This window comes from Polistes fuscatus, unplaced genomic scaffold, assembly GCF_010416935.1.
Source record: "Polistes fuscatus isolate 324 unplaced genomic scaffold, CU_Pfus_HIC Scaffold1, whole genome shotgun sequence".
Taxonomy (NCBI): domain Eukaryota; kingdom Metazoa; phylum Arthropoda; class Insecta; order Hymenoptera; family Vespidae; genus Polistes; species Polistes fuscatus.
The window spans coordinates 15,304,976-15,733,458 of NW_025112997.1; the positions used below are offsets into that span (position 1 = coordinate 15,304,976).

Here is a 428,483-nt window from a genome sequence, read left to right on the forward strand (position 1 = left end):
GTGCGATTAACGCGCCGCTGCCATCCACGAGCGCTTGAAATTCCATGGGGGGCTGGAATAATATTGCCAGTAAGAATGATGGTAACACACGTATCTTTGAAAATCAACGCTATGGGGGGACACGCTTCGCACGTATCGGGCCGCAAAGTGCGAATGAGAATTCGCCGGGCGCAGACTCCCGCGTCTCATAAAATTGCGCATGCGCGAAAACGGAAGTAAAGCCTTTAGCGTCGCTTCTCGTTGTCCCGATAATTCTAAAAAGAATGTTTCTATTTTCTTTTTCTACTTAAGTCATCTTTTTTACAACTGTCAAATAAAAACTCTTAAAAGGATACTACGATCTAAAAAATCCAACAAACCGGCCGATATCGAAGTGACATATCGAGCCTCACGCAAATAGAAGCAAAATAGAAGAGAATGGAAGGATACGTAATATGAAAATCGAAGAAAAGATCAGCTTTTAAAGGTAGTTAGAAACGCGCGCGAAGACGCGAATGGAATGGCGAGGGAATCGCTCGAGTATCGGGATGTCTTCTCCTTTTCTCATGCAACTGCCACCGTTGTATGTGCGTGCGGAGCACGTAGAAAGAGAGCGAGAGGCCGTTATACCTTGCTTGGTACTGGAGTAGGAGAGAAGCGAATAAACGCTGGAAAAGGAGGAGAAGGAGGAAGAGTAGGAGGAAGAGGAGGAGGAAGAAGAGGAGGAGGAGGAGGTGATGCAGGAGGAGGTGGTGCAGGAGGAGGAGGAGGAGGAAGAGGTGGCAGATGGGGCAGAAAGGGGCGAGAAGGGATGGCGGAGGATGCTCTTCTGTATCCGGCGAGTACGGCGAGCATCGTTCCTGCTTGCTCCCCCGCCAATCCGGGTATGCGACGTGGGGCGGCTTTGAAGGTAGGGGCCGCACGATTCTCGACGGCGGCGACGACTGCGGCGGTGGCGGCACGGCTGCCAAGGTATTTAAGGTACCGTGAACCGGCGGCGCACGAGTAGTTCACTTCTGTTCGGTGCGGTGTCGCGGTGATTTTGAGGAGACAGAATAGAGAGAGAGAGAGAGAGAGCGAGAGAGAGCGAGAGAGTATGTATGTTTGAGAGAGGGAGAGTGTGAAAGAGAGAAAGAGAAAAATAAACGAGAGAGAAAGAGAGAGAGAGAGAAAAAGAGTAGCAGTGAGTAGGCCTTCTGTCTCGTACCAATTCGCCGAAGGGTGCGAGAGAGTTTCGGTCGGCCCCTCAAAAACGAGAATCACCCACCGTCGTTCGTTCGTTCGTTCGTTCGTGCTACTTTATATATTATACTTAGTCCTATCTCTTTTATCCGAAGAAAAGTAAAAGAAGTAAAAAATAGGGTGAACTAATTGGCAATACGCGCTTAAGTATTCGAGTTTTCGCGCGAAATTTCAAGATATCGTGCCTTGTGTGAGAGAAGAAGACGTAAGAAGCATCCTCGAGTGATTGCCGCATCTCGTAAAGCTCTTCGAAGAACCCCGACGACCGTCCTCGATAGGTAAGTCCGTATTAACGTGGGAAATAATTAGTGAAAGTTCCGATAAACGGAATATGCAAAAGTGAGCACGCGTCGATCACCAAAGATGGGTCGAGTCTTATCGTATTGGTGACAACGAGTGATCAAGATCAGTGATCGTTTTTATTCGTCGTCGTCGTCGTCGTCGTCGTCGCTTACTTCTTTCTCATCCTCTTCGTGGACATTCCTACGGATTAAATTTCCCATGTGCGTTGAGACATCTCCGGCTCGCTACAATGATCTCAGCGGAGATGTGCGAGTTCCTTTCGTGAGAGCGACAAACGAGGCACGCCAAATTTCGATGCACTTAGGCCGTGTGAATCCCGCCTTGAAAGAAGATGCTCGATCAAGTTAGAAAGTGAATCGCTGCATATCGCGAGAACCCACAAACCTCCAGCATTGTATGCACGCGACATTCTTTATTTGGATACTCTTTCAGCAAACTCGCAATCGAAATTCACCGCAATATAGTCGAATTTCGAAAATGCACTAGTCGCGAATTATCTTTTAGATTGAAAACACGAAATTCGATTGGTTCAATTCAAAGAAATTTATACCTAAATGATTCAAACTTGCATATAATAGTAAATAATATTACAATACTCTATATCTTGTAGACCCCGAAAGAAAATCGGATGTACATTAACACCTTTTACAATACAGATACGATGTTTGAATATCGAAACAAATATCATTGTCTCGTAAATACCAAGGGTCTTTTACATTTCAGAACGGATAAACATTAAAAACCATGAAAATTTGACAATTGTTACTTTTCAACATTACCAATATCGTCCACAATTTATTCATTTCTAATTAAGAAATTTTTTTTGATGAACAGATTAGATCAAACGAGAAAAAAAACTTCGGGCAAATTAATCGATTTGAATCTTGAAAAATCGATCGACTCGTGCGCGGCAGCATTCGACAAAAATATCGAATAGGGTTCTTACTCTGGTATAATGAGTTAAACAAATTCCAAAGATCAGCATAATAAGATCCTATTAGCTGCCAAGCGACGTAGTAACAAAAACGAAAAATGTAAACTAGGAGAATCTATGGGGTCCTACAGACCCCTTTGTGTCCGTCGGCCAGGACTGCTTTAGCTTCTCTTCCGACGATAATGGAGAGAAACGCGCGTGAATAAAAGGAATTCCTGTGGTGAATCGAATTCTCTTAATGCCGTGAGTAGACGATAACGATGACGACGAGTAGAACGAAACGAACGAAGATGCATCGTGAAATTTTGCACAATATATCGTCTTATATTTATTTATGTTACCTGACTCAACAACAATAAAACAAAATAGTAGCATGAAAAGCGTTAAATATGTATTCTACCCATGTTGTGAGAAAAAATGTTTATAGCCCTATTTTTAAAGATACCTTTCAAATAACTTCAGTATTGAATAGATTACTGATTTAAACAGCTGATTCGATTTAAAAGACAATAGAAGTCGGTAAGCGGAACAAAAGTAATAGGTCCAATTCCTCAAATAATTTATTGCTGTACAGATTTAACGATTGAGGGTATCTCATTATTTTACACAAAATAAAATAAAATTTCTTTTTATATCATCTATAGAAATCTACCTGATAAATGGTTTATTCCATCGAAGAATAGATAGCCAGTTTAAAAGAAGCCAGTTTCTCACATTCGAAAAACAACATCATAATTAACGCTAATTTAAACGGGAATCACTCTTGTACTATTTTTCTATTTTAAAAAAGAATATTGTCTACGTGCTTCCACTCAAAATAGTAAAGTATTATTTTTATCTCCTATAACACAAATAGATCATTAATAGTGATCATTATATAATAGAGTCTACGAAAGTAAAGACGACGAGAAATTGAAAGAATTAGTGCAACTCACTGACAATAGATCCACGTTAAGAATTTAAAGTTGATAGCACATCTAAGGCAGAATGTTTCTTACGTGACCAATGACTAATAACTAATTATCAGAAGCTAATTACCGAGACCGCCTTTTGCCCGTATCGTGGATGGGCAGCGCACGATTCCGGTTTTGCCGCTCGTTAGGTACAGCGACGAAAATAAAATGAAGTAATGGGGTGTGAGTAAGAAGCGATTGTGCTCACGCGATCTGAGAGGGGCAATAACCGTAGCGAATGGAAGCCTAACGTGGTCCTTCCGAGCTGTGAGAGGGATAGAGAGATCTTGATCGTATTTGAGTTAAAGGAAAAATAAAATCTGTCTTGTCTAGGTTGAAAGTAAAAATCCCTAATAAAATCTCAAAGAGCTCTGCTTTCGATCAATTTTCGACGCGTACTTTTTTAATCTTCGATTTCTTTTTTATTTATTTTATCACTTCCATAACAATAACTTTTTACACAGTGCATCGTCCAATGTATTAACAAAGCGAATGCACTGTTAAACTGTAAAACCTTACGTAAAGAAAACATGGATATTTTACGAAGTTATAGACGTGGTCGATCTTCGCTTGAACAAGCGTTTCAATCATGTAGAGTAGACTACATATAGATAGGAATGAGTGAACAGGCGAGTGTGCTCGTACAGGTATACCGAACGGTAAAAGCCATAAAGAGTGAGATAGAGATGATGTCGACACTTGTTCGTTCATCGTCTTCAAAAGAGACGCTCGTGCGCGGGAAGAAAGAACGATGCTGTGTTTGAGGTTGACGGACGGTCGGCCGATCACGTAATTCTCAAAGCAATCGAACCGTTCGACGTCTGTCGAAGTGTTCGATAGATCGAACGACGTCGTTGCCCATCGTAGAACCTCGGACGTTTTTTAAAAAAAGAAAACACGAGAGTTCAGTGTCGTCGGTTATAGAGAAACACGGGATTCATTCGATTTCATTCAACGATCTATAAAATCTACAGTCACCAATATTAATTATTATTTTTTTTCTTTAATCTTTATCTCTCGAAAATATCGAAATTTTATTTGCTGAAAGATCCTCTTTCTCACCGTCATCTCTCAAAATATCTCGATTAGGAAATTTCGTACATCGCTCTAAAACAATCACGAACGTGCTCCGCGGCGATTATTGCAGAATTTGGATATGCTCCGAAATTACGAGGCGTGAATACGAATGAGTCGGTCGCGTCTCCTTCGCGACGAAATTTTTTCAACGAAACGGACGTTGACCTGACACAAAGATATATACGCGTAAAAGAGATGGAAAGAGGGACCTAGCGACTGGTAAAAACATTCTTTAGACTTTATACTTTTTCAACGTAAAAGACTGAGTTTCATGGTTCACGTGAATCTATTATAATAAGAAGAAATTAACAAATTGTCGTCACGTCGTTAGATAGTGTAATATTTGAGATGTGGTTAATAGTTGAATTTTTATTTAAAGTGAATTTTAAATAGGAGAAAAAACGTCCTCAAAAATTTCTACTATACGTGAAAGAATTTTCTAGCCACGACGTCATTCTATTTTTTGAGTTATAGCTGAGCTCTTTTTCGTATAAGAATTACACACAATGATGTGATCAATGGATACCCGATCTGCATGACAAATGTGACCTGTTTAAATGACCTTCTTTCAGCTTTTACCTCGTGGATCTTTTATAACAGAACAAAAATCAAAAAATAATCGAAACATTTCACGCTTCTCGCTGATTATCAAATGTTCACGTTGTAGTGAATTGCTTGCCCGAAGCAATCACATAATTTCCATGCCTCATTTTATACTTAATCAAACGAATGTTTAAGTTCACACGATAACTAAAAATAAAATAAAATAATTTTTATCGAGATTACCTAAAATACTATTAATATTTCTTTAACGTAGATAAACTTTTTCTTGCCCTAAAACTATCGATAATGTATAGAAGATAATTTATTTTTTATTTCACTCAGAGTTTCATCATAATCGACGGCTAAAATACGATGTTAATTATATTTTTTCATAAGCGCTAATATTATCTCATTGATGATTGTTTTGAAATTTCTTTCGATTATTTAATTTCCTTAAGAAGAAATCAAATGTATCGAAAGTAAATCCATTAACATTTAATCATATAAAAAAAGAACTCAGTCGATCACGGTACTCCTAATCTTCTGGAAAGTGCGTTACTATTCGTATTCCTTGCGTGTTTGCCCGTACCTCGATGTCGAATGCGGTTTATAAACTCTTCGCCCGGTAACCGGTCATGTACTCGATAAAAATCAGCTACTCGCTACAAAGAGATAGGAGGGAATTTCAATGCGCGCATGATTCCGTACGTTTGTCTGCCACGCGGCCGGCTTGAGATCCCTCGCACGTAACTGCACGAGCTCACGTAGAACACTTTTAAGTACGTTAATAAACTCCTATCTTCGGTCCACCTATTTGATCGTTCTCAATGATCCATTTTACGAGTACAAGGTTATCGATTTGGTAATCCTCGAAGATGTGTCTTATGTAGCGAAGGTACCTCGACTTACGTGTATGTATATCAGACACGATAAATAAGCCTGACCTTACTTACTGAACTCACCGAATTCGGTCAACCGGTCAAATCGAGTAGCCTAAACCGTTTTAGAGACAGTCTTGTTCTCGTCTAAGCGTAACAAAATGTAGCCCAGTGGGTCTAACAAACCTGCACTATTGGCCTACTTCTGGTAATAACGAAATACGCGTTTCAAGTGGTCTCGCCAGAAGAAAGAGAGAGGAAGAATCTTTATTGACGACCGGTCATGATACAGGTTACCGTACTTCGTTTTTCTTTTCTTTCCAACTCGTACTAATTTTTTTTAGCTTCTCGTTCTTTCTTCAAGTCTTCCACAAAGATACAAAAAAATATACAATAAACACACATAGATACATATAGTCCGAAACGATTCTGCGTAATCAAGCGAAGAATCAAGCTTAATTACCGGTCGTTTCGCAAATATAATCGATAAAATCACAAGTGTGTGTAGAGTCGTTGAGCATAACGCAAAATCAAATCATCTTCTGTAAGCGCAGCCTTTCGAAATTTCTATTTTTCTTGAAGAATCATGCAAGAAGTCCGATTGCAGTCTTAAATTATGTTTTTTCTACTATACTAGCTTTAGCTAACCAGCAAGGTATAGATATTCCATATTCGGTGAATTCGAGAAGGAAGGCGTCTTATTATAGTTGCTAATGAAAGGGAACGAGTTAGTAGGAGGATTTGTATGGTACGCGTAGCAGTCTTCTGAGAAAACAAGTACCGTAAGCAGAAGCCACGGAGGAAGATGGAACTGAGTAGGATCGCGCGAAGAAATAGAGAAGGGCAATAAAGAGCGCTCGGAGTTGATGCGAAAACGCTTTCGTACGGTATCCGAGTTCGTGAGCTAGACGCTAGAAGAGGTCGACGGTCATCCTCCGATGAGCGATCCGATCGTCGTCATTTCTTCTTCTTCTTCTTTCCTTCTTCCAAGTTTTTACTTAATATTTTTAAATTTATTTTTCTTGTTATTCTGACATCGAACGGTCGTGCAATAACCTGACGTCATATCACTTTTTTCTTCTGTAACTTTTTGTATGACATCATATCGCCGAATACATTTGATATCTGAAATATCTTTGAGCGAGAGAAAACCGGTTCTAACTTAAAATTAATGAGAGATTCTAACACGGAACTAACTACGATGTAGTCGCTTATGAAGAATATTACGAAAGATAATTTCATTCGTAGAAACGATATCGAAAACGAAGACACACCCTGTACATACATAGGTATATATATGTGTGTATCTACATACATCGAATCGATCGTTCCTACCAGTTTCTTCTATCGGTCTTTGAGAAGTAACATCCGGTGTACGAAGTAAGAATATCCTTCCGAACGAGCACTTCGACGAAATTCTCCTTGCAGAGGAACGTGTTGTCGAATTCGATGTTCCAAACCACTAAATACCATGAACGACCAGTTCTCTTCGAAGGATCGATGTACTCTACAGAATGACAACTTCAAAATATTGTTCGCAAATATGAAGGATGAGATAAGATCTGAAAAAAATCATCAAATTAATTTAATGATTTTTATTCATTTTCTTTCGCTTGAATTAATCTTCGCGTATTTTCATTTAGATATTCTATTTTGTTTTTCTATGAAAAAAAAAGAATTACGATAAATAATAAAGTAAATTCGTAGCGTAGAAGTAAGCGAATTGCATCGACTAAAGCTCTTATGGTATTACTAACCGAGACAAGTACTCTCTCTTGATCGTAAATCGGATCCCGTATAACGTTCTACTTCTTATTGTATTTACCAAAATCACTGTCACGAGGTCAAAATGTATTTTCTAGTGCGATTCTAGCGGTATTCTAACACATTTTCTTCACGATCGAGTACATAGTGAGGAATACGAGACATTAGAGATGGAACGATAACTTTGGCAAGACATGCATACATATGTCCTGTATATTTTATAATTTATATATGTATGTGTTGTATTATAGTTAGAAGAACAATATTAGAATGTTCTATGTCTCTTAATCGTTCTTCCATTCCAAAAGAATGTTCAATCTAAAGATAAATTAATAGATAAATAGAAAGAAAAAGAAAGAGGTAAGCATTGTTCTGATCGCGAATTAATTTCCATCAAAAATTATGTTGTCGTAAGAGTAAATTTTCAAGTCGTAACAATACAATAACTTTTCTATATTACTTTTCGTTATATTAGAAGAATCAAGCAAATTTCAAAAAAAATTTTGATTTATCTGTCTTGTTATTATCTTCGTCTCCGAAAAGACAACAAAAAATGAAGCAAAACAACAATAGGCAATACGTACGAGAATTAGCAAAGAAAACTCTCAGAAGTATTCAAAGCTCGTCGATATACCCTTCTACCGTTTCAACTTCCTACAATTGTTCTTTTCGCACAATATTCACACAATTATACGAGCACGGAGAGAAAAGAAGAGGAAAAATTAACAAATCTCGAGGTAATACAAGATAATCGGGAATTATGTAAGAGAATAGAAGACCTCGACATTCACTACCTTCCATTTTGTTTCTTTCTCATAAGAAAAATTCTCGAGTCGCAGGGATATTATCTTATTTTTTGTTAGCTATTCTTGTGAAGGTTCGTGATTATCTAACAATAAGTACTTAACCATCTACAATATTTTGTTGTTCGCAAACACAAAGCAATAATATTTTCTAAAAGAAATCGATTTGTTCTCATTAAAAGCACATTTGACTTTGCATAGTAACTTAAAAAAGCATACAAATTCGATCCAAGAACGCATCGATAAACTCGATAGCCCTTAGTCGTCATCGTTGTCGTCACGCTCTGATAATGGAGCAGGCAAAGGTAGCCATTCGTCTTCGACTCGAGGAGGGATGATCTCTCTCGCCTCCACTGGACATCGTACACAAGAGTAAAAGAAACTAACGCTTAACGAGCACGACGCCGAGCGTGATCGTTAATCGTCCGGCATTGGGTACATACGAAAAAGTCGCTCGACCATGAAGAATGAACTCTCGGAAACATCGGTGTTCTTCTACCTCCACCCTCACCTTTTCAAGCGATGCTATATCTTTCTCTTTATCTTTCTTTCTCTTTCTCTTTGTATGTCTCTATTTGTTTGTCTATCTGTCTGTCCGTCTCTCTCTTTCTTTCTATTTCTACTATCCATCTATCCCCATAAGCTACGTCCTCGATAGCGCGTGACGTCCATTCTGAGATTAATAACATCCTCCACCGCCACCAACACCGAACACCGTTGCTTTCCTCCCACTACTACCATCAACTTCTAAGACATAGTTGCAAGAGCTAGGAAAAGAAAATAAAAATAAGTATTAGATGATAGAAAGGATGGTAGAGGAAATATCAGTCCTGCTGGAACACGCTCTCTTACCTCGATGAAGACCATTTGCGGAGGCTCGTAATAAGATAGTAACAGAATACGGATCCTTTTCATGACTGTTCCATCTCGAGTAGCTACAAGCCGTTGTTCTTTCTCCCCTTTTTCTCCTTTATTCTTCTATTTCCTCTGCTCTTGTTCTCGGGTGACGTTACTTTAATCTTTCGATGAATATCCTTGAAATTACGATAAGAACAAGCGTAATCGAGAGTTTTCATCGAAAAAAACTTTTCCTTATCTTTCTCTGTTTCTCTCGGTAATTAGTATTATCAAGAGCAGCGAGAGAGTTTCCCCATAATGCAACATTTAAAAAAAGAAACGATCTCGAGCAAGGCTAACAATAAGCGAAAAGATATGAGGAATGAAAATTGCTCGATCCTCTCGTTCTTTCCGATCACGCGATGACCTCGATCCAGAGATGATAGAGAAAAAGAAGAATGAAAGAAAGATAAAATGAAAAGAAAAAAGAAGAGAATCGTTCATGGAGTCCTCGAGCAAAAAGAGACATCGTCGCATGAACAGTGTGTCGTCGGAGGGTTAACGACGTCTCGTAACGTGGGTGTTCGCGCGAGCGATTAACATCATTTCAAGGCTGACGGCGCTTAAACGTCGTCGGCAGGTCTTGTCGTGGAGAATAGAACGAACCTGCACCTTCGAGTCAGAAGTCGGTCGAGAGATTGTATCTTTCATCTTACATACGAAGAGGGTAGTAGGACTAGCGCGCTCTCTCTCTCTCCCTCTTTCTCTTTCTTACTCTTTCTTTCTCTTTTCATTGGGTGGCAGAGGTCCTCTTCGAAGTCGCAAACTCTCTCGCATCCGGTTTGCCATCCTGAAGCCGATGGCTTGTATCTCTTCGCGACCAGGAGCAACTCGAGAGTATTCGACACCGTTCTTCTTTCTTCGTCGTCGTGGTAGAAGATAGACGACGAGGATGCACCTCTTTTCTCGATGTGCTATTTATAGGGGTACACAAGGGTGGCCTGGCACCTGGCTCACCACCAGAGCAATCTCTAGTCGTTATGTGGCTACGGCACGATCGAACCCGTTCTACTCTATTTACTCTTTATTATTCCTCGCCGACGTGTTAACAACGTCCTGACCATCTCTTTCTCTCTCTCTCTCTCTCTCTTTTTTTCTCTCCTTTTTATCTCCTGCTTCGTCGCCGGGTAGATCGGAACGTCGCGGAATTATTATTCGGCTCTACCAATCCGTAGCCGGATGTATGACGAAACGAAGGGGACCGAGACAGACTCCGTGGCTCGAGCATTTTATTATACGATGAGGATGCTACCACTGGATATATCTCTCTCTTTCTCTATCTCTATCTCTAACCTACTCTCCCGGATGGTCGATTTCGGTGGACATCTATTATTGCGATCCGCTGATTCGTTTTGATTTTAATCACTCGTTCGTAATACCAGGAGCTTAATCGTCTTTCCACTATATTATGATTTTTAAAGTAACATAGTCATCTTCGTCATCAAATGAACCTATATTTTCCAAGTAGAACTGAAAAAATCATTTCATAACCTTTTCAAGTTAACAAGATACCGTAACGCTTGCTGAGAATTACTGAACGCAAGTCTTGAATTTAATTTCATAGAATTGCGTTTACGTTCATCGTAGGTGCTTCTTAGGAGCACGGACTTTTCCAACTATTAACCCTGTCCTTCCTTATACTGGTTTCCTAGTCGAGATGTCGCGTTGATCTGAAAACCTCGCGTAAAAAAAGCATCATGACTCTGTAAGGAATTAAACCGCGTTACTTCGATAAAGGTCGATACAGGTGCGCATGCCTTCTTCTCGGGAGAGAACAGGATCCACTGTTTCTTTAAACTCCGTACTCGTCCCTCGGTATACAGTCATTAAGGTCCCTTCACCTCGACCTTACAAAGAATCGTGCGTGGAAGACAACGTCGTTGCTTCGTTTCTCTCTCTCTCTCTCTCTCTTCCTCTACTCTCTTCTACTCTGTCTATCGTTTCTACTCTCATATATTAGACGGATCTTAAAATAATTCTTTGCCAAGGTAGCCATTTGCTGAGAGGCAAATGTGTACTCGAAGAAAATAAAAGAATCTTAATAAACGCTCGGATGTATCCTTTTCCCACGTAAAATCGAGAAAACCTTACTTAGGACTCCAAGAAGACCATGTTTGCCCTCCTCGATTCCTCGCTAAGTGGCTCACAAAGACGAGTCGAAGATGGAGGACTCGTCGTAGGGATACGAATGCTTTGAGGAGAGTGTGAGTCAAAAAATAAAACGAGAAGGGAGAAGAAAGTAACGAGCCGCCAAGGGGTACCGCGCCCAAAGCAAACTTACTATTTCAGGTTTTCCATGTAAACGTAGGGTAAATAACATTACTGTGCGCACGCGCGTTCGTGGCACACCACCAACTTTGAGACTTTCTCTGAGACGTGTAAATACATGACTCGAAGGGGACGAAAGAAAATTTCTCTTTGGGTGTGCGTATCTTTTCGATGACTTTCTTATGAAAAGATGAATGCGTTCCTTCTTTTGCTACTATCATTAGCATCTCCTAATTACTCGAACTCTTAAACACGTGTAAGTTATACATCGTAAAAAGTTATTTCATTAATTAATTACACCTCAAATAATCTTATGCTCAAATTTCTTCTAAATTTTCTTTCAACGCTAAATATTCTTCGCGAAATCTTTATAGGAAAACTAGTTGCAAAACTAGTACTGCAGGTATTCCAACGTATTTTCTAGCGGATTGTTCCGAACCAAGCGAAGATATCATCGATTCTTCCTTTGCTAAAGGAAACGATTAAACAAATTACCGCCGTGCGATTGGATGGCAATGGAAAGAGAGAGAGAGAGAGAGAAAAAAAAATGAAGACGATAGATATCAGTAACGTCCTCTTTTGTCGAACAGTCGCTATTTATCGCAACATCATTAACGTTTCTCCCAATTATCTAAACATGGAGTGATAAGAATATACAATGAATTCTGAAATTTAATATTGCATCTAGGGCAGAATTAGCCTTACTGACATATTCTCAGGTGGGAAATGAACATTGACGAAAGAAACATTAGTGTAGCACATCCCCATCGATTACAAATATGTCAAATGCAACTTCAAAAAAAGGAAAATGTTTCAAAAAGAAAGAAGAAAATAAGGAAGAGGACGAAGAAATTAGAATTTCAAGTTCTTCGATAATTCCTTATTGTTCGTCGTAGTCATTGTCTTCGTACGCATTGAAGTAAAAGTATGTGAATCTTTCCTTTTGTTAACTGACAACAGTCACCCACAACAAAAGAACAACGAGAATCGTGAAAATATGCGTTTGACAAATTTTATTTTAAATTGTATTTATTACCTGGAAAAATGCAACCATTTTCCTATTGCTGTTTCTTATGATTTTTGCGTACGCGTACGCGCGCGTTTATTCAATCATTGTTCTCTTATTCCTCGGGAGCTCATCACCTTCCCTTGCTAGATCCATTCGAGACGCGAGTCTCTCATGCACGCTCGGTAATCCTTCGTATATGCTGTACGAACAATTGACATTCCGCTTTCGATGAATACTAGCATGTATCTAGCTTCTGCATTTGATCTTCCAGAAATTTGCCGCTTCTTTGTGAGATCTCTATTAGAATCACGCTTCTCAATTACGCTTTATATCAATTGATAGACTCTATAACTTTACTTACTCTTATTTTGAAAAATTAATAATCATTAGACTTTTAAATTCTATTCGTTTGAACTATTATAAAATATTTCGAATGTTTAAGTAATTCATAAGCAAAAAAAAAACTATGAAATGCTTTTATTATGATTATAATAACACATATATGAAAGGCTAAAACGCTAAAAAGGCAAAAGCAATGAACAACGTGGGTAGTGATAAAATCCTAAATTTAAAAAACCTCGTCACGAACAAAGGCTTGTCAAATTTTTCTCTTGGATAAGTTCTTCCAATCATTTCATTTTGTTGCAAGGCAGGAATTTCAACGAAGAATAAATTTGTCTTTGGAAAAATCATCTGTCCTAAACAGTAAATTGATTACGTAACTACGGGAGAATTAAAGGGGAAATAGTCACGTTGCGCAATTTAATTAAAAATAAAATTAATTTATTTTTCGACGTATGTTTTTCTACGTAGATATTATACTGAAGTATATACATTATAGTCAGGAACATCAAATGTAAAGATATATCGTGGGCTGAAGTATAGTAGGATCATGTCGGCAATATGCCGCTAATATGCTGCCGCCACCGCACGCATCGATTCTTGCTTACGAGCACTTTTAAAGGACGAAGAACGTTGATACCGCTACTTTGCATGATAATTAATCACCAGTCCCGGTGTTGCTGCTGTTGCCGCTGGTAGTTGCTGCTCCCTCCGTAACAGATAATTTTCTTCACTCTTACTCTTTCTCTCTCTCTCAGTTTCTACTTTGCGTTCATCCAGCTCGACCATGGTGCATACAAGAGATCGATAAGATACTATAGAGAAACGTAGAAGTATTTCCTCGCAAGGATAATCGACGAATTCTATCTTTGATTATTGGAGAAAACGATATAGAGAAATCCATTTATTTTAACGTTTATTACGATGAGAGTCAAATAAAAAAAAAACATAGAAAGAAACTTAAAAGATTTATGATTTTGTATTAATCATTTTAATTAAATGTCATAACGATCGCATTTAGCATTTACAAGAGAAAATAAATAAAAATAAGTGACGAATAGATGTGAGATTTGAAAAATCACAAAAGATTCAGGTAGGGAGAAGGTTACCGTGTTAAGAGAGCATTTGCCTAACGCAACTTTGCTTGGCGGAGGTCATACATGTGAAATAGAAAAGAAAGAGGTTTGCACCGCGAAGTGCCGTAGGTCCGGTATATCAAGTTTTTATGTTAGCGCAGGTACCTATTATAGCATACCGACTGGTTTTTTTTATTGTTGATGGTGTATCATTCATTGTTCTTCTATGCATTCCTTCAAAAAGGATATGTTTTTCTTTTCGCTGTTTCTCGACAATTGATCAAGCAAACAATAATAAAAACAATTACCAAGTAGAAGTGTGCGGAAACGTGAAAAATTCGAGAATTTGATGCTTGAGATAGGTCGAAAATCCGATTAACAATTTTCATGCATTATCTTATATCAAAGTTAACAAATAAAATTTATTTAGCGAAATTAGAAATTATTGTCAGAAACAATATACTAATACAAGGAATATTGCTGGAAACGCTTTCTAAGATAGTTTTGGAACATAATTCATGGATCTTGAGATTCTCGAGAATCCCAATATTCTCAAATATCGAGGTACTTTTAGAAACCCGATCTTATTTCGAACAAAATTCTCGACCCAACATTTTCAAGTTTTTGTACACTTCTATTACCAAGACGAATTTTCGTTACGTAAGAAATGCGAATAATGGTGGATAACCCATTCGAGTGAATTCATCGACGTTCCGAACGAAAAAAGAAAATATAAACATTAACACAAAACGAAGATCTATCTTCTCGGAGAAAGAAAAATCCGATCGACCCTCCAATCTTTCTTAGCCCTCGATCAGGCACATGTCCGCAAAAAAAAGAAAAGGTAAGGAAGGGAGAAGATGGTCATCTTCTAAAGGAAAGACGTGAATACATGCTTCGTAAAAGGATTAAAAAAAAGAAATTCTAATCAAGGACCACTGAAACTTCATCGAAATTCTTTGAAAGTGGCTCCACTCTTCTTAAATCGTCGACCCTTCCGAGAAGCGTATCGATTCGTTCGAAAATCCCATCGACCATTATCGAACGTGATGGCAGTGGCCACGTCCTAAATTATGCACTTCGCAGAGAAGATTCAGCTCGAGGATGCTGCTCACCATGAGACGAGCCACGTGTAATTGATGGCCTTTAATAGGCTGAAGATTACAGTGTACCGTGTTTTAATTATCATGATCGAACGACGGTTCTTCCTGTTATTACGCGCGAATAGCAACGATCGATTCTGGAACGCACCCGAAGTTTCCGATTATAGGTGAGAGTGCTTTAACATATCGACAACGCCCCATTATCATCTATCGTACGATAACAAGAAAATAAAGGAAAACCAAATGTTTTAAAATATTGCGATAATAATGCTTTTCTATCTAACCTAAAATCAATAGTTCATCAAAGAAAGATTTTTGTTTAGAAAATTATTATTCTGAGTACTTCCGCCATACCAAATGTTATACTTTCCTCCTTTCCTAACGAAAATCAAAACGAACGATGTATATCCTCTTAGAAAACTTGAATATTTCATTGAATAGTAAGAAAATCAAAACAGTAAGCTATGGTTAAGTAATTGATGCATTCCTTAAGGCGAACACCAAGTCGAGTGTTTATACGTGCTTAGTATTTCTCTTGATGTAAACTCTAAACCAAAATGCTTGTCCTTCCCTTTAGAACGTTCTATGTAAAGAGGAGGGGACGAAGAAAGAAAAGTTAGAAGATGTAAATAAAGAACGTGGAAGATCAAAAGCCACGGTGAAAAAAAAAGTAGTACAGAATAGTACAAATAAAAACGAATTCCTCTTTTATTATCCGATTGTGAACTTTGTTAAATCTACGCGGATTATACAATTTTCTAATGTAAATCTCTTTTTGAATCTCAAAAGATATACGAAAGAAAAGAGAGAAAGAGAGAGAAAAAAATGTACAAATCCAAACAAAATATTTTTCTTATTCATAAGATAATATGGACCGGAAGGAATTACGAAAGAGCAAAATTGTTAAGAACCCCAAGTTCATTCTTTATGCTTCTAAAGAATATACGAACGAATTTAAAAGAAAAAAAGGAAGGAGAAGATAAAAAGAATGAAAGAGAGAGAGAGGGAGAAAACGGAAGGCAAGATTACACGTTTATTACCCTTTTCCTGATAGATACAGGAGATACACGCGGTCGGGTAGGGCGAATGCGAAGAATGCAAGCGACTTAGGGTCGAGTTGTATGCTCGATAGTAATATCGAGTTAATTGTATAGTGGCGCAAGGTAGTACGTACTCCATGAGGCGAACGTTCAGTGTGAGCTCGTGATTAAGGATAAAAGAACGATCATTATACCCAGTCGTTATTGTATGTTGGAAATTCGCGGTGTGCGCTTGCCTATAGAAGTGCGCGTAGAATCATCGAGAGAAAGAAAGAGAAAAAAGATGGTTAGAAAAACTGAGAAAGCGGCGAAGATAGCTACATAAATAGATCACTAAAAGTACATACAAAAAATAGACGGAGAAGAAGAAGAAACAAGACAGCAGATGTGTATCTCACAAAGCTATGCACAGACAAGATACGATGAGATCTTTCAACAAGGTATTACAATATCTACATCAGAAGAATTGCCGCACATTGCAGTAATATGCGTTATTACGTGCTGTCGAACGATCGAGCGAGCTATCCGATCGAAGAATTGATCAACATCGATTGTGAGGACGTTTCAATCGTGAGGAGAGAGAGAGAGAAAGAGAGAGAGAGAGAGAGAGAGAGAGAGAAAGAGAGAACAAGAAGCAAATGTTAGACCGTCCTATTGCCATGGAAATTCCTTTCCTTTTCACTCCGACACGAAATGATCGCGTGCTTCCTGAAACACCAACCCGGAACGAAGGAAGAAACGATGATTAATAAGATCGATGCGAAAGTAATGAAGGAAAAAGCGAGTTTTCGATAGCTTATCAACAAAATCGATAACTATCATGTAGTGGTTTGAATCACGTTCCAAAGATTGGTTTCAAGCGATACAACGAGCTTGTTGACGCCTCGAGACTCTTCGTCTTGGTTAATCTTGAAAGAATTTTTCTCATCTTTTTTCTTTCTTTCTCTCTCTTGGTCAGAGTTAAAAAAAAGATAAAGAAAAAGGCTGCCGTATCTAGGGGAATACGAAGAGTTGGTCGGTTTATCTTCGAACACACGTAATTCTAGCTCAGGTAGGCTTATAAATAGAGAGCATGTACGTGTTACCGACCTGTTGCTCGAGCACCCTCATATGAACATCGAGGCCCTGAGTAATCGAAGCCCATTGTTTCGAGTACCTTTGCCGCATCGTCGGCACTGCCTCCGATGCCACCTCACGTTCCATCGTTCGTGCCTAAAAGCACTTGCCGCTCGGAGAGGTCATTAGACATAATGAATACTCGATAGTCTCTTAACCCTCCTTATAATCGACCGAAAAAAAGCTCCGAACGCAGTTTTCGTCTCAACGGACTTTACTTCAATGATTTCCACTTTATCGAAAGAAAAAAAGAGATAATGAGTATTTATTATATTTTCGTTTTTCTCCTTTTCAGCGTTCCTCACAGATTCATCGAGTATATTTCGTAAATTCGCTAGATTTGTTCGAGTGATGTACGATCAATTCTTAATTGAACTACTCGATAGCAACGAATTGACTACTAGAAATTTATTTTACACGGGGACGTATGTAGAAAATATACGTCGGAAATATTTAAAAATCAATACCATAAAAAAAAAGCGCACTAGCATAAGCAAACATTTCACAGGCGTAATTACAAGAAACAAGAGGCTCTTTTCGAATCGAGATCACTGCTTGACGATCGTGTAACGAGCCTGTCTTCCTGTCAACCTATCTCGCGCTTGCTAGCCAGGACCAGTCTAGAAGTGTGTTCACAGCGTGACACACGGAAGTCAGAGTCTTTGAAGGTGACAGAACAAGAGCTTCCCTCTACCGAGGGCCAAACACTTTATGCATTAAAGAGAGAAGAATATGTGTGTATCTCTGTACGCGTGCGCACCTGTATAGGTCTAAGAGAAATAGAGAGAGAGAGAGTAAGGAAGCGAAGATAGAAACAGCAGCACTTGCTAATTGTCATAATTAACCGTGGAAGAGTTCCCAGGTTCAGACGCTTGGGAGAAACATCGGTGGTTGATCTCTTCGGTTAATCATAGCAGCCTCACGGAACTTTATCCGTTTATTCTTCGTAATTTGCATAACTTCATTTAACCGCCTCCACGACTCCACCTCCGCATTGATCTTGTGATCTCTGACCCTGTTACATTCTGAATCTACAAACTCACGCTAAATCCAGCCTGACCTCTTTTAGTCTGCATTTCAACTCGATTTACCTTGTCTCGTTAAAAATCATCGAACAGTCAGATATAAGTAATAGCTTATTTTATGATATTCGAAGAGTCTTTTCTTGACAATATTTAAACTACATTACTTTTACAGTTTCTCCACTTTACTGATGCTTCTTGATATACCATGGTAATCCGTTGGAAGATCGAATATTTCATGTTATGATATTTTTATATTAGATACTTTGTTCGATTAACATTTAAAATAAGAAAAATAAAATAAAAAGAGGAATAAATAATGTTAGCTAACTTAAAAGTATATCTAATAATGCAGTTCGAATAATTACCTAAAGAAATGAAATTTAAAATAAGAATAATTAAAAGTTATGTGATGCTCATAAAGCACGAATCCATAAACAAACCTAAAAAAAATTAACAGAAAAAAATACAAAAAAAGGAGAACGAGAAAGAGAGAGAAAGTGAATGAAATAAAGAAAAAATGAAGCACGTTTTAAGGATCGCATCGAAAGTGCTAGCGAAGCACTTAAAAAAGAATACTGTTATCCTGAAAAAATGAAGCGCTCGAGATCTCCCCGCACGGATAGCTGTCAATTATCGAGTTTTAGTCGTTGAAACGCACGTAGCCCGCAAGAGAGAAGAAGATGAAGCAGCGAGTACCAGAGCACGGCTATTGAATTCACCTGTTACGAAAGACGAACAAGCCCGTTAGTCATTCTCGACGACTATGCTCGGAAACCTCTTCGCAGTCGTATCTTGTCGGAAATAACCGTTTTCTATTGCGTCACGATGCCATTGGAGATCCCTTTCGAGGTTCCATCTCGAGCTCTGACGTTTGGATACTCTTCAACGACCATCAATCTTTTCTCCTACGTTTAGGATACTCCTTCCGACGATTCTTATGAGATAAAAAAAGAAAAAAGGTAGAGACAGAGGGATAAGAAACAGAGAGTTCCACATGATTGCTATGGGTGGTCAGAAACTTTCTAGCTATAGTATACCTCTTAATAACTGTATGTTTCACCGATAAAACGGATGCACAGGGAGCTGTTCATGATCCGCGCATATGTGTGGCACAACGGATGTTAACTATTCTTAAACGTATCTATTTAACATGCATCCATATGATAATTTCCTGTTCATAATATGCTCCGACTTTCTGTATATGTAGCTACTGAGTTTAACTGTCAATTGATTATTCTGATTACTTTGAAATACTTACACGAGATATAATTACGTATGAATGATAAGATGTTTCACGTGCGTGTTTACTAGTTAAATATAATAATTAATCTATTTTCTATCTGATTACACCAGATTCAATTACAATTAATCTATACTATCTAAAGATTTGTAAGTACTATGAATTTCATGTTCGATTCGCAGTATCGTGACAAAACCACCCCCTACGGTCTTCTTTAACCAAAAGATGCGACGTCGAATCTCTTAAGTTCCCAGGTGAAGGGTAATCATATTCCGCATTCCACGATAATAGCGAACGAATGCAGCCTCCGGGCTCTAACGGAATACTCGAGAGCAAGCAGCAGCCTGGTTCTGTCGAAGCCGTGGGTGCATCCATAGGCGACTCGTCTTTTAACATCGGACTCACGGAAAGAAATTTTTATGTCACTGTAATTATCACTAGACCAGCTGTCACGAAGGAAGGAAAGGAAGAGAAACGAAATTATTGTGTTTAACCTTTGAACCAAGCACGTACCAGCTGTTATCGATCAGTAAATTATCGGTACGGTGATAGTAAAGAGAGAAAATAAAATAGATGTCTAACGGTTTCTAAAATTACGTTGAACATTGCTTGTTCGATAAAAACAGACATGTATCCGTCGAATGAAATTAGTAAACACTAAAGTCAATAGAAAAATAAAGTCTATTATTCGCTAAATCATAGAATGAAAAGAACTACTTTTCTGCCTTGTAAAACAATTCCGTGTTCCCAGCTGTTACACGGACACGGTGCCTTGCGTATCGAGAGCGCAAGTGAAATTAGTCTTGGTTCAGCGATTACAAGCTACGACTTGGTCCTGCGAGCAAGATTGAAAGTAATGCAGAACTGCAACGAATCAGGATGGACCGAGAAAAAACAAAAAGAAAGAAGAGAAAGAGAAAAGAATCTGACAAGGAAAAAGAGTAGGAAAGGGAGTGGGAAAAACGGAGCGTGGGCGCGAGATGTGCTCGCATCTATTCCATTCATGCGACTCTCCTATGTTGTTTCCTGATTGCCATTGATACGATAATACGTGTAGCGTGCTACGAGAGTAGAACTCGAAAGACGACGCATCGTGTTTGACTTCTCTAACAATCTCCGTACCTATCTTTCTTTTTTTTTCTCGTTCCCTTCATTTCCGCTAAACCAATATCAAACGAACGTTTTTAATTACGTGAAATGAAATTTTATTATCGTAAAATTAATTAATTAGCTAAGTAAATCGAGATATATCGACAATGGGTTAGCTTAGAAATTAAATACAAAATTAAACACCATTCTTTCTCGAATTATTCGAGCACGAAGCAATCATGCGAACTCGCGTCCTCAATATACGCTGGAATACCCATTCACCGAATTCCCCTGTTCAATAGGCCGTACCGTGAATACGCAATGACGTAAGGTCGCGATTAACTTCCAGCGCAGTCTACGGAGTTCACACAGAGCTGTTCGAACTGTATAAAAAATAAGGCAAAGCACGTGTTGTAGAAATAACAAGTATTTCAAATTATTTAGAAGAATCGTTTTAATTAACACATTTTCTATATCTAATTTTTATTATTTACATGAATATTTTCTATTGATATATTTATGAATATTTATTGATTTTTGAAGGAAAAAAAAGATAAAAGTAATTTTACGACGGTATACGAGCAAGAAAAGTGTATATACAGCATCGTTACTGAGCGTGCACAAGTACATAGAAATCGTTTAGAGTACTTAGACGTCTCGCGTTACTTCTCTATGTTACAATGAAGTGTCGGCTGAGAAAAAGGAAGAGGTCACGAACAGAGAAAAGAAGTCGTCATGCAGACGAGTAACAACCCACGCTCTTTTATCTCGATACTACTTTGTATTGAGCACGCTGTCGTGGCTGGAATGCGTCGAGTTCTCCAAAGTTCCCTCGCCTTTTCGATTTCTTCTTGACCGTTCTCTTCTTCATGATTACCCTCGTCTAATCGTTCCGTGAACTCAAAGATTTCGCAATGACTCAACATCCCTGTGTATGTAAGTATATATGTACCCACGTATTCGCGCAGGTATTCGGTAGAGTTCCTTTTTCCTCGAACAACCTCAATCGAAGGTATAGAAATTCTACTACCATCATCGAAACACATTCGTTCTTAACAAATACCTACATCAATACGAAAGAGGCTTCTAAACCTGTCAAAAGCGTTCAAACAAAAAAGCAGTTATTCCCACGCAGTTAAATCTTCCGAAGTCACGATACCGTAGTCAAGAAGTGTGTACGCATATCTACACGAACGAATGCAAACACATTTAATTGCATCGTATTGTTTATGGATTCTACAAACGTCGGTGGCACTCGTTACGGATTTTCACACTTTCATCGATACGTGTGCTATGTACCTCGAAGCATTTCCGAGATTCATTCGCATACAACTCATAACTCGCTCGCGAGAACTGTTCAGTCAAAATGCGAAGGTATGCGATTGGCTTGTTCCCAAGAATCTGCTATTACACGTCCACCTGTCAAAGAAAACTAGCTTGGCAGTTCCAATAGAACGAAACGTGACTAAACGAGTCTCTTATCTGTCTTACGAATGAATATTTTCAAGATTGCTTTATATCCTTTGAATTGTCCGTATTTAAACTGACTGCTTTTAACTTTTACAGACCTACGTAAGCTTCAATGAAAACCGTATAAAACTTGATAGTTTTTCAATGATAACTTACAAGTATCCTATCGTATAATCATTCTATCTTTTAAATGTTTTACATTTTATCGACTTTTCTAATCGTCGTATTCTATTATCGAAATTACAACGCGATTAAATACAATTTATTTCTTTATTCAAATAACATAAATAACTCTTACAAAATTTAACGAACGTTTTTCCTCGTATATTACAGAGGACGGAAGATAAATCCCGACATGTCGGCGTTGAGTACCAGCTCCTATAGACCTGGAATAATTCTTTGCCTGGTGATCTTCCTGGTCTCGCAATCCACCCATTCTGGTAAGTTTTCGCTTAATATAAAAATTTGATTTTGCTTTGAAGAAACAAACATTGCTTTTCTTTCGAGTTCTCTTTCTCTCTCTCTCTCTCTCTCCTTTTCTGTCTGTCTGTCTCTCTTTCTCGCTATCTCTCTATCCATCATCATTTTGCTTCGGAATTTCGAATTTATTCGAGACAAACGAGTAATACATCTTACTTCGTCTTTTCTCTTTCTCCTCGAGTAATAATTACAATTCAAGAATTATCTATGAATTTCGTGTAACTTTGAGCGTTTCCAATGTTTAAATAAACACCAATTAATTCTAACAATTTCTACACTTTCCACACGAGTTAACGTTGGTGTACGTGCTCATACGTGCGCAGACACGTAAGTATACAAGGCCAAGGTCCGAAGGAACGAGCTAACAGGCCGTCGAACCTCTTAGCGCTCCTTTCTCTTCGACCATAGATATCTTACCTCATAGTATTTAACCCTGGCTTTGACCAAGTCGCTGGTCAAGGTGCTTTCTCGTGGACCCAAACTACTCTCTACTAGTTCTCGGTTAGTTTCTAATTTATGATTATTCCTCTTTATCAGACTACATTTTATTTCTTCCGATGTCGCAATACTATGAATTTATTCATTCGTTTACGTCATACGGTTTACCGATCAATCAATACAAATTTCTTTCGATTGAAATTCTCAATATCACGATTCTTGTCATTTCACAAACACTTACTACTGTTAGATTAAAAACACTTCTCTACGTAATCGTAAAAAAAGCAGATAAAATGTTGCCTATTTTATCTCGCGATCATTTTAGAAAGAACACAAAGTAGTACGAAAAATGTCGCTATGATTTATAAAAATGTTGCATTGGTAATGAATGAAGATGCGTTGTTCTTTTTTCTCGTTTCTTCTCGTCAATCGGTCGCGCTAAAATGAAGAAGCAGGTGAATGAAAGCAAATGGGGAGGAATCTGTTCAGCGAATCTGATTCTCTTCGTCATTCAAAGCGAGATCACTAGGTGATCTTGTCTGTCGGTTATTCATTACGCTTTCCACTCGAATACGCACGATAACTTTTCTCCTATATACTTATACTTCTATAATATATATATAATTTACATTGGTACAAATAAGTTGGATTTTCTCAAGCGAAACGAGGCGAAAAACTATATAATCCCTGACTTCACGCTGTAAAAAAGAAAATTCCATTTTGGAATACTTTCAATATAGTGATATTTTAATATTCAATAAGAATAAAAAAAAAGAAGGCAATAGGAAGACAACTACGCTATATAGCGGTTTCTACCCTCGCGTCTACATCCGTACGATGCAACAAGAATTCTGGTCAAACCTGTAGCCTTCGAAGAGTCACCTCTTAAGGCTCTGGGGGAAATGTCACTGACCGCTCGTACCACACCACGTTGCCCACATACAGTTCATGTTCTGACGCACCTGATTCCCGAGCCGTTCCATATATATTTACGTGTACCAATGAAGCTGGAGCTTATTGTTATCAAAGTGTGTACATCAAAATCCGAAGACTTACTCGATTGCAATGTTATTTTATCCGTGAATTACGTGATCTATAATAAAAACAATAAAACAGATCTTGTAAAAAGATAACGACCTCGCTTGATCGTTCTTCGATTATATGATTCTTTGAAAATAATCAAAGATAATCTTTCCAATTTTGCTAATCACATCTCGATCGATTCGTTATTAAAATGAGGTATCGATCTCATAACTTTTCTCTTCCATATTACACAGCGTCCTCATTTCGAAGTATGACAAGGGAAACCGCGACCTTGAAAGCGACATCTGGTGCAGAAATTCATGCACGCGATACGCCGAGAATTATAGCCAGGTATTCATCCGACCATGTATGCTTGATGGTAATGAACTTTCGTGAGGTAAGGCCGCCAGGAATGATCTCATAATGTGCGTAATGGGTTCTCCCATCTCTCTCTCTCTTTCTCTCCCTCTCTTTCTTTCTTTTATTCTCTTTTTCTTTCAATCTGTATCATGCACTCACACCCGTGATATATAATATCAGCATTGTGCACTCATACATGTCCCTTAATGTAAAAGGAAGCGAAATGGAATAAAAAAAAATGATAAGAAGTTATAGGAGATGTGTGACAGAAAGAAACGATAATGGAAAAAAAACAAATTTTTTAAATCTAAGAGGAAAATAACGTACAATGATTTGCACAATTTACGTAATATTTCCTTCCGATAAATTCTGAGATAAATAGGTATTTCCATACTTTTTTTCAGAGAAACAATTAGTTTTTTTTTCAACATTTACTCTTAAATCCTGTCGATTCGTTATATTAAAACAAAAATTGTTTATTTTATTGAGATTTCGCTGAATCACGCTTCGAGGTCAAACGTCCCGTTATATAATCCGTTGATATCTTAATGATCGAAATTTTTGAAAAGATATAAGAGTATTTTTTCTTGTTATTTTCTCTTATTTTTTCATAAAAATTTAATTCCATTATTTTTACCAAATAGAAAGTATAATTTGCTACCTGTCCTTGTTCATCTCTCTCCCGATTGCATTAATGACGGAACGAAATTGCAAGTTTTCGTGTGTTTTCAAAACGGCGATGCTCATAAAATAACGCAACATCATTCTCGTTAATATATTCGCTACTAAAAGGTAGAGAAGTTTCGCACGAAAGGACTTGTCTTTTTATCGTCCCTCGTAGTCCGTAATTTGTTTGAAAGAAAAGAAAGACAAAAATAAGAAAAAGAGAATGAAAATTTATCATCGTCAATCAAATATACGAGGAATATAAAAAAAATATAATGGATTAATGATGTAATTTTTGACTTATCATTATTCTCGTAAAAAAATCATCAATCAACATTTACAAATAGATATCAAATGATTTTATCGCGTGATAACAGAACCAGAATAATACGATATTGGATCACATTAAATAGAAATATTGCACGATGTTATACTCGTCTTTAGCGATGTTTCTTCATATAATAATAATTTAGGTGGAGCAACATACAAGTAAGTAGATATATACGAACAACATACAAGAGACTCGTACGTGCTAGGCCCCATGCGACTGTCGCGTATGCGTGGAGGCACGCGGATACCCAGTTCGTGGGACTCGCAATGGGAGTCCCATTCACAGACCCGTTAGTAATTCCCAGTACAATTCAATTCGCTGGAAACCGCCAGCTTCGGATTCCGCGACAAGCAAAACGGCGATCAGAATAGAATGCTAATGTTATTATTTGCGAGACTTAATATTTTATATAATTTATTTTTAACAAGATTTTCTCAATTTTCTCAATAAAAATTTGATCAATTGTCTTCGCGTACGTTAAAAAAATCCCACGATACGATGAAATCTTTGCATGGAAAATCAGAGGATCGATAAATAAACTACAAAAGAATCGAAATGTTTCAATCAGAAATAGCTTAAAACCGTTGTCACATTCTTTTACCAGGAACGTATAGTTCAATGAAAGAGCGATACAAGGGATACTAATCCTTCGACTCGCGATGCACGTAGCCTCCGCAGAAACGCTTCATGCATTTTAAAAGAGTAACGTCTACTTTTTTAGAATGAAGAATATCTGTGACATTGTGTAAAAAGGTCCTTTTTACTTCAATTTCGCGTTGATGTTGTGGCAGCGATGCCTAATATAAAAATAGTGGCATCACGTGTAGGTCGTTGACTGTAGAATTTGATGAAAAATGAGTGTAGTTTTTATTTAATTCTCTCATAAAATCTCTTATAAAAAAAAAACCAATTTCATAAATGCCGTAAACTAAAAAAATGGATAGATGGATCCGTGGATAGCTAACTACTCTCGAAAGAATCAAAAAACTAGCTCACCAATTGACGTCAAGGAGAATGTTTTGTCGTGTTCTAGGGACAATCGAAGACGAGTTCCGCTCGCGGAACTTTAATACCAAGGAAATTGTAAAAGCAACGCGCGTGAAAAACGTATAGAACGTAGATAGAGAGTACGAAAAGGATAAAAGGATAAAGAGGAAAGAGAAGAAAGAGAATTTTGTATTCCGCGTACACTCGGCATACAATTCGTACGACCGGGGCGAGGGTGTTAACGAGAATTCGCCCACGTACGCTCGTGCCATATGACGCTTTGACTCACTCCGTTGTTAAAGCCTTGTTCACCCTCCAGACAAACGCCTCCCGCCGCCTGGTAATTATTATGATAAACTGGAAGCACCGGAGCTGCATTCGTCTCCCTACAGGATTCACCATATACGAAAGCTCAAGTTCCCGAGATTATTTGTTCTTCGCTGTACTTACATTTTTACCTATGAAAATCTCTCCACGCGGAAACAGATGAGATCTTAACTCACGGTCTAATCCTCGCTTATCGAATTGCATTGTGCAAAGAAAACATACCCATTTCGTACCCTAATCAACAACTATCTATATACAAAATTTCTTCCATTCTTTTAAGCTATTTGTCTTTACTTTATATTTTACACACAATCAAACTTCTTTGCTGCAAACCGAGATATTAATGTTAATCAAATCAAATTGGATATGTAAGTATAATACTGACACAAACGACCGTGTCAATAACATCTGTACTGATTTTGTTACAGCTCCAGTATACGAGCAGGATACCACACAAGTTGCAGAGTACGATGGAGGTACGTAAATAGATATACCTATACATGTATTCGCTGTTTCTAATCAGCCGACTCGCGCTAAGTCATAGACATAGACATTTTAAATGTAGCGCACCGAGCATGTCGGCTACACGTACCGCTTCGTTCTATGATTCTAATCGAATTAATTAAATTCTTGAATTAATGTTCACTCGAAAAAATAACAACAACATTCGATGCGACTCATGAACCTAACAAATCAAATACTAATCAATGTTTACTTATTGCTACCTCTAAAAGCTGGATAGCACATAATCAAAGTATGATAACTGTATAAGAATCAATGAAATTTGCAGGTGCAACGGGCTGCTATTACAACTTTCAACATTACCAGGAAGGTGACAGAATCATAACGAACGAGCCATGCCTGAACTGTACGTGTCATAATCGAATGTTGATGTGCTACTTGAGAGTTTGTCCCTTCTCGAAAGCCATTGGACAAGACTGTACGGTAGAAAAAAGACCTGATCAATGTTGCCCCGTAATCACTTGTCCGGAAGTACCGGTGCAATTGCTTACATCGACTACCAATACTCCAGCATTATCTGACTCGACGGAAGTTGGCTTCCATGATAATTATGGATGCAAAATGGATGATCGGTTTTATCCCGATGGTGCCCAATTACCAATCGATTACCAATCAAATCCTTGTGAGCTTTGCTACTGTATTAGGAACAGAACCGCTTGCGTTATACAGCAGTGCACGCTACGCGTGGCAGGATGCAGACCTGTCTACAAATCGGGTGTATGTTGTCCGGTCAAGTACGACTGCGGTAAGTTCCATTTGCATATCGTGTGAGTAGCCTTTCTTGTATCGCGTTTAATGACTCTCATTATTTGTTAACACGTATTCTATCTAATGTGACATTCCGGACAAGCGTGATGTACAAGTCAGTGTACACGTCGTTTAAACCTTACTTTTTATTTATCTTTTTATTTATGTTCTTGTTCCTTTTACGCGATCACATGTATATATATGAACATAATTTAATATTAAATAAAGAACATATTATATTTGTTAGCTATCGACGAATATAACTCGACTCATTTTTTTCTTCCGGATATAATAATATAGATCACGAATAATAGACGATAATTTACCACAATTAACATTAACAGAATACGATGAAGGACTTGAAACTACGGTTGGACCTGGTCTCATCATGACTACTACAATTGCTCCTGGTGCAGCACCACAGTGTTATTACGAAGGTAAAGTTTACGAGGACGGCGAGTTGATTTACTCGACACAACCTTGCCAACACTGCTACTGCTTCCGTGGCGATATTGCCTGCGCTGTTCAAGACTGTGGAACACCAATGAAAACGCACGGAAAGAACTGCACTGCTCTTCCTCCGCCGGAAGGAGAATGTTGTCCGACCACTTATCAGTGTGGTAAGAACAATACTTGTATACCAAACACTTTCATGAATGGCTTACAAAAATTCTAATATAAACAACAATATTAATGATATGATATATGTAGTTGCCTTTATACAATACCATTTTATCTATCACTTTGTTACAGAAGACGATGGTCTAAAAGGAATAATAACCATACCAGAAGGTATGGAACAAACCTCCGAAATTAGTCAAGTACAACCAATGGCAACCATTCCGGAGAATATCGAAGAGGCAGAGAAACAAGAACATGAAGTTACGAGCGAATCATTCATTGGTGCCGACAACATGATTCCACAAGACCATGAAATTAAAGTAGAACACACTGAAGAGCCTGTTAAAGCTGAAAAATCTGCGGAAACGACAGAAAAAAAAGATGTTCCTGAATCTGAAACGACCCATGGTTCAGAGGAAGTAACTCTTCCCGAAGAACACGAAACGAAACCGGCTCCTGTAGATGAGGAAACACAAATTATCCAGGACCAAAAAACAGAAACGCCTACCTTGATAGAAGAAACTGAAAAACATACTTCGATCGAACAAACTGAGGCACCTCTTCCAACAGAAAAGATTACAGTGCCTACCTATACGGAAACATCAGAAATGCCTTTTGTTGCAGAAAATACCGAAAAGCTTACCACAATTGAAAAAACTGAACCACCTGTTTCTGGAAAAGAAACTGAAGTTCCTATTGTTGAAGAACAATCAGAAAGTTCGTCCGTTAAATCATTCGAAGGTGAACAAGAAGCAACTGAGATTTCGATAACCGAGAACATCCCAACATCCCAATCGTCTGTAGAAGGATTAAACATAGAAACAGAAACTTCAACGATAGAGCAAAAAATTGAACAACCGGAAAGTATCAAAGAAAATGTCACTGTAGAAGAACAACCAATAACGACTGAAGGTCCAGTGAAAACAGAAGAACTAACTGAATCTCCAATTAGTGAACAAGAACATACTGAGAGTTCATATGAATCTGTACCACCGAAAGAAACGACCAATGCTCAGGAACCAATTGAAGAATCTGGAAAATCAACTGAGGCAATAGTACCCACTGAAGAAGTGTCGGAGAAAACCATGGAAACAATTGACCAAGACGAAAGTATAAAAACTAAACCAAGTGAAAACGAAGAACAAGCAACTCTTGAGACGAAAGAAACTGGAATTCCGCAAGAAGTCACAGAAATAATCAAAGAAGCTACTACATCAAAACAAGAAGAAGCTACTACATTGAAATCAGAAGAAGCTACTACATCGAAATCAGAAGAAGCTACTACATTGAAATCAGAAGAAGCTACTACATCGAAATCAGAAGAAGCTACTACATTGAAATCAGAAGAAGCTACTACATTGAAATCAGAAGAAGCTACTACATCGAAATCAGAAGAAGCTACTACATCGAAATCAGAAGAAGCTATTACATCGAAACCTGAAGAAGCTATTACATCGAAACCAGAAGAAGCTATTACATCGAAACCAGAAGAAGCTACTACATCGAAACCAGAAGAAGTTCCAACTGAAGAAATAGCTATACCTGCTTCTCCCGAAGTAGAACCTGTAACATCCGAAAAACCTGTTGAAGTTAGCGAATCAGGAGAAATTAAACCAGCCGAAATTACTACCAATTTACCACAGGCTCAAGAAACTGACCAACAATATCCATCTTCAGAAGCTGGTGTAGAGAAAAAACCTGAAATTCCAGAACCTGAATTAGGGTTGAAAGATAAGCTCCCACCTCTTGCTCCTAAAAAAGATGACTTTGGCCTATCTAAAGAAGAAATTAATCAACAGGCTGCCATCGAAGGAGACCATGAAACAGAAAAAGACAAACCAATTTCTGAAAGTACTCCAGGATACAAAGCAGAAGACAAGGAATCTATTCCTGAAATCTATTCTGAAAGTAACATTGATACTAAAAAGCCAGAAATGCATATCCCTGAAAGTCTTGTAACTGAAATTCCAGAGAAAGTCTTTAAGTCTGAAACAGATTTGGTTCCTCAAAGTGAGACGTCTACTGAGCACGAAGAAAATAAAGTAACAACTGAAATAAAAACAGAAGAACCTATTCTTCACGAAGTGACACCTGGTCAAGAAGAAATATCTACTGCTGAGATTACTCCCATTGCTTTAGACACTAAAACCAGTGAACCTCAAATTCCTACAGAAGCACAAACTATACAAGAAGAACTTCAGCATACTGAAAAATCAATCGTACCTGAAGATTATAGCACGAGCACAGTAGGTCTTGAAGTTCCATCAACTGAAAAAATAACTACCGTTGAAGAATTACCAACCAAAGGTCTTACTTTAGATGAATCTGGAGAAACTTCATCGGAAGAAGTAACTTCTGACATATCTAATGACAGTGAAGAAGCAGGAAAAGAACATATTAACGAAGAAGGAGGTGAAAGTGAAGATAAATTACATAAACCATCTCCTGGAGAAATCTCGACCGAAAGTTCTATTTCTGAACAAGAGTCAACTAGCAGTCATACAATAACTAGTACAGAAGAAACACAAGTTACTATCAAAGAAACTGAACAAAAAGAATCTACAGAAACGTCAAAAGTAGATCAACCGAATGTAACAGAACAGAATGAGCTTACGGAAACACCAGAAGTTAGTGAGCCAAGTGTAACACAAACTGTAAGCGGAGTTGAAATATCTGAAACAGAAGCTCCAGAAGAAACGCAAACGGTGAAGGCAACCGAACCAACCGCTGTAAGTGAAGAAGGAACTATTGCTTCAGAAACTGCGACTGAGGAAAATATAACAAAGAAGACGGAAGAAGCCTCGACAGAAAAACACATTCCTGAAGTACCTGAAATTACTGAAAGTACCATTCCGGAGGAAATGCCAGAGCAATCGGTTATTCCAGACAACAAACCAACAGAAAGTGTTGAACAAATGGAAGTACAAACATCGGTACCTCCTGTAATCGAAGAAGAACCTTCCATAACAGAAAAATCAACAGAAATCCCGTCATTAGTTGAAACGGAACATAAATCAACATTGATTTCTGAAGAAACTGCGACTCAAAAATCTGAAGAAGAGAACAAATCTGAAGGGATACCCACAAAAGGAATAGAACTTACAGAGGAAACATTAATCGAAACACAAATGACCGAAAAATCTATTACTGAAGAAGAATCGAAGGAAGAAAAGGAGACTGAATCTTCCGTTACTGACAAATATGTAACAACAGAAACTTCAACTGTAGTAGGCAAAGGTGCAGAAGATCTTAGTAATCAATCAAATGAAAGTATAAGCGAAGGTGGAGAACAGGAAATTCAAAAACCATCCTCTGAAGACAAAATATCTACTGAAGCTACCGTCGAAGAAGAAAAAGAAATCGTAACTCCTCTTGAAAAAGAAGTGACAGAGATTATTACTGAGAAAATAACAACACAAATTTCAATTACTGAACAACCTGAAGTGTCTACTGTGATCTCAACAGCTGAGCAAAATGTTTCTGAGGATAAAACGACAGAAAAATCTTCCGAACATCCTGTAATAAGCGAATCAACTACTGAACTTATCAGCGAAACAGTACCTCCTGTAAGTGAAATGGAAGTGCCAGTGAAGCCCCATACTGAAGAAAAACAACATCCAGAAATCGGAACTTCAGTGACAGAAGAATTATCTACTGAAACTTCAATACAACAAGATGAATCTACGTCCATTGAACCAATTTCTGAAGAACAAAAAGAAATCTCAAGTACTACTAAAATATCTAGTGATATCGATCAAAGTACGCCGCAACCAGAAGAATCATCTATAGAATCAACCGAGGCTGTGATTGCTGTTGAATCGTCTACGACAACCAAAGAACAAGAAATTGAAGAACACACCAAAGGCATTTTTGAAGAAAAACCAAGTGAAGAGGAAAAACACGAATTGCCCAGTTCTGTTGAAACATCGACGGAAGTACCAGTAGTAAAAGAAATGTCAGAAATACCCGAAACAGAAGAAAAACTTCACGAAACAACAATAAAAATTGACGAGGAGAAAGCAACTACAGAACCTGTCGAAACACATGAAAAACAATCAACAATTTCGCCTTACGAAGAGAAAATACCTGCAGTAGAATTAACATCTCCCTCATCGACAGTAACTGAGGTACCATCCGAAAGACCGATTGAACATTCAACTGAACAAGAGTATACAAATGTTACAGAAGTGATGCCAATAAATGAAATAACTGAATCAGAAGAATCCAAACCTATACATCCAGATATACCTGGTGAAGGTAATTGTCTTGTTGATGGGCAATCTTATAGTAATAACTCAGCCATACCTCCCGCGAATCCTTGTCAATTGAGTTGTCAATGCATTAGTAGTATCATACAATGTGAACTTATGCAATGTCCACCACCTCCAACTCATCTGTCTAACTGTATGCCAATACATGCAAGTGGATCTGCGTGTTGCCCAATATACACATGTGACTCAACTCCTACAGTTGAATTAGAAGCGGACAATCATATAATTGAACATCAAACTCTGAAGTATGAAGAAGAAGAGTTAAAGCATACAACTTTAATTCCCAAGATTACAGAGATTCCACCTGCCCCTAGCGATCATACAGTTGAAGAAGAAGGCCAAGAACATGTATCACCTCACCCACATATTGTACTAGATAATGAAAGTGAAACAAGAAAAGAAATGCCACCAGTAGAAGAACAGGTAACTGATAAACCAATAACATCTATTAGTGAAGAACCTACAATTATTGAAGAACATAAAACATTAGAAGAAGTTCCATCAAAAGAAACTTCTAACGTAACTCCAGGTGAACAATCTACAGAATTTACATTATCAACTACTACACAAAAAATTGAAGAAGTTACTGAACAAGAACAAGGGATCGTTAAACTTCTACCCTCTACCGAGGAATCAATCGTAGAACAAACTACTGAAAAAGAGTCAACGAGTTTCACTGTTGAAAATGTACATGAAACAGAAATTGTGACACATACATCGGCTCCTGTTACTATAAAAACGGAAACTGCTGTTTCAGTGGAAGAATCTGAAAAAATACCTGAAGAGAAACAGCAAACAATTATACCTACTTTACCAAAAGAAACGACTGAACAGGAAGAAACCGTAAGCGAATCTTCCATACCTAGTGTCTCTGAACCATCTAATGAAGTAATAAAAGGACAATCTAAAGAATCTGAAACACCTGGAGATGTTCAAGAAGTAAGCATATCTACTGAACATGGCATTACTGCTACTGAAGAAGAAATAACACAAAGTACAGAAATTGAAGGACAAACAAAGCCAGAAATAGAATCAACTGAAGAGAAAAAGCCTGAAGAACAAACTGAAGTAACATTTGAACGTCCAGCTGAACAAGAGTCTACAGATATTACTAAATTAATAACAACAAGTGAAATAACTCCTCAAGTATCTGAAGAAACAGAAACTAAGCCAATTGAACATAAAACAGTAGAGACTGAAAGCGAAACTTCAAATATAAATACATCAGAATCCACTGTAGAAACTTCTACCGAGTTTCAATCACTCAATACAGAAGAGCAAACCGATATTTCTGAAACTGCAACTATAACTGAAAGTAAATTTGTGTCAAGTGACGAAAGAATAACTACACCTACTAGTGAGAGCAGTCACTCTACGGAAGTTCAAGAAGGTGAAATTTCACACGAAGACAAAGACAAAACAATAGAGCAGACTACAAAATCTATTCTTGAATCTACGGAAACACCAACACAACAACCTAAGGATAAAACTGATGTTCCTCTAGAATCCGAAGAACAAGTAGTAGTACATACAGAAGAGACACCGAAATCAGAAACATCAGAGGAAACAGAAAGCAGTACTTCGACAAAGGCAGGACCTATCGAACCTAGTGTTACTGAAAAAAGTGAAACTTCTGTACCCCCCATAGAAGAAAATACAGAATCAATAATTTCAGTAGAAACTCAAACATCAACGTTTGAAGAACATAAAGAAATTGAAGAAATAACCGAGAAATCTGAGTCAACACAGAAAGAAGAAAAACCAGTAGAATTTACAACGGAAAAAGAAGCTTCAGAACCTACCGAAGTTGCAATAACAGAACAGAGTATACCTTCGATAGATCTTACTACTGCTACTATAGAAAAGCATGTAACGAAAATAGAAGAACAGACTACCAAATCTGAAGAAGAACCAACTAAAGGACCGGTTCAAGAACAAACAACTCTACCAACTTCTCCGATACAAGAGGAAATATCTGAAATCACTACACCGAAAGAAGAAAAAACTTCTGAAAGTATTCCAATTGAAGGAGAACACACGGAAGAAAAAACAACTGAAGAAATAAGTCAAAGCACCATTACAGAAGAACAAACTATTTCACCTGGCATGTCAACAACTCATGTTGAAGAGAAGCAACAACAACCTGAGGAAATTACTCAGAAGCCTCTCGAAAAAGAAATATCAACCTCTGCAAGTATTACCGAAGCACAACCTATCTTACCTGTAAGCGAAACAACGGAACAGCATCCAGTTGAAGAAGTTTCTGTTGGCGATACAATTTCTTCCACAGAAAGACCGGAATCAGTAACAGCTGATGTAACAGAACAGGCTGAGCAAGCTGAAGAACAGAAACCTAAAGACGAAGAACAAGTGCATAAAGAACAGACAACTGAAATTTCAGAAGTTAATGAAGTGACTGAAATATCAGTAAATCTCGAAGAAAAAACAGTTGAATCCGTTACGCCCCAAGAAAAACCAATTGAAGCTCCTACACCAGAAATAAAACCAGTTGAAACTTCTACATCAGAAGAACAATTAATTGAATCTTCTACGTTAGAAGAAAGACCAATTGAAACTTCTACGTCAGAAGAACAACCAATTGAATCTTCTACGTTAGAAGAAAAACCAATTGAAACTTCTATGCCAGAAAAACAACCAATTGAATCTTCTACGTTAGAAGAAAAACCAATTGAATCTTCTACGTCAGAAGAACAACCAATTGAATCTCCAACGCCAGGAGAACAACCAATTGAATCTCCAACGCCAGAAGAAAAACCAATTGAATCTTCTACGCCACAAGAACAACCAATTGAATCTTCAACATCAGAAGAAAAACCAGTTGAAACTTCTACATCAGAAGAACAATTAATTGAATCTTCTACGCCAGAAGAAAAACCAATTGAATCTTCTACGTCAGAGGAACAACCAATTGAATCTCCAACGCCAGGAGAACAACCAATTGAATCTCCAACGTCAGAAGAAAAACCAATTGAATCTCCAACGCCAGAAGAAAAACCAATTGAATCTTCTACGTCACAAGAACAACCAATTGAATCTTCAACGTCAGAAGAAGGAACAATTGAAATTTCTACAGTCGATGAAAAATCAAGTGAAGTTTATACACAGGAGGACAAAATAATTGAATCATCTACATTGAAGGGACTTGAATCAACGTCTCAAGAAAAGCCAGTTGAATCATTAACACCGGAAGAAAAACCAGTCGAGCAATCAACACCAGAAGAAAAATTCACTGAAACCGAACAAAAAACAGAAGCTCCAATCAGTGAAGAACATACATTTAAACCATCTACATATGAAGGAGAAACAGAAAAGACATCAGAAGGAGTTATAATTAAAGAAACTCAAACTGTTGCAGAAGAAAGTGTTTCTGAGATACCTGTAAAAATTAGTCCGACCGAAACAGTTCAAATAGGTCCCATTGAAGAACAAACTGACGGTGAAGCAGAAAAACATTTTGTAACTCCAATCAAAGAAGAAAAATTAGGAACACCAGAAAGTACGGAAAGTATTTTAGTAACAGCACAAATACCATCAGAAGAAACTGCTGCAACAGATCATACTATATTTGAAGAAAAAGCAACAACGATATCAAGTATTCAAGCTGAAACAATTCAACCTACAGAAGCACCAGTACCTGTTGAAGAAGCTTCTTCCAAAGGTGAAATAGAATCAGCAGTGACAAAACTTCAACCAGTCGAAGTATCTAGCGAAATTTCGGTTCAAGAACAATCTACAATTGAGCCTGTATCCGAAGAATCAATAACTAAATCAGAAGAAGCACAAAAGGGTGAGGAAAAACTCACGGAACCCACTATTCCAGAAGAAGAACACGTATCAACAAGTCTTAGCTCGATAACGGAAGAACCTGAAGACAAAATAACAGGAGAGCCAGTTGTAACAGAGGAGCATGAATCAGAAATTTTGCCAGAAGAAGAATTGGAGACAACACAATTACCAATCGGAGGATTCGATACAAAGTTACAGCCTATACCGACTGAAGCACCATTAACTGAAACTTCGGAAGAAATTTCAGAAAAAGATCACGAAGAAGGCCATGAAGAAGTACAGCCACACGTCGGTATTATTGAATCTGAATCTTCTTCACAGATTCCACAGACAGATAAATCTGAGGGCCAATCAACTATCGGATCGAGTGAGGAACATTTACAACCGGTCAATCATACCATTGAAACTGCTGAGGAACCTGACAAGCCAATTTTGGAAGAGCATCATGTGACAAGCACTAGCACTATAGCACCTCAAACAGGCGTAGAATATCCCGAACAAACAGTATCTGGTGAAGATAATTCTCACTTCCCCATAAACACTGGTAGTTACCTTAATCCTGATGAAGATTACGATGAAGATGATCAGGCGATTTATGGTCCAGGCACTTGTAGATATGGTGGAAAAGTTTACATGTCTGCTCAGCAAATACCAAGAGATGACCCATGTGATTTCTGCTTCTGCTTTAGAAGTGATATTATCTGTCTTCAACAAAGTTGTCCACCACCGATACCAGGATGTCACGAGGAACCTATCAGTGGTTTCTGTTGTCCTAGATACGAGTGTCCCGTATCGATGGCTACGTCTCTTAACATTACCACAACTACGACCACAACTACGACGACATTACCCCCGCACTTTTTAACGCACGCCTACAAAGGCGCTGCGAAACGAAACGGATGTCAAATTCGTGGTCAAGCATATAGCGTAGGCGAAACTATTAAATCCGCGTCCGGTCCATGTCTTCATTGCACGTAAGTATTAAACAAACATTGACAAACATTAATGTTTCTCTAAACTTTTACTGACTTATCTTCCCTATCTTATTTTTCAGTTGCGGAGGTGACGGCAACATGAAGTGTGATCCACGAGTATGTTCTCCGGAACCAATGCTAAGGCAAATGATCGCTGCGGCAACAGCCAGGAGAAGGAGATGAGCCGTTCGTAATGGTCCCCTGGATCTATCCCGACGAAGAAACGAATACGAGGGAGCCATGAAGAAAGTGTTGTATAAAAGTGAATTAAAATTATTCTAAACTAAAATATACCTAAACGTCGCAGAACACAGACAATAACGTGCTTCGACGTTCACGAACCGAGTGGCCAAAACGTAAACATTTATATTATATAATAATATTATATTATGTTATATATATAATATATATATATATATATAAAAAAAAAAGCAAAAAGAGAAATGAAAGACAGACAAGAGCAGGTGGGATGAAGTCAAAAAGGACAAATAGAGGATTTTAATTAACATAGTGAGGCGCGTTTCCGGTGCCAAAAACGTGGCGGATGAAAAATGTACTCACGAAGAAGGAAGTTTCAACGAAACAGGGAAAAACTGGATAAAGGAAAAGGATACAATTTTAAGAAACACCACTTTCGTGTTGGTTCCATACTCATATTTCATTCTACGTCTCCTGCCGTTTCTTACAACAAAAAGTAAGGAGAAAAAAAAATCATAAAACAAAATTACTTAAGAAAGAAAAAAAAAAAGCCATTGAAATTTACGACTGTGCCTTCGTCAGTGTCGTCGAGAGCGACATTATTTTCGTTTATAGCGGGGCAACTGCGGAACAGCGAAATTAGTGAAAATCATTAGCATCATTCTCTGAAGAATCTTAACAGCAACCGTTGATGATAGAGTACTAGCGGTGAACGAATAGAAGAAACAGAATATTTTTAATTTGGATAAATGAACTTCGTACAGTGACATTATAATATATACTGGAATCGTAAGATGAATATTTTTTTATGCTCTCAATTCGTTTTTAACTAATGAATACGTTCGAAAGCAAAGTCGTAATCACTTTTATACACATAGTCGCACAGGGCATAATATTCTTCGTACGATTCGTCCGCGTGAGATCGAAAAATCGAAAAAATAAGCGTTAAGCGTTTTTTTGCCGCGCACGTCGCTCTTGTAATACCATTGTAAGAAGTTAAAACGTTGGCGATTAAAGATGGTGCGAACTCTACTCGCGATCGATGAAAAAATCTTTATCGGGTTTTGGCTGCCGCGTATCGTGCTCAAATGATTGGTCCACATATACTCATGTATGCGAACTTCTACGGACATTTGAATACACTGGAAATGGCACTTCTAAAATAATCTTTATACATTAATAAAACAAAGTGAAATATTTCCTATCTTGTAAAAAAAGAAAAAAAAAATGACGAAATAAGCAAATACTCGAAAGAACGGTGCCATTTTCTTACGTATCCTATTGTACGTACAAATATGTGCGTATGTGTGTGGTCAGTCGGTACATATATATATACATACACACGTGTATATGTATATGTGTATATATGTATATTAAATAATAAAAAAATGGAAAAAATGGCGCACAAAAGGTAGACGAAAGTTACGTGCAAACTCAAAGCTTAAACAAGCAGCTCGCGCGGAGGACCGATTGAGAATTTGCTTCTCCGGCGAGCTGGCATTATACATATATATATACATATATATACATATATATATATATGTATAATATATACATATAATATATACATATATATATGCATATATACATATATACGTTTATATGATTCTTTATATACACTATATTTCTTTTAATATTTAACTATAACACAATGTTCTACACCTTTGTACGAAACTATAATTAATACTCCTCTATGGCGAGATGATCTCCCATTGTTCTCCAGTCTCAAAGTGTCGCGTGAGAACGAAGTTCATTTTATGTGAGAAACATACTTACGTCTCTTGAAAGTAAGGCCACGGTTAACTCATTCTATCATAATATCGTTCCTCCGTTTTACGAGGAAGAATCAAGTCAATTACTTATTCCTCTTTGGCCAATAACTGGTAATAAGATATCGATGGTATGCGAGAACGATATAATCGTCATGCTTTGAGACTTCGGAACGCTGGTTATCGTATAATAATAGAAGAAAAACGCTATATCGTCGCATAAATACTGCGTATACTGTCTATATTTATACTGATAATTATAATTAACAACTATGAGTCGGTATTCCATCTTACTGGCATGAAAATAGCTCATAGTACTTGTACTCGTTTATCGATTAAGTTCGTCTCTTGAAAAGAAATAATGAAAAGAAAAATAAAAAATAAAAAAAAAACGAAAAAAAAACAAAATAGGAATGGGGAAAAAGCGTCTAGCGAAAGACTTTTATGAAAGCTTTTTTATACGTAAACGAATTTCTCTGTTGAAATCAAACAATGCAACAAATATCGACAGCGTATTCGTAGAGCTTCTACGATAGCTCATACGTGATATAAATGGCCATATTGACTAACGTCATTATTACAGAACAAGAAAAAGCTATCGATAGACGTTTAGAACGCTTTCATGTTACGGAAAGTTTCTTTCGCACGAGACATACTTGCGAAGTGAGAATAACAACTATTAAACGTACAAGTAGTGACTCTGTAAAGGAAAAGGAAAAGAAAAAAAGGATGAAAGAAAGTTGCGATACCATAGTTATTCGAAGCTATCTAAAACGTTCATTTATCTGTATTTAGTATAATAAAAATGCCCGAACATTTTTCAATAGATATCATTTCATTTTCGATTACATCAAAATCCACTTTCCACAAACAAATTGAAATACGAATAAAATAGCCAGCTTTAATTTCCATTCTCGATTACCGAATCAACTATTAGCATATTTTTAAAGGATTGATAATCAATTCATATCATTTTGAGGTATACTTTATCTTATTTTAATACTAGACAATTCATGAGCGACTATCATGAATATCCAGTAAACGATTTGAATGCATTGCCATTTCGATTGTAACTTGATATTCGTGGAAGTCAAATAAATTTTATCCAAGCCAACTTTCTTAGCGATTATTCTAGCCTAGTATTTATCTTGATATTTTTCGCATTCATAGCGATAATATACTGAAAGTATAATGAGTATCGAATATATAATAAGCTAATAATAATTATAATATACACATAATTATAGCGTAAGGCATACGACTACGGCGAATACTTAGACTGTATACATAATTAATTATACAGCTTTGATGGCTGGCTAAAAGATTTAATGACTCATTATCGTCAAAAATAACGCTCTTCCTCCATCGTGACGTAGCCGGCTTTATATACACAGTAAATGCACACACAAGAATAACATAATATTTGTGTACAGACTGACCAATTTATGTCTGCTTGTGTAACATTAGATGTTATTACATGTTTTTCTACTTACATGCTGTAAAAAATAGTTTTAATGTTATAGAGAAGTTTTATATTTTTCTAAAATTTTTGGCGTTAATTGCTGGTTTGAACAATATGCTTCATTATACTTTCACATAAATAAAACGAATTTTAGCAGACTAAAAATGATTACTGTGAGCATAAAAGATAAACACGATACTCAGTACACCAATATGTATACTCAATATCTTGATAAAATTCTCGAAAATTTATTATATTCCATTGTATGATCGCTAATGACAATTGTCCCTTTCTTTGCAGTATAAACTACTGTCAGATCCTGCTGCGTATCATTATAATATGTATGTGATAAATGAAAAAAACAATCGAACCGTGAATATTTCGAATATTTCCAACTGTACGGATATGTTAGGTTAGTTTTCACAGTACGTGCTAGTGTAAAGTGTCCTTTTATATGAATAAATGATTTTGTATGTCATGTATTATTATTTTTTCATTTTTCGATTTTCCACATGAATTAAAACAATTTTTCTTACATTTCTTTTCAATAAATACGCTGATAAAAGTTACGGAAAGTTAAAAATTCATTTTAGAGTGAAAATTTTAATAAAACGGAACAAGAAGTTTCTAATAATCTGAAAAGGAATATATAAATAAACAAAAATTATTCAGATACATCATCCAAATCTTTTCGTTTCTTTTAGGGCGACAAATATTTACTATCTTGCTTTTAACAGATTTATATTACTATTTTTACTATACATATAAAAATTTGTTATTATTTTTGGTAGTAGTATTAGTATTAATTCAAGCGGTGAGCAAGTAAGCTACTCGAGTGAGCCACTATAGTAGCGCATCCACCTGGAAAAAATATTCGCTAAAGCCACTATAGTGACGGCTTAGCACCATATCGGTAGTAGTAGTGGTTTACATTTATCTTATTGACCATCGGTAATTGTAGTTTTCTACTTTTACAACACCGATAGTCGGTAATAGTAGATTTCTCGTTTATTTTACTCTACGTCGGTAATACTTTATATTAAGGTTACCGACGGTTAACATTATTAAAATAGAAACTGCCATTAACAACGGTCGATATTTTAAAAATAGGAACCTAAAAATAGGAAACTTTTCTTTTTGTGTTGTGCTTGTAGTTCATACTTTATCCTAAAGTACTACTTCTCGCTAAAGTCATTTCATGCCTTGTGACTATGAAGGGTAGAGGTAAGGAGAATCATCTCTGTATATAAAAAGTGTCCGTCGAAATGTATCAAATTAGGGTGGTGCCACATTAGCATCAGAGTAAATTTTAAAAGAAGCGCCAAATATTATTAGAGTAGGACTGAGAAATAAACAAAGAAAGACAAACTTCCGCATACTTCGATTCGTCTACAATTGCTACATTCATATGATACCCTTTGTCTGCACCAGCGCCATTCTGGAAGATTTTTGAACTATTATTTTCAGCAAAAGCTGGATACTATTTCAAATTCTCCCCCATAGGAGATGATTCTCCTTACCTCTACTCTACATACTAGTGACTTACTATACATATCTCGTTACACTCACCCGAGATGGTGTTGATACGGCCCTGGTTGATGAAGTTTTCTATGATTGACACAAGGTAGCGTTTTCATATATTACCGTTGGAATGAAATTAGTCGCTGTTTCTGTATAGTATAAAAGATATTTTTATATTTTTATAAACATTTAGTTTCTCTATGATGACATAAAGTATTTTGTTGACATAAAAAATAAACAAGAGGATAAAGTTTTATGTGAAATATAACTAAAAAAATTTGGCATCATGGCTATGTTTGAAATATTGAGAAAAGACTACAGCGTAAGTATCGTTTTAAATAATTTTACGAGTGCAACACAAGTTCGTACAATAAAAATTGTTATTTATTTGTAGGATTATTTGCAACAATGTTACAAAATAAATGATGTGACTACATTTCAAAGAAAATGTATTGAACAGTGTGCCAATGATACTGAACGAAAATTTGCTGTAGATCAAGCTCTCAGAGATACATTACTTCATATATTGATACATAAAACATCTGAAAGCGTTAGACCTCTTGAATCTTATATCACATTTTGCATTGAATTATGTAGAAAAGATCTAGCGACTGGTAGTATGCCGGTCATGTTACTTGGAGACATATTTGATTCAATGACATTGGATAAATGTGAAGAGCTCTTCACATACGTTGAAAATAATGTGGTAGTTTGGAAAGAAGATCTTTTTTTCAGTCTTTGTAAAAATAATTTATTAAGAATGTGTAATGATTTGCTTAGACGCTTGTCTCGTTCTCAACAAACTGTATTTTGTGGTAGAATTCTATTATTTCTTGCAAAGTTCTTTCCATTCTCTGAGAGATCTGGACTTAACATTGTTAGCGAATTTAACTTAGAAAATCTAACAGAATTCGGCACTGAAAAAGCAGAAGATGTTCTGGAACCAATAATAAAAGATGAAGATAAGACTGAAAATAAAATACCCATAGATTATAGTTTGTACAGAAAGTTTTGGGCTTTGCAAGATTTTTTTAGAAATCCTAATCAATGCTATAATAAAATGCATTGGAAAGTCTTCTCAGCGGTAAATAGATCCATTACAATATTATTAATAGAATTTATAAAATTCAGTTTTTGTAATAATAATTTATTATTATCTTTATTTTTATAGCATGCATCTAATGTCTTATCAGCATTCTCTTCGTTCAAATTAGAAGAGCAGCGTAGTTATCCAACTATTTGTGTGAAATTAGATTCTGCGATGGAAGATTCCCATAAAGAAACTCATTACTTCGCAAAATATCTTACTAATCAAAAATTGTTGGAATTACAACTTTCTGATTCTAATTTTAGAAGATTCTTACTGTTGCAATTTTTGATACTTTTCCAGTATCTAAATAGCACTGTTAAATTTAAAGCGTAAGTAGAAATTTTTATAAGATAATTCCTTAATATTTGATTTGGAAATATTTAAAGTCATAATAACGTAGTAAAGTTCTCTTAAGCATTTAGTAAAAGCTTTAGAAAGTCATAAAACGATCTTTGTTTTCCAAAGCTTCCTTGCCAGTGGCTATGAGAGAAGGTCTGCTTTTATTAAATTCAACATTATGATTTTTACTTTACCGTATCTCAATGATATGTTTCATATTTAAGCGAGACGCATGAATTGAAGCCAGATCAAGTGGAATGGGTTAAAGCAACAACGGAACAAGTTTATACCTTGTTAACAGAGACACCACCTGATGGTCCATATTTTACAGAAACTGTAAAAAATATTCTTAAAAGAGAAGAGCACTGGAATTCGTGGAAAAATGAGGGTTGTCCACCTTTTAAAAGGCCTGCGTCTGAAATCACTACAGAAGCTGATGATGATGTAAAAAAATTAAAAGATTAAAAAGAAGAATTGGTGAAATTATCAGAGATGCTCAGACTGTTGGCAAATATCATATGGGAAAGTAAGTCATTTCATTGTTCGCTATCATGTAAAATATATTGTTAAAAATTATGTTAGCAAGAAATATATAACATTAATTTATCTTTTATAGTCCGGAGCTTACTAAACTATGGAATCTTTGTCCAAATAATTTAGAGGCATGCAAATCAAAAGATAGAGATTTTCTTCCATCATTAGAGACATATTTCGAAGAGGCTATTATGCAATTAGATCCAAGTGCCATGGTGGAAGAAGAATATAAGTAAGATACGCTTTCTTTGTAAAACATAACAATATCGAATATTTAATATTTAACTATAATGTCATATTTTTATAGGAAAGTAAATGATGGTAATTTTGGATGGAGAGCATTGAGGTTATTGGCTAGAAGAAGTCCACACTTCTTCGTCCATGGAAATTATCCAATAAATAGACTTCCAGAATATCTGGAAACAATGATAAAAAAGATCGCTAAAGATCGACCAGTGAGTGTTTATATCAATTTCAATGTTTTTTTGGAAATATAGTATTTTCATATTATAATATAAATGTCTTGTATCTGCTATATTACAATATATTCTTTAAAAACACAATTATAAAAAAGTATATAATTACAATTACAGCAAGCTCAATCTGATGTAAAGGTGGAAACAGAAGATACTCCGCCACCTGATTCTAATGATCAAGAATATACAGAGGTATTAAAGCAAGAAAGTGAACAAACTGATAATGAAAATGTCGATGCGAAAGGAATAGAAAATAAACTAAACAAAGTTATACCTGAAATGGTAGCAAAATTATCAGAATTGCTTAAAGGAGATTGGAAGAAATTAGCAATTAAATTAGGCTATACTAATGACGAGGTAATTTTCTATTTTCTTATTTAGTTCATAGTAAAATAAATTTAGAATTTTGTGTTTTATACAATTTATAATTTTTGCAGATTGCATTTTTCCAAAGCAAACCAACTCCGTACGAACAATGTAAAAATATGTTAGAAATTTGGGCAGAAGAGGATGAAGATGCTTCTGTTGAAAATTTAATTTATCTTCTCGAAGGACTAAAGTATACGGAAGCAGCGAGCATTTTAAAGACTTAAAAGATAACTTTCCAATTTTGTATAAATCGAATAAATCTTTAGTTAAGTCTAATATTGTAATATATAATACAATAAAATACAATTATGTGACGACTGATAAATAAATAAATAAATAATTTTTATCGTGGAGTCACGTCAATGAGTTACTATGTATATATAAGGGTGAATGATTGGAGGTGTAAAAAATGCACTTTCCGCTTTTATTTAGAAAGATGATATAATAAAATGTACAAATAATATAAAATTTGGAAATAAAATGTCAGTGCAAACTATATTGAAAGATAATAAGTTGTACATATTGTTTTTTCTGGGCGCCGCGATCTAAATTACATTAGAAAGTTCCATTTATTTACGTTGTATTCGCCGACAAGCATGTTGACAACCTAAGTGTATAGACTTATAACGGTTTTTTTCTTTTTCTCTACATATGTAACTGTAATAAATTAGGTTAATGTTAATCGTAATATATTCTCAAGTTACAGACAACATTGATTCGATTCATGCTCGTGATGTAAAGCAGTAATGACAAGATGGAAAAAAATGTTCGTTTCCTGAAAGAGAAGAGTACAAAGTGGGCGCGAGTGATCTTATATAAATTTATGAAGATATTGTTGTTCGTTAATACGGTAGTTTACGAAGTTTTGGCGATTCTCATGAAACCATTAACTCGCATAGTTCTCGATCAGAAAACAACACTATACGATCATGAGACAACTAATGTAACTTACATATCGCGTAGAGCACAAATCTTGTCTTCATTTGAAACGAACAGCGACTCGTCATATAGAATTCTTAATCGATGTTTCTCTTACATCTAACATACACACTCATATTTATCAGCTAAAATGTAAACGCGTCTCGATGCGCGGATATGATCTCCGTTTAGATTTATTTAGGTTTTTAAAGAGCAGTAGTTTACGATCTAAACATCAAATCGTTATTCGTGCGTGCCTTAGAAATTCTCCTATTCGGAGTCTTCCTCTCTTATTAGGACGTTAAGCAAAGAGGAGGAAGTTTAGCGCTGGATGTAGATAAATTTTCAAGGGAACGCTTAAATTATTCGCACGAGATATAAGACGCTTTGAGATACTGAAAGCCATGAGATTCTTTTTTTTTATATTTTTTTTTTCAAAACTTATCCTCTCAATTCGACGTTTTCATTAATATTACGGTATGATGATCGATATGAAACGTTGACGAACGTAGTATGTCTAGACGATCAGTCTTCTTTTTAAGAGATAAACGAAAACTTCTTTGAAGCGATAATAAGGGCTTTGCTTACGAGTTATAACTTTGGAAATAGAGGATAGTAGCATTCCAGGATATGAGAAACGAGATGAAACGACCGTTTCAATTCTTTTCACAATTTGTTTATATTAAATGTAACGTTTTTGTTTTTGGTATGTCACTTGTGATTTTTTTTATTTTAACACGAATAAAGCTGTATTTTTCGCTTATTCGATTCAGTAATCTTTACGGTCAATACATCTCGATTTCTATTTACATAACGGTTTGCAAATATTTATATTTAACAAGAGCCTTCAATTTTTCATTAATGCTTCCAAGTGTTTCTTATACTCGCTCTCTGTCATTTCTACTTCATCTTCTGCAGAAGGACTGCTTCTTCGTCTCCTCGTAGCTTCGCTGGTTACTTCTATGCAAAGTAGGGCAAACTTGTTATCACAGGAATAACGAATTTGCTCCAAAAGTCGACCTCCTGTAAGAGGTGATCCTAATCCGTAACGATCAGAGCTGCTAGAATGCCAGGCATCGCAATAAGTGTCCATTGCTCGATCTCCCAGTTTGTGCGAACCATGCCATGCTACTTTTTCCGGCCTAAAATAATATATATAATTTATAATACAATTTTTATTTAATTAATATTTTTATTTAATTAAATAAAATAGAGTTTGATCTTATAAGATTTTGATGATAAAAATTAAACATTTATTGTTTGATGAAAGATTATTATTAATCATATATGTATATTCATTTTATGTAATTATTTAAATATGACGCTTAGAAATATTTCATTAGGTGCTTCGTCGATAATGAGTATCGATCGGTATCGTTAACTTCGGATGTGACATCTTAAGATATTATACTTATTAAATGAATTCTTCCTCTAAAGGTGCAACTCCATGCTGACGTTTGATGCTGATTTTGAGCGTCAAATTATATAAAGCTAAACAAAAATAAGCTTTTTATTCTCAGGTTTGAGCGTCAATTCATAATTAAAATAATCGACTTTGGCAAGCTGAAAATAGCTGTATTGTTTATTAATAAATAAATTTAATTTAAAACATTAAACGAGAGAGAATATAATTCTTATTTAAATATATTTCTAAAAATTCAATCAAAAGCAATGGAACTCTTTGAGAATGTAAGTATTTGATTATATGAGCCGTTTATTTTGAAAGTGGCCTAACTCCATTTTTTAATTATTTCCGGTTACCCACGGTAACATGTACAACTTCAAATTATCTATCAATAAAGCATTTAAGATTTCTTATATTCCGAGTAAATACGGTAATTCTGGACACATAAGTTTTCAGAATTAGTTGAATAATTCAGCCGTTTATTTTGAAAGTGGCCTAACTCCATTTATACTTAAATTAAGATATTTATCATTGATAATGTCCGAAAGCAGTGATGAAGGTGATGAATTTAACAAGTGAAAGACACATTATAGCGTACAGTGACATGTGTACTGGACAAAATAGAAACATTAAACTAGCTTTAATGTGGTTAAAAATTATCCAAACTATTGAAAATAATGTGGAAATCATAGACCACAAATTTTTAATATCAGGATATTCGTTTTTACCCAATGATAGAGATTTTGGTGTGATAGAAATGGCATTAAAAGAAAATAATTTACTGTTTGTCCCCCGAGATTATTACAATATTATCAAAGAATGACGGAAAAGTAATAACTTTATTGTACATGAAATGAGACAAGAAGATTTTGTATGAACAAAATTATTAGGAGACGCAATTTTTAAAAGGGTAAAAAAAAATGACAATAATATTAAAAATGATGTTAGAGACTTATTTTAAGTATATCTCGAGATATCGACTTTCAATATTAATGAATTTTTTTGTCGCTCATTTTTTTTAACACTGGACATGACTACTTATTTCAGCTAGGTGGAGCCCTAATTTGACGCTCAAAATCAGCGTCAAGCGTTAGCATGGGGTTGTACCCTAATTTTGCTTAAATAAAATCTTACTTATCAACAGGGTTAAAAAAGAGTTCTCCCTGATAGATGACGCTTGCAAATAGTATTATCAACGAAGCTTGGCAAGTGCCGTCTTTAATATTTGCGTAAACATAATTATAAAATATATAATTATTGAGAATAAATGCAATTGATTAATAATAATCTTAATTAATACAATATATAAAAAAATATAATTAATTGTGTATTTTTTTACTTTACCTTAAATAATGAAACTATTCAAACCGCTTGTGTTTGTTTTTGACAATTTTGTATAGTATTGATTACCGTTATTTTAAAAATTACTTACCAGGCAAAGTCAGTGAGAATATTTTTTCCATTAAAACTGTAGATTCTAGGGTTTTGGGAAAAGTAGGCTCCATTTCCATTGAACATTTCCTTCCACGAATTGAAAAGAACGTCACCCTAGAAATGTGTTGATATATTATTTTTTTATTTATTATTTTAATAGTATAGAATGGTGAAAATGTCGAGACGAATGAGTATGAATGTATGTGAGAGAGAGAATTGATGTGCATATTCGTGCAATTGATTTATTAATTGATGCGTGATTTGTTTGCTAAAGATCACGCTACTTAAAGACTGAGACGATCGACAAATCAGAAAAACGACGAAAGACGTTTGACGCTGGGTGACAAAAGGAAAAGGATGCTGTAGTCAGTCAAAGATAGTTATCAGACGATCAGAATCGAATTTAGACGGTAGAAATAGACGTTAGACGCAAATAGACGAATAGGCGAATAAATGACAGAAAAATAGAAGAAACAAAGAAGTGTAGAAAAGAAGAGGAGACGACCGAATCATAGACGAAAGACACGACGGAAAGTAAATGCGTCAAATAGACGATTAAACGAACACGAAGGACGATCGAGGATGAGTTTACTGTTACTTTTCCCTGATATTACCAATATTATTCAATTATACGATGATAATTTCAACTTAATGAGAAAAAATATTATCATTCGCGAAGATGGAGATATATATATATTGGATATACATTTAATTATCTATATAATATTCTACAATAGTAATACAATAGATTTTTTCTTGTTGCTGGATTTACCTTGATGTTAACGATTGGAAGATCGCGATCTCCAAGTCTGACGATGCTGTCGACGTTTTGCACTCTGGAGCTTAGGAATGCACGGAAGGTACCTCTCAAGCCTGCTCTTTTTGCTTGACGATAGCAAGCGTAATCTGCACCTCTTACACCGTGCATGTCGCCAGTAAACGGCTCATTTAATGCTGCCATTCTCAACTAAAAGTTATGAAATGTATATAATATTGTAAGTCTATGTATATATATGTATATAAAACAATAATATTAATTATTTATAATATGTTTTAAATAATAATATAATTCATCTTACCATTTTAGGATACCACTTGATAACAAAAAGAAAATGTTATTTTGACTTTAACATCGAATAAATTTATTTAGATTTTGCTACAAAAGATATGAAATAAGGATAACTTACTCCTGTACCGTCAGCCTTCACTGGTATCTGATTTATCAGGTTTGAAGCTTCGAAAGGTGGATTTGCCGGAGGTGGTGCCGTCGTTGGTGGCGCAGGGGTTGTTATTGGAAGAAGTGAGCCGAGCTAAAGGATACATGATAAGTATGTAACGGTATCGAAAATACATGTTTTAAATTGTTATATTAACTAACCGCTATGTATTGCCATCCATTGTTAACTCTTACAAGCAAGGCTTGTTCGTCTATGATATATGCCAAAGTTCCAACAGGACTGACACTCGACATCTATAATATCGAAGAAAAAGCTGTTGATATATAGAGAGGGATTTTCGAAAAATATTACTTTAATATAAACAGGATAATAGTATCATTACCTTTGTCATAGCTTCCGTATTTTGAAACGTTACTGCTCCAGGGACTATCTTTGTTGTACTTTCCAAAGGACCTCTTGTAGCAACGGTAGCAGTACCTTTGATAAAATGATATCAGTTTACTGATAATAATTAATCTTATTTATGTAATTTAGAATGAAACTCCTAACAAAGATTTTATAAAAATTCTCTTTACATTTTTAATACAAAAAATGTTATCGGAATACCTAAATGTTCCTTTAATTCTTTCAGCTGTTTTAACTCGCGAAGTGCCTTTAATTCGTCCAGACTGCTTCTGGGTCCTTGCGGTATGTACGTAAGCAAATTTATGTTTAAATTACTAGAAAATGTTCTCATGGGAAATACATATTTCTACAAACGTTGCTACTTATACATGAACGCTATTTTGTCATTTTTAATTATGCATGGTATCTTACCTTGTCTCATTCCATAATAATCTTTCTCTCCGAAAATGTGACTCCTGCCAATTCCTGGTTCACCTTTTTGTCCTATTAAAGAGAGTCCTGGTGGTCCTGGCGGTCCTGGGGGACCTGGAGGTCCTGGTACAGGAATGTAGTTTCCTTTAGAAGCTGGGCCAGGTGCTCCTGGTGGACCCGGAGGACCTCGTTGTCCGTCTCTTCCGTGTTGTCCTGGAATTCCTGGCATTCCGTCATCTCCTTTCTCACCTTTCCTCTACAATAAACGATGTCGTATATATGTGAGTATTTTATTTTTTTTATCTTTCAAAATTATAATTAAAGAATCTTACACCTACTGAGATCCCATAAGCACTTGGTGTTCCTGGTTCTCCTTTCTCTCCTTTTGGTCCAGTTAAGCCTGGACTTCCTGGTGGTCCAGGACGACCCTACACAAATTTGTAAAACAAGTTTTAATTATCGTAACTCGAATAAACACGAATCATATCTACTCTTAGAATAAAATTTGAATTTATATTTAATTTTTCATTTCTTTCTTTTTTATTTTCTTCTTACCTTTGTATTCTTCATGCAGCATTAAAAGTAAAATACGCATGCGTTTATTGAATATTATAATTTAAGATATGACAAAAATGTATTTGAGTAGAAATAAATACAACGATTATGCAAGAAAAAGGTATTCTTTTCTTACCATCCATCCTGGTAGACCAATTTCTCCCATTACTCCTGGTTTTCCGGGTGGTCCGACAGGACCTGGTGGTCCAGGACGACCTCTTCTTCCTCTTTTACCTTCTGCACCCTTTTCACCTTTGATGGTGATATAGTCACCGGAATTGGCGATAGCGGTGACACCGGGAGGACCCCTTTCACCCCTTTCTCCTTTCAAACCTGGAATTCCTGAAGTTCCGGGAACTCCGTCCTTACCGGGTTCGCCTTTATCTCCTTGCGGTCCTTGAATTCCGTTTACACCCGGTATACCGGCTGGTCCATATTCCCCCTTATCCCCTTTCTCGCCTTTAGTTCCTTGATCGCCTTTGTAACCACGTGGCCCAGATTCACCCTTCTCACCCTTCTCTTCTAATCCTTTACACGAATTTCATAAATCAGTTTATGGATAGAGTTAGTTTAGGATTGTTATAACTATACAAAAATAATGATTACTGAACCTATTGTTCTACTTATCGATCGATTTTTTTTAGCACAATATTCTGTGAACTATATCGTGTTGATTATCAACAAATATTCCATTCATCGAGAATTGACGATATTTTAATAAAAATAGTTAAAGAATTAATTGTTACGAATCGGTTTTCTAATCGTTACAGATACTAGATTATAATGTAGATGTAAGGGAAATTGGAAACGGTACAATCGTATAAAACGAATGAATGAAAGTATTTCAATTAAGACTTGCATTTTAATTATAAGAAACAAAATATTTTAAACGCGAAGGAAGTTTGTTGAGTTTCAAGATATTTGGTAGTAAAATAGTGGTACGGAACTATTTACGCTTACAATTAGTAGAATTTGCATTCGGTGAATTTAGTTAACGAATACTATATCAAGTTATTTTCCTAGCTGTTGATAGACGAGTAATAGTGTAGCGAGAGTTGGAAATAGAATAGATCACAGAGAACAAAACAATGTTTGCGAATATTTTTAAATTTCAATTAAATATTCTAGCAATCTTATACCGTTGGTCTTTATACATTAAAAAAATCAATATAAATTAATCAATTTTATTATTGAAAATTTATTGATAATTATTCAAAATTTCATTTGAATTTGAAAATATAGCTTATTTTTGAGAAATTTTTATGGGAATAAGGTAAATGCAAGGCAAAATTCGTTTAGAGGATTTTTTAATGAATTTTTATGAATCAAATATGGGAAAGTTCACCTGTATCTCCAATGCTTATAACACCTGGACTATTGGGTCCTGGTGGTCCTGGTGGACCAGGCGGACCTGGTTTTCCTTCGGGTCCAGAATCACCCTTGTCACCTTTTTCGGCTGGTCTTCCATTTTCTCCTGGTGCACCAGGAAGTCCTGGTGCTCCTGGAGCACCTGGTTCTCCTTTAAAGCCTTGAATTCCTCTTGGCCCTTCTTTTCCGTGTTCTCCTTTTCCACCCTTGTGACCAGGCTCGCCTTTAATACCCTTTCCACCCGGGATTCCTGCTTCTCCTTTAGGACCAGGATTCCCAGGTATGCCTGATTCACCTTTTTGCCCTGGTAGACCTGGTCTCATCGTGATACCTTCGGGCTAAATAAAACAACTAATTTTAATTTGTCGTTCTGTATTTGATATTTTAATTATTACAAAAAAATAAATCAAGTGATTTAAATTATTATGTTATGTAAAGATCTTTGAATTTCGTTCTTTCGTACAAAATTATTTATTTAATTTTGTATACTGATAAAAAGCTACACTTTCTTTTATTTTATGCTCATAGAGGGTGGAACATTTAAATAGAAGCACTTGAATTGTTAAGCTCGCTTATATATGCAGGTGATAGCATTTTTAATAAAAAATTATAAGTTTTTTAAATAAAGATACAACATAGACAAATTTTAAACTTGAATTAAACAACATAAGACATACAAGTGTTCCCATTTAAATGTTTGGTATAAAGCATAAAAGTTTATGCGTATAATTTATAGATACTATTATAAAAAAAAAGAATCAAATAAATAAAAATGATTTAGTATCTTTGTTAGGTTGTTTAATGAATTTCTAAAAAGATTAATACCTAATGTAAAACATAAATGTAACATCCCAAGAGGTCGCTGCTGAGAACAACTTAATCTTTGATATACGTTTTAACGAAGGAAAACATCGTGTAGACGAGGACAAACGCTTCAATTTATCCTTGAAGATTCGTCATAACATAGTATCATTTTCGCAACAATGTTATCTTAATTACGCGCGTGTCTTATTAAATAAACGGCGTATCTGTAGCATAGATTTAGGATAGAAGCGCCCTTACGGTGCAAGCACTCGAGGCACGCCAACTAGTACTCACCCTGTAAATGCCTCGGGTCTTCCAACTGGGCTGCATGCGCATAACAGACGAAATTTCTGTGTTTAATCATGGGAATAAGGTCGCAAAGCATGCACATTCGTCGTGAAATGCATACTTTGCTTTCATCTCAATCTAATGTTACCGACGAATAATTATAATCCTTTTACAATCAAATCTGTGATGATAACTTAATAACGTATATGTACAATGTAAATGAGAAAATTAAAAATGAAAATGGAATATTTTTTTTTTTACCAAAGCACGTTAAATATTTTTATTAGTTAATTAAGATAAATTCATTTAAAACATTTAGAAAATGTCCTTTTTAAATAACTATAAGTATGCTTATCTATAAAATTTCAAGTCTGAAGTAATGATTCTGTTATACTTTTAATTTAAAAAATGTTATTAAAAGTATTAGATGTGAGATATGGTCAATGTGTCAATTTAAGGACATTATATGTTTTCGTGAAGTTTATGGATGATGTAAGATGTTTCCTTTGTTTATTTACGAAAATACGTGCTTATTAATACAAACAAAGAAATTATTATATATTATCGTTCTATATAATTTTTATAATCGTGATTCGCCATTTTGTTACGTTTTAAAGTTTGTCTATATTTTAATGTCCAAATTTGTCTCATTAATTTGTCACTTCTCAATATGTGGTTTTTTTTGAGAAGCTCCAAACTTCCAAGCAATTTCTGTTTTATCAAAAACTTTCTTTTTTCTCTTTATCTTTACTCCTTTTACTCTTCTCTTTCCAAGCCTGTTGTTCCTCGTGAATTTATTCTTGGACTTTCTGAAGGAACTTAGAATTTTTTAGAAAAATCTCCGAAGACTCGGTTCTGCGCTATTTCAAGATCTTCCTAACGTGAAATTAAGTAGTCGTTAAGAATCTCATTCAACGTTATGTTCAAAGTAATCGTATTAGGGTACTTGAAGTAGTTAGTAATGATACTGCAAAATTTGTTACTCGATATTTATGTTTTTTCTCTAATATGTGGAAAGTGAATTTCTTTCTTCTTTTTTTTCTGTTTCATGTATAAATAACTAAGATTGCATTCAATTTATTCTGTAGAAATGCAATAAACGTAGAAGGTTGATTAAACTAAAGGTTAATTAGATTAATTGGACAAATGTGTATTTTTATAAAAAACGAATGTTCATTTTTATTGCAGTTAGGTATATATAAAATAAAGAACGAAGAAAGAAATATTCTTTCTACGTTGAAAACGTTAACATTGAGTAATAAAAATATAATATATTCAATTATCCGAAAGTCAATTATCGATTATTAATTATAGGAAATGTATCATCTCTATATAATATCGAGTAAAACCGATATTTTATTATATTAGTTCTGGAATTCTTTGAAAAAATTCTTTATTTGAAAAGAATGATCTGTTCCGTTCCACTTCTAATCGCCTATATAGCTAAATAAGAAAATCTTTGAATAGAAATAGAACGCGTATCGCACCACGAGGAATAAATAATGGTCTATGCGATAACGAGTGAATTTCAGGCAACATTTTACTCACTCTTTTCTCACTTTATTCGTTCTAACGTTTTACTCATGTTCCTTTTCTCTCGTCCATTCACATCTCCTTTCCAGCAAATGTCAGAAACACGAAGAACCGATGTATTCACGAGCGTGAAGTCGCAAGTTGCATTTCGAGATTACGTTTCGAACGATATATACAGATCGAGCACTTTTTCTATACAATTTTATTTTTTCGCATTTTATTTTCTTGAAATCGTTCGCATATACGTTAATAATTAAATTCTATAGTATTTCAAATTCAAATTAAACATTATATAGTAGACCGTACATTATTTAACAACAAATTATTTCTTTTTTATTTCATGTTAAATCGTACACTTAAATTTAATATTATTTCGAAAGGATAAGCTTTTCTATTTGATAATAAGATTACTTTTAATGAACAAACTTATTAAAAAAAGTAAATTTAAATATTTTATTGTAAAAATGCAAATTGAAAAATAAAAAAAAGTATCATCAACGTCTAGTCGGTGTTCCCGGTCATTGTACCTTACCAAGGAGTTTGATTAAGATCGAGGTAGAAGGGTCGCTGACGATCCCTCCTTCTCGTTAAAATAAAAGCTAAAAGCAACAAGGACGACCCGGCAGACGGTCACGTTTAAAATATTTAAGCTCGATCCGCGCACTCGTCTTATAGAGGAAAACTACCGAATTAAGCGTTACTCCCAGCCTGAGAAGTCACAATAAGAAAGAAAGAGATAGAAAGAGTTAGAGAGGAGATGACAATAGGAGTAGTCTGCTTAGAAATTCGTCGAGTTTGTGTCTGTCTGAAGTCTAGAGCTTGAAGAATTGTACGACAGAAATGGTGAGTTCGTTAGGGCACATATAAGAGCTGAGATTCTCGGAAAAGAGGAAGAGTGAAGAGTAGAAAAAAAAGAAAGAAAGATAAAGAGATAGAAGGAGAAAGAAAGAGAGAGAGAAAGAAAGAATGATAAGGAAAGAGCTACGAAATACTGACAATGCAAAGCATCACATGTTGGTCATAATGTATAGGACTTTCGAAATCGATGAGTCATATCGTAACATCGAGACATGGTTGTTAAAGTCGACTATTCGTCTCTTTGATGAAATCATATTTGAGTCGAGTAATCGATAATCGTAAATTGTACGCGAAGAGAGATGTCAAGATATATATCATCGTGGGGGAACTTTTATTCAATAATGGTTGAGAAGCAATGTATTTATCCAATCTTTTTAACCTCTTTCTAAATTCTTTTTGTTCTTTTCTTTATTTCGATTATTTCGACGAGAATCATAAAGAGACAATCGGTTTTCTTTATTATTATATGAAAACGAATATAATTATTTTCAGGAAGGGTAGAAAATTTTCTAACATAAAATGAAGTACATTTGAAGAAGTCGAATTTCATGGTATCTCGATTTTGGATCACTTGTAGGACGACTTCGTTGGCAGGAAATTCGAGTACTACCTTTCTCATCCTTCTCTTCTTCTGTGTGTTCGACTCGCGTATCGTGTGTGCTACGGTTATCTTACGTGAGTTCGCATCGTGAGAAGCTCGATTTCCCCGAGGAATACAGAAACCAATTTCTAGGTTGCCTACTGCACCGCGATCGTCCAACCGACCAAACGTTTGACCGACTAGGTGAAAGGCAGTGCTCGAAGAGGAACGAAAGTAGCTGAGGGAGTATGTATCTCATGGAAAGGTTGTCGTATAAAGGGACGAAAGACACGTTCAGCTAAATGTTGCGTGTTTCGCGTGTATACGAATCAACTAAATAAGAGTTAGGTATATTGTTGCCAAGGATACACATTCTTGGAATTTTAAGAAATTCCATAATCTTTGAGATAATGTTCTTTCCGAATGTTTTTTCATTTATAAACAATATGTTTACCTCTTTCTATGAATGAATTTAATGTATCGTCCTTTTCCTTTACATCATTTCATTTTTTATCCCCTCTTTTATTATCACGGCAAGAACTTATGAAAAGTACGTCAACTTACATCGTAGCCGGAGAATTCGCCCTTTCCAGGTGGCCCAGGAGGTCCTTGAGCTCCCTTTTCACCTGGTATTCCATCTCTACCTGGTTCACCTTTCTGTCCTTGAGGACCTTCGGGTCCAAGTATTCCTATATCTCCTTTTCACCTCTTGCCCCAGGTGGACCTTGTAATCCCCTTTCTCCGGGTGGTCCTGCTGCACCCTGTACCAGAAATAATCTTTAAATAATCAATAATCTAATTGCTTTTTTTATCCATTTGTAAAGGAAATTAGTCGTTATTATTTTATTACTTATAGTTAACGAAGTTATTCTGCTTACAGTAAGACCCATCTGCCCTTGCTTTCCTTCTTTTCCAGGGACACCTGGTTCGCCTTTCGGTCCTTCGATCATTTTTGGCATCGTGAAGGATGTCATCAACGTCGTTGCATTGCACGCACATTTGCCTGGTTCTCCTTTAGGACCTGGTGGACCTTGTGGTATTTTTACTGGCCAATCCTGACAAGATGAAGAATATTAAAATAACGAAAAGGTAATCAATTTGAAGTAGAAATTCTTTATTTCAATTTTCAAGTGAATTCAATGGAAAATGGAACGTATTCACATACCGAATAGTTATGATGCAGATGCGAGTGCTATGCACAGTGTTTCCTGATATGCGCTTCGATATTCTCACGCTAAATCAATTCGCTCGAATAACCAGATGAATGACTGATCGCGGATGCGATCGTGTCATATCCGTGTACCGTAAATACGAACATCACGTATTATCGACGTTTCAATGACTTATATAACGTCATGACCATAAGGCTTCAATGGAATGAAGTTATTGTTGACATTTAGGAAGGGATACGTTTAATCATTTTCACCTACTTTAGGTTCATGTGAATTAAGGTGTAGTTTTTTATTTAATTTATCATCCCTGTTATTTCCCGGTTAAAAGTATATAAATCAAGGTTTTATAAAAGGTATTAAAAAAGACTATAGGCTGAACGAACTCGGTGAATTCGAAGTTTTTTGGCAAAATTTCAAGAGAGTTTTATAACAGTATCTACAGGGTGTAAAAAATATATGTGCCGTATTTTAATACTTAATTTTTTATAGATTTTATACAAATATGTTTGACAAAAATACGATAAGATTCGATTTTTTATTGATTTTATTGAGTTTTTTTGAAGATTGTCGTCTTAGAAGATATGTCCCTCGAGTATAGTTTTTTCTTAACAGAATAAATAAATAAAATTTAATACCTCGTCATTTGAATCATATCCAGGTCCAGGTGGTCCAGGAGGCCCTGGTGGTCCTCGAACGCTCTCGCCCTTATCTCCTTTATCACCCTTCTCACCCTTCGGACCTTTGTCTAAAACAAAAGAAATTTTTCAGTATCATATTTTTAATCGAAATATTGTCCACCAATCTGCGAGATTCGAGCATTGTTCCGTCTTTTGAATTTCTTACGAAAGATATTAGATCTTATTTCACAGAAAGCTCTATAGCTGCGGCTTTATGTAAATGCTATTACTCACAGTCTGGATTAGGAGGAGGAGGCGTGATGAACGGTGGTGGGTTGCTTTCTTCGTTTTTATCTTCGTCGTACTCTCGATCGATCTGCGAAGGAATAACAGAGAAAAATCGATAACGTAAATATATGTGCACGCGTTTTATCATCATTGAAAGAAGATTTCGAATTTAACAATTTTTATGGTTGCTCGTTTTAATTTCATTTCAAGCATCAATCTATGTTCTTATGTATATACATATAGATATGTAATAACAATTAGCCGTTAAGAAGATTATGACATTAGGTATTAGTTAAGCGTATATTATTTTGAAAATTTGATTGATTAGTAGATCTTGTTAGACTCTGGAATAAATGATTCCCATATAAAATATTCATTCGTATTGTCCAAAAATAGGCTATTTGAAAACGTTAAAAAGCACATCGGTTTATTATAAAGTAGTGAAGACTGCATGTCGTATTTTCGCTGAGGTTCCCACTCGATGGATGCTTTTAAAGCGAGCATATAATATTAGACACTGACGGTGATTAATGAAGTTTCAGGCAAATCAGGCGGTTGACTGTACGGTTAGGACACACGACACCTGCCCTAAGTGTTTTCCGATAATTATTGGTAATGGCGCGGTTTTATCGAAGGGGGTAGTCATCCTTCGTTCGACATTTTTCCGTGATCGACGGACGTTCGCATTATTGGGAAAATATTGATGATTGAACGAATTTAATCGTTCATATATTTTTTTTTAAACCGGTCTATGAATAATGAGTAGGATTAACAAAAAATTGATTATGTAAGTTTACTGGAACATGTTTGCCATTAGAAATAGTTTTATATTCTTCTATAATTTAAGTTAGATTTTGCTAACGTTAGTATCTCATGCAAATTCATATGCTCAAATTTGTAGTGAAGACATGCTTTATTTTTATATAAGTTTTTTTTTTCACCTATCGTAACTATGAGTATATAAAAAAAAGAAAAAGAAAATGAAGCTTCTCGAAAGGATTCCTAACCGGACAGTTCAAGTTATGACCATGCCAAGCATCCAAAGCATTCTTCTTCTCGGCAACTCACGTATTTGCTGTACCGCAATGCCGCATTGCCGTTCTTCGAATCATCAGCATTCCAGTAGAACGTTTAACGAGCAACATCTTTTTAAAAATCTCATATAAAAAATAAATCATGAAACTGTTCCAAAAATAATTGATTTAAATTGTATTTTATGTTGGAAGGTCTAAGATGTAAATTTATTGTTATAATCAACATTATTTTAAATTACGATCACAGATAATCATAAATTAATACGTATAATTTCTTCTTTACCTTTGTAATTTATTAAGTTGGTAATAATTAACCTCGTCACGATAATAGACCAGCAATCTGGCCTGCAATTCATCGTACGTTTGATTTTCTTCTTCGACTATCAGGAGCAAATATTTTCGTTGCACGAGTTTTGTTGTCATTGTTAATTTCATGTTTTCCTACGTGCTAGACTAACGTATGTATATATACATGTTTGAATAGTATATGTATAGACAAACGACACTTGGACAGAAAAATTCTTCCATTTTATTTTGCAGTTTACATTCCAAAATTCATTCTTTTCTTTGGAGCAGAATATATACTTCGTATAAAATTATTTTTATATCAATCGAATCATTACCAGAACAGGAGAAGAAATAATCAGAGGGACAGAATATCATTCAACACGAAGATGAAATACAATTACAAAGTCAAATGTAAGTTCTAAACATATGGAAAGTTAAAGAAAATTTTCTCTCATAATCTATCGAAATGCTTTTTTTTCTCATTCTTAGCTTTATTTATTGACTTAAAATGTTCAAAAGTATGACGGGATAAAAAGAGTGTGTTGTGTCTTTATCTGTCAGTTAACACTAATAGAGCTCATCCTGTTAGCTTCATTGATCCTCGAACATCGTGTCGTGATAGTCGTTAACAGGACATTTGAGAAACGTTTCGTAGATAGTAGCAGTCAGAACGAAGAGAACGTATCTTACGAAGGTAACCGCAAACCATCTTCCAATCCGTCGTACGAAGAAATGCTTCCATTCCTATCGGCGTCTAGTGAAATTGGATTGGCTTAATGAATTTACCGCGCAGCTGCAAGTTTCGAAAGTGGGTCGAACCGAAGACGGGTTCATCAAATCGCTATTGGTCTAAGACGTTTCGCACCATGTTCTGTTCCGATTTTCGTGACGAAATCTATCGCTTCACTTTCAATGAAAATACGCAAACATGCTAACTTCTATTAATAGTTATTATTTTAGTTTCAGAACTGTTGAACTTCTTCCGGTTGAGCGTGAGATAGATAAAATAATTATTTGAAGATAAGATAATTATTTAATTCATTTAATCTTTTGAAATAATTAAATATATATTATTTTATTATTATATATTTATGAGTTATTTATTTTATTTTTTTATTATTATATTATTATATTATTTATGAATTGTGTCTGTTAATTTAATCTCTGAATTATAGATCATTTAAAGTATTTGTTTTTATATTTATATAATCAACGAGATATAATTAAATCATTATACAATAAAAATGATTAAACGGACAATTTCTTTGATTAATCGATACACTGTTATAAAATAATTATTAAAAATTTATTATATGACGTAATACTGTCGTTATAATAAAAAGTTCTACATGCGAATATCATATTCGCATTCTTATCGCCAGTCGTTTTAAACGAGCTCTTAATTCCGTGCGCGTTGCATCAGATGGCACATGGTGTTACAATCGACTTCGTAACGCGAGCAATTGAATGCACATAAAAATGAATGCGCGTGGCATCGCCTGCAGGAAGATTTTATTTGAAATTTTGTGAGACTGACAATGAGTGAAAATTTTAGATGGGAATAGGAAGATTTATTTTATCATATATATTTGAACGTTCTATCGAAAATTTAATTACGTTCTGAGAGTAATGTTCCTCTTGATAATTTATAGATTTATACACTTAGATATAATTTCATTATTCAATTTGCTTGGATTTAAAATTGAAATAGCTAATATCGTATAATTTCGAACGTTAAACCATATTGATTTGATTTATCTAAGACCCTAGTTTTACAAAAATATAAGAAATAAGAGATTTATACTATCTTAAATTCGATAGAATATAGTATGAAGGTTTCTCGTCTTGTGGTTGCTACAAGAAGCAATAATTAGATAACGTTATCCTCAAAATTTATCTTACGGATTCCAAATTGTATGTCTTGATGCCCAGTAAATTAAATTGTCCTTATTCCGCAGAATGCGCGTGATAGCGGTCGGTATAAAGATCAGCCTGAAATTTGTCGCGATGACCTTACGTTATTAAATTATTATGACTGAAGAAGGAAACCCTGCACACGAGATCGACCGACTGATTATGTGTAGAATTATAGTTAAATATTAGTACCGAGTAGTAAGGAACTACTCTTGCTAATTTCTTGTAGAGTTAAATCATTTTAGAATAATGAACGTTCAAATTACAAAAAGGATTTATCTAAGGCATGATGCAAGATATAAGATAAGAAATATAAAGTATTAAGTTATTAATAAATTTTATGAAAAAATTGAACGGATTAATATTTCTTTTTGAATTTAGTTAGTAGATTTTGGTAGATGCGATAAAGATCTGTAAACTTCGCTTGGATTAAGTCAAACTCCATAATGACTGAGGTGGATAGTGAAGCATGAGATCCGTAGTAAAGTCGCCATTGCGAAATCCTAACAGCATTCGAAGATTATCCTTTCAGTATTTACGAGATTATCTTCATAACCCAATTCCTAGATTTCTCTGTTTCATAAGAAACGATCGACATCCTTTTGAAAAGTCTAAAGACCAGGTCCTTAGTAGGATGTCGTTCTTCTTTGAGGATTATTATTTGCCTATCCAAGTTGAAAGCCTCATTTCGATAAATTGGTGCAGCATGATTTAATCAAATTAAAAGCGAAGCAATTTAAAATTCTTTTTTACTTAATAATCATTGCAATTCTTTCGATAATTAAGATCACAACGAATAGTTATTTGTCCGATTAAAAAATCATTTTCGTTAGTAAAAAAACGGCACACAACAAAAAAAGCTATAAAGAATTTTTGGTTAGTACGAACGTAATAAAATCAAAAGATAAGTAAGTTTTGTTTAGTAAAACGAAAAGAAAAAGAGCGTTAGACTCTTGTCTACCTTATTTAAGTCAATTTCTCCCACGACATCAAATAAATCGACATCTTGATCGCCGGATCCAAATTGTTCGTCTGAGGAAAACTATAAAGAGAATATTATATTAGCCATTTTCAAAATACTATAGCAATCGCGATTATAACCCGTTGTTCCGTTACTCTTCGTGCGACATCCTAATTATAGTTTCATAGCTTCGAAATTCTTCGATATCGTGCGATGTAGTAGCTCATTAAATTAGACGATAAATCGTTCGTGTATGTCGTAGATGTTCCTTGTATTAGATTGCATTCTGCACAGCTGAGATACAGCTGGTGAAGTTAATGTGTTCTTAAACATAAAGTTGGCCATAGTGTTGTCGAAAATTGGATACTTCCAAGTTTACGATCTTTGGCTTAACCCTACTGAATTATCAAGTTCGAATTATACGAGAGAGCCTCGTAGTTCCTACGTTTCTTGCAGGATATTCGTTTGTCTAACCGATGATTTCACTTATGATAATTCCATTCTATTTCTGTTTGCAGTATTAAACGTTAATTATGCAGTGTTACTAATTGCGACGTTTCTAGATCGTACATTTTCGAGTTGTTTGTATTACAATATAGATGTAATACTATATATTCTCTAATGTTTCATTTTTATTTTTTTGTTCATATCATTAATTGTAGCATTATAAATGAGAAATGTGTAATTTGCTGGAACAAATATTAGCAATGCAAGATAACTTAAGTAGCTCAAATAGAACAATTGATTAAGTTTCATCTAAAAGTAACGTATGATATATTAACAATTGCTATTGTCGGTGTACACAGTCGTACACTCTATCGTAATAAAAAAATTAAAAATTAAAATAAATCAAGCTACAAATACAGTGTTCAAATAATTTCAAGATATTATACCAACTTGTTTCTGTATTAACTTGTTCTGATTTTCATATAAATTACAAATTTCGTTCTTTATTTAATAGATTTATAATTTAAAGAGTAATGCAATAGCGCAGAATATTACATTCTTGCGGTAACGGATATATTAAATTTCGTCAAAATTTATTTAAAAATTAGTGGTATAGCGAAGACAAGCACTAACGCATACTACTCGTAGAGATACTCATTCGTAGACCACTCTGTAGTATATTAATATGATCACGAGGAAATATCGCATATGCTTTCTGGTTGTGTGTATGCAATGGAATCGAGTTAAACTTTATCGCATTCCAGTGATTTCTGATTTGGCACGTGTTCCTCTCAATTATTCAAATTCTCTGCTTGCATCGCTTCATGAAGAGGAGATCCTCTGCACATTTCGAAAGCTAAACTTTGCGAAACGTGAGTACGTAATTACTTGAAGATCTACTTTTGACTGATTTGATAATGTTAACAAAAAATAATTTGCGCTTTTGAAGCTAAAAATAGCATAAAATATAAATGTTAATAACTATTACTTTATAATAATAATTTTAGTTATTGAATTGTTCGCGTTATCAAATAGTAGCTGATTCTTCATTATCTACAAAGATATCGTATAGAAATAATAGAAACTACTTGCTAATTGCGATGAACGCGCTTTAATTTACGCAAAAAGTCCGACAAATCCTACGAAAGCTGAGACATTAAGAAAGTTTGCATGTACAATAGATCTTCTTCTCCTTCGTGAATGATATTCATCGATTTACCTTTTGCATTGTATCAGTGAAACAAAGTAAAAGAAATTCATAACATTTTGTCAAATAGATCTTAAATTCGAACATAGGAGTTGATCATACGGTTGTTTTTCAATTCGAAGATTTTAACTTTGTTTTTCTTTACCATTTTCATAATCAACCTCCTTCTTTCCTATCTTATTCTTTACTCCCACTTCTTCGAGATTAACGCTTTACTAAATTAATTACGATACGTCGGCAATCTAATAAATTACTTACTCCGATGAAATTACTTTGTTCACCGATGCAAAGAAAAACGCGAGAGTCTAAAACAAAGGAGATTAATGATGAGACGAAAATTGCAATATTCTATGGTATCCTTACGGAAGGCGTACGACGAAACGTCAAACGATCAAAAACTTTCCGAAAGAAGATCATAAGATAATGAAAATTAATTTTTAGGTCTAAATAATGCCTTTAGATGAACGACGCTCGTTTAAAACGAGATATCTTTCGGTTGTAGTATTTTTCTTTGGGTTCAGTTGGAACACGATTGTCAGATATGAACTCGAAAGTCAAAGCTACGTTGTGAAAAAAGTTAAATTAAATAATCTCGAGCTTTTTTAATGTAACGATGCGAAGAACGAGATGCAACGTGGGTGAAATGCGAACGTGTATGAAACCATGATTTTGAAAATGAGAACAAATTAAAGTGTTCAGTACATACGATTGTTATAATGATAATAATAGTAATGATGATGATGGTGATGATGACGACATTACTTATACAAAAGAGTTACAAAAGTCTTTACAATTACCAGGTAAAGTAGTTAAGCAAACTGAGAAATTAACTCGACTGTTGTACCTAGAATTCAGACACGTAGTTTTTATATGTTTAATGATACTTTATCTTTTAACTGTGCGTCAACTTGGTAAAGTGATTATCTTTATATTTTATTGCATAGCCAATTATTTTCGTTTTATTGTTTTTTTATTCTTTTTGTTAAAATTACTTTAAAAATTATTATTTGTACAAAAATTTAGAAAGAAAAGTGACACAGAGTCGATCGAGATTTTTCTTTTTTTTTTCTTTTAAATATAATTCATCGTTGGCAAATGTCCAAGTTTTGATAATAATGTCATGTAAGCTTTCGCAACGTACTTACACTTTTATACATTATATATATTTTTGACGTTCCTAAAATTTTGTAAAATACTTCGACTTTTTATCTTTATTTTCAAATGTAACATTCACTGTAGTTCATTTTATGTGTTTAGTCTTATCAACCAGAATGGTACGTTGGGTTAAAAAATATGTTTTTTTTTGTAAATCATTTTTAAACTGTAAGCACACGTATATACTGCGTCCTATTATTTTTTTTTCTGGCGAAATACCATGGATTTCTCGTGGTCGTGTATGTGTGTAGTGTTACATGAAACAATGAATTTTTGTTGGCACAGTTTGGATTTTCTGTAGATACAGACGATTGAAAGAGATTTATGTCAGCTGTCGTTGTATCGGATGAAAAAAAAATCAGATTATTCTTATCGTATATTCGAAATCCAGCAAGAGAAAAAAGGAGAGAGAGAGAGAGAGAGAGACTCGAATTTTATTGGAACACGGACGTGTTATAAGCAGTGCTATATATTACTTCGCATATATTTATTTGGATTTGTACAAATCGATATTCGAGAACTTTAATTTAGTTTTCTTGGTTCTATCTGTGCGTTTGTATTATGTAGTATATGTGTTGGTATACTCACGAGATTTTATTTGAAATTGTCATTGTCGAAATAACGCAGATTTTAATTGTATCAAGAGATCTTTAGAAGAGATATATAAGCTTTTGAAATTACGGTTATAAAGGATTAGGACGTCGCTTAACGGACGTTATGATTCTTTCAACGTTCATAGAACGTTTTCGTTTTTCTTTTTTTCCTTCTCTCTTCTTTTTCAAGATCCTTTCTTCATTTTTGTTCTGCTCTTCTTTTCTTTTCCTTTCTTTTTGTTCACAAGCAGAAACGTATTTAACGTCCCATGAAATTAGAACCCTCGACACCTTTGAGAGGATGAGAAGCGCGAAATTTCTCTCTTCCAGCTGTTCTCTCGCGATGACTTCGAAGAATATCTTTCTTCTTATTTTCTTTCCTTTTTTATTTTTCTATTTAAAAAAAAAAAAGAAAAAGCGCAGGTGACGTATGTAATTATATTCCGTCTCGAACGCTTGCTTCTCCCTTTTTATCGGAATCGATCTCTTTTATACGTCGTTGGTTGTAACAAGCTTTATAGTAAGGTTACATGAAAAAAAATTCAGCGAAAAGGTCGAGTTAAACAACGACCTCCATTTGCCAAAGAAAGTAGGACAAATTATAATTGTTCTAATTGAATCGTCCGCAGGAAAGCACGTTATGAAACTACGCACTGGGTAAGCTCGTGAAAAAGTTTCATTTCTCGCCGACCATGAATCGTTAAATATCGTGAGTTGGAAATTATTTCAATATTTTTCACTTACAATTAGAAATAGAACGAAGAGGCATATAATGGTACAAGGTTTGTATCAATTTTGATAGAAGAACGTATGTATGTCGTGAAAGAAGTACGTGAGCTTCGCATATATTGCTTTAGTTAGTAGAATCACGTACAAGAAAGATGCATGCGAATTTCGTGAGGTATGCTCCAAGTCTAAAAAGCTTTATTACGATGTTTCTTCCTTAGGAGTTACTTAAATAATCGAAACTTTTGTTTATTACCCCTATATTTATAATAATATTTTTTCAGTTTATTTCGATTCGTTTTGAGTTATTTTTGTATTATACAAATTATAATATACATTTATCATATACTTACAGTGATTATCACATAAAATCGTTCGTCAATACTTTTATTAAATTTTTATCTATTGATATAATGTCTTTAGAATGATGAGAATTTGAAAATACCTAAGCCGTCATTAATATCAAACATTTGATATTCCAGCGATTATCGAAATATATTGAAACTTTATTATTTCGTATTCGGGCAAGCTTAGAACGTTGAAATTTTCTCATTCGTAAAAGTAAGCTTTAAATAATTATTTTCTAACTTTTTAAATAAGATACAATATACGCGTAATATAATTGTGTTGTATAATAAATGTTTTAACAATAGTATAGTTGTTTAAACATTACATATCTATTAAATATACTTTGAATATTAAACGATTTCGATTTGATATTTTATTAGATGAAAATTTCCAATTCAAAATTATCACTGGTCAGAAACGTTAAGACAAATGTATTTTAATTTAAACAATTCTAAATACTAGTAGAATACATTAGAGTATTAGATATACTTTAAATGATTGTTAATTAATCGAAGAAAATGTATATTGTAGTCTAAAAGCACAGAGTGCAACATTGACATGTACCTTCCTCTTCGAAATACTCCGTTCGACTGTCTCATTGTCTTCTATGAAAGTTAGTTATAGTTCTTTTATTGATTCTTGTTTACTTATATGACTTTCAGAATAATAAATTCTATTTATTTCGAATATTATTCCTGTTACGCATATGTATCCTTCAGAAAGCCATAAAAACAACAATCAATAAAAGAACTTTCATAGAAGACAACGAACCACTCTAACGGAATATTTCGAAGAGGAAGGTACGTCGATCTTATACTCCGTGCTTCTAGACTACAATATACATTTTCTTCGATAAATTAACAATTATTTCAGGTATGTCCAATATTTTGATGCACTCTACTTATGATATACAATATTTAAGATTGTTTAAACAGATATATACATTGATTTAAACATTACATACCTATTAACATACTTTGAATATAAAATAATTTTGATATGTTTTTATATGAATGTTTTAAACTCAATTCCGTTACTAGGCCAAAATTTAAACAAAACATGCATCAGTGATTTCGTTATTTACCAGTCAGTAGTCAACTGTTAGATTTTAACATGTGAACATCATTTAACATTTTAATAATCATTTATCATATAAATCATAACACCGTTTTGATATATTTCTATAATCGCTGGAATATTAAACGCTCGATTTTAATAATGGTTGTTAGTTATTTCTAAATTCTCTTCATTCTAAATAAATTATATCAATAGTTTTCAAGCAAAAATCTAGTAAGAATATTTGTGAACGGTTTTATGTAATACTCATTGTTTATTTTTATTGTGATATTTTACTTTTAGACTTAAATCTCGTCGCTTTCTTTTTCAAAATCATTTCATTTTTCACGTTCGTGCTGATTCTAGTCATAACGATTCTCTAACGTGGATTATTTTTTCCGTTTAAAGCAGTCTATTAAATTATCAGTCGGCCATGTCGAGAACGACGTGCCGCTGGCTCAGACCTGAATTTTGATTATTGTTATTAGCATGAAGTTTCATAAAACGTTTCAACTATGTCTCGTTCTTGCCTCTAGCGACTTCACAGGAAACGAATCACAAATGGCATGGAAATTTCCATATATAGCTTTTCCAAAGTGATTCCATTATTTCAACGTTTTTATCTCACCGATTACAGTGCGTTAGTGACTAAAAAATAAAAGAAATTTTCGATAAATTAAGAATCATTATTTCCGAAGAGTTAGACGAGTAATTTGATCTTAAGATTTTTGTGCCTCCTGTAATCGATATAAGATATAAGAGGCCATAAAATTTTCACGTTACATCTCCACGAGACTTTTGATCACTCCTGACCGTATCATCGTCTGACATACGATCCCTGTAGTTTTGTTGAAACGGGCTCTTCTTTCCTCCTGTTCCAAGCATTTTGTATTATCTTTTTAACTCTCTCTTTCTTTCTCTCTCTTTCTGTTTCGCATCCAATAGCTCGATGAACCGGTCAGATTGGTCTCGAATTTCGCCCAATTCTAGCGACGAAAACCCCATCGTTATTGGCATGTCCATCGCGCTTTGTAATTCGAGCATTCAATAATTTACATTCGATCCTTTATTCAGAGAAAAAAGCAAATCGACAATAATCTTGATCAAGTAATGAACTGCACCTTGATTTTAATTCGATTTTTTGTGTAACCCATTTTTGACGCGATGTAATACATGATTTTTAATATTAATAATCGAGTTATATGAACAGAAATTTAATGACGATATTTTCTGCCTTCGTTGAAGTCTTACAACTTTTTTTGAAACTATTTTTTTTTATTTTTCGTGTTATTTTTAAAAGCATTGACCTGGTCACCACAAACATTCCATCTTGTATATGCGTACATACTATCAACCTCCGGTTATATACATTGCAAATTAATAGTTTAGTTTGCATCACATACTGGTTACGTATTCTAAATACTCTATGCGTTTGATATTCATGCCAAACTTTCTCTACATGCCATATAAATACCACAGCATCTAAAGATTGTTACGAGAATTTCGTGTGAACTCCGTTTGATATCAAAGAAAATATCCACGAAGATACATTAATTTCTCTTTTGTTTTTATTTTTCAATCCACAAATTCAATTATGATTTGAAAGTTAAATTTGTGTTTTTTTATTGTAGTGTCATGCGATAATTAAAATGTCAACGACAATACTGTGGATTCACCATTTAACAAAGTCGTTTTCGCGTTAACTTCAGCTTTTTCGTTCTTCTCGTATTCTCCCTGTGTCACTACGTAGTCTATGTGACGGCACAATGGACCAAAATTCAAAATCATTTTCAATCGTATTTAGAGCATTTTTACTACGTTGAAAATATATATATTTTAGATCGGTTTATTCTATTTTGAATGTTTATAAATAGAAAACATATTAAGGTAAGTATACAAAAACAAACATATAAACAGTTCTAGACAAAAAAATATCTCACTAAGATTTTTATTCCACCGCGTATGGATACAGATTAATTAAAACTAAACCATCTGAAAATAATTGTTTATTTTTTGTTCCTTCTAGTAATTTAATCGAGATATTAAATATACTCTAGTAGTTTTTTAAACTAAAAGAAAATAAAGTATAAAAAAAACCGACAATACATAAATAAAGAAGAACACAACATTTTCCATTACATTCGTTATTATTATTTATTACAAATTTTACTTTAAAAAATTGTGTGATATCGTATATTTTACTACAGATAGATATGTATCATGTAATCACGTTTTCACTCGTTTTCTTATTTTGTTCATCTTCCGTTTTCTTATTTACGAAAAGAAGGAAAAAAGCCATAACAGTTACGTTTCATTTGTTTTCTTTAAAAGCAAATAATCTACATTTACATATACTTGCGTGTCCTGTATCGTCAAAACTTCGGCAAAATTTCATGAAATCGGAGCTCCGCCACAATCATAACTCTTCCTTCCACGATGCTCGCAACTTTCATTAGCTCTCTATCTTCCTTTCTCCTTCATAAACCGAAGCGTATCTCGCTTTTTATCGGTACAAAGCACGGAACGATGGTAGAATTCTCAAGCCGCAAATGTTGTTAGCCAAGGGAAGTGGAATTATTAATCGTAGAATTTCCTTTCGTCTTAAAAAATTGACCGATATAAATAATTTTTTGTTCATGCTTTCCAAGGATAATTCTCGAAAGGTAATATTTTCGCGAGAAAAACATGTACCTAAACACAAGAAAAGAAAACTGAAATCTTTAAAATATCTTCTCGATTCGAAGTTAAATCGTCTAAAAATGTTTAATGCATCGATAATTTGTATAAAACACGTGTTGAAATTAATAGATAAAATCGTTCTATATAACTCACGTAACCTCTATCAAACGTTTCTGATATATTTAACGAGATTTAAAATAAAGATAAACAAAAAAACGAGCTCAAATATTAATAAAATGATGTGTCTTCAATTGGTCAACTGTTTCAATAGTTTAAAATGCACTTAAATTGATTTAATTAATACATTGAGTTCATTGAACGTTTGACCTCTATCGACAACAACTTTGAGTTTCATATAACGTCAAACGCGAAATCATAAAATTACAAATTTTGCATAAAGCATATTTGTACATCGGTGAATATTTTTAATCATAATTAAATCATTCTTTTGTATTTGCATTGTATTCAAACCGCTTTTATCACGACGATATTTTATTCGATATTTGCAGAAAATACAGACGAAAATAAAAACATAAAATAATATATAAACGTAGAAAAAATAAGTGCAAAGAAAAAGAGAAAAATAGAGGTTTTATCGGTTGCGTTTTGATCGATTTGATGAGGATAGACGCGTGCATAGTTTCCTTGGTAGAGTTAATGATACTGTCTGGCAACACGTAGGCTCTGTCAAGCTAGATAATTGCTCGACCTACAACTTGGAAAACACGGCACATCCCGTCTGAAACCTTAACGATCACGTGTCAGGGTGCCCCATATATTGGTCTAACCTCTTCAGCTAATCGGGAGTTAGACTAAGCAAACTTTGGGGCGGATCACGTGATTAACAGCACCTTTCAAAAGCCGCATGGCTCTGTCCTTTGCCTTCAGACGCTTAACCCGATCTCTCTAGCGGTTATTAAAAATAATAATTACAAAGCCCTTGATTAGCCTTTGATATTAGAAATGTTATTCAATTTAATGGTAGAAAGGTATCCGTGAGAACCAAAACACGAAACTTTCCTTATATAATTGAATCTTGTCTTTCTATACTAATCTTATTAAAATCACGACGCGACTGGTTATTATTTGTTTATTATGTGCATAATTAAGTGTAAAAGTCCAATATTATGAATCTCGTTCAATTGGACGAATTTATGGAAATTTTGTATTTCCATAATATTGAACATGTCCCGTGCCAACTTGTTATTTATATTTGACTTTTCAAATAATTCTTCGTATACGAATGAACTCGAATTTAGCCACGAATTTTGTATAAAGAGACGAAGAATTTAAAAAATAGCGTATGAACAGAAAGGGGAGAAAAATTTATAACCATATCGATCTTTGCAAGTAACTCGATCATCTTTGCTTCTTATTCCGATTTCCATCACGTAGCTCGGTTCTCCCGAAGGAAAATTCATTTTCTCTCTTTCTCTCTTCCTTCATCTCTCTCTCTTCTATCTTCTATGCGTTCACTTGCATTACGATGTGTTGTAGCGCATCTTCCTCCGATTTCTCGTAATGCGGACGAGTATTGCACGCGTACCGAATCTACATGCAAATTTCGAATTTATATCATTCAAATGAAAATCTCGTGAACGATTGAAGACTCATTGGAATTTTGCTGACGAATGAAATAAAAATAATATTGAAATTATTCGTTATAATTATAACAAGTATAATGGAAAAATATACGCATCTAATCGTCATTGCTGAGTATTGTAATTGTTTGATATTTTTATTTTTGTAGTAAAATGTTCATGAAATTATACGTTGACGATCCAAAAATACATATTTCTTTTCGAGTGTAACATATACATTTTTCATTTTCGATTCGGAGAAGTTATTGAATTGGAAATTTATGAGAAAAATGTTTTTATTATATGTCGTTTTCATAATTCCATGTATGATTCTATTTAACTCGCAATTAACTAAAAATTGGCATTAATATGTGTAACATTCTGACATGCTACCATTAAAGTTGAAAACGAGATCTACTGTGTTTTCCAAGTAGGTTTTGCTATGTTAAAAGAATGGAGAATAGGTTACCTTTAAGTTGCATAACGAGATTAATAGGACGATGAATAATTCATCGAATATTTATGATACGTAAACGATAATCTATAAGACTAAAAGATAAATCATTCTATTCTTAAATTGATTCGATATTAATGACTTATCAAGATTATACTAGCAAGAATAATAATGAGAAATGGAAAAGAACAAATCAATTGAAATAGATATAAAAGAAGTGATTATTTAAATACCTACTAGAACATATTTTATATTACATAAAGTAACATTTTGAAATAATGAATCAATTGTGCAATAGTAATTACACGAGTCTTTTTTTTTATAAAGAGTTTATTGGACGTAGGGGACATCGTCGAAATGTCAACGACATAAGATCGAGTTTTATCACGTACGATGAATTTCCCGTAGGAGTTGCCCTTATGTAAGGGTCTACGATTCATTCTCTCTATCTTTCTCTAAGCGGTAAACTGACATGCTTGCTTTGTATTCACAGATATAGCTATCGTACAAGAATAAATGGAAGGGTGAGTTCCGAGTTAATCATTTCAGATTCAAACCGATTGCTACATGCGTTCGTACTGCGGCTTTGATGCTTCAAATTGCCATTCGAAATGTATGGATGAGTATCGTTCACGATACAATCGCGGTCTATGGCTCGATTTTCACTAACATTCATAAGCACGTGTATACGTGAATACATCTAGACCGTAAATTTACATGGTCAATGTAAATACTCGACGAAAGCGAGAAACGTTTCACCTATCTGGGCCAATTGGATTTTAATGTTTTTTCTTCGTTACCTGATTAGCTTCTCCGATTACGAACCACTCTCTCTCTCTATTTACAATATATATTGTAAATTTTATCTTCCCTTCTTCCTCTTTCGTGACTAGTACTAGCCTATATTTCGAGTAAAATGCCATTGGAATTATAGACTAATGTATTCCGAATGTTTCAATTATCAGAATGCATAATTAACGGTCCGTACAGACCTAAAATCCGATTGATTTGCTGATGTTTTTTTCGTCCAATATAGATTTCAATTCTTAGTAAAATTAAATGTAATTATTATCTTGACTTTTTAAGTCTTTTTCTCAAGAAAATTTTACATGTCGAGATAAGCTTTTGTAGATTTTTCAACTCTTTGATTAATTACCAAAAAAGATTATCGATGAGAGACAAAAAGTACCGTGACGTTTCTGACATTTTTCTGCCTTCTTGCAGAACAATTTATAGTGTCAGAATTAACGTTATTTCTATTGATCTATTTTCTTCATTTCGTATAATTCTCTTTTCTCTTGTTTACGCTTAGGAAATGCATCGATACGATTGGCCACACTTTTATCTCTCTCTCTCTCTCTCTTTCTCTCTCTCCCACTTTTTACACGCCCCATTTATTACGCTTTACGACTGTATCTTCGATACCGTAGAGGAAGCGTTCGTAACGAGAGAAATAAAAATGAATGAATTATTGTCCACCAAAAACGTTCCGACAATTTGTAATAAAAAATTCAACTTGTCGTGTCATTCGATCTTCCTGAAACAAAAGCTTGAAGAAAATCGAAATTATAAGTAGGAAAAAAATTATCAATCGTTTTTTTTTTTATCCTGCAAAAGATAATTGGAAATAAAATCGATAATTTTAATCTATAAACGTTAACACGAACGACTGTAATATTGTCTCGTGACATATAAAACACATACATAAATGATAATGTTGTTTGCACGCGATATTTTATTGTTCACAATAATACCAATTTATGTATACTCTATAGACACATAAAACCACAAATTTAACCAGTCGATAATTATTTTCGTGAATTATATACACGAATGAATTTGACGCTTCGTACTGAGTAAAATTTACGCGCGAAACAGATATGTTTTTAACACGACACGGTGCAATTAATTCTTATTATGAAATTAATGTCGCCGTTAGGAGAACGCCGACGGTCGAAATTTTTTCTCCTCTCAACTTCTCTTTTCTAGTAATATCCCTAGCGCATCGCGATAATAGAATCTAATACGGTGTGCCCGCGAAAAAAAGAAATTCGCTGTCTTCCTTCCTATATCAGCCATTAAAAAATATAGCATTACCTTTTGCTGGCAGGATAATCACACCGTCATGGACTATTTGTTTTTATTGGCAATTTCCCGTTGCAATTCAGGTCCTGCGCGTATTGTTTATAAATCACAGTCATCGCATCTAGTTCTTGCTATTGTTGTTATTGTTATTATTATTATTCCTTATCGGAGAAGCATCCCAATGCGATTCTGCAATATCGTTAATGGCCGCCACACTTGCTGATATTTCGATAACATGTAACACGAGCATATGTTCGAATAGAATATTAAGGATTCTAAGCTCCTTCTATTGTATTTTTTTCTATTCATCGTACAATTTGTATGTTAAAAAATTCCATAAGTGTTTCCATTGAACGATAGATCAAACGTATTTTTAATAGTATATATTTAAAGAGGATCAATTTATTTGTTGAAAATTTCGTGATTACATATTTACGAATACATGAATGACATGAGCAATAAATAATCTCGTAGAAATAAATAATCTTTTCATATATAGGTGCACCTTAATATACACTTGTTCAAAATTGTTCTTGATAATTGTACACGTCAGTCGTTGTCAATGTCCAATAACCATAATAGGAATAATTTTCGATCAAAATGCAATCTAATCAAGGCATGTTTTCAACGCCTATCAATACTACGAATGTTTCTACGAACACCGATTGGAATATAATTCGTTTGAAAACGAACAATTGTTCAATTAATTTTATTAATTAATTCTATCACTAAACGTTTGTATTTTCTAAACGCTTATGTAATTAAAAAATGTAATGTAGCGTAATTTACGCTTAAGTAAAGTTTTTAAAGATGGAAATAGATAAAAAGTTAGCGAGATAGATAAGAATGACGATCGTTGTTATTTATCATTCATAACTTTTCTATAAAAACATTGAACATACGAAACTTCGTTATCATTGCATCGAGAGACCACCGGAAAGCCCGTAGATCGTTGCTACTATTCAATCGAGTCTCATTATCGTTGATTTAATCTTCAGCTCTCTCTCATTCTATCTCTCTCGGTACTCTCCTCGATTTATTCGGTACCTCTACTTTCCGCGTGCATACGTTTACCAAATTTCGTCCGGTCAGTAATTTAGCCTATAATAAATTATTGAACCGATTCCATTCGAAAGATAGGAATTAATGTTTCGTACCAGCTGGACAAATTTATCCTATATATACGAGTTAATTAGGCGAATAAGCTCGTGGGAGAAATTAATCAAACAATTGAAAAAAAAATTCTAAGTGTAGAAGAACATCTTCTCCAGATTACTGAAGTGAATTTCCGATCTCGTAGATGATCCTTCAATTCGACGACTTGTGCTCCTCAATCGAATACCTTTGTCTAGCATGTATATATAATATACATGTATAGGTATATGTATATATAATATATATACTAGTATAGATGTGTACAGAGGTCTAGCCAAATGCATATACATATACATGTATTCTAGTATTATATACCGATCACGACATTATTCCTCGAGGATGGTCGTTGCCCGTGCCGCTTCATAAATTGTTCGATTTATCGTTGCTGACTCACCGCGATCCGTTCAAAGCGCGATTGCTGCCCGCGAGGCTGTAAGCGAACAGGTAAAGCTTCGACCACGAGAGAGTAGCTACGACTTGCTCTCATAGGAAGTCGAGAATAACCGACGAATTGACGTACGATATAGGAAATCAAATTTGATGAATTCCTATAGACTAACCAAGTGTATTTTCATTAAACTCTCGTTGATATGTAGTTGAATCGATTTATTTTTACCAGTTCCATTCATAAATAAGTGCTTTTATAAGAATAAGAAATTTATTACAATATAATATATATAAATATTCGTTATGCAAAATGATGAAATTCGAAATTTGTATCCGAAAAAAATTGTGCAATTGTTATATATAAGTAATTATTTATTATTACATATCATATAAAAGGATATATATTATGAATATGCTATTTTATTTATTAGTATAACGGCATTTATTTATGAATCGACCGAATATTTACTACGATTATATCTCTACTAAATAGTTTATTACCTTATCGAGAGAGAAGGAATTTCTTTCTTAAGGCACATTTCGTACATATGTTCGAAATTGTAAGTATACTTACGTCAAATTCAGCTGTGCACTTCACCAGATCCGGTGGATGTCCAGAGTAGAGTTTTAGAGATTGTAGTAGACCCTTTAAATAGATGATTAGAAAATAATAAAAAATAACCCGTAAAATCGGATTCATCATTTTAACTGTCTTTTTTTTTTTTGTTCACGAGTCTCGTTATTTCCTTTTCTTTTAGAAATTGTTCGAAGTTATACAAACGAATGCCGGTAGCTGTATATTCGGTTCTCACGAGTCATCAATTTTCAAGCTGTAAAAGTTAAAGGTTCCAATGAATGAAAACGAACGAACGAACGAAAGAAAAAATAAAAATCTTCGTGCGTTGATTTTGCGCTCGAGCGGTGCTCGATTGTCGCTTAATTGTTTTCCTTTAACCAAGTCGATCAATCATTCACTATCATTCAATTTTCCGTTTCGCTATCGAACTCCTTTTAACGAGAGAAACGAAAAGAGAAAAGTTCACGTGTGCTGGTAGTCGTGTCTTTCGATGCTAGTTCACAATGGAGAGGATCGATTCCGTCGTTATGTATCGTAGGTGATATGCATAAGTCTAATTTTTATTTAATTACCGTAATTAAACGAAACGTTAGTTGAAACTTCAAGCTCGTTAAATACGTATAATTTTATTTTCGGATCGCGAAAAAGATAAATAAAATAATAGTCCTGATCAATTTCGCGAATATCTTTGAAATATTTTCTTTTTTGCAAAGTAAGAGGAAAAAAAAGAAAATAAATTTTTTTCTTCGTCCTTATAGATGAATATTCATTATATTACAATATTGAAGAGAAAAAAATTGATTTATCCCTAATGCGAGTCAACATTCTTGTCTCTTTATTTTTCGAAAAAAGAACAAAAAAATAGCGAAAAAATATAACGAAAAGGGGAATATAAAAAAGGAAGGAATAGAAGTAGAAGAAACGGGCATGTGCCAGAACGGGGCATCGATCATTCTGAAAGTGTTCGTGGGATCGATCGATCTTCCCAAATGGCCCGCAGAAACGTGCTTTACGGTGCATTTTACAGTTTTCTCTTGATGCAAGCGTTTCCGTGGGTCGTCCGCTTCCATGTTAGTAACTGGTCGTACCAATGCGCGCGCATACGAATCTTTTACTCGGTTGTTGTTGTTGTTGTTGTTGTTGTGTGGTAGTAACATAGTATAGCCGTGATTTTTTTCACCCGGAAAACTCGCTTGCTACGGATTCGTACAACTGAAAAGTTGTTCTCGTTCGTCCCGGGTAAATCTGTTTCCCGTTGCAGTCGTTATTTTACAAGCAAAGTATACATTCAGAGAAAGAGTATGAGAGAAAGAGAGAGAGAGAGAGAGAGAGAGAGAGAGAAAGAGAGAATGAAAGAATGAAAGTATAAGTACTACTTGTATTCAGATTAATTAAAGTATCGCATAGTACCGTGCGAAATCTTGATGACGTCGACTAGCTCGACATATATTTGTTTTATATGTTTTATTTTTTATTCTTCTTCCATTTTTTTTGTAATTCTCCGTTTGCATACTGTCCTTTTTTTATTTTCTCGTTAATCAGAGACATCTTTAATATCTTAATATCTTAATTAAAGAGTATCTATTTGTTTGAATATTTTATTAATCTTCACTTCAAATGAACAGCCTAACCACGTTAGATTCCTAATTCTAGATCACTAAAGTTCAAGTAACGTGGGCAGAATGGATGGGTGATCCGTGTGAAAAAAAAAAACAAAAACCGTGTGTTGTTTATTGCAGAGAGACGATAAAAAAACGCAACATCTTTGGTAGTATTGGATACGCGTGAAAAAGATTTGTAGAAAAGTGACTCGTACACTTAAAAAGGAAAATAAAAAGACACAATTAATTTTCACTTTATGGGGTTCTTAATTTTGTTGTATGGAAAAAATACTGAACATCTTTATCATTTTTGTAACGTATTATCCATAAGAAAGAACGTTGATTCGATATCGTGGACAATGGTAATCGGATGTTTGTAATTCTAACCACAGATTATGTAAACTCCATGATCGATCGACGTATTCTCATCATTTATAAGCAATATCAAATTGAAACGAATGAATAATTTTTTGATATCGCTTTTCCGTTATATTTTCCACCATATACCGGTTTTCGAAAAGTTTTTGAAAAGATCCTATATCTATTAAAAAGGAAAACATTAAGACGTGAATATTTATGCCACAAATTTTGTACTTCATATTACTGTATAATAAAATTATGGTATATCTTATTTAGAAGATATAAAGAAATTTTAAAATGTTTTAACATTTTACGAGACGTAATTATTCTATGAATAGTCCACTTTCATTTTGACATTCTAATTAAAGTTATTGTACAATATTACGAATTAATTAAAATATATATATATATAAAGTTAAATCGAATCGCTGTAGAAAAAAATGCTCACTGAATTATGAAACAAGAATTAAGTTACAGGATCAATTACAATCGAGCCGAAAATACACGACGAATAGATTTAGATTCAGTCATCTTTACGACGATCGTTCGGTTAGAGATGACTGCGGATGACTGTCTTATAATACGTTAGCCGGATTGGAAGTCAAGGGCTATAAAATATAGATGCGTGAGAAGAGAGGGGAGTATTCGCCTTGTGGGTCCTATGTCTGCTCGTCCAGGTCAATCTTAAACGTGTTTCGTCTAAGTATTCTTGTGTGCGTGCTGCAAGGTCTTATTCACAAACGAAAATCATCCGTCATGTTTTTTTTATCGCAATGCACGCTCTATCAAGTCCGACATATGTCATCTTCGGATACTTTAAAATTCTTTCTTTTTTCTCTTCCTTTCTTTTCTTTTTTAATTATTTTTTATGCTCAGGAAGAAAGGATTATAATTTATGAAAAATGTCGTAGTGATAAGCGATAAGCCGCATTTGTTTGAAAGTTTAATCCAACTTTCAATGTTCCTATTCTTCCTATCCCTTTTTTGCCCCTTTTAACAGTAGAGCTTTCTTTCGCTTCGTTATAAGACGACCTCGCTATTGTTTCGTTCGTGCAAAAACAGAAGGTAGGAAAGAAGATTTTAGCAAAGCTAGACAAATTTATTCTCTCGCGTAGATAAAACGAATGAAATCGAGAAAGCCATGAAAATAAAGGAACCAGTTTAATTTTCGTAGCATTATTAGAGCACGAGAAATAGTCGGAGTGGTTCGTTCGGAAATATGCGAGTGAGTTTCTGCGTACTATGAGTTTTCTCTTGACATAAGGTCTTTGAATCTGGAACGAACGACTTGATCAAATATTTACAAGTATTTTCGCCGCATATAAACTTTCTATCCTGATCGAGCTTTATATATAGATCCTCTTTTTCGTACAGCTGGCCACTTCAAAGACCTACTACTAGCAAACGAGCAGGCTGGCAGTCACTCGGTTGGCGAGGAACCTTGAAAATTTTCATTGTAAGACAAATCTACTAGCTTTTCCTTCGAAAGCACTTTGTATAAAACCATATATAAATCACGTCTCTTGAATTTGAAAACAAAGTAACCGTAAAAAGACTCTCAAGCTTTTGTGTATGAGATTTTGACGTGTATATATATGGTGACTCAAATAAAATGTTACGAATTGTTTTCTTCAAAGTTAATGAAGAGCTATCTATATAAAAAAATATTAATACCATTTTCCATTTATTACAAAATTAAGAAGCCTTGTTTTTCTCTCCACAAAATGTCTAGTGCGTGAAAAGATTAGCCTACCCATCTTGTACTGTTCAATTACTACGAACATAAAGTGGTTATTTTCATCAGTTTCTAAGAAAATACCTTATAACAGTTTATTTGTACAACTATATATACATATCTATGCATATAAATATTTCGGCTTTCTAAATAATTATCTTCATAATTCAATGAAACGGTCTGACGTTACTCACGAGTACTACGTGGTTTAACACGTGCCATCCAGGCAGTTACGACATCACGACCTCTTTTATGTGCCATTCCGTCGGACTAATTATATCATACATTTTCCTACTGTCCCGGTACTTAAAAGTCGCCCAATGATTACGAGATATATTCTCAAGGGAACGTTACCCTTTACGACTCTTTGCTACCGCGATAAATATCCTAATTTATCTGAAATCTTATCTTGCTTTTATTTCAATAATTTTCTTCTTATTAGCGATAATAGAAATAATGCATAATTGGGATTTAGATCAATATTTTCGTATTTAGTAGAAATAATGAATTAATGAGAAGAATTCTTTACAAGTGTTATTTAGTGAATGAGGAAAAGGAAGAAAAAAGGAAAGAAATTAGATTACGGAAAGCAAAGTATTAATGCTTCTTCCGTTAACCTGTGCAATTGCTACATGTAATTCCTGGCTGCATCCCGGAGATATAGCATCGTGTGCTCGACCCCGTAAACGCATAATTTTACAGCAAACGAATGGCGCCTCTTAATGGATTTGCATTGTTCTGACAGCATCGCAACGCAAACAAAAGCTCTCCCTCTCACTCTTTCTTTCTTCTATTTTTTTCTCTTTTCTCTTTCTTTCGTTCTCTATACTAGATGCCGTTTTTCTTGTTTCTCTTCTCCACCTCATTCAGCATCTCTTTATATTTTGGAAATGCAACCAAACGGGTGACATCAATGTGAAATTAGTTTTGTCAGTGATTATCAGAAACACCTTTAGAGGTAGTAATGTTTATTTTGGTCTTAACAGATCTTTTCTTTTCTTTTCTTTTTTCTACAAAATAAAAATAAAAATTGTAGAAAAAATTTAAAAGTTTATAAGTTTATAATATTTATATTTATGTATGAATTCATTGCGTTATACTTGGAATAAAATATCGAAAAATAATTACGGAAACCAAAGATGATAGATCTAATTGAATCTTTATTCTGCTTAATCAAGTGTTCGATCTTCTTATCATTTGTTGATATCTCGATATTCATGGAATGTCGAAGAATAAGTCCAAAAGAAAATTAACGAGTGAGAAAAGTTTTCGAATAACGACATTCGTCTGTATATCAGGATGGTTCTTTCACTAGCACAGATTTCTCGATAGGATCACGTCCTGTCCTACATTTCTTTCGTTGCTAGGAGGCATCTTTCTTGAAGTTTTCAAGTCTCTGAGAGTTTATTTCGCTCGAAATTAATTTTATTGCCGTTGGCATTCTTGTGCATAAGGAAGAAGGAAAGAAAAATTAGATATGCTATGACTTGCAGAAAATCTCTTTGAAGCGTCTTTTTCCGTTCTGAAATTTCATACTTAACCAGTCGCAATAGTTGAGTCAATAGGAAATCAAGAAAAAAAACAATTGAAAACAAGAAAAATTGTTTTATTTTTTTATTTTTTAAACGAATTTACATATTTTTCTAGTATATTATTATTTTATTTAAAATTAATATCTAAATAATATATTGAATAAAAATTGTAGAAAAATTTGGTATTTTTGTATGGATAGACAAAGGATTACAAAGAACAAAGGGCAAAGGTAAAGCGGATATATCACAACAAATGTTGAAAATAGTGATCGTTATCGCGAATTCTTTTGACTGTTCACACGAGGAATGTATGTCCTCTTCGAAGTGCGAAACCATGTCAAGCTGTGCTTTAAACGACGTAAAATTCTCTCTTGCGTGACACCGTCCAATTACAAAGGAAAACAGGGCGGATTAGCAGCGTTTTTTTATTCTCTCTCTCGTTCCTTTTTTCTTCATATTGCTAGCCATACATAGTACGAATAGTAACCCTCTTTGCAACCCTTTCTCACAAGCGTTCCACAGGTTCCCATAATTTCTCTTCACACGAAATTCTACAAAAACAATGCAACAGGCGCCGATATTATTTTAACGTTCACAACACGTTTTTCTTCTTTAGCAAAAACTCGAGACTTTGGTCATCGTCCAACTTCTGTAACCTTCCATTATCGAAAGTGGAAACTTTTCTGCAAACAACTAACGAATGAAAACAATTTCATTTTCTCGAGCTCATTTCTTTTAATATATTCTTTGTTATAAATTTTCTAAAAGCATTAAGTCGGATCGATTGATCAAATTGCATGTTTGCTATCGACTATGAATATGAGATTCTGATATATTGATAAAATAAATATTACGTTAGATAGAAGAAATTTTTGTTCTTCAAATACGGTCACTTTCTGATATTTTTTCTTTTTTTTGAAATTAAATTTAAAAACATACGTCAAATATTTAAGTAAGAGTAATTTGTAAATTCATCATATATATTTTCAATGTTTCTGTTAGAGTAGTACGATTTATTTTTATCTTTTTCATCAAATCTCTTGAGAGTTTTTACGTATTCTAAAATAAGTATCGACCAATTTTTAATGAGTAGAAACGAAGTAATTAGCATAATAATGTATAAATAATCAAGCTTATTCGGCTTTGATATTTTAAGAGAATAACCAAGTTTTAATAAATTAATAATTTATAATTAATATAATTAGTACTATGTTATAGGAGAAAAAATATTCATTACATTATATCTCATAGGAGCCATACTTAATAAAGATATCGAATTGTTATTTCCATTGACTGTAAAAAATATGCAAAATTACCAAATCGATACAGATTTCGTTATTTAAATACTACTTTAAAACTGCAGATAAAGGACGCGTGTAATTTGATAATTATAATTCTTCCAGCGATAAGTATATTAAAAAATTCGCAAACCCCTTTGTGTTCGGATTATTCGCGTCATATTATTTCCATAACATTATATCATAAAAATCTGCATTATCCGGGGATTAAATTAAATATTTAGGAAGCAAATAAAATGTAATAAATAATATTCGACAAAACGGAGAACCAATATGGTAATGGATTATAATATAATTATTTTTGAATTTAAAACATGGAATTACTGTTTAAGCATTTCGAAAAACATTTTATATGCAAGATGATTAAGAAGAAGAAATGCAACAGCTTCGAGTTCTCACGAATCTCAGAACGGTATTGGGTCAACGAATTTCGCGAATCGTTTTCACACGTAGAATGGTTTATTGTTAAACTCTCATACAAAATTCTCCGTAAAAATTCAAATTTTCGAAGAAGTTGGAAATTGTACGAAAGACGACGTATGCTTTTAACACGTGATCGAAGAATATGATCGAGTTTGTCAGTGTGTGTGTATATATGTTTGCTATGGTCTTCTAGAATGTTACGTGGAAAACGGTCCAGTAGAGATTTTTACATTTCCTCTATCCTAAATACATTTCTTTATTCTGCGGAAACTACTGTCTAATGGCAATGTAATGGCGATGTCGTGTAGATACGAGTGACTTTAAAGCTACAATAGAACGTATTCTAAAAGGTGGTTAAAGATATCGAGCTGAATTTCGTTTTCAGATTTTTTCAGACTGAATGGCTAGAGTATATGTATTTTCTTTTTAAAAATGAACAGGAAGATAATAGCTCTTTCACAAAACTAGCCACGTTCGTAGATTTTTATATTAACGTTTTTTCGGTAAACTGAAAAAAAAAGTTGAAGAGTGTAAAGTTCTTCAAAAGTTTTTTATATATTGAATCGTACGTACGTATTATAAGTAGGGCAAATCGATTTCACGAGAGACGTCGATTTTATGAAATATCTGGATTTAAAACTGATTATCTATTTTCTTATCTAAATTGAGCAAAGCATCAGACTATTGAAATGATTGCAGATAAAAATAAACGCAAAGATTTCGTATAATTTTTATTAGAATTTTAAAATGATGATTTTGGTTTTACATATTAATAACGAACAGGTTATACAGAATTTATGAATAGAAAATAATTGAAATCTAGTATATATGAAAAACTATATGAAAATAGTTTACCCAAAAGAAAAAGTAAAAAAAAAGAAAATGAAAAAGAAATCCTAACCTTTTTTCTCAAGGAATTAGACAAATTTGATTAATTTTTATAAATCAGATTAAATGAAAGACTATCTGTACTATCGCGATAAAATATGCTATTAGATGTTGATTTATTTGGGTGATAGAACGTTTTCTTCCCTTATAGATTAATATCAAAAGACTGCTTTTATAGCACTACTTTCTAATTAGCGTTCTGCATCTCGATTTGTGTGCGTATATGCATATCCATGATTTACCTTTCCGGTACACCAATGATTGACCGAGAAGCTGTAATCTTGTTCGAGTATCCCTAAGCTTAAATATATTCCGGAAACATCTTGCAGGATTTACGCACATTCAGTATATCACTGAATGCATGATATAATTAACGAGCTACAATTTGAGTCGGTTATTAAAATTCATTTGATTTATTTTGTCGTGCTCCACACACAGTTCATATTTAATTTTATGTTATAGTTAATACTTTTGTATTTTTATTTTTAGTAAAGACAGACGACACACATGTATATATATATTAATTTAAAAGTTAAATATTTAATTTGAAGTAATGATATTAATAAAAAGTAAGTTGAGAATGAAATTAAAAAATGCATATTTTATAAGATAAAACGAACGAATAGAAGTATAATATTATAGTAAAGATAAGATTAATAAGCGTCGACGAGTAGTCGAAAAGAAGAGTGAAAGGATGAAAAAGAAGAGAAGGGGTTGAATCGTTTTCGTTTCGGGAAGAACGTTATCAATGTCTCTTTATGTTTCCTTCCATGGTCCAGCCAATTCTCTTTGGCTCTTAGAATTCACTGGATTTTCTCATTTGAGAGGTAAGAAGGGTAAGAGGAGGAAAAGAAGAACGCAGCACGTTATTCGCTGGAACAATAGTCCTGGCTCATCCAGAAGATGTGAAAAGTATTGTCGTTTCGTCAGAGAAAAAAGGGTAGTATTAGAGTGTTCTGGAAAGTCAATGCTCAGTAGTTCTAATTAACGAGAACGCATAGCCCATAACACAAAGGCGGTAAAAGAAGAAAATGAAAAAGCATTCGGTAGCGATTCGTATCGACTGGATTCGAAATAAAGTTAGTCCACTCAGTCATTCTCTTACTCTTTCTCTTTTTCTTTCTTTGTCATTTTCTATCTTTTTATATCACATATAAACACACTAGCTATCTAGCACTCCTTATTCCTTTTCGATTTGGTCCCACTTCTTTTCGACCTTTCCTTCATCTTCGAATTGTATTCTTCTTTCAGCAAGCAAACCGTGCGCCCTTCGTCCCTTTCAATCGTCTCCGACCTCTATTTACCCACTTTTCTTTCCAAGTGCCAGCACCAGCTACCGGAAAGCTCTCGTCGACGCTGATAATGAGAACCGGTTTCTACTTTTCATCGATCGATGCTGATACCATTTCCAGTTTCACGATTCTAAAGAAGGTAATGAGCTTGCAGAAGCCATCGGCATTTTTCCCTCCCACTCTCTTTCACACTTCTCCCACTATCGCCCAAAACTCCTTCCACTCCTTCCTACTCTTCTCTTTCACGCTTTAGAAACGCGACAATCCGTTCGAGGATCACCAGCTTCTTCTCTTTTTCATTTATTCTCTTACTTTTTTTTTCCTCATTTTTCTTTTTTCCTTTCTCCCTTTCTTTTTCCTTTCTAAAACCTCAGATCGATCATCGACTTTTTGATGCTCCAACGATATTGGGTACTTATTTACTGTTAGTGCGAGGCATGGGTAGTTTCATCCTTTTACCTTTCAGTGGATATATTTGTCCGGTACAAATCGTCTTACTAGCTTGAAAAGAGGCAATCATGGCAATTGTGCTTGCCGATCACTTGTAAACCGTCCAATCGATTTATCATCATTTTTACCGAAGGATTATTGCTATCGGTTTTATTTATCTTTTATTCGTGAATTTTTCTCGATTAAATATTTTTTTTCATATCTTTAAAAAATAAACACGGTCCTGGATGCATGATAAATATGCATTAATTATTCGTCTATAATGTATGTAAATAATAAATAAGAGATTGAAATATACATACCTATGAAAATATTGATTCAAATAAAGTAAATATAGTCAAGGTAAGAAAAAACAGCTCGTTAGATGAGCATTACTGTAAACATCTTGACCGAGGTAAGTTTGCCTTGTTTTAGTTTGCACACTGTAATCCGGTAGTCAGTTGGTAGGACACCAAAGTGTAAGGACCTTCAGTAAACATCAGGACCTCGTTACTACAGTCTCGTTACTACAGCTTGTGCTGTCTGTCCGGATCTAAGTCTTGTTTCATTAATGTTTCTCCTCTCTAATATCTTCATTAATTTAATATAACTCTCTTGTCACGCTCAAATGAAAGATGTTATCAAGATTTCGCTTCGTTAAGAATTTCATTGAACAGAAAATAATAATTCTTAAATGCAACTGTTTTCGTTTTCTGTTTTATTCAGTTTAACGACCAATGTTCCCATATTGTGCAACTTGAAACGTTTCAAATGAATAATTATATTGTATTATTTTATTACCGTTCTCGTCTTTGTTAAATGATCATTAAATGAAGCAGCTTTTAATGAACTCGTTTTACATCGTGTAATAAATCTTAATAGATGGTAAAATTTATCACTAACCATAGATATGGTTACAGCTTGCGGAAAATACGAAACCGCTTTCGTAGCACATCGCCAGGGTGACAAAGTTATCGTAGTCCTGTAAGTGGCTGGAATCGTACCTTCGTTTCGTTACGAATGGCCGCGGGTTCTCTGTTCTAGATGTTTCAACGATAACAGGTGATTTGTGCGTCCTTTCTCTCTCTCTCTTTATCTCGCGAATTTTCCCATCCTTTAGAAAACTTATCACTTTACACTCGTTCGGAAATTTATCGACTATATCACCTCACTACAAATCTATAAAATATTATTAAAAAACATATTGTATTCGAGTCAATATTTATATATGTTTAAAAAAAAAGCGACACCTATCACCGCATTTTTATTTAAATTTTTTTTAATTAGCATGTAAAATTAAAAATCAACATAAGATTCTCGCGTTTGTAGAAAGATACTTTCATATTCGTTTAAATATTTTAAATTTATTTTCTCCTACGTCAAGATCCAACAGGTATTTTCCTTTCGTTTAAATAAAAGATATTATTGAATTATATTTAAGAAAATCCTTATAATTTTAATGATAAGATTGTTTGTTGAACGCTTATTAAAATTTATGCTCATAAAATATATCGTATTTGAAATTCGCTAATGATAAGCTTCAACTTAAAAAAAATTGAAGTAGCTCTTGGAATGGAACAGAAAGAATATAATAGAAACTCTTTTGAAGTACCATAAGATATTTGAAGATCTTTTACTTTTATTTTGCTTATCTACATAGTCATTTCTTTTTTTCTTTTTTCTATCAAGTGTCTTGTTACTTATCGTTCTCTTTGTTTTGTAACCTTTCTCTTTCTCTCTCTTGGTAATAAAATTAATTGCAACAGTTTAGCTTCCATATTTCTGAATATTTACTTTAGATATATTTATTTATTGTATTTCATCCACTGGGTTCGTATATATAGGAGAGTTTAAAACAATATTTATCCAATAATTTGATTTTTTAAATTTTATTTGCTCGCAAATATTTTTAAGATTACCTAATTGTAAACTTGAATTTGCGATACCGTTTCAATAAATATTTGTTTATTATCGATTCTCTTATATAAGGTTTTCAATACGTAACATAACGTTTGGGAGAAAATTCGACATTACTTACGATATAATTTTTGATTGTAGTCACAAGTTAACACAATACACGTAACACTGTACAAATTCACAGTTAATAATCTGAGTGTCTTTTTTGGTGCATTTACAAAATTACTTTACTATTTTATAAATTCTTATAAGAAACGGTATATATTAAATATCAGCTATTATTATCGTATCTTAACTTTTGCATGTTATCCAAATAATGTTTAATGCTTTCTCAAGTTCTGATATTAAAGAAGAAGAAGAAGAAGAAAAAGAAGGAAAAGAAGGAAAAGAAAATAAGAGAAATACACTGTCATAAAACAGTTCAAAGCCGAACTTGACACGAGACTTATTTAATGTTGGATAAATTCCGTCGCGACGCTCGATCCAAACTGTATTTCTGAGTTTAGGCATTAAGACTTCAACGAAGAAGTAAATCCAACAGCGACGCCTCTCTCATCGCGAAAAAAAAGAAGAAAATAATACACCGAAGAAATAGAGAGGAAAAGAGAGAGAGAGAGAGAGAAAGAAAGGGGAGTAGGAATGAAAAAAGATGCAGAAGGAGGCATCTTCGTGTTATGACAGTAAAAAAAAAGATGAGTTGTATCGGAGATGTCGAGAGGGTGACTGGGGTAGAAAAGGGATAGCTTAGTCCGGATATTTGCTTGCTGAGGAGCAGGTTATGCCCGCGGGTATTTAACTTTATGCATTCGAGCTCTTCTTCAAACTTAGGTTTCTTCTCTTTTTTTCTCCTCCCCCTCCCCTGCTTTTCTTCTACATCCTCTTATTCGTCGACTTTGCCTCTCTAAGATTCTTCTTGAAAATACTTCGATCCTTTTCTTTCCTTAGAAGATCCCACGGGGTTTATATTAAACTTCGATTTTACGCGAACGTAATCGTAAAAATAAAGGTAGGTTCGTAAACCGCTGAGTAAAGACACCATTTCTTTACTCTTTCTCTCTCTCTTTCTGTCTCTCATTACTTCAATTATAGTATCATTGAATTGATAGATTCTTCTTTAGGTCAATTGTTTCAAACTTTTATTAACTCCGTTTAACTCTGTTTCCTATTTTAGCGCTATCACTTTTATTAGTAATTATTCTATCGATCATAATCTTTTATCCATTTCTTATCCTGAATATTCACGGTTTTTTTTATACGTATATGTACAATGTGGTAAAACTTAAAAACCGATCGCTCTTCTTATTCTCATTATTATAAGGGCTCATATCGTAGTATTCACCCATAGTGTTAATGTGTTTGTATGTGTGTGTATAAGTTATAAGAACGTAAGAAAAATGTTTCAAATTGATGAACGACATTAGGTTTGCTGAGGTAACAAACAAGAGGTTCTAGGTGGTTCCTGTATGTAAGGCGATCTTATTGTTAAACCAGGAAATGGATAGAGAATAAATTTTCTCATAATATGTATAAGGGTGGGAAGGATGATAACGAAAGAACAGATGAAAATAGAAAAACATGAGTACTTGAAAGAGAAAAAAAGGGGAGTCTTTGTTGGGATATAATTATGTACGCATTCTTTTAAAATAAATTTGAGATCATACTCGGATCATACAACATTAGTCAGTTAGTTCAAGTAAATCTCTTCTTTATAAATTACTCAGTGTAAGGTTATGAACTACGGTCATTTTTAAAAATGGCCGTAAAATTCTTATTAGAAGCAAAATATTAATCAGTTAGAACTATTTTTACAATATAACGTTATTCGTTATCGTAGTTAGTAGTTAGTTTCTTTTATTTGCTTCTTTATTAAAAAATCAATGATGTTTCAATTAAAAGAACGTAATAATTATAGATAATTATATATTTTAACAAATAATCTTTTTCTGTAACAAGTTGGAAGTTTGTCTCAATCGTTAAGTGTGATTGTAGTGGAAAGCAGATAGAGAGGAAATCATTATTGGTAAAAAAATATGAGTATACCAATTTTAACTCCTCGTTATTAAAATTTATTTCAGCGATGCGAAAAGGGAGAGATTAATTGGTAGCTTTGTTTATTGTTTGTTATTTCCATTGATTATGGCTACTGATTCGTTATAGAATTTTTTATCTTTTATAACGGACATCGTATAATTAATTAATGGAGTCATTTTTTTCTTCTTGTAAATCAATATGTTTTGTTTTGTATGTATAAAATTAAAATTGTTTATTTGAAATTAACAATATTTATGTAGAAACTAATTCAATGATATAATATTATATTTACCTTTTAAATGTTGAATATTGTTCAACGGAATGCGCCTAGCGGTTACGATCGTTGGGGATGGAATATTTTTTTGCTAATGTGAACTATGTTGATTGAATAAGAAAAAAAGGAAAAAAGTCTCACACCACACACACACAAGTGCGAGGGAGGTCAAAGCATTGATAAACGCATATATATACGTTCTTAGTACAAATAGATAGCTTTCGTTGGATGTATATATGTATATATCAAATATATTTTTGACAATATAAAAAAAATATATTTTCCAAAATATAATTAAAAATATATAAATTATATAGTAAAAAATATTAAAATAATATCCCCGATATAAAAATTACATATATATTTAATCTCCTCTCTAAGTTATGTTACTTCATTATGAGTAAAATAAAGTAATTTATGAATCTATTTTTTTCAATCATCTCTAGAATTCATAAATATTTATTCTTAATTTATAGACACATTTTTCTTTTCCCTAAGTTAGACCTGAAGCGCTCTAAATGGTTAGACACTTAATGACGAACAAACTTCCTATCCCGAGTGTGTTGAGTTCGACTGCTCGATTGGGGTCAAAGATAGTTTGGTGAGTATGTTAACCGAGTCCGAGTTGAAACGATTCGACAGAGAAAGAGGAAGAGAGAGAGAGAGAGAGAGAAAGCAAGAGCGGTTTTAGTATCATATTCAGAAACGTATAAGTAATCCTACACCATCGTACTTATTATACTACTCGAAAATCTATTGATTTTTCAATAGCCCAACGAATTCAGTCGATATTCAAATTTTTCTTTTGCTTTTGTTCTGTGATATAATCATTGCTAAACAATATGATAAAAATAAACGTTGAATTTGAAAAATATCGATAACAAAGTTGTGGAAATTCATATTTTGAAGGAAAATTCTGGAAAGTTGAAAATCGGAAGAACGATTCAACTTTTCTGTCTCTTGTCGTTTACGAAAAACTTTTAAATTAAATTCCGATAATACTTCTTCGATAAAACAATTTTTCTAACTTATTATAAAGAAGATATATAATTTCATTATTAGAAATAACAATCCTTTTATTGATGTCGAATTGACCAGCATATTTTCAATTTAATTTTTCGTTTCTGCACAATAATTCGATCGATTTATTTCAGAAGGGGAGAGAAAAAGAGAAAGAGAAATAGCAAATAAATATCAAAAAAACGGTAGAGTAGGGATCCGATCGCTATTCTCATGGAGAAGAACACGTGTTGTTATATGATGACGTCAGTCTTTTTAATCGTTAATCATTTGTCGATACATTGGGTTGAACAAGCACGAAAATTAGTCTAGGAATAATGATCGATTTACGCACTTTCCTAAAAATGTTGACCAATTATCGTATCAAATGATATCTAATGTTTGTAATTCCGTTTTTTTTTTAATTAGTCATCCTGACATTTTTTTTCTTAAAATTTCGTACGTTCAGAATAATGTATATTTAAAATTCATATAATTTATAAAAGAATAAATATAAGATTATAAATTTAATTAAACATTAAAAGACCCATAAAGTTTAGATTTCATATTTTCTACTATTCAATTTTTATTGATAAAATTATTTTTAAATATCGTTGGAAATAATGTCTTTATAATTAATAAATTAATTTAATATAAGAATAATTGAGAACGGATATTCTTTTGATAGAATCGACGGATTTCTATTAAAAATACTTCCTAAAGATTTAATTGTACAATTGGAAATCAATTATGGAGATTGATTCTCCGGAAATGTATGATTTAATTATGTTTTCCAAGTTTTTTCTCAATGTAGACATAATTCGATAATTTCTCTTATGCATATTATTTTTCAAGAAAGTATTACTCTATACGAGTAAATATAATAATAATAATCATCATTATAATACGACATACTATATTTTCGCAGCCAATAAATTTTTCTTCATACTTTTAATCAATCCAGTAAAAATGAAATAGTCATTTTTTAATAAAAAAAATTTGGAATTTTTATTTCGAGTAATTTAACAAAATAATTTGACACTTGATGGTATTGTTGCTTCTCCTTGAACATACTCTCGTCGATATCGCAAATTGTTCTCTTCGTATTTTTGTCCATGCGTATATTTTTTATTCGCAATTTTTTAACTTTTTCCTTTCCAGTGATCCCCTCTGGTTTTTGAACCACGATAAAACATAACGTCACGCAGTAAATTAAAGCGGAGACAGCATCGACGGTGATGACGTTTAGACGTGACGACGAGAGGTTATGTACGTATAAAATGTACCGAGCAAAAGTAGATATTGGGTGAAAGGAGTATTGACCCAGTCCATGTTTATATATATATGTAAGATTCGTAAAAAAAATTAAGCCGCTGGACTGATTGGACCGGGACTGGAACCACAGATCTTTCGCTTTCCGGGCGACTGCCCTTATCCATTGAACTATCCAGGGCCCACCGTCTAATCTCTTCATGAATGCTTATTTTAGTATTTAGCATGGAAGACACTACTCCTCTGCAACAATTTTCAACCCCGAATGTTCTGTCATTTTTAAACTCTTTTTGAACTATTTTTTCCACGTCGTCCCACGTCGTACTTATTTCTTCTTTTATGTCTTTACGTCGTTACGTTGTTACGTTGTTACGTCATATTCTGAACGCGCTACTGGGCGCTTAAAGGCCTCTTGCCTAGTTCTACGTCTGTTCAACGTCGCTACTCTATCGCCTAATCTCTTTTTGATAGATCTTCAATGAATTATTTTTCTCGCACATTTGCATGGCTTGATTTGGACGAATGTGTTTTGTGTGAAAGATTACGACAAAAGACACGACGAATAACAAAGAAATAATTATGACGATATCTTTGTTAAGAATTACGACGTTTAAAGTAACATAAAACACTACGAGTATTAATTATTAATTTACACGATTATAGATACTTACGATTTTATCCTATTTCATTATACCTTATTAAACTTTTGAATAAACATTATTAAACAATATTAAATAAATAAATAAATTGGAATTAAATTAATACATTATAAATCTTACATATTTATGTCTATATGTATGTATTTATAGGTATTTGATAGAGATAGAAGCATTCGTATGCTTCCATGGTTGACTTCCGTTTAAATTGCACTTGCTAGCAAACGTCACTTAAACTCGCAAGCACATTGATTTACTTTATCAACTTTGTAATTAATTCGTATTTCTATTTAATGTACCGACAAAATTACTCGGCGTTTGACATCGTCTTGTTGGCTTTACATTTATACACTTTTTAATAGTTTTTCTATTTTTAAATACGACGTTTAAAGATATTACTTATAACTTCATCCTCCATTGATTTTTATTTATATTGATTGAAATAATTACTTTAAGAAGATATAATCAGTGATTCAATTTTGAATAAGTATTTTTGATTTTTTTAGAGTCGATTGTTATAATTGTATTATTTCAATAATTCTTTTATCTTATTATTTTTTTTTTCGTCGTGAACGAATAATTAAAATCTCGTAGAGATGAAATTAAACGATATTTTGAGTTTTTGGAAATTTTTGCTGACTGAAATGAGATCATCGTAATATTTGGACGCTATTAATATACAATTTATTAACTAACGTAATAACAATATCAAGAGAATTTTGGTATCAGCTAAAACAAAAAGAGCAATAAATTTGTCTTTATACTGTTCTCAAATTTTATATACAGAGAATATCTAGAAAGGTTGGGACCAAACATATACTAAGGTCAAATAGATGAAAAAAGTTTATATAGTCACACAAAAGGTCATCTGACTTAATGCCTCTGGACTTCTATTTATGAGGTCACATAAAAAAGTTGTTTTATAAAAATACAATTGAAACAGAAGATGAACTTTGGGAACGTATTCAAAATGTATTTACTATTATTTTCAGTACAGTTAGAACATCTGAAAGAATTCGGCAATCACTAATTCGTCGAATGGAAGCTTGCATTCTGATAGAAGAAAGAATTTTCGAATATCTCTTTGACCATGATAAAATATAAATATCTATCAAAGCATATATCTTTTCAATAAAGCATTTTCGGACATAAGTTTATATGAACTTTTTTCATCTATTTGACTTTAGTAATATTTTGTATAATTTTGATCTTAACTTTTTGGACACCTTTTATATATTATACATTTTTCGAAGAAGAAATTTATTCCGATGAAGTATCTAAATGCAAATGTAAAAATTTTTTGTTTCCTAACTTTCCTTTTAACCTTCTTCCTCTCTTTTATTTATTTTTTTTTCCAGTCCAAATGATGATATAAGGAAATCCTACAATTTCTGTTTATATTTTGCGCAATTTATCTTGTAGATTGAGGTATTTAATTTACTTCTGAAGAATATCTCTACCGCAACGTTCGTGAAGTATTCTAAACGTAATACGGTCGCGAATAAAGTTGATTGACATTGAGCTTCAAGACAAATTGTGAAGAAAAATAACGTGGAAGAATTGGCTCGAATAAGAAAAGATGTACGAGATGTATCGTATATTGATAAATACATTCGCATATATTATAAATATGTGCGCTTAACTGAATTAACTTATACCGTGAATGTAATTATTTAAATATATAAATACAAGTATAAATTTACATTAGTGAACCAGAAAAAAGGATAGAAACAACGTTAGGGATTTTATGTTCGAAAAAGTTGTACAAATATAAGTACAAATAAATGCAAAGTACACATTATACATATATATATATATATATATATATATATATATATACATGAGTCTCTCGTTCGATTCGTGCGTGCTTGGAATCGTACTTGGAATAGGTAATTTGCTATTCTCTCTTTCTCTTGCTTGTATATCGACAAAATTTGCCATTAGCTTCGTTACATGCTACCGACATACAATTTTCGGCAGTAGTGCCTAACGCGCTGTAAAATACGTATTCAACTCAGCGTTTCGGAAACGAAATTGTTTTGTCCTCGTAAACAACAACTACTACTAATACTACTATTACTATTACTACTATCTATCCTTCTTTCGATGGAGAAAATACGCTTTTGATGTTGGCATACAACTTGAGAGAAAGAGAGAGAGAGAGAGAAAGTACTTACGAGTTTGCAAAATACGATAGAATTTCATAAATGCATGATACATACAAACGATTAACAGTTGTTCGAATTAAAGTTTTACTACGAATTAAATCGAATATATATTTTAGATCAAATTGCAATACTCAAAATTTTATTGAAACCACTTGAAGAATATATTATCTCATATCATCGTTACTTTTTTATATGAATTATGACAAATTTTATACATAGATATATAAACACATGTATAATAGTAAGTAAATTTAATTGATTTTTATCATAACTGTATTTAATACATATAAATCGATATAAAATACTGGCTTATAAGAAAAAAGAATCTTTTGAAACTGGCATAACGAGGTAGCAAAGAATGTATCAAAGTAATACGAATTGGCACGAAAATCAATTTCGGTTAGTATTTGTGATATAATATGTATCATGACGATGAAATAAAAAGAAAAAAATATTTCTTTTGCTCTTTGAAAAAATAATAACGATTTTCTTTCGTATTTAAGGTCAAATTTAATTAGTATATCAGTATGAATAGTTAATAACTTAATGCTTCGTAAACAAGAACGGTGTTATAGTCGAGAAACGTGTTAGTGTACGACGATTTATGGCGCTAATAATACAAAGACGTCAGTTAGACTTGTAACGCGTTAAATAAAACGTCTTGCTCCATAAATTTCGTGAAAACTTTTGAAGTATTGAGAAATCCGTGTAAGAGATGTAAGCTATCTTGTTAAAGTTTTATTCGTTTGTTTGTAAAAAAAGTAGTTATATGGGTAAATACATACTTAAATCTTTTTTTACGTATCGTTATAAGTACTATACATATATATATATTTCTATCGGTCAATTATAGATCATTTTAAAAGTCAAGTGAACGAACTTTGCCGTTTCCATCGAACTTCGTGATAAACTTTTCCTTTGCGAATACAATTCGTAAGTTCGAGGTGACGCAGGTAAAAGTCGAGATTGATCGTGAAGAATGACGAGAACGAAGACTGTTTCTCCTAAACCTTTCAATTCTTCGTGGTCTTTCGTCGTGTCAAATTACTTATTCAAGGCGTATTTCGGTCACGTAAACGTATATTTTTGTATGCTTTTTTTTTAAAAGAAAAAGAAAAAAAATGAAATATCGAGTGGGTACATGTCGATCTCTCGTAACGTCACATTTAATTTAATTTTCAAAAGCTTTCGTCAAAGGAAATCGCGTTTTAATGCTAGCGTAGATGAAATTTTATTCCAATTCATTTTGTTTTATTTACGAAATCAATAAAATCAAACGACTACAATAAAATGTTTTATTATTATTCTATATCAAAGTAAAACAAAATTATTGTTTGTATTTTTACGTTCTGCTGACGTTTATTTCTTTTATTCCACATTTAACATTTTCCTCGATAATGGTTGGAAACCTCAAGATCTACTTAACACACTATCGGCGGGTAACATCATGAGCTTGACTCACACGTATAGCGGGCGAAAATTAATGAAGTATGAAAAAAATGCACTTTTTAGAAAATATGTAATAAATTCACATCTAATCTCATTCTAATCTCTCTTCGTAGTAGAAGAAATTTCTTTTTAAATTTAAAATCAACTAAATTCATAAGTGGTGATATTATTATTTAATAGTGTAAGATTCAAAGAAAGATTGCTTTTTGTTGTGTATTCGAATAAAGTTTTATAGTTTAATATGAGTCTATGGTGTACATGTGTATGTGTGTGAGCGATAAGAGAACGAGAGAACGTTCCGATTTGGGCGTCTTTGAATGACACAATGTCTGGTTAGGTAAAAGGCAAACAAAAGAGGACAAAAACATAAGTGCTTGAAAGAAAATAAGAGGTTAGTACTCGCTGGGAGGTAATCCCGTACGCATCGTGTTAAATTAATTAAAGATCATATTTTAGAACTTTAGTTAGTGTTTTTAAGAAACTGCTCCTTTACAATAGAAATTAAATCCCATGTAAAATCTCAGCATATAATGGATTAAGAGTAGTAAAAAGAATAGAAGTTAGGAAAAGTAATTAAAATAAGTGAGTCAGTAAAAAATACATTCCGTATTTGTCAGTCATAAATTAATTAAAAAGTCTATCATTAGTTATGAAATCTGTATTTTGCATTTTGTAAAAACAAACAAGTCCGAATTAAAAATCAGTGTATCTAATAGAAATTCATGCTTGTTAAAATTATTTGTTGACAAGAGCTTTACGGTATGACGCAAAGCTGATCATCTTCTTTTTTACCACAGGACGTAACACACAATATTGATTATAAATAACATTTAATTAGAATAAAATAAAATTCTTAGAGAGAAGGGGATCGAAATTTGATAGCTTTTAAGGGTGAAAAATAAAAGTTACTACTTTGCTATATTGATAAATAGACTTCTAATAAATTTATTTAGGACGAAATATTTGAGCTAATATTAAATTCAAAGAGTTAAATAATTATTCTTTGGTATTTGATTTTAAAAGCATTTTTAAAGATTTCGAGTTATTATAGGTTAATATTTAATATTACTCGTTTAATATTCGTCGTGAATTTAAGGAAATCTTTATTGTTTTCTTATACTTAAAACGTTTTTCCACGCGCTCGAAAGTTTTAATTGCTATTTAAAAAATTGCACGCAAGAAAGAAGCTCGTTTAACACTCAGGCTTTACAGTATTTTTAAAATGAACACGTTTCCAACGTATCTACTTCTATCCCCATTGAATTACTACTCGGTTTTACTTCGCTATGCAGTTTCTCCTTCGCATTTTCATAAGATAGATATTTTCTTAGCAAGTAAAGTTCGTTTAAATATTCAAATATACATTTATATGTATTTCTTTTCATTTTATCTATGTGGCAGAGATCGAAACATTTACGATCGATTATCGAAATAGCAACGTATATAGACAATCTTCTATCGAAATTCATGGTCGGTAAAAAACGGTTGTTTGAACCAAAAGATACTTGGTTGATAGTCTCGTTATCTTTCAGCGAATAGTTTTTGATACCGCAACTTACTTTTCATCCGGAAAATTAGTTAAATTTACGACAAGCACGATAATGTTTTTTTTTTTTTATAAAAGCTCTTAAAACTTCCGATATGCAGAACGAGCGTTTAAAGGTTCAGTATTTCCCCTTTTGTTCTATGTCCTGCAGAAATGAAAAAGTTCGTTTAACGATCTTCTGTCAGCGTACTGAAAATAGGGGAATGAACATGTTTCGAACTCGGTTATCGGTTACTTTGCTATCGTTTATACCAGTTATTATCGACTATACAGTATACATAGTACGCACGTGTGCATGTGTGTACACACGATAGTGAATTATCATTTTTCTTTTTTTTTTCCCTAGGGAATGTTGATCGAAATTGCTCATGGGAAATGAGAATGCTAACCTTTTCCTGCTAATCTATCAGTAATTTATATTTTAATGATAAGAAAAAAAAGCAGTTTAGTTAGCAGTTTCAGGGCTTACTACTCGGTCATTAGATCGCAATCGTGCGATCATAACTTTATCGAAAAAGCGTGCAGTAAATGAGAATCGTAGGCCTTCCGGAGATAAATTCATCTATAATTTATGTAAAAACGGATAAGCAAATAGTTAAATTTCCTCGAGGAAACAATTTTTCTTAGCGAACCTTGATTAAGCTTAGACTTTACGAGCTGTCATTAAGTAGTAATTTACTTTGATTCGATTTAACTAAATGTGATACAATAAAGAATTTGAAACGTAAATAAATCGAGTTGTGATAGGTCAGAATATGAACGTATTTTTTGTTTGTATGCAATTTTTTATTTATATGCGTATTTATATACTTGTGTGTGTACATAGCCGTTGTTCATAAGTCGTATTGAGGTCGAGCAATATTTTATATATCGACTTTCTGTGTGTATCACAAAATATTAAAATATTTTTAGGTCGAAGAATCGGACAATATTTGATATGTTTTCGCGTTCGGGAAAGTACACAAAGAGAAAGAAAAAGAGAAAGAATGAAACGAAAATTATATTCCACGGTGAGAGTTTTTTGGCTTCGGAAACGTAGTTACGCGTTTAAAATTCGTTTTCAAGTATTGATTGACGAAAGGAAAGGCTAGTCACAGAAAAAAATGCAATAACGTTTTCATTGTTTGTTACTAAAACGTTTTTACCAAACTGGCACACGGAAAACGTTTATTTTCCTTTTTATTATTTAGTAATTCTTATCTTTTTTTTTTTTAGAATAAAAGATAGAAAGAAAGGTAATAAAAAAGATGAAACTATAGAACAAAAAGTATTTAAGCCGATATAAGCGTAAATATATGCATATACACGTATATAACGTAATCGGTTTTATAGACATTAGTATCGATGGTGCATATAAAGCACTCGCGTGCTTTCAGACATCTCGGAAAGCGAGAGAGAGAGAGAGAGAGAGAGAGAGAGAGAGAGAGAAAATCAACGGCTACAAATCTAGTAGTTCTGACAACTCACTGACGGCTGCTTACCGTTTGCTTAGTGACGGCCGGTTATAGTTTTGGCCGAGTGCTTCGTCGATCGTGAACCCGCGCACCCTCGAGCTAACGAGCTGTTTCAACTTTGAACGTGTTGAAAGCTTCCTTCTCTTCATTCATCTATCTTTATCTCTCTCTCTCTCTCTCTCTTCCTTTCTGCTAAACGCAATCCCTCAAAATACCCCTTGCTTTTCTACTTATCCGAACACGAACATCCCTCTTTTCTTTTAAACATTTTCTTTTTATTTTACAAAATTAAAATCTAATCGAACTTGTCGAAGATATTTGTTTTTATTTTTGACTGTGCATATTATGTAAATTTCGTGGAAATTTTAAATATCGGAGATTAAAGTTCTTCTACTCGATTTTCTATTCTCCCTTTATTTCTGTGGTCGTTCCATAGTCGAAGTAAAATTAAACGTGGCCCGTTTTAACCGCTCTCTGTTCCCTTTCACGATTTTTCACTCTTCGACGATATAAATCGAACGAGTCGCACACGAGGTGGGACAACTTTTCGATTCGATGTCGTTCCATTAGAAGAATTTATATCTCGTACGTATTTTCTCTGATATTTTCATTGAAAAATTTACTTTATTTTTCTATTTTTCTTTCTTTCTTTCTCTCTCTCTCTCTCTCTTTTTGCTGTAAATAAAAGAATTATTTTACGAAGTAGAATACCAACCATAAAATTGACGGAATAAAAACAATGTTTAAAATAAAATTTAAATTTATTTAAAATCACTTATTTCTCCAAATTAATTTTCTTTTCATAATATAATAAATTTTTTACTGAATTTTATGAATGTCGAGAGATACTTAAACATTAATATGATTTGTGATAATTCGAGTATTTCGATTGTATCAATGACGGGAACGAGAAAATAGGACGTTTGATTGACGTATTGAATGATATCGAAAATATGTCACATATTTGTCGACCTTTCTAAATAGAACATTGAACGATGTCTTTTGGTACGATCTGAAGGTAATACATTAACGCCGGCAACCGTTTATCCGTGAATCTTTGTTGAAAGCAAAAGGTAAAAAGAGAAAGGATATAAAATTGTAGTTAAACCAAGCTCGAAAATCGTGTTATAGTCGAGATTGCGTGACGTATGCCTCGGCTCGTTACTTTGATATATTGACGACACGTACATCTCTTTGTACAATTACAAGCGACACATGGCAGTTAGCATTTTACGATGGCTCCTAGAAGCGCAAAAGTAACACGCTTGTGAGTACGAGCGAGATCGTCCTTTCTCGAAATAACCTTAGCAATCTTTCTTTCTCTTTTTCTCTCTTTTTCTTTCTTTTTCTCGCACAAGCTTTTCAACTATTCCACTGCGAAAAAGGGTTGTTTACGTGCCGAGAATTTCATCAGTCTTCATTCGAATCATTTTCCAAGGAAATATGTTTCCTTTATTTTTGTTTTTTTGATTTATTTCTTCTTCTTTTGCTCTTTTCTATTTCTGAACATTACTTTTTCCAAATTTTTGGATATTCTCATTCGTTTCGCCGACGTCATCATCACTCTCCATCATAAGGATCGATCGCATCCCTGAAGAGAATTTCAAACGCTAGTCTAATAATTCAGGAAATTGAAAAAACCTACTTACCAATAGCATCGGTTTCAATAATAAAAGTTCCATTTTTTTCTGCTGTGTTTCTCGTCCGAATTTTGGCCTTCGAACATTCGAGTTTCTTTTATTCGTTAACTCAGCGAGTTTGAAATTTGCTGATCAAGAAAGCCTACATCGGCGAGGAAACAATTTTGATAGAGGACCACGCACGCTGGGAAAGATTTCCTAATAAAAATTCCAGCGATAGGAAAAATGTAATACTGTTATTATTCGATTTGCATTGGTCAATTTGAACTCCGGAAAATATAAAATTCTTCATCTAAATATGATATTGCTTGTACTGAGGAATATGAAAGTTCAACTTCTTGTTGTATAATTAAAATCAATTTATAAAAATGTAGTTTTATAACGAAACATTTTATTCGATCAATATAAATCGGTCATTTTTACTTAATAAAAAATAAAAAATTTCTTTAAAAAATGAACTACTTTTAGAGATAATTTATTTTGTATTATTTACATGTTAATAATACCGTATATTTTTATGTCTAATTATCTGACTATTCTTCTAATTTTTTCATTTGCTTTCTATATGCATTTAGTTTTTTGAGTAATAAATAAATAACTATATAAAAAGAAAAAGAAAAGAAAGTAGAGTAATAAAAACTAGAAAAAGAGAGGAAAATTTAAAGTGCAAGCAGAACACGTAGAGATAATGTGGTTTACCAGCAAGCTGATCTCTTCTCTACGGTGGATGATGTGTAAGGTGGACGGAGAAACAGGGGACCCAATTAGCATCTTGTAATAAATATACGAGCCGCTCCGTGCAGGCTTTAGAAAAATCTCTTTGAGAAGTTCGCGGCACTGACGATTCCTATTCTAACGACACCAAAAATATAAATATATTACAATTCTTTTTTCTAAGTTTTTTTCTTTCTACTTATTGTCATGAGATTTTTCGCACACGCGCATCACTATTATCTCATTAATAACGCTATGCAAAACGTTAATAATTCAATGATAAAAGAGAAAGGAAAAACGAAAATACAGCTTCTTTGAAAATTAAGCAATCTTTTAGAAACAAATCATTTCTATCGCATTAAGAGGTTTCTTAATTATCGTGCGTTATTATAGTAATTTGTTGAATTTACGAAGAGAATTTAACTCTATAAACTTCGTAATTATATAAAATGATTTGAAATTAATTACAAGTATTTCGCTGATACCTAATTAAGAACATTCATAGATGTGTTTAAAATTACGATAAAATATAATGCTAAAAAAGATTTTCACTTTAAAATAATGGATGTTATATCTATATAGACACGTATGCATATCCTTGCAAGAAAGTAAGTGAAAATGTCGAAAGAGACAACGAAATATAAAAAGCAACGAATGGTTGATATTTCTTTTACAGTTTCATAGAATTTTGAAAAAGATTACAAGATGTAGGATGGAAAATAATGTCATGTTTGAAAATATTGTATAAAATGTCGATTTTATAAGCATCTTTCAAGAAACTTCTATAATGAAATATCTTATACGTATTTTTGAATAAAACGTACTAATTACGAAAATATATTTGATATTTGTTTTAATAAATTCTTTAATTCATATTTCACACATTATCTCCCGATTCCCGAAACCAAGGAATATTTAATCGTCTTGTTAGTTGTAAGTACTATCAAAGTACGTAGAACAAGCCTTAGAAGGTGGGAACACGTTGGTACTGCACCGTATGCGCCGCAAGTACAATTCATTTGGCCACACCGATAATTATAGCAATTTATTCGCGGTAAACAGGGATCATTAATTTCAGTCGGTGCATAACGCGCGCATACATCACAGGAATAAATTATGCGAGCATACATGGAAATCGGAATAGGCGGCAAGTCTGCGCCAGTGGTACTGTGGAAGGAGAATTTCGAAGCTATCGCAGAGCTCTTTAGAACACGTGGTAACACACGTGCTATTATGCGGAAAGCGCATACGGAATATACATACGTCTTCTCGATGCCGAATCTTCGTTGAATCCTGCTAAATCGAGTTGTCGATAGCTATATATATGCAGCCATACGTACACATATCACGTACGCATACGTAAACATGCATATACATTCATAAATAAATATATATATATATATGTACATATTTCGACTTAATTCGCACGTGCAACGATCTTCGGATTCCCTGAACGAAAGTCACAAGGAAATCCTCTCGAACATCGGGAAAATTTTATTCCAACCGCGTTATTCATCTTGCCCGATATATGTTACATTTAAATATTTTAACGCAGCGGGTATCATTCGAAAGCTTGATCGATCTTCACAGCTTGCGTGATGGTATGAGGAGGAAAAGAGAGATAGGTGGGAGGAAGAGATGAAACGGGGATATAAATCTTAGTCGCCTGAATATGCAGTGGAATCAAACGTCGACTAGATTTAAGCTCGTTCGTCATTTCCCGGTATTACTACGGATTTAGATCTCGCAACAAGAAGCATCATCATACTCTATCTTTTTTCTTGAATGGAATCTTCAACGTTTGTGACATTAAATAAAACGAATTAGAATTTTTCTATTTCTTCGAAATAAGAATAGAATGTTAATGTCTTCGATGCATTATTTGATTTTCGATATTCTAATGTGATTTAATGCGCTTCGTGATCGAGATCATCTGCGATTCTCCAGAAAGTAAGAAATGATTAATCATTCTCGTAGTATAATAAATGTCATGAGAATTAAAATGTTCACTTGGGAGGTTATTTTATCGAGCGTGTAAGATCGATTATGATATTTACGGAAAAGATAAAAAACAAAAAAAGACAAAATTAAATAAAGTACTATATCCTACCTATGTATGCACAAAAGATTGATAAATTTCACTCTAGTCATTCATAAACGTACTTCTCCAGCACGGCGAACGTCACCTCACACAATTGCTCATTATTCGACGTTTGCAGGCGTAAAGTCAATTCGAGAGGACGTATAATTGATCGTTAAACGTGTAATTTATTCATTTCACGAGCATTCTTTTATAGCCGATTCGAATCACGCCTCGTTTCATCCCGCAAATATACGCGAACGAATTTTAATATCACACGATCGATTTGACGAACTTATGAGAATCGTGAAAAGATGAAGTTCAATACGCATGAAATTCGCAATAACGATATCTTGGAAAATAAATACTTTAGAAAATATAATATAATAATCGTGAAGTAAGAATTCATCGAAACGAAAAATTGTCTTTCTGAGCGAAGTATTCGAATTATAAATCGGACCGCTTAAACCGAAGACGGACGTATTCCGATACGGTGGTTAATCGACTTTTACATAACTCCATCCATTTTCTTCGTTTACTAGGGATACGGGAAAGTCAATATCGAAGTAAAGAAGGGAAGAGAGAAAGAGAGAAAGAGAGAAGGACGAAGTATTCGAAACGAGAGCAGCTCCGATTTCCTCTTCTTCTCACCCGTTGTCGTTGTTCACAAAGGAACATACATATACGCGCATGCTTGACTACAGTCGTGAAATTGCACTCGCGCGAGAAATTCCTTTCTCGAAATTCCGGATGTTCTCTCGTGGGACAGCTTCGACTTCGGTGTCCCTCCCTCTCTTTCTCTCTTTCTCTCTTTCTCTCCTTCTCTTCGTCACGTATATTCATGCACATTCATATACACGTGGCCACCCCCACGTCGTATTATAATTGCGCCAAGTCCCCTGCATACAATTATTATAATAGCGCGACGATATAACTGGATTTCGTCGTACCGAAGTGAAGTGAAGCCAGCCATGTTACTAGTCGCTGCCCTACTATTGCTTTTCCAATGTGTGTATATATGTATGTGTGCATAGTTACATATTGTATATACGTGAGTCCTTCGAGGACAGCATTGTCTATTGTTTCGTTCGTAGAGCCTGTTGGACTCGCGATTGCTCGGCGAACAGTATTTGCAACCCAACGCATTCAGTTTCCTGTGAACCGTTCAATTTTCCGAGGTTACGAGGGCGAACTGATCGAAGACAAATATTGCGTCCTGGAGATGGTAAAAGATTTTTCATTTTTATCTTGTTTTTTAATTTTTTAACTCCAGATGTCGTCAACGCATATCGTATCGTCGAACAACGTTAAGCAATTTTTTAACTACCCGGCTAGAGTATTTTATAGCCTTTGTGTGTTTCTCTTTGATATACTTCTTTTTTTCATTTTATAGTAACGTTCTCGATAGAGTTGTGTATGGAATATCGAGTATTAATTTACAAGCTCGTGTTGTAACAATTCAGAGAACTTTTTTCCTCTACGGAGTAACATTGCCTACGGCATATCTATTTGTTACAATCACATCTACTATATACATACATACATATATATATATATATACATAGAGTTACGAGCGTTCCTCATGGAATAAATAAAAGTCATCTGATGTTTTTCTCTCAGAAAAATAAGGAAAATGATTTAGATCGTTCTGTCTAGTATTCTATGCAAAATAACGTAAATCAAGTATTCTCTCGTTGAAATGCATTAGGAAATTTTTTCGTCGACTCATTTTTATCTCTATTTCTTTATGATTAATAGTTATTTTCAAACTTATAGATTTTTCTTTGGAATTTTCTTCAAACTAATCGAACGTAGAAAAATATTGGAGATAGAAGAGTCGATCATTTTATTTTAAATTAAATTATTTGAAAGATCTATTTTAGATAATAATCTCGTTTCTATCCCATCGATATCTATTTAGAAATTATTCAACATGATGGGTTCGTTTCACATACGGTTCTATAACTCGAACAAGATTGTCTTCTGTACGGTTCCTTGTACGCTTCTAATTGAACAGGAATATTCCTGGCATAGGTACAGGTAAGACAGGAATAGTCCTCTTAGACAAACACGAATCTTGCTTTCATGGATATCTCAGAGTGCCCTCCATTTGGTCTATTTCCCTTGTTATCAACAACGCAATTACCTCCTAATGTCAATGTAATACCACCTTTCTAATTCGATGTTCTGTATAGAACGTGTACACCTTAACTAAGTTATTCGACCCTTCATCGACTAAAATGGCAACTTGGAATATACTAATTCATATCGTGATGTAATAAATAAATACTATATTCTTATCGTTTTAACAAATTTATTCATTTAAATTGAATTTTAAATTCTTTGCGTGTTATTAAATCTTACAAAAAGTATAGTCTATGATAACTACTAAAACAACGAAGAGTGAATTAAATTAAATAGTAATATGTACATACGTTACACAGATGCATTCAGGAACGAATAGAATATTTAGATTTTCTTCCTCATAGCAGACGAAAACACGCCGAATTGAATCGTCTGCTTTTGACGTATGCATGTCTCCTTTACGTTCTACGCTCCTTGTGGAATTGATGATGATCGACGCTTTCATACACTTACTATTAACCGTTGGCAAACCTGTCTCAAGCACTAAGCTAAATGGGATACCCTACGATGTAACCTCGAGACGATAGACATTGATAATCGATAATATCCAATGTGCCAATCAAAATCTTTCAAATGTAAAAATATCTATATTTTCCAAATGTATATCGCGTTCTTTTCATAATTTTAATAGTAAGAACGACGATGGATAACATAAATATTAATATTTTATTGCGAAGGAAAACAATAAAATTTTCTTTTTCTTTTTCTTTTTTTTTTCTTTTTCTTTCCAGAAATTTTAGAAACTTGCAGAAATGCCAGACAAAGAATAGCTGCCTCGCGAGCACGTAATGTCAATTTATTAGGAAACTTCATTCTTACTCGCAGTAGTCGAGGATCTATCCTCTTTTTCAACTAACTTTATCTAATGCACCGACTGCTTAGTCGTAAGTCGACGAGTAAGCGCGAAACTAGACAGCTGGCATCAACGTGGTCTCCTCCTCGTTATTCTGTTACACCATGTTCTCGTTGCTAGTCGTGTTCGTAATCCTGTCAACGTGTACCACGAAAACGCAACGCATACACGTTTATGATACGTATCTTCTTGATGTTACGCGTGTTTCAATACATTCTATATTTTCCGGGATATTCGTAATATAATACTTTGAAACTCTTGCTCAGTGTTTTTTTGAATAAAACGTGATACCGTTGTCGGTTAATATTTACAAATATCGACGAATTTTTCTGTTGAATTTTTTTTCTAGAAAAAAAGATACACAGGAAATTTTTTTAATCCTAAAGTATTTCGCATCGTTAAATTTAAATTTTATAATTTACTAGTATTAAGGGGAAAAGCAGAGCAGGTAGCTACGTATTTCAGATTTTAATGTTTACAATTTTTATTGTAATTATATAGTGCATAAAAAAATTTGCTAATATATATTCTAGCTCTTTCTCTTTACATATCCTAAAGGCAACTTTTGAGAAAATACATACAAAATAAACGAGATAACGTTCAATTCATAAAATCAAAATGTATCAATTTATCTCACTAGATGGCAAATTGATACATGTGTAAAATACTGTGGTATATCTTTTAATAATTTTATTACATAAAATATGTTATTTCTGTTATATTAGTTATAATATAATTGTAATGTAGCTATATAAATATATATAAAATAAACAAATATAAATGAACTATTCGACGGAGTGAATAATAATCAATTAATTAATTAAAAATAATGCACGTATCATTAAAATATTTTTGTCTCATTTTATATAAAGCCATTTCATATAAAATACACATTGAATCCATTCTTGACTTTGTCCTCAAAAAAAGCATCAATTTATTCCATTGGAAGTCATTATATAATATAAAAGTATCTCTCCATTAAAAAATGTAGAGTGTGAAATAAAAGAAGAAAAAGTAATTAACTCATTTTTAAATAATTTAATGAAAAATTAAATTATTCTACAAAATAAAGTTTTATGAAACGTCTCTGGACGAATTAAAAGGTCAATACGAATATTTCTTTTCTCTATAAAAAAATTGCGAAATAAGTGACATTTCAGCGTAAATAGAAATGCATTCTATTATAGTAAGTAAAAGTAAAATAAACTTGAATCATATAACACTGATCGAAAACCAAAGTCTGTTAGTCGTACTGTTCTATCGGATCTAATCTACGGATCAAATTTCAATTTCATAGATGCCTTTTGTAAATTCATATGTTACCTAGTTGAAATATATAATTCTATCTTCTTTCATATTTTTAAACAGGTCAGTATAGTTATTTTAAGGTTTAACTAATTATTTTACGAATTAACTGTTTTCACAAAGTAACAATAATTTATTTTAACAGAAACTATTATTAAAAAAATTAAAAAGAAAGAAAAATTTATTATAAATTTAAGAAAGAATTATTGTTTTTTTTTATTCAAGGTTCATTATTTTTGACAATACATAAAGAAACGGCGTGCCATAAGCATCAAGATTCGATTTAAAAACGCCGCGCTTACATGCCGATATATAGATATACAGAACGCACGACACTCGATGGCCAAAACGAAAAATGCTTGCTACCGAAAGAAAAAATCTTATACAGAACGCTCAACTATCGATGGCCAGGAAAAAGAATACTCGCTCTATCGCCTAAACAAATAGATAGGGAAAAATATCGGTTTCTTCTCTCACTCGCACTCGCATTCAAGATCCTTCGTTTGTGATTAGTACTCACGGACGCTTGCACGCACACTAGCTCGCTCGCGTGTAAAAACCGACGGAGGGGCAAACTTGCTTCCCCCTACTCTTACAATAATTTTTCCATTTTTTTTTCAATATTTTTCGCTTATTTTTGCAGATACGAAGATAAACTTTAGAACATTTTTTATGTATTTCTTAATTCTCTACAACTTTTGTTTGAAGCTTTTTTCGATTAAATGTCTAGATTCTAAGATAAGGCTATTGTGTGCCCTTTTTTACCCTTTTTCTCAAAAACGCGGCATCCTATTGCAAACGAATTAGCACCATTCGATTCAGCGTCGTTGATTAACCCTTAGATCAAGTTTGCCCCCCTGTTACTAAAAAATCGAAAATTGGCCTTTGTTGATTGGCCTATATAAGGAAATGCTATTCTTTATCTATCATGTGTGTGGTGATATGGGTATGAGTATGTGAGAGTTTATTATAGAATGAAAGAGAAAGAGACCGTTTCTCTAGACGGAAGTGCATGTTTGTAAGGTGTTGTAAGTGTAAGTGTTGTAGTGTAAGTTTGTAAGTGTTGTTTGTAAGGTGACACCGCTTGAACCTATCGCTTATTGTGTGGTCACACCGAAGTTTCTCGAACATTCTCGATTCACAGAAGTACAGGAAGAATCTAGAATTTTTACGATTGGGAATAGTCGGGAAATTTCGAGAAAGAATGCAAGGAAATGACGAGAGGCGTTAGGGGGGATGATAAGTATATATAGGCGACGAAAAGGGCTAGCGGGCGCGTTCTGATATTGGATTGTTCTTACAACAAATGCTTGTGTGTGAAAGAAAACGAAAAACGACGGCGACGAAGAATTAAGTACGACAATATCTTCATTAAGTAAGGCGTTTAAAAATAACACATAATATAGTATGTTGATTAATTATTAATTTAGATTATAGATACTTATACCATTTTATTCTATTTCATTTTATTATATTTCATTATACCTTATTAAATCTTTTAATAAAACATTATTGAACGATATTAAAAAAAAATATAAAATTAAACAAATAAATAAAGCAAGTCTTACATATATAAAATGTATTATACGTATAATACTCGCAAAATATTTGATAGAGTAAAGATTCGATGGGTTTGTAAAATGGTTACCTCGAGTGTATCACCAACGTGAAATTTTTGTACTCGACCGTGATGACAAATTTTTTTTATCTCCTTCTCTTCGTCGACGACGAACGACGATGAAAACATTTCTAGTCAAGAATTTTACCCTCTTTATATATATATAAAAAAAAAGAAATAAGGAAAGAAAAACAGAAAAAACCCTCTCGGTATTTTTTCGCCGCACTATTTAGAATATTGTCTCGGAAGAAATTTACCGACCACACTTGCATTTTTGCCATGATAACTTTTTCTGACGACGACGACGACGACGACGACGACGAGTTCCGTTATTTGAAGAAGATTTAACGAGTCAGAAAATTGTCGCCGGCATCCGGAACGACGTCTCGCTTGGGAGAAGGAAAATGCAAAAAGATTCATAGTGATAAATGCGATTTGGAATTTTAAATTCAACTTACTATTAGTTTTAAGAAATTTAACTTACTAGTACATTTGTGATCTTGTTTCGCGCGAAATGCGTTTGAAATTTGTAACGTGTCTTTTAGTACTCGCGAATATTGTATACCACTGATTATGAGAGTGCATTTTATATTTGGTTGGTCACTGGAAAACTCCGGAAAGGAAGAAAATTAGCAGTCGGAGAAAAGAGAGACGAACAAGAAAGAAGAAAAAAAAACACACACAAAAAATAAAGTAAAATGGAGAGAAGTTGAAATCCAGAGTATAACGCTAAGCTGTTCCGCGGACTTTTTAATGTGAAAAGGATGTAAATTTTGAGTTTCATGGTGAAGCTCAAAAACGTGAGACGGTGAGAATAGCTTTTAAAGAACCGAAGGGGGTCTCATGCCATATTCGCTAACGTGTTCTCGGGTGTCCCACAGGATCAGAAAATTAAACTCGTCAACGAGCGTTAGATTTTGACGCTTTTACGCTACACTGTTGTCGGTCCTTAATCCCGGATGAGTATAACTTACCATAAAGGAATTCACCTGTGAGATTTTCACAAAGGTTACACCGCATAATAATACGATTTAATGTATCTCCTTAACAAGCTAAGGTAAAGCACGAGAATAAGATCTTTCTATTCTCGACTCGCTTACGTAAAAAAATCTACATTAACTTTAAATAATAATTCGTAAAATGGAATATATATGCAACACGCGAGATACAATGAAATTTAAACGAGTTTATGAAACCTTAATACGCAAGTGAGAAAAATATTTTTAAAAATAATTAACTCGTAATTCAAAATAAATTTTTCTAATTTAAGAAATATCTTGCGGGATTTAAAAAGAACGATGTACGGTGTATAAGAAACAGAAAATTCACACGATAAATTTTTTAATTTATAATTTACAATTACTATTAACTTTCTATAAATAACATTCGTATCTATTATTATTTTTTCCAACATTCTATTTCACAGAAAAAAAATAAAATAAAATAAAAAATAACTCTTTCTCTCTCTTTCTCTCTCTTTCTCTTTTATATTTGTTTCATCGGTCGATAAGGGCTATATACGTTTTATTCAAATATTCGTAGAGCGAATTGCGGACGAATACCCACGATCCTAATGTAGTGCATGGCTTGAAAAGAGGATTCGCGGGACATTCAATCGAATTCAATAGAAGTTCGGTGGGATCGCGGTATTCGCAACATTCTCGTATGTACTTTCAAGAGAAAAACCACTCGCATGATCGTCTTGCGTCGCAATTCTCGAGAGACGGTCGTTGAAAATGCGGACCCACCGGCAAAGCTGCTGTTGCCAGTGATGGGAATAGAGGATGCTGAGATGCCGTCTATGAATTCGCGTGCGCGCGCGCGTGTGTGTGTCTGTGAGTGTGTTTGTGGATACGATAGAAAATGAGGGGTAGTTTCGTCCAGACCAGAAGGGTTTTGTAGGTCGCAAGTAGTAGATGAGAATGTTGCTCTTCTAACCTCGCTCAAGAGTCGAGTTACTGTGAGAGGCGTGAAAGAAAACGGAATGAGTGTATCAATGTGTGATTGTGTGTGACTATGTATGACTGTGTACATGGCTTAACTTTTCAACTATTGCAACAAATTGGCTCTGCCAAAAAAAAAAGTGAAAAAGAAAAATCTAATAACATTTTTCTATACAGTTTTCAAAAACAGTTATCATAACGGACAATAATTCCAAGATATTTATTTTTTAGTCTATACAGTTATTTATTGTTACAAAAATGTATGAATACTTACGTGATAGTCAGTCAATAAATGCAGAAGGATTAAGAAAAATAATTTAAATAAAATTTTAGAAGCATGTGTAAGTATATGTTTGAATTTAGATTTACGAATAAAGCTCCAGCGTGCTTGTAATTTATGAAATCAATTTTAAAGATAAGCACGATCGTGAATAATTCTTTTTTCGAATAAACTTCTAGTTGCCCATCGTTATGTGAAAATGTTGATTATTTAAAAACACGGGTTTATTTTTACGCATAAAGTATTTAATCATCTTAAATACTGAATTAATCATACAATTAACCGTATAATAATGTTTATTATTTTTTTAGTTTTTCTTAGAAAATACGTATGCCAAATCAAGGATAAATAAAAGAAAGCATTTTGCGAAGACGTGTGCAAAGAAATGTAGGATCATACGTGGTACTGAAACAAATAGCGTTGCTAGGATATCCGAAAAAGCAAATGACGGATCCAGCTTTGATCCGCTAATATAAAACGTGGGCAATGCGATGCACGTGACGCGAAAGAAGTAAAACAATGGACAAAGACGCTGATCATGAGACGCGTCGGATGAAATCATTCCGTATAAGATAACAGTGTTGGAAAAAATTGTAAGACAGAATTGTAAGGTAAAAAAAGTAACATACGGTTATGGAAATATAATTCGTTCTTCTATTTGTTATATTCAGCATATTTTTACGGAATTTTTTCTCATGCGTCACACGTAAGGAATTATTAAACAAAGTGGTTTAAGGTACTAAGTAAAAAAAAGGTTTTATAGCGAAGAATACTTTATAAATTATAGCGTATTATTGACAACGAGTCATTTTTCAACGGCTTATGGTATGCTGTACTCTTAGAAAATTTCATATAATCTTATTACATCATAAATTTTCTGCATTGTCATTTTTCTCGTCAGTAATAATTATTACAAGTACAGATAATTGATCATGTCATCTTTTTGGTACGTAAAGTACGTGCCTGAATTGTTTAATAAAGAAAGATGCATAAATTATTAATAACGATAAAAAATACTTATTGTTAGTTACTTATTATTCAATTTAGAAATTTAATTCACCGTAATTAGTCTTTTTATTTAGTACCTTTACAACTTTTAATTTCAATCAATTGTAATTGTAATAATTACTGTATAGAAAAATGCAATAAAGTAATTCGTATATTTTCTCATTACACATATATTTACGAGGTTTAGTATATAGTCACAAAAATTTTTTTTTTAATAATGATATGATATTTATAATTATATGGCATGGCGCAAAGTCACGCGTTTAAATTATATTTCATTATTACGTGATGTAGGAGTTGGTAGAAGTAGATAGGAAATTGAATTGTTAAGGGCACCTGCATATTGGGCGTGAAGTAGACATGCTATATATGTCCCAATTGAAGCAGGCAATCTAAATATTTCTTTTATTTACTTTTTTTTAATATAAGCAATATTTCTGACATAATATAAATGGTTTTAAATGGAGAATCATATGGAAAAAAAAAATTTTTTCTTTGAGTTCATCTTTTCCTAATTTTTTTCAAAGTATTAAGTTCCGTATTCTTAGTGCTTTTACACACATTTATTAGATTATAATATTAAATAAATATAAATTAATATAAATATTTTTCTTTTTGAAGTTATACTTCTTTTGTAAAGACGCTTATCATTTAATTTACTATCATCAATTTTTTTGCCTTTATTCAAATTTGCTATTTTTTTACTGTTACGTGAAAACGTAACGTAAGAAATGAATCAAGTAGCATATTTCTCGAACCGTGAAAATCATACCCAAAGTTGCAGAGGAAGAATCATAGCGCATTCCTGAAGGTCATAAAATTGCCAAACAAACCTAGAGATTATTCGAAAAATGTCGGTGCGACGAAACATTCGGCCGCCAGAACCCTCAAGTGATGTCGACTTAGTAAGCAAACACATTCGTTTCTAGTTAGGGAAACGATGTCCTTTATCCCAAATAAGTTTCTCCCGTTACATAGTTTCCACTATCACATTCACTAAAAAATGTTAACTTTCTGCATCGACGAACTATGGAAGGGTAGACTGCTATTGGACAGTCAATCTAGGAAAGGGACGACAATAATCTTCTTTCCATAAAAATCCACGAAGCAACACCATCATCATCATTCGATCACAAGGATTCACTTTGACCAGCATCATTACTCGATTCACTTAACATCACGAAAAACAACTATTCGAAATCGCATCAGTTCCTGACGACACAGCAGAACCAGCATCAAGAAAGAAAACGCAAGCATCTTAGCAGCAAACAACATAGCTACAGGCAACATATTCATCAAGCGGCGCATCGTTGGAGCATCATTCAACAATCCACAATGCAACAACAATCAATAATGCAACATCAATCGATATCACAAACTACAACGGCATTTTAGAGATAAATAAATAGCATAGTACCGATCAAGGCAACGGTTGTGCAACATCTGCTATATTTTACATACTTAAATAGGTGTCTACATCAGTATTACATGTAATATTTGAATTACATAAAATATTTTCACTAACTAAAATGTGAAATTTTCTCGATAAATTTTATCGAATATGACCAATCCTTTACATTAATTTATTTTATATAAATATACTCATTCGTATAGATAGTATACGTAATCGAGTGAATTTAACCGAATGTAATCCTATTAAATAAAGCAAAACATTCTATTGCAATGATACTATCCAATATTATCAAATATGTTCTCTCTCTCTCTCTCTCTCTCTCTCTCTCTCATGTTGAAATAATATTTTTATATAGATTAATTTTTGAACTTATCTTGATATTTAATCTACAGGTCATAGAAAATTCTGTTTTATTTTGCTTCATGTATTATCTGTGGATAATGAAATATTCCTTTTTTAAATGTTTATACAATAGCAGATTTTTTGTTTATACAATTACAGATTATTACGTGTTTAAAGCTTAATTCAAGCATTGCGTGGGAAAATAATTATTTAAATTCGTATATTGAAAAAAATGCTACAAATATTTTATTAAAATACTATTAAATTTTTTCTATGCACAAGTCGCTCGCATTACGCAAAAATGCGCGCGTAATTAACCCACGGGTTTAGTGTTAAACTTACAATTAGCTTAATAACTTTCATGATACATATATATTTACAGTTTCTAGCGAGAAATGAGAAAAACAAAGGAAAAAGTAAAAAGAATTAATTTCTTGTAGTTCTATCTTCTTTACGATCGTGAAAAAAGCATATTTCCGTCTATATATAATAATATATATCTAAATTTATTCTTTATATTTTCTAAAATACTATTATTAGATTTAATATTATTGAAAAAATAGATATTTTTTGGGATCTCATATCGTATTTCCATAAATTGGACTATTAATAGCGCGTATTCTCCATAAACCAGACCAATTTTTCGTGATATAATTCTGACTCTCTTCAAGTTTTACAGTTGAGAAGATTCGATCTCATCAAAGTTCTAACAGGTTTTTCTAACATCGCATTAAAGCTATTTTCCTACCTTCCTACCTTTCTATCTTCTTATTTCTTTCATTTCTGTTTTTCTGCTCGCCTTAACATTTTCTCCTTTTCTGTTCTTATTCGAAAGAATCGTATTATCGCATCGATTCGCGAAAATAGCTCTTGTTTTTCTAGTTTATATATGCTACGAGTAATTACCTTCGTTTTTTTCTCTTTCTCTCTCTCTCTCTCTCACCCTTCCTCCTTCCCTTTCACTTTGAACGAGAAAATGTATTTTAATGAATTCATTAATTTTTTTTCTATTGTATACAAACACATTCATGTACGCTTAAAATTAAAAAATCAGTATAATCGCGGAAATATATATACGTACGAAAAAACTATACTGTACGAAAAGAAAAGTTTCTCGTAAAATATACGTATATTTTAGAAAAATGGATTATCCTTCTTAATAAGTGAGCTACAATTGTTTTAACTGCGAGCAATTATAGCGACCACGACATTTATGTAAGTTGGTACTTTGAGTGTGGAATATGTTTCCTTTGAGTTCCTGATATTTGTGTATGATATAGGTATACATTTTCTATGATATTTGTATGTATACCTATTTACGTAGAATCATAGAGCTTCTTGCCTAACACGTTCGTCTAACGTTGAGAGAGTTTCCTCGTAATTGCATTGCAGGTTTAATTAGTCAGAAATATCGCGATATCGTACGTTGTTTCATTTTGGAAAACGAAGATTTAGCGTAGTTGTGTGAGAACCAAGTAGTATCGTTGATTGTAAACGAGAAGCTGTTTTGCAACGCTACCGACTCATCAGAATTACGTTCAGCAGGAATATTTTAGTTAAGTAAACAACTCGTAGTCGAATGTTTGTTAAATAATATAGTTTCAAAGTTATCCTAAAAATATGTCACAAGAAGATATAAAGTATGAAGTGTTCGTGTATATGAGAGAAAACATTATTTATAAGAGTAAATACATTGTTTGTGCATAAACAGAGAGGATAGAAATGTATAAAATGCTAATTTTACAGTATATATTCCAAAACGAAAGAGATATATTTTGCATTTGGCTTTACGACCGATACTTTTGAAAATTATGTCCGATGCACGTATAGAAATAGTATACGTAAATTATGAAAATTTGCAAAATAACATTCATTTTGTTATGAGTTTGAAATTGATATGAATTCGATTAAATGTTTCATTTGAATGTTGTTAAATAAAATAAATGTAATTTCAAATAAAATAAATCGAGAGAAAAAGAAAATATAATAAAAAAGTGTTTCCGTAAAGGTTGAATGGAAAATGTATACTTTGTGTATTTGTACGTGTATATGTGATACTCAAAGTTGTAACTTCGGATTTGGAATCGACGCATGGGTTTATCCGTACCGTCAGTAAATCAAGGAACAACGAGGGTCGTTAACGTAGATCGTTTCGTTCAATAAGATCTCGAAATAAGGTGGTAGGAAGAAAGGAAGACGATAGTAAGTATATCCCCCTACGCGAAAAGGAAAGTCGTTTTCCAAGGGCTCGTAGAAAATCGGATATATTATCAAGTTGATCGTATCGTTTTCCTAAAGCGATTTGGATTACCTATTCCGGAGCTCATATTATGCGGTTCGTCCATTCGAGCGTCTAACCGCAAACGGACGGACGTTTTCGGAAAATTCTCTGCGGGTGTTGTACTCGTTGAAGCTCGAATGTATTTCGCGCGAAAATGCCTCGAGCTAAATACAATGACTGCTGAATTTTCTATAGAAATACACCCCTATTCAGTACTATCTCTCTTTATATTAAATACAAACTTATTGATAGAAGTTAGAAAATATATAGAAATATATTATCTATTTTCTGAGATCTATGCATATGAGTCGTTCACAGCCCAAAACGGTTAACTCTACTTTTCGAATTTTTAAAAATATTATTATCACAACATTTGATCGATACTTATCTTTTAAATATTTAAAACAAAATTCTTTAATAATTAAATTGAATAATACTAAATAAAAACAATTTTCATAGTTGTTCAATAATAAATGATACAACAATGTATTGTATATTACTTTAGCAATTCTATTTGCTTTTTGTTTCATGAAGTTAATCGATTTGTCAAGTGAGTGACTCGTATGTAAGTTCGAATTAAAAATCATATAAAAAGATAACATTTCATATAAATCAGCATGCAATGTGTACCTTTTTCTTTTAGGTTCGCATTATTTATCTAGAAATTAAAATTAATATTAAAACGAAGAAAGAGAATAAAGCTTCATGACAAATGTTTAATTATTTTTTTGTATTTTTTTACTTTTATGAATAAATAAGTGTATATACAGGGTGTATCCGTATGTACAGTAGATTTTAGCAAACATAAAAGCGATTTTACATATAAAAATAAGCCAAAAGAAAGAATCATGTTTCTTCGTTTGAAGCTTTGTTTTTGAGAATACCGTATATTTTTTTTGCTTACGCTTTTGTATTTATTGTTCTCTGTAAAATTTATATTGTGTCTCCAGTCGAATGATTTATTTTTTATACATTCAGTATGTCTCTATCAATCGAATTTTGACGATGACGCACCAACAGCTGCTGAATATTATGGACAACGATTTTCAAATCATCGCAGATAGATGGAAGGATGATCCAGTGGATAGAGCAGAAATTAACTGAGTAAGGTTCCTTTCATGATTATTATCAATATGATAGTAGCAGGTCTTAAATTTAGAATTTTCGAAAACAATTTCTCTAAAGCAGAACCTCAAACGAAAAAAATACTCCCTTCTGACAACTTTTTCAACTTATTTTTGCATCTATAATCACCTTCCGTCGAGTTATATCACCCATCTGGATACGTCCTTTATATATAGAGTTTTTATACATATATAGAATGGGACATTTTAATGTGAATATTTCAAAGTTTTTCTTCCTTATGAATGCATAAGAAAAATCTTGAAAGTTCTGATTATTTTTTTATTACCACGTTTATTACATAAACGAAGATAATAAACTTTCTTCCACAAAGTATTTTTATATCTACGTCCATGAGAAGCTATAGTACTCGAGGATTTCAATTTAAATGTTTCACCCTGTATATCTGTATACGCCTTTACTTCTACTTTAAGTTACAATGTTTAAAAGTTTTTTTGAGATCCGTTCTGCAAAGGGAATTACATATTATTGTTAGAAATTTTGTTGAGTATATAAGTATACAGATACGTTAATATTGAAAAATAAGGGATATGGTAGTTTAATTTCAATTTGTCGATCGTACAATTAATATTTGCGAATTAATCGTGTCGAAAATGTCTGGAGAATTTCAAGTAAACATATCGTTTTCTCTACGGGTTTTTCTCGTGTATTTTGTTTGTAATATCGAAATGAGATTAATCAACTCGAAGGTTTTTACGTCACCGCTTTGGAACAGTCTATTCATTTGAAATTTTACTTCAATTTTATAAACGCCGTAAATCTCTTCGTGTTTCGTGCGGATAGCCGTAATTACTCGTTGCACACGTCGAGCAACTCTCTTTGCTTCAAACACGCAACGATTTCGTGACACGACCGGTGAGAGCCAAACGAGATTTCTCGCATTATTTGCGTGAATAACGTTTTAATAATATGATGCGTGCCATAGAGATTTGACATGAGCAACGTTCCGCTTCTCCAAACAAATTAAATTGAAGAAAAGTTACTAGAAATATAGTAATTAAATAAGTTTAATTAGCATGATATTTTAATTAAGTTTCCGATCCAATTCGATCATATTGTCTAGATATTCCAATATATATGTACTTCGTGTATATATAAATAGAAAGAATATTTCAAATTGATTGTGTATGTAAACAAAAAAATTTGTAAATACATAAGATTATTTTATCTTCGCGAGTTCAACGATCGAGAATCACTTTGAGAAAGCATTTAGGAGTAGATTCCAGCTTTAGTGAATCAGTGCAGAGCGTTATACCAAGGCATTGGATTTACCAATTTGTGGAACTTTCGATCCACCTGTGGATTATTTCCAAGCAAACTCGAGTTAGACGAGCTTCTCTCACGTCGTCGTCGTTGTCGTCGTCGTCGTCGGCTGCGGCAACGCAACGCGTCGTTGAATTTCGGCCGTAACGTACATATGTACATATGTATAGTCATCCTGATTTACATCGAGTATTAATATGCATGTAGAATTAGAAGATAAACTTGTATGTAGTAACGGTTGACGGTCGATTCTAGATGCATATAGTTTGATATTCGAACGTTTAGGTATATTAAAAATGTGTCAAAAGTTAAATAAGTTCTTTACAAAAGTTTTATTTACTTTTGTATTTTCTTTTTGTTAACGTTCACGTGACAGGTCGAGCTAGATGCAATTTATTGTGGAGTTCGTTTTCCGACTTGTTTTTCTGACGATCTATCAGGATTGGATATAAATAAAAAGATCGAAAAATAAAATCACGCAAGCAAAACTACGTTGGTATCTATTCGTGAGCGTTACGTGAGTAAATTTAAGTAACGATCGATAATTCGAGCGTGTGTGCATACTTTAAATACGATCGGAGGTTTGTCGGTAAGCACGAAGTCTGTTGATGATCTAAACGGAGTTGGAGAACTTTACCGGACCGAACACTTCGGAACTAATCTATACCGAACAATGGCGTAGAACTTCAAGCATTTTAAATATACTCAAAAAGAAGGAATTTTTCACAGATTTGTTCGCTCGCGTATAAGTTAAACGTTTTTACAAATAAAATAAGAAGTAAAAAATCATTACGAAAAAACTTAAGAATTTTTCAATTAGTTATAAAAATTGTAGAGATATGCATATTGAAAAAAGTTGTGTCTATGTTTTGGTTTAAACACTTGCTAACTCGATCTAATATTTCTAATCCATTTGAAAGTTATGGGGAATGTAAAGATTATTGATTATATCATCATTTATAGAATTAAATTGAAGAGAAAACGATATCAAACGTCTACGCCTTTGCAATGAGGTTCATCGGAACGAGCAGACTGTTCACGCTCGAATCGCGATGCTGCGATGCACGTACAGGAAGAGTACCACCGAAAACTTCATCCTGGAATGCGAATGTCGAAACAAGCTATGCGAAGAATTCGATTCGTCGTCAGTCAGACTTCAACTTTTTAAACCTTTACTGTTTTCTAATGTTACGATGGCTTTAAGGCGGTTCAGAAAGTTCGACGGAAAACATAAAAACTTTAATAAAAAATAAGAATCATCGCATAACTACTTCCATAAATTTGTCAACGTGACGACTTATTTTATTTTTCTTCCGATCCCGTTTACTCGGTAAGCTAAACAAATCCCATAAATTTGTCAACCTTGAACGAATTTCATTGTGGTAATATTTAACGGATATCTATCGAATTTAATCCAGTCTTCTTGAAAAGGTAAACGCGGAATCCCAGGTAGAGGTAGAGTATACTTCGGAAATGAAACAAAATTTCATGGAACGGAATAAGTGTTATCGATTCTACAGAATAACGAGGATCAAGAGGGATTAACGTTATTCGATACGAGAGACTCGAAAATGGGAGAGAGGAAGCTAAAGCTGTAAACTCTAGGTGTGTTATCAACTTCGTATTATTACATTCGAGTGAGGGGTCAGGCGAATACTAGTGTTAGACGCACTCAAACTATAATTCTCATTAGACTATTCAAGTTCACGTTTTTCTAACTCACGATATATGTACATTTATATAGGATACGCATAATTACGTAATATCTATTCGTATGTAAATCAAAACGCGTTTGAGCATATATTAGACCGCAGCAGCATCTCTTGAAAAGCTACACCTGTGTTGACAAAATATACTTACTTATCCTATGAATATATATATATAGTATTTATTAATAATAAAAATCTGATAAAGTCTCATATCGGTTTACTCACGTGCTTCGTAGCGGTGTAGCCGGTGAATTGTTGAAGTCTGCTGCTGACCATCTTCGTTCCGTTGTTTGGTGCTTTCTCAGTTTTGTGCCAAAATCCGATCACACCGGTTATGATTAAAGCGACGAGTATTATAATACCAATCAACAAGGCTAATGTGACGATTTTGCTACGGGGTGATATTACCATCGCCATTTTTCTTTTGATATCGGTGCTCTCTGTATATGCACCTTTTCTATCCTTCTCTTTCTCTCTTTCCCTTTTCTTATCAATGAACAGTACACTCAACAAACAATAACGACCACCGCTCTATTGAAGTGGTCGCAAAACATTCGTATATCCTTTTAATATATCCTTTCTTTGTTTGTATCTATATGTATATAATATATCTATGTATATGAATATCTCTGTATGGAGGGCCAGGGTAAGGATGTGTAAATATAATAATATATTATTCTCATCGCAGGGCCATCCGTGAATTATTATAATTTTATTACGTCTTCGTATTCAAATATTGAAGACAAAACGTCGGGTGAATCTTCGTGGACCCTTCGTAAAGTCATCTGGCAGTGAATCGACCGCGCCCGAATCGATATCAAAAAGGGAAAATGGCTTCGATCCGTATCCAAAGACGCACTTGATATGATTTTACTAAAGATACAGATGAATTTTTTCCTCTATTTCCTATACCTTTTTTCCACCCTTCAAAGAGAAAGTACTCAAGATTAATTCGTTTATTTCTTCATCTTTCTCTCTTCCCTCTCTTTTTCTTCTTTCTATTTCTTTTGTGTTTTTTCTTAAGTCCTTCTTTCTTTATTCCGTCTTCTTTCCACGTCGTTGCCGAAGAAAATAGTACTCCTACTTTTCCTCTTTCTTTTCTTCTCCTTAGATAACCGCAATGTTCTCAAGCGGCCGATTCACTGCAAATTTTGACTATTGATATGCGAGGATATGAATGTTTTTCGAAGTTTTCGAAAATTTCGTTGAGAAGAGAGTTTGAGAAGAGAGAGGGAACGAGATTATCTGGAACTTTTCTTTCTCTCTTCTTCTCTCGCCAATATTTTTGGTCAAATTATAATCCTCTAAGAATTAGTGAAAAAGACAGAAAGAGAAATAAATTCTCGTTTCAAAATTTTGTCTTTTTCCTTTTCGTTCCAAGCGCCCGATTTCCTTATTTCATTTTCAAAATTAATCGTTTTACAATAATCGCAGTTGTACTTGCTCATACATAAAAACACATACATAGGCGCGAGTGCAGAGACAATGATAACGAGTCACAATAAAGTCGTCGGAAGGATCAACAATAACGTTACTACAGCCGCCAGACGACGATGTACGATCTAAAAGAAATATAGTTCTAACTTTTCTTCTTTGCGTGATTCGTCAGCGATGAATGAGCAAAGCGAAGCACGTTTGCTAAAGTAATAAAGCCGACTCCATTCAATTCCTACTGAGTTTCTCGATTATGTTTTGTTTGTTTTTTAGTGCCACTTAAGTTTTTCTTATCCGTTACGATCATATATCTTTTGCGATAGAAAGAAAAACAAAACGCAATAGTTCATTATATTGATAAATTTTAAATAATATGCGAAATAAATTTTTGATTGACTTTTAGTAGGTGCTATAAAACTCATCAAAATAATGCTAATTAAGCGTCGAGTCGAATAAGATTGAATGTTCGAATGAAAATTAAATACACATATATCATTTTTGATTAAAATTCGTAATAATTTTCATTAATTAGTAGGTCGAATTTGGTGAAATTTTCATGTAGCATAATTCGTAAAATTAATCAGTAATTAATTAATTGCACTTTGAAAGACCTGACGTTGTGAAGGCGTGAGGAAGTGGGTGGTGAGAAAATGGGCTTGAGGGAGATAGAAACGAACGAAGTAACGAGAAACGCGGCTTTGATAGATTGCATTTATTTTACGGAAGCTTCGAATCGATACCAAGTGTCGTGAGTTACGCCGAGAGACTGGAAATTTTAATTGCCAGAAAACGCATTCGGCCGAGGTCTGTCGATCAATCAAAATCGTTATTTCAGAAGTTTATAAAATCAAAGTTATATTCATTTTATCGAATATACGTCGAGTTTCAACACACAATGTATATATTAATATTTTGTAGAATTATTAATATATTATATATGTATTACGTTTAAATATATGTTTATTAGATATGTTAACGCTTAAAATTTTTTTCGCATAACCTAAGAAACCGCTTTAGACTGGATTAATGCCATTTATGGCATTTTTTAAATTTTATAAGAATAAGTTTCACAATCAGTCAAAAAAGTAACATTTATGCGTCTTTCGGTGCATTCAGTCATTTATTAGTTAAAAGTCTGTGATGAGTTATAAAATATATATTCTGTACTCTGTAAAACCGGTTCTAAACTAATAAATCTGAATTTGGAAATCAGTAAATCTGGAACTTACAATTAGTAGTAGAAATAACTTGCTACTTTTTATAACATTTACTAATCGTAGTTGGTGTACCATTGAGACGAAATCTATTATTAAGTAAACACGCTATTTGAAAAAAGGGTAAGCAGCTTGAAGTCTTCATTTCTAATACTTTAGAATTCAAATTCATTAAGGTCAATTCTTAGTAAAGGATTCACGACTTGATCAAGAATGGATCATTTTAAATTAGAATGAAAAATATGTATAACATATATCATACCTACATGTGTTTGCAAATTTAATTTGCACAAGAAACTTTATCATAAATAGAAGAATGTTATAATATATTTGTAAATTTATAAAAAAAAGAATCTGTAAAAAAATCTATCCAAAATTGTCGATATTTATACGATAAACAAAAAGAAAAAATTATCAATACAAACGACTACCTTCGAATGACTCATCAACATCAAAACTTCTTTCCTTCACCTGAAGGAGGATTTGATCGTTCAATAATTCTAACGCATTCGTTACGAAAACGGATAGCTGTCGAATCGTTGATTTTTTCTATGCCGTCCATCGACAGAAGAGGCGCGCCGAAAGCTCTTTTTCACGATTAAACAATGACGTATAGTCGATCTATGGACATAGTAGAAAAACCGACAACAAAAGGGATGAATTTCGTTGTCCATATTTCGAGTAGGTATATCTTCGCGTCGATAAATTGTAGTTAGTCGACTTTCATAAAGATATATTACTTATTAGTTCTGAGGCATCGTTCGTTAAAAAAAGATCTTTAATAAGTAACTTAAAAATTTCACTAGAATAATATAAAATTAACTTTTAAAAAAATGCCTTAAAAGAAATATCCTTAATATAATAAATTGATTGATTTCCATAATTTACTATCATAAGATAAATTAATTTCCATAATTTTCATGTTATTTTTTGAAATAAAAAAGTAATATACTTTAGTGGTAAGACTTATGAGAGAATTATGACTTTTTTAGTAATAATGTTTGAAGAAAAAATGAATAAAAAAGGATAAAGAAACAATGTTCTATGATACTTAAATATTCATTTCGTATACATATAATCAGAATCGGAAATCATAAAGAGAATATTTGTTTTTATAGTATAACAAAGATCGAGTAAAGAAAACGAGTCTATGTTGAGGTACAAAAGTTCTTAAGATACTCGACGTACAACTATACAGTCAAACTATACGACGACGTTCAACGAATTTTCAAGAAAATTGAACGGTGTCGTACCGAGTGCTTTTCTCGTAGATGTACACTTGCCAAGGAATGAGAAGGAGTGCCAGTCGAACGAGAAGAAGTGTTTGATGTAGCGACAACATAAACTCTAACCCTGTCGAGCAAGGAAGGATCGAGTTGAGGCAAGACTAGTGGCTGGCTGTTCTTAAAGGAGTCAAATCAATTTCATTCTATTCGTTTCCTTGCCAAGTCACTTATTATCGTTTCATCTCCGACTTTTCCTTGTTTTTCCTTTGCCTTTTATTTCTTTAGAATGTAACATGGTAATCAATTGCCGTTCATTTTTTGACGCAAATACAAGCCATACATATATAGTCTGATTTATTGAAATTAATTTTGTACGCGAAGAAAGTGAATGCAGTACAAAATTTCGAAAATTCTTATATCGGATTAACCTTCGGAATGAATCAAAATAAGCAGGGATGAGTAAGATCTATAATATTTTCGTTAATGTTATTTTAAACTTGGTTCCTTCTTAAAGTTATGTTATTTAAGTAGTGCTGAATCACACACACACGCACATACACCTATATATATAAACTCGGAGAATATTGATTAAAATTGATGATCGCCGTAGATATTGGTTTTGCACCTGATCTATCTTTATTTAGACACTGATATAATAAAAAGAGAGTTATAGAATTCACATGAAATTTAGCAGGCGTAAACTCCATTTCATTGGTTTAACGATTTCAATTTTGTTTTCTTAAAAACAAATTTTATATTTTATCATTCGATTTATATTTCTATTTTATTCAACATGAATTTGCACGAAAGGGAAATTTAGCAAAAGATTATAGCATCAGAGACGTTTTTTCCTTCGAAACGTCTCGAGATCCTAGTAACAGAGAATAAAAAAAGAAAGAGATGGAGAAACTAAGAAGCAAGACTTCCGGATCACGAGTTTTCCTTTCAAGCGGAAGTACTGCTGGAATTTGTTTCGAAAGTTGAAAAATTCAAAACGCGAGCACGCTCGCGGATCCGTACGCAGATGAGTGCGTTTCGTTTATACTCAGGACTCTCGACAAAATACATCTCGCATGACGAGAAATCCGTATTTTCTTCTAGTTTGTACTACATCCCTTTTTCTTCTACCTTCGCAAAAATGCTATCATTCAGCATATTTTTCTCGCCCTCTCGCGAATCTTTTTCTTGCGATGTTTTCAAGATTTCCTTGCAGAACGAGCGGAAGAATAAGAAAGAGGAAAAAAAGAAAGTCATAAGGATCAAGGGAACGAAAAGTTTTGCTGGCCATTTATAAGGCCATTTCAAACATCTCGAATGTTCCACTTTTTAAATGATCTTTTGGTTCCTCCCGGACGTTACTAAGATTTCAAATTATGACGTCGTTGCTCCAATTTCACGCCGAACACTATTCTCGGCACGTTCATACTATCTCTTTTATCGTTATACCATCTTCTTTATACTATATCTACTTCTTCTACCTTCTCTTTGGTATATACCAAATGAAGATATTTTATCTGCGAGCGTAAACGCTTATCCTGAAACGTATTTCATTCATATTTCTAAATCTTTTTCTATTAAAATTTATTCCTTCCTTTTCTTTTTTTTTACCTCACATCATTATTAGTTTTAATCGTCTATCGAATTTTAACGGATTTCAATATATATATTCTCTGATAGATTTGATAGATTACATGAGCATTATTATAGCAAATAATTCACCAAAGTATAAAAGCTCTTGATAATTATCGTCGTTATTATTATTATTATTGTCGCCATCTTCCATTAGGTTTATTTTCATGAACGGTATATCAAGTTTACATTTCGTTTATATTATATTTTCAAAATTGTTCTTCAGATTCTCCTCGGCATTTAATAGATTCGTAATCTATGGTAATAAAATTCGAAAACGCATCGTATTTCAAACAAAATAAACTATAATATACTCATGCGTATGCATATTGCTTGTAGAAACGAATAAAATAGTAAATTTTTTATTTTTCTATTTTAAATAATAATTAATATGTATATTTATATGAATGATTTTTTATAAAAACGAATAAAAAAGCTTTCCTTTTTTTTTCATTTTGCATAATTAATTCGAAACGTCAACTACAGATAAAAGGAACTCGATTATATATCACAATTTCTATACTGTTCGAAAAATTCCTTCACAGAGGTAACGATAAGTGATGCTTTCGGCGTTATTAAAGTCATAAAAACATGCTAGAGTAAACGGAGGAATAGGCGAGCGAAAGAGAAGAAAAGAAAAGAAAAAAATGTTTAGAGTCCTTCGAAACAAATAACTACTTTCGCGCTTTAAAAGATTAACCTGTGTAAAGCCGACTAAATCGTGAGAGAATAGGAATGAATCTGAAAATAATAAGAGTATTTTAGTAGAAACGATATCGTAATTTTTAAGGAAATATTCTAATGAGAATAGAGATGGGAAAAGGAGATAAAGAAGAGTAACACCATAGATTGGTCGATTTAATTGTCTTGAAATAAAATTGTCGTGTAAAAAGTCACAGTTTTTCTTTCGCGAAACGATATAATTACAGTTAACGCAGGCTAATGTCTGCTTTAATTAAAGCAGTTCAGTAGAATGTGAGATCAGTGAAAACGAAGACTGGAAGTTCACGCCTTGCTTTTCTCCACTTCATTTTCTTCTTCTTCTTCTTCTTCTTCTTCTTCTTCTTCTTAGTTCATCGTTTTTCTCGCCCACCCCCGATTCACGTTAAAAGTTAATCGAAGTTTTTAAAATTTATCATATTTTTTTAATCCTTTCACTTTTCTTTCTCTTACTTTCTTCTGTCATTCTTTGCTTCGTTCGAAATAAATCAATTCTAAGAGCTGATAAATCTCGTTTCTCCGAATTCCATTAAATTACTACGGAAAGACTCTTTATCAAAAATTAATAAGTATTATTTTGATAGGAAATCATGTATATTTTTATACGCATTTATGTAGATGCACAGGGAAAGAGTTGTTATCTCTTGTTTCTTCTATTTTATTTTATTTTATTTATTTGTTTTTTAAGGAAAATTAAAAAAGTCTTTTTACGATCTTCACGAAACATGTGAAGTTTCGATTTTGACAAAATGTTTCTGCGCCTAATGTACCTTTTGACACAAAAGATAAAAGCGTATCTCGCTATAATTGACGCATACTCATCGGGTACGTTTTATTGGCAAAAGAGAAAGGATAAAAGGACTGTTACATCAATTTCCGTGAAAAGTTAAGACAGCAAAATCAAATAGAAATTCGTATCCAACTCGAAACTTAAGTAATTACGACGTCCTATCTTTGCTTCGTGATCAAAGGTGGATTGGATGAAGAAAGGATGGTAGGCAAGACTGAAACGCTTGGATAAAAAATTAATTAGGAAATCGTGAAAGATGTTCGGTGATGTCGTTCGGTAGAACTTTTCTTTTTCTTTCGTCGTTTAGAAAATTTGACGGGCAGTCACTGCAGAAGAAGCATGAGATAGTTGACAACTTTCGTAGCATACAAGAAAAGAAAGAAATACCTCGTTAATCCTTTTAACATTTAGGTATTAGTCTCGTTATATTGAATATTTGTTTTAAAACAAGTTAAACCTGAAAAAATTGAATTCTCGTATTTATTTAGATTTGAAAATGAACGATAAGAAAGTGTATTTTCATACGATTATGTTTTTCTACTTTAACAAAAGAAAAACAGCAGTACAAATATAATAGTAAAAAAAATTTCTGATGTCGATAACGATGGTGCTGCGAATGAAAGAATGGTACAAAGATGGTTCGAAAAGTTTCAATCTGGAAATTTGAGCCTTATCGATAATAAACCTCTGTAAAGCCTATAGAGATTGATAACCATCAAATTACTACTTTGATTAAAAATAATCCAGATTATACCACACAATAGATTGTCGAAATATTAGAAATATCGAAATTTAGCGTTGCGAACTATTTAAATCGACTAGGTATGATTTTTTATTGGTCAATCTAATAGTTTTGTTTTATATCACTAGCTAGTTCTTTTTCTCCATCTTGTCGTTTCAAATGCAAGGTAATCTCTTTCCATCCGCCGTTTATATTCTAATGGACCCACAACCGTCAACAAATTTCCCGTTCATTTTTTGTCGTTTCCATTGAGAATTCCAAGATACCATTATATATTTACTGTATAAATATGTATGTATACATACATTCAGAGGACTAGGAATTTTCACCTCATTCTTGTCGAATTTCTACCTCTACTTTCTTCGTTTCCTTCTCTAACCGATCTATTCATATCTCTGCTACTATCTCTCCTCTCCCCTTATTTTTTTTGAGAGAAAAAAAAAGTTGTCGAAAGCATCAGAGAAGACCGGAAATTGAAAAGTTCAAACGAGAGAAGCACAAGTCACATTATCGAAAAAACATCGGTAGAGAGATTGAGGAAACTTTTCTACGTGTATCTACCTAATAGATTTTTTCTATTCGAGATCTCACACGAAAAATACTGGAAACAAAGACTCACAAAATTTGTGTCGCATTCATAACAATTGCTGATATTAATTATTAATAAATTATTTAATATTATATTATTTTAATTTGTATTATACTTGTATACTTTATAATCATGATCAAATTTAACTAAATTTCTTTCCTTTTTGTAATTATGAAGCTTATAAAATATCAACATTAATTTATCTTTTATATTAATCAACAGAATTTATATAGGAAATAAATATATGATGTTCATCATTTGTTCGTTTAATTCAAAGATCGACGAAATCCAACGTGTCGAGCAATGATTCGTAGTATTCCAAACTCGATAAAACCTAGAATTCCTATATTTAGAGAAATGTGTTTATTTGTAAAAAAATTTATTGCTGATCGTACCGAAGCGAGAAAAAAACGAAATTCCATTCGGGCTACTCGATAATATCTGTGCTATCAAATATTTTTTTCACAGAGAACGGTAACATTGTATATGTTACGCATCTAGTTTCCTTTTATCAGATAACACCTTATAATTTGTATTTTTTTTATAGTATGCCTGTACTAACAAATGAAATCGCATAGATACATTTCTATTCTAAGTCAATGAGATTTAAAAAAGTTAAGATGATTCTAGATGTATTTTATAGATACATAAAAAAAAAATCCAAAATATAAAAGGTTTATAGTACTCATCGAAAAGAGTTAAAAAAGACCTATCAACTAACCCTTAGATTTTAAAATTAAATTAATCTTTCTCAGTAAAATCAACTTTTAGTATTCACTAATGTTCCAATTTACCATGGCATCATTTTATTTTTAAATATTGTAGTTTAGGATATAGAATACTATTAGAATATTCTTAAATCGACAAGCATCTTAAGCCGCATGCGTGTTCCCATTGTTACGACCATACACGAAAGGTTCTATATTACATCTATCATATTTTTAACTCGTTATTTTTGGCTTTTTTCTATTTTTTACCATAACTTCATGACACTCAAGCTTTTACGAAGTTAAATACTTTTTGGAATTTGTCAGGTTTCAACGCAATTCATTGAAATAAAATATCTCTACGTTTGACACACACACACACACACACACCCACACACACACACACAAGCTTTTAAAATCAGATGTTCCGTATTATATATATTTTAGTTACCCTATATGTATTTATGTATATATTTTTACAAAAATTTATTAATAACTTATCACAAGGCAAATATTATAATAACATACCATACGAGAACGGAGAGAAAACCTAAGCTATCATTTTATAAACTCCTAGATCGAAAGTAATTACTATCTTCGAAGCAACATTTCAATGTGGTACATACTTATGTAATTAAATAATTAACTCTTATATAAACCCAAGTAACTAATAATTACAATAATGAACATATTAAAACGTATATTTGAATATTTTTATTTTATTTTGTATGAAAAATAATGGAATATATCTTACGAATAATGTATAAAGTTTGACGAATGTGTAACTTTTAAATATTATTTATACCAGTAATGACATTTTTCTCATACCGATGCGATTCAACTTATGAAACTTCGCAGAAGTCGAGCTGCAACGGTGCAACAAGACTTAACACGTTTCAACTTTGGAAAAGTCTGGTATATAGCGATAGAACTTGGGTTACGTTTCGAGTTCACCAACAAACGTGGACACACTATGAATCCGTATCGTTGTTGAAAGCTAGTTTTCCACCGAAAGCTACTCTCAACCTTATTGTTATGTCATAATTAATTATTTGATACTCATTCTTTTCTTCTATTCCTTTCTCTTCAATACTTTTTCTCATTAATAATAATAATAATAATAATAATAATAATGTTCATAATACTCTTCTCAATCTCATCTTTATTAGTTATTTATTATTCATTTTATCAGAACTGGTTTTCTTTTGTCTGTTATTACGTTATATTGTGTTAATGTTTTCATATTAAAAGCATGTAATTTTAATATAATCCTTTTATGAAAATTCTTATTGTTACCGCGCTCATTTTAATCAATATTTGAGATAATAAATGAATTCATATACCTATAGATTGTATTTAATAAATTATTTTATACTAACGCACGATTAAATCTTGTTTATCTATAATTGAAATATTTTTTGAAAGTACTACTAGTCGTAGAACTAAACATACGACAGCGATCACATGACCAGTAATTTAAATTTTAAATAAAAATGATGCTTTCAGTATTATTGTTTTTCTTCAATTGACATTACGATCATTTATTATAGTTATTAATATTATTTTATGATAATATTATTTCATGATTTCACGAAAATTTTCGTACTAAATATTCTTTCCATTACATAGTATCTAAATAAAAAAAAATAAATAAAGACACAAATGGTCAAAGCTTGATTCACTAAAAGTCTTTCTATTATACTGCCAGAAACATTCAGGACAGTTAAATGATACATGGATTTTACGAGAGAACATTCTCGCTTGTTACGTTTCGAATGAATGAAAATTTGAGGTATATCGATTTCGACAAGGCGTAAACAAAATTCGTTATGCTGTAAGAGTGAAGAAAGAAAGAACGAGAACGAGAGAGCGTAAAATCGCAGAAGGATAGAAAATGATAGAATATAAACGAGGTAATACATCGTAATAAGTATTTCAAGAGATGAATTGGAAAATATAATACAAAAGAAAAAGAAGTCCAATATTGGTGATAGATTTTTATTGATAAGAAATATTATTTAATAAACTACACACTATAACTTTGAAATCCCAATAATCTGAGAACGCAACAAAAACAACTAATTATTTATATTAAGTATAATAAAAAAAATGTACGCGTTCGTGACACTTTTAAAATAATATTGTTTATTAATCTAATATGAAGGTTTTAACCAATTGAGGGAAACAAAAAGTATTGAATTTCTCGAGATCTAAAAAAAAATTGAATTAATTAGAAAAACCGAATAAATAAACGCGCGATATAATAAATGATAAAAATATAAATATAGATATAATAAAAAGATATGACAAGAAAAAGAAACCGATTAAACGACTAGTTTGACGAAATTTTTATTAGTTTATCCGTGTAGCACCTATGCGAGTAATAAACTGGATCGAATTGCGGCCCAGATATCGATCCTGCTTCGAAAGCGAAAAAGAGATCGCTTTACCGAAGGTGTCACGAACTCAGGAAATGGCTACGTACGAGGTGAGGAACGTTTAGAGTTTGACATTAAAGAGAAATCGTTCTTGCAAGCAAATTTCCCGCACATGACAGCTGTCGCTGCAGGCTGACGTCGTCTTTCGCTCGTAAACTCGCTGCTTGCTATACGTTAAAACACGAAAGGGACGCTTCTACAAGATATTAGGGAAGTCGACTACCAGCAACGTCGGCTCTTTTGATGGATATCACAATAAAAGATCTTTTTCGTATTGATGCAGAGAGAAAAATATCGTCTACAATTTCATTATTGAACTTTCATAATTATTTCAAATACCAAGCTTTATTGCGATTGAATTGCTAAACGTCATATTTTTAATATAGGAAAAAGAAAATATTTTGTAAAAACGTTTACTCAAACGTAATAAATTTGATTTCAATTTATTCACGCGATTGTAAAACGCAATCCGACGTCGAATTATTTTCAGCCCCATTCTTTCTTGCATCATCAACATTGCAATATTTTTTATTATATAATGGTTATCAATTTAAAAAAAAACATTGATATAGAATTTCTAATATATTGCGAAGATAATTTAATATAATTCTTTTTATAAAATTCTAACAATATTATTAGACTTCAAGATAATTCGAAACAAATACAATTCATAAAAAATCAATTGAAAAAGATGGTTAAGCTAACGTAAAGAAAATAAAAATCAAGAGGACGAAAGAAAATAGGAGAAGAGAAAATTTCAGAATGTTCGAGTATAAAGGAAAGCATAGACAGGTGAACGTATTCCTTACTCTTTTCTCGATTTCTGATTCTTTCTATTATCCTGACGTGTTTGTTATCTTAGTCCATCGACAAAGCCAAGAGGAAACCGAGAATATTTTATTTCTATCTTTTTCGCAGTTTCCATGGTTTTATATGGCTTTTTCATTTGAAAGAAATAAGGATAGAATATCTAGAAGATCTTGGGTTGAAATTTTCTTAGAAGTTATAATTTTCTTTTTTCTTTTTGCTTTCTTTCTTATCTCTCTTTGTGTTAACTTATATATACATACCTACATCCATCTACGTAAAGAGTTATTACAAATTGTATATAAATTTCTTAGTTTCATAAAATTTACCTACGCTTTCCAATTTATCTCCTACTGCTCGAAAAATACGCCGGATTTTATTTCGAGTGACTTCGTTAAAAATTTTATATTTCTTTTTCCACGGTAGAAATAATTGTAAGAATGCAATGCTTCTGTACTCACGATTCGAGTTTAACGAGCTTCGTAATATTTTATATAATTTTAAGAGAGATATCGTTAGAAAATTCAATATTAAAATGTTTGGGAAATTAATTAATCGATTAAATAAATAGGTAAATATATTTTCGTATCGAGTCCTTCAAAGTTGAAACATCTTAAAGTTTCTTCGAATATAGAATTCGATGCAAAGTAGAAAATATTCTTGGGCTTCAATTTAAATGAACGTGACGTTTTACTTTTATGACGATCGTCAAAGTCCTCTTTCATAACTTCGTTACGTTCGTATATTAGAAATTTCAGAAATAATAAACGTCCATTGTATTCTAAAGAACGTCACACGAGATAGGTACCATTTACTTTAAGTAGAACGTCTCGTTAACATTCAAACGATATAAATACAGTCAGCCTGATGTTGTGCTCTATTGTCATATTAACTACAAAACACGTTCTATTTTAAGTTGAAAAGTTCTTTTCAACCAATATCATGTCCTATATACGCATTAACACCATTAATGATGATGTATCGACTATATGTATGCATATACACATATATCACATTTTACATTAAAAAAAAAAAAAATCAAGAATATGTTTAAACATTTAAATAATATATTTTCTCGCATAAGTCCGAGATTAAATTGAACAATGATATAGAAGCAGCAGCGAAACCCAATTATATCGAAAAAGACAAAAAAAAATCCAATATGAAATATCGAAAAATATTAAACGAACGTGAGATTTTATTTATTCAAAGTAAGCTCGTAGTATTAGCCAATTAGTGTAATCAATGAAATTCGAGGGTTACCGAACAGCAAAGAAATAGTGTAGGAAGGAGAAAGGCAAGTTAACAACACCTGAGGGAAAATATTTTTTCCTTCGGAATCGGTCGAGCGAGGGAAAAAAGACAGAAGAAAGAGAGAGAGAGGGTGGAGGGAAGGTGGAATACTATAATGGAGTAGAAAAGGTTGGAGAGTAGGCTAGCGGCCTGCTTTAGAAAAAGAAAGAGCGGGAAAAGAAAACACGCGGCATAACGAGCCGATAAGTCAAAAGCTCGAGTACGCTTCGTTCCTCGGCTTTACGTCATTCGCAGACTTGTGCGTGCGTACACGTTCACACATACTATGTTGTATATATATAATGTATAGATTGCATGTTGTATGTATATATATATATAATGTATAGATAAGCATAAGATAGAGAAATGCTCGAAAAACCAAATCGACTATCAGCCGCATGTCGAAGGCTAAAGTGCACGTCCGCCATATGTCAGATAGATCTCGTGATCTTATTTTTGAAGTAGTTTAAATCCAAATCACCGCTTAAGATTAACCATACACATTTTTTCGTAGAAGAAACAAGCTATTTTTATATACATACGATAGTGCTACTCGTTGTATTCGTTTAGAAAGAAATTATCATTTATCTTCTAAAATTATCCTAACTACAAATAAACTGTTATATATATACTATATATATTAGACCAGTTTATATATATATAGCGGTCATTCGATAGTGATACAAGTGGTACAACGAAATTGTCTATTAAATAGGTTTTGACTTTTTTTTTAAATATCACGCAGGTTGATTGATTGTATATTACGTAAAAGAAAATAAGAAAAAGAGAAATATAAAACGTATCGATCTTGTCTCACTGTCGCTCTATTTTAAATTTTAATCAAAATATTTCAGCGACCAACGAAACGTCAACGGTACTGCTGCATACGATTCACAGCAGTACGACTATTTTGAAAGTAACTCAGTTGTGTTTTCGATATTCGTATACTCTCTACCAAAAGAATTTAACTCGGCATCGAGCATTCATTCGTTAAACATGATTTTCTCTTTCTCTTTCTCCTTCTCTTCTCCTGTAACTATGCCGTTATTAACATTCACACCATATCGACTCCATACTATAGATTGAAGGCAATGTTTACCTTCAAACTGATCATCATCCTTGTCTATGCAGTATGCATGAGCTGGAAACATTTTGGTATCACTTCCTAGCGAAGTTTGAAGGAGTCGTGCGACGACTAACGCAGACTAAAGTCATTCCACGAATCTTCGAGAGTATTCCTCGTCTACCATCTTCGCGGAACTTCCGTACGATATCAAGATACTTGTTTACCTATTCGTGTATACTTATGTGCAAAATATGAACTAGAGATAGAGAACGAAAGAGAATAGATGAAATTTCATTTATAACGTGCATATTTTCGTTAATAATGTATCAAAGGAAATATAATATAAGAGACAAAAAATAAGCTCAGTTTTAATTAACTCGGTATGCATAGTCACATAAAATAAATAGAAATAATTAACGAATTAATAATGTGCATTTTTAAAAGGATCGATCACATGATCGTTAATAATTAAGCATCAATAGAGAGAGAGAGAGAGAGAGAGAGAGAGTACGATGATAGCAATCATTAATTTTACCGAACGAACCTCTTTTCAACGAATATGTAATTGATCTTATTAGTAACAAATGATAATATTCTGTTTATCTATTTTTTTTTAAAGCATTTTTTGTTATCATTATAATTATTCATGTTACATAAAGCGAATTTTGCCTCTTATCAAGGTCGTATCTTTTATGATAATGGTTGGAACAAAGCATCGAAAATATCGAAAAGTTAAGTAAAAAAGCAGCAAGGCGACCTTAAAACCGTGATATCCTAGCAAGTGTAAAACATGGCCTTTGTTGTTTTCTGGCGCCCTACGGCAGCATGGAGCGTGAGCCACTTCGTGCACGCGCTACTTCGAAGTTAGTTCGACCGAATGGCGGCGGTGTCATATTACGACAACGATAAAAACAAGGGGAACATTTTTTCGGAAGGATGCTTGGAAAAAACGGGAAAATTTGAGAGAGAAACGGAGAGAGAAAGAGAAGAAAAAGAAACAAAAGGGTTTATTTCGCCTAAGGGAATCCTTTTTCTGTGAACACGCACACACGTTCTTTCTTCCTTCCTCTTATTCGATTTTTTGCGTCTTTTCAAATGTGTTTATTCATCTTTCTCTTACAAACGATCCTTCTTCTTTCTTCTTCATTTCATGCATTACACGAAATGAGCTGGATTAAAACGACGCGGTAACATTGGTAAGGAGTAATTTCTTTTACGCATTGTGCGAATACGAAAAGGATTTATAAGGGAAAGTATACGAGGCAAAAAATTTCTATATGCGTTTACTTCTTTCTATGTGCTTTTCTGGGAATATTTTTCAAACGAAATAGAAAAAATTTGAAAAAAAAAGAAATAATAAAAGCGAATAAATGTTAATAAAGTTTTATTTGACTTTCTATTTATCTTAGATTTTTTTATTTGAAAGAAAAAGAAACAAGAAGAAAAACAAAAGAAAAAGTTTCTACGTTCTTTTAGAGAAAATGAAATGACTAGGATATTAATAATGTATGCTTTGCTTTTAGCACCATTCATCGTCCACGAACACGGGACACATACCGAGAGAGTCACCTAACGAGATGTTTGTAAACCCACCTTGGTAGAATCACATAAACCTAAACCACCGTGGAAGTATTAAATCTTGTGTCTTCTTCGTTGAAAAATTTTTCTTCTTGTTCCATCCAATAAATTAGCACCATCCAACACAAGATATATGGATGTATATATATACGTATATATCCATTCGAATCAACGAAGGATCATGAAATCTCACTCTAACTGTCGTAACACTTGTATGAGTCCATCACTTTCGATGATAAAAATCAAATATCACGATGAGCGTTATCGCATATCGCGTTGCCACCAGAGTAAAATGAAATTCGAGCATGAGAAGAGAAAGAAAGAAAGAAAGAAAGAAAGAAAGAAAAAAGGGAAGGTAAAAGAATAATTCAATTTAGTGATATTTCGAATTATATCGAAAATTCAAGTCCAGCCTTGATTATCAATCTTAAGGTGTGATTATTTTATTTGGTGTTTTCTCTCCCTCTCTCTCCGTTCTTCCTGCCATGCTCTGTCTTTTAAAACGCTCGTCCCACCTTCCGTCTTTGCGAAGACGGAATCAACGTTGATCTCGACGAGTTCCTCGATCACGCTCGATGTTTGCGCGCGCGAGCATGGCGTCTTTACTACTGTCAGTAGTCCGGCCGGCATTTGAGCGCGCCTGCCGCGCTGATTTTCGTCGATCCTTCGGGCCGACTGAGGAAGAGGAGGAGGACGAATCCTCCTCGATGCGCGCTCGCTCGAAAGCCCAACTAGACGATATGTGTTAGTGAGAGAGAGAGAGGGGGAGGGTGAGAGAGAGAGAACAGCGTACGACTGACTGAGTAAGTAGAAAAAGAGAGAGAGAGAGAGAGAGAAAGAGAAACAGACGATGATGCTGGTGGTGAAGTAAACTCGTTGGGAGGTGAAGGGGCGAGCTTTTTCGAGAGGCAGCTGGTGCCACTTCGCGGACGTCGAATGTACTAAACACTGCGCTCCCAGCACAACCGAGGAAGAGTACAGTTGCGTCTCCGACGCCGACGCCGACGCTGAGTGGGGGCTAGAATTCTACCCTCGCTCTTTCTCTTCTCCCACCACCATCATTGTCACTACTACTATTACTACTATCTATACTTTGTGTCCTTTATGAAAGAACACGTACTTTTACTATATGGGGTGTTTCTAATAGCTACGAGTAGATTCTACTAATCTTATTTATTTCATTTCTTTTTCTTAAGATAGTTTTGTACTGATAACAAAATGTTCAAATGTGTTCCAGTAATGTTTCATAAGAAAAAATCTTTGTAAGAGTTTGTTTTAGTTACTAGTCAATTAGATTAGCATTAAGTCAAGATTAATAATTATTAATAAGTATTGTATTAAATGTTTGGAATTATAATGAGAGGGTGAGACTAGCGACCTATCCTCGGTAATAACAATAAATCGCTTCTAGAAATAGCAATAAAAAAAAAAAGCTATTATAACAGGACAAAGTCCTAATAAAAAGAGGAAGAAGAATTATAATGAGTTTTTAATTCAATTTTTTTATAATAGTTATATTTTCATACGATTTTTTCTATAAAGTAAATTTTTTTAATTTTAACAACGAAATAAATAATGGAAAAGAAAAATTAGAAAGAAATAGCAAAAAGGGGGGCGTGCAGACGTTAGTCCAGACCCCCGGGGGCTACTACCGAGCCGATACGACCTGATAGCCTATTTACCATTCGGTGAAGCTCACCTTCACAGTGCACTCTTCGTTTAGTTTTCATAGTGTCTTTACCTAACACTCTTTGTCTCCTCTTCTCCTCTGCGTTATTTTCTCCTTCTTCTACACATCTTCTTGCTTCTTACATCCTCCCACATTTTTTTCCAGAAAATTTGTTGAAGAAATACCTTTTGTCATAGTTTCGTCATAGCTAAGATTACCTCAGTGTTACCTCAACAATTCTCTGCTTTTGTTCCGGGAAATAGGGGCAAGTGATTCGGAGGCGCGTTTCTTACGGGATTCCGCAGAATTCTATCCTTGCTCTAACCCTGTTGAACGTAGCCTATGACAATATTTTGAGAACCCCAATGTGGGTGGGATCTCACGTAGTCTGCTATGAGAACAACATGGTCCACCTAGCATTGGGTAGTGACCTGATAGAGGCTATACGTAATGCGGAGGGGGATATCGAAATCCTAATGCAGGCTATAGAGAGATTCGGCCTTAAAGTGGCAGCTTATAAAACGCAGGCAATTGCCTTCTGTAAACGCAAGAGAGTTCCCCCCCCACACAGGTTTGGATTGCGTGATCATGATGGATATAGGATCCAGGCTTAAATACTTGGGTTTAATGTTAAATTCAACATGGTCTTTTAGGCCCTACAGAGCCGAAAAAATTCTCTGGACCATTAGCAAGATTCTTTCGAACCTGCACACCCTGGGAGAAAAGAAACGTCGCCTCTACAGCAGCGTGATTCATGTGGTGCGCCTACATGGAGTTCCGGTATGGTGACGTGCTGCTTTAGAGGATAATGGGATATTAAAGACTGTTCGAGGCCTGCAGCGCACATACAAGTAGATAAACAAAAATTTCAAAAATGTCAAATTTAAGATTAGCACGGTGAAACAAATAGATATTTATAACAAAATTATGAAAAAGAATTACATATACAAACAGAGCCTATGGATTTTTTCTTTTTTTTTTATATATTAGTATAAATAGTTATATTAAAACATTTTTCTTAAATCATTGTTAGTTTTATTTTTTACTAGATGAAGCTATAATAAATTTAATTGAAACGTTCATCGTATTTTCTTGGCCATTTCATCTAATATTAGCTAGATGTAAGCGAAATATCGAACGTCAAAGAATTGATCGATATTACTACTTTTTATAAAATAAAATCATGTCCTTTGCACTGCTACTTATCTTAGCATTACAACCATTAGTAATATGGCAATTTAAAGATCGTAGTAGTACTAACTTCATCGAGCACTTAATATTAATTTTTGATATTGCACATGAAAATAAGAAAGTTTAGTGGACGATGTCTTGCGTTGAAAAATATTCGAACGTATCGGTTACTTGTATTGTCTAGTATTACTTGTATACTTGTGTGTGCTTTTTCAACAAGGAAGAAAAAGAGAAAAAGCGAGGAAAAAGCTTTCGTAGAATACGATAGTGAGGTGAAACGACGTTCTTCTCATCGTTTTACGACGCCAACTTTGTCGTCGTTCTGTATCGTCGACGACAGTTTTCCAAAAGATGGTCGCTGATAAAAGGCGATATCTTAAGTTGTAGATCGTCCGCGAGTTTAGATCTGGGTTAGGTCTATTTTATGCTTTTAGGCGTATTCCACGACGATATTTCCTTCCTTTTTCGAAATAAAAACAAAACCGTTCCATCCGTTGCCTTCGTCTAAGCTTTAGTGCTTCCAAACTTGTCGAGTGTCACGAACTTGCAAGTTCCGCCAGGTAACCGTGTTCTCTGTTCTGAATTGTGCCTAATGTTTCTATCGAGTCACTGTAACAAACGCGATCACTATCAATTGCATCAATACATATGCCAAATTGTCAATTTATTTGACTTCTTTCGATCTATTCACAAAAGACCTAATCGTCTCATAAATAAACTTTTCACGTATCAATATGCATCATTATCGTTTTTATTTATATTAATAATCCTATTATCGTGTTTTTATTATCAGTAAGAAAGACTAATTTACTATATCCCTTCTCAATGTTTCATTAAAGAACCGACAGAAGTAGAGCACGTGCGGTTGATGTCGAATAAATTAGCATTGACATAATCATTCATGTCAAATCTTGCCTTGCTATTTTTCTCTTTAAACGACATTTTTATACTTGCAAATATAAGCTCTTATATATACTAATTTTCTTAGCACGACTATGAAAAAAATAATAATAATTATTATTATTATAATTTTAATTTAATTATTATTATTATTATCATCATAACTACCCTATATAAGGTGTTCTAATTATTATGAAATTATGCAAACTATTGGAAAATTAAAATATTACAATTTTAAAGTATTGTGCATTGCGAAAGATTTATTCATTTAAAAAATAGGTCAATTATAAATAGATCTTCTGAATCTTCACATATTCATTTCTTTTTTATGAACGTTCTCTCTTAAAATATGCATTTACTAAAGATTTCGAAATCCTTTTGAAAGCTCGAATCTCTTTTTAAGCGAAGGCAGATCGATTAAATATTTTACAAATCCATATATTCCAAATCCTTTACATCGCTTTTCGATTTACGCACATTTCAGATACAAAAAAACTCTTTTCGAGCTTGTTGTCACACAGAGATAAGAGGATTTAAATGTACTAACCGTGTCACATTGTTTTACTTGCAGACAGAAGCATAGGAGACGTTACGCCTAATTTAAGTTGACCAATTAAACAAAAACCTTCTCTAAACAAAGAGAAATAATATAATACTCAATGAAATCTTTTTCTTGTTTTATGTTTTTATCCATAGCAGATGAGTCTAAAAATATTGAAATACGAAGATAATCTGATCGAAGAACTAGAAGAATCATTCGGTGGACGCATAAAGTCTTGTTCTACTCATCCGCCCTGCTCAATCACGCTTGACAAACGTTCATCTCGTTGAGGACCGTATTTTATCCGAAAATTAGATGTCATACGTACGTATGTACGTATGTACGTATGTATGTATGTATGTATGTATGTATGTATATATGTATGCAAAACGTTCTACGAGCTTGTCATGCACACGGCAAAAATCCTATTTTGCGTAATGCCATAAGTAAAAATAGTGGTAAATGGAAGTATGGAAAATTTTTCGGTGATTCGTGTTTCTCTTATATCTCTTCAATTCCTCTTTTTTCTCTCTCTTTCTTTTTCTCTCTTTTGTTAAAACTTTTTTCAATTTTCCTAATTTTATTCAGAAAATAAATAATTAAATATATTTATACTTAACTACTAGGTAAATATGTAGTAATCTTTGTTGCGCGCACAAATAAAAGCTTTTATCAAATGTTGAAACGTATCGATCGTTTTTCAATGAGCACAAAAACTTTTGTAGAAATTTCATACTTTTTGATAACTGTCTGAGAAAAATTTGAACCATTGGAATTACATCAAAATACGTCGAAAGAATGATTCAATTCTTTATATGATCGTTGTATGCGATCAAACGAGCTCGTCAAAGGATTTAATGAGAGGGAGAAAGAAAAATAGACGTTTTCCCACTGGATCATATTAAGTTAATTTTAAAAATCGTGGCAACTCATTCACGGCAGTCTAGAAAAAGAGAAAGACAGAGAGAGAGAGAGAGAGAGAGAGAGAGATTCGAAATTCAAACTTCAAACAATAGTTCATACTCGTGAAACCATCAAGAATTCTCTTCATACGATCCGGGCCTTAGACACATACGATAAAGGACTCATACGGGCTATTCGTTTCGACGTATCAAAGACTTGCCTACGAACCTCGGACAAGCTTTCGAAAACACATTTGAACCATTTGGTTAGGCGGAAATCGTTCTTTGTAGAAGTAAAATAATTCAACGGAAACTTTTCTACTAAATGCAAAAAAAACACAATTGACCTATTTTTTTCTCCAAGTGGATATATTCTCCTCTTCCTCTTTCACACTCTCTCTCTCTCTCTCTCTCTCTCTCTTTTTTCTTCTCTTAAACTATCTATTCAGAATAAAGAGATATATCTCGACGTATACATTCGTCTATCTACAAATCTTCGTAGTTGCTTCTCCCAACCTTCCCTGCTTCATTTTCGCACGTTGTCTCCTTTCAAAAGCAGAGTCCTTTGTCCTCTGTATCGTCGTTATCTTGATCTTTTTTTCTTTTCTCTTACATTCTTCCCTTTCTCTTTTTTTAGTCTTCCTTCTTTTTTTTGCTTTTTTTTTTTCATACTTTCTATTTTTTGCGAACAAATCCAACGTGTCAAAAGAAGCGATTAACAGCAGAATAATTTTACTCTTTGACAAGTACATCAAATGACGACACCGTATTTCCTCCTAACCTATACGTTTCTAGAGCTTTAATTTGGTACAGGAAAGTAAACTTGCTGTTTTTTGTTCGACATGGATGTTACAATTTTCATCCCGACGATTCGATGTCTCTACACACATTCTTTTTTTTTTTCTTCTCTCTCTCTTTCACTATTTTCTCTTGCGAGTGTTAGGTGTGAAGAGAGAGAGAGAGAGAGAGAGAGAGAGAGAGAGAGAGAGAGAGAGAGAGAGATAGAGGTTAAAATTACGTATCAAACATACGATGCTCTCTCCTTGTATTTTTCTCTATTTGTGAGTGCCAGATGACGCGATCTCTCCACAAAATCAAAGCAATAACGTAACTTGTTCTAGTTCTGTTACTATAGAGTTCTACATTCGATTTTGCTGGAGTAATAATCCTACCCGATAAGAGTGGGAGGCATAATCGACGTTACCATTAGGGATTATGGAGAGATGTTGAAATTTCGATTATCGTGAACGAAATCAACTGCACAATTGATTCGATGATCTCTCACACGATAGGATATTTTTCTTAAAAGTTTCTTTCTTATCCAATGATCAGTGAAGCATCGAGAGTAAACGAGCCAAACCGAGTTTGATTGTAAGGAAGAATTTGCTAGGACAACTTATCGATCGTTCTGAAAGAACAAAAGGATTTTAAAATACGACTTTGAAACTTATATAATCTTTTTCCTACTCGTTGAACGCGATTTTTTGTTCCCTTATTTCCTGTTTATCGGAACTGAAAATGACGAAAAGTTGAAAAATTTCCAGTTTAAAGTGGAATTATTTCTTGAAATATATATCTTCTTTCTTCATTTAAAGTTCGGCGAAGAGATTATTATTAAACTTATAAAGAAATCAAGCGAGACTTGAAAATTTGCGTGAAAATTTCTTCTTAACGAAATAATTGTATTCTACGACGTTCAAGCTCTGCACTCAGATTTTAATATGATATATAGCCCGTATGATTCCGTAACGTAATATTCTAATATTGGGTCAATTACATCATACATAGATGTGTAGGTATGTACATACATACCTTTTAACGATGAACAGGTTTAAATCAATAATCGATATGAATATGTATAGACAGGTGGTAGAATGCATATATTCGTGAGAATAATTCATCGAACATTGGAAATGTTTGAATTGATCTTAATTGTATATTTTCATTTGATATAAATGAGAAAAGTAAATTAATTAGTTACTATGGTATATTAGTATCATACCAGAATCTTCGATGTGTTTAAACGTATATTTAAAGAAGTGTTCTTTTTCAAAACTAATCATATAAAATCTTATTTTATAAATAACAAATGTTATGTTTTTCTAGAAGTAAGGTATCACAAGAACAAATGAAAATTTATAAAAGATCGTATCCCACAAACCTACAAATATTATTTATTTTTTATAAGATGCAAAAAAAGCTTAAAAAATAATTGAACTAAATACTATGTACATCTATCGTGTTCAGGAAGAACGTTTTCGGTCAGAGTGTCAGAAACAGAAGCAAAGATAGTCCAAGTGGACGATTTAATCGGATACGGTGAGCAAGGATTAAAATAACAAGAAATTCTAGTAACATTGCCGTTCGTCTTAGCCAAACGTCTGGTTTGAATCGTTGTAAAAAATAACGGTACAATTTCAAGAAAGGTATTTTGATCATAGGAAAACACGTTATATTAGCCGTGGAGTCTTAGAAATGATGGACGGGTTAGAGAACAAGAACAAAGGCGATACGTTTGTAGGAAATGTTCCGAAACGAAAATGGCCTTCGTCACCGATCGTAAGACCTACCGGCAAAAAGCAACAACGATAGCAACAACAACCAGCAGTTTTTTTTCTTTATGCTTTCGTTCGATTCGATTAATCTGGTATGATCGTAAATAACGTTTTCAACGATAAAACTGGTGTTTTCGAATTATCACTGACATTTATTGGCTTGAAATGAAAAATACTCACGCCTCGAAAACTTCCTGAACGTACGAACGAACGATAGGAACAAGAAGGATAAACGATCGGTATTCACATCGACGATTATCATAGTTCATTTCTAAAGGATACGCAATTGATATTTTATTCACATAGGAAGTGTTTACTTAACACGAATAATGCATATTGTTATAATCGTCGATTAAGTGTATATATACACACACATAGAAGGTTTCCTTTCATCACATCCGATAATAATCCATTCGTTGGTAATCCGTTACAATGCGGATTGATCGTCGATGAATGAGTTTGTTTCCTTATTGGACGTGAATTAATCAATATATGATCGTATCAACACTTACAAATGCAATATTATATTTATAGAATATATATAGAACTAATAAAGAAGAATAGAAAAAAAGAAAATTTTAAACTAATAAAATATTTGAAACATTCTTTTTTGTTTCAAAGTGACTCGTATACTTTACTGAGAAGGAAAAGCGTATCTACTTTCACACTTTACGCTCGAGATCTCTGCTAGGAAAAAGAAAGAAAGAAAGAAAGAAAGAAAGAAGAAAAGAAAACAGAAGAAAAACGAGAAAAGGAAAGAAAGAATGAAAGAAAGAAAAGAAAAAGAGAGAAATCAGGGTGCTAACAATAAGAAGTCGGCTGAGTTTCGTGGCCACTTCCTCGTCGGCGGCATAGATGGTGAAAAAGAACCTCGTGATTCCGCGAGGTACGTTCGTTCCTTCGGAAAGTTCACGTCTGAATTTTTCACACTCGAGTTGATGCGAGGTCACAACGACTGGTGGTGGTCCTCCCTTTTCCACAACACGAACTTACGAAGTGTGTGCGGTTGCCTGTGGGTGTCAGTGAAGAACGAAGAGAGACGATAGGATGCTGGCTGGCTTGCTACTACTGCTACTACTGGCTACCATCCCAACGTTAAGGGAGTACGCCAGAATGAAACTTAGGTCCGGTACGAGTATTCTCTTGAGGACACTTTAGTGTACGACACTTGTTTGCCCCATCGAACGACGTATTTTTCTCCTTCATACCGTACGCATCCACACACATTACTTTAGCAAACACGTACGTAATATTTTTTCTTTGGTTAAGTATTGCTATGATAAACTCAATGAAAAGCATTTATATACTGATGATTCAATTATTATATATAAACATGGACCATCAAATCTAATTAAAGAGAGTTTTCTGCAGGTCGTAGACAAACAAAAAAGGAGGCCTTTCAAGAAGAATTTTGTCGAGAAAATCACATCACCTTTTATATCACCTCGATGCGTTTCAAGCTTCAGACCGCAAGGCCTCATTTCACGGAGAATTTTGCGGAGCGTCTACTTGACATCTTACTGATCTGCTTTATTAAATATTATTATATTTATAAAGAAATATGAGTGACTGATAGAGTATATTGAATAAGAATAAACATCTTATGTTCGTGAGTTTCTCTTTCTTACTTCTGATTAGATTTAATTCTTTTTCTTTTTACGTTGTTTTTTTTTCAAGCCATGTACAGACATCCATTTGTCTTTAGTCGTTTCTCGAAAGTTTTCTGCAAGCTGTGTTTTCTTTCGCCGAAGAAATGTGTAAACGGACGAAGAAGAAGATATCTCTTATCCCTTTCTCTTCCTCTCTCAATCGTAAAGAAACGATCTCATTCGATTGGTCTACGAGACAACAAGGAAAAATCCGATCGTCTTTATTCGTGCAGGAAAGTCGAGTACCATCGAGACAGGTGTTGCTGGTTGGTTTCCGCGTGTAAATGTGATTTCGTACTAACGCAAACCTTCGACGAGCAAGCGGAGACGTGACGGAATTATCGAATTCGTTCGAATTTTTGCGATCTTCGAATTTGCTGCCACGTGAATGAATAATTAGTTGCTAATTCTCAATGATTTTATATCTTGTTTTAGTGTATGAATATTTTTTTGTTTCTTTTTCTTTTCATTTTAAATCGTTCTTCTTATTGTATTTCTTACTTATCTGATAAAAGTATGAACTAAAAGATGGAAGTAAGGTGAGTCAGAGAAAGACTTAAATTTAAATCGAATGTACGATTTAGAAAGCATTCGAACGAAATATGAATAACTATAAAAGCTGAATTTCAGATTTGATCGTATCTATATTGCGAAATCGTATATCGCGTTTATTTATATCCGCTAGAAACTGTGTTCAGTTGCCTGATCGAGTATACACGTTTCTCCTATTTTATTTCGTTTCTTGATCATTCGCTGTAACCTCGATCATCAAATAAAAATACATTTATATTTATTTATCCGAAGACACATTGTTATTATATGTATACGTATATGTCTATTGTTATTTTTTATAAAATTCTCAGGAACAACTACAATGTTGTTAAATATTAATATAGTCTGTGGATGGTATAAAGTAATAATTTTGATTGGATAACAAGACTAACTAATTATAATTTCTATGTTATGAAGAGATATTATTACTATACTGATAATTAAATTAAATAATGTAAACTGATCCTAAGAATGAATTGTGATTATTCTATGTTAACAAGTTCTACATTTCAATGATTATTGATTATATTTAGTAATTAGATTCGTAAAATCATTGTACTAATGAAACCAGATATCTAAAATCGAACATTTCAATTATTTCAATTGTAAATTAAGTAATTATAAAGAATCAAGGGGTAACTCATAAAGAATGATAATAATTCTCTCTCTCTCTTTTTTCAATATATTACTTATAACAAAATTATTCAGAGATTGTAAAAAGGCTTATTAACCCTTCGAATGGTGAATATGTGATGCAACACTTTTTTTATTAATATGAACTATTTAGATTGTATTTAAAAAATAATAAAAGAAAAGAAGCTTAATGCATATATGCGTCCATAGCACTCAAAGGCTTAACGATAAAATTTTAAAATTCCTTACATTTATATTCTTTTTTTTTATTACAAATTTTTATTTATTCTAATGGTACAAAGAAAAATATCATTCCAATCGAACATACCGTTTAAAGAATATATTTTCTTAAAATTGAACAACCATGTTTTCGTTGCATCGAATACTATCCGACCTTCGAATTTCTTGTATATATTCGATAGAATGGAATTCTCAGAGAAAGAATTAAACTTAAAATGCAAAGAAGACAACGGGAATCGAATCGTTCACTCGCTCTCCTGCAAAATTAAATATCGAATTTCGATGCTGATAACTAACCGTAAATGTATTGTAACTACTTGTCCGAGTAAACAGAAAGTATTTTCTTTTGAAACAATTTCACTCGTTGAATAAACGTCAAAGTGCTTATCGATGTAAAGTTGTAAAAAATAATATTCGATAACCCAGTCGATATTTTTGCTTTCTACGCTGTTATTCTCACACCATTGAGTTCGCGTGAATAAGAATATCCTACATCATTGTTCCATGAAGTAGAAATAAAGCAAACTCATAAAGTTTTCAAAGAATAACTCAACGAATCATCAAACACATCGTAATAAAATCATCTAGGAACAATAGAATGCTTATCGCGAATAAGAGGAGCCATAAACGCGTAGGAGAGAAAAGGCAAATGTTGAAACGTAGAATAAAAAAACACAAGGAGATAACCATACGACTTGTTTGATAAAACACAAACTCCGACCATTCTCCGTAATACAGTTTCAGTGAACTTTTATATTTCAATTACACGCTAAGTGCTTAAGTCAAACGTACGTTAAAAGAATGGAAAAATGCGAAATGTGGTCGTTGTTATTCTAGACACGGTTTCTTTGAAAAAAAGAAAAAAAAGAAAAAGAAAAAGAGACAAAAAGAAGGAATAGAGAGAATGTCGGCGCAGCTTGCGAACTTTTCTTGAACATCGAGAAAATAAAATGGAAAAGAACGCTAGAATGATACAATGAGCGTCTTGAGATTCGTACAATGGTACCCGTGGCAATAAAAAGCAATATTCCACGGAAGACGGGCCAGTTCGATTTGCTTTTCGTGTCTTGAACCGATGCTTTTTTACCCCAGACGATCCTACCAAATTCTTTCTACGAAGAGTTTTCTCAATCCTTTTACCCGACACCCACGTTCTTCGATTCGCTGTTCTATTTTTTTTTTTCGAAACGTGTGTGGAAAAGGAAAGTTCGTGTCACTCGATATCAACGTTTGTGGAAAAAACTTTACTGTTCCCTTTTTTCATCTTTTTCTTATATTCCTTCTTTTCCTCTTTAAATACATTGTATTTGAACGAATATATTAGATAGCTTATTCATTTAATGTTTCGTAGGTGTCATCTATTACCAATAAACTCATTTAAATTATTATCCTTCTTTATTCAAAAATAATGATTGTTATAGACAAAAAATGGAAATAAACCTCTATCTTTATCATGAATATTCGTAATAGTTACTTTTCTCTAAACATAAATAATTTTCAAATAAGATAAAAAATTAAATTTAAAAAATAAACGTTTTATCACATATAAAAAGCATACAATTTATCAACAAATTTAAGAAAGTTTAATTTATGTAATAATTACTTTTATAATAATTTATTTTCTGACACAATAATTATAAATATTTCAAATAAATAAATAATACTAACTATTTCAAAACAAAATATAATATTTGTATATTAACTATCGTTGAAATCTCATCACGTGAAATCGCTACAAAAAAAAACAATGTACAAAAGTCTCGTCGACCTTCTTCGTATGAGGTTCATCCTTTAATCGAGGATCGAGAAAAGAAAGAAATAAAAAATATTGTTGAACGCACTTCTCCTAAGGCATCTCAACGCGTTTTCTTACCTTTATCGTGTCTCATGTCTTCTCATTTAGAACGGGAACCATCGCTAGCGTTCTTCCATTTCAACCGTACCATCGTAACCCAGCGCGTATCATAGCGTCCCATCATGTCCCATTTCGCTCTTCCATAACCACGACGCATCTCTACGGCGTATCTCTCGGTATATAGTAATCTCTACTTTATCATACTACAACCTTTTCTCATTCGATGTTAGGATTATTTCAAATTTACTTTCTTTTATCATTCACTATTTCATTTTAAATTTGTCAATAATCGATTAGCAGATTTCACAATTGCATTAACTGAAAATCTAATAATATTTAATATCTCTTACAATAAACAAAAAAAAATAAGAGAACTCTTTATAATATTTATTTTAATATCATAAACGATTGCAAATATTTATAATAATATCTACATCTATTTTTTCAGAAATCGAGACGATTTATATATTTCATTAAATAGTTAAATTATATTTCGTGTGTGGTACTAGATAGAGTTTCGTTAAATTAAGATTATTATAATTATGATAGAAATAATATAGTATATATTATTTTAGTCAAGAGACATCGATAAAGGCAAAGACAAGAAACACACTGAACGTTCGTATAGCATCCAACAACAATCTTTGTTTTGGTTTGAATCTTCAACTCAAGTGTCGACTTAGTGTTAGTCTCAACTTAAGATTCAAGAAGTTTGAAGGTGTTCTATTTGTGCTCTAGAAGGATTATTTTAAATAAGTTCAATATGTCATACTATGCATTCAAATATATCTCCGAGGAATTTATAATCTATAGATATAGAATTACGATACATAAATAAAACTCAATTTATTTCATTAATATATTTCATTTATATCAAACTGTGTTTAATAATATCCGATAATTGATAAATTTATTTATGCGATTATGCAAGGATGAAAGATAATTTATGTTTGTGAATTAATGTTATACTTTTAATGTAATTATCATATTTTTATTTTTCTTATTTAATGATACTCCACGATAGAGATATCGTTTTATGGAATTTATATCGTAGAACGTATACAAAGGATCATTCGAAAAGGGGAAGAGTATGCTTTTAGCATATTTATCATGCTTTTCGCTCACTAGATGGAAGAACAAATTCACGAAGCGTTTCTAGTTTCCAATTGAGATGCATGTGCAATAATAACGTTAGCCAATTGTTTGACTGAATGTGGGTCACTTACGGTTACGACAAAATGTAAATCCATTTAACCTACGTATTTGTTCGCTCAACTCTCTGTCATTTATCAACATGGATTCATAATTCTCTCAGGAGTACTAAATTCGCATGAAGAAAGAGCAGCGTGAAAACATGTTGAAAAATTTCCATTTACTCTTTTAAAGAAAATATTTATCTCAAATAATAGAACATGACGTAAAAGAAAATCGATAGCACAAAACCGAACTGATTAAGTTATACATTCTTAAAAATGAAAATCATTTATTACTCTTCTATTCCGACTCGTTTGAGTTAATTTATCGGAATTCCATTAAACGAACCGTTGTATTCCCAGCACTATAAATTTGAATGAGATGAACCACTCGATCGAGATGCTACGGAAGTTACGCGTATATCCTATCTCGGTAGGTAAAAATATTCTACAAAATTTTTATATACTTCCTTTGTTTCCGTTCACCTTTTACACTCTTCGATTCTCGAATTATCGATTGCTCTTCGATAGATCAATTTATACGAATATTTCATACAAGACCGAAGCTATTTCTAGAATCTTTTCAAAAAAATGTACAAGAATGAGAGAGAATCAATAACTTTTACCAACTGAAATAACTTTATAAATCTTATTTTAGAAAACAATATTCAAGATAAAGATACACTATGGCAAAAATCACATTTGATGGTAGGAGTTTTGTGTTAAAATAATTTTTTTACGAGATTACATTTAATTATATATAGAAGCATTTTTAAGCAAAGACAATTAAATAATATAACGTTTGAAATAATATTATGTTATTTTCAATTAAGGAAGGAAATATAACTGTTACACATTTCAAATACACAAGGTAGCTACGCAATGTTTGTACGTACCTTAAGAATTCATAAACAAAACAAAATGCATAAGCAGGAACGAAAGCATTATTATTATAGAATGTATAAGGTTATTAGAATCTTTAGAATTACATGTAATACATATATTCTCATTTACTCTGAAATGCATTGTTTACGCAAATTACAAATTTACGAATAAAACAAGATGAAAAAGTTATACCGTAAATCAAGCATCAGATTTCAAATTAAAAATCGGGTCCTGAATAGCGAACCTAACTCTTAATCTCAGATATTTTCAAATCCCTAACAATTAATTCTTTTAAAAGATAATTTGATCTTCTTTGATTTGTTTCCTTAACATTTATTTAAAGTAAAAACGGCAAAATCGTGTACATTCAGCATCTCTTGTTTCTCAATGTTAAGAATTGCTCGCCTATTAAGATTTAAGCGTTTCACCTAGCAGGAGTTAACTATCACAAACTCGAAAGTTAGGTACGACTGGCGGCGACATGCTCATGAGCTATGCATGCACCCTTTAAACATTGGGTACTTGTCAACCGCATCATCCAATGAATCCTTTCTAGCTCGTTGAATCCTGAACGGTAGAAAAGTTCCTTCTCTTGTGTAGATACGACGTTGAAAGGAACCGAACTACCTCAAAGAATGAAGTAAACTTTTGATAGCTTTAATTAATATCATTGTACTTACTTTCGATGTGCAATCGCAAGAAAGAGAGAAAGAAAAAGAGGAAACGAGTCGTCACTGAGAGAGAGAGAGAGAGAGAGAAAAAATTTTTATTTTCTTATCTAATCAAGTTTGCGTTTGTCGTGATTCTTTCATTTCAGATTATTTTTTTTCTCTCTCTTTCTCTCTCTTTCTCTCTCTTCCTCATTTTTAAATAAAATCTCGAGGAAAAATAAAATCCACGGAATCGAGTTTAATTGCCACTTCTCTCTTCTCTCGTTCGTTCAACATTTGCCAGATTTTGCCGTTTTATCGTTTAAATAATTTCACACAATTTAATTATTAAAGTCTGATCCGGAATGTTGTATAATTACAAATCAAACATTATTGATATATTATATTTATTATATACATAATGCTCTGCGATTAATACGATTTTATTTTATCTTACCATAGTCCAATATTTAACGTATTAACATATGTACACATGCTTATGCACAGTTATCTGGATTGTCCGTCTATTTATTTCCTTTTAATTAAACTTGATGTTATATCTACATCTGTTAAATATTTTTTATTGTGTTGATTTCATCGATAAATAATAAAATATCTGACAACAAACGAGATAGAAGAGAGAATTTATATCGATTGTTATCTCATAAAATAGTAAAGGATATTAATTCGTTGTAGATTTTATATTGAATTCAAATTAATCGTAAAAAATGATTATAAAATCAATGTCTGTGAAAGTAATATAGACTATAAAGAGTTAACGAAGGCATTTAATCACGTAAATCTCACATGGATACATTTCTTTTCAAGAGAAAGTATCCTACTATGTTTGAACCAATTCATCTCGCCCGTGGCGTCTTTTTACAAATTCTCCCTTATATTCAGACGACCTAAAAAAGTTTAGCGAATAAAGTTTCTCACTGCAGCAGCGACGATGGCTACCCGCAAAAAAAGAGTTTTCTACGATGTTAACTGAGCACGAACGACGTCGTGGTCAGTATCTCAACAAAAGAATCGACACGATGTTTCTAAATTCTTCTTTTTCCTTGCATCGATGCTCCTGGATAATTCTCACGATAGACAATTTTTTAAATAAAAATAATAATCAAACATTCATATGATTTGTTAATTTCGATATAAAAATAGGCAAAAATAATAATAATTCTCGAGAAATACAAAAAATATATTTTATTCACTTACGATGATAGATAAATCTATTTATTTATTTAATCTAATAGTAATTAGTTCTTATTAATAAAGAGACGTACTTCTTATTATTAATGAGAATTATTCTCTCTCTTATATTCGAAAAATAAATTATTTAAGAAGAATAAACTTTATTTGAGAATTTGTCGAATGAAATTTTAACTTCGATCGATTAGAAAATATATTAAAAAGAAAATTGCGATACCCTTTACTTCTCTACGTATTTTAGTCGTACCGAACGAATAGAAAGAACGGAAGAAAGAAAACATTTTTTATTTTATCCTGACTTTCGAGAATCTTCGCAAACAGAAGAAGAACACGAAGGGTGGCAGCTTCAATCTTGATGTCTCTAAGAAAGTTGGCGAATAAGTAAAAAAGAAATCGCTAAGCCTAGTCGCAATCTCATCTTGCTCTCTCAAGTAATAATCTCACCCTTGGGACAGTGTCACGATAATTCCTCCTCAAGGGCGATATTTTATACTGTCATATATAACAAGAAGACACACATACACACGCACATACACCTTAAAATGATCGACGATGACTGGACATGAATGAGGGTCCATTCGTAAAATGTAAAAATTTCTAATAAATTCAATAAATCTATGAGATACTAAATGATCTTTTCTGCTTATCTTCGAAGTTTTTTTTAAATAAAAACGATTGTTTTAAGATAGTCTTATCTAAGAGACATTGAAAGAAAAAAAGAGACGTTTGTCATTTGTAAAATCTAAAGATTCATAAAATAAATTTATGAGAGAGGAAATAATTTTCCTCGTTCATTTTCAAATTCTTTTTCTAAATAAAAAGAATTTATTTAAAATCGTCTTGTAGTAATATTTTGTTGTCTTCAAATAACAATAATAAAAATTGTACCTATGTTTTTATCAAACTTTGCAAAAATTCTACTACGACGAAATATATATAATACCATTGTAGAACTTAAACGAAAAAGTCGTTGTGGTGTTCTCGTTTCTATGACGTCGTTAAACAACGTGGCTAAATGAACAGAGGAAAATGCCAAGTTTCTCTGTATGTGATCTTGTCTAACTACGTTGTGGTAATCAGCCTTACTTAATATCCATTGTATAATTAGTATCACGAAATACGTCGAAAATTTCTACAAAACTTTCTCATTTTTACACCGTCTTATACGTAAAAAATTTAGGATAATGATAGGGTGAGTTTTTAAAAGTTACAAATATATACATATGTATTGAGGATATTGATCAAATCCAAACCAAAGCATTTATATCATATTTTAGTTACTATAAACCACACGTATCATTTGTTGAAATTGGAAACTTGGTTGAGTCTGTATAATATGTAATGTAGTATATGTAGAATGAAATGTAAACATTCGTCTCATTCTCTCGAAGTTTAGTTTTCTATAGGTTTCACTTCTACTACGTGTGAACTGCACGCATGTGTTTGTTTATACGAGTTTTTTTAATACGAATCTCGTTTTCCTATAACATTACTATCATTCTACAATAGTTAGACTATATACTTTGTACACATAAAGTAACGCGTATATTTGAAATTTACGAAAACATATGTTGATTCTTACATCTCGTTCCTAATAACTTTAATCAGGATACAACGCAGATACTAACTTCTCGAATAACTATAAAAATAAAGATATCAAAAAAGTTTATAATAAGGAAATATAAATAACAAGAACAAAATGATTAGGAAATATAAATAACAAGAGAAAATGATAGTTAAAAGTAGTGGAACGTAAAGTACGTATATTTTTAACTTAAATTTGTCTTTCCTTAATAACCGACGAAACAAATGCATGATGTCTTGATACCCAGTGTGAACCTAATAAAAAGATCCAGACATATGTATATATCTCTTTCTTTTTCTTCTTCCTCCCTCTTTCTCTTTTTCTTTTCTTCTCGAGGAATCCAATAAAATATCACCTGTTATTTTCCTCGCCATAAGTCGGAACGATGGAGATGATCGATATCATGTAATTTATCTTGATAAGGAAAGAAGGAAAGAAAAACAAAAATATTTTATAGTAACGCTCACGTAATCAATATTTCTTCCTAGTGCACTTAAAAATGTCGTGAGTCATTGAATGTACCATTAATTTCATTAAGCCAGGAGACAATCTCGGAACGTTGCATCGATAATTTAGGATAATTCGTCCCGGAGGGTACGTTTCTTTTCTGATACTCGGTGATATAATATACTGATATAATATCCTGCTTTATAAATAGAAACAATCTTTCGTTCGATGACCCGTCAAAGCAAAGAAAATTTGTTCCTATTCAAACCATATATTTTCTTTATCCTCTTGAATCGTGTTTGAGAGATCCTCAGAAACGATAACGCATTAAAAATCATAAGAAGGATTTTTCATTTGTATCTTCTTTTTCTCTCACACACATACATATACACTTTCTTATCTTATCTGCAGGCTTACTCGTTTATCAAACGGAAAACTATTGTCCGTATTAGATTCGACCCTTGAAAAGGTTCCGATATTTCGTTTGACGAATTTAAAGGTAGGAGTATAAAACTTGTGATTCAAAAAATTACGATACTTATCGATAACTATCGAAGATGAGAAACTTTTTATCAAGGAATTAATCGACTAAAAAATAATCACAATTCGTTCTTTTTATTAATTCATATATAAAAAGGTCTATTACGAATGACGGACGAAAGGGACTAAATTTTTCCTTCTTCTTGAAAATAAAAATAGAGAAAATATTACTTCCTTTTCATAAGTATTATATAAATATAAACGTAACATTCATGTCTTAAAGTAGATTTTTGAAGTTCTCTTTAATCGTGAAAGAGAGACATTTTATACAGTTTCAACCGTTTTGCCAGTGTATACTACTTTTCTGTCGTATCGTAGGAAAGATGAAACATGGAGGAAACGAGCGTAAGTCGAACGAAATATGTCATATTCAACGATAAAGCTTACCCGTAGCAAAACCGCAGATCCTGTTCGCTCTCTCTCTTTCTTACGTAAAAAAAAGTTCGTCTATTTCGTGTTCTTTACGTATAAATTTTCTTCGATCCAAAGCTTGTAGTAAGGCCATCCACGATATTACATTTAAATTTAACGCGTCGACATATCGATAAAAATCGTCAACACTTTGGATAAAATTCGAAAATTTGGAAAATTATTAACGGTAAGGAAAAAATGACACAGACATTATAAATTAATTTATTCGATATTTGCAAAATACACGAATATAAATATTAAATGATTTCCCTATATAAAAATATGTTCTTTAATATTTATTTAAATTCGCTAATTATACGAAATATTTTATCGTATTTAAAAAATAAAAGAAAGAAAAGAAAGGATTTTTTCAATAATTCTTATAGCATCGTTCTACTTGAAAAGGGATAATAAAAAGAAACACAAGAGGATAGAAGAGAATTTTTGTTTCTATTTTTCTTAAGTCCCATTCGGGGAACCTGAAATTGTGTCACTTCCGGCGATAAAGCAAGATAATAAAGCTTCGCCTTGTGTCCCTGAGTGCAGCCTAAGCTACCGCTTCTGCGTAAAGCTTTCAGAAGAGAAACCTTGTCGAAGTCCTCCCTTTCTCTCTCTTTCTCTCTCTCTCTCTGTCTCTATCTCTCTTTCTTCTTTAGTAAATGTACGTTAGGAGCTCCTGATAGGACAGACCGCATCTTTGTCGTACTGTCAGAAGTTCCATTAGAAGATTATTTGCTACGTCGAAAGACAGAGATGCTTTCATTCATCTTTAGCGAGGTGTGACGTTACGATAGAAGAATCTGATTGAAGATATCCTATCCAAAGTAATAATCATTGAACTATCGTAAAATCTATCGAATTCTTCGTGTGAAATTATAAAAATCTTTTATGATATAATTGAATGATATAATAGAATACCAATATCAATCGAAGTATCTAATAAATTCTAACATATTTTTATACCGAATGAAATTGTGCAACGTAATACTTATTGTTTTGTAATCGACATCATTTTTAAATGGTAAAAAGTTAATCATATTTTTAATGTACATTTCTCTATTTATTAATGAAAATATTTCATTCATAAAGTATTAACTTTAGTTAAAGAAAATGTAGAGTTAATGACGAGTTTAAAAGAAAATACAGCCGAGACATTTGATGAATTTCTACGAGAAAAATTCTCAATTGTTGCAATACCTATCTATCGATTATTGACTATCATTATCGACGTAAAATTCGATTCACTTTGAATTCATTTCTTTCGTTTCATTTCGTTACGTTTCGAAAAAGTCAGTTCTAATTTGTTAGTAAACGCATGGAATGCAATGGCAGAATCGTCGTCAGATTTGTCGATAGGAAGGGAAATTCGTTAATGCCAATCTGTCGAACTACGGATAAGAAACAGCATCTATTGGAAAGTCAGATTGCCTGATATTTGTCGACAACCTATCCGATAAAATAAATAAGATTCGTATCTACACTTATTCAGCTAACACATACACGAAAAGAATCTAAGAATTTTAATTAAATTTGTAATAATGATTGAAGTGAATATTTTCAGAGGTATTTTATTTTATTTTTCGGTGTATTGATAGAACGAAATATTTTAAATAGTAAGAGTATTTTCTTTAGGCCAAATAATAGATCAGTATTAAACATAAGAATAATCGTATTTTTCATAAATACGAAATTTCATATATTGATTAGAGTAATTGATATGACGTAATTTGTTTCAAATATAATCGAATTGTATATATTTACTATAAAAACATCGATCAGACTAATGGGAAGCTTTCAAAATTTGGTGAGACGTAAATATTAGGTAAAACAAAGTAGTCTATCAATCGAATGCTTGATTAGATTCATTTCAATTTAGCAGGCAGGATAATGTATGCTGTAGCATTCAGACATTAATTCTCATTGATCTTTTACGAAACGAGTTTTCCATGAATTTTAACGAACGATCGCACGATAAGCTGATATCGGACTCGTATGTTCGAAATATTTTTAGTCGGACTGATATATCAATTTATCGAAATTGAAAATTCGATGGTAAAAGTATTCGAAAACGAAGTTATGAAAAAAAACAAACGAAGCAATATTTTGTATAATTCGAAATTTTTGCGTCGCAAAAGTTCCACAAAACGTTCCACGCTAAGATAATTTCGAAGTTTCGCAGAAAGTTGTTAGTTAGAGTTTGACTCTCAGATCTGCCCCTCGTATTTGCGGAATTCGTTAACCTTGTTAGTTGCAATTGGTCCATTAAGAGGATTCGCAGCAGTTAATTCGCCGTGTCGAAGGACCCTCCCGATTAAATTATCAATTTTCACTTCTGCTGCGTTCTAACATGGCCAAGGACTTCCCGTTCGTTTCCGTTTGAGTGAATCGAACAAACGAGGTGAGAAACGAAAATCGATCTTCGACGGCACGTCTATGAAACGGTGTTAAGGAGAGCACCAAACTATACGGCAAGTGAAAATTTTCCACGAGCTGCATTTTTATTTCGAATATTCTTTCTCTCTATTAAACGTAACTATATAGATAAGCTAGCTGAACGTGCGATAACGGAACAGTTTAACTTCTTATTGCGTTCTCGAAAAACTTCAAAGAGAAATATCTCGAACGTTTAAGCGATCATATCAAGGAATAGTCGTACGAGTGGAGTTTCGAATGATTATTATTTATTTTCAGCTATCTTTTTTGAAAGATATCTAGTTTTCAAGAGGAAGACGTTTTATAATCTTTATTTCTAATTTTACTCGACGAGCGAAGATAATTTTATATGATTTCACTGATATCTATTTTTACTGATATTATTTTATTTTAGCTCGTAATCTCGAAATATATTAATATATTGACGCAACCTTGACAATATTTAATTTTTATTGAACTACTTTATAATAAATGAACAATATTTACGAAAGTAGAATATTTCGAAGAAAATATCAACACTTTAAAAGTTAAATTTGAGATATTGCATGATTTTCTTTTAGAGCTAAGAGAAAGAAGGGTCAATACTTTGTCGGGTCCTCGAGAATCCATGGCACGGAAATGTGACTGTTTAGATGGTCATCTTTTGATTGCGGGGATTTATACGAGGGTCCAGATCAGATAACTGGGACTCCAATTCGCCTCGGAATCGGCAGTGTCGAGTGGCCACCCTTTCCACTTTGGAAAACCGAGCGAGTCCAATTTTCCGGTCATCCCTTTTTTCCAGTCCCACTTTCTTCCCGCCCTTTCACTCCCCATCGAGTGTGCTTCTCTCTTTCTTCTCTTTTCTATCTGTTTATCTTCCGCCTTCGTTCCTTACGAATCGTCTCCAACTACCACCAACTTTTACTCAGGTTACGCCTCCATAAAATGCACCTTTAGAAGTTTCGTGAACCAGAGGCTAGTCCGATCCTTAAAGAGGAAACTTTGACCACTAGCAAACTAGATTAAATTGCAGTGATCCATGTACGATTGCGATTCTCAAACATTCTTTCGTATTTTCATCTTTCTTTTTTCTCTTACAAAAACGTATTTATTTTTATAAAATAAAAAGAAAAAGAAAGAAAAGAGAGAAAATGAGATACAATATGTAAGTCTATAGAAATTTTGTGAACAAACAAGGTGAAGCAAAAGATTATAAACAAAAAAATATATGTATAATATGCGTACGTACGTGCCCATATCAACGTATACGCGATTATGAAAATTATTCATCCGTTATCTCTGCGTTGCTAGATAGTTACTGTTGATGCTGCAGCTTTTCTGACCGACGAACAATACCGTATTCACGTAAATTGCTATGATCGCGAGTAATTAGACTACGGTACTTAGTATGAGAGTCCGTATATTATAGTTATGTAAAGAGCGCATTTCGCTAGTAACGCACACGTCATCTCTTCGTTGATTATTTAATTTCTCTCTTACAGAATTAAGAACAAAAGAAGAAGATAAAAGGAATCATAGAACGTTTTTTTTCTTTCATATTTCAAAAAACTTCCCTAATCAAATCAAGATTTATCCTTAACGATTTCAACGCGAGGTAAGAGAAAAAAGCAAGTAAAGAAAAACAACAAATTTTTGTCAAAAATAATTCATTATCACTCGATTATAGAAAAGCAACGAGGCGAACTTGGTTTTATTCGTTCTACCGAGAAAACACGATTTATATCCAGCCGGCTATCGGATCCCGAACGAAATTAGAAGGCACTGGAATTAGTCTGGGAGAAAAGGAAAAGGGTGGGACTTCTTTATCTACGCCGTAGACACAATGAACGGAGAAAAAAAAAGGTCGTACACTCTCTGTATATAATACGATACCTACTAGTTCAAGTTCTATCGGTCGTGCGAAACGAAACGCAAAAGAAACCCTTGCCGAAGGGTGGAAACGAATAAAAGAAATAAAGGAGAGACCGTTATATAAACTTTTATTTCGCGCCATGTCTACTCACAGGGATGGATAAAATTTAATGGATATTTTGTTTTCAGTTCGTGCCTTGGACAAGTAACTTTCAGCTTTAAACAAAGCATTCTACGACGGAAAGCATTCTACAACCCTTCTGCGACGGAAAAACTTTCTAATTCGATCGGTAACATCACCTTGCAAATTTACGGGCCGGAAGTTTATCTTACGGGTTAATTCTATCTGCAAGGGTTTCCTTCCACATCGTCGTCGCATCGATTCGGTTATTTCGAGCTTCGTTCGCGAATCCTTCTCGAATCTTATCCCCGGATAAAGGATGTAGAAACGAATGAGAGTTATACGGAAGAATGTAATTCGAAGCTAAAGTCTTTTGTAGATTCCTTGAATTCTTTATCGCTCAATTTCTTCTTTCTTCTACTTGTTGAACTATACCATCGAACAACTGGGAGGGCTAGGTATTAATGTTCTTTGTAAAATTAGTGAAATTTCATCTCCGTTTCCTTTCTTTTTCTCGTCAATTAGTTATCTCATTTAGAAATCGTTAAGTTCTTTCTTATTATATAATAACAAAGGATTTATTTTAATCAATCTAGTGAAAGGTAGGAGACGTTTACATATAAAAGTTCGTTTATATTTCGAAATAACTACAATTCTAAGAACATAAAAGAATAATGAAATATAATTTAAAATGTAATTTCTTTGAAAGAAATTGCGAAGCTTTTTGCAAATGCTCTCGCTTCTCTATCATATCCGCTCTTGTATTCAGGAAGAAGAAAGAGAAGTAGAACGAGATCCCTTAAATAATCGTTTACGCTACATCATCAGAAATTCGGATCAATTTGCTTTGCATTGCAAATCAGGTAAAACATTATAGCGTTGAAATTTTCTTCTTCGAGATATCGAACGGACTAAGATAATTGGAAAGAAGAGGCATACATGTTGTATACGTGATACTGCTCATTGAGAATGAATTCTCATATATGACATCGTGAAATTTATTTAATCGAAAAAAAGATCATTTCTCACTAACAAATCTCGAGAAACTGATTATTACAAATAATTTCTCTCAAAGAGATTCGTTTAACGAAATGAAATGAATTGTAATTTCTAAAAGATAAATAATAAATAAAACAAAACAGGATGAAAATTTGAAACACGTCGTTCTTCCTTCGGTTACTTATTTTTCAACGCTCGCTCCTGGTAAGAAAAATCTCCCTTTATCGGTCGGTGGAATTTTCTCGAATGCAGCCCTGGCGATAAATCGACAACGCGGCCGTCGCCTGGACCGCAAATCCAGCTTTTTGGAAAATTAAACCTCTCTAAATCTGCCGTCTCGCTTTACGCTTCCTCTTTCTCCCACGGCTTTCCCTGCTGTTGGAAATGCCATTGAAAAAGAGAACGAGAAGAAGAAAGAAGGAGAGAGAAAAAGAGCTAACGTAATGTCTCTCCTTTTTTAACTCTCCTCCTCCGTTTCTCTGTATCGCCTATTTATTTGCTATTGCCAAGGTTTCGACGTTCCCCGCTACATGTGGGTATATAGTATATAATGTGTACGTCTATGTATATGTATGCATGAAGTATACGTATATATATATATATATTGTTATATATATGTACGTATAAATAGTGAGAAAAATTCAACGATGCGCGACGATACGTTTCCCTTCGAAGTAGAGCATTTCATAGGAGAAAACGTACGAGGAAGCACCGGGGGTGGAAATGTGAGAGAAATTATTACCACGATCCATAATCGTGAAATTTTCAATAGCCAAGAGTAAAATGCTTTTGCTGGAAAGAAACGCGAAACGTCGAAAGACTTTAACGTCAGTATATCTTTTAATATATTGTATATATAAGATAGTATTATATACAAAAATAGAATAAAGAGGAACAAAATTGACGTTATTGTAGAATTCACTGAAATTATATGTCGAAAATATTTTGGAACAGTTGAATCCTTATCAATGATTGATCGAAGAGCTTTGCTTTTTCAAACGGATAATATGTATTATTATTCGCGATACTTCATTTATACTCATTTTTAAACGATTTGTGTTGTTTATCATTAGCTTTATTAATTAATCTGATTATCTACTTTACAACACTATTCTTTCTCGTTTACTTATAAGTTAAAAATTGATGTATGAAAACTACCATTGAAAATATTTCTCATACATTTACCTACAATTTAATATTAATACCAAAATTTTATCGAAATTATAGTAATTCATTTATTCGCTACTCTCTATACGGTTATCATAGATCGTTCATTAGCATATTATAACATAGCACATGCTTCGGAAAATCACATGTCGACGATGTTAGCGTGCATTAACTAGAGGTCTTATTAAAAGGGATTAACATAGTTAATATAGCGAACGTTATATACTCATAATGTTGGTATATATAAACTAAAACGCTGTTACCTACAAGTTCTAGGAAAGATAATTAAGAAAATTAGCTAATCGAAAAACATCAGAAACTCTTTCGACGATTCAGAAAACGATACGAAAGCTCGATTCAACTCGACTGTTTGATCATAGTTCAAACAACTCGTACGCAAGTGTTATACATATATAACGAATTGAGAAACAATATTGATTCGAGAAAGTGTTGTAGTACTTACAATGGAAAGACGCGATGGGGGTTATTCATGTTAAATGAACATAACGCAGGTATCTCTCGCGTTAAAGTAATTAACGGGATATTACATAGCGAAAGAGAAAATAAAAGAAAGAAAGAGAGAGAGAAAGGCAAAAGTAGAAGAAATATGTACACTGTAACGAATACCTACCACACCAAAACCATTTACTTTCTTTCCTTCATAATACATTTTGCTCGGACAAAAAAAAATAATGCTTACATTATCTTACATTAAAAATAATTTGATTAAAACACAATCTATGAAGAAAGTAATATTTTTGTTTAGACTGCTTTTTTTATAGATAATTTCCGTTTGTTACGAACAACATAGAGAAAAATAAATATTAGATTGTAGTACATATTTTTCTTTCAAATTTATTCAACAAAATGAATATATTTATTGGTTCATCCCAATGACTTAAATTCCTACGATTTTTATGCAAAATATGCGATAAGAATTTTTCCTTTAATAACTGAAGCCTTTATGCTTTTGCGTCACTTATTAAATCTTGTTTATATATATATATGTATCCAAGCATCGCTTCTTGGATTTTGTTGACAGTAAATTTAATAGTAGATCTTGCTGTTTCTTTAATCTCTCGAGAAGTGAAAAATATTTTATCTTCTTCCAATTTACTCACTTTAAATACTTAATTTTTCAGAGAAAACGTAAATTGTAATTGCTAAATGAGTCACAATAAGACTTTAATGTTACTATGACATTTGTTGATTAGTCCAATATCTATAACAACAATGGTTCCAGCTCTCTAGACATTAATTTTTCATTTTTATGGTATTTATAATAAATCGCACAAAAAATACTCTATGCATCGCCATCGAAAAGTAGCTATTGTTATTCTCTCGGGTTTTATAAGTCACAGCTGACACTCATGCCAAAAATATTTTCATCCCGTGCAGCAAAATATCACTTCTAGTCTAGACGAAAAAATAATTATTTATTCTTCTCCTTCTATTTCTTTTTTCGTATTTTTTATATATTTTTTTCTATTCTCTCTTTTATTTCTAATTTTATTTTTATTTTTTGTTTTTGTTATGTTTAGTTTAATTGACGTTTTATCTGCAAGTTTATGTTCTCCGAAACGAATATGTAAAAGAGCATTTATGAATACACGACCCAACGTAATTTAATAAATTTATTATCGTATTTTTTTTCCCACCTTTTATCATTTTTTCAACATCGAAAATACGTCAGCCCATCGAATGGAACATTTTTTACTAGTCATTGTAGCTGCATTATTTCGGTTATCGTGACAAGAAATTGATTGAACGAGCAATGCTTGTCTTGCAGCTGTTTTAATGATCCCAAATTGACAAAAACATTAAAAGTGATGTTTAGTGAGATTTATTAATATATCACTTTCACGTCTTCTATTTCATGGAAGTGGTAGCAATTGGAATGGTGTCTTACGATTAGGAAAACTAGAGTTAAAGAAATAGATTTTTTTTATATGTACATAAATAATTATACAGTTATTTACAATTATAGTAGTAATAATAATATGGATGTTGAAGTGGAACGTAACAAGCACTCTCCATGATTTCAACCAATCTTTCATCGTATTTAATATGCATGTATTTTAACGAAAGATTCTACGGGTGTAACTCTATTTGCGCATGAAAAGTTAGGCAAATTTTAAAAATTAATTACAAGGAGTTAGTTACACGTCTCATGAAGTTTTCCTTACCGAATTAAAATGATACAGTCGAGAAGCGAACAACTCTTAATGCGATAAATTAAAAATTGTAATAATTACCGTTAGTACACTTTTTATACAGATTTTTTATTTTTTCTTTCAATTTTAAACATGCCCTATTTTTAAGGTAATTGAAAACTTTTCAGTTACATGAATGGTTTATTCTGTATATAATAACCAAAATAAAAAGCCGAATATAAATATATACATTGATACCGATATGCTATCCAAAAAAAAAAAGGATAAACAAGAAAGAATATAAATGAAAGGGGCAAAAGCGTCAATTCGAAAAGTGTATTTTTCCAATTTATACAGCAGCCACAACGCGACAGCTATCGACGGAAGCATCGCAAAACGTGCATTCTTTCGGAAACAACGTGTTTCCTATCATCGTCGACACACAGGTGATTCCATCTTTTGATTCGAAATTTCCGCTCGTCGCGTTACGAACAAAATACATCGGCGACGTGTTCGACGCAATATCCCGCGCTCATTCAACGGAATTTCCGTACGTCCGATAAAACTTTCCATTTTTTATTTAAGCTAGCCTATCAACTAACAGGCCGATTGGTTAGCGTGCTAGCAGACGGTGAGAACGAGATCGTTGAGTATTCCAGAGAACAAAATTATTGACGTAATACAATACGCGAATGCGCAGATTTTACTCAAAATTTGCCGCATTCCTGAAGTCGATTATATTTAATAGAATATGTAATTTATATATCGGGGATAATATTTTTTATTTATATAATTTATATATTTTTAATTTATATTTTGGAAAATATATGTTGTTTATAATATATGCTTCCAGCGAAAGCTATCTGTATGGACGAAGAACGCATATATATATATATATATAATATATTTATTTTTAATTCAATTAACATAGTTCATATTAGCAAAAAAAGTGTTTCGTCCCCAACGATCGTAACCACTAGGCGCGTTTTACTATCCTTTTGCGGATTGTTACCACAGGGAATATTCAGCACTCAAAGGGTTTACGTTAACGCATTTGTCTCTCTTGTTTTCTTGAAATATTTTTTTTATTTTTTCTCGGAAAATACATTAGAAATAATACATCGAAAAAGATAAATTCGAATAGCGATCGATTTAAACAAAAAAAGAGAATAAAGAAAATGTAGTGAGAGAAAAAAGGTTATTTATTATCTTTATTCGTAGCTTTTTCAAAGTGGATATCGTCGAAGCTCGTCAAGAAAGATTATAGAATGGTCACGCCTGCAGATTCAAAGAAGTAATGGCGCTACACAGAGATTGCGGAGAGAAAGACAGATATTGTGGAACGAATTAGTGGTTTTCAACCAGGCGAGAATGAGAGGATCTTGGAATTCCCTCAAATTAGACTCTGAATATAGTACTTCGGTTTATCCAAGCGTTTCTTTTCCTGATTAGGAAAAGGATTAAGAATGTTTTTTCTTTTTTTTTGCACTTCAACAATTTTAACAATTAGTGTGTAGTGTTTTGTTCTCGAAATAACTATAAAGAATAAATTGAAACGTTAATTTGGCTCATATAATGGTTGATTAATATTTAAAATGGTTTAACAATAGAACTTATATTAATATAACAATATATATAAAAATTTATGAACATGTAACAACAAAAGATAGAGCGGTATATTTATAGAAAAGATGGTTGGAATTGGCAGGAGAAGGAAAACGCACGATTACATCGGAAATCAGTAAGAAACAGAGTTGAAAGAGAAGAGTAAGTGAGTTTAAGACGAAAAGAGCTTATAAAGAGCTTATAAACTTCAGATTTTATTAAAGTTTTATTTAATAGAATAAGATAATATGATTTTTTAACATATTTTCTAATACAAAATATTATATTTATTCCACGCAAAAAAAATATTTTAATTTGCGTGAATATTACATTTATATTAAATATAATTATGATAATAATTATATAATTATTATTATTGTATCAACCATCTACAATGAAAATTACATCCTAAGCTTGTTTTCATTCTTATATATTTATAGATGAATAAAAGATTGAAGTTTCAATTTTTATAAGATAAAAAAGTAAAAAGAATAGTATAAAAATCTAGCGAACCATATTGTGCTGTAATAAAATTTCATTGATTACAGTTTCTAATTCCCAGCTTTAGTAACATCTGATAAATTGTGAATGTTCGAATAAGTCGTATTTCAGAAGTTCTCGATTGCAATAGTGAGCAAGAAACTGTAGGAGTTATGTCACCGATCCGATCCGTAGAAGAAAAAGAGAGAGAAAGAGAAAGAAAGGGGTTGCTTTTTGTTGGCCGATAAAACGAAAGCTAGGTAGTAACAAATTTCGTGCTAGAAACGTTGCCCCAGAATCGAGCTATACCTTAGAAATAGTAAATACAGAAGGTACGCATAGCGCGGGAAACGCCATTTTACTGAGTTCTTTCGCCTTAGTGTTATCGAACGTGTATCGGAATCGGTGTTGTGAGGTACCACCTGGGGATTCAAGGGATACAGGGTTTGAAGCTAGATAAACGTTGCTAGCTGCCATGGCTGACCGTGTGTAATATCGCTGTCATAAGAAACTGCCGTCACACTGAGAACATACATACCACAAAATTTCTTTTACAGTTTACTCGATCGGAACGATCGATATTTTCCTTTGCGTGTATTCACTGTGTCTCGTGATATAAGATCGTACGAAGAAACTGGAATATGGAAGACAGCAAAGTTTTACGATATTTTCTTGTCTATCGATTTTCAACGTCGTCGTGTCATTGTATTACTGACGTCTGATCGAAATACATATATTACTCACATATATGTTACTATATATTACACTTTTATTTTATAATATAAAGAACAGATCTAAAGGTAGATATAATGCAATTTACAAGATTCAGAAAGTTCAAATTTTCGACAAAATTCGTCCTTGCTGATTCATTTGTATAATTCTGTAGACAAAGATAGCTAAATTGATTAACTCATTCCTTATTCATTTCGTTTCTGAGATCCGTAAATAGTGGCAAAGATTCATCAATATTCATGAATAAAAAGAACTAAAATTATCTATGATCTAAATATATTATTATATGGGTAGTATGTTAAATGGTAAATTGAAATAGATTTCTTACATGTTTTTCCTATAAAATCTGATAAGGAACTAAAGTACAATACTAACGTATTATATGATTACTTGATGTTCGTGGTGAAAACTATAAAAAAGGTAAAAATATAGAAACAAAGATTATGAATAAAGAATCGTCTCACATTTTTTCAAACACGTCTACACAGATACATGACTCACGAACATGGATGATAAACTACCTGGTAATGATAGTTAACATTCTACTACAATAGTCAAATTAAATGAAAAATATATCAATATTAAAGAAAATTATTATAATAATCGTCTGTGAAAAAGAACCTAAAACAAGGAAAAAAAAACAAGAGAGAACAATTAACGATGATCGAAGAAGAAAACAACAACCTAGGAAAATTAATTGCATCCACTTGCAAATCGTTTTCCATTGTTTTTTCGTGACAAACAACAACGATTAAAATTGTTCCGAGTGAGAGAATTCGTGTAAAGCGATGGGACAAACATGCCTGAAGCAAACGATGAAAATGGTGAGAGAAGGTGGTTTAGGGGGAAAGGTTTGGAACGACTGGTTGATAGAGAAAAAAATGCTACGAAGAATTTGTTTATGCTAATTCGGTGGCGCGTCGATCGCGTTTTAATCAGTCGAGACTCGATTGCATTTCGAGTGTCTACCATTGCGTTTGGAGTATTCACGTTGAAAGGCAGGATTTGTTGGCAAATTTCGAGAGTGGACGAGGCTGGCCGTGACGGTATTCGTTCGATTATCCATGAATTTGCGTCGAAGAGACGACGTTGTAGTTATTTATTAATCGTTATTTATTCGATTGCTTCGACCACGTTTTCCCGAAAATTTCCGAGAATTCTATGTCGATCATTTTAATTACCCAAGTGATAATAAAAGGAAACTATATGAATACGAGATTCGATGCAATTGAAATATCGTGTTATATTAATCTTTCAATATTATAATATCTATTAAATTAAAATGAAAATGAAAATAATGATAAAAAAAAGCCTATATAATCAAAAATCTTTTTATGAAATTTAACGAAGAATGCATTATTGCGTACACGTTAAATCATACATAAACATGTTAAATTAAATGTAATTTTTCAATCACATTTGTATTTAAATTTTAATTAACGTGTTCGTAAACGATCCTAATGTTTGATGGTTAAAATGATCGATACATCGTTATATTTACTATATATATGTACTTAATATATTGTAACAGAATTATCCAATAATCGATCATTTGAAAATAGAAAAGCAGCTAATAATCTTATACGATAAATTTTCCATGACATTATTGAAACATTCGATCGATAAGCTATTTATTTCTTGGCAGAATCTTTCGATATTGACTAGTTTACGTTTCGTATCTCAAACACATACGTATCTATCTTCCTTACGTTTTTCTTATGTTGTTAAAACACATAATGGTATAGCGTGACAAGGTTTGTCCTCGTTAGAAAGCAAGTTACTTTGTATGTTTCTCCTACAAGATCGCAATTGCTTATTTTTTCGTAGTGATGTAATAAAACTATGAGAAAGCCTTACGATAAATATCGTGCTTCTTATTTCTTTTCGTATTCAAAGTTTTCCGATCTTCCTCTTGAGTATCTTCTTTATCTTAATTTCAATTGTAACGTCAAGTAGTCACGAGAATCGTTCCGAGACAAAAAATGAATCTCTTTCTCTTTTTAGAAACAAAACAATGAAGGAAAAGTGAGCATGACGTTACTAATGTACTATATCAAAGAAAACTTCAGCTTTATCATTAGCGTAAGATTCCGCAGTACTTTTTCATGCTACGAATGTGAGATTTTATAATAAATTTTATTTTCCAACGACAAGTATTATCTCCTTTATTTTAAGATACATATAAAACGTAAACTACCGCTTGTAATTAAATTAACTTTTTTCTTTCCAGAAAAAATATCAAACATTACCTTGTTATCGAGAAAAGAAAATAATTTCTAATTTAAAAATTTCTTACCTATCTTCTTCATAATTAGTTTAATAATAAACACAAAAAATCGTAATTTTATTAATTTTGAATTCTACGATTTGAATAATAATATAAATTTTGTGTATAAAACCTAATGGATTTTGAAACAAATTTGCATTGATTAAACATTATTCATTTCGTAATATTGGAAATATTAAAATAAATAAATAATTAAACAAAAAATGAAACGTTGTAATAATTTAGAAAAGAAAAAGAAAAGTCAATTATGAAAGAATCATATCTGTTCAACGGCGACATGAAATTACAAAGTAGTCAGTTTTTGATAGGTTATCCTATTATTATTTTCCATTCGAATGAGTATTGCATTTCTCGCTCAATCGAGAACTAACGTTGATGTAATTAGGGTATCAGAAATAATAGGTCTAGGTCCTCGTGAAAAGGGTTGACTAGAACGGAGAAAAAAAGGATAAGGTAGAAAACTCTTTTACCGTCGAAGGTACGGTGTTAAATTTCTAAGTAGCCGGATAATTACTTTCGCATCGCTTCCGGTTTACCGCTCGCCTCAAGATTTCTTGGAGAACTTTGTAAGCCGTGCACGAGAAAGGAAAGTTTCCACTCTCGCGTTCGTGCTTTGGAACTCAAAGATCAACGTCGCGAATGTACGCTCAGGGCTCGTCCTCGCGCCTCCTTTTTGCTTTTTCTTACCTTCTTCTATCTCTTGGCTTTTGTTTTTGTTTTCCTTTGTTTTCTTTCTTTCTTTTTTTCTTTTTTTCTTTTTTTATTTTATCTGCACCCGATAGTTATTCTCTTCGCGCAGTTTCTAACGGAAAGAGTGTTTTTCCATGATAAGTTGCAAAAAGGTGTAAAAGAATGGGAAATAGTGTCTTCAAAATTGTTTTTCCTTTTATATTCTTTCTTTCTACAAAAATTTATTTTATTCTTACTTTATCTTTTAATCATTTCGAATTTTATTTACGGATACTCGCCATTCTAAAAAGTAAACAACGATTAACATTTCAAATATCCAGATATAGTATAAAGAAGTAATTAACGAAATAAAAACAGGATACTAAAAGCGGCATTAATTTGAACGAATTTCGAGGAGATTTCGAAGTAATTCAGTATTATCGGTCAATGGTAAATCGTTACGAGCATATTCGATATCGCAGAAATGGTTTTAATCGTTTCAGAAAAGCTGGTATAATATTATTCTCCGGATTAAATACTACATCGTTCGATCCGTACGTGACACTTTATTCGAAACTCGTATCGCGTTCCAACATTAACAGACTCTTTGTTTTTCCTCCTTTTTTTTCTATCAAAATAGAGTTAAAATTTGTGCAATTATAGAAGTATCCAAGTATGAACACTCTTCCTACGGAACTTGATAGAGGCGAGATTCTTCGATAGTTCCTCTTAAGAAGAAAGCTAAGAGGCCGCTGATCGAGCTACAACGAGTTCAACAGAATTTATTCGGAATCGATAATCAATTTACTATCCGTCGTTCGGAACAACAGTGCCGTCGTCACGTGACAGAGAGAAAACCGGATGGAGAGGTCGAACAACAGAGAGAAAATGAGGGGTAGCCACAGTGAAAAAGAGTGAAAAAGAAAGACACATAGAGAGAGAGAGAGAAAGAGAGAGAGAGAAAAAATAACGAGAGTGCGAAGCGAGATGGTATGAGTGAAAATGCAAATCGGTTGCGGCAAGAAAATAATCCGCGTCCATCAGTATTTAAATGAGTTCGTCGAAGAGGAAAGCAAACGAGAACATGGTATTGCCTTCGAAACTTATTTCTTTCTATGATCTTTATTAAATAATATAATAAATGAAAAAGAAAGGATTCCATATAAATAGTGATATGTCTCGGAAATGGACGTAATCGATATTTTAGAGTGAACCAGTAAATCAAAGATAAATTTTTAATTGCAGCTTTAAACTTTGTCCATTTAAATAAATCAGGGCTCATTATATAATAATTTATAGTAAATAGTGCAAAATAAATGTAGTTGTATATTCCCGTTTCAACTGACAGGGTTTTTTTAGAAAGGTTGTTTAGCTTGTATTAGCTACTCTGCATTTAGCGAAGTTAGCCAGGACCAGGAAGGTTCCCTTTTCCAGGAATTAAATGACGGCAATAATATGACAAGATAGGGATAATTATGATAAATTTCCTTCATTCCAGTGAATAGATTATCTCTTAATTGCTCGAGAGTGTACTGGAAGATGACATGGTGGTTAATCAATTTCAATCACCTCGGACTTCTATATCTTTTCGACTATTACTGTCAATGCCGGATATATGAAGGTGAATACTTGGGTGATATAACCATCCGCGGTGTAAGCTATATTATCGTCTTAACTTTTATAGGGAAAAACCCCAGATAGAGCCATGTCTAAGGGTGGTTTTGAAATAGGGACGGTAGGTTTCTCTGGTGGAAGATGATTATGCGCTTGTCTCTTTACTGAGGTGAATCTTTGTACTCACAATTACAGATTGCCCTTTTCCCAAGCTTTACGCTGGCAAATAGTTGAAATCATGAATTTTCAATTTTAATTGTTGATTATTAAACGAAGTCAAATTTTTCTTTCAATTAGACGTTAATTAAATGGTTATAGACACGTGTACGAACGAGCACAACAAATTATCAAGAATTTCAGATAATTTATTTCAATGGATGTTCCGGGGAATAAATGAGCGCGTTGAAGTGATGCAATGAAAGTTATTTATACAAGACGACTTATGTAAGTATCGAAACTTATTAAAGAACGTTCATCATTTTATAATCTCGTAATTATTTAATTAGTTTTATATTTAAAAACAACGAAACAGTCGTTCGAAAGACTATCTTATGTTTGTGAATTTTACACGCACGCACAAACATAACCACAACAAGATTGAAAAAGAAAATGTATTTTTAAGAGTAAAAAAAATAACATAATAATACTGAAATTTTTATACTTATAAATATAATTGAAAAGATTTGAGGAGTTAGGAGTATTATAGAAATAAATGAAAATAATATTAATATATCTAAAAGAACGTTATGGTCAAGATTAAACTCCGAATATACGAAGAAAATGTATAAGAGAAGCGTGCTCGATCGTCTGTGAAAATTCCATCACGAATTTTCTTTTCCTTAAGCAACAACGGCTCAAAGACGATAAGGGTAGCCGTTCGTCGAGCTTAAAATTCCATTGCAATTCTTCTAAAAATCGTACTGTTCTTAGGCCAAATTATTTTCAGAAATATATATGTAGGTAGATATGTAATATATATATACTTGCATAGAAACAAATGTATGTACAAATACATGGAAGAACACGTATACAAACAGAGTGGACGGGAAAAAACCCTCTCGGGAAAAGAAAATAAAGAAAAGAATCTGATGCAATGGCGAGTGCACGCGAGACACGGCCTGGAGGATCACAGGTACAATACCAAGACACTAAAAGAACTACAAAGAATCCGCTATGGGGAAAGACAATGAAGAAAAAACAAGAAAGATAGGGAAAGAAGAAGAAGAAAGTTAAAGAGAAACCATATAAGCTGGACAGAGAAAACAAAAGGATAAAAAGAAAGAAAGAGATAGAAGGTGTAGGAGTGGAACAGAAGAAAACACAAGTAGATAAAAAGAATGAAAGATAGAGAAAGAAAAGAAAGAAAGAGAAAAAGAGAGAAAAATAAAGAAAGAGAAAGAGAAAGAGAAAGAGAAAGAGAGAGAGAGAAAGTATAGGAATAGAGCTGAGAAAAATACAAGAAGGTAAAAAGAAAGAAGATGGAGAAAAAGAGAGACGAACATTACTAAAAGGCGTCGAGAGAGTAAGAAAGAAAGAAAATTTCTACGACGACGAGTAAAGCTACGTAGGAACAAAATTCTCAGGGCTCGACAAAAATTCCCAACTCTTCTGGAAATATTAGAACGATCATTTTATAGAAAGCTCATTGTTGGCCAAACTACTATACTGTTTCTTACTACATCTTTATTTTTTGTTTATTTCACAAAGTAATACCTTAATGTAAGGGCTTGGTAAGGTCTCCCTTTAAAAACTGCTAATTTCACGCAATGACGTAATCTCTTCGCGTCTCGTTGCGGTAGGAATATAATTTTATCGTGAGCTTGCACGAGCGTGTAAAGGGTGAAATTGCTTCTCTTCTCAATCGACAATCTAGTGCTTACGATAGATATTCATTTACAGTGTATTATGTAAAAGGTTATTGCTATTGAATATTCCATTCCAATTTAGATGTATTAATATGAATATATATATGCATATGCATTAACTGTGTAAGTATTATAATATTATATTGAAGTTGTATGATTGTACGATAAATGATAATATAATTATTGAATTATTGATAATTACAAAAATGCAAATTATGTCTTAAATCTTAAGCGTATCGTAAAAAGAACACGTCAACTTAGCCAATAAAAACCAAAAAGTAAACGAAAATTGAGAGAATATTATATCTACTAAAAATTTGCTAACCAGCATAATACATTTTCCCGAGAAAAAAAGAGGATCGTAAAATCTACATGTACCTACTCTCGATTGTATGTATGTACATGTTAAATCGATGTCTACCGTAATAAAATTATGTAGGATACGAAATTTGACTTTACAAACGTCTAAATGTTGCAATGAAGTAATCTTTATTTTTCTCTTTTACCTGCGTAAAAGAAAAAAGAGAGACAAAAGTAAAATACACGTACACACATATCGAGAATCGTCGAAAGAACATCGGTGCTTTTATTCGCGTCATAACTGAAACTTCGTCACCTTTTTCGCACTTTTATAGCACAATCCTCGTTTTCTGACGCGAGAACACGATGTGCATATCCATATCATCTTCCTTACGTTTCCAACAAGTAAAATGTATTTCTGTTACGAAAGCAAGACCCCTACGCTCTACTTGCGTTTCCCCAGACGAAATCTTTCGGACTATTCTTATCGCAAGATTCCCATCGTAAAGACGAAACGTTCTCTTTCTTTTTCTCTCCACCGTTCTTATCTCCTTCTAGAGTTTCTTCAAATACTTTGAGAATCCACAACTTCTTGAAACTTCAATTAATTCATCTAACTCGAATAGAAAATTGTGAAGTTGATATCGATAAGGGGAAAGGTAATTAAAGGAAATTCAATAAAATAGAAAACGATCGATTGTATCGGATTTTCGATAAACTCTCTTTTTCGTATTTTTCGAAACAATAAATGTGAAAACAAATAAAATAATATAATAGAATAAATATCGATTATAGGCATCGATAGGGTAGGAAATGATCCTATCGACTTTATTATGTAATGAGTTTTAATTCAATTCCAACAACATTTTTAAGAAATTTTACCATAGGTGATATTTTTATCGATATATAAAATATTTATATGTAACGGGAAGTTATTATTATTATTATTAGCTGGCTTTAGGAGCTCGAAATTTCATTGTCGCAAATATCAAATCCCGCTAATGTTTCGTCCCTGCACAAGATCCCCCATTTGCAATTCTCGTACTCCATTTTGTTAAGACCTTTTCTAATATTGTCTTTCCACATAACTTATGGTCTAACCAATGGTATTTTACCATTAAGTCTACTACTTATTATTTTATACGCAGTTCGATAATTATCCATACGCGCCACGTGACTTGCCCATTTAAATCGACAAGATTTTATAACTTTAACAATATCCCCTCATCGCGTTTTGAGCCGATTATTTTTCGAAGTACTTTACTTCATGCAATATATAATAAAATATCCGAAATTTTGTCTTGTTTTGTAACGTAAATGGCAATGATTTGCTGCCATAAATGATTACCGGTAAGATAATCATTCTTTATCTAAATGGAAGTTAGATAAGTAAAATGATAGAAAAGCTCAGAGGGGGTTGATTGCGAAGTTCGTTCGATCGTACGACGGCAAATGGAAATCACACTCGTAAATTAATTGATGCGGTTCTCGATTCAACGCACGGAAAAGCACAAAGAGAACTCTCGTACGACTCCCTATCTTGACATCAATGACGGTACTCTTGAAATAATGGTACGATGCCAAGAATTAGATAGATCGAAGGCGAGAATTTAAATGACTTTAAAAGAGAGGGGAAATTCGAACGAAGGGAGAAAGTCATGAAACGGTTCAAGAGAGAGAAAGAGAAAATTCTCTTTAATTCTCTCATCCTTTCTCTCTCTCTCTCTCTCTTTCTCTTTCTCTCAGTTGTCGCCTCGAATAAATTATACTACACACTCGAATAGCTAGCTTTCAACGAGAAAATTTATTATATGTCGTTTGCTTCGGGGATACAATGGGTATCTCGTTTGTAGGATACTTTCCTTACTGCAAATATTGCCTCGTTAAACTTCGAGAAAGAAGCTTGGGTCTCCCTCTCGACTCGCTTAAGTGTATATTTCGAGAGTTGAAAAAAAAAAAGGAAGGAAAGAAAAAAAAGACAAGAAAAGAGAGAAAGGATTAGAAAGTAAGGTACACCGTGTCGTCGTTGATTAATGGTCTGAAACGTGCTCGTAATTTCGAGCGTAGGAGTGCTTATTAAAAAGCAGAAACGCTTAACTTGAGAAAAGAGAAACAGCGAGGAAGTAAAGTGTGATTCGGTATAGCGCGTACGTGGTAAGGCAGCTTTGGTAATGCTGATGGTAGTTGTAAGGATAGTGGTGAAGCATGAATCGCATCCGGTCTCTCGTTCTTTATTTAATCCTCGCCTTCTTCCGTAGCACGTCGTCTATTCATTGAATTTTACAAACAGCCACATTCGCCTTTTTAAATGAACAAGATATGTATTTACTCGAGTCTCGAGTTTAATCGATAGATCGTGATAGCATGAAAAAGTATTTAAATAAAAGGAATTACTTTTACTAATTAATTTTATATATTTTCAAATATTAAAGGTAATTATTTGAAATCCAATGGGTTCTTTTAAACGTATAGTTTTACCAATTAAAATATTTTCTCGTTGTAACATCCTAAATTTTGTCTTGTATTATAATTTTAAATTATATAAGATAACTTTGATTATTATAATATTTTCTTTTTAATATTAAACAAAGTCTAAAAATTGGGTTGTCTATATTGTCATCAGTTTGCCTATATAATACATACGCATATATAGATGCATATGCAAACGACTCAACATTTGATTAAAAAAAAAGTCAAACAAAGAAAGTTAAGTTTCACGAAACTCGGCCAGGTGAACTCACCCACGTCAAATATAAAATATGCACGCTCTGTTTATTGTCATTTTGTCGTTCATAGTCCTTATTCTTTTTCTTTCATTTCCTTCCTTCCTTCCGGTGGTGACGCGTTCTCTTAATTTATAGAGATTAGTCCGGACGGAAAAAGAAGTTGCGATTCGTACGAGCTCGAACAACTACCAAACTTTCCTGCCTGGTGTTCCACTATTATTCCGAAAAGATATCAAGAAATAAGCTGTGAGAGGAGGAGAAGAAGAAGAATAACTAATTGTAAAAGTCAAACAGGCGAAAGAAAAGAAGCTACGAGATGGGAACACTTGCAAACAACCGATGACATAATCCCGAAGGAACAACATTATTAACTTGATGTCTAGGGGAAAGAGAAAAAATGAATTTGCGAAGTTAACACGTTTGATGTTACGACTTTAAGTATTGAGAACAAAACGTACGATTATATTCGTTTTCAAAAAAGAAAAGAAAAAAGAAAAAGAAAAACAGGAAAACAATTTCAATCCTACTAATACATACTTTTTTTTATTTATAATTCTATTTACTTTTGCTATCTAAGTGACAACGATCACGATATTCTTCGTTGTTTTTTCCTTCTATTATTATTGTGAAAAAAAACAAGATAATAGAAAATCGGATAAAACGAAATATGTACTACGATATACATGAAGGTAGGTAAATTAAAAGCGTCAGAGCCATGGCGAAAATATCAATTCCAACGAGTGAAATTAATCGGTACGCTCGGCCAATTTATTCGCTCAAATAATCCGCCACAAATTGAACGATATTCCTGTTAATACGTCGATACGTTCACCGTACGAACGAATTGTGACACTAAAAGGATACGCTGCAATGACCATTTCGAGTTTCTTGCGTTTGTACCTTTTGAATAATTTCATTCTTTACTCTCTTTTCGTATGCTATCTATACGAACCTATATCTTTACGATTTTAAATCCTACGAAAGAGAAAGAGAAAGAAAGAGAGAGAGACAGAGAGAGGGAGAGAGGAAAAAGAAAAACAAAAGAACTAATGTAAAATTAAGAAGGAAAATAAAAACAAAAACAAAGAAGAAAGCTTTCTTTATTATCTACATTAATACGTTTTTACGAACTTTGTGAAATGCAATGATATTAATCTTTTCTTATAAAAAGCGAAACACAGAAGAAGAAGTATATATATAATACGAAAAAATAAAGAAACCAAAAAAGTAGATGTGAGTTAATTAAAATAGGTGATATAACGTTGAATCTTGAATGAAAATCAAAGTATCAATACTATAATTTTAATTTTAAAATGATAGTATCAATGCTATCATTTTTAATTTTTTTTTATTATTCTCTCATACATTTTTGTCTCATTACGCTTATAAACGATTGCACGGTTCGTGAATTTTGTTGGATTTTATTGCGATAAAACACAGCATACCTGGCTGGAATAACATAAACCGATTTTTATATGAATCAACAGATATATCAACAATTTTAATAAAATATTTGTAAATTTGCCCAGAATGCGTTGAATTTTGTTTGCGCACTGGTATTTAGATGTTTTTCCTTTTTTTTCAACTTTCATTTCGCATAACTACTTTCAAAAGCTTAAACGAATTTTGCCTTTTTAATTGTTCGTGTTTTATGACAGAAGAAATAAAAAAAAATAAAAGTGGTCTTTTGGAAAATCCATTGTGGATGATAAAAAAAGGAATTTCAAATATACCATTAACTTGTATTTAAAGAGAATATATGCAATACTGTAAACGATAATCTGGTCTTTTCTCAAATATTCCCATAGCTGATCGTTCGAAATTGACAGTAAAAATGTATCATCTTAAAAAGTCATCTTTCTTTTTGATCGTAGAACTAATATCAACATCTTTAACCGTTTGAGTCCCAGAGGCTTTTAAAAAAGCACGGTCGAAAAAGCCCGAAAAGCACAATAGCGCTTCTCTTAATCGAGTGGAAAAGATTCCAAGCAGCGCAATAGTGCTTGTTTAATACTACTTCGACAGTCAGTGACGGCACCGTTATTTGTCATAGTGCTCGAAATGTACTAGGATTTTTCGACAAAACATGGAAGAGCGCGATCGCGCTCCTTGAGACTCAAAAGATTAAGAATAATTTGAAAAACAACATATTAATAATAATAATTATAATAATAAACCCTGTGGGATAGCAGGATCAAAATACCTTCTTAATAATCCTTACTGGTAAGATACGACTAGAAGGAAAAACCGGAAAAAATGGAGAAAAATAAAAAAGAAGAAAACGTACAGAAGCGTTTCCTAAGCTTCCCTAAGGATAGAAAACTAAGACAGTACACGGAATGAACAACGAAATGAATGAAAATGTCATGCATTGTTTCTACATAGAGACAAAAATAGAAACAATTAAATCAGAATAATGGATCCACCAACATAAGTAGGAAAACCTATTCATATTTCATTTAAAAAAACCTATATGAATGGGGTAAAACCGAGTAAACCGAATGACCGAAAATGAAAAAAGTAATAATAACAATAATAATAAAAAAGACTTATAATTAGATTTCTTTTTAAATCGAATAGTGACAAGCATTAATATACTGACGTCAGACTGGATGTTTTGCTAATAAGCTCACCCTCATGCATTTATCCATTTGTACTTGAATAAACAAATTGACAAATGCTGACAATTCGGTTTTTCATCTCTTTCCTATAAAATATATTACACTAGAACGATTCATGATAACGAGATCGATTAAACGAAGATTAATATTTTCGATAAGAAATGACGGAAAATTAATTCCGCTTTTTGGCATCTCTAAACACAGGTGCTCTGGATTTAATGTTAATACGAGTACGAAAGAAATAATCGATTCGCAGACTAAAATATGGGAAGTTTGGTTAAATTCATCGTGCGAACGTATCCTATTAATTATAGTGTCACTACTGCAGTATTTCGTCGTACCAATAGAACGTAATGTAATTATAACAAAATGTTGACCAGAGCCACGTTGCAACAATTACTGGTGGCAACTAATTAACAAAGGTTTCGCATGAATCATTTGTACGACTGAGCCCGTACACTGTTTAAAGCGTGGCCATTTACTCGAGAATCACAATGCGTCTCAAATAGAAACTAATTGTCATAGCTAGATAATTCGCGGCGTTACCGTTGCCATTAACGTGTTTCCTATCGACTATTGTATGGATTAAATCATCGTGGATAGCTTCGTGACACTCAGCAAAGCCAATGAAGACACATTTAACGATTAATCGTCAATCTACAAAATATTTTGCATATGATTATTACTTACCCTATATTTTATGTATTTTTAATGTATTGCGTAATATTTCAATTCCCTCGTGATATTTGACTTTTAATATTTTGTACGGTTATATCAATTTTGAAGTCAGATTAATCAAAAATAACGGCACAGGGAACGAAATTATTATATGCATTACCAAAATGAAAATAAAATATGAAATATTTTATTCCAAATTGATTGATTCGTTTTATTAATTAAATTTATAGTATATATGGCAATATACACACACATCACTGATAATGTCAAAAGCAAATACGTTAACGAAAGTTCTTGGGGTTTGTTCGACACAATAAAATCGATAATCTTGATTCATCGATCATTCAACTTTTGACAAGACAAGACTTTAAGTAGAATTTTAAGTTCTTGAATACTTTTATTTTATCACGAATCTCAAGGAGTCTGATGGACGACGTTGCTAAGTTAGACTTTTATTTTTCGTTTAAAATTCGATTCGAGTACTTTTATATTAATAATAATATTAGACATTGAGCAGATGAATTTGTAAAATTATAATAAGTAAGTATAATTGTGCATTTACAAACAAAAATTATGAGATTTTCTCTACATTCTTATTTATTTATACACATTTTTTTTAAATGGGTTGTTCCATACAAATTTTAATATTCCTCGTCTAGAGTTCTCTCACTCTATCTCCACATATGAAGTTTTATTTTCTTTCACTTGTAGATCATGGCCAATTTGAACCTTTTCTTTTTAAATACTCGCGTTACGACGAGACTCGTGAATTTTAAAGACAGTTAAAATCATAGCATTAAATTTTTGAAGTCAATTTTTATAATAAATAATTCGATAATAATATTCAAATGACTTACGTCGTATCTCTCCTGAATATGTGGTCCAGCTTGAGCCATGTAAAGTGTACTAGCAGTATCGAAGACTAATTCCAAGGGAATCCTAGTTACCCTCTGTCTGGCCATTTCATGACAATTCAAATATAAGGTGACATCGGAGATAGACACTTTAATGACGATTTTAGACCATTTCTTCGTTAATTTTGGCACAGTGAATTTGGCAACTTCCTCTGAAAGGGAATGCTCATCGGAATTCGTGTAAACCAGTGAAATGTTCTGATTAGAGCCTGGACCATCCTTTAAAAAAACAGATGGGAAAAGAATATTATCAACTTTTAGTTTATATATTAAAACAAAAATTTACAATTTTAAATATAATTAACACGTTGATTAGCGTGTGACGACGCCAGCGGGTCGCAATCAAATGTTATTTTTCCACTAACCTGATGTGACAGGCTATTCAGATATGCTTTGACACCAAAGTAAAACATTCTTTAATCATACGAGCATAGATAAAGTTTTTTGTTTCAATCTGTTAGGTAGAAATTAGTATTGCGATAAACAACGTGTTAATTAGGTTTATTAGGTTCGTTAAAATTTTATACGAAGAATCCAACGATAAAATACTACAAAATTAAAAATGAAATAAAATCTTACTATTTGATATAGTTATTTAGTTACCGAAATTCGAATGCCCAATTGCACTACAGTTTCGAAGGGATTGAGAACTGCAAAGAGGTAGCTAGTCCTGAAGGATATTGGCTTAAAGATAGCTACTAGGGTAAACTCGGCTGGCAACTTCTCAGGAAGATAGAGTCTATAGGGTTGTTTCACTTCAGACCCAGGTCGGAAACCAAAAGCCGGAAATCCGTCGAGGCCATCGTCGATATAAAAATTCTGATCGTCCGTTGACGTCACAGAAGTTACCAGCAGATCGTAAACAGCCTCTGAAATAAATAATTACACATATTAGTATAGGTAGTTTTATAAATTAAAATGAAAATTTGGTATGTTGATATCAATTTAATTAATAATCGTTAGAGAAAGGCAATCAAATACAGAAGGATAACATATTTCGATATTGACATTCAACGTTAATTATTTCGTTCTCTTTCCCAATGCTACTTTGCAAATACTGCTTCTACAGTAAATTGAAATCATTTATTTTCTATCACAGATCGTTAATACGACCAATCGATCTCATTACGTATTTTAATTTCAACATTATTCCAATAAAAATTTTTTTGAAATAAATGTTTGAGTTGAACTTATGCGGTATCGAAAATAGTAAAATTTACGTCACGTTTATTTCACGTAAATTGTTTGAAGGTAGTTGAAGCACCGCAAATAATATATCACCGTAACTATACCAATCCAAGCGGTAGACCAGGCACATTATTTTACTGCGACAATTTGCAACTTGTTTCCGTATTCGTAGCCACGCATCAATGAGGATACTCAAATCCAAGTGGATATACCTTGAGGAAACTTTATAAAACACACTTAACGCTAAAGGTAGGTAGAATATTATTTTAGAGAAACATTCAATTAGTTTAAATACTCCATAAGGAATTCTTGAACATCCCTCTATCATTTTATATTTCTTGGAATTCGAAATATTAAGTATCTATGAATATTTCTGCGAAAATATCCAAATTTGTATTAATAAGCCATTTGACGGAAAAGTAAAGTAATAACTGATTAAAACTTCCGCGTGAAAATATTCTTGCTATTATCTAATTAAAGTGGATGTTTTTTGCTACTATCTGTTATTTATTGCATATAAGTCGTAGTACTATTCGTGCAAAGGCTTTCGAACATTTTGAGGCATCGAATATCTCAATTATTTTGACATCCGTTGTACGTACGTAAAATGACGTGTTATTTAACGCCAACAACGATCTATAATGATGAAATATAACGTTCCCTCGATGATTTGGTATTTAATAATTTAGCGGACATACAGAGAGCTCGCCATTTTATGTCATATATCATACGCACTTGTGTCACGCGATACACAGCTACGTAGGTGAGAGCACCGATAATCGATATTTATTACCTCGCAGTAAGCCCGACCTACACGTTCAATTAGGAAGTACTTTTAAAAAATTTAAGATAGTTAAAAGTAGTTTATTTTTTGTTAATTTTTTATTTTCGATTATATATATATATTTGCTCTCATTAATTTATTATCCATCTAAAAATAAATTATAGCCAAGATCAAATTAAACGAAAAAAGATTTGACTTAATTTTTTTTTATATTCCTAAATTAATAACATTCTTAAAATGACAAAAATGTTTAACTTTTATATAAATATATATCACCACTATGCATCAGTAAATGTATTTAAAATTTATATATACGTATATATTTAAAGTTACAACTTATCTAGAATGTATTAATTATATATTTATAGAAATTTGTGCAGAGAAATCAAAGATTTCAATGCTTGACGAGATCATTGCAATACCGGAGACTTGATCGCTGGCACAAACAAGGTTTGTGAACTCCACGACTTATATACTTCCCTGATATTGTCCTCTATGTCATATTGAAATTACCGCGAAGAAAAGCATCGTTTTTAAATTCATATAATCGAGTTAAACTATATTCTTATGAAATAAGATCAAAGTATACGAATTTATGAATCTAACCGTCGTGAAAATATAAGACAAATTTTTATGTTTTAAATTTTACTAATAGATCTAACTAAAATACTATTTTTTTGTGAATCTTCACTTTTAATCATTTTTTATCTATCACTACAACTTGATATTTTATCGACAAGTATTATCATGTGTAAATTTTCGTTTATGGTTAAAAATAAACAATCGACAGAAAACAGTTCTTCTTTCTTTTTCTCTCCTATCCTCTTCTTTTATTTACTTATATTATCATCTTCTAACTCTTCATCTTTATCATTTATTTATTTTTTTCACCAATACGAATACAAAGTGTATATTAATTTGTTTTCCTTGTTTTCTTTTGTCATTAGTGTTACCTTATATTAATATTACTCGTTAAGAAACAAAATCAACGAGAGGGGGGGTGGGAAAGGGAGGGAGGGAAACCGAAACAAGAACACTTTCCGAATAATTATTCACTTCGGAATATTGTATTGCATGTTGGGCACGTCTCGTTTCTCCACATTTCAGAACAATATGTTACATCCAAAGTTTGATGTATGCGGAAAGTGATTTACACGAGCGAATACAATATGAGTAAATCCAAAAAACATCACATATATACACACCACAAGTATATAAATTTGTTTTTTTAATGATCCGTTACATATCTATTACTATATATAATACATACAGAATATTTGCGAAAAATAATTAATTCTTTTGTAATGTTTCGATAAAATTATATTTTATTACAAAGTGTTCTTAAAATGTGTCATACGCAAAACGTACAAAGCATATTAAAAAGTACAGTTAAACAGGAAAAAAAAATGGAGGAAAAAAAAGGGGAAAAAAAATATTCTTTGTTCGGTAGCGTTCAAAATAAATGAAATCAAATCCGGTCCGTTGCGCGCTAATGCAAATTGTCATACCGAGAATCCATTTTAACTTTCCACCAAGCAAAAAGTACATACTTTTGCGTTAATATTCCAAAATTTTGCAAAATCACGGAAACGACATTGTACGTTTCTCGATGCAATTCAGCTATACATATTATATGTACGTCCGTTACGCAGGCAAAATAGGATAATAGGATACCGACGCCGACGGTAGGAAGCACTCTTCCGTTTCAGCAAGTTTCCAGAGCTTTCCCGTGGGACCGAGCTTTTCTTCGGTTCAGCGAGGCAGCGCTTTTGCACAATTTCCACAGGAGACTCGTTTCCACGACGGCAAATCGATCGTCGTACATTTTAATTCGATAGATCAACCGTATGCAACGAGTAAGAACATTTCATGCAACTCGACTGTTTTCTAAGATCAAAGAATACTCTCTTCATTTTGAAAGCATTCCAAATTAAAATCACATTTTTATTTGGAAAAAGGGAATTTATGACATAACAAAATAGATGTAAATAAAAAGTGTATGCAACTTTATATATATATATAATTGACTCATTGATATTTATTTCTCATTTTTAATTATTTCATTATGAATTATCATTCAAGGTTAAATAAAGAGAGTAGAGAAAATCATTGAAATATGTTTTTTTATTTATTCAAATCGTTCGTCCAATGAAAAAACTTTTTATCTTATTGTCAATTCGTAATATAGCATGATCTATTTATAATTTATTCGCCTCTTTCGACAGTTTCATAAAAAAGGGCAAAATGTTGGATTGACATTCTAAAGTAAGTTAAGGAATATTTTTATTTTTCTTATATTTAATATCATGAAATTTCAAAGTATGTGAAAACTACGATAGAAAGTTCTCCCAATAAGGAACAAGCAAGCAATGATAGAGAAAAATGAAGAGATATAAGGAAAAAAAAAGATTTTTCCATCAAAAAGTTTGAAAGCATTGAGTAGATACGAAATTGGTACTGCCACGTCAACGACTCTAACTTTTTCTCTTATTTACCGAATCGTTTGTTATCATTCCGAGAAGTGCAACACCTTAGAGAATTCTGATTCTTGAGGCTCATCGTTACTTTTAAAAAATCACAAAAGTTTCAAAGAAAGATTTAAATTTTCATTTCTACAGATAGTATGTGAAATCTATAAAAGAATGTTATACGATTCACCAAACGTGGAAACTACTAACGTACATTTTTGTTAACGTTGAAAACCCATTGGAAATAATTTCCCACGAATTTACTATCTTATATACCATGCAATTTTACTTACGTACGTTTTCTTTCATTATAAGAATGTAGTAACAGACGAGGGAAGTAGTAAAAACTACTGACAACATCTGTCACCCTATTTATTCATACTTTTTCTCGAGTAACAACATTGTCAGACACATTTTTATAGAGCTGAAGCAACACTTGCATTTACTATTTCTTATATCATGTTAATAGTAATCCTCATTCGTACTTATAAATTTATGTATGCCTCATAAAGATTATATTGTGTTGTATTGTAAGGTTGACTGATTAGTGAAAACTTCGAACATTCATTAGATTCTTCATCTTATAAAAAGACACAGAATTCAATCATTACTGTAAACTTATACTTTTACTTTTAATACTTTCATAATTGTACTGTTAGTAAAATTAAAATTGTACAATTATGATTGTGCTCTATACTAATATCGTGATTATTTCCAGAAAATATCAAAATACACTTCCAATCATTATAATGGAAAATTGTGTTATCTTACCATCAAAACAACTCTTTTCAATCTTTGAAAGTACACGCGTTTTCCAAAGATTTTACTCTTTTCCGTAAATTCTCTTCGAACGAAATAAAAGAATAAAAGTTGAATAGCAAAAGAAACAAGGACGAACGAGAGCTGGAGGAAAAGTCGAAAATATGCTTTGAAAAGTCGCGAAGGAGCAAGCTAGCGAGAAGATGGTAAAAGCTGTAAACGAAATCAGATTAGGAGAGATTGCGGTCGGAGTTTTGCTTCGAAAAGGGCCACGAGTAATCGTCGAGAAAATGTTCTTAGGTGGAAAGAAAAACAGATGCAAGGCTTGAAAACGACGGGGAGAGTTAGCGGGAATCGAGTTTGGAAGAAATTTTTCTTCGAACTACCGTTTACTACAGAGAGAGAAAGTGGGGAAAAAGGAGAAAGGGAGGGAGTTCTGTTTCTTCTTTAAAAGCTGCCGCCCTGTGACGTGCGTGGAATTTTCAGTCTGATTGTGAGTAGTAATCGAGCGTTTTTACCAGGCACAGCTTTGCTTCTCGTTTTCGCCTACAGATGGCGCCAGAAAGATCGTCTCGTCTGCCCAGTTACCAACCGTATCCTACTTTACTATTCTATCCGGCCAATAACGCGCTTGAAGAATTTTTTCTGCTTCCGTCCCTATTCTATAGAATATTTCATATTCTATATACATATATATATATATATATATATATATATATATATATCTAACAAATTTTTCGATCAGAAATACAATTTTATCTAACATTATTGATTGCATTTACCTGGATCAATGTTCCATTTCTTATTTTCAACGATTAAACAATATTCAACAATATCGTAGATATATCCTATAGAACTAACAAATACATTCAATATAAGCAATAAAGAAAGTAAATAATTGCTAAATATACTGAATTTCAAGAGTTGTATTCGTTCGATTATCGCATTCGTTTACTAGTAACAAAAATAAAAATGTTTACTGCTCATTATAAAGATCGATCTATTAACGGAACGATGAAAACAGGAGAGAATGTTATTTTACAGAAGAAAGGAGACATGTCTTGGTGATGTAAAGTTTCTTCCATGATCCACGTTACATTTTACTTTGTCTTATCCACCTTGTCGGGCTCATCTTTCCTTATCACTCTTCTTATAATCCCCTCAACGTTATCCTGTTTCAACAAACTTGCATCCGCTTCCATGGTCTTTGTTGTGTCTGACAAGAGACAGAAAGAGAAAGAACAAGACAAATTCGAGGAAAGGCTTCCGCAAGCAAAAGAAACTTCGTCCAGCTTCAAAGCCGGCAGACAGATGTTGTAGACTTTTATTTACTCGGAAAGTTACGTTAATTGTTTCAGAACTCGACTCTGTCTGTCCTTCTCTCTCTTGCTCTGTTTCTCGAATCTAGATCGAAGTAGCTGTGATGGCGCGAGAGCGTTAATTGGCAACGGAACTACAATTAAACGTGTCTCGAATCAAAGTTCATACGGGTTTCTTATGAAACGAGTACGCTTGAGTAGTTTTTAATAATTACGTAGATACCTTTTGAAGCAATGAAAGATTTAATAAGAAGTAAAAACTACCCTCTTTAATTAATATATATCTTTTTTAATTAAATCAATGAAAAATAATGAAGAAATAAACACATGTATAAAACGATGTGATATATTTAATAAGGAATAATAAAATAAATGGCAACATCTTGATATCTCGTAAAAGAATAAACTTTTATTAGTAGAATCTCTCAAAGGAGGAAATAATATTCGAACTAAAGATAAATGACGCAGGACGAATGAAAACAGTGTAACATAAACATATTCTTCCGATTCTCTCGGGGGAATACTTATCCGGTAAAAGACAAGTTAAGACGAGAGTTTACTTTCGCGCATGGACGAACAAAGTTCGATAACGATGAAAAGGGAGAATGAGGATAGTGGTATAGTGGTCGATGCTTGTAGTAGTATTACCCGAGACAGTAGCTTCAATTTCGTCTCACGTTACACGAGTTTCCATGTATTTCGCGGTTGAGATAGGGTGCCTTCCCCTCAAGGCATTTCACGCATGAACAGACCTTTATTTACTCGTACTCTCGACTGAGGAGTAGGCAAGCGTCGGACTTACGAGACGGCAGGTACGTAAGAAGGAGAAAGAAAGAAAGAAAGAAAGAGAAGAGAAGAGAAGGCTTCTCGAGTCCTAAAAGGGCGCGAGGACCGTTGTGTAAATTCCCTGGAGGGACTCCTGGGTAAAACTCCTCGTTGATTTAGGCCGGCTTTTGTCATTTTCTCTACTCGACAACGGTACGAGAAGAATAAGGAGAGAGGAAGAAAGAAAAAGAAGAAGAAAAAATTCCAAGTAAGCCTGACACTTAATTCGTCCTTGCAAAGAAGAGTCCTAAAGGAAACGTGCGAGGTATTAATTGAAAGTTCGTAATTGGAGTGGCTTCTCGTTAGATATGATATCTCTTGAAGATTGAAAAGATTTTATTTTCTATATTTTTTTCTTTTTTAATTATACATAGTCGAGACAAACAATGTGTTATTTAACCATTTACGTATGCAGAAATGTAATGAAATAGTGTATCATTAACGTTTACAAATTTCAAGTGAGTTTTTTTCGTTCTCACACCTTGTAGCTATCTAAAGGTCTTTGAAAGTGTCCCATGGGCACGCGAGAAAGAGTATAAATCTAGCTTTACGTGAGATATCTGTCATCGTCCTACTGCATTATGTGCGATACTGAATTATGCTACTATAACAGCCTTAAGGGAATACTTCGATTGACGTATAAAATGTATTATAAACGAGTATCGCTTAATCTCTTGTAATTCCACATTTCAAAAAAATAAAAGCAAAAATACCGGACGATACTGGTGTTTTTGTTTCCTTTAATTTAATAACATTACTTTAAAATCTATTTCAAGTAAATCAAACAGTCAGTAAAATGAAAATTCCTTTCTGTATATATCTGACTATAAGGAACGCTGTATAATCTTACAAATTCTGTTAAATTGGATATTGATGGTGTCTTCGCTACTATACATACATATCAAGAATATTGTATATATCTATATATTCTAAAATAACGTTCCATCTTTGCCTGAAGCATCGTTACCTTAACATGGATATTCGAGGCGATGAAACAACATTTTGCATTCATGATAAAGTTCCACAATCATCTTCGATCTTTCATACGTTAAAATAATCAGATAAGTTTATTTGAAAAAGGAAATAATAAGAAGTAATTCATATATTTACTTGATTCAAAATTATTCACCTTATTACTAGATTATCAATTATTTCTAATACTTTTTCTTTACAACAAATAGCCCAACAATTCTGTTTAGAACAAGTGTAAGAAAAAGTTACAAATTTTAATATTAAATTCATTAAAAGTTTTTATTAAATAAATAATTAATATATTTTAGCGTGAAATATCTTACAATTAGTTGATATGTCCATTATAATATTTCGGTAGTTAATATATATATATTGTAAAAAGGAAATTTATTTGCGAAAGAAAAGCCTCGAATGGAAGGCAAGCAATACAGCCAATCAGGATGATATCGGCGACCGACATCGTGGCTCCAACGATATCCTCGCAATTATTTTCCCCTGGTTCATTGTTCGGCTTGCTTCTTACGAACGAACGACACAAAGCCTCTCGCCTCGATATTCGCCGATGATAAATGGCACCGCTAAAAAGAATCATCGCAAGAGGATCTTAAGCGCGCGGGCACCCGCTCCAAGGCAAAAGAGGATTTTCAAGATAGTAGTGGTCCTCGTTGGCACAGTAAAGTACGTTGAAAAGTTGTAGTAGCCAACACGCCGGAAGTTTTATTTCCGTCTTTTGCCAGTGTTTTTTTCAAGAGAGAATTTCACGGCACAAGAAAAAATAAATATTGTATTCTTTTTACAACATTTTTCATCGTTGTTCAGTCTATTTTTTTTATTTTCTCTTTAAGAATTCTTAAATTTTTATATAACTTTAAGTATTTAATTTTGATAATTAAATATTAAATTTAAAATTAAAATTAAAAGGTTTATTATTATTATTATTATTATTATTTATAGTGTAATACTTGCCATAACTGTTGGATTAATTAAACGAATAGTTTAAAAAGAACTATATTTCGAAATATTGAAATATAATACACGTGAAAAAATAATTATTTTCTACTTTTATTTTAGAATTCTATGTGACCCAATTTCGAATCCAATTTAAATGAATATGTTGACATTTTCTAACCATTCTTTCTATTTTTTTTGTTTTCTCTTTTCCACCTATCCGTTTTCTTTTCTATCGTTCTTTCTTTAAGTGAAAAACAAAGAACGGATTTAATCAAAAAAACTTAGAAAGAAAAGACGGTTGCCTTTTTCGGTTCGCCCGACTTTTCTCGAAATGCAGCTTCCTTTTTCATCCGTACCCCATTTTTCAAAGAAGAAATGAAAAGAATTTTACAACGGAAGAGAACACTATTTTGGCAAAGCTATTGTCAGGGGCTTTACGTTTGGATATTCCATCGTATAATCGCACAAGCTGACAGAATTCTAATAGCAGAAAATGAGAAAAATCGGAGTAAGAGTAAGACTAAAAAATTTTGCATATATTATAAATTGACTAGAATTTTTGTTTTAACGTTTAACAGTGAAACGTGTCAATGATTTTTCTCTTTCAATCGGATATCTTTTTTAACGTGAAAATATATTTTTAAGGATATGAAAGATAAGAGAGAGTAGGAATAAATTTAAATACCAATGAAATGAAAGAATTTTCAATAAAAATATTGAACGCGAATGAAAAGAAAAGGTAGAAACAGTAATATCGCAAAACGGAGAGAGAAAAAATGTTAGGAAGATCAAAAGTATATAATCCATCCTTGGCATAAAGAGGAGAGGAGATTTGAAGCACGCAAAACGGACCTTATGAACTTCGTGCTCGATTCGCAATATGTTTCAAAGACACAGGCAAATTTGGCAGGAGATGGAGAGAGGAAAATAGGAGGTTGCTCATCTCGAAGTTTGCTCGTAAATCAGTACTTTTCGAAGGGTGAGGGTGAACGAAAAGAAGTAAAAGAAAAAGAGGAACAGTAAAAAGAGAAAGAAAAGGATCGGAGTCAAAGGTGGGAGCCCTCGTAGGTTTTCACGTTTTATAACGTACCTTTTGTCTTGCCTTCCGAGAAGAATTTCGTGTGACACGCGAGCCAAGCGAACGCAATACTGATGCCTCTCAAGAGAAAAACCGAACAACGAAAAGAGAGTGTGTGAGAGAAAGAGAGAGTGACAGAGACAGAGAAAGAGAGAGGATGCAGCCAATTTTGTCGCACGTCAAAAGAATACTCACCGTAGAAATTTTATAGCTTTTTATTAATACATAAAGCGAGGACCACCTGAACTCGAAACTTACACTCCAAAATAGATATAGCTATAAAATGAGCAAAAATATCTTATAAAAATAAAAAACAGTTTAATATATATTTACATATGAATTAAAAATTTAATAGCTGTAAATTAAATTATAATAATTTAATTCTATTATTTATTCTTATATTTTCATTATTTCTGATATTATATCCTTTTAACTTGTAATATTTTAAAATGTGTAATTTTTCACATTTTTGAAAAATCACATTTATACCAATTTTCCGGTAAAAAAATCAGTTGAATTAGTTTGAAAATGGAAACGTTAGACGTATTAACAAATAATATTTATTAATTTTTTTTAGCATAAAATGTGACGAAAAAATTTCTTTTACCTGAAAAAGCTAAAAAAATAGAGTTTCCTTTGAAGAGTCGAACAACTTATTCAGAGTTCGCTTTGAGAGACACTTTGTTTGTCGATATCATGCCGCCATGTTCGCGTGGCAAGTAAAACACGAATCTTAAGAGTCCTTTGCATCAGACTAACGGCAAGGAAAATTAGGTGCAAGCCTATTAGGCAACGCTTGGTTTCTCCTTAGTTAAGGAGAGCGATAGAAAACGTGCTCGTTCTCCAATTAACACCTTCCGCGAGAGGCTCGTTTACACCAGCACATTGCTGTCGTTCGCAAAGCTTCTCTTCCTTCCATTTCGAGAAACTCGCGTTATTAGATACTCAATTCAACAGAAACACTTCCTTAATTCTCTTCAAAAGTTTATCGTTAATTTTCATTGTTTCTTTGTTTAGGTACTTACAAAACATCAACCCAACTACCTTTTTGTATGATCTTAAAATATTTAATTTCATGGAAGGCTTATATAATATTAATGTAAATTATATTAATTATAAAATTATATAAAAATATTTATAAAAAAAAAAATTTGAATTATAATAATTATCACTTACAATTACATATAATAAAATTAATATATAATATTAAAACAACGTATTTATAGAAATAGCCAACAAGAGAAGCATCGAAAAATGTGAATAACGTTCGACTTTACTCGCATCAACTAAGGAATCAATAATAGTACATTGATACTCGATGCAACATTCCGAATATCAGAGACATAATGTCATATCATGTTATATCGAGGGAAATTATTTGTGACCAATCAGGATAATATAGGAGATACAAGGAGGAAGTGTTTGTGGATTGAATTTCTAATGAAAGAATAAGTATTTGCGATGACGAAGAATATCCTTATTTTCTTCGGAATAATTTCTTTTTTATTACATTAATAAATTATCGATTAGAAAGTCAAAGAAATCATTTAATTTTCTATCAAATTTCCAATAAGATTGACTAGAAGCATCGTAAAGATTATATAAAAGATTATATAAAGATATATATTTTTTTTTGTACATTTTCATTGAATAAAGAAGAGAATTTCGAGCAATGACATCATTCTGAGAGACGAAACTCGTTGTTATCAAATAGAATCCACTCGGTTATTGTAGAATTTGATTTTCCCTTTCGTAGTTGATCGCAGAGTTGCGCGTAAAATGTCGATGATGCCGTGGGCGATGGCACCGGTGCCCTCCGTCCTCGAGGAGGGCTAGAAACGAGCCTGAGAAGCATCGGATGGCACACAAAAGGTGCAGCTAAGAGTCCATATTCTTTATTACAGGTACCCTGGGGCAAAGTCTGAGTGGTTTGTCTCGACGCGTTCTTGGTATTGTCGTCCGAGGGCTAGCCCGAAGGTATCCTCGTGTGCTGTATTCTCCCCTCCTACTTTTTCACTTCCTATCATATCACGTGTGTAGCCCTGATGATTGGATAGAACGTCGATTGCGAACAAGTATACGAGATGTATTTTAAATTTTAATATTAAAATATTTTCAGGATTAAGAAAGAGAGAGAATCAGATGGAAACAGTTTTTTAAGCAATAAATTTGAATCTGAATTAATCGAATAAAAATATTATTATGCTTATTCACGAAAATTTAAACAAATACACTCCTAATATTTCGGACATTTTGAACCAATATTTACGGTAAAATGCTAATGATATTGAGTGGCATAGAGAGCACGTATATACTATTTTTTTTTCAATATTATTAAAAGAATATCGATGACATAAGAGATTAATAAATTTCAAATAAAAATTAAATATAAACGATTTTTAATTTTTTCAATAATTAAATACGGAAAAATAATATATACATCTGATAATCTGATTTAGTTTTACTCAAAGAATCACTCCGTTATACACGTAATAATCGTAGCTTTATCGACCAAGAAGAGAAGTCGACTTCGAAAAGCTCATATTTTTCAATTTAACAAAATTTCTTACGCTCGAGTAAATTTAACGAGCCCCTCCTTCCTATTCTCAGAAACGAACGTTTTCCATCCCTGTGTGGGGTCGAAGACGGACATTGGTTTTATGGGTCCTCGAACAACGGGACAGTCGTAAACGTAAATTTATCAAACTGCGATTTTAAAGACTGTGCTGGTTCACCATTTTTACGGAAGTTCACCATTCTTAAAGAATAAATTGGATAAACAAGTTGCGATTTTTCGGACAGGCATGAAAATTCTAAAATAAAAATTTATGAATTTTCTATTAATTATATATGTATTCGCTATTGTATCATGAGATAATAAGAAAAGAGTAGAAAAGATAACGAAGATCTTAACAATTTTCTATTATAGATCTTAAAGCTTTAATAATGATTGTGTGAATATTTAACCATATGTAAAACGTTTCGTGAAAATTATTTGTATAATATTTCTTTATAATACTTCTGAAAAAAAAAAAATTAACAAATATAATATTTTTATTTAATATAAAAATGTTATTTTTCATTTTTTACCTAATTCAAATTTGACAGCTTAATATCCGATTGTAATGATGTTACAATCGTAAAAATGTTAAAACAGATATAGTAAGAGTAAAACGTGCAAGAAACTCAATTATCGTTAGACACACCGATTCTCGACACTCGTGAGCCAATTTATGGTATCTTAGTGGAGTCGCTAAGACCGAAGTAAATGATAGAGCAAAGTAGAATCACCTCATAGTCCTCCGCAAACGTTCTCTGTGTAATTTCAGAGGCTTAATACAGAATCGATGTCGACGACTACGTTCTATTCTACTGCGTTTCCTCCCTTTTGTTTTTTCTACTAACCGATTTTATTTTTCCTCCTAATTTTTCTATTTCAATTCTAATAACGGCATGTAAAACTCGTTACCATTAAAACTAAAGAGAACAAATAAAAATCGAACCTTTATTTTGAAAACAAAAAGTAACAAATTAGACTCTATTTGAACATCGATGATTAGTAATTATCAATAACGAATAAATTAAATGACTTAATAAAATTAAAAATATATTACATTTTGTTAACTATATAATGTTATATATAAGAATTATTAATGAATATACTATAACAATACATTAATATTTATGTTTTTCTATCGAAAAATTCTTTAAAAATGGACATCAATGTATACAAAAAAAAATATAGATTTGTATAAAATAAAAATGATTAACCACACACACACACACACACACACACACACTCACACAGATCTAACATAAAAATATTCAAATAAGACGTAAATTACCTGAAATAAATTCATACTTGTAAGCATCCTTAAATTTTTTGTTAATTTATAACGTAGCTTTAGAAGTTAGTTAAGTCTGGATTCCGATATTGAGTTGCGGTCGGCGAACAGTGGTTTGAAAATTATGCAAAGCGCGCAGAGGAAATTCGGCTTGACCGGCGTAGCAAGCATCCTGGCAGCGTGACGACTTCGATCAGCAGTATGCCGAATCGGGGGACGGGGGAAACTATTTTAATTTCGATAAATTTCTGATGGAAGAGGCTCAGACTTGTCTAAAAACCAATTCGAACGTCATTATAATTACGTCGACGTACGTAATTTTCTCTCTTTTCTTGTCATAGATTTTCTCTCTCTCTCTCTCTCTCACTCTTTCTCTTCTTCTTCTACTTCTTCAAAGTAGGTAGCGATTTGTAACAACGAAAAGTGTTCTCACTCGATTGGAAGCAATTAACTTCGCAAAAGGTCCAGGAAAATTGTGTTATTCGAAAGTGAAATGCTTAAAGGTACTTGTAAAGAGGCCGACATGAAATAACCATCGAGCTTTGAACTCTCTCTTAGATGTTGAACGATCGGTTTTACTCGACGAAAGTCTTTATAGCGAAAGTAAGAGTGAGAGAACAAGAAAAAGAAAAAGAAAAAGAGAGAGAGAGAGAGAGAAAGAGAGAGAGGGAGAGAGAGAGTATGTATGTGTGTGTTTATCGATTGTAACTTTTTAAATTAATTTCAAACTTTCCTGTTTAATAGTTTCATTGAATTTAATTAACGGCCTAGCCACGTAGGATTATTTATTCCCGGCACGATCACTAAAATGAAACCACGTAGGCACGGTTAGTGACATGGTTGGATGAGTGACCCGTCCGGAGAACTAAAAGAAAAAACCACGTTCTTTGGACTCCATTGAGGCGAAAAAAGACACGACCTTTTTGATAGTATTGAATAAATGTTAGAAAGTTTTAATAAAGAAGTGCCTTCGAACCCGTAAAATGAAGAGTAAAGAGACAAAAATAGTTTCGTTGAATTTATTTTGTTCTTTAATTTTTTCTTTATTTAAAGAAAAAATAAACGCTAGAAAATCACATTTTGCAAGTTATTCTATTTAAGCTCGAAATACATTGGTTAAGGGAGTATTGATCATTGAATAAAATAGGAAAATATGAAGAAATATATAGACAGATCAAAAAAGAAAATAAAAAGGTAGGAATTAAGATGAAATGAATATGTTTAGATGTTTGAGAATAATAAAAATTGATCATTTTCTCGGTACCGTGAGTCATTAAAGATTTCTCTCCTTTTCTCTGTCTCCCTTTATCCCGTGATTGGTTAATATTTGGTGTAGAGTAATCAACTATTGTAGCGATCCTTTGGAAACTACGTGCTCCGAAGCGAAAACTAGCAGATGACCCAATATAATGTTCTCTCCCTCTCTCTCCCTCTATATATCTCTATCTCTCTCATTCCTCTCTGTCATCTTCTTTTTCGCTACTCTGGCCTTCATTTTTCCATTTTCTCTGTTCACATCCAACATCGTCGTCGTCGTCGTTGTCGTCGTTGTCATAGCAAGTCCTCTCGTATCTTTCTCTTTAATCGTCATCCTTTCGTCATCGCCAGAAAATTAAATCCTACAGACATAAAAAGAAATGTCCCTTTCTATGGTTTCACCATATCGATTTCATTTCTTCTCTTTTCAAGTAACTCATTTTCTTGATTGCGTATATTACGTATTAATATTAAATATATAAAGAATAATACTTTAAATATATATAAACTATACAATAATAATGAACTATATTAAAAGTTCTATTCTTGCCTTGAATTTACCGAATTATTTAACAAAATATATACAATAAATTATTTAAACAAAAGTTATATAATAAATATATATCGAAAATCAGTTCGTCGAGAGGAATATAAAATATCGAAAAAAAGGGAAAAAAAACTTGAAAAGTAATCATATTCATAATGCAATATGACATCAATTATACTTTTTATATTATCTCTTTCTCATTCTATTTTAAAATGAAAGTAATACAGTACAAGTATGGAGACGTTTAATAAACTCTTTGAACAATAATGATACATAAAATATAGAAAAGAGTATTCTGATGGTGTCGCAATCATGAACAAGTTATATGTTCGCAACGCATGCTTGCCTTATTCATTTCTCCCTGTCTTTCTCTTTACCTCTCGAAGATCGAGGAGTGTGGTATAAAAGCACCGAATCATAAAAGGGGAGAACCCCTTTTAAGCGATATATTCTGGCCATCCGTGCTTGCCACCTCCTCTTCGCTTCGCTACCTTTTTCCACAGCTGTTTTCCTCTTCCCTTCCACATAGCCTTCTCGTGTTTTCCTGCCTGCCTCTTTCTCTTCTCTCTCATATTCTCACCCCTTACATCTCCTTTACTCTCTCTTTCAACCGTTATAAAATATTTAATAAACTCGTTATGCGGCTGCCAACACTGAGATTCCACCGCTACGCCGAGCTAATAAATCGCCAATGAATTTCTCCCTACTTCTATTTCGTTTCTCTTCCCCTTTTTCTTTCTTACCCTCATAGTCTTCCCTTGCTCTCTTTCTCTCTCTCTCTCTCTCTCTCATTTTTGAATTTTTGTAGGAATTTTTAACGCGTTTTTCGATTAATAACGTATTAAGTCATCAAAGTTTATTTCCCACTCGTGACACTGATTTCTTTCAACGTAGAACGAATCTGCATTGAATCGATATTAAGTTGATTTGGTAAGATATATTTACGATTGTCCGACACGTAAAGGACGAGTCCACTTTCATCTCGGCTCATCATTTATTCATTTAATCGATTATTCACCGAGTATGAACATACGAGAAACGTTTAGCTATCTTTTAAATCCGTTCCACTTTTTTCTTTATTTAAAGTACGTTTCATTTCCGCTGTGTTTCATTGGCAATGTTTTATGATATCAATAATTTTAAAAGAACGAAAGAATGTAAAAAAATTAAAAGTGAAAGTCATTATTATTAACTGATATTTTAATTAAATTAACATAAGTATCTATTCGTAATTAGTTTTCAGAATTATTGATAATTGTTCGAAGATGTAATAACGTAAGCAACAATGTAATTTGGTTTAATTAAAAAATAATTTTACATAAATTGCGCACAAAATTTTAAAATCTGTAGTTTTATAACCTGACAAAAATTGGCATTGAAAATTTAAAAAAAGAAAGTGAATTAAGCTTTACAATAACCTAAGGTATTTTAACCTACCTAAGAGCTTTTGGCCCACTTAGCAATACAGATCAACGAGGAAGTTTAAAGCTTAAATACAAATCGTGTGTTTATATGCTTAAACTTCGTAAACAGCGAAACTCGACTTATAGCAAGTTTGAATATTCGTCTCCCGAGGATGCAAAAGACATAAGATTAATTTGATCCATTATTTCGATATGCAAATAAAACTAGATCTAAATTTTCAATCAAATTTTGAATCTGTCGATAAAGCAGAACAGACCATAAATTTCGAATAAAATTTCACCTACAACAATCTCGTTGATGAAGTTTTATGTAAGTTATGCAAAAAATTAGAGATCTCAACTTTTTTATAGAATTATGGTAGACGATATTTTAAAAATATTATTATGATGTTAATTACAATGATGAGATATCCAAGAGAGCAAGGAAAAAGGAGAGGAAAAGAGTAGTAAATCGATATTGTTCGATTGGTTCAGTACTCAAAGATGTACGATCGACGTCCTGCAAGCTCTTTCGCATTTTCTTCTGTTTTCTTGACGATATTTGGAACGATCGGAAGGAGAGAAAGAACGCTCGAGTAAATACGAAGATAGCTGGAAGGATCGTTCGTAAGACAAAAGTAAACGATGAAGGAGGAGTGGAACTCTGAGAAAAATAAAGAGAGAGAGAGAGAGAGAAATCTAATAATCGAAGCTGTACGCGTGAATTATCTTTAAGACACAGATACTACAGAAATAAATGTAACTATGTAAATTAAAATGTAAGTAAGTATGTATAATCGAATAAATTAAATAATTAAGTAGAAAACAAGCTATTATACAAAAAAATAATTGTGTAATGAAATAATTGTATTCATTAGTTTCAATATAAAACTTATTTATAAAGTGTTCTTTCGAAAATATTCATGTAAAAGATGATGTTTTATTATTAAACTAAGAAAATTCTATTAATCAGGAAAATATTTCAATCACAACTGATCCTAGTTTCTCATTCTCACCGCATATGTTTATTCTAGCATGGCTGCCAACATTGTTTATCGTAAGAAACTTCTTTGATAGGTCACTGCATTCTCAACGTGACTTACGGTGGTACCAGTATCTTCCGGTTCGAAAAATAGAAAGGAGGAATAGAGAAGGCTTGCTGCATCTAAAAGGATTCGAATGTGCATTCGCGCGTCCTGCATACGAGTAAAAAGTATTATTCTCTGATCTCTCTCTCTCTTTCATTCTCTCTTTCGAGATGTGTGGAACCATCGTCGAGCATCGACGATGAAAACGAATCGAGTCGAGGCGGAGTCAAGCAAACCTTCTCTATACTATTTCAGAATTTGAATTCCTCTTTGCTTCTCTGCATCTTAGACAAGATATTTGCGATACAAATGTCGCGGAAAATTGGACCTCTCTTTTTTCGAGATCAACATTATTTTCTTTATTTTTTGCGTATTTAAAATCTCGTAGTTCGAACTCGGATTCCTAATAACACCTTATACGTACCGGTAATTATGACATTGTAAGTAAAAAAAATCATAAAAATTAATTTTATGATTTATTTGATAGAAAACTTATTTATATAAATGTTATATGTGCCCATAATTACGAAAGTGGTCTAAGTCATATATCTCTAGTTTCGAGATATTTAAAGGATTACATTGGAACACTAAATGAATTTTATATAATATTGAAATAACAAACACTATCTAACGGTTCATTTTTGACAATATCATGAAATTACATTGAATTAATTTAGTTTAAAATAATGTGGTTTGAAATAACTGATAAACTCATTTTTTTTAATTTTGACTTAGACCACTTTCATAATCATGGGCACATAATATATTGTATAATGACAATTTTTATAATACAATTACTATACCATATAGTGTCTCTCGTACGTAACGCTATTTTAAAATCTTTCCTAACACAAAGATATACGTATAATGAAACCTATATAACACGTAACTTAACTTTAATAATTTTTTCTTATAGTTACTTTAAAATTATACAAAAAAATGTTCTTGAAGTTAACGTATCTTGTTTCATAATAATAATCAGGAAAACTTTTGAAACAAGCTTCTGATCCCTTTGTAAAAATTTTCACTTATCGAGAAAGAGAATTTTTAACGATGATAAATTCCCATAGGAAAGTGAGAGAGAGAGAGAGAAAGGAAAAGAGAGGGAGAACACTGATAGACGCTCCCACACAATTCGACTTGATTTACGCGTAGTAAATACACACCAGAGTCGAGTGTGTAACGTAGCAATATTCTGAGCGAGGCAACGGTACATGCTATCGAAAAACTGTAATCCTCTTAATTGTTCTATGAGTAAGCCAATTAGTAGAATCCGATTAGCTCGTACATTCGTCCCTCGTCAACGCTCCCGCCATTTTTCCAAGAGCTTATTCGAGCAAATAGGTACTAGAAAATTCATTTTTTTGCTCTTTTTTCTCCATTAACGAGAGAAAGAACAGAAAAGTGTAAAAATGTTCAATGTATTACTTTCATGATAGAAATTTTTTTAAATTACAGCACTTAAATAACAAAATTTTGTTTAAAATGTAGAAAGATCCAAAATATCGTTGTAAACCTTATCAATTTTGTGTTCTATACAATTGCTACGTCCTACAGACGAGAGTTCTAGAATTTAGTTGCTAAGCCTTTTTTAGCCACTCTGTATTCACCGAGTTTATCCAGAACCAAGCAGGTGCGTCTTTCCCAAAGATTAAATAATGATAAAGAATGCCAAAGTACGTAAAGAGGTCACGAAAGAATCGGATTGGATGAGGATGGATCGTGGATTTTTAGGCGGTCGGTAGAAATTATTATTTGCCGGAGCTCTGGTTCTCAAGAATATTTAATAATGAAGTTATTACTTGCAGAATTTGTAACAGGCGAGAGGTTTTAAATATAGGTGATTGCTCACGCGCTTCTCGAAATGTGGCGAATCGGATTAGTGGTAGAATCGTAAACGTTGGTTGACTTATCGGTGCTGATGTGGTCGTTGATGCCAGGAATAATGCATAAGGGATCGTCGAAAAAAACACAATAGTAATGAATACGTAATTAGCTAATAAGTCGAACAAACAAGTAAGCAATAAGCCGGTTAATTAGTAAGTTAGTAAGTTAATAAGTGGTTCGTGGCCCGAAGTAGCCCTCCTTATAGGAGCTAAAAGAATCCCTAGTGAGGATAACCTATGCCCCATTTCTCAGTATCAGTCAATCCACATCCCCCCACATCTATTTTTCCACGCATTTCACTGCGTTAATATTATCACGGGCGTTTTTAGAAGTCGCATCAGCTAATATGGATTTGTATTTCTTTTAATAACACTCGGGCGCTTATGATTTTGGTTTTCCTTGCTACAAATATTGTGATTCTGCCGATGTGCGTAACCGTGATCCGTGCGCTCATCCGTCCTTTTCATTCTCATGTTTAGGGATCAATTATCCAGTATTACACTTACAATTAGATTGCATTATTGGAATCGCGCGTGAGCAATCGTCGAGATCGAAGGGGGAGAAGGGTTTCCGCTATGCCACGTCATGGAAGAATGTGGAAAAAGATTAGACACAATCAAGAAGAAAAAATAAATTCGAAATAGAATTACTGTGGCGGAACGTCACACAGTTATATACAATTTTATATAAATTTTCTCCTATTTTTATTTATAATTATTTGCTGTTATTGAATAATAAAAACTGTGTTTGGAAAACAAATTGGATAAAATCAAAAATTATATTTAAACTAAAATTTATGATCATTTGTATATTATGCAAATAAGCTACGAAGAAAATTGCTGTTTTCTCTTAAATAATAAGACGGAGAAGATCCTGAGAAGACATTTCTCTTGGGACATCGTAATCGATCGGGAAAGGAAACATTAATTATTACGATAAGATAAGTATCTCCGTCGGAACTTGAATTACTCTTCTTTCTAGATAGTTATATCTAATAAGTAATAAAATCAATAGGAAATTTTCTTATTAAATAGATCATTCGACTTATTTTAATAAAAAAAAAAAATAAAATGTAATCATAATAGTTTCAATAAAAATATTATTATGTTTATTAATATGACAAGAAAAGAATATTGAACTTGATAAAATTATTTTTTTTTTCAAGTAGTAAAAATCGTATTGAGGATTACTTTATCAGCTTTATGATCTACGGCATATCTGGGAGGTCAAATGTATTTATATATGTATATATTTACAACGTGTCCTACGTTAGTGTCCTAAATATGTGCATGTATGTATATATAGATATATATATCTTTTTTCTTCATGAAATAAAATCTGCTTAAATGCATTGACGATTTTAAAAGAAATAGTGTAGCTTTTTAAAAACAGAACCTTGGAATCTAAAATCCTTGGAAGCATGTAAAACTTTCAAGAGACTTTTATACTCGTACGTAGAATTGTCGAAGAGAACCACGCGATGGATTTTTCCATCTGGAAAACGAGAAGAGTTTGAGATACAAGAAAATGTAAAGTGAGAGAATGGAAGTTACTTTCTAAGAACAATACGAATGAGTCCAAAAGAAAATGCGAAATTAATTTGTCGTAATGCATTTGTCTGCCTATAAAATTCTATAAAATATCTATCATGATATCTGACTCTTTGGTAAAGTATTAAATGCTTTTCAAATGTCGTTTTCACAAACATTTATAATATATTTTTCTAATCGTTGGATTGAAAATCGTATCTTTGTTCTAGTTCGTTCTATAAATATCAAATAAAATTTTGTTATGATTCGAACGAATCACTTCGAAGCTTCTTCAATTCAATAATAGACAAATTCAATCATTTTCTCGTATCTATTTCCTTTCAATATTTAGTATAAATCAATTAATTCGCAAAGATAGCAAATTAAAATGATATTCTAAAAATAAGAGACAAAAGACAAAAGAGACTTAGCAATGAATACCATTTGATGAAACGAACAAACGATTGAGCGATCGTTCAGTTAATCTGATTTCTCGTCTCATTATGTGCCATTAATTTCTCAGCAAACTATTTCGAAATTCACAAGCATATGAAACAAAACTGCTAAGTAGATGAGGAAAGCTTAATTACGAATTAGAGGAAGTCTTTCAAACGCCTCTTCCTTTCAACCGATTCGCTCGTTGAGAAATAGGAAAATAATGAAAGCATATTAAATCAAAATTTATTAAAGTATTGCACAATAAAAGGGAAATCTCAGAACTTCACGGCATGTAATTTTCGTAATATACAAGAAAAATATATGATAAAAAAAGAACGATGTTAAATATTTGTTTTATCGTACATGTATGTATATCGTCGTGCGTTTGCATATGTACGTACATATATGTACATATACATTAACTCGAAAAGAAAATAAATCCTTACTATTCCATTTATTTAATAATTAATTTGTCCACGTTGCAATTTCGGCGTTTATTGTCTCGTTTAATCAAGCTTTTCATTGTTACCGTTAACGTTATTAATCGAGAGTGAAGCGAACGAGTTTGATTAATCTGTGAGAACTTGGCTTTTCCCTAAACGAAATTATCGAATATCGTTACGGTCTGTTATCGAGTTCCAATTACATACATACATAGATATACATATATACCAGTAGATTTACATTATATTGTACATACATATATACATATAATACATGCATGGATTGAAAACATCCGCGACGTACGATAGAATCGGATAGAATGGGCGGAGAACTTGTTGTTATTCGATTATTCGTAAGCTAGGTACCGAAGAATCTCCAAGGACAAAAGCTTGGTTCTGTCTTTGCTTTTCGCACTAGTATCTCGATCATCCTGACCTATTTGTCCCGAAAATCCAGACGCGTCCCGTTCGTTCGATCGTCGCGTTGAAACGTTCCGAGATTCCCGGGGATTTGCTCGCTACATTTTCGCTGCGGTGGTGCCTTTTAAATTATTCAAAGAAACGTCGGCGAACTTCGACGATAACTGTGAGCGATAACGTCCGGTTTTTGTTTGAGAGAGAGAGAGAGAGAGAGAGAGAGAGAGAGAGAGAGAGAAGAGAAAGAGAAAATGAGAAAGATATTGATGTGCTCCATACCTTTATTTTCAATTATTTTTTTCGGATTCATTGCTAACAATTTTTTTTCTTTAGCATTGACACTTCTCTTCTACCATTCTATTTCTCCTAACTGGAACAATCTCTAGTTTTATCATTAATTTGAAATAAACTAATAGAACAAATTGTCGATGTATTTGCGAATAATGTCCTTTATACATTTCTTAGTTTCGTGCCTCTTTTTCAAAACTTTTAAATAATTTTTTATAAAAGATAACTCGAACTTTTATATACTAAGAAATCTCATTAAATGTTCCACATTAAATATGATCACACTTACCGTGGATAAAAGAAAATGTGAAAATATTCATCGTTTTTAAGAACCAGCGAGTATGACGTGTGGTGAGGGCATTGAGTTGAAAGTAGATGGTGATATAAAAAGGAAGAAAGGAAGGAAGGAGGAAAGAAGGAAATAGTAGGAAGAAGAAGCGAGGCGTGAAACTATTCTGGCAAATTAAACGTGTCCCACAGCTCGTCGCGATATAATATATTAATATTTTATACTGGTGTCGCTGTGGGAATACGACAAGCGTGGATATAGAAAAGACAAAAGATGAAAGTACATACATATATATATATATATACATATGAAGATAAGAGGAGGAGAAAATTCAAATTAGAAACGTAAATTATATGAGAGAAAATAATTCAAAATTCTATATAATTTTCTGATCAAACGGATATCCAACTTAATTATAGTCAGATATAGAATGAGATTCAAGAATTTGGTTGACCAATTGGTCAAACAACAAGCACAACACAATGACCATCGTAAATGGGAGAAAAGAGAGAAAGAAAAAGAAAGAACCAACGAAATACAAAGCTTCTTCAGGCATTGGAGTAGATGGTGATCGTGATTATCGCGAATTTCAATCGGTATCCTTTGTCGTGGACGTCTTTTGTTACTTAAAGTGCAACATTAATCGAATTTTCAAGGCTGAATTATGCGTGGTATATTTCATGATAATGGAACCGATCTTTTCTCTCTTTCTTGTAACTTCGAATCCCTAGATAGCATTAAAAAGGAGATAGGATATATATATAATACATATATACTTCCGCTGAGAAATTGCGAGCAGCGAAGATGAATAACTGTAGAGAAATCGCTAAGATCTATGTATTATAAGATACTTTTTATTTTTATAGAAAATCAATACAAATCATGTTATTAACGATCGTAACGTTGCATCGATATATCTAACGATTATACGAAGTATGATGATTTAAATTTCTTGGAAAAAAAAAAATTAACATCAATTAAAAAATTCTACATAACGTTCATTTTACTGATTTCGATAACTTTCTTCTTATCTAGTAAAAAGAAAAAGAGAAAGAGAGAGAAAGAAAGAAAGAACTAGAGAACCACAGTGGTCACATTTACGAGATCACCCCTTTAGACTTTCTTTTACTTATAGACGTGACTTTTACCCCCCGGATCGCTTTTATCTACTCTCGGCGAATAATTTCGCCGACGGAAAGTTTTCCACTTTCGTAAAATAAAAGAAAAAGAGAAGAAACACACACACGTCACACACACACACACACACACACACATATATATAAAGAGAGAAAGATTCTTCATTAGTAGGATCGGAGTACCGCCCCCTTTCACCTTAAACTTTCGTTAGAATCGCTTAAATCTCAGCGGGAGCTGTCAAAATTGCTTGTCATGAATGCCCGAAGAATTATGCAAAAAGTGCACCTCTTTGTTCGCTATCTGTCCGCCCACGAACTGAGGATTACCGCGAGGATATTTCGAAATAAAAAACGATCTTTCTATTTTTCTCTTTCTCTCTTTCTCTCTTTCTCTTTTTTTGTCTCTTTCTCACTCTCGTGTCGTAACTGTCGTAAGCGATTGACGAGCTGGCGTCAAATACTAATCAATTGAAAATATAGAGAACACGTCAATCGTATCTATGACGTGATTTTTATTTTATGATATTTTTATTTTTATCAATCCAATTATATCGTCTATATTCAGCTAAAAATCAGTAACTAACATTTATGCAAATCTGAATTATTGCTCGTCAAACAGATTTTTAATGTAAAAAATTAGGTTTGCGAGTAGTATACTTTTTGTTAATGCTTTCACACGTTACTATTGATGCTTTTTATGGAGTAATGACTAGTAAATTCAAAAAAGTCATTTTAAAAAGCAGTGTAAGCTTTATAAGTTATTTAGGGGCAAAAGTGTAGTTAGTGACTCAAGGATTGAACATAGACAATATAAGATTTGTTCTTTTTTCATTTCGTTTGACAAATTTTTCCTTCGTCCTGGCATTACAAATATACAATTATTAATAACAAGTTAAAATTAGAAAAATACTTAGAAATAAATTTATAAAAATGAAAACAATCATCGTCTAATTATTTTAATTAGTTTCAGTTAAAACCAAACCATAGAGTTTTGAGAACGGAGCAACAATGACTATGTCGGGGCGGTATACTTTGGATGTATAATGTAAACGTATAAATAATCGAGGGCAAAAGGCTTTTCTACTAAATCAGGTGCATTATGCGCGAACGCAAAGGTGGGACTTGAAAGTGAGAAAGATGAAGTGATGAGAAAGGAATAAGACGAAGAGAAAAGCAGAAACAGAGTGTGGAAAGGGCAAAATCTTGAACGTGTTTGAGCTCGGTTTGGATGAGTATGCGCGCAAAAGAGAAAGGGAGGAAGAAAGAGAGAGAGAGAGAACCAAGAAGATAGAACAACGGGTGGGAATAAGATAGCATAGGAACGATGGCGTTAAGGTCTTTACTTGCCTTGAGCTGGATGAAGGTAAGGGCTGTGCCGATTAAATATTACCGAGATTATTCTCAAGTTCTTACGAAAAAACAGCATCTTCAAGAACTTTGAAATAATCTTACTTTTTCTCTCTCTTTCTCTTTCTCTCTTTCCTTACTTTCGATCAATCGCTGATCATATTTTTCAATCAACGTCATTTTTTGACATTTTTCTTATCTACAACAAATTTATTGTTAAGAAAAATTTCTCTTCCGAACTTTTTTGCTTAAAAAAGAAAATAAAAAAAAAGAACAAATAAAGTAGAAATAAATAACGTTTCATAGCTTTCAGCCGAGAAACTTGAAGAATTTAAAGATAATCTTTCTTTTTCTTTCTTATTTCCGATCGATGATCGATCAGAATTTTTCAATCTATTTTCTTCTTTGCCCATACATTTTAATTTTTGTCTACAACAAATTTATTGTTTGAAATAAAATTTCTTTACCTAGCGAACGTCTTCTTTATATTTTAAGAAACGAAGAAAGTAAATAAAGTACGAAGGGATGGCGTTTTAAAGTTCACTAAGTAAGGAAAGAAACGAACGACGCTGAGAGATCGTTATTTCGCGATTTTACGACGGTGCCGTTAATTAAACGGCCTGAGAGAAAAGTGTTACGTCGAGTAAACGATGGTTGAATAATAATTAGAGTCCTTGCTCTTCGGCAAGTTTATTCTTCAAAGAGCGCAACGTAACCATCTGAACTGGGAGCTACGCAAGGTTTTATAAAATTATCAATTTTCAACTGAATTGATAATTATTCAACAATTAATACTCATTGTAGTTCCTTAATGATCGATCAAAAAAACTATTTTATTCATAATTTACACATTTAATAAGTATTTTTACATTAGATTATATCTTACGTAAGATTATTTTAACAATTATTGATTTAATATAATATATTTAAAAAAAAGAAAAGAATTTTCTATAAACTCGGTATATCAAAAAGTACTAAAGTTTGAATTACTGTCCTGAAAATCTGGAATACGATATGATACGTTTCATAAGGACAACATCCGATTCCATTCCTTCCTGGTTCAGTACGCTGAGATATGAAGGCGTGACAAATTTAACTTCGACACTTGCCACAGGTCGGGGGTCTTATCGAAGTGTAGGAAAAAAAACAAATAGGATCAGTGAAAGACGGATAACGAGGGTGATAAAACGAGAGTTGTAAGAGAAAGGGGCAGAGATGTTAGAAGCAGGGAGGGAGAAGGGAAGCTCCGATTGGAGCTCAGCTTTCCGTGCTAGAGAAAAACGGAACGAGGGAGAAAAGGCAACCCTTCGAACAAACGATGCTGTAATATCTCACGGATATTCTCGATCGGGCTCTAGCTGAGGGACGGGCGAGAAAGGAGAGGAAAAGGGGGGGAAAGAATCGTATTCAAACTTTCCGATTATCTTTCCGAAGTGTCTGGGAGGGTGCGACTATTTCATCCCACAACCACCACCAAGACTAGTACCCACCCTTCTCTAACTTTTTTTCTCTCATATCTATGGTTTCTTCGATGCTCGAAGCACGACTACAAATAGAGTGGCTATATTTTTTAAGAAAAATTTTATAGAGATAATCGTATCTTTTCCACATTTATTCTTTCCATTGTTACGTCCCAACTGGAGGAAGGATGGGTTAACGGGACAACAGGTAATGACTACCCTTCTGGAGTTCTAATTTTTAATTCTACTCATATAAATATTACTTTTATACAATTTGGAATTGTTAAAAGCCCTGTCATGTTTTATTTCTTTTTATTGTAAATTGAAAGAAAAATCTATTTTTCTAAAATTTAAAGAAAATTCTTTCCTTGGTATAAACATATGCGATGGACGGTTATATTAAAATACTCATGGAAAACGTTCTAACCTAGTTTTCGTTCGTGTCTCATCCAATTTCCAAGTGAACGCGCATGACAAATAAAAAATAAACCACGATAAAGATGCTTTCGTCATTCAACGAAAACCCGAGACGCGTTTGAATGCCAGTCACTCTCCTCTCTTTTCCACACTTTGACAAATAGTCCAAACCTCAACCGCGAAGCCACCGTGCGTGAAATGGAATCTCCCGCGATTTCATTCTATCACTGAGATATATGCGTTTTTTCTAACAAATAGAAAAATTACCTCATCATGAATGGTTTGAAAAATTACATTACTTTCAAACGATCCATTACACTTTCTTTTTTATATATTTTTATCATATATATAAATTATATAATAAATGAATTTTAAAAAATACGCTTTCTTTGTATATATTTGCTTCGTCTTCGTAATTATTGTACTAACATAAAAAGACAGAGAGAGAGAGAGAGAGAAAGAATTATATTTGACTATACCGTATATTCGTTATTGAAATAAACCAAGAGAAAAAAAATTACAACTGTCGATACGGATTTGATCGGTTCCCTTTGGAAAACATCGATTTCGTTTTCGACTAAACCCTTTCTTCCTTTCCGATCAGAACTTTATCCGATTTCTATCCGTGCACTCGAATGCGCTTGCAATCATTTATTTCAGAACTTTTTGTATATCCAAACAATGAAATTTTATATTATTTTACATAATTCGTTTTATATCGGCACAGTTAGAAAGAAAAAAAAAAGTAAAATGCCGGACTCGCTTATCTATTTCAGAGAATCGAATTTCCTCAGGTTCTTTCGTACTCGTACGACAGGATTGATTGCAAGAGTTCGCGAGACTTTAAGTCGGCAAAATTAAAGCAGATACGATCGTCCTTTACTCCTTTATTCTTCTTCTTACTTTTCTTCTTCTTCTTCTTTTTATTTTCTTTCGTCTAATTTCTTTTCCTCCAAGTGGATCTCTTCTCTATCTTATAAACGATACAAAGAAAACAAAAGGAGTATGAATTTTTAGTTGAATTAGACGGTAATAAGGAGAAATGGTCCTTTTACTAAAAATACATCCATTTTATTTGATTCGCTCGTAAATATTCTACGTCGATTGTCAGGGCCATTGATCGGAGGGACAGGTACTTCATTTGTAATACAATAGCAGGTATAAGCTAATTAAAATCGATCAAATCATTTTATGATACGAAGAAAAACATCTCTTATATCTTCTAATTAGACACTTCAAATCTTTTTTTATATTCGTTATATATATATAATCATGCTAGAGATTTTTTTTCCCATTAAATCCGAATTTCTTGTCGAATGAGAAAAGAACTAAAATGAAAAAGAAGAAAAGACTTGTCGACATAACGGGCAACGAATTAATATAGTTTTTGAGGGCGAGAATAATTCCCAGCAATTTACTTCTGGCACTCGTCCGATTTTACGGTCCGTCGTCGTACACCGCTTCTGGCCATAGTAATTTTCATCCACGGAAATTTAGAGGTTGGATATATATATATGCAGGTAGATACCAATATATAAACATACATACATACATACAAACATATAGTACATAAAAGGGCTAGTTACGTAGAATAGATACGTAGAGAGACACACATAGACATAGAACATAGAACATAGAAATAGGTGAATGTTATATGGGCACGGCCGAAGGTGCCGCTCGACATAAACGAAGCGACACTATCCCGTGCAGTGTATGGTATGCACTGGGAATATGGACCGTGCGTTTTGTCCGCCTCGTAATTTTTCGGTTTCATTTGGCTGCCCTCCAAATAGTTGCATATTGTGTCAGCTTCTCCTCAGACACGCAGGAAATTGCTTGGCCAGATACAGCCACAGGAAAACGACATTTTCCACCGGCCAGGCAACACACCAGGAAAGCTCTTTTAATTGGTTTCGTGGAATCAGAAAATTAGCCCATCTTCGTATAGACACATATATACATATACGTGTACGTCCGACAATGTCACGTTTCTATCTTTCTCTTCTTATCTTATCTTTTCATTTCTTTACTTCTTAATCATAATCTCGAAGAAAGTAATACTGTTTTCCGATCTTTTTCAAAAGTTACGTGATACGAAAATACTGAGTAAGGACTTTTAATCTTACAATTAATTCAAACGAATTATCGGAAATAATATCTGCCAATTATGATTTTAGTCATAAAGAAAATTTCATAAAAATATCATCAAAAGTTTTCAATCGACGAAATAAAGATATTTGAAAAATTAAATTACTTTTGCAACGATCTTACAATTTCTAACAAAAAATATTCAACATTTTTCATATTTTTTAAATTAACTCGCCTGTGAAATATGTATGTTCGCTATTCGATTCTGATTATCTTCCCGGATAAACCGGAGAACTTTTATCTTTCGTATTATATTTTCACTACTTTTAAATGATTCAACGAAGAGAAAAAGAATTGTAAAAAAATATCAAAAATTTAAAACAACTACTATTATAGTTTCGGATAAAATCGTTAGCGAATCTGAACAAGCGACGAACGTTCCTTTCTCGTATTATTAACCCTATGCGGAACAAAAACAATATTTGCGAGTTTTTTTTCCATAACATATAGTAAATAACGCACAGATGCCGGGAAAAAAAATGTTTTAAATCCTTTTTTTTTAAAATCACATATGTTGCGGAAAAGCAACATTTAGTTTATTGGCACAGCCGATATTTTCAGATAAATTCTAACATTGGGCATGCGAACTATTGACGTGTAATAAATAATACCTATAAATTACGATTAGTAATTACGATTAGTACGATTGATTAGTATGTTGTAGAAATGCAACACGGCTCTGTAAAGGGTTAATAAATATAGATAAACTCTAATTTCAGTATAGCTTCGGAAAAAGAGTTGAAGAATACGAAGAATTGATGTAATAATAATCGATCAGAAAAAAACTTGTATATATCGCAACTCGTTCTATAAATTTCAACCGATCTTGATAGAAAGATCGCGGTTACTTGACTATCAATTATTTATCGTCAATGGATTTATGTTGAAAGCGGAACTCGTTCGACGTCTCTATAAATACGACGACACCATCGATGTAATCTGCTTATCGGGACTCGAGCGTATCCTCTCGAGTACGGTTGGGATATCTTTGTCCTTTCTATTCCTATTCATTCGTTCTATCCCACCCAGAAATAGAACGAAAGAGAAAGAGAGAAAGAGTGCTCACGAGCCCACATGAGATTAAACGTCCACATATCAGACGTCAATAGAAGATTCGGTCGCTTAATTTCGAAATACTATTGTTTGTCCGATAGTTCAAAAGAAAAGAAGAAATTAGAGTTGTAATGAATTTGTCAAGATAGTGAAGACGAAGTTTCATTGAGAGTTTGGAAGTAGAAAAAGGTAAATAAAGATTGGAAGACTGCGAACTAAAAAGAAAAACATTGGAAAGATTCCAAGAAAATAGAAAAACGAAGCACGAAAATGAGACGAGGGAAAAAAAGTGAAAGAGTGAGAGAAAGAGAAAGAGAGAGGTTGAAGACTGGTTACGATGTAAAGAAGCAAAGTTGTAAAGGATAGATTACGTGGAAATAGAAAATGACGAGAATCTATGTAGATGAGAAAATAAAAAATTAATCAAACTTCGCAAAATGATAGAAGAATTATTTTTTATAAGACAAGGAAAGCTAAAACCAACCGCTGTGAGATGAAAAATAAAATACTAAAGCGGAAGGTAGGAGTATATCCAATTTCTGTCTAGAATTCCCTAAACAAACAAGTATCGCTTACGTTGCCAGAAGACAACTATGTGATCGAGCTCCCAGTTTGTTAAAATTTCATCTATTTACCCGAACAGCTGCTGGAAAAGTGGATTTCCTCCAACGAGAAACCACCTCCTATCGTCTACATTTGTTACGTAACTAAAAAATTGTATCACATTAAAGTCATGAGATTTACTAGCGTGATTATAAACAATGAATATTATATTTCTATACGCTTTTACACGATCGAGAAACTTATGGAAACATAATCAATGAGTTTCTAATACATGCTTTACTATTCAAAAATTATTTCTAACAATTGAAAAATAATGAAATTTCCTGTAACATTATTTAATGTTTAAATATCGTTCGAATTTCGAATGAAATATTTGGAAAAATGATAAATCGTTTTCTTGCTACGTCCAAACCGTGGAAACCAGTTTTCTAGCATTTCTCTCTTTTCGAGAATCTCTTTGACTAGTTCGGCTTGAGTTTTCCGAGTAAGCCAACGTTGAAAAAGAAAACAGAACGAGAAAAGACAAGGTTAGCCGTCGAGAAACTTGGCTTTACAGAAGAAACGAAACATCCGATTGAATAAAAGATTTGCATGCAAACGCAATAAAGCTAGCCTCGTATATTCCTCAAATAAAAAAAAAGTATGATATTACCTGTACCTACCTCATATTTGCAAAGGAAACAATATTTGAAGAAAAAGAATGTACGAAGCCTCCACGCGTGATAGAAGTGAAACTCGTATTATCGTGTGAAAAATAATCAATTATCATAATAATAATCCATACACACATACATACACAAAATACTTAATAATAATAATAATAATCAAAAATAATCAAAAAATGATCAATAATTAATAATTAATGATTTATATATACAGTGAGTGTCCCTTAAAATCGTACATGTTGATATAACTGTCGAATTCGAAACATTCATATAAAAACAAAGAAAATAAAAACATATCAAAATTATTTTATATTCAAAGTACGTTAATAGGTATTTAATGTTTACACTAATGTATATATATTTAAACAATCTTAAATATTGTATATCATAAGTAGAGTGCATCAAAGTATTGGACATACCTGAAATAATTGTTAATTTATCGAAAAAAATGTATATTGTAGTCTAGAAGCACAGAGTATAAGATCGACGTACCTTCCCCTTCGAAATATTCCGTTAGAGTGGTTCGTTGTCTTCTATGAAAGTTCTTTTATTGATTGTTGTTTTTATGGCTTTCTGAAGGATACATATGCGTAACAGGAATAATATTCGAAATAAATAGAATTTATTATTCTGAAAGTCATACAAGTAAACAAGAATCAATAAACGAACTATAACTAATTTTCATAGAAGACAATGAGACACTCGAACGGAGTATTTCAAAGAGGAAGGTACATGTTGATGTTGCACTCTGTGCTTTTAGACTACAATATACATTTTCTTCGATTAATTAACAATTATTAAAGGTATATTTAACATTCTCAAAATATGCTACATCACCACCCATCGTTCCAAAAATAAATAAAATTATTGATCGATGTATCTCATACATACAACATACACATGCACACACACTCCACACACTAACCAAGAACCTTCTATAATTTCGTTCAACTGTCGATTGATTGTGAATTCTATCTCATCTCTCTCTCTCTCTCTCTCTCTCCCCTTCCCTCCCTCCCTGCCTCTATTGTACTTATCTTTTCATGTCGTTTCATAAAATTTTATTGTTACCGTCCTCTAAAAAATTGCACTTTAAAAAGAAAACAAAGGAACAGTAAACAAAACACAATGTTACAGTAAATATTGATTCGTTATATATTTGTTATATCAAAATATTGATTTACTGTAAAATATTGTTTTGTTTTATAACGTTATAACGCACATGGGTCAGGAAAGTAATAAAAAAAATTTTGATTGATATGAGTTGTTCCAACGATGAATTAATTATGACATATGGTAACGTTTGCTTCCATGTTTCAGCTTGTCTCAGGATGGGTCGCTCCACATATGCTCGCCTATTCTCTTTCTTCCCTTCTTTACATTCTTCAACTTGTCTTTTTCGATAAAACCTGTTTCAACTGTGGTCGACGAAAACAAAGAAAGAAGAAGAAAAAAATAAAAAGAAGATAAGAACGAAGAAATGGTAAAGAAAGATGCACAACCGTAAGTTCGCATCTGTCGAACATGTAAACATAGAAGTAGAAAAAAAAAGTCTCCTCAAACTTTGGATCTTCTTGTAAATTCGTGATTTCTCTTTTTTGTTACCTCTTTCGTAGCCTTGACGTGGCGTCTAATAGAGAGAACAAAAGAATGAGAAAGACTATAATTGAACGATTTATCCTGTCGCGTCGTCAACCATCATCGGGAAGGCACGTTCCTCTCGTACCAAGTTTTTCTCGTGATTTAATCTTCTCCTTCGGTTCGTCTCATTTATACGATTAATTTCAATTAATGTTAATGAACGTTGCTATAAATACGTTCGTATCCCTCTCCATGTCTTCTTTCGTTCCACGAATTATTTCTTTATCATGATTAAAGAAACGACGTCATTTAAATCGTAAGTTAAATGCTTCGTATAAATTGCCAGTAAATTGAATATAGCGATTAATTATGAAACAAAGATATCAAACTTTCCATGTGTACATTACAGATATTTGATACAATTGTCGGTCGAAAGAACAAATAAGAAACAAAATATATATAGAATTTTTGTACAATGGATCTATTCCACAAATTCAATTAAAATGCAAATCAATTTTATTATCTTATCGTGAGATTTTGATGAATAAATTCCCCGTAAGAAAATAATTAAACGCTTTTTAAATTAGTCGAATGTTCTACATATACACAATATCAAGCACACAAGAGTATATATCATAAATCATAAGAATTAAACGAACCGTTTTCCGTTGAAAACCTGTCAAAAACGAACAAGAGAATATCGGAAAACATATGGATCTAAACGCTCATAAAACTAGATATTATACGACACGAATGAAAGCTCAACATCGTACGAATAAAAAATCGTCGATAAAAATAGTGGGGTGGTCATTCTGAGGGCTCGAAATAAGTTTAGGACCAAGTTTATGATGCTGAACTGGCGGTTACGATCAGTTCAAACAAAATGGGTACTTTTCTTTCTCTTTCTCACTCTCTCTCTTTCCTTCTTTCTATTTTTTTAGTTGCCTCTGAATTAAACCACACGTGCAACGATATCACGCAGCACGTGCGAATGAACTTAACAATTAACTATCTCGATTATTTCAAATATTGTTTCTCGTTATTCTACCGTGAATAAAGATATAATTATAAACATATGTATAAAATATATAATATATGTTAATATTAATATATATATACGAACAAAAAATAACGGAAATATTTGAGGTAATAATAGTTATTGAATCGTACAATTCAATTATGTTTACCATAAATAAGCATTGAATAATTTCTCTTTAATAAGTAACAAATATAAATTATAATATATAGAATCTATATAGAAAAGAGACAAATTTTTTTTTTTTAACTCAAATTAGACTTGCAAAATATTCCAAGACGAGTTGATATTACACATTTTTAAAGAGACGATAATTTAATCCATGAAAATTCGCAATGAGATATATTTAAGATTTCTTTCGGCAATTTAAAAGTCTTATTGAAATACATGAAGCCGTTCTATATATTTCCATTTCTAAATTTGACTGTTCCAATAACGTTTTGTACGATGAAACTCGAGAGATTTATTGATCATCAGTAGGGCAAAAGTTTCGAAGTTTCTCTCTCTTCCTCTCTCTCTCTCTCTCTTAAACATGCTCGCGTTTTCCAACTGAAACTCAAACGGCCCTCCTGCCGCGAGAGACTCGTTTCGAGTCTTCCTTGTGGGATGACAAAAAGAAAATGTGTGAATAAAACGAACAATTTCGAACGACATGTTGGATCCGTTTGACTCCCTAGTATGTGTTGCAGAAAAAAAAATAAAAGAAATTATCGTGGGAGATAAAACTAACGTCAAAAAATTTTAATCTCCCTCCAGGCTGTATATAATATAATTATTTAATAATTATTTATTAAATCTCTCTCACACAATATATATATATTTTTCAACATTTTTGCTTAGTATTTTAGATTTTATATCAATATGTAATATAAATGATCGATATTATACTGAGAACTACAAAAACCTATCTCTTTTATAAATACTAATTATACATATATATATAATATTTTATACTATTATATTTAAAATACTAACAAATTGTTATCTATACGTACTATTTATTTTACAAAATAGTAACTAAATGAAAAGATGTATTATTAATATGTATTTGACAATTTATTTTGATATAAATTGAATTGATTAATTTATTTTTGATATAAACTTTTTATGCACTTTATATAAGATCACTAAATCACTTAAATCAAAACACTTGTTTATATACAACTCGTTTTTTGTTACTTATTATTATTCATAACGTCGGATTTTTTTAGATTTAGTTAATGTTTAATATGAAAGTTGATGAAACAACTTATCAGAGAGAAATTTTGATGTATCCGGAAATCGATAAATAATTATCAAGGCAAAGGAGTAAAAAAAAAGATAAGTAAAAAAAATATATTACTCACGTGTGTCGTGTGTGTAATACATAAGGATAGGACGAAGACGTGGCGAGCATCGGAAAAGAGGATGAGTGAATAAGGAATAAAAAGGAAAGAGGTGAAAAGGTATGCAGAAAAAGGCAAGAAAAAGGTCAAACACGTGAGTACCAAGCTTTCTGATATATCTGATGCAAAGTACGTATACTCCTATACAAAAAGCACTCTTTTCGTCGCACAACTCCCACTTCATCGAGACTTTGATAAAGCGTAATCACGTCGTGAATACCTTAATTACAAAACAAATATAATCTGCTATTGTAGATAATTGTTAGGAAAAATTCTTTATACAATTTTTTGTTTAATCAGATATGATAATTAAAAGTATTCGAAAGGTTCGTTAAAAAAGTGTAAATTTTCATAACGAATCAAAAAAGAAAACGCTACATCCTCGTTTCTGTTCATTTTAATTAACGCTGTGATTGACATTACATGTAAGAAAAAAAGAAAGAAAATAAATTTTTTAAATTGAATCTTAATTTCAGAGTTTTTTAAAGCCAAAAAAGCAACAGCGTAATATCTTGTCATCGACAGGTGAACAACTCGTTAAGAGATCAAACGAGTAATAGTGAGACAGGAAAATGAAGGCAGAAAGGAACTACACGAAGCTTGAACTCCTTAAAAGAAAGACTTTGAATGCGAACGAATTAATTTGTAGGGAGGTACGAGTAATAATTAGGCCACCAAGTTTGACTTCGAACGGAAAGTAGAGGAGGGTTTTCCTTCTCAACGACTTTAAACATGCGGAAGCCAAAAAGCGAGAGCTGTCGGTAACAGCCACGGGCTGTATACTCGGTTGAAGGGTTGGATAGAAAGAGATAGAAAGAAAAGACTGTGAGGGTGCCCACAGTCGAGCCTGTTTTGTTTACGAGTCTTTTGTCTCGCTCGAGGAGTAACGATCATTCGTTATGTGGCACTCGTCACGCGAAAAGCTTTTTCGCTCGGCTAGGTGAAAAACTTCTCTCTTTTTATATATCTTTTTCCTCAGCCACTCGGCATCCATCCTAAAGCCCCACTTCTTCTTCGACTTCTCCCTATGTCTCTTTTCTCTTTCTATCATCTTTGTCTTTTTCTCTCTCTTTTTATCTACTTCACCTCTTACTCTCGCCTACTTTTAGATATTCGTACTCAAGAGTGCAATTTCTCTACGTACTTTCGCGTATGTGTAGCTATAAGCAGAGACGAACAAGCGGTATGAAACAAAGTTACCCGGAAATACTCGAAAGTGTCACGCTTTTTAAGTGTCGAAGCCCAACCTTAAAGTTAGACACCCAGAAAAGGTTGTCTCTCTCTCTCTCTCTTTTTTTTCCCTTTTTCTCTTTCTTACACTCTTCACCCTCTATCTTGTCTTCTTGTCTTATTTTCTTCTCTCTATCTTCCCACTTTACCCACCTGATTACCCCTCGTTTGTCTTTGCGAGCTTTTTTCGGTTTAGAATTTTCACTGGAGCAGCTTGATTATACCTCTGATACCAATTCTCGTTACTACGTTCTAACTTTCCTTTCATACTATTATTCACTTTAAATTATTCTTTTTTTTTCGTTAGAACGCATCGCATTAACGTTTGTTTAATTAGGGAAATGATAAGCGTTTCAGATTTTTATGCAACTCTTAACAACGAAAGTCGAAAGGATTGATTGATTCGTTTCGTTAATTAATTCATTCGCTTGCTACGACTGTGATCATCCTAACAAAGCAATTAGTTTACTCAATCGAGAGGTTATTGGTCCACCGTGTTACATCACACTAACAATTTTATTTTATCGAATTTTCTGATATTCCAAACCACAAAATAACTTTAATTTAACGTGAAGAAATGAATTGAATAAAAATCTTGAATAAATATCTAAAGCACATTTTGCATCTTTAAGAGAAAAAGAGGCTTTTAAGCTGCAATTTAACTTTAGTAAGTTTTGAAAAATATCTCTTGTAGATGGGGACCTTATTTCATTGAAACGTTGGAAAAACGTTTCCGTTAGAAAAACTAGACGCCCTAGTCTCTTCGTCTTTTTAGACTAGTGATATATTATATTTCATTATTCAAAATAATTAAGCACGGTAATAAATATAAATCTTTTTTTAAAAAAAATATTATATGTACTATATATTATAATTTACATTACAGTGTACATCATAATACACATTTTCCTATATACAGATTAATATAATCCGGACGGGTTGTATAATTGAATTGAGGATAATTTTATATGCAAAAAAATAGGTTGAAAAAAGAGAATAATACATTGTCGATTGAATTTTATTGATTTTACATATGAAACGAAACATTTAAAAATAGAAACGAATGTAATAATTTTAAACACACCAAAAAATAAAAAAATATTGATAGTAATAAAAAGTATGCGCAAATTATATGATACGTTGAAATAATCTTTGGAGTAAGAAACATGATCATATTACTAGGATGCAATTGTGAATAAAAAAGAAAGGGATGGTTGAATAACTAGTAAGAGAAAGAGAGATAGATGAACGAAGAGAGGGGGGGACAGGTAGAAAAAGATGGCCGGCTGCGAGCGTGTTTTATTTCGCACGAGATACGTCCAGCTTGTTTTACGAGTGCGTTCGTCCGAAAACGAGAGCGTTGTTTATTTTTTATTTTTTTTTATTCTTTTTTTAACCAACAACGAGCCTCCCTCTTCGCATACTTTCTACCCTCCAAACTTTTTTCCACGTTCCTACCTATCTATTCTTCGTTCTTTCTCTTCTTTTTTCCCACACTCCTTCACCCCAGCTATTGCATTTTCTTTCCTTTATTCTTTTATTATACTTGTACAACTTTCCATCGTGTAACGGCGAAACATCTTGTTCCTTTTTCGCAACAACTGTACAAAAGTCCCGCAAATCGGTCGTAGCCACGCGATTCCATCTTTCGCGAATAAAGCAAGTTTCTTTGACTCTATCTTTCTACAATGATAGAGTGAAATGCAATAGAATATAAACATTTATTATTCGAAATTGATCGATATTGGTATACAAGAATGTATATAAATGTATATGCATGTCGAAAGAACATTTATTGAGAAAAATAACAAATACAAATATATTTATAAAGTCAAATTTTTGTAGAACAGAATCCAATAGTATGCTTCCGATACTTCAACATGAGAAGTTTACAAAATTTTGTTGAAAGATAACCCGGAACGAGGATAGACGTTGAGAAATATAAAATCATTGTTGCAGTAAGGATATGAATGTTCGGAGGCATATGAATGGTGATTCACTGGCTGATAAACCGCAGGATTATGCGCAGGAGAGAGGCGAGGGATTGTATGGGACGTGGTACAACCAGACGATATATTATAAGGTGAGCTATCCATAGGGAAAGAAAAAGCTGGAGAGATAGGGAAAGAGGAAAGTGTAGTAGAAAAACATGGAATGAGAGAGAAAGAGAAGGTTAGCGAGTCTTGAAATATTTTACACTTTCCGAGCACGCGCCGGGACCAATATGTCTGCCTTGGGCAACCACCGACTGTATCACGTCTCCACGATTTTCTATGGTTTTTGCATTCGATCTTTGCATTTACTCTCTCACTCTCTCTCTCTCTCTCTCTCTCTCTCTCTCTTTATCTGTTTGTCTTTCTCTTTCTTTCTTTCTTTTTTTCTTTCTTTTTCTTTAGAAACTGTACCTATATTTCGTATCTAACGTACTACGATAAACGTCTGCAAAGGAACAAATTTATAATAAGAAGAAAGAAATTATTTATGAGAATAAAGCATGAACGTATAAAAGCTTCGCTTTACTTACATTTTTCTTGAAGTCTAAAAATCTTTCTCTTAGGAAAAAAATTTCACGCGAAAACGGTACTATTTATGATTTCTTTCGTCGTCGTTCATTTAATTTCAATATCAATAATAGTTTCATAAGGATTCGTCATTAATCTTTAATTATCATTTGACAGCGCGTAACGACAACGTCGTGAAGCATATCGAAAGTTTGTGTACTTTTCCTCCACCTATTCGTATTCATGTCGAGTCAAAGGAACAGAATGATCGATGAGTCATGATGAATTATTTGGTACAAACACGGTTACGGTATGCTTTCGACCAATCATCGCCCACATCCGGAGCACATCAGAGTGTCCCAAAAAGAATACGTAAAGACACGCAACAACGTCGTAACGTTTTTCATCGTGCCGCTTCTTTAACGTCCCCTGTCTGTTTCTTTTTTATATCTTTTCTTTTTACGTATATACACGACCGATGTAATATATGTAAAACGTATTTATATCTTTGGAACGATGAACATTTTTAAAGTACGAAGAACGAAGGAGGATAGGCTGATGTATATTAATTACGAGCAGTCGTCTCTCCTTTGAATCTTTTGACTTATACAGAAATTGTGCTCTTTGGAGATAGTCCAAAAATGATTACAGTCGAATTTTTTAGTACGAACTTTTGAAGCGTCAGCAGTTTGTTGTTTTTTTTATCTATTCTCTAAGATTTTTGTAATATGTACGCATATAGGTACATACGTATAGTAATTTTACACCATTTAACAACAATTTATGCGAGTTCTAATTATATATTGTTTTATCAATATTTATGCAAAAAAAAACACAAGATCGTATCGCGCAATACATTTTCTCGAATTTCATCCAATTTCGAACTTTTCTTTAATCTTGTTTATGTTTTTATTTTTTTATTTTTTATTTTAATTTTGTCTATACTTCTTTATTATAAAGAAACTATAAATAGATTTTGTAAGGACTTTTCTTCTTTCCCGATAGAACGATAATAGGAGAAGAATAATTCATAAATTTTAATCGAGTCGAGAGCTCGTCTGTTTTTAGAAAATTACTTCATCGGTGGTTGTTGTTACGACAGAGCGGAAACGCACACCATCTTGCATTTCTTTATATTCCATAATTTTAAACTCAATATTTTCCTTCTATTAGTCCGACGACGGTTGAGATGCTACGTCTCCCTCGTACCGATCTTTATTCTTAACGATCTATTTCCTTCTCTTACCATGCGGGCCAGAAATATCTCGAAATTCTTTCGAATCGTACTGAGTAGAAGATACTATGAAAATATTTAACGAAACGATGTCTCTAACAGAGACCGGGTGTATCGATATTTCTCTTTTTTCTTGTTTTAATTCTAGTTGTATGGAAAAAAAACAAAAGGAAAGAAAAAGTGTAAGAATACGATAAATCGAATAATGAGTTTTCCAACGTAGAAAATGAAGAAAATCGTTGAATTATTTCGTGTCGACAAACACTTCTTCCTCATAGCGAGACTCTATTTTCCCACTCTTGCTTTAATGGAGTGCGCTCCCTTGAATCAGTATGAGTGGAAGTAAGGTCGACGATGGCGAAGAGATGAAAGCATCTCTGTTCCAGAGATTACGGACAACAAGGAATAAGAGAAAATGATTTTTCCAGAATTCGCGCTAAGATTTTTCGATTTCTTTGTCTATCTTTATCTATCTTTCTATTTCTTTTTATCTTCTTTCTACGTAATATCAGATTACATATAATCGATGTGTTATATAAAATAATAAGAAAAATAAAAGGTTTCGTTATGTTATCGCTAAAACGATAAACTAAAGGCAACATAGCAGTTTAGAAAGTTAAACGTCATCGTTTTTAATTCTATTACCTTACACAATTTCGGTCTATTTCGTGAAAATCACCAGAACGTTTGTTACGATCCATCATCAGACGGCATATTGAACAGTTTATTGCGAAACGTCGTTCTCAATCGCTAACAATAAAATCTTACCGTTCACTCGTACATCCAAATTATATAACAATAAATCAGAGCACGTCTATATTTCCGAATTTCTCGATTTTCTCTTATCAACATTCTCATATTCAAATTCTCCCACGGAACATAGGGCAGATTTAGAATTACAGATTTTAGAAAGGACCAGAAAGCGAACGCCACCACGGCTGGATATTAAATTTAATTCACGGTTGAAAATTAATCTTTAGAAAAGCAACGAGGGAAAAGCTCAAAGATATGAATATTTTCTTATTAAAATTTATGATATTATTATCATTTTAAAGAGAGCCTCTTACAACGAACAGGAAATCCTCTAACGATAATACGTCGAACTCATACACGCGAAACTCTTTAAAAGTGATCACGAAAAGTACCAAGTTTTATCGATCGATTAAATATTCGAATAATCACAATAATAAAAGTTGTATGAATATGATCTCAAAGTAAGAAAAATCGAAAATTAATTAATTCGGTCAATTTCAAAGTATCTTTCCTCAAAGAATATCTTTGTTGACTCAACAAAACTGGGAATGAAAATATATTTTAATCGTTTTATACTCTCAAACTTAACTGAAAACTTTTGCAGAAATCTGACGATAAAAATTAACACGAATTAATCATGGGTCAACTATTAAATATTGACGAGGTAAATGATAGTACAAAAAGCAGTCGTTTTTGCAAGCACCAGAACAGGTTTGATACAAATGAGCTTCGGGGAAGAGAGACACGTTATCTCGCATCCTGCGGGAGCTATACATCCGGTCCCTTCTGTGCGTTGTTTAGCTAAATCTCGGTATCATCGATCCCTTTACATTTGTGATAAGCAAACTAAAGATTAAGAAAAAAGCGATTAAATCTATCTCTTTTCCTCTCGAAAAATTATATTGTTTGCTTGATAAGAAAATTATTTATAAATGTTAACATTTTGTCATTTGTAACGGTAAAGTCATTTTCTACCTTACCCGTAGTATAACTTCGCATTAGTTTCACAGGATTCTTTGTTATAATGTACTTTCCTTACTTTTTTTTAGAATAATTACGAATTTCATCGTCACCGATTCACAATATGAAAATATTCTTTTCATTGTAATGAGCTCGATTATGAGTTTCTTGAAAATAAAGAAAAGCCATCCCTCACCATTCTCCAATGATCACAGCCTTTCAAGAGAAAAGGAGCATTCTCGTCATTATCCTCAAAGGACTTTTCTTTATTAACTCCGCCCCTTTCTACCTTCAAACAGTTCTATTTAAAACCCACGGCATTCAAGGGAGTTCGACTCAAAACTCCACAACTTCTCGAGGTAAAATGAAGGTATAATAAAATAAAATGAAATAAGAGGGAGGGGGGGGACGAGCAAGACGAATCCTTCATTGTTCTGTTGAAATTTGCACGCGCTTTGGTGCGAAAGAAAGTCGTGCGAACGAAAGATGTTCTTAAAGGAAACTAATTTAACGTGGCTACTCAACTCGAACAGAATTTGAGAAATACTTTAAAGCGTGAATGTTTCACAAAAGTAAAAGTTAAGATTTCATTTCGTCTCAGTTTCTCGTAGTAAACTATCCAAAGAAATATGTTAGAAAATTAATCGGTAATACGAGTAATAAGATAACAGAAATTTCAATCGAATAATTGTAACAAAAACGAAATTCATTTGAAGAGAATATTTTAATGAGAAAAATAACACCGCAAAATGAATTATATTGTAACGTTGATTTTAATACGACATATAAAGACAAGAAGAGAAAAAAATTAGACATGTGAAAAAAAAAGGGAACAAAAAATGCGTTTGAATTCGAGTTGCGATATGAGCAGTCTCGAATAATTCTAACGAAAAAGAGATTTGTTGAAAGAGATTAGAGGATCGTAGAATACGTTTATGTACCCGTCGGAGCATATGTCGACTTTCACTACTATGCCGTTCGAGCGAAACGGTACGCGTGGCTTGCGAACGCTTTGCTAGCGCTTGGCTAAGGTCACTGCGGTGAGGTTAGCGAAGAGATGAAAAATCCTCTCGGCGGATTCCCACAGGAATATCGCGGTAGGGTATCCTTATAAAACTGGCAGATTAGACCGAGGCGTGACGAGGGCTGGAAATCCGCTCTCTGGATTTTAAGTATCCCACTGACGCGAAAGCGGACCTTTCTATCCCTTTTCAAGCCCTCCCTGTCCTCCCTACTTCTCTCCTCTACAAACTGCAATAGCCGCAAAAGGAAATAGAAAAATCATGGAATTGAGCTTGGCGACGTGCGACGCGAACCGGATTACGTTCCTTCTTGTCTCTCGCGTGCTTTTTCATTTCCTGAAATATTTTCCTACGCAAAATTGAACGAAGCCTAGTATAATTAATCTCGATTGATCCTTTTGAATTAGCCGCTTGCTTTTGAAATTATTTCTGATATGATCGGATTTGATAAAAATTTTATTAACTTTTCTAACTTCGATCACCCAACTTTTTCATCTTTCTTTCAATTGGCTACATTATGGATATAATGAAAGGAAAATTTGTATACGAAGTGGTATGCCGATGACACCTTTATATAATAAATACGTATCGAAACACACTGTTTACCTGAATTCTACAAATGTATAAAATCTAACGATATATTTACATGGAACTTATTGTAGGGTTTAATAGGTGGCTATTTTATCAAATTGTTTAATACTGCGCGATAGCGACGGCTAAAACGGAGACATTTGTACGTATGAATGCAGACGTTTTTTGTTCATACTGTCGTCAGCCGAACCAAGACGACGAATAGCAGTTTATTTTCGACACTCACGATTTAAGCCAATTCCGGTGTAATCCGTGTCCTATCGTTCGTTATATCTTTTGATTTATAGAATATATTATGTCATTTTTTTATTGTATTCGACTCCACTCCTCATTTTTCCATCTTCACGGTATTGAAAAAATATTTGTTTATTATCATTTTGTTATACGAAGTTTTCAAAATAAAAGTACACATAGATTAATTACCTGTTGTTCTTACTAAAAAAACAGTTTAATCTACAATCTGTGAAGTTCCTTCGTATATTTTTAAGAGATCAAACAGGTTTAATTTTTCAAAATAAATTAATCTACTTCTACGATATTTGGAATGTTTATAGATATTTTTAGAATTTTATTTCAATCGTTTTTAATGTTACGTCTTCTGAAATAATAAAAATAATATAGGTAAGATGTCTATTTTATGCTGTCCTCATTGTTAGATATCTCATCAAAAATAGATCTCTTGTTATTTAACGATTGAAACGTAGTGTCGCTCACGTTTTATTATCTTTGAATAAACGCCTATTATTCGACCGCTTCTATAAACGAAGCAATCTAAACAAAATGATTTCCAAGTTATAGTATCGTTCTTATCTCATCTACGTTAAACTTCATTATAATATAAATTAGATAGCTTGCTTTTTAATTTTTTAAAATAGATGTCTTTTTCACGAAAAAAAAATCTAAAAGAAGGATAAAATAATCCATTATTTTTCGATGTTATTTGTAGAGAAATCAAATACTATTATTATTTCAATAAATTTTCGATAAGAAAGGAACGTTTGTCTTGATTTTTTAGAAAACGCTGACATAGATAGATTTCTTAAATCTAAAGACTAACGGAAAAGCTCGAATTGAAAAGTCAAGAGTGAAATCTATTCCAGCAGGATCGCTCGAAGTAAACTATCCGATTTATATGGTCAAGAGCTATCCTACGAAACGAGAAAATATTTTGTGTATCCCGAGGAGAATCGCCGTCGTATTCGGACAGCGTAAAAATGGAGAACGATTTATATCGCAGAGAAGTCCCTCGAAGTTCGTGAACATGGAACGACATAGAGAACGAAAGGTATAATATCCTAGAAAAGTTTTATCTAGCGAGAAATATTCATCCAATTGGTAACACTCGAATCACTTTTATTTTTCGCTTACCCCTTTTTTCTCCAAAGAAATCCGATCGTCCGGGAACCGTTCTGAGAACGAGGAAGATCAGCGGCAATATTCTGAAACCAATTTTATTCGATTAAAAAATGTCATGAAGTAAGTAGAACAAAAACAAATTGATAGATAAATAATATACATATACAGCATATGTATTATTTTATAAAAAAAAAAAAAAAACAAAAAAAAACAACAAATCGCAAATGTTATTTCCAAGTAGACAATGTTAAAAACTAATAAAAAATATTGATGCTGTTCTGATTTAATATAAATAGCAGATTTTGTAAGAATATGGAAGAAACCTCAGAACACGCGTTGTCGGATCAAATTAATTCTTCCGTTCTTATCATTATCAACGTTCTCATCTTCTTTTTCTTTTTTTATCATTTTCAGGCTAGAAAAGAAAAGAGAACCTTCAGGGAAGATAGGAAAAAGGTAATACTAATTATAGAGGAAGTGGAACAGAGAAGAAAAGGAAAATGGCCAAAAGTGGGGAGGATATTTAGAACAAGAGGGCAAAAGCGGAAGATGGTAACGATTAAAACGAAAGCAGAGAGGCTTGCTCGTCCTCCTACAATTTCTCCTCCCCCACCTCTTCCTCTTCCTCTTCCTCTTCCTCTTCCTCCTCCTCCTCCTTCTCCACCTTCTGCTGTCGGAGGATAACGGCAGCAATAGAGAAGCTACGTGATCTCGCGGAAGAAAAGCATGAAATTAGCGTTAAAACGAATCGAAACACCGACGTTGTTTTTTCAGGCGAACAATGCGTTGAAGCATAAATACGTTGGATATTTAGATACAGCTCTGAGCAAAGAATATTCAACATAATACCTATTGGCTTCACCGATTTTTTCTTTGCAAAATCATGTCAGTATGTTTTTCACGTCTCTCCGAAAACGTTGTTTCGTTTTTTTTTAGTTGTATTTGTTTTTTTCATTAGTACAACGAAAACTCCTACGATCCTAATTTTTTTATAATTAGTAGCCTTTGTTTTACTCGTTGAAATTCTCATTGACACGAAATTCCTCTTTCTACGGGATATTAGTATGAAAACAACAAAAATCGAGATTAAACCGGAAAGATAAGAATTTAAAAGTCGATGAATTTGAATATAATTTTTGTCTTTTTTATTTTTATTTTTCTTATTTTATTTATTTTTTCTATGATAATATACGTATGAAACGAATGCAATTGTATATGTTACTGTTACTTTGTGAAATCCGTTAATTTATGGAATGGTCAGCTAAACCCTGAAATAACTATATTAACATGTTTAAATGTGAAAGAAAGCAGAATTACATACATATTTCAACTGATATAAGTAATAAATGAATTTACAAGATGCGAATTGAAATTTGATCTCAAGTATAGGAAAAGTAGTCTTTGATATCGTTTCAATTTCTGCCTATATTGTACTGTTGTAAATCCGGAGATAGAAAATATATGTTTCTTCGTTTTAAGGTCTTCAAAATAAAGATTATTAAATCTCGAGATAGAATTTCTCTATTGATTTAAAGAATCAATTTAGATTTCATTCGAAAACTATGAAAACGAAAATAAAATTAACGTAAACAATGAGTGCACGTAGATTCGTTTTTACTCCTTTCTGTCCTTCGAAAACTGATTTTCCGTTAGTCGTGGTTATTTCTTAAAACTATCAATTTTACAATTAGCGTATAATAAAATTCTTTTTATATGCTTTCCTAAAAATGCCTAGTTATTTCGGGTCAGACCTAAAGTTTCCACAACTTAATTGAAGTATACAATATAACGTATATGACATATATACAAATTTACACATATAATAGAATAACTATAATAGAATTTATTAACTCTCTGATAGAATTTGATTAAGACGATAAAGTTTCAATTAAAAAGGAATGAATTTAATAGAAGATAATTTAGAGTGATTTGTGACTTCAACAACTTCGATATGAATGTTCGATATACGAAATATATACATAGATGTATGAAATATATATTTTGTTCTTCAAGAGGTTACTAGTACGAGAGATATTCCCATCGATAACCGTGACACGTACAGAAGTCTCTTTATACGTAGAACAGCGTTGTCCTGCGAACTGCGTGGGCGTTTGCCAATAGATGTCGAACGTGAATCACGATCGAGAATTCCGGCCTTACGTAATGCGTGTAATACATAGACGCCAATATCTAACTGCACGCACGAGTACGGCCAAGCCCATGTACCAACATCGATTTTCGTCAATCGATTGGAAACAACGTTTACATTATTTTTAACAATATTATATAACACTTTTGATGAAAATGCGAACACCGGAACAATAATCATAAAGATCGTTTTAAACAATTTTCGTGTAAAATGTACGGTTATAAAATTAAATTTTATTCGTGTCAGGAATTTGTTAATACGATAAATTCGCAAAATACGTGATTTCGGAATATCAAACATTGCTTTGCAATTCTTGTCACGCATTTACAATAATGCGTGTACAAAGAATGTACACGAAATAGCAATATTTTTCATTCGTTCAACAAAAATCTTTGTTAAGAGAAATTTATCGAACTTTGATCGATCGAACATTTTATTCCGAGCAAGTAACAGTATGTCTTCTAGGTATTACCAACATTCTTATGCGAACGACATTCGTATTCGTTTTTCATTCTGACCGAGTCGTTTAACTTCTTTCCCTACGTTTTCTTAGCTGATTCGCGGAGATTGAAATTAGTTTGAATACGAATATTTTTTCTTCTGCAAATATTAAAAACCATTTCTGAAACATTAAAGATGGAAAAAAAGATAAGAAAAGTAAATAGAATATTCTCAGAAAATATAAGCTGTATAAAGTTAGATAAAAGTATTCAAGATCTTTTAAAAATAATGACAAGTATGAAAAAAATGATGAAAAACGAGGAAGATGGGAAAAGATTTTCCTACGAGAAGTACAAAGCTTACTTTTGTTTTCCATTTAAAATCAGACACAATCACACTAAACCTCGCGACAAAATAATAGCACCGTAAGTCAAGCCAACGTAGCGTGTTCGGAAGATCTCAACCTCGTCGTCGTCCTGGGTATTTAATGAGAAACGATTCGCGAAATGAGAATATACATCGTCTGACCGCTTACCACAGCATCGATGGTAATGATAACGAGCAAGGACGACACCCTATTAACCAACTACTTTAGAATATCACCCATAAAAGGAAAATTAAAAGAATGCAAGGAATATCCCAAACGCCATTACTGCACGCGCTACTATTTCCAATTATAGGAATAATTAAGAGCAACGGCTATGATGTTCGAAAAAACGATAGGGTAGAGTTTATGCCTCTTCTATTAGTATGGCTCCTTAACGAAGTTCTTTTTTTTTTTTCTCTTTAGCATCTAATTTTTAGTCGCAAACTAAAGTTTTCCGATGAAATGCTACTTACATTCAAAAATATTGCGCTAAAGTATGTAAAGTAAACATAGATATGTAAAATATATTTGTTTATTATGTAAATCATATCCATATGTATGTTGATTAACGTACTATGTACCTATGTAATTCATTATAAATACATATATGTATTTAGATTTGTAAAAAAATTGTGCAAGAGAGATTGATAGAAAGAATTATCGATAAAATCTCAAGTATTTTTAACATGCTGACATGTTAGTTGAAAGCTTGAATAATAGACTTGTAATTGAGAACACTGTTTCAATTATTTATTACCATAATAAACCTCTCAATATGTATTCTTGAGAACGTAATCATAACCTTCGAATGTGTACAACTTCCAATCTATCGGCGTAGTTTATTTAATACGAGTATTACGTCAGTATGAATCATTGACGATGAAAAAATATGTATTTATGGTTCTTGATGTGTACACGAAGAATGTTCAACCTATTATAATCGTTTAAACGATGCGTTCTATTCTTGTTTTATATCGTATTGTTCGAGAGATCGTTAACAGACCATTAGAACGAATTTAACTTATCAATTATTATCCTGAAAAGGATGTTAGTGGTTAAACTATGATTAAAACCTTCTAAGATAACTGATTCATTTTTAAATATGGAATAGATTTCTAGATGCAACTGGCAATTTGAAAGAAATATTATAAAAAACTTCAATTACGGTTAACATTTTGATATTTGAAATTATACGTGTCAAATTTGGAGTTAATATCTATGAAAATTTGTATTTTCAATGTTTTCTTTTTCTGTAGAAATAAATAAATAAAAATAAGAAAATTTTCGGAATAAAACATTTAATAAAGTCCAAACGAAGAAAATGAGTCCAAGTTCGTTTGCGGTTAATGTCAGAGAGAACAAGCCAAGAGATTAGTGGTACGAGCGGTTAATCAACGGATACAATTAGCACATTCTCTGCACTTTTTCATTTGCGTAACCATAAATCTCTAAGAGGCGGAAGCAACTACAACGATTTACGTTTCGTCGTAGTTACCACGATATCAACAGTGGCAAGACCGTAAAATCCGTAAAGAAAGAAACGACTTCGAACGGACGGAAAAAGAAAAAAAAATAAGAGATAAAGAAAAAGTATCAAACAAAAGAGAAATTTTATTTTAACTTTCGTAAAGACAAATTGACAGCTAGCAATGAAAAATGCTAAGTTTTAATAAAAGTTTCTAAAAGACGATGAAAAATATATTTTCCCATTACTTTCTGCGTAAACGATACGATAACAAAAGCAAAGAAAAAGAAGAAAAAAGAACAACTAAAGTTCGTTTCAATGATTAATCCGATATCCATTAAAGGCAACTGCTCTGATAATCCTGAATACGAATGACCACTTTGAAAATGATAAATTGTAAATCCGTGGCGTAGACCCAACCGGTAGCATCCATTGTATGCATATTTTCAATCTCAGCCCTCTGTTATCGAACTTGTTTCATTTGGCCAAGTCCGCTTGAATAAATAACTAATGTCGCCCCGACAAATGCATGGTACCATAGGGGAGTCAATAAACCGATAATACTATGGATTTTATTAGAAGACCATTTTATGCTACTACTTTATAAAATAAAATAACAATCGAAATGCGAAAATTTGTAAAACTCGACGTTTTATATTTTTTAACAATTAAAATACTAATCTAACATACACTTATTCTAACGAGCTAATAATACTTTTTAAAAGACAATTGTATACCTAATCTTTTTGATAAAATCAATTAAACGAGACAAGTTAAATTACTAAAATGTAATAAATGTTTTTTTAATACGATTCCAACGATAAAACGTGACAGTGTTCATTGGGTAACTTAAGAACGTAAACACTAGTTAAAGCTAACATGAGATAAATGTCAGATAGCCTCTAGATTTTCTAGCTACTAAGATAATAAGTCGAATAGTCTTACACAGTCTGATACAGACTCACGTAATTAAAGCTCTACAGAAGATTCCGAGGATCCGAAAGAGTTTTCAAAACTTACATAAGCTCTCGTAATTCCAGTTAATTCGTTCGAACTTCGACTTAATACCCAGCATCTTCCGAACTTGGTTTAATTAAACTAAATCCTCATAGCGCTGATATTATAAAATCGTTAAAAAGTTTATGCTCGCAGTTGTCGTTGCAGGGGTACGTAGATGAACGTATAGTATTATATATGTTACAAGTTTAAAATTCAACACCTTTATTATACTTGTAAAAAGCGAGCGAAGCGTAAGTAGAAGATTAATATCGCTGAAAAATTACGTGGATATAAATGGAGAGTAAAAAAGAAGAAAATCTTAAAGACTGTCGTTTGGTACCGATGATCAAAGCGAACGTCTGAAGAGGAAAAAATTCTCATTTTTTATCCGTACGAATAATAAATAATAAAACATCAAAGGGTACACAGGAATGATATGATATTTAATATCATATGTCAGAGAACTAAGAATAAACAAGCACGTATCTAATTCTGTGAACTTGATTAAAACGATATTTTTAATATTTACAAAATTGTATAAGTTTAATATAAAAACCAAATGATATAGATATAGATATATATATATATATTTATATATATATTTATATATTAATTTTATATATATATATATAAAATTTTATTATAGATAGATCAAAATATTACATTCTAAAAATTGATTCTTGATTATCTCCATAACTTATTCTCGATTTGTAACCGATATAGTTAATGAATATTGAAGAAGAGTTTGGAGATTATCCAAAGTGAGCAACTATTGGAGGTCAGTCTACGGAAGCATAACTCGCAAGGGTGATAATTCAAAGAGCAGGTCGCAAGTTGAACACGGAACTCGCACGTTAGTCGGTCCTACTATACGAAGCTATCTATAAACTGGTGTTTAAGAGGGCCACGTGCCTCTCGGCGAAATCCGAAATGACTTTAACGTTCCGAGAATAATGACCATTAAAACGAACGACGAAAGAAATAAATATCATTATGATTGTTAAACTATCATTCCTGTGTTTCTAAAAAAGAAAAAAAACATATTTCTGTACGCGAATAAACTTATGAATAAATTTCATAAGATATTTTCTAATCATTTTATTGTCAAAACAAAATATTCAACAAAAAAACAAAATTAATATTTCTGATATTTATTAAGAAATAAAGAAAATCTCAGTATTCAATGAAATTACTTATATTTTCTTTAAAAATGTCAATATTTATATACGCTTACAGAATGTAATTCAATGGGTTCGTTCTTCAATTGAAATATCTTTAGATGATCTCATCTCTACTAAAAATCATACAAGTAAGTATTTCAGGAGAGAGAGAGAGAGAGAGAGAGATATCGCTGGTATATTTATGAATATTAATTATATAGTTAGAAAATTCTTGTCAAACGAGAAAGGCTGACTATCGGAAATTTACTCTGTTAACCACAAAGATTTTAAATCGATGAAAGAACATGTATAACATTTAATTAAATTCCGAAAAAAATATAAAGCTGTATGGATATAGACAAAAAACTTTAGATAAATTAATAAATCGTTATATGAAAAATAATTTAAAATGTAATGCTTTTTTAATAAAAATGAAAAGATTCTTTTATCAGGAAAGGCATTAAATACTTATAACGAGTTTACCTTTCTCGGTTTACTAGTTAATAGAAAAATATGATAATTGAAAGACTTTATAATTTAGTTAAAAATATTTCAAAGGATAGAAATAGGAAGTCTTACTTAAAGAAGTGGATTTAAAATAAAGCATTGGAAAGAATTTCTCGAATTGATAAATTTTATTCGCTCACCAGTGAATGCAACCCCATATATGATATACGTAAATGTATATATGTGTTATTCCATGGTATTGGTAAAAGAACATTGTTACGGTTGTATTAATAAGCGTGCTAGGCCGCCAATTAGCGTATTAATTGCCAACCCGTGATTCTCCGTGTTCGCGAGGATGAAACGTCGTCGAAAATTGTTGAACCTTACAAAAGCTCGTTTCATTAACGTTCCCGTCGACGACGACCAAATTTCTCGTTGGTTCGAAGAGAAGAGAAGAGAAGAGAAGGATGGGACTACAGGATACGATTCGTATTTCGCGAGAATAATGAAATCGTGGGTGCGACAACTCGCATTGTCGACCTTCGCCGTTCGGTGCATTGCTTTACTATTAATTACGTAACCGGTGTTTCATCTACCGATTGTGCGTATAGTCATTGAACTGTACTCCGTCCTTTGACGAAATGTAGATATGTAAATTAAAACTTGGAAAGGATTGTCTATTAAATGTAATTTAATATGAAAAGTTGATTACATCATTTATCTAAATCTTTATAATAAAACTAAAATCTTGGAAATACATTGAAGAACTCGACATAAATTTAATGAAACTAACTTTTAATTAAAACTCATCTCAAATATACGTCAAATGATAAAATATCATTATTGAAAGTATTTAATTTAGACAACGAATGAAATTATCATTTTTAATAACGACTATTAATATAAGTATATATATGTACGTAACTCGCCTTTATTTGTAGATTTTATTATTTATTTTTTCGTAGGTAGTTTCGTAGAAAATCATAAATTATATGACAAACAATCATACATTATAAAAGTAAAATTCGTACGGTTGCGCGAGCAGGTTTAATTAACAGAATTTTCCGAGGGCGTGATTGTTCATACGTCCTCACTCATTATCGTCGTCCGAGACAAATTCGTTCCGAGAGTCTGGAGAGAGAGGCAGCATGAGGAAGAAAAAAGGAAAACGAAATGAAAGTGGTCGAAAGAGAAGCTGGAATGACAGAAAAAAGGAAAGGGAGGGATAAATAGACAGAAATAGAATAAGAGAAAGAAAGAGAAACTGAGAGGATCTCCGCAGCATCCACATTTATCGAGACACCTGCTACGAATTTCAAGTCACAGATGTAAGAAGAGGCACGCGTACAAATGCCGACAATGAAACGTGGAGAGTTGCCAACAATTCAACAAATAGAGCCAGTGCATGAGAAAGAGAAAGATAGAAATTTGCCATGTTAGGCCGCACACAGAAGTGTGTTTTGGAGACGGAGGAAGGAACTTGTTTTAGGAAGAGGTATCCAAACGTTTGATTCGAATTCTCATGCTTGGTAGAAGGGGTAAAAGCAATGAAACGAGTGAACGGCGTTCCGGAAGAACGGACATTCCGGTTCGAAGGTTCTACGTTTCGTGCTGGAAATGTTAAACTTCAACCGACGAACTTGTTGGTATCGCCAAGATAATTAAACAAGAACACACATGTTTACTGGAAAAGTCAAATGGAAGTATTTGAACATCGAAACGGACTTTTCATTTTATTGTTAATAATAATAATAAAAAGAATAATATCATAAAGAAAGGAATTATCTTCAGTAAAATATTCATAATTTGTTTATTTTTTTATGAACTAATTATTTATAATAAATAAGGCCTTCGTTAATTTTTGAAAAAAACAAAACAACTTGTAACACGTTATTTGAACTACCCTGTATAGAGAATAATTTTTTACGAAGCTGAACAACATACTATAATTTACGAATAATGTAAATCCAAATTATGTGTGTTTTTTTATAACGACTTCTATTGTTATTTAGACATGAAAGTGAGTCATTCGAAGGTCCATTATCTCTGAAGGGACAATCGTAAATCAGCTTTCTTTATTTGACATACGGAAATTGTAAATACATAGTTATTTAACTAGGCGTGGATGGAAGGGCGCGTTACCCAGGTCGATGAAAAATAGGGCGTTGCCCGTTACAGTTTTCAAATAATAAGGCGACCAAAATATATATGCGAAAAAGAAAGATACTCGAAAATAATATTATGAATATTTCACCAAAAAACTAATATAAATAATTAATCAGGAAACGAAATTTATTGGACACTTATAAATTATTATAGAAATTGAACAGGAAAAAAAATATAATTAATAAACTGGTATACTATATAAATAACCAAAAGATCAATAACCAGTATAACGAATTTTTACAAATTATTAAAAAGAAAATTCCCTAGATATGAAATATTTTTCATACGATAGCTTTCAAGGATTAAATAAATATTGAAATTATCGTAGCTAATATATTTGCTATTCTTATTGAACATTTTACGCTTATAGAAAATATAAACAGCACAATATTTAAGATCACGTATCAACGGAAAGAAAATTAAAGTCTTTGCTAATGGTAGATACGCTTTAACGAAAATTTCCCCGGAGAAGAGATATTTTCTTATTAGACACGCATGCGGTCTAATTATCTCGTAGCAGAGGTTGCCGAAGTCCTGGCGAACTAACGTAAGAAAACTAACGTGGTGCATTCGAGCGCGTAGATCTTTTGTTAATTACTTTCTCTCGACCACCACCCGTCTCTTTGCTTTTTCTCGTAAAAACTTCTTTAAAAGAGCTTTTATATTTTATCGCTTGCTATTCCAACAGTTTTCAGAATTAAAATCAACTAAGGAAAAAAAAAAGGAACGAAAAAAATTATCTCTTAATTTGAACGGATCTCTAATAACAAGATGAGAGGCTCTAGGATCGATGATATTAAATGAAAAATGATATTTTTTTTACGTTATAGATGTTCAATATTTCCTGAAAACTCAACGAGCACTATCCTAGATTAGATGAACGAATTATTTAGACTGGTATGTTAAGAGACTTGAGTACAAACGCAAGAGTTCAAGTAAATTTATAGTTGTACGCAAGACATCCATAGGTCTTTCCGCGAGAGAAACGCATTCGGTTCCTTTCTATTACTGAGATCTACAATGGTACATAATTCATAGAGAATGCGAGAGTAGTTACAAGAATAATTTATTTTTGGAAATTTAGAGAGAACTATTTGCTAGGAAAATTTCGTATTATCTTTAATAGATACGACCTTTATAATAAAAATTAAAAATTAATTAAATCGAATCTCCGATTTGAATTATTTAAATATTAAATAAAAGAGAAAAATAGATAAAGAAATAAATAATAAAGTTAAATATTACAAATTGTTCAAAATAAACATTCTAATTTTAACTAAATTATATATTCACGTACTAATGTATTTAAAGAGAACTGTAATGAATAACGATCCCGGAAAAATGTTAAATTTTCTCCTTCTACGAATATTTGCGTGTTGAGTAATTGAAAATACATGAATGCATAAATATAAAATTAAGAATGCATCGTATATGTACGTGGGAGAACCTACACGAAAGATAATGCAAACATTGGAAAGGCTAGCCTTCCATTTGTTTTCATTTGTTATTATACCATCTTGCAATTTTAAGACCGGTTTATGCAAAGGTTCTCCATGTACATTATATGGTATCAAGATTCGAAAAAGCCATTCGGTTCCATATAATATAAATAAATCGAAGATACTTTTGTATTTCGTCGATTGAACAACGATTACGATCATGATCTTTCTTCGGAGAATAAAGCTGTTTCTGCGAACAAATTAATAGCTTAAAAAACAATTATCTATTCATTATTTTATATGTAAATTAACAATTAAAATGACATTGAAGCTTCAAATTGATTTCAACAAAAGTTAATAGATAAATTTTATGTCTTAAATATTATTGATAGTATATAATGGTAACAATAGGAATAATAAATTAGATTAGTTTGTGTGTGTGTGTGAAGTAAATAATTTAAATATTAATAAATAAAAATATAGATGATAGTAGTATTAAATTAGATTGTTATTTTAAAACTAAACTTAATCTTTAACTCCAAAAATGAATGATTATAATAAGATTATAACAATATTTCTCTTGATGCTAGTAGAACAAATTGTTGGGTACTCGCTTGATCTCACAGAGGTTATCTTAACATCTTATTTAAGCAACATGTCATAATGAATAATAATAACAATAGCAACATGAGGATCTTTCTTTTGGATGAGAAAGGAAAGTGGATCGTCGACATATCTGAGAATTTACGATAACGGCATCGTAAAGTCGTCGGTGGTATGGTGAAAAGAGCGAAGTTCACGCCGAAGGAAACATCTTTTTTAAGTAAATAACTTTTTTCTTTAGCGAGACGCGCGGTTGTAAAGAATTTCAGCTCGAAAGAGGGAATATTTGAAGAGGACGAAATGAGTTGCCGTACTTCGAATGTATTTTTCGTATTTTACGTTAGTACTGCGTTTACAAGTAAGATAAAAGATGAAAGAAAAAGAGGAAAAGAAAGAAAGAGAGACGTATGAATTGATATTGCATAATTTCAACACCCACGTAACTCGTATAGAACAGCATTATTACAATTAAAGGAACAAATCTGAACTTTCAAAAATAATTATTAAGTAAAAAAAATTTTCTATCTTTGTGCGAAACACGAAAACGTTTCAAATCCTCAAAAATTCATCTGCGAAATTCTTTTTAAATATATAAAACGCGAAATATCATTATCGCAAGAGACTACAATTAATGCACATCTCGTAGAAAATTAAATATACAATAAAAAAGAATGTTTTTTCTTACTTGTGAAATAAATAATCAAAACAAATAAAATATCAAGCAAACATTACAATTATAATAGTAGAAAGATTTACGATCGGGTATCATAAACCGATATTTACTATCCATACACTTGTGGCAGTTTGCAAAAATTGCAAAAAAAAGGTACAATCGACGATAACTCGCAAAGTTTTACAACCCCTTCCGCACGAGTTGTTAGTGAAGTATTTATCGCTTTTCATTTTGCTGCGATTTTTCCACCTTTTCTCTTTCTCTCTTTTTTTTTCTTTATCGTTCTTTCTTCGTCTCTCTCCCTCGTTGTTGTTATCATTCTTTCTCTCTCTCTCTCCCTCTCTCTCTCTTTCTCTTTCTTTCTCACTCATACTCTTCTATTTTCTACCTCTCAATTTTTCATTTTCTCTTTTCTTTTTTTTTCTCTCACCCCTACCTCATTCACCGCAAGAGAAAATTTTATCTACGATTTCGTCGACTTCGACGACAGTACGTGCAATGCGAAATTCCAAGATTCGTTTACGAGCGTCGTTTCGAACAAGCCACGTGCTCCGAGGACCACGGGGGTGGCCTATCCACCCGTTTCAATGTACGTGTGTTGTTTTCATAACCCCGTGCGCGTACTCGGCTCACACATACATACTTTTAAACGAGAGTGTGCGTGGATGACACGAGCGAACACGTGCACCGAATACCGTCCGTCCGTACAAGCCCACCGACTCGTAAATACGATCTGTACAGGATTAACGTGGGGTCGTCACATGGCACGCGTGTTTCAGTTCGTTTTTCTCTACTCTGAAATGGTCTAGTATGTCTCCAAGTGCTAAAGGATAAAAACAACGTGATTTTACATTTATCAACGCGAGAAATGCAAAGCTAGAGTTGATTTTTCTTTTTCTTTATTTTCCTTTCTTATCTTTTGTTTACTTTATGTCGATCGGCTATAGATCCAGATCTTTATTTTCTTTTCCCTTTTTTCTACTGTTTCTTCCTTTTATCGACGTTGAAATTCCTCGTTTGACCCTCAATCTAGCCCTTATATATTACTACGAGAAAAGTTCTATCCTTTTATTATACCGTGATATTATCAAAGGGTGTTCTCTCCTTTCTACATTTATCTGATATGACATTTTATCGGTTTCTTTTTTGTATCGTCTTATTCATAATATATTCGTCTTATACATTGCATCAAGAAATATATATATTTAAAAATAAAACGAAGTAAATGATTTAATTAAAAATAATATCAAAATATTTGGCTTTAGAGTTTCCTTTTCCGCACTTCTACGTACAATTTAAATTTTATTACTACGTATCCACGTAGATACTTGTGTCATAGCGTTTCCGTGGTTTGATCGAACAGAACGTGTTTGTTAGCTCGATAGCGACCAATATAAAACATTAAACGCGCAACAGTTGTACTTCCGACCGTAGAAAGTCGATCTTTCAATATAGTTCCAAGTTTGACCAGTAATGACAACGTTTCTATCGCCAATCGTTTTTATTCCTTTCGCTTTCTCTCTCTCCCACTGCTATTTGTCTTACGAGAGGAAATGCGAAACTAGCGAACTGGTCAATTGATATTAGGATTTAACTCCATTCGAAGAAAAAAAAGAGACGTGCTTTTAAACAACAAGATATTTGTTCTTTCCAAGTTGATAAAAGAATTTTCTCGTACTTTTCTCTCTCTCTCTCTCTAATATTTGTCCTCACTCCTTTATCTGTTTTCCACTAGAGACGTTCATGTAACGTAACAAACATTCTGTCAATACCAGAAAGTAATCTCAGCGGTTAAACTTTTCCGGATACCAAAGATTGAGATCTCCCTTCGACGTTCTCGCAACTACTTTCGATAGATATATACGAGCAAATAACACGTCGTTTCCGAGGTTTGAAGATAAATTGAAAAGCCAAGAGAACTTTAACTTTGCGTATCGAGAGATATTCATACCTCGTCATAAATCAAATTTTATTTTAATTGACAAGATGTATTAAGAGTTACTATGGTTCGGATAACGAAAGATAATAATTTATTCGACAAAAAAATATTGATTTTATGAATAATCGATAAAAAATATTTGCAAGAAAATTAGAAGAATTATAGCTGTGACATAATAGAGTATCATGTTTTAATAAAAAATCTTACGAAACTTAATTGGAAATTCAGTAGACGTAGCTGTATAAATATATATATATAATATCTATTATCAACGATATACCATTAACGTCATACAATAGGTACGTCATATTGTTTCATTCCTTGTTATCCGATTATTCATAAAAGTGTTTCTGTACGTGTGAAAAAAAGACAATTATTCTAATAATGCAAACCGTAAGCCGAAATACAAGACGAATCTCATAAGATCTCAGCTTATCGCATTCTTGAAATGTACCCAACGATTGTAACATAAATCTGACCTAACATTACGAGAAATTTAATATCTAATTTGAGCTCTAAAGAAAACAAAAAGTAGGTGGATGCATCTTTGTAGATTTTTATTAAACAAGAAATAATAAAATATGATAAACGTTTCTTATTATTGCAAGAGAACAAGAAAAAGAATAGGAGATTAAAAAAGGTTAAAACAGAGAGAGAGAGAGAGAGAGAGAAAGAAAGGCGTGTACTACGATATCGTTAGAAATTTATGGAAGCTTTCAAGATGAATTGTGATAGAACGAAAGAAGAGCCTTCGGCTCTCTTACGATCGGGCATTATTACACAATGAAATTAATCGACCGGTCTAAAATCGATAAAGTCACATCTTTGTTAATTAAATGCTATTACAAAGGTAGTTTCGGAGAACGTTTAACCGCTAATGGCGCCGGTTTCAACCCTTCCTATCCTCTCTTTACCATCTTCCTGCATTACTAACCACCACTACCGGTCCACGTAAAAGGAACGTATAAAGTACCCATGTATCCATGTATCTATCCTTTGGTATGTACGTATGTAAGCACTTATACTGTATGTAGAAACGTACCGATAAGCGAAGTGCATCGTGCGTACGAATCCCCTTTCTCCATTCCGGAGATTAATGCCGTCTACTACTTTGAATCTCTCCTAAACGTTCTTCCCTTCATGGAATCGAATCGAGCAAATCAAGTTTGAAAGAGACGAGAGAATGATAGAGGGTGAAAAATAGAAAGAGAGAGGAGAGAGAAAGAGAGAGAGGGAGAGAGATAACGTTGCTTTGACCGATAACACAATTTACCAAGGAATTTCCATATTGAGACGAAGCGTTCGAATGCTTTTCGAGTAAACGATCTCAAATCGGTTTATTCGCAGTACCAATTTCCTCTCTGAAGGTAAATTCTATGGTATTTGCATGTCTTAACGTGTAATTCGATTTATTATATAATCGATTACGTCGGTGAATATAATGGAAAACCAGGAAAATCGATTTTAAATGAAACTTCCATTTGTCGAGTTAGTCATTATAATGGTAGGATGAATGGTATTATGAATAGTACAAGAAAATGATACATCCGATGAATGAAGATTCACCGGCCGGTGTCTTGTAAACTTCCGGAGGGAGCTACCTGTAGCTCACTCACCCTCGCCAACGTTTAACCCCTTTAATTCGTCTCCCTCCAATTACCACCCTCGACTGCTCTCGACCGCATGCTGTAAACTACTCTTTCTCTCTCTCTCTCTCTCTCTCTCTCTCTCTTCTCTCTCTCTCTCTCTCTCTCTTTCTCTCTTTCTCTCATTCTCTCTTCTTTCGTATAGATATACATGTATCATGCGCACTCTGTTTCTCTTTCTCCTCCTCTCTCCTTCTTAATTGCACTTACCTAGGCCACATATTGAATCATTCCATCGGCGTGATAAATGGTTAATCTCGTATACTTCTTTCCACCACCTCTTGTTCTTCTTTTTCTTCGGATAACTTACACGAGCACAAACAAAGAAAAAACAATTTTCTTTATCTTCCTTCTGTCGATACCTCGAATGGCTCTGAAGGGTAAATAACGAATGTCAATTGTGTAAATAGGGTCGAGAGTAAATGTCAGAAAAAAAGAAGATAAATAATTGGAGAAAAAAATAGGAAGAAAATGTGAATAATAAAAAGCGACGGTGGCGACACTGATATCCAAGGTCGGCTCTTGTCTATAAGAGAGGTCAAGCTTTCGTAGTCCTTAAACGTACACCTCGATTAGCCTCGATTCTCGACCTTTCCTTGAACGATCGAATCGATCGACGAATTGAAGTTCAAGGACTCGCGGAAGGACTTGCAGTCCGTGTCCAATCCGTCCCACGGTTCGCCACTCACTGACAACGGCTTCTCTTTCGTCACTCTTGCCTTCTTTCTTTCTTTATTTTCCTCTATCCCTCTCTCTCTCTCTCTCTTCTTCTCTTTCTTATGTATGTATGTATATATACATATATATATTTCTCTTGTTTTTAGACTTATATATATATATATACATATATATATATAAATTTTTTTTTATTTTTTTTTAATAAGTCGTATTTTCAAAAATATTTTTCGGGGGAAAATTCTGAGCAGACGCACGACAGCTCTTTATCTGTACGACGGAAACGCGAGCCGGCAAGTGCGAATGATCGCACGGCGCTCGAGATGGCTAAGCTCGTTGTATGTCCTTCTCTTTCTCTCTCTCTCTCTCTCCCTCTCTCTTACACTCTGGTATGCTTCAGAGCACCTATCTCGCTCTCTCTCTTTTTCTCTGGCTCTGTCTCTGTCTCTTTCCGTCTCGATTTCTCGCGATGCGTCCCGGCACTTACTTTCTCGCGCTCATGTGCCGGCCTTCGGCCCCCCCCGTATGGCGCCCGATTCAAATTTCCTCCCCACGTGGCGACGACGGCGTCGTACGCGCGACTGCCGCTCAAACGACGCCCGACGTCGGCCAGTGCGTCGCCATCTCGCGACTACTATCGATACCTTATCTCTTTCTAACGTCTCTCTCTCTCTCCCTCTTTCTCTCTCGTTGTACTATATCTCTTAAGCATACCTCTAATCATCGAACATCTCCTGTGACTTTTCTTTCTCTGATTTTCTAATTTTTTCCCTATTACCTGCATTTAGCGAAGATTACGATTGTGCAACGACAACAAAATAATTCGTGCATTTTATTTATTTAATACGTTTTGTACAAGTATCACTTTTATTTTACTTAATTGATGTGTTATTTCTTTTTCCTCAATATTTTTTGACATTCTTTTAATTTTCTTCGTCGTTTCTTCGTCTGTGTCTCGTATTAAGATAGCATATGAGTTACCGTAAAAGATCGAAATTGGGGAATGTTAAGATTAACATGATCGCTTGGTGTATATCAAAAATATTTAATATATAAAAATAAACCCAAATATTCGGTCTTTCGCCAACGCATTTGATATGCGTTGACATTTCATTATGTGAATCTTGACATTCTTCAATTTCGGTCTTTCACGGTAATATATATATATATAATATATATATATTATATATTATCTTTAGCTGAAAATGAAAATGAGGTTCATTATTTATATAGTCTGTGTAAATTGAAAGAAAATTATTTATTTATATATATATATATTTCATATTACATTTTTTGCAATATTTCGTCGCCAAAAAATTGAAATATTAATCTTTTTAATTTGTTTCTTTAACAATTGACGAAAGATTACGATCCACGTATAGAATTTCTAAAAAGAGATCGCAGATACTTTGATCTCTCTTTGATCTCGGTTTCCATTCTGACATTTCGGATTAATACACATCGCTGCGCTTTATTTAATTTTAAATTCACGGTGCATTAAACCTGAAGGATTGATTCTGAACGATAGAGGGGACAGTAAGAAATAAAGTCAGATATTGAATACGTAATCAGAACTGATCTTTTCTAGCATTATTTTTCACGTGATATATATAGCTGGGATCTTTTCGGCATTCGAAGAAAAATATGATACAAATATTAAAAAATATTATTATTCCAAACGTATTAATTTATAAACACCAGAATTATTGTTCCTTTGATGTTATATTATTAATAAATAAACTATATAAATCTTTCCATTATCTAATTTTGAATTTCTAATCAACTTTTAAATTAATATATAGGATGAACCACGAAATATATAGTCGTCATAGTTCATTCCGTCGCTAGCGGTTGTAATAGAAATTTTCTTGGTTAATGTAACATGTTTCAAAGAAAGCTTTATGATGATTGTATTATACCAAATCTTTTGCCGGTCTTTTTTCAGAATTTTCAAGATTACCTACAGTTCTTTTGAAATAAATTTATCATTATTTTACATTTATATATCTTTTTGCGTATACCCAGACTAATTCGGTAAACACCATAATAAATATATTTTATTTCTTCTGAACCTAAGGAACATTAAGAAAAAAACATAATTTATCTATATTAAAATGATGTTTAAGATGGTGTTTATCAGTCGCAATATACTCGTATAAATGGTTAAGAAAAAATTGCTCATTAATGAATCAAATAAGAACGAGACAGTGAAATGGTCAACTGATTACACCACCACGATCGATCCAATCTCCAAGAAATTTACTATTGAATACTTTTCTCGCTGCCATTGCATAATATACTGAAAAACTGTCATGTTTATACCACATGTCATTATGACACAATCTGTAAATTAGGAAACAATCGATAAATGTCGATTAGTTCATAAACAGCATTGCACATCGACAAATAAATCATTAGATTCTATTTGTTTTAACATATACCCATAAGATACTACACGATTATGAAAATTTAAAAATGTTACCATAAGATTCTTGAAGTAGTGAAACATGATAGGAATGAATACGGCTACAATAAAGAATACGTAAGATACTTAATTATACATACAGCAATCAGGTGCAATTTGCTAGAAGCTAATTTGTGGATTGCTTGCAATTGCAGCTAAAACTGCACGTATATTTGCACCATTCGTTCCATCCCATTACAAGATCTCTTTAATTTTCGTTTATAGGCCCTTTATTAGACCCTATCAATTTTTTAAAATAAACCCTTTCCTTCCTTTGGTTTCCCTTTTTCCGAAAATCAGTTCCTAACTCTTAAAAATTTTCTTCATCGACTCACCTTTACAGACTAAATACAATAAAAGTATACATTTTTAATGAACAATCTCTCGAATTATTTATTGTTAGAACTTATATTGCATTTTGGTGACAACTAAATCTGACGTATCTAAGTACATAAGATTCATAATTAAAATAAAATTTTCTTCGAAATTAATAATTATACCACTAATATTTCCCTATAGTAATTATTAAACTAATAAAAAAAATGTATCTAATATTTGTATAATTTAAATCATATATAATTTAATCAATCGAGACTATTGAGTTAAAAAAAAATATTTAAGTCCAATATCTTTGTCGGAAGACAAATGTTATGGAATTAGTCATAGCCGGAGGAGGATTCGCGCTAAACGATAGGAATGATTGGCACATCGAAAGCGGACGTGACGGTTTCGTAGCGATAAAAGCAGTTTCCTCTTCTTTCATTCATTTACATGGCGATAAACGTCGCCCCACAATGAGAAGTAAACCCGTCTTTCCACTCCTTTGACTTTCTATCTCTCTTTCTCGCTAGCCACGTTCGTTCATTCATCCGACCCCGTCCATTCATCTTTACGTTCGAACGATGAACTTTGGCATTCGAGTTACCGCGACACAGTAAGTGCAAGGGTACGCTTCGATCGATCCCACGCAAACGTATGATTGCGACAGACACTTGGAAACAATTTTCTCTCTGTGTAATACTATCTCGCCTACAGATAAGAAATATAATTAGAATAAATTAGCGAATCCAGAGAGTAATTAATGACATGTGTCTGTTTTTCCAACGTTGAAACAATACGTTTATTATATTTATTAATGAAGTATGTTGGAAAATATCTGTTTGAAAAATTTCTTTATTAAAATTTATTAAAAACATTTGTTTGTGAAAAAAAAGCAAAAAAACAAAGAGAAGAAAACAAAATTGTACAATAAAATTTATAACAAAATATTTTTGACAACCCATTTAAAAGTCGTTTTAATGAATCATACGACAAATGACTAAATTTACCAGTCACCGACGTCAAATTTCATGGACATATTAAACCCTAGAATAAATTACCACGCCTATTTACTATGAATCAAATTACCAAAGAGTTCACGTGAGAAAATCGAAAAATATATTCGGCATTTAATGAGGCGTGTTTCGACGTTCGGAAGAAAACAACGACCTTAGGAAGTGACAGTAAAACGTATCGACTTGCGACATCGACGCATGCTTATAAATTCGATCGATCGATCATTGAAAACTTTCCTACGGGCACATTTCAATATTAAACGAACATCGAAATATTTTTATCGCGTTAAAATTTTAATTCTTCCTTTGACAAACTATACAAATCCGATTTCTCTGATAAACTTTATATGTTCGATTCGAAATGATTATATTCATATCACACGAAATTTGAAGATTATTAACAACCATGCATGTTAACACAGTCGACTGCTCGTGAATCGAATCCACATTGATATGGATTCAAACAATATATACACAATAATCCCTTTGTCGTCAATATCGAGTTTCGCGAATCGTAAGCCTTGCTGTATGCCTAAAGATCGTTCCAATGGTTCTAAGTTGTTGAATTCAATTAGATTGATATAATACTGTTCTTTGGAATTTATCCACCATGCTGTTATGATGTCATATTATTAATGTTTACGCAATAATGTGTTTCCAATGCTGTATATACGCAAGAATATCACTATTACGTGTATATTGAATAAACTTTATTTTCTATATATATATATTACCGTAACACACAAAATTATATAAATGTCATGTAATTTTCCTATACAAGGTGAGGCACTAACTATTGCTACCTAGAATATTTTCGAAAGTATGATAGTAATACCAATGGTGATCACTTTGAACACCTTTTGTAAATATAAGTTCATTTTTCTTCCTCAACTGACCATCGTTGACCTTCAAAGATCTTAATATTGCACATCATTGGATTCTTCTCGACAGCTGTTATCAGAAAATAAGTACCAAAATACAGCATTCTATCTAAAAAACAAAGTTGAAATTTCAGAAAGCACTTAGCACTCCACTTAGTAACAAAAAACTAACGTCATATAATTGCCCCCGTTGTCCCATACAACTTTTGTTTTAAAAACTTTTCTACTACTATCATACTTTCGAAAATATTCTAGATGGCAATAGTTAGTGCCTCGACCTGTATAATTCCAATCACTTTAAAAACAATCAATAACAAGCCTTATATTAACATTGATTTTCTTGTTTTGAATATTTTAATGGATTGTACAAAATTGAATCTGATGTCAAAAAAATGGCACTCATTGATGAATGATAGTACCATACCATTATGTATCACTTTTATTTTCTAAGAATAATCCTGAAAAAGACATTCGACATCATAATATTAAAAGTATCAATAATTCTCTAATGTGATGATAATAATAATAATAATAATAATAATAATAATAATAATGAAGGATTCATAAAAAGATTGGGCCATTAGGTTGACTTAATCAGGACTCCAAACCTAATTTTTCGCTTTTTAATTTGACAATTAAATTTATTTAAAAATCATCATGCCATATATATTTAAACAAGAAATGGAAAAATAGCAAAATTCCTTCCGTAAACATAGTAGACAAAATGATTCAGTAACATTGATCTAACTTTAGACCATTAAAAGTTATTAAAACATTAGATAAATGTATTTTTTTGTTTATTAATCCAAATTGCTATGAAACAGAACATTAGCAAATATTTCATAGTCCATAGAGATACGGACAATACTGAATAGAACGAGAACATGCGGAACATGTTCGAAATGTGTTGCGAATTTCAATTCATCGTAGATTCGCTATTAGGATCCGACATTTTCCACAGAAACTGAAAACAGTTTCAAAGGCAATGGAAACTGCGAATTTACGTTAATTGAAATAGTAAAGTGGCTGAGCACTGCACACCTGTGCCTCTATAATTAAACTTTGTATTAGGCGCATAGACATAAAATTTAGAGTTGTATATCATATATAAAATATAAAGAAAAAGTGTGTGTGTTAAATAAACTGTTAACTAAATGAAGGTAAATGAAAAAAGTTTAGTTAAAAACCAATGAAAAATTCGACAAAAAATATGTATATTAATATCGATAAATTTTAGAAAAAGATTTTAATTACATTATAATTAATAGAAAAGTAATTATTTAATCAAAATAAACAATACCTTTTTTGTTACAATTAAAAGTTTCATTAATATTTGTAACTATTCAACGAAATAGAAACCTAAAATTGAAACTTAAAATCACAACTGAAATTATTGTCAAACAATTGTAAGTCTTGTAAAAGTAATTATTGAATTATTTTTTCAAATTTTAATTAATAATGACCGTTATAAAGTATCATTTAATTCTTAAAAAAAAATTATTAAGATGCTATCATCAGAGGAAATTTTACCGACCGTAGATACATAATCTCTCTTGATAATTGTTTTCACAATTATTTTGTGTACTATATCTACATTGCAATTTTTCGTTTAAAATTATTAAACTAGACTGTTCTCTGCATAAGCATCGTATGATACGATAATATGCAAAATAAAACTACATTATTTGATATCGATAAGATAACAATCTAATTTATCGACCGTTGTCGAACACTTTCATTAGAAAATATATAAACTTTTTATCTTTAAAGTCTGTTAAATATACACTTATTGGTATATATTCAGAATGTTCAAAAAAAAAAAAACATTTAATATTTACAAAATACATAGATTGTACTATACTGAGTATAAAAGCCTTAATAGACATAATTCGAAATGTCAATCGTTTCTGAGATGCAAATATTTTTGTATGTTAGTATTATAGTCGATTTAATGCTAGCTTTTCGATTTATAGAAACCATTTTACATGTCCTCCTTTGTACTTTCATAAACGCCAAACATATTCTTGACATATTCATGATACTAAAATAAAAAAATATTGATACATCAGAAATTGTTGACTTTTTGACCTATATTTACTGAAACTTATCTACCAACTTAACATAATGAGTTTTATGTACCGTATAAATATTGAATAATGTTTTTTGAACATCATATATATATATAATATCGTATTATTTAAATTTGGTATCCATCTATGACGATTTTCTTTTCTGCCGAATTTGATTGTTCTATTTTCTTTTACGTCGCAGATGTTTTCGATGCTTAAATCCGTTTATATGCGCATCCCATTGCAACTTACCGATGAATATTCTCTCACAAATCTGAAATAAATAAAAAAGAAACTTTAATTAATCGTGACATTAATAAAATGTATAGCTGACTACTTACCTCGCAATAATTTTGCACTTCATTACTGCTATCACTAGTTTTCTGATCCTCGATATTTTCATTGATAGGTCTTTCTTCGGGTTTCTCACCACGTAATACTGCAGAGAGTATCGAGACTGCCTTACCATAAACATTAGATTCCCATTGAGTCAAATCAGTACAATCCAATTCATACAACGGTGGAACCTAATATATTCGTAAACATACATAAAGGTACATGAATAACGGTAAGTATAAGGAAAATAAAAAATAACTAAATACATAAAATACGCATAATAAGGTGTACCTGTCTATCGACTCGACGTAAAAAACGATTCCTGATCCATTTTTGTTGAGTTTTAGCATATCTTCTCGTAACCAATTTTAAACAATCAAGACCTTCTTCAAGCAGCTTTTCTCCCTGAAACAAATATGCGATAGAATTATATAAAACGTTGTTGTAACAAGATGTTGTCGAGTTAATTTTTCGAGGTAGAAACAGAGAGAAAGAAAGAAAAACAAAATAAGGGCTTTATTAAGGAAATATTCAAGAAAGAAGTAGCAGCTGCCTACCAGCCTTACTACCAGTAATAATACTACTACTACTTATCATCAAAAACAACCCGGATGAATTTTTCGATGACGGCACATAAAGCGAGAATCACGCATGATTATACGTAGTAGCCGGTAGTCGAGCAGCTGCAACGGACATCACGTTGATGAAGATATGGACGCCAACGTCTTTTACTTACCTTCTTGCTTGCCCTCTCTTCTTCTGGTAAGATGAGGTAATCATGAAACTCTTTGAAGCCGATGCTCTGGAAGATGCCTTTCGTGTAATCAGGTGACCTGGAATGTAAACATTCACTTTGATCCTGTTAATTTTCTTTTTCTCTTTTTATTCTCTTTCATTATGTAATTAAAACTTAGGTAATAAACTCTTCGCTAGTTTGTTCCATTGTTTGTTAATAAATGTGTACAAACGAATAACACGACTTACAGCAAACGAGTCAGAGTCAATTCTTACTCTCATGCGAATGATCGTTTATATTTTTTCTTAATATTTAGTGTTACTATTTCAATGAAATAATATTTTGTCTTAAGCTTTCATTTGCGTATGTGCGTTAATATCATAAATGATAATGATAATAATTAATTTATGCAACTTCCTTATACATTTTTTCAAACTTATTTTTCTAACATTGATGCAATTTAAGCAAATCTATGCTAATCGTGATACGAATAATCTAATACATATACGTTTATATTACATATGTGGTTGTGTAAAATATTTCCCATTGCTCGGTGTGTTATATCTATGAGCAAAACTATCAACGAAATTCTTTCATTTAGACATCAGTGAACGTATATCCTTTTAAGAATAATTTCTAACATGACGAATCGTCGAATCAATGAAATGATTATACAAGTTAACGGATTTAAAAGAGAAAAAGAAGTTATGGATACAGTTATACGCGATGAACTCGTATCAACTCACCGTTGAAGCAACCATTTCAAAAAAGAGGGATTGCATTTTGCACGGTCGTCGGCTTATCATGGTACGATAGTGATAGTGAGCTCGAGGTCACGTTGTGTATACGTCTAGCTTACGTGGCGAGAAAACCCGATGCTAACGTAGTTCCTACTCACTTGTCCATATACACATTAATACGAGGTACGTATTCCTGTGTTGCAATAAATTAGATCTTTCTTTCATTCTTCGAGTATTAAGGATATAGAAAAAAGAAAGAGATAAAGAAAAAGAGAAAAAAAAAGACAGAGGAAGAGGGAAAGAGTTTGTAATAGAAGTATTGCTTAGAAAACCCCTAACTTATGTTTAATGTACTTGGATGATCGTATGTTAATTAATATTTTTGAATAGATAGGTTTTATACGAAAATGTAATAATTAATTAAAACATAAATTCGTGTAAAAGTTACATAAATATATCATTCTTATTTAATCATGTTATTGAATGAAAGAGAAAAAAAAAGTGATACAACAATTCTTTCTGACTTTAATCATCTCGCTATCACCGAATTCCCATAATCTTTCGAGTTGGCCTTCTTTTGGCGGGTAAAAAATTCGCGGCAATGTTGCAAGCGATAACCCTGACACATCTTTGCAATAACATTATCAATGGCAAGAGTGATAATAACAATAGTAGTAATAAATATTAATGGTAGTAGTAAGATTGATTATATCGTAGTTGTGACAGTGGTATTAGTAGTAGTAAACAAGATAACCGTGTCACTAACCAGTGGAACGAATACGTAACTGTTCTAAAATAATTTTACTACTTGTTGCCAGGCGATCCTTGTATGATACATAAACTCGATGTTATTTACTTTTTCTTTTTCTTAAAATCGTGAAATATTTATGCGAGTTATCGCATGGTCAGTCACGATTATGGAATAACATATTATCCTTCTTCGTTTTTATTGACACCTAACTTGAGTCGATCTAACAGTTTTGTCAAAGCATTAAATAAAATTGTACAAAAATTTTTATTGTCGAAAAGCAAAGAATGGTTTTCCTTCGGCAATCGTAGCAATTATCATGGAACCATTCACCTAAAAACACTTGTTTTATCTAATAATCGAGAGATAATTTATATGTTACCATGAAAGATCGGAAATAAAAGAATGTTAAGATTCAGATGGTGAAATGTCAATATATACCAAATACGTCGGTGAATGACCGAATATTTGGGTTTATTTTTATAAATTACATTTATATTGGGTTGGCAACTAAGTGAGTGCGGTTATTTTAATAATAATCTATCGACAAAATCCGCAATCACTTAGTTGCCAACCCAATAATATTTCGGACATATACCAAGCGATCATGTGAATCTTGACATTTTCCAATTTCGGTCTTTCACGGTAATATATATATAAATACGAGTATAAATTAACTTTTAATGTTTTGCGAGGTTTTTGCTCGTATTGATCTGGTTTACGATCCACATAGCCGATCCACATTTATAAGAGAGATCTAATAAAAGATAGAAAAAAGAAAGAGAAAGACAGACAAACAAGTTCGTAATCTCCACGTGTCAGTTTTTTATCGACATCTTATCTTGATCGTCGAGAAGATTGTAATTAACGACTGTACATTATAGGCAACAACGAAAGGTGTCTCGTTGGATAAAATATATAAGAAAGAATTTCTTTCTCTTTTTCTCTCTTCATCGAATGACCCAATAATAATCAAAAAATTTGGGTTATCGTTCAAAATTGTCATGATTCCCTCCCCTCCCTCTCGAAAATGAACAAAGTTTACTAGATTATTTATTCTACTCGAGAAGTCATTGATAATTTTTTTCACTTCCTCTCGTCTTTGCTCGCTCGTTACGAATTAATCAAATTTTGGAAGAATTATTTCGAGAATGGAAATCAACAAATATAAATAAAAAAAGAAAAAGAAGAGAGAGAGAGAGAAATTTCGTACAATTAATCATAAATATAAAAAGAAAAACGAGAAAATATATATATATATCTGGCCAATATTGATCAAGTCTATATTAAGTTGCGTCGCGACAGTAAATGCGGCATTAAACTAATTGCTAGTACCTACGATCTGCACGGCATATATTAATTATACTGTCCACCATGCGGTAGGTTTAATGCTTCACGCTATGACGTCATATCCGGTATAATTCGAGCAGGTAGAAGAGAGCAAGTCAAAGCAATGACGGAAATTTGCATAATACGAGACACGCTTCTTGCAGAAATGTGGCGAATATAAGAGGGTATAAATGGCTAGGAAACAGGCGGCAGGAAAGGGTGGGAGTAACTCGATGCGTCTTAAAGAAACGAAAAAGGAAGAAAAATGGAAGAAAAATGGAAGAAAATGGGCGAGCGAATTTAAAATTCCTAGACATTGTAATTATTTCCTTGTTTCATACAAACATACGTACCCATATATATATATTTTCATATGTATTATAAAATATGTTGCATTTAAATCTCTAATTCACACTTATGATACTACGGTAGTGTGTATCGATAAAATTTATGGGATTTGATCCAATAGAATTGATGGTTCTTAATCCGAGACGAAAGCAAATGATAAGACATGTGCTTATCGAAGCTTCACGAAATCGTTAATACCGTCCGGTTTGTATCGCCAGATTGCTCGCATATGTCTCTTTCGTTTCGTCCTACTTTTTTCTTTGACTAACGTCGCATTAATAATATACTTATCTTTCATTAACACATTGACTGCTACACCGGTATCCATTGTCCATTTACATAGCGACGCTATGTAAAAGCTATGCACTGGACAATGGGTGCCGGCGCATTATTTTTGATTTAATCATGCGTTAATTATATTTCGTGTCGTTTGATTTTATATTTAAAAGGATATTTATATTATATAAATTTACAACAGTGATACGAATATTCTCGTAACTCGTTTTACATACACAAGTTTGGAATTGATGTTACTTAAATTCAGATAAATAGCATATTTATAAGAGAAAATGAAAACCATTAGAGTAACAGGGACAGATTTATTTTCCATAAAATTTCTTATTTAGTATGTATTACATTTTGTATTATTTTTTTTTTTATCAAATAATGAGTATATTTTATCATATTGTCCTTTCATCGAAAAACCGCCTTTATTTTGAACGAAAGCCTAGTTCATTTCTAGTATTACTTTAAACCGAATTTATAAATTCTGTATAAGAGCATTATGGAGATTAAAAAAGTCTGAAATTTTGTAAAACATAATTCAACTGAATATTTATAAAAATCTTTTCATACTTATCGATATATATATATATATATGTACTAGATTTCTATGGAAATCAGCAAGTGCTTCCAAAATTTTGGCCGATAATGTATACATCAATGTAAAAATAAGTCACGATTCCTTTATTTTTTCAAATTGAACATTCATGTTTTTATTCTTATTCATTCGCCTTGCCTCACTAACCCTTTTCATTCTAGGAAAATATTATCCGAGAATATCGATCGATAATTAGTTATTATGCCAATTGCAGTTATTCTTGTGGATTTATCTGCATTCCGCATCGGTAATCTTCGTCTAGCTCCTTTCTCGCACGGTCACCTTCGCTCTTTATGACGTGAACGATTGTTTGCGAAATTTATTACCCGGTAATAATAGAAAATGGCGAATCTAAGATTGCGGCCATAATAAGCAGTATCTGACACACCTCCGACGACTTTAACGTGGAAAATTAGCGTTGATTACATATCTACTTTCTCCTTTGGCCATACTCGCTCCTTGGACTTTGTCGATTCTCCCTATTTGCAATAAATTTCACAAGTCCATTGGACTCGCCACCATGAATGAATAAACACTAATAAAGATACTAAACATGAAACTATATAAACCTCTATTTCATAATAATTTTTATATCATTAGGGATGATTTGTATTAGAAGAACATAATATCTAACTTTTTGTCTAGTTTCAATTGATTTGAAAATAATAACAACGAAACAAATGAGAAAATATTTTCAAAGTAAGTAACATCTGCAAACCTACCTTTCATGAATATTTTAATTATTAAAAAAAGAGAACAAATTGTATGGCATATAATATGTCAATGTTCTTGAAAAAGATATAACAAAGTATAGTAGAAATTAAATCTTACGAACATTCATTGTAAACGAAGTCTACGAAGCGGAATGCCAATCACCATTAACTCCACTCTACGTGTTAATGAAACTCGGCCGTTACTCGAATTAATGACAGATGATCGGCTATCAAAGGAAGGATGCTAAAAGGGAACGAGACTCGTACGGTTTAATTCGCCTAAAATCATTGCATACACGTACGTGCATATAAGTATATACATATGTATATATGTAGTTTGAGATATCGAAAGCAGTCGTTATACGTAGCATTGCACGTGCCAAGCGAACACCGTCTGGAAATTGCACTGGCGCCAATTTGCATACCCAGTGCAGCGCGATGCAGTTCTACGGATGCGTATAAGCGTACGCTACGAACACATACATTCAAACTCGTTTATTCTCACGTACACCAACAGATATATCATATAGACATATCTGTATCTATGGAGAACATGTAGGAGATAGTAGTAGAATATCCGCGATAATAATTAGTGATAATTGTAGGTGGCACTAACGTAAGCATCGATCTACTAACCGGAAAGTCCAAACTATCGATAACATTCTCTTATCGGCGTTTACAGACGAAAGAGGTAACCGATTTCCGTTTCTTTGTATTCTCTATCTCTTTCTAATCTCTTTGCCTACCCTTCAAGAGAAGAAAAAAAACTCAGCGAAGCGAACAACGACGAATCGTAGCGACTGGTTTATCAAGTGTGTGTCACCTATGAAACTAAAGTAAAAACTAAAAAAAAAAGAAATTAAAAATTAGAGCAAAATCAAGAAAAAATAGATATATTTTTCATATTTTTACTTTTTCTTTTATACGTATATGTATGTTGTTACTTATTTAATTTATATTTAAGTATCTCTGTTATATAAACACTTGCGAAAAAAAAACTTGCAAAAAGAATCAAAGATTAAAAAAGATGTATATTACATCATTGAATAACGTCGACCGAATAAAATAACGTAAAGAACACTATATTATATATCTGTTCGTTTTTTCCTCTTTCATCGTTTGCGGGCGGTCGAAATTTTCTCTGAGATATCTTCCACTCTCCCGGTGTACTGTGCGAGCTGTAAACTTTACCTCGTTGGCCGGCATTTACGATCACCCTGTATACACACGGATAAGATACAAGCGACAGTCCAGCAATAAACACGAACTCGCAGTCGGGGCCCCGACTATTTGCATTGCTCTGCTTTACCGTTCTTATTATTGCTCGCCTAATAACAAAGAGTCTCATTCGGTACTCTGAATGAACAGTGAGAAAGTAAAAGAAAAAAAATAGAGAAAGAGAGAATAATAAAAATAGTCGGCCTAGATCTTTCTGATCGGTTATCGACGATTATACTTTGTATTTCCTTTTTTCTTCTTTTTTTTTTTTAAATTCTTATGGCATAAGGTATTGCATTAAATCAACTCGATATCTATCACAATAACCTACAAGGCTATTCTTAATTCACTTAACGTTAAGCATTAGATCTGCTTAAGTTGATTCTTCGTTTCCTCAGAATGAATTGGACATTGCCAACTAGAACACTCCTTGTGTTACTAATCGCATTAAAAACAGAGTCACACAGATTTGCTCAGACGATTCATGAATTTTATCGGAGAGTTAACCATAAAAATAGATCTTACTTTTATCTACGAGATAAGAAAACTCAAGAGAGAATGTAGAATTTTTGTATGACCTTTGACCGATCAGTGATCGTGTTTTTTTTTTATTTTGAGAAATAAATAGGATGATAATTTTAAAAATAGAATCTTCGATTCATGAATTAATACACGTATGACATATGTAACTATGTCAACCCAATACATTGTATTTTCAAACTGCTGTTAGAAGTGACTCTACGGTTATATTTCATGTGACTCTCTGAAGCATTCAAAAATGTATAAAAAAGTATTATATGTGGTTCTTATTATCGGAGAAGTTACCAATTCAAAACATGTCATGTGGAGAGATACTTGACTTTACTAATTTTATTTTAAATATGTACATATATTAGATTTGTCAACGAATTTGTGTGTCAAAAGTTATGATTTTATTAAAGCGCAGAGATACTGATTGATTTTATACGTTATTTGACTTTTATGAAAAATGAAAAGAAAAGATAATAAATATTTAACATTCATATTGATTCATACAATGTTAACTTGTGTGTGATGAATCAACGAGCTGTTGAATAGCGAGACGATGTAAAACTAAATGTGGAAGTTCAAACACAATGTAGACATTGTTCTTCCTTTCCATTCACAAAGTGAGAAAAGCATCGTTTAAAGAATGAAAAATCGTATATTTTTCGTAGAAGTATCTTCTTGGTATTCGTTAGTAGGTACTTCACTCGTGTTGCAAGGTTCACGAAAAATTGTAGGAACGAGAGAGACAAGTGAGACGTTCGCGTTGTTATCTGATTCTCGTGGAATTCGATGACGCGGTGTGAACACCATGCTACCAGAACACCGATCTTTCCTTACATTTCTCAATCGTAAATAAACGAATCAGTTTTTTATCTTTACTATTTCGTCGATTTAAATAATCAAATTCCAGAAATATTATAAAAACTAAGTGTTTTATAAAAATATAACAAATTCTTTTTCTTAGCGGTAATATTGTAGAAATAAGTTTTCAAATATAAAGATGTTGTAATATTATAAATCATTTAAATATTGACATATTTTACTTAAATATTCTTATTTTCGAATAATTACAACATGCACGTAATAAGGCATATTTTAAACATCTTTATAAATAGAAAAAAGATAATAAGTTAGTAATTTTCTTTAAATTAAATGGAACGTAATCTCGATGTATTTTTAAAGAACATTTTTTACTAACATAAATATTAATTTAGATCGTTATTACCGATAGTTGTTTCACGATGAAATTGACAACGAAAAGTATTTAAAAAAATATCTTTCAGTATGATTATAAACAATAATACTTTGACGTAAATTTCATTTTTTGAACAATCTCTGAAGAACAATAGAAAATAAAATAATTCTAACTCGTTAAGAGAAGTTTAATTTCTCGGAAACAGTATGTAGACGGTATCGTGCGAATATCTTTTATTGTGTTAGTGTATGCACACAAGTATATCTATACACACTCATATAAAACGGGTGCGCGCGCGCGCTTGTTAATTTAATTTTTATCAACCACTTGTATCTGCTAACAAACAAAGGAGAAAAAAAGAAAGGTGTCCGGTACAAAACGACATAAAAGAAACTTTCTTTGCAGCGAGTATGCAGAAAACGAGTGCAATAAATTTCTCATAATGCAAACGATCTTCTAAGCGAGCCAACAACGCAAAGGGTAAAATAAATATTATTGATCTTTCCAGTGGTACACCTTGATTGTTTACGAGGCCGAGCACGAGTCGAGTATTTCCTATATTTCTTTATTCAAATTACCTCTTTCATTTGTTCTCTCTTTCTCACTTTTTATCTCGTTCTATTTCTTGAACAAATTACATTAATAGAGTAAAAATATCTTATAGGTAGTATTACATTTTCATTAGATTCTATCTAATGTAAGATATAAACAAATTATTGATCTATTATACTTTAGAAGAAAATATTCACAAGAAACGTTTCAGAAATCGACTCGACCAATTAATAAAAACGAGAATAAAAGGAAATCAAAAATTATGTAGAATAATATATTCTTATCTTTTTACTCTCCCTTTTACGAGTCGAGTCACTTCTCTACTAACACCTTCTCACGCTTATTTAATACTATCAAAAAGGTCGCGTTTTTTTACCATCTTTTCGAAATCAACAGCACACAGTTTTTTGCCTTTTGTTTTTCCGGACGGGTCACCCATCCATCTTACTACTGTGCCTACGTTACTTAACTTTCAATGATTGATCGGAAACTAATAATCCAACGTTGCTAGGCCGTTGATTACGTAGAATAATATAAAATAAAAAATACAATACTTTAAGTATTTATTTCATAATAAATAAACATAAGATAAATAAATTAATTTAAGAATTAATATTATTGATAAATAGATAAGCGTAAATCAATGAATCGTTTCATCTTTCTCGTATCTCCATTAACAAAAGTCGTATAATTTTTACACATAATATTGAAAAAGTGTTTTAATAGTAGTAGTAATAGTAGTAGAAGCAGTAGTAATAGTAACCATTCTTCGCGAACGCCTACCTCCTTTATTTTCTGTCCGACATCCGGTTGCTAGCGTACGCTCGCAATTTCCGGAAATGAGTAAGGTGAGGAGTCTCCGTCTCTCTTTCTCTCTTTTTCTTTCTCCATTCACGAAGCAGCACTAACGTCGGTCGTATACAAATCGCAGCTCACGTGCTCCCCTCGTCGGTACGCCAAGTGGCACGCTCTCGTGACTTCGAAGAAATGATTTGCACGAGCGCGCCTCCACGAACTCCCACGCCTCCGAATAACTTTTCGATCGTGCAACATGCCTCATAAACGAAGGCGTATGTAATACCTGTAGGTATACGTGCAATACAGAATGAGAGAGAGAGAGAAGAAAGAGAAGGAAAATGGCCTCACCCATTGGAGTACGACTTATTCGATTATCATCTATATCGAAAATCAAAGTTATTGATAATTGATAGATTAAAAGATTAATTCTATTGAAATACCTACACACTAGATGGATTTTATTAAAAATATTTACAAACTACATCCCAATTGGAATAAAAACAATTTAAGTAATAATTATGTAATCAAATGTAATATAAAATAATGTAAAATGAGTAAGTTCATCTTTAATTTAGTGCACAAAAATAATTTCAATGATATCGTAAATTAAAAAATCTTTGCATTTTAATACGATATAAAGTAAATAAATAAATAACACAGTAGTTTTAAAATAATTATTTTACAGTAACCTCCGTATCTATCGATTTATCATACTTAGCGAACACGCGGTGTATTAAACGAAAAAAAAAAAAAATACGAAAAAAGTTTAATAGTCGTATAGGAAGCTGAAGTTTTCTCGTAACATGCGTTAGAATGTAACGCACAAACATGGCTTGTAAAATAGATACACGCTGTCAACTTTCTAAAATGTTAATAATAGTTAACGGAGTGTCGTTAGAACGGTCGAACACACCGGGTGCTTTTAAAAGCTTCGTGTTGGCATCGTAACAGGTTGTTTAGAATTTATTGGATTTTGATAGAAAAATCACCGCAAAACTCATAATTACTATCGAATTTCGAAACGATTTTTTCCAAGTCTATAAAAATGTATAGTTTAATACCTTATTTTGTATGCTTTTTAAAATAAAAAAAAATATATATATATTTATAATACGATAACAATTTTTAAATCTAAAACATATGAAGTAAATTTGATTTCTTAGTCTTTTTCGTATGAAATAAAATTGGAGAATGAAACCAGTCTTCTTGGATTAGCGATATTAAGAATAATCTATGTCATTCCAACTTCTTAATGTCGCTTCCAAGTAATAAAATGTGTTTGTCGTTAAAAAGAAGGAGTACATTAACGTAGCGTTTCAAGGAATCCTGTCTCTAATTCTTTTCCGCAACTTTTTGAAATTTTGTCTGTCGTATATGATGTAGACATGTATGTGTGACTATACTAAAAGTTGGAAAAAAGAGCACGTGTCTTAACGATGCACCAACTAGCATGACCGGTTCGATCAAAGAAATCATTCGCATATGCGGGCATGTTATCGTGACCGAGGTTATTCGACCGCGCACGAACGATAATTAAGTCCCGACACACTCGAAGGCCTTTAAAAGAGCCTCTTCTCTACCGCAGTCCGTTCTAACCGTTGCTATTCTTCAAAAATAATTATTATGAAAAGAATTTGTTCGGGTATCTAATATTAAACGTATCGACGAGCAATCGGAAAAACAAACTTTTCATAATATATATTTTTATGTATAAACGTTAATAATTTTTAACGTGCTTGTATGTGTATGCGTGCGCGAGTCCGGATGCTTTATATGTATTGGCTATAAATGTTCATGAATATTATCAAAAAATCTCAAAAGAATTTGCTAATTTCCTAATTATACAATGAATTCAAATCTCGTCATTGTTTATTATTTATCATTCAATATAAAGTGTTATATTTATTAATTCGTGTACTCACAAATTGGCCTTAATCCTATCTTCGTTGTATTTACGATGAAATTCGAGTAACTCGTTGATCAGACCATTTTGCATCATAGCGTCGACTCTTTGATTTAACCGCTTATTAAGAATTTCCTGTAAGAATTTTTAAAAATAAGAAACTCATATTGTTAATCACTCTTTTATTAAAGAAATACAATCTATTAATGAAAATTCTATAGGCCTATTTAAAAATCTTTTAAATATTAATGAATTTTAAATCTATCTAATCACGACAGTATTTTTTTACTCTCCTTTCCTTTATCAAATATTCCGAATTGTTTCATCCCACCTCGTATTTTCAACGATCAATACAATAAATAACGATTTATGATAGATGATTAAATTTTCGAATTAATCAAACGAGTTGGCAAATTAATTTCAATCGACATTGTTTAATTGTCAATGTGACCAATGACAAAATCGCAGCTAACGAATAACATCGAATTCGTCATTATTCAAAATTTTATGAAAATCATGAACATTTATATTTTTTTTTTATTTTTATGTATAGGTACAAGTGATAATATAGTAGAAATACTACGATCTCTTAGTAAAGAGTCAATGTTCATGATAATCCGATAAGCGTGGGTAGTAATAACTCGATAAAATAGAGATGTTTAACAACGATATCGATAACAAACATGACTCAAGCAGCAATGATGTAACAACACTATTTAAGATAAGTACCCTCGATATCAATTACAAATGTATGTGACAGTAAAGACGCATTAGATGGTCATTTCTGCTTCTTTCTTACTCCTCGCTAAAAAATAAATAAAAGAATAAAAGAAAGGAAGAGAAAAAAAGAGAAAAAGAAAAAATAAGTATTAGAAGAGAAAAGAAAACGAACGGCCTCGATGGATTTCAAAGAGTTTTACAATTATCTCTCCAAGCTATACGACCTTGCTAATAGCAAAAGCACGTTAGAAACGTGTCCTCGAAATTGTCAAGTGTAAAATTCCTGCTCGGTCGAGCGTGTCGTTGATCGAAGACTTGTAAATGTGTAAATATGTATGCGTGTGTATGTGTGTAAATTTTACACGAGCGATACATCACTCCAGCGTGCTTAGATTTACAAATCCGTTTATTTGTTACCACCAAAAACTATCAGTTCGTCGAATTGCGAATATAAAGAAGATTTTCTACGACGCCAGAATTCGACTACTACTAGAAGTAGGGAACCATCATCGATCGAAATCGTTTGTGTCACGGTGTTCAATAGCAAGACTATTTTAAATGGATCGCGACAGAACGTCTTAGAGTGTGCGAGTAAGAACGTTAGAAAGTGTGAGCTGGAAGCGAAGGCTTTCGTCAAATACAAACGCAAAGCGCGCAAACAAAGCATAGAAAGCGAGTTTGCACGCGTGTGTCGCGTTTATGTGTATCTAAAAGTTAGCAGAGTCATGCTCAGGATAAATACCGTTCTATATTTAGTTTTTTTTCTTTCTCTCTTTCTCTTTCTCTCTCTCTCTTTCTCTCTTTCTCTCTCATTATATACAGAGGACACTGCCGCATTCCCCGTAAACGCAGGCTTGGTATTTTTAGCTGTGTGATCTCGATGTTCTACGGGCAGTATTCTAAAAAAGGAATTACTATGTATAAACGACATCCGCCGTGTCGTTATGTCACATGACTTAATTCCAATTTGTGAAAAAAAAAAAAAAACGAAGGGTTCATTGCTTCGAGGAATAAATATCAAAATATCTGTAAAGTATCTACCCGTGTTTTTATCATTGATACGTTAATAATATTAAAAGTTGACTCATTAGTCAACGATCCAATAATCACTCATTTCAACTAAATTTGAAATTATTGTCGATGGAAAAAGATCGACAAAATTTCAATGAAAAAAAAAAAAAAACGATGAAAAAAAGAGTTTCTAATAGAATTAATTTAAAGGATTAGAGGAGTTTGAAATTTAAAAAAAAAATCGATGTTTCATTGTTTGCATATTTCAGTAGTAAAAGTCTTCAAGGATACCTTCTCGTCTGACCATTTGAAACATTTACAGTGCCGATATTATTAAAATGGAAATAATTTTCGATTGATTTTATCTTATAATATAATATTATAATGAATACCCATAACAAGAAAACAATGTTTAAAAAATTAAAAATAGGAAAATATTGAAAGCATTTCTAATTTCGTTTAATAGAAAAAAATGTAAAAAGTCAAAGCAAATATATTTGATTCAAATATAAAATAGAATCATAAGGAGGGCAAACGTTCGAATGACTAAGGGGCAAGCGAAAGGGCACGAAAAGAGTCAACGAAGGACGGAATAGTAAGGCGAGAGCTGAGAATCGTTCTCACGCTCGTTCACGGTTAAAACGCGACCTCCGCAACCCGTTTCGGCTATGTTCACTTTAAATTGTATTTAAATGCCGGCCTGTCGATCCTACACGCGTAGCCGTGCTCGCGCGCGCACACACACACTCTCTCTTTCTCTCTTGCTTCAACTCACTCTCTCTTCCACGCATTCATTCATGATCGAACAGCACATACCACCTCGTTCCCTAGCAGCCATCGCAAGTGATGACGCAAGCTGTCCAAAGTTAGTATTTGATGACCGTTCTGTTGTATATGTGTACTTATATATATGCGAGCTATCTGGATATATGACATAATTTTATATATATATGTACTTATTAACATAAATTCCTTTTTCTCCCTATTCCTTTCTATTTGCTCACTTCTCTCATCTTTAAGATAGAACTTTCAAAGAAATATTTATAGTATTAGAAGAGAAACGAGTCAAAGTTAAACAATTATTTATAAATTTATATCATATAGGTATAACAGATTTTAATTATTATGTATATGTTACCGGAATAGTGGAAAATCAGGCAATGTTAGCAATACCCCGGCATTGTCCTCAATGCAAAGCGCTTTTTGACAATGTAAGAAACAAGAATTTTTACGGATTTTTCCTAAGCATTGAACATAATACTTACATTCTATAGAACACCAAATGCTATTTAGGCAATATTGAAAAGAATACATTATCGGGCAATAGGCACACACAGTATGCACAAACCCCCCTCCCCACAACCAAACATACCCCGTTCCTACACACATACACAAAGCGAGCATGGAGCGGGTGTTGAGACTATGCGTGTCACTTTGCGCACTTGTAGAAGACGTTGGAACTTTATGCCGGTGTGTTATTATGTAGGGCACACTGTTTCTTATCGTAGTTGAAAATTATATTATGTTTAGACCGATATTTATAGAGATTACCATAGAAAATCTGTATCTGCTTTTTTACTTTACTAGTTTCTCATTTGTCATTCTCAAGAATTTCTAGGAAATGTGAGAGATACGAATACATTTCCGACTTTGTCAAAAAACGCTTTGCATTGAGGACCTGCAATGCCGGGGGGTATTGCTAACATTGCCTGATTTTCCACTATTCCCGTAACATATATAATATCATTTTAATATAAACTGTGATCGTATTACTAATGTTATTTTTCTTATGGAATATATAATCACGGATTAATTTTATCTCTCCACTTTCACGCCTCTTTCTATACATTCAAAGATATGAGGCGTACGTTTTACGATCGTCTCAAGTAGTATATAAGCATTTACATTTCTTGTTACGCAGAGCAAAAATGTCTTTCGATCGATACACAAAATGCAAAACGTCGACGCACGAAGATTGACGAGCACCGCTAACGATGACTATTGTAAAGAGGCAGGATCGATCAAGGATAAAGGACCTTTTGATTTCATCGCAAGAACGGCACACCATTGAAGACTTACATGGCGCCAAATTTGAATGAGTTCGACGAGTTTCAATCGTTTCCAATACTTTTATTCTTCTTAATAAGAGAAATTCGCTCGTCAATTAAGAAGCAATAGGGACTGTCATATAAGTTATTTAAGATATAAATTCAATATTAAATAAAATTATAAATATTAATTTAAATCCTTTTCACAAAGATATTTGAACATTTTAATACAAAATGACCTTTTTTTACAAATTCGTAGAACAAAATTATATATATTATCTATATTGATTATTAAGTAAATATTAAAAGAAAAATAATATGAAAATTACGTTACCATAAATTTTCGACAAAAGTTAACGAAAATCTAATTCGTTACACTTATTTTACATTGTGCGTTAAATTACGTTAAATATTAATAACTTTCTAATTCACTACCACATGCAATTTAGAGGTTAACTTAGATAATTCAATTATAAAGATGACTCTCTGTATATCTATTATAGGAGTACACTAATTAATCAGAATTTTCTATGAAATTCTAAATGATTACTAATAAAATAGGAAATAAACATTATAAGTTTAATGACTACTTCAATAATCGAGAGGATACCATAGCAGAAATATATAATGCATTTAACAACAAGAATGCATTCTGGTACTTAAAGCCAAGCAGTTTGTAACACATCATCGGTGTAGCACAGAGATATATCCAGTCGTTCTAATTATATCTTTTTAATAGTTGCATAGCGGGTCACTTAAGAGCTCTACGACCGTTCGAAAGTACGCCTCTAATGGAGCCACTAATAGACGGAGGAGCTGGAAAAGTCGTTCGTAAACTCCTTTTCCACCCCTTCTAACTTACTTTCTTTCTTTTTTCCTTTATTACTTGTCATTAGATAGAATAAACGTTAAATTAATCGTTGTATAATTCTTCGATGACTATCCGGTGAAACGACACGTAAAACTTTTTTACGCAACTGACGAAGATCATACAATTTACTATAATTATAAAAAAGTCATATAAAAAAATGTTATAGAATCAAAACTATTATAGAAAATCTTCTTCTCCTCTTTTGCTAAATACGTGGATGCAAAATCAGGCCAAGGTCTTAGTATGAAGAAGAAGAAGATGAAGAAGAAGAAGAAGAAAAAGAGGAAGAGGAAGAGGAAGAAGAAGAGAAAGAGGAGGAGGAGAAGGAGGAGGAGGAGGAGAAGGAGGAGAAGGAGGAGAAGAAGAAGTAGAAGTAGAAGTAGAAGTAGAAGTGAAAATAGAAGACTAAGAATATAAAGAGGAGAAAGAAGAACAACAAGAAAAGGACACGTGTAACTTTTCGCGACCCCATTTACTATAACTTGCGAGTCATGAGTCCAATCGACCGTTCTTTTTCGTAGAGGTACAAATCGAAGGTTTCTCTCATAAGGACGAAATTAGGTCTCAAGAAATAATACTACGATTTTTATCGTCCTATTTCGATTTTATATCAACAAAAGACATATTTTAAAGAAAAATTTTATTTTCATGAAAAAGGATAAGGTAATTAGTGAACTAAAATAGATAGGATTAACGCTCATTAATAACCGTCCATTTACTATGACCGCTCAATTATCGATAGAGGTGACGTTCGGTTCGATAATAAATTAAATTACTTTTAATCTGGATCAATTTAATGATATATATATATATATATAAAAGAAATACCGAGTATGATTCCTTCACTTATACATTTAGAGAATTTTAATTGTATCAAGGATAAATGACTCTTTCGATATTTTCAAAATCATATCAAATAATGAAATATAAAGACAAGTCGGATCAATAGAAAATCAATAAATACGATTTCTAATTAGAAAGAGGACTCTCACTTTCAAAATTTACTTCAATATTTAATTGTATAAATCGTTAATCGTTGAATGGAATCGAACTCGTCATAATAAAAACAAAAAGTCAAATAACCAGAATGAATAATATTCGATAAACTAATGAAGCTATGTAACGGAGCCGCTCGAACTAATTATACGAACTGGCACGCATAATTTGTTCGTCGAGAACGTGGTGTCATCGTGGTTGTCCCCTATGCGTCCCGATGATATTTCGATGTCCTGTTACGATTATAAACGTTCGCGTAGTCTATGTAGTGTCGTCGTGGTCGTATCGTGGGTGTCCTGTATCTACTTACACGAACGTTGTACCCAAACTACCCATTTTTTCCACTGCAAATGGACAGAACGACCTTCGGCCGAATCAATGATCCCGTCTAGAGGTGAAAAAGTCAAAGGCGCGGTTTGGCAAGTGCACGCGCGTGCGTGAGTCCGTGCGTAGCTACGTAAACGTGTGTAAGAGCAACACAACACAGAAAACTACTACGATTAGATCTTGTGAACGGGACGACGAGTCTCGGTTATTTCCTCGAAATCGAGCGAGTTATCGTTATTGTTAGCGAACACGAAACTTTGGAATTTCTTATTAATGATTCTTTTTCTTTTTTTTTTTTTAGATCGTCGCCAAAAAGGATAATCATTATATAAAGATATAATGTACGCTTAGATAAGATATAATCGAATGTTAAATAGAATGATACGTTAGGTATATATCGAATCTAATCCACGAATCGGAGAATAACATATAAAATGTAACATTTCTATGCTAACGTGTATTATATATGATAGACATTTTAATTTGTGTTCAATCATTACTTTATCTAACAAGGAAATTTTTTCAATTAGAAAATTAACGATCTTAGAAGAGAATGTTAAATAATAGATACTTGATTTTTCCTTTTTTTTCGCTCTTTCATATAACATAATGAGTAACTAACGATATTTCTAGTATTAAGATAATTACTACGTACGATCTAATCGTCTTTTTCGATCAATTTAAATTATAAGACTTCTCTACGTGTGTACGTAAATATGAATGTATGAATCATATTACCTCTGAAATATTTAGTAAAATCCGAGAAATGCCGTATTACGTGGGATATTTAGTTTTCATTCGAAACACGAGCGAATCAAAAGAGAATCGTGGTTTCTCTCGCCTACAACTTAGATGAATGGCTATACCTAATAACGAAACGTGCTGTTAGCGAACTATGTTATTCTTTGTAAAAATTCGTTGATTTTTTACGATTTTTGGTACTACAGAATCGTAGAACAAAATCAAATAAAAAGATAAAAAGAATAAAAATATAAAAAGTATCAGTCCTGATTGAGCATAAACAGTCTATTAAAATAAATTGCACAAATGAAATAAATAAAATAAATTAATCCTTTATAATAACTATGTATCCGTTCTATTGTTTTATTTTGTTTGCTATAATTTATTCAATACTCGAATATTAATGTTTGTCACGTATAAGTTTTAATATGCATATATTCTATAATATATACAGTTTTTACTGGATCCTATATAAATTTGCATTATAGAAGATTATTGATTAAAATAAAACGTAGAGAATATTTTGAGGGGAAAAAATAAGCTTTTCCTTGATTCAAACTTTTTGCAACATCGAGAATGAAAAGTCTTGAGAGCAGATATTCGTTCGTTGAAAAAACTCTGTATCAAAGAAAACGCAAAAAGGAACAAAACTTTCTGACTAACAGTCAGAAAGATAAGAAGGACCGCGTGTTAAGCGAGTAGGGTTACGCCTGGGGAATCTTATGCCGTATTCTCATCAAAGAGAACTCTTAGCTTCTTTATTTTTGCCGGGCAACTCGTTACGAAGCCTCTAGGTATAATTTCTTGATCGGCGGGAGGTGTTAAAGAAAAAGATAGGGAATGAGAAACCAAAAGATAAGAGAAAGAGAAGAAGATTCGACTTAAAAAGGCAAAGGCACAAAAGTGTTACGATCCTCCTACGAATCGTTTTTCTGAGAAGGATCATCCACAGATTTTTTAAAATCAGTTGCGTCATGAATGTTCTCTTACATGATTTTCTATCTTTGGGATAAAAGAAAAAAGCTGATTTCAAAATATGAAAAAAAAAGAATAAATAATTTTTCATGACTATTCAAGTATTTTATATTCAATGATAGAAAAGATTATCAACGATATATTATCATAAATAAGAATATGATGTAATACAAAATAAGTCCTAACTGTAAAATAAAAATAAATTGATATTGTAAGTGGAAGTTCGAACAGTTAATCTTTTCGTTACATTCATCCCACATGTCAATACAAGAAAGGAAATGATCAAAAGCGAGAGCTTTCCTTAATCGTGTCAAACTTTACGTTGGTACAATTTTTATCATTTTTAAGGAAATAAAAAACGTGCAACTTCGTTAAAAACTTTTTTTTTAAATTAAACAAGTTATTAAATGATCAAATGTTTCGAAGGAATTATATTTTCTAATTAAATCGTTTCTCTCCCTTTCTCTCTGTCTCTCTTCTTATTCGTTACTTACCGAAGTAAAATATAACGTTCCACGTTGTAATGGTCATTCCAACTTCTAAAAAGAACGATCCTATTAATCCGTTTAAGAGCAAACACGCTTTCGTAAACTCGCTCGTAAAACAAGCTCGTAAATTTCCATAAAGGACGCCCGCCTCTACGAAAAATCTTCTATTCCTATATTCTATAAAGAATTATACGCTTTTCGGGCAGATTATCGATAAATCTCATTCAATTCTTTTCTCATTTAAAAAAAATCAGATCCGTACATACGACGTAAAGTGTTAATTTTTGCATTACCTACGTTTTATACCTATATTCTATTCACGCTACAACCGAAAGTGTTAATTGAAAAGATAACATATGACGGTTTTGCGGGATGAAATTTGAAAAGAAGATGGATAGAGAAGAGAGAAAGAGAAAGTAATTATTTCGGAGTGAAAGTTAACGAACACAGGCGAACGCGTAACGATGCTTATTTTCCACGTCCACGTCTTTTCTAAACGGCAGGAATCTCTCGAGGCGAAAAGAGAAAAGAGAGAGAGAGAGAGAGAGAGAGAAAGAAAGATTATAAGCTCTCATCTCTCGACACGACATATCACGTGCGCCATGTGCTTGTTCGCGCTTACAGCAAATTCAGCCGAATAAAAAACTCTCGCATCTCCTCTCTTTCTCTCTCTTTTCTTTCATTTCCTCTTCTTCCGCCATCCTACTCGCGCACAGCAAACGTCCCACCTCCACCATCTCTACATTTGTCTCTCTTTCTCTCTTTCTATATTCCCCCGTTGGTTGATTCTCGGGTGCGGGTTGCCGGAAATGCCGTGCGTGCCGCACTCTCTAAAACCACCGACAGTTAGATCCGTATGCGAAATGCAACCAATAAAAAAGGAAACCGATATGCCCGGGAGAGGAAAGATAGACGACAGAAAAAACTGACGCCGGTTCTAACCAGCTCACTCGACCGCCGACTAACTTTACTTTGCTTTGCTCGTTTACTCGCGTATTAACTCGTTCGAATATTTTCAATGATGTCGCTATATCAATCTTCCTCATTCGAGGATTGAAATTCGATTCCAAATTGTAAAAGAAGCACCCATAGAAATTATTGTGGAACTCCTAAGCTATCCTTGCAATTTAATCATGTCATACAATATGTTTTCTATTCGCATCTCTAGCACCGAAAGAAAGGAATCATGGTTCGCTTATTTATGAATTTTTTATTGAAAATACATTGGAATATTATCTTTCTTTTTTTACTCTTGACGATATTAAACTTTTAAAGAATATATTAATATATATAATAAAAATAGAACAAAATGATTGTTTCATACCAGTTAATTAATATTTTTGCACAACACAATTTACTAGAATAAAATAAAAATACGCTCGGATATTAAGAAAATAATAATAATAATAATAGTTTTTAATTATCGATATGGTCAAGATGTTAGAAGAGAAAAACAATAAAGAGAAGAGAATAACGCAAAATCGTAAAGAAGAATCGCTCCACGCTCTGTCAGTTCACCTTCCGCTTGAAGTTTTCCGGGCGACGCAGCTCGCTTCTCGCGGGCAAAGCCCTTTAATTGCTCTAATAATAACACTGGCTCATACTCTCGTCCGTCTTAAAAAGTGTTCTACGCTTTTGAGTCGTGGGAGGCATGATCTAATTTTAAATAACAACTCTCTCACTCTATGAGCTCCTCCCACCACTCTCCCACCCACCCAATACCGTTCTTTTCTCTCTCTTTTTTACATATCAGCAAAGATTGTTCATTGTCGTTAATTGTTTCAATATCTTTTGAATACAGTTTGAATAGTTCACCAGCTATGTAGGGTTTTCCTTATCTACAGCTTCCCGGATTCTGAGGTACGATTGGACCGATCTTTGAACTTCCTTGATGATTTTCTTGAAACCCTGATAAGCAAACGATAGAGTCAAGATCCTGCCGCGACCACAAATTTATTTCTGAATGAACGATTCATTCCAATGAACAGCAGAGTATACTTCTACATATCGAAAACGACATATTTCGCTTATAGAGAGTTTATTTAAAAGAATGGTCAATTCCCAAAATATCGTTGAAACATTTCAAAGAAAATGACTTCTTCAGGAAGGATTCTTGAACAAGAGTTAATTGTTCGACCTTTACGTATAAACTTTTTTTTTTTAAATACTGACACGTTAAATTCAATATAATATACATATCCAGTCACTCTCATAAAAATTATTGCAAAAATTTATTGTCATAATTTTTTTGCATAATTTTACTGATATTAGAAAGTATACTTGGAATATTTTAAATATCACAAAAAGCATCTTAAAAATATTTTAAATAAAACTTACGAAATTAAGTATTCATGATATTCAACATATTAACCTTTTAAAACTTAATTTTTTTCATATTTAAAGTAGAGAATTTAAATTACATAATGTAAATATTATAGTAGGTATATATTCTGTATATATTATGTATAACACGCGTACTTAAAAAACATGAAAAACACCAGACATAAAGTAAGAAATGATTTTCTGATCACAAATAAAAAAATTTACATGGGGTTCATAAAAGATAAATAATATTACAGAATATAAAAATTATCACTAATATAAATACAATTTGAAACTGCAAAATAGAACGAAAGCAATCGAGAATAGAGAGGCTTAGAAAAAAGAAAATAAATAAAGAAAACATAAACATCCTTGAGTAAATATCGTGGAAAGTCATCCATCTATGTGTGGTGGTCATTTACACGAAACGAAAAGTTCAAACTTAAGTGAGTGAGTTTTGGACTCGGAAGGGCTCCATCGTCCTCCTCCTCCTCCCCCTCATCATCACCATCATCATCATCGTAGTCGTTGTCGTCGTCGTCGTCGTCGGTGGCAGGAAATGACGACATATCCGACGACGTTTATCTTCGAGACGGTGTGTCCGACTTGAGCGTACAAAACGGCAGCTGTCGGCCAAGTGGCATTCTCCCGCGTAGAGACTTTAAACTTTGCGATTCCCGTTGCGTGCGATCGCACGCACGCACGCAAGCACGCACGCTATCGCAAACGAGAAAGAGAAAGAAAGAGAACAAAGTAAGAAAGAAAGCAAAGAGAAACGCGATACTCGGCCTAAGAGGAAGGAAAAAGTTACGCCGACTTGAACGAGTAAGAGGAGGTGAAGAAGAGGAAGGAAAAAGTTACGCCGACTTGAACGAGTAAGAGGAGGTGAAGAAGAAGAAGAAGAAGGAGGAAGAGGAGGAAAAGAAGAAGGAGAGAAGAAGAAGTAGAAGAAGAAGAAGAAGAAGAAAAGGTGGAGGTGGAGGTGGTGGAGGAGGAAGAGAAGGGTTCGCGAAAGGAGAAAGGAAAAGGAGGCGACTGCCGGTCGTGCGGAGTCGCCAGATGCGCGGCACATTTTAATTAACGTCCAGACATCCTCCGAGACGAATGACCCCGAGCTCAGGGCCACTTGATGCCCCCCTTTTTCCGAAGAACGTACGACCCTTTCGTGTTTCTTTTTCCTTCTCTTTTCTTCTTCTCCTCCACCTCTTTCTCCTTCTTCTTATTCTTCTTGAGTCGATGAATAGGCGAGAATCGAGTGAATAACAGGAAGTCGACTCATTCGATCTTGACCCTCCTTTATTTATAATTCTTTCTCTTTTATCATTGACAAATTTCATGTTACTTCTATCTTGGTCGAATCTAAAACATGCTAACACTCTTGCGACAGACAACATATGGAATTGTAATATCTAATAAATATAAGCCTACATCCGGTTTTGTCTATTCCTTTAAAGGGTGTCAGGGTATCCGTATGAAAATTAGGTTTAACGTTCTAAGACACCAAGCTTCTTTCATGGAATATCAATTGTTTTTAAGAACGTTGACCATGTTCTTAATCGTGTCGTAATAAAATTTGTCTTAGGACCACGTGTGCTAAGATAGAAGACAATATCCGAAGTGTAGTTAGACGGATCCGTCAAGAATTGCAACGGCGATAACTGTAGAAAGAAAGAGAGAGAAAGAATTCGTGTAAAGAAGTCGTATCACTCGCCTATGTAATCTAGTCGTGCAAACATCAACGAACAGCGAAGCTATTCTCGGTAACCTATGAAAATCGATCGGTAATCGCTTCTCAGACATGGAATTCCGTCGGATGAGAGAAGTACTTTTCATATATGCTGCTCACAAACTATATTATTTTAAAACGACAAAAGGGATGTTCAAGTATATCCTATGAATAGATTCCACGAAACAATAGAGTTCATGAGATTCTATGATGAATCATGATCGATTCTATGCGTCCATGCTGAATTCACAAGAAATATGAATAACACTAATAAATTGCATAAAGTAGTCATTATTACTAGCATTATAATATCAATTCATTAAACTCTCATGAATTAACGAATACTTGCAAAATTATTACATATTAATAAATTAACTGTAACTTAAATTACGAATTGAACTAAAATTTACAAAAAGAAAAGCAAATATAACTATGTAATCTTTTTATTATTTACGCTTTAATATCTACTTGTACATTTTTGTAAAGAAAATTTAGAAATCTATTAAATTAACGAATTGAAAATGAAGTAAAAAATATAACCGAGGTATGAACAAGAAAATAATGATTAATTACTTTAGAATATTTCACATACACATTTATAGCGATTTAAAAATCTGAATGATTGTAAAAGATGGTTTGAATATGGAGAAAGATCGTAAATGCGTCCCTGAGATTGCACAGCGCCGTGCCACGCCACCGAGGCAGTAGGTGCACGTTGGGATTACGTTGCCGGCGAGTCATTCATAAAAATAACGCGGTCGGCGCACGCGAACGCGTCTACTACTACTACGAGTCGCATTCGGAGCTTGCCTTTGAAAGAGAAGAGAACGAGTTACTATAATACTACGAGCCTTGCGTACGATTGTAGCGCGTAAAAACATAAAAATTCATGGACGGATGCACTGCCTGACTAAGACCATATGTATGGGTGTGTGCGTGCGTGCGCGTGTGTGTATGTGTGTATCGGTGCATTTTGCATGTAACTACATCCGATGTTATTTGTATATGGATTGGCAAGAGGAAGGAAGCGTCCAATGTTAATGATTCTACTCGAATCAAACTTTTCTTCTTCTTTTTTATCAACTTTTTTTTTTCAAATAAATTTTCATTATTTTTTTAATGACTTTTAAATAAGGTACTGATATAAATTATCAAAAACAATATATATATGTTTATTATTCAATTAATACAAAAGTAAGATAATGTATGATATATGTAATATGTATTTATAATTGGAAGCTAGTCGCTGAAAAATAAACATTTAATTTATAGTTAGATCGTTTGGTTTTTTCAACTTTCGATTAATTTCTTCGTAAAGTTTATATATCTAACTTTATAAGAAAACTTATAAAAAGGAATAACGGCAATAAACCGTCACGATTTAAGAAGTTTTATGGGAAAAAGTTTTTTGTTTGAAAATTAACTTAATAATAGTTATATCGTTGAATATGTTTTATAGTAATAAACTATCTTTATGACACGAGATTTAATTCTTCATAGAATTTGCATAATTTTATTTGGTCCTATGTGGCTACGCGATAAGTGTTAAAATATGAGCAAGGAAGAAAGAAATATCGTTTGGGAAAAGCGTGATTGTTAAAATTAAAAACTTTCATGATATAATAAATGATTGTTACTTCTATTGATTCTATTCAGTCTCTCTTTAGATAAAAAGCTGTTAAATAAATACAAAAGAATTTAGAAGAAGAACGTTCAATCGTTCATCTCAATGATTATCATATTTTTATAGCTATCGATAGAGAATTATTTAATAAATGCAAAAGGACCGACTGATTCACCGGATAAAGATCGGACTTGACAGTAATTGGACAGATTGCTTTACCGAGTAGTATCTCAACGTAACCTTGAACTTTACAAAGCAACGGTACACGGAACTTGGCTCGAACGATCACGTTAAGAGTACGTGCTAAAAACGTTCAGAACGAAGAAGCACGTACGAGAACTTCTAAAAATAACGTCAATCATAAATTATGTTCTACATATAAATATGGAAGCAAAATTAAACAAGATCGTTCGGGTTCGATCGTTGGAAAATAATTGCAAACGAGATTTTCGACCTGATCTGATAGAATTTTTCTTAGAAGATCGACTCGACGTTTCACGCAAGTCTACCACGGACTTATGACTCCGATAATAATTAGTATCCGCTCGATAAATTAACGATCATGTCTCTTTATTTCTTTTTTATCATGGAACACGTTCTTTTTCTTCCCCACCTCTTCTTTTTCTTCTTATTTTTCCATAAATCGTTTTAACACTCAATCGTCTTAGTTACCCATAAGAAAAAGAAAGATAGATAGAGAGAGAGAGAGAGAGAGAGATCTTTTTCCCATCATAAACTTTAGCTTTTTAAATGGAACTTCGAGTTGATATCGCATTAAGGATAGAAAATGAAGCAAAGAAGAGAGAGAGGAAGAGGCAAAGGAGAGGAAAAAGAGTTAAAGTATAAAATGATCGACAAGCCATAATTGATGGAAAGAAATAGTCTACTCATAAAAGAAACTTTTATATAAAAAAAGGTTTTAAAAGACGTTCCTTCAGAGAAAAGAAAAAAGACAAATCGATAAATCAAATCAAATAAATTCTAATAATAACTAAAATATACTTTATAGAAAGTATCATTAATAGAAAAAAAGGAACAATAAAAGAATTGGGTACACTTCGTAAATGAACATATTTTTTGACTTAAATTCAACGAAACAGCGATTGAATTTATCCGAACCCGAGTGCATTCGTTTCCCTGTTATAATTAGCGAAAAAAGAAAGGGAATAAGAATGGGAAAGAGAAAGAGAAAGAGAGAGAGAGAGAGATCGTTGTTAAAGTAAAGAGGAAAAAAGTTACGAAACTAGATGATTTATCTTAAATTACAGGCGATGACGGAAAAGAGGAAGGAGTCATTTTTCTTTGGGTTACTTCAAGAGGGTTCGTCGCACGACACCCGGTCATGTCAACGACGTAGGTGAAATTACTCTCCACCAACTAATATTTTAACTCGACTTATTTCTCTTTCCTCGCGACACAAATGCCGCCTGTCAACAAGAAATCGCTCGCACAAACTCCCACCCGATTTAACATAGAAATGAAAGTACAAAGCAGTTATCGAAAAGCATAGATCAAAAGTCTTGCATTTGTTATAATATTCTCTTGAAAATTGATTTATCTGTAAACGTTTATTAATATATGGGTATAGATAAGTGAAATATATATAGACTTGGCTCTATTATTATAAATTAGTAATAAATATTGTCTAATAAATTTGGTCGCATAAAATATCCGCTTTCATTATCCAAATAAAATGTATATCATCAGAGAGATAGAGAACAATTGTCGAAATTCTATATAAATGTCATTTATGCTTTTTAATAAATGTAATACATACTCTACCTTGATTTAATATCAAATATTATAAAGTTTGAAATATCATTGTAAAATCTTGAAAAATAAATATATAAAACAAGAAACACAGAAATGATGAAATACTCGAAATAAGGCATCAATAATGTTAATAATTTCTTGTCGTTTAGTATAGTTAGGATAAAATAGCAAGAGATTTAATGAAATAGGAGATCTTTTTTTAAATAGAAAGTGTTTAAAAATATAATAGTATAAGGGTATTAGATTCTCGGTCCATTGGTACCATTTTTCAAAGCATGTTCGAAGCACAACACGATATCCGTTTAACCTCAAGCGAAGGGTAAACGAAACGAAACGAAACGAAACGAAAGGCAGGTACAAACGCACGAACGTAAAGTCCAATTATCCGATCGAAATCTATCCGAGTTCCATGGAGGAATTAAAATCCACGGGGTACCGACACAAATACCTTAACGTGGCCAACCGATCGATACCACCGAGTCGCCGGACCACGAGAACCTTTCGAAATCGGAAGTAAGTAGTAGTGGTCGATCGTAGTCGGCCTTGTCAGCCTCGTTTACAGCCTCTGGAGGTAAAGTAGCCTAAGAACGTTTGAACCGTTGAAGAATTTCTTTCCGAGCGAGTGCCCCGTGGAAATCTACGTGCGATCGAGCGAGCATGCGATCGAACGACCGACTCGACTACTTCGAACTTTCCCTGAAACCGACGCGGCGTTAAGTAACGGCACTTTTGTCAGAATAACGCTGCTGTTTCGATTGCCGTCTCTACTGTAATACTAGCAAAACCGTTGCTTGCTTGCTTACTCTTTCGCCAATTATTTTACTTCGATTTTTTATATTATTTCCAATCTTTATTTATTTCTTTCTTTCTTTCTTTTCCCCCTCATTTATTATTCATTAATTATTCTCTTATAATTTAGCATTTTCTTTTTTTTTTAACAAAAAAATTGTTATGGAACGCAGACGTAGAAAATTTTAATTCATACTTAACGTAGAATTTCAAAAGTAATAAATAAACTATTATTACTGTTGATTAGTATTAGATACCTATAATTCCATTATTTATTTCATTTTGATGTACTGGATAGTTTGATAAATTCTTTTAATAACTTTTCAAATGTTTTATATCATCTCATATTACGACTATAATATTTGATTGGATCATATAACGAAGGACGTTTAAGTCGAAATATCCCACAATAACAAAAGCAAAGATCATTTCGCATCAAGTTCAATTATTACATCCGTGGATTTCGATCGTTGTCGTAATTAAAAAGTGTCGATTCTCGTGATTCATGAGAACGTACATGCCAGCTGGATATAAACTTTGCTCGTAACCCATTAAACTTTCGTGTCTAATAATACCGCTCTACCAAGAGATTACGATGATGGGAATAACGAACGAATACAAAGAGAAATAAAAATGGAAAGAAAGAGGAGAATTAAACGCGAACGATTACGTTTTTAAATTCACCGAGAAGATCGAAAACGATCTACCCGTAAATTATAACAAATGAACGAATACAAATGTAATAACGTAAAAAATTAAGATAAATTAAATACGAAAAACAAAATAAAACAAAGACGCGAGAAATAAATTAAAATCGTCAGTGTCTCCACATTTCATCGTTCTAAGGTGAAAATGACAAAAATCGATTTTATATCGCATTCGAATAAAGGAATACGAGAAATCGTTATTATGGTACTTCGCTGTAATTAAAACTTCCGGTTGCGAGTTTATCCTGCATAGCGGCCACCTTTAATGTTCTCGATGAAGTAACAACAATATGATCTCGCGTACGTAGCACCTACTTGTTTCTCAAGCTAGCGCAAAACAGCAACATGAGCATTAGATTCGGTAACTTTATATAGGCTGTCTTGTAATCAGAGCTTAAACGTGTGCAATCTACGTGTGTATATTTATTCATACATACTTATAATATCTACGAGCGTGAACGATTTCCTGTCTACACTATATAAACACACATAAATACAACTCCTGGTATTTAATTTTCAAAAGATATACCTTATAGATACGTATTTGGGGAGACTTAATTTCTTTTTTCTAATCCTATTAATAATTTAATAGTTTTAATAATAATGTTACCTTGTGTATAATTAATGAAAAAATGATGAAATTCTTAATTATATATTGTGTGTAAATGTTTCTTGTTTAAAAATGATATATTAGACTATTTGTAGTAGATTTAAATACATTATGATTTTTACATAAGAAAAAATAGAATTTAAAATTAGATATTAAAAATTCATTACAAGAAATTAATCAGATTCATCCGGTTGCCAATAGTGTTCGTTCGTGAAATGTAATACTTGTTCTTCTTTCCGATTATACGCCGCTCGATGTAATGCTCCTCCCTCCCCCCCCACTTCAGTGGATATTCCCAATCGTATGAAAAGAAAGAAAGAAGGAAAGTAAAAAAAAAAGGTTCGCTTCAAGATGTATCTTCAGAACGACCAGCGAGCCGTAAAAGAATAGACTTTTCGATCATGAAATCGCGGAAGCGAAAGAGCCCGAATAATTTCCAGCTTTCGTGGATTTTGAATTTGTAACGGGTAGAAAATCTAGGACACAGAGTTTGAAATATTTACGAAGACACTTTGGACGTTGCTTTACTATCGATTACGCGAATGTCTTTCCGAATAAAGAATAGATTATAGCGGAAAGCCACGTTTATCAAGGAGAAGGATCGATGCTCTGGAAAAGGATTTATTTTGGCTTAGAGTGAAAACTCTCCTCCAATTCTTTTCAATTTTCTTTCCGTTGTTTCTCTATATTAAAATCTATATTAAATATTTCGTATTTATCGTTAATCAAAAAGTTATTCGAATATTTGAGAACATTAATATTAATAATATATTAACATGAAATTTGTAATATTAAATAAATTCGAATGACAAAAAGGAAACTTACCTTATCGCATCGTAGTAAGAAAATAATCGCATTAGTATAACGCAAGGGACCTCCTAAACCTGAGCCACCTTCCAATCGCTGCTCTTTCAAAATTTCGCTATGTTTTTTTCCGCATTGCTCGAAAACTTCCAAAGATCTGCAAGAAAATTGATAAAAACGAAGATGTATAAAATAAAAAAAGGTAAAAATACGCATAAGATTCGAAAATAAATAACAATTGCTCTCATCAATTACGATTATTTATCGGACGTCAAATTTCATAAAGACTTTTATATGAAAAATTTCTATAAAAGAACTCATTTTTATTTATTTCTCAAAAGAAAGACATTCTCATTTAAGCGTAAGATCTAATTTCGACGTTCGAAATGATGAACTATTTTCCGTTTCACGTTTAATAAAAGATAAGCATTCGAAGTGGGAGCTGACGGAGGAGTCTTAAGCCAAAATTAGCAACTCTGTCCTTTCGCGACCTGGCTGCCTAAATCTTCTACTATACATCGTCTAATTTCTATCTTGGACGAGGAATTATGTGTCATCAATAGTTCAAAGCATTGCCTTTTTCTATTTTTGTGAACATTCAAAATGCAGACTTTCGACATTTTACAGAAAAACAAATGTAAAAAAAGAAAAGGAAATGAAAAAGGAGAGAACCCATTTAACGATCCGACCCGAATGAAATGGAACGGGTAAACGACCGGCCAGCGTCAATCCTCCTAAATTTATTGGCCTAGGTTATAGAGACCTCCTCCTTCGCTTTGGAAATCGTACGTTCTCTGACATCATCGATAATAGCAACGTCTCTTTCTATCATCGTACATTTTAGTCTCATTTTTCTGTTAAAGTAGGATACTCGGTAAAAAACCGAGTCCTTTCTCCTCGTTTCAACCGGTTGGAAATTTCCGAGTTTGTTTTCCTTCCATAATACTTCCCTGAATTTAGGATATTCGAGAAAGAAGAAAAAAAGATTTCAAGAGTCAATTATAGATTATATCTTATTCGCCATAGAGTATTTAGAAAGAGAGATAAAAACTTTTGTTTTTTTTTTTTTACTTACGTTTGATACGAATGAAATTAAGAAAGAGTAATGAGAAATAAAGACAGATAAATTCATTGGGGCACACAGCTGCTAAAAATCGAGTTCAGTTGGAGAGATATTTCAACGTATAAGGAAACATTCATTTTTGGACTCTCGTTCCCATGAACGTTGGAAAGAAAGTCTTCCGCCTCGAGTTACTCCGAAAAATTCGAAGGTTGTTGGTTTGACTCTGAGATCAAGTCGTCCTCGATTTCAGCTGTCGTCAAGAATCGACTCCTTGGGAGTCCTCTTTAAGAGTCGTCGTACGAGTCGCGTGTCGTCCGCTCTCCGATCGACATCAACGAAATCCGATCAGCTGCTGGAATCCGCCAGCGACAAGCAAAAGGAGCCACGTTACAGGAATTTTTCGAAAGCGTTTCTTCGATCTCACGTTGCTTCTACCTTCGCATGTTTCTCTTTGCCTTTTTAAAAAAACGTTTTCTTTCCTTTTGGTTTCTTTTTTATTTGTTTCTCCATTCTTATTTAAGGAACATTTCTAATCAGAATTAAATATTCAACGAATTCTATGTACATTTAGAATGTTAATACATTGATAATTCATTCTTTTTAACTTCTTCTGATATCTAAAGTGGAGAAGCTGCCTTGTCAGAAGTATCTTCTTGTTTATAGACAATTCGATAATTTATTCTATTTTCAACATTATTTACATCATGATGATTAAAAAAATTGATAACCTAAACATCGATCCTGAGTGTTCTTTCTTTCTTCCAGATGGAATAATTTTTGTCTTTTCAAAAAATCTTATAAAATTATTACGAAAATTTATACGAAAATACTAATACAAATAAAGTTGGTTATTCAACAAAATTGAATACATTGAACGAAATGTTTCTACAAATTATATTGTTACAAATCGTGTTATATTCATTACGAAATTAAATAACAAAAAAACTCAATGGTGTGTCGATCATTGACTAAATATTTCCTTTATTTGTATCAATTCGTAAGAGATGCGTTCCGTTTACAGAGATAACATTTTATTTAGAACGTATCATAACGAAATGATTAATCTCTGAAGCAATGTTTTCAACGTATTAATTACATATCTTAAATTTAATCGACTCGAGTAATGAGAAAATAAATAGTATAGAGAAGCGTATAATTTGGCAAACACGTAGCTTCCAAAAACGTCCTCGTCCGGATGGTTTTTGATTAATTAAACGCTGACTCTTACGAAATATCGAGCAGAAAAATACCGGTATCACTAAACGCGAACTCTTTGAAGGCAACTTTATCGTTGATTCTGACCCATATCGATATCCCCAGGTCCTCGTTTCGTTCATTCGTTCGTTCGTTGGTTCGTTGGTTCGTTCGTTCTTTCTCTCCTTCGAGCTACAAGTCGTCCAACAACGTTGTTGTGTAATCTCTCTCAGTGGCCGTATAATCGGTAGGAATTGGAAAAGGCGCGAGGTGGGAGGGCCATGCCAAGTGAATGGAAAAGTCGACTTTCTCTCGGACAACTTAATCCACGAATACACGTCTTTTAACGTATTCCTCCCACGACAGTCCCGCTGCTGATTTGCTGCCAATAACGATAAAAAAAGGGCTTCTTGTCCCGTTGAATTTGTCATTCGACGCATCGAACGCTTTTACTTTACACCATGACTAATTTCAATGCATTATTTACTTGACTTCTTTCCTTAATACATTTCTTTTGGAAAAAGTTCATCATATATCGGTCCTATCTCTCGCAATCGAGTTGCGTTTTCAAAATACGTTCGTTACATTTATTCACTGATTTCTAAATATAAGTACCGATTATAGATCATAGCGAGAGTGTATCAGAAGTAAACGTATCAAAATTGAAATGTTACAAATATATTATTTAAAATAAATCAATGAGATCTTCTTTTTTTTCAGATATTCTTTCACGTCGCTATTATGAAAAGATATAAAAAATAAATGATTTCAAGAAAAGTTTGAAATAAAATATACATAAAAAACCAGTAGAAGACAAAGTTAATAATTATGTGACGAGAACGTACGCACATCTTCGTTAGACGAAAGTGTCTGCGACCAGCATACCAACCACGGAAGCATCGTTTAACGTTGGTACTATTATTGGAGTGCGGGTGGAATTACGTTACCCTTGTCTTTTATTAGCCAACCGCGGTCGCTCCACCGAGCGACGAGGAAGTCGACGAAGACGAACCAAGTCAATTCTTTCTCTCTCCCTCGGTATTCGACTTTCTTCCCACAATTCTAGCTCCCGCGGGATGACTAACGTCTGCTGGTTTCTTTGGCATCAATCCAGGATCACTCCGAAGGGAAGATAGATTTTAGCCACGACGCTTTCTCGTCTTGGCTCAACCTTGGCCAAGCAGGTACTCCTGTCATTGCCACGTGGAGTCTGCCTTCCTCTGAGAGGCCACTGCTCTTTCCAAGTTTCTTTTTTATTTTCTTTTTTTTTCAAGGTGTACCGATTTCCTTCTTGCGATAGCAAATGCCATCGGCATAAGATTTGGAAAACCCTCGAGACAACGCCCCATTTCTTTTCCTTTTCTTTTTTATTTTTATCTTTTTATTATCCTACATCTCTCTCCTTTTACTTTTCTATAAATTATTACATATTATATCATGTTTAACTCGAATGCGTGGGAATCGAGTTGAAGGACAACAGATGACAGTGTATTTCTGTAAATTCACATTTTTATTATTTCATACAGTTGAAATTGATGACGCAGAGATCTTTCTTGAATCTCTACCATCTTTTTTTATTCGTCTTTTCTATGGCGCTACCTATCTGTCTAATTTTATTTTCAACTCGCTACTTACTTATCCCGTTTAGAAAATGTTGCTTTTTCTATTATACGTAGAATAATGAAGTTATTAATACAAATTTTAATTTAACATTAGGACAAAGCATTAGAAGTACCAAATATCATTCAACAACGGAAGAGTAACAAAGAAATGAATAGTTCGTTTCAACCACTCGACAAATTATCTAGACTTTATATTTTTAGAAAATGCCATCCTAACTATCATAGAACGTTCAAAATAGATAGCAGTACTTCTAGCGAAATAGCACTGCTGGCTAGAAAATCTGGATCGTCGCCTATACGTAGTAATGTGTCGAAGTTATGTATATCCTACAGCGATATACTATAAAATTAGTTTCTAGAGAGAGAGCACATCATAAATTAATTATTCTAAATTTTAAATAAAATATTTCTAAATTTTAAGACAATAGAAAAAATAAAAATAAAAATAAATTTTAATAAAATAGACTACAACGTTCATTAAAATATAAAACAAGAAAATAAAATTAAATTAATAGTAATAACACTGATTAATAATCATTTTGCAATCCGGTGGTGTATGATCCAGAAATTGTTATATATTCTTGCTTGTAAAATCGGAACTGACCTTTAAAGATATTAATGCGTATAAAATTGTACAAATATTTTAGATTTCTTCTAGATTTTTTTAATTATTGTATTCTATAAACTATCATTTTTTTTCGTGAAATTTATACAGAGTGTATCAAGTTCTAATAACGATTGAATCGCAAAATCAAAGAGAAAAAAATAGTTTTGCGTCAAATCAAACAAGAAAAAGAGAAATTAAAACAAAATCTTAATACAGAAATGTTCACAATGAAAAACTTTAAACGAATTCTCTCTCTCTCTCTTTCTTTCTGCGAATGGTTATCGTAAACTCATGAGCACGTTGTACGTACACGGCAATAGGAAGGATTTATCGCAACGAGTGTTCACCTGTAAAAAAAAGGCGAGTGGAAAGTGGCCTTTTGCACGGAGCCGCTCGTAAAATCCTAATCTTGTATTATCTGCCGCGTACGTTCTCCTTGCATATTTTGTGTTAACGGCATTATGCTTCTGAGACCGTGCGTCGCAAGAAGTCGACACACACACACACACACAAAGTACGACATATAACGAATCACCGAGAAAGAATCGACATGGTTCGCACAGTTATCTTTAGGGAGCTCATTGCATCGTGTATGATTCCGATACCGTTCACCGATTATTCATTTTTCGCCTAATCGTTCTTTTTTTATCTTTATGAACTATATAAATGACATTTTTCTTCGATGTCCATAAGGTAACAACTTTGTTAAATTTGTATGTAACATTCGTAGTAGAGAATCGTTTCCAAATCATTGATCATTCTAGAAAATAATTTATCGAACAGTTTAGTCAATTTTAGGAATTGTCGAGTATCGCGATCAATACTCGAAATAGCTTTTAAACTTGTCGACGAAAAATTCTCTCACGTGATTTCATATTCCTTGAAAAATTCGTTATTATCGATAAAGATTACTGAACAAACGTAAGAGAGGGAGAAAATAAAGAGACAACACTTGTTCATATAATAATAATTTTGAGTAACTATAAATGTTTTAGTATCTTAACACGTAGGACTCAATTTTCTAAATGACTATTAGCTATTGGTATACTTACAGATAATTAATGATTATATAACATAGACAAAGGTTTAACATACGATAGAAACGATCGAAGTATCGTTAAATAAAGTATCCATGATGTAGTACATAAATAATATAACATCATTACAATATTAGATGAAGAAAAATGACACCATTTAATGCGTATATTAATTATTAAGAAAAAAAAGAAGAAAAAAGAAAAATCTCAAGCTCGCGTGAATGCGATCGTAACGAAATCGATGAATTTAATCATTTGTGACGTGAACGGCTAGATCGATTCTCTATGATCAAATCAGGACTAGAAAAGACTTTTATGTGTCTCACTACGAACTAGGAACAGAGAATGTCATAAATTATATCGACGACGTTATTTGTCGCGATATAATTAAATAGCGAAGCCAGCAATCTACTTTATGAATCAAGCCGACAAAATCTGGTAAGCGATTATTATTACTCGAGCAACTGTACAAAGGAAATTATTTTAAACTTATAATACCTAGACACAATTATGTCATGGAAAGATTTAGTATAAATACGATTGAGTTACCTTCGAGATACTAAGATAAAAAAGAAGTAAAAAAAAAACCGATTAAAATATACCGTAACTTTGATGACTTTGCAAAATACGTTGATCAAAAGCCGAAAGAACGCGAACAAAGTTGTTAAAAGATATGTGCCCTTCTATAAAAAAGATCTGTTTTATAGTTAGAGAAAGCATTATTATCAATGCCAGATCGAATTCTTTCAACGTAGCGAAATTTTCGTCTATGTATGTGTAGGTTACAAACCAATAGAATTATTGGACGATCCATTCACTCCAGAGACCTGAAAGCATGGCTTTTGTGGGTCAGCCAGGGTCCTGTTCGCACAGCCGCTTGCTTGTTACGCATGCTTACTCGCGTTAAATGGAAATGAACAAAATCTTATTTTCACTCCAATCAAAGGCAGGGTCCTACTATATCGCTTTGCTTACTTTTACTATACTCGTTCAAATGAATCGACCAAATTCTTTCGATTCAATGCAATTTCATACTTATACATATACATTAATGTACATACATTGGAAGAACTCTTTAGAGTCAGTAATTGCTTTTTTATTACCCTTTTCTGATCACATTATGCAGGTATAATTATTTTCTTCTACAATCAATCGATCACATAATTTATCGTACATTATTTAATAGTTATTCTATCTTCTTGTATTAAACATGTTCTTATTGTACTCACGTTCGCGATTTCGTCATAGTTTTTCAACACCTGCGTAATCAACTCGTCGCAAGTTATCACAAGAAAGTTATTCGAATAAAATTGAATAGTAAAAATTATTTTCTGTAGATACGTACATACACATACGTGCAATCGTAAAAATAACATTAAATTGAAAGAACGTGTATCGATGCAATACAGATCGACGATTTCATTGACGTTTCGCGTGTAATGTCGCGACTCGCAAAAAGATCACCTTGCGTGTTAACTTTATCCTACGAAGTACAAGCCAAGTTATCTGATAACTGTGCGAACCTTGACGCACGAAAGTATCATTTTTATGGGTCAGCAGTGACGTGAAAAAGCGATTAAAAAAGAAATCAAGCGAAAAACCAAGCGATACGTATAACACGAATCATTTCCGTACGAAAACTTCGACTTCTTCTGACGTTTTTCTTCGCAAACAGTTATTTTTATAATGTAAAAAAGAAAAAAATAAATAAAGATAAGACAGTACATATAAGAGAATACGGATATAATATCATGAATGATATTTATGACTTGAAAAATATTATTTTCTTCGCGTAACCTTGTAAACAATGATAATCGAATATCTATCATTATTATTACATTCAATTAAGAATATAAAATATAATTATATAGATATATAAAATATTGATAAATAATCGCTCCTACAAGTATCCTCTTTTTCTCTAATTTATATGTAACATTAAAAAATAATATTTAAATAAATTTTCGTATAAATCATACCAGTTTCGAAAATAAGCACAAATGTATGATTATTTAATTCTTTAAAAAAAAATATTTTCTTCTAATTTATTTAATTGTATATAATCGAACCAAGTATAGGATAAATTCAATCTCATCATCCTCGGAAATTTTTCTTCGAGAAAATCGAATCGACACTCTCAATCTTAAATCCTACTTATCGCATACTCCAATCGTTATGGAATTTATCAGCTGGAACACGCCCTACCCGAACGTTACGTAACGGTGCTACGCGCGATGTAGTTCTTCGTGTTTCTCCTGGAACGTTTAAACAGTATATTCCGTTCTGTGTCATACATCTATATACATATATATTGTATATATTGTATATACAAACATATATGTGTATACATACACACGTTATGTTGCAACACCCACTCGTACCTCGACAACAGATTTCCAACTAAAAACGTTAACAGTGATTTCCTCTATTTTTGCCTTTACATTTATCTCATCCTATCATCTTTGTATTCTTATTATCATAATCGATGTCATCAGTGATAACAAATCAGATATTCTTTTTCTGACATAACATGATAAAACATTCCTCTTTGTATAAACATTTTCCAAAAAATCATCCAAGTTCTAATTATATCCTTTATATTATTTTATCCGATTGAATAATAGTTTATAAAACCATGTGAATAAATATATACATAAGTGTCCGATCCGAGCGAGTAACGAATGGAAAATACAAAAAGAGAAAAATAAAGAAAGAAAGAAAGAAGATGATAATATTTTTTAAACAACTTAGAAAACCGTATGATGTTTAAATTATATTGAACGGAAAATGTATTAATTTATCGATAAGTCTACTCGATCGAGACATGTCGCCTATTATTTAACGACGTGAATAATCACCGTTGTTCGATAATGATAGAGCTAGTGGCAAAGTAAAATTCACTCGATATACAATTCATATATATAGATATTTACACATACGTATTTATATATCTAAAGAATTATGTAACGGAGTTGCAGGAAATATTACGCATTATGGTTATCTGGCGTTCCAATGAGTTCAATCGTTTCGATGTTCGAATACATCGATCATAACACAAACTAGAGAGCTAGTTATTTCAGGAATAAATAAATTTCTGTAAAAAAAAAAATGTAAAGTAAAATACATGTTTTCATTTGATTTAATATTAGTAAAAACCTAACCACAAACGATCTGGACGATTATAGCATAAATCGAACTCATTCGCAGTACGTTTTCTCGTTGATCGTAACACGTGGTACACCCCACGCGTTGTTATTCGACGAAAATATTCCGACCACCCTTAAAAAACATATCTCTAGCTGTGGATATGAGAAAGTCCGTCGAAACAAACAAACAAAAAAATTAAAAAACTTGAGGTCGATGACAGCAATACTGTTACGTTTGTAGCATACGATTAAAAATGAGGATCAAAAAGAGAAACAAGGCCACGTGCTTACCTACTATCGATCCGATCGACTTTAAATCTCGATTATTTGATCACACCTATCGATAATGTACTTTAAATTGATTACTTGTTATAAAAATCTATTGTAACCAAATAAGATAGAAAAAAAAATAGAAACATAGGAGTAAAAATATAATAATAATGAAATTGAAGTAGCTGATAATGATAATAGTGATGTAAGGAGCCATGGAATTGCAGCATTAGCACAATCGTGCTCGAGTTTGCAAATCGTTTAATTTTATCGCCACTGAAACAGATACTCGAGTACCGATTTCTCCTATCTAAAGTTACTTTTGATAATGTAGATATTCAATCGCGCTTAATGAAGTTGAAAGCAAAACAATCATAAAGAGTGCAATAACGTTTATCGATGTTTATTCAGAAAAGTTTATGAATTCACTTAACGGATTAATAAACACAAAATAGAGAAAAATAAAAGAATCATTCTTGAAATATACCTTTGAGAAAATTCGAGATTTCTTCCCCCTCCCCTCTTCTCAAAACTCTTACCCTCCGATAACTAGATCGACAAAATGAATTCGATCTTAAGCAATTAGCCTGGTATCGAACGAACTCTCCAACAAATGAGAAAAATGAGAAAGAAATGGAGAAAGAAAGAAAAAGGAAAAAAACTAATTAAACAACCCTACAATCCTGAACGAGAACAGGAAAAGGACACCCTCTCATCTCGGGCACGGGAACGAATTAACAATAAAAAAAAAAAAGTAGAAAGAAAAAAAGATAAAAAGAAAGAAGAATAATCACTTAATCCATTCCATCCCTTTCAAGTGTATTGTATATCGGCCAAAAAAGGAGTGCCTAGATTCGAGTAAATCGAACGTGAGAAACGTGGGCTAGTTAACCGTGTTCTAGAATCTGAACTTATGTGCATTTATGCTTTACGACGACTTAATGTCGTCTAGACCGGATAGAGAAACTGGATATATTCATCAAATATTATTGGCGGTTATGTCTCGTGAAATCGTCTCGTGTTTAGGAAAACTGCCGATTCTGGTATGTACACGCGGAAAAGAGAAATGCTTGACGACGACTGTAGAAGAACACGGAAGGGGTAGTTCCAAATCGATGAAAGTCCCCTTGTATGTGTGCATCTGTGTGTGCACGCGCGCGCGCTCGTGTATTTGTGTAGATTTTAAGGGTTGTGGTAGTGCCGTACTTGGCAAAGATTCAAACAGTGATTGCGAGGGCCTGTCTCAGCGTTGCGCATTCGGAATATTTTCTTCTTACTTTTCCTTCTTACTTTCTCAAGCGTCTGGACATTTTATTTCTTCCACTCAGCGCTGCGTCCGACGATCTCGTCCTTTTTTTACGTTCCCTTTACCCTACTCTAGTCATTCTGTTTGTATGTCTACGAGTCCTTCCCTGTTCAAGAAAGAAATATTCGGTGACGATTTGTATGGCGAAAACCACGGTCTTTTTTCTTCCTCCTTTTCTTCTCCTTCTTCTTCTACTTCCAAAATCAAATCCGTTTTACCTACACTTCCCCTCTCGGTTCTCTCTAAACTGGATACAAATCGTGAATAAACTGTGATAAGAAGTGGATCGGAGAAAGGAAAAAAATGTCTTATCTTTTTGTTGAAATAATCATAGATATGTTTCACGTTTCTGACAATGATTGTTTGTTGTTCGAAGGTAATTGTTAGATTTTATTAGATGGAATTATACATTTTTATTTAATAAACTCAAATAAGATATCATATTTCGAGAATACACTGAATTGATAAAGAAATATTATATCAAAATGATTCAGCATACTGAAAAATTAGATAGTGTCGATTCATTCGATCGAAAATCACAGTTCGAAATAGAATTATTTATTACAGCAGGACGATATTATCGATTGACCAAAATGCGAAATAACGTGAACTAGATATCTGTATTTATATTAGATGGGTAAAAAATAACGAGGGTATGATATCTATCGAAAGGAAGTAGAGCGGTGAGGAAATAAAGTAATGTAAAGAAATAAATATATCACGAAAGAGAACACGTTAGCAAGAGCATGGTTTAGACTGTTAGATAGCGAACAACAGAAGCCAAAGAATTCAGGGCGTATTTCAAACGGCGGTTTCTTTGACTACGAAACAGCTTCCACGAGGAGGGATATAATGGATTTAAAATGAAAAAACGAAAGAATGAGAGAAAGAGAAAGAGAGAGAGCCAGAATCTTTTTGGACGTAAACGGAGAACTTCGTTCCGCGTTTCAATCGAACCGTGAAAGGTCGTTCGCCGTTTATACGTTCTTCTGGTAATAACTGTAAAGGTAGTCGAACAAAATGATGAGCAAAACGAGATGAAAAGTATCTCTTTTTCTCTTTATACAATTAATACAAAGAACGCTGTGAGCATCGTACTCGGTAAAGAGAACTGAGAACTTTACGAATTAGATAAAAACCGTGCCGGTGCAATTAAATCTCACAATGGAATAAACGTCTGAATCCAGAGTTTCCATCATCAATTACACGTAAATGACAATGTCAACGGTTTCGAATTACATTTTTTAAAGAAGACGATACATACGCTTTCCAAAAGTATTTTACTCATAAGTATCCCATTTCTTGATTTAACTTGTCCTCAAAATCGTCAATGTTGTCCATGCCGAATCGTCTCACCCAATAACACTGCCTTCTATTGCTTAAGTGTTCAACTTGCAAATGATGATTCGACAAGTGCGTTTGATTGCTCCTCTGACAGGTCTGCCAGTTTCCATTTATCCAATGAAATCTTCAGCCTTTCATTTTTTTTCGTTTGTGCGTATTGATATATGTGCCCATAATTATGAAAGTGGTCTACGTCAAAATTAAAAAACAATGAGTTTATTAGTTATTTCACATCACATTATTTTAAACTAAATTAATTCAATGTAATTTTCACGATATTGTCAAAAATGAACCGTTAGATAGTGTTTGTTATTTCAATATTATAAAGAATTCATTTAATGTTCAAATGTAATCCTTTAAATTCGAAAGAAGAAATATATGACTTAGACCACTTTCATAATTATAGGCACATATCCTAATAGAGTTTAAATATTTCACTTTTGATGATAATTATTGGTATATCTTTATAATATAGTACATTATTTTATCAAATATTTCATTAATTCACATTCATTTGTGTATTATTATAGCTGCTATATGTGTACGTATCTTTCATCGTTATTATCATTATTAATTAATTACTTACTAATATTACATTTAAATTTCTTATCGTGATTGAAATAACCCAATGGTATGTCCATTTAATTGAATCCTTTTCTCCCCCTCCCCTTCCCTCTACGTTCTTATCGATTCCCTTTTTTTTTTAACGATTCGAAAACTTTAGCAGTACCCTATTTCGAGTTTCACATTATTCGGATACCAACGCGTTATCGATCACGAGCTTCCTCCCTGCGTTAAATGCTTCCTCTCTGCGAGTGAGCGAGCGGAATGCAATAGAGAATATGCACCGAGAAAGAGATCGAATCGGTCAAAGATGAATGGCTCTGAAGTAAGATTTAACGACTTCATTCGTACGTTTGTCTTGGTGTTGTAAGCTTGGAAACTCCAAAGACAAGAAATTTGACTCGATAGATTCCGAAAGCAACCTTATGTTTTCTCCCCCTACCTCACCCCTCATTCTCTTACTCTTTCTCTCTCTCTCTCTCTCTCATTTTATCGTCTACCATCACCGATATGTACTTTCCACGATTTTATCGTTCTCCTTATGGCCACTTCGCTATGAATAATGTCCTTCTTTGATATACGCGCTCTCCACATCGAAACAATGTAACAATCTGTCCGATCGTAATTCTTCTCACGTGAGATTCGAGTCTTCCGATGATGATCGTTCGAAACTACACTGAATCTTATCGTTCCTTGAAGCAATAAAACGTAATATAGTTGTTCTATTATATCGTCTAATGAAACATTAAGATAGAGAATATTTTTAAGATTATCTAAATTATGCTATTAGTATAGATAGATTATTTTTATTACATTTTCCATTAAATATTGGAAAGTCCGAAAAGCTCAAGCGGCTTTTCTGATGGTATAAATAAATTTTGATAAAAACATCCATGGGTAATATTTAAAGTTAGTTTGATTGCGTACATATTGAAAACTATCCCCATTTGACCTAAATTTATTTTTAATTTATTTAATAATTCGTTACAATCTTATATTATTTCATTTAAAGATAAAAGATAATCATTGTATAAACTAGCCAAGATAATTTACTATATTTGATCTTTTGAATTCTACGAGAAAATTTTATTTTGTTTTATTTTCATTTACAAAGTCCGATTCACTAAGAAAAAAAATGAAAAATACTCGACAGGTCTATCGATAAAGATAGGAAAAGGCGTGTAAAGATCAATTTTAAACCGGACAACATCGTTCTCAGTGATTCGCGATACTATCTTAAAGATTTAAAGTATCTGTCGGTTATAGAGCACCGCATTATCGATCATACATGTCGCAGTAAACGCAAGTACAGCACGCAACAGACTCAACTAATACTCCTCGTGCGCAGTCTCGTGAACTACCTCAAAATATATCATCCTTCATTCAATGATAGAAAGACAAAAGGAACAACTAATCCGACCGTCTAGGAAAAAACTATCGAAAGCATTGAAAAACTTGAATCTGTCTGCACTTCTGCAAATTATTCTCTTCTTCGTTTTATCTTTCTTTCGCTAACCGATCTATCACGATTTTTGCCAAAACTCAGCAATTCGAGGCTTCATCCGATTCGCTAACTTTGCCAATTTTACTTTATTTTTGTTAAAAAAAGCATGGAAAAACAAAAGACAGCAATTTTTCACGAGATTCGCATCAGAATTTATTTTTAGCATCTTTCTTTTATTTAACATCTACAGAAGTAAGATTAATTTTTCATAAATCCTCCCGATATTATTAGATTTTATTAATGCTTACATATAAGGGGTTAGTCAGAGGCATGAAAAAATGAGTATTTTTAATCATTTTTTTCAAACAGTAATTTAATTTATGTTATAAAGATAATAATACTGAGTTATTATATAATGCTTCAACTTGACTTCACCAAATTTTCAAAAAAAAAAAGTAATTTTGAACGAAGTTACTGCCATTTTTGTTAGACCCCTCTCACAAGTAGTACTTTGAGGTGACCATCATAACTTTGTACTGATTCAACAAAAATCAATCAAACAAAAAAAAGTCTTTAGTTTAATAGTAAATCTAGTACTTAATCGAAGTTTTTTTTGAAAATTAACAAAATGGCGGCTTCTAAAAGCTTATCTTGAATTTTTAAGGAAAAAATCAATAGTTTACTGTTAAAAAAAAATCGAAATTTTCAACAAAAACAAAAATCCTTCGATCAAGTACTAGTTTCTTATCCTGTCGCGCGAGAAGCTTTATAAATTTCATTCTAATCCATCAAGTGGCTCTTAAATTACAGTGGTCATCGTCTTCGAAAACGTAATTTCGAGAAAAACGAGTTGAAAGTTTTCGTCTTGACGCAGTATTGCTTTAAAGCCTCTCACTAATTGTCGGATATCTCATAAACTATTCATTCAATTGACTTTAAATTTTCAGAGAATATTTTCGAAACATCATATTACAAGAAAATGCAAACATACGAAACAAAAATCGATTTTTTGAAAATTCTGACTACCCCTAACCCCTCAATACACCTATTTCTTTATAGAATGAATATTTATTCAGTATTTGTATTATATTTTCCGTTCCTATTATCGATCTATCTTTACCACTCGCTTAATCGTTTTTTTCTATTAACGTTATTATATATTTTAATCTTACCTTTCATATCCTGACTAATAAGATTTCAAATAATCAGAGAAACCCAAAACCGAAACATTGAGAGTCCTTCAGAGAAAGGCAGGTAAACTTAATGCGAAAACATTTCGCGGAAGGCGGTCGAATATGCAAGAAGAGACCGAAAGAGAAAGAAAAAGAACTGGGAAAGAGAGGAGAGAGAGGAGAGAGAGAGAGAGAAAGAGAGAGATGCTGGGAAAGGAGCGTGAAAGGATCGTTGGGCGTGTCCGAGCGGTCCGAGTCGAAAAGCGGATGCTTTATTAAGCAGACGGGGTCAAACGGTGTATATTGAGAGCGATAATGTCGACAAGAGCTCTCTCCTTTAAATACTTTTTATTTTTTCATCGTAAGACACTCGAATGACTAACAATATGTCTACAAACGAATGATTATCAATCTTAATGACGTAAGTGTTGCATTCAATAATTCAAAAGCAGAAAAATGTCTGCCAAGAATATAAGAAAGAAATTCAATATGCATGTAATTACGACAATGGACAAAAAGTCAAAGGACTGGAAAATAAATATATGCGGGTGGCGTGTTGAAAAGTCGTGAATAAAAAAAATGTTAAACTTTCTTTTATTTAAAAAAAAAGAAAGAAATAGAAATTTATTTTTTATCGAGACTCGAAATTTTTTTTAACCCCGAACCATCGTATTTTATGATTTATTTTTTTAATATTAATAATTGTAATATAAAAGAAATGATAAAGCCGATTTGTTTAATATGTTGACTTAGTACATTGTCCTAATTACCGATATAAAATATGAAATAAAAGTATAATAAAATATGAAAGTATTCTTCTCGACAAGTGGTAGAGTAAACATATACATATGTGTAAAGATAGGATCATATTACTCCCTCTTACTTTTCTTCCTTTTTTATCAAATATTTTTCAGCTGTAAACTCGTTACTTCTCCAGTCGTGCCAATGCCGTACTAATCAAATATCACGATCTACATAATTTGTTTAGAAACTATTATAAATCATTACCCACGTCTCGGCTTATCTCGCGAGGGCTGATTCACTAAAATTAGTATATATCAATAAGGGATTACCTGCGCCTTCTCCGATCGTTTTTTCTGTAAATGATTGATCGTTAATTGAAAAAAAAAAAAGAAAAAAAAATAGAATCAGTCAGATGAATCTACACGCTTATCCGTGACATCAACGAGTAAATCTTCGGAAATAATATTATGTCACTGTTTGCAATAATACTTATTGCATGAACAGAGGTTAACGAGCGCAACGAATCACCTAAACGCCGATCAAAATTGGTGGTAAATAAAATCATTGTAAAGCACAGACACTCGAATGACACTGATTTATTGTTACATCAAGATCCATAAACATGTTTATCTCCGAAAATAATCGTAAAATTGGAAATTACTTTCGATTAAGAGCCTAAGTACAGATATGTCTACCAATGAAACCAATGAAACCAATGAAAATCACTATAAATCAATGAGATGAAAGCAATGTGAAATTGAGAATGATTATTGTTATGTAAGAATTAGAGAACATGGAAAGCGAATGAGGTAGTAAAAAATAAGCCAAGGTAAAACCTGTCATTGACCGTAAGATCGATGATTAACGATCTCTCCAAATCTTCCCAATACTTTCCAGAATTTTTAATCTCGAATGATTTGATACTCGAGGACCCTTCTTAATCATTTCAAAATAAAAATTTGTCTTCCGTTAAATTTGTTTTAAAATTATAAAAATGTATTTTAAATAAACAATAATTAAAATAAAAAATATATATTTCATTAATTTACATAAATAATAAATTTCCCTTATTGAAACGATTGTATGACAAGATTATATAACAAATATATCGAAAAATATCTATGAGAATTTCGTTCTTTTAGTCGTCGTTCTTTGAAATAAGAGAGACCATAAATATCTTACATTCCACAAGTTTCTAACATAAGATTTATTGCACTATAATCATAGCTAATGTACACCATTCATTTTGATTGCCTTCGCGCTCATTAATAATTATCTAAATAGAGGACATTCTACAATCGATACCAGAGGGATCACATTTGTCTCGCTTTTTTGTCCATTATTCTGACATCTTCGACGTTATATCAATTTTATATCTATCACAAATCTCGTGAGAACTATAATAATATAGATTCTCTCATCTAAAGTTTAAAACCCATCGATTTTGATCTAACCTATCTGAATGTAATTACTTTGATCTAATTTCATTACAATCTAATAGAATGAAATTATACAAGATATTATTCTTCAATATCAATTGAATTCATTAATAAAACATAAAAGAAGCCCACATACACAGATATAATTCTCCGATACGTATATAGATATGTAACATTGCAAAAGCATTGGAACAATCATCGGAAATTGCATTAAACATACATAGAAACTTTATTTCGGTCTATCGAATAGTCTAATCGAGGTAGTCTAATGGCTTAGATATGTATGTAGTACATATACATATACATAGAAGTCGACGAAATTCAAGTGATTATCAAAACACAAGGAGAGTAGCGTTTCCGGAAGGACACGCCCCTAAGGCGCCAGGAAGTCGTGACATGGTATTGCTATACCTCATAATATTCGAATCTCCACGTGGCTCACGAATATACAATACTATCAAAAATGTAATGAACACGAAGAGGTCGTAGAGAAGAAAAGTAGGAAATGCGTGTAAACACGTAATTCAAATGAACCCCTCGTTCGTCTTCTTCTTAATCTGCTTTATCGTTGTCAACGTTATTGTATAGTATACTCGTTGCTTTCGAGGTCGAAGGGACGATATAGCAAAACTTATAAAGAAGCCTCCTCCTTCTTTCTTTCCTTGTGCCTTAGGAAAATGGCTTCGCCACATAAAGAAGAAAACTAAGAAATATTGCCATTCTCAAATATATATGTATTGATTCGAATCATATTTTTTAGTTTTTTTATTTATCCATACATATTTATCTTATGCTTGTATAAGTAATATATTTTTGGTAGAATAATTAAACGAAACTATCGAAAATAAAAGTAATGAAATGTACAATAAGTTTAACAAATTCCTCTATGATTTATGATTACCAATAAACTTTTATTATTCTCTACACTTTTTGTTACACGCAATCGTAAAATGCTAAAATCAGGCGATGAAAGAAGGAATGACTATTATATTAGATCTATCAATAAGTTCTTTCTGTTGAATGAGTTTCTAGATTCCAAGGACGAGTTACTTTATTGGGGAGGAATTTAAAAGCTTTTATAAAAATAAGAAACTGGTGTGTGTACTTATGTACGCACGTAAGAAGTTATACTTCTTTGCCGTACCAAAACGAATATAACCTCAATAACCTCAAAAATAACTTCAAAAAAAAAACTTCAAGGAAAAAAAATAACTTATAAAAAAGTTCCCACTCGATCATTTAAGTAAAGCAGTGCTGAGTACGATTAGTACTTGGATGGGTGACCCGCTTGAGAAAAAAGGGGAAGAAGAAGAGAAAAGACAACTTCATGTCGTATACTTGAAATCGCTTTGCCGCGCGTCGTTAAATGCCGACAAACTTCATGGTGTCGTTTTTCCAGACGCTCGGAACAAAATCACTCCCCATTACATTTTCCCCAACGCGCCAAAAGAAGTATAACTTCAAAAATGAAATATAACTGTTTATAAATATGTGTAATTATTTCAAAAGTCAAAAGGAATATTAATAAAACGAGTTGGTGTACTTAAGTGCTCAATATAATCCAGAAGATTGATGACCATAACAATCCACCATTGGAATATTTACCTGGCAAGGTCTATCGAATTGACTCACGTGATCAACTAAAATGTGAATATAAAAATGAAATATTCATTAAAAACCAAAACAGGGAACAAGTAACCAAATAAAAATGACAAAGAAATAGAAAAGATTTAGGTTACGAATTATAAAAGTTTGATTTCACCGGTATGTTTACGCAATACGACTTCATCCCTCGAACTCTCGTCAATAACAACCGACATCGATATTAATAAACATAATCTAGATCCTTGAAAATGGCTTTCCATCCTTGTAACTTAAGGCAACTTATGCTAGCTTGCAGTGATATTTACGTATAAATCTTTCTAATTAATACTTATTTCGAACCAAATAAGTTGTAACATTTAATGTGTAAATGTTTATACTAATGTAACAACTTATTTATTATTATTATTATTAATTATACATTTAGCAAGTCGCTTGAATATATTCGATCAATCTTGAAAGTCATCTTGTGAAAAAGCCTGTAAATATTTTTACGTCTTGACGTTCAGCCAAGTTTTTGTTTTGTTGTTGATAATGCACATCTTTTAACGCATTATTTTTTATGAACTGGGCGAGGCGAGGCTAACGTTATGACTGTGCGTTTCCATCGCGGTGAAAGCAACTCGAGTAATGTATTTTTTCATTCTTCCTGAGTATATCGACACTCGTTTACAAACCACGAACGAAATTACCTTCCGTACATATAGTTTGTATGTACATACATATGTACGTATGTACGTTCGATAAAAGAAGGTACACTTAGCGGTGAAAGAGCTCGTGCATAAGATTCGAGACTTTATTCGTTTCAAGAAAAATTTATTATATATTCGAAAGTGCCGATTTCATTCGCATTTTACGTACTTAATTCGTCACATTTCTAAATAAATCTATCGCCATTTGATATGTGTAAAAATAATTCGCTACAGTTAGAATTTATCGTTTAATATGCGACGTAGAAATATTTTTGACTCGAAGTTTGACGTATATTAATTATATAATCGGCTTAAGAGGGTGTGTTCTGAATTGAAATGTTACAAATTGTTTTTTCTATTGCTTAAATCGGCAGATAAATTGTCTAAGAATATGTTTACAAAATGACAGAGGCCAATTGTATATATGACCAAGAATATAAAGCCGAAAGCAGACAAGCGTCGAGCAGGTGTGCCTTCTATTGAAAACTTTGAAACGCGTTTTATCCAGTTTTCATTTCGACGATTTTTCTAAATTGCCAAGCGTAATAGTAAAAAAAACTAAACAACTTATTTAATTGAATCAAATTTTTTTTTCTTCGGTATTAAATTCTCTTCTAAGTGAACTAAAAAATTTTGTCAAATTTTATTTATATAATTGTTACATCTTAAAGTTTATTTTTTTTTAAACCCGCTAAAATTTTTGATTTCACGTTTTTTTCTGCCTTTTTTGATTCACCCGAAAGAAAAATATACAATAATATAATACTTTTTTGATTTTTTGTATCAGTCAAGAATTACGAGGTAGATCTAAGCAAATAAACAGTCGAAACAGCATGGAATTATTAGTCGATTAATATATAAGATAAAAGTTCGTAAAGCACAAATGGTTGAAATATGCGGCAAAATACGTATAATATGAAAATATAAGAAACATTCGTTAATTTTTTTCTAAACTTTTTATAATATAAGAATAGTATTTGTGCAAACTATTGACTCGTGATAATAAATTATTTGTTACATATCTAGGACGGAAAAAGCGCAGAAAAGTATATTAATCGCGTACTCACGCGAATACTATGCACGACATTGCACCATTTCGTGGTAGACCGTTTGAAAAGAAACATTTATCCACACGAATTTTTACTCTCTTCTATTATATAATAGTCTGAACTATCCGATCCTTTTAAAACGTAATCATCTATCATAACTTGTATCTTTGCGTCTATAAGAAAAGAAAAGTATTTCAAAATATCACGAAACATTTCAAGCGCTCTATTCTAGAATTTACAAAATCACAATGTGTCATGAAAAAAAAGGTCGACCGAAAAAAAAACAGATTCATCTTGCGAAGAATAGAAAAAAAGAGAAGAAAATATTCAGAAAAAAAATTTCCTCTGAAAATTGTAACATTTTCTTGGACAATGATCGAAGTGAAGTTAAAATTAGAAGCAACTGTAATGGCGCGCATTTTTCATAATATATAGAAAAGAAACGAAGCTTTGATACATCTGTCGAACAGAAGTGTGTATGTGTATGTGTGTGTACGTGTGCGTGTATATATATAGAAATAAGAAAGAAGAAGGAAATACTAATAAAAGAAGAAAAGGTTCTCGCAGCTGGCTGGCTAGTCCTTTCGCTTTCTCACTTACACGGAAGGATCTTTTTCATGACCTATCCAAAGTTTAGTCGACTATTGACTATTCTTCGACTCGGTCGACATCTTTTCTATTATCCAAGACAAGAATAAAAAGCTCCTACTACCTTCGGTGTACGTGAATATATATAACCTAGAGTCAGCTGCGAAAGGAAACCACAAAATCGTATTGTGAAAGCGCGTGGCCCACGTCGAAATGAAACAACCGGCTTCTTCTCGACGGCCTAATTGGTCAGCGTCGAGCATCACGATCGATTTTACTTAAAAACTTTCATCGATCAAATTCGGGAGAGTTACTCTTTCATTTGCTCTCTTATTTATCTTTCAATTTAAAAGAAAGCTTATACACATTCGCGCGGTGATATTTTAAATACGTTTCGTTATAACGAAAACAAAAACAAAAACAAAATCTTTAACATAGTTATATAATAAATATATAATATTTTTTATACAAGGGTTTTTCACCTAACTAGACCACCTTAAATATATCGCTTATTTCGTACGATAGAAAAAAATGTCAGAGGGAAGTAATATTCTGTTACCCAATGTTGTCTCTTGTATGAGAGAAGATTTTTTGTTTGTTTAGTATCTTACACGTTGATTTGCATTTGTTCTTTCATTTACCGTCCCCCGAGCGAGTATTGAAGTTACTGACAAACATTTCACAATTTTCTCGGTAAACTTCTCAGTCACTTGAAGGTCAACATATTGCACCTCGTTGGATTTGTTTTTTTATAAGCTGTAAGACTGTTATAGTTAAAATATACAGTCCCATTTATATATATAAAAAAAATGCGATGACTTTGAGAAAAAAATTCGGCCCATCACCATATTGGCACTTTCGAACAGAATGTTCTCTCCTTCTGACATTTTTTTCTATCGTACGAAATAAACGATATATTTAAGGTAGTCTAGTTAAGTGAAAGACCCTGTATATGTATATATAAAAAATAGAATAAGAATGATTGATAATTTTGTATCGTTCTTTAACACTTCGCAGGCGGGAGCAATTTTCCACCTTTTTGAACGTATAGCGAGCAAATCCTGTTATTGCGCATGTTGATCAATTCGATAATTTATTATAAAAAATTGACTATTACATTTTATTGTTTATTTGTAAATGTAGTGAAAATAAAAAAATACTTTCGATTACGAACACCCACTGTCAACGACTGTGATCGGTGTCTTCTGTCAGCAAAGTTTTAATCTTCTTTTTCTTTTTAACATTTTTCTTTGTTTTAAAAATATCTAATACGAAATTGGTATATATATAATATATATATTATACATATACACATATATGTAAATTTAAAACATAAAAATCTACAATACTATTTCGTAAATGTAAAAGAAATTTACAAATAGAATAAAATAATTACGAAATATATACATATGCATATATTTTCTAAACATTTCGAGGAAATAAGAAAGTTTCTATTATAATAACACGTAACATTATCGTGATGTATTAATTATATCTATCTAGAGTCTATCGAATATGAAACCCGTATATACTTAGATACGAAGAAAGCGATATTTACCGACTGCTGACAGTCGACAATTAATCCGCACGTTCTATATCGTATAATTCAGAATTTAGCCTGCAGATGAATCGCAAAATTGGTACGTTTCCCAAGAGGAAAATAAAATAATCGACCTCGTTTCTATCCCGTTACGAATGTATAACGAAGGAAAAGTTCGACACTTCGGCCATGGTCGATCGTTATCGTAAAGCACGATCGTTATCAAGAAGCATGCATCTTACGTGTGATCGTGCGAGAGACTATTACACGAAAGATACTTTCGTCTGCTTAATAACGTTTATGTTCATTTACCGAACATGCACGAAGACATGTAATAAGTACATATCAAAGTAGTTTATCGAATAAAAGAATCGTTCGTCCATGAAAAATCTTTTTATTCGACAAACGAGAATACTCATATATAGTAGTAACGTCTCTATACTCGATCTAATGTAAAAATCTACTAATCTATAAACGAGAGATAACCGATATTTGCTAATAATTCGTCTACAAGTTCGATCGTTCAAATAGATATCTCGAGATAAGCTTACGAAGGAAAAAAAAAAAGATTTCAATAAAAACTACAATAAAATATTATGAAAAGATAAGATGCGTTGTCTATATTGATTGGAGATTGACTTGTTTGATTGATACAATTGTTTAACGTGTTTTTTTATCATTATCCTCCAAAAATTTAGAGTAGATTTGAGATCGATAAGAAAATTAAAGAAATTCGTTGCTCGAAGTATTTAAAAATACATTTTGGTCGAAAAATCATGCAATTTAAAATAAATTGACCAACTGAACTGCATGCATACACATATAAAGAATATATTTTGAGGATCAAATTATTGCTATTTCGTCTGGAGTATTTTCATACTCGATTTACCACTCGATTCGAAGTCATAAATATTTAAAGGTAAGTAGAAACGCGACTCCGATATCGTAAATATAAGCTTATAGTTCTATTGGATACAAGTTTTCTTTCACAATAGAAATCATCCGATTAATTATTCAAATGAGTGAGACAATGGCGCACGGAATTAACCAGTTCACAGGCCCTACTTTTCTATATCAAGGACAATACCTGATTTATTTTGTTAAATACCATAATTTTCTAATAAATAGATCAATTCTTTTTCAATTGTCGTAATAATATTATAAATTAACAAATAACAAATGCTTATTACTTCAAACTTTAAACAACAATGGAAGTAAAATAATATTCTACCCTAACAAATTATTTTCGATAATAAAAAGAAAACGAACAATCAAAATGATAATGGAGTAACTAATAATTGAATAAAAAAAAAACAAGATTTTACATTTCCATATAATGAACAATACAAAATGTACATTTATTTATGAAGTTTCTATAAAAATCGATTTGCAGAGACATTACTACCACCGAAATGTAAATAATATAAATTCAAGTACCTCAGTATGTTATCAATCCAGTAAACACATATATTTCTTACATATCGATATTATAAATTCTCGCTCGTGGCTTTTTCACTTAACTTATTTAAAAAAATAATCAATACATAATCTTGACTATCGAAATGAAGTTAAAATCGAATAGAAAAAAGAAACATTAACTTTAAGTTATTTTTTCAAAACGTTGAAAAAAAAGATAATTAAGAATACAAGTGTTTCTTGTCATTATCAATACTAACACATTTCGTTCTGATTTTGGTTAACCATATTTACGTCGATCTGTGAACTACGTACCTACTCGAAAAAAATATCGATAAAAAAACGATGTTACGCGGAGTAGACCGAAATGTCACTCACCTTATAATCTTTCTTCTATTATTAGGATGAAGCCTTTGCGCCATTTCCGGATCAATTTCGACCAATCTACGATATAGCACCTCGTTCGTCTGCTCGCTCGTCTCTTTCGTCTCCTCTTTCGTCTCCTCTTTCATCTCCTCTCTCGTACTCATCTTCCTGTCGATCTTCCCGTCGATCTTCATCTTCTTTTTAGTCAAAGATTCGTCTTTCGTTCCGCTTCTTTCCAACGTTGCCTGCGTGTTGCCATTGCTATCTTCATTATCATTGTCGTTGTCACTTAAAATATTTCTCTTTTGATCCATTTTCTCCTTCACATTGTTTATGAGTATTTTCCAAAGTAGTGACTCTATGTAATAATTCGTGCCACCGACGACAATCGGGATCTTCTTATTTGATAATAAATTCTCCACCTATATCGATCGAAAGAAATACTGATTTGTAATTAATTTAATAAGTGTAATCGAAAAAATCAATTATGAGAAAAACATTGAAAACTGCGTCTTCTTAGCGAGGAAAAAATGCAAAATAAAATTAATTAAAATACCGATTAATACACGCAATGAATTAATGATTAGTTTTACTAAATCTATCGAGTTATTAAAATATGTTAATTCATTTTTACAATAGTTCACATAATTAATCGTTAGTAATTTTAGTCTACTTTTAACGATGTAATTTATTTTAAAAAACGATAACTTAAATAGCTTATTCAATAAAAAAACATCGAAAAATAATGAATATCTCATTGCGATATGTTTCATCAAGAAAGACCATGGCTATTTATTGATACAAAAATATCAAAGTCTTTCATAAAACAATTGTTGAAAAAAAAATAAATAAATAAATAAGTAAAAATCACTCGGCTTCGTTCGGAATTGTTTATTTACGATGCCATTTAAGCGGATAAAAAACGAGTCGTTAAGAAAGAAAAATCTTTAAACGAGAGTTCGTTGTTAAAAAGATTAATAAGAAAAAATTAATTATCAAACGCTTTGCTTTATTCTAAGGATAGGAAAAAAAAAACATCAGAAAAATATGTGATAATATAAATTGATTACAATTGGTAGCGCCATGTTTCTGAAATCGATGACGGAAAAATGAGTGAGGGGATCAACGACGTCCAGCATGTGATGAACCGCCATTTGCCTTTCCTCCTTGGTCACCTTGGCAGTAACGATATCCAGATCCTTATACACCTGTAGATTAACATCCAGTCTAGATTATCGTAATTGAAAAGATAATGACGGAGGGTAGAAAATATTATGGATAGGAGGATGTAAAGGTATATACATTACTACTATCTCGTTTTCTCCTCGCTACTTACCGCGTAAATTTTATTAATTAGGTCACGCGCGTGCGCCTTCGACGTGTAAGAGAGCGAATGAGTGAGTTAAGGTCGTTTCGATAAATCGCCTAATTAACTGAGACATCCGATATAGTTACGAGTTTTCGAAAAGATGAAATGGTGATGATAAAAATCAACCAAATAAATGAAATCGAAATCAATAAAAAAATAGATAAAAGAAACAGGTTCGTTTTAATGAAAAATTCAAGATTATGATTATTATTATTGTTGTTGTTATTATTATTATTATTATTATTATTATTATTATTATTATTATTATTATTATTATTATTATTATTATTATTATTGATGGAAACTCTCTCTCTTTGGTTCGTATTTGTCTTCTCCATTTTTACTTTGGTTTTTGCATTTGCCGATATTTACTTGATAATATTCATAACAGGGGTTGAAAATAGTTATTATATTGATTTCAGTTTTTAATATAGTTAAGAGAAGCAAAATACTTTTCTATTATAATATCGGTTTTAAAGAACCGACATCAAAATTGATATGGACGAGAACCATTATAATCATAAAGTTATAAACCTTTTTTTGGCGCTCGTAACTGTTTCACTCAGGATCGGTATATAACAATTTGAAATAGTTATTTCCAGAATCACTCCAACCTCTGTTCTATAGTTTAATATTCAAATTCAAGATTTAATACAAAGGAATAATATTTTTGGATATTATTAAAGTTTAAAAAAACATTAATGTAGAAGAATTTGAACCGTACAGTTCGGAATCTTATGAGTGACTGCGTATAAATAAATAAGCCCTCCCATTAGTACATAATTTTGATTTTTGTTAATAAAAAGCTCGTATTAAATATCACTATTTCAATTACAAATATTTTTATCATAAATCATCAGTCAAATCTTTCCACTCAATCAATCTTGCGACGATAGCCTTAAGATACGAGTAGAGTGAAGACCTATTTCTATTATTATTAAAATATCACCTATACTAAACGACAGCTATGCTAAACGACAGCTATGCTAAAAACCTTAGATATTAGGTTAATATGAATAAACTATACTGAAAATTAAAAAAAAAAAACAAAAAAGAAAATAAATCCTTAACAACGATTTATATTTGGAAACGAAGCTTTGTACAAAAAAAATGTCATTAAAAATTTTCGACTAATCTTTTCACACAGATTCACCCCCTCTTGCCAATTGTATCTCCAGATTTAAAACACCCGATAGTGTCATTCGATAATAAAAATCTGAATAATATAAATATTAATTAATTATATAAAAAATAAGAAAAAGAAACACACTAATTTCCGACATTATATTGTTCCGTTTGGATCAAAACATCATATCAAATGTTTCCGAAAGTACAGAAAAACAAAAAACATAAATGTGTCAGAAAAGAAGAAGAAGAAGAAGAAGAAGAAAAGGGGAAGAAGAAAAGGGTAAGAAGAGCTTTCCTTCTCTTCCGTCCGTTCAAGTTCGATGCGCATCACTAAGACGGATAAACGAGAATCCAAGAACGTTTCCGATTACGAGAATTTCGACTTTACACTCAACATTCCATTACGTACACACGACATAGCTCGGTGTGGAACAGGTTTTCAACGTTCCGATCCGGCCGCCAGATGTAGCCGGAACGGCCGTGTCTTCGATCTTTGAACAGGTTTCCGACGTTCTAAAGCGGTCTTCAACCTTCGTTCCGCTTCGATCTTTATACTTTTTCATAGCTTTTGTGACTAGAATAAAATACGAAAACGATTTCGTGCGAATGAACTCAAACGAGCTCCAAAAACAAAACTATTCTTATTTTCTTTACGTGAAATTTCGACCCTTTATACGTAGTCACCTATAAGTCTGTTACTCTTAACTTCTGCCGATAAAGGTATATAAAGAAGAAGAAGAAGAAGAAGAAGAAGTAGAAGAAGAAGAAGAAGAAGAAGTACGAGCGACCGGCTCGTTCCACGCGCGCCGAACTCGAGAAACCGCATTCCACCAGTTCGCTATTGAACCTTAAATCGATCCGCAGGATCTCTTTACAAAGTATATTCGCCAAACGGTGAAAATAAGATTTTTACTTATGTATGAGACATAGGAAACTTTTCATACAAAATTAATTATCGATTACATAAGTCATTTTTTTACCGTAAACGTATATAGCATAGATACATTATCGACGACAGATTATTATTCGACAACAATATTTATGTAATATAATCATTATGTCTATATAGTTTTTTTTATTATTAATGCCAATTAATTATTAATTGCATAAATCTTTTTTACCATTAACATATATCATAGATACATTTAATAATCAACGATAATATTTATGTAATATAATTATCGCATCTGTAAAAAAAAATGTAATATTTTATAATAAATATAATAAGTATTCATTTTATCGAATTAATCATGATTATATGTATATCAATTCTTTTTATTATCAACATAATATACAAATCTGTAATAATTCATGTAAATACTTATTTAACGTAACAATTATAAAAGAAATATTAATCTTAAATAATGCATACCTAATATATTCCCTTTGTCGGATTTATTATAAGCACAATAAAAAATACAAGATAGAATAATAACTTTTCATTAAAAATAAGCAAATTCTTGACATAGGTAAAAAAAAAAAATTAATGATGTCAGTCCTTCACCATCAACATAGCCAAGCTATTTCTAATAGATCATGCCAACATTAATCTAACCTAACATATACCAGCAAAAGAAATCAAATATTAATAAGAAACTTTAGAGTAGAACCAGAACTAGTTATACCACACGTAACATTGCTTTTGATAAATTTATCACAAGGACGAAGATATCTTGGTGATCATCGTCGATCATAAAACGTCGAGTGAAAACGGTGAATGAATAGAAGAAGTGGCAAAGATCGAAGAGGATGGCGGTGAGACCATTGAGGGCACCTTTTCTGCGAGAGGAGCGAAAGCCTCTCTCAAAACCTGTTCCATCCACCGACTGAACGTATGTATGTATGTATGTATATATGACTGGCTGGCTCACCTCATATATGTATGTATGTATATGTGTGCGTGTGTGTATGTATATTCGCGCACTCGCGCAGCTAACGGAACGCAACGAAAGCCGGCTCGCACTCGCTCCGAATTCTCTCTGGGTCGCGCGTACTCTCCCAACGTTGAAAGATCTCGAGCGATCTCCAACAATAGAACCGTTCCTTGACTTTTACTTTACACGTCCGACTTCGTTTCACGACGTAGAAACTCCTCTGATCGGCCTAGGCCCGGGAATTCGTTTCTAATTGTGACGTCATTGTGTGTCAGTATTATATTATAGATTAATACGAAAATTTCGCAATAGAAATGATAGGCTTGCCAATTGCTAGTATATATCGATACTTTACACCTAATCGATCTATTTATCTGAACGATATTTTATTCCAATGTATCAGATCTTTTGACTTATCTAGACACGTTAAAGGTATTGAATATTATCATTTTAGATCGATAATTTGATAGATATACTTTATACTATATAAATCATTATGACACGCAGCTAACCATTTCCATAACTTTCTCATTTACATCTTCGTCTTATCTATTATAGGTATATCAAATTTACGCGTAGAAATATACTCAAATTGAACAAACACTTAAGAGTAGTCGTAACCTAAACTTTATCTATCTTATCATATTTTCTTTTAATCAAATATATTAATTAATGAATTTTTTATTATTAAAATCGTCTATTTTATTTGTTTCTGCGTAGTTAACGATCGCGATCGGACAAACTTGTGAAAACCATGCACAAACTTTCCCTGATCGAGAATAAAAAGTCTTCAGTTCGTGAAAGTCAAAATCCAAAAGCGTTACTACCTTAAATGGTTCGATCGCACGATATAAATTGATTAAAAAAAAAAAAAAACACACACAAACTGTATAATAAATCAGCAAGACGAATGATATTGTGTGATTTTTACAATGATAAAATAATAATATTAAACGAAGAAAAAAAAGTTGAAGAAATTTTAATCGGGTCTCGAGACCGTAAGATGAAAACTTGTCTTTCGAAAAGGAATAAAAGGGAGATTTAAAAATTCAAAAAAAGAAGAATCGAAAAGAAAAATCGATAGATAAAGATAGCAAGAGAGAGAGGAAAAGATAAGCCAATCTAATAAATAAGTCAGTGCTTTAAAGGAGGAACTAACTTCTCCCATTCGTGTAAAAGCATTCGAGCATGGCATAAGTTCATTTAATCATCGACTTACGATATTTTACTATTCCGTAAACCGATCTGTCAAGAACGTTATTTATTAACACGTTTGTCTGTCGTCGTCGTCGTCGCGTCGCCGTTGGACTATCGCACCCGTAACTAATATATTAACCTTCAAGAAACGCACGCGAACGTTGTCGACCCTCTTCCGTGACGATCACCTCAAGGCAGTCCATTTCAACCACGATTCTCTTACTCGCGAATTATCGTTTCACGGCTATCGAAAAGCTTTCCTTTCCAACGATAAAGTATCCCTCGAAAGACTTCCATACATAAGCTTTCTCTGTGTGTGTGTGTGTGTTTGTGTGTGTGTAGTATGCTTATGCTGTGTGAAAATATTTCGAAATTATTATTTAAAAAAAAATTAATTAACGAAGTCATTATTCGTTATGTCATAGCCGAACTTTCGCCAGGTTCCTTTTTCCTAAGAAAGCTCGTAAATGTATTTCGCATCGATACACATCCAAAATGCTACCCATAAATCGTTGAAATCATCCTAATGAAATTATAACGAATAAATGTTAGGTAGGTGAAGTTCTACTGTTTCTACACAGTAATAAATAATATTACGAGGGAAGATAATTGTTTGCATTATATAGGATTCGCCATTTCACGTAGAAAATTCGTAATTATACGTAAATTCCGAACGATAGAAGCCGGTACGAAACTATGCGAGAGACCTAATTCGTGGTACTAAAAATAGACGGTGAGAAGGAAGGCTTGACTCTAATCGTTTCCCAGACTCAAGGTCGCCTTAGAGTAGTGTAGAGAAAAGCAAAAGAAGAAGATGAGGAAGGGGGAAAGGAGAAAGGAAAGAAAAGGAGAACGGAGAATAGTAAGGACTAGACGACTACTAGGAAAAGAAAGGCAAGCTAGCCAATCAAAGGTAAAATAGAGAAACGTGCTGTTCTAACGGTCCATGAAAGAGGATGGAAGTTCACCGTTTAGAATATCCTGCACGATGATTTATTTGTAACGCTTAAAGGAACTCCAAGAGAAGGAGACCTCCCACTGTTAGAAGAAGCAATTATCAAAACCACCGGCACATCGGTGAGGCAATTACGCAAAATGTAATATCTTTCTAGCTTAACGTCATTACTTAAATCTACTTAATAATCGCTCTTATATCTTCTAACTTGTTTTGATTCAACTTACAGCAAGAAAGAATAAATAATAGGTCTGTAGAAATTGAAAAATATCGAATGTCTTTCTCTGTCATCTTCTACGTTCATTCAATTTTGTTTATTCGCACGAAGAGAAAAATACAATATGTCCAGCAAATAATTAATGTAAATCTATGATTTCGAATAAAGATGAATAATATTTTTATTCAATCATTTCGTGCCTATAAAATTTCATATTATTGAGATTTCAAACGAAAAATATTCACCAAAAAAAGACAAATAAATTGGACAATGAAATAAAGTTATATAGTACGTCCGAAAAGTCGTTTTACCGAAGGAATAAAATAAAATTCAAAACCAATATTGTAAACAATTCAAGATCTAAAACTTGAGGGCGGTTTATAATATGACTTTATTCTTTGGCGTCTTATAATCCCATTCTGGCCCTTAATATATACACTCTTCTATAAACAAATGCACATTGTCATCAGCATCGATCATGCATTTCACACATATACACCCAACAAACTCCAGAATCTTCCATACTTTTCTCGATTGTCAATTGCTTGATCTCACATGCACACATACACACGCAACTAATTATTACACAAATGTTTTATACTATTCCTTGAACTATCGATCGACTTATTTCACATACGAACACAAATACACACACACTTCTGACCAATGGCAAGGATACTTCCATCTCACACCAATACACATATACTGTCCTGTAATCTCCTATAATAAAGAGAATAAAGAACGGTCGATCGTCAAGGTTTACAATATTTGTTTTTATAATATATTTCATTTATCATTTCAATATAACAATATTATTTAAAAAAGCGTTGCTATTTCAAATATCATTTTAAAATAATTGTTAATTTCTTAATTCGATAAGACGACTTTTGGGATAGTCTATATATTGATTCTGTTAATTTATATATCATATTTAAATATTATAAACAATCTTGAATATAACTGAAACAAATAATGTATAAGACTTGGCGTATTGTCGGAAAACATCGTACAACTTCTTTCTTCTAATCTCTTCCTCTCCCTCTTTCTATCTGATATCTTCTGACCTCCACACGCAAACAAGCAACTCCGTCGTATGTTTTCTAATCGGTCATAATACGATAGAGTATGGATTATGATTAGCAAGTTACCGTGTCCGGATGACATTCGTTACATACATCAATGCCAATTCATTTTCCGTCAAGGATTTACTATAATGATAGCAAGATTATCCTGCTTATATCGTTAAAAGCGGCATTGCGCTAGACAAAACATAACTCGAACGATTTATTTTATCGATTAAATACGAATGTCGAATATACAAATTAATAAAAAAGGAAAATAATAGAAAAGAAGAAAATGTCTATAAATACTAATTAGCACTAATGTTAATATATGATAATAAACGAAAGATTGCCGATTAGAATAAAATTATCGTTGCTTTAGAAGTGTTAAGAGTGTAATTTATTTTCTGAAAATAAAAGGAGATACAAATCGAGCACGTGATTAATAGAAAGTGTAAGTAACATTTAGCAAGATGCAGAAATTTAAAAGAAACGTTCCTGCTGGAAGTAGCGTTCCACTTGGTGAGCTCCTTCTGATTAGAAGTAACAGTAAACCGAACGATAAAGGAAGTTAAGTGTTTATTTCATAGAAATTGAAAGCTTTTATCTCTCCTAAAGAAACGATAAATCCTCAGACGTCCTTTCTTTTAACACGTTCACTCATGGCAGTAAGATTTGTGAAAGAACATTTGGGGAAATAGATTATGATTAAAAACATCAATTGTACGATTAGCAAATTGATTTAAATCGAAATAACGAGTCGAATCTCGGTATTTAAATTTAGTCAAATTTAGGAACGTTCGATTTCCAGCATAAAGTTACTAAATTCAGGCTTCCATTTCGGTTTCATTCGACGAACGTCCCGATGAAGCGAGGTTAAGCTGACGAGTCTTTTTGAATCTAACCATCGATTAGAATTCTCGGCACTTAAATTAAGTCAAATTTAGGAGCGTTCGGGGCTCAGTCCAAAGTTACTTAATTCGGTTTACCATTTCGGTTTCATTCGACAAAAGTCCGAATGAACAAGGTTAAACAGACAAAGAGAAGGGGTCTAATAAATTAGCCAAAAAAATTCACGTTGAATACTTAATCAGTAGAAAACTTGGTACGCATAGCTACGCGTAGAGAGGCTTCATCGATGCTAAGGCATTAGAATTGGTTAGACGCTTACGGTAGAATAGCTTATACCAGGAAACGTCGATTTAAGTATGTTAGGCACGAATAACGCTGGACATTTAGCCGAAGGAAAGAACGAGCTCGCGCAAGATGTTACGAAGAACGCCTTGCGAAGTGTCTCCAGCGATTTCCGGAGCAACGATATCCAAAGGAAAGCCGATTCTGTTCCTTTTCAGTAAATCTTTATAAGTCCCGTTACGGTCTTACATTTAACACATTGACGCAACTGACTGTCAAATTTTTATATATGCCAATATGTGGACTAATTGTAAATGATACAATTAATAAAATTACTATACAAGATTTATTTTATATTAATTTAGTATTAATTTACTATTATAAATACTGTTCTTATATATATATATATATATATATTTGGCAAAACAATAAAAAATAAAAAACATTTAAAAAAACATGTTTCTAAAGGAGTTTTAGAAAAAAATGTGTGCGTCAACGTGTTAATATTCATCGAAAGTACATTATGCTCTACCAAACTTGAAATGGTAATTTAACTCTCGAAAAAAAAGCAATTTGTAATCATACAACTTGTTCTTTCAAGATTTTCAATGTGTTTCTCCTTTCAAATCTTTCTTCTTTCCTTTTACTTTCGATTAAATCGTAATATCTCATAATAAGCACGTTCGAAAAAAAAAATTAAGTATGATTGATGTTTTATAATAATAAATAAAAAAGAAAAAACTCGTGTATGTCTATAAGAATATTTAAATACATAATATAAATATTATATGATTAGGGGGGGAATAATATGATTATGAAGATAATTTTTATGTTTCTTCATATTTTATGAGAATATCGCAAAAAATATATACAGTTCATTTAAAAAAAAATAACAACGTTGACCTAGAAATCTCGTAAAAAAATGATCTTGAGAAAAAATTCTTACAACCGTTAGATCCTCAACCCCCTGCAATAGGGCAACTTTTTCCTTTCAAGTTTTTTAATACAATTGTAAAAAAAAAGGAACTATCTAACAATAAGTGTTGCCATTTATATGCTCCAACCTGGTATACAATGTAACACACACACAGCGGATACGTATAATTAATATTTATTATAGAAATGATAAATATGTATGTACTTAAATATATGCTTTTACACATTATTCTTTTTTAATTTGTACAATTAAAAAGAAAATGTTTTGGCAATTTATCATTTTGCGCTCGTCACACAATTCATTTTTGTGTTCGTAGAAATGGATTTAAAAAAAAGAAAAAATATTCGAAGACGTGATGGAAGAAAGAAAGAAGTACCTTCGCGAAGAGCACCGAAAAACTCTTAAAATCAGCTTGCAGAGCAAATAACGAAAAGATTTCGGGAACCTCCTTGGAAAGCCTGTTGAAGGTCCTCGATGATGCGGACTTTCCTTTGTCGGTACGTACGTTTTCCAAAGTGCTTTAACGACCGTACGAAAAAAAAAATGTAAAAGAAAAAGACGACAGATAAAGACTTCAAATTGATCGAGAATCACATTGCTAAAGATCGATCGATCTTCTCGATCTCGAATACAAAAAAATAGAATGCATAAAGTCGACTATAAATGCGACGAGACGATTGCGCAAATAGCATGCGTTTGTGATTAATCAAAAGATAAGATAGTTAAGTGAGGGATCGTTAAAGTAATTATTCACAGCCACGTGAATACATATCTTATTGCTACGATGCGAAGTTTCCTCGTAAAAAAAAAGATTAAGATAATGGTAGTTCACAGAGTAACATTTCTTCATTAAAACGAAAAGAAAAGAAAACAAAAATATATTTAATCTTTTTGCAATTAAATTAATAAAATACGATAAATTAATTTGCTATACATCGTATGAAACGAAGAAATAAATATACAATCCTTGAAACATCATAAACGTGTTCTTCATTTTTGAAATTCATATTTTAAGCAAATTAACCCATACGTGTTCATAGACATTACATTCAAATAATAGTTTTCACGATGCAATTATAATCATTCCTTTGTATCGCAAAATTCAGCTTTTTCGCCAGAAAATTCCTAAACAAATAAAAAACAAGTAGAATATCTACGCAAAGAAGATTATCTTAACGACCGGTCAGAGCCATTCACCCTTTTCGCATTTCGAAAAGAGAAAAAAAAATGATCGTTCCATATCTGGAATAGTAGCCAACAGCGCGGTAACTTTTGGGTAAAGAAGCAAATTAATCCGTGGCACGTTAGTACAAGATGATCTAAAAGAGAGAACCTAAAGAGAGAAGGTGGACTTCTACCTTTTCTTCGAGTATTCCACCTAACTTGGTGGCTTCAGCCGGTCTATAGTTTTAGGGTACCTGCGCGTACGAAAACTGGTCCAGGAACGGGATGTTGCATACAAACGATCTCTCCTTCTCTCTCAAGTATACGCTCATCATGATTATCCTTCCTTTTTCCGCCGTTGATTACCCGTCTTGCTTTATCCGCCGGTAGAATCGCAACCCTACGTCGTATCGTATTCGAGTTTCTCACGTCATCCTCTTATCAACTCGAAGAACCGGTCCTCCTCCTCCTCCTCCTCCTCCTTCTCCTCCTCTTTCTCCCCTTCTCTCCCTCCCTCTCTCTTTCTCTATCTTTCTTTTTTCTTTTCAATATATTTCTACTTCTATGCATATTTTCTTAATTACGAAATATATATTGTAAGGTTACTCAAATAGTATCCCTTAAAAAAAAAAAAAGCATATAAAACGTGTAATTTTATATATAAACAAAACATTTTTCTAGTTTTCATAACTTCATTTAACATTGATTTCATTCCTTTTAAAGGGTTATACGCAGTTAGAATTTTTAAAAAATCGATTTTTTTTTTTTCATTTTCGGAATGTACATATATTTAAGTATATTCTCTGAAAATTTCAAATCGATCCGACAAATATTCTTCACTTCATGTAAGCTGCAAACAAAAATTTTTAACTATGTGTAAACGTCTCTTTGAAACTTTAAACGCGTTTTTCTCAAAACGGTATTTTCAAAGTCGGTGATCTCGATTTTTCAGAAATGGCTTAACCGATCGGTTTCGAATTTTTACACAATCTTCTTAGATATATTCCTCAGGTATTAAGTGGATGGAATAATTTTTAAAAAATTTATTATTATTTTTTTTTAACAATTTAGATCGAAAATTTTAGTCAAAAACACAAACTTTTTTTCAAATAGACGCCATTTTGTCAAAAATTAAAATTTTTAATATTTCTTCTGCTTAATACCTGCATTAATCTATTCTTTAAAAGAATCCACCATATTTTTTAATTTCGAATAATCCCAACCGCCAAAATGGAGATCACCGCCAAACGTCTTTTTTTAGAGGACGTTCAGGAAATCATCTACTGGAGTGGTGCAGATTAATATTTTTACATAATCGACGCGCTATTGTATTCTCAAAAGTTGGCTCTATTTGCATTACCATCACTTTTGTTTGAGAAATAAAAACTGTTTCTATAATAAATTCATGAAAATACGTCTTTTTCGAGCTTCGCAACTGCATATAACCCCTTAATGAAGTTTGAAATATCTATAAGCTTTTACATATAACTGAACGTGATAAATGAATATTGCACGTCTAAGGAATCAAGATCCTAATGTAAGCCGTATCACCTATAACCTAAGTCGCTGTTGATACGATACTAAAGTCAAAACGTCAAAGGTATAATTTAAGTAGTAGTATGTATACATGTATTTACATATATCTTATTAAACATATAGACGAAAGAGAACATGATTTCTCATAATTTTCCTTTGACAAAAACGATAAGAAAAGTATGTATTTATTACAAATTTATTAATATATTATATAATATATATTATATAATATATTTATTATTTATAATCTTATTTATAAATTATTATATATCTTTATTTGCTTATATATAAATCTTTTCATTATAAATTTTAGAAATTATTTATAAATCTTTCATTTGCTGTTTCGTTTTATGAAATTTATATTGGAGATGTACCGATCGTACAATTTATCATCGTTACTATTATTATTATAATTATTATTATTATTATTTTGTTGTTGTTATATTTATCCCCCGTCTTATCGATCAGAAAGAAAGCGTCAAAATCGAGATGAGAATTTTCTACGTGATCCCGAAAAGAAAAGAACGAATTAGTGTTTCACTTGTCAAAGTAATGCGATCCGATAAGAGATCGGTGAGGGATAAGAGGCACTGCTTCACGAAGAGTGCTTCGAAATGTTACGTAGAATCGGGACAAAGGATCTACGAGAAGAGTCCTCGAGAGATCTCTATCAACTCTCATTGCGTGCAATTCGAGTGCACCGGAAGAAGACGATCACTGTCGATATTCATCAAAGTATGAAAAAAAAAAAAAAAGAAAAAAAAGAAAAGAATAAAAGAAGCAATCATTTCAAAGCATACGTATGCTTCATTACAATAATACATTGTATAGGCTAGTTATCTCGTTAGATGAACTTTCAACACGCAATATTTATATTATCCCTTATTTAATTTATTCTTTATTCGAAATCGTATATAACGTGATTAAAATGTATGATCTCATGTGATTTTTTTAAATCCTTGAATATTCTTGTGTCTTACGTTCATTAATAATAAAAACTCGCAGCGTACATTTTACACGTTTTTGACTCATTCGTTTAAATCATCTCAACAAGAGAAAATAACTTTTTATGTTCTCCTGTATAATTGATAATATGAAACAACGAGACAAGGCAAGAAAAATAGAAAATGAGAAAAGAGATCATTAGCGAAGTTAAATCGATGCTAATTACCGTGAAAATGAAATATGTTTCTCATTTAGTCCTCGCGAAAGCAAGCTTCATGCTAGCAGATAAATATTTTTCCAGGATTCTCTACGGCGACTAGTTTCTTTTCTTCTAATTCAAAAAAAAAAAATATATATATATATATATATATGATATTTCTTCGATAACGACAAACTCTAACATAAGCGAGCGAGACTGCACAATTGCATGAACGACTCTAACAATAAAACGATTAAATAAATTTGTAATTTATATATCGAGAATAATATAAATTTTGTATATTTTGGAAAATATATTTCTTATATGATGCGTTCAGCGAAAGTTACATGCTTTTTGGACTAAGAACGCATATATGCACGTATGTGACGTATGCATGAGTAATGCAATTACTTCTTCAATTGTTTCAATTTCCCACGCGCTTGAGATTCTTTTGTTTTTTTCTTTTATTTAATCGTATACTTATATTGATCTGCATATTTATGTAAATCGACTTTTTCATATTTAAAGTTAACGAAGACTAAACAACGTGCCCTACTTACTGATTATCACACTGAAAATTCATTATCATTATTTTTGTCTGGATATACATCAAATTATGAACGCTTGGATGAAAGTATGCAGTCTCAGACATCCCACTAATTTTATTATAAAAACAATATAATTTAATTAGTATTTTCTCCTTAAAATATTACTTTTTCATTAATAAATATTAATGAAATATCATGCTGATTTAATATCCCCTCTCCATTGTCACCCATTAGTACACAAGACAGATGTTAAATAGCAAGATATTAGTAGGTATATTTTAGAACAGAAGATTAATCCCGTATAGAATAAAGTTGGCCACCCCTGACATAATTCACATTAGCAAAAAAAAAGTATTCCTTTCCCGCAAACACTAGACACGTGCCGTTCAAGCGGATTACTTCCACCGGGAGTATTCAGATACTCAAAGAGTTAAAGAGACGTGTCTCGTTGAAATCTTGAATCGACGATACTTATCTAACAAAGACGAAATCTAACTTCTTTAAAAACATGTTTTTTATTTTATGAGCTTTCAACGTCTCGTATTTTCGTATTTTATTATATTTAAATAAAAACATTCGAATTTTTTCTCTTATAAAATCAACTTACGTATATTTAAAGTATATAAAACTATACTCTAATTTAGTCATTTAAGATAACACAAGAAATTTATCTAAAAAATAAAGATCACCGATATTAAATTTATGTGAGAAGGTTAAAGAGTAATCGCGTTGAACGATAATCAATTTTTTATTATATCAGAGCAAAAGAGAGCCCAATTTTGGTGATCATGCAGGCGTATATATGTGTGTGGTTGTAAGAGGAAGAGTGAGAGAGAGAATGGAACCAGGACTCATTGATAAATGCAAGCAAATCGTTTGAACAACGTTCGATGCTGTAATGGCTAATTAACCGAATCATTAATTAGGTCGGATCAACGCGGATAGATCGGCCAATCGTGAGATCGCCATTGAAACAAATTCGAATTTGCGTCAGTTTTATCGCTTCTCGTGTGGGTAACCTCGTGTACCGATCAATTTCGTTGGCACGGCTCATTAAGAATTGTCATTTACTATGTATATAAATGTGACGGGACGAAAAACCTTCGTTGGCGAGTACGATGATGTCACGTGAGACGGCGTTTGGAAGCAAACCAAAATTTTCCTATTCGAAAAAGTATCGTCGAATATTTTTTTTCCTTTCCTTTTTATAACACTCAACTATCGCACGAAAAATTATTTATCTGTAGCAAATGACGCTTTTCTTCTCTTTTTTATCCTTTCATTCTTGCTAATGAGGCTGATATTGAAGTAGCACTCAAAGAGAAAGCCGCTCGCTTGAAATATCTCCTGCACACACGTTACGTATATTGAAAACTCAGTGATCTTTAAATGAGATAACTTCAAAAATATATTTGGATCTTCAGAGACGTACTCTATTTGTTCATGGAATCAGTTGTAAAATAGTATTTATATTTTCTAATGAATTTTATGAATAGAAAACCGTTACAAATCGATCACGCGACGTTTGTATAAACGATAATAATAATAATAGTAGTAATAGTAGTCGTGTAAGCACACATTCTATCAGCATAATTAAAATTTCACAAGAAAGTTATCATCGAACCCCGTTCTCCTTGACGGACCTCCTAACACTAGTTTTTGTTGTGCAATTCAATCCGAATTTTTTATTTTACCTGCTTCTCAAGCCGGTATTTGATCAACTCGCTTCGTACTATCCAATTAAGTGACAAATTTTTCAATTTTCAATTGCTCGTAAAAATTCTTATTTTGTGGCAAAAGGAGCAATAAACGTCAAAATAGAAATTGAAATATGATGAAATTTCTTGTCTCGTAAGAATCAGATATTGGCTAATTCCATAAATTGATCGTCAATCAAATAATAACATTTTACTTACTATTACATGAAGTAAAAACAATAAATATGTCTATAATATATCCTTATATTTTCATGTATATAAATTTATCTAAATATACGATCAATCGAAATCTATTCAAGAATAAAAAAATGATCGTAAGTATTATTAACGAATATAAAATGTTCTCTACTAGCTCACCCAAGTGATTAAATGTCATGGATGTGATATTGTCATCAACAAAATCACCATATCATCGTGAATATTACTCTACTAACAGTAAGCTATTTGCAAAAATAGCAAGACGAATCATCGTACTTTAACGAGAAAAATGATGACTTATTCTTTACGTTCAAGCTTCTTGGAAAGACGTTCTTCGTCAAATAGAAAAAAAAAATAAGTAACAATATTTTAATATCGTAGAAAAAATAGTTTTCGAATAATATGTTGTAAGGACATCAAAAGAACTAAATTATTAAATCATAACTCGTAATATTCACGAACCATATAGAAGAATTCAGCTCTCTGTCACCGTTCATCTCTAAAAACGCGTGCGCGTGTGTGCGTGTGTGTGTGTACGTATTTATTATTAGATATATGAATATTAATCATCGTTAAATCATATTTGGGAAGTTAACCACGGAGTAGTTTGAGAATCAAATCGACGTAACTTCAAACAAACACAGAGACAAAATACCGATCGTGTTCCATTACAAATGATAATTCATACCGATCGACGTTCATTCGTGTTTATTTACGATGAACTTAAGAAAAAAAAAAAAAAAAAAAAAAAGAAGGAAGGAGAAAAATGAATCGAAAGAAAATCTTTTCAAATTCTCATACCGGATCTTTTCTTCGAACGAATCGATAGAATCGAATAAAAAACGATGATGAAAAAGACAAGATGAGCGTGGGAAAGCAGTACATGAAGGATTTTATTTAAATTGCTCTCGCACGAGACTCATGTTTCGCCGTCTCGAAAGGAATAAATTAATAAAGACGATAACGAATCATTTGTTCAATTATCTTATATTATTATTAAAATTCGCATAACCATAAATAATTACCGATCTCATTATATGACATAAAAGAAACTTTTTGTCGACTTGATTAAAAGTTGCAAAATAAAATTAAAATAAATGAAAATCTCGTACACGTACGTGACAAGCACTAAAAGGATCATAAAAAAGAAAAAAAGAAAGAAAAAAAAAAGAAAAAACAGTGTAGGAGTGACAAGATACAAAGTTAGCAGGTGTAAAATTATTCGATCGAACAAGGAAAGTTAAAAAGATTACTACTCAAGAGAGATAACCTTGGGTGGCCGAAAGAGCGACCTTGATGTGTCAATTGCGCGAGCAATCACCGAATAAGAGAGGTCATCGACTACGTGATCCTTTCGCGTTGATCACGAAACACTTCGAAATCCCGTTCACGTGCTCGATCCAAATGCCAACGATCGGCCAATGATCGAGTAACGATCGTTTCCCACTCCGAATTCCGGGAGACAACATCCTGATCTATGCTTCGATAAATTCAACATTTCTTTACTTTTTATTATTCTTTCTTTCTCATTCTTTCATTGTTTTCTCTTTTATTTCTAATTATAATTTTATCCTTATTTCTATCTCAAATCCTATTTAACGTGTTAATTAAATTTATTAAATATCTAACATCTAGACAGATAAATATTTTCTTCAAATTACAGACATTTAATTATTTCCTTTTTCTTCCTCTCTCTCTCTCTCTCTCTCTCTCTTTGCTATGGACAACGATTTTTTACCATTAATTAAATTTTCAATATCTATTCTGTTCTCTGCAATGTATACCGTTATATCATCAGGCAAGAAAATTTAATATTTATTCCAAGACTAATTCTTTTAAAAATATTACCTTACGTGATTACATGGTAAAGACAGTATTTATTACTTTCGAAATCCCTAGAGAACTAACGAGTTTGTTTTCTTCTTTTCTAAAATTATTTAAAAAAAACGTATTCTTTTAATATCCCCGATGATGTGATGCTAGAATAATGTTAAAAATTAGAATTAGAAAACGTTGATATATAGGAATGACGAACGGTATTAGAACTAGAAAGAAAGAAAAAAAAAACGAAGCAGGAAACTCAACTCGTAAAAATCGTAATTAATTGGGATCGGTCTTCGTCAAAAATTATCTAACGGAGATGTGATGGTCCATCTATCGAAAGGAAATGACATTTGCCATTAGTCAGCGTTTCGAAAAAAAGTTTGAAACTTTGGAACGTTCGATGACCTCGCGAAAACGATGCGTATTTCAGTCTTCGAGGATTTAACTCGTTCTCGCCCACACAGCCATTAAATAATACCATCGACGTTGCTATCAAAATTACCACTAAAAGAGAAAAGACTTGCTTGCAAAAGCCAGAGAAGAACTCTCATTAACGTCTTTCCACTTTCTCGTTGCACCGGTACTAACAACACTGAACTAAATACTTGCCACTGAAGTTTTCGCCTCGTGGAATGGGATCGATTCCGGAGCGGATAGAAATAGTTCTGTCCGGGTAACCTGACTTGATTCGACTTATTTCCCGTGATTACCGCTTCAAATTAGATAAGAAGGATTGAATAAGATAAATGACTCAATCGATTCAAATAACTGTTGGATTAAATGATTTTGAATTTTTCATCGCTTCGAATACAAACCTACCTACCTATTTATATACGTAATTTGCTTAAGTACAACAAATTCTATATTTCTCAGGATCTTTTTTAATTACATTTCCCTCTATATCGTTTACGCAACTAAAATTCTGAATAGAAATAAATTGCAAGTGACGCATTGCATGCTAATTATATAATGTTCATTGCTAAACATCTAACAATGCTGTAATATTTTGTATATTTCTTTTTTATCGTGAAAAATAATAAATGCATATCGTACAAGTAGTTTTACTGAAACGCTGAAAGACTCGTGCATTAGCAAGGCTTAACGAAGTTTCAAGGAAGATCGAATTAACATTTGTACATTCCTCGAAGGCTCTTACGTCTTCTATCATTATGGAAAAACCACGAGATGAGAGCCGGCGCCAAGTGATTGCTATAGCTGATGAATCAGCACGGTTACTTATCTCAGCACAGCATAACGAGAGCGTAACAGAACATAGAAGAAAGAGAGAGAGAGAAACAACTGTACTTTATTTCAACGCCACGCAATCTTTTTCACGAGAACTCAAAAGAGTCACTTTGATTATATGTGTTATTACATTATCACATAACAGTTGAGATTTGCGAACTTATATAAGTCGACATTGTAACCGTGAGACGCGTGAAAAAAAAAAAAACGCCATTGGGCTCGTCAAAGTAAGAATGAATTAGGACTCGTTATGCAGCTAATCATAAGCTTACGATAAGCTCTTCTCGAAATGCGATGTGATATCAAAACGATGACGCGTTTCAACTGATACAATTAACGTCGAGACTCTTTTGAAATTGCATATCTTAGGAAATATAGTTACGAATCTTCTCACGGATCGTTTTACTAACTGCAATATTCACGATTAACATATTAGATTAATTGATCTATTTTTAAATCGAACTAGCTCCTATATTTTATGTAATATATAACATAAATAAACTTGGATTGAAATAATTAAATAGTAAGAAAAAATAGCGTATACACTCAGACTTGTTTTTATTCGGTCCTTGTTTGTCCGATTTTTTTGTATACGGTATCTATATAAAAAAAAAATCCATCAAAGTGCATAATATAAATAAAAAATAATAAAAAGTAAGAAACTTAAAGATTATTTTTACCGTAAGGTTGTCGTAATGTGTCATTAAAAGAAATACAACTAAAAACACCTCAACTTTATCACCATATTATCGAAATGATTAAAGACGAGAACGTAAGTGATAATGACATTGTAAATTACGTAACAAATCCTACTAATGACCAAAAAGAACTCGATTCAATTTCTAGTTACATCGTGAAATTTTCAGTTATATTCTATGTAAGACTTATTTTATGCGTTCCTTATTTGCCCACGCAAAAACAGGTTTGAGTATAATAAAAATTATAATGATTAAAAACAAATTAAGATATAAGTAAACAGTAATATCTCTTGTTTGAATAGCATAATAACAACAGTATTAAAAAGTTATAAAACTATGAATGCATATACTAATATTTGGAATGTCTACAAAATTAGAAACATTGGAATCAAGGAGAGACATCGTGTTTTTGACCAGCAAAAATATATACGTTCAATAAATGTATGTATTCATGCATAAATGAAGGTTAAAATCTACAATTTCTTAAATTACATTATTACATCATTAAAATCGCAATAGCAATTCTTATCTGACATGTTAAACTGTTTAAACTCAACTAGCTTGGCACGGAACTGATATCGAGAAGAAGACATTAGAATATGAAATTCCCCTAACATAAATACACGTCATACTCGATAAAATATAAATATAGTTATATTCCAAATGTATGTGCGATCGAGCACATTATGTATTCTTTTATAGAAAATCTCAAGAAACGTTTTTTCCGTATGTGCTTGTAATTTTCCTATTTATCATGTATGATTCTTAAGAAACATTTATATGCACATTCGTTAGAATTTCCTTATGTAAAATGCAGATCGTTTGAAACGAGAAAAAACGAGAATTAACACATTTGAGAATTTTACTTGTAAACATCTTTTAGTATATTTCCCGACCTATGACACTATGCTTACACAATAAGAATTATGCAAATTAATATCTAAAGAAAATATATATTTAGTCAATATAACAATCGATGTTTGATTCGTTTTTTTATCCATAACAATAAAGAGAATATCAATCGAATCCATGAATATTTATCTTTTACTATTCTGATAAATGAAGATGTAATTATTCTCCTTTGATTTCCTCCTTGAAAAAACTGTAATAAATCATTTTTCTTACGGTAGCAAAAGTCAAGGTGAGTAAACTATTTTTATATCATATCAAGGATATAACTTTGAAACGATTTAATTTAATCAACGTTGAAAAATCAAGAAAATCCGTAAATAACAATCGTATAGCGACATTTTCTACGTTGTATATAATGACGAAATACATTGAAGTCTAACTATATTTTCTTTTTAAATACATGATCGAAACGAGTCAGCAAGTCTGCCGTAGCATTTGAGTCGAGTCTCTTAAGGACCACGTCGACGAAGAAGATCGTAAATTCGCGTCATCGAAGCGTGGATTTAAAACCGGTTACTTCGGTGTACCAACCTCTCGTGTGACCAGCTGGGTTCGATTTTTACCGTAATTCGAGCAAACGTGGTACAAAACAGCAGTATTTATTAGAATCAGTTGAATATTTGTTAAAGTAACAATAAAACAAAGTACATTTGTTTAAAAATTACATATCTATTAATATACTTGGAATATTTTATTAAAAGAAAATTTTTAACTCAAAGTCATCATTGACTAAGAACGTTAAAACAAGTGTATTTTAGTTTAAACAATCCAAGATATTAATAAAGTACATGAGAGTGTTCGATATACCTTAAATGATTATTAATTAATCGAAGAAAATGTATATTGTAGACTAAAAGCACAGAGTATAAAATCGACGTACCTTCCTCTTCGAAATTCTTCGTTAGACTGGCTCGTTGTCCTCTATGAAAGTTCTTTTATTGATTGTTGTTTATATGACTTTCTGAAAGATGTGTACATATAACAAAAATAATATTCATAATAATAAATAGAATTTATTCTTACGGAAAGTCATATAAACAACAATCAATACAAGAACTTTCATAGAGAACAATAAGCTAGTATAACGGTGTATTTTGAAGAAGATGGTACTTTAAACTTATACACGTGCTTTTAGACAACAATATCATTTCCTTTGATTAATTAACAATCGTTTAAAATATGTCGAAAATTTTTGGTTCTATTTTACTCTCTCTCTCTCTCACCCTATCTCTATGCTCCGTCTCTTTCACGTTGTTTCATAAATTTTTGTAGTTATCGTCGTTTTAGAAATTTTACTTCAAAAAATTGCCGAAAATTCAAATAACATTAAAATCAAAGAAGGATGCGCGGATCCTCTTTTTCTGTTTGTGATTGAGGCAACAAAGAAAAGAAGAAAAAAGGATGGTTGACCTATGAAGGCAACTAGCCCCGTTTGAAGAGACCTAAATTTCATCCACTTATACCAACATATATGATTTTAAGGAACGAACATCTTCTGTATATTATTTCGTATATGTTTAATTCGCTTGTTACAAATAAATCTTTCAAATTTAATTTATTAAATATATAATTAATCGTAAACACACTATATCAATAGTTTTCAAGCAAAACTCTAGTAAACGTAACGGTGTATAATTTTAAGATACACTCAATGTATATGTGAAATATATTTAACACTTCAAATATATTAAATTTATTATAGAGAGTGCTTTTTTATTATTATTATAACGCATAATAAATGAAATATGTTAATAAGTACATAAGTGTATGTTAGACATAACATACATATACCTAACTGATAAAAATGAATGAAATTTAATTAAAGTATGTCTATTAAAAATATATCTACCTCCATGTATACATATATTAAAGAAAAATCTACATAAATTATAACTTTCGTTCGATGTGTAGATACTAGTAATAGCTAAATTGCGTATAACAAATCGTTCGATAAATTTTAGTCGGTTATTTCGAATTCAAGGACCATCAAGTTTTTCATTTGGCTCAAGAACGAATAGAAACGAAATAGAGAAATAGAAACAACAGTAATAGTAGTTGGCCGGGTTTATAGCGTACCTTCAGGGGCCTTCAACATTCCACTATTACATTGACACGCCCCTGGATAGACGAGAATTTAAAGGGCAAAGAAAGGACCGATGTGTGTATGCACGCGTGCGCGCACGAATATATTTATTTTTTTGTGTTCAACATTCGTACTATTCCTATTCCTCGTTTTAAACCGCTTCGTCAATCGAAAACAGAAATGAAACGTACTCATTTACTCAATTATGCAATAGATGTATATGTCTGTCTGTTTATTTAAAATTGCAATAAATTATACGTTTTCTAGATATTACTAATCCATTTTCAAATCACTAATACATTTTATTAAATTGTAAGAAGGAAAATAATCATCACTCGATCTACTATATAATTATTTGTTAATTCATTTTTAATCTTTTATAATGGCATGCAACTTTATGGTTGCATGTTCATATGTCGATCTTATTTTTTAATTTTTTTTTTATTTCATAAAATTAATTTCTATGCCATATTGAATTTGATATAGTGGAACTCCCAGTATTCTGTATCGAAAATCTAGTATTTGAACCTTCTACTACTTGCATGCTCCACTATTTATACAATATTATATATCTTTCTTATTTATTTATATTACATTTATTACTAATATTATATTACAAACATTTCATTATCATTTCGTTGTTCTATCACTTTTTCAAATTATTATTACATCATTTTTTCTAAATACAAACTCACATTAACGATCAAAAATAATGTTCTACTATAGAAACATAACTTCATTCGAACAGTTAATGTCTCCTTATTAATTCAGGATATTGCAGATTTATTGTATATACTAAATATAGATTACAATTAGTATAGTTTTACGTTATTTATAATTAGTATTTAAATATAAAAAAAATAAATAATGAAGGATTCACTTTTTTACTTGGTTTTTATTATTACTCTTCTTATAAAATACTATTTTTAGAAGTAATATTGATCGATTAACAAAAAATAATTTTGAGAAAGTCACGTGAGAATTACATTCTCGTATCGATAAAAAGACTAAGAAGTGTGCGTGCACGTTAATTTACAGCTCTCGACATTAGACCTGAGCATAGAACGCGGCTAGTGAGTACACAAAACGTTTCGGAACGGGACACTAATGTCGGCAAATTTTCATAATCAAATATTTTCTCTTGGTACGCGTCATTAAACTAAAGTCGAAGAAGAATACTTAATCGATAGGAAAATTTCAGTTTTTTATTCCTTGGTCGAAAGAGAAGAAAAAAAAATCGTAATTATATGTTCAAAAATAAAAAATTAAATGAATCATCACCTTATCGACTCCTCTAAACATTAATAAACTTTACAATTCATAATTTAATTATTTTTTGTCTAGCAAAAAGTGTTATAATGTGAAAACCTTTAATTATAATGTATATTAGTATAATTATGCAAATAATTAGTTAATTAAATATACCATAAAATTTATCTACCAAGAAACTACCAAATCATTCCATTTTAGACTTACAAACTAAAGAAAATATAAAGTAATATTAATTATACTACTTACTGTTAATAAACCATTAAAACACAATGTAAAATAACAAGAAAAAAGAAAATGTAACGAAATATCCAATAAAAATGAAGATAATTTTTTTCTAGAATAAAAATCTTCGAATTAGATTAACTTATGTTATCCACATAAGTTACCGAACGAAATTTATAGCTATAAATAAGTATTAAAGTTCTCTCCATTGAATCAAATTATCTTTCCTTTTTCCTCAGCTGATTGCATCTATAATATGATATAAACTTTTACGATAATCTCTTATCGTAAAAATAAAAACTATTTTCTCTACGTGGGTGTTCGAGTCGGCCTATTACACAAAACAAAAAGAATGTTAGAGTTTATTGGATCGTTATCACCCAGCAGCAGCTTTCCTTCTCCTCGATTTTCTTGCTTTTTCGAGCTATTAGTATCTATCCCGTCATATATGTAGAATATCTATTAAAGATCGAGTATCTAATCGTGACGCTCCATTTTCCACGTGGAGAGCCATGGTAAAAGAGATCCTTACTGGTTAATATTATAACCGTTAGCAATTACCCTTTCTGTCAGTACTAGCAAGAAAACGAGATACCACTATGCGAACTACGACGCTTGGCCGTTCCACAAATTGTTAACTAATTGTTATCTTTTCATGCTCCCTTACGCGAACACCGCTAAACTCCCGCGGCGCGTGTTTAATGGAAGGTTTCGCGCAAACATTCACTTTCTCGTGTCTATTTATTCCCCCAACCTTTTCTCTTTTTATCTTTCTTATTCCCCCATAATCTTGTTCAAATTCATTCGACGTATATAATTTTCCTTAAGTAAGTTTTACAAATTTCATAATTGTCATTTCGAGAATATAATGTGTATGATAAGTATGTATAATGTAGAAAATCAGTAACGTTTAAAAAACATTTTTAAATACTATCTAACAATATCATAACCATAATCTTGTAGATATATTGGAACAGAATATCCTGAGTATTATCCTTTAAAGAGATTATGATTTTAACGTAAGTCGATTAAAAAAAAAAAAAGAAAAATGTTTGGGAAAAAGATTCGTTAAATATGAAATTTACATCGTAGATAATGAACACATGGATGAATTAAAATGACGAAAGAAAAATTCTTCTCTTGAGAAAATAGTACCATGACGTTATACGATTTTCTAGGAAACTTCAGCGCGACATTAAAATTCTACACGTTGAATATTCTATGCGTACAACGCTTAACCGTTTATAGCCTGCTGGCTAAAGTCGGATAAAATACTATCTCACGAGTTCTCTCGAAGAGAAAAGACTCTGTTCAAACTGACAAGACTATTCTTTAACGATACTCATCTCTAACTGACGTATAAATTATATGCTTTCCATGTCGAATTTCTGTCCTTTTTATCGCAAGAAATTAATTCGCAAGATGTCTCAAACGTATGGGGTTTTTTTTTAGAGATAAAACGTTATTCAATTAATCATCACTCGCAAAATCAAATTTTGACAGTTGAAACATCCCCATGAGAGATTCTTGTCAGAGGCGTCTGGTGTCTTGCCAGAAACGTGTCTCCCATGAGAATAAAAAAAGGAAATATGGAAATGAAATAAGAAAAAAGTATTGAAGAAAATGATAACATTATTTCATTTCAGAACGAATTTACACGTGAATCATACTATGTGAGAAAAAATTATGTTTAATAGATAATGTTTATATTGATAATTAGTTATAACAGATAACATAATATGAATCATTATCATAATATAACAATAATAGGCACATCTACGGAATGTTTATATTTTAATGTATTTTGAATACATTCCCAAAATTGGACTTCTGTTTCTATAAAATTTTCGTATAACAAATGAAATCCTGTAAGAATTCTTATTAATTGCTATTAATTTGTCGTTTATGATACCCATCTATAAATTTATTAAAAAATTGATACTGTGCATGCAAAGTTAGCGTTGCATATGGATATTCATCACTTTCTTTTACTTCTCTGAAAATCTTGTAGTAAAGTATTTTCTGACATAATAATTCTATAAACTTTCTTGACCTACGTGACCTCATTAGCACATCGTATAAGTTTGGTTAAGATCTTTTAGGATAGTCTATATATAGAAATCGTGGTAATGAAAAAATGTATGGATTCATAAATATTTGACAATTGGTCAAGTTAAATTTTCCACATAATAATCACCAGATGTTCGAAATCTTTCGTGTGGGAGACAAAAAGTAAAAGAGAAATATAAGAAAGAAAAAATAGAAAAAAGAAAAAGAAGGGAAGGTTTGTCGGGCGTGGCATTATGTCCGCTTGGAAATTTGTAGAGATATCTTTTTTCGGCACGCGTGTGGGCAGGCGAAAAGAGTACACGTGGCCTCCTCCTTCTACTCCTCCTCGTTATAATTATGTACGCACATACGATCAGAAAAAGAAGAAAAAGAACAATCATATGGTCGCACCAAAGAAAAACGACTACTGCGCGAAGATGCTCTTCTGATTTGGAAAGAAAATGTGATTTATGCGCGCGAATAAACTCGTGCGTCAGGATCCCACGCCGATTAGGCGAACGACCCTAACATCATTCTTAAAAAAAAAAAAGAAAAAGAAAATTTGCATCCAAATGAGACGTTTTTATATATATTTTTTCTAATATTGTCTGGAATACATTATTTCTGAAAAATGATGTATAATAAATATAATCTAACGTTTATGGAATTGACAAATTACAAACTTAACTTTGATAACGCACATATAACTCTTACATGGTACTAGTTAAAGATAAATTTTAAAATATATTACAAACTTTGCTAAAACGTTCATTAGGATAGTTTTCCAGTACTGTACAAGCATAGGTCTAAGTATTACATGTCGACAGTTCGTAAAATAACAAGTGGAGGGAATATAAGAGATCTCGAAGACGATTTGGTAGAGACGAGCTAGAAACCTTTCAAATGCATCCAGTGAAAGTGATACCGTACGTGAAAAAATTAAAGTATTATGTTTCACAAATATCCAACGATCAAGAAAAATTTCATCCGCAACCTTTCTGTTCGTCTTGAAAGTGATGTAAATCCGATACGAGGATACTTAAAGTATCACATGAAAAAAAAAAAGGAAAAAAGAAATTAATCCCTTGCAAAAACATAAGACACATTTGTACGTTTAATTATATTGGTGAAACATATGAGCACGTGTTTTGATCTTTGTATATTTTTAATAATTACTACTAATTTTTTTTTCTAATTTAAATTAAAGTTATTAGAAAAATAATTACAGTTTATATATATATATATTTTTTTTTAGTAACCTTCTATCTAATTCTGATCATGTAATACATCATATAAAGAGTCAAATCAGTACTAGAGATTTTGTTTGTACTGACAAAAAAGGAGAAGAAAAAAAGTAAAGTCGCGCTATTTTATTATATGCCACGAAATTTGGACGTGAACAACAGTAAAAAAAATCAAAATGTAAATTATTAATAAAGAGGCAATTAGCTAGCATACAATTGAACATTAATTCCAAATATTTCATGAAAACAAGAGCGTTAAAGATGAAAAGTACCGCGCGAACGTCTCATTAACTGTCAATAATTATTTAAAGAATATTATAGAAGCAAACACACGTCAAACAACTCGAGAGGTTATAGAAGAGCTCTCTATGATAATCATTCAACAGATATAATATCTTTAATATAAGCTTTAATACCTAAAAATCCGCAATTACTTCTGCATCAATATTAATTATCTAAAACAAAAACAAAAATATATCCATTTTTGTTTAGGTAACTAAGAAGAATCATTTATAAACAAAATTATAAATATTTTCTAAAATTTCTATACTTAAAAGTATTGCATTTTAAACAAGTTTTATTTTTTGCTCATAATGAAATCCTGTAAGGAAATGAACAATATAGATCTGATGGTATTAAAAAAAAAAAGAAAAAAATAAAATAAAATGAGAATCATCATGCTCTCACGTGTGACCTTGTTTATTCTCTCTCTCTCTCTCTTTCTCTCCCTCTTTCTCGTTTTTTCTCTTGACATTTTGGTCTCGATCGAAGTAAGTACAAACAATTTGGACGTTTCAGCGATATGCGAATGCTGACAAAGGCGAGTCAGAAGAGAAGGAAAAATAAGAGACGAACGACCGACCAAGTTCACGGCTAAATTCCATTCTGTTTCCAACTTATTCGCGTCCTTTCATGTCAATTCTCAAAGACGTGGCGTAAACGGTATTAAACATTCTCCGCGCGTATGATGTCTCGTGACGTTACGAAAAACAAAAAGCAATATGTAAGCAAAATTCTTCACTGCTAGTGTGTGCGTGCTCCGCGAGAAATATCTTTGTCAAGTAGAACACATATACATAAATAATGATATCTATTTTTTAAATACCGTAGACGTTAGTAAAACTCATATCATTTGTTAAACATTGAAAGAGTACAAAATTATATGATTAACGATAAAATAAAATAATGAAAAATATTATAGCACGATTATACCATCCAAATCAAAACAATGTTCGTGAATTTAAAAAGAAAAAAATGTTGCACATATTTATTAATTAATAAAAATAATTATGCATAAATACATGATTTTAATACTATGAGTAAATACAAATACCGAAAAAAGAAAATGCAGTTATTGCTACATTAATTGTAAGTGAGATAAGAATTAATATCAAGTGAACTTTAACTCTTTAAAATGAAAAATCGAAAAATAACAAACAATACAAATTAACAGCGCCATTTTTCTTTTCTAACATTTTATTCGAACAAAACTATTCGAATAAATTCGTACATTTAATATTTCAATCATCCGTCTATCGTTCAATGATAAATTATTTATTCTAATTACATCAGCCTACATAAAAGCGATTATTATCCAGGTAAGCTAATAATAGTTAAAGCCTATTTATGAATATTATATTCAAAGCTTTATGAGCTCGAAGAACGTTATGACAACTGTAGAAGTACTCTTATGGTGATTATTAATAAACTCCGCATTAAGAGACGTTTAGGTAAGCCAAGAAGCAGTCGTACATTTAATCCAAGCAACCATTTGTTCCACGAGAAACGTCTTTTGAACTAACTTCTAATTACAAGTGAGCCATGCGGAAGTGGCTGTGCCTAAACACACAAGCAAATAACAGAAAGCGTTACGCTTGAGTATCCTCAAAAGATGGAACGAAAGCAAAGGAAAGAAATCTATGAGATTATATTAACTTAAGATTAGAAAGTAACCTTTTGATAGATTTAGGAAAAATCCGAAATTTTTTCAACCAACAAAACAATAATGCGAACATGAAAAAACAAACGAAAAAGTTCACATTGTTGTAAGATAAAAATTCATAATAGATAACTATCTAAAGATAATAAATATTAATAAGAAATAACATTAACGCTCGTACCAACCAATTTATTCACAATTAATTTAACTTAGAAAAACTTCAATCCACTCACGAATAATATTACCCTGTAATAATCAAAAATAAAAGAAACAGTAATGGGAAAAAGGAAATTAATCGTAACTGCATCCTATCATAACTAACAAAATGTGAATGTCAACACGGTAAAAGAAATAAAAACGTGTTCATATACATAACATACTCGACACGCTATCTTATCACATATAGGACGACGCACGCACGCACGCACATGTATATGTTTCCGGTCATCGACACGCGGTTGTTACTTCACGAGGAGAATGTTGTCCCTACTAATCAAAGTTACAGTAGCAATTTCTGATTTCGTATGAGGGTAGTCCTTACTTTGTAAAGTGCAGCTTAGTTCACGAGAAAAAAAAAGGAATGAGAAAAGAAGAGAAAAAAAGATAATAAAAATCTCAAAGAAACGAAGCACGGGGTAACATAACCTTGTTTTGTAGTCGTTGAATTACATTGTCGAAAAACAAAAAATTTGATCACTAACCTGCATACTATCCGCCGAAATAATTTCCCCACCGAATTTTCGAGCTAATTCAATTCCAAGTTTTGATTTTCCTGAACCAGTTGAGCCCAAAATCACTAACAACGGCACTCGCGACATTTTCATTTCACTGTCCTTGTACATCTTTCTATCTCGCTCGCTGCGCATGCGCGTCTGCAGACCAAGCGCTCCATACGATTCCACTCGTTCCGTTTATCCGACACTCGATGGCACGCGCGCTTCTTTTCAAATTCATGTATAACATTGTCCCACGTATATAGGTATTTTAAACTCATATTATGTTTATAATTATTATGTATCGTATTTTTGCTAAGTAAAACAATCAATGATATAAAAGATTCATCGTATAATGCATAATAAAACGGCATTTTTATTCATTTTTCAATTCGGTAAATTTCAAATAAAAAAATAAATATTTTAAGTAACATTTTAAAGAATATTATTAATCAAATTAATCTTTAATTCAAAATATTTTTTAATAATATAAATTTGACAGTTATTCATTTTTAATTAGCCATATTATGTCAAATGATTGTTTATAAGTTAAAATTGATATTTAAAAAAATTCTCTTTATAGTTTCGATATCAAAATTTTTCATTTACTAAACTAAATGGACCATGAAGTTTATATGCGAACGACAGAAAAATGTTACGTAAGGTAATAATAAAATAAAAATATAATATTAAATAGAAGTGTAACACCAAGACTTCTATAAATTCTGATTATATAATAGAGTGAATTTTACATTCTCATAAAATGACGTTAGATCATATTACGTATGTATATACAGTATACACGTATCTCGATTTGAGTCATTAAACACCCACGAGAATTACAAAAGCGACTAGTTTAGCACACCTCTTACGATAAATGCTAGACCAAGTTCTATGACACAATGTTCGATATTAAGGATGTAATTTGTGTAAACAAATACATTTTAACCCTTATTTCATCACTACAAATTTATATATATAAGACTTACAATTAATAACAATAATTATACGAATCATGAATGGAACAAATAAAGTTGAATAAAAAATTAATTTCTTGTTATATTATATATAAAAGCTTATTTCAACCTTATTTCAAATTTCGTCGTTTCATTATTATAAAAATTTTGAAGACATTCTAAAAATCTTGAAAGTTATTTATAATAATTTGCCGAAAATCTATGGTTGTTCTAATATACACTTTAAAGAAGCATATGTCGTGATTGAAATGATTCGTTTCAGAAATAAACTAGACTCAACACATTCTCATGCCACGTCATCGATGACTTTGCTTACAGTCTATCTATCTATGACTATGTCTATGCCTATATCTATATCTATGTGTATGTCTATGCTTATTTCTACTTTTATCTCTCCCATACTATTCAAATCCAGTGGAAATAATTACATTTCCAACGACATACGTTATGCCTGAATCACGGAAATTGCAAAAAACGATACACGTGCAGATAAATGACCTTAGGGATCAGTTGCATGCGTTTACTCGAAGTCATCAAAAGTTCATTTTTTATAGATAATTTTTTTGTATATATGTATATGAATACGTGATATATATACAAAGAATAGAACGAGCATATATTTTTAAATAAATCTTTATTTAACTTATATATATATATATAAAATATTGCCAGACACAATCACATTTTTAACACGATATTACAAATTGCATTTCGATATGTGTTTTATTTTTCACTCATATTTTATTTCTTTCTCGCCTCCGATGATAAATAAATGGATCGATAAATGCCGGCAAACAATTTAAACGAATTTGAATTACAGCTCGCAATTATCACCAGATTACATCACGATTAACGACGAACGTTTAACGACTTTATCTGCTCGAAAAAATTATTCGAGGGAAAATCCAATGAATTTTTATAGCATTGTTATGGGATACAACAAATCGTACTAGATTTCTTGGCAACGTGTCAAAACATTTGCAACGTAGTTATAAACTGATTTACGTTCGTTCGAAAGATAAATGATCGATTTCCGATTTTACCGATTTTCTCGCGAACGATGTGCCGTAATTTAATTATAGAGAGCCCTGAGTGAATCAGTCACCGTGGCGCGTACAAAAATACGTTCATAGGATATATGCATGTACATGTATTTCGAGAGGAAGGGAACGCGATCGAAATAATCGTGAATTCGTTCCGCCATGAACGAAACCGTCGGCCGGACGCTTTATGCAAGACGTTTTAATTATCATCGCACTTTTAGTCACGCGAGCTGAATATCAATTATCCTCCTACTAGTAAAGTATTCGGCGTTTAATATTTTACTGATCGAAATGTCGTCCTCGTGTATAAAACGGTTCGTTCGGTTAAAACAGCTTTCAGAAAAGTTCCCTCGATAAAAGTTATACTTTTCGTAAAGTTTTGACATGAACGAAGACAAACTCGGCATATCACCGAAGTACAACGCGATGGTGGAATGATAACGAACCCCTCATGTTCGCAACTATTTCTTTCACGTCTCTCCTCCTTTTTTCCTCGAACGATCAATCGTGATTCTAATGAGTTTTCTACTACGTGAATAAATGAACAAGTTAGAACGGTGAAGTAATAATTGGTCGAATATTTTACTAATTGACTTGAATTAATTATGCAATTTAAAAAGAAATGATTTACATTATATTTCAAAAATAGTAAATATAATAGTTACATAATATAAAAACACACACACACATATACAATAAACACAATTTTATATACGTATATAAATGAATTACAATATGGAGATAATATAAAACGATATAGGGTTTTAAAATGTCACGTAACATAGCATGTTATTAAAAGTCAGGGTCAAAGAAATCCGTGAATGGCATAAGATTCTACCGCTAAAAACATTTGGATTAGTGAACGATGAGATAAGAAAAGCCAACGCAACTGCAAGTGCCACGTAACAGACTGATTATTCTATCAGTCATTGCCCTCGTACTTTCGAAATCTCATTGGCGTATCTCTGATCTATCGAATTATCTCTTACCGGAGTCGATGAAGGCTATCTATTCAGCATCTTTCGCAACTTCTGTTAGATAAGATAGGTGTTTTCCTTTATCGTTATTCAGGTCAGTATATATATATATATATAAATCGCGCGAAGCGTGAAACGATTTTGCTATTCGTTTCTGTCCTTTTATCCTTCGACTTTCTAATGATGATAAAAAACATTTCTTTATAATAACGACTAAAAATAAGTTTATTCTTTATAATAATTATAATTATAATAATAACAATAATAATGATAATAATAATAATAATAATAATAATAATAATAATAATAATATTTATAATAATGATAATACGAGACAATTTTTACAAAAGTTACCATCGTTTGTCACAAATTTATTCGAAAATAATTTTATAGTACGTTTAAAGTAATTTGGCAAGACATTTACAAGATGCAAATCAGACAACGTCCGTAATAGATCGTAAGACGATGAACGATCGTGACAGACGTTGTGCGCTAAATTTACGCCTAACAAAGGTTGCGTCGTTGCTCGATTCCATCGAAGAAATGTATGTACGTAAATATAGAAGTACTCAGAAGATGTGTGATGCTCGTCGTTCAATTTTACTAGCAATGACGAAATGACGATGGCCTAGCCCTCTGCTTTCTATAATTTTCACATTTAATCGCCTAATCGCGGTACGAACCGAACTAAAGAACTTCTACGAGAGTAGAGTAGAGATATAGAAAAGAAAAGAAAATAGAAAAGAAGAACGATAAAAAATGAATAAATAGAATTTATTACAGAATTCGAGAGTGATAATTTTAGTTTAATCGTCAATTCTTTGTCTCTTCGATCATCGTATATTACTTTTATTATCTGCAATATCATCCTACTCATTATACAAACCGTCATTAAAGTTCTCTCGTTGGTCAGGCACTTCAATATTGCGCTCGTTGCATCCACAGCAGTGTTACATCCATCTTTACGATGTGGAATTAATTTAACCGCCGAAATAAAGGCTCGTTGGGTCGTTGATCTTACAGCGAAACGTCGTAACTAAATATTCTTAAATGAGGACCTACGCCCATACTCCTACGTAAATATATACATAGATATGTCAGCGTTACTTTATGAAATCCGCTAATTCGTGAAATGACTAGCTAAATCTCGAAATAACTGTACTAACCTGTTTAAATATGAAAGAAAGGAAAATTACATCCGATAGAACAGCATGACTAACAGTTTTTAAAGTACGGAAACAGATAAAAACAGATAATTATGAGCATTGATGTAAAAAGAAAAGCAGACTTTAAAGACGGATCAAATTTCAATCTCATACTTTAACTGCTCGCCTCTTGTGAATTTATATATAACCTCGTTATTTCCTAAAACTACTAATTTTAGTATACAATAAATGTCTTTTCATATGTTTTTCTCAAAAACGTCTAATTATTCCTGGTAAAACCTTGGGTTTCCACAAAATTTAACTGAATTGTATAATTTAACACTGATCTCTCTCTCTATATATATATTTAAATAGAAAAAAGGCAAATTACTATAAAATTCAATCAACTAGTTTCTACTGAATTGATAAATGAATAGTAGACTGTTATTAATAAAGATTTACTTATATACATGAACCGTTTATTTTGAAAGTGACTTAAGTCCACTTTAATATTTTGTTGTCGTTGATCGTAATATCATCTACAACTGGAAGTTAATTGTCATAAAAAACATTTCGCGGAAAAAATAAAAAGTGAACTTAGGTCGCTATCAAAATGAACGGCTCAGTTATATTATGTCGCATGATCGATGAATTCCCTGAAATTACAATAATATTAATTAAGTGGGATTGATATAAGGTTATAAAATGTTGGTAAAACAAATAATTATGAGATAATGCAAATTAAATGATATAGAGTACTTTATTCATATAATAAGATAATTTGAAATATAAACATGAAGGAACTGTCTTACTCTCTTTCCAGAAAAAAAGTAATATTATAGAATCTTGCTTTTTCTCTGTCTCTCTCTCTCTCTCTCTCTCTCACTCACTCTCTCTTCTCAATCCTTACGCTTTCTGATTTTTAAACGAAATCTATAATAGTGATTATAGTAGTAATAATAATTGAACGTCCTTTTCAACGAACTCTTTCGTTAAAAAAGATCGCGTTATAAGATCTTCAGAAAGGTCAGAAAGATCGGCGAATAAACGAACGGCCATACAATTCCTTCAACCCCAATCTTAATATAAAATTTGATTTTGCATAAACAAAAAACGATATATATATTTTTTACTATGTGTCTCTTCTCTTTTTGGTTTATCCGCGATTTTCCTTTAAAACGAATTTCGAAGTTTTTACGCATTGTCGCATGCGATCATATAACGAGGAACGTCGATAACAACGAAAAAAATTCCTTTATTTCTTTTTTTTCTATCTTTTTTTTTTGTTTGTTTTGTTTTACTTGTAAGTACAACAGAATTGTCATATGTCTTTCATTCAGTTTTTAGCTTATTATAATATATGGTACAACAAACAAGCAATTATTTCCCATTTTTCCTCTTGCTTTTTATCTTCTTTTTTTATTATCACCTACCATTCGACCTATACATTTTTCTAATCCATCCTACAAAAAACGGCGAGGGCTGTATATAATGTAGATATAGTGAGTGTAGAGATATAAATATTACTTCTAAATATTATTAACTTCTTGCATAAATATTACTTCTCCATTTATTATAACTATAAGTATGTATATGTATATATATATAACTATATATATAGTTATATATATATAATTATTTATACTCTCAGCAATCATGAACTGTGCCTCAATCGACCGATTCCATTTAATCTGTTTGCGCTTGTGCCTATTTATTAGATTATTATTATCATTAGTTATGTGTATAATATCGGTAGCAATTGTACAAGGGTGATTTTGTAGGCTGTTTCTGAAACCTCCGCTCGAAATACTCCAAACGAACACAAATTATCGTAAATTTACTCGTGAAAGGAAGAAAAAATTACAAAAAAGAAGAAAAAAAAAAAAAGAAAAATAACAATCCTTGGTTGTATCGATTGGAATAAATCGTGGGACGATATTCAGTGGAATCATATTAAATTCTATTTTAATTTTTAATTTAACAATTTTCGAGGTATAGGTACAATGAATGCGGGATCGACGCGTTCGAGCCCTCTCGAAAGTCCTACACCGTGCGCCATGTCAAAAAGTTAAAAAAAAATAAAAAGGACAAATATTGTAAAATGGCTATAAAAGCGGCGATACATGCTCTAGCAGTTCGGTAATATTCCAATGAAAAATTCTTTTCTTTACTTTACCAGACTAACGAGGCGCAAACGAAACGACGCGATCCCTTTTATTTAAAGCGGCTAAGTCTCTGTGGTGCTCGCGTTCTCTTTTTCTCACGACAAAAAATCACACGGCTTCTTCGTACGCCGATCATGCATACGAGTTACTGCAGTAAAGCAAAAAAAAAAAAAAAAACAAAAAAAAAGAAGAAAAAGAAAAAGGGAAAGAATCATTCGGAATAGCCGAAATACGTTTTGCGAATAAGCAAGCGTTGATTATGATAATGAGGAAAGAAAAATGAATAAGTAAACGGTTTACTATTTTTATTTCGTGTAATTTCTCGTCGTCAAGTGAACGTCAATATATTTATTGCATTTTTCATTTTTAGAACGGGTTTTTCTTGCAAAAATAAGAGATTCTATCGATCTACCTGTATGTATATAATACATATACATGTATATCGCAGTTAAAAAATCCATGTGCCTGGGTAATCGTACGCTATATATATAACGTTATTATTTAATTATTTATATTTACCATCCGCTGTAGAAGTAAATTCGTATTCGCTCTCTCTCTCTCGCTCTCTCGCTCTCTCTCTCTCCCTCTCACTCACTCTCTTTCTTTCTCTCTCTATCGCTACCTCACGCTTTTCCTTAAAAGTTTTCCATTTTGTTGATGTCATATAAATATTCAACTATTTTTCGCCGTAGAAAAGTTCTATTTTTTTCTTGATTTCTTTTTATTTATTTTATTTTCTTTTTTTCGTTTATTTATTTATCGCTTACAATTTATCTCAGTAGCAACGTCATATAAAAATAAAGGGACAAATAAAAAATATTGTTTTGCTCTGAATAAAAAACCTAATGTTACGTGAACAATCGTCATTAATCGAATATCGAGCGTTCCTTCGCAAAATCGATAAATTTTTGCTCGACGACTAATAATTTTTATTTGCCTTCCACCCCTATTTTTCCTTTATTACTTCTCTTACGTTCCTTCATCATTTTAACTTTAATTAAAGTCCAGAACAACTATACACAGTTTCGTATAGCAAACTATATATTTATTTATATACACTTTTTATAAAACTCTATCATTCTTAAAAAAATGTTTTTTGTTTTATTTTATTATTTTTTTTTTGTCGTTTAATTTCTTATTAGCCCCGCGTGCGAAGCACTCATCATCGCAACCATCCACCTCTGCTTTCTTAATTGAAAACAAGTAAAAAAGAAGATGAAGAATAATATCCGCCTACGACGTACGCGGGTCGGGAGTAACGGGGTATACATAGAGGCATATGTGTGTGTGTATGTTGTGTATGATACACGTTTTATACAACAAAAAAAAAAAAAGAACAAAAATCGTAAGATTCGTTTCCACAAGTTTAATAATGTCGTTTCAACTAAAAATTTCAGATTCTCTCGGAAAGAAGATACGAAAAAAAATAAAAAGTAAACGATAAAGTGGAAGGATTTACGTCCAACTTCTCTAAAGGAGAAGAAAAACTTCTCAGCTGTTAGATAATGCATCCGGTACGAAATAAGTCAATGAGATAACGTAAAGAAAAAATAAAAATAAATTAAAGGCCGATTAGCCTCGTCTTGTTAGATACGATTAGTAAAAATTCAAAAACGACAAACGAAAATAAAAATGAATCATAAGCGACTATGGAAACGAATCCTAACGAGTCATGTATGATAGATATCTATCATAGAATCGTATCTATAGCATATATATCTATTGTAATTTATCGAAATCATGGGAAACATCATTGCCGTTCTGTATTATTACTTTTAATCGCTAACGGCAATAATAATTTCCTTTATCGCTATCCGATTTTAATTCTAAACCAATGCTCACGTCGTTGTTCAAACGCGCTTAACTTTCTTACCGCCTCCGTCTCTCATTACAATAATCTATTATTATTAATATTTAAAATGTCTATATAACTAGCAGGTACGTTTTCTATTCTTTCAAGACACCAGCGGATCAGGGGATCCATATCCTGAGGTATGAGAAAATTGATGATGTTCTTAACAAGTTTTGTATAAATGTATACAATTTTTTTCTTTATCGTTTAAAAATCGAATCAGAAAAAAAATAATGCGTGGAAATTATAGAGCGAAGAAACGGAAACGGTTTCACGTTACTTATCGTAGTATTCTTTTTCTTCATACAATTTTCATTTTCCTAAACAACGCTTCGATCTCTATCAAAAGAAAAAATGATTATTACACTTTTATTATATTTCGTATATATATATAAAAAACAAAAACAGAAAGATTTATAAACGAAATCATCACATCCGCTTTTTTCCTATTTTATATATATATAATAATAAACTTGTAATTTATTTTAAGAGAAATCGAAAAATACGAAAATCCTTATCGATACGATTATAAACACTTGCTCGGGAAATCTATCGACGCGTCCACGAATAAAATAGCCATATAAACTATTTTATGCATTTTTATTTTTTATTTTTTCTTTTTACTCTTTTTTTTTCTTTTTTTTTTCTTTTTTTTTACTGAAATATTAAAAAAGGAGAATATTTATTTAGTTCCTGGGATAAATCACGTGGACGCATCGAAGATCACTAATTAAAATTCAAATTGTTATGAATGAGAGAGAAAAGAAAAATAGATACATATGTCTATACATTATGTTGTCAAAAGCAAAAAAAAAGAAATATATGAAATAATGATAAAACATCCCCCAAAATCCGCCAGAATAAACTCACTTACTCTCCCTCTCTTACAATATCTCTCTCTCTCTCTCATACTCCCTCACTCTCTCATTCACTCCCTTTCTTTCTCTCTTTCTCTCTGAGCAAAATCCGTTGAAGAAGTTTTTGCTAAGAGAAGGCCTAAAACTCCAGTCGATTAAAAAAATAAAGAAAAAGGGACTAATAATATAATAATAATAATAATAATAAGAATAAGAATAAGAATAATATTAATATTAATATTAATATTTATAATAATAATAATAATAATAATAATAATAATAATAATAATAATAATATAAATAATAATAATAATAATAATAATAATAATAATAGTAAGGATAAGAATAAGAGGAAAAAGAAGAGGAAGAACAAAGAAGGGAAGAGAGAAAAATACACCCGACAATATACAACGAACTCTCGTCCCTTTCATATCCCTTTTACTTCGCCTTCCTTTCTCCCGTGATTTGGCACGATACAGAGAACTCACAGGCCGAACGCACGAGCGAGTGAAGAAAAGGAAAAAGACGAGGAAATAAATGTAAGAAGAAAATAAAGGGCAAAGAAAGAAAGGGCATCACCGAAACGAAAATAAACGTTAAAGGTTATCTATATCTAAAAAAAAAATAATAGACGACCACTATTGCGAGGTATACATATCGAGTTTCCTGTAATCGTATCCTATATATATATATATTTATGTATATATGTATGTATGCACGTATGTACATAATTTACAGCATGTGTTATATATGTGTTAGTGTCCCTCTCTTTCCCTATCTCTGTATGTTGTATGTATCTTCTTGTGTGTGTGCGCGCGCGTTAAAGTGTATGTATGTGTGTATGTATGTATATATGTATATTCGTCATTTCCATGTAAAGAACAAAATCTTTTGCTTTATTGAAAATAAAGAAAAGATTTTATTCGTTGATCCAAGAAAAGTTAGATGAGAGAAATTTGTCAGCAGAAATAGTTAGATAGGATTTTCCAAGATAGGAAAAATCATCGTTTACGCGTGGAACTTGTGGAAGAAGAAACGAGAAAGATGGACGCAGAAGGCAGAGCAATTATCGTTACTTTCTTTTATATATATATATATATATAAAACACTTTAGAATGCAAAGCGAATGTAAGAGAATATAAAATAAATTACTTCGAAGAATCATATTGTGAAACTGATTAATATCTTTCGAAGCTTTCGCGAGACGATAACTATTATTTTTTCTCTTTCTTTAGTTCTATCTAGATATCAGTGGTACGTTGTAATAAAAATTCTCGAACGACCGATATATCTTTTCCTAGCGCTGCGATGAAAATCTTAGCGAAGTGGATAATACCGCTGCTGGCACAGATACAAAAAGGGTAGATTCATCGTGTTTTCCAAAGTAAAGAAAAAATAAGGGAAGAATGCCAACGAATTGCTACTGCGAAGCTTTAAACTGCAAAGCTCTTTCGAATCGTTTCGACATTGCTAACTTCTATTTAGTGGAAAGATAATTTAGTGATCATTTCCATTATCATTAGAACTTCCATTTTAAAACGTTATATTCTTTTCTACGCAATCGAACTACTAACGTGTACCTACTATAACTTATTCTTTTGCATATCCACGTTTTCTCGTGTTTGTTTTTTTTTTTCTTTTTCTTTTCCTCCCTCTCTGTCCTTTCATTTCACCGACAATAAGAACAGATACGGATTTAAGGCGCGTATTATTATCCTGAGTGAGATCCAATGTTTATTATATAAATCTGATCCTATCTTGTTCTCTAAAAAAGCTCAACAACTCTTCCTTCTAACGTGGAATAAAGTACAATAGTCTTTCAAAAATATAGCGAGTGCAAGTGGCCGCGAAAAAATGATCGCGGTTTATCAAAAGCGTCGGTGCGATTCCTTCAAATATTACCTTCGAAATTCAAACTGCGTCTATTTATCATGTACTCTATGTAAATGCTTGGTACTTATTATTTTAAAGACCCTCTTTTTTATTCCCTTTTCCCGGCAACAAATTATTTTATAGTCATTTTACGTCCCTAGTTATAAGCTGTAACCGCCAGCCCATTAAAAACACTTGTATTGTATAAGTTATATGTATATGTTATCGTTAAAGTGTATAATTCGGGTTATTCATGAAATATCTAGGTAATATATAAATTCATGAGAAGGGAATAATTAAAGTATGAAATTGATACTTAAGCCACCACGCGAAAAAACAAGAATATATCCGTCAGGCAACGCGTTCAGTGATTCGGAATGCTATAAAAAGTGGGCTTATAACAATAAGATTATGATATCCCTTCTCGTGAATAAATATAGTACTTTTTTTATCTATTCTTAGTGTGTAACAAAGTCTTGTAATAAATATATAACAAAATTCACAGAGACCCCTTCACTCAATTGAAAATCTGTAGTCGAGGATGAAACACCCAAGGTTTAAAAATGTATTCTTTATTTTCAAAAAGATAAAAAATATATCAATGCTGTAATAACGAGTGATTACGCGAGCGTTAAAATTGTTTCCCTAATTTTTGGCAATGTCGAAAAAAAAAGCGAAGTCGTTTCTCAGTAAGTCATGTAACAGCTCGTGCATGTAACGATGAAGAACAAACTTATTACATCTTTTTCTTAGTTGTTGTATTTGTTGTAAATACTTTTATCATTAAGCTAAAAAATTAGTAGGGCGGAAAGAAGATACAACAAAATCTTATTCTACAAGTTGTAAGCATAATGTTGCCGTTCAAAATAATGCTTCCGAAATAAAAATTAAACGCACATGCACATTATGTTACTCAAACAAGAGACGTCATTCAAACTGATCAAAATTGAGAGAAAATGAAAAATCACAACTTCGTATAGACTGTTTTAAAATGATTCAACAGAGACTTATTTATTATATGAAATATCCTTTCAAATATCTATTAATAATTTTTGGTAGGAAGTCAATGTAAGCATTACCCATGTATGGGTTACGAGGTATGTTCAAAACATTTATGGGTGACGCAGCGGTTTAAGTGTAGAGTCTACTTTTATTTTTATAACGATGCCCATAATTATCCGTTCTTATCTGTTCCTATACTTTGAAAACCACTGTTCATTAAGTCGTGCTGTTTTATCGAATCTAATCTACGAATCTAATTTCGATTTCATAATTTAACTAATCGTCTCTCGTGAATTCTTATACTATATAGCTGAAGTATGTAATTCTGTATTATTTCATACTTTAACTAGTTAGAATAGTTATTTCATGATTTGGATGGTTATTTTATGAATTAACGGATTTCACGTTTTAACGGTAACATATATATGTACGTGTGTATGTATGTATGTTAGTATAATATCCGAAGCACTTAGGTCGCAATTCGTTTTCTATCAATATAATTAGCCCATATTTACGTATACCCGTGTGTGTATGTGTAATTGTAGTAAGCATATGTATGAAGCGTCGCTAACGTCAAAAGTTTTCGAGACTTTATTTAACGACGCACATGCCCACTCGAATCTCCTAATCGTTTCTCCTTGTCCTTCTCTTTCAATTGCCATTCATCCGTCCCTTAACACGCCAAGAAACTACTCGCGATCACCCTTCATCATCTTAAATTTTAATCCTTATCCGAGTCATTAACAGCACTAGCATTACTTACTCGGCTAATCTATACACCTGGCCTTTTCTTTATTACTTATCTATGCTTCTCTTTCTCTTTTATTCTCTCGCCTATATGTATGCGTAATAAGGACTGATGTATATTATGTGTATGTATATTTGTGTGTTTGTGTGTGTGTGCGCACATATGTATATATATCTATGTTGTATCGCATATTACGTTAGCTTTCCTCGAAAACAATCAGTCGTCCTTTTCCTCGTTTCTTTCCTTATTTCTTTTTATTTTTTTTATTTCTTGTAAAAAGCTTATGAATATATATGTATTGTATATATATAGATATATATATTATATATAGAAATACTGTTACCTACAATGTAATGAACACATTATGTTGCATCTTCTCCTTCCCTTTTAAAAAGGGAAACACGCTCTCTCCCATTTTTCAAATTTATCTACTATCGTTGTGTATAAAATGTCGGTGTGTTTCTCTCTGTGTGTATGTGTGTGTGTTTATGTGTGCATACGTCTATGCATTTTTATGTGTTCACTATGTTTTTCTTTCCGCGTTAGTTCTTAATATCTAATACGATAAACATATTATTATTATTATAAATTTTTCTCACCTGAAAATTTTATAGGATTAGCACAATCGCTTATACCACCGTGACTCGATAATTAGTAGTAAATAATAATCGTATTGATATAATCAATGATAGCATGATGAACAAAATAATGAACTAAAAACTGATAATAATGATAATATTAATTAATGCATACCGCGAACTAACTAATGTCAATAGTTAATGGTTATAAATCTTTCTTTACTTTCACACACTATTCTTTCTTTCTTTCTTTCTTTCTTTCTTTCTCTCTCTCTCTCTTTCTCTCTCTCACACTTTCTCTCTCTCTTGTTGCTACATTCATACGCAATAATTCATTGTATATACGTATATATAGGCATATATATATATACCTACGAACGGGATAGTATATATGGATATATATACTAACATATATATTTATATATGGAAGTAATTTACGTTAATATACATGTATCTTTTGTTTAGAAATCTTTCTATGTACATTACATGTGTTATTATATATATATATATATGTATATACGTTAAAAAGCGTACTTTAATGTAACTTGAAGAATCTTTCTAATCATAATAAAGTTCTCTTTTGCGTTATCTACGTACTCCACGAAGAAAAAACGAAAATAAACAATAAAGAAGGAACGACAGAAATTTGCAGAAGAAATTCATTATACATACAGGTATATATCATCCCGACGGAATCAAAATCAAGATAATGATACTCATTTTGCGAACGGGACCAAGTGTAGAAAAAAAATCGTTTGATCCCGTTTCCATCTCCAATCCTGGTTACGACACCCATCGGTACATACCTCGATCGTTATAGCAATTAATTCCTAGAATTGCTACTATAAAATAATCTAAACAAATAGGATCCAGTTACTTCTTGTTTGGAATCTCCAATTTGTTGTTCGTTTTATTGCACTTGTACGAAAAATGTCGATCGAGATATATATTGTATATGCGTGTTTGTGTTTGCAGTGTATATGCATAGGACAACTATATCTATAAAAATGTCTTTATCTATCTTTCTTCCTTTTTTCTTAACTTTTTCAGAAGAGATGATATTGCATACAAAAAAATAGAACAGGAGTAAAATAAGAAACGTACGATGTGTGGGTGTTCCAGTAAAGATTTCGGATGGTCCATCGAGTGAAAAATAACAACTAAGATAAAAAAAAAAAGTGAAAAGATAGAAAATCCGTCGAGATGATATGAATCAATTAATTGCAGAAATCTAATTTTTATCCATCAAACAACGTTTTACTTTGACCTTCCCTAATTCTCTTATACTTTTTCCTCTAAAAATAAACAACACATCTACATCATGCATCATTTTGAAAAAGTCATTGATAAGAATGGCTGATCGATTTACCTATCGTTTTCTTTTTTTGGACTTTTCTTAATTGTCAAAGAGAACGAGGAAGATTAACGCGTTTACTGTCTTGGGGATGAGTGAAAATCTTTTTTTATAGATCAATATGAATCTCCTATTAAAAAGAGAATAAAGAGAAACCTACGCTCTTTTACAAAGAAAAATAAATCAATGAGAAAAGTGATGAGAAAAATATTCGAGATTTGATTTCGAACAACTTAGAGAGAGAGTAAATGAAGTTGTAAGAAAATTTCTTAATCGGACCGTCCCCTCCCATAAATAATCAAAATTATCTAATTTCAGTGGAATAAAAGCAAGAGCTGAGTAAAATCGATTCGTATGCACGTTTGCATATACATAATACATAAATTCGGCGAATCACAACTCCAATCATGAGGAGTAAAGAAACGATGACAGTAAAAGGGAGGGAATTAACCGGGAAGAAACGTTTGACTAATAATAATCCTAATAAGTCTCCTCGTTCTCTTCTTACTCGTACTATGCGCTTTATCTACGTCGTTAAACTAGGGAAATTAAAACTAGTCGTATAAAGGGACGTTCAATATCGGCGTTTTAAAATGCACGCCTGTGCAAAACCGCATAACACACAAATGTGTTCCCTTATCGTCTTGATCATTAGACGAAAGATATTATTCCTCCTCGCTTTTTCTTCTCTTTTTTTATCTTTTCTTGTTTGGGATCACGTTCTGGCGCACGTGTTAAAAAAATATTCGCGGACTTACCGAGAGGATGGCATACGTACCAAATGTTGTATTTGTTTGTCCGTCGAATATGGTATAAAATTATGGGGGGTGGGGGTGTGCAGAGGATTTCGAGAGAAAAAAGTTAACAAACGTTGCGCCTTTCAAAATGAACAAGACACTCCCAACGAGGAACATCGAAATGCGGACTATTTGTGTGCACGTCTCTACATTTATCTTTATCTTTCTCTCTCGCTCTCTCGCTCTCTCGCTCTCTCGCTCCTTCTCTTTCTTTTTCTACTCTATCTATCTACCTTTATCTCTATTTTTTTTATAAGGAACGATACACGAAGCAAAGTCATAAATAAAAAAGTACAAAATACGTCTAAATCATGTAAGTTGTTGGATGTGCTTTGCCTATCGCTAACCTTCGTCCATTACTTTCCCTGTGTTTTCCTATCTAATTCGCGGTCATTCTTTTTTTCTTATTACTATTTCCCAAATAATAAAAATGAAGCGAAAACGTCTTGAAAATACGTCTCTGCATCTTTCCACGTTCGCATTTTTTCCTTTGATAAAAAGAAAATGATGTTTCATCGGTGTACTTTTTTATCACAAAAATTGCAGGTGCGTAATCGTGGTGGTTCGTGATAAACCTTTACTAGCATCCAATCGTATTATTCATCGTCAATTCATGACATCTCTTTCATGTGGGAAAATTGAAAGGTTCATCATAGTTGTCGTTCTCTTCTTCATAATCGTCCTAGTCTTCATATCTAACCGAGTTGCATTTCTATGTTGATAAATGTAAACATGTAATGATAAAAATGTGAATGCATATATGTGTATATGTATGTTTAAAAGGTGAGCTCGTTAGATGGAGATTTGTAACTGATTTAGTTGCCTTCTTCTGTTTTCATTTGGCTTTCTAGGTGACGACTCTTAGCGTAGTTAGATCTAAGTTTTTTAAGCTGATTCCTCAAGTTTATCTGTTTTTCTTTTAAATATGATCTTTCATGCGTATAAGCAGTATATTCACGCTGCAGAGTTTTGCAGTAGGTGGTAGCTTGATTAAGAATCGTCACTTTTGCAGCTTTTTCTTTGTTTTGAATCGCAGGTACCAGACAACGAAGACGCTCGAAGTGATGCCGAAGTTCGACTCGTCTTCTTCTTTCCATGTTATTATGTAGACTTCGCTTTTCGGTATCTACCTCATCTTCGGACGAGCTTTTCGAACCAACGCCATCTTTAATGTTTTTCGTCATTTTTCTTCTCTGAGTGTTTCTCGTACACTTTTTCTTATTATTTGCTGCAACAGCGTTCGCTGCAACTTTTCTTTTTCGTTTTGTACTATTCGCTGGTGGCCTTCCTCGTGGTTTCGGTGTTTGAGTCGTTGCTGCCGTCGCGCTTCTCTTTTCTTTCACGTTCGATGATCGTTGTAAACGTTGCTGGGATCGCTGCTTCTGTAGATACTCTTGAAAATGATACTGCAGCTGCTGCTGTTGTTCTTCTTGACTAGGCTTCTCAAACGTCACTACGTCAATCTCTTCCTCCTCTTCCTCTTCTTCTTCTTCTTCTGTAACAGAAAAGCAATAAGATTAATTAGTACAATATATTCGTTAATATTTTCAACGATCAAGCAGTTTTTCTTTAGACCGATAAAAACGAAAATAAAATGATATTAATTAAATTTGAATCCTTCGATAAATAAATAATTATTTGTTAAGCGCTCGATTGACGAAAAACTCTTGAAAGTGCGAAGCAATTGACTCGAAATACTTCGAAAAGTCATTATCACTGAACCACAGTTCAGAGACCGCAATCAAGTCCGTTAATTGACTGGCCAAGTCACTTCATTCGACCCTTCTTGCGATCAAGGCGAAGATCAGCTACAAAGAGCGGAAACGATCGTTTGACCGTTCGCTTTCCTTCTTTCATTCTTTCTCAACGGGAGAACAACTTGGCACAGCCAAAAATGAGACTTTGAGCAACGTCCGGGCCAAGACATGGCGCCGTAATCGTCTTTTGGCGGATGTTCGATAATGTTTTATCTGAAGACTCCTGGTCGTTAACAAGGGCAAACGCATAATCGACTCTTTCGAGTTCAAGACAAGTCACGAACCAAACCGTTAGAAGCAAGGACACCCTTTGACAAGGCGAACGATACCACGTGCTGGTCAAAGAATAAGGAAAGACAATGGGAGGGAGAGAGAGAGAGAGAGAGAGAATATGTAGGCGTACAATTTCTGTACTCGTCTGACGTTCCGCGCAATCGCTGGAAATCCGGTTGCTCCAGATTGCTCTCTCCATCTCTCTTTCTTTCCTTTTTTCTCTTTGGTAAACCCGGATACGGACAATAATGACTTCTGTCAAGGCCAAAATCGAAGTACGTTCCTCTAATCATATCCTTTTCTGTACTTCCGCAGATACTCAAATTCGGGCTCTTTCCATTAAGGAAAATCTTATCATCTACTTCCGACCGAGGATACAAATTCGACAGTTATCTACAATAAAAAGATCGACGATTCGATTAATTAAATAATACATTTCTGAATCTTGAATTTTCAATCATTTTATAAATCATATTTATGTAAAAGAAATGATTTGCATGTGCACGTTGTATCTAATACTTGGACGATATAGTGTTTAGCATTAAAACTACTTGCATTGATTTGCATACACGATTCAATATTATATTTTCGCTCACCCTGACACTTTGACCCGAAGTATTACGTAAAACAGAGAATTCTTAAGGAAAAAAAAATGACGCCGTAAACGCGACGAATTTTTCAAGGTAAATAATATTTCACGAGAACGGAAACAAACCGGGCTGACGATTTTCCACGTCAATTCACGCTTTATTTATTCTAATCGATTACAGCTATCATGATTAACTATAATTATAAGCTTTTGATAAAAATCAACTATACCAACGGACTCATTTAATATGCACATTCATTAACGCTAAGTCGTTTAGATACAATGAAACAAAAAAGTATCGATGAAATAAACATATTTTTCACAAGCATAGAAATCGTTTAATACTTTTTCGATAAATGTATCACTCCAATTATAATATATCAAGAAACACGTGCGTAAATCAATAAAAAAAGAAAAAAAAGACATAAATCCGATATAAGAAAATGAAACAGTTAAAAACTCATTGTCCTCAAGGAACTTCGTATACACGAAGAAACTGTTCGACTCTTAGCAGAAAAAGCAAAAAGAAACGAGGAAGGCGCCAACGCTTTTAGTCGACGCGCTTAAATTCACAGACTACCGGTGGGAGGAAGAATAAGGAAAAAAAAAGAAAACGAAAGAAAAGAAAAGAAAGAAAGAGAGAGAGAAAGAGAGAGAAAAGGAGAAAGAAAGATGAATATAAATGAAGACAGAGCAAGCGCATGCGTAAAGGGCTCGCAACGCTTCCACGTGTTTCGCATGGCCTCCGTTTGGGCGCGCGAGCGTTACTGGCGTTCGGCCAAAGCAAGCGGAGAATGAAAAGGCGCTAAACTTCTAAAAATAACATCATTACACACCTATATCCGAATTAGGAACCGGCCGGCTCTCGATATCTATCCGTAACACTCTCCCTCTTTCTTTCTCTATCTCAGAAGCCCTCCCCAACCCTCCTCCTCTTATTATCCTTCCTTCTCTTTCTTTCTAACGAGACCAGTGCCGGCTTGTCATCGGCGCCACGTGTGTCATCATCATTCTTTATAATTTCAACGAAGAAACCGCACGTTCCGCCCGAATTCCGCCATTTAACATGCTCCAACACCTTCGCGTTTGCTACTCTAGCAAACAACAAGCGAACGAACGAATGAACGAACCAACTAACCAACCAACCAACCAACCGACCAACCGTCCAACCAACCAACCAACCAACCAACCCATCTCGAATTTCCTTCTTCCTTCTCACTTCTTCTAAAATCTTCAGCGAGTAGACGGTCTGCGTAGAAACATTTTAGTCTTACAAGAAGGATCAGCAATCATGTGCGACTTCTGATTTTTTTTAAACTTTGTGCGCTTGTAGTGGTTTATGGAGGAATATACATTGCACCCTTTAAAAATTGGTTTGCGAAAAAAAGGTGGTACAAATTTCACAAAAATTTTTACGTTTGTTTATGTCTTTTGCTTCCGTAGCATAACGGACGCGGCGCGGTCGTGTTCCTAATGTCGCCGGATCGAATCTTCAACGGGGAAAATTTTTTTTTCTTGATCTTTTTTAATTCCATTATTTTTTATTTTCGTTATTGCTTAGTAAGAGATTTTATAATTTACTTTATTTTTATTTTATTTATTTTTCTGGAATATATTATATTAATTTTATAGAGAATATAACCAAGAAGAGTGTGGCATTTCTATTATAGAGCTTGAAAAATCGAGTTGAATGAATGAATCAATGAATATGGTGTTGCTTCGCGGGTTTTTATAGCAAGAAGATGATTGACATCCCTTCTCTACGCTGACTGTCCAATAACAAGAAAGTCCACCCCCATAGTCTATCGATGCAGAAAATAACGTTTTTCGTAGATGTAGCGGGAACTATACGTGGCGATAGAAACTCATACCTAGGTTGTTTGATCTGTTCGTTTGCTAGTTTTATGACTTCCAAGAATGTGCTGCGATATTTCCTCTGCATCTTCAGGTACGATTTCTCAAGGCCCAAACGATCTCGAAAAATATGCCGCTCGATTTATTCCTTCCGTTACATTTTTACGTAACAAGATTAATTTATGTTATTTATCGTGTTGTTTTATTTACAATTATTTATTATATTACTCTTGCGTAATAATGTTTATTTTTTTTTAATAAAATAAAAACGTTCGCAAATAGAAGCAAGTTAACACGCTCTATGATACAAATGCACCCTTCCTGTTTGCTTATATTCTCTATAAAATTAATATAACATATTTTCTAGAAAAATAAACAACAACAAAATAAAGTGAATTAATCATACTTTACAATAACGAAAATAAAAAATAACGGAATTTAAAAAAATTAAGGAAAAAAAATTCTCCCCGTCGAAGATTCGATCCAGCGACATCAGGAACACGAGACCGTGCCATTACCCTTTAAATACTACCGAGGTCAAAGACATTAATGAACATAAGAAATTTTGTGAAATTTCTACCCCCATTTTTTCCCGAATAGTTGGCTACAATCAATTTTTAAAGGTTGCAATGTATATTCCTCATGAACCACTACAAGTGTGCAAAGTTTGACAAAAATCGGAGGTTGTACATGATTGCCGTGTCCTTGTTAACGTCGATCACGCTACGTATCTTTTTTTCTTTTCTCTATCTTTTACTTATTTATTTTTTATTATTTTTTAACCTCTAACTAAAAGTATAAGGAAACGTTCAAGTAAGTAGAACAGAACGCGGAAATTGATCGATCGCGATTAACCTTGCCCCATTTGACATTCTACTTGCCGGTCGATTACGATCATTCACTCAGAGAGTCACTGGCACGCAGTAATATTATACTTTTTTTCTCGTTTTATTTGATATTTTTCTTTTTTTACAACTACTGTTCTTTTTCTCAATGATAAAGTTAATGTCATAAAAAATTTTATGTTTTTTCGAAAGTATTGCGTGCTCACTTGCGTAATACTTTGATAAAGAGAAACCTTGATCGTGATATTCTCACAATTAAGCATGTAAAAAAAAGTAATACATTTTTTAAAATTAAACAAATCGTTTTGAAATCATAGGAAGACAAGATATCGGAAAATTTCAATCGACTCCAATTGATTATCACAATCATTTCGTATAACTATTTAATTTATTATTAATTAATTAAAAGTTCATACTTTGTATTTCGCGGCATACAAACGTATTCAAATGAATCGTTAATGCAATTAATAAAAAGAAAATAAGTTGTTTTTATAGAAAAACCATATTATCGACCATATTATCGATTTTGTTCGATGGTAAATCCTTCGACTGTTGAACCTTAATAACACTACGCAGGAATACTCGTGTGGAACGCGGGTATAACGACAGGAGGCTGCGGAAGGGTCGGCGGCATGGCTACGAGGAGTCTGGACCACTATCCTCTCTCTCTCTCCCTCTTTCCCTCTCTCACTTTTTCTTCCTCCCTCTCCTTCCTTTCTCATCTTCTTTAACCCACTCTCTATTTCTTTCTCATGCCCGCGCAAAAAGCGCTCGAGGCTTTCGTACGAACAGTGGGGGAGAAGTGGCAGAAGAGTACACAGGAGAGGAGAAGAGAGGAGAGGAGAGGGGAGATTGGAACGACGACGGCACATGCAGCCGCGTAAGAGCGACCTTGGAGGTCAGTGCTCTCGCGCTGTAAAGCAGGCCATAGTAGTACGTCGACGCATATCGATCCGATCACCTCCCTCTTCCTCCCACTCCTCCCCCCTCTCTCTCCCCCCTTTTCTCTTCCTCTCTCTCTTTTGTCTCTCGTGTTGAGATAGGCGGCCTAAAGAGCTAGGTGAGGTGAGTTGAGGTGGAATAGGGTGGGATGAAGTGAGATGAAGTGAGAAGAGGAATAGGAGGAAGAAGAGGGCGAAGCTTTTCGCAGATATCGAACGCGTCGTATCCGAGCAGGGCAACGTGCCCTCAGCTCGAGCCGTCGCGACGCTACTATGACGCCCTTCACTCGGTGTCGACGTACCCTACAGAAAACGTCCTTTCACGATCGCTACCATTTTTCATTCTACTTTCTTCCACGTGACACATTCCTTTATTTCTTTAAATTCCTACAAACTAAATAAGTAAGAGTATTTGTTACGTGTTTTTTAAATAAATCGTATTAACGAATTGTCTTTGATTTTTCTGAATGGTACTCGTATCGCGATTTGTTTCTCTGGGTCATATTTTTTCATGATTTTTCGAGATAACTTTCTATAATTAGTTTTCTCGCGAATAGTTTTCGACGACTTTTATGATCCATTTTTATTTTATTAATCATTTTTTATAACGACATTTTATGATTACTGCCCCAAAAATAAATTGTGCTAAAACGGTAAAATTTAAGGAATATCATTCGCGAGAAAGAGAGAGAAAGAAAGAGAGAAAGAGAGAGAGAGAGAGTGATTACTCCGTTTGATAAGCACCAAACGATGAAATTTTCAACGAGCCAAGTTTCGAGCAACGAGAAACGATAACGAGAGAGCGAGGTTCTTCGCCGCTCGACGACCCGTTGCCAAAGCGATAAATCGAAAAGATACCACCAGAGAAATCCGTGTTGAGTCCGCCTAGAAATCCACGGTATAGACGAGTTGCTCGCATATCCGTGACCTGTACGAACTCTTTCTCTCGTTTTTCTCTCGATCGTCTATTTTAAAGTCCATCGAGAAATCAATTTCTACAAAGTTGAGAAAAAAGTGAAAGATGAAAAAAAAAATAAAATCAAAAAAGAAAAAATAGTTTAACACGTTCCGTGTTGCATAGATCATGTACGCTCTACTTTGAACTCTCAATATAGGTTAGTTAAGATTTTTGCTATTCTATCGTGTGACGTATATGAGATTCGAACAGTTCAAATAGAAAATCAACGAAAATCAGTCCGACAGATAACGCGTTTATCAAAAATAATTGAAAGGAGTTTATAATAAGATCGTAAAGAAATGAGTATCGAACGAACGGGATCCCACGGTTTAAGGTATTCGTCCAATGACGATGATACTTTTACTCCGAGCAATGCGTTGCAGGTGACGACATACGTTTCTCTTCCTAGCCACTCGGTAAGTAAGTACGTACATATATACACAAGTGTATAATATAAGCCGAAGCCATAAATCTCAACTTAGTCGAGTCTTGTGATACATCTCTCTACCTTCAAACTCTTATACGTGTGTGTACGTGTGTGTACGTGTGTTTTATCATCATCACCGACCGTTCCAGTTACGAAAGCGATCGGTCGAATTGACGCAAAATAAACAGATCGAGAGAGTTGAACTAGATATACCAGCTAGTTGAGATACTTTGCGAATTTCGTTTAAAAATAAGAACGTTGTAATAATATATTTCTATATAGTTTAAAATAGATTATAACTTCCTATAGACGCTCCGAAGTAGCTCTGATGAATGAACGCATAATAGATAAGATATAAATGCTCATTAATGTTGTATTTTATCGAAAATAAATCGCTTATTCTCGATTCATTAATTGATGCCAAAATAAAAGGAAAAGCGAATAGAATTAGGATAAGAGAATATTCAATAAAAAGTAATAAGCTAGATATATTACGTATATTTCCAGACCAATTCGTCAAATTGACAGTTATCTATAGCAAAAGATTTAAAAATCAAGAATTATAGAAACGAGCACGAATATATATCCGTGTCTATCCGCGCGAACAAGTTTATCAGCACGTTATCGATTTACTCTTAAGAATATTTGAATACGAAAACATAGAATATCTTTAAGTATAGGCAAATTCCGTTTGAGTACATGTTGCAATGCGAAAAAAGAAATAGAAATTAAAAAGGAGCAAATTAGGAAAGAAAATAGTAATATATTCAAACTGTTAAAATGACCAATTATAAATTATTAATTCGAATTTTGCATTCTATGTTATTTGCTTTGTGTTTCATTCGACTTTACGAAAATTATAATTATAAAAATATATTTTTGTTCATTATTTAAGCCAGTAAAAAGTTATCTGCATTAAATCAGATCAACGTAACAGTTATAGTACAAATAATCAGTTAAATAAAATCTGTCAAAAGGATTTAAGATTAAACGACTGAATTTTAAATAAAAACAGAAATTTTCAAGCAAAATAAGTATATTATGAGATTAAAATATTATACAAAAGAAAAATGAACTTGCATCTATGCTATTAAAATCGTGTAAGAATATGAAATAAAAAAGAAAGAAAAAAGGAAGGGTTTAACAATCGGTGTCGCGAAATTTTGCGAGGATAGAAAAAGAAGAAAGAAAGAAAGAAAGAAAAAGAAAAAGAGGAAGAGAGAAAGAGATAAAGAGAGAGAGAGAGAGAGAGACTTGACTAAGCTGCGAGACGGGTTGAACGAATAGAGAGGATAACACCCAGGAAGCGTCCCAGTTTAGCAGACGGCATTAGAGAAACCGCGGCCCACACGCTAGGCGGTATCCGCCCACAAAATGAGATGCGCTAACGTCATCCGGGCAGAACGAGAGAGTGAGAGAAATAGAGAAAGGGCGACTACGACTACGACTACGACTACGACGACTACGACGACGACAGTGCATCATCGTCTGATTGACTCATGGAAAATGCCAATCGCTTTGCGAGTGGTGTTCGATCTTTCTCTTTCTCTTTCTCTTTTCTCACACTCTAGCATGCGCGCGCGTGCTCACGCCGGTTGCGTTTCTCCGTCCGCTCGATAGCAGGGTGGTAGGCGAGCGAACTGGCAAGCTGGTTCGAACGAGAAATGCAATAAGAAAGAAAGGACGTTGGCCGACTAATCGGGGAGACGAAAGGAGTAGCCTCCTCTCTCGCGAAGCAGAGAAGGAGAAGGAAAAAGAAAAAAAGGTAGATGGGAGAGAGAGAGAGAGAGAAGAAAGAGAAGAAGAAGAAGAAGAAAGGTCCTTGCAATCCTGACGCGCACGCGTGCGTCTCCTCATCGTTCTTCTTCTTCTTCTCTCCTCTCCTTTCTCAGTCGTATATTCGACGATTAATCCGAGTAAATTCTACTTTTCCGTCGCGAACAAAACGTTACTTTCATTTATTTAAAACGTCACGAGAAATCCGATATTAGTATTTCTAAGGACTTTCACTCGGACGATTGATTTTATTTATTAATCTTTCTATTTTGTTGTGTTTTTATTTAATAATAATAATAATAATAGCTTTTTATCCTTTTTTCCTTTCCTTCGAGATAATTAAACGATATTGGACGTAAGAATCTGCGAAAGAAAGAAATAAAAAACAATACATATGTACATTTATATATATATATAAAATGTCCGACGAAACGGTGAAAGAGTCCGCCGCCGAGGCCGCTCTCGAACGATCGCGTTTCGAACATCGAACCGTTTTCTTAAGCGCCAAAGGGAGAAAGTTGTCGGCCTCGTTCATTTCAGTTGGACGGATTCTTACAACTCACCGCCGTGGAATTAGTTCCGATCAATTTCGTGCAAAGTTAACTAGCTTAATGCGTGTCCTACGTGTTTTCGAGATATATTTATAAACGAATGATTTCAAAATCTAAAAACTTAAATAGAGGAAGAGAAAAAAAGAAAGAGAAGACAAGAAAGAAACAACGTAACCGAGACTTCAAATTTATATTAAATTTGACATTTTTTTGGCGATCGATCTTCTCTCTTCCATTCATTCCCGGTGCATAATTCGAGAAAATTTTGCCCGATCACAGATAACCAAATATAACACTCTCATTTCACAAAAAAGAAAAAGAAGATGCTCAATGTATATTTAAGTATAAAAATATATATTTTCTTTTTAATTTGTTGACAGAAAAATACCAATTTTAACAAAAAATTGTTTTAATTTTGTAACACTTTTATCTGACGCAGAAGAAGTCGCTTGGATATTCTCGGAAGTATTTGGTGGAAAGTTGGTATAAAAGAGCTAGATGTTTGTTTTTTATCTATTTGAGATACGTCACGTTAAAAGAAAACGCTATTCGCGAGTTGAAAAAATGGAATTATGTCTGTAGTAGATTAAAAACATATATTCAAATTCTAAACAATACGTAGAACCAAATTCTGAACGCAACAGATGCTTGATCTGCTATACGCAGAAACGCGCGGAAAATGTTCAAATGTTTTGGCTTCTACCCGAGGTCAACAAAAAATTTCGTATTCAGACTTTCAGTGAAAATGGTTCATCTTAAAGAAGAAAACAACAGTTTTTCAAAATCTGCAAAATTAAAGAGAAAAGAAAATCCATTTGTTTAATCCTCAAGGAATGGCTTTACCCCGTTAACTTTGACCAATTAAACGACCTACCGATTCCTCGTCTTATGCATTCACCGAGAAAGAAGAATGATACGTACTCGTATGAAATTAATAGGTGTAGTAATTATTTCGGTGCCTTGATATTTAAATTCATTCCATCAAAATCGACATCTTTTTTTTCGTCAATGAATGCAACAATTGCCTGAAAGATTGACCCTAAAGTCACCGAAAATAATGGAGATTATTTTGAACAATAACAAACGTTTAATTACTTTACAAATAAATACTAAATTTGTGTGAGTGTTGAAAAGGGACCGAATTAACTGCTACATCTAATATTATAATACCATTTAGAACAATTTACGGAAACCGGTTTCCGCGAGTTTACTTTTAAAGAGCAAGTGTTACCGTTACTACGACATTATTTGTCCTAACGAGAATGTCAAGTTGACTGGCTTTTAATTTTCGTTTCTTCAAATCGATGAAAAAAAAAAGGAAAAAAAAAACGTCATGTCGTTTTAAAAAATATTTCCTCTAGGACCGATATATATTTATGTATATACAATACATATATAAAAGGATCTTTAAAATACGAGTAGTCGTGATAATTTTACGGTCGATGTTTATATCCGATCGTCCCTCCTACGCAGCTGTGATGTATAATGAATGAACGAGTCACGTCATCAAGGAGATGCGCTTTTACGTTCACAACCTCTCCACAAAAATAGGCGCCCACTTGTTAGTAAAGGAAAAGCGTAATTATAGCCAAAGCAAACGGGAGGCCGACTAAGCGGAGAGAAACCGGCAAAAGAGAGAGAGAAAGAAAGGGAAAAGAAAGAAAGAAAGAAAGAGAAAGAAAGAGAAAGAAAGAGAAAGAAATAGGAAGAAAAGAGAAAGAAAAGACTCGTTCTTACACTCCTAGTAGAATACCTAGAAGCTTTAACTCTTACCTTCGTAATACAACAAAATAGAAAGAAAAAGAGACATCGAGATGTATTAAACCCACTTGCGATCGATTCTACGAAAGAGAATAGTTTTGCAATAACAACCAGAAGGAACGAGTTACGTTCGCGGTGAAACTGCATTTCAATGAAATTAGGATACCGCTCACGTTGTTTTCTGGACTTTACATCTCGATAACAAGACGCGAGTACAATGCGTTTTCTGTTTTCCCTAATGCATGAATTATTTCAAATATTTTCCTACTGTTAATAAATAATACGAGATCGTCTATTAATTAATTTGGCGAGAAGTAATATAAATTACGTTTAATAATTAACAAAGAATAATTATCCTTTTCACTTTCAGACATTATTAATTATATTTGTAAATAATTGATAGTACTTTTATAATTAATACAAATTCTCTTAAACAACTAAGACTATTATTTGCACGTCATGATCGTTTTTTAAGAATTATATTTAAAATATCGCGAGCAAATCATTTGTCAATGATAAAATAAACATTAACAGAATCGAGCAGTAAACAAAAATTAATCTTTGACCATTGGAAAAAACAAAATTAGAAAATAACTGGCTACATACAACAAAAACAAAGCAACCTAAATACGTTAAGAATGTGCGTGATATACGTGTTGGTTGTTTTTATATAGCGATTCTTACAACGAGATCTTATTTACCATCACTTATATATAAACTTATTCGTAGAAAAACAAAAATATAAAAAGAAGAGGTAACAGCTTGAATGATATCTAAGAAATTCAAACGAAATTTAAATCAACGATTTTTAATATTTTGGTTCGGTATCATCGCCTTTGATATCACGATGTGTGTCGCATGTAGAAAAAAGGGATGAAGAAAATGAGCAAACCTTTGTGACGACATCCGATTGTCCGATCATGAAAAACTTGCCTACATGAAAAACACACACGAATCAAGTGCCTTCTTTTTTTGACATTATTTCTTTTCTTGCAATTTTTTTTCTTCTTGGAAATTTTAATCCATATAGCCGAACAAAATAGAATTGACACAAAGAAGAGTCTTCGAACAAAACAAAAAAACAAGCGTATCTTTTTCTTTTACTCATCTTCGAGGCAACAAAAAGAAAACAACAAGAAACGATGTTCGGATCTGTTAACTTGCTAACATCGTCTTCGAAGCGACTTGTAACGATATAACTAAATAAATAGTACAGAATAAGGGAAGATAACGTGGAAAAAACACGATCTGAGTATTTTGAAGAACACAGGGAACACAAACAGCTTCAGTTTTTCTAATGTTTACTCGTTTTTAGAGAAATTTCTTATGTAGCAAAATAAATACATACGAACATCATAATGAAATAGTCGGCAAATTTAACTTATATGAAAAAATTCCAATCATTTTTTTTTTTCCACGGATCTAATTACTACGACGAGGAGAAATAAAATGTCACGCGCCGCACGTGCAAATATTTTCTTGAAGATCGAATGATAAAAAATTTCAATTCGACATAAAAAGAATAAAAAAAAAATGTCCATATATCATCGATATAACGAGCCGAGGTTTTCTATTAATCGTTTGAATCCCGGATGCTTTTAAAAAAACACGACCGAAAAAGCCCGAAGAACGCAATAGCACTTGTCTTAATCGAGTGCGAAAATCCCAAGCAGCGCGATGGCGCTTGTTTAACACTACTTCGACAGTCATTGTCATTATCATTTGTCATAACGCTCGAAATGTGCTAGTATTTTTCAACACAAATTGGAAGAGCGCGATCGCACTCCTTGGAACTCAAACAGTTAACAATAAATTCTAAGTAATAAACGAGCTCAATACGAATTCAACGATAAACTTGTAATACGTAGAAAAAGGTAATTTTTAACACAATTTGTTAACTCTCACCAAAACTTAACAAAAGTAACGTTAGCACATTGAAGAATACACTAACGAAAGAACAAATCGAGAAGTATCATGAAAAACTACAACTAATTTTGATTTTAGCGCCTATTACTAAAACGTAAACTACAGTTTAGAAGATAATTGAAAAACTGAATTGTTTAGTAGAATTTATAAACTGAAGAGACCTTTAGAAAAATTAGGTAAAAACAGAAAATAATAGAAATAGGGTTGTAAGAAGTTAGAAAATTCTAGGTCCGAAATAGGCATGACCTTGTATTGTAGAATGCAGAAGCGGGAAATCTTCCCTTCCTTTATCCCTTCCCTCTCTCTTGCTTTTTCTAACTTTCTCTTTTTTTTCTTTCAATGGTTTTCAAAATGCTTGTACGAAAAGGGATGCTTATCTCAGAGTCGATGATTAAAATTGTGGCGCCAAAGACGACGATTCAGGTCTTTAATTCAAAAAACGCGTTTTTTATAATCATCGACACGACGAATGCGTGATTCAGCAAAAAACTATTTATTACCATTCCTAGGAGGTGTAAGAGGAAACGACGGTAAGAACGATATTCTAACGACAAAGCTCGAAACTAGTTTCCGCTCCCGTAAAGTCGATGCACATATACATGCACATACACACATGAGCGCGCGTACGTTAGAACAAAAAAAAATGTTTTTACAAAATCGATTTCATTATCAGAGTTTCTTCTCTTATCGAGATTTATATATTCTTTCTTTTTTACAAGATCTATAAATATACTATATGTAAATATATAGAATATTTAAAGAAGTTTAGATTGAAAAAATTGAATAAATATGATTGTTATTAAAAATGACAGTCAATTTGAATAACCGTTGATTATTCTCTCGTTCGTTAAATATTCATCGCGACTCAAAAATAATAGCATCTTAGCAGCACTTTACGTAAGTTAATTTTACCGTTAAAGTGCAGAAATGAGTTAATCTATTAGCTATCAAATTAGCTAGGTAAGGTGGACATTAGCAGTTGTCAAATTTTAGAGGTAACATATACATATTTTAATACAGGATAATTGGGCAGGATATAAAATAAAGTAACAATAGTCTACTAATATAAATTTCGAAATAAAAGAAAAAAGAAACAAACGAAGGGAACAAATTGATGTCACACGATCGAAAAATTATACTTTCGGTCGAAACGCCGAGCACGTAACTGCACCCACCGAATTCCAGAAACGTGTAGCACGGACGAACGAAGCGGAACGACGACATCGTATGCATTTTCATGCGGACGCGAGCGAATGAACGAACGACCGAGCACACCTTACCTTCGCGGTGCTGACCGACGCGTTCCACAACGATTTTCCTGGAAGCTAACCGAATAATTTGCATGTGGAGTGGGAATCACCATTTCAACCCTACCACCACTCTACACCTACATCCTCTTTTCTTTTCAAAGAAGAAATAAGAATAAGAATACCTACACGAAGAATAAGCTCATTAAAATCCAGCCACGAGAAATTCATTTAAAGGAGGATATATCTGAACTAACAAAGTAAATGCAAAAGGTCAAAGTATAATTTCTATTTCTTAACGCAATGCACCAATACTACGAATTGATTTCTGACAAACAATCAAATTGTAAGTATTTCTATTTAGTTTACTGCAGGTCACGTAAGTATTGGCTTGATATATCTCACCAGATCAAACGCATCCGGAAAATATTTTTGTGACGAGACATCGTAGTCGACTATCGACTGTAGGTAAGTATGTTACGTGTATGTACCTGTATCGGGAAAAAAAAAACATATATATTCGGCGAACAAAGTGCATCGGTTTTTCATAATAACCGTTTAACCTTCTCCGGATTCTGTCAGGATAATTAATCTGCAGGATAAAAGTGAGGAAGAGAGAGTGAGAGCGGGGAAGAATCACTTCCAAGGAATTCTATGATTATCTTTTACGGAAATATTTTGTTCATTTTAACTTCCATCTTCAAATGAAATAGAATTAAAGAGACTCTCATAAAAACCGGAACAAATTTATTCGCACTACGTAATCTCAGCAGCGTGACGTTCGAGAAAAGCGCTAGATTGGCGCCATCCTTTGGACGAGGAACATACATATGTAGATACAACTCGCGTGGATGTTGCAGCTTTATAGGAAACTTTTTCTATCGAGATCTAGGAGCGTAGGTCGAATCGACAGTAAGAAAAAAGTCGTAGGCGCGATAACGTCATAGCTAACGATATAAAGTAATAACGTTACACTTAATATGTAAAAATACAGTTACGATAAATCCCGTTTATCTGAACACCACCGGAGACATTTTAAAATATCTAGAACTTTAGTTTTACCGAATAAAAAATCACATTAGATATATATATTGCATACATCCATTGATTTATCAAGTATAATTTTACATTTATATGAAGATATTAAACGAAATATTACTATTATTTAAAGCACGAAAGTCTACGTAATAATAAAAGAAAAATAATAATAAGTATATTACGTTAAATTTCCAATGAATTATAAGAAAAAAGCAATGATAAGGAGGATTCGCAAAAGAGAATACCGAAGGGGCGTGGTACCCGCAGCAGACAGCACTGAGCATCCCTCACCGCCCGGAGCGCGACTGCGCGCGAATGGCAAAAAGGCTTAACCGCATTCCGGCGACCATTTAAACCGCCACGGCGGGGTCCCACGCCTGACCGCAAGCGGCGACCGGCTATCGACTGACGTCACGCGGTACCGCGTGACCTTCGAGTTCCCGCGCGACTAAGACGCGCATGCGCAGAGCCTTCCAAATGTCTATTCGTTTAGAAATCTTATAAGTTTTCTTATCATTTTCATTATTTAATTTCCTTACATTTCCCCCTCCCCTCCCCTCCCTGCCCCACCCCTTCCTTCTCTCCCTAACCCTTATTTTTACTAATCGTTATATAAACCTTTATATAAAATGATAGAAATGATCTCTTCTTTGATATAGTTATAGAATAAGAGACAATTCTACTACCTCGTTTCAATTCACTCCGAATGATTTCATATAACTTTGCAATACTTATGTAAGAGATGCTCTCATGTGTGTGTACGTGTATGTGTATATGTATCTATACATATGCATACCATGCCGCTCTTTCGGTCTTTTCGCATCTACCTTTTTCGGTCGGCCCACTGGCGCGAAATAAAAGGAGAATAAAAGGAATATCGGAGCCGGTTAATCAGCGAGGACAACGAACGGAGAGGAGAAACAGAGGTCATCTCGATCTGCGCAGAAGATTCGGAAAGATATCGAGTAAAAAAGCAAAACGAGTTTTAGAACGATAAAAATAAACAAGAATTTTTCGTTTTAATCGATAAGAAATTGCATAAAAGTTCGCAATAATTACCAATAAAACAATTCGACAAACTTAGCTATTTATTGCATGGAGATTATCGAAATAGCTGTTACGATCTCGTTTCGCCATCTTATCGAAGATTTATAAGCAACATGGAGAAAAGCTTTCTTCGCCTTTTAAACGTCAAACATCGAGCTATATCCTGAGGCGGCGGTAGAGCGTCAAAAGTAGCGATTTAGAAGTCGTGATTCAAGCAATTACCAATTACGTAGAGATCCGACTGCGCCAAGATCAAATTTGCAGTGTGTCCGGTCGCACGGTATCGTCGAGCTTCTTCACGACCTATTAAGAGAGCCGACGTAACGAGGACGAAACGCGTATACATTTTGAGACCCTTCTAATGTCTCTCCTCTCTTCTATTATAACATCTAGAGAGAGAGAGTTCCGTCGATACTGATTTAGATTCTAAATGGCAAAGAAAAAGAGAGAAAGATAGAGAGAGGGAGAACATCTTTTCTTCGATGAAAATAAATTGTTCATTTTTCCAAGATCGCGCGATATCCCGCCGTAAGCTTCACAAGATTGAACCATTACAGAAACATAGAAATTCATCAAGGTCGTCTAGAGTTGGAGCAAGAAGAGGAAGTCCTTAAAAGTAAAAGAATCCTTAACGATGATAGTCGTCACTTGGGATTCCAATTTCTCGTCGTTTTGCACGTATTTTCAAGAAATATATCCTCGATAAGACGAATCAAATAAATAAAATAGAATAAACCCAGAAACTCGTCTCGTCTACGGGACACAAATATTTTCTACCCAAAAGGAAGAATAAGAAAGTATATAAATAGTTGACATATTTGAAACTATTTTAAATGTATCATTTAAGATTTAAGGCAACAACGAATTTTCGTTATTCGCGAGCTGCTGCTGCTATGGCGAAAAAGTTTCCCCTGTTTGAGAGAAAGGACAGGTTTGCCCCCTCCCCTTTTTTTTTCTCGCGCGAAGGAATGAGATCGAGACACGTCTACGACCTACCGAATACTAAGTTACCCCCGTATATATACACGAACACTGTGAAATCAAACTTCCAAGCAACCGAAGTGGCACCTTCCAAGAGGCAAAGACAGTAAAGTAATCAAGTTACAAGGCGACATGTACGTGCCTAGGTCACGTGCGCGCGTAAGAGCCGCAACACACGTGCGTTGTCTCCGAAGAGTACTCCTCTCTGTCTCTATTTCTCTCTTTCTTTTTTTCCTTTCATCGCATATTCTCTTTTCTTTCTCTATCTCTTACGCTCTCACTCTTTTACTCCTTTACTCCTACTCTGTCTTAGGTACGTGCACGTGAAGTCTACCTACACGAGGTCGCCGTCACCGGCGCTATCGCGCTTATTCTTATCAGAAAAATCTCACAGTCATCGGCTCCTTTTGTTATCTCGAAAAAAGCCACGTCCACACTCCTACGATTTTCTCGAAGAAACTTGAATAAATAAATAACAATGTAAAGATCGTCTCTTTTTGTTTTATATCGATTACGATATATATGTATATATGTCACCGTTATATTGTTACATTTAAGTTAAATCGTAGAAATCCTGACTTACGTAATCGAAATAACTAAGGGGCGTTTTGGGGAAGCACATATAAACAGAGTTTTATTATACACTAATTGTAAAACTAGTAGTTTTAGGGAATGAAAAGGATTATGTATGAATTTACAAGAGGCAAGTCAATAGAACAACACGATTAACAAAAAAGCCAATTTTCAAAGGACAGAAAGAGAAAAGAAAGAATTTAGAAGCATTCATTATTCGCGCTTATTTTATTTTCGTTTTTATAGTTTTCGAATGAAATTTAATTTAATCCATTAAATCAATAGAGAAACTTAATGTCGAGATTAGATAACCTTCGCATGAAAACGAAAAAATACTTATTTTTTGTCTCTAGATTTACAACACAATGCAGTATTATAGATAAATATTGAAATGAAATTAAACAATATTTTTCTTATACTTGGGATCAAATTTCAATCTCATACCTTTTCCATTCATCTGTTAAAGTTCATATGTTACTTATTGTTAGTTGTAGTATGTAAATTCTGCTTTCTTTCACATTAAAATAGGTCAGTATAATTATTTAAGAGTTAAGCTGATCATTTCACGAATTAACAAATTTCAAAAAGTAACAGTAACATACATATATACACATATGTATATATTTTTGTACTATCTTTTTATATCGATATTTACATCAGAAGTGTTCCGGTATTAAAATGATAAGATGCAATTGCATAAAAGATACCAAGATAGAAGCTAATAATAGATAACCGACCGTTATTAAAACCGCGACCTATTGACATAGAAATATGTAAGAAGAAACATGTAGATAAATGTAGAAAAACAGTACACGAGCAATGTCGACATATGGTGTAATATAGTTACAATAAATGAACGGTATTATGGTTTTCCTCGAATGTTACAATCTACGGCACATGTATTTGTTCTTCACGGTGTACGAGTATCGATTTCGTAAATTAATGTTATTTGAAAAGTGAAAGAATATAAATTTTCTTAGATCGACGATCGTCTCTTGGAAGTATTCGCAGAAATCTACCGTCAAGAAGAAGCAAATGATGATGATAATCGTGAATCCTTCTAACGTTAAATTATCGTTCCTAGTTTGCGATTACAAAACAACATTTTAATCGAAGATACCTATCAACGTTGAAGAAAACTGTAAATATACTTGATTTTCCTTTAAGAAGTATGCACTTACATATATATGTGTGTGACTCATCTATTTCTCTATAACCTCGAATACCAGCATAGATACACAAGTTTATAAACTGCGTATGTATAAAATATAATTCACGGATAATCATTTCTTCGATAACTTGACAGAGTCATCATTGTTGCTCTCGTATAAAAAAAAAAATAAGAAAATACAAAAAAATAAAAAAAAAAAAATAACGAAAGACGAATACTTTATTAAGTTATTTTTAGAACGTTAATTGTTCCCTGACAGCAAAAACGAAAAAGAAATGAACATAATGTTCAATAATATCTCTAAATCAATAACTTTTATTTTAGAAATATCGAACGTAATGAATTACTAAGGAAGTTTCTAGTAAAGGCAAAATGGAAACGGGGAGAGGGTGATATTGGAAGGTTGGGGGAATGTTATGGAAACGTCAGACTGTTCTGAAAAGGGGTCTTTTCTTTTTAGCCTATTGTCAAATGTGGGTACTGTCCATATATTAACTACCAATCAACCAACATCAAATTTTAGTCAATTCAAACTTCCCGAGAATAGTTTGTTCATTTTGTGCTACAATACGTAATACAATTATCGTGATTTACATTAACGTCTAGAAAACCATCTTTACGTGCTAAATGCGACGTTTCTTTATCAGCGACAGAAGTTTATCCTCTTTCATCGAGCAATTTGAAGTTTCTGCGATAAAGTACCGTAGGTAAGAAAACATGTCGTAGTAACTTCTCTTATCTCGTTACATTTCATTATTTACTTTAATGCAATGATTGACCTCGATCGCGTTTAAAGTTCCGACATACAATCTTACATATTGGTTTATATATGCATAATATATACTACTTACAAATCACTTCCTTCTAGAGAAAAGGAATATGATTGTAAAGAGATATCTTAAATAAGAATCTCTAATGAAAAAAAAAAAAAAAATATTTGCCTACCTTTTTAATCATGTTAACCATCATGTTATCAATCATTTTGTCGAGAACACATGACAAGTTATCTGAAAAAAAAATGAAAATACTATTATTGTATATTTCTTTCCAATTGATAATACAAAAATTGAGTAGAAAAGGAGAAGAGGGAGAGAGAGGGAGAGAGAGAGAGAGAGAGAGAGAGAGAGAGAGAAAGAGAGAAAGAGAAAGAAAGAGAGAGAGAGAGAGAGAGAGAGAGAGAGAGAGAGAGAGAGAACCGACGAATTATCACGGGATTTTATCTCGTAATAAATAACTTGCCTGAGGACGTTAGTGTACAGACCTCCGATTCTCTCTCTCTCTCTCTCCCTCCCTCCCTCTCTCTCTCTTCTCTCTCTCTCTCTCTCTCTATCTCTCTCTATCTATTTATCTATCTATCTCTCTCGGTCTTTCTCTTCTTTGAAACGGGTTTCCTCCTTCGGTTGAACGCTACTCGTGCTTCAACGATGACGAATAACCCCAGGGAATTAGCATACTCATGCGGGTACCAAATTCGAGAGATACGCGTGATATTTTACTATCGATTTCCTCGAATTACGAACGACCTTGGGATTCTTCGTAAAACGGCTTTTTAAAATCGATAATTCGAAAGAATACCAATGGTTTAGCTTGATATTCTCGCCCAATTAAATTAACGAAACTTATTATAACTTATTATTAGCAAATTATAATAAAAAAAAAAAATGGGTAAAAGTTTCTTCTTCAGGAGCTAGAAACGAATCTTCATTTATAATATCCTTAAATTGAATTTATTTGTTCGTAATATTATTGAAAATATGTACATGCATACATATATTATAGAAGATATCCTGTAATTAAATAAAAAACAGACAAAGAAAAGACTTACCTGATTCTGAAGGTGTTTGTATGCCAAGACACTCAATTTTCTTGTGATCAGGATGATTTAGATGATAGCTATGATCGCTAAGGGTAGTTTTCAAATTCGGTTGCACACTGTTTTCTTCCTCTCTCTTCCTTTTAAATCGTCTGACAAGCTGATTCGTAACTGTGCTTACCGGTGCCGCCTTGGTTACCGAGTCGGTTATGCATTCCGATATCTTCTCGTGTATATTGATCTGATCGTGTTTAAATAGGGGAACTTCTTCATCTGAATCTGTATCTGACGTAGATGTTGGTGGTGTTTCCGGTCTTGGGGAATTTCCATCGTAGATCGAACTTTTTTCACTATATTGTTGTTGTATTGTTTGCTGCTGCTGTTTTTGCGGAGTCATCGAGGGTCGTGATATTAGCAAACTCCTACCAGCTGGTATTTTCTCTTGCGACTGAGAACTTTTGGTGGCAGGCAAAGTTCTATTGTGCTCCTGGCTTATACATAACCCGGCCCACATGCAATCATGATGACGTATCTCCGTACTCGCAGTAACTTCCTTAATATCATCGAAAAGAACAGTCTCTTCGTCCAATTGGTCGGTATAGGTGCTTATTGGTTCATCCAAACCGAATTTCTTCCAGACATCCTCCGAAACGACGCTCACTATTTGCAAGGAGCCATCAAAGGTGTCTTCTAGAAGATTGAAGTCCGGATGAGCTTCCCATAGCTTTGGCATGTTACCTATGTAACAATAAATAACAAATCTTTATTTGTTTTATCAATTTTTGTCATTTTCTTTTTATTCCCTCCGAAACTTTTGATAAATTTGATTAAGGGGTTATACGCTGTTAGGATTTTCAAAAAATCGATTTTTTTTTTTTTTGCATTTTCGGAATGTACATATATTTAAGTATATTCTCTGAAAATTTCAAATCGATCCGACAAATATTCTTCGCTTCATGTAAGCTGCAAACAACAATTTTTAACTATGTGTAAACGTCTCTTTGAAACTTTAAACGCGTTTTTTTCAAAACGGTATTTTCAAAGTCGGTGATCTCGATTTTTCAAAAACGGCTTAACCGATCGGTTTCAAATTTTTACACAATCTTCTTAGATATATTCCTCAGGTATTAAGTGTAAGGAATAATTTTTAAAAAAATTTATTACTATTTTTTTGTAACAATTTAGAGCGAAAATTTTAGTCAAAAACAACAACTTTTTTTCAAATAGACGCCATTTTGTCAAAAATCAAAATTTTTATTATTCCTTGGTTTTAATACCTGCACTAATCTATCCTCTAAAAGAATCCACCATATTTTTTAATTTCGGATAATCCAAACCGCCAAAATGGAGATCACCGCCAAACGTCTTTTTTTAGAGGACGTTCAGGAAATCATCTACAGGAGCAGTGCAGATTAATATTTTTACAGAATCGACGCGCTATTGTATTCTCAAAAGTTCACTCTATTTGAATTACCAACAATTTTTTTTGAGAAATAAAAACTGTTTCTAGAAAAAATTCATGAAAATACGTCTTTTTGGAGCCTCGCAACTGCGTATAACCCCTTAATGAAAAATAATATATAGATGATACATAATTCGAATTTGATTAAATCATTTATTAATCCGACAATTAATCGATTATTTGCACTTTCCTATTATCTTTTCTTTATCAAAATATAAATAATCACGACTAGAGACTATTCATCGTTTTTGGTAAAGATCGTATAAAAATTGTTGCAATGTAAAGTTCCGCGTACATATCGTGAGAAAATGTTTAACGGTTTACTTTACGCCACGTGCCGCAACACATCGATGTATTATCGCGAAGATCAACAACTTACATCGAACATGTGAATGGAGGTCGCGTATTAACCTTGCATATTAGTAGTAAAATTAGATGACCTTCCTTGTGGACGCTCGGCCGATCGGTCGATATATGTATTTACGTAAATACATGCATGTGTATTAGATATACGTATATATAAAATATCGCGAAATACATATATACTCGCTTAAATTGCAAATAAGTCATTTATTTCTTTCCGTAATAAATTCTCAGAAAAAATGCACGCGGCGTCAGGAAAATGTCATGCGTTTAAAAAAAATTAATAGGGAAGATTAAAAGTCTTGTTATTTTTTCGCAACGATCGATCGACAGGTGTGATGGATTTTACGATAGTAACACATTTACATTTGATCAGATATCGTCGAAGAAAATTTTTCGTCGCGATCTTAAACGTAAGCTAATTATAACGATCCCTAATATTATTTTAAATAATTCTTTGCATACATTATCTCTTTTTATTATAGCTCCTTTTTTCTCTCCTACGAAGAAAAAGAACGAATAAATATAGAAATACGAACAATAAGAAAAATGTCGGTAATAGGAAACGTCATAAATCATATCAACGTAAAGAAAAGGAAAAGAACAGCTATTATTTAAAAACATTAATTCTCCCATCCGGGCTAGAAAAATTCTTTTTTCCGATTACCTAAGAAAAAAAATATCTTCCTAAAAAAATTCTTTTCTATTTATTTCTTTAATTTTCTATTACTGTCTCTGAATAATATACTTAACAATAGAAAGGGACCAAAGGTTACGACAAAAATGTCTGACAGATCCAAAGAAAAATAAAAGAGAAAGTAATATAAAGAAAAGAAAAAAAAGAAAAAAAAGGGATTCAATCAAAGTAAACTAAGAGGAATTTGACCTGAGAACAAATATTCTTTGAAAATCATTGAGGAAAAAGTTTCTTTCATTCTTCTTCTATTATATGTATATTCCTATATTCTGGAATTCCAACGGTTTGGCTTTTGCATGCGTAAGAGAAGCCGTTCGGCTAGAAATAGAGCATATCGAGTTATGAACATACTAGTAAGGAGCTTACAAGTATTACTCATAATCAACGAAGGAATTCCACGAGACCTTATCGTTTCGTCTACTGTAACTATTTATTACGAGATAGTAAGAGAAAGAGAGAGAGAGAGAGAGAGAGAGAGAAATAATAATGAAGAAACAATTCGACGAATTTTTATCGCACGGCAATAATAAACTTCTGCTCTTTGGTTCTATTCGCTATGCTATGCCACTACTACCACCATCCCCTCTTTCTGCCCTCGTACCGCACCCTTCCTTCGTCGTTACATCACCGCTCTTTTTCTTGGCGTCTATCCGACGAAATTGCGCGCGCGTACCCACGGACCTTGATCCTCAGGAAGGAAACGCCCTCCTTATCGAATCTCGCGCGAAACCTCTACCGTTGACATCCAAGATGATTCAAGTCGCGCGATAAACTGGTCATTAACCCTTAACTATTAGAAAATATATTACAAAATAGCTGACTTGATTTAACACAAAAACATTTCTATCTTATACTACCTTTAAGGTATTTATTACCTTGCACTAGTCAGAACATCTGTCTTATTTTATGGTTTAATGTTTTCTTTCTCAAACAAACTTTCTATTTCTGTCAACCTCTCCTCACTTTCTCTCTCTCACTCACACTCTCACTCTCACTCTCTCTCTCTCTCTCTCTCTCTCTTTCTTTCTCTATCGTCGTTTTTTTTCCTATTGTTTGCAAAGCAACCTAAACACGATAAGAATATATGCGTGATGTATGTTTTGGTTGTTTTTACGTGGTGACATTTACAACGGATATCTTATTATTAACCATCTTAATTTGTTTGTATAAAGACAAAAATATAAAAAATATAAGTTACAGCTTGAAAGATATCTAAAAAATTTTCATAAAATTCTCGATACGAAATTTGTCAATGAGATTTGTGTTGAATTCAGGGAAGCGATTAAAAAAAATCAGAAAATCAAGACGAAATTCGTTAGAAAATAAATTCTTGCATAGAAATTGAACGAGCCTACTCCTTTTTATAATAGACATCCCACTTGTACGATTCTAAAAATTTTGCCTAGGTGAAAAATATTTTAAAAAATACAAGACCGAAATTCTTTTCCTCTCTTCTATTTCCTTTTCTTCTCAAAAATCCTAAGGATACCTAACAAAAGATCATCGGAAGGAATAGGAATGACCATCGAAAAAAGCAGCTTAGAACAGGAAAGTAAGCAAAAGAATCCTTTTTTATTATTCTCGCATTTGGGTCAACTGAATAGGGACAATAAAGACCGATGCTTCTCAGGTCATACTAGCTTGCCAATGAAATTTCCGAAGCAACTTAATATTATACAACAAAATAAATAGCAGAGAGTAAGAGAAGAGTACTTACAAAAAATACTATATGCTGTTTAACTACTTACGATAAACACAATCATGAATATTTTGAAGAGTACAGAGAACATAAATAGCGTCAGTTTTTCTAATGTTTACACGTTTTTAGCAAAATTTCTTACATAGCAGAATAAACACAAATTTACACAATGGAATAGTCGGCAAATTTTACTTATATACACAATTTTCAACCATTTTTTGTCCACAGATCTAATTACTACGATAAGGAGAAATAAAATGTTACGCACCACGGTGCAAATATTTTCTTAAAGATGGAATGATACTTACTCACTGAGAATATATCCGATAAATTCGATGTATCCAATGTAACCGATGTATCCAAGAATGGTAAATCCATATTGAAGTTAACTTTAATTGAACAATACTAATATAACTAGTAACTTGTTACTACAATAACTAGTTAACTTTAATTGAACAATATTATTGAACGAACAAATTTAAAAATACTGTCAACGCGCACAAATCTTCTAAAAACTTTGGTTATAGCACCGGTTCCTAAGACGTGACTTCACGTTTAGAAGACAGCTAAAGGAATGAACTTAGTAAAATTTAGAAACTGAAGAGACCCTTTAGGAAAATCAGGTAAAATTGGAAAATAGTGGAGGGGGTGTGTATTGTTAGTAGGAAAAGTCGAGGTCCGAAATAGGCGTGGCATAGCATTGTAGGATGCAGAAGGCGGGAAACCTTCCCTTTTCCTTTCATCTCTCTTGCCTTTTCCAACTTTCTCTTTTTCTTTTCAATGATTTTCAAAATGCTTGTACGAAAGGGGATGCTTATCTCAGAGTCCGATGATTAAAATTGTGGCGCCAAAGAGACGACAATTCAGGTCTTTAATTCAAAAAACGCTTCTTTTGTAATCATCGAATGCGTGATTCAGCAAAATACTCTATTTATTACCATTCTGAGGAGGTGCAAGAGGAGACACAACGGTAAAAGAGCGATATTCTACGACAAAACTCGAAGCTAGTTTCCGCTCCCGTGAAATCGATACACATGCACGTAACACACACACACACACACAAAACACAAAACATAAACGCGCGCGCGTCAAACGTACGCTACACATGTAGAAAAAAAACAATGGAATCACGATATCTATTTCAAGATCAGAGTTCCTTTCTTTTTTTTTGGATCTATAAATATATTGGCATGTGTATCACATATTATATATTGAAGTAAAGAACTTTAGATTTTAAAAAAAAATGAATAAATATGATTGATATTAAACTTGACAGTCAGTTTGAATAAAGCTCGAATGTTCCCATTCGGTTCAAAATACTCACCGCGACTCAGAAATAATAGCACTTTTAGAGTACCTCACATATACATATGCAAACATATATATATATATATATATATAGTTATGCTGTAGAATGTGCACACCGCGTGAAATTAGCTAAAAGCGTGGGCGACCGGCGAGAATCTCGCGCTTTCTACCGCGTTTAAATATTCACGCTTTTCGGACAGTCCGTAACCTACGGCAATTCTCATCGTATATATCACACGCATACATATACATATACATATACATATATATAGTTATATACATAAGTATATGTAACACGTTGGATCGACCAAGAGAAAATTAAAACTTTTCCCATAGAGCCTATTCCATGAAAGAAATATTTTGGTTGGAATAGGGAGGACTTGTTTCGTGTATCGATTTTCTACCCACAACTTTCTCTCCCTCTTTTCTTCTCAATGGTGATATTAAAGAGAAAGAGAGACTAGGAAAGACCCTAACATAAGATAGAGGAAAACGAAAGTAAAAGGAACGAGGTGTCAAATATGAGATAAGAGATAAATGAAGAGATGAACTAGAAGAGAGAGAAACGCGCGATAAATAGATAAAGACAGATATAGGACATAGACGACGAAGCGGCAGCTGAATTTTAGGCACTCCCGTCTCTTTTCTCTTTCTTTCTTTCTTTCATTCTTTCTCTCTCTATCTCTATCTCTCTCTCTCCCTCTCTCTCTCTCTCTTGAATCTTACTACAAAATCTGCTAGTATACTACACTAGTATCTCACACTAGTATAAAACATCGCTATGATAACGATAAGTTATAATAGTATATAAAAAGAAATAGATAAAGAAAAAAAAAAAAGAAAAGAAAAAAAAGAATAGTTAAGTATCAGTCTGAATACATAAGAATATAGTAAATTATAGTATAGTATAGCATAATGTAATAATTGTATTGAAAAGCCGGAGTATGTTCACATACCTGGCACCCACCACGTCGATAAACCCAAAAGCGGTATAGTATCCACTGTGGAACTCACTTTGGCGCGAATTCGAATTTCGCGGTTTTATATAAGAGAAAGAGAGAGACGGTTGATACCGCAGTAGTAGTAGTAGTAGTAGTAGTAGTATAGTAATAGTATTAACACGATTATGAAATTCGCAGATAAACGAGGAATTTTACGATACCTCGTTTAACACGCTCGCCGGTATGAGAAATGTAATCTTTCTCTTTAATCGCTCTCTCTTTCTCTTTCACATGCACTGCTTTTAAACGACGCGTAATCTTACGCCTTTCTTTCTTTCTCTCTCTCTCTCTCTCTCCACACGATAAGAGAGAATAATAAAATCAGCTTACAATGATGACTTATTTTTCTTAGGCTTTGAAGCAGCGTGTACTGTTAGCATTTCGACACAAACTCCCTTGTCGTTTTCTTTTACAGACGATAGAGTTACTTCGAATATATTTTATAGAACATCTACTACCGCTGCCTTCTTCGACCAGGCAGAGGAAGAATTTCATTCTTAAAGTGATCCGCACAAGGCTTTTTAAGGTGGTAAGCCTTTATCTTCTTTCTATCAATTTATTATCTTTCTTTCTCTCTTTGCTCTCTCTCTCTCTTTCTCTCTCTCTCTCTCTCTCTATTTGTCGTATCTATTTGTACGTCTTTTAATACGTAATGTCAGCCTCTCTCACTCTGTGTTAGCTCTCGAAGGGAGTCGTACGTACGCGCACGTTTATCAACAACAATCCGATCCTCTCGGTAAGGCCGGTAAAAGGCGACTGAACCGTACGATACCGTGCGCTTTCCTTCCATCTTCCGCGGCTATGTCCACCGCTACGGGACCCGGTGCCAGAACCGTATCGCTCCAATTTCGAACCCTGTACTTGTCACCTATCTCATTTTTCTTGACATTTTATACTTATTTCTTGTGTTTTTTCTTCTTTTTTTCAATTATTTATTTAAAGTAAATTTGTCTCAAATATATATACATTATTTACGATCATTGAGTGAACGAATAATCGTTAATATTATCCAACGTTAATATTTCGTTCGTACGATGAAACTCGAATATCGCGAACATCCTTTTACGAGAAAGGCATTCGTCCTCTGGAATATGTTATGGTTTGATGTACGCCGTCTCGCGTAAGTTTGTCATGGGAGAAACGTGGAGGCCACATGTGGTGCGAGCTTGCGGTTGGCAACCTGTCGGAACCTGTACGGATTTAATACTTGCGAGCAAACGTATTATGCCTTATCCTCCTCATATCATCGTGCTCCCACAACGTCTATACTCCTCAATCGCGTTTATCCGGATAAATTTACACGCCGATAACTTCTTACGCCTCCTACTTTGTTCTCCCTCTCTCTCTCTCTCTTTCTATCGTTCTTTCTCTACCAAATACGGGGACCTTTCAATTTTCAAACGAGAGAAGCTAGCCTATCGTTTTTGTAATAAACGCGGCTTACTTGAAAGCCGTCCACTCTTTTGTATATAAACCTTTGAGTTTGTAATTAAAATCTTGGAACAGTCTCGACTTGGCCAATGGCATAGTCTTTTTAACGTTATCCACTTTGAAACCACGTAGCAAAAGATTATATGATATTATGAATATATCAATAGTGTGTGTGTGTGTGTATATATATTTATGTGTATGATTTGTGTGTATGGATGTATGGTAAACGCGTGTTTACGTCGATCGATCAAAAACGTGCCGTCCCACAGAGGAGAGAGCTTAGCAGAGCAGAATCTTCAACGGAGGAGGCACGCTAAACACGTTAACAGATACTAGACTCTAAGCATCGATTCGTCGCACGTCAATGACCGACTCGTCGTCAGCCGACTGATGCTAGAGGGTTGCTCGGATGCCACGACTTCCATCGAATCATCACGACGTAGACTATGGCATTAGAATCAAATTGACTGAATATGAACTACATACATATTCTAATCCTACTTATTACTCTAAGAATTTTATATTTTAAATGAAGAAATTCAAGGAAATCGATTAATGTCATCCACATTAATTACTATACCAACATCGTATTTATCATGAATTCACACGAGCACATGACAATCCATTAATGTTAGTTATCATTTTTTTATAAACGTACGCGCGCGAACGGCTTAGCCCTTGACACATAATATTGTGCAACCAAATCGACGCGGAAAGCGCGCGTTGAGATAGCCTCAACGTTATGTCACTTCTATCGTCTTCTAATCTGCATATAATATACAGATATATATGTGTGTGAATGTGTAAGAAATATTTTTTTCAGTATTTCGCTAAAAAAATCGACAATCTACGTACCAACTATTAAACTTATACAAATGATGCAACATATCAAAATTATAACGTTTATTAATCTATATCTGTACTTACTTGTATATTAATTATATAATACTTAAACGTTAGGAGGATTAAATGTAAATGAAAATTCTTCAAAGCCGAAACACTGTCAGTACATCACATACAACTGAGTGACATTCCATGTCACTTATTTCTAATATGTCAGGTGTCCGTTGTACCCCGAGCATGTTGCAGCGATGTTGTAATATTACGAATACTCGCATACATATACCATCATTCTCTTAACGACCACTCAACTATTATACGGCCTCCGTATCGCATCAAGAAGTGCATGTGTTCTATTCTATAAGAAAATACTAAAAATTTGATATGAAATAAATAAAACAGATCAATATATAGACTATCATTTAATCGTTTTATTAATAAAATGAATAAATTTGATCATTGAATAAATAAGTTTTCTTTGAAATAAATGATCTACAGAGGTACTCTATTTTTTAAACCGCGTGATACGGCCCTGCATATGCCGCGTGGGGGGCCGCGCCCGCCAGAGTTCTCTTCCATAATGTTCGACTTTTTGCAAAAATTATGTTAACGCGAATGAAAAATGAATGTTCGTGTATTAGTGGGAGCTTGAAGGAAATCATAGGAAGTTATATCGGCGAATGTCTTGGTGTACTTCGAGAGATTTTTCGTATCTATTTAATACACGGGACTATTTTTCTGGCGCTCTGTCAGACTGCGCACTGCGGTTCGACTTGCGCACAAAGCGACGGCTTCGAGCGACGCGCGAAAGAGGCGCCACTGAACAATTAACGCGTGTGCCTTCACGCCCACAGGAAAACGGCGGACTACGACATGTTGCGAAATCGAATCTCCTACGTATTCTAACATAGAACGATCATAATTTCTTTTTCCTTTTTTTTTCTTTTTCTTCTTTTGATAATTTTTATGCATCAGTTAATAATAAATAAAGCACAGAACCTTCGGACATTTTTTACTTTTTCTTTTCAAGGTGGCATGAAAGCTGGACATCATCATCGCAGGAACAACAAACGCCCTAAAAAGAGAACTATATATCTAATGTATAACAGGACGAAGTCCTAATAATAATAATAATAATAAGAAGAAGAAATATTTTCAAGAGAATTCTATTTAAACTTTTGACAAATATTTTTGACATTATTAAGCTTTATCAGAAAATAATTTTAATTGTGTATAATTGACAATAATTGTTTTCATTACCATAAATCATTATTTGATGTTAATGTCGCTAGATATTTATTGCTAGTTTAATTATCTTTTAAATAATTTGTATCTATTTGTTAATTAGATTTTGAATAATACGTTATTAATTGATAATTAATGGACAATTCATTTGTACCTTCTTCAAAAGTTAAGAAAAGAAAGTAAATATTGATATGATATCATTTAATGAGAATCGGAAATATTTATTGTTTATAATGATTACCAATTAGTGTTCCTGATAATTTAATTTAATTAAATAATTTAATTTTTATGATTATATTATAAATTATATTTATAATTTATTATTTAATAAATAATTTAATTAAAATTTTGTTGAATTTATTGTTTAGATATTTTTTGCAATTAAAAACTTTATCGACGATGATAAATGATTGAAGTTAAAAATATAAAAGCAGTAAAGATAACTATACTTTTTCGAGCCGATCGTGCGAACGCAGTTGGCTTGTATGTTGTAGACCATTAGATTAGTTATGCACGGATAATAGATACCACGGTGAAAAAAAAGGGCTGTAGTATAATATTGTGGGTCCAGGAAGAGAGGAAAAAAGGGGTCTACTGCGGAGTAGATAAGCATTAGGAGGTCAAATAGGACGCTCGACGGTCGATCTTTTGATCTCCGTTGCTTGCGGTTAAAGTTGTGTAATTTTCGAAGGGGTTTTTTATTTCTTCACGAATGATTCTGTGAAAAGGGAGAAAATTTGTATTCGTCTAAATTACAAAGAAAAATGTTCAATCCGTCGAGCATCGTAATAGAGTTTCGCGCATCGTAATAAAGATTCCATCAATAAATAAATAAATAAATCTGACATGTACAAATAGTTAAAAATAATTTGTCATATTTTCAACGAAGTTTACTTGCTACTCTTTTTCGTAGTAAAACTGGATAGAAAATGTAATATTTGGCAATAACAAGAATGTAAATCTATCGGGAATGGAATTTGTTTTTTTCTACCTGGAAAATTCTAAGGACTAGCAAATGTCGAAACAAACGAGCTAAATCCTCGACCCGAATTCTTCGTCTATGACATGACAAAAGACTAACCTAAGAGAAAAGTAAAGAAATATAGAAAGAGAGAGAAATAGAGAAATAGAAAGAGGGAGAGAGAGAGAGAGAGAGAATAAGACGATTTACGGCAGTAAAGTTACGAGAAGTCGAAGGAAAACTTGCGGAGGCAGATCACCCTTGACAGTTCACACTCGGCTAGCTCGTTCGGAAGCACCGCGCGGCGCATTCTGGTCCTAAAAAGTCAGTTTGAAACTTGATAGCGCTGGAGATCGATCCAGTTTCAAAGGTCGCGAAACGCTTGTTCCCTCCTGACAAGCATTCACGAATCTTTTATCGCTAATCTCCTATAAATCTGACTCCTAGCAAGTAAGTTACGTACGACGATAATTTTTCGGCCTTTTTCACGAGTTAAACGTTCTCCTTGTTTCACAAGAATCACCTTTAAATTGAACACCCACGAGATATCGAGATACGATAAGCGTTCAATTACGACAAATCTTTGATTTTTTTTTTTTTAACAAAAATTGAATCTTCTTTATTGTTTATTTATCATTGCAAAATTAAATCAATGAAAAATAATAGAAGATAAAATGTTAGTTTTATAGAAAGATATAGTCAAATTAATGAGTATTTTTAATTGATCTCTTTCAATTCCTGTTCTCTAAATCTTAAAGTTTCCAGTACGAGAGAATAATGACGGTCGAGGCCGATTGTAAGGATTTTCGAAAATCGACCGGAACTCTCTTAATCTTTTCGAAAATTGCACCTGTGAAAACTAAACTCGAAAGGATCAGCTGTTCGTATTGATTATTTGAGGTTGGCCCATTGTTGAAACTTTCTTCGGATATTCTCTGGGTCGGAAGAGTAAATATTCTTGAAGGTTGTTTAAAAGAAGATTGTAAGAGAAATGACAAGCGAAAAGTAAAAATAAAAAGGAGACAAAAAATGGAAGAAAAAGAAAAGAGAGAATGAACAAAAGAATAAAACGAGGTTAAAGTATCAATTGACGATACGACTTAATTTCGTAATATCAGTTGTACATTTAAACAGGTGTACATATGTACATACGTATATACATACGAACGTGCTACTCGTGGTAATCGTTATGGGAAGAGACTTCAACGAAGGAAGACGTTCGTATATATTTTTAGCAACGTATTTACATTCTTGCCTTCTCAAGGGCGAGACTCAGTTCGTTCTTCTGCCCGGAAACACGATATTCTACCATACCAGCGAGGAAAAAGGTTTGAGTTCGAAATCGGCGTCATGAGTCAATTCCTATTTCTCTTTCTCTTTTAGTTTTCCTCCTCGTCTCAAGGAACAAACCTCGAAGAACTTAATTACAAATTTTCGTGATTCACGAACGAAGATTCACTATCGTTCGACATGTAATACATATATATACTTTTTTCTCTACTGGCCTTGGAGAGGACTACGGACCTTCAAAGAGAGTTGGGCCAAGAGGATAAATCCCACAGGATTACATCCCTTTTTCGGTGCCGAAGGGAACCATCGGATGGTAAATCTTGACGAGCTTATGAGGAAAATAGGTAGTAGTAATAGTGGTTGACAGTGGTAGTAGTATATGAGAAGTAATAGAGAGAAAGAGAAAGATAGAATCTGGATTGGTTGATGGATTATTCGAAACGCGTCTTTGACAGTTCCGTAAAGACGTGGTCAGACCTAGCGATGGATTCTAGAGAGACAGAAGTATTTCTTGCTTTCTTCCTCTCCTTTCCTCTCTTCTCTTCCCCGTCACCTCCTCCTCCTCTTCCTCTTCCTTCTTGTCTTATTCCTCCATTGTTGTTCAAAGTACCAAGAAAAAAAACGACCTTTCTTCTCTCTCCCTAGCACTAATTTTTCAATTTAAAAAGAACATGGACAATGAATCGATGACATTAATCGGAAGAACGACTCGTTGTAAGTATCAATGAAAATAAGATTGACGAAGAATGATTAATGAATTATTCTTAAATATGCTTATCCTTTCGAGAGAATTTAATATTTTCGTTAAAAGATTCTTGAAATCGATCCTTTTATCTGCGTTTAATAACGAAAGCAAGACTTTTCAAATAACGTTATCCCTATGCATCTACGAGTGACCAATCGATTTTATTGCTCTCGATTTCCTATGTAACTCGATCACGGTGAGAAACTAACGACGTCCGCCAACTTTTGATTAAACAAAGTGCATAATAAATAAGACCGACAAATTTCTAGTTGAGTTTTCTTGTAGATTATCGCGATAAAGAAAGGTGCGATATGAAAAAATTGCTTTTGTGTTTTCTTTTTTGTTTGCAGAAGTAATTCCTCGATATTGTACGCTATTTTTAATGCGAAGTATATATATTTTTGTAAATAAAATTACTTTTCTTAACACGGATATGTTTAAATTTTTCAAATAAATTATATTTGTTTTCTAGGATTAATAAACGACCTATTGCTAAAAATAATATCTAGAGCAATTGCTTCGCAAACAACTGAAATATAAAGCCGTGAAGTTAGGTACATTGCAGTGACCAAATACTTTTCCGAGTTACTGTATATTATTCTACAAAAAAAAATGATTATTTCAGCTCTCCTTACTTACGATGTTAGAAATTAGTTATGTTAGATCTTTTCTTTGATTCGTGATTTTACTGTCAGCGATAGATACGTTGGTCCATTAAAAAGAAGATGAATAGGAAAAGATGGAAACGAAGGAGGTAGCAAAGTTGATTCAAGCATGCGCGTCTCCACGCCCTTCTCCATCTCTATGTTCCTCTTATTCGTCACTACCGTGTGAATAACCGGATGGTGGACGACCGCGAACGCAAGGTCAACAAGCGTCTACCTCAGTTGGAAGAAAATTTGTCGTTTCTAATATCTTTAGACACATTTACGTTCATATTCTACAAACCTTTATTCATTTAAGTTTTAACTTTTAAAAACCATACATTTTTATCAAATATTCTTCTAATTTTACACTTCCACGAATGAATATAAATATCTCACTGTAATAAAAAATCATACATTTTATAAATTTCGATTTTTTTTTTTTAAGTATCTACTCACAATCAGACAAGTTATGGGTAAAAAAATACTATGGTTATTTTCTATAGAGTATAATAGATATTTAGATAGTAATCGTTGAATCGTTTTATTTTTTTTTACTTTAACATTCTTAGATTGCCATACATTTTTTCCTCTAAAAGGATTCTCAGTGTTATTTTTTCGCTTTATAGTCAAATCCTGTATTATAAAAAAAAATCTTAATTGTAGTCCAATGTTTGAGTTTAGTATTATGGAATTGGGAAAATTTGGGTTTTGAAGCTAGGTCCTTTCAAAACCTTCGAAAAAATTATACCTAAAAATATTTCTCTTCTAAGTTAAGCAGCAGTCTATTTTCCTTGTCCCTATTGATCCCTAACGGCATCGGATACCGAAAGAACATCCACAATAAATCCTTTTACTACCTCGGTATTGGGTAGTAGTGGACGGTAACATTTGCAACACTTCCTTTTTCTGAACGAACGCAGCATGTGTCCTTTGCTGTCTCTTTTGTCGAGAAGAATTATGGAGTCCAGTTCATTTGGGAAACTTTTTCTCTTAAAATGTCCGTAAGAAATTGAAGTTCGAATTAACACTTGTTTTTACAATGGAACTTAAAAACAAATGTCATTTCCATTTGTGTTTTTTCTTCATCTAGATAAATAAAAAAGAGAAGTATAGTAAATCGTCCATCGTCGTTTAATATAAAGTTGATGTCAATAAAAAGTCTCATTTACAATTCACACAATTGCATATTACATAATACAAATCTATATTTGTAATGGAAAAAAAGGAAAGCAAACGAGTCGTGTGAGCACATTATGGTTGGTGTCGTTACGCGAGCGCGATCATTATCGGTTGCCGGGTCTCAAGGTAATTTTAATCACATGCTTTTACAATCGAACGGGCCACGATTCTTGTCTGTCTGTCGTCTTTCCGATAATAGTATTGCCGCCGCCACCGCCGCCGTCATGGCGTCTCACAGCTGTACTTTTTGTCAATGATTTACTTAACGTCTACTTTATATTCATATTTATTTTAGCAGATATAAAAACTACGAGCGTCACATCATTTTCGTCATTGTGTCGTTTGTCCTTGACTTCGAATATTGCATCTAACATATACATATATACATATATGTATGTATGTGTATGTGTATGTGTATGTGTCGTAGAAAATTTCATAAGATTATAAGGCCCTTCATGATTATTCGTTAAATGATTAGTTAAAAGATAAGATTTCATCTTTATCCAAAAGATCATCGAAGAAAACTTTTTCTCTCTTATTCTATCTTTCTTCCTAACCTAAGCTACGGAATCAAGTTGGAAGCACGATTTCGACCACATACAAATGGCAAGTGGGGACTTTCTCTATTTGCCGCTCTGTCGACTTCTCTCTTTCTCTCGAATAGTCTGTTTTCGCTTGAAAAGGCAAAAAAAGTGAAAGAGAGGTAGAAATGGGAAAAGAGAAAGAGATAGAAAGGAACCAGGCATGAAGTTCATGGTAGTTTCGAGCTACGCCCTAAAGTGTCACTTTAGAATCTCCATCCACTGTGGAAAGAAAAAAGGAAAGGAAACGAAAGAAAAAAACGAGAGAGAGAGAGAGAGAGAGAGAAGGAATACGAGAATAAAGAAATAAAAAGAGAAAGGATACAAGCCATTTCCTTTCTTATTCTCTTTCTCTCTCTTTTCCTTGAAGTAGAGCCATATGTCGCCTCGTAAATCTCGAAATAATCGCTAACAGGTCCATTGAAACTCGATGATGCTCTTCTCGTTGAGGAAAGAAGAAAGATTAATCAGGTAGGCAAGGAGATCCTGAAATTGGGATGTTACTATTGTAGAAAGGATTCCTTGTCTTAGGAATACTTATAAAAATGAGGTTTCAAGATTACGCAACGATCGGCCTCAACGAAACCAACAAAAGAGAGTACCATGGTCAAAACTTTCTGTATGTCTGTCTCTCTCTTTCTTTCTCTCTCTCTCTCTCTATTTCTCTCTTCTTGTCCTTATTTCTATCTAGAATATGTTTTAGAAGATAGTATTTAAACTTGAAAGGAGTATGGAAAAGCCGAGCGTAGAGACAATCTCTCGAAACGATCGTAGAAGCAAATTTATCGTGAGTTTTACTGCGATGCCTGCGATAAAGTCACCTTATTTACGCAACCACCGGCTATGTAACTTTTTAATGATTTCTAAATCGTTCATCGGAATTAAGGGCCTTTAAATTATTCATTTTTATTTTGACTTACTTAACGATGATATTGTGTGATCGGCGAATGAAGAAATAGAGAAAAGGAGAGAGGAATCTATCGAAGTTCGGAGGTCGTACGAGAAATTAGTTTCTCGGTAAAAGGTTTCTCGATTTTTACGAAAACGAAAATAAACTAACGAATTTTGGTATATATGTGTATATTAGATCGATTTATATATCTTTTAAATTGATTCTAGATTAATGTTACTCGTGGAAATTGTGATTGATCTAATTCGAGATGATTACGTATAAAATAAATAAAGTAAATGTTATTTCGTGATTCTAAGATAAAAATATTTGTTTTCTTATTTCTTGTCTTTATAACTTACTCTTTTTAAATACATATATATACATATATATATATTTATTGAAATTTTATATATGTAAATATGTTTTCATTAAAGATTCCATTCTATCTTTATATTAAATTGTTTTACACAGTTTACACACTATCACCTAACACAGTTAGTAAAGAATGCTCATAGTTCGAGATAGCCTAAGATAAGCTGATTAAACAGTTAGTCGGAATTTCGGGGTTTTTGGACACCTATCTTATCTAGTATTCTTTTTGCCTGTAAAGATCGTTCCTCTGTATTTCTTTTCTTTTTCAACAACTGATTTTACAACTTTTTTTTATAAATTTTAAAAATCTTTTTCTTTTTATATTAGTTAAAAAATTGAAACTTTGTCTCGATGACAACTTTTTTGACAAATAAATATAAATTAGAAAATTGTTTCTTTTTTTTTTCTAAATTCTATTATCCAATAAAAGGCTTTTGAAAACACTTTTTTTATTATATTACATGCACATGTTATTAAATCTTTATTTCTCTTTTTAATTCTTTCTAGGTGTTGACCTTCGTTCTATTAAGTCATAAATTGCTTCGGAGATGCCAGAGCGTCGTGGCCAAGGTTCCTTGCTATTTTACCAAGAGAACCGTGTATATGTATATGTATATGTATATGTTATACTACTTGATGCGGCTTTGTATTATACCAATTGTCAAAGATCGAAAGTTTTTTGATATCTATTGCGATTTTGAAATACAATGAAAGTCCTATTTTTGTACATTATTACATATATCTTTAGTAATTATGTAAGTCTTATTTATATTATTTATCTTATCTACTTTTATTGCAATCATATAGATTTTCAATGTAATAAATCGAATTGATTAAAAGTTGATCACTATTTTGTTTCTTATCATCATCTCAATGATCTGTCAAACAAAAATTAGGAACGTTTACTTACATATGTCTTAATTATTGAAATTTAATCGTTAACTGTTTAAAAGTCCGCTACGATCGACTGTCTTTTATTTTTGATATCTTAAGAATATTTCACGTGATCGGAGCACGGTATGATAACAAAATGGGCCAATGGTTAAACTCGATCTCGTTTCCTCTCGTTATCATCGTTATATGAATTCAAGTAATGCCTAATATTACTATAATTTAGGTACATTAGATAACAGTCACTCTCGATCTCGAAATTTTTATCGTTCTTAAATGTAAAATTATTCTGTAGTCCTATTCTCGATAACGTTTGCGAAGGTCAGATTTCATACGTCTTTTAACGAACATATACGATTTCGTCAACCGAATAAAAGATTTAAATCATATATTTTGATTTATTAATGTTATCGATAATATAGTTGTGTGGAGAAATGTTCAAATTAATTGTCTAAGTTTGATCATTCGACGAAATGATATTTTTGCGATTTCTCGTAAATAAAAACTTACCAATAGATACGGATAAGTATTGAATCTGATCGATAAGCAAAAAGAATTTGCCATGTCTTACTTCGTGGCGTCTGCTTATCGTTTATGAAAGATCAAAATTTGATAGGATACACATACTATTACTTATACATTAGAAGTTTTAATTCGTGTTCAGTGAAACGATGATCCATCCTATAATGGAGCTCAATGATATATGTTATCTTTTAAAATTATTACTTTTTCCTTTGGCAAGCGATACGATTAATTGTGAAATCATCTTATTAAAATTCGAGATTTCTTTTATCGTTTGAGAGTCAAGAGTCGCACGAACTTTCACGAATTGAGCACGGTTTGAAATTTAAAAAAAGCATGCGCTTGCGATAAGAAGAGAGTAACGTAAATTCGATTGATAAATCGTCACCGAGGTTGTTCGTTTTCATTTTTAATTGATTTGAAATTAAATATCTCGAAAAATTGTGTGCATTGCGTGAACGATGAAATGTAAATTAATTAGAGATTGATGATTTAGTTTAATGCTCTCTTGAATTAATTGCTTCCTGTATTATTTGCTATCGAGTTAATAAACGTTAATAGAGCCATCATACGGTCAAGAATTATTGCGCGTTTATGAAATGTTATGATCGAAAAGTCTACATTGAAAAGCAAACCGTGAATTCAGCAGAAAAATGTTTCGCGGAAATACTGAAGAAACACGTGCAATCAGAAGTTAATTAGAAGCAATCACCTGTCACTTTAACGACCTTGTGTCTTAGTCAGCAAAAGCTTATGCGAACCTCAAAAGCTTATGAAGTTACCAAAGCGAAAAGAAAATACAAATCGTAGTAATTAGTTGCAGTAATTATCTAACGTAGACGTTTTCTCGACAAATTAACAATCTTAAAGCTATTACACATGAAAAACCTTTTAAGCAAATATAAAATCTTATATGATTGTTGCGTGATATTTATATAACATTTTGGTTTGGAAAATTTTGTCTAATTGGAAAATAATGCGTTTGACATATCTAATCGAAAGTCTTATTAGTTTTAGAGGCCAGACTAAAATTTATGCCTTAATTATCACGCAGAGACAACAGCGGTCAGTAAATGAAAATAAATGGATCCAAAACAAGCAGAAGTCCGGCTGGTTTTATATCCGAATAAGGACGCCAGGAATTCCGCACAAAGGAATTCTACCTGGCTCGGAATTTCGAGAGGACGTAGTAGAACCATACAATATAAACCAGATCCAAAGAGTTTTAATAATACCCTACCATCGCATTGTTTCGATTTACCAACGAAGATCATTGACGAAAACGTGCGAATGAATTTGAATTGACATAATTAAGTTCATAAACTTATTTACAACATCGAGATAAACTGTTAATTATTTATCTACGAGATAATATATTATATATATCAATGTAAATTTAACTTGTAAAAATGAAGTATAATAAAAAAATAATTGTAATTAAAATACAAAATAAAATAAAATTCTCCTATACTCCCTACTGTAATTTTAATTTTAATTAGTATTTAAATTTCGCTAGGAAAAAAAAGAAAAAAAATGAAGAAGAAAGAAGAAAAAGAGAGAGAGAGAGAAAGAGAGAGACTTAAGAATCAGTTGTTACAAAAGTCTAACGCGGTAGATTCATAGTTACCGGCAAAAAACTACAAACGGAATCATTAATCCGGGCAGGAAAGTTGCGCGGGTCGGATATGCGTAAGGAAAGGAAGAAAGTGACTAGAAAAAAAATAAAGGTTAGCAGCGTGAGGGCCGTATAAGAAGAGAATAAATGGGGAAGGAGAGAAAAGAAAGCGCAACCGAGCGCGACCTGCGCGCGCACATTATAACGAGGGGCGCGCCTAAAAACGACGGCGCGTTACTTACGCCGTAATTAGGGGCCTTTATTAATTAGCCAATTAAGTCCGCAGCGATCTTGATCTTTGGTGCATCCTGCCGCGCTTCGTTAAAGGACATGATTCGCGCGAGCACACCAAGCGTACGAATGCTATACCAAAAGGAAAGAAAGAGGAGGTCAAGGAGGAGGAGCTTTTTAAACATTTCGTGATGGTTCAGGGTCGACTCTATCGATTTTTGCGATGTCGACCCTGTCATTATGGTTTCTGATAGAATGATCCTACTATGACCACACTCTCTTTCCTTTCCTTTTTTTATTTTATTTATTATATGAGTGAACTCTCGTATAACTAGAGCATTTAAAACGTTTCATATCGACAGCATTATATACAAAAGGAAAATAGTATTACCAAGATGTTATAAGCGAAAGAAAACATTTGCTTTATTTAAAAGAAAAAAAAAAAAGAAAAATTTTGCATAATATGGAAAATTCAGAAAACGTTGAAACGTTAATTAAAACAAATATATTCATTTTATTCTATAATAATTCGTGTGTGTTTGTGTAACATTTCCGTTTAAAATAATAATTAAAAAAAAACAAATGGTATATATATATAATATTAATACTCCAAATTAAAAAAAAATAGACATTCTTCTATCAAAACATTCGAATTATTTTCTGTAAATTTTCTAATTTTTATTTCACATTTACATTTATTTCACATTTATTTACATTGTAAATACAACATTTACAATTTGATTCTGACCTACTGCCGAAGAAGATTTATCATTACTTGATTAAATATGTACTAAAAACAAGTACCTATATACAAAGAATTTCGAATAACATTATATAACCCTTTTTTACTTCCTTTTATGGAGTAATATTCTGAAGATTCTTGTATCCACTTCCTTTTTCTCGTTCTTTCGTACCAAAGAATGAGGGGGAGAGGTGTTACGAAAACTCAGTTCCGGGTTGAGTGCGTAAAATCGATGGAGAAGCGCGTCATCTCCGGTTCACCCTCCACGAAGGTGGTAAACGGGAGAAAAACAAAATAGGGTGTAAGAAGGATAGGGGAGAAAGAGGCGAATGTACTGAACATAAGAAAAGGAGTAAGAGAGTGAGAGAGTGAGAGAAAGAAAGAGAGGGGAGATGAGGAGGACGGAGAGGGAATCTGGTTCTCCTGGGCACACAGGTGTCGGTCTAGACTCTTTTAACGGAGAAGAGAAGAGAAAAGAAAAAAAAGGGTTGGATGAGTGAGAGAACGCACTTACGAGAGAGAGAGAGAGAGAGAGAGAGTAAGATGGAAAGAGAGAAGGAGAAAGAAAGAAAGAAAGAATGAAAGAAAACGAGCTAAGGATAATAGGTCGAACGAAAGAGTGAGTTAGAAAAAGAAAGAAAGAAGGAGGGAAAGAACGAAGAGAGGTTGGAAAGGAAGAAGAGAGAAGGAAAGAAGGAAGGAAGGAAGGGCCAAAAGAGTGGCGCAATTCGGGAGTAATGGGAAAAATAAGACGACGTGCCACACTCGCTCTACGTTTTCGTCGTAGCTGTTCATCGTAGCTGTTCGTCGGTAGAAAACCAGTTCGAGATGCATTATGCCATTCGGGAGCGGTGCGTTCTGGACGTTTGTCTACCTAGCACCGGGATATAAAGGATAAAGAATAAAGGATAAGGGATAAAAAGGAGAAGCGGTCCTCTTTGAAGGATAAAGATGGGATGATCGAGAGAACGAGTAAGAGAGAGAAAAAGAAGAAACTACGGACACAGTTCAAGGAGAGAAAAAAAAGGGGAAAGAAAGAGAGAGAGAGAGAGAAAGAGAGAGAGAGTGAAACACGTCGATCGAAAAAAGAAGGAAGAAGGACGATGAAGAAGAAGAGGAAGAAGGGAATGAGGGAGGAAGGAGGAGTGTATCCTGCAAAAATACGTTGCACGTACTCTTACGCACGCACGGAACAGAAGAGAAAGAGTATGAGAGAGAGAGAGAGAGAGAGAGAGAGAGAAAGCGAAAGAACGGATGAACGCACGCGAACCTCCGATGCGAGCTTCTGTCCTTTTTCGTATTTCGTATGCAGCCATGATATACGCGAGAGAGGAGACGCCGAAAAAAAGAAGCTTGGACCTATATGCGAGCGAAGCTACTGCGTCGTCCGGAAGTTTCCCTTCCTCTGGACCCACACCAAGAGAAAGAGAAAATAAAAAAAAAAAAGAAGACCACACATCCAAGAATACGACGAGTCGCTAATCGAGTGGCAAAGGGTCTTCGAGGTTCTTGACCTTTGATCCTTCGCCGATGCCGTTTTGTATTCGCTTCTGCGTCTCGGCTCATTTTTTCGAGACCCTCGTCGACTTGCTTTCGTTGTCTCTTTCCAACATTGCTAGTAGTTTTATTAATCATCCTTTCGCCACACACACACACAACACACAGAGTTTATCACGCTTTTCGCATGCAAATTGTATCCTGTAATGATCGAGGCATACGAAAAATGATAATTACCCGACTTCCACGAGATCTCGATACCGATACTCGTTTTTCTTTTTTCTTTTTTTTTTTTACTTTTCACGATCGTCAATGTCGATAATGGTTTTCTTATTCTTAATCAATAGAAAGTCGTTTCTATCGAGTTAGCTTACAATTAGTTTAGACTTTCTCGAGTACAAGCGAGTTCTCCTTTAAAACTGAATCCGGTCGTAGGTGCCAAGTGTGACATATATATATACATATAGTAGATATATTAATACCAGATAGAAACGAGAACGCAAAAGGGAAAAGTCACGAGAGGGTAGCGCGACACGTAATGCAAAGCTACGATCCTCTCTTCCTCTCTTTCTCTACGTTTTTCTTATTCCAACTTGGAGGTTCCCGTAAGAGGAAAAAATATAGAGGGCGAGTCGGCTTCTTTATGAAGAAGGTATATACTGCTGGCATCGAACGTGCACGTGCAAAGAGCCGCGAACACTCGAAAGCCGTAGACTTTAGCACCCCGGAAATCTTTTGAGCTTCGAGAGCGAAACGGAATTTAGTACTATTTAACTCAACGCCATATAATCGATCCCCCTCTCCAACCCTTTACTTAAGCACTTCAAGACTCTTAAAGAGTCGTAGGAAGAAAGAGAAAGAGAAAGAGGAAGAGAGAGGGAATTGGGGTCCACTATTTAGCACTCAAAGTTAACACCTCGACCCTTTATCGGTTGGAAACTCCTACGATGCTAGAATTATTCTACTTTGTTCGACTTAACTTAAGAATTAGAGCTCTTCGCTATTCCTATCGTAATTTGTCAAGAATCACTCGAAAACTTCCCTCTACAGAGGGAAACTATACTATCATTTATATTTTTTACACAAAATTCAAACCAAATGAACATTAAATTGCTCGAATTGGATTATGAAATAAAGAATATACGAAGAAATTGATCTAATCCGCGGTAGAATAATGCTTTATAGAGAAAGATATATTTTTTGTTGAAAGAAGAGACTCTCGCAAACAGACACTTTTTGATTTTGGTGTTACAAATGGAGTAGGACGTTATCGTTTAAACTAATCGCCGATTAATTTTCGGTTCGAAGATCGACGATCCTGGCTGGTTGGTCAGATCCAATCGAAGCTCCCTTTTTTCTTTTTCTCTCTCTGTCCCCCTTAACCCAACCCCCCTCCACACCCCCTACCACCCTTCTTTCTCTTTTCATCTCGCGTACTCGCAAAAGAACCGGCGGTACGGCCAGGTGCGGCCCCGAAAACCTACGAGGGGGAAAGAAAGAACCAGTTTTTTTAGGGTCTCCTTTCTTTCAATTCGTCGCGACGAAGGGCAGATCGCGCGAGTGAGCGCACGCGCGCATGCGCGCGCGTTCTCGCAGTTTCAACGTGTATAACCGCGCGCGTCTTGCCGCTTTCCTCCCGTTCGATACCACCACGCTCGCTTGTTCAGACAGTGGGAAAGTTTCGTCCGTGAACCGGCGACGTCGAATTTCTCGACGGTTGGGATCCTCCTTGCTTTCTCTTCTTCCTTTTTTCTTTACGTCTTTTTATTTGCGCGCGAGAAAGACGATGATGAATCTTTTTGCTGTAATCTTCTTCGCCAAGAACTCGAAGAAAATCGCGTTAGAATGATTTTCCTTTTATTTATTTCTCTTATTTCATTTCTTTTTTTTTTGCTTTATATTGATCTATTTATGTATTAGTCTAATCGAAAAAATTAATTGTTTGATCATTTAATTACATAATAAAAATCAATTTTTATTATTTACGATACGTAACTGTTTATGAATCCATTTACGTACTCATATACGTGCCGGTAATTATGACAGTGGATTGAGTTGAAAATTTATATTATATTACAGTTATTTGTATTGTAAAATAAATCAACAAATCAATTTTGCTCATTTTTTTTTTTTTAATTAATTCAATCAATTTCCTACAAATATCTGTTTAATCACCTTGTTTCACCTGAAATAAAATTCCTAGGTCATATGTTGAAATTATCGTTTGTTAAATATAAATTATTTTCTGTACAATTAATAACTTTAACATTATATGTCGACACGAGAAACGTAAATTACGTTATATAATATATATAATTGAAATTGGAAGTACTTTTTGAGACATTTCAAATGTATCTACTTGAATAATAATCGTTGATTTAGAAAATACTTTTGATATAGTACTTTTCCATAGTGGTAGCTTGGTCGTTTAACCAGCTAATCAATTTAAAACTGATTAATAAAGCATTTAAATTTCTATCCTTAGTGATAATTCGATTCTTAAAGAATTTAAAATTCTTGCAGTTATGCTAACGAAGATACGTCTCGAATCGATCGCCCTCGGTCTGTTCGCTCTCGTATGATTATTCCTAATTATGTAAATTATCTTATTCCACGATCTACTAACTATATTCGTGCATAAGATCGTGCAGTTTTAGCAAGTACTTCTGATGAAAGGTTACTTTTAACGATATTGGTTCTAATCACATGCTCCAATCTAGAAGATGAAGGGTCCGCTATCGCATAGTTCGGATTAGGATGCTCGAATGCTGTGGTTCCTTGATCTATAAATCAGAAAAATAAGCTCTAACGTACGGTTAAACGCTTTTGATCGATTCTTTTAAAAGTTACTTTTTACCTTAAACATGGACCGTGTTATAAAACCGTTTTGAATACTTAACATACTTTAAGTTTACGGCTATAACGTGACTGACATAATCGGATAACTTTGATAAAAGGTACATTTATATTAAAACAAAAAACGATCCAACTATTTGGAATCGTTATTTTTTTGTAAGATAACAAAATTAAATTTTTTTTGAAACGATTTTAATTGAAATTAAATGGAACGTGATGAAGAATGAATCGATCGATAAAGTAGACGTTTCGAATTAGCGAGGAAAAAGGGAATAGGAACAAGAAGAAGGAGAATATAACGGGAAAGGAAAAAGATGCTGAGTAGGAAGAGGAAGAGAAAAGGGAAATAAGAGAACGAGTCGCGCGGATCGGCCACGTAGTTCTCGAGGTCATCACATATTTAAATGTCTGTGTGAACAAGCGCGTTAACATGTAGATGCAAACTACAATTCGTTTAACTTTTAAACGGTACTACACGTATGATATACTACATTTGATTTATATGTATGCGTGTCATCGACGTAATCTATGGACCACCTACAACGTGGGAGTAGATATGTGTGCGAAAGAAAAAGAGATCTATGCTCCAGATCGCAAAGACCCGGGTCAATATACTTTCAGAATTCTATCCGGTTCCCCACCTTTTCGAGATGGTTGATTTATTTTCGGACTAATACTAACCAGCAGTAAGCATTAGCAAATTATTATGTAATTTATCTTCATCAATTTAAAACTATTATATATATATATTTTTTTTTTCTTTTTATTATCAGAATTAACATCAAAATATTAATCTTTTGTATCAATGAGATCTGAGAAGAAAGTACGCGAAATTTCGAAATGAAAGATAAATAAAATTAAAAATGATTATGTCAGAAGTACGTCAAACGAGAGCAATTAATATACTCTTCAAGGCAACAACTTTTCATAGCAGTTAATTCTCTTAATAAGTAGATATTAAAATTGGTCAGACACCTGGCGATGACGAAGAAATATTTAAATCTAATTACGCAATAGGACCTTTAATAGGCACATTTTTGAAACTCGTCATTAATCGAACGGATTAGATCGTTTGGTAAGATTCAAGTAAGATGTATTAGAGATCACGAATTCCTTCGGATGTTTCATTCTAATTTATAAAATCAGTGAATCTTCTTTTTTATTATGGTTCGTCTTTGTCCCTCGAAGTCAGGACGACGAAGATTGCCTCATAAGGAGTTAAGCGAACAGCACGACAACGACGACAACGATGAAGAAGAAGATGATGAAGAAGAAGATGGATACCATTTTGAAGACGCGAGAGAGATGGTGGGGAAAAAAGAAGCGTAATAAATCAGTAGCTTTCGCGTATGGCCAACTTCCTTGTGATTGATAATCGGAATTCGGTGGTACATTATTGAACGTGAACGAGTACATACGCCTATTCGTGTATCGAGAATCAGTTAAATGCTTAGATCATCGTTATTTGAGAAGGAATCAGGGAAGATTCTGCAATCTGTCTAGCTCCCACTCAACCACGTTTCTATCTCTTTCTTTCTAGTTTTCTTTTTCTATTTTTTCTTCTTTCTATTAGTCGAGACGTATGATTGATTAAGATATATAATTCTATTAACGTGTTTGGATGGATGCTTCGCAAATAGGTTTGTAAATTTCTATCGATAAATTGCTCATTGAACGTAAATTGAATATTTTATAAGCAAGAAAAAGAGCAAATCATTAGAATTTACTATTTTCTTGAAGACCCAGACTAAAAAGGAACGATGACAGAAGTAAAACGTACGGAGCCTGATTTTCCAGTTCCTTTTCCTTATCAGTACGTAAGATATTTTTCATTGAAAAACTGTGTGACATGTAATTTGATTCGATCTTAGTGAATATCAATAATAGGTATTGCTTCGTGATAGCCATTTTAATTCTTTTTAAATCGTTCGAAAGTAATGTGAATATATATCAGGAGTGTCAAGAAATACGAAGAAAATGGTTAGAAATCGTTTACGATTAATCGAGCGTATATACATTTGGGAGAAAAATATATTATATTATTAGAAAAATCGAGGTCCTGTGCTTGTTACAACGTTTTTTCTTCCCTTCTCATTATTCCACTATTTTTCAAACTCGTCACCGAGCCCTCTTGATGGAAAAACAGCGATAGTATCTTGATTAGAATATGATTAATGATAGCTCTTCCACAAGGAAACAATTAAATACGTGGTAAAGTTTACACACAAAATTTCCCACGATTATGTGAAAATATTTAAATAAAAAAAAAATGTACGTGGCCTTCATGTGCGATAGAAGCGAAACTCGTATTATTATGTGACAAATATTCAATTGATTCATATATGAAGTGAATGTTCATTAAAATTGTACATCGTTATGCTTACTTAAATTTTTGTAAAATTATTTATATAGTATGTTTAGGATGAATAAAATTTAGAAATAAATACATTAGTATATCTTAATTACATATTTAATGAGTTTATCTTGAAACTTTTATTTATAACAAGTGAATTAAACAAATACGAAAATAATGTATAGAAAATGCCCATAACTTAATATCGTATATGTTCATATAACTATAAAAACAGGGGAATATCCAGTTTTTTCATGGCTTACAATCGGTCATCCTTTGCTTTTATTGTTAATCAATTTAATATTCATTAAAGTAAGAATAATACAAAGTAAATTTGTTTAAACATAACATATCTGTTAATATACTTCGAATATTATATAATTTCGATCTGATATTTTATTAAAAGAAAATTTTTAACTCAAAGTCATCATTGACTAAGAACGTTAAAACAAGTGTATTTTAATTTAAAACATCCAAGATATTAATAAAGTTCATGAGAATGTTCGATATACCTTAAATGATTGTTAATTCATTGAAAAAAATGTATATTGTAGACTAAAAGCACAGAATATAAAATTGACGTACCTTCCTCTTCGAAATTCTTCGTTAGACTGGCTCGTTGTCCTCTATGAAAGTTCTTTTATTGATTGTTGTTTATATGACTTTCTGAAAGATGTGTATATAAAGCAAAAATAATATTCATAATAATAAATAGAATTTATTCTTACGGAAAGTCATATAGACAACAATCAATACAAGAACTTTCATAGAGAACAATAAGCTAGTATAACGGTGTATTTCGAAGAAAATGGTACTTTAAACTTATACACGTGCTTTTAGACAACAATATCATTTCCTTTGATTAATTAACAATCGTTTAAGGGGTTATACGCAGTTGCGAGGCTCGAAAATGACGTATTTTCATGAATTTTTTATAGAAACAGTTTTTATTTCTCAAAAAAAATTGTTGGTAATTCAAATAGAGTGAACTTTTGAGAATACAATAGTGCGTCGATTCTGTAAAAATATTAATCTGCACTGCTCCTGTAGATGATTTCCTGAACGTCCTCTAAAAAAAGACGTTTGGCGGTGATCTCCATTTTGGCGGTTTGGATTATCCGAAATTAAAAAATATGGTGGATTCTTTTAAAGGATAGATTAATGCAGGTATTAACGAGAGGAATTTTAAAAATTTTGATTTTTGACAAAATGGCGTCTATTTGAAAAAAAGTTGTTGTTTTTGACTAAAATTTTCGCTCTAAATTGTAAAAAAAAAATAGTAATAATTTTTTTAAATCTTATTCCTCTCGATAATACCCGAGGAATATATCTAAGAATATTGTGTAAAATATAAGACAAATCGGTTGAGTTATTTCTGAGAAATCGAGATCACCGACTTTGAAAATACCGTTTTGAGAAAAACGCGTTTAAAGTTTCAAAGAGACGTTTACACATAGTTAAAAATTTTTGTTTGCAGCTTATATGAAGCGAAGAATATTTGTCGGATCGATTTGAAATTTTCAGAGAATATACTTAAATATATGTACATTCCGAAAATGCAAAAAAAAAAATCGATTTTTTGAAAATCCTAACTGCGTATAACCCCTTAAAATATGTCGAAAATTTTTGGTTCTATTTTACTCTCTCTCTCTCTCACCCTATCTCTATGCTCCGTCTCTTTCACGTTGTTTCATAAATTTTTGTAGCTATCGTCGTTTTAGAAGTTTTACTTCAAAAAATTGACGAAAATTCAAATAACGTTAAAATCATAGAAAGATGCGTGGACCCTCTTTTTCTGTTTGTGATCGAGACAGATAGTGGTAGCGAGGCAACAAAGAAAAAAAAAAAGGAAAAAAAAATAGTTGACCTTCGGAAGCAACTAGCCCTCGTTTGAAGAGACCTAAATAGCACTAAAGATCTCAGAGAGTCTTCTGCGTTTCCTGTTCGTGCTCGAAGTTTTCTATCGTGGCGTAGAACGCGTCGGTGGGAGAGAAAGAAAAATAAAAAAAGAATAAGAAGGAAGAGAGAGGGAGAAAGAGAAAGAGAGAGGGAGAGAGGTATGAATGGTAGTCCTGTCTACCTGAGATCCTTCGAGGATCCTTCGGATCTCTTTTTTTCGTATAGTCAAGAACGACCGTCTGCGTTTTCGATAGCGTGCTTTACTTCGCTTGGTACCGAGAAACCAGCACTTCAAATATTGTAAATACGAGAAATCCAAAGAAAACGAAAAAGAGAGAAAGAGTGGAGACTTACATAGCGCGTTTCTTATCTGCCGATTTGATAAATGCATCCGGTCTTATCCTAATGCAAACAAAGGGATAAGGGCACTTTGAATTTTTCACTCGAGCTTTCACCCGCAGTAACCGGCAACTTAATCTTGCCTATCTTATTTTATCTTACTTCCTCTTATAGGCCAGTCAAAAAGAGCCAAACTGGAACTTCTTCGGGCTAGGAGCTGATTTTTTGATCTAAGGGCAATTCGACGACGCTGAATCGAACGGTGCTAATTTTTTTGCAAAAAATGTGCCGTTTTTGAGAAAAAGGGTTAAAAAGGATAAAAAATGACTTTATCTTAGAATCTAGGCATTTAATCGAAAAAAGTTTCAAACAAAAGTTGTAGAGAATTGAGTAATACATAAAAAATGTTCTTAGATTTATCTTCGTATCTGCTAAAATAAGCGAGAAATATTGGAAAAAGATGGAAAAATAATTGTAAGAGTGGGGGGAAGCAAGTCTTGCCCCTCCACCGTCGGTTTTTACACGCGAGCGGGCTAGTGTGCGTGCGAGCGTCCGTGTGTACTAATACACAAACGAAGGATCTTCGGCAATCTTCGGGTCCTTTAGGACCTTTCTCTATTTTCTTCTCTATTTTAATTTGTAATTTTAATTGAAACATAGTTGATTAATAATTTTGATAATAACAAATTAGTTGAAATATATTTATTATATTATGACTCTCGTAATAGCTTTAATAGGAAAGAATTCTATTGAAGTTTTTTTTTTTCTAATATCGTTATCCTTGAGATAACGATCATTTGACAAGTCCGGATCCGGTCCTTGTAATTTATAATGATTGCTAGTGAAACCGTGATCTTAGAATATAAGCGTGGTAAGGAAAAAAGAGGAAAAAAGGAAGCAAAATTAGAAACCTGATCGTAGATTTTTCTCGCTGAGTTGAGACAGCGAGTTAAACCAGTATCGCGAGAGGAAATGAGATGAGGTGGTGGTGGAAGAGGAGGAGGAGGAGGAGGAGGAAAAGGAGAAGGGAGAGTTGGGCCGAACGAAAGCACGCTTCGTGGTTCATCGTCGTTCGGTTTCTCGGATTACATATCGAACCCGGTTGACAAGCGACAGGCCTGACCAATACAACAACAACAACAACAAAAAAAGAAGTTGTGTTTCATGCTAGTCGTACCAATTATCTTTTGCCACGAGACCGCGTTCCGATCTAAGGCCTCTTTAGAACGAGAGAGCTTCGAATTGAGACTCGAATCAGTCCGGAAACGCGAATGCACCTGGCTCTTTAACCATCTCGTCATCCTCCTTGCCATTTTCTCTATACGACATCCTCCACGAACGAGGACATCTGCCTTCGAGATAGATACGTCCCCCTTCGATCGAAGAAAGCACGTTCAACAACGTTCTTATTCTTTACCCGGCGTCTTCTTACACATTAATCGAAACTATTTTATTACTTGATATAAAATATTGTTAGACAGTTACACATTGCTGCATGAAGCTTTAATTAAACGTATTCAATTTGTTTCATTATTTAAATAATTCATTAATGTTTTACGTTGTATTTAATCATGTCGTGAAAAAAGTAAATAAAACGATGATGTTATATCAATGTAAAAAAAAGTTGTCCTTTTACGAGCAAGTGTTTTACACGGATGAGTTACTCAATGAAATCTTTTTTTTTCTTAAACACCCATCGGTTCCTAACCAGTCGACACTATTCGGTGGCTCGGTCCTGACCAGGTAGAACCTCCTTTTCCGTTCTCTTCTTTTCTTCTCTTCTTCGTTTTTCGTTGGGTCTCTCTCGGTCAAAGAGTTCTCTATTTTTCGCAGACAGGTTGGCCTGCAACAGCAATTTTCGAGTATCCTCGTCTCTTTCCTCGACCGTTCATCTTCTCTTTCTTCCCTTCGTTTCTCTTGGAAAGGGCCATCTTCGTCCTCGTAGGCGCCTCCCTTTGTTTCGCCATGGTGTCCAAGTTAACCCATTCTCAGGAATGTCGTAACCTCGGAACATCTTCAAAGAACAGGCCGATTCTCTTTGATGGGACAAGGAATTTCACTCGTTAACGATGTCGAATTTTATCCTCTTCGTACATTAATAATTTTAATGGTATTCAATTTGAATTTCAATACGATGATTTATTTTTACCTTAAAAAAAGGACAATGTAATAACTAACATAAATAAAATAAATGCATTTATATCTTTTATCTCATTCTGATAGTTGACAATGTAACTGAAAATATTAATTTTATTTTTCATTAGCATTTATTGGCAATTATTATTGCAACGATGCGTACTCGTATCAACAGTCATTGTTTGGAAACGAAATCAAAACGCTCGCGCTTCCAATTTGCCAAATGAGAAAGGCGAATAGATTTGAAACGCATTAATTACCGCTACGATGACATAGTCATTGTCTCTGAAAGCGCTTAATTAACAGCGAGAAGTATCACGATATACGAAGAGGGAGGAGCGTGGAATAATGGGTCACGCTCGAGCGAAGCATTGCGTGTGTATGTGTGTGACGTGAAGCGACATTTTTAAAGCCATAAATGAAACATTGAACGATCCGTTTTTGTGTGGTTGAATACGTGACTCGACGGGATCGAATTACGAAAAGTTAATGATCGTTCGATAATATCGCAGAAGGAGGATCTTCGAGGTTAAAATCACCAAGTAGCAGCTGTTTTATACCTTTGAAATAAATATTAATATAATATAATGCATAATAGTAACAACATATATACTTAATATGCATACGTATTTATACAAATTCATAAAAAAAAATAAAGAAAATACGTTTATTTGTCTTTTATTAGTCTATTCTCACGTGAGTTTCTTTCGAATGTATATCGAAAAAATTCCATTATCGAGTTCTTTCTATTTCTTACGTATCTTTGTAGTGGTCGTTTTCCAATGGTTATTACTCAATTTATTCTTATCCATTATCTCGTTCGTTCAACTCAAGACGACAGGTTTTCCAGTGGTATCGACAACTCTAAAACTGACAATACGATCGCATGACCAATGGCGTCTCGTTTTACTAAGCAATTTTATTTCGATCTTTCATCGCGTCGTTTTATTACGACCTCGGCTAGCACGCATAAAAATTATTGATGACTTGTGCCTCCTTTACCGTGTTGCTATCGGTATACATACATACATAATGGCCGAGATGCGTCACGGTTTTACATAAATTTTTGAGTAACGACAAACGTTAAGATATTACTCCGATACGAAAGAAATCGAATTTTCAAGATGGTCGATTATTAATAACCAAGAATGAAAAAAAATCATAATCATGATTATCCGTCAAGGTAACAATCAAAAAAAGAATTCTTTCAAATCCAACAAGGAGCTCGACAGACGGACAATAAAAATATTCTAATCGAATGTTTTTTTTTTTTTATATTCATACGCTTAATTACGGGGTTTCGTATGAATCCACTTAATTATGCGGACGAATAAAACTGAGATCTTCTCCCCTTTCGTGAGAACGTATTGCGATACTGCGAACCAAACGAGCGGACGAATAAGTTAAAAAGAGAAAGAAAATGAAAGAGAGAGGACACGGAGTCCTTTACCTTAGAGGTATTGTACAAAATTCACGAGGCACATGTTTGAAAAAGTATGAAAACAATAGTCACGTTGTTCGATCCTTGCTCGTCACGCTTTCTCTTATTTTCTTTTTCTCTCCCCCTTCTTTCCCCTTCTCCCTTTCTTTCCATTTGTTTCTTACAAAAAAGTCACGTTTTATTTTCAAATGAATTTTTATTTTTCTCTTTTTCTTTTGTTTACTTTTCTTACTTTCGACAGGTCACTGAGAGATGTTGTCCTAATTATTTATTAACACTATTCCCAAAAGAATTGCCATCAGAAAGGGAGTTGGATTCATAACGTGGGATGGTGTCACAATGGTTACCTCCGACGAACTTATTCATTCTTTATTTAAATGCTATTTCGTCCATTCAGACCAAGTTAAACGTTGCTTTTTTCAATATATCTGTCTGTCTCTCTCTCTCTCTCTTTCCCCCTTTCTGTCATTCCCTCATTCTTTGCCTATCCTATTCATGCCTGTCTCATCAGTGTTTCGTATCTCTTTCTTTCTCTCCATATATTCCATTTCTCCGCCTCTTTCATTACGAGCGGTGCTTTCCTCCGCGAGTACGATAGGTGTTTGCCACGTGTACCGTACGTGATCTCTACCCTTTAACTGTAATAAGATAGCCCTTGCGAACGAACATGCTTACCACTTTTGAAAGATAGAGAGAGAGAGAGAGAGAGAGCGAGAGTGGGAAGTGTTAGTGTCACGAGATCGTACAAAAACTATGAACTTATAATTTAGATTTAAAATGTTGTGTCGGAGAAGCTTATGAATAAAATTGATCTCTTTTCTTATTTTTTAATTTTAATTAAAGGTTAAAAAAAAAAGAAATCGTTTGTATGTTTCTTATATTCTACAGACGTTTGATTTTCATTTTTTTATCGTTTTTTCAATGAAACAAAATTTTTAACTTCCGTTTTGATTATCAAGGCTTTGATTGACAAGGCTCCTCGAGTAATCCCTATAAATTTTAAAAAAAAAAAGGTGAATAATAAGTAACACAAAGAGGTAGTAAAATTTAATCCGGAGTAATATCTTTTAGTAGGAATAATGTATTCCGGATGTATGTGAGTTAGTTAAGAGCTGTAAATACTATCATGGTCAGTCGCTCACACGAGTTACATACTAATTAATGTCTTGTTAGACAATGTTAGGATCATTGTATTTTCGAATAAGCACACGATTAAGTATTCTCATACTTACGATTTTAGTTTTTACATTAATTTTAAGTATGAAAAAATACATAATATAGATTCTACTGAGATATGAAAAAAATGAAATTAAAAATAAGAAAAGAGTTATGATATTAGTGAACACGTGTTTGAAACTTGGTTATAGAACGAGAATATTTCTTTCTCTAAAATCTTTAAAGCGATGTATCTAAAAAACTTGACTGAAGAAGTCGATCCTTTTGCTTTACCATAAAGTAACAAACGATATTTTCCTTCGTATCATACGTGAATAATTGATATTTCATTTCATAAAGAGAAGTTTATTGAATATTCATTAAAGGTAACGAACAAAAGAGGTTTTGTTTTCCAAAGAATAATAAGATAAAAAGGATAACTTTGAATTTCAAAAATATTAACCAAAAAGATAAAGTAAAAGTAGAAATTACGAGGTAATGAAAGTGCATAGTTAAGAAGCGAAGAAGCAAATGGAAAAAGAATGATAGCGATGTAGTGAATTTTGAAAAGAGTAAGGATGGTTATGTCGGTACACGTGCTAGTAAATGGAGCTTATTCACGCGCATACGTTAATGATCAGGATACTAATTAATGATCGTCTCTAAGTATAACGTACAAAAGGTCAGTCGTGTATATAAATGTGTACCAGCATATTCGAAAGAAAGTATGTATTTATATTTGGCGAAGAATATGACTCATATAATCAAGCGAGCTCAATTAATTGAACTCTTTTATTTGGATCCTAAATTCTCCGGGTTGGGTCCCTCGAATAATCATTAAAAGAACTTTGACCGTTTATTCTTCTTTGTTTAATTTTGGCGTCATTGAAATCGTTGTTAGAGGAAGGAAATAACGGGGGAAATTCAATTCTGTCTTCGATAAAAAGTTCGATTCGATAAATTTCATCTGCGATTATGTCGCTCAAATTCAATGAAAGACCAAACGGTGCGTGAGTATTTCACCCCGTGTACCGTTGGCTTATGCTTAATTAAAAAGTTCAAAACTCTGAAATGAAGAGTAAAGACATTCCTAAAGGGAGATTTTACAATTTTCCTTTCTCTCGTTATCTATTAAAAATATTTCACGTGTTAGCATAGAAATTACATTTAAAATTAGATCGTGATAAGGAATTTGAACAGCGTCAAAATTACGTTGGGAGATATAATGATTCTACGCATAGACAGATTGCGTGCCGTTTGTTATGGCGTTAAAAGACGAAGGGCGTGTTCCATCGTTCAATATTTTTCTACTAATTTGCCAGAATTCATAGAATTCACGAGGATCGCATTATAATAGATTTACGTTGTCATTAACTATCTCGATCGTTTTATTATATTTTAATTTTCTTCCATTGTAATTTCGTCTGTGTGAGTAGGAATACGTAGCTGAAAATATTATTATCTAACCAACACGAAGAAAATAAAATTACCCCAACTTCTTCCAATATTCCTTGAGTACGTATCACATCATTCGCAGGGTTCCATCTGATCGAAGATTGAAATTCATTATATATGAAAGCTAATGAAATATATAAGGTGACAAGAAAAGAATAAGAAAGAGAGAACGAAAAAAGACAAAAAAAAGAAAAAGAATAGAAGATAGAAAAAAAAGCCAACAAAATTAAATAAAATGAAAGAAATTCTATTTGTGCGAATAATATAATCGTTTTCATTTTTCTGATTTTAGGAGAAAAAAAAGATACGTTAGGTCGTTCATTCTGAGTTTCCTTCTTTGCTTTCGATCAAAAGTACAAGAATGTGGATACTCGAGTAACCGAGAATATACATATACGTGCGTGCACGTGTGTGTCTATACATATACGCGTATCTATCTGTTCGAAGATCAGCAAGAACGGGAAAAGAGGCTTCTTGACCCTTCGTTTGGCGCGCAGGATGCGACGGAGGCAGTCCGAAGGGCGTTTTCCCGCTCTGCAGCGTGCTCGAAACCGCTCGATGGAATCACCATGGAGACAGACGTCCCCATACCTTTATTCCCCGAGATATTTCCCCATGAAGCTCCGCTGCTCCTTCGTCCCTGTCCCGGCGAAAGCTTCGACTTCACTTTCGTTCCTTTATCCCTGTCTCGAAGGTCGTTCCAACTCGTCCTTTCGCGACACTCGCCTCTTTTCCCCGACTCCCGACTCTCAACTCATTTGTCAAAAACCATCATCCTTTTTTCTTCTCTTTAAAGATTCACGAATTTTTACATATCATACCAATACCATCGGTCTACGAATATCGAAGTAAATTTCATCCGATTCTTTCTTTCTTTCTTTCTTTCTTTCTTACTTTCTTACATTCTTTCGTTTATTCTTACGCGTCGTTCCATTTTTGTTGAGAGGGTAGCGAAAGGGTCTTTGCTCCTTCTCCGGAGAAACTCCGATCGATGTTCGTGAAGGGTAGCGAAATTTCTTAGCGCGAGGGAGAACTAATCTCACTGGTATGTCTACCAAACTACGATCATTTTCACGAGGATAGTCATTTTACGTTATGTACGCATGTTGCGTTCTACGATTTTAAGATAAATACGTTTCATTTTTAATTGCTCGTACATTTGCCTAATCTTAATATCTGATATATTATTCCCTTTTTCTTCTTTTTTTTTCCAAGGAATATGTAGTTTAAAAAAGAATAAATATACAATTTATAATATTTTTTGTTATCATCACTGGGTATACTCTTTTCGGAATACTATTTTATAAATAGGATGAATAAAGATTGTAAACAAGGGTTTATACAAAAATAGTCTGTGGATTTATTTAATACAGTTTCCAACGATCTCTATGCGTGCGACAGGCACTCGATTAGTTACTCAAACAATTGTGTACTTATTTCGACTTAGGACACTTACGATTAGTTAACTTTATCATCAAAAGATGATCTGAATAATGTATATGCGAAGTACACTGGTTTGGGCCAACATGGGCTCGTATGAATTGATTAAGATCGATTATTTCAAAATAGAAATGAAAAAGATTTAACAATAATCGACTGTTTTTAATGAACTCACAAACGTAACTAATAAACTAGAAGGTGTTTTGCTGTTTGCAATGGAATGGTGAGGAAATTAAAGAACTGATTTCCCATTGATTGTGGGCGTGTCCAGTTTTTTATACGTGATGTTCGGAATATGTGCATTGTTTCAAAGATATTTTTGAGATGCGTTGGGCTTGGCTGATCGACAATACTATCTAAAGAAATATTTTCGTAAATTAGAAAAATATTCTTTGTGTTGTTTCTTATTTCTATTTTATAGCCTTCTAATCAGAGGCTCATTCGTCGTCAGATAAATTATTTTCTATTGATTTAAGGAATTACAAAAAGTTACTAAAAATCGAAAATACTCAGAAGCAGCAGAACGACGAAGCAAAGGAAGTTCGAAAATCGTGAATATTAAATAAAATAAACCCAAACAAACATATTACCAAAGAAAAGAGAATTTGAAAACAGAAAGATTTGCGAAAAATTGATTAAAAAATTCTTAAAATTTCTTGTCAAATCATGTTTTCTCTTATTGGAAAGAAAGAAAATGAAGCAGAACTCGTGATAGCCATGTAAAAGCAGAAAATCTAGTCAACGAATAAAGTACGCCTGTCGACAGAATACGTACAGTGACCCGTGGGAAAAGCCATGACACACCATCGGATATATTGGATCACATATCCACGTTAAAGGTATTACGGGACAAACCGATAGCCGAGATTCACGATAAAACGTGTTTCACGCTAGAGACCAAACTACTTCAAAAAAGTAACACTCGCTGATTCGTTCGAATTTATTCTTCGTATTTCTGTTTTTTTCTATTTATTCTTAATGGGAATATATAATTGTTATAGTATTAAAAAAAATATGAATAATAAATTGCAATCGAACATAGTTAATATGATGATAATTATACTAATGATATTTATGAATACACGGGTATACACTTTCATAATTTCCGCGCCGAAGTTTCATCCCCTATTAGAAACAAGATTCTCATTTCTATTTGCCATCAAAACCGCTCATTGGATTTGAAGTTCTCGATTGTATCCAAGTCCTCGCAACGTATCCAAACAAATCTCGCGCGAAACTTCCTTTACTTGCACTATTGTTGTACCTATCATTTGTGTTCGAATCGTTATAATAAGTTTTGTCGCTAAATAGTTGAAAATCACGAACGTCTACCCAATCTTGAATTCTCTATAGGAGGGTTTCTTCGTCGAGGAAACTTTCCTAAGATTCATTAAACTCCTGCGCACGGTATACTTATTCGCAGACTCGTATTTCACTAGGGTCGATAGTAATCGAGAGCTTCGAGGGCAGATATTGCGGGCTTTACGGTTCTCTCGTGTCTCAATTTGACGTAATCGGTAGCAGTAAGGCACTGTGTGCGAGCGAAACGGATTGAAAGAATGATAGAAAGAGAAAGAAACAGATAGAGGAAGTAAAATGACTCGCAATTGCGACGTAACTAGCCGAACGTTATTCTCCGGCTTGGAGGGAACGGAATTGGCTGCAACAATGCTTGCACAATTTCTCGCAATAAGAACAGGTGCTTTAGTTGCATTTTTCTACGACAAACGATACAGTAAAGAAAAATAAAAAAAAATAAAAAAATAAAGAACGCTAACAATAAATTAAATCGTATTTCCTTTCCGAGTTGGAAATCGTGCGATGCTTGGTTGGGCATCGATCGAAGAAGAAGAGTTTGAGACAGGTCGCGGTCACGAGGGTGTTGCACCACGTTGCGCCACGTTGCGTCACACGTTGCACCAGTTGCGGAGATTCAAGGGGAAAGACCGCCGTCGTACCAACGACGACGGCGTTTGCGCTCCGCTGCAGTTTTCCTTGCCAAAAAGTTCGAACCCTCGATATTGCCAGCTTTCAGCTTCCGTACGCGGGATAGGAACGACCGATATCCGGCTTAGTTTGCCGAACGTGTAACGGAAAAAAAGGAACACGTTATGGGAATATGAGTACTTGTTAACGTGAACGTTACAAAATTCATGACCTCTAACTAAATCGTTTCCTTCCGTTTTTTTTTTTTCTATTACGAAAGAATGATTTTTATTCATAATCGACGACTAGAATGTAAAAATAGATTAAGCGTTTGTCGAAAATTTACTATTATCGTTTTCCGTGATATTAAAAAAAAATTTTCATTTTCTGACGAATAAATAATATGCATTAACTTACTTAAGGAAATAATATTTATCTTTTATTTTTTGCATTTCGAAAAAATTATTTATTTTTTTTTCCCCACTTTTCCTTAAATCGTAAATATTATCGTGACTAATAGAATACAGGCGTTTCTAAGTTGAAGTGGATACTCATTGTAGAAGGACAGCACAGCAGCGTCTGTTTTTTCTTACGTTAGAAGCTACGAAAGTATTTTGAAGGCATGGACCGAAAAAGAATCCGATTTGTTCTTTACTAATTCTTGAGCATTCGTGACCGCTAATTGCGACATTTTCTCAAGCTTTATCTCTTGAGGATATTTTCGAGGAAAGATGAGTGATGAATTTCAAGCAAGAAATACTTCTTTCTCTTCATTTCGTGCTGCTACGCCTAGAAAGAACAAAGGAACAAATATTAATTGCCCAGGGATCTTGATTATCTATTATAATTCATAACATTCCTTGATGGATCTTACAATTAGACGCGTGATCAATCTTCATATTATTTTCTACGCGGCAAAAAATATTTGAAGGAATAAAAAATAGTGTAGAAAAATTCGCGAAATATAAATCCTCCTCGGTCTCAACGTTTCTCGTCGAAAAACTTTTTGCGGTATCTCCTTTTTTATTATCCTCAATTATAAAATTAGAATTGGAGAATAAATCGCAGTAACATTTCTCACTGAAAGTGGTCAGTGATCGCAGTATTTTGCTTTTTTTACCCAAGACACGGGTTATACTCTCCGGATAGGAGGAGAGTCCACCACCGTTTTGATCCTTAAAAATAAATTTCAAGCGGGACGTATCTTCGTTCTTTTGCACCTCATTATGCGACCATTGCCGAGCTACGAAACGAAGCTGTTTGTCAAAGCGATCGGTAACTTTGTTATGTTAATATTATAAACTCATTTGAAAAAATGAGAGACATCCCTTCCTTCGTCATTCTTATATTCCCTTTTTCTCTTCTCGATTATCTATCTTTTTTTCTTCCTTTTTTGATACGAAAAATAAGCTTCTATTCGATTCTTCTGGATCACCTGTACAAATTTAGATTTAGCTCGATTCATGATAAACGAGGAATTTGGTTTTTTTTTTTTTTTTTCTCGTCGAATAACAATAAACGAACGAACGTAGAGTTTTGCTTTCATAGACTTCCATGGGAAAAACTCTTCCCTTACGTCTACTCTTGAATAATGCAATATCGTGCCGATGATGCCGGGCGAAGAAAATAACGGAATAATTTTTCTTCATATTACTTGTCCGCCTCGTTCTTGTCAAAATTCTGTAGAAGTCTCGAGAAAGAAACGCTTGAATATTACCTTTCTTTGTCTGGGGAAAAAAAAATTCTTTTTCATAATCTTTTTTTCTTTATGAACTGGACACAGTACATGGTTTTGACGTATACAAAAAAGTGTGCATCGAGTGCGTCGGGTGATAAAAAAAAAAGAAGAAGAAGAAGTAGAAGAAAATAAACCGGTCGGTGCTATTTGATTGGTGCATTAATTTTCTTGAATGGTTAGCTTTAGAAATAGATGGCGTTTATTCCGTTTAGAAAAAGTTGATTACCCGCCGTTATGTCGGCTCTTTAATCTTGAGTAGTTAGAAGATAGATGGATAACCGCATCACTATCTGCATTATATAAACTACTAGACTAATCATATTGATCTTGTTAATCTCTCTTATCAAGTAACTTCTCGATACGCCGCCTTGTAATTCTCCTTAGATTTCCAATTATTATTTTATTCATAATCTGTGTTAGATTTTACCGCGTTTTATCGGTAAGTACGAATTGTTTACCCGCAAACAAATAAACACTGCGACTGGTTGGTTGGTCGTCTATCTGGTGGCCCCTAGGAGACTGCAAAAAAAAAATCTCTCTGTGTAAAAAGAAATCACGTCACTGTGAGAAATCTTCTCCCCATGGGAACGAGATAAGAAATAGAGAGCATCGAGAAGGCGAATCGGTGTTTACGTTAGGGGTTCTCTCGGCTAAAGGAAATTGATATCGATCCATTTTAAATGCTTCTTTTCGTCCTCATTTTCCTCTTTTCCTCTCCTCTTCGTCTTATTTTTTTCTCTCTTAAAAAAAAAAAATTTTCTTTTTAAACAGAAATTAAACCTGTATTAGTGTTATGACTTCATTGCGATTACTAATCTTTGTAATAAGAATCGAAATATTGATAAATGTAACATACAAATTCAATATTCGCAACTTAAGCAGAACTTCTTGATTTACTGTTTGTTCGAGATTAGTGGTTGAGTTTATTATTTACATTTCCAACTAGCATACTTACTTCGCGATAATCTTTACTAAGAATTTTCTACGATATTCTGCGCTTCCATCTAAATATTCAATAATCTATCGCGTCGTTTGATTTCTATAGAAAATATGACGATTTTTCTTATGCAATCGTTTGTTTGAAAAAGAAGAAAAATATTTATTGACGTTTTTTCTACTGTATAAGTTAGAAATTCAGATAAAATTAATCTTAAAGCTAGGAAGCTTCGTATGAATTTATCTGCCTGATGTTGAATACCTAAATGTATAAATAGGGCGAACTTTGCCCTAGGCAAGGTCTTGTTTAAATAGAGCTCGATGAAAAAAGACGTTGCATCCTGTTATTGACAAATACCAAAGGTTCTGTTTATTTAATACAAATTCTAAGTAATATCTTATCTATGTTTGCAGATTTAATAAACCAATGAGATAGCAATTTTTTAATAAAAAGAAACACTAATACGATTCAATAAAATCTATAATATGATAAGTCATTTATTAAGAAAGGAGCAAAACAAATGAGGACAAAGAGAGAATAAAAAGAGAGGGAAGAATCGACGAACTTGGTGCGAAGACGATTGCTACTTATTATTCCGAACCTCGTTTCCGGTGGAAATACGTGTCGGAAATTACACCTTCCGTGTGTTATGTTTAAAGTCAATTCTGTATTCCAATAAAATTAAATAGAAATCTGATCTGTGTATAATATACCCAAGCTCGAAGGCATTAGCATCTTTTTTTGTTAAAATGAAAATGTGTCGACTAGATGTAAATATTGAATATTTTATGATAAAAAAAAAAAAGAAAGAAATATATTTTAAAATGTTACAATACCTTAATAACTTCATAACATTAAATGTTTCATAATTATAAATTTGTTTCGTCAAGAAAATAGTGTAAAATCTTTCCGAGATTTTCCAAGTGGAGTGAAAAATAAAAGTGGAAATAATGATGAAGGTAATAATGGTTAAAATGAAGAAAATTAACTGATTGCGAGTGCATACGAGAATAAGGCACTTCTCGTACGGCATCCCTTGTCTCACCCTTAAGCTGCTCTTTAAACTTTTTTTCCATTCTTCATCCCTACTTCTTTTGCTTCGTGAGTATCCCTAAAGTCACTAACATGCTCCACTGCATTTGGATTTAAGCTGTTAGAATTGTTAAATTTATGACTCTCGTATTTTCTTTTTTTTTTCTCTCGATGAAACACCACCAAAGATTTCTAACCAAATCAGACGGTCCACAGATAAACGAGATGTCTCTTTTTCATTTTATCTCCATTTTATAAAATAAATCTAACGAGAAAGGTTATCGAAGGAGATGCGATATGAATAAGAAATGAAAGAAAAAAAAAAAGAAGAAGAAAAAAAAAAGAAGAGATAAGAGAAACCGATAAAAAACTATTTTCCATATAGAAAAATGGCGATAGGAAAGTAACGAGAGTTATTAAATAATCTTTAAAAAGTGTCTCGAGGGTTGTAAGAACATTGTGGTGCCGTGCTTGCTCGCAACGATACTTGTTACATACATTCTCGTGAGGTTATAAGCTCGTTACATACTCGAGAAGTTAGAAGAAAGGAATAGGGAGGATAAAAAAGTTGCCTGGTAAAACTCGTAGCTCGACTCGCAAATTTCCTTAGAGAAGCGATCGTCCGTCTCTTGAATTTCTCGTTGTGCATGCAGATGTCCACTTGAGAGAGTTCCTACGAGAACGATATACGCCATCCTACGGGTACTTATCTGTATCCGAAAGAGAAAAATAAAAGGAAGTCGATGAAAGGAGAACGATGAAAAAAGAGAGAGAGAGAGAGAGAGAGAGAAGGAAAAAGAAGCATGCCACGAAAATACGAACTTTCTCACCTGCTTATTTTTCTTTCCCTCTTTCTCTCACATAATTACAGAGAATAAGAGAGAGAGAGAGAGAGAGAGAGAGAGAGAGAGAGAGAGAGAAGGGTAAACTCGTCGTTAATCGGAGATTTCGAGAAGAGTTGGGTCCATACCGAACCGCAATTTTTTGTCGGCTTGCACCTCACAGAAAGAAATCGTGTCTCGTTTTTTTTCGAATAAATAAGAATAAAAGAAATAGAAAGGGAAAGAAGAAGGGTCCTGTCATTAGTGGCGCTAGCACAGCTTCTTCGAATCTTTTTTTCTTTTTAAGATATTCACGCGAAATCATTAGCAGGATTTAGGCCACGAAAAGAAGGAAGGAAGGAAGGAAGGATTAGATTCCTAGCAAACACACATATACACACATACGCATAGAAGTAGCTCCTTGAAATTCGTTCTTATTGCTCGACTCCATCTACTTGTACGCACAACGGACTAGCTGCGATACACAATGAAGATTAACGATATTCCAATTAGGAGAGCCGTTATTATTACATCGACTAGCTTTCCGTGTGGTGATCAGTCGGAAGCATCTGTTCGGAACGATGCGACTAGACATCGTCGTTATCTTTCTCGTCTAACGATCTGTCGATCGTTTGGAGAAACGAACTAAGAATACATAATGTGAACCCTAAAAAAGAAAATAATAAATAAAAAAAGAAAGAATAACAGAGAGAGAGAGAGTCTCGCGATCACGTTTCTAACAGAAATACAAAACGTTCGTTCCAATTATTATTGAAATATTGTCACGAATCATTGCTAGCTCTTCAACCTTTTTCGAAATCTCTTTTAAACTCATTTGTACTTAAGAAAAATTTCAACGTAAAACAAAAAGAAAAAAAGAAAAGATCAAACTCGGGAGATCGTTGATCCTCAGATTTTCGAATATGTTGAATACAAAATGTTTGTCTTGCCGAAGGCGCATTGCGTTGGGATGAAAATACCGGGACACGATGGTGGCGGCAGGTGCTTCTTCCCAACAAAACGAGCACGAGCTGGAAGAAAATAAAAAGAGGAAAAGAAGGAAAAAGAGAGAACGAGAGGGGGAGAGAAGACGCGAGAAGAGGGTAAGAAAGTCGAAGATGAAGCAGAGGAGGAACGAGGAGAAGGAGAAGTCCTGCGGAGACTCCTCGCGTTGTGATCCTGTTTAACGATAATGGCTGCGAGGTAGACGCGTGCCAGCTGGGTAATGCTTTCGGACCTGATTTTTATACGTCCCTCTTTTCGGCCCGGAGAGAGCCACGATCCAAAAGGCAGATGGTTCGCCACCTTACCTCCAGCTTTTGTCGGACTGATTCACGCAAGGAAAAAAGGTGAACGACATCCCGCTCGCGCCTTGTCGCACGACATGTGCGCACAATTTTCTTATGCTTGCTTTTATCATAAAAGAAAGAAAGAGTGAGAAAGAGAGATAAGGGAGGAAGAAAGAGGGAGGGAAAATATTTATTAAGAAAGGAAACCATACGTGTGTTTCGACGCAAACAAAATTACGAAGAAGAAAAATAATGTCAATAAATATAATAGCACGTGTAGAAATATATATATATATATAAATTATATATCGAGGATAATATTAATTTTTTATATTTTAATATTGTTATTTATATAATTTGTATATTTCACACACAGATTACATAATTTTTAATATATATCTTTTAAAACTTACACATATGTCTACGCGGGAGATAACGAAACAATGTACAATTGTAAATATGATTAATTATAAATAACATTATTAAATAAACAATAGATCTAAAGAAAATATTATCTCCATGATAATACGAAATTGATTCTTTTATCGAAGAAAACGCGTTATTAAAAAGTGTCATCGCGGTTAAATGCACGTATACTCGTAAAATCATCGGAAATACGTAATTGAAATGATATTTATTGCGATAAGAGTGTTGCAATGATTTCAAATAAACGTGATATCGTTTGAACTTGAATTCCTCAAACTTTTGCTTATAGAAATGAGAGTTTGTACTTAGTGATATTGATAAGCTCTATAAACATTAAGATATTACGTAGTATGTGTTATAACTATAATAAAGAAACAGATCAATAAAATTTGTCGATATCGAGTTGCAATATCGGAGATAATTCGATTTACTAAATCTATTTTGGAATTTTTCAAATAATACTCGGTATCAAATATTTGTTCTAGAAGATAATAAATTTTGGTAAATTGCTCGAAAGGTAGAAAAATCCCGTAGGGTCAAAAATAGGAAGCAATTTTTAAGGAGTCTCCAGCTTTTCTTCGACCGTTCTCGATTTGGCGAACTCACGAAAATGCGAACCGGATGTTTGCCAAATAAGAATGCAAATCGATGAAATGTCGTTCGGGAGAACGAAGCGGAAAAGTTTTGAGAATTGCGATGCTTCGAGGGAAGAAAACGTTATGTAACGAATAAGTCGTTCGGAAAAATGAATGACTCGACTCGTTGACTGGTACGTTGAACGAATAAAAGAATATAAATGTAATTATTCCTTGATCGTAGTGAAAGTTATAAAATACGAATTTTTTAATCGAAAAGGGGAGACAAAAGAACGTCGCGAAAAGAGGTGGGCCCTTCGATAGATTTCGATAAGTACGTATATATTTTATGCGTAGCACGCAATCGTATAATGAAAGACAGAAGGGGAAATCAGCTTCCGAATACGAAAAAAGTTCGTGTAAATTTTGCGTCGCCCCATCGTCATCTTCTTCCGTGTAGGGTGAGTCAACGATTAAAGATTTCCTGCCCCGACTCCTCTTCACTGATGCATCATTAAAAGAACCTTCACCGAGGGTTGTCGTGTACAGTATAACTTCAAGAACCAATTCGCTCTTACCACGATCTTTTTCATGTATTCATGATTGTCGTTATTGTTTCATTTTTTGTTTGTTATGATTTATTAGTCAAAATTTCCCATCGACACGATATTAATGGTTTATAAATTTTTATAAAGCCATTATACCTACATATATAATATTTTTTATAATCAAAATAATGTACGTTCATAATTTTTAGAATAAAAAACTAATATTAACAATAATACTATGCATATATTTATACATTGATTGCATAAAAATGCACAAAAATAAAAATATCATCAGATTGGATAAGAATATAAATCATAAAATTCTTTGATTGCACAGACATTACATGTAATAAATATATAATAACAAATATTTTCTCTAACTCTGAGTATAATTTTCTTTCTTTTTATCTTACGACGGCACATGTCGGTAAATCGTAGATAGGTGCGTGCAAGGATGCAGGCTGCAGGTAAGCACACTCAAATCCTTCGGTACTCACACCCGCGCAAACGGCCAACCTGCGTACACATGGACGAAGGAAAGAACGAAGTATATAAGAAAGAAGAAGTAAGGAGGGATTGATCGCGACGGAGCCAGGCAGGTGCTGAGAGCGACAGCTGCGAATTCGCGATCTTCCTTTACGAACGAAACAGAACGAAGCTTTCGACCCGCTCTTCTCTTTTCTCTCTTTCTCTCTCTCTCTTAATGAACCATGCACCCAAGAACTTTCCTCCTCCTTCTTCTTCTTTTTCTTTCAACCAGGAGCTCGCATTGCATTATCCTGTGCATAGGTACAGTACAAAATCATAATAATACTCTTGAGGATAATCCTTTCATTTTTTCCCCTATTCTTTGTCCATATTATTTTCTTTATGTATTTTCGAATTTGAAAATTATTTCACGTATATTTTTTTACGATAATAACATGACATTGTATTTTTATTAATCTTCTAAATTCGTAATAATATATTTCTATTTATTCTTGTGCGTTAAAAAATATCTTTATTTAAATATTGCAGTTAAAAAAATTATATTATTCATTGTGAGTTATAGAAAGAAAAGGATAAAATATAGTTGGGAAAGAAATTTGTAAAAAAGAAAAACGAATGAAGAAATATTTTTACCAGTCACGATTCTTGTGTCTTCTTTACTGTATATGAGCGCAACGTTCGCGAATAAAAAGGGTTCATACAAAGGTAGGTATAGGAAAAAAAAAAGAAGAGGGAAATTTAACGGGTAAAGGACCGGCGCCTTTCATACTTTTCGAATAAATATTCATTCCTTTTATTTCCTTACGGACGAGTGCCGACCTCTCGAAGACATAACAGTTAATAATATCCATATTTATGAAGATACGTAAGCATTTGAAGAGTGCTAGGGCAAAGTATCACGATTGATCTCCCTTGAAATTTAGATACGAATAACGAATATGGATTTTTACGATCTTTTCTCCATTTAATTGTCATGAATCTTAATTAACGCATCTTTTTTCGTTTTTTGACGAACGGAAAGCGGTTAGAAAGAGCTTGATCTAAAAAGTGGACAAAATTTACAAGAATTTATAATACGTATTGCAAATAAAAGAAGTAAATGAAAGCAATCGTATACTAGAAAAATCATAGTCATTTTGATTTCTTCTATCATTAAAAATAAACATCTTCGTTTTTTCATACGAACGAATTAGACACACCTAGTAACAGATTTTCAATTTTCAAAGTAAAACATTTTTCATTACTAATTTGTGATTCCAATTAATATTTACCGATGACAAGTCGATAAAATTCAAAAAATAGATGTTATTTCATAAATGTTAAATAATGTATAAAGAAGAAAATTAATTGTTTCTTTTAAAACAGTCGTATGTGTAATATTTATATATCTCTATTTTACATCAATGTTTTGGTTTAAGTACACCAGCTTGTTTTCCGTCTTTCTTTCTCTCTTTTCTCTTTCGCAGTCAAACGATAAACGGTTCCGCGCAGAATCTTTGGGGTAAACGACAGTTGGCGTACACGCAAACCCAAAGCGAACCGCACAAAGGTGCTCGTGAGACTCGAATTATGGGGTAGCAAAAGAACAAGGTAATTCATGTACTGCACGAGCGAGCAAAGAAACGAAACGAAGAGGAGACTCTGAGGTAAACAACGTTGACCCACCTTAGACCGGAAACACTGGCGATACGCATCTCTGACTTGGCGAAAACGAATGTATATAAAATATATTACAAAGCGAGTGCTTTTTATAATTCTTACTTTTTCATGAAATAAATCAACGTTTTTGTCTATCGATCGAGCTACGTAAGAGAACTTACTAACAATAAGATAAACTATTCATATGATTTTTAAATGTAAAATGAAATAGGCTTATTGAAATGAAAGGAAAAATGAGAGAGAGAGAGAGAGAGAGAGAAAGTGAAGGATCGTAAAGGAATAACATCGACGGTCTTTTAATCTTTCTCTCTTCCACCTGGATCGACCCTTACGACTCATAATTGCTCTTTGCTCCTTGATCAAACCTGACCTTTCAACTACATGTTCTTTCTTCGCCCGCACGTTATCAATTAATTTTATTCAGGGCCCTTGACTTCAACCCGTTCTCACGATATTCACTAAAGCTTACGAACGTTAGTGAAATTAAAATTGTAGAAGTAAAAGTATTAGATTGGATAAAATAAGAAGTTATAATTTATTTATGTTATTTTTTATGAATTTAAAAAATTTATCTTTTCTTTTTAAATATTTAATATTAACACATTCGTTGTTCGAGCGAGACGTTTAATTCCATATAATCTATAACAAAAGTATAAATACCATTTGAAAAAATATAAAATATATTATTAAATTGAACGGTAATACTACAATTTAACAAGTTTAACAAAAAAAAATATAATAAAAATCAACGTTTAACAATCAAACAAAATTGAACAAATAAATTAACAATAAAAATTCAATACTTAATGGTGAAATACTATGTTACCAACATTTATGTGCAGATTTTGAAATGGCGTAAAACTACGTCACCGGTATTCAACTAAAAAATTGAAAAGGACTACTATTTCCGGTCTCTTCAAATCTTTAAGAAAATGATCGATTTCAGAGATTCGATTGATACGAATGCCGATGGATAAATTTTTCGTTATTAAAACAATTAAAACTAGTATTCCCTGTTAATTTGAACTTTTCATTTTCGACGTAATGAGTTTTAGAAAATTACGAATTTGTTCACTTACTACTTCGGTAGTTCTCTGATGACTCCAAAACACTTGTCTGCGCTGTAGGTTGAAATTGAGGTAGGTCGATCTATAGTGGATTTAAAATGAGGTAGGTCAACGTTGTTGTAGATAAAAAAGACACGGCAGCCATAGCAATAGTGATCTGAAAAAAAAAATAAATTAGTGTTATATTTGTTATTAACAAATTATAAAATTATAAACAATAACATTGTTATTTGGAAATTTTCATTATCAATTATTTAAAAAAAAAAAAATTTGTATTTTTAAAGTAAATTAATTTATTTCATTATTTCTGTGATCTTGGATATTTTATTGTTTTATTTAGATACAGTCTAAACGACTGCACAAAGAATTGTATACGAACGAACACTGACGTTATGACTGCTTTGCATGCAAAAGCTTCTAGATAGAGTACGATCAAATAGTTTATTATTTCTTCTTATACGTATTTTAGATTTCTTGAAAATTGTACATAATTTACAAGACGAATCTATTATAAATCTATGTTATACATGAGGTTATAAAAATAAAAATTTATAAATATTATATAATATAATACATGTATCATTGTTGTTATGCTAATGTTAAAAAAATATTAAAAACTTGTTTTGTATGGGAATAGAAACGAGTCGATGAAGAGGAAAGACTAAAACGATTTACGGGATGTCGGCCACGAATTTCCAGGTGCGCTTACTGACAACGCAGGTGCAAGTCCACGAATCGTTCTCGAAAACGTATCGTTGGAAATATACGTTCTCTCTCCACATGTTCAAAGAGGAGACTTCTCGTCGCGATAATCAACGATTAGAGACTTCCCTTCGCGTGACTCCTCACTACGATCAATCTCGCTAAAACGATGCGGTTTTACGCGAATCGTCGCACGCGACCGGATCTATCGAGTCTTCTAACGAAAACGTAACTTAAGTTTAACGCCCGGAAGTTGCTCGCGAGAAGAAGGAAGAGTTAATTATCTAACATAACTTTCAACTTTCGAACGAATTCTCTATATATTTATCAAGTATAATATTATTTATTTTTAATCGTTAGATTTAAAAAAAGACAAAATAAAATAGACACATTGTAATTTTTTATATATGCGTGAATGTAAATATAATCTGTTTAAAGAATTTCAATCTATAAATTCGATCGAAACGTTACTATTAATAATATTCAGTGCTCTTATTTCATTGGAATTAATAACACAAATGTAATTTATCAAACAGTTCTCACGATATATTTTTTCTTTCATGTAAAGTAGTATCAGCTTAAGGGTAGATACATTTAATTTGTCTCAAGTACAGATGCGAGATGTTCGAATGGACATACGGGCTTTGAAGATGGCGGTAACTTCGTTAATCGCTTCGGTTCTTCTCATCGCGCGTTTCCTTCTTCTCCTCCTCCTTCGTATTCTTCTTCGCAGAAGGAAGAAGAAAAAACGTCGAATCATCTCTTCATCGGCGGGCCGAGGTTTTCAAGCTTTTTCGAATGACGCGCGAGCGCTAATGAACAAGATGTTATGCGAGGATAGCGCGTTGCAATGCGCGGAAAGTGATACACAGAAGTACCTGTGCCGAGTATAAAAGCTATAGACCGGTTATGCGAATATTGTTACTTCGTCATCCTCGAGAACGTTGAAAAAATATAACCGACTCAGCCGATGCCTTTCCTTTGGCTTTTTATACTTTATCTTCTTTATTTGTAACAACATTGAACGACGTTATAAAAAAAAAAAGAAGCTTATGAACGAAAGAACCCATTTGACTCGGATCCTTCAATTTAGCACTTTTAAGTGAGAATTTACGAACGATTACGTAAATTTGAAAAAAAGTTGATCGACGTTTTTATTGATACTTTTAATGTGAAAAGGTAGCTAATTAATCGAAACATGGTACGCAACCAATTAGCAGGAAAATATTTGAGAAGAATCGTGCATTCTATTACGAAATATCGTAAAATCGACTGTTCAAGTCTCCCTGCTTGAAGGTTACTAGATGATTACACCAATTTGCTTATCTAAAGTAAGTATGGAAAAAAAGTATAACCCTTCTTTATTATAAATCGACGCTACCCTTCGTTCCTGTTCCTCTTTAATGCGTTTAATTTTATATTTTTCTCCATTTTGTTCTTTTTTCCTCCACTTTGGCGAACAATGCGGGTACCACCTGCTCGAAGTCGCGCGCTTGTCGCCTTCTTTCTTCCCCTTCAAGAAGTTTTTTTATTATTATTAACATAACTACGAGTCATTCGAGGAGTGTAAAAATGCGTACGCAAATCGCTCGATGAATCGACTGATTTCGTGGACGACAAACGAAGGAGCTTTCATGGAACTTAGTGGAAGAAGAAACATTCTTAGCACGTATCGATGGAAGAAAGGTGATTATTAGGAAGTTGCTCTGTTCCATCTAATTCGATTGCTTCGATGTAAATTGTACGTACATGGTATGCATATATGTATATGTGTACTGCTTGATTGTATCACTCTAAGGGACAAAAAGATCTTTGTTGTTTCATTAACTACTGTAATAGGTACCTTTAATTAAACTAAAACGATTCTACGAATCAACTTACGAAACGTCCATAGTAGTAATGTCAAACACTTTCTTAAATTAAATTTAGTGATCTATGATTAGATATGAGTTTGACATAACTGATCTATAGGATTTTTTCTTGTACAACTCGAAAATGTATTACTATATACTACATACAATTAAGTGAACGTATATACAATATACATACATACTTTTGATAAAAAGAAAAGAATAAAATGAAAGAAAAGAAGTTTAAATAGGTACGATCGGCGCCGAGTAATTAGCATCCGTGCGTATGTTGGACACGTGTGTAAACGTAGTGCGTATGTACAGATGACACAGTCGTTCAATTGAGAAAGAATGCGCCGCTTAGAATTACTAATTTTCTGACAAGCTTAACGCGAGTTACGCTCACACACGTTTGGAGGAAACGCCGTCGTGAGATGTTTATCGAGGAAGCTTCTAACAAACGTCTCCTCGTTCGTACCTCAACTTATGTATCTCCCATGTATGAATAACTTCTTCGATGGCTTCTCATCTCTTTCCATGCTCCGTCACGTCCCCACTATTTAAATCTTTATGATCGAGTAGGGTATACCGTATACAATCAATCCATCTTACTCTTTATGGAATATGTATATTGAATCATTGAAATTGATGGGGAATGTAAGATATGATCCTAGTCTTCTTGCAAATAAGATTTGTTCTATGAATTTTATTTATTTATTCTCTTACCGTTATATGGCTACGAAAAATAAAATTCAAGAGAGATAGATGAAAAATGTATACAACATAAATTTTATCTAGAAATGTCCAATTACGTAAGGAAAGTAATAATTGACTGGGTAATTATTTGTTAAAGTAAACGTTGTCATTGCAAAATTAATCTATCTATAAATATTGAACGTTTTAATATTACTGGCAATAAGTTTAT

The 428,483-nt window shown here is 33.0% G+C and overlaps 5 protein-coding genes and 1 long non-coding RNA gene across 8 annotated transcripts; 2 read left to right on the plus strand and 4 right to left on the minus strand.

The window, feature by feature from the left end:
* Positions 1 to 909: 909 nt before the first annotated feature.
* On the plus strand, positions 910 to 38,441 carry LOC122514005 (titin). 3 transcript variants are annotated; one of them, XM_043630587.1, is made up of 7 exons: positions 910 to 1,499; positions 22,485 to 22,591; positions 27,192 to 27,239; positions 27,554 to 28,030; positions 28,377 to 28,652; positions 28,786 to 37,705; positions 37,786 to 38,441. In XM_043630587.1, exons 2-7 carry the CDS (start codon positions 22,507 to 22,509, stop codon positions 37,886 to 37,888), a joined length of 9,909 nt encoding a protein of 3,302 aa, XP_043486522.1. In that variant the 5' UTR covers positions 910 to 1,499; positions 22,485 to 22,506; the 3' UTR covers positions 37,889 to 38,441. The 3 variants fall into 3 exon arrangements, with proteins under 3 accessions (XP_043486522.1, XP_043486540.1, XP_043486530.1); XM_043630605.1 differs by having other exon boundaries at positions 28,789 to 37,705; XM_043630595.1 differs by lacking the exon at positions 910 to 1,499 and having other exon boundaries at positions 22,515 to 22,591; positions 24,347 to 27,239.
* Positions 38,442 to 42,766: 4,325 nt separating this feature from the next.
* On the plus strand, positions 42,767 to 45,931 carry LOC122522186 (THO complex subunit 1). Its single transcript, XM_043643033.1, is given in 10 exon segments — positions 42,767 to 42,977; positions 43,050 to 43,739; positions 43,827 to 44,074; positions 44,211 to 44,237; positions 44,309 to 44,535; positions 44,538 to 44,610; positions 44,701 to 44,850; positions 44,926 to 45,073; positions 45,212 to 45,451; positions 45,532 to 45,931. Coding segments are annotated over 10 exon segments (1,995 nt in total). The 5' UTR covers positions 42,767 to 42,941; the 3' UTR covers positions 45,688 to 45,931.
* Positions 45,932 to 45,941: 10 nt separating this feature from the next.
* LOC122522183 (collagen alpha-1(XVIII) chain) lies at positions 45,942 to 246,516 on the minus strand. Its single transcript, XM_043643021.1, is given in 25 exon segments — positions 45,942 to 47,523; positions 49,219 to 49,334; positions 49,993 to 50,187; positions 50,300 to 50,314; positions 50,408 to 50,530; positions 50,599 to 50,691; positions 50,781 to 50,875; positions 51,005 to 51,079; positions 51,215 to 51,470; positions 51,547 to 51,642; positions 51,770 to 51,778; positions 51,906 to 52,297; positions 53,115 to 53,475; positions 54,236 to 54,265; positions 57,765 to 57,904; positions 57,907 to 57,961; positions 58,079 to 58,255; positions 59,008 to 59,117; positions 59,284 to 59,365; positions 63,475 to 63,555; positions 77,921 to 77,992; positions 183,990 to 184,265; positions 184,650 to 184,915; positions 230,273 to 230,343; positions 245,965 to 246,516. Coding segments are annotated over 25 exon segments (3,492 nt in total). The 5' UTR covers positions 245,976 to 246,516; the 3' UTR covers positions 45,942 to 47,228.
* On the minus strand, positions 69,931 to 71,685 carry LOC122522207. Its single transcript, XR_006305010.1, has 2 exons — positions 71,362 to 71,685; positions 69,931 to 69,992 (listed from the first exon to the last, which is right to left on the minus strand). It is a non-coding gene; the product is annotated as an uncharacterized LOC122522207 (long non-coding RNA).
* Positions 246,517 to 252,792: 6,276 nt separating the features above from the next.
* Positions 252,793 to 338,461, minus strand: LOC122522197 (tRNA dimethylallyltransferase). The gene is made up of 9 exons (XM_043643044.1): positions 338,308 to 338,461; positions 309,009 to 309,146; positions 307,951 to 308,360; positions 283,755 to 283,890; positions 265,221 to 265,336; positions 254,250 to 254,346; positions 253,805 to 253,918; positions 253,519 to 253,704; positions 252,793 to 253,451 (listed from the first exon to the last, which is right to left on the minus strand). Exons 1-9 carry the CDS (start codon positions 338,446 to 338,448, stop codon positions 253,359 to 253,361), a joined length of 1,431 nt encoding a protein of 476 aa, XP_043498979.1. The 5' UTR covers positions 338,449 to 338,461; the 3' UTR covers positions 252,793 to 253,358.
* Positions 338,462 to 353,897: 15,436 nt separating this feature from the next.
* Positions 353,898 to 382,576, minus strand: LOC122514299 (transcriptional regulator Myc-A-like). The gene is made up of 3 exons (XM_043631034.1): positions 381,700 to 382,576; positions 375,227 to 375,952; positions 353,898 to 355,181 (listed from the first exon to the last, which is right to left on the minus strand). The coding sequence occupies exons 2-3, from the start codon at positions 375,945 to 375,947 to the stop codon at positions 354,502 to 354,504; spliced, it is 1,401 nt and encodes a 466-aa protein (XP_043486969.1). The 5' UTR covers positions 375,948 to 375,952; positions 381,700 to 382,576; the 3' UTR covers positions 353,898 to 354,501.
* Positions 382,577 to 428,483: the final 45,907 nt, after the last annotated feature.

What these genes read in the sequence shown, in the direction of transcription:
- LOC122514299 (XM_043631034.1), bottom strand. Translation starts at nt 375,947, where the DNA reads ATGCCAAAGCTATGGGAAGCTCATCCGGACTTCAATCTTCTAGAAGAC. An exon ending in ACAAACACCTTCAGAATCAG is followed by an intron (nt 355,182 to 375,226) that starts GTAAGTCTTTTC and finishes TTTCTGTTACAG; the next exon opens with AAGAAGAAGAAGAAGAGGAA.
- LOC122514005 (XM_043630587.1), top strand. Translation starts at nt 22,507, where the DNA reads ATGTCGGCGTTGAGTACCAGCTCCTATAGACCTGGAATAATTCTTTGC. An exon ending in CTCGCAATCCACCCATTCTG is followed by an intron (nt 22,592 to 27,191) that starts GTAAGTTTTCGC and finishes ATTTTGTTACAG; the next exon opens with CTCCAGTATACGAGCAGGAT. An exon ending in AGTTGCAGAGTACGATGGAG is followed by an intron (nt 27,240 to 27,553) that starts GTACGTAAATAG and finishes TGAAATTTGCAG; the next exon opens with GTGCAACGGGCTGCTATTAC.
- LOC122522197 (XM_043643044.1), bottom strand. Translation starts at nt 338,448, where the DNA reads ATGTACAAGGACAGTGAAATGAAAATGTCGCGAGTGCCGTTGTTAGTG. An exon ending in TTTCGGCGGATAGTATGCAG is followed by an intron (nt 309,147 to 338,307) that starts GTTAGTGATCAA and finishes GTTAATCTACAG; the next exon opens with GTGTATAAGGATCTGGATAT. An exon ending in GAAACATGGCGCTACCAATT is followed by an intron (nt 308,361 to 309,008) that starts GTAATCAATTTA and finishes CGATCGATATAG; the next exon opens with GTGGAGAATTTATTATCAAA.